Source organism: Heterocephalus glaber, unplaced genomic scaffold, assembly GCF_053883595.1.
Source record: "Heterocephalus glaber isolate CG9 unplaced genomic scaffold, H.glaber_assembly_v1.0 deba00001058, whole genome shotgun sequence".
Taxonomy (NCBI): Eukaryota; Metazoa; Chordata; class Mammalia; order Rodentia; family Bathyergidae; genus Heterocephalus; species Heterocephalus glaber.
The window spans coordinates 994,541-1,561,525 of record NW_028258184.1 but is presented as its reverse complement, the minus strand read 5'-3'; the positions used below and the strand labels follow the sequence as shown (position 1 = coordinate 1,561,525).

The window sequence follows — 566,985 nt, the reverse complement described above, 5'->3', positions numbered from 1 at the left end:
CTGGGAAGATTTTTTGTTCCCCTTGCCCAATGCAAGACACTTCTGAAGTAAACATTTGAGAGGAAAAAAGAGTGTATGACAATGTGAAGGGAATCATTTAAAGAGAAAGTTTTACAATAGTTACCAAATATACTCTGTAGGACTATTTTTCTTGGGCAAGGGTAGGGGGAGGTCCTTTGATGATTTTAAATAATTCTGCACAAATCCAAAATGTTTTTTGTTTTTGTTTTTGTTTTTGGTACTGGGGATCGAACTCACGACCTTGCACTTATGAGGAAGGTGGTGGAACCACTGAGCTAAATCCCTGGCCCCCCAAATCCAAACTTTTATGGTTACTTTTTGTAGAAAATAAGTATTCTTTATTCAGTTAAATGTTACTCTTGTTCATTTCACAGTGCAATCTCATTCAATTAAGGCATCTTCTACTATTCAGAGAAAACTCCACAGACTTTTGACTTTGGTCCATGAAATGAAACCAAGGAAAGCAGGGGTCTGCTGTCTTGTTCCCTATTTCCTTGTACATATACACTGGTGTTGGAGGAGGAGGCGTCAGGGAAAGGAAAATAAACTTGATTTTCATCATCGTCCATAGCAAGGTTTACCGTGAGCATAAGCTTTACTTTGGGGACATAATAAAACCATTTGAAGACCTTGATTTGGTACAGATGTTCAGTTTATATAGCGATACAGTCAAGTTTTCTCTGTTTCATGAAAGTTAAAATATAGAAATTGCTATTAATATTTAAGACATTCTATAATGTTTAAATGTAAATCACATGAGTGGATAACATTCTCTTAGTTAATTATCTACTCCTTTTACTTGATGTCTCCACTTCTCATCTCTAAGTGAGTAAATTTTAAGACTGTCTTTTTATTGTAAATTACTCAGTATTGTGAGATATTGGATGGCTGGAGCTATGTACAGTTCGTCATGACCTTCATAGGGTTGAGCAAATTCCTGCCACAAAATAGTCAGTGTCTTGGTGGATTTTCTCATTGCTGAGACAAAATAACTGACACCCACAAGTTAAAAGAGGAAAAGTTTATTTCAGCTCATGGTTTTTATAGGTTTTAGCCCATAGTCTTCTGGCTCCAAGGCAGAGTGGCATGGCAGAGGGGAATCACATAAAAAAAATAGTCCACAGCAAGCAGGCAGGAGACAACAAAACAGCAGGAATCAGCCTAACTCCCATTTATATCTCCCAGGCTACCCACCTTTTGGTGTGGTGCCGACAATGACCAGGGTGGACCTTCCCATTATCCACACCCAGAGCTATGCTAAACCAATCAGTTGACTAATTTAGTAATACCGCACCCTTAATCCTAGTTAGTATCACATCCTTAATCCTAGTATCACACTGTAATCCAGCCACCTTCAAAACTACCCATCTATGAGTGCATAGGCTTTCAGGGGACATCTAGATATAAGCCATAATCAGAAAGCAAGTATTTGTTGAGTTTTAAGATAAAAAATTTTAAACCCAGATATAATCAATGGTAAGAGATATCTCAGGAATATAAATAAACACTATGCAAAATATTTTAATCTCATTATTAGATTTAAACAATTTTGTGATTGTTAGATTTGGGGCATTTGTAATTTTAGGGTAGCACTATCAACATCAACAACCTCATTGATAACAGAGTAATTTGAGCTCCTTTAAAATTGTTTTCTAATTTCCACATGAAACTCATAGGTATTTATGGATACATTCGGTATAACTAATAGTTGAGATCCCTTTTAATATTAACTCTATATCTATGAGGAAACCAAGCAATTTCCTTCATGATCATTTATTTTTTAAAATGTATATAGATCAGAAAATATTTATCCTTTCTCCCAAGGCAAAAGTTTAAATTAGTACCACAGATTGCAAAACTAAGGCTCAGTAATAGAGCAGGACCTCAAATTCAGGTGTCTTTCCTATACAACCCCTACTTTTAACCACTATTCCTCATAACTTGGATAAAGCTTAAAGTATACTTGCCTAAACAGATCTCATAGACTAAAACACAAACTTTTGGAATGGAATTATAATTTAAATTTTTATTTAGCATTATGATCTCTACTTGAAAATTTAAGAATAATTTGTTCTTCACTGCCATGAAATGTCAAAAGGTAGGATAAGAAAAAATTAGGAACACATTATCATATTTTAACTAGTTTAGGATCACATTGTTAAGAAAATAACCATTTGATTTTACTAATCAATAACATTGATTTGGAATGAATAAACATCATCTTTTTTATCTCACATGAACTATTAAGAATCAACAGGAGTAATTACATAATGGTTTTTAAAATTAGCCACAAAGTTGTTAATAATTATCCCTGACTATATTCTCAAGTGAAAAATATTTGGAAAATTTTGAGGTAAATACTTCTCCATTCTTCAACATAACTTTATGCAATTTTTATAGGAAAATCTCCCAAAATAGACTATTTCAAGTAATGTTATTTTAAATTCTAATTTTTATTCACTTTTACTATATAATCTTCATCTATATGTCAAACACCAAGATCACTTATTCACAGATGAATTTATGTAAATGTGTAGCAGAAGAAGGTCATGTCAATCACAGACCCAAAGCACACTGTTACTATGTGCCAAACATAACTTTGTGTTATTTATTCACCCTATTGACTAATTCCAAGTGACAGTAATTTTAAAATGTCTTAAAGAAAATTTAGCTCTCAGAGTTTAAATAAAAGTGAGATAAAATTCAGAAACTAGCATTTTCCCTTTGAAAAATGTTATAGATGTTGTTGTATTGGATTGCCTTTTATAATGTGTTTACTTCAAATTTCTTTTGGCATGGAGTTCTGATAATTAAAAATGGTTTTCAGAGATTGAAATGCTAGCCATAAGAATTTCTGAATATATGTCTTTTTATTTTAAACTCATACAAATATAAAATTATAATCTTATATTTATGATATAATTTTGGTTAATAGGACAATTTTTGTTTTCATGATCTAAGAAACAGACTTCTCATAAAAAAGAATGGTGCTTCCAATTTTGCTCTTTTTCTCAAGAATTGATTATATAGGGTCTTTTGGGGTTCCATGTAAATTTTAGCATTTTATCTGTTTCTATGAAAAATGCTATCTGATAATTGCATTGCATCTGTAGATTGCTTTGGTTAGGCTGGGCATTTTAGCAACATAATTCTAATTCATAAGCAAAATCATTTTCCATTTATTTCTGACTTCTGCAATGTTTTTAGCAATATTCAATAATTTTCAGTGCATAGATACTTTCATTTTGTCTCAGTTTTAGACAAGTATTTTTTTGATTATTAAACTTCAATTAAAGACAAAAGCTATGTATTTTCACTCATTTCTCAACATTTCATGTTTTATTTTACAATTTATGTTTTATATTAAATATTCATGAACAAATTATTGTACCTGTAGTTATTTCTAATCACTTTATATTTTAATCTTTGTGTAAAGTTCTAAGTGATTTCACCATTACCATTATAGTATTAAAGTAGTTGGTATTTAACTGTATAATTACCTTTGTGAATGACTTTCATCTTTAATTTTTCTCTATATTACCAAATTCTCATCCTTTCATGTCAGCTTGAAGACCTCCTTTTAGCAGACCTAGTACTAAGCTAGCTCTGGTGGTGATACTCCATTAGCTTTAGTTTCTTTAGTAAAGTCCTTATGTCTCCCTTATTTCTGAAAGACAATTTTCCAGTTGAAATATTTTTAACTGGCAGTGTATTCTCTTTAGCATTTTTAATATATCATCATACCTTCTGGCCTGCAAGATGTTTGCTGATAAATGTCCTGACTACTCGTCTCTTGAATGCAATAAGCCTTTGTTCTCTAACTGCTTTGAAAAATTTCCCCTTGCATTAGTTTTTGACAGTTTTATTATAACTCTTCTTTTGGATGAAACTAGTTAGGAATCTTTGAACTTTATGTGCCTGGATTTTCCTCTTTCTCCCTGGATTTGGGAAGTTTTTCACCGCCATTTTTTTTTTTTTTTTTTTGAAAAAAACATTCCTTCCCCTTGTCTTCCTGAGATTGACATAATGGTAACATTAGCTCTTTTGATAATCCCCCATAAATTCTATAGGCTCTCTTGACTTTATTTTTTCCCCTCTTTCATCTTTGAGTGGACAATTTCAAGTGATCTTACTGAGTTCCCTGATTCTTCTACTTGACTGAATCAGCTGGTGAAGCTCTCTATCACATTATTTACTTCTATCATTATGTTTTTCAAGTTCAAAATTTATTTATCATGCATTCTTTTTGTTGAACTTTTCTTTTTTGTCGATATTGTTACTTAGATTTTGTTAAACAATTCTCTATATTTTCTTTTTAAGCTTATTTAGAACAATTATTTTGAATTCTTTTTCAGGAAGTTTGTGTATCTCCAATTCACAGGATTGGTTTCTGGAAGATTAAATGTGTTGATATTGAATTGTTGGTCTCCCCTAAATCTTTGGGAATTTGTTTACACATTGGGAGAACTGATATCAGTTGTTTATGCACATCTACCAGATTAGCCACCAACATGCATGCACTGAGAGCCCGGGACATTTATGGGTATGTGCATGGTGGCTACACTGGTTCCTGGCTGAGGGGACTCAAGAGAGGAGAGGAAAACAGCTATAGATTTAGGCAGCTGGAGTCAGCAAAGACAAACAAACAAATAAACAAACAAACCTGTGGTGAAACAACAGGGTTTGTCTGCAATAAAGGCAACAGGTGATGTGCAATTGGTTCAATCCCTGTTGAGGTTCTCAATAGTGAAGTTGGAGTATTCTGCAGAGCAGGCTGCTTGTCACCACACTGACACTTTCTGAGGACATTTTATAATTTATATCTGGATGTCCCCCCAAATCCCCATGTACTCAGAGCAGGGCCTTGTGAAAGATGATTAGATTAGGAGGTGCTAAAACTAGTTTGGTGCTGGGAGATAGGGCCAGGCCAGAAGAAGTGGGCAAGTCACTGGGTGTGTGACCTGGAAGGGTATATTTACATCTCCAGCTTCTCCCATTGCTCTCTGCTTGAGGCTGCCATAAGGTGGGCAGCTTCCCCTCCTCCATTCCCCTCTGTCATGGTGTTTCTTCCTTGGAGCCAGCTGACCAAGGACTGAAACATGAGCCAAAATAAACCTCTTCTCCTTTACATTGTGGTTATTGGCTATTGTATCCCAGTAATGACTAAAGAGAATAAGACATACTGATATTGATAAACTCTGTTGTTCCTACCTTCTTTGTTCCTGCCCATCTCCAGATATTTTACCTATGCTAGCATCTTCCTCTGGTATCTGTTGCTAATAACATAGCACTATGGACTGGATGGGTTATAAACAAATAGGTTTATTTGGGGTCATGTTTCTGGTCTGAGGTTTTGAGCCAACATCTCGTGATGGCTTTGTTTCTGGCAGAGTCCTGAGGCAGCAGAAGACATCACTTGACAAGAACCATTTGCAAGTTCCAGTCTTTCTCCTGCTTTTTATGAAGGCACAAAGGTTTAATTACGAGAGCTCCACTCTGGTAACTTGTTCTAATCCCAATCACCTTCCAGAGGCTCTACCTCTAAACCTCACAGTCAGACTAAGTTTTCTCATCCTGAGGATTAGATTTCAACATGAGTTTTTGCAAGCAGAAACCATGCAAACTATAGCAGCTCCTAGAAATATGGGTGTGGTGAATCCAGAGAGAGCTCATTTTGAAAAGCTAGGGAACCTGGTCACTCACCCTTCCCTTGTTTAACCTGAGAAGAATTCATGGATCAGGGAGTTTTTATTAATGAATAGCTTTCTAATTGTTTTTGTGGGGTGTGATAATTAAGCTTAAATGTCAACTTGATTAGCTTGTGAGCCACCTAGTGCATGAATAAATTGCACTTCTAGGTGTATCTGAATGAGTCACAGAGGCATGATGTTAGTCTATATCTTCTCCCTGACCCCTTCCTCTCTGGTACTGTTTCTCTGCTCTACACCCCAGGTGCTATGACTAGCACTTAGGTGCAGCTTTGCTCTGTCATACCCTTCCACTATGATATTTCTGCCTTAGACCCAGTTTACCACAGACTGAATCCTCTGAGAACAATGAGCCAAGTCAAACGTCTCGTCCTTTAAGATGTATGTGCTGGCTTGGAAACAGCCCAAGTGCCCATCGACTGGAAACTGGATAAAGAAGATGTGTTTTTTTTTATAAAATGGAGTACTACTCAGCCATAAAGAATGAGAAACTAGAGACATTTAGAGCCAAATGGATGCATATTGAGGCCATACTCTTAAGTGAAATAAATAGGACACACATTTGTAAATACCGAATAGTTTCTCTAGTGTGAGAAACTGAAAGTGTAAATACGGATGAAAATGATTAAAATGAATAATTGATAATTTGAAATAGGAAAAGGTCCAAGGGTTTGGGGATGGTGGGAGGGGAAGGGGAAAGGGAAGGAGGGAAAGGAAAAATTATGAGACAAGAAAAAAATGGAAATGAAATCTATGTAGATAGGGAAGGGTGGAGGGGGTGAAGGGCACACACGTAATGGGAAAAAAAATAAGAACCAAGATACCTCATGTACAGGTACAAGCACCCAATGATAAATGTAAATGTATTGTACACCTAAAATGTACCAATAAATATATATATATATATATATATATATATATATATATATATATTAAGATATGTGTGTTGGTTATTTGTCCAGCAAAGGGAAAACTATCTAACACGTGATGGAATGAATGCTGGGATGTCTTATACCAACGTCTGTTGACAACACCTTTCTCCACATTATCTTGGACTTCTGTGAAATTTAGCATGCATCGCTACATGGTTGCCTATCTAAGCAGTAATGACATATTTTTAACAGCATGCTCATATACTTTTCAACTAATTAAAAGTATACTTATTTTTCTACAAGAAATATATGTTAGAAAAAACATTTCACCACAATGGACCTTTTCATTGGCACTGTTCTATTGCATTGTCAATATCTTAATAACATATAAGTAATGTAAATATAAATACACAGATATATGTTTCCTGTATTAAATGTGCCTAGACTCAGCAAGAGATACTTAAAAGGAGTAGGCAAAAGTGGTATAAGGAGAGAAGCCAAACAAATGACAGAGTTATTTTTTAAAAGTCAGATACTTTTTAAAAAAATATCAGATATGATATTTTAATGAGACTAAAATGTGATATTTGAAAAATTATCAGAGTGGTATACATTGAGAATACTACCCTTTCATTCATATGTTCCCTTCCCTGTGTCTCTAGGCCTCTTTCTGTTTGGGCTCTTTCCCATTTGTCTCCAGGTGTGGACCTGTCTCTAGCCTTCCTTTTGAATCCTTGTTTGTTTGTTTCTGCCTGTATGGTTTATGTGTCTTTACTGCGTTCATTTTTTACAACTCTTTCCATACGTTGCTCTAATAAATGCAAATTTTTTGATAGCTAACAAGAATGACTGGTAGTTTATGGAATTCTTGGGAGTGGTACCCTAGTTAGGAACACTACATAATTGGTGTTAATTCATATAAAATATATGTTACTGGTTTTACTGTTTTGACTTCTTTTCTTGAAAAAGCAACTTAGTATTCTAAGATGAATGTATATTTCAGTTAAATCATTGTTTCACAGACTAACATTAGCAAGAAGGCCTTGCAAAAGAGAGGAGATGGAAGAGGTAAGAAAACCTACTGCTTACTTTTCACCTACCATTCTTCCAAGAATGAGTTTAACCAATCATCTCAGAGTAACATGATCTTTCACTCAAAACTTTAATTCATTTTTTTGTTTCTATTTTCTCTATTTTGGAGAGCCTCAGAATTATTAAAAAGGGTACTCAATGGTAACTGTCCTATACAGATGCATTATAAATACCATTTATAACAAGAATTTCAGAAGAATTTTATCTAAAAGAAAATACTTTTACTTATTATTGAATATGAACGATGAAATATATAAAATTTTCCTCATGAAAACTGGTTCAATTGAACAATTTAGATGAAAATCCACTCTTCATTTTTTAAATTAATTATTTATACCAGAAACATTTTCCATAGAAATCAATTCTATACAAACTAAATGTTTTTATATTAGGTTTTGGAAGATGGCCAAGTGAAGTGTTCTGGCAAGTGTTCTGCGATGGTTCTTCAATAGTCTACCTGTTGAGTTTAAAGAAATGTTTCTTAGAGTTTCTCCAAAATTAACAATTATAAGATATTCTTTATTACTCATGGAGTGCATCTTTGTGAATTTCCCTACTTGCTAGCCCTGATTTATCATCCCCAACTCAATACTTGTGGGGCTTTGGCCATCATTCAGGGACATGTGCAGAACAGCGATACAGAGTCCACCAAAAAATGTAGACACACTTCAGGAGTTCACTGTATTAATAAATGTCTGGACGCCCATGGTAACCACTTTTAGCACCTCCTGAAATTGTAGAGGCCAAAGGTAACTTGTATTAATCTCATGGTGTCTCAATAAATTTAGATAATATAAAATACTTATACAAGTTTTTCTTTTCCTGATGTATATATTTTTTGGTGGAGTTGGCATATGTATCTACAGTCACACAAAGCAAATATCTGCTTTCTTTTTCCAGCTCTCATATGGCAAACAAACACATTGTTTTGTCATGTATTTAGTGCCATGGTTTTCATATTTTTGTCACTTCTTAAAATGTCCTTCTAGCCTGGTGCCGAAGCACTGGCTGTGTCACTAAGCATAGGCAGGCCTTTCCGTGTCTTAGAGAGAAAGTGTGTGTTGCTGTATAAGTTCTACTTAGGTCAGAGTTCTTACTTGATTTCATTGTTAATGAATCAAAAATATTTTTTAGAAAGTCTTTGAACAGGTATATACATATAAAACAAGAGTATTAATTTGTTGGCTGATGAAAATGTTATGACAAGGCTCATAAGAACCTATTTCCTGACAGTTTAGTATTCTTGAACCTCATGCTCATAGCAACTTTTAGAATGAAAATATTGTAAATAATGACAATTCACTGTATAACTGAATGAACCAAATCCTGCTGGGTAGGTAGCTATAATTTTTAGAACATTTTCATAAGCAAGGTATCCACAATGTGATTTTCATTCCTTATGAGAGGAGTTTATGGTATGCATATACTCTAAGTATTGAGAAAAATTCTTTTGGTTTATACTGGTATTTTCTTTCAGAAATCCACATCAAGTCAGGCTTTTCTCTCATCTAAAAATTGCTTCGTGGCCTTCCACAGGAAACATTTGGAACATGGGCTTACAGATGAAGAGCAGATTCCTTGGTATGGCACAAAAACTGCTTTTCTGTCTCCCAAGCCATTCTCGTGTCCATTCTTCCTTTGACAGCTTCCACCACTCTGAATTTCCTTTTTCTGAAGCCCACTAGGCAACAACATGAACCCACGCTATATGTACTACCTGTAAATATTTTACCGAACTTTTGCCTAATTATTGAACTTCTAAATTTCATCCTATATCACACTCTAGTGTCATTTATTCTGAAACAACTATCGTGACTTTTGTTAAATTGGTCATCATTTCCTTGTTTTTGTTTTCATAGCATTTTTAAATTTTCTTATGTGCTCTCTCCTCCCCCCACTTTGGGAGCTGCTGCATTGTAGTGGAATCTCATGTCAGACACGTAGACCTCCAGGTCATGCATTTAAAACACATTGTAAGTATGTACATTCAGACCCATTTCCAAATTTAATCCACATAAAACAACAGCAACACAAATCTATGCATTTATATCAAGATCAGAGCACTCTAGCATTCAACAGAATAAACTTTTGAGAGAACATTAATCACATATTGATCACATAGTATTTAATCTCCTCTCTTAAGATCTTGGGTCACCCTGTGTGGGATTTATTCTCTCACCACTCTGTAAGGGGCTCCGCTCCATAGGAGGGCATTGCCACCATGCATCTCCCACCACAGATGCCAGGTGGAAATGAAATTTGAAATTAATCTCATGAGGCAAGGACAGTAGGCAGAGTTCATTAAATGGTACCTATAAAGTGATAATATTGATGATTAAATGCCTTGCAAAATATATACTCAAAATAAACAATAAAAGCTTAGACTTAGTGCCAAGAAAGCTATGAGGGCTAATAAATGTATCATCCAACCCACTGTTGGGGAATAGAAGGGACTTGAACCCCGAAGAAGTAATGAAATTGGCTTCAGGTCTCATCATCCCTGGAAAAGCCAGGCTAAAAGGCAGGGTTTGTGTGTGTGTGTGTGTGTGTGTGTGTGTGTGTGTGTGTGTGTTTGGTACCTTGCATCAAACTCAGGACCTTGCATTTGTGAGGCAGGTGGTGAAACCACTGAGCTAAATCTAAATCCCTGGCCTGAAAAACCAGGTTTTTGAGGCTTAATTTGATCCCATATTTTATGATGCCAGGATGCTTTCCAAGCAATATTTTACCCATTTTTATTTTCCGCATGATTTGAGTCTTTTATTTTTTTATTTCCTGCTTAAAATGAATCTTCTATTGTCATAATTTTTAGAATAAAGAAGATATTAAAAGTTTCATAGACGTCATATAGGAATATTATTATTAAATATAATAAAATTCTAGTGTAATATTTAAATAAGAAGTACATGATGTATAAAATAATGTAGAGCCATGTTGAAGTTGAAACTCAATTATAACCATAGTTTTGAAATTTGAAAAATATATTACTCTATATACCGCGTTTATATATTAACTCATTCCATAGATTTTTTTTCAATATCTTAATTCATCCATAGATTCTTTTCAAATATCCTCATTTATTTTATGTACATTTGAGGTTTTTAAAAGCAATGTTTGGTCAGTCTATAAAACATTAGATGAATTCTGTACCAGGAGTTCCAAATAAAATTAATTTATGGTATTTATTTGGAGCCAAAACTTTCAAGACAGTTATGCATGTTCAAAATTCTAAAGGAAGTAAAATTTACATTTCTTTTAACCCAGGTGGGTTTTAGTGGCACCACTTCCTCATCTCTATATATTAAAAGGACTTTGGCAGGGCCTATATTTCCCCTTTTTATGAAGGGAAATTAAAATTCCATGACAGTGGTGTCATTATAAGCTTTCTGCTTCTCTGAACGTTGGGCCCCTTTCCCCAGTTGGCAGTTCTAGCCCATAGCCACTAAAAATTGCCTTCCTATGAAATCCTTGTTTCCAGAGTTTTGGTAGGAAGTTTCCTTTTTAGTACATTTCTCTTTCTTCCTATTTATAATAAATTTTGAAATATATTACATCAGAAGTCACAATCATAAAAGATTCACAGTAAAATAGGCAAAAATATTTAATTTTTTCATTGATCTCTTAGGCTAAAATTAAAGAATACTTTTAATTCAAGGAGATTATAAACATATGAATACTTAGTTCTTTAACCACACTTTTTACATAGAGATGATGTTGTATAATCTTTTGCTAAATGCAAAAAAAATACTTAATTGCTTAATAATCAATTTCTTTTTTTTTTTTTTTTTGGTACCGGGGATCGAACTCAGGTCCTTGCACTTGCAAGGCAGGCAGCGGAACCACTGAGCTAAATCCCTGACCCCTAATAATCAATTTCTTTAAAAACATTTAAAAGTTACTAGGTAATTATGAAATTAGTAAATGTAAAACTAATTGCTTAGTACCCAGATAGAAGAAAGAAAAAAAGTGATAAGTAGAGATAAAAGATTTAAAAGCATCATAGTTAGGTTTAAGTATATTTTCCTAGAAATTCTACTCATAGTAAGAAGTGATACCATGGAATTAATTAATTTACAATACTGTTCATGTCACATTCAGTAGGGTTACTGCAGAAGGCATCAACCTACTTCTGAAGAAAAATATTTTCCTCCTAGGTGGAAGAACACCAAAGGGAAGCTTTGACAAGCTTCAGTCACCGCTTGCCCAGAGAGAGCTTTCTCTCCTGGTTAATATTTTCTATTTTGATGCATTTGTTTTTCCTAATAGCTCCAGGTAGAGGAGTTTCTCTCCTGTGTGGCAATTAGAACACTTTCCACTGCAGAAATAGAAACTCCAGGTCAACCAGTTTACACAGTAAAAAAAAAAAAATCTGTTGTCTCTCTTAACAAGAAAACCAAAGAGATAAAGCTGTTCTGGAGACAGCTGTTAGCATGCTAGGAATGTCATCAAAGAAACAGAATCTGTTTCTTTAAGGTCCACCTGGCATTGCAGGGGGCCTGAACTACACTGCTTAACAGTGTAGACTTATTACCATGAGTCTGAGGAGTTTCAGGTAGTGTGGACCAGCTGTTAGCATTGCTCATGGAAAAGAGTGAGACTGATGATGTATACATAGTTTTGAGGCTCACTATGTATCTGGAGACTCCCAGAATATCCTCTGATTGGGCTGGTTACACAGTGAAGATTAGGTTAGGTAATCAGCAAAGTCAGAAACTGGGGTGAGGCTCCATTTGGATCCCCCAGTTCTGAAGGGTTCTATGTATGTATCAGTTGGCTGCTGAGCCAGGCAGAAAGTGCACCATTAAGGCCTTTAAGGGAGAGTTAGAATTCGAACCTGGCATCTCTGGACCCTGGTAGTGAGGAAGCCTGTGCCTAGAATGCATGCTTTTCCTTTAATCTCATTCCTCAAGGTGTCTTTCTCCTGCAAGGAAGGGTGGATCTGTCAGCAGTGTCATTTGGGTTCCATAAGTTAGGGCTGGACTAAGGTCATGTGCACCCAGAGTGAGGGTTTCCCTAAGAGCTCTGCCCTGGAGTGCTCATCAGCACTAGATCCAGGCTTGTTGTGTCTCATCAACCACTTGCTTAGTAACTGTCCATAATAATGGAGCCAGACTCACCTTGAGCTAGTTTATTGCTGTCACAGATGCCCACCAGTGGTGGTGGAGGCTTCAGGCTTTCTTGGACCTATAGAGGAAGAAAGCAGTGTTGACTCCAATAGGGCTATCAATTGTTGCCTTAATCTGGGACCTTTCACCCTAATCATCTGCAGAATGCCAAGTCTTGGCTAGGTTTCTAATCAGGATGATTTCACAGAACTGCTGTAATGTTTATAGCAGCACAATTCATAATGGCTGCCTGGAAGCAGCTTATATGTCCATAAACAGATGAATGGATAAAGAAAACATGGTATCTATTCATCACTGAGTACTATTTCGCTATAAAGAAGGATAAATTCAAGACATTTGTAAGAAAATGGGTATATCTGGAAAATATAATGTTAAGTGAAACAAATTAGATACACAAGCTTAAATATCATATGGTATCTCTCATTTTGAGTAAGGTGAAGTGCAAATAAAGGGCACAATAAAGGATTGATGGAAGGAAACAAGGAGATAGATCTTCTGCAAATGAGAAGATGCCCAGGAGACCAAGGTGGTTGGGAGATGGGGAAGTAAAATGATTGACAATGTGTCGTGTCCACGTACCAAATGCCCACCACGAATGTAAACACTCTATGTACTGAACATGAAATAATAACAATAACAACAACAATGATGAAAATGTGGAAAGGGGATCTAGAGACCTAGAGATGGAAGGAGGGAAGTGTGTGGGGGGTCGAAAGAGGAAAAGGGTAAGATATGTACATGTACCTACTCAATAAGATGAACGTAAACTTCATGCATTTTTAAACAAAATAAAATTCAGAAAAACAGGTAGCTGAAAAGAAAGAAAAAAGAGAATTCTAAAAGTAAATAACTAATCGAAAGAAAACTAAGGGAAAGAGCTGAAGTCTCTTATCCCTGGACTAACACCAGTGTCCGAGTGCTTTCTCACTGGCAGAATATTAACTTCTAAGGAGATAATTGCAGCTCATTAATCAAATGTCACCCACTTCTAACTAAAATTAATATTCTCTTCCTTTTCATTTTCAGGATTCAAATTAAAGATCTAACTAAATTGTTTAAGATTTCCTAAGAAAACCTTTCTACATTAATGCCTAACATACACCACTTACATAATAAAAGACTAATATAAAATATAGTAGGTTAATAGCATGGTCTAAGGAAAAGAATTTGAGTTAAAGGCATCAGCACTCACTAAAATCACAAATGTAATTATCGTTTTTCTTCTATTGGGTTACATGAAATAGAGCAAATCAGATAATTTAATATTTTTTTGCAAAAAGCATACAATTTTACATGATTTTCTAAATGTAATTAAAAATGAATCTACACCGCCCCCCTCCCAGGCCAGGAGCCTGCCCAGCGAGGACCTGCACAGGCACTCAGGCTCCCAGCAGAGGCCCACCATTCTATCCCTAAGTGTGGGCAGATCCCTGGGAGCAGCTGTGTGGCCTGGACCAGCATAGCTGCAGGCAGATCCCAGCCCGGGCGCCTCCTGAACCCCAAAGGCTCAGGCACACCCACCAAGACAAAGGCCTGCCCAGAAAGGGGCTGCACAGGCGCATGGGCTTTATCCAGAGACTCCCCATACCATCGGCCACAACCAGGGACCTGCCTGGAGAAGGGCTCTACAGGTACACAAGCAATACCCAGAGACTCACCCTGATACCATTAACAAATGCAAGGAGACCCTAGCCAAAGCCTGTGCAGACAACAGAAAATGGAGTGCACAGCCCCCAACAAAGGCCCTCCCAGACAATACCTACATAGGGGCCCCAGCAAGAGGCACACCTAGATATGATCCCAAGTGTGCTCAGGCCCCAGCCAGAAGCCCGCCCAGACAATAGGTCAGCTCAGGGATCTAGAAGGCCATTACTCTGAACCCAGGAATTGGTGTACTGGTGAGCAGCAGAGTAAAGGCTGCTTGGTGGTTTGCTGAGAATTCAAGACCACTGGGTGAGCAGAGTCACCTCAACAAAAAGACAGCAGGCTGCATCTGTTGAAATGAGAAGACATGTAAGTAAGTCCCAAAACCAGACTTCCAGATCACCTAAGGGAACCACAAAGTGCAATGACATGAAACAACCTAGTACTCAAACACCTGAACTCCCTGAACTGGCAATGAAAGGGGTCCTGGAAAAACTGAAATCAGAAATAATTTCTCAGATAACAGCAGAGATTGTGCCCATAGTACAAGACATGATTAATAAATTTAAAGTGGACACAGATTAAAAAAAAAATAGAGGAGCTGAGGAATATGATGGAATGCCAATGTAGGAAACAAATGGAATCCATGAAACAGATGCAAACAGATTTCCAGATTAAAAACTCCATTGAAAGTTTATGCAGCAGAATGAGCCAATGTGAGGATAGAATTTCACACATAGAAGATAGGATTGCAATCAGTGACCAGGAAATGAAAAATTTCTTAAAAATAGTAAGGGACCATGAGAAATCAATCCAGCAGCTGCTAGATGATGCAAAGAATAACATCAGAGTGATTGGAGTCAAGAAACAGAAACACACAGGAAGACAGTGCAGATGACATAAAAAAAAAACAAAACTGTTCACAGAAGTAATAGCAGAAAACTTCCCAAATAGGGGAAAAGAACTTGACATACAGATAAGTGTGGCATATAGGACTCTAACTAGCCATGATCAAAAACATCTACACATAGGTATACAATTGGTAAGATTACAGAAACCGAACAGAAGAACAAAATTCTACAAGCTGTTAGAAGAAACAAATCACATACAATGGAAAGCAGATCAGAATCACAGCAGGCTTCTCAATGCAAACCCTCAAGACAAGAACAGCATGGAGTGATGTATTTCAAGCCTGAAAGGAAAACAGCCTCCAATCCAGATTGATGTACCCAGCAAAACTATCTTTCAAAATTGATGGAGAAATAAGATACTTTCATGACAAAGAGCATCACAGGAACTTGATGAATATTAAAATATTACTCCCCAAAATTTTAAACAATGTCTTAGGAAAAGACAATGAGGATCACAACCCCAGGAAGTCCCACAGAATGAATCCATCAGGCACCACAAGAAATTAAACACAAAGGGAGAGGCTCCAACGAAAAGAAAAAGTCATGACAAGGACAAGTCAATACATATCAATTATAACCATCAATGTTAATGGACCCAATTCACCAATCAAAAGAAATAGACTGGCAGAATGGGTCAAGAAGTAAGGTCCACAAATATGCTGTATACAAAACACACTTAACTCAAAAAGAAATTCATAGACTGAAAGGTAAAGGGTGGAAAGCAACACTCTATATGACAGAAACAAGAAAAAAAGCAGGAGTAGCTATCCTCTTTGCAGATCAAGTAGATTTCAAACCAACACTGATTAAGAAAAACAAAGAAGGACACTACATTCTTGTAGGGAACAATTCAAGAGGAAGAGATGACAATCAATATATATGCACCAAACACTAGTTAGCCCAAATATGTAAAGTGAATACTAATGGACATGAAAAATCATACAAGCACTAATATAATAGTAGTGGGGGACCTCAATACCCCACTCTCACAAATAGATGGATCAACTAGACAAAAAACAAACAATGAAATACTAGAACTCAATAAAACTCTTAAACAAATGAACTTAACAGATGTTTACAGAGTGTTCCACCCCACAAAATCAGAATACACTGTCTTTTCAGCAGCACACAGGTCATTCTCTAAAATAGACCACATACTCGCTAATAGAACATATTTAAGTAAGTGCAAAGGAATTAAAGTTATCCCCTGTATATTGGCAGATCATAGTGCAATGAAATTGGAGATCAATTGCAAAAGAAACCCCAAGAATTTCATAAAAACATGGAAACTGCCCAACACACTTCTGAAGAAAAAATGGGTCACAGAGGAAATTTAGAAGAAATCAGACAGTTCCTACAACTAAATGAAAATGTCAATGCAACATACTGGAATCTATGGGACACAATGAAAGCAGTTTTACAAGGGAAATTCATAGCAGTGAACACTCACATTAGGAAAACAGAGTGAGCTCAAGTACACAACCTGATGCTGAACCTCAAGCTTCTAGAAAAAGAAGAGCAGGACAAACCCAAAGCTCATACAAGGGAGGAAATTATAAAGATCAGAACAGAAATGAATGCAATGGAGATGAAGAGAACCATACAAAAATTCAACAAAGCCAAGAGTTGGTTCTTTGAAACAATAAACAAAATTGACAAACCCTTAGCCAACCTTATCAAAAACAGGAAAGAAAAGGCCCAAATCCATGCAATTAGGAATGAAAAGGGTGAAATTACAATGGACTCAGCAGAAATCCAGAGGATCATCAGTACCTACTGTGAGAACCTATATGCCAATAAGATGGAAAACACAGAAGAAATGGACAGATTCCTAGATAGGTGTGAATTAACAAAGTTGAACGAAGATGACCTAAAAATTCTAAACGACCCAATGTCAATCAATGAAATTGAAAACATAATTAAAAACATACCAACTAAGAAAAGCCCGGGTCCTGGTGGCTTCACTGTTGAATTCTACAAGACATTTAGACAGGAACTACTTAATGCCACTACTGTTTAAACTCTTCAATGAAATTGAAAGGGAAGCAGTACTCTCAAATTCATTCCTGGAAGCAAACATCACCTTGATCCCCAAAGCAGAGAAAGACCCAACCAAAAAAGAGAACTATAAGCCTGCCTATCTCACTAATGAACATAGATGCAAAAATCTTAATAAGATACTGGCAAACAGAATGCAGAAGATCATCAAGAAGATCATACACCCTGATCAAGTGGGATTCATCCCAGGAATGCAGGGATGGTTCAACATATGCAAATCAATTAATGTAATACACTGTATTAATAGAACCAAGGACAAAAACCATATGATCATCTCCATAGATGCAGAAAAAGCATTTGACAAAATCCAACATGCATTTATGATAAAAACCCTACAAAACATTGGAATAGATGGACTCTACCTCAATCTGACAAAAGCCATCTATGAAAAACCAACAGCTAATATGATACAAAATGTTTAAAAACTGAAATGCTTCATACTAAAATCAAGAACAAGACAAGGATGTCCATACCACCACTACTGTTCAATATAGTCTTGGAAATATTAGCCACAGCAATTAGACGAGAGAAAGAAATAAAAGGAATCGAGATTGGAATTGAACAAGTCAAATTGTCATTATTTGCAAATGACATGATTCTCTATATAGAAGACCCTAAGAACTCCACCAAAAGTGTTCCAGACTTAATAACCAAATTCAGTAAAGTAGGCGGCTACAAGGTCAGCACGCAAAAATCAATAGCTTTTCTGTACACAAAAAACTGAAATAACTAGGAATCAACCTAATGAAAGAAGTCAAAGACCTCTATTCTGAAAACTATAGCACTCTGAAAAAAAGAGATTGAAGAGGATATCAGAAAATGCAAAGACATCCCGTGCTCCTGGGTAGGAAGAATCAACATAGTGAAAAATGACCATATTTCCAAAACTGCTATATAGATTCAATGCAATCCCAATTGAAATCCCAGCAGTGTACTTCATGGACCTTGAGAAAACAAACCAAAAATTCATTTGGAACAAGAAGAGACCTAGAATAACAAAAGCAATTCTAGGCAACAGAGACATGGCAGGGGGTATCACAATCCTCAACTTGAAACTATACTACAAATCTACTGTAATAAAAACAGCATGGTACTGGCAAAGAAACAGACCTAAGGACCAGTGGAATAGATTAGAAGATGCCAAAATAATTCCAGACATACTCAGCCATCTCATCTTTGACAAAGAAGCCAACAACCCTCACTGGAGGAAAGATAGCCTCTTTAATAAATGGTGCTGGAAAAATTGGGTTTCAACTTGCCAAAGATTAAAACTAGACCTATATCTCTCACCATCCACTAAACTAAAATCTAAATGGATTAAAGATATAAATATTAAAACAGAAACACTGAACTGGCTGGGACAGAGGTTAGGTAGCACACTTGAAGACATTGGTGTAGGAAAAGATTTTATGAACAAAACCTCAGTTGCCCACGAACTAGCACAAACAATCAACAAATGGGATCTCTTCTTATTAAGCTTCTGCAGAACAAGAGTAACCACCAACAGTGTGAGGAGGCAACCCACAATGTGGGAAAAATTTTTCACCTGCTGTTCCTCAGACAAAGGTCTACTATCTACAATCCATAAAGAACTTTAAAAAATCAGATCTCCCAAATTTAAAGACCCAATCCAAACATGGGCATCTGAAATGAACAGACATTTCTCAGACAAAAAAATTAGAAATAGTTAGTAAACATATGAAAATTTGTTCAACATCACTGGTCATTCAAGAGATGCAGATGAAAACAACACTGAAATTTCACCTCACCCCAGAAAGAATGGCTGCTATCATGAAATCAACTAATAACAAATGCTAGCGGCGCTGTGGGGAAAGAGGAACCCTGCACCACTGCTGGTGAGAGTGTAGACTGGTGCAACCACTGTGGAAATCAGTATGGAGATACCTCAAAGAACTAGGACTGGAAGTCCCATTTGACCCAGCTATTACCATGCTGGGGACCTTCCTCCTAAGAATTAAAAGAATCATACCACAGTGATAGATGTGCACCGATATTCATAGCAGCACAATTCATGATAGCTAAATCTTGAAAGCAACCCAAATTGCCCATCAACTGGAGACTGGGTATAGAAAATGTGGTTTTTTTTAATATAATGGAGTATTACTCAGCCATAAAGAATGAGAAAGTAGAGACATTTATAGCTAAATAGATGCACATTGAGGTGATACTCTTAAGTGAAATAAATAGGACACACATGTGTGAATACCGAATAGTTTCTGTACTGTGAGAAACTGAAAGTGTAAATAAGGACTAAAAGGTATAATAGATAATGTGAAATAGGAAGAAAAGTTTCAAAGGGGAAGGGGAAATGGGAGGGGTAGGGGAAAAGAAAGAAGGGAATGGAATTAATATGAGAAAAAGAAAAAATGGAAACAAAGTCTTTGTAGATAGGGAGGTGAAGGGAGGGCAGGGGAACAGGAAAAATAAGAACCAAGATGGATTATGTAAAGGTGAAAATTTCCAATGACGAATGTCATTATATTGTATACCTTAAATGTACCAATATAATTAATTTTAAAAATGAATCTAAGGGGTTCTTAAAGATGTACTTAAACCCTACTAAAATCTTACTGATTTCACTTGAATCTATTTAAAATCTAAGTAATCTAATCAGCATCTTGTCTAAATATTGGATAACATTTTAGAATATGATATATTTCATTAGCAATTACTCATTTCAATGATTATTAATTTTATATTACATTGTATACCTCGAGGATTATAGAATATACTATTTGTGAATTCTAAAGACCACACACAATAATGAAAGTGAGAGGATGCTTTTATAAATAGCCGTGGCAGAAGAAGGTTCACCTATATAATATGGTAAGAAAGTGAAAACCCATCAGAACAGAACAGGGAGAATTACTGCCAAGAATGAACGGTCTTTCTCGGGAGTCATTTACATAACTTGAAGATCCTTGGTAAAATACTCAAATTAATATTTTTTTAAAATCTTCTTTATCAGAGTGAGTCATGCACATCATAATCACATTAAAGAGCTGCTCAGGAGAGAGAGTGATAAGGTACTTTACCCTCATTAACCCTATTCTCACTTTTAAAAGGCCTTTTCCTCTGGCCACTTGTTAACATTTTTGGTAGTTCTATTTAAAACTCTAAAATATATATATACATATATATATGTATGTATTAATTCCACTTTGTTAAATTGTAAAGACATGGTTTTAGATTGTTAAATTTTAAAATTTAAATTTAATGATTTTGTTAAATTGTAAAGATATGGCTTTAGATTATCTGTGAAGTAGTCTCACTTCCCTTTAGCACTCTCTTTATTAATACTTAATAATTAATTTTAGATATTAATTGTTTTTAAAATATTATATTCTCTACTTAAACCTCTAATATTCCACTCCTCTTGAACTTCTTATACTCTACATGCAGAGAGGATCATCTGTTTCCTTCTTCTTTGTCCCACCATTTGTCAGCATCCTACTTCTTCTACATTGTCTTGTGTGGATGTTCTGACAAAAATTTAAGTCTGTAAGTTGAAAACTATCAGGGAACATTTGGAATTCTCCCTTATACAAGTATGCTAAGTGTCCACCATGGCCAAGTTTTCATCTAGGATTAGGTCTTCCTTTTTATGAGTTCCATGCCATGCATGACCTGATGTCATCTTAGATGATTCTAACCTCAACGTGGAGTCATATCTTCTCTTTCACTCAATTCATTGCTTGAAATCAGGTCACACTTCACTGTGCTTCACACTTGAATTTCCATATTTCTTGGAATATGGAAACCATTTCTTATGACCTTCGTACAAGAAATGTGTTCCTCCTTAAGATTTGAATCAACTTTCCTTCCTTGCACTATGTGGTCTTTCTCACGTTCTACATGTCAGTCATTTTATTTACATGAACTACTTCATGGATTGTCTCTCAGAAACCTGCTGATTTGATCTGTATGAGTCACACCTTTTCCAACCCAAGCCCATTTCCAGAGTCCCCAGGACCACTTTTGGGAGCCATGCACAGAAAGGACAGGTAGCAGATGGACTTGCCAAATCCTTCCATGTCTAAAATTACTTTTATTTTACTTTCACTGAGTTTGGGTAAAAATTTCAAATTTTTATTCAGTTTTCCTCAGAAATATGCCTTTCTTGCTCAGTTGTCTAGCACCTAGATTTAAAAAGGGGAACGAGTGCTTAAAGGATATTTTGATTTTGTTCTTTTGAAAGAATATTTTCTTTTTTCCTTTCTGAAGCTGTTGAATTCATTTTTTGTCTTTGGTATTCTGAATTTTCAAAATAATATATTCAAGTGAAGACAGGTAGTATTTACTCATTGAGTGGATATTCAGCAGCTACTATCAGTTTGAAGGCTCAGAATTTCTACATTGTGGGCAATTGTTTTATATTCTCTCTTGATAATTTCCTACCCATTATCACCATGATTAACTCATATTCTATGATCTCTAATCATCAGAGTAGATTCTTTGAATGTGAAAAAGTTGCCATTAAAATTATCTTTGTTTACCATCTCTACATTCTAGGATGTCTGCTTATCTCATTTTCTAGCTTTTTAATTTTTATTGTAATAACAATATATTTAATTTTTAACCTGAACTTTCTTGTTGGTTTTTTTCTTTCTCTGTTCTTTTTTTTAGTCATCATAGTTCCACTGTACATGGACCATGTCTCTTTGAGGATAATCAAGTTCTTCAGAATATATTTTGAGTTGCAAGCTTCTGGGCCTATTTAATCTTTTAGCATGTCCCATCAGCATTTCCTCTTACATAATTTTTTTCATCTTTCACTGATTATCTTCCCAGTATTTGTGCTATGTGAATTTATTTTCTTTGTCATTTCCACTGCCTTATTCCAAGGCAAAAGACAAAATAATAAAAGTCAAACATTTTGACTTTTAATATCTTAGTTATGTTCTTAAATAACCTTTTCTTTACATTGTTTCTTAATTTATTACCTGGAGGAAATTTATACCATATCTTGCTTAGAGAGATTTACTAAGAAGCTTGATGAAATTTATGTGATGATTTTAAAATGTTCTTTCTTATTCCTGTTGGGACAGAAATCACCACATGATGGTAAAATCAGTTCATACCTCAAAATAAGCAGAATATCTATCTGTCCCTGCAACTGCCCAGGATATAAAATACATGAGTCTGATGATTTCACCCAAATGGAAAAAAATAGGTGTAGTTCTAAACATGAGAAAACTGAGCCAGACTCACTGGGAAAAATTTAAACCCAAGTAGTCTTCTTTGAATTGTCAGAACACATGTCATGATACTCTCAAAAAGATCAAAAGAAAAGAAAAAGTATTACTACACCTTTGTAGAAAACTCCAATTTGTCTTTAAAACCTTGAGAGGTACTATTTAATTAATTCTTAGAATATGGAAACCAATTAAAGTAATATAAAGCTTATAGTGTGAGTAAAACAGAAGCCATTTTCTTATTCAGATATACTAAATCCAAAGTGTAAGCATGATACTATTTCAAGACTTAGCATTATTTCTTCACATAGCCAATTTCTATAAGGCTCCGTTTTAAGCATTGTATTCATAGCACAATTCTATGAGGCACATACTATTCTAGTTTAACAGATGGGCTAGTTAAAATCATTGAGATAAATTTATGCTGATAGGATAGGTAGGAAGTAGCATAGTGAACACCCTGCACATGTTCTTTATCAATAATTCTCTTTGCTGGCTGCAGTGTAAAATGTTCCCCTCAGAACTTTGAAAACAAGTATGAACAGAGGTCAAATGGAGATGAAAAAAAGAGAGGAAAGGAGGGAGGGAAGAAAGAGAAAATAGAGTTAGGGAGAAGAAGGAAGAAGAAAGCAGAGAATAGTATGTGGGGCCTATCACTAACCAGGACTCTAAGTGGTTTGGAAAGCCATCTAGACATTAATATTAATTTTAATGTGATTATTAGGACATTCTAATGTACAGCCAGTATTAACAATTACTGTTCTCAACCAGTGCTTCTCAAGGGGGTTAAGATCCTGGTTCTAAACCAGTCGATGGTGTAGAAGCTGTAATTCAAAACCCAAGTATGTTGTTCTGCAGGCAAAGTCACTTGCAAGGTACCTTGTATAACACATTTCACTGAGGCAACACATCCAACAGAGGCCTTTTCCTAATTAAGAAAAAGACATATAAAATAGTGAAAAGATTTTATTCCATTACAGAGACAGTATCTAACATGGTAAAATATTTCTCAAGCAATAATTCAAGCAGACAATTATTGATCTAAAATTTATGTGTTGAGAGGAAAAATGCTGGGAAATTAAAGGTCTCTGACATAAGAGATATATGAGGAAGGATATTTGAGAACATAAGAGGAAGTGTTGTACTGGAACAAGAAAAGCATCATCGATCCTTTGAAATAAGAGAAATAGCCAATGCCAATCAAAATAGTCTGTGGAGTAGGTCGAATATGGAGGAAGTTCCTCCTGGCCACCCTTGTCTGCTCTGTTGACCAAGATGATATTCAGCTGAGAAGAGAGTTTACAGAATTGGCAGCTTGAGGAAAAGGCTGGAGTTTAGGAAAATTACTGAGAAAATAGGAGCATGCTTTGACTGAAAACAATCACCAAAGTTTTCCAGGAGGAAAGGTGGACAAGGCTTGGGCTGCTCTGAATTTCATGGAGCAGTGGAGGCCACACCCAGTTCTAATGTCTTTCTAACACTAAATTGCATGACAAAGTTCACTGATGGACTCAACAAAAAATGGCATTTTGTGGACGGACTAAAGTAAAAGGTTAGTATGAATGTCTTATACTTTGATGATAATGATACACAGTGTATTAACAATTAGTATTCTCTTATTATTTCGTTATAAAAATTGTTTTACTTTTCCATAAAACAGAAAACTTAAATCATAATTGTTGATATTGCAATTAAGTAAATATTTACATTGTGATTTCTAAAGATCCTTTTAAAAAGGCAAAACAAGTCATAGAATCCTCATAATTAATTGTATTGATTGAAATGTAAGACATTTTAAAATAAATCAATGGAACATAATTAGGAAAACCCTCTAAGATTAATTTTACAAGGGAAGCCTAAATAAATGTAATTGCTTCTTAGTTTTATAGAAAGAAACCAGTAAATTCTATTTCTTCAAATACCTTAGGAAAGAGTTTAATGTAAATGTCAGTAAAATGCTAAAAACTGCTGTGACTGGGCCAGGGATTAAGTTCAGCAGTTTCGCCGCCTGCTGCACAAGCACAAGGATCAGAGTCTGATCCCTGGTACCAAAAAAAAAAAAAAAAAAGAGGATGTGATTTTTAAAATAAATAAATAAATAAATAAATAAATAAATAAATAAATAAAATAATAAAGAAATTTTAAAAAATTGCTGTGACTCATAATTTAAAGTAATTTGAAAAATGTTCTATTCCTTCATAAGACAAGTAAAAATTAGAAAATAGATCAAGCCAATCATTAGTTTTCCATTGTTTCTGTCTCCTGAAATATAGGAAGCAAGAGTAGTTATAAATTGATAGAAACCAAACAAGAAAGTTTTAAAGATTACATAATGAGGGCTTCATTCAACTAAGTTGAAGATTAAAATATATCCTAAAGGACATATTTCTTCATCTTAATTTCCTTAATCACAGTTTAAAGTACTTCTCTAGGGATTTTGCACAAATTTTATAGCTTGAGGCCCTCATAGATTTTGGGAGAGCTCTTTGTTAAATTAATTCCAGATATCTGTCTATAACACTTGGCTTAAAACAAAATTACCTTCCTTCATTCAACATCATAAATTTTAAATACATTCTTTACGAAGAAATTCCATTTTCTGGAACAAAAGTGAAATTCAAAATTAATAAATTAAAATTTAAAAATAATAAATTCTAGGTAATTTAAAATCTGTAATTACTTCAAGTTTTACTTACTATCATTTACTATCACAGTGTATGTATTTAGCTATAACAAATCATTTTCAAATATTGAGAAATAGAATAATCCACATAATAATTAAAGGAGAATCATGGTGGATAAAATACACCCTGACCAAATTTTTTAATGAAAATATGTACTTCAGCATAACTGTAGCTGGATGTGTGTCTCAGTAGCTATTCTGGGTGAATACAAGAAGCAATCTTTGTGTTCACCCACTTGGTATGATGAACAGCAAAGTGTATGCACATGTGCCAAAGTGTAAATGGGTTAATTTACCCATGTTATGTTCCATGTTACATTTTTGTGTTTATGTTTTCTTTTGATTTTTCTTGTACATTTAGCCCAATTCAGAACAATGTCACATGAAGATCCACTTGTACAACATTGGGAGGAGGTGGAAAATTAGTCATCAGGTGACTCAGCTACCAGTGATCACTTGGATTATGTAAGACAAAGAAGTTAGCATTATATGACAGATACAGTAGATAGAGATGACAGATAGAGAACAGAATGAAGAGCTTGATTCAGATGAGGAAGAAAACAGTAATGTTAATAAATATTCGACTAGTCAAAATGCTATAAATGGTCATGTATATCTGAATAAGCCAATGTTAGAACTAGGTTGAAAAATGTTATAGGCTCTGGCCAGGGGTTGAACCTATTGCACACAATGCCAAAACTGTGATTCAGTGTTGGAAAGTGTAATAGACAATAAGCTACAGAATGTTTTGAAAGACACTAGTAATATATCGCTATTAGTATATTTACTTGTTTTTCATAAGTAAAATATTCTATATGCATCAACAGTAATAATAAAATATATATATATATATATATATATATATATAATGACACCTCACTATCTGAACTAAAAGCCTTCACAGCAGGACTTTATCATTCTAATTGTACTAATCAGAATCTAAAGGATTTATGGAGAAGTGATGATGTGGCATTGAGATTTTTAGAACAATAATGACACTCAAGAGATTTGGTTTCTTTCAAAATTGCCTACGTTTTGATGAAAAAAGACCCTATAAGAAAGAAAAAAGAAAACAATACAATTTGGCTGGTATTAGCTCATTTTTGAAAGCTTTGTTTTGAACTGTCAAAGAATTTATACATCATCTGAATATGTGATAACTGAGAAACAACTGGCATCATTTCATGGTTGTTGTAGGTTTCGGTAATATATATCAAGTAAACCTTCCAAATATGGTATAAAATATATGCCCTGGTAAATGCTGAGACATTTTACACCTAGAATTTAGAAATTTATCCTGGAACTCAGCCACCAGGTCTTTATTCATCCAGCAATAAACCTTATGACATTGTGAATTGAATTGCTGCACCTGAAGTGACATGTGACGTCCATACGTTCAAGCGGCTGCATCGGGCTGTAGGAGAAGATGGCGATCTCCACAGGAGTTAAAGTTCCTCGTGATTTTCGCTTGTTGGAAGAACTTGAAGAAGGACAAAAAGGAGTAGGCGATGGTATGGTTAGCTGGGGCCTTGAAGATGATGAAGATATGATACTTATAAGGCAGACAGGCATGATTATTGGACCACCAAGGACAAATTATGAAAATAGAATATATAGACTGAAAGTAGAATGTGGACCTAAAAACCCAGAAGCTCCTCCATCAGTTAGATTTGTAACAAAAATTAATATGAATGAAATAAATAATTCCAGTGGAATGGTGGATGCATGAACCATACCAGTGTTAGCAAAATGGCAGAATTCATATAGCATTAAAGTTGTACTTCAAGAGCTAAGACGTCTAATGATGTCCAAAGAAAATGTGAAGCTTCCAAAACCACCAGAAGGACAAACATGCAACAGTTAGTTTTAGTGGATCTCAAACTTGTTCTTTTTTTTTTTTTTTGGTACCAGGGATTGAACTCGGATCCTTGTGCTTGGGAGGCAGGTGGCGAAACCACTGAGCTAAATCCCCAGCCCCACAAACTTGTCTTGAATCAACAACCTTACTCATATTAATGTCTTGATTAAATACCACAATGCAAAATACTCACACATTAAGTAAAAGAATTCCAGCTGGTAAACATGACCTGGACATTGTAAGAATATATTTAATGTATGTACACCCATTATGTTTTCAGGTAATAGGAGGAAAAATGTGGCACAATTTTTCTTTCTCTTATTAAGGCATTGTCATTCAAACATGAACCTGGAGTACTCCAAATAGAATTCAGGTTTACAAGATGAAAGCATGGCAAGAACTGTCAGATGTCAGTGGAAACGTGTGTTTCTGAAAAGTAAAATCTCAGAAGGAAAAACAGAAATGGCATGCTTATCCATCTTGCTTAGTGAAACAGCTACAGTTTGAAATTGTTCAAAGTAGCAGGTACAATGAATATTGTCACAAATTGTGTTAATTTTTGAAGTAGTGTGGGTGCTGACTAGTAGTAGTATCAAAAATATGCTAGGATTGTTTTGATACCTGTATTTATAATAAAAAATGTTGGGAGGTTTGATGAATTTCTGTCAAAAGCTGTTCCTGTGTGTTACATGTAACAGACATGGTAAATATTTGTTTACAGTCTTTGTTAAACCATCCATTTAAATTTAGGTGAAGTCAACAAAAGGAAATAGATGTATGGACATGTGATTTTGAGATTAGTCTTAAAATGTAAATAAAATGTCGAATGTGTTCTCAGAGGGGAGAAAAAGAATTGTTGCACCTATTTCAAAAAGAAACCCAAATGTCACATTTGGCAATTAGTTCACTAGTTACCCATTGATGCTACATTTGCTATAAGAACAGCAGTTGACCAGCACAAAAACTATTCACAAGAAAAAAGAAAGATTCCTGAAAAAACTTTGCAAGTTCACAATAGAGAAATGTGTAATCAAATCTTTGGATTTCAGAAAGACAGAACATTTGGCTCCTATCTGGTGAAGAAAAACAAAGTAGTATTAAACCTGTCAACATTACACCATGATGATAAGATTGATATTGAAGCTGAACCTGGTGGTGCATGTCTGTAATCCCAGAACTTCGGAGGCTGAGGCAGGAGGATCCCATGAGTTCAAGGTCAGCCAGTGCTATATATTGAGTTGCAGGCTAACTTGGAGTACTTAGCAAGACTCTGTCTCAAAAAAACCAAACAAAGAAAAAAAGAGATTGATAGTGAATCCTCAACACAAATGAAGCCAGAAATGGTTACATTTTACAATAAAAGAAAAGGAGGAGTAGATGTTGTAGATGAGTTATGCAGCAACTATTATGTCATTCGAAACGAAGAATTGGCCGGTGCTTGTTTTATTCAATGCTAAACATGCCAGGCATGAATAGTTTCACAGTTTAAGAAGAAAATAACAAGCACAAAATATCATGGAGAAATTTTCTTAGAAGATTGGAATTGGAATTGACAGATGATCAATTCCAACACAGGAAAAACAATATGTATCTGCCCAAAGAACTCTGCAAAAGAATTCTGGAGCAGATAGATGAGCAGACAGGGGAAACATAACGAGAACCTCCTAAGAAAAGAGGAAGGCCAGCAAGATGTCAAGTATGTCCTCCAAAGAAAATAGGAAAACAAAACACATCTGCTGTCAGTGTAAGCAAGACGTGTGTGGAACATGCTGTGTTCATGTGTGAAGACTGCCTTAGGTGTGATAAAGTAAAGATTATTTTTGTGGTAGAGTTTTATTTGCATTTTCATTGTAGTTCACGTAGGAATTTATTTCTGCTGTTGTTTTTTAGATCTCATAAGCAGGTTAACAGTTGATATTGAAAATATTGTTTATTCTAGATACTACATATTTGATATTTTGTTTTATCAGTATTTCATTTTCCTGCTAAGTGAACATTGTGTAATATAATAGGAAGCTCCTCACAAAAGGACAAGACCAGAGAGATGACAAGTATGACCTGCCAAACAGGAAAGGAAAGCTAAGCCAACGCGCTGTCGGTGTAAGCGAGACTTGTGTATGCAACATGCCGTTGTCATGTGTGAAGATTGCCTTGGGTGTGATAATTGAAGCAAAGATTACTTTGATGGTAGAGCTTTGTTTGTATTTTCATAATAGTTCACATAGAAATGTATTTCTGCTGTTATTTTTTAGATCTTTAGGAAAACAGTTGATATTGAATATGTTAATGTTTATTCTACACATTCATTACATATTAAAATTTTAATATTTTATCTTATTGATATTTTATTTTCCTGTTAAGTGTACATTGTTTAATGTAATAAAACTCATAAAATTAAAATAATAATTCATCAATAGAAATAGTACTAAAAAATAAATGTAAGCGTTATACACCCCCCATAATATGCCTTGCAAAAAATTCAGCGTGATGCTCCTAAACCCAAGGAATTACCAAATAAACTCAATAACTCTTAGTCACATGCCAATTAAAACAGAACTGTGCACAATAAACATTCTGGATATGACTGAAATTATTGGCCACTGACCATACCTCTTCCTACCAATGAAAAAATATCTCTGCCATGTTTGGATAACATGATCTCATTAAAGGTTATCTGTGGGGTGACATCTCTTAATTCATTCAATTTTTTCTGTGTACAGGTAGGTATTTTATATTATGTTCAGATCATTTTGATTTTTTCTTCTGGGCCATATTTTTTAATATTGTCATGTTCTTCCTTTTGCAATATCATTTCTAAATTTAAAAATTCTTTCCCATGACTACCAAGAGACAAGAAGCAGCATCTTTGCTTGCATTGTCTTAATGATCTCAGCCTAATCAGTGTAAAGCTCTAAAAAGACAGCTAAAACTGCTGGTTAAATACTTTGTAAGTTGTCTCACTGTTCAAAACTTGTAGATATTGAAAAACCACAGTTTCTCAGATTTTCCATGTGTTCCTTCCCCAAGGATGACATTGTTACCAGTTACAGAGCATGTCTACCAAGTGAGTGTTCTCCATACCTGCATGGATTGAGAAGCTTCCTTAGTTAATTTTTCAGTTTTATCCATGGTCCACTCCTATGTCACTGAACTCTGATATTCAGGGTAGCCCAATCTTCACAGTGATAATCAAAGAGAAAAATGGGCTAATCCTAAACAAATGTCTCTGAAAAGTATGCTCAACTTTACATCTTGTTCTACCTATGCTGTATGCTGTCATTCAGCATACTTGTTCAGAAAACTAGGTTGTCATCCATGTAACATTCCATAAAACTGTCAACTTCTGTCTCAAGTGTATTCAATACAGAGAGAGGAACTTGAGGCAGCACAAATGAGTTTTTGGAAGCACAGCAAAGGCATACTACACAGCCTCGCTCTGAACAATCTCAAGTACTTGGCGTGGTGCACTATAGATTTCATGTGATAGAAATATGGTTTGGGTATAATAGGAAGAATACAAAGGTGCATCCAGACAGGTACCTCAAGGAAAGCATATGACTCTACAAAGAAAAGTGTGAAAACACATGTATAGAAAATAAAGGTTAATATAATTCTCTAGATGGCCTGTTGTCCAACCAGAGTAAGCTGATATTTTATTAGCAAAATTGTACTGGAGCACAAGGATGATCATCAGCCCTCACACATAGGCATTTAGTAACTACACCAGGGAGTAGTGGAATGGAAAACAGATTGCTATGAGAAGAATGCTGGGATGGGCATTTTTATACATTTTCCTTAATTCAAATGTATCTAATAAAAAGTGTTCTAATCTTATTCTTCCCTTTTAAACATTATTAGCAACTCAATATTTTGCTACTTTATAAATATTCTAAAAACTACTTATAAACATTCATGAGGATCCCTGTAAAACATGGATCATAACTATATTGAATCTATATATTATTTAAGAATTAGATTTATAAATATATTTTCTGCTACTAATAAATATATTTCTATTAATTTAAAACATCCTAAATATCTTTGTATAAGTTTGATATGTCTCTTTACAGATCATGTAACTTTGTTAGATTTATTCCTAAGACACAATTTTGTCTTAATATGTTCAAATATATTTTTAAATATGCTATTATTATTTGCATTAAAATAAAATCAATTTGCTTACCACGCCAGGGTTTTGTTCTCACACTTTTTGTTTGGCCTCTGTGAATATACATATACTCCTTTTTATGTTTTTCCAATCTTTCAAATTATTTTGGTTGAGAGGTTTGTTTAGTGTGTCTAGTCTACCATACAATCAAAACAAGAAGTCTGTCATTAATTTGAATTGAAGTTCTTGTGGCCCTCTCTGACCAAGAGTTATAAAATATCTTTAGTTCTTGAATCTATAATGACCTAATAACATTTATGAATTATGTGATACATTATGATTGGGGATTACTCATAACATGCTGCTAAACAAACATGCATGTTATGGATTAATTTATCCAATAATTGTTTCCTCCTATGCTCCAATCTACCAAAAAACGAAAAGCAAAAACTAGTTGAATTTAATTTGACATAAAAGATTAAAGCTCATTTATATGTACACAGACATATATATTTGGTGGACTGTTATGTAGTTTTTGTACATTAAGAACTGGATAACTGCAAAATAAGCGTGATGTTCTATTACAGTGATACTCATTGTTATGGAAAAACGACCTCGAGAAAACTAACTTTATAATGTTTTTTAAACACATTTTATTCCATCATTTAAAAAATAAAAGCAGTGATCATCAAAGAAGGCCCTTAAGAACCACACCTTCAGGGATTTAGCTCAGTGCCACCGCCGCCTGTCTTGCAAGTGGAAGGTCCTGAGTTTGATCCCCGGTACCAAAAAAAAGAACCACACCTTCAATTTTATTGCAACTGGGATCTCACCATGGATTTATCTTACTATTTAATCCATCAGGATCGACACTATTAGTGTTCACATGTAGATTAAGTCAAGTGTCAAATAAACCAAGTATTATAGTATCTAATGATTTATATTCAGTTCTCACAAAAGTAGCCTCTTTTCTGAAGTTGATGTTTCCAACCAGTGAGCCATATTTAGAAAGTAAAAAAGATTTTACCTCTGGAAATTTTGGGAGATTTACAGATAATACCACTTAGAAATCACTTAGAACAATTTTTAAAGATAATAATTATCTAATATATAAAATATCTTCATTTGCATCACCATTATTGTGATTACTAACACTATTTTCCAGAAAAGAAATAGAAAATTGTTAACTAGGCCAAGTCTTTTGTCATTATCCTTAACTATTCACGGGTTATAAAATAACTTACTTCTCTTACTATCACTTACTAAATTGTAAGCAGGCCCAGTGTCTTACCTTCTGTACCCTCCGTTACAGAGTGCCACCACCCCATCCCCATTTGCCATTTTGTCAGGCAGCACAGGTCACCTCAGTTGATAGTGATGTTTAGAAAGATACAAGAGAGCCAAAGAAAAGCAGAAACGGGGCTGCCAGGCTTCCCAGAGATGAATATCGCTGCAGACATGCCGTGCGGTGGTGCCTGAAGGATGAGGTAGAACCTGAAGTCCAACCAGAGTTGTTCCTTCAGTGAAGGGCAGCCTCCCTGCCTGGCCCTACGGCACACTCCCACATCCATAGCACACCATTGCCCTACAGTTCCCTCTCCACGTTGTGACTTCTGCTTTCTCATTCCTTTTGCTTCATCGTGACTTTTAACAGTTGTATTCTTTTTACGCAAGTTTCATCTTAATGCCCCTCAACCAAATTCTGAGTTCATTTTTACACTTTTCATTCAAGTGTCTCTTGTCTCCTGCAATTGTTTCATGACATTTCTACTCTGTTAGACAGGCAATGACACCAGTATATGTAAAGGGTGCTGGCCTGGGTGTGAACTGATTTTGCTTACAATATATGCCCCTACTTGATCTAATCAGAAATTCAAAAGAGACAGACTTGCACAATACTACACGTGTTCACATACACACATGAATGCACACACGCACAGTGGGAGTGTAGAAAGTTCCAGCAGTCTGAGGACTATGGAGTGAAATAAGGAATCATTTATTCAGCTATAACCAGAGTGATCAATTATTTGGAAGAATCTTTGTACTCAAATCCAATATCTCAATGGCATTGGATCATTTTGTATTGATAAATGTTCATATCTTTTCTCTATATATACCCATACCACTTAATTTCTGTATTCTTTTCTCTGACCATGCCTTTGTACCCCTTTTGCACTAGGCAAGACTGGCCATCCTAATGTGTATTTTCACACTTTTTGAATTTATTGCATTGAATACCTATGAGTACTTCCTCTTTCCTGGAATAACATTTCTCATACATTTCAAACTCTCCCAGCTTCTTGACCAGCTGATAGATCATTTTGTTACACTCATGTTATACTCATGTTACACACTTGGTGTGCTGAGACTGTCTTCTCATTTTGATATGTTTCATTGTTTTTTACTGTACTTTCTTTAAACATTCAAAATAATGGATCGAAGGAGATCACTACAATAACTCTTCATCACAGACAAAATAAAATCTTTCATACCAGAATAACTGCATCTGTTGTCCATCTCCTGTTAACATTCTGGCCTCTGTTTATTTTCACATTGCTTTACAGTGATGCATTGCTGCATTACATTTTGTAAATGCCCACAGTGTCGTGTGAAATAGGAGAAACTCAAGAGAGAAACTGGTTCATTTTGTTAAAATGAAAACTCATCAGAATAATAGTCATATAAAGTCTCTGGATGGCAGTTATTATATTACATTCGGTTTGGCCCTAAACAACTGATCTCTTTAAGTTATTTCTCAGAGACAGGAAATAAAATTTACCATATTTTTCTGCTTCTAATTTAAATTTCAACATTTTTATTCATGTTATTATAAATTGTTTAGAAATTAATTCAGAGAAGAGTTGCCCTTTGCTATTGTGATCAAAATTTTAAAAACTACCTTCTACAATTAAACATTTAAATAAAAACAAATATTTATCATCACACTCAGAGAAAAAGGATTTATGGATTCAACATTAGGATCTCAAACATTTAAGACAATGCCAGGAAATATTATCTGAATTGTTATTTTTATTTGGCTCTAATTCTAATATAATATACTATAAATAAATAAAGAGGAATGATAGAAATAGAAACAACAGGTATCTTCTAGCGGTATCAAAAAAGTGCATCTGCCCATGAAATCGTTCATGCTGTTAACATTTCTATTTAGTGCTACTCAATATTCTATTTCTGTAGTAATGCTTCTAATATAAATTATAATAATAAATAAAACAAATAGTGTTGACATTTGTGTTGTCATGAAGTGTAACTACCATTGAAAGTTATGAAAAGCACACACACACACACACACACACACACTCATGATACGAAGTTTATATCCCAGGGATATAGGAGGTATGATCATAAAATACGTTGACTACTTAATTTTTTAAATGTATTAGAGTAAAAGACATTGCCATTCACCTCTCTCAAAATACTCCCCCTTACTTCAAGCACACGTATCCCATCGATCCTGCCACTTTCTGAAGCAGTTCTGGAAGTCCTCTTTCATGAGTGTCTTTAGTTGCACTAGTATGGCTGCCTTGATGTCCTGAATTGATTCCAAACATTTATGTTTCATGCTCACTTTGACTTTGTGGAAGAGCCAGTCATGCAGAGCCAGATCCAGTGAATAGGTAGATAAGAACACAACCTAATGTTTTTATAGACCTGCCTTTCTTTGGATGACAGTAGCAGCATTCCCCGTGTTTGTTTGTTTTTTAATTACACCTAGTGAAGACACTCACAAAAGAGGATTTCCATAACTGCCTCAGAAAGTGGCAAAAACATCAAGATAAATGTTTTGAGTGAGATTAATGACAATGTATCTTTCACTGTAATAATTGTTTTAATCTAAACATTTACATTATTTCAATCACACCTTGTATATTTGGGCTTCAAAATATATCTGTTTCATCAGTAAGTGGGTAAATAAATGCTGACTCTAATTGGAAACCCTACTTTTGGGATAACTATTCTCATACAAGAACATTTGCCCCTGCTTGTTGCTGGACCATTGCGTAAGCATGGTCTAAAGCTTTTGAAATGTTTTGAAGAAAAACAGGTTGCTTTCTGTTCAAATACTGAGGATTAAAAAAAAACTTTTTCACCTTCAACTAAAGTACCTTATTTCTGATGCCCATAGGCAAAATTTAGCAGTTGCTCCTGAAAGTTTCAGTTGGAGATATGTCGGACCATCTGTTCCATTTGCTCTCTGAAACCTCGAGCTCAGTGACTTCTGGCGTGTGAGACAACTACAGCAGCTGCGATTTTGCTTGTAGTATGCTAGTTGTGCTAGGAAGATTCCAAATCCTAGGGTATCACATCTTCCAATGCCAAATGATTTAAACCAAGGTCAGTAGACTGACCTCCGAAGACAAGGAAAAATAATATTTGAGGATCTGATCAGTTATGATGAGCAACATTAATTTTTGACCTTCAGATATGCAAAGTGATTTTACTACTAAAGTAAAATAAAACTGAGTAAAGTAGGCACACATCAGTTCAATAAATGTAGATAGTCAAAATAATTCAAGTGCTTCACAAAAGTCTCCTCTTAACTCTGAAAGACGTGTGTACCAGGCATGAAATTCTTCCCCAACACTCCAGATTTCTTTCCTACATGACAACCACTCCATACCACTCCAAACTTGCATCTTGGAAAAATCAGTCAAAAGTTTACTGGTCTCTTGTTCTACTGAGTTTAGGGACCCTCGAATGTTCATTCTTCGTTCATTGTTTCTCCTATACCAACCTTGAACACAGTAATACTTTTAATGTTCTGGCCCACATCTGCCCCTCTATTTGCCACCCCTGACAGACACATAACATCTATTTCCCCCACCGATCCAGAGGGGCTGTCTTCTAAGAGATCGCGGTGCTTGCAATTTTGCCACATGCAGACCATTTCATCAATGCTGAACCTTGCCACCATCCATACTTCTTTCAAACCAGCATGGGCAATCCCTGTCTTCTCACTGCCTGGATCAATTCTTTCTTAAAATAAAGCCCTGCAGAAGTTCTCTTCTACAAGTAGTACAACAGTTTTGTTTTGCTTACAAAATTCCCAAGCCAGTATGACTTACTTTCCCTTTCAGAAAAGTACACACACAATAAACTACCTTCTCCTTTCTAGATGCATTCACAATGCAAAAGTATACAAGTTTTTACAAGAGACTTTACTTCAAGGTTTCTTCTGTTAAAAGGCATTTTATACCTCGCATCCCCTTGATATTAAATGATATGGTCGTCTTCTCTCTGAGTCATTTAAATTCTTCCTTGTGCTATGAATCATTTAACTGTGAAACCATTAGCAAGACTGAAAATCAGTTTTTATTACACTGAGGAATAAAGTTTTGTTATACTACTGGCCCAGCTTAACAGCAAGTGACAGTAGAAAATGGAGTCTTCAATCTTTAGATTTCAGTAATTAATGATCGAAGTTCAAAGACTCTCACTAAACCTGGCTCATTATGTTGATATTGTACACATTTCTTATATAGTGGGTAAAAATCGTGATTAACATATTCAATTTTGCCTAAAATACAAATAACATATATTTTCAGAATTCATTTCTAGCCAGGGATTAGCACAGGCTTCACAATACTATACTACTACATAAGACTTCAGTAAAAAGTCCTATACTACAAACATTTTTAACATGCCTGAAAGTGGGAGGGGCAAGGGAAAGGAAAGAAGAGAAAGGAAGAAATATGAGAAAAGGAAACAAAGTCCTTGTAAATAGGGAAGGGCACATAGGTAATGGGGAAAAAATAAGAACCAAGATACATCATGTACAGGTACAAGCACCCGATGATAAATGTAAACATATTGTATACATAAAATGTACCAATAAAAGAATTTAAGCAAAAGCAAAAATAAAAAAGTTCCTGAAAAAGGGGCTGCTGGCATATTGTAATCCTATTGGAAGGTTGCAATAGAGAAGCTCTTCCCTCAGGATTGTCTCTTCTGAGAAATAAGATAAACTAGGAGGGCTGGCAAATAAATGGTGAATATTAGACAGCAATGATCAGTATTGATTCCAGCTAATTTTTTAAATGTATGGCCAGTGGAAATAACATTGTACATATCCAAACACCTATCAGTGATATAAATCTAATAGGGGTATTTAAAATGAATATTCATGTGAGCAGAGTATCAAGCCTCCTCAAAATTTCACAAGTTGTAGTCACCTGTTCAAGGTTATTATGTCACCAGCTTCACACATAGTTGTAAAACTTTTTACAGGATTAGACAGAGATTTATAGTTGAAGTACCACTCCATATTTAAATTTCTGGACACAAATTCTAGAAGTCAAAACAGCATTGAATACTTCGCTGGGTTTATTTTGTTCACATCTTCCTAACATGTCACCTCATTTAATTAATGAAATGTTATTTCCCTATAATATCTTACTCTTTATATATAACTATGCTAGAGCAGAAAAACAAACCCATCTTCATTCTCAGATGGCAGACAAAGTTGCTAAAGGCCACATGAAAAATATTCATCACTTATTCACTTAAGACTATGGCCTCAATGTGCATCCATTTAGCTATAAATGTCTCTAGTTTCTCATTCTTTATGGCTGAGTAATACTCCATTTTATAAAAAAAAATCATTATCTAGTCACCAGTTAGTGGGCATTTGGGTTGTTTCCAAGATTTAGCTACTACAAATTGTGCCACTATAAACCAATGATGAATGTCATCATATTATATACCTAAAATGTACCGATAAACTTAATGAAGAAAAAAAGAAAAAAATATTCATCATTTTCTTGGTAACCTAAATAGAGTCATGCAGTTTCTCTCTGGTATCTGTAAGGAACAGGGAAAGGGGACTTTACTAGAACCTCTGCAGTGAGTACTAGTCTCCTGCGAGCCACGGCAGCACAAGGCGAATTAACTTATTATACAGGAAAGGTAGAAAAAATGAGACTGAGAAGAAGCTGAGCTTTGGGCCTCATCAGTGCTGCTCTGGGTGGCAAAGATGAAAGCCCCCAGTTTACCGCACCTTTTATTCAGTGCATTGGGAGAAACAGATGTAACAAATGACTTGCAGAGAATTCAATACATCCGTGTAAACAAGATGTAACAATCCAAGAACAATGAGGAACTGAGTAGATGAAGATTTTGTTCCTCCCAGGATGTCTTCAGCTGGTGTAATCTGGTCCTGGAGCATCACAGCATCACCCGGTTATTGAGGTCTCAGTTGTGACCAGAGGCCAAAATGGAATTATGTCTCGAAATGCCATAGCTGGCCTGTAAGCAGGAGAACTAGGCCTAATCAAATGATTTTTCCCTAAAATTATGTAGCATTGCTCCCGACATGTATCCCTTGGATTTATTCTAGTGTTGGAGGGTAATTGCTGAAGTCAAACAGTGAATGCCAAAGTAAATGGAGAAGATGGTGTGACTTCCAAAAATGCAATAGCTTTTGTTTCTCCAATTAAAAGTCTCTCTTCCATTGCAGGGATTTTGCTATACCTAAATTTCTATCCATTCATTCGTCACACAAGTGGAAATGTATTATTTAAGCAGTAATCATAATATGGAACGCTGCTAGTAAAATCACAGCACAGTGCACAGTCCCTGAGTATAAATGCCCTGCAAACCAACTGGGGAGATCATCCATACAAATTTTAATTTATGATATGGTGGGATATGTGTGTGTGCACATGTGTGTGTGTGGTATGAATTTAGTACTGCAAAAGCTCAACCAAGAGTATTAACATAATGCTACTAGGAACATTAGAGAAAATGTCTCAAAGGAAGAGTATATTTGTTAGACCTTAAGGGGCTAAACTTTGATTTTAAAGATTTGTGATCAAGAGAAAGAGGGGCATTGAGTAAGAGGAAAGACCACGTACCCACTCAGGACAAATATTTGTATGCTTTTGATTTATGGTAAATTTATAAACTTTATTGACTGAAATTGACATAACTAACTGTCCCAATTTTCACGAGACTGAAGAATTCCTCAGGATGAAACTTTAAGTGCCAAAACAGCTGAGCAATTCAAGCTAGATTGTTTTTTCTATCTTTTATCTTCTCCCCAACATTATTTTCATTTCTGTATCATGATTCTCCAGCTTTAATCTATTTACATATTGATAGTTGATTAAACCCAGAATTCATGTTGAAGATTTTTCTACTTTTGTATGGGTTTAATCATTTTCTTCAGGAAGTGAGATGAAGTCTCCCTAGTATGACAAAGAAAAGCCAGAAAGGTAGTGACATTAGGAGTAATAATAGCTGGTTATTCGAGAGATGTAGATGAAAACAACACTGAGATTCCACCTCACCCCAGAAAGAATGGCTGCTATTAAGAAATCATCCAATAACAAATGCTGGAGGGGTTGTGGGGAGAAAGGAACCCTTCTCCATTGTTGGTGGGAGTGCAGACTGGTGCAACCACTGTGGAAATCAGTACGGAAATACCTCAAAGAATTAGGTTTAGAGGTCCCATTTAACCTGGCTATCCCCCTGCTAGGTATGTTCCCCAAAGAATTAAAAGAATCATACCACAGCGATATATGTGCACTCGTGTTTATAGCGTCACAGTTCGTAGTAGCAAAAGCTTGGAAACAGCCCAAGTGCCCATCAACTGGAAGCTGGATAAAGAAGATGTGGTTTTTTAAAAAAATGGAGTACTACTCAGCCATAAAGAACCAGAAACTAGAGACATTTATAGCTAAATGGATGCATATTGAGGCCATCCTCTTAAGTGAAATAAATAGGACACATGTGTAAATACTAAATAGTGTCTCTAGTGTGAGAAACTGAAAGTGTAAATAAGGATACACACGGATGAAATTGCCTAATAACATATTTCTCGGATTATGTTTCCATCGCATGTCATATGACTGTATCAAAATTTAAATCAGGGAGAAGCTCGGCTTACGTGGAGTCTGCTAGCTAACTGGAGTTTTTTTCCAGACCACTATTTGTTCAGTGTTGGTTTTGGGGATCTTTCTGAAACAAATCACATCCTCTGGTGTCTTGTTGGAGCTTGAGATGCCTTAAATTATATGGAAAAATGGTCAAGTGCTTTTCAGTTTTGTTTTGGTTGAGTTCTACTGTATTGAATATTATTATAGTTTTTTTCCCCTTGCATTGTTCTTCTTTCAATGGTTTTAATTTTTGTATGTGTGTGTGTGTTTGATAATAAAGTTTTTTTTTTAAAAAAAAATAGTAATAATAGCTGACACAAATAGAGTTATAACTCTGGGCCAGCATTTGTTTAATGTGTTTTATCTCCATTTATAAATATGACACAACAACTACAAGAGGTAGAGACATTAATGAAGTGGGCACAACCCAAACATCAAGGCATTGGAATGTTAAGTAACTTGCCCAAATGCTGAAGTTAAAGAGTGAAAACTAAAGCAATATGACTATTGTCTCTCTCTCATTTTGCTCTTATATTTTGGGTTTGTCATAGGTATAGGCAAGGACTTGCTGAAGAGAACTCCAAATGCATGGTAAAAAGTGCCAAGAATCAACAATTGCGATCATGTCAAATTTAAAATGTTCTGCACAGCAAAAACAAACAAAAACCAGAATGAAGAGAGACCCCATAGAATGGAAAAAAAATAATTGCCATCCATTCCTCATACAGAAGACTAATATCTAGAATATACAAAGAACTCAAAATATCAGACCTCCCAAATAAAAGACCCAATTAAAAAATGGGCCAGTGGAATGAATAAACAATTCACAGAAGTACAAATGGGCAATAAATACACGCAGAGATGGTCTATATCATTGGCCATTAGAGAAATGCAGATTAAAACAACACTGAAATTACTCTTTAAATCAAAATTACTCTTTCAATGGCTCCCACTCACCTTGCCCAACCTAGGTAGCCTAATACAACCCTTGACTCCTCCCTCCCCCCCCATCCTCATATGCGGTAACCAATAGTTCTTATCTTTTTGGTCTTCTTAAAAATCTCAGTGTGCCCACTCCTTATCACCAGTTCTTCTATTTCCAGAATTCTTTTTCTTCTTTCTTCCTCACTTTTGTACACGGTAGCTCCCAAGTGGGAAAACATACAAGCAACTTTTTTACGTTTTTAAACCAATTTTATATTATTGCACTTTGCTCTCAACTTAGAAGTAACTGTTCCTAGAAAAACCTCGATGATACCCTGGCTTAGCTCCCCCTCCTAAAGTTCTGTTTCTGCTGTCCCACCAAGCAGGACGGCACTTGCTGCTCTGGATTCGTAGGGCCTGCTCATTTGTTTACTCCATCTACCTGCCCCGCATTAAGATGCACATTCCTGTAAGACAGAAACCACAACTGTTTACTGATGTTCCTATGCCAATAACATCTTGGAAAACAATAATCACTTAAAAATTCCTGTGCTTAATGAATCTTGGGCTAAACATTTTCAAGACAATATTGATTCCATTTTTATTAGGTTTCTTTATCCTAGGAAAAATTTATTGGAGTACAAGAAAGAAAATGTGTACAAAAATACATTTTATTTCTAATGGTGCCTCTAGCTAAAATAACACATAGAAAATGGAGATATACCTTTATTAATCTTGTGTGTTGGTTTCTTTTTGTTTTGTTTTGTTTTGTTTTGTTGTTTGTTTGGTTTCTGCCTGAGGAATGGTATATAACCAGGAGGTTATAGTAAAAGTGTCAGAGTTCATTTTTCTGCCTTGACATATTTTAATTTATTTAAGTTTTAGAAAAATTGATGTTTGAGAAACATGAAGACATTTAACAACATTAGTGTGTGGTAATAAAAAATATATGTGAGCATCAGGAATAGTAGGTCAGATTAAAATGTGAAGACTATACATTTAAACTTTTATACAAAACATAATAAAATGAAAATGACACACACAGCATGAAAAGTGGCTATCTGCTGTATTTAAACATATTAGCAATTCTGGCAGGCCAAACAGACAGGGGGTCATGGAGGAAGTTTATTATCCCAGCATGATCCACAGTCTAACCACAAATAGGCAGAGTTACAAGACGATCTCAGAAATAACACATTTCTTGAGTTATCTTATTAGCAATGGCAGCATTCAACTTTAAGAAGTAAATGCATACAACTGAAGATATTTAAGTGTTTTTTTCAGTATCACAGATTGACTATTTTAATGTTTTATAGTAAGGATTATATATTTTGATCATGAATAAATTATGTGTTCCTTCTAGCAACTGAAGGCATCTGTGAGCTGGCTGCAGGTATGGAGAAAAATATTAAATCCATAATAAGGTGGAAAATCAGTGGGGAAAAACACTAATATTTGGCCTTGTTAATTATTTCATGTTCCTCCCAAGTCTTTGGTAGGAAAGCAACTTAAAAATGCTAACGAGCAGGAGAAAGAGAGACAATGTAAAGACTGATGATTATAGATTTTGATTTCCACACTGAGGAAAAAGCATATTGTTAGTATCAAAGAATGCCTCAAATGCTTGAGTGGGCAAGGGAAAAGAGAGGTACTTTCTAGAAGTGTAAAAACATCAACAATTAATATGTCTGATAAATCCTTTACCTAATTTTTACAAATTGCTTATCAAATATGTCACTTTTCCTTACTTAAAGTCCATAGCAGAAATCTGAGATACTGTATGTGTTCCTGCTGGGTGGTTCCTGTACTGAAGTGTTTAATCTACCAGCCATCAGCCTCCAATGGCACTCTGCCTTCAAGGTGATCAAAATTCAGGAAACTATTAAATAATCTCTACTCCTAAGCAAATGGAGCAATTTCAATTACCCTTTAATTGACAGAGGTCATTTTGAGGGTCTGCAGTTGATCCTTTCTGGATTTATTCTGGTAGCCTTAAAGCCCACCCCTTGATTTGCTGAGGATATTTGCTGATGGATCAAATTTTTACTAATTATTCAGTCTTGTACACTAAGTGTAACTACCCTAAGTGGTGATAATGAGATATGTAAATAATTGTATTTTGCAGGGATGGGGTGGGCTCTGCTGAGTTCTTCTGGGGAACTCATTACCCATAAATATTGCTCTAAGAAATTAAGGTTATATTGCCTGTGCCTCAACAATTTGAAAATATATTGTGAGTTTGTTGACCTGGAAAATGTTATTTGCAGGATGCATGGAATTTATTTATAAATATTCATGTTTGCATTTATGAATACTCTGCTAGCCTCTTACCCTTCTCCAGAAGCATAATCTCCAGAAATGCATTATTGTATTTTTTTAAAATCACCATTCTAGGCAGTGTGTGTGTATGAATGCATGCAATGTAATAGCTCATATTATGAAACTATATAAGTAGTTCGAAATGTCACAAAAATCTATGAAAGCATTCTTTGCACTTTCTCTGGACTTCATTGTTTTCATATTCACGGCCATCAAGTAAATTGATACCTTCTTTGAAATTTCCAGAACCAGCAGGATAACTTTGGCATAAGTAACTAACAGCTAAAACCAAGTCCTAAGAAATATTCTAAAGGCATAGTGAAATGAGTGAAGTTATTAATTTTCCGTATTTATGAGGACTTGGACAGGAAAAAAAACAAAACCTAAATTCTAAGCAAAGATCACTAAAGAGTATCAGAATTAGAGAAGCAGAAAGGTGAATAAAGAGTATCAGAACTATAGAAGCAGTGCCTCAGAACCTGACACTTGATTTACAAACAGCCTGAATAGAAAGTTGCTTCCCATTAGCCCAATGCCCTCCATCTCTGGTTCCTGCTGTCACCACAAACTCCTGCAGAAGCTGACATAGAACAAGATGCCCATGCTCCCTGCCTTTGCTCTCTGAGACTAGAAGAAGAACATGGGTAAATGAAAAGAAATTATATCTTTAGTTCGTAGAGGAAAGCCTCATATTTCCCACAGTTTTGTTTAATGGAAATGAACATGTCCTGGTTGCTTTTCAAGAAACAAATTACAAATATAAATCAACAAAACAGCTCATGGATGTCCGAGCTCATGGATGGCAAGTTTGAAAGCATCAGTATAACCAAGGGGGAATAGAAAGATCAATCACAACATGGTCACAGTGGAAGCCAAGAAAGAAGCAGCATTACCAAGGCCTTGCATACTATATTTACATTAATGAAATATCCTGTCCCATGGCAGATTTATCCTAGTTTGGGAATAGATACATTGGGATAGTTGGGCACAGCTATTAAACATTAGAGTTATGTAATTTACTGCCCTTTTTCTTCCTTCAGAATTACACCTGCATGATGACTTAGGTGGTTTCCTATAGACTGAGGTTATGCTGGTCAGACTGTCATGAATATTAAACCCCAGGACAGGATATTTCTTATTTTAAATTAATATACTGAGATCCTCATTTATATAACTCACTATTTTATGGTGAATCATTCCACTTCAGTACACTGGCAAAATAGCATTTCTAGACATGCCTAGCTAAGCTCAGGAAAGGGGTCAGGTAAATATCATTTCACTCAGTTTCCTGAAATCTGAACAAAAGTAAACCTCTGATCTCACTGTCCACCTAGCTTTAACATTCCAAAACTACCCACCCCGTTGGCTTATGATGGGTATTAAAGAGGACTGTGTACACACAAGCCTGGTCCAGGGCATATTATCCATGGCTCATATAACATTTCCTATTTCTGAACTTGAGAACTCATAAAACAGCCACTTGCTTTCTGGTGCTTGGTGCTGTTTCTACCTCAATTAGAAAATTTAATTGCATAAGCTAAAGCTTTGTGATTTCCATAGAATATGCAGTTTCTTGATCATAAATGCAAAAGATATATTTAAATCAGGCATATGAAGCTAAAGCAAGAGAAAAAAAAATCACTCACAACCAGTAAATCATACTAAGAAATAGTTAACAATTGGCTGTTTAGGAGGAAAATGTATGTGTTGAAATTCTTAACATAAGTTTTTATAAATTTCAGTCATATATACATAAAATAAGATATACACTTTTAACTATAAATTTCTTCTAATTTATTAATTTTGACAAAGTGCTTCCATGGATTGTTGCTAAATTAATTTGTCAATGTTGTATGGTTGTAATTCAAAGATGATTCTACAAATAGAGTTATATCCTAATCATCTAGTCTTTTTCCCAACAAATGTCATTAAATCTGATTTGTGATCTGTTGCTAAACTATTTATTGCCCGTATATAAATTACAACGATTAAAATGAAACATCTTTCAGCCTAAGCACTAGACATGACACACTTTAATCAACACTATAAAATTTGTCTCTATCACCTTTTAAGTCCAAGCAAACAACAAACATGAGGTCAAGTACTGATTTATAGCATTGGCTGATTTCAAGCTACCCAACTGCATTCCTAGACATGTAGCTAAGAAGAGCCCCTGAAGAGCACACTATTCAATCATGTCTGTAACATCCAGCTAGGGTAGACATTGATAACCTCAATAAAACAACAATAATTTACCTTGGGTGCATTTTGATTTCTCTGAAGTACATCCTGAAATGATTTTTTCCTGGATTACGTGGGTAATAAATATTCTGAGTTTTAGCATACTAAAACCTTCCTTATTTCACTCTTCTATTTTAATCCAAGTTTAGTTGGGTGTGGGAATCTAGGTGGAAAATCCTGCCCAATTCTAAATTAAAGGTCTTTGCTCCATTAGTTTATATTACAACAACTCTTCATTGTACTCTTCACTGAAAAGTCCACTATTGGAACATTTTTAAGTGGCTGGCTTTTAGTTATTGAAAAGAAATAAGAGTTTTTAAACTTCCAATTTAAAAAAATTTCTTATGAAAATGTATATTTTTTGGGCCGGGGATTTAGCTCAGTGGTTCCACCGCCTGCCTCGAAAGCTAAGAACCTGAGTTCGATCCCCGGTGCCAAAAAAAAAAAAAAAAAAAAAATGTATATTTTTTGTTTTTATCTGACTATGTGTAGAGTCAGTTTATTATTTTCTCTTGACACTTCGGACTACTTTTCTAGCTTTGGGAAAATTATCTTTAATTATATTTTAGATTGTTTTCATCCTTTTATTCTCTCCGTTGGATATTGCTACCAAACAAATTTCAATTCTATTGTATCTGTCCTCTCAGATACAGTATTTTTTGTACTTTCCTTCTTTTTTATATTTTTGTTCTATTTTCTGGAAGATATTAGTTTTCGTTATACTTTTCAAGAGGTTTGGAGTTAATTTATATAACAAACAAACATGATAGGGCATAACAAAGAGGCTTGGCCTCTGATATTCTCAAAATTTGAAATTGTAAATGTTCCTTATGTAATTAAATTATCTTGATTTTCTATGAATTTCTTTTCATGCCACCTAAAATTATGTACTCAGCATATGTTCTTAGTGCTCTGATACTAATGTTAGAATATTATTATCCCTGACTGTGTACATAGAAGCCTATTGTTATTTCTCAGTGCAATAGCTTTTGAATGGTACGTCTCTGAGAAAGCAAGTAAATAACATTAAAATGATAGTTCTAAAAGCAAGAGTAGCTATGGCCGCTTCAGTTGTTGAATGTCATCTACTTCTTTATCACCTATAATGCTATGCCTCCTTGGTTGGTAGCTCTAAGCATAGACTATGCACCCAAGTAATAAATGCAGCCATAAATGACGGGACAGACTGATTCACAGATGCTCGGAACTTTTAGCAGTTGTGTGTGTACATCTACTGCACTGGCCTTGCTCATGCCTGGGAAGCTAGTGCCCTGACTACACCGGCCATGCCCCTTAGTCGACATGTTCTTTTTTAGATCATAAAGTATAGAAGGAGGCAGCTGCCAAAAATATATAACTCTTGACTCTAAAAATGATTTTTTTAGTTTGTTTCACTCTCGGTTGGAACTATTCTTTCTTTTTTCGTTCTTCATTTCATTGTTCCATGTGGGTCTCTGGCCTTACAAAGAATATGCTTGAAAAAAGTTTGCTTTTCAGATAGTAAAGTCATTCTACCGTGGGTCCATTGACTGTGGTATTTGTGTCACTTCTGGACAGCACCCCGCCCTTTGCTGTGTTCTTTGTTTCTCTTACAGCTGTGTGTCTCCATGCGCTCAGGGCCTCCCACGTCTCCTCTGGTGGATTAGCTTGTCACCACGGCACCGTGTAGGGACTCAGTCACTTTTTCCCACTGACTGGAAATTCCATGTTATTGTATGCTAAATTCTAATGTAGTTAGATTTATTTCCAGAATTTATTATTCTGTTTATTTATGGTACAAATGCCATATTTTTAGGGTTTTGTTTTACTAGCACATATTTGCAAAATAGCAAGTTGACATTCATCTCAGGGAGTAGATGTCTTTACATAATATACCTTGACTCATTTTTATTCCCCTTCCACTGCTCACCCACTTCCCTCCCTTCATCTCTAGATCCCTTTTCCCATGTTCATCATCATTATTGTTGTTGTTATTGCTTTGGTTCTTGTTTACAGAATATGATTAAATTCATTGTCGGTATTTGGTACCTGTACATGGTACATCTTACATCTCTACTTCCCCTTCTCCTTCCTTCCTCCCCTCACCCTCAGTCTCCTCGACTCCTTCCCATTTGCAAAAGATCTATCGTCCGTTCCTTCTAGCTGTCTTTTACTTTGCTTTTCATTTATATTTTGCCTTAATCACATGAGAGATACCATATGGTATTTAACCTTGTGTGTCTGGTTTATTTAATTTAAAATTATATTTTCCAGGTGTTACCATTTTTCTACAAATGCCTTGAATTCATTCTTCCTTATAGTCAATTAATATTCCATCATGTATAGATACATTTCTTTATCTATTCATCTGTTGATGGGCGTACGGCCTACTTTCGGGACTTAGCAATTATGAATAATGCTTCTACAAACAACGATAAGCATGTCTTCCTATAATATGATGTTTTTAGCTCTTTGGAGAAGATACCTAGATGGGAAATAGCTGTGTCAAATGGAATTTCTAATTTTAGTTCTTTTAGAAATCTCCACACTAATTTTCATAATGTTTGTGTTAGTTTACATTCCTGTAATGTAAAAGGGTTCCTTCTTTCAAGCAACTACTCCAACATTTGTTAAAATGTCTGCAATGTTTAAATTATTTTAACAAACTCATCTTTAATGTGCTTCTGAGTTATAGTTAGCATTCTTCCATATGTATCCTTCTAAATATATAAAAATATCTGAAAATATCCACTGAGTTAATGAAGATGATTTTGAAAAGAAGAAAACTTTAGGAAGAATAAACAAAATTGAGTGGGATCTTTCAATTTTACTTTGAATGCTTTCTATCCTTGAAGATTGTACAACATAGTAGGTCATTTTCTTAAACTTATTATTGTGAGAAAAATGAAATAAAATAGCAAAAATGATTAATGATTGTAATATAAATATTTTTTAGAAATAAAAATAAGAAAATCGTACATGAAATAAAGAAGTTGAAATGGTGAAATATAAATAGTAAATGATCAAATAAAAATAATCATAATAATAATGAACTAAAATAAATTAAACATGAATTATTTTACTTATAGCCCCCAAAAAAGTAGAATTTAAATTTAGAACTAATATGAGAATTTTTGTAGCATTTTTTGTAATAGAAAACATTTAGAATTCCCTGTACATTAATCACTGGGAGATTATATAACTAACTTAAATTATAGTTTCACAATAAATATTGAAGTAAAGAACAATTAAATACTAGTATAGACTTACAGGGAACATTTTTCATGAGATTTAATTAAATGGGGAAAACCTTACAGAATAGCATCTAAAGCTGCATGTGCATGTAAGGAAGCACATGGCCACAGTCCTCAGTTTATACAGAAATTCTTACAATGCTGTTCAAAGAATTTCAGTAAGAAGAAAAGAGATTTATTCAAAACTGGTACAATCTCTATGGAAATCAGTATGAAGATTCCTCAAAAAATTATAAATAGAAATTCCATTTGACCCAAATATTCCCAGAAAAGTTAAAGACATCATATTACAGTGATGTGTGCATACCCATGTCTATAGCAGCACAACTCATAACAGGTAAATCTTGGATGTGGCCTATATGTTCACCAACAGAAGAATGAATAAAGAAAATTTAGTATTTATACACAATGGAGTACTACTCTGCAATAAAGAAGGATAAACTTGAGTCATTTGTAGGAAAATGGGTGCACCTCAAGACCATAATGTTAAGTGAAATAAATCAGACACACGAGCCTAAATATCTCACAGTTCTCTTATATGAGAAGCCCAATATATAAATAAAGTGCAAAATAGAAGACAGAGAGTAAGATAAAAACACAGGAAAAAAGTTACTGTGATGGAGCAATGTATCTAAAGGTGGACCTTATTTAGTACAATTATCTTATGTGTTTTGCATGTTTTCTGCCCTGTTACTCTGGCTGTTAATATGTATTTCTGATACTTAACTTGATAACATAAAATAAATAAATGAATCTGATACTGGCAAAAAATATTTTTAAAAGATGATAAGAGGGGAAAAAATGAATTGAGATATGTTATGTACATGTATCAATTCCTCCAAGTGAATCTAATCATTATGTACTGAAAACATGCACTAATAGAAATTTAAAATATTTTTTAAAATAATCAAGTAATCCAAAGGAAGTAGGGAAAATGGATACAGAAAAATAAAATAAATTAAAAACAAAAAATAAATAACATGCTAGGTTTAAATCCTACAAATTAATAATTATATTAAATAAAAAATTAAATATACTCATTAAAAATAGATACTGGTAGATGGGTTTTAAAAAACACAACCCAGCTCTATGCTGTCTATAGAAAACTCATTTTAAATATAATACTAGAGGCAACTTGAAAACAAAACAGAAAAATTATCATAAAAACACTAATAAAAGAAAGCATGTGTGACCTTAATGTCTGACAATGTAGACTTCATAACAGAACTGCAAGAGCAGAGAGAAATAAGATATGCTGATAAAATGAGCAATTCAACAAGAAGACGGGAGTATAGATACGTATTCCCTGAACATCAGAGCAGCAAAATATTTGACAGAAACTGCTCAGTGGAAGGAACCAGTTAGGTCATGAAGGCAGAAGATTACTGCTACTAAAAAAGTATGTGCAAGAAGAAATTCTTTGTCTTTTGCGGTTCTGCAATGTGAGGACCCATTTATCCTTTTGCTTTCCACCATGTGGGGACATCAGGAGAAAGTTCTCTCCCATCACCCAATGTGGCCAACTTGATCTTGGGCGTCCTCATCTCCACAAGTGTGGGAAATGTTAATTACTTAGTCCGTGGGATTTGGTCCTAGCAGCACAAGAACACTGAAAACCACCAAATAAGCAAGTTTCTCTTTGAAACACTTGGTTAAATGATGGATATGCAATTATCTTACTTTTAGAATCAACAATCACTCACTACAAATATGAGAACTGTTAACAAATATATCACTTTAATACCACATTCATACAGAATTTACTTCATTAACATATCACGCTTATTATATCCACAATCCCTTGCAAATGGTGGAATATATTTAGATAATGCAGAACTCAATGCTGTAAGACTGATCTGAGAAGTGGAAGCTGAAGACATCTTCTGGAAACTCAAAAAGCCAACAGAATTGTTTTACTTGGAAGGAATCTTAACTATTAAAAGTGTACATTATTTCTTTTTTCTTAAACATATTCATTGTATTTCTTTTTTTAAATTTTCTTTTTTTACTAATTATATTGGTTCATTTACATTACACAATATGATGATATTCATCTTTGGAAATGTGCACATTTACATAATCCATGTTGATTATTATTTTCTCCCCATTCCCCTGCCCTCCCTTCAACCACTCCACACCTCCATATCTACACTTCATTTCCATTTTTTCTTTTTCTCATATTAATTCCATTCCCTTCTTTCTTTTCCCCTAGCCCTCCCACTTCCCCTTCTTCTTTGCCCCTTTTCTTCCTATTTCACATTATCTATTATACCTTTTAGTCCTTATTTACACTATTCAGTATTTACATGTGTGTCCTATTTGTTTCACTTAACAGTTTCACCTCAATGTGCATCCATTTAGCTTTAAATGTCTCTAGTTTCTCATTCTTTATGGCTGAGTAATACTCCATTTTATAAGAAAAAAGAACAAATTTTCTTTTTCCAGTCTCCAGGTGATGGGCAATTGGATTGTTTTCAAGTTTTATCTATCACAAACTGTGCTGCTATGAACATGGGTGCACATATATCCCTGTGGTATGATTCTTTTAATTATTTGGGGAAGATACCCAGCAGGGGAATAGTGGGGTCAAGTTGGACTTTCAGTCCTAGTTCTTTGAGGTATCTCCATACTGATTTCCATAGTGTTTGCACCAGTCTACACTCCCACCAGCAGTAGAGTAGGGTTCCTCTTTCCCCACAGCCCCGCCAGCATTTGTTATTGGTTGATTTCTTGATAGCAGCCATTCCTTCTGGGGTGAGGTGGAATCTCAGTGTTGTTTTCATTTGCATCTCTCAAATAACCGGTGATGTTGAACATTTTTATATATGTTTATTTGCTATTTCTATTTCTTTGTCTGAGACATGTCTGCTCATTTTGTATGGGGTCTTTAAATTGGGGAGGTCTGATTTTTTAGGTTCTTTATAGATTCTAGATAGTAGACCTTTGTATGAGAAACAACAGGTGAAAATTTTTTCCCACATTGTGGGTTGTCTCTTCACACTGTTGGTGGTTTCTCTTGCTGTGCAGAAGCTTTTTAATAAGAAGAGATCCCATTTGTTGATTATTTGTGCTAGTTCATGGGCAACTGAGGTTTTGTTCATAAAATCTTTTCCTACACCAGTGTCTTCAAGTGTGCTGCCTAACCTCTGTCCCAGCCAGTTCAGTGTTTCTGTTTTAATAGTTTGATCTTCAATGCACTTTGATTTTAGTTTAGTGCATGGTGAGAGATACAGGTCTAGTTTTAATCTTTGGCAAGTTGAAACCCAATTTTTCCAGCACCATTTATTAAAGAGGTTATCTTTCCTTCAGTGAGGGTTGTTGGCTTCGTTGTCAAAGATGAGGTGGCTGAGTGTGTCTGGAGTTGTTTTTGCATCTTCTAATCTGTTCCTCTGGTCCTCAGGTCTGTTTCTTTGCCGGTACCATGTTGTTTTTATCACAGTAGCTTTGTAGTTAAAGTTGCAAGTTGGGGATTGTGATACCCCCTACCTTGTCTTTATTGTCTAGTATTGCTTTTGCTATTCTAGGTCTCTTCTGATTCCAAATGAATTTTTGAATTGTTTTCTCCAGGTCTGTGAAATATGCTGCTGAGATTTCAATTGGGATTGCATTGAATCTACATAGCAGTTTTGGAAATATGGTCATTTTCACTATGTTGATTCTTCCTACCTAGGAGCAAGGGAAGTCTTTCCATTTTCTGATATCCTCTTCAATCTCTTTTTTTCAGAGTGCTATAATTTTCAGAATAGAGGCCTTTGATTTCTTTTGTTAGGTTAATTCCAGGTATTTTAGTTTTTTGGATGCTATTGTGAAAGGAACTGATTGCCCCATTTCTCTCTCATTGAGTCTGTTTTTCATGTGCAGAAAAGTTGTTGATTTTTGTGTGTTGACCTTTCATCCAGCTACTTTACTGACTTTGGTTATTAAGTCTAGAAGACTTTTGGTGGAGTTCTTAGGTTCTTCTACATAGTGTACCATGTCATGTGTAAATAATGACAATTTGACTCTTCATTTCCAATCTAGATGCCTTTTATTTCTTTTTATTCTCTAATTGCTGTGGCTAATAAATCCAAGATTATATTAAACAGGAGTGGTGATAGTAGACATCCTTGTCTTATTCCTGATTTTAGTGTGAAGGATTTCAGATTTGACCATTTAATATGATATTTGCTGTTGGTTTTTCATAGATGGCTTTTATCAGATTGAGGTAGAGACCATGTATTCCAATTTTTTGTAGAATTTTTATCATAAATGCATGTTGGATTTTGTCAAAGGCTTTTTCTGCATCTATTGAGATGATCACATAGTTTTTGTCCTTGGTTCTATTAATACAGTGTATTATATTACTTGATTTTCATATGTTGAACCATCCCTGCATCCCTGGGATGAATCCCACTTGATCAGGGTGCATGATCTTCTTGATGATCTTCTGCATTCTATTTGCCAGTATCTTATTCAGGATTTTTGCATCTATGTTCATTAGTGAGATAGGCCTATAGTTCTCTTTTTTAGTTGGGTCTTTCTCCGCTTTGGGGATCAAGGTGATGCTGGCTTCCAGGAATGAATTTGGGAGTATTGCTTCCCTTTCAATTTCATTGAAGAGTTTAAACAGTAGTGGCATTAAGTAGTTCCTGTTTAAATGTCTTGTAGAATTAAGGAGTGAAGCCATCAGGGCCTGGGCTTTTCTTAGTTGGTATGTTTCTAATTATGTTTTCAATTTCATTGATTGATATTGGGTCGTTTAGAATTTTTAGGTCATCTTTGTTCAACTTTGTTAATTCACACCTATCTAGGAACCTGTCCATTTCTTCTGTATTTTCCATCTTATTGGCATATAGGTTCTCACAGTAGGTATTGATGATCCTCTGGATTTCTGCTGGGTCCGTTGTAATTTCATCCTTTTCATTTGTAATTGCACGAATTTGGGCCTTTTCTTTCCTGTTTTTGATAAGGCTGGCTAAAGGTTTGTCAATTTTGTTTATTGTTTCAAAGAACCAACTCTTGGCTTCGTTGATTTTTTGTATTGTTCTCTTAGCCTCCATTGCCTTGATTTCTGCCCTGATCTTTATAATTTCCTCCCTTGTATGAGCTTTGGGTTTGTCCTGCTCTTCTTTTTCTAGAAGCTTGAGGTTCAGTATCAGGTTGTGTAATTGAGCATGCTCTGTTTTCCTAACGTGAGTATTCATTGCTATAAATTTCCCTTGTAAGACTGCTTTCATTGTGTTCCATACATTCCAATATGTTGTATTGCATTGTCATTTAGTTGTAGGAACTGTGTGATTTTTTCTTTAATTTCCTCTGTGACCCATTTTTTCTTCAGAAGTGTGTTGTGCAGTTTCCATGTGTTTATGAAATTCTTGGGGTTTCTTTTGCTATTGATCTCCAATTTCATTGCACTATGATCTGACAACATACAGGGGATAACTTCAATTCCTTTGCACTTACTTGAACATGTTCTATGAGCAAGTATGTGGTCTATTTTAGAGAACGACCCATGGGCAGCTGAAAAGACTGTGTATTCTGATTTTGTGGGGTGGAACACTCTGTAAACATCCATTAGGTACATTTGTTCAAGAGTTTGATTGAGCTTTTGTATTTCATTGTTATTTTTTGTCTAGTTGATCTATCTATTTGTGACAGTGGGGTAGTAAAGTCCCCAACTACTATTGTATTAGTGCATATATGATTTTTCATATCTGTTAGTATTTGTTTTGTATAGTTGGGCGCACTTGTGTTTGGTGCATGTATACTAATAATTGTCATCTCTTCCTCTTGGATTGTTCCCTTTACAAGGATGTTGTGTCCTTCTTTGTCTCTCTTAGTCAGTGTTGGCTTGAAATCTACTTGATCTGCAAAGAGGATAACTACTCCTGCTTTTTTTGTGTGTTCTTGTCACATGGAGCATTGTTTTCCACCCTTTAACTTTCAGTCTATGAGTTTCTTTTTGAGTTAAGTGCATTTCTTGTATGCAGCATATTGTTGGATGTTATTTTTGACCCATTCTGCCAATCTATTTCTTTTGATTGGTGAATTGAGACCATTAATATTGATGGTTATAATTGGTATGTATTGACTTATCCTTGTCATGACTTTTTTGTTGTTGGATTCTCCTGCCTTGCATTTAATTTCTGGTCATGGCTGATGGATTCAGTCTACTGGGCTTCCTGGGGTTGTGATCCTCATTGTCTTTTCCTAAGATATTGTTTAAAATTTTTGGATGTGATGGTTTGGTACTCGTGAAGTTCCTAAAGTGCTCTTTGTCATGAAAGTATCTCATTTCTCCATCAATTTTGAAAGATAATTTTGAAGGGTACATCAATTTGGGTTGGAGATTGTTTTTCTTTAGGGGTTCAAATACATCACTCCATGCTCTTCTTGCCTTTTGTGTTTGTATTGAGAAGTCTGCTGTGATTCTGATGGGCTTTCCATTGTATGTGATTTGTTTCTCTTCTCTAACTGCTTGTAGAATTTTGTTCTTCTGTTGAGTTTCTAGAATCTTAACTGTTATATACCTATGTGTATATTTTTTTGATCATGGCTAGTTAGAGTCCTGTGTGCCTCATTTATCTCTATGTCAAATTCTTTTCCCCTATTTGGGAAGTTTTCTGCCATTACTCCTGTGAATAGTTTTTTAATGTCATTTGCACTCTCTCCTGTTTCTTCCTTGACTCCTATCACTCTGATGTTACTCTTCTTTGCATTGTCTAGCAGCTGCTAGGTTGATTTCTCATGGTCCCTTACTATTTTTAAGAAATTTTTCTTTTCCTGGTCACTAATTGCAGTCTTATCTTCTATGTCTAAAATTCTATCCTTGCATTGGCTCATTTTTCTGCATAAACTTTCAATGGAGTTTTTAATCTCCTGGATATCTGATAGCATCGGTTTTATAGATTCCATTTGTTTCCTATGTTGAGAGTCCATCATATTCTTCAGCTCCTCTATTTTTTTTTCTCTGTCCACTCTAGCTTTATTAATCATGTCTTGTACTATGGGCACAATCTCTGCTGTTATCTGAGAAATTATTTCTGATTTCATTTTTTCCAGGTCCCTTTTCATTTCCAGTTCAGGGAGTCCAGTTAGTTGAGTATCAGATTGTTCCATCTCATTGCCCTTTGGGGTTCTTTTAGATTATCTGGAAGTCTGATTTGGGAACTTATTTATGTGTCTTCTTATTTCAGTAGTTGCAGCCTGCTGTGTCTTTGTTGAGGCAACTTTTGCTCACCAATGGTCTTAAATTCTCAGCAAGCCACTGAGCATCCTTTACTCTGCTGCTCACCAGTGTACAAATTCCTGGGTTCAGAATGGTGGGCTTCTGGATTCCTGAGCTTACCTGTTGTCTGGGTGGAGTTCTGGCTGGGGTCTGAGCACCCTTGGGATGGTATCTAGGTGTGCCTGTTGCTGGGGCCCCTGTGTAGCTATTGTCTGGGAGGGCCTTTGGATGGGGGCTGTGTACCCAAGTTTCTGTTGTCTGCCCAGGCTTTGGCTAGAGTCTCCTCACACTTATCAATGGTATTGGGGTGAGCCTCTGGGTATTCCTTGTGTGCCTGTACAGCTCTTCTCCAGGTGGATCCCTGGCTGTGGCTACTGGAATGGTGGGACTCTGGCTGAAGCCTGTGTGCCTGTGCAGCTCCTCTCTGGGCAGACTCCTCATTATATTTCTTTGTACTTAAAGATGTTAAGTTTGGTATATTTAAATGTTATGGTATTAGAGACAAAATTTAGGAAGATTTTTTTCTTTTTTATTAGTAGTACATATTTGCAGTACATAATGATTACATTTACTCTGGGAAGTTGGTACATGTATGCAACAAATCTCAATTCTCTTTTCATCACCTACCACTCCCCTCCTTCCTTGCTCCTTCCATCTGTTAGTTCCCTTCCTATTTCAAAAGCTCTGCTTCCATTTTTTTGAAACTTTTCTCTTCCTTGTTGTGGGCTATTTTGACTTCAATATTTGTATCTGGAAACTTATTTTCACCCCTTTTTAAAAGTATGAAAAACATAAAAAGGATGGTTAAATGAATTAAAATAGCCTCAGAAATGCCATAAATAATTCAATAATATCTTTTGGAATTTCATTTTCACAGAACTTACATCATCCAACACTCAGCTTATTTATTATAGTACCTTAAGTAAGTTCTGTAAAACATGAAACTTCAAGGTTTGTGTGAATTCCATAATTCCACAATAGATTCAGCACCCTATTTAGTGCAAGGCTATAGCAAGTCAAAGCAACAGTTGCCTTAATTCTCTTCAATATGCTAATATGTTGAGATGAGAACGTGCCTTTTGTTTAGAAAAAACAGAATATTGTCCAAAACAGAAGGAATATTTCATAAGAAAAACTGTCATTTGAAACAATTACTGAAGGAGGGGAAAGAACTTGTAGCAAAATAAGTTACCTTACAAACATTTTCTTCATAATTAAATGAGAATCATAAAATGTAAGATAAATAAGTAAATTTCAAATAAGTGTTGCTTACAAAGAGATGTTAAGGGCATTGTCAGTGTTTATTTCTTGAAAACCAAGCTGTACACGAACTTTGAGAAAAGCAAGTAAAGAAAGGAAATCAATCAAATTTCCTTTTAGGAAAACTTAAGGAGATTTATAAACAGAAATGTTTTCAGAATTCTAAGTATCTGTGCCCTTCTGCAACTCTTTTAATAAAAAGTTGTAATGTTGTATCTGTGCTTTTTAAATGTCCCTGACCTTTATACCGCATCCTCTCAGCTGCCATCTGAGGTCAATAGAATCTGGACCAGCACACTCAGTTTAAATGAGAAAAGACAAGACAGTCACAGAGAGCCTACGACCAAGGTCTTTCCATTCTAAACTGAATATGCATACAGCTAAACAAGATGAAATTTCCTTAGCCTGTATTCTATATTCCTCACACAATCTCTTTTATCCTGTTCTTCTGAGTCAATCCCAAATACTCTCTCATTTCTAACTACATGAGATTGAGCTGTGGATAAATTTTTTGGAATGTTCATGATATCATTAAGAAGCTTTTAAATAATGGTTATTTATTTGTCAATTTATTTAACATTTTTTAAAAAATAAAATACCAGACTCGCTAAAGGTCATACTCTTATTATTTACATCTTAATTTAATCATTAAACTGACATAAAAACTCCAATACACAGGGAAAAAAAACAGATTAGGAAATGATGGCTCACCAAATTCAGAACTTCTTGAAAATATTAATTTCTTCGAAGATGCTAAAACCCCTATCTAATTTAACATCAATTTTTATGATTTTTATTTTCTAGTAATCCCAAGAGAATACTTTCAATTACATTCACATAGATAAACATATATATGTGCTAGGATACCTGTACTGCCTAACAGATGTGAGTGTGAACACCTAACAGTGAACGCTTTGGGTTCAATGCCAGATCATAGACATTGAAAACATTCAGTATTCATGATTGCTTTTTAAGTAAGGATGCTTCAAAAAAAATATTTTAGCATTAACAACTTCAAGTACTTTCACTTCTACATTCCCCCTTAGTACCTATTGTATTTTATCTGTATGAGGAAAGTAGCATTTGGTACTTACTGAGTTAATGCCAATCACTTTATAAACTTTAGGGATTCGTACCACATTTAAACAAATTATCATTAAAAAAATTAAGAATTTGCACTGGAATTCATTTCATGGCGTACCTACAGTAACATCACACTAAGTTGTTTGACTGCCTCAAATCCTGAAGAAAACTACAACAGTATAGAGAATGTATATAACACTTCTTTAAATAACTAGGAGAGAAAGAGATGGGGAGGGGGTGGTATGGATAATATTCATGGTGGTTTGAACAACATTATGGTGAGGGAACAAATATTATTAAGAACCATTAGAACAACCTGTCCTTAGAGTTGTTGAGAGATTCCCTGTGTCTGAACTCCTCATTTTCTCTGATGTTAAGGACCATGATTTCTCTGCAAAAGGAGAAATTCCTGAGTGGGTTAACCAGGTTTATAGAAAGAGGAATACAAAAGATGACATCGGTGAGAAGGTGACGTTTCTGAACATGGACCCAGCCCACCATTAGGCCCTCTCAAACCTTCTGAGCAGTCTATCCACTCAGCTAATGCCAGACTTCTTTTGTTCATTTGTTGTGAAGTAATTCGCAATTTGTCCTTCACAAATGATTCCTGTTTTGTAGGCCAAACACATACTTAATCGCATACACCCACACAGAGAACAAGAGAAAAGGGAACCACATTTAGGGCACTGCTTGTTATTAACATCAAACCCAGGGTTGTTTAGTTTGATATCTTTTCCTTAGGATTTGTAAATGGAATTTTCCTAGGTCACACATTCAAACAGTTTCAAATAAAATGATTGTTTTTCTTCAAAGTTTAGACTAACTTTATGGAGTAGGCACCTTTTTCTCATTTGTCATGCCTAATTACTCAAAGTGTCAGGTCTCATTAACGTACTGAATAATCAATATTGTCTCTTGGATCCCTGAGGCTCTCCCTACAGAACTGTGTGAAAAGGAGACTGGCAGTCAGATGTGTTTAGGAAACACTGCGTTAACCACAGTTAAATAGGTTTCTTTACCTGGTGGTCTTGAAACTTTTACTATGCCAATATGACAGTATGAATTATGGCTCTTCATGAAGGATGATATGTCATTTACAGTGATTTTTCCCTTTGTAGAAAGATAAGGCGAGCTCCTTTCATTAGGAGCAGACATAGGGAATGACTTCACTCTTAGCCATTGTTCAGTTCACAAATCCACTGATCTCATCTAAATTAACACAAAACAGAGTCTGGTTACTTTCCACATTGTATGTATTTTTCTGCAATTATGGATGGTAGCAGTATATATAAAATAGAACATATTTGATAAGTTATTTTTACATACACTGAATAAATGATAGAGTAAAACTCATTTTCTTAGCTTCTATAATAAATGGCCCCTTCTTAGTAAATGATCTCAATCCTCAAACTGTTAAAGTCACATTAATTCACCCAAATGAAACTCCTCAAACAATAAATGGCTACTTTCTCATTCAACTACATGAACTGACCTTCAATAAAGCAGGATACCTGAGATTGATAGTTAATTGCTGGTAAAGATAAGAAAGTAGTGACAAATTATTTTTCTCAGGGTGCATATATACAAATAATTTTTATCTAATTAAAAATACCATGAGAATAAAATGATAATCTATATAATGCTAGGAAACTTGAAGAAAAATTATCAAATTATCAAGTACTTTAAATGCTAATCTCTTAAAATGCTAATCCTTATAAATTAAAATTGTATTTAATTTTTTAAATTCTCATGAAGTTCAGGTGTTCGTGTTTTCCACCAGTTGAGACATCCTTGTAACCCTGACATCATATATACATATATCCATTCTTATAAATAACTAATGTGTATGTGTACATATATGTTTTATTCTGGCCTAAATTGTATTAATCTAACATGGAAGCTGTTTCATCTTCACCAAAATTCAAATGTCTCATCATCTCTTGATATCCACAAAAAATCATTTCCTTCTAGTCTGAAATCTGTCTGCTAACAGTAAAATGCCAATAAGAGAACTGGATTAAAATTGCTCACTACTTTAATGGGAATTAATTTCACATAAATGCTTGGCAAACAGAGAACATTTTGCTGGTTGATTGGATTTAATGTTAAATACCATGCTGAGTTAACTGAATTCATGTCCTACCTCCAGTCATCATGATGGAGCTCTTACCACAGCAATCTCCCTAGAGATAACAATTATAAATAAACACTGGGCAAAATATTCTAACAACTACTTTAAGGCACTACTTCAACCAAATGAAGAATTAACTGGAATGTGGCTGACATTTGGAAAAAAGGGAACAGCATCCTCTGTTCCTCTAAATAAATCCTCTAAATAACATCCTCTTTCTTCTGAATTTTCAACCAAACATGAGCAGTGGCTGAAACTCTGATAGTGAGTATATAATGCTACAGGAAAGAAGGCATAGAAGACAGAATTTAGGGTCTCCATGTCAAGGGAAAAGAAAGAAGGCATCCAAAGAAAGGATGGAGGAAAAGGCTCACATTCTGGGTATAAACTTTTTAATTAAATCCCTGGTTGAATCTATGCATTTGTAAGCAAATGTACAAGCAGCCCTGTTCAGGCTAAATTTGCCAAATAAAGATTTCAGGTTTAAAAATTGTATCCAGTCAAATAACTTTTGGTTAAAAAACAGAAACAAGCAGACAAAATAAATCAATAATATTTAGAAGAGTGTAACATAATCTATGGTACAATATCAAATGTCCAACTGTCCAGGATGTAATTCAAAGCTATCAATCATAAGAAGAAAGAGCAAAGCTAGGTTCATATTCAAGAGGAAAGACAATAAAAAAAGACTAATCCTAAAATGTTTGATGTTGTGTAGTAAAGGCTTTAATCCAATTATAACTGTATACAAAAAAAAAGAAAGAAATCCATTGCATAAATGAATAAATAGATAATATTGGAAGAGACGTAGAAGCCATAAAAGAACAAAAGGGAAATTCTGGGCCAGGGATTTAGCTCAGTGGTTCCTCTGCCTGCCTTGCAAGAGCAAGGTCCTGAGTTCGATCCCTGGTACCAAAAAAAAAAAAAGAAAGAAACAAAAGGGAAATTCTGAAATGAAAAATTAAAGTTCTAAAATATAAAAATTCTTAATAACAGTTTGGAGAAGACAGAAGTAAAGTCCAACAGTAAGCAATGTTAGTGATCCAATCTAAAGAAGAAGAAAAAAATAGAAAACAATTAATAGAACCTTAGGAAATTTGGAACACATATTAAGAAGACTAGCATGTATTTAATTGTAGTTAGAGAATATTTTAAAAATTGAGACAGAAAAATTATTTGAATAAATCGTGACCACAATTTCCCAATTTTGTTGAAAAATTCCCAAATCAAAGAAGGTTAGCAAAGCAAGTAAAGATATAGCCAAAAAACATGATTCAGAGACAAATAATCAAAGCGCCAAGCAAAATGAAGTGTTGTGTAGAGTGGAATAATTATATGAACATATGCTAATTTTACATCAAAATTATGAAACTGGAGATATAAAAAATATCTTAGAAATGATGAAAAAGAAAAAATAACAACTGTACCAGTATAAATAAAAACAACCCTCAACTGATAACTTTATTTGCAAGGAAAATATTCTAAGATAGTAAAACCAAAGATTTTCAGACAAACAAAAATAAGAAAACTTACTACAAGCAGATTTATTGTTTGAATAAGCTAAAGGACTTTATGCAAACAGAAAGAAAATTATATCAGATGGAAACTACGTTAGGAAAAGAAAATCAGCAGAAATGTCAAATATGTGAGTATTGTTGGTCATGGTATAAATTCAAACACTCATAAAACACTTTTTAAAATTAAGTTAGTATCTTAAAACATCTCTACCTGGAGCAAGTAGAGTTTTGGTCTTTGAATGGTTATGATTTATTCTCCATGTTCATCAAATTCATCAGAAAATAGTTTGTCTTGATATTTTATGTTTATATTATCTTGTATTAATCATTTTCTTTTTGTACCTTTCACTTTTCCTCCTCTTTCATCCCCAGCAACTCATTAAAAATCATTATAATTTTTAAGAAGCTTATGTATTGAAAAAATTTTAAGTTATATGTGATAATATTCAAGTAGTTGCATATTAATGAAACTATGTGAAATTCCTTGTTCAAATTATAACGTAGCCAGATAACATAAAGAACTATAGTCATTCAATTAAAAATTAGTTTTGTCTTATTCTTAATCAATAGGCCAGTTGTGGCTATAACTATTTGAAACAAACCACAAAATGAAGTATATCATCAAATGTTTACACAGCACAAAGATTAACCCAAATTAGAAAAGTATCATTGTTTTAAGATCCACCAAGTATAAAACCCTGAGATCTTCTATCAACAGTTAAAAAATGAACAGAGAAATATCTTCAGTGTGACAAAGTATCATTTTATATTTCACTAAATAAGATTCTCTTCAACTGACAGGATAATCTATTACTGTGAAAAAATTAAGACAAGTATGTAAGTCCTAATGAATTTCAAACTCTTCAGTTTTCTCCCTATCTGATTTAAATATACTTTTACATAAAATTAAGTTATATTTCTAGAATTTAAAGAAATTCATATTTTCAGGTTAAGAAATATGAATTATTTATAATGGCATATGTCAGCAGAAAAATGAAGAAGAGAAAAAGAGAAGTAATTAACATAATAATATTGTTCAAAGATTCAGAAAACCTCTTTGTTTTCTCACGTAACCATAAAAGAAATCTCATAAACTCTTGAACACTAGATTTTCTCACTTAAGCAGTGGTCACAGAATATCTGTACTGCAAGTCAGCTTCCTGAGTATTGGGCTAGTAAATAACAACACACACTAGTAAAGAAGGAAAATTTTTGTGATCTTTTATCAAATATTCATGTATTGTCATACACACATTTTTGCCTAAAGTGAATGTTTATTAAATTGTGAATTTTTATATGAAATAGTTATTGTTGATTTTAGTTAGTAATTCTTTGATCTAACCTTAAGATACTATTTCAGCAATAAAACATGAATAGCTAAATGTATAAAAAGAAAACAACACCAATGTCTTCAAGAGTTCTTCCTAACCTCTCTTCCAGCTGATTTAGTGTTTCTGTTTTAATATTTAGATCTTTAATCCATTTTGATTTTAGTTTAGTGCATGGTGAGAGATATAGGCCTAGTTTTAATCTTTGGCAAGTTGAAACCCAATTTTCCAGCACCATTTATTAAAGAGGCTACCTTTCCTCCAGTGAGGGTGTTTAGCTCCTTTGTCGAATAAGGACTAAAAGGTATAATAGACAACATGAAATAGGAAGAAAAGGTGCAAAGGGGAAGGGGATGTGGAAGGGGTAGGGGAAAAGAAAGAAGGGAATGGAATTAATGTGAGAAAATGGAAAAATGGAAACAAAGTCTTTGTAAATATGGAGGAATGGAGGGGTTGAAGGGAGGGCAGGGCAATGGGGAAAAAATTAGAACCAAGATGGATTATGTAAAGGTGCAAATTTCCAGTGATGAATGTCATTATGTTTTATACCTTAAATGTACCAACAAAATTAATTTTAAAAAAAGAAAAGAAAACTATGTCCATTGACCATGGTATGCAGTATAACAGAGCAGAAAGTCAAAATCTTTTACAACAGATGCTCTTATCTTAAAGGCCACAGGCAGACAAGGAGTCTATGTACCCTTTCACATCATACAAAGAAATGTTTGTGTGCCTATTCTGTGCCTATGTTATATATATATATATATATATATATATATATATATATATATATATAGCATATGGTTAACAAAATTCTTGTACTTTTGGATACAATTCATTTAAGAATCTAGGAAAATGGATTGTGTTCCAATTTGCAGATATTATAAGCCACAAAAGGATTTTGAACATTGTAGAGCCCTATACTAAAAGAGTATCAATAACAGTGTCTTACATCATGTCACTATACATAGGTATCTGTCAAGTGAATTAACACTATTGAAAAAGCAAATGTGTGTCTTAAAATACTTTTCCCATAATCTATAGTAGCTAAGAAATGAATAATAGAAGAGACAGAGCTTCAGCATATTTTATATCCTAAACACCAGCTTTTATCAATATAACAATATAATTTGTCGTTCTGTACACAGCTAGGCCTACTAAGGTTGGACACTAGTTAACTTGATTATTATTAATGTCTTTATATCACATTCCAATAGCATGGTCTCCTTCTCTACTGAATAAGTTCTGTCAGTGTGCAATTAGGCTCTTTGTTTGCGTATTCCAACCCCACAGAAACCAGAGCCAAAGCTCTAAGCTCGCAGTTTTCTTTTTAGTTCTGCAAATACAGCATGAATAAATTTAAGGAAAAACTATGTAGACAGTGAGCTTGTGCTTTGTCGTTCCTTTCTGGGTGGAACACAACATGTAATTGGAAAGTTCAGGGTATTTATAATTTCTACTGTATAAGATTTCTATTCTTGAGTCTCATTTATTTCTTTGATATTAAGTAGAAAACACCACCTACTTCACCTCCTTTCATCACATGTGTGTCCCAACTCCCCACCCTAAGGGGAGTGAGAAACCGATGTTGCAAGACTTTGAACTACTCTGCTATATTCTTTTACTTTAATGTGCTGTCTTCCATACCAGTCTTTTCAACAAATCAAGTTCCATTCTGTCCTGCTCATGTTCACTTACCCTATTCATGATTCAGGATCAGAGACCCAACCCTAGCTTTCCGGTCAGCCTTCTTATTTCTAATGCCTTGGAAGGTGACTGTGCTCCAGAGGGTGATTTGGGTCAGAAAACACAAAAAGGAGCAGTAAATATGAGATTCCTGGACAACTGATTTAAAAAGTACATATGGTCTGTTCATAAAAAGTAGCATTCTCTACTGTCATTAAAATTGTGTCATAGATCAGTAGAAATCAATGCACATAGATAATTTTTTAAAATATATTGAAAATAGGAGATGAAAATGGTCCTTCTACTATTGTGGACAAAAATGCCAAGTGAATGCCTATGTGAAAAATTTGGAAAATATATACAATGCTTTCATTAATTATCTCTAATCTATAAATAGGGACCACTTCTCTTTTGTAAGGATCACTTGTGTCTTATTTTTAATGGTAGTTATTAAACAGCTATTTATTTAATAAGAAAAATAAATGGCATGAAATAATTATACTTTTTAAAAAGAAAACTGAAGTCTGTGGAGTCAGAGGTAAATCTGAGAAGATTTACTGGAGTTTACAGATTGTGCTTGAACTAAAGCCCTGAAGCATCCTACTTCAAACAGTTAATGTCACTTCACCTTAGCCTAAGTAATTAAAGACATATTTACAATAATTAATTTTAACTCTTCAGTCTTTGGGTTATCCCTTTTAGAGATATAGATAATTTGAAAATATGTATATATGGCATATCATATATGTAATAACATTACTTATACACCTAATTTCAGGTCTACATATATATATATATCAAAATGTTAAACAAATAATGGCAATTAAATCTCTTTATAAAAATAATGCTATTGGTCAAAAAATAAATTACATTATGTCCCTATGTATAATTTCAATCACTCCTGCCAGTCTTATATACAAGTAAACATTCTTAGTTCATTGACTTCCCTCAAAGAAAAGCAACCAGTATAGCTTCATGGCTCAGGGCAGTAAGGTAACTCAGGGGAAATCTGATGTAATCAGCTGGTAATAATATTATTTTAAAATAGGGAATTAAACACTATCAGTTACCAGGATTGATTTGTTCTAATTCAGCATAATAAATGTGTCAGTCATATTCTTTGCATTACTATAATGAAATACTTTAGACAATGAACATAGAAAGAGCAAAGGTTGATGTTGGCTCACAGTTCCAGAAGTTCCCTTCCAAGATGAGACGTGCCCACTTTCCTTGGGCTGCTGACAAGGTCAGCACAACATGATGCAGCATGTGGAAAAGCAAGCTCTGTAGATGAGCTAGGAAATATAGACAGAAAGAGAAAGAGACTGCACTCCCATAATCACTTTAAGGACACATCACCAATGAACTATGCACCTCTTTTCTCCAACAAGTTCCAACACCTCCTGATGGTGCCACCCTGGGAAGCATGCTTTTGATTTAATGACACTTGGGGGACACATGTCCAATCCATTGCACTAAGTAAACATCAGTACCTCTACTCAAACAAATCTTCACTGCCAACAATCTCCCATTAGAGAGTCTGTAAACAAATCTCCACTGCCAACAATCTCCCACTAGAGAGTCTATAAACTCAAAGCTGACTTTCAACTACAATAGGAAACAATTTCTCCCAGCCATGATCACTAACAAGATTTCCACACTCTGGGCAAAACTGAAATGGGGTTTCTGATTGCCATTTTCTCGCCTGAGGTATCCAGTGAGTAAATGAAAAAAAAAGAAACAAAATAAGAAAGGAATATCCCTTTCCTATCAATAGTTTTAATATATAGTCACAAAGAGAATGTTTATAGAAATCAACTTTAAAGGTACTCCTTGTAAGGGCTCAGAAGAAAAAAAGAAAAATATCATTGCAAACTGGAGGAATGATCCTTGATACACAATCTGAAAGCAGTTAGCTATGCCTTATAGCTGTGCAGAAGTCAAAATTTGTATGTGATGAATTTAGATATTAATTGAGGAGAATTCTAAGAAAAGTATTAAAAAGTGTGGTTGGGCTTAGTCTTGCTGCTTATAGTAAAATACAACAAAAATTTTCATTAGGAAGTGTTAATCAAGAAGGAATCAGCCTTGGGGAAATTTTCAACCATGTCAGACTGTAAAAGGCACTAAAATTAAATTTATTGTTAAGAAAGCATGCTCTGGAGAGAAAGCTACATGAAGATAGGCAAAGACTTATTGAGGAAATTAAATGTGTGTTTCATAGATCACTCAACTGTGTCAACAGAAGTCAAAAAAAGAGAGAATAATCCAAGCAAGACCTAAGGATGACCTTCCTATCTTCCACTGTGGATCCCCAGAATGCACACAGGATACTCACTAGGTTTTCAAAATTATTACACTAATAAAAACTCTGCCTGTTGGGCTGACAGAAACTAGGAACAAAATGAACAGTGAAGTTTGTCAGACTTTCAAATTTCCGCAAGAATAAAAAGAGTCACATTGTTAGTTGGCTGCAAACATCCCTTCCCCTTAAAGAAAAAGAATGACCAGAGTGAGCAATGCACAGAGTGCTGCAGTGATAGGGATGCAGAAGCCTATAGAGAGGTACAGCCATAGCACGGAGTCTGGGGTCAGGATAAAGGCAGACACCTCTAAGCCCCACAAAGGGCAGAGGGAAAGGGTTACAAGGCTGTCTGAGAGCCAAGAGAGTGATCTCACACACAGAGGATCACACAGCACGAGGATTATCCTCAGGTCTTGAGATCTAATTGAATTTGGCCTGCTGGATTTTCAACTTACCTGGGACCAATAATCCTTTATTCTTTCCATTTCCTCTATTTTGGAATTGGAATGTTTATGAGAGTTATTACATCCCTATGCTATCACTGCAGGTTCTATGTTCAAATGTCCACACGTGTAATTTTGCCTCAGGATGGACTGTACCTAATATCTCACCAACATTTGATTTAACAAGATTGAGATGATGACATTTGGGGCTTTTGTGTTAATGATATTCAGATATTTTGGACATAGAGCTAGTACTTTTAATAGGTGAAACTTTGTGGCACTTTGGGATAAAACGTTTTTGTGCATGCTTCAGATGTAAAATTTAAAGATTAGAATGTAGATTGCAGTGGACTGAATGCTGACCCCCATTGGTTTGTCCACACCCTTATCTCTAAAACCTATGAACAGCACCTTATTTGGGAAAGGCAGTTTTTGTAGATGAAATTAGTCAAGAAGAGCCAGATGAGATACAATCCTGTATTATCTAGATGAGGCTTAAATCTAATGACAGGTATCCTTGTAAGTGATCCTCAAAGGAGAAACATGAAGGAACAAGCAATATTCCAAAAGAAACAGAGATGGGAGAAATAGAGCCACAAGCTATAGAATGCCTGGAACCACTAGAAGTTGGAAGAGATGAAGAATGGATTCATTCCTAGATGCTTTGGTGAAAGTACAGCTCTGCTAACATTAAGATTTTGGACTCTTGCACCCAAAACTATGAGACAATGAATGTCTTTTCTTTGAAACTATTATATTCATAGTCATTTGTTACAATGGCCCTGGGAAACTAATAAAGCACTCAATTCCTTGATGAAGATTGGGGGGAGAGCAAATCCCATTATTCTTGGTGATACACTCTGCTGGGGTTTGAACCTTAAATGCCTACCCAAGGTTCATGTGGTTCAAGTTTGGTCTCCAGTTTAGCACTAATGGGAAGAGGTAGACATTTTAAGACTCATGGACTAGTGGGAGGTCTTAGCTCATTGGACTTGGGCCCTTGACAGTGGTAGTAGGACTCTGTCCTCTTCCTTTCTTTCCTTTCCTGGGCATCATTGAATGGTTGGCTCTATGACAAGCCCTTACTGTGATATGCTGGCTCACCACAGGCCCAAAGAAATGCGACCAACCCACCACTGACTGAAGTAGCCAAAATTCTGAGCCAAAATATACTTTTGTCTAAGTTGGCTTATTTCAGATACATGATATAGTGACAGAAAGCTGATCAGCATGCCCACTCTATCACATGTGTGTAGGGGTGGGGAACACAGCATGACACAGTGGCTACTTGCTTTTTACTTTCTGAGATCTTTATAGATTTTTCTTGAATAAGTATTAGTGCTTTTTGCAACATGCTTTTAGGAAGACATCCAGATACTTTAAATATTTGTTTTTTCTTTTTATGACCAGAGGTGATTGTTTCGTTGAGGAGATATTCTGTAGAGCTCCTCACATGAACATTCTAGAAGTTCATTTTCCCAAGTTTGGCTTCGATCCCTGCCTAACCCATACTAAAACCACACAAGTCTGTGAAACAAAGGCTCAGTTAAAATAATCATGGCCAGTGCCTACCTGGCAAGCACAAGGTCCTGAGTTTGATCCCCAGAACCAATAAAATAAAATAAAATAAAATAAAATAATCATGTCTTTGTCAACATAAGGTCTTATTTACCCAGATATTTTGGGAAAAAATGACACATTAATCTATTTACTAAATAATACATAATTCCTCTTCACGAACTCATCCTGTAAAAGCATAAAAATGCAATGTGCTTAACTTGAAGCAATCTTCAGCAGCACTATAAAGTTTTCCCCCAATATTGTATTAAAAATAAACGGATCTTCTTGCCCTCACATTCTTCCAAGCAAGAGCCCTTATATTATTTCAGCAATGGAAAACAGATTTTTCGGAAAGGAAAAAAATAAAACCCTAAAGCCTGGCATTTTAAATTCCTCATAGAAGTTAAATAATGTTCCATCAGGACTAAAGTATGTAAGGGTTTTAAATTTTTAACCCCAACTGAAAAGATTTTTTTAAAAAGATTGGGGCTGGGGATTTAGCTCAGTGGTTTCGCCACCTGCTTCGCAAGCGCAAGGACCCGAGTTGGATCCCTGGTACCAAAAAAATAAAAAATAAAAAAAATAAAAAGACATCACCATCTGCTTGATTTTACCTAAATAATGCATATATCTTTTCAAGCAACCACACAGAATTCTTGCTCTTTAGAAACTTTTAGGAATGTTAATATTTTAGTCCTTCTGTCAGTTCTACGCAGAACACTATAGAAATGACTGATACTCCAGGGAACTGTGCTAAGAGATATGGTAACCATTCATCCAGGTTCTAACTAGAATTTTGCTCTCAAATCATTTTGTACCTTGAAAATATGCAAGCATGAAATATATTTTATTCACAAAAATCATACATTGTCTAATATTATGTTCTCTCTGCTTTTACTAATGTCAATAAGGAACAAACGCCGTTAAGTCTGCATTTTTCGTACTATCCATTAGATATTATACTACGCAGCATCTTCTTTTCATTATTATAACAAATCCATCTTTATGTAGTAGTAAACTCCAGTAGATTCCCAGAAACGAGATGGTTCATGAGCCTTCTTAATAATAGTCTTCAATATTTACTTACATCTTAGAGCTGTTAAAGATTTATCAATAGCTGAAAATCGCTTTGAATTTGAAGAAAGTCACAACAAGCTAATCATCATTAATTTAAGACATGTGAGAAGAAATTGAAGTATTTCCCAAACCAGGTGCATTTTAAAATGTTAATGCATGCATGCTGTTGAAGTCTCCATTGTTCTAATCTATAAAAATTATGCTTCTTTCTCAAATAAAATGATTTATTTTTAAAAATTCTAAATTAGTGGAACTAGTAGGTATTTACATATTCAAAGCAAGACTCAGCTCACAAAATTCAGGCATTCTTATGTTTTGATGGTTTACACATAAGAATAATTTTCACAAAATAATAAATTAATAGTCTTTAAATTATTTCAGTTCTATAGAACCATAAAGCCTAAAACATCACAATAGTAAATAATAATAGTAATTCTGAGATCAATTGATAACAATTTGAAAATTAACAGAAACAAAACATTACAATTGCCTGTCTTAGAGATAGTTTTTTGGTATTCTGGGATTTCTTTTTCTGATGAGTTTTTAAGTAACATTTAAATAAGTTTTTCTGAGTTATTAATCTATAAATATCTATCCCTTATTTCCTTGGTTTCTGATGTTATTAAAATGTGAATACTCCCCAGAAAAGGGAAAATGTTAAGTTTTATTTCCATTACCCTTTGGAATGTAGGTGATATAAATAGATAATCTAGGCTGCATAGAGGCTTTCGCTACTTCTACTTTTAAAGGATCTCAATTATTCTAAATCAACCCAAAGACATGAAAACATGATTAAAATTATAGCATATTTTTATGACACAAATAAGACTTTGACTCTATTTGTGCATGTATACCCACAAATACCAAGACTGTGTGCCCACAATCCTTTTCACGGAAATTCAAAAGTCTGAATGCAAGGAGTCCTAAGGGTGAAGATGGGGTCACATGACTCCAAGTCTCTCTGTGAGAGGCATTCAGTGCTGACCAAGCTCAGGGTAGGATTTACAAATCTGCTGGGTCATAAAGGCAAATACACAAAGTGAAGTGAAAAATTTGAAATTGTATATAGGAAAATAAATGTTCATCTTTTTCACATATCTAATCATTAGCAAAAGAAGTATTTCATAACTACTCATTAAGTTGTCCTACAACTTTCATAAATAAATCATTAAAAAAGAATAACTTCATAATTTTTACATATTTATTTGTATAATCTACATTTTTTCCCATGAGAAAGCAACCTTAAATTTATAAGGCATTCCAAGCATAGAAGCAATGGAAATTTAAGTATATGTAAACTAATCAGAATGTTATATTAATTTCTTTTACTTTATGAATAACATTATTGAAGAATTTCAATGTTATATTAATTTCTTTTACTTTATGAATAACATATTATTGAAGAATTTTAAAAGTGTACAAGAATGGAGGCAACAAAATGTATTATGGTAAATCCAAATTAAGTTATTAATTGCTTAATAATTTGGAGGTGTAAAATTTTCCTGCCTTCAGTGTGCTCTCTGCTTTGAAAGGGCAATTGTGTGCATCTTTTTAGGTTCTTAGCAAGTAATAGAAAATTACAGTTAATAGAAATATATATATAGATTTGTGTATATACCCATATATATATATATCAATTATAAAATTAGAAAACAATGGTCAATTGATTCACATACAAAAAGTGTCATTGACTATACAGTGAATGCTTAAATTTTAAATTTATTATAGTAAAAGATATATTACCATTAATCCCCCTCAAAACACAACTCTCCTCTTGTTGTGAACATACTTATCCTGTACAGAAAAGCAGTCTGTGGAATACACACATGATGGTGTGTCTCCATCCTCTGGATCTGGCACAGTGCATCTTCTGGCTCTTCAACAAAGTCAAAATGACCATGAAACGTTAATATTTTCAATGCATTCATACATGCAGGCACCCAGAACAACACAACTAACAACACAAAAGAAGACTTCAGAACTGCTTCAGATATATGGCAACCAGAATGGGACAAATGTTTGAAGTAAGGAGATATTTTGAAGGAGATAATGGAAATGTGTCTTTTATTCTAAGAATTTTTTAAAAATTTAAACGTTCCACATACTTTTTGATTATACATTATATAGTCATTGTCTCTAATTTTACTCATGCAATAAATTTTTCATGAAAGAGTCACACCACAATGTAAAAATGCAGGCATAATTCAGGAGAATCAAGTAACTTTTCAATGCCAGATTCAGTTAAAAATTCAAATAAATTTTTCAATTAAATAAAATTATATTTTAGGCAAAATTTTCTGTTTTTATGCTAAATTTAAAAGTCTTTCAAAATTAACCTCTATGTAATAAATTTTAACAGTACTCTTGCTGAGAGAAATGTACAATAAGTAAATGAGATCATGCTGTTTTCATTTTGATATAATTTTTTGAAAATTTGACTTTTCAATATTTTCAAAAATTAATAGAATCAAAAATTGGAGGCAAATTGTTTTCTTTCCTCTTCGAATCCAATTTTGAAATGAACTCTGTGTGTAAATGATTGAAAAGCTTTTATCTCATGGCTAATGGCTGAGAATTTGACATAAGTACCAATATGGAAATGAACACGTGTCTCCATGTGTCATATGTTATCGATATGATGTTCTCATCCATGTGCATATGTATATTTTCTTTCTATGCTATTATGTGTACTTCAGTATCATTCCTTTATCTTTTACCAGTTATAAATTCTTAAAAGCGTGGTCTTTAATCACAGTGGTATATCCAATCACTGATAAGCAATACTGATGAAACATATCTGGAGGTTAACAAGAATTTGATCAAAACTTGTGCCAGTATTGAAATTATTAGTACAAGAGCGTAGTCTTCATTTTTGAAGATATACTGCATAACATTATATGTAAATGATTAGAAAATGCTATTGTGCTGTATTATATACATGAATGTTATTTTAGGAAATATACCTGCAGGCTTACCTAATTTTCAATACCTTGAGAGTGATTTTTGTATTAACTCTTCTAAGAAATGTAAATGGATCTGAAATAATATTTTTAAAAATTTTAGTGAGAGCATTTTTATTGTCCCAGGAGCCAAAGGGATGTTGAGAGAAGGTGAAATATCACCTGTGCTTTTATTCCAGAGTTTAATCTATTCTAATAAAATGTATCTTGGAATATAAAAGTTAATGAGAGATAGAAAAATGTATGACCTGAGGAGAATCATATAACTAAGACTTTCATTTTTAATACAGAAGTAGCCATCAGTTTTATCACTCCTATCTGAATATAAGCAATTAATTATCAAGTTTAGAAATACAATAGAGTGAGAGGACAGTCACCTGAATTTATCGCTCATTCATGAGTGTCTACTTACATTGTAACTCAGTATTGTTGCAGGCATGGAAGTACAAAATGTATGAGGTTGGTCAAAGATCTGCCCTATTTAGCAGGAATCATAAACATGTGGAGAAACACAAAGAGCATTATGTATTTCTCATTCATAATTGTTTCTGCCTATCAAGAAGTTTCTGTGTTAAAATGTTTGATTTTTAAAATTTTTTATCAGTACATGTTTGCAATACACAATGAATACATCGTTAATATCAAAATGTATGAAATCAAAACTTCTATTCGGGCAGGGGATTTAGCTCAGTGGTTTCGCCACCTGCTGTGTAAGCGCAAGGACCCAAGTTCGATCCCCGATACCGAAAAAAAAAAATAAACTTCTACTATTACTTCTAAAAAGAAGTACAGGATCGTTTTATTGTTCTAAATCACTGCATTTAATCTTTACTGTACATATATCATCTTGTGACCAGCTGCTTTTCTGTTACTATGTACTAGGCTATGACCATGATCAGCTGAAAGTCACAGATGTTCTCAGTACCTAGCGCAAAAACTTATGTGAACATGGTGAGTTCTGAATAAATGTACACTAGAAGAAATATACACCAGACACTGTTCTTCACCACTGAAGACTGAGGGATTTCACAGTGTGAGCAAGGCCTCTTGGTTACATCTTGCACTGCCATGTAATCCATTCCAAGAAATCCCAATGTCAGTCTTTGTCATTGCTGATCAACACAACCTACTCCTTGCAGTAAAATGTGTTGCCTGTGGAGATAAAGCTAATAGAGTGTTGCATGAGTTTATTAAATAGTATCATAAAATTATTTTTTTGGTTTAAGTCACATTTAATAAGAGAGAAATTGATTATTAAATTTGTAATTGTTGTGAACTACATTAAACCCACTGATTGGCTTTGCTTAGTACCTTTACTTATTATTAATATTTACCTATTACTTAATAACCTAAAGCATATGATATTAAAATATCCTCATATTATTGACATGAAAATTCTCATGAGAATATTCTTGGGTTACCTAATCCTAATACATACCTTAAAATTTTCTTAAGGTAAGAACTCTAAACACTACTTCAGAGGATATGGATTTCTTTCCAGTGAACTACAATGATAATTGTAAATATTGCAAACCACAACTTAATCAGGAGTAAATTTCTACAGGCAATACAATCCAGTAACTGTGTACAGTTGTTGGGTTTGAACCTTGTGCTTGACAGACTGGCATGGTGCCACTGAACTACATGCCAGGCCCAATGTGTTAGTTATTTTTCTGTCCTTGCTGAGACAAAATACCCAACCCCCAAAGTAGAAGGAGGAAAAGTTTATTTGGCTCACAGTTTCTAGAGGTTTCAATCCAAAATCAGCTGGTTCCAAGGCAGGGTGGCAGAGGGGCAACGATTCATGGAGGCGGAAGACAGCAAAAGCAACAAGGGACCTTAACAGCATCTGCCTCTTCTATCTTATTCAGATTTAGGGGGAGTAGCAGTCACATCCTTAATCCTAATGCCCTCAGGCCTAGCCCCACTATGAATCAATCACACACTGTAGATTCAGCCACCTTTGAAAAAGCTTGAGGCTTTGGAGAGACACAGAGACACAAGCCATAGCAGTTAAACATTAGCCTGTCCAGGAGATATGTCTATGTAGTAATTGGTACTTGGAGAGATAACACATTAGCCACTACAAGTTGATAATACTGCAGTGTAAATTAGATTATCTGATTGTGAAAGAGGAATGAAGCTAAGAGCTGCACAAAGATAAACTGACCAGAATAAAAACAAAAACAAAGATATGTGTAGTCATTCTAAGTTAAATTTACAGAATATACCTTGTTGCTTTCAGTGCTCTATGATTGTACCTAATTAACAACCCATTCTGTGTTTCCTATCGCTTCCCGGATGTACTTTTTAATCACAGAATGATTGACAAATCTTTAAACAAATGTGCCTGTCTTGTGATTTGTACCGCATTTGCACAGATGCTTTGAAATGGCCTTTCCTGCCATTTCTTTATCAAGCTAGATCTATCCGGTTCAGGAACCTTTAACACTTTCTAGGTGAATTTCTAAACATAGCATCCTGCGTCCCCAGCACACTATTTACCGTGTGGAATACAAGTTAACTATTTGCAAATTCTCTATTGGGTTGATGACCCCTTGTGATTAAGGACTATGTTTTGTCTTTTTTTGTTTTGTTTTATTTCTCATTTAAGTCCTGACCACTTAGCCCAGAACTGAATAGAGAGCCCAAAAATATTTGTTAAAGAAAACATGAATTCTCTGAGACAGTGTGAGCTTTAAAATAAGAATATGTGGAAATTTGCTCTTTCGGGGAAAAAATAGTTTGTAATAGAAGAGGGAAATAAGTGTGGCATCAGAGCCTGCTGACAGATAGTGAAACTGGTTAATGCCAGCCCGCAGCTGCAGAGCAGTACAACCTTAGCTATGATCTGAACACTAATTAGAATCCTGGAAAACTTCATAAAGAGGAAAAACATGTCACAAGAGATGATCAAGATTTCAGGAACTAGAGTCACAACGGTTTTCAGGAGCAACAAGGCCAATCAGGAGAAATGTGAAGAGCTAAGACAGACGCTTAACTCTTAATTAAGAGACCAGTTTCCAAGTATTTCAAGGCACCCACTAGGTGGTTCCACATCCAGAGCAAAACCAGAAAATCAGCGAGGTGGTAGAAAGAGTTGGGACACTGCAGGCTGGGAAGGGAAAAACAACAACAAAAAAATAGTAACCTGATAGAAATCTTAGAGTACATTCTGGACATGAAAGATCCTATGGGTCTTAGTATAACTCAGACTGCCATACTCATCACTGAAACTGATTTTTGACATGGATTGAACTGAAATGATTGACAACATGAAAGGAATTATAGACCCCTCCCAAAAAAAGATATCTAGAAAAGTGCAGAAAGAAGGCTAAGAAAATGCACTGTTGAGAAAAGTTCAGAATATTAGTTGTTAACATTATTTGTCAATGTCTCTTAATATTTTTGTGTGTGTTAGAAAAATATACGGCACATTTGAGAAATCATGCCCCCTTCTAATAGAACAGCAAAGAGGAGCAAAATAAATATGCAAGGCAAGTAAATTACAAAAGTGATGCTGGAGAAAAGAAAGAGTAAAGAAAGACCCAACCCAAGACTGAGAATTAGTTCTCAGAATTAAAAAACAAATGCATATCATGAATAATGAATAAAAATGACAATGCTCTAAATGTCATCCAATTGTAAAATCCACATTACATATTTTCACAAGTATAATCTTGATGACTTCTCTCAGAACTGTATGGATTAATAAACATTATCTTCATTTTGTGGATAAAAATGACTCAAACTCAATAAATGACTCAGCTAAAATCACCCAGTCAGAGAGACATAGAGCCCTGTCTGAAAGCTCAGTTTTCTCGTTGCAAGTGTCATTTTGTTTCTTCAACTCTTTTGTGCCTCTCTTCTTTTATTGTGCTCTGCCTAAAAGCATCTGAGTCCTAAGGGGCCATGAGAACTCTGAGATGGATAAGAAAGATATAACAAGAAATAATCTCACCTGTATCTAAATTTATCTGGAAGCAAAATCCCAATAAAAAACTCCATTAGAATTCTTTGATTTGATTTTTTAAATTTTTATAATGCTTAATAATTATTTATCAAACACATTTTCAATTATCAAATGATGAAATTGTTAGCATGTAATGAAGCATTTAATTGATAGCTTCCTTTCAACTAAGTCTATAAATATAGTTCTGCAGGAAATCTACCTAGCTATATATTTAAGATATATAAAATTAAATATGCCTTATTTATAATTGGCTGATTTGGAGCTCTGAAAATTTATTAGATACTTACCACATAGAAATAGAATTACTTTGTTCTGAGCAAAAGAAAAATGTAAGGAGCATTCAGCATTGCTCTCTCCCAGGTGTTTTTATGGGCCCATAAGAGAGTATATCAGAGATGCTCATTGACAAAAAATATTATTTAAATAACTAGATTTAAATAACTCAGGTTTCCATGGGGAAAGTTGAATACTAGCCTTAGGACATGAACTGCAAAGCAAGGCTTCAGTACCTTCAGACGACACACTGAGAAAATAATACATTCTCTGAAGTGAAAGAAACAATGAAGTGAGAGTGCATGAAAATTAAATCTGAAATTCAAAAATCAGAACATAATATAAGGGAAAATAACATCTAAAATGTGTTCTAAGGAAAAACAAATATTTATATGCATATATCTACGCACAATCTACGGTGGTTTTTATCATTATGAATGTTATATTTGCCCTGATCTTTCAATTTATAATAATCAAAGCCATTTGTTCAAAAGCATAGAAATTTGAGATCCTTAAAACTTAGCTCAGTTTTCAAGAATATATCGCAAAAAAATTTTTTCATGGATTTCCATGAATTTTCAAAGTTACAGAGTATGTATTTATGAATCAAAATATGGCAATAGGTTTTTACTTGTTATTTACTTTTCTGCAATATAAGTGCTCTAATTTAAACCAAACAGTAAGAGAGCTAGTTAATAGTGGCAATTAGAAATAATTAAACAAATTAGTCAATTAAGATTAATTATATAAAGAATGTGTGAAGAAAATATAATACTATGTTTATAATTTTTTGTCTTGTGATAGAGTAATTTAATAACTTTCATTAACCCTTTAATTTTATTTAAATTTTTTGAGTTGCATTTTATGCACTTTTTAAAAATACTTAATATAAGACATTTTAAAAAGAAAAAATAAATACAAAGTAAGTAAATGCATATTGGCTATATTTAGTAAAAAATAAATGTGACATGTTTCTGTCTTATGAGACTTTAGAATATGTTTCTACCCCTGTCTAATGGTGTACTCTGAACAGCTGGAAGAATACAGGACATAGCTCTGTTTTTTCCTGAGGCTTTTTTGTAGTGGTAAAATTCAATGTGGCCAAACCGGAAATTCTCTTTGATTTGCACTCTGCTGCTATCAGGGCCGCATTACACTGGGCTCTGGGGTCAGCCACATGTGCAGACATCCATGTAAATGCTCTCTCAGCAGAAGTGTTTGCACATGGACTATTTAGGATTGTGCTTGCTAGTGATGGCAGGGTTTAGGTTTGCAGGAAGTCATTTCCAGCAGTGTCCTCCTTTGTACTGAGGCTGGTTTTATGTAAGCTAACTCCACGCCAGTCAGGTCCTCCACCATCTGTAATTTATCATATTGCATCACCATATTCCCATGTCATCATTTTGAACATTTCAGAACACTGGAGGTTATCATAAAGGAAACTCTTTCCCAGGGAAAAGCATTTCAAGTAAATAAATGTTCATAGTTTAAAAAAAAGAAATTTCATTGGCTGTTGATCTCCTTTTGTTTTATAATCTATGATGTTTTATGGAAATTAAATACACCACATGAAATTTCTGTTATTTAACCACAAGCATTTATTTACTTATAAGCTAACCTAAGTAGGGCATAAAATTAACATATAGAAACATAACATTAATTTAAAACCTATATAACCTTTATGCTATCAAACTTTAAGGCTTTATTTGTAAGCCTCATGTGGGTTTTAAGTCTCTTAGCCATCATCCTGTAACATTTTATTCATTTATTTTTACTAATTTTAGTGGCACACTTTTGATATACATAGTGATCACATTCATCATAAGGAGTTTGTACCTGTACATAACATATCTTGATTCTTCTTTTTTTCCCATCCCCCTCACCTCCTTTGAACCCTTCTTCCCCTCTTTCCCCTTCTTATTTACAAGAGCTTTGTTTCCAATTTTTGGCCATTCTCTTTTTCTTCCTTCCCTTTCCCCTTCCCTCTCCCTTGTTCCCCTTCCCATTTGAACATTTTCTCCCTACTTCCCAATATCTATCGTCCTCATTTACAATTCCAATTTCTCACACAAGAGGAATAATGTGATATTTGAATATATGTATCTGGTTTATTTCACTTGAAAGTACAGTCTCAAGTGCAAAATATATAAAAGACATCTCTGAAAATAATCATTTCCTAAAGAGGTCTCAGTACTAGTAACAAAGCCACCTGCCATAAGCAGTTTTCAAACATCAATGCAGAAAAAAAATTAAAAAGTAGAAAATGAGGAAACACAGAGGCAAGATGCAACCCCAGACCTCCAGCTCACACAAGGCAAAATCCAGGAGGCAGTGAGGTAGAAGAAATGAAAAGTCACCCAGCTGAACTTTCTGAAATGCCAGCAGCAGAAGTAACAAAGCAGGTGAATGAGGTCCTAGAGAAAGTAAATTAGAAATAACTCTATGGTTTACTAGAGATGAGGACCATAATGAAGGACATGGTGAATGAAGCTAGAGTAGAGACTGAAATTTCATTTTGGAAATCAAAGTGCCTTCCAGCTAAGAGGACTGTTTTGTTGCTCCCGTGATATCACACATCATCTGACCCACAGTGGACAGCAGTGGGTAGTATCTGATACGTCCCCATGCACCGTGAAGATGCCAGTGCAATTGTATTCACAATCCCCTTTGTTAGTCTTCCACAATACATCTAAACTGCAACGTCTGATTCATTGAAAATAATCTTACTAGACCATAGTGCAATGAAATTGGAGATCCATAGCAAAAGAAACTCAAAAAATTTCATAAACACGTGGAACTTGAACAACACACTTCTGAATAACCAATGGGTCACAGAGGAAATTAAAGAAGAAATCAGACAGTTCCTTCAATTAAATGACAAGGATAATACAACATATCGGAATCTGTGGGACACAATGAAAGCAGTTTTACGAGGGAAATTCATAGCAGTGAATACGCATATTAGGAAAACAGAACGAGCCCAATTAAACAACCTGATGCTGCACCTCAAGCTTCTAGAAAAAGAAGAGCAGGACAACCCCAAAGCTCATACAAGGGAGGAAATTATAAAGATCAGAGGAGAAATCAATGCAATGGAGACTTAAAGAACCATACAAAAAAATCTATGAAGCCAAGAGTTGGTTCTTTGAAAGAATCAACAAAATTGACAAACCTTTAGCCAACCTTGTCAAAAAAGGAAAGAAAAGGCCCAAATCCATGCAATTAGGAATGAAAAGGGTGAAATTACAACAGACCCAGCAGAAATCCAGAGGATCATCAATACCTACTTCCAGAACCTATACACCAATAAGATGAACAACACAGAAGAAATGGACAGATTCCTAGATACATATGAATTACCAAAGTTGAATGAAGAAGACCTAAAAATTCTGAACAACCCAATATCAACCAATGAAATTGAAAACATAATTAAAAACTTATCAACTAAGAAAAGCCCAGGCCCTGATGGCTTCACTGCTGAATTCTACAAGACATTTAGAGAGGAACTGCTGCCACTACTGTTTAAACTCTTCAATGAAATTGAAAGGGAAACAATACTCCCAAATTCATTCCTGGAAGCAAGCATCACCTTGATCCCCAAAGCAGAGAAAGACCCAAACAAAAAAGAGAATTATAGGCCAATCTCACTAATGAACATAGATGGAAAAGTCTTTAAAAAGACACTGGCAAATAGAATGCAGAAGATCATCAAGAAGATCATACACCCTGATCAAGTGAATGATTCATTCACCCTGATTCATCCCAGGGATGCAGGGATGGTTCAATATATGCAAATCAATCAATGTAATACACTATATCAATAGAGCCAAGGACAAAAACCATATGATCATCTCCATAGACGCAGAAAAAGCATTTGACAAAATCCAACATGCATTTATGAGAAAAACCCTACACAAAATTGGAATAGATAGTCTCTACCTCAAACTGATAGAAGTCACCTATGAAAAACCAACATCCAATATCATACTAAATGGTCAAAAACTGAAACCCTTCACACTAAAAGCAGGAACAAGACAAGGATGTCCACTATCACCACTCTTGTTCAATATAGTTCTGGAAACATTAGCCATGGCAATTAGACAAGAGAACGAAATAAAAGGAATAACAATAGGAAATGAAAAGGTCAAATTGTCATTATTTGCAGATGACAAATATATAGAAGACCCCAAGAACTCCACCAAAAGTCTTCTAGACTTAACTGGTTACAAGGTCAACACACAAAAATCAATAGCTTTCCTCTACACAAATGACAGGCTCACTGAGAAATAGGGCAAATAATTCCTTTCACAATAGCATCCAAAAAACTGAAATACCTAGGAATCAACCTAATGAAAGAAATAAAAGACCCCTTCTCTGAAAACTATGGCACTCTGAAAAGAGAGATTGAAGATGATATCAGAAAATAGGCAGACATCCCCTGCTCCTGGGTAGGAAGGATTAATATAGTGAAAATGGCCATACTTCCAAAACTGCTATATAGATTTAATGCAATTCCAATTGAGATCCCAGCAGCATACTTCACGGACCTTGAGAAAACAATCCAAAAATTCATTTGGAACAAGAAGAGACCCAGAATAGCCAAAGCAATTCTAGGTAAGAGAGACATGGCAGGGAGTATCACAATCCCCAACCTGCAACTCTACTACAAAGCTACTGTGATAAAAACAGCATGGTACTGGCAAAGAAACAGACCTGAGGACCAGTGGAACAGATTAGAAGGTGCAGAAACAATGCCAGACACACTCAGCCATCTCATCTTCCATAAAGGAGCCAAACAGCCTCACTGGAGGAAAGATAGCCTCTTTAATAAATGGTGCTGGAAAAATTGGGCTTCAACTTGCCAAAGAGTAAAACTAGACCTGTATCTCTCACCATGCACTAAACTAAAATCAAAATGGATTAAAGATCTATATATTAAAATAGAAACTCTGAACCAGTTGGAACAGAGGTTAGGTAGAACTCTTGAAGACATCGGTGTAGGAAAAGATTTTATGAACAAAACCTCAGTTGCCCATGAACTAGCACAAACAATCAACAAGTGGGATCTCTTCTTATTAACAGGCTTCTGCACAGCAAGAGAAACCACCAGCAGTGTGAAGAGACAATCCACAATGTGGGAAAAAATCTTCACCTGCTCTTCCTCAGACAAAGGTCTAGTATCTAGAATCTATAAAGAACTTAAAAAGATCAGACCTCCCAAATTTAAAGACCCGATCCAAAAATGGGCAGCTGAAATGAACAGACATTTCTCAGACAAAGAAGTAGAAATAGCAAATAAATACATGAAAAAATGTTCAACATCACTGGTCATTCGAGAGATGCAAATAAAAACAATGCTGAGATTCCACTTCACTCCAGAAAGGATGGCTGCTATCATAAAATCAACCAATACGAAATGCTGGTGGGGCTGTGGGGAAAGAGGAACCCTGCTCCACTGCTGGTGGGACTGTAAACTGGTGCAACCACTGTGGAAATCAGTATGGAGATACCTCAAAAAACTAGGACTGGAAGTCCCATTTAACCCCACTATTCCACTGCTGGGGATCTTCCCCAAAGAATTAAAAGAATCATACCACAGTGATATATGTGCACCCATGTTCATAGCAGCACAGTTTGTAATAGCTAAAACTTGGAAACAGCCCAAATGCCCATCAACTGGAGACTGGATAAAGAAAATGTGGTTTTTTTATAAAATGGAGTACTACTCAGCCATAAAAAATGAGAAATTAGAGACATTTATAGCTAAGTGGATGCACATTGAGGTGATACTCTTAAGTGAAATAAATAGGACACACATGAATAAATACCAAATAGTTTCTCTGGTGTGAGAAACTAAAAGTGTAAATAAGGACGAAATGTATAATAGGTCATGTGAAATAGGAAGAAAAGGGGCAAAGGGGAAGGAAGTGGGAGGGCTAGGGGAAAGGATAGAAGGGAATGGGATTAATATGAGAAAATGGAAAAATAGGAACAAAATCTTTGTAAATAGGGAGGACTGGAGGGGTTGAAGGGAGGGCTGGGCAAGGGTGAAAAATAAGAACCAAGAGAGACTATGTAAAGGTGCAAATTTCCAATGATGAATGTCATTATATTGTATACTTAAAATGTACCAATGATTAGAATGAATAATCGATAATGTAAAATAGGAAGAAAAGGTCCAAAGGGGTAGGGGTAGTGGGAGGGGCAGGGGAAAGGAAAGAAGGGAAAGGAAAAATGCTGAGAAATGGAAAAAATGGAAATAAAGTCTTTGTAAAAAGGGAAGGGTGGAGGGGGTGAAGGGAGGGCTAGGAATGGGGAAAAAATAAGAACCAAGATGCATCATGTAAAGGTACAAGCTCCCAATGAGAAATGTAATTGTGTTGTATAACTAAAATGTACCAATTAAAGAATTCAATTTAAAAAAAAAAGAAAATAATCTTACTGAATTTCACTGAGCCCTCTGGGCAACATGATAATGCACAAACTTAGTTATAAAACATCCAAAGTAATTCCGTGACCACTAGTTTTGACTTATTATTGGAATTTTGAGGAAGACAATATAAATCTCTTGTGCTTTTTATGCTTTTCTATTATATTTACCTGTCTTATGGCCATCTTGTGATGTTCAATCTCCATGTCGGTTTTCACCCCTCTGCTTCTATCATGACCAATCCCAAATTTCTTTCTGTATATCAGGCAAAAGTATTTGTGCTAATTATTTGTATCTCTAGTGCACATGTCTTTTTTCCTCCTGTGTTAAAAATGACGTTATTGAATTCTCTTTTTTGGTAACATCTGGTTTATTCTGATGTTGGTATCACAATGTCTTCTTGTCAGTATCCAAATTCTTGTGAAACATAGATAATTTTCATAATGTCAAGTTTGAACTAGTGTGAGAGATGAAAAGATTAAACCATATATCGCAATAGATCTCTAACCTAAAACCTTTTCAGCCTAGAGTGATCAGGTTTGGTCAATAACTGACAACTTCCTTATGTTTGCCCTGGCTTCCACCTCAGAACAAATCAGGAACATCCACACACATTCCCCAAATCAATTGTAAGGATGCCCTTCCACTTGCTCTACTTGCAGCCTCCCAATTCCAATAATCTCCAAGGAAGGCTTGTGTAATTTCTTCCCTTTGTTCTCCTATAAAGCTTTTCAACTACCTGTTTGAGTTTCTGCCTAATAGTGGCTGAGATTCTTGCTAAAACAAACTTAATAATCAGCCTATGCTCTCATTTGAGTTGTTTTTGTTTCTTATACAAGTAATAACTCAATACAAATCACAACAGCTAATCTTCAGTTAGACACACACAGATTTTTAATGCTCTGAAGTTTCACCCTTAAATTGCACCACTAGATGGGCCTCAACAAAGCATAAAGCATGCCCAGAAACTACATTCTTAATTTCCAAACATCAGTAACTATAAAAAATAGATAGGTACCCTATGTCAAAACTAAAAATAGGTGTGGGTTTTTTGTATCTTCAGAATGTTTCCTTAGGATATGGGACTTTTAGCCCTAAAAAATAAAGGATAATCAAACTGGAAAAATAAGCCACTCTATTTTTTCTATCATGTTATTATCCAACCAATGCTACAAGCTGGGAAAATCTTCCAGCCTTCCATGATTCCTGTTTCTCTCATCTTTCCTGTCACAAGCAGCCTCCAGGGATAGGTTTCTTCCCTCAGAGGTAGGTTCACCCTAAGCCAGTTTACTGTAAACCCTTCCATGTACAGGCTCCTTCCAAAGATCTAAGAGGAACCCTACCAATGTCTTTAGGGGTTCACATGTTTTTCCAAATTTTTCAGAAGTAAAAATCCATGTTGAGTTGTGTTAGGTTGACCACAAGGCATGTTTGGGATCCAGTTAAAGGACATTTGGGTTAGAAATATTTCTTTTTAGATTTGCTGCAATGTTTTGATGTGGTTTCAGCACTGCTATAAATGGTCTGTTGATTGCTAGAATTCCTGGGATAGAGATGGCTTCCAGAAGTACTCTTACCACTCACAGCACAGAAAGTGAAGGGCCATGAAATTGTCACTGCATGAAGGTGTTCTTTAGCATCCAACACTGTTTCTATAAGAATTTCAGACAATTGCCACTTACTGTGTACCAAACTAGCAGCTAATATGTTGAAAACTCTTCCAAATATGAAACATGTAAAACTTGGAAAGGATATTTTTCCATTAGTCCCAGAAATCATTTCTAGTTAGAAATATGTGTAATGCAGCATATATAATCAGAAAACTGTCAAACTTTCTCTGCCTTTTATTGATTAAAAAAAAAGCCAATCTGAAATGAAGTTTTCCAGAATCCCCACATATATAGAGGGCAACCTGCAGCCATACAATAAGTAGCAGATAAAATCGTAGATGAAGCAAAAGAGTTTTTTGCAAGAGAAGCTGAGCCAGTCCCAGCACCCAGAAGGAAGGTCCACCGCCACCATCCCATGCTCCTAGGGCAGAGAAGGTGAGCCACGTGGGTGCCAGAAGCAACCCCCCCCCACCATGTAAATGAGAAGTCACATAAACAAGCCTCAAAAACAGACTTTCAGATCACCTACAGCAACCCCAAAGGGAAAAGAGATGGAACAATCTGATACTCAACCACCTGGACTCTCTGAACTGGCAACAAAAGAGGATCTGGGAAAAATGAAATCAGAAATAATTACTCAGATAACAGCAAAGATTGTGCTCATAGTGCAAGACATGATTAATCTAGAGAGGACACAGATAAAAAGAGAGGATCTGAGGAACATGATGGAATCCCAACATAGAAAACAAATGAAATCCATAAAACAGATACAAACAGATTTCCAGGAGATAAAAAACTCCATCAAAAGTCTGCACAGCTGAATGAACCAATGTGAGGATAGAATTTCACATATAGAAGATAAGATTGTAATTAGTGAGGAGGAAAAGAAAAATTGCTTTAAAATTGTAAGGGAACACAAGAAATCAATCCAGCAGCTGCTAGATGATGCAAAGAAGAATAATATAAGACAGATTGGAGTCAATGAAGAAAGAAGAGAGAGTGCAGATGACATAAAAAAAACTGTTCACAGACATGATGGCAGGAAACTTCCCAGGCAGGGGAAAAGAACTTGACATACAGGTAAGTGAGGCATATAGGGCTCCAGCTAGCCTTGATCAAAAAAAATCTACACCTAGGCATATAACAGTTAGGATTTCAGAAACCCAACAGAAGAACAAAATTCTACAAGCAGTGAGAGAAAAGAAACAAATCACATACAAAGGAAAGCCCATCAGAATCACAGCAGACTTCTCAATGCAAACCCTCAAGGCAAGAAGAGCTTGGACTGATGTATTTCAAGCCCTAAAGGAAAACAGCCTCCAACCCAGATTGATGTACTCTACAAAACTATCTTTCAAAATTGATGGAAAAATAAGATACTTTCATGATAAAGAGCACCTCAGGAACTTCATGAATACCAAACCAGCACTCCAAAACATTTTATACAATATCCTAGGAACAAACAATGAGGATCATAACCCCAGGAAGCCCAGCAGAATGAATCCATTGGTCGTTCCAAATTAAACGCAAAGGGAGAGAATCCAACAAAAAGAAAATGTCATGACAAGGCTTTTAAAACTTTTAACTTCATCTCTCTAATGACTGTATAATTCAATCTTGTTATTGTACTGATTAGTATTTTCCTGATTCTAGAGTTGCACACCTTTCCTTGTGCTGTACTGTCTATTTATCATCTTCTTATGTCTACTTTTTAATTGGGTTGTCTATTAATGAGCTGTAAGAGTTCTTTATATATTCTGGTCTTAGGTTATATGCATGGTAAATATGATCTGTTTAAGGACTACTTTTCATTTTAATGATGTTGTTTAAAGTTCTAAATTTTGATGGAATCTCATTTATCAATTTTTTTCTTTTATACATCATGTTTTTTGTATCCTAGGTAGTTCTTGCCTGCCCTAAATTCATAAACATTTTCTCTTATAATTTCTTCTTAAAGTTTTATACTCTTAGGCTTTCAAATCTAGGTTCATAGATCCCTTCAAGTTATTTTTATGTATGGAAATAAAGGGTTGTGGTTAATTTTTTATATATGAATACCAGATGTTCTAGTGCAGTTTGCTGAAAACTCTTTTTCTCGGCTCTTGAATTGAGTTTATATTCTATAAAATGCTAATGTTAAATAATCTTTCAAAACTCAGTGGACCATATATGTGTGGTTCTATTTCTAGATTCTCTGTTTTATACAAATGATCTATATGTCTTTCCTTACACCAACACTGCCTTGATTACTGTAGCTTTAGAAGTCTTAAAATTAGGTACTAAACATCTTCCAACACTGTTTTTTGTTTGTTTGTTTGTTTGTTGTGTTTTTTTTAACTTTTCTAGGTCCTTTGTACTCCTACATAACTTTTAAATTTCAATATCCAATTCTTCATTTATAGCAAGTATACATAGACCTGAATTTTTATATATACCTTGTGTTTTCTAATCCTCCTAAATTCAAGTACAAGTTCTAGGGGCTCCTAGAGATTTCTTAGTACTTTCTCTGTAGATGATCATTTCATCTACATATAAAGATTTTGCTTCTACCTTGCCAATCCTATCCTAATTGTGTCATTTTATTGCCAGACTATATTGGTTGGGCCTAGGTTTCAAAGTTTAATGGACAGATGCAGAGTAGGCATATCTGTCCTTCTTCCCCACCTTAAGGAGAAAGCATTGTAGCTTCTCCATTCATATAAGGCATTCTCGCTGAAAGTATGGAGTACAAGTCTTTAATCTGTTGAGAAAGTTCTGTCCTACTTCATTCTGCTGATAGCTTTTACCATGAACAGCTGTGGAATTTAGTCCAATACTTTTTCTCCAACTAGTGACAGGACCGTATGGCTTTTTCCTTTCCTCTGTTAAAATGATGACTTTTGGGGTTGGATCTTCCAGTGCTGAATCAATATTACCATCCCTATAACAAAACCACTTTCTACATCCTGCCAGATCTGACTTCTAATAGTTTATTTTGTTAAACAAATTTCTATCTATGTTCATACTTTTTTCTTCTATTATCTTTATCCAGTTTTAGGATTAGCACAATGTTGATTTCCTAAAGTGAGGGGAGAAGTGTTCATTTTTTTCTGCTTTAAATGTTTGATATAATTTATCAGTTAAAATGTATATGAGCCTGCTGTTGTCATATAGGTAGGTTTTCAAGCTAGGAATATACTTTCTTTAATAGGTGCTATTCAAATTTTATATTTCCTCCAGAGTTAGTTTCATTAATTTGTCTTTCAAGGTACTTCTTAGAAGTTGTCAAATTTATTTCAAAACAGGTTTTTGAAATATGCTTTCTATATCCTTTTAAATTCTGTAAAATCTGCAGTAATGTCTCCTAGGTCTTGATATTTTAATTTTAAAAATGTATAATTGATATTGTGTAATAGGAAGTAAAGGTCTAAAGAAGCAGGGAAAGTGGGAAAGGTAGGGGAAAGGAAAGAAGGGGAAAAAATATGAGAAAAGGAAAAAAATGGAAACAAAATCTTTGCAAACAGGGAAGGGTGGAGGGGGTGAAGGGAGGGCAGGGGAAGGGGGAAAAAAATAAGAACCAAGAGACTCATGTAATGGTGCAAGATGCTAGGGATGTATGTAAATGTATTTTATGTCTAAAATGTATGAATAAACTTAATGGTGAAAAAAATAATAAAGTTAACACACTCTAAAAATAAAAAAAAAATTAAAAAAGAGTTTTTTGCATCCAGTGTATCAAGAAAATAAATTTGAACAATTATGATAGAAAATATCCAAATTCTTCCTAACCTCTCTATAAATAATGCTGTTATAAATCTTTTTCATATAAGAATATTGAAAAGTATACATCAAAAATGTTTATATAGCTATGATGTGTTAAGGAGTGTCACAAAGGTATTTGTCTATCTGAAATTCGTACTATTCATCAGCCTTTAAATATTAATAATGTTTTATTATTTCTTTCTTCATTGTAAATAAACATTTTGCTTTCTCAGCTAATACTGTGTTTGTGACTTTGAACACTTTTTCTAAGAGCAAGCCCTCATAGTTGTGTAAGCTTCAAGCCTCACAAACGCAGCTCCACCCCTCCTGCTGCCTGGTCGATCATCTTTGGAATCTCTCTGCACTTTCATCCTCTTGGCCGCTTCAGAGTTCACTCTGGCATATTCAAGTCAGACACTAAACAAAGCAGCTGGCTCACAGCTCTCCTCACTCCAGTCAATCCACTCTGCTGCCACCAGGGTTAATATTCTAAAGTACACATTCAGCTCTCACCACGGGACACGAAACAGTGCCCTTTACAAGGTGCCAGTGATGTTCCATGGTCACCCTAGCTAGCTCATGCTGAGTCTTGCTGCTGGGACCGCAGTCTCTCAGGGAACCTCTCACATCACTCACATTTTACTCCTGTCATGATGCCCTGTCTCTCTAGGCCTGATAGTCCTTTAAAGTCATGCTCAAACACCACCCACCAGTGATGATTCACTCCACTCAGCCAGTATTTCTATGCTCTCCAAGTATCTTGTGTATTTTCTACTTCAGTGCTTTTTCGTATGGCAGTTTCTGTTAATGAGCATAGAGTATCTCTTACTACTTTAGTAAGAATCTCGAAAGCAAGCTGTATAGTTTTTCACTGTATCCTACACAGAGCATACTGATTGCCTGACTTGGCACTCATTCATTTATTTGCTCATTGAATAATCTCACGTGTCCATTTATCTAACTAACTACGCGTGCAAGGCTTCTTCAGTGTACTAGGGATAAAGCTTGTCATATATTTACAATAAATGTTAAGATGAATGATTAAATTGCCCTCTGATTTTGTCAGAAGAGAACCACATTGTATGTTATTCCTAGTACTTGGTGTCATTATCATAAAGTAGACAGAGACCATTTCCACTTATGTGCAAAGCAACAGCTGTGAAATAAAAATAGGACTGAGCTAGGATCAAAATATTTGGATTTGAGTTTCTAGGCTATTCTACCTAAGGGTTATCTCTGGTAATAATTTTTTTTCTTTCATATGGTTATTTCCTACTTCATGGACAGACTGTAAGAATTACATGATGCACTATGGGTGGAAGAAGTTTGTTAATCATTGTTTTAAATGAATGTGAAGGTGCTATTGCTTTCTGAAGAATCATGTTATTGCTCTTCTGCAGCAATAACATCTTCCATTTACACTTTCAACAGTAAGTCTCTAGGGGCTTATTTATTGCCCATCTAGAGTGAGAACCTCCAAATACAATTTGTTCAATCAAACTGCAATAACACTCAATTCTCAGAGATAATGAGAATGAACTAAACCTAAATGGAAATTCTTTTTGCTAAATCACTGTCATAACCTTAAAAGTGAAGGACAAAATGGAAGCCTGGCTCTGGGTAGCATGTAGGAACAGATGCATGATATTCTAACAGGCATATTCACATTCAATATCCATCAGATAATATGAAGTATTTTATCTCACAACTTAATAAGTGTAAAATGTGTTTAATGTCTTTTCCCCTCTTAAGAACTGCTGGGATCCAGACTCACAACTACTGCACGCATTACAGGTCAGGACCTATAAAGACACATGTTATGATTCATGCTGTTACGATTCATTCTATTAGGAGCTTTCCTAGTATTGTCATTTATTTGCATCATTAAGATCACCTCTTTAGTGCTAACAACCTGAAATGTGATTTAATGAAGTAGATGATTTCCTTGTGAAATCAGTAAAAATGCATGAAATGCTTAATTGACAGGTTAAGAACCAATACAAATAATTTCAAGGCTTGTCTCCTTACCAACATAAAATATCATTCTGTAGCGTTTTATGATCAGGGAGGAAGATATGGAACCTTATAATACAGAATAATGTACATCATTGTTTTTCATTCTGTTTGTGCTTTCCCTCAATTCTGTTGAGAAATATTTTGTTTATCTTTGGGGGAAGTTTTAAAATTTTCACTCATACACATTTCACAGTTGGATTCACCACATCTCTCATGTTTCTGAGGTAGGCATATGACCCAGACAATATTAGGAAAGACTTTCTCGAGGATATTTCAGATAGGGAATTCAAGAAATAAAATCCTTTCCTCTATAATGATGGAGTTGAAAATATTTGAACTTGGGAGCCACTGGAGGCCATAGTTACTGCTTCCAAAATAACAGAGACAGGCAGATACAATACTACAAAATTAAGGTGTGATAGTGAGATAACAAAAATTCTCCCAAATGGGTGAAAGCAAATTTCAGAAACACCTAAGATCAGACACTAAACACAAGAGGAGATGAAAATATAAGGAATAACAACAGAAATACGATACAAGATTACATCATTGTTGGATCTAAAGCCAAGTCCAGAGAAATAAAGCATATTCTAGAAAATGTGGCATTTGTATATTCTCATGATGCAAGGCACAGGGTATGTTTAAGGCCCCTAAGATCAATCTCACTCTTCTCAAGATCAACTATGTGAAAGCATCCAGTCTCCAGCAACTGGGGCACTCTCTGTGCTTTGGTTCTACTCAAAAGCAAGCAATTCACAGTCTTTTCTCTCTCTTCTCTTCCAAAGAGATGTGAATGCTAATATTCTCATGACCTTCACCTCCATTCCTGCCGGGAATGGCCTCACATCTCATTATAGCCAATAAAATGTGAGTGGATCCTTCCAAGGAGATTCTGGGAATGCCTCTGAGAGAGACAATTGTAGTGTGCAAGCCCACTCAGACGCTGCCCCTTTTTCTTTTCATCCTTCCTTTTCACTGCTTGAACAAAAGATACAATAATTCAAGGCTCAGAAAAATGAAGATGCCAGGCATCTAACTAGGCATGCTAACCATGGTGGTATAGGAAGGTAGCAGGATACTGAGCCTTTGATGTTACATTTTTATTAGTACTGCCATCCTTAAAGAACCTATGCCCTCTGTTTATTGTGTTTTAATGTTAAAGGAATAATCTCCCGGGCCTAAGGGGCTATTACTCTAGTTTTCCTTACTTATAGTACAATCCACCCACACTATATGAAAAGGGTTTATTTCCCTGCCAGATTCATTGAGCTCTACAGGCCTGTCTTGGGTCTATTTGTGTTGCTATGTCAAAACATCTAATACTGAGTATTTATAAAAAACAGAAATTTATCTGTCCCAGCTACAGAGGCTGAGAAATCAAAGATGCCGACACTAGCAAGTTCAGTGTCCAGTGAGGGCTTTTCCTATGGTGGCATCTTCTCCTGACCACAGGTTCACATGAAGGGAGAAAGAGGGGTGATGGGGGTTATAGTCAGGACTCCACAGCCCAGTAATGCCAGGAGAATCCATCCATGAGAACGGAGACCTCATGATTTAAACACATCCCCAAATGTCTCCACTTCCTAACACTAAAACAATGGGGACTAAGTTTCAATGTGAATTTTTGATGGGATAAATGTTCAGACTGTACCAGGTCCTTCTTTTTACCCATAGCATTTTCAGATGGTCCTACAAAACTCCCAGAGAAGCCATCTTCTTCTAGGACACTTTGTTTTTCTCCTAATACCTTTGGGCATGCAGGGGAGGTGAGACGATTGTGTCTGTCTACGGCCAGTTTTCCCTCTTTGAGAGTGCAGATTTTATCTTTCTAAAATTGTAAATGTTAATAATATGCTATCCATGAGTGGCATATTAAAAAATCAATACATGATTTAAATTGACTTATTTGATGACTATTCTATAATTAAAATTTTATAAACCATTTCATCATGCCATTGAGAAATTTTAAATTTCCATGTCTTTAATCTTGATACTTCGATTTATTTAAAATCAGGTAGATCAAATATTTTGAAATTAATTTCATTACATAAGTCAATGTAGTATGAAAGTAATTCTTAAAAGTTGATTTTGGCCTTCCACTTACTATAATTCATTTAATATCAAATGAGATCAGAGTCTAAACAGTTTTCTACTTTCAGAAATAAAACATAATTTATTTTTGAAATAGTATTTAGATCATTTAGAGATTAAAGACCATTTTTATTTTTAAGAAACTATGTTCCATAACAACTACTGTGATCATTTTACTTCTATCAGGTCTTTCTTAAAATGCCTATGTCTCCTGAAGAGTATTTCTGTCAGAGTAATTCTGGCATTAATTAACTCACCTTTAAGTTACTGTCATGGATTTCTTTAACCTTGGTTTCTGTGGGGGGCCTTGCCCCCCCCCCCGCTAGAACTCTTGAGTGCCTTTTACGGACATATCCGGGCCTGCTGCAAATCTACCCAGCAACAAGGAAGTAGCCCCAGTACCCTCCTCTTGCTCCTCCCCTCTAGCCCTACGGTATATATGCTGTAGCAGCTTCCGCAATAAACGAGACTTGATCAGAAACCTGTCTTGTCTCCATCTCTCGTGTCCCCTGTCCTTTGTCATTCTCACCCCCCCTCTAGGGTCTCCATTGACTTACCCGCGGGCCGGGACAAGTGGTGCCCAACGTGGGGCCAGAGAACGGGGGGATCCAGTGAAGAACGCTGCTCGGGGGCCCTATAAAATAAAATAGAAAAAAGAGGACTGCGTCTGACGTGAACCTGCCGTCTTTCCTGCACCTCGGTGAGTTGAGCAGCGATTATGGGACAGGGCATTAGCCAGCATGAGTTATTTGTACAAGGTCTTAAAGAAACTTTACAGGCACGAGGGGTAAAGGTTACAGTCAAACAGTTGTTAAAATTTTTTGATTATATTAGAGATCTCTGCCCTTGGTTTCCCGCCAAGGGTACCATTGACGAGAGGTGATGGAAAAGAGTAGGGGAGGCCCTTAAGGATTATTATGCTACTTGCGGACCAGGAAAGGTCCCGATCACTGCATTTTCTTATTGGAATCTTATTAATGACATTATCTCTCAAAAAACCAAAGATCCTGTGGTGACTCAAGCCATCCAGGTCGGGGAGATAGCTCTCCGATCGGAGGAAGGGTCGATCACTCTCCCTCGGAGTGAGGAGTTTGTAAATACCCTGCAGGATGCCAAGATGGCGCCGAGGCCCGAGCCCCTGCGGGACGCCAAGATGGCGCCGAGGCCCGAGCCCCTGCGGGACGGGACTCCCTCAAAGGATGAAGGAGAAGACTTGATGTCTTTTGATAGCGACGATGACTTAGACAAGAAAAAACAAAATGTTCTTGATGAGGGCTTACAGGCGGGCTCTGCCTCTTCCAAGCCTTTTAAAGAAAAGCTTCGGCGCTCCTCAGCTTCCACCTCCGCTCTTTCAGCCCCTGCCTCTGACCCCGCCCCGCCTGTTAAGGAGGTACCAGCCTTGTATCCTTCCCTCCGACATTTCAGAAACCCCCCTTTTCACAGAACGGTCCGGGGGAGGCTGGCTGGGCCAACCTCGAGGAGAAGGCAACCAGATATCGCAATCCTGATTGGCCACCTGTAGTTCAATGTCCGCCTCCTTATCTTCCAGAACCCAACACTCCCATTGCGCCCGCTCTAGCATGCCCTGTTGTTGATCCCCAAAAGGAACTCCGGGACAAAATAGAATTTCTAAAAGAACAGATAAGGTTAGAAAAGGAACATCAAGAACTTATTACCCAGCTTGAAGGCTTAAGAACAGGCAAAGCCCATGAAAATGTCCGTAGAGAAGACACCCTTAAGCCACGACCCCCCATTAGAGGGGCGACCCCCAGGGTGCCATCTGGATCAAGGGTACCCCTAGAACTTGAAACTGTGGAAGTCTTTCCTGCAACTGAGACTGCTGACACACAGGGACAGGTGTGGAGACACCATAGTGGTTTTGATTTCAAGGTTATTAAAGAACTTAAAACGGCCGCAGCTCAATACGGGGCCACTGCACCTTACACCATGGCTATTTTAGAATCAGTGGCAGAAAATTGGCTCACCCCAATTGATTGGCAGACTCTGGCCCGTGCCACCCTTACAGGAGGTGATTATTTATTATGGAAATCTGAATATGTTGAAAATTGCCGAGATACTGCTAGACGCAATGCTCAGGCGGGTAATGGTTGGATACTTGATATGCTTCTAGGGGATGGGGCCTATGCTACCAGCGATCAGCAGATGCAATTTGATGCGGGGTTATATGCCCAGATTCAGACCGCAGCCACTAGAGCCTGGAGAAAGCTCCCTTCTAAAGGAGATGTGAGTGCTTCTCTCACCAATATCCGACAGGGGCCTGATGAGCTCTTCGCGGATTTTGTTCACCGCCTGCTCACAACAGCGGGTCGGATTTTTGGGAGCGCAAAAACCGGGACAGATTTTGTTAAACAGCTTGCTTTTGAAAATGCTAATGCTGCTTGCCAGGCCGCCATCCGCCCTTATAAAAAGAAAACTGATCTCTCAGGTTACATTCGTCTTTGCTCAGAAATTGGGACCACCTACCAACAGGGACTTGCTATGGCTGCTGCCATGCAGGGTTACACGGTCAAACAGTTTTTGTCGCGCTGCCCAGGCAACAAGTGTTTCCGGTGCGGGACAACGGGTCATTTTGCCAAGGAATGTCAGGCCCCTAGGGCGTTGGCCCCTGGGGCCTCACTTCCGGGGCCTTGCCCTCGATGCAATAGAGGAAGACATTGGGCGAGAGAATGTAGGTCCAAGACGGACGCTCAGGGCCGGCCCCTCCCGCTTGTCCATAACCCGGATCAGGGAAACGGGAGAGGGGGCCTGGGGCCCAAACAAATTTACGGGGCGCTCAATTTTGCTCCAGCAAGCAACAATCCATTTCAGTCCTCTTCAGAGCAACAACGGGAAGTGCCGGACTGGACCTCAGTTCCACCGCCCACACAGTATTGACTCCAGAAATGGGGGTACAGGCCCTTTTGACAGGGGTCTTTGGGCCCCTGCCTAAGGAGACCTTTGGGCTTGTAATAGGCAGAAGCAGCAGCACTATGGATGGGCTGCTGATCTACCCGGGGGTGATTGATAGTGATTATTCCGGAGAGATTAGAGTTATGGTTTCTTCCCCCAAAGTCATTAACACCATTCAATCAGGCCGAAGATTTGCTCAATTGTTACTCCTTCCCCTTCTCTCTACCTCTAATAAGGCTCTTAACAACGCCCGAGGCAGCCAGGGATTCGGCTCATCCGATGTCTACTGGTCGGAGATGCTTTCAGCCCAGAAGCCTCTCATGACCTTGTGGTTGGATGGGAGACAATTTTCTGGATTGGTAGACACTGGTGCTGATGTAACTATCATCAAGGGAAAAAATTGGCCTCAGGCATGGCCATTAAAAGACACCCTCACCCATCTCAGGGGTATAGGTCAGAGTCAAAATCCTAAACAAAGTGCCAAAGATCTGACCTGGAGAGACCAAGATGGTAATCAGGGCACCATTCAACCTTATACCATCTCAGGGTTACCCATTAATCTATGGGGGAGGGACCTATTATCACAAATGGGGATGATTATTTCTAGCCCTAATGAAATTGTCACTATGCAGATGTTTAAAAATGGGTACATTCCAGGCAAAGGGCTAGGTAAACACTCTACAGGTATTGTGCAGCCCATTGAGCCAGTCCTTTGTAGCTTCAGCTATTCAGGCCGTATGTAAATCTTGGGCCCAAATGTATGTTATACACTATATGGATGTCACACATTACCCTAAATTTGGAAATCTTAAATATATACATGTCAACATTAATACATATAGTGGATTTGTATTTGCCACCCTACAATCCGGGGAGGCTACTAAACATGTAATTGCCCACCTTCTAGTCGCCTTCTCAGTACTTGGATGTCCACAGCAAATTAAGACAGACAATGGTCCAGGCTATACCCATTCTGGCTTCTCAAAGTTTTGCAAACAATTAGAAATAACACACATAATGGGAATCCCATATAATCCACAGGGACAAGGCATTATAAAAAGAGCCAACCTCACACTCAAAATTACATTAGATAAAATAAAAAGAGGGGAATGGTACCCTATCAAGGGGTCACCTAGAAACCTGATATCACATGCACTATTTATTCTTAACTTCTTAAATTTGGATGCCAAAGGATTATCTGCAGCCAACCGTTTCTGGCAGCCAGAGACGCAAAAACAAACGTGTTGGAGTCCAAAATTTCTCTCTCTGCTCGGTAGTGCTTAATGGCCCTGCCACCATTTGCCCTGCCCCGGGTCACGTGCTCGTCTGTGGAGGGAGCTTGGCATTCACCTCCCTCCCTACTAATTGGACTGGGCTGTGCGTGGTGGCGACTGTCCTCCCGGACATCTCCCTTATTCCTGGAGATGAGCCAGTGCCCTTGCCCAGCTTTGACTATATCGCTGGGCGACATAAAAGGGCCGTCTCACTGGTCCCCTTGCTCGTGGGGCTAGGGGTGTCCGGCGCCCTTGCCACTGGCTCTGCTGGCATCGGAGTGGCGTTACATTCCTATGCCAAATTATCCAACCAATTGATTAATGATGTTCAAGCTCTCTCCAACACTCTTACAGATATACAAGATCAGATTGATTCTCTGGCTGAGGTGGTCCTTCAAAATAGAAGGGGTCTGGACCTCCTCACGGCGGAACAAGGAGGGATTTGCATAGCCCTAAATGAACATTGTTGTTTCTATGCCAATAAATCTGGGATCGTCAGGGGAAAAATTCACGAACTTCAGGAAGATTTAAACAGACGACGACAAGAATTCACTCAAAATCCCCTCTGGACTGGCCTCAATGGTTTCCTCCCTTATCTCCTCCCTTTGCTGGGACCCTTATTGGGTCTACTCTTGCTCATTTCTTTAGGGCCCATACTTTATAACAAAATCATGGCCTTTCTTAGAGCCCAGATAGAGGCAATAAAAACAGCTCCCATACAGGTCTACTATAATAGATTGGCAATGGCTGACCAGGACGAATGTCGGACCATCGATTAGGTCCTTGCCGTGGCGAAGTGTTCTCGCCCCACCTGGTGAGTGGGCTGGCAAGCCAATGACGGGCAACTGAGCAAGCGTGCCATGCAATGAGAGAGCCCTCGTGTGCCGCCTAAGACAGGTGCCAGAGCCTTGATTCTCTGGTTAACCGATGACGGGTAAGGTGCACGGTGCAGACACGTATGTTGCTCTGACCCAAGACAGGCTCAGCCCCCGCAGGCTTGGCTCTCCTGACGCCTTCCTTATAATTATAATTTTAAAGGGAGGACCTGTGGGGGGCCTTGCCCCCCCACTAGAACTCTTGAGTGCCTTTTACGGACATATCCGGGCCTGCTGCAAATCTACCCGGCAACAAGGAAGTAGCCCCAGTACCCTCCTCTTGCTCCTCCCCTCTAGCCCTACGGTATATATGTTGTAGCAGCTTCTGCAATAAACAAGACTTGATCAGAAACCTGTCTTGTCTCCATCTCTCGTGTCCCCTGTCCTTTGTCATTCTCGCTCCCCCTCTAGGGTCTCCGTTGACTTACCCGCGGGCCGGGACAGGTTTCCTTTTCCTGTTCAGTCTTTCAAATACACTAGTGATCATAGCATTACATAAGCATTGCACTGATATTTAATTTAGTACTTCTACATTTCCCTTTCATATAAAATATAAATTGTTGATAAAGGACTTTTTACTTATTACTATTCTCAAAATGGCATTCTTTACCATTTAAACAATGCAGAGGGTTGGGACACTGATGCCCCAAGCACTGGAAAATCTATTTTCTGCTCTTAAAAACTTCACTACTAGTAGTCTACTGTTGTTCAGAAGCCTTACTGATAAAACAATTGATTAACACATATTTTTATGTTGTATGGTTATATATGGAGAAAAATGGAAGGACAATGAGATTGCTTTTTTTTTACCATGATATGCAATTTGCTGGATAGACCAACTACTCATTTGAAGATGATAAGCACTGCAGCTCTCAAAAATTGAGCTCACCACTTGAGCAATTAGAAGTGGCTGTAACATTATCATAGTGTGGACTATAGAAAATTTTATGCAATTATGATAATACCACACCTTTATTCTTGTTTATACTTAACTATGAATGATGCCACATATGGTCTATAGGTCTATGTTACCGTTTTGGTAAGTTGTAACTTTTTACAAGGTGTTAAGGCTTATATCTAGATGTCCTCTCAAAGCCTCATCCATTCATAGGTGGGGCTTTTGGGAGTGACTGGATCATGGGTATGTGATACTGGATTAGTCTATTGAATGGTTTAGTGTAGTTCTGTGTATGGATCACGCACTTACTAAGGAGGGAAGACCCACCCCGAGTGTGGGTGGCACCAACAAATAGGCTTGTAGCCTGGATGCAGTAAAAAGGGAAAGAAGGCTGGCTGTTTTCTCTCTGCCATGCCATGGACTGTTTCTCCTCTGTCATACCCTTCTGCCACGCTGCCCTGCTTTGGAGCCAGCCAACTACAGACTGAAACTGCTCCAAACTGCAAGCCAAAATAAACCTTTACTACTATAAATTGTAGGTGTCAGGTATTTTGTCTCAGCAATGACATAAGGATTTTTTTATATTTTTGGTAGTAAATGATAATCTAGTATATATTTTACGTCTTCATGATATGCCAAAATGTTTCTTATTTTTTTATATTTCTAGGCCATATAAATTACTTGTGAAGTTTTTTAAATTGTCCTAAATCTCAAAAAAGTTAGTGATTAAGAGGATCTGTACAGGTTAAACCTGTGTTGCTGTACAGTTCACTTACCCTTAAATATTTCCATAGCAAGAAAAATATATGGCCTTTCTCCACACATATCCAGAGAGGCTTGAATTCACATAGTTTACTTTTCCTTATGACTGATGTTATCACCTAAATAGTGCTCCAGAAAACCAGACCACAATACATTCTCCTCATTTTTTCAATTTTTTTATACTTTTCCCTTACTGTAAATCTAATTATGTAGCTAACAATTATCTCTGTACAGGCTTGGTTATGGATTTTTCATTTTTACTTCTTGTCTCATTTCCTAAATGGTCTATCAAATTCAGAGTTGGCTTGCTTCTTCCTAATGTACATACATAAAAAGATAAGTACTCATTGGTTTATTATCTTTGAAAATATTTCATAATATAGCATTTACCCAGTGTAATGTGCTTATGTGTTGACATAACTGTTTCTTAAATAGACTATAATACATTACTTTATCCCAGATCAGAACTGTTGCAGACACAAAAGATTTCAGTGACTATATTCTGGCAGAACTTGACTAATAGACTTGGGGGATAGGACTAAGTCTTCTTTCTTTATGAGTGCCAAAAAAAATAACTAATGAAGCACTGTGAATATATTTTGCAAATGCTGACAAACAGAAAATAAGGCCAGGACAGAAAATCTGGCCTTAAAATTGACAGTCTTGGTTTTTCCCATCTGGAACAAGAGTTAGTGTACTCTCCCTTATTCATTTTGCTAGTTACAACTAAATATACCAAGCAAAATAAATTATCACTGGAGTCTTAAAGAAGAAAAAAAGAACCAAAGTAGTTTGAGATTTTAGGAGTTGAATGACTGGAAAGTGAATGCTCTGGGTTTTGCTTCATGTATATTCCTGCTTGGGTACTAGAAAAGCCCCCAAGAGAGAAACACCAGTGAGATTAGAAAGAAAAGCCCCAAGGAAATTTTATTTCTCTGGAAGGAGTCTGAGAAAAGGTGATCCTACAAAATGTAGTTCTTTTGACGATGTACTCTAGAAAAGCAAGGAGTTAAAAGCTATACCTCAGTGCTTCCCATTCAGTGCTGCATCCCCAGTGACTGTAAACAAAACCCTGTCTTCCATACCTGTCCTACATTAAGAATGTAGCATGCCTATGTCTTTCCACTGTTTGCCATGCAATTGTGTGTGGGAGCCCCATGTTAGCCAACTTTGCATGCCTTTGACCAAATACCTGAAAAAAATACTTTAAGTGGAGAAAAAAATTATATCTCACTGTTTCAGAAGTTTCATTCCATGGTTGACTGTCTCCAAGGCAGAAACATCATGGTGGAAGGACATGGTAGAGGAAAGCTGCTTGCCTCATGGTAGCCAGGAAGTTAGAGAGTTAGAATTAGAGAAAAAGAGCCAGAAGGAAAGGGGCTGGGGAAAAATATATCTTTCAAAGGTACATTCTCAGTCCTCTACTTTCTCCAAATGATCCCTAGCTACTAACTGTGCATTCAGCTATGAACTTATCAGTGGGTTGATCCATCAAAGAGGTTAGTGCCCTCAGAATCCAATCACTGCCTGGCTCTGCCTGTGAACATTGCTCAGTACATGAGTCTCTGGAGATGCTTCAAATCTAAGCCCTAACACATACTATAAATCATCCCCATCTGTGTTAGTATGAGCAGAGACATCTTCCCTGTCATCCACAATGAGGTCTGTGACTGTTGTGATTTTGCAATTTAAAAATTGTGTAAATTATGTCAGCACTGAACTAACTGAACATCAGCCAAGGAGCAACATTCTTTTGAGTCTTCACCACAGACTACAAAACTGCAAAGTGGATCCATACTGACTATCATCATCCTGCTCTAACCGAATGAGAGCAAAGAGACAGCATGTAACTTCTCCTCAATAAGAAAGCAGAGAGTATAGGGAGATGATGAAGCTGAAGGATTACATTTTTGTGTATGACATTCTAACCAAACTCCAGAACAGCTCATGCGTGAAAACAACCACAAAATTTTATAACTGGTCATGTATTGAAAAACATCAACAACTCAAACCTGAACGTCACTGTAAAAGTTTGAAATGCTGGTCAACATTTAAACTATAGTCTACAAAGTAGGCCAGGATATGTATTCTGAACTTTAATGAGAATATTGTTTGCTAAAATAGAAGACAGAAAATAGTTTTAGAATATATACAATTAAATTTTATATATAGTATCTACCGAATTAAATTATAATGTTTAGACTATATTTCAACACATACCAAGAACCAGGACATACAAATTCAAATAAGATAAGAAAATGAACTGACACCAATGATAGGATATATCTGATGTAATTATCTGATGATGACTAAAAATAGATATGAAAATACACAAAAAGAAATTAGGAACTCACTTGAATCAAATCGAAAAATAGAAAATCTTGGCACACAAGTAGATGACATAAAGGAAAAATTTTAGAACTGAAAATTATAGAAACCAAAAGTAAAAACTCGCAAGATCTTTTCAATAGCAGAATGAACATCACAGAGGAAGGAAATCAACCAACTAGAGATTACATACATTAATCAGCTTTTCCACTGCTGGAACAAAATACCTGACATACACAGTTTAAAGGAAAAGAAGTTTGTTTGGTTCATGGTTTCAGAGGTTTCATTTCATGGTCAATTGACTCTAAGGCAGAAACATCATGGTGGAAAAGTGTGATAGAGAAATAGTATGCCTCTGTCACCTCAGGGTAGCCAGGAATCAGGGAGACCAAAGAGCTAGACAGGATGGTACTGGGATCAAAAATATATCCTTTATCTCTTGTTACCATTGATGCCTTGTGTGTGTTATGTTGTTTCTGCTCTGTCATGCCTATTTGTCATCTCTGACTTGGAGTTTCCTGATTATGGACTAAAACCTCTACAAACTGAGAGAAAAGCCTTGGCCATACCACTGCCCCTAGCTCCAAGGAGGTGAGCCATGTGGGGCCCAGCAGCACTTAACCTCACCCCCCGACCACCACCTTGAATGAGAAGGTACATAAACAAGTGTCAAAACCACATTTTCAGATCACCTAAACCAACCCCAAAAGGAAACAAGATGGAACAATCTGATACTGAAACACCTGGAATCCCTGAACTGGCAATGAACAGGGACCAGGAAAAAATGAAATCAGAAATAATTTCTCAGATAAAGGCAGGGATTGTGCCCATAGTACAAGACAGGATTAATAAATCTAGAGTGGACACAGATAAAAAAAAAAAAAAAAAAGAGGTGCTGAGGAATATGATAGAATCCCAACATGGTAAACAAATGGAATTCATAAAACAGACACAAACAGATTTCCAGGAGACTGAGAATTCCATTGAAAGTTTATGAAGCAGAATGAGCCAATGCGAGGATAGAATTTCAGATATAGAAGATAGGACTGCAATCAGTGATCAGGAAAAGAAAAATTCCTTAAAAACAGTAAGGGACCATGATAAATCAATCCAGCAGCTACTAGATGATGCAAAGAAGAATAACATAAGACTGATTGGAGTCAAAGAAGAAACAGGAGAGAGTGCAGATGACATAAAAAAACTGCTCATAGAAGTGATGGCAGAAAACTTCCCAAGCAGGGGAAAAGAACTTGACATACAGATAAGTGAGGCATATAGGACTCCAACTAGCCTTGATCAAAAAAAATCTACACGTAGGCATATAATTATTAAGATTCCAGAAACCCAGCTGAAGAACAAATTCTACAAGCAGTTAGAGAAAGGAAACAAATCACATAAAAGGAAAGCCCATCAGAATTACAGCAGACTTCTCAATGCAAACCCTCAAGACAAGAAGAGCTTGGAGTGATGTATTTCAAGCCCTAAAGGAAAACAGTCTTCAACCCAGATTGATGTACGCTGCAAAACTATCTTTCAAAATTGATGGAGAAATGAGATACTTTCATGACAAAGAGTATCTCAGGAACTTCATGAGTATCAAACTAGCACTCCAAAAAATTCATGACAAAAGAGCACCTTAGGAACTTCATGAACATCAAACCACCACACCAAAAAAATCCTAGGAAAAGACAACAAAGATCACAACCCCAGGAAGCCCAGCAGAATGAATCCATTGGGCATGACAAGAAATTACATCCAAAGGGGGAAATCCAAAGAAAAGAAGAAGTCTTGGGCTGGGGATTTAACTCAGTGGTTTTGCCGGCCTGCTGCGCAAGCGCAAGGACCCGAGTTCGATGCCCGGTACCAAAGAAAAAAAAGAAAGAAAGAAAAGAAGAAGTCATGACAAAGATAAGTCAATACATATCAATTATAATCATCAATGTTAATGGTCTCAATTCAAGAGTCAAAAAAATAGACTGGCAGAATTGGTCAAGAAGCAAGATCCAACAATATGTTTTATACAAGAAACAGACTTCATTCAAACAGAAACTCATAGACTGAAAGTTAAAGGGTGGAAAACAATATTCCATGCAATAGGAACCAAAAACAAAAGCCAAAGTAGCTATCCTTTTTGCAGATCAAGTGGATTTCAAACCAACACTGACTAAGAGAGACAAAAAAGGACACTACATCCTTGTAAAGGGAAAAATCCAAGAGGAAGAGATGACAATCTTAAATATATGCACTAAACACTAGTGTGCTCAATTATATTAAATAAATATTAACAGACATGAAAAATCAAATAACCACTAATACAATAGTAGTGGTGGACCTCAATACCCCACTGTCACAAATAGATAAATTAACTAGACAAAAAATAGCAAAATACTAGAACTCAAACAAACCCTTGAACAAATGAACTTAACAAATGTTTACAGAATGTTCCACCCCACAGAATCAAAATACACATTCTTTTCAGCTGCACATGGGTCATTCTCCAAAATAGACCACATACTTGCTCATAGAACATGTTTAAGTAAGTGCAAAGGAATTGAAGTCATCCCCTGTATATTATCAGACCATAGTGCAATGAAATTAGAGGTCAATAGCAAAAGAAACTGCAAGAATTTCATAAACACATGGAAATTGAACAACACACTTCTGAATAACCAATGAGTCACAGAGGAAATTAAAGAAGAAATCACACAGTTCCTACAATTAAACAATGGCAATACAACATTTTGGAATCTATGGGACACAATGAAAGCAGTCTGAGGAGGAAAATTCATAACAGTGAATACTCATATTAGGAAAACAGAGTGAGCCAGATTAAACAAGCTGATGCTGAACCTCAAGCTTACAGAAAAAGAACAGCAGGACAAACCCAAAAAACAGATCAAACCTCATACTAGGAAAGGAATCATAAACAACACAGCAGAAATCAATGCAATGTAGACTAAGAGAACAATACAAAAAAAATCAAGGAAGTAAAGAATTGGTTCGTTGAAAAAATAAACAAGATTGACAAACCCTTAGCCAACATTATAAGAAAAAGGAAAGAAAGGGCCCAAATCCATGGAATTAGGAATGAAAAGGGTGAAATTACAATGGACCCAGCAGAAATCCAGAGGATCATCAATACCTACTTCAAGAATCTATATGCCCATAAAATGGAAAATACAGAAGAAATGGACAGATTTGTAGATACATATGAATTATCAAAGTTGTACGAAGAAAGCCTAAAAATTCGAAACAATCCAATATCAATCAATGAAATTGAAAACATAATTTAATACATACCAACTAAGAAAAGCCCAGGTCCTAATGGCTTCACTGCTGAATTCTACAAGACATTTAGAGAGGAACTACTGTCACTACTGTTTAAACTCTTCAATGAAATTGAAAGGGAAGCAATACTCCCAAATTCATTCCTGGAAGCAAGAATCACCTTGATCCCAAAAGCAGAGAAAGACCTAACTGAAAGAGAGAATAATAGGCCAATCTCACTAATGAACATAGATGCAAAAATTCTTAATAAGATACTGGCAAATAGAATGCAGAAGATCATCAAGAAGATCATACACCCTGATCAAGTGGGATTCATCCCAGGGATGCAGGGATGGCTCAACATACGCAAATCAATCAATGTAATACACTATATCAATAGAGCCAAAGACAAAAATCATATGATCATCTCCATAGATGCAGAAAAAGCATTTGACACAATCCAACATGCATTTATGATAAAAACCCTACAAAACATTGGAATAGATGGACTCTACCTCAATCTGACAAAAGCCATCTATGAAAAACCAACAGCTAATATGATACAAAATGTTTAAAAACTGAAATGCTTCATACTAAAATCAAGAACAAGACAAGGATGTCCACTACCACCACTACTGTTCAATATAGTCTTGGAAATATTAGCCACAGCAATTAGACGAGAGAAAGAAATAAAAGGAATCGAGATTGGAATTGAACAAGTCAAATTGTCATTATTTGCAAATGACATGATTCTCTATATAGAAGACCCCAAGAACTCCACCAAAAGTCTTCTAGACATAATAACCAAATTCAGTAAAGTAGCTGGATTCAAGGTCAACACACAAAAATCAATAACTTTCCTCTACACGAACAACAGACTCATTGAGAGAGAAATAGGGCAAACAATTTCTTTCACAATAGCCTCCAAAAAACTGAAATACCTAGGAATCAACCTAACAAAGAAAATCAAAGACCTCTTCTCTGAAAATAATAGCACTCTGAAAAAAGAGATTGAAGAGGATACCAAAAAATGGAAAGACATCCCTTGCTCCTGGGTAGGAAGAAACAACATAGTGAAAATGGCCATTCTTCCAAAACTGCTATATATATTCAATGCAATCCCAATTGAAATTCCAGTAACATACTTCACAGACCTTGAGAAAACAATCCAAATATTCATTTGGAACAAGAAGAGACCTAGAATAGCAAAAGCAATACTAGGCATTAAAGACAAGGTAGGGGGTATCACAATCCCCAACTTGAAACTATACTACAAAGCTACTGTGATAAAAACAGCATTGTACTGGCAAAGAAACAGACCTGAGGACCAGTGGAACACATTGGAAAATGCAGAAACAATGCCAGACACACTCAGCCACCTCATCTTCGACAAAAGGGCCAAACACCTTCACTGGAGAAAAGGTAGCCTCTTTAATAAATGGTGCTGGAAAAACTGGGTTTCAACTTGCCAAAGATTACAACTAGACCTGTATCTCTCACCAGCCACTAAACTAAAAGCAAAATGGATTGAAGATCTAAATTTTAAAACAGAAACAGTGAACCAGCTGGGACAGAGGTTAGGTAGAACCCTTGAAGACATTGGTGTAGGAAAAGATTTTATGAACAAAACCTCAGTTGCCCATGAACTAGCACAATCAACAAATGGGATCTCTTCTTATTAAAAAGCTTTTTCACAGCAAGAGAAACCACCAACAGTGTGAAGAGACAACACACAATGTGGGAAAAAATTTTACCTGCTATTCCTCAGACAAAGTTCTACTATCTAGAATCTATAAAGAACTTTACAAAATCAGACCTCTCAAATTTAAAGATCCAATCCAAAAATGAACATCTGAAATGAACAGACATTTCTCAGACAAAGAAGTAGAAATAGCAAATAAACATATGAAAAAAGTTCAACATCACTGGTCATTTGAGAGATGCAAATGAAAACAACACTGAGGTTCTACCTCACCCCAGAAAGAATGGCTGCCAACATGAAATCAACCAATAACAAATTCTGGTGGGGCTGTGGAGAACGAGGAACCCTGCTCCACTGCTGGTGGGAGTGTAGACTGGTGCAACCACTGTGGAAATCAGTATGGAGATACCTCAAAGAACTAGGGCTGGAAGTCCCATTTGACTCAGCTATTCCCCTGCTGGGGATCTTCCCTAAAGAATTAAAATAATCATACCACAGTGACATATGTGCACCTATATTTATAGCAGCACAATTTGTAATAGCTAAAACTTGGAAGCAGCCCAAATGCCCATCAACTGGAGACTGGATAAAGAAAATGTGGGGTTTTTTTATAAAATGGAGTATTACTCAGCCATAAATAATGAGAAGCTAGAGACTTTTATAGATAAATGAATGCCCATTGAGACATCCATTTACACTTAAGTGAAATAAATAGGACACACATGTGTAAATACCAAATAGTTTCTGTACTGTGAGAAACTGGAAGTGTAAATAATGACTAAAAGGTATAATAGACAATGTGAAATATGAAGAAAAGGAACAAAGTGGAAGGGAAAGTGGGAGGGGTAGGGGAAAGGAAAGAAGTGAATGGAATTAATATGAGAAAAAGAAAAAATGGAAACAAAGCCTTTGTAATAGGGAGGTATGGAGGGGTTGAAGGCAGGGCAGGGGAATGGGAAAAAAAATAAGCACCAAGAGAGATTATGTAGAGGTGCAAATTTCCAATGATGAATGTCATTACACTGTATACCTAAAATGTACCAATAAAACTAATTTTAAAAATATGTCCTTTTAGTTTATACCCCCTGTGTTATAATCCCAGCACTCTGGGAGGCACAGGCAGAAGAACCAGAAGTTCAAGCTACCCTTGGCATTTTAGCAGTATAGTGACCTGCTCTCAAAATAAATTTAAAAATTTTTAAAAGGTTTAAAGATGTAGCTCAAAGAGATGGCCCTCTGTTCAATCCATAGGGGGGGATAATTATTGCTAAAATACAAAATGTTTTCCCTCTCAGGGTTTATATCTAATTGTCCCCCAAAAGCCTTATGCAGAGGTAGGGCTTTTGGAGTGCGACTGGCCCATGAGAACACGGTAGGTGACTTGCTATTAGGTGGTGGAGCCTGGAGGGGAACACAGGTGGAGGGGTGTCTCCCCTTGAGGCCCTTCCCTTCACTCTGCTTCCTGCCTGCCATGCTTTGAGCAGCTTTTCCTCCACCACGCTTCTCTGCTGAGCTGTACCAGGAGCCAGTGGAACATGGACTGAAACCATGAGCCAAATAAACTCTCATCCTTTAATTTGTATATGTTGAATATTTTGTCCCAGAGGTGAGGAAAGTGCTTAAGACATCTCTAAAATTGGGAGCAAAGCAAAGATGTTGACTATTACCACTACCATTCAGTAGAGTATTTGAAGTTCTAGCCAATGTAATGAGGCTAGAAAAAGAAATTAAATGCAAACAGATTGGAAAAGAAAGAAATGTTAACTTTTCCTACTCAGAAATGAGATGGTTGTCTACATAGAAAATCCCCTAGAATAAAAACGAATTTAGCAAGACAATGGCAGAGAAACCAATGTATTTCCATTTATCAGTAAAGATTAATTAGAAATTAAAACCTAAAAATTACTGATACGATATCTCCCCCCCATGGAACACTTCATTTTTTATTATAAAAATAACAAAAGCTCTGAAACATACATAAACCTGAAATGATAAAACTCTGATGAAACAATGACCTAAGTAAATAAAGAGGTACACCAAGACAACTGATTGCAAGATACAACATGGTAAATAACTCAATTCTCACAAAATTGATTAATAATATTTTATTTCTATAAAAGTCTTCATGAGATAGTTTTTATAGGTATCCACAACGTAATTCTAAAAGTTATACAAGAGGCCAAAGAGCTGCAAAAGTGTTAAAGTGATTAAAAAATGAAAAAAGTTGGAGAATATACACTGACAGATTTTAAATTTTTCTACATATTTGACAGTGAGTAAAACAGAAATATGGTCAGAAAGATTAATAAAAATATGCGTGGACTAGAAGAGAAGGTCCAGTAACAGACATCCAGAGTACTCACCACTTATTTTTGATGAAGACACAAAAGCAATTCAACAAACAAAAATCATTTTCTTACAAATGGTATGATTAATCATGCCTAGGTAAAAATAAGCCTTAACTTAAAGTTTACTGCTTGTACAAAAGTTAACTCAAAACCGATTATAGATGTAATAAAACTAATACTAAAAATTCTAGGAGAAAATTTTTGTTGGTTTGAGTTAGGTAATGAGTTAGACATGCCAGTAACTATATACAGGAATTTACAAAATAAAATTATGATGAATAACAATTAAATTTTAAAATATTTTGCTCTGCAAGAGATCCTATTAAGGGTCTGAAAAGGCAAACCATAGATTAACAGGAAAATATGTACAAACTGCTTCTTTTATAAAGTTCTCATATCTGCAATATGTAAAGAACTTTTTTAAATGAAACAAAAAAATAAAAAATCCATTTCCAGAGTGGGCAAAAATCTTGAACAGATACTTCACCAAAGAAGTTTTTACCAGCAAAAACCATAAAACAAACACATGAAAAAAACTGACCATTAAGGAAATAAATATTAAAGTTATAATGAGATACTACTATAAGTGTATTAAAATGGCTAAAGTAAGAAATAGTGACAATACAAAATGAGGACACAGACAAGACCCGGTGGATCTGTCCTGAAATTTAATGGGAATAAAAAATGATGCACCTACTCTACAAAGAGTTTAAGTTTCTTGCAAGTTTAAATATAAACTTAACAATAATCTTTTATATTTAGAGTAAAGAAATAACAATGTATGTTCACTTAAAAATATGTCCATGTGTATGCATAGGAATTTTGTCTGTAATAGTGAAAAACTAGAAATAATTTAAATGTCTTTCAGCAAGTAAAGAGGAATATAAAATGCCCTGAACATTCACACATTAGAATACACTCAGGAAGAAGGAATAAACTATTGATACTAGTCACTGAGTGAATCCCCAAAACATCATACTAAGCAAAAGAGGCGAGACCAAAAATGAGTACATAGTATACAGTTACATCTATATTAAGTTCTAGAAAACTCTAAACTGTAAATATCTAAAACACATTCATGATTCCTTGAGGTTAGGTCTGTTGGGAAAAATATGACTCTGAAGGAGGAGCATAAAATATTTTCTTTAATTTTAAGGCACAATTTTCTACTCTAATTGTGGTGGCAGCTATGGCATCTGAATCCCTATCTGTGATTAACATTCATAGAATTATACATTTTTTAAAAGTACATGTAGAAACACGAAATCTGGATTAGGCCTGTAGTTTACTTGCTAATTGTCTGATGGCAATTTCCTGATTTTCAGTGTGCTGTAATTAAGTCAAATGTCATTGTTGTGGAAGTCAGGTAAAGAGGACACACGAACTCTGATTAGTTTTGCAACTTCTTGTGCATCTTAGATTATTTCAAAATAAATTTTAAAGACAATAGTTTCCAAAGGCTGCATAATCTTGATTTTATCCTTAACTTACTAAAATGAAAACAATTTTTGTGATAGAGGACAGATCAATAATTTCTAGGCCCTGGGGTTGGGAGTGGGAAGTGAGCACTCACAGGTGGCACGAGGAGTTTCTTGGAGACCCACAATAGTTTTCTGTCCAGACCTTGTTGGGGGGTTATACCACTCTATACAAGTAATAAAAAGTCATTTAAAATAACCACAAATAAAAAGTGAAGTGGGAATAAAGTCTCTCATTTAGTTGATTGTATCAATGACAGTTTACTGGTCTTGTTGATCACATTATGGTTATTATACAATGTTACTAGTAGAGAAACCTAAGTGAAAAGAACAAGAACTTTCTCCCCTACTCTTACTTGTAGTTGAATCTAAAATTGTTTTGAAGAGCAAGTTTAAAAAATAATGTAGTCATTATGGTATGAATTCTCAACATGGAATTTTTTCCCCTACTCCTACATTGTGTCATCTGTCCCCTAACAACCTCGTTCTATTGAGAAGCATTACAAATGGAAAAGCACCTCTGAATTACTTCTCACAGACTGTAAAGCAATCACATTACTGCTTGGCAACCAGCCCAGGGTTATAGACCAGCATTTATAGGGAGAAAAACGCTCAAGTGCACTTTTTATTTGAAATGTCCCCTGAAATAGAAGGATGTTCATCAACAGAGGATGGGATTATAGTTTGACAGAATATAAAATTGTATGCAATTTTCCTGAACTAATATAGGAGATTTCTTGTCAAGCCCACAAGAAACACATGAAAACAATAATCCTCTGAAGCATTTGATTCATATTTAGCCAAGGCATGCAAACAGGTCGAATTTTAACAAGCACTGCAAAATCATTCTCTAAGCAAGTAACTGGTCTGTTTCATTCCATAAAGTTGATAATATTTGGTGAGAGTGTATTCTAATGTTGATTAGTAAAACTGAAATTTAGCTATATAAATAAAGCAAACAGACATAAAACGGCAAATTTACTTAAGTAATGTTTCCTTCTGCCATGAACAAAAAGCAAATAGCTCCATATTCCAACAAATCCCACTTAAAACTAGATTTGCTTCCATCAAATTAAGTTCTTTAAAATTTAATTCATATTTTTTTAAAAAACAGATAATTCAAGTTGTGAATGCTTTTTGAAAAAGTACCTGGGAAGAAGTAATAAAATTATATGAATTTGGTGATTTTAAATTTATTTATGTTAAAAATTTGGAACTTACACGTAAGTATTGATCATGTGGAACTTGACCTGGGTCCTATATTCCCATAGAAGAGTGATGATGCTCAAGAAATTCACACCTAAAAATCATCCAAGTTGGGGCCGGAGATAGCTCAGTGGTTTCGCCGCCTGCTGTGCAAGCTCAAGGACCCCAGTTCAATCACCGGTACCAAAAAAAAAAAAAAAATCATCCAAGTCTGTCGTATTCCAGGATAACTTGGCGTAAAGAACCACATTTTCCCACAAGACATAGATAACACTCTCTGTCTCCTCTTTTATTGATTTCCATAAAACTTGCACTTACTCCCTGTAATATCTGTGAAAAAAGTAAACGCGGACCCTCTCAATTCTCATTTGTCCCAAAAACCACAGGCTGAGACTAGAACTGTTTGCCCCCTTGAAACTAACTGGACACAAAGTTAAACATTCCCTGTTCAGTTTACTAAGATTTGCTTGATTGTAAAAGCAATTGCAATTTTAAATCACCTCACCTGTAAAATGTCCACTCCACCCCATAAAAGTCTGTGGAAAAATCACCCTGCCTCTACACTCTAATTTTCAGAGCTGAACTGCTCACCTTATGGCTGGATTGAATACAATTAGTCCTTAATTGTTCGGTGCATTTATATTTTACAGAATAAAATACAACATGGTGTTTTGATTTTTATTCTATGACATACGGTTTTGTATGGCAAAGATTCCAACACAAGATTTAAAATTTAATAAAATTCTAAATTACTGACACAATTTCTTTGTGAATATAACTTAGGAAAGTTGCAAGGTAAAAATTAAGCTGCATAAGAAGACATCCTGCTTTGGAAGCACTAATGAAATCAACTCTAAACTCAATGTAGATCTTCAGAAATCATTCTTACACAATCAGATACGTTATCAGAGAGTGGAGCAATATACCAGGTAGATTTTCCTGCCAGTTCAAGACTGTACAGTGAAGTTGGAGATCACTTGTTAATGTTGCATTTGTATAATAATTGTATAATTATTTGTATAATAACTGTATAATAATTATTTCATGTATATTCAAAGTTAAACTAAGTCCACAGCCTAAGGGAAGCAGAATTTAGCAGACACAAGGAAACTATATTAGTCTCACTCTTCTACATGCAATTAAGATGTGAGAAGTTGTAATAATAATGATGAATCATGTCTCTTTATCTGTTTGACTTTTTAATGACAAAATCAAATAGATGAAATGGAGTGGAAGTTCAGGGTTTCTGAAAAGAACCAAGTGCATGTTGAATTTAATCCTGAAAAAGAGGGATAAGATCTGATTTAGCTTTGAGAAGAAAGAATTATTAATGGTTATCTAGTGGAAAGATTGGAATAAGAAACTGGCTCTGTTAAAAGTGGCAGGAAGAAAATGTGGATTGAAAAAGCGACGGGCATCCATCCATCAGTGATGAAGAGATCACACCACTGAGACTGATGTTAATTAAGCAGACTGAATAATTCTTTCTGACAGTGGCCACATCCTACACATTTCATGCCTCAGTGTCTTCCACAGCTGCCATCTGTGGCCACTTGCAGACAATCCCATAGTCCCACCAAACCTACCATTACTCCTCACTGAGATGATTGTCAAACCCCCGCTTCGGTCCCACATGCACTCTTGCTGCCGATCCCAGACAAATCTATTTTTCCCATTATGGTTACTTTTTTTTTTCTTAAATTCTTTTATTGGTACATTTTAGGTATACAACACATTTACATTTCTCTTTGGGAACTTGTACCTTTACATGATGCATCTTGGTTCTTCCCTCCCCCCCCCCATTCCTAGCCCTCCCTTCACCCCCTCCACCCTTCTCTATATACAAAGACTTTATTTCCATTTTTTCCATTTCTCATCATTTTTCCTTTCCCTTCTTTCCTTTCCCCTGCCCCTCCCACTACCACTACCCTTTGGACCTTTTCTTCTTATTTTGCATTTTTGACTATTCATTCTAATCATTGATACATTTTAGGTATAAAATATAATGACATTCATCATTGGAAATTTGCACCTTTACATAATCTTTCTTGGTTCTTATTTTTCACCCTTGCCCAGCCCTCCCTTCAACCCCTCCAGTCCTCCCTATTTACAAAGATTTTGTTCCTATTTTTCCATTTTCTCATATTAATCCCATTCCATTCTTTCCTTTCCCCTGCCCCTCCCACTTCCTCTCCCTTTGCCCCTTTTCTTCCTATTTCACATTACTTATTATACGTTTTAGTCCTTATTTACACTTTCAGTTTCTCACACCAGAGAAACTATTTGGTATTTACACATGTGTGTCCTATTTATTTCACTTAAGAGTATTGCTTCAATGTACATCCACTTAGCTATACATGTCTCTAATTTCTCATTTTTTATGGCTGAGTAGTACTCCATTTTATAAAAAAACCACATTTTCTTTATCCAGTCTCCAGTTGATGGGCATTTGGGCTGTTTCCAAGTTTTAGCTATTACAAACTGTGCTGCTATGAACATGGGTGCACATATATCACTGTGGTATGATTCTTTTAATTCTTTGGGGAAGATCCCCAGCAGTGGAATAGCGGGGTCAAATGGGACTTCCAGTCCTAGTTCTTTGAGGTATCTCCATACTGATTTCCACAGTGGTTGCACCAGTCTACACTCCCACCAGCAGTGGAGCAGGGTTCCTCTTTCCCCACAGCCCCACCAGCATTTCTTATTGGTTGATTTCATGATAGCAGCCATTTTTTCTGGAGTGAAGTGGAATCTCAGCATTGTTTTTATTTGCATCTCTCGAATGACCAGTGATGTTGAACATTTTTTCATGTATTTATTTGCTATTTCTACTTCTTTGTCTGAGAAATGTCTGTTCATTTCAGCTGCCCATTTTTGGATTGGGTCTTTAAATTTGGGAGGTCTGATCTTTTTAAGTTCTTTATAGATTCTAGATAGTAGACCTTTGTCTGGGGAAGAGCAGGTGAAGATTTTTTCCCACATTGTGGATTGTCTCTTCACACTGCTGGTGGTTTCTCTTGCTGTGCAGAAGCCTGTTAATAAGAAGAGATCCCACTTGTTGATTGTTTGTGCTAGTTCATGGGCAACTGAGGTTTTGTTCATAAAATCTTTTCCTACACCGATGTCTTCAAGGGTTCTACCTAACCTCTGTTCCAACTGTTTCAGAGTTTCTATTTTAATATATAGATCTTTAATTCATTTTGATTTTAGTTTAGTGCATGGTGAGAGATACAGGTCTAGTTTTACTCTTTGGTACGTTGAAGCCCATTTTTTCCAGCACCATTTATTAAAGAGGCTATCTTTCCTCCAGTGAGGCTGTTTGGCTCCTTTATGGAAGATGAGATGGCTGAGTGTGTCTGGCGTTGTTTCTGCACCTTCTAATCTGTTCCACTGGTCCTCAGGTCTGTTTCTTTGCCAGTACCATGCTGTTTTTATCAGAGTAGCTTTGTAGTAGAGTTGCAGGTTGGAGATTGTGATACCCCCTGCCATGTCTCTGTTACCTAGAATTGCTTTTGCTCTTCTGGGTCTCTTCTTGTTCCAAATGAATTTTTGGATTGTTTTCTCAAGGCCTGTGAAGTATGCTGCTGGGATCTCAATTGGAATTGCATTAAATCTATATAGCAGTTTTGGAAGTATGGCCATTTTCACTATATTAATCCTTCCTACCCAGAAGCAGGGGATGTCTGTCCATTTTCTGATATCATCTTCATTCTCTCTTTTCAGAGTGCCATAGTTTTCAGAGAAGAGGTCTTTGATTTCTTTCGTTAGGATGATTCCTAGGTATTTCAGTTTTTTGGATGCTATTGTGAAAGGAATTATTTGCCCTATTTCTCTCTCAGTGAGTCTGTCATTGGTGTAGAGGAAAGCTATTGATTTTTGTGTGTTAACATTGTATATGGTTACTTTTTTAAATATCAAATGAGACTTTTCATTTTTACAACTAAATACCTTCAATGCTTCACATTGTTAATAGATTTAAGTCTAAATTTCTTGGCATCTTCTAACATGAAAACTCCCCACTTATCCTAAATTTATTCTGACCACTCCCATCCCTAAGTACATTTTCTGATGTTTCTGTGACTGCTTTTTACTGTTCTGCCTCAAGGTCTTTGTACTATTTTCCCCTCTTCTTAGCATGTTTCTTTTTCCACTTCCTTTTGTTTTTCCCACCCAGGCTAACTCTTAATTGATATGTCTTCACTTTTAATTTCTCTAGAGAAGCTTTCCTTGGCTTTTCTTCATATCCAAAGTTAATTTAGCTTACTCTCACATAATAATTTTTACTTTTACAGTATTCATCAAATTACAGATAAATAATCAAATTTTTCTTAGAGTATAATGCCAAAGTAGAGAGGCAAAATTATTGTTTGCATGATTATTTCTTAGAATTCTCCCATTATAAATAGTGAAGAAGACTTGAATATGAGGATGTTAAGATTAAGACCTTTCAGTAAATTCATAGGAGCTTGCCAAAAGACGAACGCTTCCTGTGGGAATTCTAAGGCTGGAGAACAACCACTAAAAAGTGCTTTCATCCATCCAGGGGAAATTGTTTCCCCTTATTAAGTGGATAAAAGGAGTTATAAAAAAAATCCAGAAGTTACCCTTTTATGGAACAAAATGAAATATTTGTAAATATCAGCTGAGTGAGATTCTACTTGGCAGCATTAACGATAAGATCAGCATTTCTTAAAAAAATTAGCGACTCAGAAAGCCACTAAGTTGTAGAGCAAAACCAGAAACAGAAGTCAGACTTTACAACTTTTCTTGGGAGACAATATTTTTAAATCAAGAGATTTAAAAGGCTTGAAACAGTTGTGACCCATTAATTCCTTTTACTGTTTTTTTAATTAGCTTTGTGCTTTGTTCTGGAATTCTGTAAATACTGTATAATACTAACCAATGCAAACAATTGCTCAAATAAATAAGGAAAATTGATTTTACTACCATTGAAACATAGCTTTAGACATTATCAATGTGGAAAAGTGGGTAGATCTTGGAAAAAATATGAATTTTGTTGTAAGACTCAGTTGAGGAGATGGAATAGAAGCAAATTCTAAGAAATGAAAAGAAACAAAAGTTGAAATCTTTAGACCTTGTCTTCCTATTTCACATTTGAAATCTGAGCTTGGAGTAGTAAGCACAGAAAAAAAGTAGGTGGAATTTACACAACATGGCTAAGAAAAGAGGAAGAAGATGAACAAAAAGTCCATTGGACTAAGTCAAAGACTCTAAAGTAAAAGATATAAGGTTGGTATTTCAAGTTCATTTTAGATATTAGATAGATATAGATTTTCTCTGAATGAAATCGTCTTCAGCATATACCTCAGTGTTCATACGCATTGAAATAAACCAAATATGGGCTTCAATGGAAGATAAAATTATAAGAAAATAACACTTTGAAGGAGAATCAGCAAAAATAAGAAATATTGCCATTAATTATATATTTGCATAATATACATATAAATATTGAAAGACATAGCTACAGTCATACTATAGGAAATGTGTAAAGAAATAAGAAATACATTGACCAAACACTGAAAAAGAAAGAAAAAAGAATAATCCAAATACGCTCAAATATCTGAATAATTCATTTGGTTTATTTCAAACTAAATAATGCATTTTGTTTGTTGAAATATATACATTTGAATATATATGATGGATATATATATATATATATATTTAAAATAAAAAACCAAGAAAGCAAACTTACTAGACTTCCTCAAATAAACTGAAAAATATATTTAAATTCATTTAAAATAGTGAACTAGAAGTCACAACTAAAACATTACTTAAAAGAAGTGAGAAATAAAGATAAAAATATAGGAGATTTCAAAAGATAAGTTAGGAAAAATGAGGTGATCTAACATAGGTTTATTTAAAGTCCCATCCATAAAACTAGAGAGAGTCAATTTTTGACTAAATCATAGCTGAGTTTGTTTAACAATGATAAATGACATCAATCCATATGTGCAAGAGCCATAAGAATGAAAGAGGATAAATAAAAAGAAATCATACAGGGACACATTGTAGTACAATTGCATAACTTAACAAAGGATAATATATTAAAAAGTAGAGGAAAAATTCTCATCACCTACCAAAGAATAGCAATATGTGGAATTCTCAAAAACAGAAAATGAAAGCCAGAAGAAAGGAGATATCTTTGAGGTGTTGACAAGACATAAGTAACAACCTAAAACTGAATAGGAAACACAAGAATCTTGCAAGAAAAAGCATAAAATAGATACATTTCAAACAAGTAAAACTTGGAGAAATCCACCAGTAAAGGAGCAAAACTTTATTTCAGAATGATATACTTCAGAAAGATGGAACTATATCATCCTGCAGTGAACAGTCTGTATTTAGCATTTGGCAAGGAGCTAAACATGCTTACTGAGCTACATGGACCTTGAAAAAGATCTTGGGAAATGTGACAAACAATGCTTGGGATGTTTCCTATCAGTTATATGGATGATATTCCAACTCTACCTTAAAGACTAGGCTTATAATGGGATGGAACCTCACAGATGTCCAGCTAAGGAAGGTAGGGAAACAATTTAGAAATATGAAGAAAGACTTTAATATTAGAGTCCCCACCAAATACTTCAATACCTCCCAAATAACCTTTTTCAGTCAGAAAAATTCCATGTTTTTAATTTGCTTGCTTGTTTTAAATAAAATTTTGAGAGTTTTGGCAAAAATAAAAAGGGTAATAAGCCCTTTTTTCAAGCTCCATCTGAAACCTTTGAACTCCAAGTACAGAAATTAAACATTCATTGGAAAATGTCAGCACTTGAGTTCCCTTCATAGCAAATAGATTGAAGAGTATCAAAATGAATGAATTAACATATTGTTGCATTATGTATTTAAGATGTCTTCAGAATATATTAAATGCAGAATGCCACAATGGAATATGAGAGAAAAATTCTTCCTTCTTAATGTTTCAAAGAGCAAGGGTGTGCTTTCCTGAACCCCACTGGTCAACTGTGCTGGACTGAAGAAGAAGAGGAGCATTATGTCCAGCAATGTGATTTACAAGAGGAAACAGTTTTCTTAAGCCAGGAGATAGTTTGCACTGAGGTTATACTCCAAATAAATATACCCAGTTATGCTTCCCCTAATTAGACACTTCCCTTTAGGAATGTTGAGGACATTTTTTTCCTTATTGTCTTGCTCCAAAGCCTAAGCCTAACTTATTTACTTGCATGTGTTTAACAGAATCAGTATTTCTACCATTCTTGTTGGTCAAATTTATTCAGTGACTATTGATTATTTTGGTTCTATCCAGATAAAACCAAGAGACACTGGTGGATGATCTACTAGCAGTGAAGGAAGTGTGATTGCTCAGAAATTATAGACTTGTAGTCCACCATGAAAGTACTCACCTCATTTTCTCCAAAATATATTTAATGGACCTGTGAAGAAAGTAAAGGGAGAGAGAGTAAAGAATCTCAAAAGTATCTTCAAAACTACCTAAAATAGTGTTATTCAAGAAATTATTTTTATTCAAAACTTTAATTACAATGCTAAGTTAGATTAATTTAAAGTAGTTTAGTTCCCTAAAACATAATATCTAAATTCAAGTCATCTACATGCAGTGATTTAGGAGATCTATTTTTTATAATAAACATGTGTATAGTTACATAAAAAGCAGTGGAAGTTTGCAAAATATAAAAGTAAATGAAATCCTTACAACTTGTAGTAAAAAAAAAAACTGCATAGCCCATTTTTATCTGACAAGAAAAAACAAGATATTACTCAACAAATAGGTAATAATTTGTATGTTATATTTGAGAAGCAGTGCAGAAGATAAAATCACAAAGAATGTAGAGTCTCCAACTTCCACAAAGAAAAAAGACATGTTAAGAGTATCTAAAAGTACCACATCAATTATCATAAGGGAAGTACAAATGAGTTTGAATGGATTTGAAAGGTGTTGTGTTAGTAAAGGCTGTTCTCAAATAATGCACTTTCAAATATAAATTGGAATAATTAGTGATTGCACCTAACCATGAGCATAAACAAGGCTAAAAAGGAAAGAGAAAATGTATGGTGCTAAGAAGGCATACTTGATGTTCTACGATCATACAATAATCTAATTTGGTAAAAGTACATGCAATGATACATAGTAATTAATTAGGCTGGAAATAGAGTCTAGATCCAAATTAATAAATTATATTCAAGAAATACAACAGAGAAATTTTGAAATGAGCAAAGCCAGGTAACATCTACAAGTAGTAATCTATACAATAAAGAAAACATAAAGCAGGGTCAAAGGATAAGTAAAGAGGGATGCTACTTTAAGCAAAGACAGATAGCTCTCCAAGAAGAGATATTTAAGCAAAGATTGAAATGAAGGGAAGTAAACAGCTGTCCAGATATTAGCTTATGACATTCAAGAATTAAAAAGAGGGGCTGGGGATTTAGCTCAGTGGTTCTGTTGCCTGCCCCGCAAGAGCAGGGACCAGAGTTTGATCCCTGGTACCAAAAAAAGAAAAAAAAGAGAGAGAGAATTAAAAAGAGGAAGCAAAGAGATGAAAGCAGGCTGAGTGCAGTCAAAGATCAATGAAGAGTCCAGAGTGGTTGTGGCACAAGAAATAAAGAGCCAGGAGTTAACCACGAATCAGAGAGGCAGAGCCAGACCATGTGCGCTGGAGGGACTTGCAGTGAAGCATGAAGGAAAAGCATCAAAGGGATTAAAGTGAGAGATGACTCAACTTGATTGATGTTAAAGGAATTCTGGTGTTGTACAAACAACAAATTATAGAAGAGTGAGAGTCACCAAGACTGTGGCAGGTGGACCAGCAAGCAGACTTCTACTTCAGTCTGTGCAGACATGGTGAGGGCAATGGACACAGTGCGAAGGGACTGTTCTGGCATCTACTTTGCTGTTGTAAACTCAAAATTTGTTGTGTGGGATATGGATGTGGGGATAAAGATGGTTCAAACGTTACTTTCAAGGATTTCTACTTTAGCACACCAGCAGGTAGTGGTGTTATCTACTGAAATATGAGAACAGGGTAATAGGAACAAGTTTGATAGATGGGTGTGTGAAAGCAATGGGAATCAGTAAGTCCGTTTTAGGCAGGCCAACTTTGAGATGTCTTGTACTTGAGATGTCCAAGTGGAGAAGTTGAACAGTCATTTGGATAGAAGTCCTGGTTCCAGGAGAAAAATTAGGATTAGAGATAAAAATGGATACTTAACAGCATTTAGTTACTACACGTAGATACAGTGAGAATTCATGGAACTAAGTTTCCTGTAATACAAAGTAGTAGAGGGAGAAAAGAAAAAGTTCTCAGTCTAAGCTCCAGAATACTCTTATCTGCACAGGTGAGAGGAAGGAGAGAGAGACAGAGAGGCGGAGCAATAGAGAGACAAAGAAAGAGGTGAATGAAGAAAATGAGACAGATGTTTTAGTAAGAGACACAAATGTAAAACAATAAAATAAGGAAATTTATCAAATAATAAGTTTAATGAATATCCTCAAAATTAAAATAGATATAACATTTAAAGTGACTCAAATCTTTGTCCTTGCTTAACTTTATAGATAGCAATATTTAGGAATTGTGCTTCCACAAAACTGGAATTAAACCATAACCCAGATAGTTTTATGAAAGAAAAAAATGTGGAAAACCCATGCTTCCAGGCAGTATTGCTGTTCCTATGCAAACAGATGGAAAAATTAATAGGAGCAATAATTTCAGAGAAAATACTTCTAAAAGGAAGTCAAATCTAAAAAATTATAAAGAATCGCTTTTTGCTTAACCAAACATTTCAAATATCCATCAATTTAATTGCATTCCTGGAAAAGTATTAGAAGTCCAAGAATTAATCAAAATATGTAATAAAATATATCTTCTTAAAAGTCCAGGTACAGAGTTGGATCTGTAATGGAAAAAAGGAATAATGTAAAGAATTTATCCCAAGTTTAATATTAAATGATTAGGAGAATGAAAGGAAAGCAGGCATTTAAATAACTGAAATGAAACGTTTATTAAAATAAATCAATTGTAACTTCCAAAAAAATCAAGAAGATAGTAGTATTAGAAACAGTGTTCAGTTTATTTTACTGCTTTAGTGTCCAGTCATTTAAAAAAAAGAAGCAATTCCTGTCATTCACTTCCATTTTATATTTCTCAACCAGGCATTAGCCAACAGGTCAGGCAAAAGAGTAGAGGTACTTCCTCAAAAGCTCCTGAAAAAACTCTTTTACTCTAACACAAACCAGCAAATCTGGAAGGAATACAGTATCTAACCATGGGAACTTGAAGGTTCTAAGAAGTTTCAAATGTCACAGCCAGTCCTGCCCAAAAACCAGTAGATAAATAAATCAGGATTTGTTGCGTGGTATACCAAGATTAGAATGGTCAGATTCTAATCAAAATACAGAACTCCCAGCTATTCTTGAATTTCAGATAAATAATAGATACTGTTAATATGAGTATACCCAACACAATATTTGGAACATAGTTATACTAACAAAAATAATCATTGTTTATCTCAAATTCAAATTTAACTAAGCACCCTGTATTTTACCTAGCAACCTTATTTGAAATCTTAGACTTCTCAAAAGAAACTTGTTGCCATTGGACTGGCCTAATTCCGTATTTTTTCAACAAAATTAAAATGCAGACAGTATATTCTGCATTTCCTGTTCTCCTATAAATGGCAAGGATCAATGCATATAAAACAGATTAGATGTAACTCAGGCTTTGCTGCTTCTGTACAAAATTCAATCTGGAACTGTATTTCATTATCACATGGTTGAACTCTTCTAGAAGGTCAACTTTTAACTTAAAACTTCTACTTTAGAAGATCATCAGACATTAATTTTATGAAATTCAAACAGCAGGATATGGTTCACATGCTAGTAAGTTAAGAACCGATCCATTTACTTAGCCAAATATTCTCCTCTTTGAAGAAATTGTACCATTCAGCCATTTCTACACAATAATATTCCACTTTGAGTATCAGTCATTGGAGTTTTTCATAGAGAAAACTATACATCCACATGTGGCTAGTGAGGGCTCATCTTCACTGAGTGCCGGTTGTCATGGCCTCATGGGTATGGAAGACAAGCTGAGCAGCCATCACATTGATAATTTAAAGACAGTATTACATTTATTTTATCATACATCTTTTTGACCCTTTTTTATTTCTTTGAACAAAATCTCTTTTCTGACCTCTCTTAGCTTTCTTAGCTATTATTTCCACTCCAAATCTATGTTTTTTCTTAGCAAAAATACATTTTCCTCAAGCAGAACTGAAATAAAAAGACCATTCAAACTGCTACAATGGTTCAAATTATTATTGCCTCAAAAGCAAAAACAATATCAATATTTAAAATATCCAAGAACTTTTGACTCACTACTACCATGGACAGTACTATAAACAACATTCCAATTGTTTATAAAAATAAAAAACACAACTCCGCCATCTTCCAATTTATCAATTACACAATTTCCATTATCCTATTTTTGTTTAAAGCCATCGTTGCAGCCATGACCATGTGAACAAACCTTTGCTCCTCTGTCAGCATTGCCTAGTTGTAAGAAATGAGATGAAATAATATATTTAACATTTTTGCACTTCCAATTGTTCAATCATAAATGGCATCTCATATGTTAATATAGAGTTCCTAGACTTTTTTTCCATGTCCTGGAAAAAGTAGCAAGAAAGATTATATTTCTCATCCAAGAGTAAAAAATTAAAGAGCTTGATATTTTCATCCTACTTTATTCATATCTTGGCAAAATAATTTCAGTACAAATATTTTATCACAGTACCTACAATATTATATTTCAAAATTGGTTATGACTCTCCAAGTTCTTCATTATTTACTTACTGTTTCAATAGTATCATCTAGTTTATAATAATTTCCTAAGAATTTATGTTTTCATCTAAAATGGATTAAGCAAAAATTAAGAATTATAGTGATTTTTCATTTTTCAATAAAGTCAGATGAGGAAAATCTTCAACTTAATTAACATTTAATACTTTTTATAGATATGATTATGTAGAATATAAATATCAATTCAATTCATGTTATATGAGAAATCACTAACTGTGTTGTAATAATATGGAATTATTTTTAAAGAGATGCTACAGTAACATGACAAACTAAGTAAAGGAAATGACTGTGTAAAAGTAAAAATTTGTGCTGGACACTTGTCTCCAGGCTTTTTGTCTCAGCTATGTGATGGTTCCTCCTCCCCACAATTCTGTGTATCATCAGGCTATCTTAGAACATTGGTGATTCTTATTCAGTAATAGACACATATGCATTAAACACAGTTACGTTAATGTTGTTAATCATTACTTTCTATTTGTTAGTAGAAGTTCCACCTGGGATAAATTTTTCTGGAATTAATCCTGGGATAAATTTTGTTTAGTATTTTAAAATAATTTTAAACTTAGGTACTCAACATTTAAATTCAATTGGTATGAAGAGAATGATATTTATTATATTTTAAATTGTGTTCTTAATAAATTTCAACTACTGGAGGAAATAATCAACTCTTCAAAAAGAAGCAAAAAAGAAGTGAACATGAGCATGCAATGAAACCTTTCTGTGGAGGGAGGGTTCCTGTAACCTCTGAGAGGTCGTATTCTCAGCTAGATCACATTTAATGTTTTTAACCTTCCCAGGAGACTATGACTGGGACAATATTTTGCTATTAGAAAACTTGGCTCTGTGTAGAGTAATACTGAGATGACACAGGATTCTAGGTTAAATTTTTTCCATCAGGCCTGTGGTTATCTTACTAAATCATGTGAGAAGGCAAATAAAACAAAAATTAAATCTCAGCATCAAATAGAGTGTGGCCAGAAACCAGATAAAAAATGTAGTAATTCTATGGATACTTTATATTAAAATGAATTGCTAAAAATTATGATAGGTCCAAGGCCAAAAATTCAACTCAATGACCATATCACATGGAAAAGCTAGACAACAACTAATGACATTGTTTACAAAACTAAGAAAAATAATCCTAAAATTTGTGTGGAACCAAAACAAATCCCCAATAACTAAAGAAATCTTGATCAGAAAGAATAGAGCAGGAAGCCTGACTGACTTCAAAATATACTGCAAAGCTGTAGTCAAAACAACATGGTATTGACATTTAAAAAAAAATCCACAAAGGCCAATGCAATAAAATAGCTTAAAAGTAAGCTCACACATTTAGAACCAACTGATTCATGCAAAAGTGCTAAGAGCAAACTCAAAGAAAGGACAGTCTTTTCAATAAACTGTTGGGAAAGCTGAATATCGACATGCAAAAACTATGAAACTATGTCTCTGTCTCTCACCATATAAAAATTCAATTCAAAATAAATTGAAGACTTAAGTGTAAGATATGAAACTATAAAACCACCAGAAAAAAAAAGACCACAGGGGAAGTGGACATTGGAAGAGGCAAAGATTCTTTGAACTCCAAAAAGTCCCTCACAAAACAAAAGAAACAAAAGCAAAAGTAGGCAAATGAGATTAGATCAATCTAAAAAACTCTTGCTCAACAAGCAAAGAAAGGAAGGAAAAATTAAACTATCCATTAGACATATTCTAAAGCTACCATTAATCAAGGCAATGTGGTTTTGAGTAAACAGACTAATGGAACAGAACCGGAATAATAGAACAAACTGTGACCTTTTGGGAAAGATTTCTTAGATGTAATGGTAAAAGCATGATACTTAAATGAAAAAACAACACTGATATATTCAGAAGAATTAAGAAATTCTGTTTTCCTAAAATATTGTGAATAGATTAGAAATACAAGCCACAAATTCAGAGAAAATATTCACAAATCTAGATTTAATAAAGAACTTTTATCCAGAATATATACAGAACTCTCAAAAATCAATAGGTAGGAAAAAAATAATTTTTTCCATCTGAAAGGTCTAAATGTACATTTTGCTAAAGACAGTATATAAATGCATATAATCATTGCATCATGATTGATGCTAAATATCCTTATGCCTTAGAGAAATGCAATTTAAAACAGAAGCAGACACCTATTAGAATATCTCAACAAAAGCACCAATCATTCCTATTATTGACAAGGATATACTACAACTATATAACTATGTAATATGTAGTATATATACTACAACTATACAACTACAAGAACTCTCAAACTAGATTGATGGGAAAGTAAAGCCATACATACAGGTATTTTATTCATTTTTCTGCTTTGTCTAATTTTAATTAAAATTCATATAATAATTTCTTGGAAATTCATTCACAATCTTTTTAAAACATTGTCTTTAGCAGTTGCCCAATGTTTTACATGAATTTTCAAGTAATGAAAGTCCACCTTCAAATTACGCTCTACCAGTAAGGAACCTTCCTAACAGAGCATGTGCATCTCTTCGATCCCTGTGACACTGCTACATTTTTATTTTGTTTATCCATACACTAAATTACCAGTAGAACATGGGTTCTATTAGGACTTCATATAAACAGCTATCTTTTAGATCAATAAAGAGTAAGAAAAATAGCAATTTGTTTTACCTTCCTTTCATGTATAAAACTAAGTTTCTGACCTATATACTTTTCCTTCTGCCTGAAGAATTTCTTTTAACATTTCTCTCAGGAAATGCCTGCAATTGACACATTCCTTCAGTTTTTTCCTGTAGGAGAGGTCTATTTCATCTTCGCTTTTGAAGGATATAGCTCTAGTTTCACTGGATAGTGAATTCTATGCCAGGTGAGTTTTTCCTTGCAATGTTTTATAAAGATACCATTATACTCTTTTCTTGTGTGCATGATTTTCATAACAAATTTTCTGTAATTCTTACCTTTGTTTTCTATATGCAAAGTACTTTTCCTCCCCAGACTGTATCTTAGCCTTTACCTTTTGCAGCTTGAATATACTATCCCTTAGGGCATTTTGTTTTGTTAGGAGTATGCATTCTCTTTGGGATTTACCAGGGAAAGGGAAGGGCTTTCTTCCTGTGATTTGGTATCTGACATTAATTTTGAAAATATCTCAGCCATTATTACTTCAATTACCTCTCCTTTTTGTTTCCTTTTTCTGGCATTGCAATTGTGCATACTTTGCATTCTTTGAAACTTTTCTAGAGTTCTTGTGTGTTATTTCTTGTTTATTTTAATTTTTTTGTGTGTTTCAACTTGGAATGTCTCTATTGATGTATGTCATGATCATTTCATTCATTTCCTGGTTACATCAAATCTACTGGTGAATGTGTTAAGGTTCTTCATTTCCATTACTGTGTTTTTACTGATAGTACATCATGTTGATCTTTCTATGCTTTCCATCTTTCTGTTGACAACCCTATAGTTGTATATATTTTCTACTTTTTGATGAGGCCTAATATATTAATTAAAGTTAAATTGTCTGATAGTTCCAATACATGTGTCTTATTTGAGTCCTGTTCTGATGATTTTTTTTTTTTTTTGGTACCCGGGTTTGAACTGCAGACCTTTTGCTTCTGAGGCAGGCACTGGAACCACTGAGCTAAATCCCCGGCCCCTCTGATGATTATTTTATCTCTTCAGACTATGTTTTATCTCACTTTTTGGAATGTCTAATACTTTTCTGAAATTGAAAGCTAGACACATATTAAATAAGCCAGTGTGAAGATTTATGTGAAAATGATTCTGGTTAAGAAATGTGTTTAATGGTTTTTTGTTTTTGTTTTTATTTTTGTAGCTATTGGCACTAGAGGCATTAGAGTCCTAGATTTGTCTTCTCTATTGGCTTTGGGCCTTACTTTACCACTGCTCCTTAGAAAGACCTGTATCTTTGAGCTCTTTCCACTGTCATAATGGTGTGGTTGATAGGGAAACATGTTTGATAATCTTCTTTATGAATCTTAGTGTTTTAATGAGTTTGTATTTCTTTTCCCTTTTTTTGTTTGTTTGTTTGTTTGTTTGTTTGTTTTGGGGGGGTGGTACCAGGGATTGAACTCAGGACCTTGTGCTTGCAAGGCAGATGAGGTGCCACTGAGCTAAATCCCCAGCCCAAGTCTGTATTTCAAAGTAGACCTTTCCAAGTATTTTTGTTTCTCCTCCAAATGAATACCTTTTTCCTCCCTTTCCCTAATATTTCTTTCCTAGTTGCAGAATTCATAGTCTGTTTCCTTGATATCTTTTCTCCTGTTGGTTGTCTTTTTAAAAAGTTTTTGTTAGGTGGAACTGAAAGGTAAGAGCAGGCTCTAGTGGGTGAAAATTCATTCTGCCAAGTGAGGTAGGTTTTAGCATTGCCTTTTGGCAGAATCTTTTCCCCTAGAAAGTAGGCTTGTTTTAGAAAGGAGCATCAAGCTAGGGATATATACTGCACTTTCCTCCTCTGTGAGGGCCAAAAGGGGACTTTTCTTAATGGAGAACCTGGTGGGAGTCCTGGAGGGAAAGTCTGGAAAAGGTGTGAGGGTCTCTTTCTAATTGCAGCCTTTGGGAGTTTCCCACTTTCACATTACTCAGCATTCAGCCTCCAGCAATCCATCAAAATTACCAGTTAAGTACTAAGGGATTCTAACAGTGATAGTGTTGAAGATCTACCTGTGTAAGCAAAGCCTGGACATTGCATCTTTTTTAATTCACTTATCTCTCAAGTTTTCAGGATGGTAGTTTCCTCTAAGATATTTGTTCTCCAATGAATCACAGAAATCCATTGACTTTCAGTTCATCCAACATTTTCTTGTGAGGATGGGATTGGCAACTTCTGAGGGGATTTTTTCTATGTCAGATTTGAAAATATAAGCGGAACATCCACTTTTGGGAAATATTTTGGCAATTTATTTAAAAGTTAAATACGAGTTTCCCATTGACCCAGACATTCCATCCTTGGGTATTTACCCAGGTGAAATGATAATACACAGGCATACAATGACTTATACACAAATCTTTTTATAGCAGCATCATTCATTATATCCAAAAAGGTGAATCAACACAAATGCCCATCGGGTGGTGAATAGATAAACACATTATGGTATATATCCATTCAATGGCTTACTACTTACCAAAAACAAATAAACAAACCACTGATAATTATCATGAGTCAGTCTCAAAATAATTAAAGAAGTCAAGACTACAAAACACAACAAAAACACCTACTGTGTGACTACATTTTCACAATTTCTAGAGAATACAAACTAACACATATTGAGGGGAAGCAGATACTAGATTAATGTTTACCTATGACTGAGGGTAGGTTGGAAGATTTGGATGAGAAATATTACAAAAGATACAAGAAATTGTTGAGAAGTATGGCTAATATGTTCTTAATTTTAGTGATAGCTCAAGGTGTGCTTGAGAAAGAGACACACACAGAGAGAATGAGAAAGCAAGAGAGAGAGAGAGAGACAGAAAGAGATAGAGACTGATAGACATAGAGACAGAGAGAAAGGATGCCAATAATTTAAATGTAACAAAAATAAGATTCTATAATCTATTACCATATGCCCTTTTCATTTGATAATGTCATGAAAATCATCTTTCAGGGTTTTATTTCAAATGCCTGGATATTATTTAAGGGCAATCCTATGAGATCTCACTATATTTAAGTTCTATTAAGAAATAAACCAGGAAAGATTTATAATATCATTAGATTTAATGATAATCAAATGTTCTCTCTAAATCCTCCAGGGCTTACACTGGATTTTCAACACTCTTGGAACTTCATATATAAAATGCTTATTTGTGGGGAGAAAGATACTTGCCTACATATACTATATTTTAAAGAACAAGGTATGCTTCCATTTGTAGTTTTGATAACCACTGTTTGTGAATTTTATGACACTGATTATTTTAGCATTAGTTTACATTTTTGTCTTGACTTACTATAGAGATACTTATCAACCTTCATTCAATATGTTCATTGACTCTAAGTTTTGAAGACAACCTTCTTCATATAATCATGTCCAGAAGCGCTGATTAGAAATATGACTACATGTTGTGACAACCAGTCACATCCCCTGAACTTGGTGATTATCTTAGCCTTTAAATTCCTTGGTATTTTGGCATTTCCCACTGTTACAGAGTTATGTTTGTATTAAGGTAATCAGAAGAATGTTCATAGAAACTATGAAATTAAAATGGATTTTAAATTGTGAATAAATTTTGAAAAGGTTTTTTCTTACCTATATGAAACCCTATGGGATTTTATAGGTCAAGAATCACTAAAATAATGATAATTGTATCTAGTTCTACCTTGATATGTACAATGATATAAACAATTTGTTATGACTTGTGTCTAGATATCTCCCCCAGCCTCATGTGGTCATAGGTGGGGCTTTTCAGAGGTGGCTGGATCTAGAGTGTGTGATACTGGGATCAAGGGTATGTGAGTCCTAACTTAGTCCACTGATTGGTTTGGCATAGTTCTGGGTGTGGATAATGAGAAGGCCCACCCTGGATGTGAATGCTACCCGCCCTAAGGGTGTGTTACCTGGATACGATATAAGGGCCAGAAAGAGGGCTGCTGTTATCTCTTGCTGCTTTTTCACTACTTTGCTACTTTGCTGCCTTCTGCCCACCATAAACTATTTCTCTGAAATGCCCCTCTGCCATGCCATTCTGCTGTGCAGGCAGACAACTATGAACTGAAACCTCTACAAACTGTGGGCTAAATAAACCTTTCCTCCTTTGACCTTGGTTTTCAGGTATTTTGTCTCAGCAATGAGAACAATAACTAAGACACAGCCCTAGTGAGAGTAAAGGCTTGATGAAAACAAATTTTTAAAGTATTAGCATTTTTTGAGAAAAAAGAAATATGTCATAGTTACTACACATCGTCATATAAATTCTTGTTATTATATGAATAGGATTTTGGGGGAATAGTCTTGCTATACAGTTCACACTGGCTTTGAACTTGCTACATATTTCAGGCTGGCCTCAAACTCACAGTAATCCTCCTGCCTCAGTCTCCCAAGTGCCGGGATTATAGGCATGTGCCACACCTGGCTTATATGAATAGTTTTATATATATATATATATATAACTATATATATATAAAACTATATATATATATAACTATATATATAACTATATATATATAGTTATATATATATAAATTTCTTAGTCTCAGGAATCAAACTCAGGACCTTGCACTTGCAAGGCAGGAGTGGTGCCACTGAGCTAAATCCCCAGCCCTAAATAGTAGCTTAAAAGACTATATCAGAGTTATTCCAACAAGAATCAAAGGCTATTGAAATAAGTAAAATTATGAAAGTTATTATAACTTCTGAAATAGTTATAAACCATCACGGACAAATTCAAGAACCTGAACTTGAGTACAATTGAGTAAGTCATGACTATTGACAGTACAAAATTCTGCACTGAGGTCAATGAATATGGACATATGAGTGATCTTTGCCTTAGTCACTCTGTTCATCATTGGGACAATCTGTAATCTGTAATGTAAAGGAGGAGAGGTTTTTATGTCTCATGATTACGATCCATAGTTGGCAGGCTCCCAGGCAAAAAGGGTATGGCTGAAGGGCACAGAAGAGGAAATCTGCTTGTTTCATGGATGCCAGGAGCATAGCACAGAAGATGGAGCCAGGAAGGAGACACACCCTTCCAGGTCCTGCCCCCAGAAACTTGGCTTGTCTGAACAGATCCCACCTCCTAATAGCACACTCAGCTCTGAACTCTTCAGTGGATTAACCCACTGATGAGTGTAATGTCCCATAATCTAATCGCTTTCCAAAAGTCCCATCTCTAACAGCATGAGATTTTTTGTTGGACATTCTAGATATAAACCATACCAATCATATAGTCATTCATTGAGCACTGGTATATATAAAGCTTACCCAACCTATTTTTATTGACATTTGAAGCATTCTCCAGAGAGTTTTGAACTATCCTTGAGACAAGCATCCTAGATGATAGATGTATAGGCCAATAGGCAGAGATAGATAGATAGATAGATAGTATAAGAAGTGACTTCTATGTACTCAAGCAAATGAAAGAGCTACTTTGAGTGATGTATACTATTCAGATATACGCAAACATGAAGCTCATTTTATTCTGGTTGGCTCTAAATATCTATTCTTCCTTGGCAAGGATTAAACGTAATTCTATTCAACAGACACATTTCAATCCAAAAATATTTTGGTCAATAAAGAAAATTAGAATTCAATGCCGATCTAGTTTCAGTCTTCAGTTTTTATCTCACTTCTTATGTTTTAATCCCTTAAATCTTCCTGATTGCACTCTTAATTTCATAGAATTATCTTGTGTCTTATTAAAAAGGAGTCAACATGGGTCAGAATCTATCTATGAAAATGGTAGCTATATAGCTGGCTTTTCATGATCCCTACACCAGCTGGAAATGCTTCTGTGAAGACAGGTCTTGTCACTGGACATTTCATGACGTTGTCTCTACCATAGAGTATTTTCAAGATTCTTTCACCATTGTACTTAGCAACATTTGCACTGCTCCAGAAATTTTGATATGTGTTATTGTTGGACTCCTTTAGCAGTCTGCTATAGAGGAGTGGGAAGGTTAATATCAAACATTACCCAGGTCCAGCCACATTCCTGACTCCTCTCCAAACTGTAAGGAACCTACCCATGGGCCGCCACCCACTACTCTTCTAGCCATAGTCAGACGACTCATCCTGTGTGTGGCTCATTTCTGGCATTAAGCATAATTTTAAAACTAAAGAAGTTTTTACCATTGTTTTCAACTGTGATCTCTTCCCAGAATAATCTAGTCTTGGCAGAGGGTGCATCCAAAATCAGGTGAATTATGAATCCTTCTCATACTCCTGTTATAAATGGAGAAATAACTTTGCACAGTTAGCTCCTCATAGCATTGGGATTTTTATTATTTCTGAGAAAGATGAATGATACCAAGCTCATCCGCACTGGCACAATGTATGAGGGTTCATTCTGGTCTTTGCTTCCAGAGTTAAATGGTGACTAGTTTGGGTGCTGAGCTGGATACCTGAAATTGCATCTTGTCCTGTGATTTCCTGGGTGTTCTTTCTGCAGATTGAAAGAAATGACAGGAAAAACAATCCCTCCAAATCTACCTACAAGACAAGGCCAACAAAATACAGCACAATTCCTCTTTTTTAATCCTGAAAGGGATTGTATCAAAATATTTCTCAACCTGCTGCAACTAAAAAATATGAGCAATATAGGACTATTTTTGTTATTACATACAAAGATTAAAGAATATATAATATCCCCATTTTTTAAGGTTCAAGTTTTGCATTCTAAAAACAGCTTATCTTCACTTCAAATACAATTCAGTCAATCAACAGTGTGTATGTACCCTACCAAATTGTGTGAGTATTATTCCAAACATAAAATTGTTGACATCCTGAAAAAAATTCCTGAACAATTGCCTTTTAAAATAGATAAGAAATTCTACTTTGATTATATTTAAAGAGTACAATATAAACTGAAATACAAATTTTATTAGATCTGAAAAGAACTTGATTTTAATCTCCCTGCAAAAATAATTTCAAATTTTTATGGAACATATATTACTTTCAATAAATTTTACAAGTTTTAGTACATTGAAGAAGAGAAACAGCAATCAACAACACACAATATTAACCCTGTAATCCTGGCTAGGGGCAACTAACTCAATTACAGAAATGAAACACTTAAATGAATGAAGAAAAGGGTAAGCTGTGTGGGGCTATTGGAACACTGTTGTGTGGAGTGTAGAAAAATATTTGCTTTTTTACCAGAAACTGGAAACCCGGAATTTTCCTGCTTTTTAATGTTGGCAAACATTCTAAAGAATTTTAATTCTGGTGCAAGAGAAACAAAACATTACTGCAGGCCAAATTAAACCAGCTGGTTACCAGTTGGTGCATCCACGCCAACCCTCATCGTATGTTTCTGCCTCTGTGGGTTTGCTCATCCCCTTCCCTAAGCTAAGCACACACATCCATTCAGATGACCACGCATGATTCTGTCCAGCTAACTACAGTGCAAGAGCTCTTTCTCGTGTGCTAACCTGAAAATAAATTCTCCTTCCTCAGAGTTTGTCAAATACCTTCTCTGTGATACCATTCATATTGTTTCTTGAAAATAATTCTGTGTCATATCATGGTGATACTAAAACCAGAAAGGCAGAAATGATTTTCTAGGAAATGTGATACTTAAGCCCTTTCGTGTAATGTCTTGTACATAATAAAGGTTAAATATATAATGAATGAATGACTTCTAGAATTAGTCTCTTTGAAATGAGTCAACATAGGGTGGTGGATAGACATCACATGAAAACATGAATAAGTTTGAATACTTTTAAAATTATTTTTCATAGTAGAAAAGACATTTCTTACTTTATCTGAATTAGTAGGAATAAGGAGGTATGTGAGTAGGTACAAATAGTGACAGTTCTGAGAATAATTTTTAAATTAATACATTAAACAATGCAGTATCCAGAATGATAAAAAGCAATGTTTTTCTAAAGCTAATACTAGAAATAATTCAAGTATCTTACATGATTTTAATAAACAGGGTACAACTTAATAAAATAAATAGATGGCTTGCTTGCAAGTAACATCTAAAATGGCTCATACCTTTTTGTGAATTATCTGGTATTGACCTTCAGCAAAACAATGGCACTGATTCATTTCTTCAGCTCTGAATTATAGAAAAACTTTTAATGGACAAGAGTCCTCCTTCTATCCTTTTCGTAGTTCTATATTGTAAACCTAATGGAAAAAACAAAGAAAAGAAGATGTACAAATGGGTACTAAAATCACCCGCATAGAGATATATAGTGTGCTTTTCAATAATTCCAATTTATTAAATAAGACTAAGAGCAATACAATAAATTTAGTAGCCTGCATACTGGGTTCATTTATGAAAATGAATATTTGCAAAAGCTTATAGGCAATAAAACTTTGACAAGCTCTAAATATGAATACAACAGCCTCTTAAAAATATTCATTTTAAACCCATTCTTAGCAGAGACAATGTTATTACCCACTTTATGAAATATTTCTCATATATTATCTCCTTTGCTAAATACAACATTACTGAGAAGAAAAGGCAAAATGTGATAGTCATTCTAGAATGAAACTAATTATTAGAAAACTTAGATGATTTGCTAATTTTAACATTTACCAAAAACAGGGCCAGACCCCATGTCTCTAGACAACAATTAGAGTTCTTTCCTCTCTAACTTATCACTCATTTGGAGCACAATTATGACATATATTACTATATCTTTATGGCAAGACTGAGAGGCTATCTAGTCCATTTCATAAATTAAGACATAATTTTACTGAAATTACCAAAGAGAAATTATAATTAATTTCATCATGAGGATCTAAATTATGCAGTTACTAGCTAGTATTCTTTTAGCAAGTGCTCTCGCTCTTCCCCAGTAGCCCTGGATTTCTGTTGGAGGAGAATGTTCTAAGGAAACAAATCTTCTCTGATCCATTTTGGAGGCAAATTATGTGGTCTCAACCAATCAGTGCTTTGATTCTTGTTCCTTTTGACTGGTTCAGTTAAGCACATACACATGAGGAGATCCAATCAGAATGATTGTACATGTGGAGAAATTCATTCTTTCCTCTATTTTAACTGCAGAATAACATAGCCCTGGAAGTGTGGATTGCTACATTGGGAACCAGCCTAATGAGAATGCAGTTTTCCACTCACAAAACTTACTTGTCTAATGTCATATTCTGTGTTTTTATTTCATAGACCAATCCTCAATAGCTCTTGATCTTCACCAGGGAAAAATGAAGCCAGCATCATTTAAGGTAAATTACAGAGAGATATTGGCCCTGTGGTAACACTGAGCCACTAGATCAGGCCTTGTGTGATCTCATTTAGTTAAATGAACCTGTAAATTACGTAGGCAAGTTAAACTCACATTCTTAGTTATTGCTAAATGAAAGCATTCTGTTTGCTGATAAATTTATAAGTTCTGAAGTATAAGTAATTCCAATCTCAGTAATTGATTCTTATTTATAATGACACACACTCTCCAAGATACTATTGGCAAGTGTATTATACTTACTTCACTCCTACAATGTCTAGATTCCCATAAGGCTTAACTTCTTGTTAAATACTCTGTGAAGTCACAGTGACTCTCTAGTACCTATATAGAAGGAGACTTTTTTCACTCAATTTATTCTGTCTTATTTCCTCCTATTAAATTTTAGTCTCCTGTCTATTTTTCCTAGAACTGACTTGTAAGCAATTATTTACCTGTATGGGTCAACTTTGATCTCTCTTTAATGTGTCCACATTATTACAAAGTGATCTTTAGAAACAGAAGAAAGGCAAATGAGCCCTAGGAAACATTTGAGGACAAAATAAAGTGGGAAAATTTGTACATTTTTCAAGAACATAGCCTTCCAAACATGAAACTTGTTTTGCTAATGTCAAATTACCTGAAATAAAGTTTTCTTTACACAGAATACTTCTCACAAATAGTTTTTGTTTAAAATAACAATTGAAAAACTACAAAATAATGATTAGTTCTTAAATTATATGAAATAATTTATGCTAACATCCTTTCTTACTCATTTTTTAACTTCTGTTTAATGGTCATCATTTTCATTACTTTTTTTTTGAGACAGGGTCTTGCTGTTAGTTCAGGCTGGCCTTCAACTCACTATGTACCTCAACCTGGCCTTCAACTCACTATGTACCTCAGGCTGGCCTCAAATTCACTTTAATTCTCCTGCCTCAGCCTCCCATGTGCTGGGATTACAAGCATGTTCCACCATGCCTGGCTCATCCAAGATTTTTAAGAAATATTAAAAATACTTTATATTAATTCATAGTATTATCAACGACTACCTATTTTACCTGAGGTGGAGCCTATTTCCAGCAGTAATAAACACGAATGCCAATCATGATTTATTGGTGAACTTATGAAGAGCTAGGCACAATTCTAAGTGTTGTGCTGAACAATTTATTCAACACTTACAATTACTCTATGATGTGCACAGCATTATTCAACCTATTTCACAGAGAAGGGAACAAAGTATCTGAAGCTTCTACAGAGAACTATTTAAAACTCTTAAAAGTTGCTCAAATAGTAAGTGACCATACTTGGATTCAAACTCACCTAGCCTACCAAGCTGAAATGTCTCACAGAGTCAGAAGCATGCACCACTGGCATCCTCACAGAAGTACAGAAAGCTGCACTTGATTGGGCCTTTGATTTACGGGGTTAGAAATTTACTATGTGGCTATTAACTGTCCAGAAAAGTCTCTGAGAGCCATAATTGAAGATGGCCATTTCTTTCCCTTCCAGATCTAATCAGAGTTCTTGGAATAAGGAATGTGGAGATGGTTATGGAGGCAATAGTTCCTGAGTGACTACTATTTGAAAGGAATGAAGTATTTTTCTCTTCAAAGCGCAGAATATTCAGACCATCTTGAAGTAACCTGGAACATCAAAGGTAGGTGCGGGGCAGAGTTCATACCTTTGCCCAGTTCTTCATAGAACATCTCAGCATTTACCTGGTGTTGTGAATAAGGGTGTAGGACAGAGGGAGTCTGAAGCCAGAGTACAACTGGTGTTTGCCTGGCAAATAGATATAAACCACAACTCTGATTTCCTCCTCCCCAGAAGACCAAAACCATCATCCATTTATTATAGCACTGATTTGAAAGGGAAAAGAAACCTTTAAGTTTATAATGTATTTGTTCTAAAATTCAATATAACTATGCTTTTCTGCAATTCATCCACAAACAGATTTCTACTGAGTTCTTTCAGGAATGTTATTGCTGACTATAATTATAGAGCTGTGTTGCAATGTCAGTCAGCTACTTGGCTTCAGATTCTGGAATGGTTGTGCAGGAAAACAAATAACCTAGCTGAGAGCAGAATTTAGTGTATTTGGCTGAAGATAGAGACAGTATATTTTTATAACTGTTGGAATTCCCTTTGTCAATAGAGTTATCTGATAACTGTTTGCAACACCCAGAATGTATATGATCAGGAATATATCTTTTTAAAAACATCGCATTATAATCCATTAAAGTGATTATCAACTTTTAAAATGATTGAAGGTTAGTTGATACCTCAATGCCTTATTACAGAACTTCTAATCTTAAATGCAAGACTATAATCTGACTACTATTGCCATGTGGAATGATAATCAGAGTCATCTATTAAATTGTTTTTCACAGTAACACAGATGCTAAAATGCATGTAGGTAGCCAACTGGTAAGATAGTGAAGAAAAAATTAACCAAAATGAACTCTTGGTTTAAAAACTTTAAAGAAGAAATTCTATTTGTTAAAATGTTTCCCTTATGTGTATAATTGCAAATATTAACACAATTTTTTTCTTTTAAGTCAAGAAAGTTTTTCTTCCTGCATAATTTCTCCCACACTTCTTTGATTATACGCTCTGCGATAATAACCACATTTTCCAGTAGGAGCTTAGGGATTTAATAAACATCAATCAATGTCACAGCTAGAAGTAGATGAAACAAAGAACACAGAGATAAAGTGCCTTCCCTATGACACGAGTCAGTTATTTCATAAAGGAACATTTTAGATTAAAAGGGAAATGCACTGCATGTTTTTCCGGGCAGACAAAGGGTTAGAGTAAGTGTTTGAGGTAAGAGAAGGAGAAAGTTTCTCTCCAGTGTGGTGTAGGAAAAGAGATGTAGTCTGTGACTCTACTGCCTATTTCCTTTCCTTCATATCAAACCAGCACAGCTCTTGGGCTCGGGAGCTTCTGGTGAGTCATGAGAGACTACATGAGAATTAACAGCCTCCTGTGCCTGCAGACTGGAAGCGGGGGAACAGTTGGCTCCATACTCTACTCCTCTCGCTCCCCACTTGAATTCCCATGTGTCCTGAAGCAAAGGGTAAGGTGAGGAATGGAGAGTTCTGGGTTCTCCCCCTATCACAGAAGCATTATTGAGCACAGGAGCTGGGGACGTGAAAGAAGAGTCCTACAAACTACAGGTAGCTAGCTACCAAAGAGGCACTCCAAAGAGAGTATCCTTTGAGGACAATACTGATGTAGAGTTATTTTCCCTCCTACTCTAAAACCCACCTCAGCTGCATCCTTAACTCACATCAGAAGTGGAGTACATGTAAGAACCCTTGAGCACTCCATAGTCATTATGCTGCATTATTCAAGTTTCATAAGCTTACAGCTGTGGCACAGAGCCTAGAGAGTACAGGTGTCTCTGGTTGAAAATCACAAACACACTGAAGATTCTGGTGGCAATGTCGTACTCCCAGTGGAGCAACTAGATTACCTTAAATGTCCCCAATCTGTTCCTGTCACCCTGGGAACTGCAGAACACTGGGTTACTCCTACCACTGCCTCAAGAACGTCAGATTGATGGAGTCAATCTAGGATCTCCTAGAAAGCTTTCTGAAAATGTCTTAGTTTTAAGCTTACAATAATTTATTCAAAAAGCAAGCCAGGGGCACACTACAGAGAATTATACACCTGCTTCAGGCACATCACTGATGGCCCACTGATAGCTCAGCATGAGATTTCAGACCCGATATGACATTCTGTGAAATACTTTTGATACCATCTCTGCCTAAAAGAGAAGTTCCTAGGGAGGACTCACCATTTTCTGCCACCAAAGATTGAATATGCTAATTCCTCTCATAGAACTAACAAAGTTGTCTCACATATCTTCTCTTTCCATCAAGTTTTAAATATATCATGCATCATGAATCCTAGAATTCCATCCTCTAGAATAACTGATTCAGAGAGAGAGAGATCTGGAAAGCATACAGCGTATTACAGCACTTTCACCTGGGCGCTGATTCCTCTTTAACTCTTTGCTGAATGGACTGAAGATCTCATAATTACCCAAGACAATGCTGAGTTAGATACTGTGGTGTGACAGTTTATTCCCAAACAGGGCGATGTCTTCATAGCTTTCATCCCACTTAAATCTCCATGAAATAAGGTTTAAATAGCAAGAGGAAAAGAAAAGCATACAAAATTTTTAAGTGATTTTAAAATGATTTGTAAGATCATTGTAAGCAATGTAAAAAAGTTAAAATGAATTCTGTCCTTAGAGATTTCAGAGAGAGACTGGATCTAGTTTTCAAAGCTGATGTTCAATTTGGAAACACTCCTCACATTGAAAACTGCAGTATTGTTGATTATGTAAGGTGTTTAATTTAATTTGATAGTTTTTGGAAGATCTCTCTGAATTTTTAATATCTTTGGACTCCAATAACTTCATCTACTGTAAAAATACATAATTTCCTTAAATCAGAATAGCCAAATCAGGGAGCTCTTTGTTTTAAAATGCTTTATCCTTCCCTGAAAGATGAAAGTCAGTCATTTCTATTCTGTCAGCATTTAAGATGATCTCAAAATAAAGTCAAATTGATTCTCATGAAAATAAATCCTTATCTTCCCAGATTAGAAAATATTTCATAAGTTGAATATCACCTTAATGTTCGTATTTAAGCTTCTTTCTCAACAAATTATAAGAATCGCTCAACTTATTACTCAATATGAGAAGCAAACCAATTTTAGACACAATTATGCCACTGCTACGGCTAACCTTTCTCCCTCATCTTTTCGAGAAAATGGCTAATAATAACAGAATAAGTTCTTCACTGTGCACATTGATCTTGCCACAGATTCCACAAATAGAGTCTCACAAGACCATTGCAGTCTTACCATTAGTGCAACAACAAAGCTTTTCCAATAACATTCATGTAAGACATAGAAGTTTATGACAGATAAAATTTCCTGATGATATGGCATGGTTCATGAATTGACCCCAATCCTGCTTTTAAAATATCGAAATAAATTATGAACTATTTTAGATGGCTAGCTTATAGCAAGTGTTGCTTGTGAGGAGTTTGCTTTATTATCAAAAGCCATGATACAGTATTAAAAACATAAAACCACAGTAACCAAAAAGCCTTTAGTACCAATGATGAAAATTCAGTCATGATTTTTGACAGAATTGATGAAACTTTATTACTACATTCCACTTTTCAAGAAATGAATCTCATCAATTTTGGGTGTCTTGCGATAATCATCCTAAAATGTCTATTGGCAAGACCTCCTCAAAAAGAGGTGGGAAAGTAGACATTCGTAGCTATGAGTGAAGAACAAGGTGATCAAATAGGAATGGAATTACTGTTTTGTTTTCATACTTGGGCCTCATCCATGCTAACCATACACTGTAAACTGAGCTACATCCCCACCCCTATAGTGACATAACTTAAAAAGAAAAGTCAAGACAAGGTAAGCTCTTCTTAGAAGCATATTGTACTACATAAAAATTTGCCCAAGTAACATTGTAGCAAAGAATCTGTCTTCTGAAAATAAAAGTGCTTCTGCCTACAGATACTGCTACATAGCTCAGTTCTCTTTGGAAATAAAATGGTCCTTTATCACTTGGTTATATTTGTTTACCATTACTTTTGTCTACTCTGTATTGTCAATATAATTATTATTTTTCAGGATATCTGTTTCCTTACTTTAAATACTGGTAAACATTTAGCCCACGTGATTCTGTATTATAAATTTATAACTTTTTATACATATTCATGTATGTATACATGCATTTATAATCTTATTTATTTTTCCTCATATTGTCATTTATGAAAAAATAATAACTTGTCCGAGACTATTCAGTGGAGAGGAAAGATCACCCTTAAGAAGCTTTCCCCAACCTATTCAACTACTGTGACGCCAGGACCCCTGAGTGAGCTCAGTGCCCCCAGGCCTGCACACATTCTGTATCCCTAGGGGGTCGTGTAGGTGTGTGGTGCTCTGACGCATGTGCTTTGCCTTCCTTCGCAGACTTCAGAGGTTTAATCTGAAGAAGAAAACCGCAAACCTGCAAGCTTGGCATTTTGTCAGCTCCTTATCTTAATACAATTTAATATCGCGAGTCACTTTAAAGCCACTTCAAAACTAGTCCTAATCTCATGGTGTTTCCTTACAAATCATAAAAAATCATACTTAGTGTCCTTTCCCAGTGTATTGGCCGCGCACGTGCCTGGTCCTTGCAGGAAATGTAGCCACCGTCCCCATGGGTGCCACACCCATCAGTGCCTCAAGGAGAGCAGCGGACCCAGCCCTTTGCCACTTAGCTTGACTCGGCTGGAAGCACTTGTGCTTTTCATGCTTTACGTCCCTTTGCTCAGAGTTTAATTCCTAGTTCAGATTCACATTACCTCTATCTCAGAAGATGGTGCTAACAACATTAAGTTATACACTTGGCTCCAGGCTAGTGTGGATGCGAGGAGAGGAAAAAGATTTATTATATACAAACTGCAGCAATAATTCAAATCTGTGTTGCTTAGATGTTTTCACAGACACTGTCATGATGTGAACAGGCCCTAATCTTAGTAGTATTTGGAAATTCAAATACGACTTCTATTGCATAATTAGCATAATTGAAATTATCATTTTTGGTTGAATTGTTCTTAATGTGGTCTATTGAGTTCATATTTATAAGCAGCGGCTGCTCCGACTATTAATTCCTATTGAGCTCACTTGCTAGGTAGAATTAAATTGCTTCTCATTTGTTTTTATTTTATCATAGAAGATCTTCAGATTGATATAAACTTCAAAAGATGTTCATATTACTCTCCAACATTTAAAAAAATTATTACTAGTATGTTGATCATGTCAAAATGAGCCTAAAAAAAACAATTGTGCTTGTTTTGAAGGATGTGAAAATCTAAGAATATTAGTATATTATTTCTTAGAAAATCACTAAAAGGGTGAAATCTTTTCCTAAGCAATGTCTTAACAGTATGCTCTGGAATTTCTATGTTTGTGTTTCTTTTTCCATACTGCAGTCCTCTTGCCAGTTATTTCTGCACTCTCCACTTAGAATGGGGATTTTGATAGTCAGGCATTCCTTTACTCAGCAAACATTAATTGAACTCTAACTATGGTATGTTCCAGGTATTACACTAATTACAAATAATACAGTGTGGGGGACCACTCCATTGATTATGCCTAAAGCAGCCTGTGAGCAGTGCAGGCTGTGAAGAGTTAACCCCACAATTGGGTTGTTTTGAGAACTGAGTCTCACCAAAGCCTAAGTGACTAGATAACATGGCAGCTGAGGTCAAAGTGACTTGTGCTCAAATTCCGTTCCCAAAGTTAAGAATGCTTTGTCTCTTCCTTTACAAGCCTTGCCTGTGTCAGCAATGTATCCCTAGAAACCACACAGAGCACTCTAACCGTAACATAATTATGATGTCACGAATAAACATCAGCGGCTTTGGCTGGCCAGGGTCTTTTGCTGCTTGCTCAGCATTGGCCATCCTGGCTCCCCATTTCTCTGGTTCTTTAAGTCTGTCTTTGAATTTTTCTTCTCACCTTGCTCCATAGCCCTGAGCAGGAGATCAGAACCCACCATAGGGGTCTCCAATAGTACTGAAATTATTAGGAAGGAGCAAATATATTTGAAATATGTAAAAAATCATGAAAGTAATAAATATATTAAATCTATTTCATATTATATTATAAATTATTTTAAAATGCTTCAAATGTAAATACAGAGAATGATTTAACACATACATATGTAGTCATTGCTCAGTTTTAACATAATTTAGCATTTTAAGATATTTGCTTCATGTTATTTTTAAAATAAAGCATTGCAGATAAAATTAAAGCTTTTTGTACAATCCTCCTGGGTTCTATCCCCCTGTTTTTGTTCCCCAGAAATAACCTTTCTGCTCTATTATTGCCTTTCATGGCTTTATATTTTTAATATCTGTGGGCCCTAAAGCAATAAATAACACATACTTTTGTAAACAGCATCCTATTTGAGGTATCTTTATATAATTCTGGGTCCATATCAACATGATACATTTGAAACTTATTTTCATCAAACTAACTCCAATAATTTACTAATAAAAGCATTGATTTTGCATGAAATCTTTCATATGTTATCTGTATAAGCATTTCTCTAGGGTGGATTCCTAGAAATGAAATATCCTGGTACTCCTAGAAATGAAATTTACTCTGTACTCTCTCCAGAGTAGCTGTACCAATTTGCTCTTCTACCAAATTGAAGGAAATATTTCTTGGCACCCTTGCCAACTGTCCTATTTTCTGACTTTATATTTTTTGGCCACACTGATGAGAATGAAGCACTAGCTTCTAGTTTTAATTAGTAGAAAAGTGAATTATTTTTCCTGGATTTATCAGCCTCTTGATTTTCCTCTTGTGTTTACATTTCTTGTTTATACCAATGGAATCATTTCTGGTTTGGGGGGGGTTTCATTAAATTTATTGGTACAGATATAAAATACAGTTATATTCATCATTGGGATCTTGTCCCTTTACATGAGTATCTTGGTTATTTTTTCCCCTTCCCCTGCCTTCCCTTCACCCCCTCCTCTCTTCCCTATTTGCAATGACTTTGTTTCCATTTTTTTTCTTTTCTCATATTTTTTCTTTTACCTTCTTTCCTTTCCCCTACCCCTCCCACTTCTCCTACGCCTTTAGACCTTTTCTTCCTATTACACAATATCATTATACATTTTTAAAATTGCAATATCAAAATTTGGAGGACATTATCAGATTTTACAGAATTTAAAAGGATATAGAAAGCATATTTTAAAAATCCTTTTTGAAATAAACTTGACAACTTCTAAGAAGTACTTTGGAAGACAAATTAATGAAACTGACTCTGTAGGAAATATAAAATTTGAATAGCACCTATTAAAGAAAGTATATTCCTAGCTTGAAAACCTACCTATAATGACAACAACAGGCTCATTTATTTTTAACTGATAAATTATATCAAATATTTAAAGCAGAAGAAAGAAGGAACATTTCTCCCCTCATTTTAGGAAATCAACATTGTGCTAGTCCTAAAACTGGATAAAGATAATAGATGAAGAAAGTATGAACATAAACAAAAATTTGTTTAACAAAACAAACTATTAGAAGTCAGATCTGGCAGTATGTAGAAAGTGGTTTTATTATAGGGATGGCAGTGTTGGTTCAGCATTGGAAGATCCACCCCTATAAGTAACATTTTAACAGAGGAAAGGAAAAAGCCACATGATCCTGTTGCAAAAAAAAGTACTGGACTAAATTCTACAGCTGTTCATAGTAAAAGCTATCAGGAGACTAGAAGTAGAACAGAACCTTCTCAACAGATAAACCATGTACTCCATACTTCCAGCAAAAATGTCTTATATGAATAGAAAAGATACACTGCTTTCTTCCTAAGGTGGGAACAAGGGCAGATACGCCTACTCTTCACCTGTCCATTAAATTTTGAAACATAGGCCCAAATCAAAATAGTCTGGCCATAAAAAGACACAATTAACATACGATTGGCAAGGTAGAAGTAAAATCCTTATACATACATGAAATGATCAAGTACAGAGAAAATACTAAGAAATCTCTAGGAGCCCCTAGAACTTGTATTTGAATTTAGTAGGATTAGAAAACACAAGATATATATAAATATTCAGGTCTATGTATACTTGCTATAAATGAAAAATTGGATATTGAAATTTAAAAGTTATGTAGGAGTACAAAGGACTTAGAAAAGTAAAAATAAAAAAAAAACAGTGTTGGAAGACATTTATTACCTAATTTTAAGACTTCCTCTAAAGCTACAGTTATCAAGGCAGTGTCAGCACAAGGAAAGATATATAGATCAATGGAATAAAACAGAGAATCTAGAAATAGAACCACACATATATGGTCCACTGAGTTTTGAAAGATTATTTAACATTAACATTTTATACAACATAAACTCAATTCAAGAGCAGAGGAAAAGATAGTGTTTTCAGCAAATGGTACTAGAACACCTGGTATCTGTATGTAAAAAATTAACCTCAGCCCTTTATTTCCATACATAAAAATAACTTGAAAGGATCTATGAACCTAAATATGAAATACTAAAACTATAAAACTTTAAGAAGAAATTATTAGGGAAAATATTCATGAATTTAGGGTAGGCAACAATTTCCTAGGATACAAAAAACATGATGTATAAAAGAAAAAAATTGATAAATGAGATTCCATCAAAATTTAGAACTTTAAATGACATCATTAAGAAAATGAAAAATAGTCCTTAAACAGACCATATTTATACTCCATATAACCTAAGACCAAACTACATATAGAACTCTTACAGCTCATTAATAGACAACCCAATTAAAAAGTAGACATAAGAAGATAATAAATAGCCAGTACAGATACATATTGACTTATCATTGTCATGACTTTTTCTTTTTGTTGGATTTAATTTCTTGTTGTGCCCAATGGATTCATTCTGCTGGGCTTCCTGGGGTTGTGATCTTCATTGTCTGTTCCTAGGATATTGCCTAAATTTTTTAGAGTGCTGGTTTGGTATTCATGAAGTCCTAAGGTGCTCTTTGTCATGAAAGTATTTTGTTTCACCATCAATTTTGAGTTTTGCAGGGTACATCAATCTGGGTTGGAGGCTGTTTTCTTTTAGGGCTTGGAATATGTCACTCCAAGCTCTTCTAGCCTTGAGGGTTTGCTTTGAGAAGTCTGCTGTGATTCTGATGGGCTTTCCTTTGTATGTGATTTGTTTCTTTTCTCTAACTGCTTGTAGAATTTTGTTCTTCTGTTGGGTTTCTGTAATCTTAACAATTATATGCCTATGTGTAGATTTTTTTTTTAATCAAGGCTAGTTGGAGTCCTATATGCCTCCCTTATCTGTATGTCAAGTTCTCTTCCCCTTCTTGGGAAGTTTTCTGCCATCACTTCTGTGAACAGTTTTATTTTTTTATGTCATCTGCACTTTCTCCTGTTTCTTCATTGACTCTGATCAGTCTTATGTTATTCTTCTTTGCATGGTCTAGTAGCTGCTGGGTTGATTTCTCGTAGTCCCTTACAATTTTAAAGCAATTTTTCTTTTCCTGGTCACTAATTGCAATCTTATCTTCTATGTCTAAAATTCTGTCCTCACATTGGCTCATTCTGGTGCATAAGCTTTCAATGGAGTTTTTAATCTCCTGGAAAGCTGTTTGTATCTGTTTTATGGATTTCATTTGTTTCCTATGTTGGGATTCCATCATATTCCTCAGCTCCTCTATTTTTTTATCTGTGTCTTCTCTAGATTTACTAATCATGTCTTGCACTATGGGCACAATCTCTACTGTGATCTGAGAAATTATTTCTGATTTTATTTTTTCTAGATTCTCTTTTGTTGCCAGTTCAGGGAGTCCAGGTGGTTGCATATCAGTGTTCCATCTCATTTCCCTTTGGGGTTTCTTTAGGTGATCTGGAAGTCTGGTTTTGAGACTTGTTTACATGTCTTTTAATTTTGATGGGGGAGGGGTGGTTTGCTGGCACCTGCAGGGCTCACCTCCTGTGGGCTGGGGGAGGTAGTGGTACTTCAGCCCAGAAGCCTCCTCCTGGGTGCTGGGAGCGGCTCACCTCTGGATTCATTTTCTATTAGCCTGTCAGGTTGAGTTTTTGAGAAGAGAAATTCTTTGCCTATTTTAAATGCTAAAGATCTGAAAGCAAAGATGTCCATTCATCTAGTGAAACACCATAGTATCTATTGCCTTTGAAGTCCTTCTGGTTGGCTTGAGAATCAAATCAGCCAAAATAAATGAGACATTTATAGAAATGTGCACATATCATATACACAGTAGCACTAGCCACAATCATTAGCATCATATTATCTATATTGTTAATATTACACATCAAATGATCATATCTGTGTGCACCTCTTTTCAGGCTCTGTATTTAATCATTAGTTGTTTATCTATTTTTTGTTCATTTGTAGTGGTATGACTGATACATATTTTCCATTTCTTTAGCTTTACATTTTCTGGATGACTGTGTTTCGTGTGTGTCTTGTAAGGAGCACATCACAGGGTTTTACATCCTCTTATTTTGATTTAATAGGGTAATAAAATACATGTATACTCACTTGATTACTAATATATATGGGCTTAATTATCTCATAATTTCAATTTGTTCAGTTGTTATTTAACATCTACTTCCTTTATTTTTGTTACTTTTTTTTTTGTTTTTTTGGTTTTTTAAGACAGGGTCTCACTATTAGTTCAGGTTGGCCTTGAACTGACTGTGTATCCCAGGCTGGCCTCAAATTCATAGGGATCATCCTGCCTCAGTCTCCCAAGTACTGGGATTACAGTCATGCACCACCATGTCCTATTTTTGTTACTTTCTTGTCTGCCTTTGAACTCGTGAAAGTGCTCTTTGCATTCCTATTCCCTCATGATCTTTGGAAGTTATTCTTTCAGTGGTTACTTTAGATTTCTGATGTACATTCTTAATGATAAACTTTTCTCTCACTGTCTAAAGATAACCATTATTTTATTCTGCTGTTGAACACTACAAGGAGCTCAGCACACTTTAATTATTGATAGTGTACCCCTTCAATCCTGACATTTTCATCTGCAGATTTATTTGTATTTGATTAATGTAAAATTCTACTTTCAGTGAAAAATTAATTGAGTTTACTAAAAGATTTTTTAAATTTCACTATTATTTCATTATTCCACAGGTCTTCTGGCTTCCTTTATATATACATATACATTTGGATATAGTGTACTTTTAAATAGCTTTTCAAATGAAGATTTGGGGTGGTAGACCCTCTTAATCCTCTTATTTCTGAAAACATTACTCTTACACTTGAATGACTGGTTTATTAGCCCTAGGTTAATAGTTATTTTGTTCTGCAATTTGAAGACACATAGCTCCTTTACCCTGGCACCTGTTACAGTGTGGGAAGGGTCTGCTCTCCTTTTATTTTTATCCCATTGCAAGCACTGCACTTTCTCTGGTACTGCTCCAAAGTTTTTATTCTTTATAATGAAGTTTTATGGATTTATTCAGTGTTTGTATATGGATTTAAAAGTTTTTAAATATTCAAACCATGTTTCCTGAAATGCTATATGTTTCTCAATTTGGGGAAATTTACAGCTACCATCCTTCATATAAACATTGCTTCTCCCTCTCTTTTCCTAGAACTCATAACATGAAGATATTTCATCTCACCTGCAAGGTACTTTGTTGCTTCTTGTTTGTTTGTTGAACTGAATTCTGGGTGAGTCTATCAGCACTGTGTTTCAATTCACTTATTATTCTTTCATACTTGTCCAGCTAAGGGCTTATGATATCTACTTTTTAATTTCACTAACACTATTTTTGTATCTCTTACATTTCTACTTTCCTTTTTTATAACCCAAACTTTTGTTTTATTTCTGCCTGATTTTATCTTATATTATTCCTTAGACTGCTGTTCCTTTGAGAATGATTCTTAGAGCATTCCAAACATATTCATATTAAATTTATTGTCATAGAGTTTTACAAGATTGATTTTTTTTGTGGAATTATCATGTGTTCTACTTGCTAATTTTGCTGGCTGTCTTTCTTTCCTATTAAGTTTCTTTATGTGTTTCAAAACCTAGGTTCTTCAAATTGTTTTCCATTGGAGACGTGGAATTTGTATTTCATTTTCTCACCTATACTCCCCATTTCTTTCTGTATGGTGAGTAGTTTCTCAATTTTTTTCACTCGTCTCTGAGAACTTTAGGTTCACAACCAAAGTTTAACTTTGTGTTTTATCACTCCTTCCCCATCGTGATTTGGGAGCATTGTATGTTCAGGCAACAGGTTCACTGAAAAAACTGACTCTTCCCTTCTACTCTTTCCTTTAACTTCCTAATATCAGTCTCATTGGCTGAGTCACAAAATTTCATTTTACTCCAGTACCTATATTTATTTTCTCTTATTTCCAAAATCAGATAAAATTTTATTTTTATTTTCATCTCCAATTTAAACACATTCAATTTAAATCTTTAAGTCTTTAAAATGTAGGCTTCATTTTAATCATGTTTTGGGGCAACAGTTCAGCTGCTTATAAACAATGGGCTTTTTAAAATTACTTTTTAATTCTTTTCAAAGAATATCTGGTAATCATGTCTCTTTTTCCTCACTATTATTGCATATGTGGAAGCAATCACCCTGAATAATTTAAGTATAGATAAGCATTGCTGCTGTATTCAAGAATTATTATCGATTTATGTTCAGAACACTTGAACATGCATTACTTCATTGGGTTGTCAGAACTACAGTTTGACAGGGGCAAAGTCTAATCATGCCTCTCTGCAGAGTTTCTGAATCAAGTACAATGTGGTACTTACCTTTTTACCCACCCAGAGCGATGATAAAAAATATCAACCTCTGTCTCAGTCGTAGAGTACTTGCCTAGCATATAGGGCCTTGGGTTCATTTCCTAGGACCAGGAAAATAATAGTAGTAACAATAATATCCTGGTGATTTGGTTCAAAATTGTTTCTTTCTGAAGTTATAAAAAATATTGAAGCAGAAATGACTACAACTTTGAAATCTATGATGAATATGCATATAAGATATATACAATGCGTATTTTTTTTTTCAAAATGGGTAGTATTTGAAGGACACAGAGTACATATCTAAAACAACTAGTCCTGCCCATATTAGACAATTGTGTCCAAATGGCAAGCAACAGACCCTGGAAAATTTATCATGTAAGAAAAAAGGTTTACAGTGTCTTTTTCATAATATTGGTAATTATTGTGTACTGTTTTATGTGATATGGATTTACTATTTAACTTTCTATATACTTTGAGGCAACGTAAGAATGAGTGTATAATTTAACTGCATGGAAAATTTTATGATCATGTTTTCACAACCTCTATTTCCTATTTCCCTTATGAATTTACACTTGATCTTAAAGCAAATATATTTGTCTCTCAGTCTTTTAGAATAATAATGCCACCCTGGTTGGTAGGTGGAGAAAAATTCCTAATATGCTTACCACAAAATAACAGATAATGATATTGACCTCATGAGGTTTCTGTGGAGGATAGCTAATAAATTGTTGAAAATTCTATTTAAAATAAATTTAAAGCTTTTAAGATAATTGTGCAATCAGGAGTACTGTAAAAAACTATGAACTGTTAATATAATTTCTTGAGAAAATTAAATCTAAAACAGAAAAATACAGTTTAACTATATAGCATTTGGTATTTCAAATAATGACCAAGCTCTTACTTGATAACAAATATTCAGGTCACATTCTCTCTAAGAGGTTTGGGCATAATTAGATTTAAGGTCAGAGTGTGAACTAAGAAAAGCAACTGCAACAATTATTATTTTACCATTGTCATTACAGTTGAGAGAATTTGAAGAATTAAGCATTAAAAATACTAGACATTAAAAAGTTTCATGGCTGAGAATGTATCGTTGGCCTTAAAAAATGTAATTAGTATGTCTCATTCCAACCTCAAGAGCTCAGTCAATGCCATATTCTATCCGTTAAGCTCTAGGATTATGAAAAAAGAAATCATTAATCAAGTTGACGTCACAAGTATGAATTTATAAGTGACTAATGTATGCGTGAGGGAATTACGAATGGGTGTGCAGATAAGATCTGGATGACAAATGTGGAGGAAAACTGAGAGCAATATTGAAAATTTTAGGCCATTAAAATTTCAAAGGATGACTTTTACGAAGAAGTTCTCCATCTGATTTTAGAGGACATAAATCTAAAACTTAGTCAGATTAACACTCATGAAACAAAATTTTATGTATTATATATGATTACCTTGATCAAAGTTGGAGGTGAAAAATTCATGCAGTCTGTTGAATAAAGAATATAATATTGACTTACATTTCTGACATTTTAGGTCTTTTTTTCAAAATGTTTATTTCAGAAAATTTCTCTGAAATTGAACTATTTTTGTTTCAACTTCTTGGGAATGATTAAATCCATTTCCCATTACTTTTTGCCATCTTCCTCACTCTGGAACCACCACAGTGACCCCTTGTGACTATAACGCTGCAGACTATAAACCACCTGAGACATCTTCTCTTGTTTTGTTTCATTTTTCACGCTACCTATTTGAATGTAGTTTGGGCTTGAGGATCTCACTTTATTTGGGAAACCTAGTTACACCACAGCTACAGTAAAATATACTCTCACTCTTTTGTAATCATCATTCCCTATGCTACTTACAAAATAAGGGTTCTTTACTATCAACTCTTTCCAAAGAAGATATTCTAAATTGACTAATCTAACTGGTAGCTACCACCCACCTCAGAGTACAACTACTGTTCATCCTTTTTGGAGTAAAGCATGTGGGTAAACAAATGCACATGTACACACTGACGAGTTCTTATATGCATTCGTGTTGGGGTTACAGAACTCTGGACAGACAGACATACTTCCAGCTAAGGCACTACATCATTTCACAACCCAGCCCTTCCACATGAACGAATCATAGCAAGTAGCTGAAAGGCGATGACAATGATCTCTGATGTTTTGTTCCCACATTTGGCAGTGTACACTACAATAACACTTCCTTTCTGCCAAGGCCTCTGAGTGCACCTCCCAGTTCTAGAAATGAATGACAGCAAAAAATGTAGAACTGCTGTGTGGGGTGTTTGCTAGGATGCATGAGCTAAGCAGCTAAAACAACAGCACCAGGAGAACCAGAAGAGCCTCCGAGAAGGCTCGCATGTCAGGTAAGCAGATGTGGCAGATTAACTAGAATCTGCAGTTGAGAAAGTGAGAAGTGAAGGAATTAGATGAATAACACTGAAGAATCTGACCATTAGAGTCCGATTTGGCATAAAGAGCTCTTCAGATGCCTTCTCTGTAGTCAGCCAAGGATTGGGGAAAGGAGATGTCACAGTACAGAGACTTGCAGGCCAAAGTATTTTGGATTCTACTCTGAGAGCAAGGGACGCTATTTTAAGAACTTGAGACAAAAGAAGCATATAAGCTATATTTAGAACGTGACACTTGGGCTATTTTGTGAAGAGTTCATGATAGAAACACAGACCAATAAAGAGGATGTTGCTGGAGTGTAGGAGGGAGGTTGAGGACTGCACCGGAGCAATGTCAGAAAATGAAAATCAGTCAAGGGACTTGAAATGCATTTGAATAGAACAGGAGACATTTCTGGATGTGCTGAACTGTTGGGGTTAGGAAGGTTTTAAAAAAAATTAACCTACATTAAATACAATTTATAATAAGAACTGTCATTGTACTCACTAAATCTAAGAGTAAAAGACTCAAACACCAGCGTCACAGCTTTGTAGATTGCGCTGGTGCTGAGAACAGTGAAAACCTCTTTCCAATTATAAGAAAAAAGTTAATTTTCAGCTATAAGGAGCTACCAGTTATGGAGTATTAATGTGGGGATACCACACTATTACCAAATCCTACATACTACCACAGAGCTACTAGAAATATCCATTGTGGAGAAAATGCTCTTGATTCACTCCAAATTTACTGAGCACCACATATATATTTGGGGAAACATTATCTTTAAAAATGCATACTTATGAATAATATGTGTCATTTTGGGATGGAAGAGTCCTAGCAAACTTCAACGGTCTCTTCTTTTACTGCAGTATTTCCAGAAGTGTTTTCGGTAGGATGTGAACAGGTTATGTATAAATAAGTTTCACTACCTAGCAAGTTTTGAAAAATGTTATCCGAGACTTCTCCGTGTTTTTCTGTGCTAATTTCCACAGTGGATCTTGAAGGGGTACACAGCATTTTCCAAGCTGGCTTAGAAACTCTTTGGGATGTATATCAGGCCTTAGGCCAGGCATTCTGCGAGTTAATTAAGGTGAAAAGGAGAAGGATAAGGTTGCTTTTTGCTGAGGTAAGATCCAATCTCTCCCTCTCTGTGGTTCCCGTCTATTTAAGGACAGCCATGCCTTTTGAGCTAAAAGTATGTTGGAGTTCTCTCTGTTCTCCACTTTCATTCCCCTTGGGCACAGGCAGGGAGAGAGGAGAGAGCCAGTTTTGGTCCTGCCTAGCCTGGTCTGGGGCCCAGTGTGAAGATCTCTTACTATCAGAGCAAATCATCTGCCTTCTCCTTCTAGTCCTCATGGTTATTTGCTTGTTCTCTGTCAATTAAATTTGTTTTCCTATCAGAGGACAGAATCAGCTGATGTGAGGCCAAAGTATTCATTCACTGAGCTGCTCAAAGCCTGCCCTTAATTAAGTTCGGAAAGTAGCCTATTCCATCCTGCCTGCTTAGGTGGCCTCCACATTTTTACATACATTTCCTTCGGGTGCCAGCCACATAAGGCAATAGGAAACAACTTAAGGATGTAATTTTTCTTTTTCCTTTTTGAGACAGGGTCTCACTATGTAGTTCAGACTGGCTGTCAACTCACTATGGAGTCCAGGCTGGGCTTGAACCCAAGGCGATCCTCCTGCCTCAGCCTCCCAAGTGCTGGGATTTCAGGCATGCACCACCATGCCTGTTTGTATTTTGAAAATTCATTAGAGAGCAGGTTTTTTAGTATTATCACCACAAAAAAATGCCAAGTATGCAAGGGAGTATACTTGTTAGCTCAATTGAGATGTGCCACAGTGTAAAAATATTTCAAAACAGCGTGTTGTACATGATAAATATATACTATTTCATCTGCCAATTTAAAAAAATATTTTTTAAAACAAGGCTATTAGTGGTGTAAGTCGTCTGTCTCTCCATCTAACAGGCTCTCACAGAGATTCCTAGGAAGTAGTTCTTCATGAAGTGTTCTCCAGCTTTCTCTTTCTTATTATAAGCACTGTCCTCATAGTCAATAATCTTCAAAATATTCCCCACTCTTTCCCTGTCTCCAAACTCTAATTTTGACATCTCCTTTAAAAGTTTTCCAGGTTGTTTCTTTTACGACTGATCTATCTTGTTTGGTACCAGTCTTCCCATCTTCCCTAGACAATGCACAACCTTAAAAATGACCTAGGGGGAAATAAAAGCAATGATATTTAATTGAAGTTTATTTTTCAGCAGGGAATACAATCAAGATAACTCAGGAAAGAAGATAATTCATAATTATAGAAGTAAAAATGCATAACTCTTAATAGTGATCAATTCAACAGAGAAGAGATAGCCTTTGAAATATCTGAATTTTCTTTAAATATGTAAGTACAAGTTGGTTTATGCCTGTAATCTCAGCACTTGGGAGGCTGGGGCAGGAGGCTCCTCAATAGTTTGAAGTGAGCCTGGGTTACAGAGTGGGTTCAGGGCAAGCCTGAACTACATAGCAAGACCCTGTCTGAATTAATTAATTAATTAATTAATATATAAAATGTCATGCAGAAAGAATATTTGATATATATAAATGTTTAAAAATGAAATAGATTGATTTTAGAATAGCGGTTTTGAGGTCAACGAGTTGTATTCTGTATTATTTTTTTCCAGTAATGATGAAGAATTTAGGGAAATATCCACCTATGGGACCAAGATGATTTCATCCAGCCGCTGTGTCTGGAGGTCGGTCTCTAACTACAGAGTGACATGGACCTCACACACTGCTTCCTGAAAGCAGTGATATACAAACGCTGTTGTGCTATGTGTTCGCTATTTAGCAGCGAGCTTTCAGAGTGCAGATCTGACCTGAACACTGCTTGGTTTTCATGCACATTAACACAGGAGATGGGAGTGAAACAGCAGGGCGTGAACTTCACTTGCTCATCGGTGAAGCTCAGCAGTAAGGACTAACTACTCAGCTTGATTGGACAAGAGCTTCTGAATACTGGAAGAGTATTTCTTCCATCTTTTTCATTCTAGTCACATTTTCAAATGCACAGAACCCATATTCTTTTCAGTTTGGACTTAATTGCTAACATTTAAACACATTATCTATAATTTGAAAACTAATTCAAATTTATAAGTTCAAGATATTTCTAGTAGATGCATATATCCAGTTTATATATGGATTAAGATGTGACTCTGTTTTTCCTTCTCTGACCAAAGAAGTTTTTTTGTTTGTTTTTTTTTTCGGGGGGGGGGGTAGCTGGGATCGAACTTGGCTCCTTGCGCTTGCGCAGCAGGTGGCGAAACCACTGAGCTAAGTCCCCAGCCCTGACCAAAGAAGTTTAAAAGAGATGAATGGCTACAATGATATTATATAATGATATTTTATGTATTCATATACAGAACAAGGCATTATTTTTCAATAGCAAGTTTATTTGCCACTTCATTAAAAAATTTTTGAGTAGGGAGAAATCAATCTACAGTAAGTAACTAAAGCTGCAATTCTGGATTTCTTTTTGGTCAAGATATCTTTGAAGCTAATGAACATTTAGTTTAGACATAGGTACAATACTTTGAATTAAATATTTATGGGTTCGATAATACCAGAATTTAAAAATGCACATACACACACATAAGAACTGAATTTTCATATGATGTAAATACTAATTTACTTTGCATAAATAAAACAAGATGCTGTTTCTTTTCTACACCTCAAATAGATTCATACTACCAATAAATGAAATGTACACCAAAATAACCAATATCATTTAAAATTTCCTATGTTTTACCAGCAAATTAAACCAAAATATCTAATTAGTCCTGTGTGTTTAAATGAAGAAAACTTGATTTAATTATTTGCTTACTGGCTTTTTATTTTTGCAAGACATGGCTCATTAAAAGTTGTGATAGACTCTGCCAATAAAATCCAGCAGATTGCACTTTGGAAACAGGTAATTAAGTTAAAATATAAGACACATAAAATTCTGTTTTGTGGTTTTCATCAGCCAGACACAGAAAGTAAGACAAATATTTGAATTGAATTATATTTTCAAAATACACATTTTTTTGAAATAAAAAATTTTAAGACCAAATCGTTTCATTATTTAACACATGTAGCACTGTTAAATGCTAACTCAGGGAGAAAAATTCTGTCATGTGGAATGAAAGACAATCATACTGAAGCAAAGCACTTTGAAAACATTGTCCAAAGCTACAAAAGCATGCCTAAAAACAGCAGCAAGCCAGAATAATGTGTGGTGACTATTGTTAATAGTATACTGTATTCTTGAGAAATGTTAAGAGTGTGGATGTGAAGTGCTTTCCACACAAAAATGACAACTAAATGAAGTCGGGCATATTTACTAGCTAGATTTAGCAGGCATAATGTATGTATATTTTAAAACACCATGTTGTATACAGTAAGTTCATATAATTTTATCTATCAATTTAAAAAGTGCATAAACAATAAAAATATGTCAACAATATCAAAAAGAATAATACAAATATTTTTCTATTTCCTAGGCCACAGATTAAAACAGTGGGAAAAAGATAGAAAAGTACTGAAATATGTATATGTTTGGAGTTTTCAGCACCAATATTTGAACATTCTTCCAATTTGGAAGGACGCATCCTTCATTTGAATTTTCATAGAAGGCAATGTTTTCAATTAAAAAACAAAAGGTCAAGGAATAAAATATCAACTCTCCCTACACATGATTATGTCTCCCTAAATACATGATTTATGGTCAGATATCTAACACTCATTGCAGAAATCTTGGTGATGAGGTGAAGAGATGTACAGAACTCAGAAAGCACCAAGTGGCAATGTCCTCCTATGGCAGTGCAAATGTCCTGCCAGATTTTTGTGCTGTTATGAATACAGTTGTTGCTTCAGCCATCCAACCTTTAGCAGCATCTGCCAATAGCTCAAGCTTGATTTTACAAATGTTTCATTGGTTTTAACAGTTGATCCATATCCACCAAACATTTCATTTTGGCCTTGGAGTTCTTTTCTCTTGCTAAAAACCAAACTAATACTGACATGTATACATAAAAAGAGGAAAGTAAAAGGGTGTGGATAATAACAAAAACACACTGTAACAAAATAAGTTGCAACAGTGCTTCAAGAATGGAAGAAAACTATAGAAAAGGACAGCCTTATCAAATGACCTAGCACATAATTAATAAACACAGGAAGACTTTGTTAACAACCTTATGATGAATCCAGAAAGATTTTCTGAAATAGATGTAGTATTATGCGTTATTTAAAGAAAGAGAAAAAGTGACATGGAGAGAGAAGTTTTGATTATCTTTGTAGGGAAATAATGTCAGGCATGTGGTATTGCTTGGGAAAGGAAAAATTTTTTAAATGGGAGAAGAGAAAGGTGAGATCAGGTTATCATATGCTCACAAAACTGTTTGAAAAACAAAGCCAAAGGAAAGAAATGCATGTAACTTGGTGGGTTTAATAAGGAGTCAATACTTTATACATTGTAGAATGAGAAGCCAGAGATAAACTTTTTTGGATCTTGGTGGCAAATGAAAATAATCCAAATGAGAACATTTCGGCAGATGAAACAACAGTCAATTGCAGAGGCAGAGGCTCAGTGGATGGGAAGAATAGTATTTTGACAATTATCTTGTGATGTGATAGTTCCGGAAGTAATTCTAGAAGAAAGAGCATCTAGGACAACGAAGAAGGTGACACATGAGGGAAATCTGGGAAGAACTATATAAAGAGGCAGCAGATTGGGCCGGGGATTTAGCTCAGAGGTTTCACCGCCTGCTACGCAAGCGCAAAGACCCAAGTTTGATCCCCGGTACCAAAAAAAAAAAGAAGCAGCAGGTTTTACAGCCAAATGTATATTCCAACCACGAGAGATGCATGAAACATCACTTTGTGTTCTTGTTTGAAGTGTCAGTGAAATGACACCTTTTCTTTCAGATAGCAGAATGTAATCCAAGTAGGAAATCTACTGGGAGAATCTAGCCTCATCTTGTGTAGCTGGAGATTACGACAGATCACCCAATCAAATTTGCAGTGCCACCAGATGCTATGAAAACTGAACACAAAATAGTGTGATGGTGAGGATGGAATCAAATTTATCTCTAAACCAGCAATCTTGAATTGTAGGGACATGATGGACTCTGCTCTCTTAAGCTTCAAAGTACACCTCATCTGCTTGCTGTTCCTTCAGGTGGAACCTTTTTATTCACACTGAAATAAGGGAGGAAAATAACAATCTCACAGTAGAACTCAAAAGAGTAAGACTCAGACATGAGCAGTGGTGCATGTCTGTAATCCCAGCTACTGGGGAGGCTGAGGCAGCAGGATTGCAACTTCCATGCCATCTTGGGCAACTTAACAATTCCCTGTCTCAAAATGTGAAAAGTAAAGAAGGGCTAGAGAGGTAGCTCAGTAGGAGAGTGCCCCTGATTTCAGTCCCCAGTACCACACACAACACACACACACACGATTCATCAGCCTCATCAGGTATTACTAAAATCTGAAAGCTGAAGAAATTATTTCCTTTTTACTTTCAATGTTGTATGTCAATGCTTTGTATTTAAAACACTAAACTTCATAAATAGAGTCCCTGACAGAAGTTCACTGTACTTTCTGACTGAATACTTTATCCTGATTTTTAACTTACAAAGTCATCCTTGGAAACTATTTCCAGAAATATCTACCAATCTTGGTATCAAAATTTTAACTATGATTTAAGATAATAAAGAATTGAATTCTGTCATATTTAGAATCCCTCGCTCTTAGTTAAGCAGACAATAAGGTTGTTAAGTAGATATGGTTGGCACCATCTTCAAGGTTTGAGGGAATCTTGGAAAGAAAGTATTTAGTTTTCCAATTACACACAAAGTACAAATGTACATTGTGGGGCTGAGGATTTACCTCAGTGGTTCTGTCACCTGCCTCCCAAGTGCAAAAACCAGGGTTCGATCCCCGGTACCAAAACAAACAAACAGACAAGTGTACATTGTGAGCAATTGGACAAAAAAATTCAGAGAAACCGAACTATATGTATGAAAGCTTCAAAGGAAAAAAAAGGGAGCTAGAGGCACATAAGAAGTAAACCTGAGATAGAGAAAAATGAGTAAAGAGGAAAAGTAGCATGAGAAAAGTAGCTGGGGCAAAACTTTATAGACCAGGGATGACGAACCTTTTACAGTTTCCAATGATACAAGCAGCCTGCTGTGGCACGTATGCCATAGGGTTCCCTCCACTGCTATAGACTATGTTCAGGATTTGAATTATATGCTAAGTACAATGAGACAAGATTGAAAAGCAGAAAACAAAAGTTAGGTATGAAAAATACTAGAAGAAAATAGAAATGAAAGCAAGAATAATTTTGTAGAAATAATTTTTTCCATGGTCAAAGAAAGATAAGGCAGCTAGAACTGGGTAGTGAAAGTGAAGTCAAAAAAGTGAATGGATGAAAATAAGAGGATTTGCTTGGGGATTTCATTTGCTAGCTCAAGGAGAGGGATGAAAAATGGAAGACAGTAACAAGATTTCGGGCTTGAGCAAATAGGTGGGACAGGGCGGCAGTTGGACAGGAATATCAGGAATTCAATACTGACATGGAGAATCTGACATGACTGTAACTCACATGAATGATAATGTAAGAAGACAGCTGGATACATGGGATTGTCACAGCCTGGCAGTTTCAAAGGAGACGTGACATCTAACTCTAACATGGTATTCTGGTGAAGAAAACGGACATTCAGTTAAAAACTGAAGAAATCTGAAGCAAGTTTTGACTTCTGTTAATCACAATCTGTCAATATTACTTTATTAATTGCAATAAATTTAACATAGTGATATAAGAGGTGAACAAGTGAAGTAGTGTAGACCTCATGAGGACTGTTTGTAGAACATTACAACTTTTCTGCAAAGCAAATACTTTGAAAACACAAGATGTATTTGAAATGTACATAAAGGAGGACATTATTTCCTCTGAAAGTAAAAAATTGTACTCTCAGAAATTTGGAAGAATAAAGCATGTATTTTAGAAAGGATATTCCAATTGTATACAAAGCAGTGAGGCTGTTGTGTGAAATTTAAATATAGCCTAAAGCTAACTCTTTTTGCTAAAAATTCTTTCATCCTCTAAATACCTTAGATGTACATTCTTTTGAAGACATGTGCCAGCAACTTCTGCCTCTCAGGTAGGTAATTCCCAAACACAATCACTTTCTTCACACTTTCCTTGTTACTGGATCCCTTTACAATTGTAATGAAGGACTTGTTTGTTACTGCTTTTACCTACGCCATTATTTTTCAAAACAATATGGTTCGTTATTACAATTTCCAAATAATTAATAAGAGAAATATTCACATTTCTCTAAGGAAATACCACCACACAAGGTATGTACTCTCCTTAATTACTTGAATGAAGCATGTTTACCTAAATACAAGCCAATTTATTGCTTTCTCTTAAAAAATAATGCTACAAGCCTTGCCTATTGGCATAGTGCCTACACAGATACAGATACGTATAAGGATAGAGTCTCTTACTCATATAGAGATAAAAATGCATTTATTTTGATCTGCTAAGTTTAAAATGTCAGTTATGAATGCAAAAATATGAAGCAAAAAGGAAAAACTTGTCTTTATGATTAAATGTTGCTGTGTTTTGTATATACATAATTAAAAATCAAATATAATTTTTGAAAATGAATACTTAGATAAATGCAGGAATTCCTGATGAGTTGCTGATTATTTTAATTGCACTGATTTATTTCTCTTGTTCACTCTGTGAAATTCTAAAACAGATATCACAGGAAATGAGGCGGTTTCTACCCAGCCCCCAACATTTGTTAGGCTGATGTAGAATAAAGCACTTGGTCAACTCTGAATAGTCTACAAAAGGTAATGAGCAACTGTATTTTCATCCCTGTGGAAATATGAGTCAGGCTAGTAGGGAAGCAGAAGAATGGTAAAACTGCTAAGGACAATTCTGGGTCAGCTTTCGTAAGAGCAGAAAAAAAGCAAAATTAAAATCCTCAAAAAGTCACTTTTCCATTGTGTAGCTTCCTCTTCTGTACATTAAAGGAAAATCCAGCTCCTTTTTTTGTTACAGAGCAGCCTAGAAAGACTCAGCAGTGCTTTTAAAAGTTAATTCTGCCTTAAACTTTTCACTCTGCCAACTGAATTCTGAAGCACCCACCTCTACTTCTAAAACCATTTTCCCCTTTTAAAGATATAATAACATTAGAGTAGATTATCAAATATTCAATTTTCCTAATGCAGATGTTCTCAGGGAGGATGTAGTTAGAGGACATTTTCACAATCAGCCATTTGTCCGATAAACATGGTTAGCAGTTCCAGTTTTCTTTTTACTTATATATAATAGTACAAAATGCAGAAGTAGGAGAGAAAAAGAGCTGATGTGAAATGACACTGATTAGCATTATTAACAATGCCTGAATTGTGTCCATTCTTTTAAATCCTGTTGATGATTTAATTCTGTTTTCAATTTTATTCAAAAATTTTCAAGGAATAGGAATAATAAAAATGACAGTAATACCTTATACTTATCTCATTGTATAATTAGTGCTTAAAATTCTGTGCATACAAAGCTTAAATTTCTTATCATCCTAGATTCATCACAAGGAATTAGGACCCTATAGTCCTCCATACTTGAGCTATTCCAAATTGCTTACAATTCTGGAAACATAGGATGTTGTTTTTACCCTCTGAGCTTTTTACATACTCTTTCTCTACCTCCTCTTCCTGGCAAATCTTACTTATCTTGCAAATATTGGCTCAGAAAACTCAGCCATTCTTGGCCCTCAACTTTGTCTTTGATGGTCTTCTTTTGTGCAGACTCTTAAAGAATACAGCACTTCCATTATTAGGCTACATACAACATTGTGAAATTGCCCGTGTATTTTTATATTCAGCACTGCATAGAAAACCATAGGAATATATGAAATATAGAATGAGATTGAAGAAGTGCTAGGCCTACAACTTTTACTTTTTTGGAATATGCACTAATTAATTATTTTCAGCCTCCTTTTTCTACGGAAGATTACCTGTCCTTTAATTTCAGAGTAACTCATCAGACTGGCAAAAATATCACTATTAATAATTTTTTCCTGCCAGTGATTATTTTTATAAATTAACTCTTGCAGTGTGTTTTAGAATAAAATGTTCTTTTCCCTGAGAAGTTATGTTTGTCCTTTTCCCTCTGGATGAAGTGCATGAGTATAAGGAGGAGGAGAAAGAGAAATAGCTATTCTTTTCATCTCACTCTGTTAATACATTTTCAATATTAAACAGAAATGTATTTAAAGAATGAAAAGTTAATGATTGCACAACAAGTATTCGTGCCTGTCCTGGCCCTTCGGCCTCTTCAAACAGCACAACATATTTGCCTGATGACTTAAAATCTTCAGTGGTGAAATAACATGATAGAAAACAGTAAAATAAGATCCCAAACAAGCTTTAAAATTTACTATGAGGAATGTTCAAAAGCATCCTACCCAGAAAGAGTCAAACATAGATGGTATTGTACTTCAGTTATAAATTCTCTTAGGATAATTGGAATCACTTGTACTTATGCAAATTTACAATGACACTTTTATTCACATATTTTCTGGAATGCTAAAGCTGAAAATTCATTTCATACCTAGTCATGACAGGAATGAATTGTATTTATTAACAAACACCCTCTTTTGCCTTCATGTAAAGGTTCTTTGAGTCAAATGTTCTTGCTCAAATTCTCTTTTTATCTGCCCAGCAGAAAAGCACATCCACAAAACAAATAAATGGTGGTTTCATAAAAATGCAAACAGCAGGTTACTCCCCTACTTACACCCAGTCTGTGGCTCTGCATTGCTCTTGGTCTAAATTGCAATTATTTTAAACCAGCTTAGAGCCCCCTTCCTTTCCATTTCGTCTTATGCCAGTTTCCTCTTTGCCTTCTAGATTTTAGCTGCGGTACCCTTCCTTCTCTTCCTCAGATGTCAGTGTCCCTTCCGGCCTCAGACCTTCTCCTGGGCGACCCCATGTTCTCAGGTCACTCTCCTTGCATCCCCTGTTCAAAAGAGAGCTCACTGACCTCCCTGTCCGGCACAGGAGTCTGCACTGTCTGGTATCCGGATCTCTCCTTCTTAGTACATAGCAGTGTGTAACCATGTGTGTCTTGGTCACTTTCTTGTCACTGGGGCACAGTACCCAACACCCACAATTTAAAGGTGGAGAGGTTTATCTTGGCTCACACTTTCAGTCCATGGTTGGTCAGCTCCAAGGGGAAAACGGCACAGTGGAAAGAGTCTGGGAGGAAGAAAGTTGCTCATTTCCGGGGGCCAGGAAGCAGAGACAGAGGGGAGGAGTCAAGGAGGGAGATGGGCCCTTCCACATCCATCTCCCACCTTCCACATCCCACTTCCATGGTCTGCCGTTTCCATCCGGGGCACCTCCTCACAGCACATTCAACTGTGACGTCAGCAAAGCTTTAACCCACTGGTAAGTGGAGTCTCCACGGTCCATTCCTCTTCCAAAAGCCCCTTCTCTGAACACACAAGGCTTTAGGGGGACACATTCTAGATCTAAACCATAAGGATGTGTTTTGTGTTATTATTTTGTTTGAGACGCTCACCCACATCAGTGTTTAAGTCTTCTGACAACACAGGTCTGTTTTGCTTATTATCAAATTCACAACGTTTAGCCTAGAGCCTGACACTTGCAAGCTATGGAAATATTTACTGAATATTTGGATGCACGACTTAAGGGGCAACAGAGTTGGAGCTGCTCAGTGGGATGTCTTATCTTTTAGGCTCCAAATTTGGAGCACATAAAGCAACATTGGTTAATTTTAGCATTTGTCATATTTTAGACTTTGTAAACTTGAGGTTTCTACACATCTGATGGCCATGAAAGCAGACAGTACTCTCAAGCTGCATCTTGTCAAGAAGCCTATGGGAAAGCATGCTCATTCAGAAAAAAACTGAATCAAGTGATGAAGATAGGCGTATGAATTGTGATGTATGATATCACCCCAACTCTCTAAGACACGTTAAGCTAATTTGCATGTTTCACAGACTTTTTTTGGTACAGGGAATCAAACTCAAGACCTTGAGCTTGCCAGGCAGGTACTGTGCCACTGAGCTACGACTCCAGCCTACAGGGATTTTATTGAGCTCTTTTAATTTGATAAATTTATAGGTGCTATTTGACTGTTGTCTAATATGTGACAAAATGTTTAATAATCACTGTTAAAAGTTACAAAATAATTTTCAATTTTTCTCATAACTAGAGAGTAATGATATTTTCAAATGGATATATCTCCTATAACAACATATAGTTTTATTTTTATTTGTAGGTGAAAAGATGCAGAAATGTAGAATAATGCAGAAATAAATCTCAATTTACAAAAGTAAAGCTTTTTTGAGTCAACATAACAAAATAAAACTTTTACAATGCTTTTAGCATTCACATAAGGGCAAAAATGACCCTCTAAACTGCTTGGTAGGTGTTTTTACCTTGATTCCTTGCCTTAATTCCTTGGTAGGTATCTTGGCAGATATCTTTATGTTTTTGAAAAGGCTAGAATTCACAGATCCATTAAAGTTTAACACTGAGTTCAACTATAATCCATGATAAGAATTTTATTTTCAAGGTCCCAAAAGTTATGCCCAAACTTCTCTATGTAGTCAAAGGCAGTATTCAATAAGTCAGAATTCTAATCCATAAGATAAATTTCTAATCTTTACATCCATGTCTCCCTAAATTTCCTGAATACTCTGTTCCAGTGGTTGTGTACCTTTATATTCCTGTAAAAAGAATATCAGAATTTTCAAGAAGTCTCTTGTCCTGGTTCTTTGAAACAAAAGCCATTGTATGAAATACTTCTACTTAAGAAGATAAATGTTATCCATTTACGAATCTCATACCCAGGGAAGACTGACAAAAATATAAGTACATGAGTGCATAAGCATAGCTTGTCAATGCTGTAAAAAAGTAGTAGCATCTACTTTACATTCATTTATTCATTAAATGTCTACTAAGATTGCAAAGTACCAGGATTTTTTCTACACTTTAGAAAGTTGTGGGGGAAAGAGAAATAAAGGTACCATTCTCAAGGAATTACTATCTAGAAGTGAAGACCCAACAAATAAGATCAGCAATGAAAATGCCATCTTTTAGAAATTTCTTGATAGTGAAGACATAAAACTAAAAATCAGCCTCAGAATTATTTGGGGTGGCAGAGAAGACATTGTCACTCTACACACAACAACCGGGAAGGTCTCACTGAGATAACGCTATTGGAAAAATGAATTAAAGGAAGTACTTTGAAGAAAATTTTTGGATATTTGAAGTAAAAGTGAGACAGATACAGAATTTGAGGGTATGTACACAAACATATCAGGATTTCTGTCACTGTCATGACAAATCACCATACATTCAGCAGCTTAAAAACAGTGAAGTACAGTACTTTCTTAAGGCTTTTAGGTCAGCAGTCTGATCCAGATCTTACCAAGCCAAAATTAAAATCTCACCACAGCCTCTGGTTCGGGAGGCACTGGAGGAGAATTTCTTTTGCATTTGCCCAGATTCTCAAAACTCTCCACATTCCTCGGCTCATGGTTCCCTTTGTCCATCTTCAAAGCCAGCAGTTCACATATCTCCATGCTTTCCTTCAGTGTCACATAAGGAAGCCTCTCCACTTAAAGACTCCTGATTAAAGTGCATATCCAGGACAGTCTCTGGCTTTTCAGGTTCTTATCTGTAAGCACATCCACAGAACTCATCTTGCCATGGCTTTCTGACAAACTGGAGCACAGTTCTGATTCTGACCATTTTCCCAGTACATATGCTGCTTTTGAAGTGGATTTTTAGACACTGCCGTGCCATTCAGGACTCCCCATCCCTGCTGCTGCCTGAACCATGGGGTATAAGGAGTCATTGATGGGAGGAGCCTGCACTGAAGTGACCAGCCCGCTGTCTGCTGCAAGACAGGGACTCTTTGGATCAGGTGACAGCAAAGTTGTAGAAGTGAGAATTGGAAGGGCTGGAAGCCGTTGTCCCCTGAAGTCTGTCTGCTCAGTTCAGAGTCAGCATCTAGAACAGCATCAGCCTTTCTGTGATTCTGCAGACTTTCTGGACTAGCAGGGCCCTGATTTATATAGCTGTTATGTTTATTGTGTTCCTTCTGCCCCCTGAAATGAAACAGGTAAATTTTAACTCAGTGTTTGTGGGAAAAAAAATTGCAAACATCTTTTCTGAATATAAACTGATGAATGGGAGGATTTTTTGCCATTCCAGAAACACATTTTGGTATACATTTTCTTGAAAACATATATTCAAATACTTATATATTCCTTTTTAATTCTATTTCTCTCTGTTTGTAATTCACACTTCATATGGAAATTAGTAAAGAAATACTCAGTACACTTCTTTAATGAAACCAATGCCTTGTCATGGATAATATATCAATCAATCCCTCCCATTATGATGTAAGCATCAAACATTGATGATCTCATTTATCCTTAAAAGTTGGCACATATAGCAGACAAAATTAATATTGTGGATATTTCATTACTTTTCTTCTAATTAAGGATAAATTAGAACAATGTAAATTTTAGAGATATTGTGCATTTTTAAAACATGTAGTAGTCTATTCTTCATCACAATAAGTCAAATTTATAAATGTTCTATATACAAATTACAGTAGGTAACCCTTAGAGATAATTCTGAATAAAAGTTAAGTTTGTTTATCTTTTGCTTTCTATCAATTGTTCTACCTTATCTGACTTTGTACTTATATCTGATCATATATGGATTTCTCTCTAACAATTTTACTGTAGAAAATAGGAGTCTTTAATGAGTTATTTGTTGTAGTAAAATTTTTGAATCAAAATCACTATAAATTTAATAAGCCAATACCAGAAATTAGTAATACATTTATTCCTTTACTGTAACTTGGATAAATAGTTATCCAAATAGAATAGTATATATTTCTTCTGAGATGATAGTGCAAAGGTGGAAACAAAGAGAATTCTTGACATATTTGGCCTAAGGTTCAGCCCAGAGCTATGGTAGTAGAAAACCTTGCCCAATGAACTATCTCAAAGGCAGAAAATTGCCAAGATAAAAACCTTTATACCTCTGGATGTCTATGCTCAACCTAATCTTTGTGTTTCCCTCATTACTTGCGCTGTTAGGTGAGTTCAGAGTTCCCTAGATATTGTCCTTCCAGAAAGCCTACAAATGTTTCTACCTAATACTTTAAGGACTCAGCAGAGCTCAAGGAAAAAATATCTTCCCAGTTCTCCCATTTTGTTTAAGTCAATCACTTGTAATATTCAATTAGTTAAAAGACAATTTATTTGAAAAGCAGTAACATATACTGTGCTTGCCTATTCTTTTATTTTCTCCAAACAAAGGAACAGTGTATTATAAAATGTTACCATAGACTTATGGATCTTCCAATATTGAAATAGTAGGTGTGTGAATGAGTGGGTTGCCTTTTATTTTTGCAGGATCAGCTTCATAACTAAACATTGCCATGTCCTTAATCATCCTCCCAAAGAAAACACAAAAAACAACAGTATTAGTTTCTGAATTGGTGCTTCTCACAGGAACAAAAGAAATCTTCCAATCATTTCTCATTTATGGAATATAGCACTAGGTACTAAGCATTTTTTCCTGCCCTTCCCTTATTCATTTTTAGAACATTACTTCTGGACAGATTTTGTAATATGTGTGTGTGCATGCCTGTGGTATGTTTTTCAAATCTCCTTGTCCTTCCTGCTTATTTCAGTAGTATTTTGAAATTTAGATTCTCTAAGTCATAAACTTAGCAAGGAAATATTTACTTGACTTTGCTTTTCCGCACATATCCCACCTATCCAATTGTATTCTTATAATCATTAGAATAAATACTTCAAAAATTTCTCCTACCGTAAGACATTTCACGGCATTGTTATTGCTCTAAGTGACCTCTGGGAGAGTTAGAAAGGTCCCTCACTCACCCATTATTGCCCAATCCATTGATAACTTTAAGGAAAAGCATACTATTTGTTAAAGATGGTCCTGGCAACAGAATGAAATTGTAGTATCCTTCTCTATCCCAAGTACGATACTATTTCTTGGCTGTGGTTCCCCAATGCCATGAACCTTTTCACAAAGTAAGGCAAGGAACTGTGTTGGATACCAGTCAAGCAGATAATTCACCTCAGCACTTCTACCTGGAACCAAGGAACGTGTAGCGTCCTCCAGCTTCCCGTGGGAAGTGGGCGCGGCTTCCCAGTGGTCCTCCTTCAGGGCCCTGCAGCTCTAGGCATGGCTCTCTCCTGCCTGACTTCTCCAGTTTTAAGACTCAACAGCAAGGTAAGATTCCCTTCCTACTGACATGCTTTTCTTAGAAACATAGCTGTTAATTCTGCAAGAAAAATGATCAGGAACTGGATGAGGACAAATTTTACCTAATTTCATCTAACTTATTCACTTAAAAGTGTGTTTTGAACCTCAGTTTTTAAATTTTTCTCATGCTCCTAACTTGTTCCCTTACCTAGAAATGTCAATCATAAAATTAGTCTTCAATATAGGTTAAAAATAGATGTTCCTAAATGTAGTGGATTGGAATTTCTGTATATGAGCTTCAGACATCCATTTAAACAGAAATTCTGTTGGGCAGTCAGAATTGAGAACCATACAACACTGTTCACTGGGGGTAGAATTGGTCCCATATCATCATGATATTTGCAATATCATTTAAATATATTTTGATATTGAAAGATGGACAGAAATACTTAGACCTAAAGAATTTTGGAGACTTAACCAAGTTCAGTGTGTTGTGGCAGAAGCAAGGGACGTACCATATATCCATGTTAAAGCAATTCAGAGTTTATTACTTTCCATGTCATTCAAAGAGCACATATTCCAAGTCCATACCTTTTGGTTAACACACTAAGTTGTGCCAAAGAATAGCTGGGAAGATCACAAAATACACTCTAATCTATGCCAGGTTCACTATGACAGAAATGCACACCACACACTTAGCCAAGTATAAATTAAATAAAAGCATTGGCAGTGTAATGTATATGACTGTCATAAAGTCTGTGAATAGAAAGTAAGGCATTCTTAGAACTTTGACAAATTGAAGTGTTAAATCAAGAATAATAGTTAAGAAATGTAGTGAGCCCACAATATGAAAATGATCCACCCTAAAAGAGAGAAAATAGGTGGCAAAAAGGCTTACCTCAGAGTCAGACTAAGGTAGTCTCTATTATTGACAGCTTTAGCCTAATCATGAAAACAGCAACAAATCCTGCTATAACTTAGTGCCAGAAATGAAGTTTCTTAAGAAGTTATACTGCAATCGATCTAACAAAAAATGCTAACAGACAAAAGTTTATCTGAACAATACCATAGTTGTTTTTTACTCTCTCAAACTCATTCATGGCTTTATTCTTTTCCATATAAACTTGTTTTATTAAGGTACCTGCCACCTTCTTCGAGAACATGAAGTCCAGGGAATTGTTTTCAGTATTAATTAGGAAGAAAAGAAGCAGAATTTAAAGAATCTATCATTTTTAACCCATGTACATGTGTATAAACCTGTAGGTCTTTAACTGTCTGTTCTCCGTTCAGCGGCAGAAGTAATACATGAAGTTTATTTGTTGACTGCATAAAATTTGCCTGCTGACTGGTCACCTCTTTCTGACACTTCCCTATTCACTATCCTCATTCACCTCCTTGCCATTTTGCCCTTTTGGGTGATATTTTGTTGGGAGAACAGTGATTCCAGAGTAAAGGCAGCATCCAGTGTTCTACAGCTAAGAAGATTTTTTTTTCTTGTGATAATTAATAAGGATTTTGCTCTATAAATTTTGGGTTTTCTAGTGTCAGTAGCTCTCTGTCAGCTTTCTCAATACTTGAGACTTGCAGATCTTCAGTGTTGCCTAAAACATGTACCCTAAATGTGAAATCCCACCCTGTGTCCTGCCAGCCCCTCATGATGCTGACGTGAGAGCCCAGTGTGAACTCAGTCACACAGAGGAGCTTGTAAAGTGCATGGTTTCTCTTACATGAGAAACCCAATACATAAATAAAGTTAAAAATAAAAGAGAAAATTGGAAATAGTGAGGTGGATCTTTGGCATATGGGAAAGCAACTGAGAGATGGAGGGAGAAAGAAGGGAGGGAAATGAGATTTGTCAGAAAGAGGGGAATTGTGGAGTACTGTGTACATGTTCCAGGTCCCTACAAGGAATGTGATCATCATATATCTATCTATATCTCCAAGAGATGCAGGGAAGGGGTGGGAGAGGAGGAGACAGGTAAAAATAAGTTAAGAAATGTCATGGACATATACCAATTCCCCAGTGTGAATGTAAACATTATGTACTACAAACATGTACCAGAAACAAACAAAAAACTGATGCAGATATTTTTCAATTCAGGAGGTCATGAAATAAATTGTTTTTAAAATGAGAAGAAAATAGTATAAAAATGAAAATTGATTGTATTATTTATTTATTTCTCTAACTACTCTCAAAACTCACATACGTTTTCTTTTGGTTTCTGTATCCTCCTACCAACTTTATTAGTATGTCTGCCATCTGCTTTGACCCGTAAGCTCCTGAGAAAGAAGGACTTAATACTAATCGTCCTTGTTTACTTAGAATCCTGGTCAATACCTAGCATATAATAGCCATTAAACAAATGTTTAATAATTAGAAAATAAATGAATTTAAGTTTCTCGGGGAAAGAATCCACTCTTACTTAAGGAGCTCATTATGCTTAAAGGATCTCTGAGTACTCATTACAATAACAGAGAGCATTGATTACCATTAAATATCATCTTATTTAGACAGTGAGCAAGCTTCCTCTGTCTAAACTAGAATACATTTATTAGCATTCATTGAAGGTTGAAATAATATTCATGGCAATTTGTTAATGAACGTAATGAAAGAGGAAAGTAATTACTCATAAATGAAGAAGATACAGGAGGAGGTGGAGAAAGAGAAAATACAGACCTTTTTGTTCTTGTATTTGATTCTCCCAGTGTTCTGATTCTAAATGAGGGAGTCATAAATTAGGTGTTTGCCTGGTGTGTTGTTCAGAAAAAATCTTGAGATTTTAAATAGCTTACTTTGTAATTCATCATTAGGGAATATTGACTGCCTTACTTCGTTACTCTTAAACATTAATCACCATATCAATAGATGCTGATCATTTGTTGCAACATCTGTGTAACTGTGCAAGAGAAAGAGTCATTGTTAGGCAGGATAGTGTTGCATTATGATACCATTAAAATTGCCGACTACTGAGACAGAGCAGGTGTTTTCCCAGTAGGTGTTTCTGCTAAGAAAAAAAATAACTTCCCTGTTATTTAAGTATGCCATTGCAATAATTAGGGAGAGGGTATCTTAGAAAATGGTAAGTTTCCATTTAGCCAAAGAATATCCTTGACTATGACTTTGTAGTCACCTTTTGAGGGCTATGTTAAATGGCAGGCCAGTGCTAACTGTGATTCTCACAGATTTCCCCAGCTGACTGCCTAAGGACATCTGGCTACTTTCATACAGCTTGAATTTTTTCTTAAAATGACCCTCATTACCAAACTATTCTGAGCTCTGCATGTCCAGCCTCACTTTAAATTCTACAGAAATTCTAAATGTTTTTTAAAATAATATAAATTTAGAAAAAAATTTCAGGGAGTCATTGCTGGATCATTTTGCTTACACTAAAAAATGTTACTCTTATGACAAAATACCCATTCAGATCCATAACAATATCAGAATTAATGGGCACCTGGATATTCTTTTAATAATTTCAGCTAGCGATTTTATTTATTTTTTCAGCTCGCAATTTTAGATGACAGGTAGAAACCAAGCACAAGCTACAATTACTGCTAGCTGCTACTCCTAGGTCAAAATCACCATTTTGACCATTACATCCCTGTGTTCACCTCTCCGGGTTTGTTTGAAAATGAAATAAAATCTTTCAGTGACTTCTGTCTTTAACAATAATGAGGATAATATTAACAATATGCAATGTCTCCAAAGGAGATATTCATGATAACGCATGTTGACTGATTTGACTTTTAAAACAAGTTTCCCTTCAGCCTAAATCTCTACAGTATCAGATGCTTGGCAGTCATTTCCCTACCTGTTTGGCTTAGCTTAAAACTCCAACATCAAAACCTCAGCTGGAACAGCAGGTGGAAAAGCAGGTTTGGCCAATTCCAAATGCCAGTGTGAACTCAAGAGACAGAGCTCTTAATAAACTTTAAAATCCACAAAACATTGTGAACTTAGTGAATCTATTTCATGAGAAAAAAAAAAAAAGCTAGCTTAAATCCCAAGACAAACAGGAATAACTAACTGCATTTAAATATTTTTGGTAGTTCTGTTTAATCCAGCAGACACTTACTGTACATGTATTTTGTGCAAAATAATGTGGTAGTTTTTAGGGGACAGAGGGCAGAAGCAGGGAACAAAACAAAATAAAGTTTAAATTGAGATATTAAGATATCTATAACAGTACAAAATTTCCTAGATAGAAACAGCCATAAAATGCCTTGTATAAGTTTATGATTATTTGAGATTATTGTTGTTTAAGGAGAGATATAAAGCATCCAAGGAGAAAATTGAGAAATATCTGGAGAAGCAAGAGGAAGAGAAGGACAGAGAACTTAATATACATAGACATATGCTAACAAGTTTAAATTCAGCTGACAAGTTTGAACTAGAGACGAGGAGTTGTTAGCTCTATCTACTTTTTTGCTATTAGAAGTTGAATAAGTTGAATGAAATTTTCAGGCTTCTAATTTAGAAAGGATAATCAATCAATCCTGTCCGTGGTAGAGCAAATGGGCGCTGAAGGAAAACAGGAAGTCTTCACTCTTTCCATGCAGAAACAAGCCCTGAATTGAAATAATGACAGCAAAACAAGTAAGAAAAGGGGAACTATATGGGTCGAACTATTTCCATTTTGAAGTCTTTAAAGGAAATCTTTCCACATTTATATGTGCAACGATTACCTTGTCACATTTTAACAATGAAAGTGCGTGACTAACATTTTCTGCAATAATTTATCCTGCTATGTATGAAAATAATGGGCTTTCTGTGTGAAATTTTACTTTCTACTCAGCCTTGGTGTATTCACAAATATTCTGAAGGTTGGAAAAATATTAGATGTTAAGGAGGTAATTGGTGTCCAAATACACATTTGCTGTCTTTCAGAGATATTTTTAAGCATCAGCTTTGGGTTCCAAACTCGTACCTAAAAGAAAACAATGACAACTTGAAACCATGTACATATGGGAAAGACAACTACTAATAGAGAAAAAAAAAAAACAACTCAACACCAATGACAAGACTAATTTAAATGATGGAATGAACCAGAATACCAGTGTAAACTTGGTAAATTGAGGAATAAAGATAATGGACAGCTATCTCAATGTAGAATTCAATGAGGTAGAAAGGAGTGTCATGATTTGAAGATTAACTTACTCTCTCACATCCTATCCCTGCCTGGGCAAGATACTTGGCAGAAAAGAAAAGTGAATGTATTCCTAATCACAGTTACTATCAATTCTCTGGCATGAAGATTTTGAAACATTTTAAGATTATAGTATTTGTAAAGCATAAGAAAATATATCGTGTAAAAAAAAAAAGAAAAGAAAATATATCGTGATGAAAGAAATCTTCCAGATAATTATTTTCATTAATAAATCTATACCATGAATAAAATGCATAGACAATGGTACTACTTAGATTATTTAAAGCAACAACTCTCAAATTTGATGTAAACTTAGAACTGTTTTCATTATACATAGACACACACATATACATTTATATATATATATTACTATTTCCACATTAAGTCCACTTTTTAATAACCATTTTAGACATCTATTTATCAACATCAGGAGTATTTAATAAAATATTATTAATTTTTGAAAGTATATATGTAATGTAACCTTTATACTTTTTCTCTATGTGTAAATTCTGCCTCATAAAACATAGAATATGTATATAATATATATAAAACACTGCACACATTTATGTATGTATATTAGTATATGTCCTGCCAAAGCAAGCATGATGTATGTATATATATTCGCATAAATGTGTACATTATAAATTATATGAATATAACCTTTAGTGTCAGTATTTTTTTTCTAAGTGAGCAGATTAAAAGAATGATTTTTATCTACTCTAGATTTTCTAAATATAATTTTTCAACTAAAAGGTAAACACGTGTTTTAATGTTGTCAATTAAATTAAATACTTTTTATTTTAAGGAATATTTAAAGATGTAAAATATTTTAGGTAGAATAATGAAAGTATTCTTTTAGACTAATTTAGATTGCCTCAAACCTTGAAAGGAAAGCACACAAAACCTTTTAAAATTGAAAGGACTGTGCTCCACCCTAAGGAGCAGAAAATAAACATATTTAAATTCAAGCAGATTTACCAGAGACTAGAACTGACTCACGCAAACCAAGTGATCTCCAACATAATCTAATCCTAATAGTGGATAAGGATGTTTTATAGTCCATTCTACAGGTAGATTGGGCTAAATATTGCCATAGCAGAATGTTTTCCTGATTCTAAATATTTTTTTCTAACTTGATGTTCTCTTACAGGACATTTTAACTAAAATAGCAAAGGTCAAATGCAAAACCCACACTAGACTTCATTTTCTACAAAATACATTTTATTAACTATGTTTTATTAGTTTTCTAACTTTTCTTTTCAAAGTCACAGATTTACATGCAATTGAAAGAAATAATATAGAGAATACCATACAGGCTCCATACAGAGGTCTCCAGTAGTAACAGATTTTATAACTATAACTTAAAGTCAAAGCCAGGAAAGTAATAAAATAAAACCCATTGACTTTATTCAGATTTGACCAGTTTGATATACAGCCAGCGCTGTGCACATATGTGTGTGGTGCTATGTAACCCATTACATGTATGTACTGGTACAGTCCACTTACAAAGAACCTTGTACCTACCGGCCACAGTCTCCTCCCAGGATCCTGGCCCTGGCAAGCACTAGTCTCATCTCTATTTCTACAATATTTGCATCATAGAGTACTACAAAAATGAAATCAAATAGAATTTTGTTTTTTGTGTCTGGCTCTTTTCACCGAGAATAATTCTCTTGCGATCCATCAGAAGTGTCACGAGAATCAATAGTTTGTTTTCTTGCTGAGAAGCCCTTAATGCTCTCAGGTAGTGTGATTTCTCCCATTTTATTATCCTTTATCAAAATTGTTTTTACCTATTCTAGTTCATTTTCCTGACCATAAAAATTTTAAAATGATTGTGTCTGTGTCTAAGAGAAAAAAAGTCCTGCCAGGATTTAGATGAGAAATGCTTTAAACCTCCAGCTCAATTTTGAAAAAAGGGACATCTTTACTACATTGGGTGTTCCAACACAATAATAGGTGATCTCTTCATTTATTTAGATCTTAAAAAACTTTCATTGGGATTTTGTAACTTTAAATATATGGATTATATACATGTATATAATTATGCCTAATAGTTTTTCTTTCATTGGAGCAATTGCAAATATTGTACACATGATTGTTAATAGTATATACAAATAGATTAGTCTATGTGTGTTGATTTTATCTACTACAACATTGTTGAATTTTGGTTTTTTGTATTTTCTTTTTTGTATATTTCTTGGGGTTATTTACATAGATGATAACATCATTTACAAATGGAAATAGTTAATTATCTTTCTTTCCAATCAACAGGCCTTTTATTTATTTTTAATTAATTTTTAAAGTGTGGAATTATGGATAGGTAAATGAAGACATCCAGTTTGTTTTGTTTTGTTTTTTTGGTACTGGGGATTGAACTCAGGACATTGTGCTTGTGAGGCAGGCAGCGGAACCACTGAGCTAAATCCCCAGCCCCCAAATTTTTAATAATAGTATCTGCACAACTTCATTTTCCTTAAAAGATAATTAACTTGAACAAGATGATCTATAGAAAGTAAATGATAGCATGAATATTTTATAACTGTTTTATTTCATAATCAACTAAGGTCAGTACCAAAAATAACAAGTAAAATTGGTAATGCTTTCAGTTAGCTGATTTTGCTCAACTGTATCAACAGTGTCATTGAAAAGACTTTTTCTTCTCTCACTAACAATTCTTAGAAACAAATCAGAATAGGCAGATACATCTACCACTTGAATCTATTATGGTTTATAATCTTATTAAAGAGGCTTTTACTTTAATCATGTCAATTAGAAATGAATAATCTTATTACCACAAATCAATTATAATCCAGAGTTTAGATCTAGTATGAAATTAGAATTCTGTAAATCCTTGTTTTATGAATAAGAGAAATAAAATCATATTTATAAAGTTTAATTCTCCCTCATAATAATCTCTTCAGAGCCCGCTGCAGACAGGCAGGTCTAGCCATGCCCTACCTAGGTCCTGAGTCGCACAGAACACGCCAAATCAGCCCACTGCAGACAGGCAGGTCTGTGCACGCCCTACCGAGGTCCTGAGTCACACAGAACACGCCCAGTCGGCCCACTGCAGACAGGCAGGTCTGCCCAGGCCCTACCGAGGTCCCCAGTCACGGGGAATATGCCAAATCAGCCCACTGCACACAGGAAGGTCTGTGCACGCCCTGCCAAGGACCTGAGTCATGTGGAAGACACCGAATCACCCCGCTGCAGACAGGCAGCCCCCCGGTTCCATACTACAAAGACGCAGAGGACACCAGACCACCAGACCAAGGTACTGAGTCCCTCTGTTCGCAGCCCAGAGGTAGGGGCTTCTGAGCCATCGTCCCACTGCTCCTGGTCCAGAGGAAGGGACTTCCCGGTCACCATCCCTCCTGCTGCTCCCAGCCCAGAGGAAAGGGCTTTTGGGCCACCTTCTGTCCCGCTGCTCCTGGCCCAGAAGAAGGGGCTTCCAGGCCACCATCCCTCCCACAGCTCCCGGCCCAAAGGGAGGGGGTTCTGAGTCACCATCCCACTGCTCCTGGTCCAGAGGAAGGGGCTTCCCAGCCACCGTCCCTCCCGCTGCTCCCAGCCCACAGGAAAGGGCTTTTGGGTCACCATCCCTACCGCTGCTCCCAGGCCCTGTCCCACCTCACCCAGCTCAGAGGAGGTAATCCATGCAAGTGCTAACAGCCCCCCACCCCAGTCGAAATGAGAAAACACATAAATAAGTCTCAAAACCAGACTTCCAGATCACCTACAGCAACCACAAAGGGAAATGAGATGGCACACTCTGATACTCAACCACCTGGACCCACTGAACTGGCAACAAAAGAGGATCTGGAAAAAATGAAATCAGAAAGAATTTCTCAGATAACAGGAGAAATTGTGCCCCTAGTGCAAGACATGATTAATAAATCTAGAGAGGAGCTCAGGAACATGATGGAATCCCAACATAAGAAACAAATGGAATCCATAAAACAGATGCAAATAGATTTCCAGGACATGAAAAACTCCATTGAAAGTCTACACAGCAGAATGAGGAAATGTGAGGACAGAATTTCAGATATAGAAGATAAGATTGCAATTCATGACCAGGAAAAGAAAAATTGCTTCAAAATTATAAGGGAACATGAGAAATCAATCCAGCAGCTGCTAGATGATACAAAGAAGAATAACATAAGACTGATTGGGCTCAATGAAGAAACAGGAGAGAGTGCAGATGACATAAAAAATCTCTTCATGGATATAATGGCAGAAAACTTCCCAAGCAGGGGAAAAGAGCTTGACATACAGATAAGTGAGGCATATAGGACTCCAAATAGCCTTGATCAAAAAAAAAAATCTACACATAGGCATATAATTGTTAAGATTCCAGAAACACAACAGAAGGACAAAGTTCTACAAGCAGTCAGAGAAAAGAAACAAATCACATACAAAGGAAAGCCCATCAGAATCACAGCAGACTTCTCAACACACACCATCGAGGCAAGAAGAACTTGGAGTGACATATTCCAAGCCCTAAAACAAAACAGCCTCCAAACCAGATTGATGTACCCTCCAAAACTATCTTTCAAAATGGATGGAGAAATAAGATACTTTCATGACAAAGAGCACCTTAGGAACTTCGTGAATACCAAACCAGCACTCCAAAGAATTTTTCACAATAGCCTAGGAACAGACATTGAGGACCACAACCCCAGGAAGCAAAGCAGAATGAACCCATCTGGCATGACAAGAAATTCAATGTAAAGGGGGAGAACACAACAAAAAGAAAAAGTCATGGCAATGACAAGTCAATACATTTCAGTTATAACCATCAATGTTAATGGTCTCAATTCACGAATCAAAAGAAATAGACTGGCAGAATGGGTCAAGAAGCAAAATCCAACAATATGCTGCATACAAGAAACACACTTCATTCAAAAGGAAACTCATAGACTAAAAGATAAAGGGTGGAAAACAATACTCCATGTGACAGGAACCTGAAAAAAAGCAGGAGTAGATATCCTCTTTGCAGATCAAGTAGATTTCAAACCAACACTGATTAAGAGAGATGAAGAAAGACACTACATCCTTGTAAAGGAAAGAATCCAAGAGGAAGAGATGACAATCATAAATATCTATGCACCAAACACTAGTGCACCCAACTATATAAAACAAATACTAATGGACATGAAAAGTCATATATGCACTAATACAATTGTAGTGGGGGACCTCAACACCCCACTGTCACAAATAGATCAACGAGACTAAAAATAATGAAATACTAGAAATCAATTGAAATCTTGAACAAATGAACTTAACAGATGTTTACAGAGTCTTCCACCCCACAAAATCAGAATACACATTCATCTCAGCTGCACATGGGTCATTCTCCAAAATAGACCATATACTCACACATAGAACATGTTTAAGTAAGTGAAAAGGAATTGAAGTTATCCCCTGTATATTTGACCATAGTGCAATGAAATTGGAGATCCATAGCAAAAGAAACTCAAAAAATTTCATAAACACGTGGAAATTGAACAACACACTTCTGAATAACCAATGGGTCACAGAGGAAATTAAAGAAGAAATCAGACAGTTCCTTCTATTAAATGACAATGACAATACAACATATTTGAATCTATGGGACACAATGAAAGCAGTCTTATGAGGGAAATTCATAGCAGTGAATACGCATATTAGGAAAACAGAACGAGCCCAATTAAACAACCTGATGCTGAACCTCAAGCTTCTAGAAAAAGAAGAGCAGGACAACCCCAAAGCTCCTACAAGGGAGGAAACTATAAAGATCAGGGGACAAATCAATGCAATGGAGACTAAGAGAATGATACAAAAAAATCAATGAAGCCAAGAGTTGGTTCTTTGAATCAACAAAATTGACAAACCTTTAGCCAACCTTGTCAGAAAAAGGAAAGAAAAGGCCCAAATCCATGCAATTAGGAATGAAAAGGGTGAAATGACAACAGACCCAGCAGAAATCCAGAGGATCGTCAATACCTATTTCCAGAACCTATACGCCAATAAGATGGACAACACAAAAGAAATGGACAGATTCCTAGATACATATGAATTACCAAAGTTGAATGAAGAAGACCTAAAAATTCTGAACAACCCAATATCAACCAATGAAATTGAAAATGTAATTAAAAACTTATCAACTAAGAAAAGCCCGGGCCCTGATGGCTTCACTGCTGAATTCTACAAGACATTTAGAGAGGAACTGCTGCCACTACTGTTTCAACTCTTCCATGAAATTGAAAGGGAAGCAATACTCCCAAATTCATTCCTGGAAGCAAGCATCACCTTGATCCCCAAAGCAGAGAAAGCCCCAACTGAAAAAGAGAACTATAGGCCAATCTCACTAATGAACATAGATGCAAAAATCCTTAATAAGATACTGGCACACAGAATGCAGAAGATCATCAAGAAGATCATACACCCTGATCAAGTGGGATTCATCCCAGGGATGCAGGGATGGTTCAATGTATGAAAATCAATCAATGTAATACACTATATCAATAGAGCCAAGGACAAAAACCATAGGATTTTCTCCATAGACACAGAAAAAGCATGTGACAAAATCCAACATGCATTTATGATAAAACCTTAAAAAAAATTGGAATAGATGGTCTCTACCTCAAACTGATAGAAGCCATCTATGAAAAGCCAACATCCAATATCAAACTAAATGGTCAAAAACTGAAACCCTTCACACTAAAATCAGGAACAAGACAAGGATGCCCACTATCACCACTCTTGTTCAATATAGTTCTGGAAACATTAGCCACAGCAATTAGACAAGAGAAAGAAATAAAAGGAATAAAGATAGGAAATGAAGAAGTCAAATTGTCACTATTTGCAGATGACATGATGCTCTATTTAGAAGACCCCAAGAACTCCACCAAAACCCTAACCAAATTCAGTCAAGTAGCTGGTTACAAGGTCAACACACAAAAATCAATAGCTTTCCTCTACACAAATGACAGACTCACTGAGAGAGAAATAGGTCAAATAATTCCTTTCGCAACAGCGTCCAAAAAACTGAAATACCTAGGAATCAACCTAATGAAAGAAATCAAAGACCTCTTCTCTGAAAACTATGGCACTCTGAAAAGAGAGATTGAAGATGATATCAGAAAATGGACAGACATCCCCTGCTCCTGGGTAGGAAGGATTAATATAGTGAAAATGGCCATACTTCCAAAACTGCTATATAGATTTAATGCAATTCCAATTGAGATCCCAGCAGCATACTTCATAGACCTCAAGAAAACAATCCAAAAATTCATTTGGAGCAAGAAGAGACCCAGAATAGCAAAAGCAATTCTAGGTAACAGAGGCATGGCAGGGGGTATCACAATCTCCAACCTGGAACTATACTACAAAGCTACTGTGATAAAACCAGCATGGTACTGGCAAAGAAACAGACTTGAGGACCAGTGGAACAGATTAGAAGATGCAGAAACAATGCTAGACACACTCAGCCATCTCATCTTCGATAAAGGAGCCAAACAGCCTCACTGGAGGAAAGATAGCCTCTTTAATAAATGGTGCTGGAAAAATTGGGCTTCAACTTGCCAAAGACTAAAACTAGACCTATTATCTCTCACCATGCACTAAACTAAAATCAAAATGGATTAAAGATCTAAATATTAAAATAGAAACTCTGAACCAGTTGGAACAGAGGTTAGGTAGAACTCTTGAAGACATCGGTATAGGAAAAGATTTTATGAACAAAACCTCAGTTGCCCGTGAACTAGCACAAACAATCAACAAGTGGGATCTCTTCTTATTAAAAGGCTTCTGCACAGCAAGAGAAACCACCAGCAGTGTGAAGAGACAACCCACAATGTGGGAAAAAATCTTCACCTGCTCTTCCTCAGACAAAGGTCTACTCTCTCAAATCTATAAAGAACTTAAAAAGATCAGACCTCCCAAATTTAAAGATCCAATCCAAAAATGGGCATCTGAAATGAACAGACATTTCTCACACAAAGAAGTAGAAATAGCAAATAAATACATGAAAAAATGTTCAACATCACTGGTCATTCGAGAGATGCAAAGGAAAACAATGCTGAGATTCCACTTCACTCCAGAAAGAATGGCTGCTATCATGAAATCAACCAATAAGAAATGCTGGCAGGGCTGTGGGGAAAGAGGAACCCTGCTCCACTGCTGGTGGGAGTGTAGACTGGTGCAAGCACTGTGGAAATCAGTATGGAGATACCTCAAAGAACTAGGACTGGAAGTCCCATTTGACCCCACTATTCCACTGCTGGGGATCTTCCCCAAAGAATTTAAAGAATCATGCCACAGTGATATATGTGTACTCATATTCATAGCAGCACAGTTTGTAATAGCTAAAACTTAGAAACAGCCCAAATGCCCATCAACTGGAGACTGGATAAAGAAAATGTTTTTTTTTATAAATTGGAGTACTACTCAGCCATAAAAAATGAGAAATTAGAGACATTTATAGCTAAGTGGATGCACATTGAGGCCATACTCTTAAGTGAAATAAATAGGACACACATGTGTAAATACCAAATAGTTTCTCTGGTGTGAGAAACTGAAAGCGTAAATAAGGACTAAATGTATAATAGGTCATGTGAAATAGGAAGAAAAGGGGCAAAGGGGAAGGAAGTGGGAGGGCTAGGGGAAAGGACAGAAGGGAATGGGCTTAATATGAGAAAATGGAAAAATAGGAACAAAATGTTTGTAAATAGGGAGGACTGGAGGGGTTGAAGGGAGGGCTGGGCAAGGGTGAAAAATAAGAACCAAGAGAGACTATGTAAAGGTGCAAATTTCCAATGATGAATGTCATTATATTGTATACCTAAAATGTACCAATGAATAATCCATAATGTAAAATAGGAAGAAAAGGTCCAAAGGGTTAGGGGTAGTGGGAGGGGCAGGGGAAAGGAAAGAAGGGAAAGGAAAAATGATGAGAAATGGAACAAATGGAAATAAAGTCTTTGTAAATAGGGAAAGGTGGAGGGTGTGAAGGGAGGGCTAGGAATGGGGAAGAAATAAGAACCAAGATGCATTATGTAAAGGTACAATTCCCGGTGAGAAATGTAATTGTGTTGTATATCTACAATGTACCAATAAAAGAATTTAATACATTTAAAAAAAAAAAAGAAAAGAAAAGAAAATATCTTGGTGATAATAAAAAATTACTACACCAAAAAATAATAATAATAATAATGTCTTCAGTCAATAATAAATTTCTTATGAGTCTAATTTTGACTTTATGGTTAGAGACCCTTCATTTCCAATGGAACCAGAACTTCAGAAAGTGAATTTACTATTCATAGGTCTAGGAGAGCATTCTTAATGGGTGATACATAAAGCATTGGCTAAGAAAAAAGTTCTAGGAAAAAAGCTGTAATTGATTAGTTTAGTCTATCATAAAATATATATATATAAGGTATGATCACAAAATATAGTGAATGCTTACATAAAAAATTCATTACAGTAAGAGACACATTGCCATTAATCCACTTCGAACTATTTCCCTCACTTCAAACCCATTTGTCCTTATCCCATCATTTTTCCACTTTCTGAAGCAGTTCTAGAAGTCCTCTTTTGTGAGAGTCTTTAGTTGTGTGGTCACAGCTGCATCAGTGTCCTAAATCAATTGAAAACATTTACCTTCCTTGGTCATTTTCACTTTGGGGAAGAGCTAGAAGGGACACAATGCCAGAACCCGTGAGCAAGGTGGATGAGGACACAGTGTAATGTTTGTATGCTTGCTTTTCTGCTGCATGGCACATGGCAGCAAAATTCACTGAATTTTTTATCACACCACAATCAAGCACCTCCAGGAATTGTGATAAACAGAAACTATTTTGGATCTATCAAACTTTTAGCATCCCATGGCCGGGGATTTAGCTCAGTGGTTCCAATGGCTGCCTCACAAGCTCAAGGTCCCAAGTTCGATCCCCAGTGACAAAAAAAAAAAAAAAAAAAGGAAAGGAAACTTTTACCGTCCCATAAATCATACCCTGTAGTTCACCCTATAAAGAATGAAGATGATCAAAAATGATATTAAATGATTTCTGCTTTATTCAATTTCAAAGTTTGGTGAGAAGTATTTCAGTTTAAGAATATTTAATGTTTTGTCATATATGGCAAAGGATAGCAGGAATGTGGCATCTTACAAACTTCTGCACTGCAACTGCGTTTTACAGTAAATTAACGTAAGAATTTTATATTAATGAGAGCTATTTATTGTGTGTTTTTTTTGTTGTTTTTGTTTTTTGGTACTGGGGATCGAAGTCAGGACCTTGAGCTTGCAAGGCAGGCCCCAGAACCACTGAGCTAAATCCTCGGCCCTACTTATTATGCTTTTGAAAACTTGTTTACCACATACACTATTTTAAATCATCCAATGAAAATATTGCTTTTGAGCTATTTTATCAATTGCCCTAATCATTCAATCCATTATCCTACTATTTCACTGGTCCTCCAAAAACCAAATTCTTAACAGTACATTTGCTTCACTTCATTTTTCTCTGTTTATAATAATGAACAGTTTTCTTTTCTTTCTATTTTTATTAGCAAATGTTTGCAGTACATGATTACATTCATTGTGGGCAGTTGGTACATGTACATAACACATCTTAAAATTCCCTTTTAATTCCCTTTTCATTCCCTTCCTCTCTCCTTCCTCTCTACCTCCATCTCTTTGTCCAATTTTTTTTCCACAAGATGTATCCCTTCTTTCCCATTATCTAACTTTTTATTTTGCACTTTAATACTTATATTATGATTTCCCTTATAAGAGAAAACATGTGATAGTTAAGCTGTATACAATATATGATTTATTTCACCCAACATTGGTGGTTTTGAGGTGCAAAGTTTGTGAATGCATCTCTATTCCAGATACTATCATACCAATTTTTACAGGAAGCTGTCTATTTTATTACCCCAGCAATAAAGAAATGATTATCTTTCAGTAAAAACATGTCATCCAGATGTGGTGGCATGTGCCATTTATTTATTATTCCAGGTACCTGAGGCAGTAAAATCACAGGTTTGAGCCCAACCTGGGAAAGATCGTGTCTCAAAATAAAAAGAAAATAAAAAGGGCTGGGAATATAGCTCAACTCTTCCTGGATTCAATCTCAAGTATCAACAAAACAAAGGTCATCAATATTGATTTGTTTTAAAACACCATCTGGTTTATATCTCTTTTCTTATATGCCTCTGAATTCACATAATCATTCCTAGATTTGCTAACTCTGGATGACAATATTTCTGGCTTATTAACTAATCAGTAAATATTTGATATTTTAAGATGTGACACATATAAAAAAAGAAAAATGAATTTTTCTTTTATACATGCTTGAACCTTGGATATTTTCTCCCATATTTTATAAAATTTCACTTTCTGAGTACATTCCTCTCAGCAAAAGATTAATCGTCTGAAGCACTGATAAGATAGCTTAATGAGATACTGAAGTATGAAATATTGCTAACATTATTATGAGACAAAAAATTCACTTAATCTTATGTTTCTCAGATACATGAGGAAAATTCTGGTACATTTCATATTTTAAAATCACCTAATATGCTTTCTCTTAGCCAAGGAATTGTCTGTATTTTCATCTCAGAAAATATCTAGGCCTCTTTTGTACATCCAGATTTAGAGCAGGTCATATCATTAAATATTCAAGAGTAAGCCTGGTAGGATTTTCAAGAACACAGGTGTTGCGATCATCTAATTAGAAGGGGATTTTTCAATAATTTGCTCAAGGAATTAAGGATTCTGAAGTAAAAAATGATTAGAGCTTAGGGAAACCTGTAAATACTTCTCTCCACTGTCAGTTCAAGGAAAGGCTAGATTTCTTCCTGGTTACTGTACCATACTTTCTCACCAATGAAATTAACTGACCAAACCTGGCTCATGGTAAAATTACCTAGACATGTTAACCTAATATTCAGCAACCTCACTTAGAACCAGAGAGATAGTCATGATAACTCTTGGAACCTTCAAGTTGAAAATGCATGGACAATAAATTGGGTAGCTCAGCCCATCCACCATACAAATTCTGGGTTTCATGAATCCTTGATAAATATAAACAGATATTTTTACCATCACATGTAAATATCTCAAATTTAATGTCTAGGTTAGTTTGACCTTTCTTTGCAATAAACAAAAACTTGTCCAGTTACTTCAAGTTTACTTGAAGTTTTAAAAATAAATGTTGAGATCCAGGCATACTGGATTGTCTTCTCAGCTTCTCTTCTCCAAAAACTACTCACCTTTAACACTGAAGTTAATCATAATTCTTTTTTTTTTTTTGGTACTGGAAATTGAATGAGGCAGGTAGCTGCATCACTGAGCTAAATCCCTGGCTAAATCTGTAATTCTTGTTCGGTTGTAGGCCTCACTAGATATCATCAATCAGATACCTGGAAAAAATAAAATAAAACGCCTGGGATAATCAAATTCTCTTCCTTGTGATTTAATAACTTTAAATTATAGACAGTCTTAAATTTCTGGAAGTTAAGTCATACTGGAAACCTGTGCAGTAAGTTTCAGTCTCCTGCTCAGTGTACAATGAAAGGCTGAGAAAAAAAAAGAAAAGAAAAGACAGAACTAAAGAGACAGAGAAACCAGGGAGCCAGGATGACCAATGATGCTCATTCCACAAAGGCACCGGTCAGTCCAAGTCACTGATTTGTATTAGTAATCAATTGGGGTAAAGGTGAGCTATGTGTTAGGGTGGGACTACATGTGAGGATGTGCAATCATCCAGTTTCTATGGAAACTAATGCAGGCAAGGCTTGTAAAGGACAAGAAAAAGCATTCTCAAATGAGGAATAGAATAGACTAAATACATGGTTATAATTAAATCCTTGTCCTTCTAGTTAAGGTTTTAATTGTGGGAATGGAATTTGGGTGGGAGTTACTCTGACCTGGACGCATAGTCTTTGGCCAGACTCCCTTCTCAAAACAAGCCAATTGAAGAGTTAACTCTTTACAGCCTGCACCACTTACAGCCTGCTTTGGACATAATCAATATTGCATTCCCCTAAAAAGTCACATTAATGGCAACATAAGGCTTTCATGTCTGGTAGCCCAAGTCAATGGATTTGAAATATATGAGAGACTCCAGTACACCACATTAGGTATGTATTTTTATATAAATTATTTATAACCAAAGGAATCCTAATTATGCATATAGATATTAATCTGTAAAACACTGAAAAATCAAATTGGAACACAGACTGAGAAAACCTAGAAACTTAGATATGGGATCTATGAAAATGGGGACTTCCAAATTTTTACTCCATACTCCATAGCTGATGAATCTCAGCTAAATTTTGTAGTCATTCGTTGGGTTGATTTATGGAGTTGATTTCTCGGTATTTTTCAACCACTACTCTAAGGGCTTGTATCTTGATGTCCCCCTATGTGTGCTCTTAGATGAGGCTTTTCAGAGGTGCCTGGATCTAGGGTGTGTGAATACGGATTAAGGGTTTGATAATTGGATTAGTTCACTGATCGGTTTAGCAAAGTTCTAGGTGTAGATATCAGAAAGGCCCACCGTGGGTGTGGGTGGCACCACCCAAAGGGATAAAGGGGAAGGCAGGCTTTCTGTTTCTCCTCTGTGACGTGCTCCTACCATGCCGTTCTGCCTTGGAGCCAACTGACTGTGGACTACCACCTCTACAAACTGTGAGCTCAAATAAACCTTTACTTACTCCTTTAACTTTGAGGTTTGAGTATTTTGCGTCAGCAGTGTGGAAAGTAACTAAGACAACTGCTATCTTCTTTTTCTATATAATATTGTCAATTAAAACAACTTTTTGTTGGTTTTTTTAAAAAAACAACAAATTTATGGTATGTAACAAATGCAATGCTTACATGGAAATTTATAAAATTAAATGGTTACATTTAAAATTATATATCAATAATCTGATTTTCTTCTTCAGAAAAATTTAAGAAGAGCAAAAACAAGAAATACAAAAAAAAAGAAAGATACAAGATCAAAAGTTGATGAGAAAACATAGAAATGTATGCATATTATTTAAATTTTCAAGTGTAACCAGTTTATAAAAAAAAATGATACAGCTATCAAACGTAGAGGAATGAGAGAAGCTAAGGGTGTTATAAATAGTTCAAACTCAATGCATTTTAGCAGGAAATTACTAGATTGTATATTGTTAATAAGTTGTGGAAAAGAAAATACAAGTTTTATTTAGTTGTGAAAAGAACTAAGAACTAAATTTAAGTTGTTTAAAGGTTGTTTCTGTGCAATACAGTGCTAAACTGAAGAAAGAACAAAGGCAGGTTATTGCTTTACATTATAACTAACCAGATTTAGTCACTTTAATACTTTACGTTGATTTTAAAAGAGAAGTAACCCTCTTGTAGCCCAAGAATCAATCAGCGAAGGACTTTAAGGTGGGACAAAATAACCAAGCAACATTTTCTCTGAGCCATAGGTGCACTTTGGGCTTACAATAACGTAACTCAAAGCTGCTCAAGTTCCTCTTTGATTAAAAACAAGCTAATGAAACTGAGTTGCTGGTCATTTTACATGTTAAGAGCTAGTTTTGTAGAGCTGTTTCTCTCAACCAAATTTTGCACAGCAAGGCACCGTGCTACCCAGATCATGTAGGGAACTGAGGGCGGCGGAAATAGCATCAGACTTCACCTGGGGAAGACATTGGCAACGTGTGAGTTCGAGTTTAATTAGCGTGTTGGTACCAGGAGTCAGATCGAAAGGAGTCAAGGAATAAATGGAGCCTAAAGCTATGATGATACAGATGGTCTTTATAAGAATAAGGAAGGGGTAAAGTTATGAACCAATATTCGATTTTCTTTGAGACCCTCGAGCATGTCCAGGCACCCTTGGTCCTTCTATCTTATTCCTGGCATCTTTCGGTCACATCACCCTTCCTCCACCTTCATTGGTGTCATTTCCTCATTCTGGACATCTTATTGTAAATGTCACTTCCTCTCAGAAATCTCTCATGATTTGGAGATGATGGCCTTGCATATATGCATGTAGCACCAGCTACATTTTTATAGAAATAATCATCTTTCCCTCAATTGTGTGTTTCTCCTAGTTTACTCTAAAATCCTGTGTGGCAGATAGCATGCAAATTCACCTCTTCACTGTACTTCCAGAGCATAGACAGTGCCCAGCACAGTCAACTCACTAGTGAACAATTTTTTCAAAGGAGAAAATGAGTGTAGGCATGCTTTGCTGAGAACCATATGTTGAAGGTTTTGGAGGTTTTCAGGGAGGAGGTGATTTGTTTGTTTGTTTCAGAGGGGAGGAATATATTGAGGTTGCTATTTCAAGATAAGAATATTTAGATTTTTATGTTTTAGTCAAACCAAGACAGCAAGATGAGAACAGAGATGTAACCAAGAGATGCTTGGTGAAGAGATTCTCTGCAGAACTGTTTCTGGAACTTCAAGAACATGCAAACGACCTGGAGAGAATGCAACCTGTTTTCACATAGATCTGCTTCAGGAGGTCGGGCATGGTGCTTGGGACTCCAGATTTCTGAAGCCATTTCAAGTGAAAATGATCCTGTTGATCTGGAAACCAAACTTTAGGGAACCTTCCCAGAAAAGGTAGGAGGAAGTGGGTCCAGGTAAGCAGCGGTAGGTGTGTTTACCCTGGCCAGGAAGAGCCATGTCAGTGTACAGAGACAGGCACACAGGTGGATGAAGACAGAGAAATGCAAATCCACCAGGCACCCAGAGCTGAGAGTTACTGTTATTACAGGTTACCCAAGTCAATTTGGAAGCCACTGACATTTGAAGCCTGTGTGAGCTATAGCTCTCCTCTCCTAGCACCTCACTTTTTTTTACCATGTTACTCTTACACCCTTGCCACCACGAAAGTCTCAGACTGAGACTTTCCACCTTTAAAAGAAGACACAAAAATAGTTAGAGCTGTGTTGGTGACCACTAGATGAAAATTCAGCTTTCTAGCCTTTTAAGCACTCCAACTACAATCTTGAATTCACTTGGAGTGAATTCACTAAACATTTTGCTGGGATCCCCGACCCTCGTACATGGATCAAGACCCACAGCCCACTAGCGAGGGGAGGGGACAAGTCTTAATGGGACACTGGATGTAGGATCCTCTCACAAAGATCTTGGTTTGCTGAGCTCTTTAGATTTTCATAATCTATTATCAACAAACGCCATTACATTTTTTAACCAGTCACACAACCTGTAGGACACTAATTTAGGCAATGAAAATTTATTTCTACTATTCCTTACATTAATTAAAAAGTTCTCCAGTGTGGACTTAGATAACACTAATTGAATGGCTTGCTGTATCTGTGGTCTAAGTGTGGGCCTTTGCTTAAAGCCTTCCGACTGCTAATTAACCACCTTGAATTATAAACAACACATTCTATTACTTTAAACAAGACTTCATAAAAGTCTGATTGAAGTTAATATCAGCAAACATCATTATCTTATCACTGTCTGAATGAGGGAAGTCTTACTCACTTTCTTCATTCCTGAGTTGCAATACCCAACACTTAAAAGTTAAAGGAGGAGAGATTTATTTTGGCTCACAGTTTACAAAAGTTTCAGTCGATAGTTGGCAGGCTCACACACAGATACGGCATGGTGGAAGGGCCTACCTGGAAGCAAAGCTGCTCAGCGTGCAGGAAGCAGAGAGAGAAGAGAGAAGGTGGGAAGGGGGATGCAGCCTTCCACACCATCCCCCAACCACCTGCCTCTTCCAACCAAGACATACCTCTAATAGCACATTCCACTGCAAACTCATTAGCAGACTATCTGATCAGTTTAGTACTCCAGTGGTCTATCATCACCTTCCAAACACACGAGGCTTTGGGGCAACACTGCGAGGTCCTGCAAGACACAGACAAATTTTAATAGAAAGGATTGAACTGATTCTCACACAATTTCAAATTATCTAATAGACAGATGACCTAGTGAGTGAATATTACACACACACGGTGTTTCTCCATTATTTCAGTGAACACTTATTTCTGTAAGAAAGCAGTTGACACGTGAGTCATGGGAGATACTTTGTTCTTTTCAAATCTTCATCAAGTATTGTTAGAATTTCAGAAAATAATCTCACCAACAGCAATGTTGCCAGTACTACTTGAATCATGTCCTGCATCAGTCCAGACATGCAGCTATTGCAAACACAGTGATATGAAACATTGGTGAAAATATCTGACTATTTCATTGTACTTTCTAGTATACGTTGCACATGACATTTTATAAGATAAAGTGCATTAAATTTTGTTATAACTGTCTTTATTTCTTTTATGTAACAGCCATGCTTCATATATGTTACAATAATTCAATTTTTAAAACTCTGTGAGTAGGTTATATATATCATTTATTAGCTTCATAATAAAAAGAGAGTTGAAAATATTGTGTTATTGGTCTGCATTAAGATTATTTAAGGTACATTATTGATACTACAATAATTTAGAACAAAGCTTTTTCATGCGCACGGAGTGAGAACTCAACAGAAGGTAGAGAGCATGCTTTTGAAGTGGAGCTAATCACATTGTTGTGATGTTTTCCACTAATTCTCATTAATTGCTCTATGAGCATAGTTGTTCGAAAGATGATGACAGAAAAGGAGGTGAAAGTCACCGAGACTAAGTTCTTCTACTCACCCGACATAATGAGGAGGTGTGCTAGATGTAATAGATATGAAGATAAGCCTGAAAAAATTTTTTAAATGTTTAAAATATCAAAACGATGAAATAAACAGGTATGGAAGACTTTATTCAAGGCTGTTGCAGTAAAAGAGGAGAGACCAGAAAGTAGTATGAACTCATGGCCCCTGAAATAGAGGCAGGAAGAGTGTTTGAAAGTTGTGGTTGAAGATCATAGGAGAGTTGCATTTGCTGATTGATTTGACCCAAAGGAAAAGAAACCATTCTCATACCTTCATGATGGGGCAGTTTTACAACTTACAGCAAAGCACCTGTGACATTAGCCCCCTACCCTCCCATACAAGCTAAAGACAGGGGACCCATCTCCCTTATTGTTGATATTTCAGAGATAGGAATCAGGATGGCAAAACTGGCAAGAAGCTTTTCAAAGAATTTGCAGCTTGATGAAAGAATGTACAGTGACAAATGTCCTAAATGAAAGGCTCCAAGAGAGAGGAAGTCAGTACCTAGACTCAGAAAAGACGCTGGCTAGAGTAGATCAAGCAGGGAAAAATGACAAGACCTGCACATTAATCATCCCAGGAACCATGAGCTTCCAATGATACTGGAGTTAGTTCCCAAAACTTAGAATTTTTCCTTTGGATGAGAATAAGATTGCATTTTGAACCATTGACCTAGGCGTCTTTTTCTTACTCTTCTACTTATTAAAATATAAGGGATAGGACTGAGATCAGTTCCCATATACATTCTGTCAGCTGCAAGGAAACACTTTGATTAATGATAATGTCAATACTGACAAGTTGACAATGTCCATAATGACAAGTGTCTATTAAAAATTGTTATTGCAACGCACTTATATCTTACCATGCTTGCTGACTGTCATATTTTGTTAATTTGTAAGCATTGTCTGATATGCTAAAATTCTATTTTAATTGACACTTTTAATATAAACATAATAATTTAAATGGCTGAGCAATATCATCAATTTTCCTTTATAAAATTCAAATTCATTATCAGCAATGCACATTTGTATGCCTCTTAAAGCTGATATACTTCTGCTGTACTTTCATTTCCAAAAAATTTTCATTTACATTGCTAAAGCACAGAGGCCTTACTTCAAAAACATGAATTACACTTTTAAGTTATGGGAATATATTTTTTTAAAACTCTTATTATTGTTCCTACTTGAAAATATCTGTTTATGCAAAGCATGAAGTTGAACAAAACATTTTCTTATTAAGTCATTAAGCAAGAATTCATTTGTCCCTAAGGATAGATATAGTTGTATCTGTGTAGGGCTGGCTTTATAACAGACCTAATATTTCTACATTACAGATCAGTTATATTAGAGTTTTCCCTAAGTGTATCCCTAGACACCAATAATAAGAATCTGAAAAAGATACTGTTATTTTTCTCTCTTTCTCTTTTTTATTGCTTTGCATATTGTCTACCTTTCATATTTGTCCCTAAGTGTCTGGCTTAAACACAGTTCTTATATAATATGGCATTTGGAAACCAGTTTATTTTCTGTGTGAATGGACAAAAAAATCTTTTGCTTTCAATTTCTTGTTATTGATCTTTCTTATTTATTCTTTTGAGCCAACATAATTCTAAATATTGAAACCTACTTTAAAGAAGTCCAGTAGACAACTTTAAAATATAAACAAATAAATAATGTGACAGTAGTTATGTTATGTAAGTATCCATTCAATTATGACAAATGAGATTGCCATGCACATTTACAAAATAACATGGTCATTCTTTAAAAATAAGTTTATTCATCCTCAACTTCTCAGTAATAATAAAACAAAAGTTGCTTAAAGTTAGTCAAATCTCATGTGTTACAGAGTAGCAATAAGGGAAATAGAGTGACTTCTATCCTACATATCAGCCTCCTAAGGTAAAAAAAATAAATAAATAGATTTAGAGGAAGTAGACAGGTATGGATTGGAATTTCAATCATATACTTTCTTCATACCTTTCTGATTTATTTAATATTAGAAATAAAGAATGACATTCTCTTTCTTGCCCATAATCAAATATCTGAATGAAATTAGAAAATTGTCCCTCACATTTCTCATAATATTAATCATTTCAGGAATATTCATTGCTTAACCCCCTCTATTTTTACAGTCATTTGATATTTGTAATTTATCCAATTTTATGTTAATTTTTATGATCCTCTTTAGCTTTGCAGTTCACAGCAGAATCATAGTATTCATAAAACTTTAGAATCAGAAATACATGAACTGATTGCCCACTTTCCAACATACGGTGTAGTAGCAACTTCTGCTTCTAATGTCTCCTTTCAACCAAATTTTCCCCATCAAGTTGTCTAAAGATTGTACCCGTGGCATAGCAGAGCTTTTGCCCTTGATTCTACTTTTCTCTACTTTCCAAATTTTTAGTATGCCTACATATATATCAGTCTATTAATGTATCAAGTCAAAAACTTCATTAGGTTTAACTGTACAACACAAACCTGAAGATAACAATAGTATTGCAATAATTTTTAAACAAACAAAAACTATTTTCCATGCTTTAGATCTTGCTTCTCTGCAAGAATTCCAACTCCCTCAAATCCTTTCTTGACAGTTTTTATTTTCTTTGAGACTGTGTCATTTAGACACTCACCATCTATTCGTCTTGGTTATCACCAATGTGTCTGTGGTTTTCATACTTGATCTATTTCGACATGGTATCTAATGCCAAAGCTGTCAAGATTTGCACCAACGGCAGCATAACTCATGCTATAGATGCCAAGACTTACAGCCTGCCCATACTGGGATTTAAGCTGGTCCGAACGGACATTATGCGCTACACCCACAGTTCAAAAGTTACTACTCAATTGTACTCAAGTGAAATAAATCGGACACACGTGTAAATATCTCATCCTCTCTCTGGTGTGAGAAACTGAAAGTTTGAATAAGGACCAAAATGTACACTAGATAATGTTAAATAGGAAGAAATTGTTCAAAAGGAAAGGGGAACTAGAGGGAGGAGTGGGGGAAAAGCCAAAAGGGAAAACATGGAGCAAAATACACATTAGCAGGAAAAGTGCAGTGGATTTATTTAACCAAAGGATTATACAGCATAGAAGGCTTCAGAAAGGAAGACCCAAAGAGCCAGGAAAAACTCTTTTTTATGCTTAAATTCAAGGAAGAGTAGACAGCAGTTGGACATGCAATTGAACACGGGATCTGATCCAGGGCTGCAGAACCTTTTAGAACTTTCAATAACAAATGGCCGGCCATGGCATGCATGTCATAGGTTTGCCACCACTGGCTCTGATCTCATGGGACTAGGCTGAGGAGGGGACCAGGCAAGGCCTGTCTGTTCAGGTTTTTCTTCACTTCTCTGGGTAAGCATCCCTTCCACCTGGTATAGGGCAGGACCCCTTTGGAAGAGGATCTTAGGACCTACTATCAGACAAGGTGGGTCAGAGAATTTCTCTATGACCAATTCCTACACAAAAAGAGGGGTGGCTATTAGTATAATATTTCTAGGGTTTATGGCTTGTTTTTGGAGAGAAAGGGGTCAATCTCCATGCCCTGTCTTGGAAGGGAATTCTAGTTTCTATGGCCAGCCTAGGAGGAGAGAGGAGCAGAGGCAAAAGAAGGGCCTCGGACAGAAGTCTTGCTTCTGAGGCTGCTTATACATTTCTCTGTATATTTTGTTTTGTTTTCATTTTTTTTCTAAGTATTTTCCAATCTTCCTTTTTGTTCAGTACCTAACACACTGGTTTAAGAACATATTTCTTAATTTTCACATATTTATGAGTTCCCAAATTTCCTCTGTTACTGATTTTAATTATATTTCACTGTTGTCAGAGAACATATTTGGTATGAATACAATCCTTTTAGATCTGTTTAGACTTGTCTTCTATCCTAACATGCGTTCTAATCTGGAGAGAGTTCCATATACCTCTGCGAAGAACATGTATTCTGCTGCTGGGCAGAATAGCTACACACTGTTCAGTTCAGTTGACTTCTGATGTCATTCAAGTCTTCTGTTTTCTTGTTGATTAGCTGCTGACTTGTTCTATTCTTTTATTTTATTTTTTTGAAACTGAAGTCATTTGTAAGTTGCCTATTTCTTCCTTCAGTTCTGTCAATTTTTGCATCATGAACATTGGTGTTATTTTGATAGATGTGTGTATGTTTATAATGATTGTGTCTTTCTACACTGGCTTGTTTTCTTTTTGCAGTGCATGCAGGCCTTACTTTTCGGCGTGCTAGACAAGGGCTTTACTACACCACTGCATCCTCAGCCCTGTGCTGCTTCTTATCATCATGAACTTTTCTTTTGTTTCTCTGGTAAGATTTTGAGTATGTGAGCTCTGGGGAGCTCTAAACTCATTTTTCCCCTCCAGGAGCTAGGCTCCTAGCTCTTGTGTCTACCACATTTGAACAGCTGTTTGTTGTTCTAAACTACCAGATATATGGGGAAATGAGCATGGGAACAGGCAACTTAAAAGTCACAAAATCAGTGTTCTTTCAGATATTCTGTTATTTTCCTTTAATAAATGTTTCTCTGATGATTGCAAGCCTTTGTTTATTTTCTGGAGAACTGAAAAAGCTGATTTGACAATGTTTTGCAAGTGGTTTACTGCCTTTTATAGAGGACTAGATTTTCACAAGACATTGTAATTGGAACAATGTCAAATGATATAATCCTTTATCACATTATGAATGGTACAAAGATAGAGAACAAATTTGGAACCCTTTCAAAAGATGAGACATACTACAAAACAAGAAATGTTGCATTCCGATTGAAGACAATATTACTCATTCCCTCTGCTGTTTCTTACTTCCTTAGTATCTTCTTTCTTATAAGGCTTTCACTTTTTACTTGTAAGCCATACTTACCCAAATCAAACCAGGATGGTCATGTGTGCTACACCCAGTCTAGCAGCAATTACGTTAATGTTAACAGGAAAATGGACTACAATTATGGCTCAACAAATAAACCAATCTAATGGTTAAAAACATAACAAGTATCTACCACTGAAAATTTATTTAAATAACTTTTTATCCTGAGAAGAATGATTAGGCAGTTTAACTCAGCACTGTTTTGTCTTCTTAGAATTAGAATGCTGACCTTTTACTCTTCCCATATTCCTTATTGCTAGCTTTCTCTTCCATTCCCACTTTATTGTCACCTACACCTACTTTCTAATTCACTTTGCCCTGACTTTTTCTCTTTTATCAAACCTCAGCTTAAATTTAATCAGTCACCCAATTTATGTATTTTCTTCCACATCCTCCCTTTGTTTTCCATAGTCTCATTAGCAAAAGCTAATATGCATATTAATTATTGAGATCCAAGAAGCTGTATGATGTAAAGAAGGGCTTCTGAGCAATAGTGTGGGACTTGTTTTTCTTCTTCTTTTTCTTAGTGCATTTTGCAGTTCATAAGGGATACATTCATTGTGGGGAACTGGTGCATGGACAGGGCACATCTCAGTTTTTTACACCCTCCCCCAAACAGCTCTTAATTACCTTCCCATTTGCAAAAGATCTAGCTCCCTATTTTATATCATTTATTTTGCTCTTTAATTTATGTATATTTGGGGTTTCTCATATAAGAGAAATCATATGATATTTAAGCTCATGTGTCTGATTTATTTCATTTAACATTATGGACTCAAGATGCATCCATTCTCCAGCAAATGACTCAAACTTACCTTTCTTTATAGCAGAATAGTATTTCATTGTATGTAAATAGCACATTTTCTTTTTTCATTCATCTGTTGATGGACTTACAGGCCACTTCCAGGATTTATCCATTACAAGGTATGCTGCTATAAAGACAGATATGCCTGTATCAATGTAATATGATGTCTTTATCTCCTTTGGAAAGATACTTAGAAGATGAATGGCCGTGTCCAGTGGAATTTCTATTTTTAGTATTTTGAGGAATCCTTATACTGATTTCCATAGTAGTTGTACTGGTTTACATTCCTACCAATAATGTAGAAAGGCTGATGATAGTTTTTATTTCTATAGTAAATTTCTTGATGATAGTTATTATTTCTGTACTAAGTTGGAATCTCACTGTTGTTTTAATTTGCATTTCTTTAATGGCTAGAAATGTTGTACATTTTCATTTGAACTTCTTCTTCTTAGAAGTGTCTATTTATTTCAGGTGCCTGTATCTTGACTGGATCTTTTATTCTGAGGATTCTAATTTTTTTGAGTTCTTTATATGTTCTAGATATGAATCCTCTGACTGAGGTGGGGCCAGCAAAATTGTTTTCCCACTCTGTAAATTGTCTCTTTACTCTGTTCATTGTTTCCTTTGCTGTGCAAATGCTCTCTAATTGGTTGTGATACCATTTGTTGATTCTTGATGTTATTTCTTATGCAGTTGGGGTTCTGTTCAGAAAGTCCTCACCTTCACCTATGGCTTCAAGAGTTTTACCTATTTATCTTCCAGTAGATTACGTGTTTCTGTTTTACTATTTAGATCTTGCAACCATTTTGATGGTTTGATTAGTTTAGTATATGGTAAGAGTTATGGTCTAGATCCCATCTTCCACATGTGGATGGTCAGTCATCCTAGCACCATTTGTTAAAGAGGCTACCCTTCCCCCAGTGCCTGATTTTTGGACTGCTTGTCCAAGATTAGGTGGCTGAATGTGTCTGAGGCTGTTTCTTCCATTTTGTTCCATTGATCCTCATGTCTGTTTTTGTGCCTGGACTATGCTGTTTTTATCACTGTAGCTTTGAAATATTACTTAAAATCCAGGATGATTATGCCTCCTGCTTTGCTTTTCTTACCCAGAATTGCTTTTGCTATTCTGGGTGTCTTCCAGTTCCACATATGAATTTTAGGTTTGTTTTCTATGAGAAATGCTGTTGATAGTTTGATTGGGATTATATATATGACAATTTTGACAGTGTTGATTCTGCCTATCCAGGAGCAGGGGATGTCTTTCCATTTTCTAATTTTTTTTTTTAATCTCCTTTTTCAGAGTACTATAGTTTTCATTACAGAGGTCCTTCACTTCCTTGGTTAGGTTAGTGCCTAAGTATTTAATTTTTTCTTGATGCTATTGTGAATGGTATGGTTTTCCTTATTTCTTCTGCAGTGGATTCATAATTGCTGTATAGGAATATTGATTTTTATGCATTGATTTTTTTTATCCTGCCGAATTTGGTAATTCTAAGATTGTTTTGGTGAAAGCTTGGGGGTCTTGTAAAGGATCATGTCACTGCAAATAATGATAATTTGACTTCTTCCTCTACTATCCATATCCCTTTTATTCCACTAATCTTCATTGCTCTTAATAATGTTTCCAGTATTACAGTGAACAGGAGTGGTAATAGTGGGCAGCTTATCTTGTTCCTAGTTTTTGAGTGAAAGCTTTCAGCTTTTCCCCATTCAATATAATGTTGCCCACTGGTCAGATCTACATAAAGTCATTCTATACCTATTTTCTTCAAGGTTCTTATCATGAATGGATGTTGGGTTTTGTCAAAAGATTTTTCTGCATCTATTGAGATGATCATATGATTTTTGTCCTTTCTGTTTATGTAGGAATTTTTAAAAACAAGAATTACTGTACTCGTACCTTATGGAAAAACCAAACTACTAACATTGCTTCTTTCAGTAAGGTGCTGAAGTTCTAGTGAGTATGTACACCTTTCTTCTAAATGCTTGCTCCATGCTGTGCTTTGTCCACAGTGTCAGAAAGATGTGTGCCCTGGAATCCTTTTGCCATCAAGAGGCTAATTTGCAATGAAGTCATTGATAATGTGTTTCCTGCCTTCATTCCGGCCCCTTAAACAGGAAGTTATTCTAACTCAGGAATGCAACTCACTCACTGGTGGAGAAAGAAAAAATTTCTCCTTGAATCTAACACTGAAAAGCCAGCCTTAAGCTATGTATTAACTCACATACAAATACGATACTTAAACTTCTGAAATGTAGATCATAACTTATTTTAAATGTTTAATCATAGTAGAAAAATAAAATGAGATGTAGAAATTAAGTAACTATTTGTAACAGTTTTTCTATTAAAATATTGTTATCCTGCAGAAGTTATGCCTAGAATTTTTTGGTCTTTTTAACTTTTTTTGTTTATTTCTTAGTATATGTTTGTGGTATATAATGATTCCATTCTTTGTGGGGAATTGGTACATGTTCACAATACATTTCAATTCTTTTTTATCTTCCTTTTCCTTCCCCTTCCCTCCACCTCTTGGTGGACTCATTCATCTCTTGGATCCTTTACTTTTGCAAAAAAATCTATCTCCCTATTTCCTATTATTTATCTTTTATTTTGCCCTATAACTTTTTAGTGAGCTTTTCAGACTAGTTTCATTAGTATTAAGAACATAATTTATTCACTTTATTTAAACAATTTGTTAACATATTCAGTTGACACTCTTTAAACTGTACAAATACAGTTTAATTTATCTCCATTGTTTTCCTAATTTGCCAACTCCATTTAACTGCTATTTTTTCAGAAATTGATGTTTTTTCCTTTTCTTGTAAAAAACTTAATTTTATGTGATGATGCTTCTGCTGTTAAAGCAATTAATTTCCTATTCGCAAGGTCTGCTGCTATGTTTCCTAGTAAACATTTATTCTTCCATAAATCCTACAGTCTGTTGCCTTGCTTTGTGAAAAACTACTCAGAAATATCATAGTGAAAATTGAGAATTTTTATCTGTAAAAACTGCAAAATAATGAATTAAAAGATTTTACTTTGTTAGGAACTTGGAGTAAGACTTCTGTTTCTAGACTAGAAAGTAGTACATGATAGCAGTCATTTTATAAAAGCATGGTTTTATGGAAAATATAATGCACTTCCAAATTTTGGGGTAACCACCGGCCCCTTTGACATAGTAGAGGCATTAACAATTTCCTTGCACTCATTCTGAATAAAGCTGAGGAAAGGACTATACAGGCCTCCCACAAGCTTCTTCCCGCCTTTTCGATGGCATGCACTCACACTGATGATGTACATATTAGTCATGGAGCAGAGGAGAAGCATTTGTTTGCAGATCTCCCGGAGTTCTCCTGCAAGTTTGTCATGCACACCAGCTAGAAGACCAGCTGAAAGAATGAACCTTCTCTCAATGACAAGGAAATGCATGGAAAGAACTGTTATTTTAAGGAAATGGCCATACATTTTTAAAATAGCAAGACATGCAGACACAACTCAGTATCCTGAGTAAAATTCTTTTCAAATTTCTGAGTAAATTTCTTTTTGCAGCACCAGGTTGAAGTCACTTGCTATTTACTGTTGGGCTGAATGTTTAAAATCAGATAATACCTAGAAAACATTTCTTCCTTTCAAAGAAAAAGGCCAAAAAGTAAATTCAGAGGGTTTAAGTTATTGGTTTAGATTACCCACCTAGTGAGGGCCAGAATGAAACAAAGAATTCAGACTTCAAATTCAGGTCCTTTCTGCCTCATCTTATTCTTTTAAAACAGAAAAATTAGGTTATTTTTTCTCTAGACTGAATTCCTGTCCTTAGGAAAGAAAATTCTTGTCCCCTGCTGCCTAAACTCTAGTGTGGATCCTCGGTGTGTTGACCAAGAGATAATTACTGACCTATGGTCTATCATTATTTTCTCTCCCCCTTTTTGAGCAGCCCACAGTCTTTTCCACCGTTGCATGATTGGACTGTCTGTTATCTGTGTAACTTCATTTCTAGAATCATCTTTTCCTTGAACCCTCTGCCTTGCAACACCTGCCTGCTGTCCTTTGAACTGAGGGCCTTTGCACTTACTCTCTTCTCAGTGTAAGATGTTCTTCCTCCAGATGTGCTGCAAGCCCACTCTCTAACCACCATCAAATATTACCTTTTCTATGAGAACACTCTTACCTGTCTTATGTAGACCTATCCTAACCCTAAAAATCTTTCTCTTGCTCTGTGCTTTATTTTCTTCTCCATACTCCTTATACAGTGGACCCTTGACTTACAAACTCAATTCATTCCTGAAGGCTGGTTGTAACTCAAGTTGGTCAACTGAAGGCTCAGGCTCCTCTACACAGCCTTCGAAGTCTCTCTCCTATACACAGACAGATCTCAGCGTCCTTAGAGAGACACTGGTCCAGGATTTCTCAATTAACCCTACATAGGAAAGGATGTTGGGATGTTCCTTCCAGAACTCTTTAAGGTTAAATCTGTATGTGAGACCATCTGGAAGCAAAAGTGGCCAGCATGAAGGTCATAACTCAAGACTTTGTTAGTAAGTTAAAACTAAAATTCCAATTATAACCCAAGTTTTTCACATGTCAGGTTGATCATAACACGAGAGTCCACCTTAATTAGTTGACATGCTAACCTAGAATAGTGCCTGGAATATAATACATATCCAATAAATATCTAAGGAAAGAATTTCTCAACACTTACTGCTTCTCCTCTAGGTACACATTTCTCCAACTTCCTTCACTGCTAAACATGTATCACTACTGTCAGCTGTAAAGAAGTACAGAAAATGAAGAGCAGAGATTTGTTCTGGAATAGGGAGAAAGTACATCAGTAAACAGGCAACAAGGCAATAGATCTTTGCTGGGTGGGTACACATCATGGAAAATGAACCACAAACATCCAAGGTAATAATAATTCTTCCCCTCATCCTACCTTCCTCTCAATGATATAGAGTCAGCTCCTTTCTCAGAGCTCTAGTAAGTTTAGTAAACACTTATCTCCATGATTAGCATTCCTTATTTCCATGTGGTAATGGAATGTTTGTTTCCAAGCTAATTATAAGTTTCTCAATATTAATATGCTATGTCTTTGTTTCCCTCAGGATGATGGCTTAAAAGTAGAAGATGCCAGTAAATGTTTAATTAGTTATGCTCCTAGTGAAATAATAAATTGAGATCACAATGAAAGGACGACAACAAAAACTTCATGATACTAGTGTCTTCCCTTTACCTCGGAGGCCCCAGTGCTTGGAGCAATGCTTGTGGATAACAGACAGTCACAAATGGGGAATGAAAGAAGAAAATAGTTAATAAGGAGACATAGTTGGGAAAAAAGGCAAAAGTTCAGAGGAAAGGGAAATTTGATTGACTCATGTCAAAGAGTGAAGAGAACACCTCTAAATCCTAAGATAGAGATAGAGATATTTATCCAGGAAAAAAAACTAAGACATAGGTACTTCATTACCAGTTTTAAGAACTTTATATGGACACATTATATTTAAAACAGCCAATTGCTCTTCATTAAGAGCCTTTCACTGGGTGCTTACCTACTGTGCATCTCTGCTCAAGGGCTTCATTCTTCCTTCTGTCCTGGAAGAAATCTACCACAAGCTGAAAACATATTGTGAAACTTATTTCAGTTATTCCATTGCCTTAAAAACTCTCACTAGAATTTCATTTTGCAAGTAGATTCATAGGGCTTAATTTCCATGCATGACTATTAATATTTCATACACCAATATTCACATACTTCTGTTTTAAATAATACTCACCTAAAAGAAGCTGTCCAGGGCCGGGAATTTAGCTCAGTGGTTCCGCCGCCTGCCTCGCAAGCAGAAGGACCTGAGTTCAATCCCCGGTACCAAAAAAAAGAAGCTGTCCATAGATATTTTAAACTAAACACTTTCAATTGTTTCAAACATGCTATAATAATTGATTAGTATCAAATTCCCTATGTAACAAAAGTTTCAACTATCAAAGACTTATTAAGAAATACAACAAACATTTTTTATAAGGTAACCCCTGGAAATCCAGCATCCTAATAGATGTTTGTTAACCACTGTGAGAAAAGATAAGTGTGCATAGGCACTGAAATAGCTACTCAGCCTGAGAAGCCAAATCCCATAAACCCAGCTAAATTGACTCTACTCAAACTGATTTGATCTGAGAATCACTTACCAACAGTCAGTGGCATTTGCACTACTGGTAAAAATAGTATCTTAAACTACTTTCAAGCTAGAATCAAGGACAGCAGTAGGAGAGCATCAACAGTGAAGGATTCTGGGTCATCCCTCCCAGGGCTTCTGAAGCATGTAACATTATTTGAGCTATTGAATATGTTGTTAAAAAACACTCTCTAGTGAGAAGTCAGTGGTAAATGTAAAAGTATTTCACAAGTGTACATAAAACACGTGTTTGAATTTTGAAAAGAGTTACTATAGATACATATATGCACATAGAGTGTCTCTATAATATTTCATATATTATATAAAATTATAAAATTCCAAAAAATTCAGATTATTCTAGTATGACTTCGAAGCTTACATTTATTTCATTAGGTTGTTTTCTTTACCACTGCTAACATTTATTAGTCGTCCTTGATGAGAGTCACTATGGTAAATGCTTTACACACAGTCATCACATTTAATCCCCACAGGAATCCTGGAAGGCAAGTTCTTATTTCCCTATAGAGTTAAACAAACAGGTGCAGCATAGCAAAGATTTCTGCACATAATATGTTTATAGTTAACCGACATTAATAGGCTGATACATTTAAGTTAGAAAAATATGAAGAAAAATGAGACACAATTCAGTGCTAACTGGAATTTTGCATAAGCTATCGGGGAAAGGAAGTCACTAAGCACGGGAAGAGTCATAGATGATTTTATGGAGAAAATAAACTTAAATTAAGCCATAATAAATTGATATAGATTTGATAAATTCACAGGGAAATGGGAGAGATTTGAAACAACAGAACAATATGTTTATAATTTAAAATAGACATTAAAATATAGTGAAAAAAGAAAAATTTCCAGAAATAGTTTCATTATGTAGTTTTTTTCTTCTTCTTTTTCCTTCTCTCTTATTTAGAAAACTGTTCTGTGAAATATATCAAGTATTCAATATTCACAAATCTTTGTGTCTATATCCAAAATCTTTATTTATGTAGTTCATGTTAGAAAATGTGTATCTTTTGATTACAGTAGTTTGTAGCCCTTCTTCATTTTTGAGTATATAATCAAATACAATCTTTTCACTCAAACTACTTTTAGTCACATGTGTTTGTTCACATTCTGTTACTATAATGAAATACATGAGACTGGATACTTTATAAATAAGAGAGGGTTTATAGTGTGGGAGGCTACATGTAAAAACTCCCCTCCCTTGACTTCATCACATTATGGCAAACAGCATAATGAGAGAGAGAGAGACAGAGAGAGAGAGAGGTGTCACATGGACAGGAAACCAGAGAGACAATCAGGCATCTCCTTTTGTAACTCTCTCATGAGACGTCCTCATGGTAACTATGTCAACTTCTCCTGAGGGCAGCACTCTCCATGACTTAATGACTTCCCACTATACCTCACTCTTCAGGGTCCACAGCCTCTCAGCACTGCACCCTGAGAATCAGCCTTCTACAGAAGCTCTGAGAGGGAAACCATGTCCAGAACATGGCACCAGCACTCCCTTCTCCATGGGTCCTCTTCGTTCCATGATTTTCTTTAAAAAAAGAAGTTAAGCAAATTATAAGAAATTTTAAAACATACCACATTTTGGCAGAAGCAAGAATATTTGTTTATAAACTTCTTTGGAGAAAAAAACTTTATATTCTAAGAAATGTTAGCCACTGGGTAAATATATTTAAAAGGCAGGGAAGGAATATCAGATTTGGTCCATGGGTTGCTGATTGTTTGAAAAGCTGTGTTCTTTCCTTGGTTATATTAACCATTTCAAAAAAACACAGTCTATCCTTAAAGACAGTACTTTGTATTTTCTTAGAGAGATCAGAGTCTCAATCCTCTGGTAACAACTGGTACTTCTCCCTGAGAGCTACTGCTGTACAATAAGTTATTATTTCATTAGGAGATCACTAGCTTGAATTCAGTCAAATGTGAGAGTCCTATTATTTCTATACAAAAAGAGGATTCTTGAAACCAATTTTATCCTCTGCACAGCTGACCAATAATTCCTTTGGGCTTTCTGTAACAATCCCTTGATATATTTCCCTTTGAAAAACTGCTAGTATCTTCATGTCCCTGAGGCCAACCAAATATCTGCTTGCATTAAGATGACAGCATCTCATAATATTTCAGAACATCTACTCTCAGGCACCCCTGCCCCATGTCCCTTTAATCCTCCATAGTATCGCCATTGATTGTCTATTTTTCAAGGTGTAAATGTGTATTTATGTGCCTCTGTGCATGAGTATTTATGTGCATGAGGGAATCTTCTTCAATTTATCTCAGCTCTATCATTCCTGACATCTTTTTTCACTCTGAAGTGTGGGAATCACATTTCATATTTACCAAGCCTCCCTATGAACTAAACTTTTTACAAAGTCCTGTTTTTCCCCATTTCTTAGCCTCAACTGAAAATCCTTTCCCTGAATCCTTTTCCAGGATTTGTGTTTCGTATCAACTAATTGGCATTTGGCAATATCAGTTGCTACCTACTTCTCAAGTTCTGCCATTAACCTGCATTCTTATTAGACTCTGGAGATCATTGGAATATTTCCAATGAGCAACAGAATTTCTCTACATCCTAAATTCCAGCATTATTCTATCACCCTAACAACTTCAAATTTTTATTGGTTTAAACTAGGATTTCATCTTCTTCAATCATTTGCATCCTAACTTATTTCTGGTCAATACTTAGATCCATTGATCTCAGCTGTATTCTTTTCTAGTGTACTGATGCCATATTTACTGTTCCTTGACTATGTCAAGGTCACAGTTGCCACTATACCCTTTTACAAGCTATCTCCTTGGTCTAGAATATATGTGTCAGTCAAGATGATTTCAACTGCAAGTAACAGAAGAAATACAAATTGTCTTTAACAATAGGGCATCTATTGATTAATATATATTAAGCCAGAGGGAATTCAAGCTTTAGGATTAGTTCACTCAGAGCTCAAAAATGTAATCAAGTTTATGAGTTCTTTTGGTCTTTTGGTTCAATCATGCATCGTGCTGACTCCCATTCCATACCTAGTCCTCATGTTCCTAGGATGTCTGCCATTTGGAATCAATGGGTTGCTTCCTCACTGACATCCAGAATTGGATTCTCACCACCCTCCAAAAGAGCTATCAACTTCCCTTCCAAGAAACTCTCATAAAGCCTCTTTGCATCTCATTCTTCAAGAAAAGACCCATTTGCTCATCCCTAAGTCAGTAACTGTGGAAAGGAAAGGCAGAATAGATTATTGTGATTGGTCCACAGGAATTAGGATCTGACCTTGGATTCAGGAATGGGCACCTGAGAAGATATGTATATATATGCACAGAAAGGAATGGCCCTTATGTTAGATTTTCATCCATTATGACACATATTCATCCAGTATAGTATAGTAATTTAACTTAAGGATGAACTTAAGGGCAACTGTGATTTCTCTGATCCTTAGAGCAACAATGTGCAAAACTACTTTTTCTTCATAAACTATATTCTACAAATGAATGCTCTTTAGAGATTATTTGAAAGTTATCAAATTGGGTCTCCCTTTCTTGCAGAGAAAGTAAGTTAGTGATGATTCTTTATCTACCCAGGAAGCTTTTTAAGATTAACTTTAAAACTCTCAGGAGAAATCTTGAGACTCTATGGAATACAGTTAGAAAATTTCTGAATTATATTGGTTTTATTTTTGAGTGATGCTTAATTTTCTCAGCCAAGCTACTAAGTATAGCTGACTATTAGGTAATACTAGAATTATGTCTGAAGTTCTCTGTTATTTATCCAAAAAAAATCTATGTCTCCTAAATACCAGGACCACTGTTTTCACAGTTGATATTTAATTATGAAAATAAAGGACCTCATTATTATTCTACTTCAAATACAGTACCATTATCTTTGCATAAAAATACATATCAGGAATGTACAAAGGTAGAACCTCCATATTTCTCATGAAGCATAAAATATATTCATCTATATCAAATTCCAATCTGCAGTTTGTTTATCCTAGGAAATGACCTGACAAAAGAAAAGTCTTCCTGGGATCATTTAATTCAGAACCATTATCTAGACTTCTTTGGATCATGATTGGTACCACTAGGGTTTTTAGAATAATTAAACATGTGACCATATTGAGTCTGAATGGTTCATTTACATTTTGAGTTATTTACATTTTGAATTCTTGACATTTTGATTAAAAGTTTAAAGACTAAATCTGCAGACACCTGCATTTCTCTGTATCATGCACTTCCACCATTCTCTTATTGATGAGATTCAGGAAAAGGAGAGAGTAGGTGTCATATATTTTTAGTAATCAGGCCAGACTCCCTACAAGGATATCGCCTTTCTGGAAGAATAGTCGAAAATCAGACATGCGGGGAAGTTCATGAAGTACGTTAAACTCACATATTAGAATTGTTTTTCTGTGATATTCCAAGCCTCAGCCTATTGGCCTCTTAGGTGGAACAATCATTGTTGATAAGAATAAAGTAAGCAGCAATATTATTAGACTTTTGAAAACTCATGGTTTCCACTTCTAAGACTTCAGAAATTGGACAGAATGTCCATTCTGCTCAAGTTATTCCATAGTCTGGATAGAAGTAAAAGCAGTATTATATTTCAAAGGACAAGACTCTCAGTTTGGTTGTCACTGTATTGGTTATTTGTTTGTTTCTAATAAAATCAATAAAAAGAATAATGAGATACAGGGCATGTGTGGCACATTTCTCATCTTGTTGATAGCAGGAGTCATAAATCAGAGCTGGCTCCTTCTGCTACAACCTACTTTCCTGATTTGATGCATTAAATATAAGTTAAAAACTGAAATAACTCTGAAAGTTATGGTAACTGAGACAGGATAATAACCATATAACACAATAGAGTGAGAGAAAATGAGCTGCTAAAAGGAAATGCAGATGTAAAAACTGAAGACATAAGGAAAACCTGAGAGAAGTAGGATAGCTCATAAGAAAATTAAGGTATCATTTCCTTTAAGAGACTAAGGTTTAAACATTAAATGTATGATATAAAAACAAACAAATGTGAAGTGAAATGAAAAAAATAACTTTAGATATCCAGAAAAAATAGAATCAATCAGGTTCATCAAATGAGAAGAAGGAGAAAAAGAAGAATTTGAACACAAATTAGACAACTGATAAGATGGTGAAGTTTTAGGAGTCAAGCAAAGAGCAGGAAGGAAGAGATTTCATTGCTAATGAATGAAAAGAAAGCTAGGGCATCATAAACTCTGACTGATAAACGCAATTGATGCTTACCTTGTATCTATCTATCTAGTGCTCACTCTCTCTCTCTCTCTCTCTCTCTTCAACATCATCATCATAATCATCATTTTTTCAGTCTACAAACATCAGTGCCTCCACTGCCCTATGGGGTGATACACCTCATTAGACTACACAGTGCTGTTCCCATGGTGACCGCATGAATGACAAGTCCTAGAGACAAGTGGAGTGCACCACACTCATCTGTGTCCTTCTGCTCTGCCCTCCAGGATGTCTTCACATCTTCTCTCGCTTCAGCTCTTTTGTTCCTGTTGCCGTCTTTCCAGTTGCTTTCAGCAACTCTACCTTCTTTCTATTACAGATAGAAAGCATCCAGTGGAGCCGCAGCAAAATTCTACCATCAAGTCCGCAAATATTCCTGTACCTGTCTCTGTCGTTTCCTAGTATTCTGCAGATGGGTTTATCGTCCTGAGTCTTATCATAGAGGAAATTACTCCACCATCAATTATTCCTTTTTTCTCAATGTCCTCAAATTTAATCCTTTTAGGATTTATCCTATGATAATATGTTAGAAACCACCTCTCTTAAAAGAGCCCTACTGTAATGCCTCTCATCCCTTTGTCTTCTTACTCTGAACTTCATTACCATTTTCTCACAAAGGCTTGTCACTTCTACTACAGTAAAGAGTTTTGATCTGCTGGACCTACGATTATTCCAGGATGCTGTTACCAAACGCAGGGGGTACTTTTCCTCTCCTCTAAGCTGAGTGGGAGTAAGCAATGTTTCTCTCTTCCAATACCTTAAAAGGAAACCCAGGCTCCTCAGTTCCCTTTCTTTTGGCTGGAATGCACTCATGATGCTGCAGATGGCTGCAATACTGACCTCTTTTTGAAATTAACACTTTCTCCAGTATTGGTAGACAGACAGAAATGTTTTTAAGCTGATACACTACCTTAACTAATGTATGTCAGTTGATGATTCTCAAATCTATTTATCCAGGTCATCCTTCACATTCCTACATTCAATAACATAATTGATACAGTTTAGAACCAGATGAATTAATACATTCAGAACATAACTTTTGACCTTCATTGGCAAACTTGATTTTTCTCTGGTGTTTCAGTCTTTCATACTGAAACTGTTATCCACTGCCCGTGGAGTTATACTGAATGCCTCCCAGTTCTGCCCATTCTTCCTCTCATCAGTATCCATTCTATCCTGTTGATTCTGCAGTACAAATACATCAGTAATCTGTTTCTCTCTATTTTTGCTGCCACTAGCCATAGGCCATCTTGTCTTGTATGAACTCTTCTGGTATCTTTAGCACAGTCTACAAGAGTCTGCATAATATTTTGTGCTTGCCAGACTTTTAAGAAGACACTCTTGCTATTCTCTCAGTGCCTCCTATCCCAGGCTTCTGTCATTTCCTTACATCTGCCGTATTTCTGGTCCTCTCAAAGTCTTTCCCTGCACTTCTGTGTGGAACACTCTTCTCTTCTACATGTAGGGAAGCACTGTACTAGATAGGGACTACACTCCTTCACTATTAGCATCGCTTCCTAAGGGGAAGCACTTCTGAACTCTCGGACCAGGGCTAAGGTGCATTAGTTATACACTCCCGTGGCTTACTAAAACTCTAGTTTTAAACAATACACCTATGATCTTTTTTTATTTATTTGAAGAAGTCTCATATTCATTCTTTTGCTTAGAGTGGTAAGAGCCACATCTGTTCCACCCCCCACATCAGCTCTTAGGATCAGGTACAGCTCCTCGTATGCACTTTGGGACTCAGTGAAAACTTTTGACTTCTGATTTCAACAGTGATGAGCACCAGATGGCAAAGTTGAAGAAAAGCTTGGAGTTTTATTTCAAATATATTTAATTAAGTCTTAGGAGACACTCAATTATTACAGATTGATGTATTTATTTGTACTCATCCTCCAGCTTGTGTAGAAAACAGAAACATCCTGATTTATGCATTTGAAAATATGGTACAAAAAATTATTTTAAAATGTTTTCTGCTTCTGTAAAATGTTGAGTAAAAACTCTGTCATCCAAAATGCAACAAACAAGTATTGAAAGAGTAAGAATTAAACATACTAGAGGAGAAAGACTACAATAAGTAGAGATCTAATTAAGATTATTTGTTTTCTGATGACCTCGTATGTTTCCTCTAATCACTTCATTTGGCAAGACAAGTAATCACAGTATGTGTTTTTTTAAGTCCCATATATTTCTCCAGTTTAGTTTTAGCTAATAAGATTAGTAATTTCTGTTTTTTTATTGTTGGTATTGTTTATTCCATTTAATTTCCACAACTTGGTATCTGGGCTCAATGCCAAACTCTGAAATACAAAATGACTATTTTGTGTATCTAGTATTCAGCAACCTTTATCCTACAACTGTTGGTATATTTGTGTCATCTTAGTCATGGAATCAATACATAAAATCTTACTATACTCTTGGTACAGCCTTGTTTTTCCTTAAGGTATTGCTGTGTGCTTAAAATTTCAGACATCTTATTTGGGAAAAATCGATTTCACTTTTTTGTTTTAAGTGAATATCTGTCTAAATATTTTAATCAGAAATGCTACAACCACAGCACTCAACAATTAAGTTCATGTGTGTGTATATATTGAATATATTAACTTCATCCATTCATTTAACTTAACTCAAAAGTTACTAAAAATCACACTAAACTCTACAATGTCATAGGAAAACGTACTTTTAAAAGACAAGAGCTGACTCTGAAAGAATAGCCAAGGTGGTTTAAATTATTTGTCTTCCAAGTAAAGGACTTTTGAGGATCCTGAGATAAAAGTTAGGATTGTCCCACTTGATCAAAATCTGAACACCATAGATAGTTTTTCTATAATTGAAAAAAAAGCCTATTTCTTAAGGGACAGCAGCACAAAACAAGTAGATGGAACTAATCTGTGACAATTCAACACTTTGTGATTCAGATAAGTTATGGAGAGAAAATAGGCAAAAGGGCTGGAGGCAAACTGTAAACACTCATGCTGATGCTTATCTATAAAGACTGTCACCTACATCCATCTGACTACACTGTTATGTGGATCAAAATTGAAATAGGAGTAGTGCAGGAAATAAGTCTTTAAAATGTAAATGTTAATTGATTTTGAGTAATTGTTCTTTCATATTTCTGCTTCACAGTTCTCACACTATTATTCCAAATTTCACTCTGAAACACAGAGAGAAAAGGAAACAAAGAAAATTCAGTTATTTGACATTCATAGCAATGTCTTCAACTCAGGGACTTGATCCTGCAAGTACTGGCTTCTCTATTTAAATTCTTAGTTTCCCTTGGGTGCTCTATGTATTAAATGCTATATTAGACAAAATCACATAAAAAGCAAAGCTTTATCAAGAACAAGTCATAGTGACTATCAGATAAACTGCAGGAAATACAACTGAGTGAAAGACAATCAACCTTGTCCTACCCTTTTCTGAGATTCACTTGAGTCCTCTAGACCTGACAGAACATTGCAGCACAGCCAGCACAATCCTATCAGTTGAAGAGTAATTACATATAGTTAATAATCTGCAGTAATCCTAGATATCAGGGATGGTTTAAATGATTAAATCCAAACTTCTCATTTTAGAAAATAGCTTCCTTTTTTCCATTCTCATATCTTTTTAACTGAGATATTAACAAATATAAATTAATCTACATAAGCTTCAGATCCTACAGATTTTTCTAGGCACTCTATAAAATAATATTAAGAAAAATTTTCAGATTGATTAAACTCTTGGATGATCTACTCAAATGTACAAATATCAAAAAGAAAATTAATTTATTCTTTACAGCCAAAAGAAGAAATTGTGGGTTTCCTTTCTTTTTCTATGAAATGAAATGCAGACAGTCATTCCCTGGGATGAGTGGATCAGAAGAAAGAAATGATGCAGAAATCTTCAAGCTTAAAGAAGTAGACAAACGCAAGTACTAGTACTGCTGTTTTTCCTGTAGACCTCATGCTACTGTAAGCAATATAAGTGGTTAGATGATAGGAGATGGACATAGCGGTGCAGACTTAAATCCTAGCTTCTCAGAAAACTGAGGCAGGAGGGTCACAAGTTCGAGAGCAGATTAGAAAATTTAACAAGACCCTGTCTCAAAATTAAAAATAAAGAGTTGGGAGTACAGCTCAGTGCTAGACTATCTCTCCGCGCAATCTCCAGTACCACATACAAAAATGATCATAATTATAATCGTAACAACTGGAGGATAGAAAACTTGCTTTTATTGTTATCTATGTGAACATTTCCGCAGCACAATCTGGTTCATCAAACTTTCACAGAAGTGTATGACTTTAATCATTTGGATAGAAATTTTGACAGGCTTTATATTTAGAATAGTCTTAGTTTCACAGCAAAATTGAGCAAACTGTGCAAAGCTTTCCCATACACTCCTTTACCCATCACATGTGTGCCCCTCCTCCCCCTTCATCTTGCCCTAAAGCTGTGCATTTGTTATAATTGAATTTAAATTTAAATTTACACAACATTTCAATATCATCCAAAGCCCATCATTTACATCAGGGTTCGTTCTTATTGTTGTACATTCTATGGATTTGGACAAATTTGTGAAATGCATACACTGTTGTAGTCAGAAACATCCTCTATGCTCCATGCTCCACCTTCTCATCCCTCCCTTAACTGGTGTGACCACTGACCTCCACCTTCTCCCTGTTTTTGCCTTCTTTAGAATATTCTGTAGTTGAAATCACACATGACATAACCTTTTCAGACTGACTTCTTGCACTGAGTAATACGCATTTCATTTTTCTCCACGTCTCTTCATTGCTTCATAGTTGATTTTTTTAAGTACTGAATAATATTCCACTTTCTGGATATACTTTCATATTCAGAATGACATCTTGGTTGCTTCTAAGTTTTGCAGTCATGAGAGCAGCAGGTTTACACATATATATGCAGGTTTTTGTACAAATGGACATGAGTTTTCTATTTCTCTAGGTAAATCCCAAGGGCCATGATTACTACATCATATGTCATAAGCACATTTAGTTTTATAAGAAATTGTCAAACCATCTTTTAAAGTGGCTGCATAATTTTGCATCTGTATCAGCAATGAGAGTTTTTTTCACTCTCCATCCTTGTCAGTGCTTGGTGTTGTCATGCTCTGGATTTCAAACAATAACAAGGGTGTAGTAGCATTCTAATATTGTTTTAATGTGCTTTTCCATGATGAAGTGTGATGCGAAGCATCTATATCCACCTGTATATATTCATTGGTAAGGTGTTTCTCAAGGACTTTGACTCCCTATTTGAACTGTACTGTTCATTTTCTTTTTGGTGAGTTTTAAGGGTTTTTTTAATATTTTGCATAACAGTCCTGTATCAGACATGTCTTTTGCAAATACTTCCTCTGAGTCTGTGGCTTGCTTTTTATTCTCTTGAGAGTGTCTCTTTCTCAGAACAGAATAATTTAATTTTAATGAAGTTCAGCTTCTCAGTTATGTTTTCATGGATAATGCCTTTGATATTATATAGTACTAGTCATCATCAAACTCAAGGTCATATACATTTTTCTCCTACGCTACCTTCTAGAAGTACTATAGGTCTGTGCTTTGTACCTAAGTCTGTGATCCATTTTTAGTTTATTTTGTGAAAGTAATAAAGTCTGTGTCTCAATTTTTGCATGTGAATTTCAAGTTGCTCCAGTATCATATGCTAAAAAGGTTGTCTTTTCTCCATTGCATTTCCTTTACTTCCTTGTCAAAGAACAGAGGACTAGAGTATGTATATATTTCTACAGTTTCCATTCTATTCCATTGATCTAGTTATCCATTATCTAGCCAGTGCTACACTGTCCTGATCACAGTAGCTTTATAATAAATCTTGAATCTTTGTTCCTTTCCTTGAATATTGTTTTGACTCACAAAGGCTTTTTGACTCTCCATGTAAGCTGTAGAACCAGTTTGTCAAAGTCCACAAAATAAATTGCTGGGATTTGGGTTGACATTACATTAAATCTATAGAGATCACGTGAGAAAAAACTAAAATCTTAAAGATACTGAATCTTCCTAGCCATGGACATGGACTATTTATTTATTCTGTTCTATTATTTATTTTGTCAAAGCTTTGTAGTATTATCTGTATATATCCTCCACGTATTTTGTTAGATCTATAAGTAAGTTACATATTTATGGAAAGTGGTACTAATATAAATGATTTTTATTTTGAAATTAAAATTCCACATGTTCAATGCTAGTACATACTCAAGTGATTTACTTGTGCCATGAAAACTGATATCATTTTCTTTATTTTGGTAGTTTTCTGTTGATGCTTCTGGATTATCTGTGTAGACAAACATGTCATCTGAGAACAATCGTAGTTTTATTTCCTCTTTCTCAATGTGTAGAACTTCAACTTCCTTTTCTACGTTTATTATTGTTTAACAGCTAATGACCTCTAGTATAATGTTGAATATCGATTGAGAGAGGAGACATCCTTGCCCTGTTCTTGATCTTGGTTGGAAACCTTCACATTATTCACTATTGTGTATGTTTTTAACTACAGGTTTTGGAGAGATATTCTTTATCAAGTTAAGAAATTTCACCTCTGTTCTTGGTTTACAAAGAGTTTTTATCATAAATATTGGGTTCTTTCAAATGCTTTTTCTGAGTCAGTTAATATGATCATGTGATTTTTCCTCTTCACCCTGTTGTGATGCATTTTTAGCCTTAAAATGTTGAACAAAGCTTGCACACCTGAGATAAATCCCACTTAGTCATGATGCATTATTCCTTTTATACATTGGCAAATTTCATTTGCTAATATTTTGTTAAGGATCTTTGCATGTTCATGTGAGATATTGAATTACTGTTTCTTTGCATGTAATATCTTTTTGACTCTGTTATTATAATAATTTTGACCCCAGAGAATTAATTGGGAGATATTTCTTCTGCTTCAATCTCCTGATAGAGATTGTAAAGAATGGGTACAATTTCTACTAAAATAAAATTTTAATCTAATAGTTACAGTATTCAAGATATCATCATGACTAATAATAAGTATTTCCTTAGTAATTATTAGGTAGATAATTTTGATTCTGAATATTTTCTTCTGAAGGAGTAAATTGTAAAGATGTATTATTCAAGATAGACTGTTACTTTATTCATGATAGCTGTCAATTTCTTTCAGCCTAAGTGTGCATTAAAACTGTCTTCACAGCTCATTTCAAAATATGTTTGTAGTGGCACTAGTTAATATTTGGCTACTTAACATATAAATCCCTTTACTATGTTTAAGAACTGCCCCACCATATGAGTCTTGATGGAGAGCAGGATCCATCCACACTATTAAACTCAAATACCACAAAATGGCTTTCCTGACCTTTCTAGTAGTTCAGCCAATAAGATGCATATTAAACTGAAGCTGAAACTCAAATGTTATGAAGAGATTTACTTCGAGTGGAGTGCAGCCAGCTCAGAACTTCCATCAGTGTCTGTGGCATTAATGGCAAGTGTAGTGCTACTCTCCTGGGCCAGTAGCACTGGATGCAAAACTGTAACAAAAATTCACTATCAACTGAACTTTCCCTGCTCAGTTCTGTCGTCCATGACTTCATCGTTGCCCCAGTTACAGAGTGTCTATGTCATTCTTCCATTTCTTGTAGTTATTCTTCATTCTGTTAAGAACTCTGCAAAAAAGTTTCCAGTCAAGCAAAGTTTATTGATGCAGTTGTTAATCTACAGATACATAGACAAAGAAGAATACCTTTTAAGTTTCGAGAAAATAAGTGAAGGACTAATTTAGGAGTAGAACATAGAAAAGTAAATGATTTGAATTAAGTATATAAGGACATAAAAAACAAATCAGCTGTAACTAGTTGATTACAGAATAATATGGAGAGATAATAATCACTTTTGCTTATGAAGAGTTACGCGCCAGGTGTTCTACCAAGCCCTGTACTGACATCTCGTTTAATCTGCATTATAATCTGGGAAGTAGATAGTAATGCTGTGGTGTAGGTAAGAAACTTGAGGCTGATAGAGGTCAGATAATTGCATTTTGTCACATAGTGATTCTAAAGAATATTACCAAACTTGAGTCTGCCTGATTCTAAACTCTTAACTACTGTAACATTTCCGTTATAGTGTACTTATCGCTAAATTGTTAATCACTATGGCTACATGTAGAAACTTCACTGTCACATAGATCAACAATAATTATAATAACAAACCAAATATTGTAAGCAACAAATTTAAATGCTAATTTTGTCTAAGGGTAAATGACCCCTTTGTGAAAAAAATTCTTTCCAATTCTCTAAATAATCATGATGATATGCCTATCGGTAATTCTTTGTAAGATGCTGTGTAGTATATTAAAATATGGTGAGCTGTAAGTCCATGGAAATGCATAAATTCGAAGTCAGTCAAAAGTTTAAACAGTTCAATGTGGCCCACTTTTCTCCTTCCATGTGGAATTCCTTCCATCTTCATGTACTGTGCTGTATCTCCATGCCCTGGCTCAGCAAAGTGGTATATCCAGAGCTGTTCTGCCATATTTCCTGCTTCCATGAAACCTGATGGCAAGAAGTGGTCAAAGTTATCTTAAGACAAAGCCAAAGTTAGAACTGTAGATCTGCCCCACTTTGCCAGCCTTTCTGCCCTTCTGTCAACTCTTTCTTATATTTAAAATCAGCCAACCACATTGGACAGAATCATTCTAGTAATTACTGTTAATAATTTTTGTTACTAATGACAAGAAAACAGAGTCCCTCTGTTTTAGAAAATCAAAGCCGGCGCTGTGTGAGGAAGCCCTTCACTTCTTAGAGACCACAAATGCAAACATTCAAGGCATTGGCTCCTATCTTTATTTCTCCAATCTTTATTTAAATGTTGTTGCTATAGCAATTTTAAACTCACTGTGTTGCAAAAGGCTGTGGGGAATGTGGAGGTGGGGGTCTCACAGGGCCAAGACAGTGATGGGGGGGTTGTCCTGGGGAAGCCAGTACGGAAGGGTTCAAAACCAACTGACCCCAAGTGGCAAACAGACAGTGCCCACTGCCCTCACAATTTGTATTTGACATTCCCAGTCCATTCAAATATGGTAATCAGGTGGAGAAGTGAAAAAGCACATTTTCTTCTCCTAGAAGAGAAAGGCAAATGCTATTGTATACAAATTAAGGTTTCCCAAATTTCAATTTTTCCTAAAGAAAATGTACCACACTTTCTCAAAATATTATTGTTCTTTATTCCTGTGCTTCATAGAATTTAGTCTATATTTGAGTGTGAAAATGGATTACCTTAATGCTGATTCTTATCATGAATGCTCAGTTTCCTTCAGAATCAGCCACATGGGTAACATTTTTAAGATTTTACTTTATAATTGAATCTTGTTGGATTTTTCTACTTAATCATAAGTCACCCTTTATAGACATGAGTCTCATGGCATAGATATTTAAAAATCAAATTCATCTTTGAAGAGCGAAGTTTCACCACTACTGTTAATCAATAAAAATATCCTAGGTTGCAAAGACAAGTCCAGAGGTGACATCAGAAAAACAATCCTTGAGACCACAGTTTTTGTTCAGCTACACTTGAAGTCCATTTTCTAAACTTGAATTGTTAAAGCTGAAAGCAGATAGATCTAGAAATGATGCTAAATGGCACTCATCAGAATTGATCCATGAAAATGAAAAGAAGCAGAATGACCATTAATATTCCTGACTCCAGAGGGAAGGCAGAGTTTTCTGTCAGAGAGTAATGATGTTTACACCAACAGGGTTTTCAAATAAGCCTTGGAATGGGAGAAGTTCCCTGGAAAAGGACTTTGCTTCCTTTGTTCCCAGAAACCTGTCACCTCTACTTGGAAAACTTCACACTCATTGTTTAGGTGTTGCAAATTAATTTTTCTACTTGTCAGCTCAGATATTTTTTAAACCTGTATTTGAAGCAACTAGTGTTGAATTGTCTGGTCAAACAGTCACATACATAAACTTGTTACTCTGTCACAAACCTTTCTTTTCTATTCTAAAGTACAAATGTACATGAGAGTATGTGTAGGCACATTGGTGCTTCTGCATGTTGAGCAATGCTTTTGTGTATGAAGGTGGTTTTCTGTGATAATTATAAGCTTCTAAAGAGAAAATGTTCTCATTCATAAAATGTATCAGTATTCACATTTTGTTTAAGTTTGACTATTGAATCTATAAAAAATTTTCTTACATCTTATTAAATTATTTTTAAAGACAATGCCTCTTTATGTTGTAGAAGAAACACATGACTTCAAAGAGTTTTCCTGTTCCTCACTTTGTTTTGGCTTGGAGCTTGGGTAGGGGTTCCTCGTGTTGTGTGATTTTCTAAGAGAGGAGGATAACGTTTTTGTGTAGTTCTGTTAAATTGAAATTAAGGAATCTAAGGTGTTGCTAGACTTTGAAGGTAATATGGTCAAGTTCCAGTGACACTACATTTAGATAATCCACCTTATTTGGATTTTGTCTCCACTCTGAATTGAATTAATATTGAACTGATGGTTTATAACTTTAATTTCTTCCCACCAGGATAAAAGACCTTCAACTGTGCTGTCATTCTTCATGTGAAAGGATTGCACTTCCTCTTCATTCTGAGCATTTTCTCCACACACTCCCAGTGCGGAACCACTGAAGATGCAGAGGTCATAAACCTTCCCAGTGCTCTGACTGAGGCCCCGCACCCTTAGCAGGGAGAGTCAAGCTAAATAAACTGCTGAAGCAAAGCCCCCTTTTCACACATTTGCAGAAATGGGTAGAAGAGGACTTGTTTGAAGACTACCACTGTCTCATCACTGGTTTCATCCAATTGGTCCACAATGGCCAATTAATTTTAACAGAGAAGCGTTCTTTTCACTCATTTCCTCATTTTTATTCTCACCATGCTATTGCTAACGCTCAGGCCTCCTCCATGTCTCACCTGGGCTGATAGCTTAGCTGCCTGGTGAATGTCTCTTCTTCCAGCCATACCACCCACCTCCTTTCTGTCATCATCACAGCTATCAGAGGACTCTCCCTAACACCCTGACCATGGCTTCATCACATTTCCTGTGTTCTCCTTCAAGGTCATAATTGTTTTTCTGTTCTCCACATAATAACACCAAGGCTCAGAGAGGACAGTTAACCTCCCAAGGTTGCCTACCTAGTATGTGGAAGAGCTGGAATTAAAGCGTAGGTTTGCCAGCGTCCAGATGCCACACTGCACAACATCCAGATCCAAGGATCGTTCTCCAGCCTCATCAGCTGCCGTTTCTCTTCCTGTACAGTGACATGCAGCAATTTGTGCTCTCTTCAGTTATGATTCTGTTATACAAAGGTGATCAAAACATACAGAGAATGCTTCAATTTGTATAATGTACCACAGTAAAAGACACATTGTCATTAATACCCTTAAAAATATTACTCCTCTTTTTTTTTTTTTTTTTTTTTTTTTTGCTGCCGGGGATCGAACTCAGATCCTTCCGCTTGCGCAGCAGGACGTGAAACCACTGAGCTAAATCCCCGGCCCTCCTCTTTTTGAACACACTTATCCCAGCTTTCTTGACACTTTGTGCAGCAGTTCTGGAAGTACTCTTTCATGAGTATCTTTACCAGATGTGATTAAAAATACAGTGAATCCTGCCCACAGAAAGGCAGGTTCATAAAAACATTATATTATCAGGCCTAGTAAGATGGTGTACTCCTGTAATCCCAGCACTCAGGAGGCTGAGGCAGGAGGATTGCTGCCAGCCTGGGCTACATAGTAAGTTCAAGGCCATCCTGAATTGCACAGCAAGAATCTCCTTCCAACAAAACAAAATGAAACATTACATTATGTCTTTATCCATTTTCTTCACCAATCTGGCACTCTGCGACTTCAGGCTCTTTCTTAAAGTCAAGATGGCCCCAATAGGTAAATCTTTTGAATCAGTTGAGGAGACTGAGGCTGCCATGACAGTGCAACCAAACCCCTGAAGAAGGACTCCCAGAGCTGCTGCAGAAAGTGGCAAGAACAATGAGACAAGTGTGCTGGAAATGAAGCAAAGTATTTTGAGGGAAATTAATGGTAATATATCTTTAACTGTTATAATTTTTTTTAATTTAAGTACCCACCCTATTTTTGACCACACCTTGTATTTCTTTTCTCTCTGGAAAAAATATCTTTTTTCAGTTTTTTCTTAAGATAGTAACATTGAAGGCAATAATAAAACACTATTTTGTTTCCTTAGGCGACTATAACAAACTACCACAAACTGGGTGACTTAAAGCAACATGAATTGTATTTTCCTTCAGTTCTGGTGGCCTGGAGTACAGAAGCAAGGTGTCAGCGGGGCTGTCCTCTCACTGCCAGCTTCCAGTGCTGGCCCACGGCCCTCAGCATTGTCCCACATGCATTCGTATAACTAATCTTCCTCCCCTCTGTCCATGTCTGTCCTTTCTGTGGTGTCTACTGTGTATCGCTCTATGTCTTTTCATCTTGTAAAGACTCCTTTGGGACTAAGGGCCCCCCTACTACAGTGTGGCCTCGCCATAACTTACTGTTAGGTGGGAAGACTTCAGCAGGCCTGAGCCACAAAGGGGGAGGGGAGTCCAACATGGTTTGCCAGGGACAGCTAAGTACCGAAACAAGACTCCAGTGTGTAACACACTTATAATCATTTGTTAGGTCTCAGGCCTAACACAGTGCCACAGAGCACAGTGACATTTTAATGTTTTACTAGCATCCTGCACATTCCTTCCACTATCTGGCCATCTGGCCCACTGTTTCCAAAACAAGGCACACAGCATTCCTGAGAGCCCTGGCTGGTGGCCTACACCCAGTGGTATCAGAAAGGGCAGAATTTTTTTTTTGTTGGGTTTGCTTTTGGTTTTGGTTTCTTGAGACAGGGGTCTTGCTAAGTATCTGAGGGTGGACTTGAAATCACTGGGTAGCCTGCCTTGGCTTGACACTCACAGTAAAAGCCTCCAAGCCTCCAAGATGGCTCAGCCTCCCGCTGGGATTTTAGGCACATGTGTGCTGCCACACCTAGCTAGAAGGGAGAGCATTTTTTAAAGATCCTCCCTCCTTGGGCTGAGACCTGATTTAGGGTTTTACATGATTAAGGTCCCTGAGGGAACACTGACCAGTTGAAAGGAACAGGAAAGACATTTTTAGAGATCGACATTCTAAGTTAACCCCTAAGGGAAAGGGTAGCTTCTCGAACCCCAGGAGTAATTCTGTGTGCAAAAGATGACATCCGAATTCGCACTCAGTCAGCTGCCTTTGTGGCACTGCTCATCTTCTGGCTTGAGTGGGACATTCCATATCTACTGTGCAAAATTCTGCCTTTACTTCTACATACCCTTTGTGTCTTGACTGAACACAAAGAACTAGGGACAAAAGAAGTGAAGAACCTGCTCCTCACAACATCAGGACCTGGGCTCCCTGAGACATTACATCTTGGCTACATCTGTAAAGATTCTATTTCCAAATAAGGTCCCACTCACAACTTCCAGGTAGGATTTCAACACATGGGTCTGAAGACACAACCTACATGTAACAGTAAATAATAGTAAAATACTAGCAAATTATTGTTGCCATAGTAACTACCAAATCCAATTCTCACAGTCAGCTGGTAAAATTCAGTTAAAGTGTTATTTTCTTTAGCAACTTTCCAGTACTTCCTTTCCTTCTCCCAATTTAGGCAAAGAGAGATACTGCTTCTTTTCAGCTCTAGACATTTCTGAATATTTCTACCATAGTAGTTAGATGGGTTACAGTTATTTACATGCAGATCTCTTCCTTTCTGGAATGAAATCAGAGATTTTTGTCTCAACTGGGTTTTTAAGCTTAGCACCTTGCATCATGACTAGAATACACCAGTCATGCATTAAATACAAGTAGTTGCTTAATTAAATTGACTGTCTGCCACATTGTCACATTGCTAAATACCATAATGCTAACAGGCTTGCATGTATTAAGTACTTATTATGTGGCTAGGAATTGTCAAATTATCAAGAACTGTGAATAGTCTAAGATTTTTTTTTTCTACTTGCAAGCTAACAAGTTAGCCTGTCAAAGTTTCACAGATGCAAGCAGAAAAAAATACACTTCAGGGTCACAGACAGAGGGCTTTATTCCTCGTGGCAGAGCATATAGCACGACCTTCAAGTTCCATCTGTCCTTTCCATCTCCCAGCATCTCCAGGAGTGAGTCAGAGGTAGTTTTTTATGTACGCCTTATACACAGTAGGTTTGGATCACGGCCGACAACCCTCAAGTTTGGGAAACTGGAATGTTTTAAAGCAAGTTGCCACCAAGTTTGCCTACCCTTAGTCCTAGAGGGAGATCTTATCATAATAAAGGTGACAATCCTATCCCTGCATAATGATGAGAGTCATCCTCCCTCCCTCAGAAGGCTGTTTCCTATGAACATCCCTGAAGTATAGTCCAGAACCAAAATTAAAGTAGGGCATACAGAAGAGCCCTGGCGAATTGTCTCCCAGCAATAAGTGGTGCATATTCATTAACTCCTTCTTTACTAGAACCTCATTTTATCCCCCTTTATGGATAAGCAAATAACACAACTAGGTGGTGATGTAGACAGCAAGTTGCATGACACATAGCGATTAGATGAGTTTCCTTTACCTGATTTCCTTATTTTTAAGGGTTTCAGAAAATCTTTATATCTCTACATTTTGATACGATGGATGTTTACTTTGTTTCAGGAAATATCCCATGTGATTTTACCCTCCTGAAAATAACTATAAAATACAGATATTAAGGAAATAAAAACTGTACCTACCTTATTGAGGTGCTGTAGATATACAATGAATTAATTTCCACAGTTCTCAGTCTTCACTGAGTGATCAATCAGTCACGGGTACTATTTTGAAGATTGTAAAATGAGGCAGAGAATGATTAGATGCTCATATAAAGTTACAAACTTATAGGCAGCAAAGTTGAGACTGAACAAAACATGTCAGACCCCAGGATCCGATCTCCTGAACACAGTAATATAATAGGGTCGTTCATTGCGTTTGCCTGTGCTGCTCTTTGTTTTGCCCCATATCATCTCTTCTGCATGGGACTTTTCTCCCCTGGAAACTGATACTGGCTCTGATTCCCTTTCTTCCTTGACTCCTCATGTGCCCTGTGGATCCAGCCCAATGACACCTCTCTATAGACTCAGGTGCTTCTCACGCTGGAAAGTGCAGACTCTGTGTGCTATGGAATGAACCTACTGCGTCAGAAACAGCACTGTAATGAAACAGACTGAAACGAAACAGAGTCAAGCAAAGCCAGAAACGTGTAGAGTGAGAGAAATGTCAGAGTGCGTCACCTAGGACAAAGGCACATACTGCGTGTGTTTGTGTTGTGCATGTGCGCACCCAGGATCCCAATGTAAACTCAAAGGTTTGAAAGCCACTGCAGTAAAATTAATATGCAAAAATCCCTTTACTGGTAGAACCTGTTCACTTTGGGATCTAAATGTCTGGTCTAAATCTTTCATTATTAATTCCATTCCCTCTTCTAATTCTTTTTAAGGCATTAAAATGGCAACTACTTTACTCTAACCTACTTCCCTCCTCCCCGGTGTTGATGTCCACTGGCAAATTTTCTCATGGCCAGGCTACCTTGTAACACATTAGACAGTAACTCACATACCCCACCTTCTTACATGACCAAGGTAAGATCTTGATCATGTAAGAAGGTTGTAAAAATCTGGCTTATGCACTAGGACAGTCTAAGAAAGCCTATCATTAATAAGAATAAATCTATAATCTTCCTTTTCCAAGATATAAACACAAAAATTCAATTTAATGAAAACTTTTCCTAGGACACCGTTTTCTGTGGTTTACACACCCAGAGACTCCTGCTTAATGAAATTCTTTGTAATTTCCTTATATATCAGGATCCATCCTCAAGGGCATTTACTTAGTTTCCACCTGGAATCCATTAAGAATCATTCATTAATCTACAACTTATCTAACTTTTTCCAGTGCAAGTATTTCCTTTGATGGAATAGTCATATCCTTCAAACCTGCATCTGCCCAGCCGAACATGGGAGAATCAAAAGAGTGCAAAACATGGTTCCCACTCCAGACCTATGCACAAAACATGGATACATGAGGCTCCACTATGGCTTAACACCAGTAGTCCAGGGGTACTACGGGCTGAGTTGTGACCCACATCATATTTCAGAACGTGACTCTCTTTGGAGGTAATTAAGGTAAGAGGATATGATTAAGACTTTTATCCAATATGACTGGAGGCCTTTTAAGCAGAGCTTAGGACCAGGACAGAGAAAGAAGGAAGATGGCATGAGAACAGGGGATGAAGGTACCTGTGAGCTGGGGAGAGACTAGAGAGTAATAGCTGCTAAATTTTCAATAAAATCCATCTTAAACTAGTAGTGGCCTTGAAATAAACACAGTGATCTTTGAATGAGTTCTGCATACATTTTTTTTCTTTTTCAGAATGAGCAGAGCACGGTCAGGTTTCATGTCGTTAGGGTGAAAGCCTCCTCTCCAGGGAGTCCTAATGCATGGGCTCAGCCTCTTGTGCCATTGGAAGCCAGGCAGGAAGGGGTGGTGAAGACACAAAAGAATGTCTATACTCTGTGTGACCCCACAGGGAATACAGAGGTCTGGAAGCCTAAGATTTGTCTTCAGCAATGCTCACAACAGTCTCAGAATTTAAAGGGGAAAGACAGAGGCATGGGTTGGGGGCTCCCATGTTTAATAGTCTGGGTCATCTCCATCTGGCATCTTCTAGGTTGATCATTGCCTTGGGTCATTCTTTTGTCCCAGCCGTGCAGCACTTTGTTGACATGAAGAAGGCCACTGTTTCTTGGGAGTTAGTTTCATTACTGGTCATCAGATGGTCATCAATCAGACCTGTTGTTAATGGCACTCAAGGTAACTGTAGGGAAGGATGACTCAAGAGAAATCAGAAGGAAAAAAGACAAAAGGCAAAATGGAGTCAAAGAAACAAAATGGAGTGAGTTAGGTCAGTGACTGCAATCTCCTTCAGTGTTGTATCAGTAAGGCCTAAATAGTCACAGTAGAAATTTGATTTCCTTATGCAGTGATCTTTTCAATCAGACTCCTTATGCCTTAGTATTGTGTAATCTCTTCTTCCAGACATTATTTTTTTTATTTTTTATTTTTTGGTACCAGGGATTGAACTCGGGTCCTTGCGCTTGTGCAGCAGGCGGCAAAACCACTGAGCTAAATCCCTGGCCCCTTCCAGGCATTATTGATTGTCTCACAAATAATAGTGTCAGGACTATATGTGTGTGTAAATAAGATGCATATATGTCAATATAGTGTATCTATATATAGTCACAGTATATATTTATTCAATACATATATGTATGTCAACAAAATATATAATTTTTAATGTAAAAAAGTAATCCTTTCTTTATTTTATTATATTCATACACGAATATATATGAAAATGGGTGAGAAAGTCTGTGACTTACTACATTCATACCAAGTCTCTATACATTTGCTAAAAAGACAATTGGAGTTAGCATGATATTGAAGAGAATAAGAATTTATTTATAAGTGACAGAAAAGTAATCACACTGTTGTTAGCATATTTAATAGCGCCCAAACACTAGACCTCAACCTGTCTCCAGTTAACAGAGATCCTCTATTCCTTTCCCTATGGGAGGTCAGCGTCCTAAGAAATGGAGATGTAAATATTATACTGCAAACATGTATGAATAAAAATCAATCAATTAATTAGATGATTTCTTTTTTTTTTTTTTTTTGGTACTGGGGATCGAACTTGGGTCCTTCCGCTTGCCAGGCAGGCAGAAGAACCACTGAGCTAAATCCCCACAGCCTCAATCAATTAATTAATCAAACAATATATACATAGAGGTTATTCTAGACCTTTTTTTCTAAACATATTTTTTAAAAGTCTGTAGTTCTTTAACCAAAATATTTTTACCTACTGAGCATTTAAATGTGTCATCTTCAAGTAAGGGAAAACACTACTAGCTAAAATGAAGTATTTTTCTGATAAAATGAAAAGCCAGTATTTACATTAAATTTTAAAATCTCATCATTTCCCATGTGACATTTCAAGTATACAAATTTACATATGATAAAATTAACATTTTATCAATTTTGCTTTCTTTATGTCTATTTCTGAGCCTAAGAACAATAATATCTTCAAGATCATACGATATCTTCTGTTTAACATTTATGTCATCATTTCAAATGAGATCATACAAACTGAATAACTTTCTCCTAAGTGCACCATGACCTGGAATCATTTATTTGCTGTCATAGAAATATAATTTTAACTGTTCAAAATAATGATTTATCATCTATTTAGAAGATTTTAAATATGAGAGATGAAGAGACAAAGTAGGAGGAGGTTCTATACTTTGATAAGCAGAACTAAGTGGCTGGATTTACCTGTGTAACTGTAGGTTCAAAAATACCTCCATAGGCCCTGGGATTTAGCTCAGTGGTTCCACTGTCTGCCTCGAAAGTGCAAGGTCCTGAGTTCAATACCCAATATAAAAAAAAAACAAAAAACCTCCATAGTGCCCATAACACAAATTTTCAACTTTTATTTTTATAATTCATTAATTTACTTTAAGAGCTTTTATTATTTAATAATATCTACAGTTTAGTGAAAGCTTACTCAATGCCAAACACTATGAAAGTGTCATCTTATTCAATCCTCACATTCACTGAAGAATTACTCTCATTATGTAATAGATGAGAAAACTACAATACAAAGAGGACATCTTGCTTAAAGTCACACAGATAGGAAGCTGGGAAATTTAATTCTGAGCCCGGGTCTGTCTGACTACAGAATTCATATTCTTCTATCCTCTATAGAGTTTTTCTTGAGCATTTCATCTCCAAGTGAGAGAAATTTGAACTAGCTTCAAAAAAGCAAGAAGGAGGAGAGAGTTTTTGGCTCAAGAAAGTAAAGAAAAGACTTGGTGAAGTTTACCTCAAGGGCAAGTAGATTTTGTGCCTGAAGCAAATTCAGAACTTTGTCTTAGCTCAGACTACCCTACCGGAGGTTCCATTCTCTTCTGCAGACCAACTTTCTCCATAAGGGGGGTGGGGGGTGGGGTAGGGGATGGCTTTTGACCAAACCAGGTTTCGTCTTCTTTATACGTCAGAGATTACCAATGGGTATGTCTGACAAACAATGACTGTGCTTTATCTAAATATCACCAAAGAAATTAATCTTTCCTCTTCCCCATGTCCAGTACGAAACAAGATTAGAGAAGAAGCCAGTGTTAGGTGGAGAAAACCATTGTGAATGTCAAAAGGGGCCCTGAGCTTAATGGTGGCAGCAGACTAGGTAAGAACAGAAATTAAATTTCAAGGAACCTGGGATCAACTCAGGTGCTATGACTGCCTAACTATGATTTTTGCAAACTGCTTGACCACTCTAAGCATTCATTTCTTTATCTGAAAGTAGGAGTGTGCAACCTAAAGGAATTAATGCATAAAAATATAAAGTTAATAACAATCTCAAGAACTAGAAATGGGTATTCAAGCTAAGATAGGATAATAATCTGGTGCATATTTAAATTGATAATCTTAAAATATTTATTTAACTTTTATTTAATTGGAAGAAGGTAAGTATTGTGGGTCACTTCAAGCTCAGGTTCAAAATACTGGACATAGTGTATGCATTAAAATGACAGTATTAGTGTATTGGAGTTGTATTTCAAGTTTGTTTACTTCTAGTATCTAACATTAGTATGGAGTTTAATTATGAGGCGTGATAAATAATGTGGAAGTTTATATAACAAATTTTATTACAGTAAAAGACATATTGCCTTTTATCCCACTCAAAATCCTCTCTCCCTTCCAACACACTTATCTTGTAGTTCTTGCCACTTTCCGTAGCAGTTCCGGAAGACCTTTTCTTGAGTATCTTCAATTGCACTGTCATGGCTACCTTGATGTCCTGAGCTGATTCAGGATACTTACCCTTCTGGTCATTTTGACTTTTGAGAAAGAGCCAGAAATCCCAGGGTGCTAGATCTGGGATGAGGACACACTGTAATGTTTTTATTTGCAGAAATTGCCATCAACCTTTTGAATTATTCTCTTTTGCTGGGAGAATAAAATCCCAATGGCTTAGAATAGCATCTGTGGATTTCTATTCTTTGCCCTTTGCATTTCCCACCAAGATAACTCTTCCTGGCATCCAATATTTTGTACCATATTCCAAGGGCAATGGAATATAATTGAAATTTCTAGAATGCTCCATGATTTTCTCTTTGTTTCATGTACCTGTAATGATCTTCCACTCTATTCATAGGAATCCTTTTTACCCATCTTTTATAGTTCAGCTTCTAAATGGCTAATTTTCACCTGAATATCCTCTCCAGTAGCATGTACCTATGCCAGTGGGTGCTTACCTATTCACCTTTCATTGGCTACATGGCTGTCTTGCATTGTCACCTGGACTAATTTGAAAGTAGAAACTGCCTTTGTTAGCCCTTGTATCTCTGATTCTTACCTCAGTGTTTGGCAAATTGCTGAGCGAATCACTTGTTTTTCAAATAAGTAACCAAATGGTTGGATTAACTATTTTCTACCTAATCCCTAAAATGAAATTAAAGGACATTTTTACAAAAGACAAACAGAATAAAAATGTGGAAGTTATCCAATTTATTAATAATTTGGAACAGAAGTACAGCAAATGGTTGAGGACATCATATTTCTTTATTGAAAATGATGTGCTAACCTGAGTGTGTAGCAAGAGGTACAGTGCTTGCTTTGCACACACAAGGCCCTGAGTTCTATCCTCATTACTGCAAAAATAAAAATGCTGCGACTCAACATTAATAACTTCTGAATTTTAGTCATATACTCCCCTGAAACACGCTGTGGATGTTTCTGTCTTTGCCTTTGACTCAAGCAGTCTTCACTGCATGAGATTTTTTTTTAGTCAAAGTCTTCCTCTACTTAGCAATATCTGATCCCTACTGCCCTTGTCTGAATTTCCACAGAGCTTATCAGATATAACACTCACTTGATTTTCATCTGTACAGATATCTGAATTTGCCATCTTGACCACAATTTTCTTGAGGACAAGAAATAATTTTTATCTGTCTTGCCCAATTTTGTGTTCAGCATTAGGCACAACAGCTGAGCATAGTGACTTGTACTCAGCAAATATGCACTGAAGCAATCAATGAGAGCAAAGACTGCTAGCTTGTTGATTAAAATCAAGGGTATAATGTACAGATAATTAGCATTTATTGCATAATATCAGGAAAGAAAACTTAAGAGCTAGAAAAGACTCATAAAGTTTTCTCAGTTAATAAAAATGTAAGCATAGTTTACTCTACTCTGAAATCCCACATGTGGAGGAATTACCACAAACAGTGGTTTGAAACGACTCAGATGTATTATCTTACAGTTCTGGAGGTCAGCAGTTTGAAATGGATCTCGCTGGGCAACCAAAATGTCAGCAGAACTGCGTTCCTTTTGGAGGCTAAGAAGAGATTGTTGTTTTGCTTTTTCCAGTTTTTAGAGACCACCCACATTCCTTGGCTCATTGTCTCATTCTTGTTTCCAGAGCCACCAGTGTTGGGCCAAACATTGTTCATGCTGCCATCCTGTGTGCTTGTCTCCCTTCTGCGTTCACCCTCCATTTATAAAGACCTTCAAGATTATACTGAGCCTTCCTAGACAAGCCTCCTGGTTAGCCTTCCTGGCATAACCTCCCTGCCTCAAGGCCAGCGTTTTAGCAACAATTCCATCTGTAACTCAACTCCCCTTTGTCAATTAACAACATATTTGTAGGTACCAGGGATTTGAACATGGACCTCTGGTGACTATTATTTTTCCTACTGCACCAGACATAATGGGCAGAGTCACTGTTATGTGCAGGGTACTACATGAACATAATAAACATAATAAAAGAGCCATAGAGAAACAGTGATGTGTTATGAGACAGTGTCTTTTGCCTTTAAAAGATGTCAGGACCAGCTCCGTGGTTTTTAATCAAAAACACAAATAAAACTCAACCATGAAAGACAATAAATCTTATACTTTTTTTTCCCTGCAAGGATTTCTTAGGTATTATGTTAATTTCCCCATATCATTCCCAGGAGTCTTTGAATCCTTCCTGACAAGAAGATGAGGGGACAGTTTTATAAGGACACAACAGCAACAACAAAATCTCCATCACCTTGAATTTGTGTCACTAAGATGAAGCATTGAAATGATTCTTCTCACAAGTTCGCACTACTTCAAGATGACCCATTGCCTGTCTAACCCAAGACTGGAAGTCCATTGACAGCTTTTAAATAGTGGCATTGATTGCTTAGTTTCTGACTAATCAGATTTCCACCAATGTGACTCATCCAGATTAAGGAAACTTCTTTATGAAAACCAGAATGTGGCTATGATATATTCTGTCTCTACCTTTTAAGTCATTTGCAATTTAAAAGAGGTGGTCTTTATTGTGGACCAAGAGATATTTTTACAGGGATTTAAAACTATAAGTGGAATGAATTTTGCTTTTAGAGCCCAATTTCAGGCATCAGTTAGAGTTGGGAGAACCACCCCCTTACTCTCTTTACCATAGAGGCTTTGATTTATATCTAAACCTAAAGACATCCTCTTAACTCTGTATTCCAGTTCACATCATTAAAATTCTTTCATTTCAGCATACATCATTTTACCTAATAGCCATTTTCATATAGAGAAAAGTATCCAATATTTGTCTTTTACACTAATTTCGAAAATCTTTCTGAAATATTATCTAAAATGTAAAACAATAGTTTAATATCCACTTACACAGTTTCACAGAAAACTCTCCCTTTCCTCCTGAGTTTCTATATTAAGACAGAGTGTAAAGATATAAAATAATATTGTCTATTATATAAAAATGATTGCAAAATATAATTTAAACTCAAAACCTTAAATATTATTTCAGATGTGTATCCCTCTTAAATGATACAGACTTATTCTCTATAGTTAAATTTATAGTGCTTAATCCTACAAAAAAAAGTTCACATTTATTTTTGACAAGGCCAAAGGAAGCCTCTCTGCTGAGGATGAACATAAAAAATGTATTGTGTAGTGTATGATCTTCCCACAAATACTTCAAATTCTGTTGTGACTGGGATGTACTTTACTGATGAAAGACGTAGGGCAGCCAAACTCACTCTATCCTTCTTCATTTTTCAGGTCTTAAGAATCATCCTCAGAATGTTTCGGCAGAAGTTAAAAGTGTATTATTCTCCAGAGAGACCCCTAGAGTGCTTCTTTAATGATGTGGGTACAGACTCTGCTAAATGCCTAACATGATAAAATATGTTTTGAAGTGTTATACTTAATCATCATATAGTTCATTATGGAAACAAAAGTGCTCAGTAAGCTCTGATACTGCTATATTTCAATAATACTTATCTTTAATTCATTCAGGAAACAGTTATCAAATGCCAGTATGTATCGGGCACTAAATGAAAAGGAAATAACTAATAAAAGTTTCCTGGCTGAAATGACCTGTGAACAATCATTAATAAACTAGTATAAAAAAGTAAAGTTTTACACATGGTAGTTTAATGAGGTATATAAAAATGTCCCTGCCGTGATGGTAAGGTAGATTGTATCACTTTGCAGACTCCCATCCTCTCTGGCTGGGAATGGCAAGTGATTTCTTTCATAACCTGTGGATGTCATGTATGCCCATGTGATTTTATTAGCTAATGGAGCGTGAGGAGAAGTGATGTGTATCACATAGGAACAGAAAATTTAAAAGCTAACAAGTGGTTTATTGTATTCTCTTTCCTTCTTCCACTGTGACTATTAATGTTTCACACACTGAAGTAAAAGATAATGGCGAAGAGACAGAGCTGACCTGCAATGATGGATCATACCATGTAAGTGAGGAATGAACCTTTGCTTTGTTTTTTCATGAGCTACAATTTGTTTGTTTTTATTGGTACGTGTTTGTAGTACCTTATGATTGCATTCATGGTGGGGAGTTGGCATGTGTCCCTGACATTTCTTGATTCCTTTTTTAACCCCCTCCCTTCCCCACTTCACCCCTACAGCTCTTGAACCTTTCTTGATGAGACTCTTAAGTCTTGAGAGTTGTTGTTGCAGTAGAACCTGTCCCACCCAAACTGCTGCACCTCTTGGAATTGTGTAGCATGAGTTTCAAGGAAATGAAATTGTAAGACAGTGGAAGTAACACTGGAGCCTCTGAAGTCATCACAGGAGCTGTGGATTCCGCCTGAGATGCAAAGACTGCATTTGCTCACGGAAGGGATGGAGCAAAGCTGCTGGAACTGAAGATGGAAAGGAGAGGGCATGGCAGATAAACAAAAATGGGTGCAACCACAGAAGGTAAAGCACTGCGTGAATGTGAGACTCCTGTGAGTTCAGGTACTAAACTGAGGATATCAGGCAAGTGATATGAGTTTTTGCAGACCTTGAAATTGGTTTAAATATCAGAATATATAACTAGATTAGCACTAGGTTTCTGACATAAGTTACTGTATTCTGTGACAGAAATACTTCTGTCATAGAGCAAAGCACAAAACAGATATGAAATACAAGCAAAAAATCAAAATTCAGGGCAAGATGCCAAACCTCCAGTGTCCCATGATTTCCACTCCCCTCCATGGTTATTCCATCCCTGCCTCTTGATGGACTGCTGTATTTTGCACTGGGGAGTTGTCTGGTTTGAAGCTCATGGATTGATCTGAATTTCTTTGGGGCTCAAGGACCTTAAAAAATAAACAAATACAGGACAGCAGATAATATGCACATTTTAAAGGAATCACTCTGAGGTGGGGTAGGGAACATTGTTACACTTTCCAAATGATTGTAAACTATACCCAGAATTTACAGCCATTGCAACAGAGGAATAGAGAACCACTTCCAATATACGTATTTCAATGTAGCCCTTTGGAGACAATGCCATGCATTTGTTTGCAGTCAAAATAGGATAGTATTTCATATAATTTACTCAGGCCCTCATGTATACTTTAAATCATCTCTACGTTACTTAATGTCCTAATACTGTGTGAATGTTCTGTAACTAGCCATCACCGTATTGTTGAGGGATAATGACAAGGGAAACAAATCAGTGCATGTTCAGTGTAGATACATTTTTCATCCGTGGTTGGCTGAATCTGTGAATGTGAAACCTATGGATTCTAAAGGCCAACTGTGTCCTCTCTCTCTGCAGGAATTCTAGTGGTTGAGATTTTCAGATGGAAGTCGGAGATAATGACAGATGGTGTTGATAATACCTCATATACTGAGGTTCTGTACTGTACACTCTCCACAGACAACATTCCACAGGTCGTGTGTGTGCCCGTACGTCCCTGGGCCTGTGCCTGTCATGGTTTTGAATGCCTGTGAGCCATTTGAAAGCTCCACATCTCATAAAATAGGAGAGAGCCTAAATTCACAATGCAGATGTGACCTCCTTCATTTCCTGGAGAGTAAACCAGTTCAGAACTCACCAATCTAATATCTATGTTAAATACCAGGTGTTTATATAGTCATCACTTGGTATGTGCATTTTAGGGAAACCCAATACATTTCCCCTATTTATGCATTCTATTAATAAAAATGTGAACAATTTGATATTAGAATTTGCCTGCTCAAACCAAGAAAAATCTGTTTCAAAATTATCTTAATATTTCATATTGTCTCTCAAGCACACTGTTTGGTCTTTGATATACTTCAAAGCGATCAATTTTAGTTATATCCAAAGCATTTCTAACCACAAAGTAAATTCTACATTTTATGGTTTATTTCACAATCTTTGGGAACTTTGTTATCTGTAGTAAAATAGTGCAATGCCTACAGCTTTGACTGTATTAATTCCACCTTAATTCTCTAAATTTTAATGATTTTTAAAGCAAAAAGGAATCTGTATGAACTGGAGGAAGAGAAGCATGCTGTTACAAAGATGAACATGTTTCCTACAGACAAGTCTTGACTGCTAAGAGAATTACCCAAGTTCAGATATCCTGAAAGAGCTGGGTACGGTGGGAGGATGTCAGGGAATCAAGCAGGTGATATTTCTTCATTTGAAGTCAGTAATTTGGAGTTAAAGCTTCAACTTCCTTCCCACCTCCTGTAAGGGTTGATAATCAAGGATAATTAGCCAGATTATAGCTCCTGCCTGGGAAGATAAATGAACAGAAGGAAGCCACAGCTGCAAAACCAGGATGAGCACTGCTTCTCAAACTCCCCATCACCCCCAGAGCACCTGGGGATGCTGCTAGGATACAGATGACAGACATGCAGGGCTGGGTTAAGCCTGGGAGTCTGTTTCCCACCTAATCCCCAGGCGGCTGCTCTTCGCATCATGGTGTTGGGTAGCTCGACTGGCACTGAACAGTTACCGTTTAATGTTTTATCTGTGAGCAACTTATTTCCTCAGTTAACTGGCTGTTCACTCCATTGTTTCTTGTAATACTAGCAACATATTTATAAATGAGAAAATAATATGGATGTTTTATTTATGGTATTAATTGAATTAATTAATCCAGTTAAATTGAGTGGAAGTTAGAAAATGAAATTAAGTAAAATATCTTCTGTCAAATCAACATTTAAGAAAAAAATACATAAGCAGAAAGAATAAAATGACCATCCTTTTACCTAAATGATAGTTTCTTTTTTATTATAACATATAACATTTCTCTTAAAATGTATAGAATAATTTGCAGAATAGTGAATTTATTTGGCCTTATCTAGCTACTTGTCTTAGAGTAATGACTAAATTTGTCTCCATTTGTAAGATGAATAAATTCAGTAAAATTAGTTTTGTCGAATGAAAACCCTGTAGGTGTAGAATTTTTTATGTACCTTTCTTTAGCACTAATATGAGGATTGTTTAATGAGTCTAATAAACATTTACCTTCAAGTCATAAGTAAAAAGTTGAAGGAAGATTGAAATCTGGTATCTCATTGAGAAGCATTTCATAGAAGAGACAGCAGTAGCACATTTGAACTACTGCTACTTCCTGACCATAGCACTTTATCTTGCCTCAGTTTCTCATTCAATAAAAAGAAGTGGAGGAAAATGAAAATTATTTCCTACAGCTCTTTTGAAGATTAGACATAAAGGGCTTAAATATTGTGTCTACCACTTATGAAGCTACTTATTAATAAATTATCAAAACTAAAAGATAAATAACATATTAGAGGTGACTGAACTAAACATCAAAAAGGATAAGCAGAACCCTTTCCAATTATAGTCATTAAAATAGTCTGTAAGTTTCATTCATTGTAAATATGACCTGACATTGACTGAATTACTTAAATGGCTGATGACCTAATAAGGTTGAAAATAAAAAGGAACACAGCATGGATAGCCTTTGCTTTTTAAGAAATATCTCACAGAATGCCCTAAAGAAAAGCAAAATCTCTAAAATCCAGTGTCATTTGTGCATTAAGCTTTACAACTCTGGAGTGTAAACAGGAACTCTCAGGTTTTATAATACTAGTTACAGCCAGCTCCTCTAAAAGAAGGGAGGCGTTCTACATAGAAGCATTAATTTTAAACTTCATTTCAGGGAACTCTAAAAAAAATAGTATCATTTGAAATTTACCTTTCGAATGGTAAGTATTCAAGAAAAATCATATATGGTACCTTCACCTCTGGTTGTGGATAAAATGAAGTAATATTGAAAAGATGTATTGTCCTGCCTGAAAAGAAAAAAATTAAATCAAACAAAACAATGAGTTTTCAAGGCATTGCAAATCCTGCAGCAAAGGACACTTGATTCCAGAGAGACAGGAAATAAGACAAATGTTTTGGAAAGTCTGTGAGGCTAAGTCTGGAAAGACTCTGGAAAGAAACACAGGAGAAATTTAAAGATCTTCCTGATTTAAGCAGAGTTAGGAGACCTGGGAGGGAAAGGTGGTTCAAGTTCTTAGGACAGAAACAGACTTTAAATAAAGAGTACTGTAGAGCTTTTATCTATTTGAGTTTTCAGCGGGATATTAATCAGTGTATGTGTATGAGAAAACTACCCAAGGCCCCCAAAGGAACTACCCAAAGGAATTAGAAGGACTAATCTCCAAGAGTGCACATAAAACCAGAACTAGTTCATTTTTCCAATAATCAAAGTGGGAAACTGGCTAATTTATGAATTGCCTAGCATAGTCAAAAGATTTTTATCTCATTGATACAACAAAATTAATCTTAAGCTAAATGTTTCTTTGCTAAAGACATGCAAGGCTTAAAAGCCGGACTCAATAATCAAATGGCTTCTAAATAGTCTGTTTTCCAGGAAAAAAATTTCAAGAATATTTAATGGAACAAATAGATATCCAGGACCTAAAAATATAAAATGCATAATTTCTGGCATCCAATCTGGCATGCAAAGGCATAAAAATATAATGAAGAAAACAAGTCAATCAATGGAAACTCATCAGAAATGACTCAGATGATGGAATTAGCAGACAAAAATTTGAAAAAGTTATTACAACTGTATTACATGTGTACAAGAAAACAGAGAGACTGAGCACTGTAAGTGGGAATAGAAATGATACAAAAGGGATGTAAGTCAGAATCCTAGAGCTCAGAACTCCAGTTTGTAAGATTAAAAATACACTAGATGAAATTAACAGCAGATTAGACAATGCAGAAGAAAAAGACTTTTGGGCTTAAATAGATGTAAAAAATCTAAAATGAAACATAGAGAAAAGGCTAAAAATACGAGCACATGTTCAGTGATTTAAGACATTTCAAATGGTTCAAAATATAACTTATAATTATATCTTTGAAGGAAAGGAGTGAAAGAGACAAAGCAAAAAGGTATTTGAAAAACAATGACTGGACTTGTTTCAAATTTTTTGTTATGGTACTAGGAGTTGCAAATTCTCTACCACTATGCTATCCCCCAACCCTTTCTAGTGCTCTTTAAATTTGACAGGATGTCACAACATTGTCCAAGCTGTCCTTGAATTTGTCCTCCTGCCTCAGCCTCTCGAATAGCTGGGATTGCAGGTATACTCCACTGTCCCTAGCTTTTTTCAATTGAGAAAAACTATAAACCCACAGGTTCATGATGCTCAATAAATCCCAAACACAAGCAACCTGAAGCAATGTACACCAAGTCATATTATAAGATAGTACTACTCTGCCACAAAGAAAAACTTGACTCATTTGCAGGACAATGGATGCACCTTGAGACCATGTTAAGTGAAATAAATCAGACACACAAGCTCAAATATCTCCTGATTTCTCTTATATGAGAAGCTCAATATATAAGCAAAGTGCAAAATAAAAGATAGATAATAGGAAACAGGAAAATAGATGTTTTGCAAGAAATGAAGGTGACCAAAAGATGGAGGGAGGGGGAAGAGGACGAGAAGAGATTGAAGGTGTGTAGGGAACAGGGAAAGGGGACGTTACTAGATCCTCTGCAGTGAGTCCCAGTCTCCTGCGAGCCACGGCAGCAAAAGGCGAATTACAGGAAAGGTAGAAAAATGAAACTGAGAAGAAGCTGAGCTTTGGGTCTGATCAGTGCTGCTCTGGGCGGCAAAAGTGAAATCCCCCAGCTTACCACACCTTTTATTCAGTACTCAGTGCATCGAGGAGAAACAGATGTAACAAATGACTTGCAGAGAGTTCAGTACATCCGCGTAAACAAGATGGTAACAGTCCAAGAACAATGAGGAACTGAGTAGATGTTTGTTCGTCCCAGGATGTTTTCAGCTCCCAGGATGTTTCTTGTCCTGGAGAATCACAGCATCACCAGATCACTGAGGTCTCAGTTGTGACCTGAGGCCAAAATGGAATTATGTCTCAGAATTCCATAGCTGGGCTGTAGGCAGGAGAACTAAGCTAACCAAATTGATTTTTCCCTAAAATTATGTAGCATTGCTCCCCACAAAGGTGTGTTATGCACACGTACCAACTCCTAACAAGGAGTGTAGCCATTATGTACTGCAAACACACACTAACAAAAATAAAATGTAAAACAACAGTGATAAAAGAAAAAATCCCTAAAGCAGCAGCAGCGGCAAAAAAAAAAAAGAAAAGAAAGAAAAAGAAAAGACATTACATTAAGAGGAACAAAAATAAAGATGATGGCAGAATTATCATTGGAAACAATATAAGTCACAAGAAATTAGACTAATATCTCAAGGCTTTCAAGAAGCCTGTCAATCTAAAACTCTCTGCTTAGAGAAAGTAAGTTTCAAAAATGCAAAAATGAATTTTCAGACACATAACTGACAAAAAAGTCATCATTGACAGTCAAAAAATATGTTGAAGCAAGTGCCTCACAGAGAGAAATGAAAGCATAGGGAAATCTAGATTTACGCAACTGAATGAAAATCATTGGAAATGTAACTATGTAAGTATATACAAAGAATTACTCTTACAGTTTAAAATGTATAAAGTATCTTTTGCTGTTTAAAACAGAAATGATAACATATAGTGAGATTTATAACAGATGCAGTCATAAAAATTGTAATGAGGACAAATTTCACTAAAGAAGAAATGGAAGAATAATGCCTAAAGTTTCTTATACAATAATATTCACAGGTACAGAAATTGAGAGAAGACAATGATAGATTAAATGTTTATGTTATAAATAGTGGAGCAACAGCCAAGAAAACAGGAGTTATAACTAATAAAGTCAAAAAGTAAATCATACTAGCAGTCAGTCTAACAGAAGATGGAATAAGAGGAAAGGGGAGGAAGAACAGCACAAATCAAATACGACTAACTTGGATATTCCATCAATTAGCTGAGCAGAAATGTTTTAAAAGGATCATTCTGGCTGCGGAGTTGAGACTAAAATCAGCAAGTGTAAAAGCAAAAGAATACAGGTTGACAGGGGGTGACAGTGTCCCACGGTGACAGTAAGAGAAGGGAAGGTGTAAGACGTACTTCAGAGATAAATATTGGAAGATTTGTTCAAGGAACCTCTTCTGAGAACAGCTGGCAAGGCTCAGAGAAAAGTCAGTAATTTCAAGACTCGTTTCCTTCCCAGCCAAATGGTAGACTGGGACACAGAACTGTCCCGAGAATGCATGAATGTGCAAAACATGGTCCAGAGGACTCTGGAAGTCCCCAGGGGTTCAAATGCCTCCACCTCATTTTTCTGCTCCAGATTTCTGAGAAATTGGAAAGGAAGGCAAGTTCTCCTCAGCCTTCTGACTGAGAGACTCCAAGGAGACAAAATGGATGTTTTGTGCCTGCAGAGGTAGAGTGCGTGACTGCTGCTACCACACTGACTCTTAACAGCAGCCAGCCTGGGCCTCTCCACCACCTTCATTTCTGCCTGAGATTAAGGTGGTCCTTGCTGTGATTTACTGCCCAGATTGCCCTTCAAGAATGGAGAACATGTTCTTCCAGAATTCAAAAGTACTCCTAAAAGGTGGTCTTCAACTGTCTGGCTTCTTTAGAGATTGTCTAGAGAAAACTGCTAAGCATAGAGTCGTGCTCCTACCAAGGTCAACAAATGACTAATCTGTGTAGGGTTATGCAGAGTAACCCTAAGTGTGAAAGCCTGAAAGCCTACTTGCGGGCACCTAAGAGTGGCTTTCCACCTCTGAGGCACACGGGAAGTAAAAGCAGAGGCTCAGCAACAGTATTTAATCATAAAAGCAGTTAAACTCTGATGATTAAAATCTCAACCAAAGCGACTCTGCTATGACAAGCTAGGGACTTGGAAGTATGGGACCTTCCTTGTGTGATGGAACATGTAGATTTATAAATCCGAAAATTTTGACTTCCTGTATTTCCCTTGTCCTCAGACTGCATTAGTGGCCCATGACTCCCTGTGAAGGCCTAGTGTGTCTTCCACCATTTCTTGTACACTGTGCAGGGTCATTTGCACTGCAAGATATCATGCATGCTCTCAGGACCTGCCCCTGTCTCTTTCTACTGACTGCCATGAGGAAATTAATGTGACCTGGTAAAAGATACACTGGGCCTGCTAGGAAGAAAAGACAATGTTCCCTGAGGAACTGCAGGACCTACCAACATGCCCTGCAAGAGCCAGAGTACTACTTGTGAGATTGGATTGTAAAGAGCTAGACAAGTGGTAAGCTCCAAGCACAAATTTGGAAAAGAGGTTTATTATTATGAAAGTGTTATTCTGGGAAATATAACTTATTCTACTAAGTCCCCCATAAGACAAGGTAAAAACTTTTGGAATAACTCCTAGAGCATGAAAAATCAACAACCCCCATTTTGTGAGGTAGACTTGTCATAGCAAACTGAGGTAGACAGAGGAAAAGGATTTAAATCTTCATAGAAGACAGCATTTTATTGTGGTGAATGCAATTTAGGGCTAGATTACGTGGAAAAAAATGGCTGAAATCACAACAAAAAAGCACTAACATATGGAAAATGTGAGTGAAATGGGATTTATGGAACAGGATAGAATTCACTTGTGCAGCAGTATAAGAATAATAGCTTCAGAAGAAAGAAGAAGAGTACATGGAAAAGAGGAAATGATCAAATAAGTAGTAAAACAAATTTTCTCCTAGCTAAATAATTATTTAAATGTACAGACTAAAACATCTCATCAAATTCCAAGTCACATTAATGACAAAATACCACAATTCAAGTCGTATTGTGGTAAAAAAATTTTTGAACTCCAATATCATGAAAAACTTGTATAAGCTTCTAGATAAAATGTAAGTCACTTGCAAAGTTAAAGAATCACTTATATCCAGCTTCTGATCTGACAGAAATAGATTAATACTCAGACTATTGAGAAAATAAAAAGGTGATCTGAGGGTTCTTTAGTAAGATCAGATATCAGTGTCTTGGCAGGAGAGTGATATTTCTTGATAGTCAAAAGTTCAAAGGGTTTATCATCCACATTTATCATTTGCGAATTATAGTTAATAAAACATTATAATTAAGGGATAGATTCACCACAGCTGACAATTCAAGATAAGGGCAATAAAGAAGAAGTGAAGATTTGCAATAATCCTGACAATACATATATGGCTAAATCTAAAAGGATAAAGATTCCATATCAAGAAATATAAGATAAGTTTCTGATAAAAATCTTAAAGCAAAGGATATGATACAAGAGAAATTATAAAACTTGGAAAGGACTGAAATATTACACTGTGAATAAAGTCTAACGGCAGACTTAGGAACTGAGAAGGAAAAGGCAAAGAATGAGTGTCCCACCAGCACAAAGGGATGCGACTGAAAGAAAGGGCCGTCCAGAGCCCTGCTATCCCACTCCGCAGTGTGGAGCGCAAACTAGGTCGGCTACGCTTTAGGGGAGGCACTTAACTCTGGGGCCTTGGTTACTCTATTTATTCAGCAAATATTCAACCAGTAAGAACAGGATATCAAGACGTGTCACACACTGTTCTATGAATTAGGATACACGACATTTAACAAAACATACAAAGCTTCTACTCTCAGGTGCTTGAGATTTTAATCAAGGGGGAACAATAAACCCATAAATACATATGAATGAATTCATTAATGAAATCACCAAGTGATAAACCATTTAAAGAACAACCCAACGTGTTGTAAAGTTTGATGAACGTAAAAATAAGGTATGAAAGAGACTTAAGGTGATTTCTAGAAATCCTTGCTTGTTATAGACATACAGATAATTCATACAGATTATTCATATTCTGTACATCAGAATACAAACAAATAGTTTGTATGATTACATTTGCCAAATTTTATAAAATAATTCTAAACTTCATAGGAGAGTAGAGGTGACTCTAGAATCTATGGGAAAAACATCTTACAACAGAACGCCAAAAGAAAATGACTTCAAAGTCATCAGAAAACTTTTTTATTTTTGCTTTTCTTATGCTGTGAAAAATTTAACCCACCCAAATCACAATGTCTTCACCTTGACTGTCAACTCTCATCAATAAATTTTAGTAAATAACTCAGAAAATAAAAAGATTAAATAAATGAATAGTGATATTCCTATACCTAACTATGGCCTATAAGTAGTTTGGAAAAGAAAGAATAGCCTTTTATTTAATGAGATCCAATTCACTTTTAGGGCTTCCATTAAGCTACTTCTCTTTCAGAATTTCTTTTGCCTTCCCCTTTAGTAATGTTCTCCACATAAAATGTGTTCAGGTTTCTTTGCAGTCATTAATCACCCAGTTAAAAAAAAAAAAGAGGGCAATGTAAAATATATGCCAATGAAGATATTTTTACCCCAGGTTTTTTATTGTGCTTTGTCTATAAATGGGAAGATATATATGTGTTTACATGCAAAATCACCTTCTTAGCTCATAAAATAGCTTTAGTAGTGCTGCTACCTAATTTTCCTGTTTTGTCTCTTTTCCTAAAAACATTTTAAAAAATGTAAGAAAAATGTTATGTTTTTCCTATTAAAACCACAAAACTACAACAGAGAATGGAGAAAGATGTTTTCATGATCATAAGATTAGAGCTTAGAATATAGAACTTTCTATAAATCAATAAGAAAGATTATAAATGATATCCAAAAGCATACTATGCACAAGTAAGTTGTAAGAATAAACTAGTCCTAGACAGTCATAGATGTAGCAACATGAATAAATATCTAAACTTGTTAAGTAAGGTAAGTTCTAAGTACTTATTCACAGTGGGTATAATAAATTTATTTATATTTAAAACTTGAGCAAATACTATAAATGTATATAGACAAATATATGTTTCCAGAAGGGAGATACCAGGGAATTGGACATCTAGTTATTTCTGTAACTTTTTTTAAATGAAAAACCTAAATTAAATGCAACAAAACATGTATATCTTTAAAATGTAGGAGATGCATTGGGTTAATTAAAATATGTTCAGTGTTTATATTTTAGATCATAAGGCTCTTCCTCTCTGAGATATAAAATGCTGCCAGTGTTGCTTTGTATTACTCTAAGCAGTAGGAAAACAAGATTCTTATTATTTTTTAAACTTCTTCTCCCCTTGGTTTGCTGACCTTCGCATCAGTCATCTCTGGAAACACCACACGGACACACCTAGAGGTGAGTTTCACTCATCTCCTGGTATTCCTTTCAGACCAGTCAAATGAACTGTCACATGGCTGAAGAAGAGAATTCTCTAGTCTATTCATCTGGAAAGCAACATTAAGCCTCAAAGCCAGATTCTCATGTCAACTTAGAGCTGGCAGCATAAACAGATGATTACACATGCATAATAACAAAGTTGAGTTTTTATTTACTGTCTTTATTTGGTGGCTGGTGTGTTTTTTCTATAATGCGGCTTGTTTATTAGTACCATTAGTCATACAAACTGCTTCAGTCAGTTGAGTTTTAAACAAAATCACAGTTTTCAGTTATGAATATGGACTATTTGATTATATCTTTATGACATTGTTATTGTAAATTTCTCCCTACTGTACACTCACTTTATTTTTGGTCCCTGTGTGTAATTTTCAAAAGAGAAATAGCATGATAGCTCAGAAGCAGTAAAATATTTGACGAGGAATGCATGCTGGATTAATATTGTAGCAACAGAAAGCAAAATTTGGGGAATGTTTTATAGTGTCCCAAAGTTTCAGATTTCATTCTATACAGTCTGTTGAGGGACCCTCTCCAAAAAAAAACAGTCTTTGAGACACAGCTATATAGTTTAGGAAATACTATTAGGGCAATTATATACAATGCTATTCTATGTTGGTTTATTTTTTATCATTTATGGTGTTTTGATGCATTTGATATAATTTTTGTTTCTATTTTAGTTTTACTATTTTTTTGTTTTACTGTATTTGGAGATATTACAAATAAAAGTGAATCAGATAAAATGTCTACCCTCAAGTGTCGCATACTCACAGAGAGACTCAGACATTAACATACAATGTTACATTTACCAAAAAAATAATATATAAAAGGCAAAGGGTTTGTACAGAAAGGAATGAAGTTTGTATGAGGGAAGTGAGAAGAGGTACCCTCATTAGAATATAACGGTGATCTTCGTGTGGGCCTTGACATATAACTTTTGCCACAAATGGTATAAATATGTGAAGAACCCCCCAAAATGTCAAATGTCTGGGTCATTCCTGTGGTTTTCTGTTGACAGACTGAGATAGAGGGGCAGACGATAAAGGAGTAAAAGTTCCAGGAAAAGTGTTGTTCTTGATCCTCCATAGCATTATTAATGTATTTTTTTATTTGAATTTTTCTGGTTTCAAGCAACAAAAACCCCCAACTCATAAAGGCTTTATCTATAAAGGGAAATCATTTCACCATGAAAGTGAAATGCCAAGGGCTAATATCAGAAAAGAAATCCGGATTCTAGATCCAGATGACATCATTTATTAAGGCAATCATATAAAATTGCTTGGGGATTCAAGATGGGGTTTCGAGGGGCTTAAAAAGATTGTTCATCTTCCCTCTATGACTTCTTGTGACCTCATGGACTTAGGGACAATGAGGACACTGTAGATCCAGCAAGAGCACTGTCTCTGATGAGGAGAGCTGTGTCGCCTCTGGTCAGCAACCAGCCTGATTTCTTCCATTTTCCTTTTGGCCTCCAATGTGTGTGGAACCTAACTTTGGAAAGAATCAGTGTCCTTTGAGAACTGCTCATTTTCACACTGTGGCAAAGCTAGAGCCCTATGGAATTAATGTATTTCTTGAGAAGATTTGGGGTGCCATTACTTTCTATGTCAGTCAAAAGAAAGCCAAGGAAGAATGTATAAAATAAGTCAGATTTTTCTTAAGCACTGCTAACTAGATTCTTTATTTCTTAGTAATTTTACAATAAATCCCAAGGGATTTGTCTATAATACATATTTTATTTATGACTTTTAGAGTCCACAAACTTGCTAAATAATTCAGTGTGCAAAGCCTTCTCGTTACTGTTAGCATAAAACCACTTTAGAAGATAGTTTTTTTATTACTATTTTCCATCCACAGTCTCTACTACAAAGTTACTTATGTAATAAATCATTGTTATTTACCAAATACATAAGGAATCCATACTAGTCAGACAATGCTAGGTATTCAAACAAAAACAGATGAGACACTGTATTACCACAACTTTTAGATTAACCACTTAATACTATTGCTGCCCACACTTAAAAGGAATTCAGATTTTAATAAATTTACTACAGTACACTCAAAGAAATATGATAGTGATAGTCTATAAAAATAAATCACAGAGAAAGAGAGGTCATTCTATGATAGATGAGGAAATTCAAACAGAAGCCTCACATATTAGATGATTGTTTAGAGTAACTCATATAACATATATAAATTGTTTACTTAATATAACTATATTATAACTCATATAACTACTCATACTTATATAGTAACTCATATAACTATATAAATTGTTTACTTAAGAGAGTAGAAAAATAACTCAGTCTCTCTCTCTCTTTCTTTTTCATGTTTACCAATGAAAATGTTTAAGTACTTTTCAGTTTTACTTTGGTTGAGTTCTATTATATTTGAATATATTATAGTTTTTTCCCTTGAATTGCTTTTCTTTGAATAATTTTAATTTTTGTATATACATTTGTTAGTGAATGATAATAAAGTTATACACTTTTTTAAAAAGATTTTTTATTCAATTAAATGAAAATCTGAAAGAGTAGGCAAAAGACCAAAAAGCATAATAAATCAGACATGGTAGCTCAAGCTTATAAGTCCAGCTACTTCTGAAGGAGGCTGAGGCAGAAGGATTACGAGTTTGAGGTCATCATGGGCAATTTAGAGACTGTCTCAAAATAAAAAATAAAGAGAGTGGGAGATGTTACTCAGTGTTAGAGTGTCCCTGGGTTCAATCTCCAGCACCTTAGAATAAGAAGAAAAAGAAGAAGGAGAAGGAGAAGGAGAAGAAATAATATGAACTGTGAATAGAAAAACTGTAGATTTTTAAAAAATGAAATTAAATTTGAGAAACAAAAAATGTAGATACTAAAATTTAATACTAAGCAGATGGTTCAACACAAAACTAGACACTATAATAGAAAAAACAGTTAATTGAAAGAAAAGAATGCTGCAAACATGACTACTTAAATGAATTATCATGTATGTATGATTTTAAAGAGTTTTATTTAAAAAGGACAGAGATAAAAAAGAAAAAATATAAATAGAGCTTATTTCATGTAACTGACAAGCTGATTTCAAATTTAAGTGAAAAAGTAGTCTAAATATGAAAGACAAATTTGAAAAAAGTAGACTAACAAAAAAAAATTGAAAAGAACAGAAAAGACATACGGTTATATGGTTATTTTTTGGTTAAAAAAGTGGAAAACTAAAAAAGGGAAGAAAAGGATAAAGAGAAAAAGAAAGGAGTTTTCTGTAAAGATAAGTTGATAGTAATTAAATATATTCCTATAGATTTATAGTGCCTAAAACAGTGGTTCTGGTAAATTAAAGTATGAATAAATAATAGAACAGAATAAAGTTTGTGAAAAATAAAGCCACAAAACTGAAGCTATAGCTCCTGAGTGATGTGCAATGTAAACCAGTAGAAAAGATGTGACTCTCCACATAATGGTGCTGAAACAACCCTCTGTCTATGGGAATAAAAATAAAATTTGGATCTTTATTATAGATGAAACATAAAGATTTCATCTCAATTAGGCCAAAACATAGACTTGAAACTGTAAAGCATTTCAAATGTTTAGATACTATATTTTTTAAAGTTGCTAAAAATGTATAGCATCGGAGCTGGGGGTAGCTCAGTGGTCGAGTGGTTACCTAGCCTAGTGGCAAAGTGGTTACTTGTATGCTCAAGGCCTTGGTTCCCAGTACCAGTTAAAAAAATAGAAGAAAAACATGTATATAATATCAAAAATTTCCTCAATATGCATCATTTTAATCTATCTAGATATGTTTAGTATCTTTTCCATTGAAACACATTTTCATGTACAGTGTTGTTTTCTTTTGCTTTTCACTAGGAGCTAATTCTTTAATTAAAATATAATTCTAAAATTGTCCAACTTTGAATTGACTATTGAACAATAGTCTATGCATTGTTCAAAGCTCAAAATATAAATAACACTTAGATGCATTAATTATAGCAATAAAGTCTTTAAACTTCAAACAATTCATTGGATAATATATTTATATTTCTAGAATTTTTTCTATGCCTTTTACAATCTGTCATTCTAAAGCAATACATTTTCGGAGTATATTCTTTGAACATACTCATTTTTGTGTGTGTGTGAGATGGTCTCGCTATGTAGTTCAGCCTGAATTCACTATGCAGCCCACGCTGGCCTCGAACTCATGAACAATTCTCCTGGCTCAGCCTCCCTAGTGCTGGGATTACAGCGTGTGCCACCCCACCCGGCTCTTTGAACACACTCTTAAATCTTTGTCTAAAATAGCTGTATCACTCCCCCATCCATAATCCCTACCAAGAAATCTTCATGGTTTCCTCATGAGATTCTGTACTATTTTCAAGCACCATTTTTATCATCTGCTGTTGTGAACAGACACCCCTAAAATTCAGTGTCTTAAGCAACCACCATTTAATTACTGCCCAAAATACCACAGGCAAGAAATTTGAGCAGGAACGGGGTTTGGATAGTCTCAGCTTCACATGACAGTATCTGCTCAGCAGAAGTGGTTACATGACTTGTAGGGTCAGTGCAAAAGAAATATGTGGGAATTTGTTCTTAAATTATTAAGGCTTTCTAGTTGACAGCAGAGCTGCAACCCAAGCAAAGGGTCCTGAAACCATGGGGATCTTCTGTGAGACTGCTCAGGTCACACAGCCATGAAGACTGACTGGAACATCCAAGATGGCTTCCTCACTCCAATAGCTAATGCCTGAAGTAGGATGGTTGGAAAAACTAGAGGTTGGCTGGGATGGCTCAGCTGGCTCACATGTCTGGGGCCCTGTTCTTGGTTCTCTGAGTTCTGTAGCTCCAGGATTTCCACCTTTTCACATGGCGCCTGATACAGCTGCTGATCCTGGTTTAAGTTTCCCATTGCATGGAGGCTGGGTTCCGAGATGAAGAAAAGTGAATCACCTGTTTTTTAAAATCTGGATTGAGAAGCCCTCTGCAATCTTTGGACCAGCCAAGATTCAACATTATGGGATTTGAAAGCTTATAATAAGCTCAGTGTTTCTATCATGTGGTTTGAAAATTTATCTTATCTTTCCTAAAATAACAATATGTAACACTGCAATAATTTTATTTTCTCAAATTATCATTGAGTCTTTGAAAAAATAGTTGTCATTACTACTGAAAACCTACAAATATAATTATCTTTAAGAAGTTTGCATAAAACAATATTGAATGGGATTTTCCCTCCTGCTCTGTTATTTTGGAAATCTGAAACTGGAGGTAAAAACAGACTAAGTAAGTACTAGTACATTCTAAAGAGAGCCAAGAAGAAAAAGTAGGGGAACCAGCTCCTATTTTTTCTAGCTCCAGAGGATCTGGAATGGGGAAAACAAAAGTGTAGTCCTCAGGCTCTTGGAATGGGCAATCAGGAATTTTCCGTTCTGCTTGGAGAATGGAAGATTCCTTCTCCAGTGGGTGGGGTACTCCCCCCAGTCACTGTTACTCTTAATTCCATGGGGAGAGCTTCCAGGCTGTCCCCAGAACCAAGGCAGCTTTACCATATCTAGCTGTCCCCAGAACCTGGCAAGGAGGCTCTCTTTGTTTGTTTGTTTTGGACAAGAAAATTGATTTTAGATTATCACTCTTCTCTAGTCTGGTTCTTGGCATTAGTTCTGCCAGTCTTGTTTTAAATATGCAAAACTTAGCTTTAGAAATTCCAGGTGAAACCTTTTCTCTCAAAGTAAAGCCTGTTATTTGGAAATCAAAAACACTTCCATTTCAAGCAATTGTTTGCAGTGTGAGCCTCTGAAAGCCCAATTAGGGATTTAAAGGCAGAGTGCAAACACCTGTGTGTGTGCACATATGGACAGGAAACAGAAGGAAATGTTATCACCAGAGCAATGGGTACAAGGAAGTCAGAAGAACATTATTGTATTTAAACCCATTAACTGTTATCCAAAGGCTGGGACAATTGGTTCAGAGAGCCCTGCGGGAGCATAACCAAAATACAAACCCCATTGTTCTGACAATGCTTCAATCCAAGCATGTTTTTGCTCTTGTTTTCTATGTCACCAAATTCTCTCAAATATGATGTCAAAGTATTAGTTTTAGACTTCACAAGACCTCTTCCAACTGGACCCTGCTCCTAAGAGTACACTTAGCCATGAACACCTGAGGAGTAAGCCATCCAGGAGTCTAGTTCACTCATGGTCCAGTTGCATTTCCAGGAGTCTGCTAATTCAGTCAAGTTGGCAATTAACATTACCTGACACACAATTTCTTTTCTGGTAAGTTTTCTTTCTACAGAAGGGAGAAAATTTTGCCAGACCACATTAATAAAGGCAGAAGAGAGCTTTAACCTCTATATTTTACTTGTTTTCTGAAAGTCTTCAGACTTTGCGATTGTGCTGAGTAGATCTTTTCTATAATAGACCTTTTCCCACTGGGCGTCATATGCTTTTGGAAGGTACATCTCTCCTATCTCTCTTTCCCTGTCTTCTGCTTGCTGGCTGCCATGAACTTTAATTTTGTTCCACCATACCTTTTGGCCATGATGTTTCTGCCTTTGAATCAGCTTGCTATGCACTGATGTCTCTGAAACTGTGAGTCAAATTAAACTCTTCCTTTAAGTTGCAGTTTCATATATTTTTTTCCAAACAACCAGAAAGCTGACCAATATAATTTGTAAGGTACTTTTGTCTAGGGCTTGAATAACAGAAAATAAATAATATTTAACTAATAAAATAAAATATTCTCAATATTTGTAAAAAGTAATTTGCTCTAAGACTTTTATGTCTTATTTTTTTTTAACTATAACCTCATTTTGAAGATTTACAATAAAAATTTTCCACGCTAGTTGAAATAACATTCTAATACTCTTGGCCTACTAAAATGATAATCTACTTGTACTCTTCAACATTATTTGAAATGGAGGAGACAATATTGTTCAATTATACATGTGAAAATTCAAACATTGTACTAAGACATACACACAATAACAGATTCTCATGTGATACACTTCACCTGAAGAACTTTTAAATGTAAGTCTCATAAAAACCAATTATGCTTTGCCTGAAGGCACCTAAGAAGTTTCTCATACTTGGGGATTTGTTAAATGACTTTTCTAAATATGTCATGTGTTTTTATATTTACTTTAATTTCAAATTGGATCTCATGATGTCTAAAATGGAATTAACATTTTTAATACCATGAGTTATACCCATTGACATTTTATCATACTCTCCATTATTTAAATTGGGCATATACAAACACTTTCTCAAGTCTATATGTGATTTCTGTATCTTTGCATGCTTTTTGTTTCCAAAAATTATAAAGTGTATTTGAAAATAAACATATGTAACATTCTAAGTTTTATGTTTCCCAGAGTATAATGTATCCCAAACAAAAACTTCATGTTGATCAAAATCAGTCTATCATTACAGAGAGGGACATTCAAGCACTTGGATTGTTTTCTTTTTTGTGGTCCTGGGAACTGAACCTAGGGCCTCATGCATGGTAGATATGTGCTTTACCACTGAGCTATATGCCCAGCCGAAGAAATACATTTGAACAAAGTTCAACCTAAATAAAGACATTTCTGGCAACTTGCCAAGTATTAATTAAAATGTGTAAAATTTCTACACTTTAATCTTCCAGATTTGTTCTCCACCTCTTTCTTTCCTGTTTTCCTCCACAGAAGAACTGTATCGAATTGCTCCCTAGCCTTCCGATTTTCCCTTGATGTCGGCCCACAGGAAGCACAAGCAGAAGTCTGGGATGTGTGAAGAAAGCAATTCTGGCAAATTTCCCCCGTGCCCTTCTGGCCTGCTTGCCCCCTTAATGAAAGTCACAATTTCTACCACACGTTTTTCTCCAAATAGTTATCCTTTCTGGGTCCTGGTAACTACTCAGGGTACTCCTATCCATTCAGGTATAGGAGTACCAATGATATCTCAAATCATCCTTGAAGGTGTGATAGTTAACTGATTGTGTCAATTTGAGTAAGGAACATCCAGCTAAATTGGCTCAGCATGGTTCTGGGTGTGGGAGACCCACATCAGGGAGGATTGTTGCCAAAGTGGAATAAAAGGGTAATTAAGAAGGCAGGCTCGCTTCTGTTTTCTCAGAGGAGCTCCAGTCTTCCCTTTTACCTTGGACATCTCTTGGCGTCCACCACAGACCCTTCAACCTCCTGATACGACTGCAGGGGACAGCACAGTGAGGTCCAGGCCTTCGACTGGGACTGGATCCTTGGGATCCCCAGCACTCAGCCCTTTTACATTCTTCCCCACCTAACTCTGTGGGTGGCCATTGCAAGCCATCTTGTAAATTCTTACCTATTTGTAAGTCTTTCATTAAATCTGTTTCTCTAGTAAGCACTGATTGATACAGAAGGTAATTCTATTTCTTTTCTTTCTTTCTTTGAGATAGGTTCCACTATGTAGCCCAGGGTGACCTAAACTCATGGCAATCCTCCTATCTCAGTTGTAATCCAAGTACTGGGATTAAAGGTATGTACTACCGTACCCAGTGAGTGAAACTGTATTTCTTAAACTGCCTATACCTTTATAAATAATCTTTATGTTTAGTGTTCAGTTCTTCTCAAATTGTCTGATTTGAACAAGCCATTTATTTTATTCAGGGCTCTTATTAATACATACAATTTCTCCCTTACTATTTCAAAATATCTGTACAGGTTAGCAGTTTTTTTTTTTTTTTTTTTTAGCTCAAGGAAACTTTGTTGTTTTTATACATAAAGTCAAAGGTCAACTCATGGTTAGTTTCCATCAAAATCATGCAGTCTCAATTGCCATTAATTATGCATTTGTCTTGATAGTAGCTAGAAAATATCTCTTTAATATCTAACTTAATCTCTCTTCGATACCATAATAATGTTGTATTATCTAGACTCCCTGCTGTTCAGTAATGAGAATGTTCCTCTATTGTTTATCTTCCCTCCTGAGAATTTTAGTTTTATTCTTTCTTGAAATTCCTTCAGCCATTGGCTTCACCTCCCCCAACTTTAAGTTTTCTTAATGGCTAGGACTAAATGTTTACCTAAGATAATTAAAAGGGTAGTAATTCCTACATAAATGTAATTTTTGGAATGCCAAATAAAATAGGTTCCTACAGGCAACTACATTAATCTACGTTCCTACAAAATAGCACAGATCATGATAATATCATGCACTATAAGACTGTAGACAAAATCCAAGGTTGGAAAATCTAGATTTTTCCATAGCCATGTTATATCACTTGTTTTCAGAAGTCAGCAATATTTGAAATCCCAAAAAGAAAAATTTAACATACTCAAAAATGCTAACAGGTTATGACCAGGGCCCAAAATTTACTGAGATAAATCAAATCTGTAAGCTCCCATGGCTGGTGCATTCTCCTAATATGATAAAGGACAGGATCATATTACTCTAAAGTTAGCTTTTTCTACACTCTCTGGTATTAAGCAGCTAAGGCACCTGATGATATCAAGTTTGCTAAGAGAATCCAAGTCCCTAAATCAGCATTTCTACCTCCAGTCACACACAGCTTTAATATCTTCTATAAACTATCACCAGAATGCTTTTTCTAAAATGAAATTATCTTATTATAAGACTTAAAGTACCTCTGATTCCTTCCAAGATGCAGCTCAAACTCTGACCAGTGTTTTCCAACACATTGAGCTTTTTTTTTTTTAACTTTCTCATAGTTACCTGCTTTTTCAGCCTTGATCACAACATTCCTGAATGACCCTCTCCACCCTGCCTGTCTACACGCCACCTAATCATCTTTCTTTCCTTCCTTCCTTCCTTCCTTCCGGTACTGGGGATCGAACTCGTGACCTTCCACTGGCGAGGCAGGCTGTGGAACCACTAAGCTAAATCCCCAGCCCAATCACCTTTCAAAGTCAGGCTCACATTTTGACAGTATGACTGGTTTCTAAATTGTTAGCATGTCTTTTGCTGCAACATGAAAAATGTATTTGTTTCAGTGCCTGACCTGCACTTATTTACTTATTACATGGGTCTCCCTGTACTGGACTATGAGTTCCTTAGGGTAGTGGCCTGCGTATTAATCACCATTTCACCAACAATGGCTCCATGCCTGGCGCTAGAAGCACTCAATCCCGAGTGCCGAACGAAGATGGAATTCTGGGCCAGGTCTGACCTCCATCATTCCTACTCTCAGTTCACTTGGTTTAGTTCATGGAGCAAACTTTGTTTTTAAGTTTTGAACTTAACTAAATGAAAACATGTTTCCAGATGCAGGAGAAGAAACAGTTATTCCCTACAAAAGAATTCCAATTCAAAAATGTAAAAATTGTGAATGTAAATAGAAAATTATTACAACACTGGAGTAATAATTGCTACAGGTAAGACTCACTAGTGCATGTTAAAATTACTGGATGGAAGTTTAAGGAGAACCAATATGTGCACAGTCTCAAAGCATCTCCCCGAAATATTTCTTAATTAGAAAGGGGAAAATAGTAATTTTACAGTGACAGACAACATCTTTTCCAAGTTAACCTCACCACTATGAACTCATGATAGGTCGCCAGTACACTGCAGTGAGAAACGTGCTTTATTTAGGTGGTCTTTCTTTATTATGTGATCTTTCTCCCCAAATTCACAACTCTACTGTAACTGTGAGAAGACAACAAACTCGTTGTGCAACATTCTACAAAATGTTCTAGTGAACCATTAGTGTTCAAAAGTGTCGTCACTATAAACGGTGAGGAAAGACCAAGGAACTGTCACACGTTAGAAGAGACTAAGGAGACAATTGCTATGTGGAATTTGGGACTAGGAAAACAGACATTATATGAATAAATGCTATATACCAGTTGAAAATAAAGATAAATATGTAAATAAATAAATTTCTTTTCTCTTGATAAAAATAACACTAGAAATGTCTTATTTCCTTAAAGAAAAATCTATAGCCAGACTGTGGTTCTTAACTACAGCTATTGTTTTCCTTGTATTTTGACTCATATTGAGTCACAGACAAACTTTATTAACAGATTAACTGCAGTTAAGAGTTTCAGTAGTTTTACCTGTTTTTCTGTATAGCTATCATGTATTTTATTCTGATTGACTGGACTATGCTCAGTGTTTTACATTTACTAGCTCAATTCATTTTGGTCACAACTCTATTTTAGAAATGAGAAAATTATTAAAGGAAGATAATTTATTTAAGATTTCACAGCCAATAATTACCAGAGTGGAGATTCTACCTTAAAGTTTTTTAATCCAAAGCTTGTGCTTTAAAACTTCATGTTATGCTATGTCCTTTGAAAATCAGAAGCTTAAAGTTCACTTTTATAATATCTGAAGTTTAATTTAGTAAACAAAATGTTGGCCATGAGAGCTTTGTTGAAACTTTAAGAAATCTCTTATAATCCCATACATTCATTAACACAATATTATTTCTCTTCCAAACTCATGACACATTACGTTATTGTTTAATTAATCAATTTAAATAGTATGAAAATGTATTATGTTCTTCACTTGTATAATGTACAGGTTTTCAAACATAACATTGCAGATAGGGATGTTCATTTAAATGTTTTTTAGTAATTTATTGTTATTGGGAAGTAGATGATCTTTACCTGCACTATTAGTCTATGTGAAGGATCTGGTAATTTGGAAAATAGTTCATTTTTGAAACTGAACAATGGTCCTGTGCGGTCACACCCTTTGTAAATCAGTCAATTTCCATTCAACTGATAGATAGCACTTTATCTGTGTATGCTCGCTCTCAGATTGCCCAGCGAGACTGTTGACTCAGAACCACATGACAAATCTGTTCTAGCCATTCTTGCTACAGACTGCCTTTTACAAAAAAGCCACTGTTAAAGTTATTTTACCCCTGAAATGAAAAAGATACTCAGTGAGAGAATGTGTTTTGTTGCTGCTTTGTGACAGGAGCCAATGTCCCCTTTGCATTTTGAAGTACGATGACGTTTTCCCAAATCACATTATGCCAGGCTCAAGCGTAGAGGTGCCTCGCTTCGTTCTGCTTCTCTGTAAAGCCCCATTATCCAGCATGAGCAAATTCCGATATGGGATTTTGAAAAGAATTAAGAAATTAGCATTCTAGTGAAAGTCTTCAAATCATAATTTTCAAATACAAAGTTTTCTTTTGCCAAAAGTTATTTTTAGGCCATTTATTTTCTAGTGGATTGAGGGGAAAAAATAACATAATTCTATTTGCAATGAACTTTGTCCTAAATTTGTTTTTGTAGTATCTGAATCCTCCAATGAACAAAATATTTTCTAAACTCAGTGGGTTTTGACACAAATATAACTGCTCTGAGCAAACTTTTGAGGCCTGCAAATGCTTCCTTACTCCTGTCCTGGTCAGTGAGCCGGCCTTGCCCTCCAGCCCCGAGCTGCTTTCATTTGGGCACAGCTAGAGTCCTCATGAGACACTCACCCATTAGGACCCAGAGTATAGCACAAGTGAACTGGAAGCAGAAGCAGGACCTTGAAGCCTGGCGAAGATCCGTGCCTTTGCTCATTTCTACTGCAGAGTAGGGCTCTTGTATTCCAAGGACTACTTGCACCTGCAGGTCTCGCAGGATAATGGCCCTTTCATTCTTAGCAATAACTAGGGACTGAACAAGTGGTGATTTAACGGGCTAGAAGGGTGAAGAAGTCAGGTCTTCTCAAGATGGAGAGGCATCCTCTTTAAGCATCAGACGAAAAAGAATGGAGTTCAAGTAAATAGATGTATAAGCTTAACACGGAAAGTTTTGAGGTCAAAGGTAGGAAAGAGAAAGACAAGATGAGAAAATTTAACAGAGTGGTTCCAAAGTCCACTTGCAAAGATAAGATGGAAAGAATATGATAAAAATTCTGAATGGAGGAGAACTTGCTCCAGCAGATATTTTAAACAACTGTAGACTGAAGTTACTGATAGTGTTTTATCATAGGAATGCACTGCCAGATAAATGAGGACTATCTCATGTTGTGTGTTCATGTAAATTAGCGCCTGTCTTCCCAGCCATTGTAGCAGCAGGCTCTGCCGGTGCTTGGCTGGGAGTTGAAGGTAGCTTTTAGCTGGAGAAGACCCGTTTCTCCAGGGGATGAACTCCCCTGGCCCAACTAGCAGGGAATCCTGGCTGGAAGTCAGCCTGAAATGGGCTTCTTGAGAAGTTTTATTATACTGTGCATGCTCTTTGGTAACATTTGGGAGTCCTGCATAAACAGATCTTATTCTATATCTCAACATATGATAAAGATTACTTCTGAAATCACTGAACAATGGATCATCCAATATGTGAAGTTGGATATGGGGGTGAGGGGTATGGGGAAATGCCCCATCTTTATACTCCACACCCAAGTAAATTAGCAAAAACAAAACTACATGATATTAGATGAAAATATAAGTGATTAGTTTTGGAGAAATATTTTTATAAGTGTTAAAAAGAAACCCTGGAAACCATAGAAGACTACATAGAAGGGACGTTGCTTATTGGAGTCTCCCAGCGATCTCAACAAGCTTTGGAAGGCATAGAGCAAACAGAAATGGTGCTCCCGGTTCTGGGTGATGTTCTGGGTGATATAGGTGATGTTTATTTCGTTTTTGTACTTGCCTGCGCTATTTTTGTTTTTTTACAATGTACATGTTTCATGTTCTTAATCAGGAAGATGAAAATGAGTAGTTTTCTTTAATGAGAGATAAAGCAATGGGAGTCTGAAAGTAAATAATTCAACTGGGACTCATATTCCTAGGAACTCGAAGGATATTTGGCTGGGTTGCACATAACATACAGAAACACGGCATCTTTTCAATTCACACGACTGGGATTTTAATTCCATTTGTTTTTGTATTTCTTGTCTTAAAAAGTTGTCAAGTTATTTATGTGATTCATTTGCTATAATGTAAAGCTAAATGATCGGCATATTTTTGTAATAACAGCAATAAATTTATTCTGAATATAAATGACAAGCAGTTTTCAGTCTTGATGTTCTTTTAGTTCAAGCAACAGAAACTTCAAACTGGCTTGAGCAAGAAAATTTTAAAATTATCAGAAAGCTTCTGAGGTTTCATGAATGTCTTTTTTCAACTATGAATATGATGAATGTGATGAATTTTCAAGTCAAAATCCAAGGCATTCAGGATGAGAATTAGGTATTTTCTATTGGCCATGCACTGCCCTTCTCCTTGGCATTTCTCTCTTCACTTCCTGGGGCACGCTATGAATCTCATTTAAAATCTTGTTCTGTTTGGTTTCAGTGTTGCTTAAAGTTGGGTTCTGACATCCTTGAGATTTTTATACCTCAGCCATTTCATAAAGCAGCTCATCTCAAAAGTCAGGATATAAAAATTACAAACGAGTAGTGAGTTTTGAGACCTTAAACATCGGAAGAAAATGAGAAAATGAGTAATTTTCAGCTCTGTATGCAATGGTTGGAGAAAGTTATGCAGATTCATGCTCCCAAGTCATCCGTCCATGGTAGATGAATTTTTCAGCTATAATTTTTTTTTCTGTTTAGTCAACACCCAAGTCTCGTGGGGGAGATCTCTAGAAGAAGGATACATATGTTTTGAGAAACTGTTTTAACAGCTAACTGAGGGAGAGACTGCAGTAGTAGAGAACTCTCACTGCAGAAGATTCAGTCTTTTCTCTAAGAACCAGAGCATGTGTTACCTCTACAAAAGCCCAGGGGACTCTCAATGTTGAGTTAGGTGAGAAAGCATTTAAGTCTTTCTCTTTACTACCAAAGAGGCAAATGAGCCAGAAATATGTACATGCTATGAGCTTTTTTAAATTAATTAATAGCATGGCACCTATACTTTTAATCTCTGTACTCTGATTCGTTTTTTGGCCCTGTAAAACAGAAGCAGAAGTAAAATCTATTGAGGACTGGTCTAGGGTTTCTCCGACTAGGGTCAGCATACCTTAGGCATTTGTTGATGTGTTCTTGAGAGTCTAGAATTTTCTATGAAAGTCCTTTACTACTGTGTTTAAAACAAAAAGAAAAGCACATATTTGTAACATAATGGATCAATCATCTGGTTAACTCCCTTATTCCCTAGTACTAAGCTACCATTTTTTTTTATTTTTATAATCATGTTGATAACAAGTGATTATCTAATCGGTATTTAATTTTAGAGATTGTTCATAAATTAGTTGTTTAAAGGTTATTTATAGAAAAAGCAACTAGTATTGTCCTCAGATTAATGTTTCCACTGTAAAGTTTTTAAATGCGTGCTTAAGTGTTGTAATAAGGAGGAAAACAATTAAAAGAGGACAATGAGCCAGGTCTCAAGAGGCCCCTTTTCTGGCCCTAGCTTTAACATCTCCTAACCATGCGATTTTAGGAAAATCACTTTAAGATTCCTGAACTTCACTTACCTTGTAGTCAAAATACGTGCAGTCAGAGCTAGCTGACCTCTCAACAGTTTTCCTTTGCATATTGTCACAGAATTAAGTATTTTCTAATGGCCATGTGCTGCCAGGGTTATACAACAAATCTTTCTTAACTCCAAGAGCATCCCAGGGAAGAAAAGCGACTCCGTTAGTTACAAGGTGTTGGGGAGGGGGGTTCCCAGCATTATCTGTCACTTCTGTGAAATAGGGCAGCTGTAAGACCAGTCTGTATGGAGTTCCTTTTTCACCTGACACTCTTCTAACTCCTGTGCCAGCAACTGCGCGTCTGGGAGGTGGAGTACTAATTCCTTTCGCCTGGCCTGTTGTAATCCAGCAGAAGTGTCCTGGGGGCAAGGGGAGGCGCAAGGCTGGAAAATGAAATGGAATCCGGCCTTCCTGATCCTCTGGCCTGGATGCCACTGTCGCACACTATAAATGCTAATGTTGTAAAACGCCTTTTTACGTCTATCTTCACATTCAAACTCAGATGTGGTGCACGAAGTTCTGAGAAGCAACTCCAGACACCTCAGCAAAGACCCCCTCATCCTGTGAGAATTCTCAGCCCATGAGAACAGCAGTTCTCCGCTCCCCTAGGAGGAGGTTTTCTCTGGAACCCAGCAGAGTCCTAAATTCTGAGGTAAGCATGCGCATGGGTAAGCAGAAGTATGATGTGGGGGTTGAGATCATTTTCGTGCCAAAAAGAAATCAAAGCCATCCCAAAGTGCAAAGATGCAGGCTGAGTTTAAAAGATGGGGAAAACAGTCTTTAGTGTTGCTGTCATAGCAGCCACTGTGCCAGTGTTTGCTTGACAAGGACTACAAAGAAGGCCTGCTTCACTCACGGTCCCGCATTGCTCGTGACACCTTTCCCTGCACTGAGCCCCAGAGGTGTTTCCACGTCGCGCCTGAAGTCACTCAGGCAGACGCACAGTGCCGACCCGAGCCTCCGGAAGGCGGTTCTAGAGGCACAGGCCCGGAGGGGTGCGGCGGCACGGTCTGGGCTTCCGTCCCGGCTCGGAAGGGTGAGGGGCCGCCCTCCTACAGATCCGCTGCCCCGCCCTGCACCCGGCTCGGCACGCGGGCGGGACGGAGCCCTCGGGGCGCGCGGCCGGCAGCCGGCAGCACCACGCTCCGGGGAGGTCGGAGCCGGCGGAGCACACAGGCCGGCTGGGCGCGACTTGGAGTCCTGAGCCTCGGCGCCACCGGCACCAGTGGTGGCTGCAGCTGATCCCGAGGAGGAGGGAGGGGACCGCAGCCGGGTGCCGAGCCTGGCGCCGCGTGGACGCCGCCGAGAAACTTTGGCCGTGCAGCGCCCGCAAGGTACCGGGGCCGCGCGGGATCGGGGTCCCCGGGGTGGTCAGCCCAGCCCGGGGCCGCGCGTCGCCGCTGCACTGCAGGTTGTGAATCGAGGACCGCGGAGCGCGCAAGCGGGAGGCTGGGACCTGTTGACGCCGCCGTGCCGGGGCTCGAGGGGGTACGGGAGCTCGGCGAGGTCGGGGCGCCCGGGTCCCTCGGAGCTTTTCGCGGTAACTTCGGTGCTGGGGCCGGGCAGGAGCGCGGAGGGCGGACCGGTTCCGCCAAGGGTGCGGGCACCACGGGGTCGAGCGGGAGACCCGTGCCGGGCGCAGCCCGGTCACCTCCGGGCGAACTTCTCCGGCTCTGCCGCCTTTGTTGGGGGAGACGCGGGCCTGGGGGCGGGGAGGCGCGCAGCCCTTGGAGGCGGCGCTGGGAGGGTCCCGGCTCCGGGGCGCGGAGACCCGGGACCCCTGCACCCGCGCTGGCCGGGTCCGCTGCGCGTGGCCTCCCGCGCTCTTGGCGCGGTCTCGGCCTCCTCGGTTCCGAGGGTGCAGTGCTGACTTCCCCGAGGGCTGGAGGAGCCTCGGGCGGGCTGGTTTTCTTGGAATGTGTTTATGGGGCTGCATGGGCTCCAACAGGAAGCTGGACGCTGCCGCTGGAAATAGCGCGCCAAGGTAGAGTAAGGCAGACTTAGCCGGCTTGTTGGGCTTGGCCGGCCCACTCGGTACCTTGGGCAAACTCCAAGTGCGGGTTGGCGGTCCCTGAGTCCTAGTTTATTTTTCTAATTTAGCTCGCCTTGCTTTCATTTGCAATCGGACCTTTAAGGGTACTATTTCATTCTGCAAGTTTGACAGAATAGAGTTCAATCGATTGGGAAAGATTGAATACATTTATTTGGTGCCTCCATTTAAAAAGATGTTGCCCCAGCATTTGAGGGAAGAAGAAGTTTTGGAAAATGTTTTGCTTATGAGTATCTTATTTATAGGGCTAACAGGAGAACAGGATGTGGCTGCTTTTGTCTACGGTACCACATGGGTGATTAGGTCCTAAAGGAGGGGCGATTAGGAGGAGACCGAGTGAATTCGAGGAGCTAGGAAACTCTTGAGAGGAATTGGAAATTCTTCAAGTTTGCAAATCGCCCCCTCTGTCTGCCAGCCTCTCCCCGCGTTTAGACTAGTAGCCTTGCTAGAAAACCCACCAATTGGGGTAGTGCAGGCGCTATTGACTACAGCCTTGCTGAAAACAGCGGCCAGTCTAAGGTACTGCTCCATTGCATAATGAAAAGGTCTCCTTGAGCTGTCCAGGAGGGGTTTCCAAGTTTTTAAGACTGACAAGGAAAGAAGAGAGGAATCTGGTCGGCAGCCAAGCTAGACTGAGCTCAGTAGCCAGGCATGAAAGAGACTGGGGAAGTTGCAGGGGATAATTGGAAAGGCGCTGGTGCTTGTACTTGGGTTTAAACAAGGGGGTTCTTTTGCAATGAGAATTTTTAGGACTAGGATCAGTCTTCTTGGCAAAACGCAAACTCAGCATAGCGTGCAGTTGGATATGACAGAGGAGAGTGAAAGAAGGCTTGAAGGGAAGAAGTCTGACCTTCCTTATCAATATTGCAGTGGAAGAGCTGGGCCTGATGCTGTTTTTGGTGATAATACTTTCCAAATGTCCATATTTTGTTATTGTCTGTCTCCTCAGCTCCTCAACTTGGACTATGTACTGCAACTTCCCTCCCTTACCATTGCCCTTCTTTGTTTTCATGGTCAGTAGTGACTGAACACTTGGGCTTTGAGCAGATTTTTTTTTTTAACCTAAATTGAATAATTCAATTAGGTATTCTCAAATAGCACGGATTTGGGTCAGGGAATTAAAGTGAAAAATGCGTTCACTATGTCTTCCTTGAGTTTCAAAAGTGATCCAGATAGAGGGTCTTGCTCTTTTGCCTGAAGATAGAAGTTGGGATGATTTCACACATTTGCCCAAAGTCTTACTGCTTTCTAATTCGAGCAGCCAAGACTCACAGCCTTATCTGCAGCTCAGACCCTTCTTTTATGTACTGAAATTGTTTATGTTTCATCTGTCTCCCCTTTTGTGTTTCAGGGAAGTAGGTCAACTACTGTGGGTATGGGAGTTGAATGGTAAAAAAAAATCCACAAATGTGGTTTGTGTTTTTCCTGGACTTTTGAGTGGGGTGTTGTGACTATCAGCCTGCTCTCTGAGATTGACTTTATGAATCACTCCCGGAAAGTGTTTTCTCTGACCAGGATTTCAGTTTTTCCACTTGCAAAGTAAAGAAACTTTCCTTTGCGTAATTACAAGCTCACTATGAGAATTACAGAAATGATGTTAGTAGGCATTTAGACATAATGGTCATAGGGTTTCTGACTCAATTGACTCAGGTGAGTTTATTCATGTTAAATAGGAATATCTATGTCTAGAATAAATGTATAATATCCATTTAATTTATAAAAGTTACTACTTTTACATTTAAATCATTTTAGCTTAATTATAAGGTTTTACTTGTGAGGACATTGGGTGAAGTTTTGTTATGCTTAAAGCTGAGTCATTTTCTCAAACAAAAGAATAATCAACGAGTGCATATTTGTTATTATTTCAGTGTATATTTATAGTCAAGACAAGTTATTTTTATGTCAAGCTCAATTTTACCTTTATGAGAAGTTAACAAATATATTTGCAAAATTTGGTGTCCTTCTCAATAGCACTCGAAAGACTGTGAAATGGAAATGGTAATTTTTACATTTTTACTTAGCAGATTGATAAAAAAGTTGTTTTATTTGAATGTAATAATGAATTCAAAGGTAGTTGCACAAGCGAATTGCATGACCAAATGTATTTAAAGCTGGTGGATCTCATAGTATTTGCTTTAGTACATTTAGAAATCAAGAGGCCTAAGATGGTTCCTACAAGAGCATAAAAAACATATTCAGATTGGAAAAAAGAAAATGGTATAAACTGGTATAAACTGGTATAATAGAAATCTATTCACTTCCAAATATAGTATATGAAATTGAGATCAGGTGTTTATTTTTAAGGAGAATGGCTAACAGTCTTTTTTACACCGTGTGACTTAGGAAACAGTGCTTATTCTTCAGGTTGCTAACTTTGTTTTATGGTTAGATAATGTTTTTCATGGGAACACAGTTAATTGACTGATACTGTGCAGAAGAATAAGAGTTAATTTTCTGTTTATGTCAATGGTATAGTTCTGGGAAGTTTGAAATTACACTTGTCTTAGGAACAGTTTTGGAAAAGCTGCTGCAATTTGCTCGCATAGTAAGAGTAAGCGAGTTAACTTATGTAGGGACTGTGATTGCTACTGTATTTTGTGCCACATTTCATTAATATGGCTTTTGAAAATAATTTTAAATGAGCTCATATATATTTTCTAGGATGCACCTTGAAAAAGCACATCTAGATAATAAGAGTTATCTTCATTTCATATATATGTGGACACACATATGATCATCATTATGTGTGGACTTATGATCATCATTACATGCCTTCTGAAATAGCAGTTCAGGACAGACCTCAGAAGCTTCCGTGACTAATGTTCCCTCCCCTCCCCTCCCCCCTCCCCCTTCCCTCCCCCTCCTTCTCCCCCACCCCATCTCAATCTGTCTCCCCTGCTGTCCTCCTCTGTGTCTGTGGTCACTATCTCTTTATCCTATCTCCACCTCTCTCTCTGTGTACTTACAGTTACGAAACGTATATTTTCTTGGATGTTTCTCTATTTGTGGTAGATATATTTGTATAGGGAAAAATAACTTCAGTTGAGATTTTGAACCCAGATTTTATGATTAATTTAAAATATTTCCTAGTTCACTGTTGACAGGGACCTTTTTTTGCTTCAGATACTAAAGATTTTTTAAGCTCATATGTAAGGAATTGAAAAGTAGTGGGCAGGATCTTTCTGATTATTAGCTCTGGTGATGACTTAGTCATGGAAGCGTCTGGTGGAGTAGAATACAGAGAGATGTGCCATTAACTACACTGAAATAAGTTCAGTACTTAGAAGGTGAATATGGCTAATAAGTTCATATGATATGGAGAAGTAAGAGTTATGTATAATGTAGTATTTCTTGGTGTTTTTGCATGTGGTGATTTTACCACATGTCATAGAAGGCCTGTTTCCCACACTCTCCCAAGAATTTGGGGGCATCTTATAAATTTTGCCAGAGCTAACAAAAAAAATGTGATGAATGGTGTGAGCCCAGTCTTTGATCTCCTTTCTTGTAGAAATGAAGATGATCACTTAAGAGCAGAAATAATCCACTAATTGAATCATTAAGAAGTTAACTATATACATATTTCCAAACAATTAATCTAAGATTTCACGAATGATGACAAGCTATCCCCTCACTTGGTTAGTATTTAAAATATGATATTTGTTTGAAATAGACCAAAAAGTAGGGGCTGGGGATTTAGCTCAGTGGTTCCTCTGCTTGCCTTGCAAACGCACCCAAGTTCAGTCCCCGGTACCAAAAAAAAAAAAAAGACCAAATGTAACATCAGTGCTGTAGAGTAAGGAATGTGCAAATTTGGGATAAGTAGAAGTTGGCATGAGAGAATAGACTTACTTTAGCATCTCAATTTGATTTTTCTCTTATATACATTCTTAAAATCAAGAAGATGTCATGCTTTAAAGTAAAATTTTTAGCAGCAAATAGGTTCGTTTATCCAGAATTCAACATAGATAACTTAAAACATAAATTTGTGGGTACTGATAGGAGGTTTATTTAAGAAACAAAACTTTATAAAGTGTTTTTAAAGGTCATTATGAAAGTTATTATTTCTAATATATTTCATTTTGTCTACTTTAAGGAGCTGTGTAGTAAATACAGAATTTTTATTGCTGATTGAACTTTGCTACCACCTTCTGAGGATGTGCTCTATTCTAATTATAAAAATGTCCTCCAATGTAAATGCTGATTATTACTGGTCGTGCACATGATTATAGAGAAAGTTTGGTATATTGTAAAGTGCAGTTGTATAGCTGAATTAATTTCAAAATAATTTATCTTTATGCTGATATGATTTAATATCATTAGTAAGTATATTATTTATCCAGTGAAGTCTCTCAAAATACAGTTTTAGAGAATTTTTAAGGAGTCATATTTGAATAAATGAATTTAATCTTAAATACCATAAATGCCATCTAAAAATGGCAAAAGTCTAAAAGTTCATAATTTTACAGCAGTTGAAATACTGACATTCATATTAAAATAAAAGCAAGTTTTACATAACAATCAAAAATACAAAAGACTGAAGGAAGAGACCCTGTATGAAAACGGAGTGATTCAGCGGATGAAAACTGTATGCCAGTGGCAGGAATGGAGATGGTGCCCACCCAGCCCGCCCAGGAGAGTAGTGACCATAGGAGCGACTAGATTTGCAAAATATGTAAACGAGTTCTTGCCAAACCAATCCCTTCCTTTCTGCAGAGCCACAGGGCCGCTGCTTACGAAGGCGCAAACTTCTTGGCTTGTGCTCAAACCCTTTTCTCATATTCCACTCTGTTTTGGCAGTAGATCGTGCAGGCCTCTGCTTGCGCTGGGTCTTGGATATTTGGTTCATTTAGAAGTTCCTGTATTCCTAATAAGATCTGTTTGATCGTGGTGGCTGGCCTCCAGTCTTTGTCCTCCTCCAGGATGGACAGGCACACTGTGCCCGAGGGGTACACATTCGGGTGGAAGAGTGGCGGCTCAAATTTACATTTTGGTGGTGAGGATGGATAATCATCTTTGAAAAGCATCCGCAGCTTGAACAAGCCTTTCCACGGAGTCCCCTTCTTCCCTGGGATGGCGCACTCCCAGTTCTTCAGGTTCATTGCGCCGTCGGGGTTCTTGGCAGGGACAGCCACGAAGCCAAATGAGTGGTCTTTCCTCCAAGCTTTTCTCTCCTGGGCGAGTCTGCTGAGGGCGATGCCGGACCTACTCAAAGTCCCTGAGCGCAGGCAAGGAGTGGAGCGCGGACCCAGCCAGGAAGTCCCCTAGGCGCTAGTCCTCTGCTCTCAGAGGCAGGCATGATTCCCACCGCTCAGATGCCCGTTAGCCTCTAGCTGGCTGGCTGTACGAAAAGAAAATCACTTGTCCCTCCCACCCCTCATCTGGTCTCCTCAGAACCTGTGCTGTGTTGCTTATGAGCCTCAGATCCAAAGTCAGCTAGTGTCTCGATTCTGCATCACTTCCTTTGTGCTCATATGGCGTTTTGTTTGTGTTGCTGTTTAGAGTAAATAAACTGTGTATATAAAGAAAAAAATGGCAAAAGTTAATTGATAGTTCAGATTTATAAAGTGGTATTCCTTTATAATAAGAATAGCCAATGTTTTAAAATTTTATGAATTATTTCTTTTTTAATGCATTATTATAACTCTGGATATATGAGAGAAAAGCCTTTAAAATTCTTAATAGCGAATTACAACATATAACCAAGAACAACATATTGCCAATATCATCTTTAATTCTTTTAAAGGAAAAAAACTACTATTAAATTTATAACATCTGAACTATCATAGACTTAATTGCTTATATTAAGTAGATGAGGAAGTTTATGATTAAAAAATTTGATTAATTTGGAAAAATGAAATTTCCTAGAGTAGTAGAAGTGAGGCTTTTAAGTAGAATGTTTTAGACTTGATATAATAAATCTTTTGAAGTTCCATGTTCGTTGAGCTCTGTTCTTTATTTTATTTAACGATTTTCTGTTAAATTGGCATTCGTTTGCCTTTCTCATTCCTGAAAATGTGTTTAAACAACAAATCTGTAAATAAAGGGGTTCTGATATGATCCAGTAGAATTAAAAATGCTTACTGACTACCACTTGTTCTTTTGTAGTTGTGTCCTGTATTAGTAGCAGGTGACAGAGACCTATTTCTCATGCACATAAGTAGAATTTAGTATTTCCATGCAATTCTGAGGTACAGTAGAGGAGATGAAGGGGACAGAGATGGAGAATACGGGTGTTCACCAGTGTGAGGGGAAGCGGTGTATGGGAAGAGTGGAGGTGATTCGTGGACCGACTGACAGGGAATGAAGAAGAGTTAGCTGGCGCTGAAGGGAGGAGTTTCGGATGGAGCAAGGAGGCTCCCTTCTCTCCCCTTCCTGGCCACTGTGATGTGAGCAGCTTTCTTCCACCCAGAACAGTTGACCAAGCCTTTCCTGCCTGGGAGCCAGCTGACCATGGATTGAAAACATAAGCCAAAATAAATCTCTTCTTTACATTATGGCTGTCGGGTATTGTATGTTCCCAGTGTTGAGAACGTTATTAAAACACAGAATGACACTGGATTAAATTGGATGTGTTTCTGGACTTGAAGTTAGCGTTTCTTTCCATTTCTTGCATTTTCATTTGCAAGAAGCATATTTTCCCTTTTTGTTTTTTTGGTGCTTGGAATCAAACTCGGGACCTTGCGCTTATGAGACAGGCGGTGGAACCACTGAACTAAATCCCTGGCCCCATATTTTCACTTTTAACGGCCACATCACTTATTATTGTGGCAAACTGTATTGGTCCACCGAAGTCTCTTTCCTGTTCCTCTTTCCCTGTATTGTTCATGTGTCCACTCTGTGCAACTCTGGGGAAGACAGTCTCACTTCTATTTCAAGTACAGTTTCAATTAGGTTGAGCCAATAAACATAGTGTTGCTGTTTCCCTAGGCAGTGATTGGTTATTGACAGAACACTTTTTCCTTGGCCTAATTGTAGTCAATTATATGAAACGGCAGACTAGTGAGAGATGGTGTAGAGAAGATGTTTCACGGTTAGTGAGGAACTGTTGGGTAAGAAAGCACTTGTCAGTTGTTGATATCATAGTGTCTGGAATAGGTGCTTCATATTGCTACATGGTGTCAGTCTTTTGCCAAGAAGAAATCCAGCATGAGGACAAAACAAGTGTGTTTAAGATGGAAGAAAAAAAATGTAAAGAACTTGGCTCCTTGACGGAATCATTGGGTCCCCGAATCAAACTACCATATTTCTGGAGTTACTGTGAGTGAGATAATGAATTTCTTTATTTTACAAACCAACTTGAGCAGAATTTCTAATTAGTTGAAATAGAGGAATTTCTAATTAATTAATCAGAGAAGTTATTAAATGGTATTTTGGGTTTGTAGATAACCATGTTAGAAGTGGTGATTTAATTATTAGGGCAAATTTATTAGGTACTTCAATTTTGTAAGTATTTTATTTAGTGTGATGCACATATAAAATATTATTAAAAATACCAAATATTACTGTTTTTTAATATACTAAATAGATCAGTCATCTTATTACCTCAATTTATTCTGAAATGAATAAATTAAGAGGGAGGTGGTTATAAGGAAAACTGAGCATAATCACACAGGCTCAGAAATAGGCAATTCAACTGAATATAAATTCATAATCTAATCAGTTCATAAAATTACACCATTCATAGTAGCATGGTACCTTTAGTGTAACAGAAACATTAAATACACATAAAGAAACATTAAAGGAATCTCAGTGTTTGGAGTAATTTACCAGTATTACTTGTAGTCTGATGTCAATGCTAATTTACAATAACTTAAAGAAAAAACATAAAGCTTATAGCAGTAAAATTAAAGAAAGCTATCAGCTGCAGATCCATTCTCAGATGTATTAAAATGCAGACAACCTTTAAGTAAGAGACAGTGACAGAGAGTCTCACCTTGACTAAACACTAGTCAGGCTCTTCGGAATCCTCTTCCCAACTTGACCTCTGGACTTCGGTGTTCATCTCTGTTTCGTCTAGGTTTAGCCCGAATTCTCCTAAACCAGTTAAGCCGTCTAAATATTTAATAACGCTCTATACCTAATTGAGTTCCTTACTTTCCATCATGTAGATGATGTCTGATCACCTGATCGCCAAGAATTTTCTTTTTTCTGGTACTGGGATCGAACTTGGGATCCTGCACTTACAAGGCAGGTGCAGTGCCACTGAGCTAAATCCCGACCCTAGAATCTTGTCAGGTTACTTTAGCCAGAAAACTCCCTCACCTGTGATTTTTCCTCTCAATAATTTTTCTTATGTTGCTTCCCTTTCTGCTCATTGGCTGTAAATTCTATCTTCTTTGTTCTGTGAGTTGAATCTCTCTTCTCCATTGCACAAATTCATGTTGCTGGTCCCTACACCTGTTGTGTTGGATCTGAATAAAGTCTGCCAAGCCATCTGTTACTGTTTGTAAGGGAATAGATTTAATATAGGACACATAATTTATAGGATTATTTTATAATATTCACCCAAAAAGTCAATTGCAGAGGAGTGCAAGAGACCTGTCCACATGCTAGAACCTCGAAGAATCCAGCCAAGGGCCTAGATCCTGTAGCAATGTCCTGCACAAGTCCAGCTAAAGGCCTAGAGCCCACTGCAATGTCTCACAAAAGTCTGTATCGAGGATCTGCACTGGAAGGCCAGTGGTGGAAACTAGAAGGTCTGGGCTTGCAGAGTGAAGGCTCTGTGTCAGAAGGCTGAAGGATTTGCACTGGAGCCAAGAAGTGATGCTCAGGGGGAAGACTAGAGCGCCCCTGAGGAGAACAGCAGCCATTCCCAGGAGATAGCGAGGACCTGAGCTCCTCTGAGGATGAGAACAGCCAAGTTCAAATGGAATCAGGAAAACCAGCCATGGCAAGCTTCTCCAGGAAAATCAACAGCATACGATCTTCCCCTCCAATTCTCCTTTTATGCCATTGGCAACATTCCTCAGGTCTGGGTCTTCCACACCCAGAACCACGCTGACATGGTTCAGCTGGGCATTCCAAGTTGACCATCAGTTTATCCCCCAAACCATCTTTAATGAGTGTCATGAATAATCTTTTCCTTAACAAGTTTTGTGAAAACCTACTCCACTGTAACCACTGTCAATTTAATTATTTTCTTGACCTAGCTTTGTGGATGGCTTAGCATTATGCTTATTATTTTTTGTAATGTACTGTCTTAATGTGTGGGGATATTTGTGACTCTTTGTTCTCTTGCTTTAAGGTGCTATGAGTTACCGAAAGCTGAGAATTGACAAAAGCATGAGTGCAATATATTTGAGGGAATGAATGCCCTCCTAAACCCTAGTGGTTAACCATGTAGTTTAAATGGGAGGTGGAGGGAGCAGAACTGGCAGTAATCAAACAGGCTCAGAGAGCAGGCAAGTGCTTTAATGCGCAGGTTTGTTGAAAATGAGGGGGTGTGAGAAACAAAGCTAGAAGAGGTTGTGCAGGCAAGGCAGGTGGAGAAGAGAAGCTGGTGAGGCTGTAGGTGGGAATGTCACAGACATGGAAAGCCTGAGGTAGAGCAGGGTGGCAACCGGAGCATGGGGCAAGAATAGCAGGGCCAACATGTTAGGGTGGATGTGGGAAGCTTACAGACTGGAGAGAGCACAGCCAGGAGCTTGAATGCCAAGGGAGAGTGAAAGAGACATCTGAGGAGCAGTTACTGTTGGGGACAGTGACAGCCAAAGCCACAGGACCTGCTGCTGTCTTACTGTGGCTGAGATGTCCATCTTTGTGTCTTGCATAAGAATGCAATTATCATGGTTGAGATGCTTCAGCCACGAGATCATGACCTTCAGTTTTAGCAGCTGAGGACATCACCACACGGAGAGAGCTGGGACAGAGACCAGGAAGGCTAAGTACTGAGATTCTCAGAGGATTATCATTCTTTTCCAGTCTGTTCAGGAACTGTGCTGGGGCCTCCTTCTGCCCTTACAGAATAGGAGTGCTCTCTGGTGCTCTTTTTCTGGTTTAAAAGTGGGGGCCACGTTCTTGGGGTTTTTTGAATGTGAATACATCCCATTTAGTTTGGAAATGATCATAAGTGAATGTGATGATCTGCTTTGGAAATTTCAGTAAAACATATAGTGTGGCTTAGAGTGGACACAAAGTGAGGAAGAGGAGAAATACTCTGCTTGTGCTGAAATACCCAGAGAAAGTGAAAAAAATTCACTCCCTTTCCTCAGTTCCCCAGTAAGTTCCTCTCTTCCTCTCTTTTTCTCTCCTCTCATCTCTCTCTCCCTCTCTCCCTCTCCCTCTTTGTCTTTCTCCTTCCTCCCCTCCCTCCGTCCTTTCCCTTTTCCTCCCCCTCCCCTTTCTTTCTTGCTGAATATCTAACTCAGGGTCTCTTGTGCATGCTAAGCAAGTGTTTTGCTACTGAGTCACATCCCTAGCCCATTAATCTCATACCTATGAATCACATTAAAAAGGCTTTTTCAACAAAAGAATAATGGTAACTGCAACCCTTACAGAAGGCTTACTGTGTCCTAAAAATTGTGCTCCGAAATGGTTTAGAGATGATAAAGAAATTTGACTAAGTTTCCACAGACAGCAACAGTGGAGTCATAGTGGGTGGTAGACTGTGACTTAGTTGGATCTGCACACTTTGGATCTGCATTCCTTTGACTTTTGCTTTATTTGATTTGTCAGGAGAGTTAAAATGTTAATTGGATACACAATTTGGATACTAAAGGCCCCTAAAGGCCCATGGTTTTGAGGAGTCAGTCCCCAGGAAGCTGCCATTGGAGGTTGTGGAAACTTTATGAGGGGGGCCTGGTGGTGACATGGGAGAAATGTAAATCTTAACCTATTAGATAGCAGATGTGCCGAGTACGAGTTCATGTCTTCTGATATCAAAGAATGAATTCCAAAGGTCAAAGCAGGTTAAAAGCAGGAAACATGTATGGAGAGAGAGCTCCTGAAAGACAGGAGGGTCCTGGAAATGGGTTGCCATCAAGGCCATTTGTAAACAGGGTAATTTATATAGCAAAGTCATAAATGTGGGTACAACGTGGGTCAAACTATAACCAACCGATAAGATTACAAGTATAACCTCTTAGCTAGTATTGATCCAATTGTGAGGCATGTAGCAAGGTCATACTAACCTCAGCTTACCTGTGACCCCTAAAAGAGAAACATTTTGGGGAAGGGCTGGGTCCAGATGTCCTGGTCACCCATCAGGGTTTCTGATGCATATCTAGATATAATGGCCTGGGGGTGCCAATTACAGTATGATCTCAAATTTCCATTCATCTCTGAGGGCAGTGTGCAAGTCTGGCCATTGTGACTTTAATCTTGAGGACTTACCTTAGTCAGCCTTTCACTGGCTTAAGAGCCCAGTCCCTCTCTGACTGTGTATTAATTTTTGTTTAACTTAGCTGCCTATGATAGTGGGAAATGTGTACACATTATTTTCCAATGATTGTGGGAAGTAGGTAAGAGACAGTACAAATGTTAGTTCTAAGGTTTCTAGTTTTGGAAACTGGGATGTTTTGGTAACATGGATGTTCATCAACAGAATAAATACAGTAGGAGTAGGGTTACTGAAGGACAGGTATGATTTCAGTGTTGGACATATTGTATCTTAGTTTGCCTCTGAATCTTTCTGCTTAGATGACTCGTAGGAATTGAAAACTACAAGCCTGAGCTAGGCAGTTTGAGCTGGGCTTGGGACCTATGTGCACCCTGCGTGCATATTCCCGATTTCGGTTTACACATAGGAGTGTTTGTTTTAGAGGGGAGAAAGTCAGTGTTGTGGTTCAGAGGAAGGCTAATATTTTAAGTAGGGTAGGAAAAGCAAAGTTTCCAGGCAACATTGAAAGGAAATGACCAGTGAGGAGGAAGAAAAGTCAGATGTGATGTTGTGAAACCTAAGACAAAAACTGTTTCCCAAAGGAAGGGGTGATCGACAGTGATAGTAGATGGTGGTCACAAAACGAATATAAGAGTTTTTTTGTACTTGACACGAAAGTGTTTGGTGACTGCTTGGTGAGAATACTTTTGGTGGAATTGTGTGTATGTGAATTGTAGAGTACATGAGTATTTGAACACTAAAGATAATTCTGACACGGCATGTATCTGTGTGTGGAAAAGGAACATGGTATGGAGACTGAAGAGGACTTGAGTCACTTCGCAAACAGGATCTCTTTACTGTGGAAGAGGCTCATTTGTTGGAAGCAGATTTGGCAGAAAGAAGGCCTACAAGGCCCAGGAAGTATATATACAGTGAAGTCATGCTCACGTTTGGCACTGCGGAACCGGAAGGGTGCTCACCTTTTGAAGTTGTAGTCTTTCCTTACCTTAGTTCTGTCTACCTTTAGATATGTGAGAATGTGGACCCTCTTGTCACATCCGCCATAGTGGAGAAGAGTGACAACTGTAAACTACTGTAGCATATCAGAATTCTAAACAATGTTGTGAGACAGGTTCCTAAGTGAGTAGTACAGTGGAGCATTATTGTAGTAAGGAAGTTTTAAGTTGTGAGTTACACAATACCTAAAACAGTGGACTAAGGAGTACAGTATTAAAAGAAAAGGTACGAGAGAGGGAGGAAACACACTGCTAAGGGGAAAATGAGGCCAGGAAATGGAGAGAAATCTATGAATTACAGGAATCTGTTTAGAATATTTCTTATGAGACCTGTACTTGTTCCACATGATGGAGGAATAATAGATCATTTGCCTGAAGACGATAGGAGAGGAAGGCGACTGAGTATGAAGAGTTAAAAAACTGAGAGGCTGGTATGCTGGATGACTGCTTCACATGGGGTTTGGATGCCAGTCCTGAGATTTTTCAGTTCAACAGTGTGGACACTTAAAATGGAAACAGACATCCCAAAGGTGGGTAAATTTGGAAGCATGGACGAATTGCATCCTTGGAATGAATCTTAGAATGGCACGTTGAGTTCTGAACATGGACATTGTGGTCATGCTTGTGAGCACCTACTTTGGGTGTCTTAGAAATACATTGTGATGCACTAACCCATCATTAGGGTCCTGCGTTTATAAGCTTGTCTGAACCTGATTACCTTCCAAAGGCCTCGCTGAAAAATACCATTGCATTAGGGGTTAGGGATCTGGAATATGAATATGAAAATTTCTATAGCACCCAAAAATACATTGGACTCATTTTGGGGAAGTATTTACTGTACAAATAAACTCAGTGATATAATAGTTTTTTCCTATTCTATGCTATGACACTTTCTAAGTTAATGCTTCATATATGAGAGTATTTGATAACTCAAACACATATTCATGAATATTCATTACAGTTCAGTGTGATTAATAGGTGGCTTAAGGTTGTACTGCAGAAGCCTGAGCTTTGCCCTCTTCATAGATAAGTTATGCCATGTACAAATTAAGTGCTCTTTGGGAGGCAAATTAATTGCACATTGCTTCCCTTTCTTAATCTGTAACACAGTACAGAAAATAATTATGTGGAAGGTTCTTGAGGGCTTAAAAACATAATTGGTGCATTTAGCACAGTGGCTGGCATTTTGTAGGTGATCAATAAATGATAGTGTTATCATGTAAGGTATAATTTTTATACCATTATATTTAAACTTTATAGTAGAATTTATGCTGTTTCTATTTTGATTAAAATATGCTACTTTATGAATATGAGTTTATCTCCAATAATAAATATAAGTGGAACAATTTCAATATATTATGTCATTTGTGACTTACAAAAGATAAAAAATAAGAGAGACAAAAACTTGTTCCTGTTTTGACTATATCTACATCAGTAAGTTATATATTTAAAAAAATACACTCAAGTTTAAAACATTGTGCAATTTGAGCTTGGATACAAAATCTTTTTATAATTGTGTTCATTTTAAGTAAATGGAATATGGTAGAATGAAGTTTGTAATGAAAATATTAATATGAATCTAAATAATAGGCCTTTATTCCTGCAGTTGTGTAGGAGAAAACGTTTAAGTTTTTTTGCATATATGCACTTGTACATTTTTAATTGTATGATTAATTCATTCTGTTGAAACACATTTAAGAATACTGAAGTTTAGCATAAAGGGGAAAATGTCTCCCTGACTGACTGTTTTGATGACATTTCTTTATTTTAATTGTAGCTTGGATCGTGTACCACACATTGGTTTAGTTTTGATTTTTTTTCATAGACCATGGTGAAAGGAAGAACTTAGGAGGACTCCGTAGACCTAATTCGATGATTTCCAGTTTGTGGTAATATTAAAAATACACATGGAAGGTTGTGGACTTACAGTATTTAAACTGAAAATTAATAATCAGAGAAACATAAATCATGTGGCTGTGGTTTCTGTCGGAACCACGAGGCAGGCAGGCGATTTTTCACCAGTAGACGGCCGCTTTTCTGAGCCTGGAGAAAGGATGACTGTATTATGTGCTGGGTGGCATTTGGCCAGTTGCTTCACTCAGCTTTCAAACCTGGTTCATTTTCCAACCCACTAGCTGCATTCATTATTATGAGAGGCCTGAAATATGGCTCCTTCAGGTCATTATTTTCTCTTTGTATCCATTAGCCTCACCTGTGCCTGGACTCAGCCAATTTTGGTTATGGGAAAAGTCGGTGTCGGAGTCTCTTCCTGACACGTGTGTAGGCATTAAAGTAAATTAGGCCCCCTGAATAGAATGTGCTTCACAGGTTTGGTATTTAAAATGCATCATTTCCGAAGGGCTAAGGGAAAGCTGCATTTTAATTTGTAAATTTGCTACAGAAAATTTTAGCACAGAAAACTCTTCGAGAAACTAATTCTTTGTATTAAAATGAAAAGCTTAAAAATGTCAGTTTGGGGCTATTTTACTTTCCCTAATGCTTCCAAAAGAAATCTTCCAAAAGAAATGTGAAAGACAAAAAGATGCATTAAAAGAAATAGAGCAAACTTGAAAAGCAGAGATGCACTGGAGGTCTGTTTTATTCATGCACCACCCTTACGTCTCATGTACTAAACTCTAGCTAGAAAAGTGGAGTGAAGTGTGTGGTCTATGAGATGTTGGAAAATACTCGAGATGAATGACTGAAGACTTACTGAGATGCAGATAAATCTGGCTCCTCATCACACTACCTCATGGCCTTCCTTCCCACCCTATCACTTGGCACCTTCAGGACCTTGAAAGCTTTTACTTAGCTAAATTGGAGATATTTATCTTCTCTGGGATCTTCTTGAATGTAAAGTGAAGACAACGATATGAATTTTATATGCGTCCCTGAGAAGAATAAAGGTGAGAATCCACAGTGGCACCCATAGATTTTCAGGTCGATTCCTCCTGCGTTTATTTCTTTCCTTGGTCTCAAGATGATTAGAGCTCATGTTGTCTCTGTTGGATCTGGATGGCAGGAAGCAGCAGCTTCAGCTTTCTTTGTTCTCCCTCTGTTATATCATCACGAAGCTTCTGAAAATCAATAAATAGTTCACTCTTCTATCTTTATGCTGTTGTTTTTGAAATTGTTCCTTTTCATAGATTGAATCCGATGGTGTTTTTCTTTTCAATCTTGCATTTTGGGAGATGGAACATCACCAAGAGTCTCTATGTTAGGAAGAAATTTTTGTTATCTTGAGACTCCACAGTAATATAAGAAGGAAGCTTGAGACCAAAGATGAGTGGACCAAGACTGATTATTCAGCACTGATATTCTGTTGCTGAATTTATTTGGAGAAAAGCTGAATAATCAGGGTTCAGGGGTGCTATAGAAGAGTATCTCACAGCTCATCTGTAGCTTGAGATGTGGGATAGAAAGATGTACAAAGCCCTACTATGAAGACTAAATACTGTGATCAGTCTCATAACTATATTTATAAAGTTTGAGAGAAATAATAGTTCCGTGTGGAGTGAATTATAGTTCCTGGGTTCCTACTTTTGCTTGTGCAGCCCTCACCTATTTTCAACTTACTTTCTGTATTCATTCAACGTACTTTTTATTTATTTATGTTTTTCAACATACTTTTTAAACTTCATTCTAAAGTGTCAGCTGCTGTGCTTGGCTCCTCCAGGGTATCCTTAATGTCAGAGAAGCGCGGATTTACATGATTGGTCTGCTTCCTGCAAGTACAGTCTCTGAGTTCCTAAATTCATTTGAATCTAGCCCTTCAAGTTTGTTTCAAAGTACAATTGTTATATTTTTAAATTACATCATAGAAATACTAATTCTATTGGTCAACTTTTTGTCTCTGAAAGGTAATATCTAACCGAAGTAATTTAAGGGAGGAGAGGTTGGTTTTGGCTCACAGTTTCACAGGCCTAAACTCATAGTCCGCTGGCTCCAAGGCAGATGCGTCGTGGTAGCAGGGCATGGAGGAGGAAAGCTGCTTACCTCACAGCAAGTAGGGGGCACAGAAAGGGCTAGAGAGGAAGGGGTCAGGGACCAGACATAGTCTCCAAGGTCACACTGCCTGACCCACCCCCACTCCCCCAGAAGTGTGCTTCATTAATCTCCCAGGAGGCATCTCTCAGGCCAGTCAAGTTGACCATCAGGATTAACCATCACACCCATTTTCTAGGACTCTCAGGTATTAATCCAGTGACTTTATATATTCCTCAGCTTGATGTTGTATTTTGCTAAGTTTATATGTGTCTCTGTTAGGATTTCCTCGTTATAGACTATGGGAAGCCATTCAAGATCTTTAAGCAGGGTAAGAGTAAAGGGGAAGGAGGAAAGGAACATGACAACCTTTGCCCTTACGTAACCTCACAGCTCCAGGAAAGACAGAAAGAAGAGATGGGAATATAAAGTCACAATGCTAAATTAGTGAACATTTAAATAGATTCGAAAGAATGAAAGCTTGGATTTAAGAGAATCAATGAGATTGAAAAAGAACAAATTGGAGTGATGTTTAATTTATAGGAACTGTTGGCTGATTGGATATGAGCATTTCATGGAGCTGGAATTGAGAGAATTATGTGTAGATTTCAGGTTTGGGATTAAACGACTAGATTATGGTTAAAATTCACCCAGGCAAGGAAATATAAAATGAAAAGCTAAGAATCCCACTGTGGGGTTTTGAGTTTGAGGTGTTTAGGGAACATGCAGAGGGAGCTTCCCTGCAAAGGTAGATAGGCCATTCGGAAATAGGAGCAAATCCTGGGATGGAGATAAAGATTTGGGAGTCATCAGCATGGAGATGATCCTTAGTGTCATGAGGTCAGACCCTTGAGAACGTCTGTACTTAAGGGGAATCAGAAAATAAAAAGTGAGTGGAAGACACAGAGAAGAGAATCTGAACACAAAGCGTCTAAGCCAAAACATTGTGACTGGCTCCCTCAGGGGAGATGGGCGAGATCCACACAGTTGTCATTTTAGAGGGACTAGGAAAGACTGACTCGAAAAATATTTCAAAAGAACTATTCTCTGTTAAAGTTAAAGACCAAACTGCACTTCATATTTGTCAGATATCTCTAAAATGGCCTAGCTTAGGTGGCCAGGGCTTTCTGTTCGTTTTTGGGGGTACAGTTTTCTACACTTGATCTTAGCCGAAAGGCCAAGAAGCGATGTTTTGGGTGCAGTTTTCTGTGACCACACACTTCCGTTTCAGAAACTGAGCACACATTTCATAGGCTTAGCAAAATAGCCTCAATTTTTGGTCAAATAACAAGGAATTATGGGCCTTCCTAGGTCATGGCTAATTTCCTAAAGGATATATCTATGATTTATTTCCACAAAGCCATTTTTAAAGGTAATTACAATTGTGTTTGGAGTTACGACTTCCGATTTGTGACTTTAGGTTGAGTTTTGCTGTTTCTGACACCATTTTGAATTTCACAGTGACTAAAAAGAAGTGGAGATTCCTAGAAACAGATAAGATAGGATGTAACCAATTTTCCCAGCTTATTGAAAATTATTTACTATAAAAGTCATAGCAATATTATTAGAAAGAATTTATTTTATAGTAAACATTATAATAATATGTTTATATGGAAGTATTGCATATTAAAATATATAAGGCTTGCATGTTTGTAATAATCATTAATCCATGAATATCTTGAATATGAGTGATATTATTAAACTTTCTCTTAAGTCAAATTTCATTTTTGACCTAGTAATTCTTACAGAAAAGTGAAACAGAGAAATGTGGCACTTATGTAGACATCTGACTCTACTTGTCTTCTTACACAGCTACTTCAGTATAATTCAAAAATGATACACTGAGATTTGTTACCGTATGTCATTTTTTTCTTTAAAAACAAGACGTTTAAGAGATGACTAAGGATATGTTTTCTGCCTTTAAATTTCATAGAAAGGAGAAATGCATGTGAAAGTATCATTATGAATTAACCTGAGAAATACTGATTCAGGATCTCTTGCTGATGCGACTTCTTTAGCACTTTCTATAGAGTTGTTTTCAGTGGATTTTCAGTTGTGGACTCTGAGTTTTTCTGTTTGGTTTTCACTACTAACTGGATACCCTTGAGCAGGTTACTCTGTCTGTGCAAAATGGTATTGGGGTAGAGGAGAAAATCTATGAACAAGAAATCCTTAACCAAAGGGAGTAGAGTAGAATTTCTTTACACTTGAAAAGCATTTTTTAAACTTTAATTCAAGAGTCAAACTTTTTCCTGTGCAAAGATTTTTTTGCTGTTTTATTTTTCTCCTAATTGGCACTCTGTAGAGAGGCAGTAAAAGCCATGGCCTGTATCTTTTTCCTTTCCCTGGGCACTTGTCATGATTTAGTCAGTTTCCTTACTACCTGACATCCTCTACCTACTTTTCTCTCTTGCCCCTTCCCTACAAGACCGTAACGCATAGTCCAGTAAAGCCTAGTGCACTGAACATCCGACACCTTTGTAAATTATTTTCTCTATCTGAAGTTCCTGTTTTTTAAAAAAATTATAACCATTATCCAACATTTAGAATAGATAGTTACTACTTTTTGAGAGGTTGAGATTCTCAGAGCCTTTCCCAGCACTTTGTCATGTATTAAATTGAGTAATCCTCACAACAAACCTTTCATTGTCTCATTTCATTGTATTTCAGTGTCTCATTTCTTTACGAAAGGGACTGGAGGCACAGAAAGTTTGAGTTCTCGGGGTCAGGCAGCTAGGATGTGGGGCTTAGCGAAGATTTGTAGTCAGTCTGCCCCCATAACCCGCGCTTTAACCAGCTAATACCAAGAAGACAAAGAATAACTTTGTAAAACTTCTGGAGACTCCACAGGCCAAGTGGTTTACACTGGGTTCTGTTGTCGGTCTCAGGGAGCCTTCTTTATGTCCTTAAAATACACTATTGTTGTGGTTTTTTTCTCTGCATTGTGCATTATTCTGTTGCCAAATGCTGTTGCTTCCCATTTTAAATTTTTATGCTTAATCATTGTTTTCCCAGTGCTTAGCCTACCACCTGGTGTTAGAAGAGTGTGAATAAAGTTTCTTGGGTTAATGAATAAATAAATGAATGAATGAGTGAATGAATGAATATAAGAAACACTACCAATAAGACCCAAGATGTGAGTAAACTGCTGTATTGATGCACTGTTGTATGGATGGTGATTTCCGTTTGGGGGAAAAGGCAGATAAAAAACTCTGACACACGATCTACTGCTAGAAAGAAATCCTGTTTACTACTCTGAATAGAAGGTATAGTTCTCCTTTTTATTCATGTGCCACATAGAACAGAGGCAAGTAGAAAAATCTCTTTTACAGCCCATTTTAGGTTTTTGTAAACGCAGATAAGACTGATATGTTTATCTAGTGGCAAGAAACTTCTAATATGGTGAAAGAAGTGTAGTCTCCAGCTAGCAGCCAGGTTCTCTGTGAGCTTTCACTTTTTTAAAACTAATTTTTGCCTTTTTGTCTAGTAAGTTGTTTGGATTTTGGTAGATTTTAATGTTCCACTGCTGCACTTTTTTTTCCATTTTAGTGTCCTGTATCCTGCATCAGTGTGCTTCTCCACACAATGCCTTCCTATGGCAGCTCTGTGTTACAGGGAAGAGGAGTAATTACCCAGAGAGTCCCACAGGCTTTGGCCTCCTGCTGTGTTTCTGACCTCTACTCGCTGCCTGCACACCGCCCAGTGCACGTCCCCAGTTGTCCCTGTGCCTTACGCCCCCTGCTTCTCTTTCCTCAGAAGTCACCTCTCTGAGAGCCCTGCCTTAGTCATATCACCATAACACATCTTGTGCATCCTATTTTAATCTTCTCAGCAGTGCTCATCATCTAATACAGTATATAATTGTAATTATTTATTATTCTCATATGTCTGGGCTACTTGCACAGAACCACCGAAAGGTCAGAGATTTGCGTGCATTTCCTTATTATTAAGGACCAGGAACCTGCTGTGATAGCCATTCTACTGCTTGATGATGAGTGAAGACCTAGAGACTTCAGGACCTTGCTGTCCTTTAGTGAAAATGTGCCCTAGATGTTTGTGTTAAAGCCTCAGAAGAGCTGGTTGTTTAAAAGGTGCAAATATCAGGTAATGAACTGAGGCAAGAACATGCCTGATATTGACCCTTAGTCCCTCCGCTTCCCGGGTGCTATAGGTTCACAAAATCAGTTTTTATCTCTCAGATAAGGCAAGCTCTGCACCACGGCTTACATGTCCCTGCACAGCTGACCTTGGCCACTTCAGTAACTCATTTCATTCCCTCTGAAGAAATGACATAGTTTTTATTACTTGGTTTTTTCCTGATTGAGATAATACCTATGTACAGAGTTTGGGGAGGACCTTAGTCCAAAGAATGGTTCTTTTTGGATTGAGTTGGAATGATCTCAAATAGAAAATGAATTTTTATAAAATATACTGAAAGTGCAGTAGTGTTCACACAATCCATTTGACTGGTCTTTTGATTGATGATGTGGGGAGCAAATTCCAATACTTAGTGATAGCTGAAAAGAAATACATTTAGCGTAACAAGAATAAATTGGCTATCATGTCTTTGTTGAAAAAATTGCATGGGCTTTTTTTGGTCTCATATCATTTATTTCAAGTTTATTCTTCCACATTAGGGTGCATCTTGTCAAAATGTTTATGGTTAGAAAAATACCACTTGTTAATACAGGCTGAGGAATGCATAGAAAATGTTTTGATTTATTTGTTGGTGTTGTATTAATGGATAACTCTCCTGGAAGGTTGGAGAGAACATTTATTCAAGGTGTATAATATTATATACCCAATCATAAGACTATGACTTAAGTATACAATACGTTTTTATAAAGATGTGTTGATTTGCCATTTATTTTAAAATATGCTCTTAAATATATTAGTAAGGTTGTGTTATTTGTGTTGTGCTATACACGTAGAGCATAGAAAATGTATTGAATGGAACCATGAATAGCTTTATGAGAATAAAACTATAATGCCACAAGGTTATTGATTTTATGATTATAACTTTTTCATTTTAAGTTTTTCATTGTGTATTTCTTATACTTTGGCAGGCTGATTTTTAGCATAAGCCAGTATTTCCTTTGGCTATTTATTGTAAATTACCTTAACTGATGAGTGAGAACATTTTATGATGTCTGCCTAATTTTAGGTAAATGAAATAACTGACTTTCTTCTAATTCTTTTTTTGTCCTACAAAATGATGGGCTAATAGAAGAAAATCAATCATCCTCTAGCAAAGTACAATTATTCCTGCTTAGACTGTAAAAAATAAACAATAAAGGTAAAAATATTTTACTGTTCATTGACTGTTGCTATATGTGCTATTTTAATGAATCAGAGTGACTCTTAAAAGTCATAATCATACATGGAATTTACTTCAAAGTATGTAAGTAGAATTTGTTTCATAGATTATATAAATACTTTAGAGTTATTAGGAGAATTTCCCTTCCTTCCATCTTCCCACGCTCTCTCCTTCTTTCTCTTCCTCTCTCCCTCTCTTCCTTCCTGCCTTTTTTGTGCTGTGAATTGAACGTAGGGCCTCATGGATGCTAAGCAAGTGCCCTACTACTAAGCAGCATTCCTAACCATAAGAGAATGTCTAAGGGCCGGGGATTTAGCTCAGTGATTCCGCCGCCTGCCTTGCAAGTGCAAGGCCCTGAGTTTGATCCCTGGTACCAAAAAAAAAAAAAAAAAAGGAAAAAAAGAGAATGTCTAAGTTTCTAAAAATTTCATAAGTGTTTTGATGGTATCAGTTGATTAATTTTGGGGCAGGTACTAAATGTCAATCAAATTCTCATTAGCAGCAGTAATGTGCAGAGAGTATTCATTTGTTCTCTTCTTTTGGTGAATTCCATGTATAGAAATACTGTTCAACACATCATTTAGCTTATGTGTGATACTTGTTTTCTTTTAAAAAAAATTAGGAATTAAATTCAGCAGATTTTCTTTAACCAGCAAGAATCTTTTTTGGGATTATGACTAAAGCCTTTACTACTGCAACTTTAAACAATCTGTGTCTCATATAAAACAAGATAGCTGCCTTAAATTTTAACCAGCTCTATTAGTCAGTTTCCTGGCACTGGGACAAAATACCTGACACCCACAATTTATTATTTTTTAAAATTTATTTATTTTTTTCCCAAGTTCTTTTACTGGTCTGGTACATTTTAGGTATACAATTCATTTACATTTATCATTGGATGTTTGTACCTGTACATGATGCATCTTGGTTCTTATTTTTTTCCCCATTACCTGTGCACCCTTCACCCCCTCCACCCTTCCCTATTTACACAGACATCATTTCCATTTTTTTTTTCTTTTCTCTTAGTTTTTCCTTTCCCACTTTTTCTTTCCCCTTCCTCTCCCTTCACCCCTTCATCTTTGGACCCTTTTTCCTATTTCCAGTTATCCAATATTCATTTTAATCATTTTAACCCTTGTTTACACTATCAGTTTCTCACATGAGTGAAACTATTCGGTATTTACACGTGTGTCCTGTTCATTTCACTTAAGAGTATGGCCTCAATATGCATCCATTTAGTTATAAGTGACTGTAGTTTTTCATTCTTTATGGCTGAGTAGTACTCCATTTTAAAACCACATCTTTTTTATCCAGTTTCCAGCTGATGGGCACTTGGGCTGCTTCCAAGCTTTAGCTATTACAAACTGTGCAGCTGTAAACATGGGTGCACATATATCTCTGTGGTATGATTCTTTTAATTCTCTTGGGAAGATACTCAGCAGGGGAATAGCTGGGTCAAGTGGGACCTCTAGTCCTAGTTCTTTGAGGTATCTCAATACTGATTTCCACAGTGGTTGCACCAGTCTGCACTCCCACCAGCAATGGAGAAGGGTTCCTTTCTCCCCACACCCCCGCCAACATTTGTTATTGGTTGATTTCTTGATAGCAGCCATTCTTTGTGGGTGAGGTGGAATCTCAGTATTGTTTTCATCTGCATCTCTCCAATGACCAGTGATATTGAACATTTTTTCATATATTTGTTTGCTGCTTTTATTTCTTTGTCTGAGAAATGTCTGTTCATTTCAGATGCCCATTTTTGAATTGGGTCTTTGAATTTGGTCTTTGAATTTGGGGGGGTCTGATTTTTTTCAATTCTTTGTATATTCTAGATAGTAACCCTTTGTCTGATGTACAGCTGCTAAAATTTTTTTCCCACATTGTAGGTTCTCTATTGGCTCTGTTGGTAGTTTCTTTTGCAGTACAGAAGCTTTTTAATAAGATGAGATCCCAGTTGTTGATTCTTTCTGCTAGTTCCTGTGCTACTGAGGTTTTGTTCATAAAGTCTTTTTCTATGCCACTGTCTTCCAGAGCTCTACCTAACTTATCTTTCAGCAAGTTTAGTGTTTCTGTTTTGATATTTAGATCTTTAATCCATTTTGATCTTAGATTAGTGCATAGTGATAGGTATGGGTCTAGTTTTGATCTTTGGCAGGTTGAAATCCAGTTTTTCCAACACCATTTATTAAATAGGCTATCTTTCCTCCAATGAAGGTGGTTGGCCCCTTTGTCAAAGATGAGGTGGCTGAGTATGTCTGGCTGGAGTTGTTTCTGTATCTTCTAATCTATTCCACTGATCCTCAGGTCTGGTCTCTTGCCCATACCATGCTGTTTTTATCATGGTAGCTTTGTAGTATAGTTTCAAGTTGGGGATAGTGATACCTCCAGCCATGTCTCTGTTACTTAGAATTTCTTTTGCTATTCTAGGTCTCTTCTGGTTCCAAATGAATTTTTGGATTGTGTTCTCTAGTTCTGTGAAGTATATTATTGGAATTTCAATAGGCATTGTGTTGAATCTATATAGTAGTTTTGGAAGTATGGCCATTTTCACTATATTGGTTCTTCCAACCCAGGAACAAAGGGTATCTTTCCATTTTCTTATATCCTCTTCGATCTCCTTTTTCAGAGTGCTGTAGTTTTCAGTGTAGAGGTCTTTTGATTCCTTTGTTAGATTGATTCCTATTTATTTCATTATTTTGGATGCTATTGTAAAAGGAATTGTTTACCTAATTTCTCTCTCAGTGAGTCTGTTATTTGTGTACAAGAAGGCAATTGTTTTTTTAAAGTTTTTAAATTAAAAAAAATTTTTTTTCCCATTAAGTTTATTGGTACATTTTAGATATAAAATACAGTTACATTCATCATTGGGATCTTGTACCTTTACATGAGTATCTTGGTTCTTATTTTTTTCCCCTTCCCTTGCCCTCCCTTCACCCCCTCCATCCTTTCCTATTTGCAAAGACCCTGTTTCCATATTTTTTCCTCTTTTGATATTTTTTCCTTTCCCTCTTTTTCCTTCCCCTACCCTCCCAATTCCCCTGGTCTTTTAGACCTTTTCCTCCTGTTACACAATATCGGTTATACATTTTTAAAATTACAATGTTAAGATCTAGGAGACATTACCACAGATTTTACAGAATTTAAAAGGATATAGAAAGCATATTACAAAAATCTGTTTTGAAATAAATTTGACAACTTCTAAGAAGTACCTTGGAAGACAAATTAATGAAACTAACTCTGGAGGAAATATGAAATTTGAATAGCACCTATTAAAGAAAGTATATTCCTAGCTTGAAAACCTACCTATATGACAACAGCAGGCTCATATACATTTTAACTGATAAATTATATCAAACAATTAAAGCAGAAAAAAGAAGGAACACTTCTCCCCTCATTTTAGAAACTCAACATTGTGCTAATCCTAAAACTGGATAAAGATAATAGAAGAAAAAAGTATGAACATAGATAGAAATTTGTTTAACAAAACAAACTATTAGAAGTCAGATCTGGCAGGATGTAGAAAGTGGTTTTGTTATAGGGATGACAGTGTTGGTTCAGCATTGGAAGATCCACCCCAAAAGTCATCATTTTAACAGAGGAAAGGAAAAAGCCATATGATCCTGTCAGTAGTTAGAGAAAAAGTATTGGACTAAATTCTACAGCTGTTCATGGTAAAAGTTATCAGGAGCCTAGAAGTAGAACAGAAACTTCTCAACAGATTAAAGACATGTACTCCATACTTCCAGCGAGAATGCCTTATATGAATGGAGAAGATACAATGCTTTCTCCTTAAGGTGGGGAAGAAGGGCAGATATGCATACTCTTTATCTGTCCATTAAACTTTCAAACCTAGGCCTAAACCAAAATAGTCTGGTAATAAAATGACACAACTAGGATAGGATTGGCACGGCAGAAGCAAAATCTTTATATGTAGATGAAATGATCATGTACAGAGAAAATACTAAGAAATCTCTAGGAGCCCCTAGAACTTGTATTTGAATTTAGCAGGGTTAGAAAACACAAGGTATATATAAAAATTCAGGTCTATGTATAGTTGCTATAAATGAAGAATTGGATATTGACATTTAAAAGTTATGTAGGAGTACAAAGGACCTAGAAAAGTTAAAAACAAAAACAAAAACACTGTTGGAAGACATTTATTATCTAATTTTAAGACTTCTTCTAAAGCTACAGTAATCAGGCAGTGTTGGTGTAAGGAAAGACATATAGATCATTTGAATAAAACAGAATCTAGAAATAGAACCACACATACATGGTCCACTGAGTTTTGAAAGATTATTTAACATTAGCATTTTATAGAATATAAACTCAGTTCAAGAGCTGAGGAAGAGACAGTGTTTTCAGCAAACGGCACTAGAACACCTGGTATCCGTATATAAAAAATTAACCTCAACCCTTTATTTCCATACATGAAAATAACTTGAAGGGATCTATGAACCTAAATAAGAAAGCCTAAAAGTATAAAACTTTAAGAAGAAATTATAAGGGAAAATATTTGTGAATTCAGGGTAGGCAAGAACTACCTAGGATACAAAAAACATGATGTATAAAAGAAAAAAAATTGATAAATGAGATTCCATCAAAATTTAGAACTTTAAATGCCATCATTAACATGAAAAGTAGTCCTTCAACAGACCATATTTACAATACATATAACCTATGACCAGAATATATAAAGAATTCTTAGAGCTCATTAATAGACAATCCAATTAAAAAGTAGACATAAGAAGATGATAAATAACCAGTATAGCACAAGGAATGATGTGCAACTCTAGAATCAGAAAAATACTAATCAGTACAATAACAAGATTGAATTATACACTCATTAGGGAGATGAAGTCAAAAGTTTTAAAAGCCTTGTCATGACTTTTTCTTTTTGTTGGATTCTCCCCCTTTGCGTTTAATTTGTCACTCCCAATGGATTCATTCTGCTGGGCTTCCTGGGGTTGTGATCCTCACTGTCTTTTCCTAGGGTATTGTCTAAAATTTTTTGGAGTGCCAGTTTGGTATTCATGAAGTTCCTGAGGTGCTCTTTGTCATGAAAGTATCTTATTTCTCCATCCATTTTGAAAGATAGTTTTGCAGGGTACATCCATCTAGGTTGGAGGCTGTTTTCCTTTAGGGCTTGAAATACATCAGTCCAAGCTCTTCTTTGCCTTGAGGGTTTGCATTGAGAAGTCTTCTGTGATTCTGATGGGCTTTCCTTTGTATGCGATTTGTTTCTTTTCTCTCACTGCTTATAGAATTTTGTTCGTCTGTTGGATTTCTGGAATCCTAACTATTATATGCCTATGTGTAGATTTTTTTTGATTAAGGCTAGCCTGGAGTCCTATATGCCTCACTTATCTGTATGTCAAGTTCTCTTCCCCTTCTTGGGAAGTTTTCTGCCATCACTTCTGTGAACAGTTTTCTTTATGTCATCTGCATTCTCTCCTCTTTCTTCATTGACTCCAATCAGTCTTATGTTATTCTTCTTTACATCGTCTAGCAGCTGCTGGATTGATTTCTCATGTTCCCTTACAATTTTAAAGCAATTTTTCTTTTCCTGGTCACTAACTGCAATCTTATCTTTTATATGTGAAATTCTATCCTCACATTGGTTTATTCAGCTGCACAGACTTTTGATGGAATTTTTAATCTCTTGGAAATCTGTTTGTATCTGTTTTATGGATTCCATTTGTTTTCTATGTTGGGATTCCATCATGTTCCTTAGATCCTCTATTTTTTTTATCTGTGTTGTCTCTAGATTTATTAATTATGTCTTGCACTATGAGCACAATCTTTGCTGTTATCTGAGTAATTATTTCTGATTTCATTTTTCCCAGATTCTCTTTTGTTGCCAGTTCAGAGAGTCCAGGTGGTTGAGTATCAAATTGTTCCATCTCCTTTCCCTTTGGGGTTGCTGTAGGTGATCTAGAAGTCTGTTTTTGAGACTTGTTTACGTGTTTTCTCATTTCCTTGGGAGGGGGTGCTTCTGGCACCCACATGGCTCACCTTCTCTGCCCTAGGAGCGTGGGATGGAGGCGGGGAGCTTCCTTCTGGGTGCTGGGACCAGCTGAGCTTCTCTGCCCTAGGAGCCTGGGATGGAGGTGGGGAGCTTCCTTCCGGGTTCTGGCAGTTGTTTTTTGAGTGTTGACCTTGTGTCCAGCTACTCTACTGAATCTGTCAACTAAGTCTAGAAGTCTTTTGGCAGAGTTTGTTGGGTTTTCTATATAAAGTACCATATCATCAGCAAATAATGACAGTTTCACTTCTTCCTTGCCTATCTGTATTCCTTTTATTTCTTTCTCTTTTCTAATTGCTGTGGCTAATGTTTCCAGAACATTATTGAACAGGAGTGGTGATAGTGGGCATCCTTGTCTTGTTCCTGATTTTAGCATGAAAGTTTTCAGTTTTTGACCATTTAGTATGATGTTAGCTCTTGGTTTTTCATAGGTAGCCTTAATCAAGTTGAGGTAAAGACCTTCTATTCCAATTTTCTGTAGGGTTTTTATCATGAATGTGTGTTGGATTTTGTGGAATGGCTTTTCTGCATCTGTTGAGATGATCATATGGTTTTTGTCCTTGATTCTGTTTATAAAGTGTATTACATTTATTGATTTACGAATGTTGAATCAACCTTGCTTCCCTGGGGTAAATCCAACTTGCTCAGGTTGTATGATCTTCTTGATGACCCTCTGTATTCGGTTTGCCAGTACCTTTTTGAGGATATTTGCATCTATGTTCATTAGGGAGATTGGCCATTAGTTCTCTTTTTGGGTTGCTGACACCCACAATTTAAAGGAGGAGAAACTTATTGGCTCACAGTTTCCAGTGGATTCAGTCTAAGATTGGTCAGCTCCAACGTAGAGAGGGCATTCTGGAAGGACTTAGAGAATAAAGATGCTCAACCCATGACAGTCATGAAGCAGAGAGAACAGGGAGCAGCCAGGACAAGAATGTACCCTTCAAGCTTATATCTGTAGTGACCCACCTCCAACCAGGCCCCTTCCTAATAGCTCCTGCAGCCATGAACCCATCAGTGGATGAATCCACCCGTGTGTATACTGCCCCATGATTCAGTCACCCTCCAAAACCCTCATCTCTGAATACATAAGTCTGGGGAACATTTCAGATCTAAACCATGACAGTCTTCCATGGCTCATAAAAGGCTCATACCCATCTCATTATGTAAAATACATTTAGTCTGTTTCTAAGAGTCACGGAAGTTTTAGTTCCATCATTGATGAAAAGTCTTAAGTCCAGTCTCTTTTGAGACTTAGGATACACTCTTAGCTGTGAGCCTCTGTAAAAATAAAAAAGAAAACTAAATACTTCCAACATACAATGGCACAGGGTAAACATTCCCATTCCAAAAGGGAGGAATGAAGGGTAGAAATTAATCAGACCAAAGGAAGACTAAAATTGAGCAGGATATACATTAAATCCTGTAGTCAAAGACCAGAGAAGGTTGTGGTGAGATGTGAGGTCCAAATGGCTCGGGCAACCCTGGCCCTTATAACTTTGCTGGTTGCAGCCCACATGACCTCTCTCCTGGCCTGGCTCCACTTCCTGCCTGCAGCTTTCCTCAATAGACATTGCACATTCCTATCATCTCCAACTTCCTGAGATCCCCATTGCTCTTTTGGATTTACTCTCACAGCTTGACACATCATCTCCCAGGCCTCCCAGGCCTCCCAGGCCTTCCTTTAAAACCTGAGTGAGAGACCCCACAACTCCTAACTCCTGTACTGTGCATGCCTAAAAAATCAGCACCTTATGGATAATGCTGAGATTTGCTGCCAGCTTGAGCAGTAGCCTGGCCCCTTTGGATCATGGCTGAAGTGGCTTCTGAGTACTTGGAAGGCTGAACATGGGGAAATATTTCCTAAGGGAGCCTTGACTGAGTGAGGCACCCTAATGCTCTCTTCTCAAAGCACTGTTTCAAAGTTTACCCTTCATACCCTTAAGCCTGCAAAGATGAAATCTGGCCAACTGCTGAGATACCTTCAAGCAGTTTTTCAGGACGCAAAGTATTTGACTTATTTGTTATAGATTCTCTTTAATGTTTTTTATTACATGTTTCTAGTATGTAACATTCCTCATAGGAAGTTAGTGCATGTATGTAACACACCTTAATTCTGTTTTCATCCTCTTCTCTTCCTCTCCCTTCTTTCTCTCCCTATCTCTTGGCCCCTTCCCCTTTTTTTGCAAAAAGTCTATGTCCCTGTTTCCTACTTTGTATCTTTTAGTTTGCTCTTTATTTCTATTTTGGATTTCTAATATAAGAGAAGCCACATGATATTAAAAGCTTTTGTGTGTTATTTATTTCACTTAACATTCTGGTCTCTGGGTGCATCCATTTTCCTACAGATGACTCAAGTTTTCCCTTTTTTTATGACATAGTATTACTCCATTGTGTATAAATACTATACTTTTTTTTATCCATTCCTTATTCCCTACTGAATCCTGTTCTCCCCAGTAAAGTCTGAATTCTCCTGTCTACATTCCTCTCAGTATTCTGGGCTTCTGAACGTTTACCAGAATTGCCCAGCTGGCTCTTCTTACAACATACTAAGGCATTTCTAGCTTGCCTCTTCTAAGATTGTCAAATTCCTCCTGCAAAAAGCTTCTAAACCACATAGTCAAGTACAATCATTACAACGACCCCACTCTTGTTACCAATGTTTTATATTAATCACTTTCTCATCACTGGCACAAAATACCCAACCTCAGAACTTAAAGAAGTAAAGTTTTATTTGGCTTAGTTTCCAGTGAGTTCAGCCCATGGTTATCTGGCTCCAAGGCAGAAACAGCATGATGGAAGAGTGTGGTGGAGGAAGCTGCTCACCCCATGACAGCCAGTACAGAGAGAGTGAGGAGGAGATGGGGACCAGAATGCACTCTGCTAGATCACACCTCCAGTGATCCATCTCCATTCAGACCCCACTTCTTCACATCACATTCAGCCATGAACTCATCAGTGGATTGAATTCATTGAGGATTATAGCACCTCCATGATCTAGTCAGCTTCAAAAAGCACCACCTTTGAATGTATGCGACTTTTGGGGAACACTTTAGATCTAAACCACAATTGAGGTCATAGCATAAGTTTTGTACTTTACTTTTCAGAAAGCTTATTCTTTAAAAAAATCAGATTATTACACATGAATGCATATCCAGTATAAAATTCAGAGATGCGAAAGATATAGATAACCAAATATGAATATTTTCTTCATGTCTTTCTCAAACTAAAAACTGTTAATAGTTTAGTACACATGATATTAGTGCAAAATTCTAACCCTTTCCAAACCGGTGCACATCTAAGTTTGATTAACAAAAGCAAGAATTTAGGTAATATTGCACATTCATTTATCTTGGGTTGGAGGGGATCAACATTCTTTGGAATTAAAGAGATTTGCTTGTGCAGCTACCAAAGGTCTCTCTTATTACTTGGTCAGATCTACCCAAGTGCTTACCACTGCTGCCCACTGTTAGTCTCTGCCAGTTGCTCTAGTGTTTTCTTTGCATAGCACTTCTAAGGAATGGGAAACATGTCCATAGGACAGTAAAATAATTGTGTAAATTCAGTTCATTCATCAAGCCAGAAATGTACCTTTTTTTTAAAAAAAAATCTTTTTCTTTTATAGATGTTTACCAAGTTTTACCATATATTTTCCATTTGTGATTGCTATTACAGAATGATCCAAAATTCTATTTCTAATATTAACAGTAGCTATTTATCTCCAGATTTTTTTTTTTTTGGTCAATTGTGATCTTTCTCTTTTAAAAATCTTCTCTTCCCTTCTTATCCGACCTTCTGTGCCCTTCCTATTTTCTGTCTTCAGTCCTCACATTTTGGAGCATGTTTGATCGTGGTGAGTTTAGTACTGAGTTTCTCAGCTCTGGCAGTGTCATTATTTCAAGCTAGATAACTCCTTGTCGTCAAGGAAGATTTCCTGTGTGTTGCAGCCTGTTTAGTAATATCCCTGGGCTGTGCCCATGAGACGCCAGTGTAGTGTCCCAGTTGTGACAAGGGAAGATGTCTCCAGACATACTCAGATGTCCCCTGGCGAGGGGAGCAAAACATTTCCACTTGATTCCAAAAGTCTCCTGTTAGGAAGAACTACCCACTTTGATGCCTAATATTCCCAGACGGTGGCAAATTCACTCAGGTAGAAAACTGTGGTTTACAGTTTATACCCTAATTTGTAATATTTTTCTGATACATATCTTTTAAGAGATAGCTAGCTATCCCAGCCAGGTCCAGCCCACAACATATTTTAAAGTGTGATTAAAATTGTTGTAAATGCAACATTATTAAACCTTCAGTCTATATATGCACAACTGGTTACAGATAGAAAAAACATTGGTAATGAAAAAGTCCTATCCAGTTTGAATGTGTCCCTGTCCATCTAAGTGAATAAAACCTGAAATCCTGAAATCAGGCATTTCTTATGTCTTGACAGAAGTTAATTCAGTACTTTTAAAAATGTTTAGGGCCAGGGATTTAGCTCAGTGATTCCTGCACCTGCCTTTCAAGTGTAAGGTCCTGAGTTCGATCTCCGGTAGCAAAAAAAAAAAAAATGTTTAGGCTAATGTAGAGCAACACAACATGTAAATATATTTTCCACTTGCTAAACAGCAAGACAAGTAGAAATTTCAAAATAGATGCAGTATCATAAAGTCAAAATTTTTGTGGGTTTTTTCCACACATAATCCTCTAATGTATTTTTCTAATATGTGAATGAATGTGAGTAATCTTCAATTTAAATGGAAATAAAATGAAATTTTAATATTTTACCTAAAATGTGCAAAACTCAGAAAAGTACTTTAATAATTAAAATCTCATGAAATGTACTATTAAGGAATGTTTTCTGATAACATTTATATTTGAAATACAAAATTTTGATGTTCTCCCCCCACCAAAAATGACCGCCAGCAACAGAAGGCTCCTTCACAGTGTCATTTAGCCTACCTCCAAAATGTTTCCTGTATTTTATACTTAATGCTATTTCCGTCTTTAGTATATATTCGTGCTTAATGAATTTCCTATTGACTTTAAAAGAAATTTCTATTATGGACTATTTTAAAAGAATTTCCTATTTCAAGTTATCCCTATCACGGAGTTAAATCATTTCCTTTCCAGAAATAACCCTCAACTTTGTTTGAAGTGAAAATTTGAATGTGAAGTTCAAGCATTATATTCATTTAAAAGTATCAACTTACTTTTATTTTCCACACACTGATCTTTTAAGTCTATAATTTCTTTTTTTAATTTCTATTTTTGACTAAGCCAGTTTCAAAGGACTTAAAATGGCACACACAATAGACGAAGTGTTTGGTTTTCAAATTAATGTAAACTATACTCTAGATATCAACATTATATTTGATACTAATACAAGCTTTAACAAAAGTAATGGACCTAATTTTCTGTAAACTGGAGAGCAAGTAAAAATTATTAAAAATTAATATTGTGCTAATAATTATTATGCCAGTAAGTTTAGAGGATACTTGAATCTATGTGCAGGGTGTCATGCTACACTTTTTTTCGTATTTATTTCTTTATTTTGTCACAGATAATATCTAAGTATTGCATGTGCAGATATTAATATTTTCATTCAAAAATCCTTTTTAAATCTTAGGTAATTTTTTATTCAAAAAATCCTTGTTAAAGTTTAAGTATATTAAAGAGAAAAAATACCATGGTTTTTTTTTGATACCTATTAAATAGTAAAGTCAAAAAGTTGCATACAAAATTAAGGCTTCTCAGGAATCACTTGAAATCATAGAAGGTATCACCTACCATTGCACTGAGTGAACAAATTTGTGCATTATCAAATTTACCCTTCGGATTGAAGAAGGTTCAGATTTTAAGTAAGAATCTTCCAGAACTTGATAAAAATATGTTCTGCTTTATTTTGAAATTCTATGCACAGTAATCTCTATTCAGTATTAATCATTATAGAACATCACTTAGTATAATTATACATATGTATCCCAGAACTCTTCGGACGGATGGGAGAGGAGTTTGGCTTTGAGTCTTGGGTGGAGTCTCAAAGGAAGTAGCAATGTGACCTCATTAATTTGCTCTATTCTTTGGAGTAAACTTTAGTAAAAGCTTACTTGGTATAAAGAGAGGGTTGAAGCTTCTTCCATTCTAGATTTCCTCAGGAACTCCATTAAAAACACTGTATAACCTGTGACGGTGGTTTATCAGAATCCAAATTCATAGTTATTCTTTACCAGGTATTTCTCTAGCTGCTTCTCAGTTTCTCAGAGCATTGCAGTTCTTTGTTATTTCAGCTGTCTTATGGAGGCTTATTTTGGAAATGTGTGTTGATTAAAGTTTCTTATGCCACCTTCCCTTAGCTCTTTGTAGTAAAGGTCACATTTATTTAAAATTATGACTGAGAGTTACATTAGAACCAGCCAGTTTCCATTCCAACCACTTTTCTAACTCTGATTTTGGCCTACAATGCCTCATGCCTGCTGAGTTGAATTTCCTTCCTAATTTTTCTCTCCACCTTTGCTTTCCTCACTCTCATTCATTGCAGCTCTAACGTGTTTTATTATGACCAGAAGCCTTCAGAATCCTTCCTTTTGAGAAGATCTCTTTATCTCTACTCTGTTGCCTCCACCCTCTGCCCTGTCCTCATGTTCTCATGACTCCTGTGCTCTGCACAAACTGGGTGGTCATTGTACTCTTAGGACATTTTACCTTTGCTTTGGGTGTCTTCTCATGTCTTTCATTGAATCTTCCAAAATCTATTATAAGTTTAAATGTCAATTTTTTTTTTTCCGGTACCGGGGATCGAACTCAGGATCTTGTGCTTTTGAGGCAGGTGTGGTGCCACTGAGCTAAATCCCCGCCCCTTAATAAAAGTTTATTTGTCTTGAAGTAGCTACACTTTCCACTGTCCCATCTGCCTGATCAACTTAAACTTCTATGTCCTCTTTTAATCCTCCACAAACAGGTGTGATATCTCTCTTCTCCCTCAGGTACCATTATAGTTTTTGTTATTTTATTTTATTTTCCTTTTTATGGTTAGATTGCAATCTTAGTGGGAAGAAAAGGCATGGGTTACAGAGTCAGGCATATCTAGTTTCTGACCTGGAACTTGTCTCTACCCTGGGGACTATGTGGTACAAATTCTTTTATGTTCTAGGAGTGCCATTCCTTGGATGCAGAGTTGCAGTTGGCAGTAACTAAGTGCTTGAAGGATGAATAATTGCTTATTTATGAGGGAATGCTATTTTCATATTTACTCAAACAATATCCTGAAGGATCTCAATGTTTTTGCCACCCACAGAGAAATCACTTCCTTCTCCAAAAAAAGAGTCTGTGTGTGGGAACTGAATGAAAACTGCTATTGAGGAGATGTCTGAAGAGTGTGTGTGTGTGTGTGTGTGTGTGTGCACCCGCGTGCACATGTGTACAAAGTTGGAAGAAAAAGGTTTTTCTTTATCCCTGCTGTCTTCGTTTTTTTCAAATTTGCAAGTACCCATTACTTGTTTTTATTTAGAGTCAGCTGGGCTCACTCATGAATCCTAATGCCATTTCTGAGTTTTAAGGGGTGAAATTAATGTAGCATGACTTTGGGAGATTATAAGACATCCTAATCTCTCTCCTGTCTTTGATACATCTTCTATGCAGAAAGTTACCAGACATTATTGCAAATGGAATATGCAAAAGGATTTATTAATTTAAATTATTGAGTCATGTAATTAGGTTCCTGAAAATAATAATTGTTTGTCTACTTTTCCTGTATCTTTAGTGGAACATTGTCATATGCATATATCATACACTTAGTCTATAGTTGTATATATCTTAGATATATAGTTATATAGATATATAGCTATTTAGATATGTAGTTATATATATATCTTAAACTTAGTCTAAAGAGAAAATGGCAAAAATGAGAATATAAAGATTTAACTAAAAGACATCCTTTAGAAAGTCCCTCAGTCTGGACTCATGTGTTGCTCGTAAGCAAAATTGTCTGGGGTTATTGTGACCACTTTTATTTTGTATTTACTCAGAACTAAAGAAATAAATGACTTGAATGCCAATACTGTTATTTAAATTTGTTGAAAATTTCTAATACTCCTAAATCATTTTCTACAGAACATGTTGAAACTTATCCTGTAATAATAATTATGTAGTGAACATATAAAATATCAACATTTGCAATGTTATTTCTTTGGGAATAAGAATATTCAAATATTCTTTTTAACAATGCCTGAGACTTTTCTCTCTCATATCTACTTGTTTAAGTCACACTTTTGAGACATTGAAAATGGTGTGTTGAGAGCCTTTAAGTCTGTAGCTCAGCTTAATTATTTCAATAGTTTAAAATTTGATTTCATTTAGAAATATCACCTCGGCTCATTTTCAGTGTACTGAAGTCAGTGACAGTGGTATGTGTTGATGCTAAACAAGTATTTCCTCAAACTCAGTGTAGATATTTGAATGTCTTAGGACTATATCAAATCATGATCTCTAGCTGGGGAGAACATAAGATATCTGATTGTGCTGGAAATGAGAGCCCATGGCAGGACTTCGTAGACTCTCTACAGGACATCATGCAACTCCTGATTATATTTCAGCCTGTCACCTGCGAATATAACACAGTCATAGAAGGAGAACAAGTATAATTTAACTATTTTTACTTCATGTCTTGTTCTCCCTGGGCAACTAGGATGATTTTGAGTTTCATTGTTTTTTTTTTTTTTTCCATAAAAGAATCATGTAAGAGGAAACTCACAGTTTTCTGTACTCAACTGAATTTTATCATTGAGTATAATTTTTCTAAGTTTTCGAGTTCTCCTCTACGTAAAGATAATAGCAATTATTTAGAGAAATCTTTTTTGAATTTTAAGAGAAGAAATACAAGGAATTTTACTTGAATTTTATTTAATGTTTTGGTTAGATTTCTTTGCCAGTTTTTCATAACTTTTTATTTGGAAATAAATTTAAACATTCTTTACCTAGGTTAACTTATTGTTAAGAACATAGCTTATTTCCTTAATCATTTGTTTTTGTCTGCATGTGTACGTGATGTGTTTCCATTAAGTTTATTGGTACATTTTAAGTATAAAATAGTTACATTCATTGTTGGGATCTTGTGCCTTTCCATGATGCATCTTAGTTCTTATTTTTTGCCCATTTCCCTGCCCTCCCTTCATCCCCTCCACCCTTCCCTATTTACAAGCTTTGTTTCCAGTTTTTCCTTTTCTCATATATTTTCTTTTCCCTTCTTTCCTTTCCCCTACCCCTCCCACTTCCCCCTCCCCTTTGCTCCTTTTCTTCCTATTTCACATTATCTATTATACCTTTTTGTCCTTATTTACACTTTCAGTTTGTCACACGAGAGAAACCATTTGGTATTTACACATGTGTGTACTACTTATTTCACTTAGGAGTATCGCCTCAATATGCATCCATTTAACTATAAATGTCTCTAGTTTCTCGTTCTTTATGGCTGAGTAGTACTCCATTTTATAGAAAATCCACATTTTCTTTATCCAGTCTCCAGTTGATGGGCACTTGGGCTGTTTCCAAGCTTTAGCTATTACAAACTGTGCCGCTATAAACATGGGTGTGCATATATCGCTGTGGTATGATTCTTTCAATTCTTTTGGAAAGATCCCCAGCAGGGGAATAGCTGGGTCAAATGGGACCTTAATCCCAGTTCTTTGAGGTATCTCCATACTGATTTCCACAGTGGATGACCAGTCTGCACTCCCACCAACAATGGAAAGAGTTCCTTTCTCTACACAGCCCCACCAACATTTGTAATTGGTTGATTCGTGTTGTGTTTTCTATTCTGTATATAATATGTATGCATATTTTTTCTAAATTATATGAAGATCCTTTTTCCTGGTAAGCTTTCCTATCTTCTTTATCTCTGGATAACATTGTTCTTGATTTTATTCTGATTTAAGGAGTGATAACAAGAACATTTGGGTGCATTTACTTTCCCATGGCTAGTGATTATTTTTGTTTAAATTATAGGATCTCTGTGAAAATTGCAGATGCCTGGAGCTAGTGTGTTATAGACCGGCTCTTTGCTCTTTATCCTATCTGTATTTGAGATATTTTGACAAACAGAGCAGGGAATAAAGGGTAGGGCCGTTTGTGGAGAGACTGATAAGAACTGTCCATAGTGACCCTGTTGACTGAGATAGGCCCACTAGATAACCTCAGGGTTTGGCATATGGAAACCATTTTGATATTAAAGATAGATTTTAGCCTGAACATTATATACTGAGTTCACTTCAGTATTTTAGATGTTTCTCAGGTTTTACTTTTCATAGATCCTTGACTTCTGTGGGTCTAGACTAATGCCTGTCTGCCACTCATTCATTGTTATTCTTATATGCTTGTTCCGAGTGACAGAACAATATAATATTTGTTTATGCTCTGTATCCTTGGAACACAGTTCCAGGAGCAATGTGCTTATTACTTTTTTAGCAGTTTTCTGCTGAACAAGAGTGGGCTTTTAGAACATGCTGACTAACTTAAATAGTGATCAATCCCCCCCCACCCCCCAGCTGCTCTGCTTCATTTGGTCAGCTTAGTTCTCAAATCTGTGCAGTCAGCAGCCCATGTCCTGAGTCACCTGAAGAAATGTTTGAGTTGAGTGCAAATTTAACCATTCGTTGAGTATACAATCTACCTAGCTCTAGAGTTTAGTAATATTGTAGTAGCATGGATCATTCTTTATTTCTTGTATCTACTGTTGAATGCTGCTTACCTGTGTTTCATTTTTACCAAAATCTTGCAAAATAAGTGAAATTATTTTTGCTTTACAGATAGAAAGTATGAAGCTTGGTCGATTAAAACAGCTTACCTTTTAGATCATAAAAACCTTCCTTTATGGGGTTCCACAGCTCGACACGTGATAGCTCATCCATAAATGAAAGTTTTGTACCTGTTGTTACTCTAATTCTTAGCAGTTCTGACATCTCTAGTCATGCTGTAGCTGAGGTTTTGTCCATTTTGACTCTCAGTTCTGTGCTGGTCATGTCTGAGCTCTAGAGGTATTAGTGGTGTGAAGCCGCGATGCGGATTTATTCTTCTCCAGCAGTGGTCTCGGTAAGAGGCCAGATGTTAATGCCCTTGTGGAATCAGCTCCATTGGTTGAAGGATTTAGCTTCTGGAGCTGTCCTTTAGGTCCCAGGACCGATGCCGTTTTGTGCTGATGACACTGTATGTACCCAGAGCCCGGCAACAGATGGTGGCCTTTGTGTAGACTCAGCACAGCTCTGTGGGACAGAGCTGAGCTCAGCAGAACTCCGCAGATAAACAGTTGGCCGGCGAGTCTCAGCCCCAGGGCCGGGGAGACTTCTCTGTTTATGGGGAAAAATTGTTATGAAAATGGGTTGAAGGGTGTCACTGAACTCTGTTCTCTGTGTGGTATGTTTTGGTCAGATTTGAAAACCATATGGCCAGAAAGCTGTTTTACTGGAGGGCCAAGTGGCAAATGGCTGGTGTCAGATTCCAGATAAAACCCAAGTTTACATCTTGGAGACCGTTTTATCAGAGGGCGGCCCTGTGGTTTACAGTGTGCAGGTGGGTGCACGATGCCCAGACCGTGCAGAGCATGCTGCTGAGGGATGCCCTTGGGAAAAGCAAGGGGATGAGACTGCTGTGCCCACAGGGGACTCTTTCACAGACATTTTCATCACCTCGGAGAGGATGATTTGAATCCAGTAATGGATGGACTAGGCTGTGCATTGTTTGTGCCTGTAATTGGGAAACATTTTGTTTGTTTAGGGAAAAGAGAGATGTGTTATTTTTCGGGTATTTCTTACAAGTTTCCCTGGGGCAACTGAGATGATGAAACTTTTGGGGATAGGATTGAGACAGCAAAGGAGATTTATGGAGAGGTGAATGGACCTTGGGCTTTAGCGTCCCTTGCTTTCCTAAGTTCTGTCCAAGGCCCTGGTCCTCATTCACCTGATCACCTGTATATTTGCAGTGTGAGTGGCCATAAGCAGTTGTGACCTGGCAAATGGGATGCTGAGTTGGGGATACATGTATTTTTGGGCTTGGTGGGATAAATCAGTGTGAGCCATATGAAATGCTAACTTTAGAATTTGATAATGACTGAGCATCAGCGATTTCCTATGGTCAACTTAATGTTTATACTGTTTGAAATTTCTACAGTGTATAATTAAATTTTTTCTCCTGTCCTGGTAAAGTCGCGTCCCCAGCAACCTCCCTGCTGTTCCTGCTGCTTCCTAATGAGCTTTGCTGACAGAGTGATGACGAAGGGTGCTTAAGCAGAAGTCACTTAGTGGTAGGTGTGCATCTGAGAGACCTGGCACGGGCAGTGTTAGTGTAGAGAAGAAACAACAAAACCTTACCCACCACATAAAGGAAGAAATAAATTAACTTTCCGTTCTCTCCATAGGAGATTTTATAAAATACTTGAACTAGAAAGAGGCAACTCAAAGTGTATGAGCCAAAGGAAAACAAAACAAAACACCAAAAAAGAAAGAAAAAGTACACAGACGCATGTATATTAATTATCTGAAAATGTATGTAATTTTCCTGGGTTTTGTGAACTTTATTAAATTTGTAATACTTTCAAATTTGTTCTCTTACAGGGACTCCCTACCCCTATGGTATAAACTCCTAAGTTCACAGTACCCGAATCTGCCCCTCAATGGAAGGTATATAAGATAGAGTCTCAATAGCAAACAGATTTTCCTAAGGAAAGATAATTTTCAGGGATTTTTTAAAAGTAAATTCTTAAATTGGAGAGAAATCATAGTAACATATCTAGAAAGATAGTAACATATCTTAATGGTGTATAACTGAATGCAAATACACGACAAGGCTGCTACTAGACTATGTGAAGTTAAGTTTCTGTGGTTAACTTTTGTGTAAATTTCAAAAGTCTCATACAATTTAATCTATTTCCATCCCCCTCCCTCTTTTTTTCAACCTTGTTTATTCTCATTTTCCCTTTCAGGAAAATGAAGACAGACAGACAGGGGTCAAGAGTGAATGAGATTCTTCTCTTTGTGAAAGAAGGAGTGGGTATGGAAGGTCTTTGCTAAGGGTAACTCTGGAGTTTTCTTCTGATTCTCCTAATGATACCCTGATTGCTATGTTGCCCTTTCTACTGGGGTGGCCTCAGAGATGCTAGTAGAATCAAGGAGTGTGTTACTTACTAATAGATTCTCTATCAATGTGAATTCCTGAGTTCACAAGTAAAACAGATGTTTTCCCTTCTGCCCCATTGTTTTATCTTTTACTTTAATTGTGCCAGCTTCAGGGCGTCTGGTAAGCTGTAACAAAAGAAGTAATGCATTTCTGACTGCTGCACACAATGAGTCCCCAAATATCACAAGTGATTTATAAAGCCACAAAATCAGAAGTTCTACTAGTGTCTTTCTCAGAGAGCTTTTCTTTAATGAACTCTTGCTGGGGATTGAAGTGAGAGGTCTTGCTTGGTTTATTCATGGTGTGTACTCGTATATAGGATGGATATTTAAACACTGAATACTCCCTTAACTTTTGGAATATAACATATGTGTTACTTCCTTTTCTATTAAAAAAAATCAGAAACACTTATGCTGTATATCAAATATAATGAGTCAACTCACAGAGCACCTACTGGCCTGCCAGCAGTTTTAAGGAAACACAGTTTGTACAGCTCATCTGAAAACTTTATTTAATAGAAAATCATCACTGCATCATATTGATTCATTCAACAGATATGATATGAGTGCTTAATATGTACCAAGTCCTATGTTATATGCTTCCTAGTATCACAGTATCCAGGCAGATAAGTCCATGCCCTTAGAATAATAACAGTCTAGTGGGAGAAACAAGCAAATAAAATATATAAGATATCAGATAAAAATATTGTTATGGAGAAGAAATACATCAGGGGCCAGCGAGATACTGGGTTGTATATCTCGGTTAGACTGTCACTTCCAGGTACAGTCTTCACTCTTCTCCATCCTGCTGTCTGCCCCACCTGGAAAATCAATCTGGATTATATTAGTAGGTCTCCTAGGAAAAGATCCAAAGGAGGAAAAAGTCCGAGTTCAGGGTATTTATTCCTTCAGTTTCTTTCTCTAGCAAGTGTTTTACACTGACTGCTACTCTTCTCCAATCATCAGTATTTTTCAAGACAGCCTTCTCTATTGGAATTGTTTTCTAGTTTCCAGTATTTTCCTTTCCACCCACCCCTTGTGGCGGCAATAGCCCTGCTATTCCTATCCCTGAGGTTCTGCATTTCCCTTTTGGTTTCGCTGTGTTCTTCCCACACCCTTTTGAACAGTCCTTCATTACCTTCTTCACCAATTGTCTCAAATTGAGTGCAGCACCCATGGCCAGTGCCCTGATGTAGATGGTAGTCCTGGTGTCCTCCGTGCTGGTTTGACATTGTCAATGGCAGGTGAAGGAAGAAGGGAAAGAATCTTCTGCATAGAAAAGTAGCTCCTTCTTTGGAATGTTGGATGGACAGCATGTTGGATTAGGTGGCTGCAATAGAGTCAGAAAGTGGGAGAGTAGTAGGAAATTGGGTCAGAAATGTCTGCAGAATGAGGTGGGAAGGTCAGAGAGCACCCTCTTGGGGCTTATAATCAGCGTGAGATGGGAGATGGCGAACCTGTGACATATCACTCTGGCTACTGTTTGGAGAATCATCTGTGTGGGAGCCAAAGCTGAAGGAGGGAGGCCAAGGAGGAGGCTGTTGGGGAAGCTGGTGGCGATTGTAGGAACAAAGGCAGTGAGGAGTGATAGGGTGTATTCTGGGAACATACGGACAAGATTTGGTGATGGATAGAGGATGTTAACAAGAAATGCAGAATTATGCCACATTTAGCAACTGGATGGATAGATTTGCCTTTTCTGGTAAAAGGACAGTGATTGGGGGAAGAATTTAGAGATGATCAGGAATTTAATTTTGGATCTGTTAAGTTTGAGCTGCACCAGAGTACGCACATTAAATAGGCAGTTCATGAGAAATGTCTAGACCAGAGGTATAAATTTAGGAGCCATTAACATGTAAATGATATGTAAAGATACAAGATTTACTGAAATGACTTAAACTGTTGATTTTCAGACTTTTTAATTGGATATTTATAAATATAATTTTCACTCTAAATATATGATAGGTCAATTTGGTCAATCTTTAAAAACAACATTAATAGGATGACTTGTATATTCTGTCATTAATAAATACACAACATAAGCACCTGTAAATGTGCATACACACGAAGATACTAGCATGTCTGTGGAGCTTGTAGGTAGACGGAGAAAGTTTGTGTATAACACAGGAACTGTGTTTGAAAATATTATTTGCCTTTTTTGGGAGACATTTTTTATTTAAATGTCAGAAAGTGAGACAGTCACTGGTGTTCCTACCAAATAGAGAATTAAATTACAATTCTGAGAGGAGAACATAAAGAGCAGTATTGTAGCTATCCTTGGCATGTCAGTCTACTTTCAAAATGCATTTACTTTAAGCCCTTTGTTTACAACATGATGTATTTATATGTATAAAATTTAAAACACTTAGGCCTTTTTTGATTGAACTTTTTAGGATTTTAAAGCAATTTGCAGTATTAAAGGAAATGTCATTACTAAAAACACTAGGTTAAGGGGCAGAGTTTGGATTTCTAGAAGAGTTAGTTTGTCGTGAACTAGCCATGTAAATTTACAGCATATCTTAGCCCTGGGCCTCATCTTTTTTAAATGAAAAGTTAAATGGATTACTGGTATTTGCAAGGTTCTCCAGGCTCTTGGCTGGTTACTCTGGACATTCATTCTGTTTCAGCCGAGCTGTAGTTTTTTCTTCCTCCATTTTAGTGCCATTAAGAAAGACATTTTGAACCATAGAATAACTAGTTCAAAACTCCTGCAAAAACAGCTCATTGATAATCATTTCTAGGGAGAAATGTTAGTTAAGTGCAGGGTTTTTCTTAGCTTTGAGAACTGCCTTATCACTAAAATAATATCTGAAAAACTGTACCAAGACATTTTCATAGCTATCTTCCCAGGTAACAATTCTTTTTTGTCTCTGAAGCATAATTGAGCCTCAGGATTCTTTAATTATACAGTCCCGCGATTTTCAGTTGAGGCTGACATTAGAAATGATCTCTTTCAGTCTCTTTCCTTGTACAAAATGACCACCACATCTCTGAGACTAGTTATTAAAAATCTATTTGTGGAGTTCCAGGGTCTGAGCAGCTGGGGTGGTGACCCATTGCGTTTTGTGATAGTTCTTTTGCTTTCTTTTGTCCAGCCAAAATAAGTGTGTTTAAAACCTACTTTCTGCTCCTTTTACCATGGTGATTTGAAGACAGCATCTGTGATTAGCAGCTAAGTTCTCAGGGACACAGAGTCACATAGAGGGTTATGTTGGGATCACAGGACGCCCTTGCCAAAGATCAGGGATGGCATCTAGCAAGTTATATATTTAACATTTAATGTCATTATACATGGAAATAGTTACTCTAACTACTACTGAATATTTTGGAAAGATAAATTATCATATAGTTTGTATGATTGCACTTTTAGAATGTTATCCTCGGGCAGCATTTTATAAGCCATCTTAATTTTGAATCTGGGAATCTAGGTGAGCTATATGAGAGCTTGGCACCATGCTTACATTCATAGCACACAGAGTGGAGAGGTGGTTGGAGATATTATTGAAAGGGTGGAAATAATTTTCCAGCTGTTCAAGCAGGTGAGAGTATTTTGGACAAAGAAGTGAAGATGTTAATTGGTCTAGGTCAAGCCAGGATTAATTCTCTTTGCTCTTCTCTAACTTAAAGGAAGTAGTAATTACACATGACAACTTTCAGTCTATAAACTTTATTTAGTATATACCCTAAGAACGTACTCCCCTTAATTTAAGGGAAGTAAAGATGAGATAAAAATTCCTTAACTGCCCATCTCTGTTTAAAGTAGAGTTACTTTTACAATTCCTTGGGGTTGGCTGTATGTTAGAAGAAATCCATTTATCAAGAGTGTGAGAACAGTGACCGATGCCCTCCTGCTTGAGTTTTAAGGGTACTGTGACCATTGTTTGAGTTTGTTAGGCGCTTTGCCCTCAAGCCTGTGAAGAACAGTTTGAAACCAGATGACTCCCAGGACCTCTCCTCACGACCAGCTGCAGTTCAGATGTGACCACTCATTGTTCTCTGGTAAGTAGCTCAGAACCAAGTAGCTACACTTTGGAGCGTCCCTGTACAAAGCTGTTTCTGTCCGACACAGGCAGGGACTCCCTGTACTCCAGCTCAGCTGCGGGATCTGCTGAATTAATCAAAGGATGCTTGGACCGCATTCCCTCAAGACTTGGGAATTTCTGTAGTGACCTCACCCTAACACGAACTCCTTGTCCTTTTTAGATATTCTCTTAACTGCTGGGAATCAGAAAACAACCAAGCTAGGAAGACAGTTTAGGGGGAATGAACTCAGAAGTTTACTGAATATAAATGTGGATTTACTTGTCTTTTTGCTTGTCAGATGGACTGAAAAATTAACTTTTAATGAACATTTTTAAACACGCTAGAAAGTAACCACTGCATTATGTGTTTGCTTTCGCTATTTCATTTAGTCCAGGTAACCCTGGAGACTTATTTCTATTCCACAGAGGCAGAAACGGGGAGTTTGCTAGGTATGGGGTGCTCTGTGTCTCCACACAAGTGGTTTTCAACACTCGCTGCACATTGGAATCACTTGAAAAGCTTTTTTGAAATGCAGATCTCTGCATCTGTGACAGAGGAGTTAGATTCTAATCCCTGGGAGTAAAGGCCAGGCACTGGAATATAAACACCGAAGTAGACTTTGTGGAGATGGGAAGGAGATCTGTGAGTGGGGAGAAATGTCAGGGAGGGAAGTAAAACAAGATCCAGATGTGAGTATTAATTCCCAGTGATGAATGTATTCACCATGCACCACAAACATGTACTAATTTAAAAAATTTAAAAAATAAAAATAAAAGGAGACCTGCCCGGGTGATTCAGATTTGTGGCTAGCACCTTCCAAAATGCACCTCATCAACTGCTCCAACAATGTTTGCTAGAAATGGAGACTATTGGGTTTCCCTACTACAGTGAGACTGAGCTACTATATCTGAATTTTAGAAAAGATTTCCCAGGGAACTATTCATACTGCCTTTCCAACTTCTGTAATTCTAAAGCTATTCTAAAATTTAAAAATGTTTATTGAGAGAAAAAATCATGGTTAGGATACAAAGATCAAAACCTTCCCTCTAGAAGCTTAGTCTAGCAAGAAAGAAACTTATTAAAAGACAGTTTGCTAAGAGCTATAATAGAAGTAATGCTGCCACTTGATAGGAGAAAATGAAAAATGCTGCTTGGAGAAATTAGAGAAAATTGTCAAAGCAAGGTCACCGGAAAGCACTGCAGGCACAGAGAAAGATGCTGCGGGGCCCTTTACGGAGCCTTGCTAGTATTAAAGGCATCTGAAAAGATTCTTTGATGAAAAATGTTTAATACACCTATATATATTTTAAAAAGGAAATAATTCCTGACCCCAAACCGAGGTTAGTGTCAGACTAGAAAGTCATTGTAACAGTGAATGGGAGAATCTCCCTTTTTGGGAAAAGCAGAGTAATTTCGGGAAATTATTCATTTGCCGTATTAGCACTCTTGGAAAAGATTAGGGACAGCCCTCTCGCCCCTTTTAAAATTCTTTTATCTTTGGGCTGCTGTGACCCTACTTTTTCTTAACCTTCCAATTTCTTAGTGATTGGATTCTCCATTAGATTTTTGTAGATGCTATTTTCTCTGCATCTGCATAGAATTTCTAGGCATGTTTGCTTTCTTCTTTTGATTAACCTCTCCTCATCCTTTCGCTCAGATTCTGCTCAGACTCATTTTTTTAAAAAGTCCTTTTAAAATTATTTGCAGTTTAGATTGGGTACCATTCATCTGAATCAATATGGCACCTTGCGAATGGCGCATTATTGCTAATTTTCTTTTTGTCTGTTTCTTTCAGGAAAGAGTAATTACCTTGAAGGCAAGAGTTATTTTCAAGGGCTTCTATGCCTGTAGTACTTTGCATATGTTTGTGTCGATAAATGCTTTGAAGTAAAAGAAGTAAGAGTAACAGCCTACGGGACCTTATTTTACCGTGGCGAGATAGTCTTTGGAGACTGAAATGCGCTTAGTGGAGTAGCTAGGAAGAAATTTAGAGGCTTGGACTTTTGTATAATATATGGCAGTTGTATTGCAAATTCCCAGGAAATTTTAGTTGAGTGAAATTAGAGACAGTTATTTTATACAGAAAGACTCTCTGATTTAGGTTATGGTGAGAATATGTATCCCTCGTATATTATTAGGAAAATGAGAACTAAGATGTGAATACCATTGCTCATAAATTAATAATTTTTATAGCTTCCGATTATGAAGCACCTCTACATGTCACGTTAGGAAAAGCTTTTACATATGTGGTCACACTTAATTCTCTGAAAAACTTATGAAGCTTATGTGAGAGTTGGAGGCACAGATACAAACTGGGGAATATATAATTATAGAGCTTATTTTTTTTGTAGTCAGTGTCCTTTTTGCTGTGCCCTGCTATCTTTTTTTTTTTTTAAAGGAGCAGCTGACCCCAAAGCACAAAAACAAAAGCAAAAATAAACAAATGGGATTACATGAAACTAACAAGCTACAGCAAGGGAAGCAATCCTCACAATAAAGAGAAAACCTACAGAATTGGGGAAAATGTTTGCAAACTATAAACTTGAAAAGTTATGTATGTAAAGAATTTAAAACCCCAATAGCAAAATCCTCAGATAGTCCAATTTAAAAGTCCAATTTAAAAGTAGGCAGTAGATCTAAGTAGACATTTCCCCAAAAAAGACATAGAGCCAGCCAAAAGCTATGTGAAAAAATGCTCAACGTCACTAATCATCAGGGAAATGCAAACCGAAAGCACAATGAGACATCACCTCACCCTGGCAAGAACAGTTATTTCAGAAAGACAAGGGAACAAGTGCCGGTGAGGACGTGGTGAGGACGCTCACACACTGTTGGTAGGACAGTTAAGTTAGTGCAGTCATTGTGGAAAATCATACAGTTTTTCCTCAAACTGTTCAAAACCAAACTGCCATATGATCCAGCAGTACCACTACTGTGTCTGTATCTACAGGAAATGAAACCAGGCTGTTGAAGAGACTTCTACATTCCCATGTTCATTGTGGCCCTAGTCACCATAGCTAAGAAATGAAAGTAACCTGCATGCCCATTAACTGAGGAAAGAATAGTAAAATGTGGCCCATACGCACCATAGAATACTACGCAGCCGTACAAAGAACGAGGCCTTGTCCTTTGTGATAACATGGATGGAATTGGGATTGTTACATTAGATCAAACAGCCAGGCTCAGAAAGACAAGCACTGCATTAGCTTACTCACAGGTGGGATCTAAAAAGGCTGCTCTCAAAGGGGTGGGGAGTACAGTGGTGGTGAGCAGAGGATAGACAGGGAGAGTAAGGACTGGGAAGGATGGGAAAAGCTTGATTGATGGGTACTGCTCTACGTTAGCTAGGAGCAAGGATATTGTGTGTCTGGGCTCAGTAGGGTGCTGTAGAGGGCGGTGATGTATTGAACATCTCAAAAAGCTGGAAGGAAGGATTTTGAAAGTTTTTACCATAAAGGAATGATTAAAAAGAAGAAGGAATTAAGAAGTATTTTGCACATGTACCAACTCTCCAGGATAACTTTAATCATTATGTACTACAACATGTACTAATGTTTAAAAATCAGAAAAAATAAATGATAAATGTTTGAGAGGTAAATACATTTAATCTATTTAAGCATTACATAATACACATGCATTAAAACATGACTTGGTGCCCCATTAATATATGTTTTTTTAATAACTTAAAATACATTTAAATTAAGTTAAAAAAACAAGAAGCAGCTGAAAGTTCTTCCATCTTTCTTTTCCTGGAAATTGCTTGGTTGTGAATCAGGGATTTGCACTTTAATCAGTAATTTATTGGTGATCATACACAAATCACTGAACTTCTCTTCTTCGGTCTCCATTTTTAGAGAAGGGCACATTAACCTGAGCAGAGAGTCATTCATTAAGCGACACCTCTTGGAAAGGCTCCTGTGGGCAGGACACTGTACACTGTTCTAGGTGCTGAAGATACAGCCACACAGTGGACAGATGACTCGCAGCCTCAAGGAGCTTGTATTTTGGCAGATCAAGCTGAAAATAAACAAAGGAAAAGCCAAATAATCAGACAGGGATCAGCTCTGAAGCAAACAGAACAAGAAGAAGGAGAATGTGGCTGGAATGTAGAGTGGGGGAGGCATCTCCGGATAGCACAGTCTGCAAAATCTTCCCTGAGGAAGTAACGTGAAGACTGAGAGCAAAGCAAGAGTCAGCTGTGGATACATTTGGGAGCCAAGAGTTCAAGGCAGAGGGAGAAGCAGAAGCAGAGATCTTAAGGCTGCAAAAGCTTTGTGTATCGGAGGACCATAAAGGACCGGTGTGACTGGAGGGGAGCGTAGCAGAGATATGGGGGGGGGGGCTTGGCAAATCCAGATCATGGACTTAGGGTCTGTCAATCAGATGCACACAGGTAAGACTGAATTGAAAATTCATGACAACAAACAGGTACCATGGAATCCACTCCAGCAGTGCTGGTGGCTGATGCACTTTGTTGACAGGGGCTGTCATAGCAGAGTTTCTCATCTAGGATCTGATGACCAGATCCTGGCTAGCAAAGTGGACTTTGGTGAATTCTGGTGATAGCAGCAATGTGGAGCCCACGAGGCTCAGTGATGTGTCATCTCATTATACCTGGCCCTACAGCCTTATTCTCAGCCTATCTTGGAATGTCTGGGTGTCTCTACTGTTCTGCCATAAATTTATTCCTACATTTTTAGAATGTATGCACTTACGTTGCTTGCAGTTGAGAACCCTTTGTAAATGCCTTGAACTTGACAGTAAGGGACAGGAAAATTTACTGTCTGTGGCTGAGAAGCAAGTTTTTCCACCTCTAAACCCTTGGCCTGATTAGTAGCCAAAAAGTGACCTGAACATGTAAGCATAGCATATTTCAAAGTCTCATTTTCATACTTTCATTTTCAAGGCTAGTATCTGTCAAATTCTTCCTTTTCTCTAAGTCTCCTTTGTTCTCCTCATTCCTGGGAGGGTACACTAATTATTCAGTTCTGTTTCACTGCAAGCCTCCTTTTAGTCTTCAGCTTAAAGAGCAAGATCTTGTACAAAGAGGCTACTTCCTCTTGGACTTCAAATCTCACCGGAGTCCCAGGTATATCAGTGATAAGGGATGCATTGCCCCAGTCCACTTACTTCATACCACGATCCCCTTCATCAGTAATGCTGATATCTTTAATGATCAACCACAACCCTAAACATACATGCACTTCAAGGGAAATTCAATGTGTTTAATAGCCATTCTTTCAGTAAAATATGTGAAGAACCTTATATGCAATCTTCTACATTGCATCTGAGAAAAGACTTTTACATTTTAAGTGTTTTTTTAGTAGCTGTGCAAAAGTAAGGTGAAAATGTTTGTAATTACCACCACCCCATCTGTCCAGTACTTATGCCAGACTGGTTTCTTGCGAATAGTTGTTAAAAATGGAAGGACTTTTCTTAAGAGGACTCTCCATTTTCTGTCTCTCTGGCTACCTCTCCTCTTTGTGTTCTGAATCTTCATTAACTCCTGCCAATTTTAGTTATTCTTGTATTTATAGCTTTATTTTTTTCTTTCCTCATCGACCTTTCAGTTGCATACTACGTACATAATGACTACTACTAGCAAAGAAAAAAAATCCCTAAAAATAGTGATTGACTCCTGGGAATAATTAGCTTGTTTACTTTCATAAAAATTGCCCATTGTTATGAATAGGAGAGAAATAGGTACTCTTTTTCTTAAAGGTCTTTTCTTCTATGATGCCAGTATACACTTTTAAGAGCCGCTTTCTTTGAATATAAACTTAAAAGTAGATATTTGGTGGGGGATTTAGCTCAGTGGTTTCGCCGCCTGCTGCGCAAGCTCAGACCCGAGTTCGATCCCTGGTACCAAAAAAAAAAAGAGTAGATATTTGGCTCAAAGTATCTTTCCATGAGATGTAACCTTTAGGGTTATGCATAGACTTTGTCTTTGAAATTTTAGAGTCTTACTGTTCAGATCATGGTTAGTCATTTAGTTATTGGTGACACACTTATGATCATTTGAATGTTATCATCCAGGGACATTCTCTCTGCCTATAGCTTTAGAGACAGTGCTTTGGATGGAAAATTCTCCTTCAAGAATATCTTTTTCTGGATGTCTCTTTACCTCTTTTTGTCTTAAAACATGGTTTAGATGTTTAATGATACATTACTCAAAAAACTAACCCTGGAAATACACATTTGTTCTCAATAGGGGCATTTTGAGAAATTGAAATTAAATCTTCAAAACAGCTATTATAATGAAATGAAGGGTGTGTAGTGGTGTATTATGTTATTCTGTTTATATAAATTTGATTTTTGTGTAATACAATCTTCAAAGGAAACAGTGACTGGATAATTCATTAGGTTTCTGAGCTTTGCTGTTCTCATTTGTAAAAAGGGAATGAAGACCTTGTGTATAGGATTAGGATTTTATCAGGAAATGAATGCTGCAGTGTTCTAGTATGGACTCTGGTCTAAAATACTGTTCACATGCTGAGTATTAATTAAAAAGGACTTTGTTGAAGTGTCGCTCAGTATTGATTAACCTCAAAGCTGGATGGAGATTTGCATATTTTTTTGTTATCAGAATCATGTAGGGTCTTAGGGAGCGTGTGAGGTGATGGCCTCCCTTTGGAGGTGGTGACTTGGGAACTCATGGAACAAGATTGAACATAACTTGGGGCAAAAAACCTTTTTTATTTTCTCTACTAATGAATGAATAGTGACTTTAGTTAACTGTTGAGGACAACTACTTCCTTTTCAGGGGATATTCTTAATAACATCTCACGTGATACCACTTTTTCAGATGCAGTTCTTTAAAATTAGGATGGCTCTCCCTGGACAGAAAGGAGACCAAGCTCAGAGAGTCTCCTTAGAATTTAGAGGCACATAGAGGATTGATTTTTAGGTAATCTTTTATGAAATTTAAGTCTAATTAATAAAAGATAAAATGCATTGAACATTTATTTAATATATGCTAGTAAATGTGCAGAGCTTTTTAACACTGATTATCATTTTCTTCACAAGTATATAAAGAATTGCTGGTTTCTTCTGGTCTTTGAAAGAGGAAGGACATTGTGCCTCAGAACTAAAGTACCTCATTCACAGAAGTATAGAGCTAAGAACAGAAATTGTGAGTCTAACTCTAGAATTAACAGTTATCACTACATCATAATGATTGTTTACAGATATTGTTTCGGGGCAGGTTCTTTCCTAAACTTATTTTTTTCTTATTGTCTATATGACCCTCTCTTCTTTTGTGTGAGCAGAATACATGCGAATTTTTGCTGTACTAGTCCAGGAGGTCTTTTTAGAAGTGGAAAGTCAATTTTTAGAAGATGAAAAATGTAAAGGAAAATATTACTATACACGTAAGGGACCACAAGTGTGTGTCCGGGGGCTGCCACAGCAGGTGCCATAAACTTGGTGGCTGAGAACAATGTAAATTTGTTCTTTCATAGCTGTGGAGACTAGAAGTCCCAAATGAATGATTAGCAAACTTGGTTTCTTCCCGAAGCTCCGAGGGTGAAATCTGTTGCATATTCTTGCCTTGTTCTTGTGGGATGGCTAACTGTTCTTGGCATTCCTATCTTCTAGCTGTCAATATTTGCCCCATCTGCACGTAGCTGTCCCCTGTGCTCTTTTGTATCTCAGATCTTCCTCTCAGTTTTTTTTTTTTCTTTAAGTAGACAGGTTATTAAATTTCAGCCTAAATTCCTGATAATCTCATCTGAAATTTTTCACTCAATTAGTTACATCTGCAACAAGGACACATTCACAGTTTTCAGGGGTTAGGAATTTAGCATATAGTTTATGGGCCATTATTTAAAACTACTACATGTAGTGAACATTTTGTATTGAAGAAAGAGGTAAATTACTACAATATAAACTTTGGTTTCAGACTATCTCACCTCACAGATTATTTGTTTTTCAGCATATATTATTAAGAAATGCTTTTTAAAATGAAAACTAGCATAAAATAAGAGATGTCTCCCAAAGAATTGAATTAAATTTCATCTTATTTTTGCTACTTCTCTAGTAAAAATACATGCTAATTATTCCTTCTGCTAGTATCAAGATTTATTATGTGTGTACATTTAATTCCTTATTATTTGATATTTGGATATTTGAGATTACTTTTAAGAAACTAAATGGTAAACAGATAATGCATATTTCCGTGAAATCTCTTAGGTCTTAATGCATATATGGATACTGGACTGTCATGACATTCAAAGCTAATGCTAGACTTAAGAGAAATAAATTCAAAAGATCGATGTGGCCAAGAAGATGTAATAGTATGTGGTGATTAACCAACATTGGTGGCACATGAGAGAAAAGCCAATGAAAATAATACTTCTGTGGACATCAGAAAATCTTAATCTCATTCTCAACGTTCATAAGTTCTGTTCCTTTACAGAGGAAAGAGGAAAGCATGGTCTAGATAGGAAAATCCGTGGAGGCGTAAACACAGCAGGTAGATTGCTAGGTGCCTGGAAGCGATGGATTTGTGAAGAAACATGAACATTAAATTTTGAACATATTTTCAGAGATAAGAAAAGAAGAAATCAAGGATGATAGGTGATCCATATTTGTCTAAAATAACCATCTCTTTAAATACAAACTTAAACATTTATTTTTAAAAGTTTGGTGGCATATTAAGGAACACAAGCTTACTAAACAACAAAAACTAGTATAATACAGAGTAGAAGTCCTTGTTTCTGAGAACATTGGGAATACATTTGATGTCTAAAGTGATCACAGAAAAGTTGCATATCCCTTTATTTCAAAATCACTTTCAAAAAACGTTTCTTTTCTGTCATTTTTTTAAACAAATGGGCTTTTCCAAGACGTGTACTTTTTCTAACTACTTTATCATACTTCTTTACATCTATATTGTGCACATGCAGAAAGTTTTCTTTTAAAAGGTTGGGGGAATGTTGAGAGCAGCTTTTTCATATTATATACACAGGCCTTCTGAGAACAGCCAGGAAATCTTCCAAAGGGCGGTGGGCATTTGCAATTAGTCAAACGTGGAATGTTACCTTAAGTTTCTCTCTTTGGCAGCTGCCCATGGCCCGCCAGCCTTTCCACTCGTGCTCAGCCTGAGCTCCCTCGCCTTCCAGGGCGGGTGAGGCCTGTATCAGACCTGGTCGTCAGGAGGTGCGGCCCATCCTCGGGCCCCCAGGTCACCCACCTCGGAGGCAGGCCGCACTGTTTCTCACTGCGCTGTGCCGGAACTGACTTGGGAGTTCTCTTTGCTGGCGAGAAAAGTGCATATCCCTTTAAACTACTTTATTTTAGTGGAAATCTTTGTACAAATGGATTTATTTATCAGACTTTTCCTGTAAATGAAGGCTTTTCTTTGAGTCTGAGTCTAGGGCTAGACTTTTATAGGCTTTCTCATGTAAAGAATATTCATTAAAAATCATCCCAGTGGTGACGTCTTCAAATGGAGAAAGAACTTAGGGACACCTGTCCTGCAACTAATTATTTATTAATAATTTATTTTACACTTGAATGGTTTCTTCTCAACTTTTCATAGCCAGCTTGCCCATACATAATGTGACAAGGGAGGGACTGTGTGACTCAATTGGGATTTGATTGGAAAGGGGGAATGGGGAAAGTTCACTTAAGAAGCTGTGTGCCAGTTAAGGGGAACTTTGTTGTTAGAACATCTAGTGCCCTAGCTGTGTTTTAAAAGTGCTACAAAAGCTCACATAAAATTGAAGGGAAAAGATTCATGGAAAAAAATAGATTTGAGCCACCTTACAAGGACAAAATTGTACAGGGATTCATGATAAGAATGAGTCCTTGGTTAAGAAATTGTTTATTCCTGGCATTTATATCACAGCTTGAGAGATGAGAGGAATACGTTTCCAGAATTGATTTCAGATTGTAGGAGAACATTTCTACATTTCTGTAATTAGTGGGTCATTCAGTTGTGTAGCTGTTCTTGGGTGGTCACTTCCTGGGTGGCCTTTCTCAGAGAACTGGAGCATGGTAGGTCAGGAACTGAACTTATGTGCACACACGTATACATTTATAAATGTACAGGTATTTAGTTTATGATCAGGCTCTTTAAACAGATAAGTCTTACAAAACAGATGTGTCCTGCAATATTTATTTGTTATAAAACAATTTGAATCTTATTTTCAATAGTAATTTGTATGCCAAAACTCTGAGCAGTGTTTAGAAATATCTGCCTTCTTTAAAACCTCAGAGTATGTACTGTAGGCTCTGCCAGAAATACACTTTTTGCTTACTAAGTTTGGTTTTGAAAAATTGTCTTTTTTTTGTTGTTTTCATGACCAGTTTGCAGAGCTAGCTGTGAAGCAGAGGGACCCCCTCCTCTCCCTGCAGTTATGCAAGACCATTGTGCTAAATCATTAGTGTCACACCACTCTCCTAAGCATTTTGCATTGTGGGTTAGTTGCTTCTGCGGTCACAACAGAAGACTTAAAAATGGTTTTCAAGATCCTTTTTACTTTACTGGTTCTCCAGATCCCTCTGGGGAACCTCCCTGGACCTCCTCTGACACGTTAGGTCTCACAGGACCCCGGAGAAGGGGAATCATCTTAGAGGAAAAGAAGCAGGAGAGGATAGGGCCTGGGAAGCCCAGGGACCAGCTTTAGAAAAAGAAAAACAGTAACCACTGTCAAGGGTGGAATGAGATTAAGGCACGTCGGGATAACTGTGATGATTACATTTAAGAGTCTCAGCAGAGTGGGGTGGTGAATGCAAATTGCTGTGATGGGAGAGTATGTGGGAAGTGAGAAAATGCAAATGCTTTCTGTACACTCCTCTTTCAAGAACACTCCCTGTGAATGGAAGGAGACTGGGTGGAGACAGATCTTATTCCAGGCAAAAGAGAGGTGAGTATGCATAATGAAGTTGGTAAAGGGGAGTAGAAGTTATAGAAGAGAGGAGAAAATCAGTGTATTTTGGCATTGTTCCTTCTTCCTGAAACTGTTCCTCCTCAGATTCTTTCGAACTCTGATTAATAGCAGTAGCTCCTAATGCTACTTGAATATATTGAATGTGTCACTCTGCTTGCTGTTATATGAAGAGAACTATGAGGTCTTATTCCTGCTCTTTGGAATTTATGGTCTGAAGCCATCACACGAGATATGAGTAGGGGTCATTCCTGCCTTGAGCATGTTCTTTAGCAGAGTTTAATGTAGCTTATTTTTATTGAAAGTCTGATTTAATATACCTATCTGGATGAATCACATAGAGTGGAATTTCCTTTTAACCTTGGCAGTGAAAATAGAAATAATCTCTGTCTTTCAGGCTTTTGGTTCTGCTGCTGTCTGATCAGGCTTCTGTTGTTTAAGAAGGTCTGATGATCCAGAGGAGGGTGAAATCCATGTGTTCTAATGGTATCCTTGGCTTAAGTCCAGTTGCTGAATCTCCAGGTTCAGGACACCTCCTAATGAGTCAGTTAATGCCTCCAGATGCTTATTGGAGCAGGGGCAGCTAGACTGAAGTGCACACAACTTCTAATGAAGGCCGAGAAGAGTCTTCAAAAAAAAAAAAAAACGGGTTTTAAAATTTTCTGAAACAGTAGCCTTCATAATCTGGAGTGAGTATAGTATTTGATAAATCACAGTATTAAAAGTGTTTTACATGTGAGGAGCTCAGTGTTCTTTACAGTTGATAAAGCTCTGTAATTGAAAGCTATGCTCTTCATGTGCAGTATCAGCTCCACAGGCTGAGGAAGAGGCGTGTGCCAGCTTAGACCGTGTTTTACTGTGGGTCTTACGACTTGTAATTGATAAACCTTCAGGAACAATTACACGATGTAGTTACGTACACAGTCTCAAAGGGTCAAAAAAGCCAGGGAACCAGATGAGCATATTCGTTGTTTTAATTAGCACACATGTAATATTAGCATCCTGTCAGGGACGGTCTCAGAGAATGTTTGTCTGCTATTTTGTTTTAATGAAAGCACTAAGAAACTGAAATGAATTTACAACTTGTTAATAAGTGAAACCAGCTTATATTTTTCCCCTATGGAAATATTCTAGATGTAATAGACATCAAAGAAAATAAATTTCAATAAAGAAGTGATTTATCATAAAACTTTAGGGAAATGCATGTTGAATTGATAAACAATTGATAAAATTGTTCTTTAGGATAGTTGTTTTAGTGAAACAAATTGGTATATTAGCAGCTATATAAATTTTACATCATAATTTCTCTGATACTATTTGAAAATATGTCTAAAAAATATTAAATGTATTTCTTGAACAATAATTTGCTAATGATATTGGGCATCTGTAAGTGATTATTAGTCATCTGCACATCTCCTTTGGAGTGACAAATGTGTATTCAGATTTCTTGGATCATTTTTACTTTATTGAGCTATATAGAAAGACATTATACTTTTGAAGCATAAAAATTTTAATTTTTATAAGGAAATTTTTATTGATTTTCCTACCGGTGTCATATCTAAGACACCATTGCCTTAATCATGAAAATTGGTCCTTTTTTTCTAAGAAACCTATATAAACCATTGTGAATGAAATTTTATACACTACATGACACAAAGTTCCAACTTCATTTTCTTTCATGTGGATATCAGATTTTGCCAGCAACATTTGCTGAAAAGACTATTTTTCCCCCATTTATTTGTTTTTGGTACCTTGTAGAAAATCAGTCTGTTTATTTCTGGAATTTATTCTATTCTGCAGATCGATATGTCTAGTCTTATGATAGCATCCCAGAGTCCTAATTACTATAGCTTTGTATTAAATTTTGAAATTGGAAAGTATGTCTTCCACCTTTATTCTTGTATTTTTAAGATTGCTTTGGCTACATTTCTTTTATTTTAGTATAAAAGAGATTGGTTTGAGATTAGTTTGGGATCAGCTTTTTCAAAAAAGGCAGCTCAAATTTTGACAGGGCTTACATTGTACCTGTAGATCAATTTGGAGGAATATTGCTACTTTAACAATATTAAATCTTTAATGTGTGAATATAGGGTTACATTAGATAGATCATAGAAAACATTATTTAAAACTTTAACTTCTCTCAATAATATATTTAGTTTGTAGAATACACATATCCTATATGTTTTATTCTTACAGATGTTATCATAAATTGAGTTGTTTTTTTAATTTCATTTTGAAATTGTTCATTGTCAGTGTATAGAAAATATAACTAATTTTTGTATATTAATTTTCTTGAATTAGCTTAATTACTCTTACAGGTTTTTCAGTATTTCCATTGCGTTCTTTCTATATAAGTTCTTGTTACCTGTGGTAGATATATGTGTCATAATTTTTATGTTTTAATATAGATGGTTTCATTTCTTTTTTATAATTAATTTTGAAATTTTGAATTTTAAAGTAAAGCTATTGGTAATATTTAAGTGTAACAGGTTTTTAAAAGTCATAACATATAACTTGGATATCTGTTTCAGTCCACATTTTCGGTAAAACAGTGAATCAACCTGGAAAGAAAATCATCCTCATTTTGTAATATAGTTGTCAGCAAATATTTATTGAATGCAACATCATTTCCAGGAATGTATGAGGAGACGTTGTTTAGAAAATAATGGGCCCTGTCCACAACTTAATTTCATAGAAAAGCCAAGTCTCAACATGCTTGAAACAGCTCCAAGGAAAATAATGTACTGAATACAAATTCAGTGGTACTGGGGAAACTAAACTGATAATTGCAGACTGGGGTAAGTAATAAGAATAGGAAAAAGGCAGAACACAGCCTCATTATTTTAAAGAATGGATAGAATTCAACAATCAGCTTTTAGAAAAATAATTCAAAGAATGGATTATATTTTGAAGAAGACAACAGAAAGAAGGCTAATTAGAGGTATTTCCTGGTAAGGCAGATATAAACTGGAATTCATTTTTTCTTTTTCTTTTTTTAGAGTAGGAGAGAACGTGAAGTGGAGAGAATTTCTGAAGGATAATAAAATAAAACTTTGAAAAAGACTGATTATGGCAGAGGAAAGGGAGAAAGGATAAAAATGATATTTCCAACTAGAAATATGAGATGGGTTCCTATGTATTTTTCTGGTCCCAAAGCCATGAGTGGAATGGCTAAGGCTTAAAACATAACCTCATGACTTCAAACCCTGTGTCCTTTATACCACGTTAGGTTTCAGGAGTAACTTCAGAAGGTGGTAGGTTTAAAAACATCACCCAAATCTCTGATAGCATAACATTCATTCAAACCATGTTTCCAGTTTGAGTAGTTTAAACGTTCCACTGAGATGCACCTTGCTACAGAGAAACCTGAGCTCTTCTTCCACACTTTAAAGGAAATGAGCAAGGATGCATATAACAAGGAGAGATTTGAGGTTTGTGAAAAGAAGACAGCATCTTGTTTCTTGTCCTGGCTAAATGTCTCTCAACTCTTCCTACTCTTAGTTGAAGTAACTGTACTTGGTGCTTGCCAGAGATAATCTGAGTTTTGACCAGTTGTCCTGGCATGCGGTCAGTTTAGCTCTCTTCTCATGTCCTCATTTGTATGATAAATTGCACGGTCGCTAGTGATGGTCAATTTTATGTGTCAACTTGCATGGCTACTAAGTGCTTAGACATTTGGTCAAACGTTATTCTAGCTGTACCTGGAAAGGTGTTTCTGGGTGGGGTTCGCAATGAACTGGTAGACTGAGTAAAGCAGACCTTCCTCTGTGATGTAGGAGGGCCACCTGCAAGCAATAGAAGCTTGAGTAGGACGAAAAGGCCAAGAGGGAATTCTTGTCCAGCTGCTTGAGCTGCAACACTGATCTCTTCTGGTCTTCAGACTCACACTGAGACATGAGGTCTTGGGTCTGTAGTTTACAGGTTGGAGCTTTCTCCAGTGGTTTCCTCGTTCTCTGGCCTTTGGCCATAGACCATAAGTATACCATCAGCCCTCCTAGGTCCCTAGATTGCTGGCCATAGATCTTGGGAGTTCTTGGCCTCCATAATTGCATGAGCCCATTCCTTATGATAAATCCCTGCCTCCATACACCTTCCTGGTTCTGATTTTCCAAAGAACCCTAAAACTGTCACAGTACTTGCAATATATTGCAATTCATGGTTCAACAGACTTTACATTTGAATACATATCTTCAATCTTCAGCATCACTGTTGAGGAGTTGACTTAGGAAAATGTTAAATAAATAAGTGCTCAAATTCTAGAGCCATCTGGAATGATTGAACTTCCCCAAAATGAAACAAAGTAGAGGTAAAAAAGTTTGATGATTCACAGAAAGCATAAACTAAATCAGTGTATGTATATATATACACAGCATGTATTCTGTGTTTCTACTTTATGTTAACCCACCCAAGAAAACCATTCCCCCCCTTTGAAAGTACCAAGATTGGCAGGGTTTTGTCAGAAGCATGGGACAAGTTCTGTTTGTGCAGAAACTTATGATAAAGTATTAACCTGGAAACTGTACAGGAGTACAGTGTCTGACTATCATTCCTTCTTTGGTTACTCTGTGACACATGCTTTACTGGGTCTTTTACATAAATTATTTTAGAAAAGTACCTGGCAGAGATAAGAAAGCCTGCCATTTGTAATAGGAAAAAATAATAAAAAATGAAAACATTTGCCAAGAACCTGTTAGGTATCAGGTACTGCTCTCAGCAATCCATGTGTACTAATCCATTATCATCACAGCCAGCCAGGATGGTTTATTTGAGTTGTACAATTGCAGAAATTGAGACCTAAGGCTCTCCCAAGGCCCGCCAGCTGCTCTTTCAGCCCGACCCAGGCTTAGTGGCCATTTTTTTTTAGCACTGCCTGGTAAACTCTTCTCATAGAATCTTAGGTGCCATTCTTACAATAATTGTAATACTGTCTTAGACTTCTTGTGGTCAGCCAAGTGCACGGCTGCATATTTTTCTTTTTCCTCTCCTCATCTCTTTCTCTTGCACATATTCACAGATACCCTATGAAAGCTAGCGAATAACCCCATTTTACTGTCAGGATGTATTGACGTGGCGTGTCCAAAGCTGTACAGTTAGGAAATAGTGGGACAGAGACTGGCTCCAGCTCGGTCTTCATTGCCTACGAGCATCTCATTCTACAACATGGAAACCAGATTTGCATGTGCTGCATCTGTGGTCACCTTGGGCCTTAGGAAGAATGCTTCCTGGCAGCATCAAAACTGAAGCCCTATGTTCATTGACCTTTTGTCTTTAGATATTTTCCCATGCTAAAATGACTCTAAATTTTCACATTGATACAATGTATCCCTCAAAAATAGACTAATAGCTTCCTTCAATTTCACGTCTGTGAAATGTTGATGATATTAGTACTTATCCATATATTTATTATCAAAAATAGAACAGATATATTGGCAAAGTGCACAGAACAATGGCTGGCACTCTGCTGTTATCTCATGTTATTATTAATAAGGACTCAGCTTGCAAAACATAGTCAGGTTGCATGAAATCATGGGTCCCAGGTGCTATTGGTGTTCAGAAGACAGTGTAGTGTTTTTGGGCTAATAATGAATATATACTTTCAATGACCAACACACATTTCGAGCAGAGACTTCTACACAGTGAATATGGTATAGAAAAATGAAAGAGATTTTAAGAAGCTTGTTTTCTCAGGGAGTTCATAGTTTCCCATCTCATTAGAAGTACATTATATTTGCTAGGCCCCAGGGGAGGAGGAAAGGGCACTTGACGTCTAAAAGATAAAGAGTTTTTGTTTGGAAAGATGAAGATTTTGGAGGTTGGCTTCCCAACAATGTGAATATACTTAACACTGTTGTACTTACAAGCAAAATGATTAAGATGATAAATGTTATGCTATACATATTTAACCGCAATAAAAGTGAAAATAAGGAAGCTTCAGGAATCTTAACTCTAATAATACATTTGTGGAAGTTAAAAGGATACACAAGAATGAACATCACAGGTATTGCTAAGTCATCAAAGAAGAAATCAATAATAAAGGGCCTTTGACAGACAGCCTTTCCCAGCACCTCCTACCTTAAAACACTGAATAAAAAGTTGACATAAAAGGCCGATGAATAGAAACAAAAATGGGCAAGAAATTGCTTTCAAAAAAAGGAAGTACAAACAACTGAAAATTCAATAGTGAAAGATCCTTTTTCCACTCTAAATCTGAGAAAATGCCAAAATCGTATTAAAAATAGGTCTTATTTTTTTATTTGTGTACATGTGGATAAAAATCAGCTCCTCCTCCGACATTCCTTCCAGGCCAAAATAGCCAGTCAAAGTTGGTCTTTCAAAACCGGCCCCATGTTTTGTTTACTGTTGGCTTTCTCAGACTAGTTAGCCACCAGTGAGGTTTTTGCTGTTGCCAAACGTGAGAACCCTCAGAAGTTGGGGCACTGTGCAGTACTTATATAGCATTTACAGAGTGCATTACTACGCAGGGGAAGAGAAGCACATTAGGGTATGCTTGAAGACTTTTTCATTGTGGGCCTTTTACTTTAATATGGTATTTTTCTCACTGTATTTAAGAGTTTGTTTTCAATATATTCATTTATATGCATTAAATTCAAAGCCAAGTGAAATATTTTAAAGCGTTTTAACCAATTTTTCTATGCTGTCTGTGTGTGGGGTGGTTATGCATAAAGTTCTAACGCCAAAAGGAGTTAACTCGGGTTTATATTTCACAGATGATTCCTTGAAAAACTTAGACATATATTGAAGTCTGCAGCTTTGAGGAGTGAAACAAAAAAATGTTAGATAAACTTTATGTGAAACAAGTGCTTGGGAGGAAGTTTATCTGGATATACTTAAGTTTACTGAAGCAAGAACTTCATAGTGACAAGGGAAAATAATAAGTGTGTGCGCTCAAAAATTCACCTCAGCTTGTACAGTAAAATAGCATTAAACAGCAATTCCTAATATTGTGGGATTATAGGTCCTTTTGAGTATGTGGTAAAAATTACATATATCCAAGGGGTGATTGAAAAATATAGTGAATATTGAAGTACAATTTTATTACAGTAAAAGACATATATTGCCATTAATCACCCTCAAAGTATTTCCCCTCACTTTGAATACTTATCCCATTGTTCTTGCCACTTTCTGAAGCAGTTCTGGAACTGCTCTTTCATGAGTGACTTACAAAGTATGATCAGAAATACAGGGAATGCTGCTGCCAAGTGCCAGCCAACAGAAGGGCTCATGAAAACATTACAGTGTGTCCTCATGACCTTATTCACCAGATCCGGCATCATGCAACCTCTGGCTCTTCCCCAGTCAAAATGACCATGACAGCCACGCACTTTGAGTAGATTCAGGACATGAAGGGAACCAGCACAACTAAAGACATTCATAAAAGAACACTTCCAAAACTGTTTCAGAAAGTGATGAGAACAATGGGATAAGTGTGCTTGAAGCCAAAGGGAGTAAATTGAGGAGGATTAATGGGAACAAGTTTTTTACTGTACTAATTTTTTAAAATTGACACACACTGTATTTTTCAGTCACATCTCATATGTATAATAAGTGCATGCAGATTCAGATAATCTAGGGGCCTGTTGGAATACATTTATATAGCCCGTGTACCACTTGGACACCAGAACTCTCCTATACTAGTAGAGAGAATAGAAAATAGGTTGAAGATCTTGTCAGGATTCAGATGAATAATTTTCTAGGCCAGATAAGGGCAATAATTGCTTTAAGTGATGAAATTTTTAAAGATTTGCTCTTTTTTTTATAGATATGCTCTTTTTAAATACCTGTTAATATTGTATGATCTTATTGCATAGTTCTGTACCACTGTAAAACTACTAAAAATGTTCTTTAAAAAGAGTCCATATAATGTTTCTAGTAGTGGAAAGTTACCTTCCCAATAATGAATTTACTTTAAAAATATAGATATTAATTTATGACTTTAAGAATCAATTTTAATCCATGTAATAATATTCAAGCACATACAAATAAAAAGCCATTCAAAGTTAAAAGAACTTTAAAAAAAACACACTATTGTTTTTATAGAGAATTTCAAGTAGTATTTGAAAAACAACTGTAATCACAAAGTCTTTAAAAATTCTTTATTAGTAGTGGATAAATTTTTTTTGCTAAGCTTTTCAAGAAGTAATTAGAAATTTTATTTTCCATTTAAAATGGAATATAGTAAAATTATTTTAACAATCAGCTGTCATTGATGAATTACTCTCTTTAGTTTTGTGTGTATACCATTAAATTACCATCATGAATATAAAACAGTATCACTGATTACTCAGTAACTTGAACAACATTTCCACCCTGTAATCATCCTTTTTCGTTTCATGGAAATTCTAATGTTTCTTTTTAGTTTTATGTTGATAAAGTCAATGGACTAGTACCTTCCCATTTTAAAGTAGATGATTCAGGCTACTCAGTGAAATCAGCTGAAAATTCTAAGTCCTTGATTGGAAACACTGATGAACATTTTATTGAGATACAGTTTGGGGTCCATTCTTAAGGCAGCTCCAACTCCTGGATTGTGTTTTGGATAGTTTAGTGTTAGGAAGTTCCAAATAACGTTAACAGAAACTCAGTACTGGAAATACCACATTCTGTGTAGTATTTTTTCCCTTTTTAGACATGGCTTGGGACATACAGGTGAAAATGATAACATGACAATGGGAAAGACAAGAAAACAGAAACAATTAAGAAAAATAATTATGACTGAAGCAAAAGATAAACTAAAAAAGATTTACTATTAATAATCTAGATTTTGATTGATGGGGAAAGACTAATGACTCCTTGCTTATTATCGTCCTGGCAGACTTGCTTCATACAAAAGGAAGACAGCGATATAGTAAATATAATAACATTTGGAGCTAATATATGGAATGGGGAAATGAATCATCACCAAATCTTCTTCTTTGCCTTATTTTTCATTGAAAACCAGGATTAGAGATAATGGTTATTAAACATTTTGAGGTAATCTAAAAAATAAAAATGATAATCGTAGAAGCCTAAAAAATAGTCTGGGTGAGAAAGCTGAGAAGAAAGAAAGGAAAGAAGAAAGGAAGAAAGACAAAGAAAGTGTGTATATGTTAAATGGTTATTTTTTTGATAGTGTATTTCTTTAAAACATTTTGGTACATATAAATGTAATATTTTTAGATATATTTAATAATGTCAAAATAAGATGTACATGGTTTAAAATTTAAGACTGACATAGTATTTTTATATGAAGAAAAATTACAAAAAATAAGCTTTTTTCAAATACTAATTGAGTTTGAGAACATCTGTTGTAAATTCTTTAGTTTAATTAAAAGCACAAAGCACAAACATTGAATATCCATTTCTAATCAGAAAACAATAAGTAATTTATACATTATAAGTCATCAGTATATCATTTTTACTGTACAGTGGGAAATTCACTTAACTGGATTCTAAAACATAATTGGGAGGCCTTCAGTTAAAAAAAGTTTTTCATGGATAAATTTAATATTTTAAGTTGAATTTGGATAATAAAAATAAATATGCAGATGTGTATTTCCAATCATCTGTAAGCTAGTGTGGGTTCTCTCTGCTCTCCTTTCTTTATTTTTTAGTATTAATTTTTTTCAATAGATGCATTTGAGATTGCATGTGCCAGATATTGTACTACCTGTTGGAGGTACAGTAGTGCACAAAAGAGATGTAGTAAGTGATAATTATTTAGGCTCCAGAGAGGTAAGTGCAACACAGTGCTATGAAGGATAAATAAATGGTGGCATAACTGTGTTCACCAGCTCTGAAAACAAAGCACAGTGTTAAGATTTGTATCTAGATGTCCTCCAAGAGCCTCATGCGCTCAGAGCCGGGCCTCTGGAAGGTAGCTGAAGCATGGGGTTGGGTAGGAAGGAGTAGGTCATTGCAGGCGTGGCCTGGAAGTGCATGCCTCTTTCCCAGGGCCTCTTTTTACTCTCTCTGCTCCCTGGATGCCATGAGGTGAGCAGCTTCTCCCTCACCAGACCCCTCTGCCGTGCCATCCTGTCCTGCCTTGGAGCCAGTCAACTATGGACTGAAATGTGAGCCAAAATGAACCCCTCCTCCTTTAGGTTGCAAGCCTTGGATATTGTGTTTCAGAGGTGAAGAAAGTGACTAAAACACACTGACATAATCTGCTACCAACTAACTCAGATATCCATCTAGTGGGTTGTTGAATGCATGTCCTAATGTTATACTTTCTTCATGCATCTGTAATACGTAAAATCAAATCCTTTAATTAGACTGTGATCAAATTCAGCTCATAAAAATTCATATTTTATTGTCTTGAGTAGACACGATGGCTTTATAGTTACAGACAGAAGAGCAAGTTGCATTGTAAAAAAATTGTGTAAACTTTGACAATTTACTATTAGGTTTTGCTTTTGTAAAAAGAAGGGAGGCGATAGACCTAAAATAGCTCATTGTTTATCATAGCATTAGGAGATTTCTCTTATCCTTGTAACGTATTAACAGTGATAGAACTTAGAAAAGGGAACTCAATTTGAGATGTTCCTTTTGCACTGGTAAATTAGGAATTGATCAAGGAGATATATCAAAGTCGTCTTTGCAGAGAGGAAGGAATCGGTGAGTAAATAGACTAGGAAGAAGGATAGAGACCAGCTAACTGGCAGAAGTTGTATATTTGTTCAATATTTTATGACTGCAGTTGCTTTAAAAATATCTTGATTATGAAAACTTGTTGATGTTTTGTAACAGGACATGAACGTCTTGACTTGGGAGAATTTTGTCTCCCCGGGGGCAATATGCTCTGCTATCTCTCTGTCTCCCAGTCTCTGATTGATTGACATCCAGCAGTTGGCCCCTCCTTGGTTAACTGATGATTCTCCCTTGCTCATTCTTAGATCTCAGCTCCTAATTTTGTAGACAGTGTCACTCATGACTAAAGAGAGTGCATTCTGCAAAAATAACTTCCCTTTTATTCCAGACAAAATAGTGTCACTTTTATTCTAAACTGCTAATAATTTTCAGGCAGAGAGATCTTCAGCCACAACCCACATAGCCTATATTTACTTACCACAGCTTTTAAAGATTACCAATTAGCCAATTTTATGTTTTCTTCTAACAGTAATTTTTCAAGAAATTGCAATTTTCTCTACTAGCCAAAAACTAGCAGAAGCATTCCAAGTTTTTATCACTTTTTTTGGCATCAAATCTTGGATGCATCGTACAATGGAAAATCCTTTGGCAGTAAGAGCTACTTCCACCTGTGAAATCTGTATTCTGATTTCTTAAGAGAAAGATTGATTTAATTATTAATATTGACTAAGCCAGGGTGAAGCTTTTATTTTATGGCTGGATCAGAATGTACACAATGTACACAAGGTTTGAATCTTCTACCTTGATAGCATTCTTTTCTGATGAGATGCTGGAGGGGGAGATTAAATGGAAACCATTTGGCTGTCATTTTTTGAAAGATAGCAAGGCACAAAATGGATATTTTAATATGGGGCAGTAAAACACAGGCTGCCTGTGAGAAATTTTATTGTGGGAAACATATATTTCATTTTGTTTTCTGATTTTCAAAATTGAAAAATAAATAGTTCAAATAGCAGTCTTGATTTTAATATATCATCAATAGTTTAGTTACTAAAGAATTGAGGACTAATTATTTGGTGGAATCATGAACTACAAATCCTCTTTTATAGTGGTGTAAACCTGAAAACATAATTATTTTCTCCAATAAATGATCAATTGAAAGCTCTTTGGCTTTTTAAAATGTCATTGCACTGTGTAAGTATGAGCAGATGACAATTATAGATATCTTGACCACCAGGTATTAAATGCCAAATACTCCGTGCAGCATTGAAAATGTTTTCCTGTGTAAATGTCTTTGGTGGGGAGTGTCTTCATTTATGTCATTTATTCACTTGTTCTGTTCCAAACATCCTCTATCTAGTCATTTTCAAGAAACATTAATGCCTATTTCTGACCTCAGTCTACTTAGATTAGAATCTCAGGGAGTGAAAAGGTTCTTAGCAAAGATGAAGATTTAGAAACATGACTCATATTATAATCCTAAAGCAGGAATTACAATGTGAGGCCCAGCAGACTTATGTGGTTAGAATGAGGTGGCAGAGGAGAGAAAAGGCACACAGCCAGCTCATGTAGGGCCTGTAGGTATCTAAGGGTCTGCAGAAATCATCAAATGTTTTGTGTTTGGGAATGGAAATAGTGTGATTTTATTTGCATAAAAAGATCCTTGTGACTTGAATATCACCAGAGAGGACATCCTCAGATATTTCTCATTTCATGTTTATTATGATTTATCATATGTTCACACCTAAAACACATCTAGGCATTTCCTTTTTTTATGGATTAATTTTTGAGAAGAAACTATAATGGAGAAATTGACACTTATTTATGCAGCTCTTAATAATTTGCTTTAGAGAGCAACTTAGTGCTCACCATGCCTTTGATGTAAATGGTGATAATTATCCTGTTAGAAAGAAGGCACAATTCTTTCAGGAGACTATGGTATTTGTGTTCATTAAAACCTTTTCTTAATTCAAATGGCTTTTGAATACAATCTAGTTATATCATGATTGCTGGTCTTCCAAATTTAATTCTGTTTCCTTCTTAATGATGGAATGTTCTTTGTAACTGCTGGCATGTATTGTCAACTCAATTTTTAAAAATAAAAATTGCTTCATGGCATCTTGATGAACCTGATTTAATGTACCTATGACTAATTGTCTGTCCTATCCTTCTGCATTTCACTCCAGAGTTCAGTTATTCTAATTGACTCATTTTCTGGAAATAAATTGTTAATTGTAAAACCACATTGGTCTCATTATTTTTCTGCTAGCACTACAAACAAAACTTTGGAGACTCTCCATGAGAAAGTTTTTTCTTGGTGAAATAAAATAAGACATAATGTTCATATCATGCTTTTGGAATTTTAGAATACACATTAATATATTAAAAATATGTGAAGTACTATAGCTAAAATTGTTTAATTTTCTTATCCAAGTGTTTTTCAAACACATTTGAGTATGTGCATACCAGTATTATACTTGTTACATTTCATAGAACTAGTATTTCTCAGAATTCATTTTAAGTTTCCCATATAGAACTGACTTTTATTTCTGCAGGTGGTACTATTAATGATGGCCTTACTCACCTGCACATGTTTATGTGCAAGAGTGGAAGACTTAGGATTCTTTCTGATGATGGACAGATGTGAAGTTTATTCCCTTATAAATGCTGACAGGACTTACAGATAAGCCTGTTAATGGTTTGTTGCTGCTCTTCTGAAGTATTAAATTTAAATTCACGGGCGACTACAAGCCTCTTTACACAGAGAATGACTGCAGTGCTCCTCATTTCATGCTGTAGACATTAGGGGATATGGGTACTTACTCTCTCTGCCCCCTTTGGTATATGATTTAGAAGGCTGGCAGTTTATCCTGGCTAAGAGAATAGAATATCCTCTGGTCCTTTCAGTGTAGCTTTTCTCATGAAATAAATAATAATTAAAGCTTTTGGAGGCTTCATTGCCTCTTATTTTCAATGAGTAAAGGAGAATAGAATATAGAAAAAAAAATACCTACTAATAGATGACTTCCATCTAATTAAAAAGAAAAGGTGGATTGTAAAGATAAGTGGATGGAATAACTAAGTGATTTGAAAACTCTTCTCCTGATTTCCCAAGAGCTTTGGGACAGCTTCTTGAAAACCTATCCCTTTCTCAATGTTTTTGTTTGTTTTGTTTTTTGGTACCTGGGATCGAACTCCAGTCCTTGCCCTTGCGCAGCAGGCAGCGAAACCACTGAGCTAAATCCTCGGCCCCAACTTTCTCAGTGTTTAATGTCTTTTCTATTAGCAGCATTGTCTGCTTTTTTTTCCAGAAAACATTTTGAGAGTCAATTGTGTTTGTAAGAATTTGGAATTATCACAATTAATTGCCTTTGATACCTTAAAGGGAATATTTTTAATACCTTTGAATGATTATGTCTTTTTGGGTGACATTTTAGCGTATAGATGATAATTTAGGATACATATGGATTTGTAGATGCTTTGCAACAACTTTGTTGTTCCTGAGAAAATTGAGTCTGATGATGAATGGGAGCTGTTGACAGCAATGGATATTCATCAAAGAGTACTTGACTAGAATTGAATTTAAGGTGTTTATAGAGAGAAAATTATGTGGAGGTGTAAAATTCATCCTGAAAATTTCAAGGGGTCTTAAAAGATCCTGGTGGCAGAGTTGAGATTTGCATTTATTTATGAGGTATTATTGAGGGCCAGTAGAGCAAGAAATGGGGAAAACTGCCAGTACAGAGAACTCTTCCAGGACTCTAGCACAGGGTTGATAGTCTGAATGTAGGAATGGAGAAGATGAAACAGACTCTAGCCCTTTCTTTGAAAACAAAATCTACAAGATGTGGTGACAGGATGTAGAGTTGAATGAAAGGGAAATGTGTGATATTTTCCAAGAGCTGACAACATTTGCAAGGTGAGAGATGCGAAGAGAAGAGCAGCTGTGGCCGTGATGAAGATCAGGGCTCATGTGGATGTGTCTAATTTGTGGCAGCTTTGGAAGCCAGCTAGTGGCAGTGATCTCTCTAATCATTCTTCACGTACTTGTGTTATATTAAACTTTATAGATTGTGTTCTGTTGAATGTATCAGACCTAATAGAAATTGTTTAAAAGGTACGTTAAAAACCTTCAGTTTCTGTGCAGTGGGCTTAGTGTATGCTGCTACTCTTTTATCATCTGTCTTCTTTAGAGCTACTTGACCTCCCCCTATTCTGCTCAGGAGAATCATTTATTATAGTTGAATACATAAATCAATTCTTATCGATGCCTACTTGATCATCCCACTCCCTGTGCTCACACAATGACAGCTCTTTTGCAAATCAGTACCAGAAAAATCCCTCTTGCCTGTATGTGTTGTTATATGGTGGGGGGAGCCGCTGAAATTGCTTGCTGATTCCCTGAAACTTGGATTTCTTCTCAAGGTTATGATTGAGCAGGGATGCCTTTGGAGAGAATTCGCATTAGAAAGTGAAGGGTTTTTTTTTTGGTACTGGGGATTGAACTTGGGACCTTGCACTTGTGAGGCTGGCGGTAGAACCACTGAGCTAAATCCCCAGCCCAGAAAGTGAAGGTTTTTAATTGTAAAGCGGTGTGTTCAACCTGATGCTAGGCCCTCAGCATCCACATTAGAGTTCTAGTGAAATCTCGCTAATTTGGAATGCTCAATCTCTAGGATAGTGCGCATGTGTGTACTTCATGTCAATTGATTTTGATCGCCACTTATAGAGTGTTTATATCATTGTCAAAGGACTCCAGCCTGTGATTCAAGTTCCAAAGGTAGCTGGGACAAGGTTTCAAAAATTACTGTTGACAGCATCTCTTCACCATGGTTTAATTAGCACAAGACATACTAGGAATATTTTCATTGGCAAAACAACTGCTTCTAATGATAGGCAGCTGGCTAGAAATATTGCCTAGGAACCCCTGCCTCACCAGCTGTGTGCTGGTCTGTAACTCCATGTAGACATATATTCCCCAGTCTTCCTTTAATAATTAAGAGCTGTTCTAGAATTTATTTTCGGGTCTGTTGGGAAGGTTAGTTAATAATCTTGAGAAGATGCTATTTTATTTGCCTTCCTGCTTTTCCCATGCCAGGGGCTTTTTTAGTGAGTTAAATGACAGGCCAAGGACCTCAGAGAACTTCTAAGAACAGGTCGTATGACTGCTTTTTCCTGCTAGGAAAAAATATGTATTTGCCTATGTTGCAGAATTTTCTTTCTGCCATTTTTCATTGTAAAATATACCTGGTGGTCAAGTTGTTTATAAGGAGACATAAAATTCTTGGGGACTGCCAATACTTACTAAAGGGAGGTTGGTAATTCTTGAATGAATAATGGTTTAGATCTTTTTACAAGTTTGCTGGACTGGAAACTGAAGAATTTTCCAGGAGTGAATGCAGTTTAGGAACAGTAAGTTCAGAGAGCGAAGGCCATCAAAGAAGGTTTGGTAAGGACATGAAAGTTTCTCCTGGGCCTCACCTGGCCTTGGGAGGAGGTACAGCAGAGTCCAGGCCTGAGAAGGACACAGCAGGTCTAGCTGGCCCACCAGCAATCTACTGCTTGTGTTATGGGACATGCAGAGACTGCACGCTAAGATGAGGCAAAAGAAGCAACACTGCTCCTGAGAGGTCAGAAGACCATGAAAAGACTGTTGTATGGGCTCTTAGAGATCACTAATGTGCTGCAGGAAAGAGCTGGGCAGACCCAGAGAGAACAAATAATCAGAACATTAATTTAATAGGTGAATTCCATACCAATGCTAGGGTCAGATCAGATGATGGAAACCTCAGAGTCCAACAGGGAAAGAAATAATCAAGACCAGCGATCCATTCCTCCTGCTCCATTGAAGAATACCCATTAGATGAGCCAATTTCTTCGACACTTTCAACAGCCAGAGCAACTGAGAAAGCAAAGATGACAGAGGGGAAGGAGATGCGGAAGGAGAGGCTGAAGAGAGAAGGAGGGCCTGGGTTAGAAGTTTTATACTGCACAGTGACTGGGATTTGGCAAGGAAAAACAAAACAAACAAAACATTTACACCACAGAAGGCAAAGATATATTCCCTAGAGAGATCAGGGCTACAATGTTTTATGGAATTTCAAGACAAAAAAACAAGGTTATGTTTGCTTTTGTCTGAGTGTTAACCATACATGTGTCTGTACTAACTACTTGAGCATCCATTACTGCATCTGAATGAGCTTCTCTTTTTTCTCTCCATCATCATCATCATCATCATCATCATCATCATCATCATCATCATCATCACCTTCTTTCAGTGCATTTGCTTCTCTTCTCTGTCCGCAAATACACAGGCTGTTCTCTGTGCTTTAGCTTCCTCTGTGTTAGGGTTTATATCCAGATGTTCCACCCAAGTCCGTGCAAGGGATTTACAGCTAACTTGTTCGGAGGTCGGGTCTGGTCAAAGGAGGTGGGTCACTGGGGTGGAGCCTGGAAGGATTCATTTCCTTACCTGCCTCTCCCCCCCTCACTCTCTACTTCTGTCTTCATGCCATGAGCAGCTCTCCTGTGCCATGAGCCTTTGCCATAGTGCCAGCCGACTATGGATTAACAGCAGTACAAATTGTGAGCCAAAATTAAACCTTGCCTCCTTTTAGTTGTGGTGTGGGGTTTTGTGTCCCAGTGATACTTGTGTCCCAGGACTGATACTTGTACCAGAAATGAGGTTGATGTAATGCTATGGGGCTGTGTGGTTCAGAAGCCATTGGAACAGGCTCGTATGAGGAACTTGGAAAGCATTGGAGATGCTGTCTGGAGAAGCAGCCCTAGAATTCGTAAGCCATGTTTGATAGGAAATTCTGATGGCAGCTCAGAAAAGGAGAATGCTCTTAGAAATGCAGACTATAAAGACCAGACTCAGGAAGTGTCAGTTGGGAACAAAAACTTCAGTGGCAGTTTGACTCCAGACCATGTGCATTATGCTCTGACAGAAAGTTTTTCTATATTTTGCTTATGTTCTAAGACTTTACAGGAGACTGAGGCCAGCAGCCCAGTTAATCTGTTGGAAGATATGTCAAGGCAGTTCAACATTCAGGCTGTGGCATGGGTACTGTTGGCAGCCTTTAACCAGCTTTATATTGAAAATCAAAAGCAAACTGCACAGGTAAAGCTCCACAGGTAAAGTTGGGGCCTGCAGAGTTGAGTTAAAGAAAGCTTGGTTGCTGAGATATTAGCATTAAAAGAAGCCACCTATGTTGCACCAGGAGGATGGGAAAAAATGGCTGAAGTGTATGTCAGGAAACAGCAAAACCCACTCTTTGGCTTGCAAAAGTGAAAGACTTTGCTTTGAGGAGAGAGTCCAAGGGCACTCTGTTAGGGCAAGCCAGCTTAGGGAATTGCTTTCACAGGATGCAGTTTCCCATGCCTAGCCGTCTAGGCACTCAAAGGCCTCTGCAACCACCCACAAGATACAAAAGGGCTCACCTACTGCTCCAGCTGATGGAGGACCTTGGCATCATCCATGTGGTACTGATTTTACCTGCATTAAAACACAAGAGTTGTGGGGCAGGAAGGCTTCCACTCAGATTTCAGAAAAAACAAAGCAAACCTAGAAGACCAGGCAGGGGAAGGGCAGGCGCTCTTCTAGTGTGTGAATCTGTGAGAGGGAAGCTGAAAGTGCAGTGGAGACCCCAGGATGTTGGAGAAACTAGGAGCATGGGACGTCTGAGGAAAACCACAAGAATTAGGCAAAGCCAGCTTATGAGAGAAACCAGGAGGGGTCCATCTACCCGTCCTGCTGTAGGGTGTGGGCAGCCACGCCCTTTGGAGATCTCAGCTTGCCACATCTTGCTCCAGGTGCTGGACAAGGAACTATGTGAAATAATGTTGCCCTGCAGGGTTTCGGTCTTCCCATTGGTTTTTATTGCCCTATTCCTTCTTTTGGGGATGGTCATGTTTACCCCATGCCTTTGTATGTCAGTAGTTGTAATTTAATTTTGTCTTTATTGTTTTGATTTCCACAGGGGCTCACAGCCAAGAATTTGCTTTGAGTCTCATGGGAGACTTTAGACTTGGACTTTGCAGCAATGCTGGAACTATTAGCACATTGCCAACTTAGAGCTGGACTAAATGCATTTTACATAAAGAGATGCAGATGGATCTTTCTGGGGCTGGAGTGAAATGTTACTGTTTATATTGAGATGTTTCCCCAAAGCCTTGTGCACTTATAGGTAGGGCTTTAACAAGGTGATTGGATTATGAGGCTTATCCTTAACCTGCTGTTGGGAGGTGGAGTCTGCTCAGAAACTGGGGGCGTGCCCGGGCTTTGCTGCTCCCTGCTCTCTGCTTCCTGTTCTCCACACTGTGAGCAGCTCACTGCCCTGTGATCCATCCTGCCTTGGAGCAGCTGGCTCTGGACTGAAATCTCTACAGGTTCAGTGAGTCAAACCTCTCTGTTTTAGTTGCAGGTGTTGTGTATTGTGTCCCAGGGACGACAAAAGTACTAAGATAAACGGCATTGCAGGACAGTTTATTTCTTAAATCCAGTGCTTTCCCCAGGCAAGGAAAGAGTGTGTACTCTTCGTCTTGTTTTTTGAGATGACATCCAGATACTTCCTTTACATTAGGTAATAGATACAGGCTCACATACTTTTACTTGTTGTGGTAATAAATGAACAATGATGTTACCTTTTTATATGTAGTTAAATTTTAGTTTCTGAGTTCAGATAATTAATATATACATTCTGTGAAGGCAGGGAATAGTTTTGTTCATAGTGCACTACTGTACCGACATATCCATTGACTTGCAACAAACAGTGGTGAACGAACACATTTTAATTAGTGGAATAATATTCTTTCCAGTTTGATCTCGGCCCTTGTCCATGTCTGTGTGGATGGGCCAGGATGACAGGGGACAAGGACAGGTGATGGGGTGTTGTCAGCCACAGGACACGCGGCTGGGTTCCGCAGAAGCATCAGGTCTGAGGTTCCAGTGAGCTGGCTCCAGGCCCTTTGGAGGAAATAGATTAGCTCCGGGACAAACAAGAGGGTGCTTTAGCTTGTGGGTCTGGCACGTCAGTGGAGAAGCAGGAGGTATTTTAATATGGGGGCAACCCAGGGCTATCATAGGTGTTCTTTTTGTAGCCTGGCTCACCCATGCCAGTGAGTAAGATTTATTTGTGAAGTTTCAGTCCCTGGAGGTAGAGTGTGACAAAAGTATGATATGATCCAAGGTATTCAGGAACAGGTATCATACTGAAGCCTCGGATGGGGTGCACAACTAGGAATGTGGGTGTCTGTGTTTCCTCAGTGGAATGGTTGGCTTCAGGCAGGCAGGAGGCTGCAACTAAGAGTGCTATCCTTACGTCATAAAGAAGTGACAACTTTAGTGAATGAGAACTGGAAAAGCCTGTCCGTGATGGCGAACCCTTTAGAGCTTTCAGTGATAACCAGCAGCCCTCTGCAGCACGTGTGCCATAGGTCTGCCACCACTGGTGCTTTGTTTCCCTTAAAAGGTGTTAACTGAGGTGGCAGTGGGGGGGGCGGTCAGCTGTGAACCCTGGGAAATGAGAAAGAGGTGATGTTCTGTGTGCATACTTGAAACTATTTATCTCTTTTGTCCTTTCCTCTTTGAATCTTTCTCACTTTTTTAACCTCCTTTCTACTTTGCCTCTCTGCCTCTTCTCTTTTTCCACCTTCTCTCTACCCTTACCCCTCCTATTTTCTTCCTCCCAAGGGGGAAGACCTGATTTTGTAAGTATGGGAAAATTCTGTAGTTCATGTTTTTATGATATGAGAAAATAAAATCTAGCATATAACTCAGAATAATCTAGGAAAAATGTGTGGGGCTTCTTAGTGTTGAGGAAATACGTAAAGTTGAGAAAGGATGTATTTTTCTGCTGCACAGATATAGTCTAAGAATGCATTTAGTTTAGTCTTGAGTAAATAAAAACATGATAACACGTAGTGTTTTCAAACTATCAAAAAATACCAAAGCCACAGGAAGATGTTTGCTTCATTGTGAAGAGAGAAATCATAGCATAAGTTTATTGTTTTTGCTTTTGAATTAGGTAGAGAAGAACAGATACATGGGTGAAGAGCATCTTTTCTTTTTTGGATACTATAGTGTTTTTTTTAGTGACTTTGAGATATGTAACAGATTTCTGTGGCTTTCTTTTCTTTTCATTGGAGTGGTATAGTTCTTTGAGAGTAATAATTGGCTGGAGTAAATATAAAATACAGAATTGTGTATGATGAAGTTTTCACTGTTGTTTTTAGAAGAGAGGATGTTAAGTTCTTTGGGTTGCAAGGGAAAAGACTCACTCCAGTTACCTCAGCAAGGCTAAGTTCAAGCTGAAGAAGACAGGAGTTCCCGCCAGCAGTCTAGTCTTTAGGAGAACTCAGAAAAGGGAATGATATTCAGAAAGGAAAAGCAACCAGTGGAGCTCTGAGCAGATTCCCTCTGCCTCCTAGTGCCAGAGTTTCTTCTCTAAGGTATGGGAGAGCTACAGCTCCCTTTTGTCTTGCTTTTTCTGTTGGTAAAAATACTTTCTTTCAGATTGTGTTTCTCCACTTGGTTACTCTGGGTCAGTTTCTGATCACTCATGATTATTTTTCATCACTCATGATTATTTTTCATGACTTTTCCTGCCTCCTAACACATGGAACACATTTTTCTCTCTGCGTGTGTTTTGTTTTCTGTTCTAGCTACGAACAGACTGATTGAGCATCTAGGGTAACTAAGTCTTAGTTTTGCTTAAGCAGAGCTTGTGTTCATGTGGGGAGCAGCTTCCCATGTAAGCTGCAGATGATGTAGTCTTGGTCCAGGGGCTCGTTCTGGTCTCTTATGCTTAGTGCCTCGAGTAGGGCTACTCTGCCGGCAGGAGCATGAGGGTAGGACACTGATGGATTTATTGGAGTGGTGGCAGGCATCCTCCAGGCACACAGCTGGCCAGCTGGAGAGCAGTGAGAAATCTCTTTGGTATGCAGAGTGCAGTTTTTGGAGGATCTGTAGTGTCTGGATCAGGGAACTGCTCATAACTGGCCTTTCATTGATTTCTGCTTTGAGTGAAGCCATCAGTGAATGGAGCTGTTGCCCATGTAGTTTTGATGCTTTCTTTGGATCTAATTGAGTATTTTATGCATGACCTCATTTAATTCACAAATTTTCCTTCTTATTTAATTTTTATTCATTAGTTGATGGGTACTTTAACCCATAGATAACACTTGAAAATACATAGACAACTTTACGAGAATTTAAACTTACTTGATAATGTTGGCATCCGTAAGTATGTAAAGTCTTTTCAGTTTCAAAAAGTCTTAAAGATTGCATCTCAGAGTGTTTTCTGTATCTTAAGTAACTGCTTTACTGTGAAGTCCTTGAGCAGAAACTGGAGAATTATGTCATGTAGTATTGGCTAAAAGTACAGAGTTTTTTAAAATGTCAGGTGAATTTATCTTTCAAATAGTGTATGTGTCATTTCTGTGTAACTGTCATGTATGTGTGTTCCTTATTTGTTGTTTGATTTTTGGCAAGATAGAGCTTATGACCGATTGATAAGATTTTTCTCCTTTGCTTTTCTCATCCAAATCCTTCCCAAACATCTATCGGGCATTTACTATGTACCAGCTACAAAGAAAGTGATGTAATTTTTTTTGTCTAATTTGGACATACGATAAAGCTGTGGTTGCCATGCTTGTAATACAGCTGACAAAATGTAAGTAGTTTGAATTCTACAGTTTTCTTGATGAGGCAACAGTTTCTGTTCATTTGTACAAGCATCTGCTGCATTCTTTCAAACTTCATAGTGGGTCTGTTTTCTACTGTAGCAGATATTCTTGGCAGGTATTAATAGAAAAAATAATAATGCATTATTTCTCTTGACAACAATTCATAGAATGGAATAGTTTTCCTGTAAGACTATACTTTCCATACAGTGGGTAAGAGATTTCCTTTTTAGTACTATTAGTAACTCATTAAAAGTTCACATACAGGAAGAGTGAAATCAAATGATAGGATTTCAGCATGTAAACCAGGCATGCATGCTATCCTCTACTTGTAAAAAGGAGATAAAGTTACAATATTCTTTTAATATTGATTGTGTCTTTGGTAAAAGGAGGAAAATGCAACTCTTCATATAGGACAGGATTGTTTTGAAAATAAAATGTCATTAGATCAGTGAAAATATTTTGAAAAGTGAAAAGCACCTTACAAATTCATCATCGTCAGAGGCTGACTTAGTTTGTACAGAGCGTTCGTTACTTAGGAGTTAAGAATTAAGTTAGACGCAAGCTCTTAATAGACTAACATCCATTTTAGTATTGTAAAAATTATTGTTATAACTTATTTACATGTATGTCTGCTCTACTAGATAAGAAGCTAAATTTCTCCGTCTGCATTCCTACTCTGCAGTACAAGGCCACCCCTAGGGAAGGTGTTCAGGAAGTGTTCATTGGATGAATAAAACCGGGAGAAGATGAAGAGCGAGCAATCTTGAAGATTACATAATTGATTATTATAATCTATTGATACAGCTTCTAGTCATATTTAGTAAAGAGAGATGAATGCTAAGTCATTGAAGTTGCTGTACTTCAGACAGCGAGACTGGAAGAATTTGTCCTTTTATTTCACTTTTTTCAATGTAAATGGTTGCAACAAAATATAAAAATGATATGCTCTGGGCAGTATTGTCCTTATTATCTGCACTGTGTATTGTTCTGATTTAAGTGTTTTCATGCACAAAAAAGTGATGGAGACCATTTTACCCAGTTTCATCTAGTAATGAGTTTTCCCGGGTGTGATTTCCCATGGTTAGTGCTAGTTTTTCCCCTTAATGAATAGATTCAGAGAACTGGGGAGATTGCTCTTTCCTTATTTACTTTTTTAAACTACTCACAGCTTGGATATTAGACACACTCGGTAGCAGATGATCTATTTTTTATAGCTCAATATTGAAAGGTCTTAGTGAAAGTTTACATACAAATGTAGAGTCTGATATGATTTGCTGGAAAAGGGAAATTTTGGATGTAAATTTTACCTTTTCAGCACAAGCTATATTTTTTCTGAAACATATCTTTTGCAGCTGGTAACATGCTGTTGAATGTGAATTCTTTTGAAGTATATTCACAGGAGAGAAGAGGATAGACATTATTGGAATCAAGTCCAAGTATCCTATAGGTTATTTTGACAAAACTTCCACTTAATTGTCAGGTGAAATTAAACATCTTATTATACTGACATTTATAGCACTCTTTATTCTTCTGATAAGTCTGACTAAAGAAAAGGATAGCTGGGGCTGGGGATTTAGCTCAGTGGTTTTGCCGCCTGCTGAGCAAGCACGAGGACCCGAGTTCAATCCCCAGTATCAAAAAAATAAAAAGAAAAAAAGAAAAGGATAGCTGTATCTACTCTAAACTGTATCACTGGATTTTGGGAGATGAGACTTAAATGAAATGATTACAGTCATCATTGCTCACAGATAAGGAACTATCTTCTTGTATCATGGAATAATTGAAAAAGTTAAAGTTTTGTTAAGGTAGAAGAAGTTCCTTTCAATGAGGAAAATGTGAGAAAAGGCTGACCAGAAAGAGGTTCACAGTTTGGTAAATAGAACAGTGGTCCCTTATGGTCATTTTGTGTATTCACTTTAGATTTGCTACATCTTATGAGGGTGGCAAAGGAAATGATTCAAATATATAATACATGGCTTGCATCCTAATTTCTCCATTGGTTATAGTTCATTGAATTCTGTTTGATTTGGGATGGAGTGCTTGCAGAGAGGGGGAAAATGGAGAAGAAAATTCTAAAATCAGGTATCTTCGGGGACCAGTGGATGTTTACATAGTATAACATATTTGAATCAATTTAAGAGAAAAGAAAAATAGTCATAGCATTTCTATAAAGCAGCAATGGTGAAAAATGAACTTCCTCAAGAAAAACTTTTATTCATTTAAAAGTGATATTTGGGGAGAACTTTCTAATACTTTATGATGTTTTGTTTTGCTGTCATATATATGAGAATTCAGTCTTCAAATTAAATTGTAAAATTGTAGACCCCCATAGCTGTTATAAAATTCTTATAAAGTTAGTTGTGTTTCTAGCTCTGTAAGTACTAACAATTCATGCTCATTTTTAAATAGGCCACTCAGGTATCATCTAGCAGATATTGAATCTGTAGGCATTGAAAAGCTGTTAAAGGTCCAGGTGTTGAAGTGCATAATTACTCCAGGAACTTCTGTGACCAGTTGGTAGGACACAGATTTACTTAGCCATTGTTCTTGTGCAGAGCTTCAAAGAAGTAAGAAAGTAGCTTTTAGAGTTAGAATAATTCTATTCAAGAATCAAAAGTTTTTAATTGGTTTGCATTGTAATTTATAATATTAATTGACTAGTATTGAAGAGATATCATTTACTTTGTGTAATTTTAAAATGAGAAAATGTTCCACATCACATATTGCATGTCAGCTTTATGAAATAATTCATATCTCTCCTAAATCTGTTGATCTACATTTTAACACATGCATCTCTGCTATCTTCAACAGAAGTGAAGGTGTAATTCACATAATAATACCTGAACCAAAATTTGATGAAAGGCTATATTATATCTCACAGAAGCATAAAAATTTCAAAATACAGATTACTTCAAAACCAGTACTTTTTGTACTGGATTATATTGATGTAAAATATATTTCCGATTGTGTTGAAGTGTTTTTGTAATTCAGAATAAATGGTAACCAATTACAGTGTAATTACAACTAGTTTAGAATAAAGACAAAGATTAATAAAGCTTCTGCTCTCCACCCTCCCACCAGTAAGCAGGAAAACGAAGACTGAATTGCAGCTCCTCGAAATTTGTCTTTACATGTGTTACACACTTTATGGATATTCTCATGAGAAAAATTAAACTGCATAGGAGTAGATGCATCAACTAATGACTTTTTATGTAATCCAGGTTATTGAATGCTTTCTAGCCTAACTTTTGATTAAAGGGTCAACCACTGATTCATGGGGAATCAGAAAATGATGGGGAATTATTAGATAAAAATTCTGTTCCTACAAGTTTCACAGCCAAAATCTGTATTTGTGGTGTTTTATGATAAGGCACGAAGTATTGCTGGGCATGGTGGCACACTCTTATAATCCCAGCACTCAGGAAGCTGAGGCAGGAGGGTTGCCCTAAGTGTGAGGTCAGCCTGGGCTACATAGTGAGTTCAGAACCAACCTGAATTACACAGTGAGATTTTGTCTCAAAAAAGAAAAACAAAGACACAAGGGATTAAAGCTCATTAAATCTATAAAACATGCTAGATAAAAATGTGAGCATTAATTCAATAAAATTCTTTTAACAACTTTGGTAATGAGTGGCTCAGAGAATTTAAATAACATGTCAAAATCACCAGCAGGTATGGATGGAGTCATGATCAGGACCTTGAGCTGTTAACTCCAGAAACTGAGATTTTAGCCACTATATTCTAGTGTTCCCTCTAATTATGAAATGATATTAATGGAAACATTTACAGCCATTAAAAGTCATGCTTCAAAAGTGTATCTCAAATGTACACAGATTTAGATTTTAATAGAAAGAATTTGACAAGAAAATAGTACTTTTCTTGTGATTTAAGTGTGAATCCACTTTTCACAGCCACAAGCCTTCTCGAGAAAGCAAATAATGCAGTCTTCACTCTAATTGCTCAAGCCAGAAGTCTGGCATTAACCCTTACTTCCTTCACCACCTGCATGCAGATAAATCAGATAAATCCAGTTCTACCTAACACCACAAACTCTTGAGGTGGTCTCCCCTGTCACTGCTGTTTGCCCGTCCTGAAAGTGGCCATGTTGTTTCTCATTCCCTAGCTTTTTGTTGCCATGTTCTTTCTTCAGCTAAGGCCTTTCCCAACTTCCCCACTGGACAGTTTCTAACTGAAGGTTCTCAGGCTCCATCTCTTTCAAGAACATTTACCTGAACCTTCTGTGTATTTCTGCAGTGCCCAGCCTTGCCATGTTCATAGTCATTACTACACTGACAAAGGCAAAAGTCAACATAGACTTATTTTCTTCTCATACTGACGAATACAGTTAGGCATTCCATAGATGTTTAGTGGATGTTGATTTATGAACTAATTGCTTTTCCAGGGTACCTCCTTGCAGGGTAGGGGTGTAGTTGTGGTGATGTGTGTGCCACCCGTACTCTTCCTGAGAAGACTGGAATGTACAGGACTGATTGCCCTGAGTTGTTCAGGACAATCATTCTAAGTCACTGTGTTCACCTTTGCCTAGAAGACTATGGTGAAAACATTTGAGAATACATTTTAAAGACTTACTGAGGGCTTTGTACTTTGTCCAAAGGGAGATACGGTTAGCTGCCTTATTAGGGAAGTCAGGGCTGCGGAAGATGTCTGGGTGTGGGATAAACGGGGAGGAAACAAAATGGAATTTGTGGTGTTAAGTAGCATTGAATTTACTCTGATTTAACTGCAAGTTGGTGGTGAGGGAGATGAGGGTTAATGCCACATTTCTAGCTTGAGCAATTAAGAGTGAAGATTGTATTATTTGGTTACTAAAAGTCTGAAGTAATAGGACACACTCAGAGAAAAATGCAAAAAAGGGAAAAAGGAAAGAAGAAAAAATTAGAGGCAAAGATCTAATTTTGTATACTTCTGAGTTTGAGAATCTGTTGGCAATACGTCTGTAGGTAGACTTTTTTACAACAATTTACAAATTAAATTGAAATATTAGGTTCTTGAACCTAAGTAAAAAAGAAAAAATGATTTTGAAAACCTTTTATTATGATAATGATGGTCTCTGTCAGCTGATGACAAGTGGCAATACCCTTTGGACTGGTTTGTTAGTTTAGTTTGGTGTTATTGTATATGGAACATTGAAAAGATAAAAGTGTTACACTGACAAATTGACAAAAGTAGTCACGTTGCAATTCTGTTTTCCTTAGTGAGTATTGTTGCAAAAAATGCTTGGGTAAAGCAGTGGTTGTCTCCAGCTAATTTTCTATACCTCTTCCAGCACGGGAATTACAAAAAAATGGTGGTAAAACAGTACCACATGGAATATATTATGTTCATAGTAAAATTTTGAGAGTGATTTACATTGGACATCAAGATTTTATACTTTAAAATATTTTCAAAGGGCCCGGGGATTTAGCTCAGTGGTTTCACTGCCTGCTGCGCCAAGCACAAGGACCTGAGTTCAATCCCTGGTACCAAAAAAAAAAATTTTTTTCAAAGGAGCAGTTCATAAGTCAGTCTCATTTTTTGCAAGATTATTCAAAATTCTTTCTATGAACAAGCCTAATCATACCAGGCATGGAATAGTAGATCCAATTCAGTCTGTGACATTTTCCTGTGAGAAGAAAGGCAGAGATAGGAGTGAGTTTGTTCCTGTTTTGAAAAAATGTGGATATTTTTACACTGTTCTTTATTCTGTCACATTGCATAAAATATTCTCATTTAGAAAAATATTTCCTGCAGCAAGACTGTTTTAGTCATGCTGAGGTCAAGATGAAAGCTCTGGGAATGTTAAATTGAACTGATCATTCTAAGGAAAATTTCTTGGAGAATTTCTCTCCAATTTTCTGTGTAAAATCAGTATTTGCCACAATATACATAGGGAAATAACTCTTACCCTAAAGAAGAACTGCTTTTACCTCCATATTTTCTTTTCTCTTGCCTGAGACAAATAAAGGAGAAAAACATGGTCCATTAAAAAATCTTTGGGAATCATGATAGGGTTTTCCAGTTTTTGCCATGCATCACATTTGAAGTTCCTTGTCCTGGGTCAGCAGACCTGTTTCAAGACTTGGATGTGTATAATAGCACAGTCTTTGCCTCTATAGGAAACATAAAATGTGCTGTATCATTCATGCTCCCTAAGAGCTCATAATCGGTAAGAGAATACATATGATTTAATAAACAAGAGCATCCCTGGGTACGCAAATATTCTTCAGCCTAAAATCAGTAAAATCTCTGTAAGTGGCCTTAAAATATGCCCTGCTTATATTTTGATTTAGATTTTTCCATGACAGATGGTGTTGGTGATCTGCTTATATATGACCTTTTCCCCTCAGTGCTACAGTTCACACTGTAGAACTTCAAATGCCAGTTCCTGCATTTCTTTACCTAAGGTATTCTCCAATGACAACTTTGTCAAAGAAAGCAGGCTGCAAATCTCAGGCAGTTAATGCCCCCGGGAGCAGCACTCAGCTGCTGAGAAATGAGAGTTGGTGTGTAAATACCCTGCTCTGTCATTTTTCCAGGGAAATAGCACCAGCAGTATATTCTACTTTGGATGTCAGATTTGCTGATCCACATTACACTTCAATTGCCAGCAGTTGCCTGATAATACTGTCTATTAGTACAAGGCCTTACACTACGAGTCTCACTTCTTTTCCTACTGGTGGTTCCAATGATCATCTCCCAGAAGAACATCTTGTGCTTGAAATATTACCTCCAGATTTCTCCCTTTGTAACCTAAACTAACATTCATCCCTCCCTCCCTTTCCTCCTTTTTTCCCTCCTTCCATCCCTTCTTTCTTTGCCCCTTCTTTTCTGTATTAATTCCTTTCTAGAGTTATGTTAGAAAACTGAAAAGGAAAAGTGAACAAATAGATTAAAAGCTTCTAAAAATGATTGTGCCTAAGATGGGAAAAGATAGTTTTTGGAATTCAAATGGATTAGATGCAAACACATACATAACAATAATGTTTGACATCTATTTCGATGAAAGTAAAAATATAGTTCTGCCATTACTAATATCTGTGTCAAGGTGTTTGTATCAAAGTTGTGGGAGGCCAGAACGATGCCCCTCACCTCCACCTCCCAATACTGAGGATTAGACCCACGGCCTCATGTATGCCGGGCAAGGACACTACACTGAGGGACATCCCAGCCTTTTTTATTAATTTCATTTTTTGAGACAGAGTCTTGATAAGTTACCTCGGATAGCCTCCAACTTGCAGTCTTCCTGCCTCAGCCTCTTGAGTAGCTGGGATGACAAGTGTGTGCTAACACAGCTTTTCTAGTTTTCTCCTTTCTGTTTGGTGATTTGGCAGGAAGAGATACTATCCTATGAAGTTTTCTGCTTCTATTGAATTTGTGTCCAAAGTACCTTTGAAATGATTGAATTAAAGGAAGAGAATTCATGCTGTTGTGTCTGCTAGGAAAGACTTTTAAATTTTTTCCGTCGGGATAAAAGATTTAGGTCTTAACCAGTTGATGTGTCTGTTCTAGTTACAGCATGATAAGGAGCAGGGCAAGGTGTCTCAATGCTTTACATAGCAATCGAAGTAGAGTGAGAAAGAAAGTGAATCTCTGCTTTCTGGTACCATTCCTTTCCACCTTCTTAGTCATCAGAGCAGGGTGTGAGCTTTCCTGGTCTACTTAGCTATAGGGGAGAGAGAGCTGAGCTACCAGTACTGCTGCAGGATCAAGGCACGCCTTGTCGATCAGCTGTGGCTGTCTTCCTGTAGTAACATATCTAGAAGTTAAAATAGGTAATTCATCATCTAACAGTTCTGCTCTTTGCCATTGTCTAGCACTCTGTAACTTTCCTTTTTTAGAAAAATTACACATTATTGCTTTCTTACTATGTGATACTTTTTTCAGCTTTCACAAGGAATAAAACTAGAACTTTAGGAGATGCTTTCTAATCTCTGAATTATACGTAAATGCAATTGTTTTGTCTACTAAGTCCAACTGTAATTTTATTTTTAGTTATATGTGATTCCGTTTCATATTCACAGGGGAGAAAGTGAAAGAAGGAGAGTTCTGATGGCACCCCTATGATTGAAGCTGTGTAGTTGTCTGGGTAGATTCAGTCAGCTGTATTTGGGCATATTCAGGTAAGAATAAATGACTGGTGATATACTTCCCATCATTTCCAAAGAATTATTTGAAACCCTACGAATGCTTTTACTTTTACTGAGTATTAAAATGTAATTTTATTATAAAAATGATAAAACCCCTAAAATAAAATAAAATTGAAATAGGACCAAAAACCTATTTTTTAAAAGTAACTTCTGAGACCCTTCAGTTCTATATCATTGTATTGCTTTGCTGCTTTTTCCTTTTAAGGCAAACTGTTGTGACGTTATATGATTATTTGTTGATTTTCTTTATTGCTATTATTGTTAATTTATTTACTTTTGGTACTAAGAATTAAACGTATAGCTTCACACATGCAAAACAAGTGCTGTACCACTGAACTATACCTCCAGCCTTCTTTATTACTTTTCTAACAAAATATTTGTTGAGAATATCAATTAATGTTTTGTATTGAGGTCTGAATCCTTAGTACTTATGAATGTGAAATTATTTGGAAGCTCACAGAACTAAAGATCATTAGATGTGCTCATCCTGGATTAATGAGGTAAACCTTGAATTCATTGATATGCATCTTTAAACACACACACACAGGGGAGGAGAGGAGCATGCGAAGATACAGTTAGAGACATCTATTTCTCTTCAGCTTGTGTGATGCACCCACAAATCATAGAAGAGCCACCAGACTCTGGAAGACTCAGGAACAAAATCTCCCTGTAGTTTACTGAGGAAGTGTGGCCTTTTCAACATCCTGATTTCAGACTTGTAGCTTCCAGAACTTTGAGAGAATAAATTTCTGTTCTCTGAAGCTACTCAATGGTAATTGTGGTTCTTTGTTTTGCCAACATCAGGAAACTAATATACCACTATTTCCGTAGTGTTCTGTGTTACAGACATAGGTCCCTAAGTCTTGCCTACCAAGAGCAGAAATCACAAAAGGTCATGAATACCAGCAGGCAGAGAAACCAGATGCCGTCGCAGAAGCTACATATTTCATCGGGTTTCTGGATACTTTGTGTGCTGTATCCACATAGATGAAACAAACTCAGTAGACCAGAGATTAGAATCATTACCTCACATTCTTAATGTTAGGATCTTTGATGTATATTTGCTACCTCTGTGATTAGAATTATGATTCACTTGGAAAATGGAATTAGTGAACTTAGACGCGGATGAAATTCCTTCTGTCTTAATACTCATTAACCTCTGTTGACTAAGCAGCTGCAGTTTGTTTTTTCCATTCTGTTCTGTACATTTTATCACTTATTCCTGTCTTTTCAATCTCATTTCTGTTGTCTTCAGGCTTGTACAATCTCTTTCCAAAAGTAGTGGAATAATCATTAAATGTTCAGACTCCTTTGAGGTTTTCCTCTTCAAACCATTCCTGCAAAGTGGATCCAAAAATCCACATGCAATGAGGTTATTCCTCTACTTAACATTTCAGTGGTCTCCCTTGTCTACTGGCCAGATAAAAATTAATTACCAAGAAAAACAAGACCCTCATGATCAGATTTTTGATTTCCTTAAATTCAAACTTTACGTTTATGGTTTCCTTAACACCTATTTAATTATATAAAAATTTCAAAATAATTGTATTGTAGTATTTTTAAAAAGTATAGTATGTTTTCTTGTTTTTGTCTGTAATTATCTTTTCCACAAGTCAAATAGGCAGTTTTTTAATACGCAAAGAATTTTGCAGAATGTCTGCTTTTACTGACCAGCATAAAATAGGTTTTCATCTGTTATAAACTAATGTCAGGGGTAAAGATTAGAAAAGAGAAGAGGCCTGAAGCTCAATAAAATCACTAAACTTACATACTAGCTTAAAATAGAAACTATGGAAAGAGACAATTTGTGGATGGATCATGGACTAAGACTGTGAAATTTAAGGGGAGTTATAAAACAAATGCAAGTTTAATGTAAATGTGTGGAAGAGATAGAAGATCAAGAATGTGAACAAAAAAGGAAAGTTTTGGTTTTGAGGTCATAAATAAAGATTAGATTTATAATGTGATTTTTAGTTTTTGTTGTCTTAAAAGACATGTTCTTATGAACATTGTAATGTATTAGGAAGAAATTCTGAATAGTGAGTTGTAAATACATGGATGAAAAACTGTGAAGGAATGTTAGCAAAAAAGGAAAAAGGAGCTAGAAGTATATTCTGTCCCCGCTCCTGCAAGTAGGTAAGACTAACAACACTTTGTCTGAAAGGTCTCTAGGGAAATCCTTCAGTGGGAAATAAATTTAAATCATATTCAGAAGCTGCATTGTTTTATCTACATTAAAATGCAAAGGAACATAACCATTAAGCCACTGAAGAACTTGAATGCTGTTCTGCTTTCAGTGATGTTTTATTATTTTTTAAAATTAATTTTATTGGTACATTTTAGATACACAATATAATGACATTCATCATTGGAAATTTGCACCTTCACATAATCCATCTTGGTTCTTATTTTTTCCCCATTTCCCTGCCCTCCCTTCAACCCCTCCATCCCTCCTGATGTACAAAGACTTTGTTTCCTTTTTTTCATTTTCTCATATCAATTCCATTCTCTTCTTTCCTTTCCACTATCCCTCCCACTTCCCGTTCCCCTTTGCCCCTTTTCTTCCTACTTCACAGTATTTATTATGTGTTTTAGTACTTATTTACACTTTTAGTTTCTCACACTAGAAAAACTATTCAGTATTTACACGTGTGTCCTATTTATTTCACGTAAGAGTATTGCCTCAGTGTGCATTCATTTAGCTATAAATATCTCTAATTTCTCATTTTTGATGGCTGAGTAGTACTTCATTTTATAAAAAACCCCACATTTTCTTTATCCAGTCTCCAGTTGATGGGGGCCATTTGGGCTGCTTCCAAGTTTTAGCTACTACAAATTGTGCTGCTATGAACATGGGTGCACATATTTCACTGTGGTATGATTCTTTTAATTCTTTGGCAAAGATACCCAGCAGGGGAATAGCAGTGTCAGATGGGACTTCCAGTCCTAGTTCTTTGAGGTTTCTCCATACTGATTTCCATAGTGGTCGCACCAGTTTGCACTCCCACCAGCAGTGGAGGAGTGTTCCTCTTTCCCCACAGCCCCGCCAGCATTTGTTGTTGGTTGATTTCATGATAGCAGCCCTTCTTTCTGGAGTGAGGTGGAATCTCAGCGTTGTTTTCATTTGCATCTCTCGAATGACCAGTGCTGTTGAACATTTTTTCATGTATTTATTTGCTATTTCTACTTCTTTGTCTGAGAAATGTCTGTTCATTTCAGATGCCCATTTTCGGATTGGGTCTTTAAATTTGGAAGGTCTGATTTGTTTAAGTTCTTTATAGATTCTAGATACTAGACCTTCGTCTGAGGAATAGCAGGTGAAAATTTTTTCCTGCAGTTTGGTTGTCTCTTCACACTGCTGGTGGTTTCTCTTGCTGTGCAGAAACTTTTGACTAAGAAATTCCACTTGTTGATTGTTTATGCTAGTTCATGGGCAACTGAGGTTTTGTTCATAAAATCTTTTCCTATACCAATGTCTTCAAGAGTTTCACCTAACCTCTGTTCCAGCCAGTTCAGAGTTTCTACTTTAATATTTAGATCTTTAATGCACTTCGATTTTAGTTTAGTGCATGGTAAGAGATACAGGTCTGGTTTGAATCTTTGACAAGTTGAAACCCAGTTTTTCCAGCACTATTTATTAAAAAGTCTATCTTTCCTCCAGTGAGGGTGTTTGGTTCCTTTATCGAAGATGAGGTGCCTGAGTGTATCTGCAGTTGTTTCTGCATCTTCTAATCTGGTCCACTGATCCTTGGGTCTGTTTCTTTGCCAGTACCATGCTGTTTTTAATCACAGTAGCTTTGTAGTATAGTTTCAAGTTGGGGATTGTGATACCCCCTGCCATTTCTCTCTTACCTAGAATTGCTTTTGTTATTCTGGGTCTCTTCTTGTTCCAAATGAATTTTTGGATTGTTTTCTCAAGGTCTGTCAAGTATGCTGCTGAGATTTCAGTTGGGATTGCATTGAATCTATATAGCAGTTTTGGAAGTATGGCCATTCTCACTATATTGATCCTTCCTATCCAGGAACAGGGGATGTCTTTCTATTTTCTGATATCATCTTCAATCTCTCCTTTCAGAGTGCTATACTTTTCAGAGAAGAGGTCTTTGATTTCTTTTGTTAGGTTGATTCCTAGGTATTTCAGTTTTTTGGATGCTATTGTGAAAGGAGTTGTTTGCCTGATTTCTGTCTCAGTGAGTCTTGTTCACTTAGAGGAAAGCTATTGATTTTTGTGTGTTGACGTTGCATCCACCTACTCTACTGAATTTGGTTATTAAGTCTAGAGGACTTTTGGTGGAGTTCTTGGGGTCATCTATATAGAGTATCATGTCATCTTCAAATCATGACAATTTGACTTCTTTATTTCCTATCTTGATTCCTTTTATTTCTTTCTCTTGTTTAATTGCCATGGCTAATGTTTCCAAAACTGTATTGAACAAGAGTGGTGATAATGGGCATCCTTGTCTTGTTCCTGATTTGAGTGTGAAGGATTTCAGTTTTTGACCATTTAGTATGATATTGGCTGTTGGTTTTTCATAGATGGTTTTTATCAGCTTGAGGTAGAGATCATCTATTCCAATTTTATGTAGGGTTTTTATCATAAATGCATGTTGGATTTTGTCAAATGCTTTTTCTACATATATGGAGATAATCATATGGTTTTTGTCCTTGGCTCTATTGATATAGTGTATTAACATTTGTTGATTTGCATATGTTGAACCATCCCTGGATCCCTGGGAGGAATCTCACTTGGTCAGGGTGTAGGATCTTCTTGCTGATCTTCTGCATTCAGTTTGCCAGAATCTTATTAAGGATTTTTGCATCTATGTTCATTAGTGAGATTGACCTATAGTTCTCTTTTTCGGTTGGGTCTTTCTCTGCTTTGGGGATCAAGGTGATGCTTGCTTCCAGGAATGAATTTGGGAGTATTGCTTCCCTTTCAATTTCATTGAAGAGTTTAAACAGTAGTGGCAGTAGTTCCTCTCTAAATGTCTTGTAGAATTCAGCAATGAAGCCATGAGGACCTGGGCTTTTCTCAGTTGCTAAGTTTTTAATTACATTTTCAATTTTTTTGATTGATACTGGGTTGTTTAGAATTGTTAGGTCTTCTTCGTTGAACTTTGGTAATTCATACGTATCTAGAAATCTGTCTATTTTTTCTGTGTTTTCCATCATATTAGCATATAGTTTTTTTTTTTTTTTTGGTACCAGGAAATCAAACTCAGTACCTTGAGCTTGCAAGGTAGGCGCTGGAACCTCGGAGCTAAATCCCCGGCCCAGCATTATAGGTTTTTGAAGTAGGTATTGATGATCCTCTGGATTTCTGCTGGGTCCGTTGTAATTTCATCCTTTTCATTCCTAATTGCATGGATTTGGGCCTTTTCTTTCCTTTTTCTGATAAGGATGGCTAAGGGTTTGTCAATTTTGTTTATTCTTTCGAAGAACCAACTCTTGGCTTCATTGATTTTTTTGTGTGTGGTTCTTTTAGGGTCCATTGAATTGATTTCTGCTCTGATCTTTATAATTTCCTCCCTTATTTGAGCTTTGGGGTTGTCCTGCTCTTCTTTTTTTAGAAGCTTGAGGTTCAGCATCAAGTCGTTTAATTGGGCTCAGTCTGTTTTCCTGATATGAGTGTTCATTGCTATGAATTTCCCTCCTAAGACTGCCTTCATTGTGTCCCATAGATTGCGATATGTTGTATTGCCATTGTCATTGAATTGAAGGGACTGTCAGATTTCTTCTTTAATTTCTTCTGTGACCCATTGGTTATTCAGAAGTGTGCTGTTCAATTTCCATGTATTAATGAAATATTTGTGGTTTGTTTTGCTATTGATTTCCAATTTCATCACACTATGGTCTGATAATATACAGGAAATAACTTGCATTCCTTTTACTTAGTTAAACAGGTTCTATGAGCTAGTATGTTGTCTATTTCAGGGAATGACCCATGTGCAGCTGAAAAGCATGTGTATTCTGATTTTGTGGGGTGGAACACTCTGTAAACATCTGTTAAGTTCAAGAGTTTGATTGAGTTCTAGTATTTCATTACTTATTTTTTGTCTGGGTGATTTATTTGTGACAGTTGGGTATTGAGGTTCCCCACTAGTATTGTATTAGTGCTCATTTGATTTTTCATATCTGTCAGTATTTGTTTTATACAGTTGGGCTCACTAGTGTTCGGTGCATATATGTTTATGATTGTCATCTCTTCCCCTTGGACTATTCCCTTTACAAGGATGTAGTGTCCTTCTTTGTCTCTGTCAATCAGTGTTGCTTTGAAATCCACTTGATCTGCAAATTGGATAGCTACTCGTGCTTTTTTTCAGGTTCCTGTCACATGGAGTATTGTTTTCCATCCTTTACCTTTCAGTCTATGAGTTTTTTGTTTCAATTAAGTGTGTTTCTTGTATGCAGCATATTGTTGGATCTTTCTTCTTGACCCATTCTGCCATTGTATTTCTTTTGATTGGTGAATTGAGACCATTAACATTGTGATGGTTATAATTGGTATGTATTGACTTATCATTGTCATGGCCTTTTCTTTTTGTTGAATTCTCCCCCTTTCCATTTAATTTCTTGTTGGGTCTGAAGGATTCATTCTGCTGTGCTTCCTGGGATTGTGATCCTTGTTGTCTTTTCCTAGGATATTGTCTAAATTTTTTGGAGTGCTGCTTTGGTATTCATGGAGTTCCTGAGGTGCTCTTTATCATGAAAGTATCTTATTTCTCCATCAATTTTGAAAGATAGTTTTGCAGGGTACATCAGTCTGGGTTGGAGGCTGTTTTCCTTTAGAGCTTGTACTACATCACTCCAAGTTCTTCTTGCCTTGAGGGTTTGCATTGAGAAGTCTGCTGTGATTCTGATGGGCTTTCCTTTGTATGTGATTTGTTTCTTTTGTCTAACTGCTTGTAGAACTTTGTTCTTCTGTTGGGTTTCTGGAATGTGAATAATTATATGCCTATCTGTAGATTTCTTTTGATTAACATTAGTTGGAGTCCTATATTCCTCACTTATCTATATTTCCAGTTCTTTCCCCCTGCTTGGGAAGTTTTCTGCCATCACTTCTGTGAACAGTTTTTTTTATGTCATTTGTACTCTCTCCTGTTTCTTCATTGACTCCAGTCAGTCTTATGTTATTCTTCTTTGCATCATCTAGCAGCTGTTGGATTGATTTCTTGTGGTCCCTTACAGTTTTAAAGCAATTTTTGTTTTCCTGGTCACTAATTGCAATCTTATCTTCTATATCTGAAATTCTGTCCTCACATTGGCTCATTCTGCTGTGTAAACTTTCAGTGGAGTTTTTAATCTCTTGGAAATCTGTTTGGATGTATTTTATGGATTCCGTTTGTTTCTTGTGTTGGGATTCCATCATGTTCCTCAGCTCCTCTATTTTTTTCATCCGTGTCTTCTCTAGCTTTATTCATCATGTCCTACACTATGCGCACAGTTTCTTCTGTTATCTGAGATATTATTTGTGATTTAATTTCTTCCACATACCCTTTTGTTGCCAGTTTAGAGAGTCCAGGTTGTTGCATATCAGAGTGTTCCATCTCATTTCCCTTTTTGGTTGCTTTAGGTGATCTGGAAGTCTGCTTTTGAGCCTTGTTTATGAGTCTTCTCATTTCAACGGGGGACGGGTGCTGTGGCCCCCAAGCAGCTTGCCTCCCTGGTGCTGGTGGTGGCTCTGCTCCTTGGTGCTGGGGGCCCTAATTTCACCTTTAATTAGGCTCACTTCTTTTCCTCAGTGCAAAAGGTATTTTGAAAATCTGAGATTTCCTTTCATCATGAAAGATGTGAGTGTATCAATGCTTTCCATGAATCTATCAAGTTAAAATTATTAAAGCAAGCACAGGCAAAGACCACACCTATCTCTGTCTTTAGTGATGTTTTAAAATTTATATTTAGTATGTGTACATGTGCAAAACACTTTTTATCATGATATTCAAAGTAATCTTCATCTCTACATTGTTAACATTGGTTTTCATTTAATAATGAGGTTTTAAGAAAAAATTGAATATTTATGTGATATGTAATTGTAATGAATGAATTCCACATACATTAATTTCAATTACTTTAGTATTTCGGGAAAATAATAGAATGTGGGAAATAGTTGCCCAACAATATGTTGGTCTCTGTGTTGCAAAATGGTAATTTTTTTGGTTTAAACTATTTGTGCAATGATGGTATCATTTATTATATAAAAACCCTGACTTAGGGGTGACCTTCTTCATACAGTGGTTTAATTTGCTTTTAGAACATGATCTGCATTGAGAAAATTATTTCAGTAAAAACTTTTAAAATATAAATAATATTTTTTATGTTTACATTTATAAAGGATGCAGTAAATGAGGGGGAAGAGGAGGATTTACATTCATGTTGTATAGTAGATGAAGAAAGGAAGGCAGCTCTGTCAGAAAAAAATGACAGTCGTAATTTTTACCTTGCACAGTTCCTCAGTCAGGTGGCTGACAAATCTAACCTTTCTGGTCATGTGACTATCTGGGAAGCAACACCTGTGCATTTATATAAGCAGTCTGTGCTATGGACTGATCACACCTACATATGAACAGTATAATTGCTGTTCTTAGATTGCCAGAAGCAGAAATTAGTTCTGGGTATTTAAACAAAAAAGACATTTGGTCAAAAGGATATGAGTTTCCTCAGAGAATCAGAGGGTAATCAGATAAAACAGTTCTCTGAAAAGACAGGAGCCAGACTGTTCCAGGGATCCAGAGGACAGGAAATGGAGAGAGATTGAAGCGTATTGCCATGTACCTGACTTTGGACCAGTAATGTCCAAATTAGTGTTGCCTGTCTCTCCCCCTGTGTATAGAGAACTTGATTTCCAACAGGAACTTCAATGTTCTGAGATTGGAATGGGGAGTGGAGATGGCACAAATGAAAACTGTAGGCATGGCTAAAACCCTTGCTCAGAAGGGACAGTCAAAATCCATCAAATAATAAAGGCATAAAAATCTCAAATGATAAAGATTTTTCCACTGAAATGAATGTATGGATTCAATAATCATATTGTACAGTTCCCAATATGTGTCTACTATCATGAAATGTTCATTTGTTCTTTCTTTCATACATATAGTTATTAATTGCCCATCATATGCCAGTTTCTGTACACAACAGTGCACCTAAATATAAACAGCTGAATTATTCTTTGCTCTATTTGTATTTTACTCTCTAGGGGAAACTGAGATGTAACCCTTAGTATGCAGCAGGAAGTCTGGGATGAGTGGTGTGTTTGTTTCAGAGAACTACAGTTATAAAGAACTTAACAAACTCCATGGTTTAAAGCAAACAAACAAAAAAATCAGTTAAGGAAAGAAGAAATTATGGAGGTAAGATCTAAAATCAAAGCATCAGGAGGGTCTCTGTCCCTTGGGGGTTTGTAAAGAAAGATACTTCCTCGTTTCTTTAGCTTTTGGTGACTCAGTATTCCTTCACTTGAACTAGTGTAAAAATTAAGTCTCCGGGTGGGCTTTCTGTTCTTCCCTGTGAGTCTCTGTGTACTCTCCTCTTCTTATAAACACAGCAGTCATTGGAATTAGGGACTGTCCTAATGCAGTGATTTTTATGTCAACATCTTTGGCTATTTACATTTTCAAATACCTTATTTCCAAATGAGATAATATTTTGAAATTCTGGGTTGGCACCAATTTTTTTGGGGAACACTAAACAGCTTTAGAAGGGTGTACCTCCTAATGTTGGTGTTCCTAGTAGGGGCTGGGTAAGAGGTGGGCAGGAGAGATAAGAGTGAAGAAGCTAACGGGACAGAGGATAATAAAACATTTTAAGGGGTTTGACATTTTCCTGAATATATGGGTTGTAAATGGCACCACTGTAGGGAAGTAAGCATGTGAATAACCTATGCAGATTTTTGCTTTTACAAAAATTACTTTGAGTGCAGTGTGGAGATAAGAAGTAATTTCACCAAGGCCAGAGAAAGAAAAACTCTCTAGCACACTCTGCAATAACTCAAATTTAAAATGTTGGAGAACTGGAAAAAGAAATGCTAATGGGAATGAAGAACAATAAATAATATGCTGTTATGTTGAAAAAGTAGAATTGGCATTGTCTGAATCAAAGGCAGAGGCTGTTTGGAGAGAATTAGTTGATGACTCAGCTTGCCAGCTTCTGAGTCTATGCAAATGAGGGTCTGTAGGCTCTGAGATAGGAGGTGTGTGTGTCAGAGAGAGAGAAAGAAAAGAGGAGAGAGAGACACTAGAGAAAAATAGGGAGGTGAGAGACATTAGAGAACTAAATAATGAATATAGTTTTGGATATTTTCATTTTGATTGCTATGGAACTGCAAATTCACACGATCAAAATATAGATGTTTAATTGTCCACATAATATTATTAGTTGGAATAAAGGAACTTAGCATATGAATGGTACATGAAATTAAAGCTATTTGGGAAAAAAACTTTATATTATTGCTATATCCAGTAATGGGTAATGGGATATTATTAACAACCAAATAAGGTCATTTGGAAATAATTTTCCTTGGAATAGGCAATAACCACTACAAAATGTATGTGCAAAGAACAAAACTAGGACTCTGTTGTATCTGCAGTAAGACTGTATATCTGCTCACCTTTAATGATAACTACTCAAAAAAAATATACTTACATATCATGGCTATTTCTGGATGATTTTAATTGTTTTCCTCTTTACTTATTTACTCCTTTACAACTGGAAAAATTGCATCGGAGGGGGTAAATTTTGACACATGAAATGTACCTAAAATAAGATATTCATAACAAAGTATTTTTAAACTAATTGATTTCATAAGTTTGGGCAATTTTTGACTTAGAAGAAAACAGAATTGTAGAAGAATAAATGATTATACCCTCTAGGCCAGGTATTTGTAAAATATCGTGCAATATTTATGGGAATGTGGAATGCATGTCCTCAGGATAAGTAGCTATTTGATGAATTGGGGACATAAAGTAGAAAATATTTAGATCGAAGAATTTTTCACTTGATTTTAAAAACCATATCACTGAATGGGAGGAATTTATTCAAACACAGAAATAGATCATTTTATGTAAGTTGTCATCAGCAATATCAGGTTGCCTTATGTAACGTGATTAGACATAACATTCCTGTGCAGATTCTACTAATTTCTGTAGGACTTAAGTGGCATTTAGATTTCCAGAATGCAAAATTAGATCTTTAATATTAAATCTATTTAGTAATCCATGGGTTGTACTCTGAGAACAGAGTGTATTTGCATGTGCTTCTGATCCGCCCCCCCGCCCCGCCCCGCAGCCCCGTTTCAGAGTATTAAACAGCCATTCCATTAGCACATGGTGCGTGGTATAATGATGCAGTTAAAGCTCTTAAACCTTCTTTATGCTACTCTCTTATTTTGGAGTTACTAAGAGATATCACAGGATAATTATGCCTCATAATACGTTTAATACATAGATAAATTCTGGAATACTTAAAGTAAGGAAGGGAGACCATTTGACATATGCGTGAGGGATTTTTCTTGTTAATTTTTGATAATGGCTTAAGCATTGCTTTGACTCATCAATAAAATATTTGTTAATCTAGAGCTGGAATGAAGTATAAAAATTTTTCCGTTTAAGTAAACTATGGAACTGCAACATACGTTTTACTTGCTAGTGACTGTAAAGTAAGCAGACCTTTTCTTCAAAAATAGTTTTCCATGGATTCTAGTAGTAGGTAGACTAGATATAAATGTCTTGATCAGTTATTTCATAAGAAAATATAGATAATAATTAAAATAGAAATGAAACAAAAGCTTAGATTTCAATAAGAATATTGAATTTTCCAAAGTCAGTTTACATATCTTCTGTCTCTTACACTATGTCAAAAATATTTAAATAATACTTACTATTCAGAATTTTGGCTAAATTAGGACAAGAATCCTAGAGATTTCTAGAAAAAACTATCTTCTTAGAGTTTATGGTCGTTTTAAATTTCTGATCCTTGAGTGTAATTTTTCTAAACTACTGAGTGAGTTGCCAAAAGCTTTCATGGGATCCTTAGCAATTGTAATATTGATAACAATGACAACAATTATAATGACCAACACTTCCAGACTGAACAAGAATGTATTAATTACTGCTCTAAACTACGCACGTAAATTGACACATTTAATCCTCATTAGGAAATTTTGAAATAGGGAACTCAGTTTTCAGATGAGAAAGCTTAAAAAGATAGCACTGATTAGAAAGATGATAAAGCTCAGAAGGAGATAGTTTGGCCCGAGGTCAAATGGGAAAGATGGAATTAGAACTCAGGTGCAGTCTTTATTCTGTCCCTTACAGCACTGCATGTAAAAGGCCTATATTAACTTTAAAGAAAATATTTTAATTAAAAAACATCAAACACCTAGTCAGTATTCCCTTGTCCCCTTCCCATGAGATGATCTGACATTCAGCTCTATGCTAGACACATTACGTTTCATCTTCTCCCACATTTATTCCTCCTACCCCCTCATATTTTATTCATGTCAGATTCCTTAGCGCTTCTTTCATCTCCTACATAACATTCAGCTTTACCATTTTATATACATGTTTCCTGGTATATACCAAGATGAAGAGATTCCAAGGTGACTTTCTCATGTTGTTTAGAAATTATGCAAACAGAATCCTGAGATAATGAAACATAAATACATTAGTTGAGTCTCCTAATTTAAGACTAATTTTAAAAATCAGTAGGTTTTAATGATACTGAAATTATGAGAAGAAATTTTCTATCCCTTTTTATAACTTATACTTCATGTTAAATTATTTGTTGAGAAGAAGAAAGTTATAGATCTTTTGTTCCTTATGATAAGCCAAGCACCCATCGTAATCTTGTATCCATGCCTCCAACCCCTAGGTAGAACACAAAATAAATATATAACTCAGTTCAGAGCTATGCTGGAAAATAAGTCAGAAAACCCTTGGAAGGCCATAATATATGAGAAATTGAGGAAGGAGATGGTTGGATTTGGGAAGGAAGCCAGAGCTCCCACAAACACGGAGGAGAGTTCATTGCAGGTAGGAAAGGCCTCAAGACTGGACCCTACTCAGGAATGGTTCCAGATTCCCGGAAAAGAACCAAGGCCAGATATAATTACATGGTTGCCTAGTTGAAATTCAGTAGAGAAGCAATCAAGTAGTTAAGCCAGCAAAATTTTCATTTATTTTTTGTGGTCTAGAGAGTCAGTATTTAAGGTTGGATTAGAGAAAAATTGAAGCGTTTGGATGATTAACAATGGTGAGAAAAACCACAGAATTCCTGTCCAGGAGACCAGGTGCCAGAATGGCTCCTTCCTCAATGTGCTCCACTGTTCCCCACACTCACTGAAGGTAGAACATTGGAGTGAGATAAGAAGCATTAAAGTAAGCACAGTACAGGTAACAAGTAACAGCAAATGGATGAGAAAGACATTACTTAAACAGAAAAGAGTCAAGGAGAAATCAGCGACTTAAACATTTTCTAAGTATTTCTTTCTGCAGTTGCCTTCAATGAATTAATAATTGCAAAAGGAAATTGACTATCAGTAAGACTAGGTCTTTCCAACATGTATCCTTCTATAGAAATACTAATTTGACCAGCTATTCACACACATAAGAGTTCACAAATACTTTCACAAGATTCAGAAAAGCCGGTGAGAGACAACCGTTCCTGGGTGAAGCTCAGAGTAAGAAAAGCCCCTTGCGAGAGACGGAAGGCAGCTTTATGTTACATCAGCTGTCCCCCAGCCCAGTGCTCAGAGCTCAGAGGCAGATCCACTCCGCTCGGGAGGGAAGTGTGCACCTATCTTTGCTTGGTTCCCAACATTGGCCAGGCCCCAGGCCCACTCCGGAGACCCAGTCAACAAGTCTATCCCAGTGGGTGCAACCCCACACACCAGGCTGTCACTGGTTCTCCTTACAAGGACTTCAGGATCAGCCCATGGTGGGCCATCCAGACAACCCTCCCAGAATTTCCACATGGGCCGACTGGCAAAGGGTTTCCCAGCAAGGCTCAAGGGTAATCTGGGAAGCATGACATCCCTAAAGAATTCAAAGAAACCAGCAGTAACCCAGCCTAAAGTAACAGAGTTATATAAACTGGCCAACAAGGAGTTCAAAGTACTTGCTTGAAAAAAACTCAGTGAACTTCAAGAAAATAAAAGTTAATTCAGTAAAATCATGGAAACAATACAAAAACAAAACAAACAAAACAAAATTCATGGCAACAATAATTGACTAAAAGGAGAAGTTAAAAGAGAAATGGAATTTATTTTTAAAAATCAAAAATTTTGGATTAAAAATATAGTAAATCGCCAGGGATTTAGCCAGTGGCACTGCGCCTGCCTTTTAAGCACAAGGTCCTGAGTTCGATCCCCGGTACCAAAAAAATAAATAAATAAATGAAAAATGAAAGAATGTCAACAGCAGAATTGATAAAACAGAATCGGTAAACTTAAAAATTATTAGACAACATACAGAGGAAAAAATAAAGAAAAATGAAAATGAATGAAAAAATGTTATGTGATTTATGGGGCAGTATCAAAAGGGTACATTTTCCAATTATAGAAGTTTAAGAATGAGAAGAGAAAGACAAAGGATCAGGAAACTCATAAAATACAATCCCAGAAAACTTTTCAAATCTAGAGAACATGTAAATATCAAAGTATATAAAGGTCAAACGTCTCCAATCAAATTGATTCCAAACATGGGTACACCAAGACAAGTTATAATCAAACTGTCAAAAATCAAAGCCAAAAAGAAGACATTAGAAACAGCAAGAGAAAAGTTGCATATCCATATAAGTGTTTTTCAATAAGGTTAGAGGTGGACCCCTCAGGAGTGAAGCCTTACAGTCCATGAGTGTGGGATATTATATTCAATTGTTGAAGAAAAATGATTTGAACCACATTTAGACCAGTAGAGCAAACAGGCATTCCATCTACTGCATTGGAATACATGTTCTTCTCAAGTGTACATGGACCATTCTTCAAGAGGGATCATGTTAGGCCACAAAACCAGTATTAAGATATTTAAGAAGACTGAATTCGTTGTCAAGTATCTTTTCTGACCACAATGCTATAAAATTAGAAATCAATAACAAAGAATTTGGGATAATTCAGTTATGTGGAAATGACATATTACTAAAAAGATGAAGAAGAAATTAAAATGCACAAATTAAATAGACAGCCTTGAGACAAATGAAAATGGAAATACGATATAGCAAAACTTATGAGATACAACAGTATCATTAGCCATTCTACTGAGGAAGTGTATACTGATAAAGGCATACATTAAAAAGGAAAAAGATAGTTATAGAAATAGCAATAGAACAAGAACAAACCAAGACCAGAGTTAGAAGGAAATAATAAAAATCAGAGTAGAAATAAATGAAATAGAAAATAGAGAAACAATAGAAAAGATCATTGAAACTGAGTTAGTTTTTTGAGAAGACAAAATAAAAAAGCCCTTAGCTGGATTATAAAATATTAGAGACTCAAAATCAGAAATGAAGAAGGACACATTACAACTGAAGGTACAAAAATACAGAATATTATAGAAGACTGTTATGTGCAAATATCATGAATGAATGGGATAGCCTAAAAGGAATGAATAAATTCTTGGATACATATAACCTACTAAGGTGAAGTCATGAAGAAATAGGAAATCTAAACAGATCAATATTGAATAAGGAAGTTGAATCATTAACAAAATCTCCTATGAAAAAGAAAAGGCCAGGTCATGATGGCTTTATTTCTAAATTGTAGTAAATATTTAAAGAACTAATAATACTAATCCTTCTCCAACTCCTCTGAAAAGGGAAACTTCCAAACTCATCTTACAAGATCAGAATTACCTTGATAACAAAACCATGTAAGGATGTTATAAAAAAATAAAATTATAGTCCATTATCCTCGATGAACAGAGAAATGAAAATCCTCAACACATTTACTGGCAGGTTTTTTTTCTCCCAGATGCTTCAGTGGGAAGCCTTTATGTGCCAAAAAGTTTTTTTGTTGTTTCATTTCTTCAGCCATGTCTGTTGTCTTTCTTCTCCCTTTTCTCCACTCTTCATCCTAAGTGGTCTTTTTTTCTTGGTTTGACTCCTGGGTTGATAGTTTGAAATTGCTTATTGTCGGTATCTTTGTTGCTTGTAATTAGAACCCTTATGGAATGATTGCTTCTCAGAGGTGTCTTCCAGATATAGCTGGTCTTTAAGTTTTGAGTCTCTAGTGACTCTAAGGCTATCTCATTTTCCTTATACTAGGAAGGTTCATTGACTAGATCAATAAGAAAACCTTAGCCCAAGTGATACAATCAGCAACACCATTGCATCAAGTACATCTTTGAAAATGACATTTTGTGGTAGTTATTAATCTATCACCTTTAACTGTGTGAGTTAAATCAAGATCGAGGACCAACCCAACATATAGTGAGTAAACTCTTCAATATAGCAACTTTACCCTTTGGGATGGGGAGTTAGAAGGGGTTGGGGAGGGAGGGACAGATGGGAAGAAGAATAGGGGAAGGTTAGCAGTGTGGCCAGAGGACACAGGTGAAAAGGAAAAAGAGAATAATAGGAAAATAAAGAGCTCCAAGTGAGGACCAAAACAGGCACAAAAAGGGGAGATGAAAAATGTGGGAGAGCAAGAGAGTGAGTGTAAGAGAGAAAAGAAAGAGAAAAGAAAGAAGAAAAGAAAAGAAAAAAAGGAGAGAAAAACAAATATTTGCAAAGAGTAGGAAAAAAAAGTAAAGATAAGAGGAGCAAAATAAAAGAGAAAAAACCAAACTAATAATACTAATTTTGGGAATAAAAATAAAACAGTGAAGATGTAGGGCCTCTTCCAGGGTATGTCTCTGCTGTCACAATTGACTATGTGGGTAGCAGTGTGCAGATATAAGTCAATGAGTCTCAGCAAGCTAGGCGCAGACCCATGAGATTCAGGCAGATTTCTGGCTGCAAGTCCCAAGTTGAGCTCCCTGTCCTCCTGTAGGGTTGAACTCTGCAGAGTTGTATTGCAGGTTCCAGCTGCCCTTCCCCTGAAGATAGTCCCTGTCCTGATGGGAGGTAAAGATGACTCCAACTTACCCAGTACCGTGGTCTGGTGGTCCGGTGTCCTCTGTGTCTTTGTAGCGTGTAACCAGGTGGCTGTACAGAGGAGCGGGGGGTGGAGGTGGGGGTGGGGGGGTGTCCAGTGGATTGCTGCCAGGGCGCGGCCTGATTCGGCGCGTTCTGCGTGATTTCTCTTTTTTTCTTGGGATGGCATGTTTTCCTGCCTTCAAATCTTTGCACACTAAGTTTCTACTTGGTAAATTTCCTTATTTAGATATTTGAATTATAGCTTAAACATTAATTTCTCTGGAATGTTCCTCTTGAGTTTTATACAAGTTAAGATACTTACATACTCCCATAGTATTTTGTATATTTAAAAAAATGTTTTCACATTATGTGTGCAATTATTTCTCTTCCTGTATCTGTCTTTCCTGATAGTACATCAGCATCCCTGAGGCGGAGATTATTGTTGTCTTACTCACTCATCTGTCAGCCACAATATAGACTCTCAACTATTATTGTTTAAATACAGGATTGAGCTATATAATTACTACTAATTTTAAGATTTTTTGAGAGACAGCAAAGTTTAGCTATTATATTGTTTTAACATTTTTGTTTTTGTCTAATACTATCCCTAAGTAAGAGGAAATACATGTTGTTGAAAAGTTACATCTTCATTTTATGTCATGATTGTAACATTAAATACTAAATAGCTATTTTGAGGACAAGTGATATTATACCAAGTGAGTTCTTGTATTTGTTAAAAGATGTTTCTGATTTACTTTCCTTGATAAACATGGAATGTATTTATGCTTAATTAAATGGTTGGTTGATTTTATATAGTTCAGGTTCATGGCTAGTTTTGCTACGTTCTGTTTCAGTCTACTTTATTGAAAATTTTGTCATAATAATGTACAAAATGCCACATGAATACTTTTAAAATTGAAGTATTGACTACAGCTGTGTAACCATTTGACAAATCATGTTATGACTTGGTAATGTGAATCTAACCAGTAGACACTCATTCAAAATCATACCTCAGTAATTTACACTGGGAAAAGCCCAAGTTGTGTCTCTTAGAGCTTAATTTAACAAAAATTAAGCAAAGAAGGGCTGGGGATTTAGCTCAGTGGTTCTGCCGCCTGCCTTGCAAGCGCAAAAACCCGAGTTTGATGCCCGGTACCAAAAAACAAACAAACAAAAAATTAAGCAAAGGATTTTAAAAATAAGATGTGGGGCATCTCAGAGTACTCAAAAGAATGGTGAATCAAGAGAATGTGTCAAGAGATGCCAGTTCCCCTGAGAATGCAACACTTAATCAGTGAAAGGAGTTTTTATAATAGATCAGGGCTTTATACTTACCTTCTATCTGAAAAAGTTGTGACGGTTCATTTCCATTTCGGTGTTAATGAATCTATGTAAATTTAAAAATCATACAAGGACAGAAATATTTTTAAAAACCTCCAACTGATTAATTTATGTCTGAAATGGAATTAATTTGCATGGCCCTTTTATGTATGAAATATGACTCTAACAAAGTGACTGGGTGTATCTGAGAGTCCCTTTCAATTCCTTTAGATTCTTTATATCCTATTCTAATTACAGCTTTTTGGAATAATAGTTTATTAAGAATAAATATGTTACCATGTAGGATAAGTCTTCATATGATAGAAAACACTCTTTCAAGATGATTGAAAATAGTGCTTAAGAACATACACAGAATTCACTGGTTTTATTCCACAGCCCAGTGTTAGTTTACTAAAGCCAAACTTCCTTACTATAGATTAATGTGATCCTGATATTTTTCTCCACACAGTTCTTTGGAGCCTCTGATTAGAGTAAGGAGTAAATGTAAAGAAAATTGTGTATTACCTAGCTAGGAGAAAAGAACACATTTTAGCAACTTTTTAAAAAAAACCAGAAGGTTAGTAAAGTTTCTCAGGGCTGTGTAGAATGATCTCTAATGAAACCCATTTTATCTAGGTGATAAAGCAACTTCCACAAGACTAAACATAGTGTGAACCTTTTTTTTTAAGTTTAGTAGGATTTATTCATTCTCAAGTAAATGCTGTGCCACAGTGGTGAACAGTGTTTTTGAAAAATGGTTATATGTTCTGTTTTTAAAGAAGTTTTGGTACCTGGAAAATCCTATATCAGGAAATCTTCCAAAATACTTAAAACTCCATTTGTGAAACTGAGAGAGTGGGAGTTCATGCAATCAAATATATATAACAGTTTAGAAATGCAAGGTTGTTTTGTTTTGTTTAAAGAGAAATCTCCTTCTCTGGTGTGTTTTATTTATTTATTTATTTATTTAGTACCGGGAATCAACTCGGGACCTTGCACTTGCCAGGGAGGTGCCTGAACCGCTAAGCTAAATCCCTGGCCCAAAAATCACTCCTACTTTTTTTTTTTGGTACCGGGGATCAAACTCGGGACCTTGCGCACTTGAGAGTCAGGCGCCAGAACCACTGAGCTAAATCCCCGGCCCAGGTTTTGTTTTTATTGTGCTGTCAAAGTTCCCTCAAGTCCGTTGCTTTTGCTATCTCCCGTCACTCATTGTGGCAGGAAATTCCTTTCCCTCTTTCTCTGAGGATATGGTGGGAGTGTTTTAATTGATGGAGGTGTTTCTGGGAGAATACTAGAAGCTTGTACTGCATGGCTCATTGCACTATAAAGAGCAGGTTTGTTTTATGCTTGCTCAATCTAGCCTTACTGGCTAGCATTACCCAGAGTTTGTCACTTGCTTCCTGTGTCTCAAGTTTCCTACACACTCCATGTTTTTGACAGAGCTCCAGGGGGCAATGTCAGCAGGAAGAAGGATACATTTAACATTTTTTCATTGCTTTGCACTACATTTTATTCAAATTTGTCAAAAGCAGAAAAAACAATCACCATCAAAGGTCTAGAAAATTAGTTCTTCAACTGTGCTAACATTTTAAGAATTTCATTTCATTCAAAAACACTATTCTCTTGTAAAAGATAAAGTGTATCTAATCTCAGTGGAAGTTTGGCTTAATGGAAGTTTCACTTTATACAATATAAACAGTTTTTTTAAATGAGAAGTCAAAGACTCTTGAATATTTAGTCTTGCCTTATTGATGTAGAGTAGATTTGTTCATTTAGTTTTATTTTAAATTTTATTTTAAATTGAAGACTAGAAGTTTTATTTAGTAATGAAAGAGTTCTTTTAAGATTTAATGAAGGAATATATTCTTAATTTTTTTAATCTTTGTATTTTCGTCTGTGCTGCAGATATTCCACAATTACATATTACTTTTGCAATATGTAATATTACAATCATACTTTACTGAGACTCTATGCCCATTGATTATTTTATTTTTACTAGCACACATTTGTAGTGCATAATGTTTACATTTCTTGTGCAGAGTTGATTCATCTGCATAGCACACTTAACTCCTTCATTTTCTTTCCCTTCCCTCCCCACTTTTCCTCCCTCTGTCTCTTGATACTTGTCCCATTCGAGAAAGATCTTTCCCGCTACTTTCTCTTTTCTTTTATTTTGCTCTTTATTTATAATTTGAAATTCTCATATAAGAGAAACCATGTGATATTTAAACTCGTGTGTCTGATTTATTTCATTTAATATTATGACCCCATGGTGCTTCCAATTTCCTACAAATGACTTAAGTTTAGCTTTATGGCGGAATAGTACTCCATTCCTCCATTCTGTGCAAATATCACATTTTCTTTGTCCATCTGTTGATGAACATATAGGCAGCTTCCAAGATTTAGTTATAATGAATTGTGCTGCTATAGAAATGAGTATGCATCTGTCACTATAATATGATGTATTTAATTCTTTTAGGAAGATACTTAGAATGGTCATCATCAAGAAATCAAATAATAACAAATGGTGGTGAGGCTGTGGGGAAAAAGGAACTCTTGTCAGTGGGAATATAAACAAGTACAACTGCCATGGAAATCAGTATGGACATTTCTCAAAAAAGTGAAATTAGAAATTCTGTTTATTCAGTTATGTCTGTAAAGTCCCCACCCCCTTGACTACTTTAGATATCTCATTTAACTGGAATCATGCAATGTTTATCCTTCTGTGGCACTTATTTCACTATCCTCAAGATTCATTAAGTTATCACATATTTCAGAATTGCCTTTTTTTAAAGGTTGAACAGTATACACTACACTGCATTTTCTTTTTCCATTCACCTGGTGAGTGGCTATTTAGTTTATTTCACATCATGGCTCTTGTGAAATGTGCTGGCATGGGTATAGGAGAGACAATATATGTTCAAGATCCTAATTTCAGTTATTTTGGATGAATAACAAGAAGTTGGATTGCCGGATGTTATACCAATTCTACTTTTCATATTTTGAGGAAGCTTCATGCTCTTTTCCATAAATGGCTGCACATATTATAAAAACATTTTCTCAGCTCTTACTGAAAGGAACTTTAACTCTTCTCAACCTTTTCTAAACACACAGGTTAGACAGGAAAATTGCTTTTCCCTTGTGACTGGGCCTGTGTGCTTGTGCCCATGGTGCCACTTTCCCTGGGAGTCTTGGTGTCTCCGCTCATTCAGTGTCCAGCCCGGGCCCCTCAAACATCTCTCTGACCTCCACTCTGAAAAGTGTTGCCAGGAGATGAGTTTTTCATTAATGTCTACCACAATATAACCTGCTTCTCAAAACTGAAAAAAGGATAGCTTCTCAACCATGTGTGTTTACTGTTCATTCACTACTTCTAGTTAGGGGGAAAGGCAAGTCAGGTTTTACTAGTTGAAGGTGAATTTTGCAGAAACTCTGTGTTAAATAATTGCAACCTACTTTAATATAGGATGACACTCAAAATAACCCAGTAAAGTAGTATGATTGTAATCATACTATTTTAAAGGTGATAAAACCACTTTCTTTAAAAAAACCATTGATCTTGCAGAAAGAATGTATTACAACTATGTGGTACTAATGAAAAAACTAAATTCTAGGCAATATATGATTTTCTTTATATTATACAGATTATCATAGTGCTAATTAGAATCTGTTTTTTCTGTTTTTAAATTAACATTTTTTCTGCTATACTGTGCTAATTTATATATGTGCCTCCTTCATTATTTTTTTATTAATTATATTGGTACATTTAAGGTATATAATATGATGACATTCATCATTGGAAATTTGCACCTTTACATAATCCATCTTGGTTCTTATTCTTTTTTCCCCATTCCCCTGCCCTCCCTTCAATCCCTCCATTCCTCCCTATCTACAAAGACTTTGTTTCCATTTTTTCTTTTTCTCATATTAATTCCATTCCCTTCTTTCTTTTCCCCTACCCCTCCCACTTCCCCTTCCCCTTTGCCCCTTTTCTTTCTATTTTACATTATCCGTTATACCTTTTAGTCCTTATTTACACTTTCAGTTTCTCACACTAGAGAAACTATTCAGTATTTACACATGTGTGTCCTATTTATTTCACTTAAGAGTATGGCCTCAATGTGCATCCATTGAGCTATAAATGTCTCTAGTTTATCGTTCTTTATGCCTGAGTAATACTCCATTTTATAAAAAAAACCCCACATTTTATTTATCCCGTCTCCAGTTGATGGGAAATTGGGCTGCTTCCAAGTTTTGGCTATTACAAATTGTGCTGCTATAAACATGGGTGCACATATATCACTGTGGTATGATTCTTTTAATTCTTTGGGGAAGATACCCACTGCAGAAATAGCTGTGTCAAATGGGACTTCTGGTCCTAGTTCTTTGAGGTATCTCCATATTGATTTCCACAGTGGTTGCACCAGTCTACACTCCCACCAGCAGTGGAGCAGGGTTCCTCTTTCCCCACAGCCCCACCAGAATTTGTTATTGGTTGATTTCATGATAGCAGCCATTCTTTCTGGGGTGAGGTGGAATCTCAGCGTTGTTTTCATTTGCATCTCTCGAATGACCAGTGATGTTGAACATTTTTTCATATGTTTATTTGCTATTTCTACTTCTTTGTCTGAGAAATGTCTGTTCATTTCAGATGCCCATTTTTGGATTGGGTCTTTAAATTTGAGAGATCTGATTTTTTCAAGTTCTTTATAGATTCTAGATAGTAGACCTTGTGTGAGGAATAGCAGGTGAAAATTTTTTCCCACATTGTGGGTTGTCTCTTCACACTGTTAGTGGTTTCTCTTACTGTGCAGAGCCTTTTTAATAGGAAGAGATCTCACTCACAGATTATGCTAGTTCATGGGCAAATGAGGTTTTGTTCATAAAATCTTTTCCTACACCATTGTCTTCAAGAGTTCTACCTAACCTCTGTTCCAGGCGGTTCAGCATTTCTGTTTTAATATTTAGATCTTTAATCCATTTTGATTTTAGTTTAGTGCATGGTGAGAGATAATAGGTCTAGTTTTAGTCTTTGGCAAGTTGAAGCCCAATTTTTCCAGCACCATTTATTAAAGAGGCTATCTTTCCTCCAGTGAGTGTGTTTGGCTCCTTTGTCTAAGATGAGGTGGCTGAGTGTGTCTAGAGTAGTTTCTGCATCTTCTAATCTGTTCCACTGGTCCTCAGGTCTGTTTCTTTGCCAGTACCATGCTGTTTTTATCACAGTAGCTTTGTAGTATAGTTGCAAGTGGGGGATTGTGATATGCCCTACCTTGTCTTTGTTGCCTAGTATTGCCTTTGCTATTCTAGGTCTCTTCTTGTTCTAAATGAATTTTTAGATAGTTTTCTCCAGGTCTGTGAAGTATGCTGCTGGAATTTCAATTGGGATTGCATTGAATCTATATAGCAGTTTTGGAAGTATGGCCATTTTTCACTATGTTAATTTTTCCTACCCAGAAGCAAGGAATGTCTTTCCATTTTCTGATGTCCTCTTCAATTGCTTTTTTCAGAATGCTATAGTTTTCAGAGTAGAGGTCTTTGATTTCTTTCATTAGGTTGATTCCTAGGTATTTCAGTTTTTTGGATGCTATTGTGAAAGGAATTGATGGCCCCATTTCTGTCTCAGTGAGTCTATTTTTTGTGTACAGAAAAGTTATTGATTTTTTTGTGTGTTGACCTTTTGTCCAGCTCCTTTACTGAATTTGGTTATTAAGTCTAGAAGACTTTTGGTGGAGTTCTTAGGGTCTTCTATATAGAGTATAATGTCATCTCCAAATAATGACAATTTGACTTCTTCATTTCCAATCTTGATTCATTTTACTTCGTTGTCTTGTCTAATTGCTGTGGCTAATCTTTCCAAAACTATATTGAACAGGAGTGGTGATAGTGGACATCCTTGTTTTGTTCCTGATTTTAGTGTGAGGGATTTCAGTTTTTGACCATTTAGTATGATATTGGATGTTGGTTTTTCATAGATGGCTTTTATCAGATTGAGGTAGAGTCAGTCCATCTATTCCAATTTTTTTGCAGGGTTTTAATCATAAATGCATGTTGGATTTTGTCAGATACTTTTTCTGCATCTATTGAAATGATTATATGGTTTTTGTCCTTGGTTCTATTAATATAGTATATTACATTATTTGATTTGCATATGTTGCACCATCCCTGTATCCCTGGGAGGAGTCCCACTGGGTCAGAGTATGTGATCTTGATGATCTTCTGCATTCTATTTGCCAGTATCTTATTAAGGATTTTTGCATCTATATTAATTAGTGAGATTGGCCTATAGTTCTCTTTTTCGGTTGGGTCTTTCTCTGATTTGGGGTTCAAGGTGATGTTTGCTTCCAGGAATGAATTTGGGAGTATTGCTTCCTTTTCAATTTCATTGAAGAGTTTAAACAGTAGTGGCAGTAGTTCCTCTCTAAATGTTTTGTAGAATTCAGCAGTGAAGCCATCAGGATCCGGGCTTTTCTTAGTTGGTAAGTTTTTAATTACATTTTCAATTTCATTGATAGATATGGGGTCATTTAGAATTTTTAGGTCATCTTCGTTCAACTTTGATAATTCACAAGTATCTAGGAATCTGTCCATTTGTTCTCTATTTTCCATTTTATTGCAGTATAGATTCTTGAAGTAGATATTGATGATCTTCTGGATTTCTGCCTGGTCCATTGGAATTTTACCCTTTTCATTCCTAATTGCATGGATTTGGGCATTTTCTTTACTTTTTTTGATAAGGTTGGCTAAGGGTTTGTCAATTTTGTTTATTCTTTCAATTAACCAACTCTTGCCTTCATTGATTTTTTTTGTATTGTTCTCTTAGTCTCCATTGCATCGATTTCTTCTCTGATCTTTTTAATTTCCTCCCTTGTATGGCCTTTGGGTTTGTCCTGCTCTTCTTTTTTCTAGAAGCTTGAGGTTCAGCATCAGGTTGTGTAATTGAGCTCACTCTATGTTTTCCTAATGGGAGTATTCACTGGTATGAAATTTCCATCATTAGACTGCTTCATTGCTTCCCATAGATTCCGATATTTTGTACTGGCATTATCATTTAGTTGTAGGAACTGTCTGATTTCTTCTTTAATTTCCTCTGTGACCCATTGGTTATTCAGAAATGTGTTGTGCAGTTTCCATATGTTTCTGAAATTCTTGTGGTTTCTTTTGCTATTGGTTTCCAATTTCATTGCACTATGATCTGACAATATACAGGGAATAACTTCCTTTCCTTTGTACTTACTTAAACATGTTTTACAAGCGAGTTCATGGTCTACTTTGGAGAATGACCCATGTGCAGTTGAAAAGAATGTGTATTCTGGTTTTGTGGGGTGGAACACTCTGTAAACATCTATTAAATTCCTTCGTTCAAGAGTTTGAGTTCTAGTATTTTCTTGTTTATTTTTTGTCTAGTTGATCTATCTCTTTGTGACAGTGGGGTGTTGAGGTCCGCCACTACACTTGCATTAGTGCTTATATGATTTTTCATGTCCATTAGTATTTGTTTTATATAGTTGGGCTCACTAGTGTTTGGTGCATATATATTAATGATTATCTCTTCCTCTTCCCTTTACAAGGCTGTAGTGTCCTTCCTTGTCTCTGTGAGTCAGTGTTGGTTTGACATTCACTTGATCTGCAAAGAGGATAGCTACTCCTGCTTTTTTTCGGGTCCTAGTCACATGGAATATTGTTTTCTACCCTTTACCATTCAGTCTATGAGTTTCTTTTTGAGTTAAGTGTATTTCTTGTATGCAGCATATTGTTGGATCTTGCTTCTTGCCCCATTCTGCCAGTGTATTTCTTTTGATTGGTGAATTGAGACCATTAACATTGATAGTTATATCTAACACATATTGACTTACCATTGTCATGACTTTTTCTTTTTATGGATTCTCCCCCTTTGCATTTAATTTCTTATCATGCCTAATGGATTCATTTGGCAGGGCTTCCTGGGGTTGTGATCCTCGTTGTCTTTTCCTAGGATATTGTCTAAAATTTTTTGGAGTGCTCCTTTGGTATTCATGAAGTTCCTAATGTGCTCTTCGTCATGAAAGTATCTTATTTCTCCATCAATTTTGAAAAATAGTTTTGCAGGGTACATCAGTCTGGGTTGGAGGCTGTTTTCCTTTAGGGCTTTAAATAAGTTGCTTCATGTTCTCCTTGCCTTTTGGGTTTGTGTTGAGAAGTCTGCTCTGATTCTGATGGGCTTTATATTTTATGTGATTTGTTTCTTTTCTCTAACTGCTTGTAGAGTTTTGTTTTGTTGAGTTACTGGAATCTTAACTATTATATGTCTATGTGTACACTTTTTTTCATCATGGCTAGTTGGAGTCCTATATGCCTCACTTATCTCTATGTCAAGTTCTTTTCCCCTATTTGGGAAGTTTTCTGCCATCACTTTCTGTGAACAGTTTTTTTATTTCATCTGCACTCTCTCATGTTTTTTCCCTGACTTTAATCACTCTGATGTTTTTCTTCTTTGCGTGGTCTAGCAGCTGCTGGATTGATTTCTCATCATCCCTTACTATTTTAAAGAAATTTTTCTTTTCCTGGTCATTAATTGCAATCTTATCTTCTATATTGGAATTTCTATCCTCGGATTGGCTCATTCTGCTGCCTAAACTTTCAATGGAGTTTTTAATGTCTTGGAGATCTGTTTCCATCTGTCGTGGATTCCATTTGTTTCCTCCTTTGGGATTCCATCATATTTCTCAGCTCCTCTATTTTCTTTTTTCTATCTGTGTCTGCTCTAGGTTAATCATGTCTTCTAAGATGGACACAATCTCTGCTGTTATCTGAGAAATTATTTCCGATTTCATTTTTTTCTAGGTCCCCTTTTGTTGCCAGTTCAGGGAGTCCAGGTGGTTGAGTATCAGATTGTTCCATCTCGTTGCCCTTTGTGATTCCCTTAGGTGATCTGGAAGTCTGGTTTTGGGACTTATTTACGTGTCTTCTCATTTCAGCAGATGCAGCTTGCCTTATCTTTGTTGAGGAAACTATTTGCTCACCCTGTGGTCTTGAATTCTCAGCAAGCTGTGGAGCAGGCTTTACTCTGGTGCTCACCAGTACACCCATTCCTGGCTTCAGAGTGGTGGCCTTGTGGATCCCTGAGCTAACCTGTTGTCTGGGCGGGCTTCTGGCTGGGGCCTGAGCACCCTTGGGGTGGTATCTAGGCGTGCCTCTCGCTGGGGCCCCTAGGTAGCTGTTGTCTGGGAGGGCCTTGGCTAGGGGCTGTGCACCCCAGTTCCTCTTGTCTGCACAGGCTTTGGCTAGGGTCTCCTCGCACTTTTCACTGGTATTGGGCGAGCTTCTGGTATTGCTTGTGTGCCTGTACAGTCCTTCTCCAGGTGGGTCCATGGCTGTGGCCCATGGTATGGCAAGCCTCTGGCTGAAGCCTGTTTGTCCATGCAGTCCGTTTCTGGGCAGGCCTTTGGTGTGGGTGGGTGTGCCCGAGCGTCTGAGGGTAGGGGCAGAGCCGTGGCTGGGATCAGCCCACAGTCACACTGGCCTGGGCCACACAGCTGCTCTGGGGATCTGCAGGCCCTCATGGATGGAATCGCGGGCCTGTGGAGGGAGCCTGTGTGCCTGTGCAGCTCCTTTCTGGCCTCCTTCATTATTTTTTTTGTTTTGTTTTTTGGTACCAGGGATTGAACTCAGGTCCTTGCGCTTGCGCAGCAGGCGGCGAAAACAATGAGCTAAATCCCGGCCCGAAGATTAAGTGATTTTTTTTCCTTTTTTTTTGGTAACAGGGATGGAACTCAGGACGTTGTCCTTGCAAGGCAGGCGGCAGAACCACAGAGCTAAATCCCTGGCCCCTGGCCTCCTTCATTATTTTGAAATAAAAAATTTACTTCTTATGTGGTTGTGATTCAGTTATGTTTTATGTATCCTGTTAACACTCTTAGAAATGCTGAGAGAAAAAGCACTGTTTTAATTTTAAAATGTAGTATCAAACAGAATCTCTTTATTTACCAGTATTTTCTAGGTCCTTATAATATTAGTAGCTTTCAAGTCAGATAAAGAGTTTGTTTAGAAAATTTTAGTATGTTAGAATTATTTTCTGATAAGTTAACAGAAACGTAAATTTTCATGATTAGTTAACATTTTAAAATGGATAGTTAAATTTAAAAATAACTATTAAAAATTTTAATCCTGTTTTTATACTTCTGTGTTTGTTTTTTAAACAAATACACACACACACTCACAGACACACACATTTCCTAGTACTTGAGTTTCTGTATTAAAATAGAGCCTTAAACTTAAAAATAAAATATACACAGTGATATATGTGTACCCATGTTTATAGCTGCACAGTCTGTAATAACTGAAGCTTGGAAACAGCCCAAGTGCCCATCAGCTGGAAACTGGATAAAGAAGATGTGGGGTTTTTTTTATAAAATGGAGTACTACTCAGCCATAAAGAATGAGAAACTAGAGACATGTATAGCTAAATGGATACATATTGAGGCCATACTCTTAAGTGAAATAAATAGGACACACGTGTTAATACCAAATAGTTTCTCTAGTGTGAGAAACTGAAAGTGTAAATAAGGACTAAAATGATTAAAATGAATAATCGATAATTTGAAATAGGAAAAGTTCCAAAGGTGTAGGGGTGGTGGGAGGGGAAGGGGAAAGGGAAGAAGGGAAAGGAAAAATTATGAGAAAGAAAAAAAAATGGAAACGAAATCTATGTAAATAGGGAAGGGTGGAGGGGGTGAAAGGCGCACAGGTAATGGGGGAAAAAATAAGAACTAAGATACATCATGTACAGGTACAAACACCCAAGGATAAATGTAAAAGTATTGTATACCTAAAATGTACCAATAAAAGAATTTAAAAAAATACATATAATAAAGTGCATCTCTGCCTTGTGCAGGATACTTCGGTATTTCATTTACTATGGGTACAAATAATTAGGTGGTCTTAAATATGGTGCTATTAAGTAAATAATTGTCTGGGTTATTCAATAAATCTTTCCGTTAAATTAGACTGTCAAATGTAGAACTGAGTACCTGAGAGTATTATTGGAATTGATGAGAAGTTCTAAAGTAATATCAATGGAATGTGCCTATTCAAAAATCGCAGTTTTCAAAAATTGTGTATGTGTCACTATTAAACTACGAAATATCTTAACAAAATTACTAGTGAGTTGAGTTCATTTTAATAGTATGTAAAATTTCAAACAAGTGCAAAAGTTCACAGTGTAGCATAATTAAATCCCATGTATCCATTTCTCACTTTCAGCGATTTCACTTTGCATTTCTGTTCCTTATTTCCAAATCCACGATTCCTCCACCCTCTGATATTATTTCAATACAGTCAACATCATATCCCTTTATTTGTAAATTTCTAATAGATAATACTCTTTTAAATATAATGACCATGCCATTATCATATTGAATAACTTAAAATAATTCCTTAATGGCATCAATAACTAGCTAGTGCTCAAATTCCCAGTTTTCTCATAAAAACCATAATGGTTTGATGTGTCTTATTTTCAGTATAACTCGTATTCTGTAACATGTACATTATTTGCCTTTTGTCGTGTCTTTTTTAGTCTCCTTAATCAATAGTGTCCTCTTTCATCTTTTTATCTCTCCTTTTCCCCTGTGTAACAAGTAAATGTTGAAGAGCCTCTTCATTTGTGCTGTAGTTTCTCACCGTCTGGATTTGAATGATGACAGCCCTGTGGAGTAGTTTATCATGTTTCTCTGCTCCCCAACTTCCTTATGTTAGCTGGATATAAAGTTTTGAATAGAATCAGGTTTGATCTTCTTTTGGCCAGTCTGTTTTGTAGTTTTTGTTGTGTTCTTTCATTAGGAGTTTTACAGCTTGTTAGGTTCTTTTGCTGGATGATAGCTATACCTAATGCTCAGTGACTCCTCTAATTTAGTAGGGATGGAAGGAGCATGTTCCAGTCATTACTTTCATATTTATTAGCAGCATAATTACCAGGAAAAACTCCCTGTGCTTCATTATCTTTCAGGTTAAGTTGTGAAATAGTTTCTATAGCAAAGTCAAGACAACTGGTTGATTCTTTCCCTTTATTCACAGGTTTTCAAAATAGTTAATTTATTTTCTGGCATCTTTCAATAGTTAATGATGAGTTGTTATTGTATTAGTTTATGAATTTAGATATATTTGACATATTTTGACCCATTGCATTTATTCTGAAACATGGTGAATCCTTTTTTTTTTTAATTATGGGAGTCTCTTCAGCCTTTTTCCTAGACTTCGTACAATTCCTGTCCAAGACCTTTAATCAGGCATTTGCCCAAGGACTTTGGTTTCTTTAGGGGAAGACAGTATAAAGGATGGAGAGAAGACAAGGTGAGGGGTGTCCCGAGAATGAGAAGGGGACCACGAGACCCAGAGCGAGAGGCGAGAGGGCAGAAACAGGAAATAAATGCAGTGCAGAGAAGCCATGTGCAGGAATGTAATAACCTCAATGAGTGCAGACATTACATGCAGTAAACATGAGCTAGGATTAATAATATCAACAAGAATGAAAATGGGGAAAGGGGGATTTAGAGGAGGAGAGAGAGAGCAAGGATGGCAGAAAAGGATGATTGTAAATTTCATGTATTGCAAATATGTACCAATAAACTTAAATTTTAAAATAAAATAGTATTTTTCGGTACCTAAACTTCGATGCTAAAATTCTCACTACTGCTGGAGTTGGTAGTTTCTAGCTTGCCAAAACTCAGGGCTTTTGTTTTGTTTGATTTTTAACTTAAAATTTGTCTTGGAATTACACTGATTGTTCAAATCAAAATCAGGACTCAGAGCTTTTACTTCATCATTGCTGCTTTACATATACATCTCCTTCACCCGTGTGTCCCAATTCTCAATAATACTGAAAATAACAGAATTAAAGTGCTGTTTATTTCATTTTATGCTATCTACAAAAAAGACTCAGAATAACAGTTCCATCACTCCATCTGTATGACTACAGAAACAAGTTTAAGATCGTTTTTCACTTGTTTGTCCTTATGATATATCTTAGAGACATTCAGTCAAATCATTGTTTCAAGTTACATGAAAAATTGATGAGAGGGCTGGGGATTTAGCTCAGTGGTTCCACCGCCTGCCTTGCAAGCACAAGGACCTAAGTTCAATCCTCAGTACCAAAAAAAAAAAAAATCGATGACATACGTATTGAGGGTCATTTTTTTTTTTATTTTCTATTTTCAGAAATTGCACTGTTAAAATTGAGTTTGTTTATAACTTAGTGAAATTTTACCTGTTTCCAAAATTCCGTTTATAAATCACGCACCCTTCAAAAGACACTGGCCCAGTTCTTCTCTTCGCCACTGCGTATCCTCCTTATTTAGTTATCCCCTGGGAGTCATGTTTACTCTTCCTTTTCTTAAATCTAGAAGTTTCGGCTGATGAGGCCCTGAATGCTCACCCTCCAGCCTGTGCCACTGTTTCTCCACCTAGGCTGAATACCTGAGGATGAGACTTCAGGAAGCGCTGATGAGGCGCTTTCTCCTTAGGTCTCACATGATGTACATAACACTGCACTTCATGATTTCAGAGTTACTTGCTTGATTGTAAATCATAATATTGAGTTTTCTTTTCTTCAGTTGCCTTCTGCCCTAAGGCACTGCTGTCAGTGCCACCAAAACTTTGACTCCAATCGGATTTTCCCCTTTGTAAATGCCTTAGAGTTTAGATTGTTCTTTATAATTTACATTGCACCATAATTTGACTGAAGTGTAGCTTTATGTTGATAATGCTGGTGACTTTGTCTAAGTATAGGATGTGCTATTCATACATATGCATATATTTCTGAATTTTTTCATTTTAATAAAGTTTAAATTTTTATACTCTTTCTTGTTTTGGCCTTCTTTGGAAAGTCTTACTATATGTAGGTTATTTTCTGCTTTTTATATTTGTAATTGTCTCCCAAACCCCTTATATTTATTGTTTCATATTTTGTTACTCAACATATTTCTTATTTTTTTCTTTTAGCTCTTTATAGTATTATTTATTACATTCACATTCTTTCTGGTTTATTTTTTCCTTTCTGAAATTACCTATTTTCTTTATTTTTAAATTTTATAAGTTTTACCATGTAATTTCTGAGTTTTTCTAATACATATGCATGGTTTCTTTTAAAATAGCTCCTATCATTTTCTTAATTTCCTTTAGCTTATTTTGAAACAAAATCAGCCCAGAGTCTTAATCTTGGTGGCTAGTCTTGTCATGTTCTCCCTTCTGGTAGTGCTGTTAATCACATCTCATTTCCTTTTACATTCTTATACAACTGTATATGAGACCCATACACAGGCCTTTTTCTGTTTTTAATGTTTGGAATAAGATTAGGTTTTCTAAAATTCTGAATGAAATTAGTGGCTTCCAATATCTTTTCTGTCTTCACTACTCTAAAATTCTTCTATGAGATTTTGCCTGGAGTCATAAAAGACTCTCAGATTTATCCTGGCCCTGTCTTCTCCCTTAGAGTCTACATTTTTGTTAATGGCTCTTAATCCACTTCATTTCAATTTGCTTCTATTTCCAGAATTCACCTTTCATGCGAGACGTTGTCCTGGAAGGTAGCTTTTTGCGTATTCACAGAGCGCCAATTGCTTTAACTGTTTTGCACCTCAACACAAACCCTTTGCTTTCCCTGGAAAGTTGGCACAGAAAATGATCTCTCAATTGCTGGGGCTCTCACTGACCATCTGTTGGCTTTTTCGTGTTTTAAGTGGCTCTTTGGTTTCCCTTATTTTTTCCAGCACTGCCGTTGATACCGTAAATGTATTCTGGCTGTCGGTGTTTACTCTTGCTCAGTACATTATGGGACACTTGGAGATACCGTGTGTATTGATTTTCTGTGCCTTGTAATGAATTCTGAGCTGCACAATAGCTTATTACCTCACAGATATTTTTTCCTGTAATTCTGCAGGCTAACCTGGGTCCTCCACATGGAAATGCAGGCTGAAATGCGATGTTGGTTGGGCTGCATACTCCTCTGTAGGTGCTCCAGAAAAGACTCCTGTAGAGATGACTCTGGGTGCTGTCAAAGTCCCTTTGCTTCCTTTCCTTAAAGGTGCACCTCACTCACAGACGCTTCTTCAGAGGCAGCAAAGTCTCTTCTTGGAGTCTCTCATTTTAGGAAAAGACAGCTCTCTTTATGCAAAGTTCGTAACATGGCCCTTTCCTTCCTCAAGGAGGGCAGAGACATTCTTTAGAAAGGGCTGTTTGTCTTCTCTCTCTCTCTCTCCCTCTCCTTAAGACAGTGTGTCTCTTAAGTCACTAACACCGTGCTGGGTTCAAACTTAAGATCCTAGTGCCTCAGCCTCCCAAAAGGCTAGGATTCCAAGCTGGTGCCATTATGCCCAGCTCCAGTACTTATTTTAAAGGCTCTCATTTCATTAACCCAGATCCATTCAGGATAATTTTCCTCATTCCCTCAAAATCAACTGTTTTAAAACCTTGACTATGTCTGCAATGTCTCTCCATCTTTAACTTGGTGCAACCCGAGTTTATCTCCCTCCATTCAGAGATCCTGCCGCACTTAAGGAGAGATTGTACAGGGTACGAACACCAGGGCTGTGAACTTTGGAGAACATTTTACAATTCTGCCCATCACACTTTGTCATCTAGCTTTGTTGTAGATTTCATTCTTGCATTTTTCATCTTGCTACCTTGGTTGTATTAATTCTTTTTATAGAAGAATTCATGAACTATGCCACCGTTACCACCTTTTCCTAAAATCTGTAATTAAAAATGTTTATGCTAACAAAATTTAATAGCAGATAGCACACAAATAATAAAAGATACCATACCATCCTGAAGGCATCATAGCATCTTCCTGTTTTATGAAAGTCCAGGGTAGCGGTGGGGAACGGATGGCACACAGTGAGCACGCGGAGCCCGCTCGGCAATGACGTTTTGGTTGTCTTGAGTGAAATCTCAGTATTCGGGTGTAATTGCAGTGTTGGCCCTTGGTGACCCATAAGTGGATTTGGGGTTTTAGTGTGGGTGCTCGGTCTCTAAAAGGCTCGCCATCGCTCCTCTAGACCCCTCTCATCATTTCCTGTGGGATCACCTTCCTCACTGACTCGATGCCCTTAAGCTCTCTTCCCAGAAACATGCTCACACTAGTATCACACACAGCAACCTGTACATTTTATTATCTTGTTTTCTTGGGCCAGTGCTTTCTAAAGTAGGACACCCAGATTCCTAGTAGGAATGCAAAGGGAAAAAGAAAGCATAATTTCTATTAAAAATGAATTTTTTTTACTTCCTGCAGTTTGATTTTTATTTTAGGCAAATTTCATGGTGAATTCACTCTTACTAAGGTATTAATATGTACATAGAATGGTAAATATAATATACATGTATGATTAACTTATTCATCGTGAGACACATATTCCCACATTTTTCACATGTAGACGTCATGAAGGAAACATTTTGAAAACTAGTTTTTAGATAGTGAACTCTTGGTACCGGGGATTGAACTCGGGACCTTGCGCTTGCGAGGCAGGCACTGGAACCACTGAGCTAAATCCCTGGCCGATAGTGAACTCTTTAAGAGGGACTATACATCTCTGTCTGCATCTGTATATCTCTAATCCTTGGTATATAGGCAAAAAACAAAATTTTACCATTCAGAAATAAACCAACATTTTTTATTACTTAGCTGAACTACTATGCTATTCATCATAACTCCGTCATTTTTCATAATACCAGTTCTGCTAGGGATAACTTTGCAAATGCATCCTTGTTCTTATATGTGAAAACTATCAAATTATATTTTTCATATGATTCATTAATAACTGATAACCAAAGGATAAATTATTTGAGCAAGTGTTGAGAAATTGTCCCTGAATCTTGTATAGCTATGTCACCCTTATGCTTTCCAGGTGATATTTTGTTCCCCAGTAACGAAGAGGATTAAGAACTAAGCTTATTGATTCCATTTTGTGAATGCCCTATAGGAGACATTAGAACCTACACAATCTAATTGACAGTTGTGCATACCAAGTCAAAGTTAGAGTTTATTATACATTGGAATATTTTATTTGTCCTATTTAGAGGTGCAAACGCGTCTGTTTTTTTTTCTGTAGCTCTGGCTTCAATATTTGTTTGGTAATCAAAGTGCTTGAACTTGTAAGCTACATCAACATAAAAGACTAAGGAATTTTTAATTAAGTCTTCAAGATAATCTTTATCAGTTCTGAGATCAAAGAAAGGTCACCTACTAGTATGTTGCATCTAATAATAGAAAAGCAGGTGTTAATTGCCCACCTGCAGGTGGAACTGAATGTGCAAATCACCAGTTAAAAATATAAACTTTATGGTTGTCAAGAGGTGCTTTATTGTTTTGTTTCTCCCCCACTGAAAGATTTAATACATAAATATCAATTTATAGGTGCATTTTAAATTATTTTCTTCAGCATGATTTTTATAACCATTGGGTTTAATCTAATTTAAATGGAAATATCTTATTTCAAAAAAATTATATGGTTTTAATTTAAAACAATAGTATTATAAGTTCCTGTTGGATGGTAAGTAACTACGTATTAACATGTTGTCCTGTCAGTTGACTGTAAAAAAATAAAAATGACCCAACGTAGGTAATAACTACAATCTCAACAATCCAAGCATTTAATAATGTAGAAGGATATTTGTACATTAGATCAAAATTAGGTAAATGTGCTAGAGAAAGTGTCCAATGTATATACTAAGATATATCTATCAGTCCTGACATCTCTCTAGCTTTAATACCGAGTTGACTGTGAACATTACAATGATTTCCCTTTGGTTCTTCCATTTTAAGGATGAAAAAGCCCCACAATAGACCAGGTCAGGAAGGGGTGAAAGCAACATGAGTCGTAAGCAGAAAGCATACTTAGATGTCCCACTCTGGTTTCTTCGGGCTGGGAAAACAAAACAAAACAAAACAAAACAAAACAGAACAGAACAAAACAGAAGACTGCTGCCCAGGGCCTGCCTTTGTTCTGATTGGAACCAGTCCTCAAGCACGAAGGAAAGAGCAGATGTGGAGACTTTTGCTTTATGACTATTTTTTAAAACAAGTCTTTTCCCAAATCAATAGTGGTATTTCAGTACAGATCTATAGAATATAATTTAAGAATGTTCATAAGAAAAGCTGACTCACAATTCCCCCCACTACATTTCTTCTCATTCATCCTTTCCCTCCAAAAGCCTGTTGCTCACTACTGATATCTGTGCTTTTCTCCTTGTCCTGTACCAGGATGATACTTTATCATACTTTTCATTGCTTAACCCCCACTAGTAAGACTTAACCTGGTCAACCTTCAAAAATCTGTGCAAAAGAGCTGCCCCATTTTCATTTCCTCTTTAATTGTCATAATACTTTTAAAGCAAAGGCCAAGTCAGATCACCTTTTGCCTCAGTGCCTCCAGGGTCTCACTATCATATTTAGAACAGAATCCACATCTGGCTTACAGGGCCCCTCAGGACCTGGGTCTCCTGGCCTTTTCTCCTCCCGCTTTCTGTCTTACCTCCACACCACTGCTGGCCACTTGGCAGCATCTCGGAATGCCCGGCTTGTGTTCCCCTCTTCTTCCCATCAGCAGTCTCCTTGGGGTACTGCTTCACTTCACTTGGATCTTCTCAAAGTCATCTTACCTTCCTTATCTACCATGCATCGTCGTGGATCCAGTATTATACCCACCACACCACCTTCTAACCTTTACTCTGCCTATATTTTATAATACTTTTCACCGCCTGAGATTTGATACATTTATGCTATCAGTGCCCTCCTGCCCACACTGTACTGTCACCTCCATGAGACCAGGGGTCTGTCTACCTTCTTTATGCCCGGATGAATGCCCAGAGAGAAAATGCTCAGTAAATATTTGCAAAAGGGAGGCAGGGAGGGAGAGAAGGAAGGTGTGAGTTCTTTAAAGCTGCCAGTCAGTGTGTCCCTCGTACCGAGTGATCTGCTCCATAATACACTTCATCTGTCTTTTCTGATACTTTCTCTCCTGATATTATTTATTTGTGTGCAGGTATTAAATATTTCCTCTGGAATTTATATTGCCTTAAGTTCATCTTCTGCTTTCTTTGATCCTCGAAAATACATAGTACCATAGGAATTAATAAATAATTCTTTACTGAATCCCTGACACTCCAGTAGGGTTTTTGATATGAGCTACTTTGCAAAGATGGAAATGAATTGTGACAGATGTATGATTCTTCGTGATTTTTTTCTCTGTTTCTTTCATCCATTTTTATTTACTCACCTATGTCTAAATGAGCTTAGCAGGAGTGAACTATTGACTTTGGTTAAATACCAAACTAATCTAATATGAACTGAGCCCTTCTCCTGTTACATACTGTTGAAAATGCCTCCTAGATATTAAGATGTTTGAGTGCACAATGAAATGAACAAGAAATAAAAGAAAATAAGGGAAATCATTCTGGGGTTGAAGATATGGTTTTGGGCTTCCTTCCAACAGGGGAGTTAACCTACAGATGTACGTGTAATGTTCGAGTGTTGCTTTGACTATGAAAAGGAAATTCAGAAGTCTCCTGAAACAAAATCCTGTCCACTGACCCAGGGAAGTACTTTAGAAACTTCTGTCTGTTCAGAGTCTCAGATGGGATGAGAGTCTGAAAGTAATTTAAATTCTATTTAAAATTCAGCAAGAAGGGGTCTAATATATCCTGCCAGCACAATCCAGAGTTCAAAAGCAACTCTGCAAGTACATCAGGGCCCTACTTGTGCTGCATTTTTGAACACCTCCCTGGCCAAAGTGGGACATATGCTGTAAGCCCAAAGCCTGCCACGTCCCGGGTATATGTGTGAATGTGTGGAGCTGTAGCATACCTGCCCAGAGCAACAATTCAGTTCGGCACAGTGACAGTTCAACTCAGTAGGAAATAAGAAAGAAGGAAAGAAGAAACAAACAAAGTATGTCAAAGACAACACACAAAATAAAGTTGTAAGAGGAAATCCAAACATGTCAGTAACCAAATACATGGAAATTTCAGATGAAATGCTTTCTTTTAAGAAAAAAAAGTACTTTCTGATAAATACTTCTTCAAATTAGGAATATGATTAAAGTAGCATTTAAAAAACACAGTGTGTTTTTTTCTTTTTAGGAACCATATCTTACTCCTTCCTTATCTGCAAGGTAGCATATTTACCAGGAATAAATTCAGAAAAAAGTATAAGTCTTTAGAGTTGGAAGGGATGGATTTCATGAAGGTTAGATTCTAAAACTTATGAATGGCACTAACACAGTAGCCCTCAGCCCTTCAAAACACATTTTTCATTTTACATGGCATTTTAATCATCTTCATTCTCTAAATTCTTGTCTGGCAGCAAATTGTAGTCTTAAGTTCAAATTTTAAATTAGAGTTAGAAGGGGCAAAACATCTATGTTACAGAAATGCATAACCAGACAAAGATATACATACAAGAATGTCCTTGTACCATTCCTTCCATATCCCTAGGGCAGAAAATATTTATGTCTGGTTAAGTAAATTATAACGTATCCATACAGTGGAATGGTAATTGGCCTTTTAAGATGTAGCAAATGGAAACAAAAGGTTACAAATCCCCTCCTTCCCCAAAACACACGTGTGTGTACACACACACGCTCACGCTACTTGTGTGGATGCACTCTGTAATGATACACACCAAATTGCATTCAGTCGTCAGTGTGCTCTCCAGGAAACAGCTTTGGAGGGGGTGGAGACCAAAGAGAGAAGCAGGAGGAGGATAGTGCTTAAAAACGGGGGAGGGTGGAGGTTTTAGTGCTCTCTTTCTCTGTTTGTTTTCTAAAATGTGTAACAGATGTCATTTGCCATGAAAAAATCGAAATGGGAAATAAAATACTGGAAATAGGACTGATCGCTTTTCCAAATAAGCTGAGGCAGGAAAAGCACAATGAAATAGCTTGCCTTGCATCAAGTAGTGTCAGACAAAAGGAAAGAGAAGTCATTTACAACCTTGCTCATTTACACATATCTTATATTTTATCCACAATAGAACTGAGCTGTAGCACCTAAAAGAATTTAAAGTGAAGTATTAATAAAGAGGAGACAAAACCATTTTTAAAGAGAAAACTATAGTGAGCTAGTTCATGAAATAACATATCCTGTAAATCCACTACATTTGCTAAACTTGGGCCACAGATAGGCTTCTAATATTGTTAACAGCCAGAACAGATAAAGAAATATGACTCACAGTGCTGCCTACATAAAAACAAATTTATTATTTTTTTTTGTGAGGGTCTTTTTGTACCAGGTTGAGGGCGGAGTGAATTACTGCTGAAGTTTCTTTCAAATCTCATGCAGATGCCAAATCTAAATGTGAAAGTCCTACTCTGAAATGAAAATAAAAGCCAGTTGTCTAAAGACGTGAACTATCTTTTTTTTTTTTTTTTTTTTGGTACCGGGGATCGAACTTGGGTCTTTGCACTTGCGCAGCAGGTGAGCTAAATCCCCGGCCCGAACTGCAACGTGAACTATCTTAAACATTACTGTGGTGAAATGATACTTCAGTTCTCAGGGATTTTGAGAGGGATCACGTTTACACAAGAATCTTATTTTTTTGTTGTAATATTTCAACTTGGAATTAACTCATGTCTTCAGTTCGCTGCCTATATTATTTATATGTTTATGGCTATACATTTTTATTAATCCTGGTTTTCACTAACCACTTTGCATTATTTTTACAAGACGTAGAATATATTAAAGACATCCAGGATGTCAGCTTGAAAATAGAGCCACAAGTAATCCTGTACTTCAGCCACATTTTACTATAAAGATTAATTTTGGTCGGAAAACAGATGAGATGCCCCTAAAATCATCATTGGAAATTTTCATTTCCGTCAGTAGCAAGACGATGATATGAATCTTATAACCAGGCCCGAGATGTCTGTTGGGAGTTTGTTCTGTGCTCAGCACGGTGCTAGGAACTGCACAGGGAGGGGAGAGGAAAAGATGTCAGAAGGGGCTGCTGACGCGTTTGATTTGTTTACTTACAAGGCCAAGGCTCTGCAGTAGTACCCGGTCCCCTATGGAGGAGAGCACTGGCTCAGTTTATGGAAAGAAACCTGACCAAAGTTTGGAGATGAGTATCTGTAATTCATGTCTAATTATGCCTTAATATTTACAAAATACTTGTCCATATGTTCAATCCTCTCAGAATCCATCTGTTTAGAGGAAACCACAAATTTCCTCTTATTTTTAAATCTCCCAGCACACATAAGTGGTAGCTATGTATCAACTCCTCTACACACGCTTTAAGAACTCTTTTACTGAATCACAATTAGAACATAAGTGTCTACTACTGGCTTTAAAGTTTAGGCAGCTGAGGTTGAGGAGGGCTGATATTCAGTCTAAATCACTGACTACATTTGGGAGGTGGGGTCTACACTGACAGTTGTCATCTCCACATTCCAGGAAGTGCATCTGCCATTATTCCTCAGGGCTAGGACTCCTGTCAACTGGGGTTCCGATTTGGACCCGTTCCTTGATGTTTGGAACTCAGCAGGGGTTTTTGCATTCCAGTTCGTGTATCTACCCACAGTGAATCAGACAGATAACTGAAAGGGAAAACATAAAGACTCCTTAACTTCATAAAGTTCTGATTGAACCAAAAGATGGAGAGCAGAGAGGCCTGATGGTGTTCTGTCTCTCTTGAACTCAGGGCCAGCACCCAGCAGATGCAGCCACTAAGTGTGCCCTGTGCTCTGGTTTGGCTAAATGACCCAAAGAAGCTCCTCCATTTCTTGCATATGCTAGACTCGATTTTTCACTTGGTTCTGAAAGAGCTCTGACCAGTAAAACTTTGTAAGTTTAATAATGCAGCAGATCTAAAATGGCGTCTGTTTACTGAGCAAGCAGACATTTTGAATTAGACTTTGAGATGATATGTTGACAGTTTAAGACTATTGGCTTTTCCAAAACATAAAAAATAGCCTTTTTATAGAACAGAGTGAAAAATATCAAATGTCAGCTGATAGGAATGTTCTTTTATTTTTAAAATGCCAGTAAGTTTTTTCTTCTAAAATAATTACAGAGGTTAAATTCTTTGTGTGAAAAGTAAAATAATCAGTCAGATTTGGAATTAAAACAATGGTTGGTGGCATTTTGAGTTTATATGTAAAGGTCAAAATTAATTTCCTTCTGTTTAGTGTTTTTGAGTAAAATATAAAGACATAAAGACATGGTCCGCAAACATAGTATTTTATCTATAATTGTGAAAGTGTGGTTTCTTTTCATTGTTATTGTGATCTTTGCTTATAACTTTTAATTATGTCTGGTGAATGTGTTTAGGTCTTGATCCTTGGATCATAGATACAAAGTCATTAACATTAATAGCCACATTCCGGAAATTTTACAAAATGAAGAGCAAGGAATTGATGCAGTTCTGATGATTCATAACCATTTGTTTTCAACATGAGAAACTATCTTGATGCTATATTTACAAAAATCATACAAAATCTCTTCTTAATGTGCCAGGAAAATAACTGAGCCTGGTAGATGTCAGATGTGCTGAGTTCTTGGTCTCACCACATTGAGCAATGAAGTTGTGCACCAAAGGAAGAGGTTAAGAAAGTTTAGTGGAAAGAAGAAGAACAATAGCTCCTGGATTTCCAGGAGGAGTCTGGAGTGGGTGGCTGCTGAGGTTCTTTGTTAAGGGTAATTCATACAGCAAAATCAAAACATTCGTACAACGTAGGTCAAACTATAATCAATCTATAAGATGACTACGAGTAGAGTCGCTTAGCTAATATTGGTTCAGTAGGGAATCCAGGCTCAAGCAAGGGCATATGGCCAGCATCATTGACTTTAGCTTATCTGTGACTTTTAACAACAAAGGCATTCCTTGAAAGGGATGGAAGTATGAGTCAGGGTGTTTGGCTCACCCACCTATACCTCTGATAACTTATCTGGGTGGACTGGACCAGGTGGTGCTAATTACAGCACAACCTCAAGCTGCTGTTGGTCTCTAGGGAAACTCACAGGCCTGGCTAGCATCTCTGCCTTGAGGCCTGACTGTCTTCACATTCACCTCCAGCCCCATTCTTCTGCAAGCCCTTAAGGCCTTGACCCTCTCTGGTTGCCTATTAATTTCTATCTAACGCAGCTGCTTATAATACTAAAATACTTTTTTTCCAGAGAGAAAGTATGTATGTATTACCTGAAAGTCTTTTTTGTTTTAATTTTAGCCTTGAGGTAAGTGCCGGGATGCTTTTTGGGAAACAGGATAGACCAGAGCTCCCGAATCTCTCACTTATTTAAATAACTGTAGACAAGTTTCTCAAACTCTCTTGTTTCCTAGTCTCTGAAATTGGATGATAAGAGCACCTACCCAATAGCAATGTAGTGAAGATTATTTGAGATATTTATAAATTGTATGAAATGGTGTTTGGATTATAGTAAACCCTAATAGCTGTTAGCTGTTTTTATGACATAGGTATATGTGCATGGCAAATTAAGTAATAACACTATAAAATTCATTACTTTGGTTTAAGTTTCAAATTTCATTTGAAAGTTTAGATTCTGTCCTTGCTTCTGGCTCTCTCAGGTTCCTCTCTAACAAGCACCCTCAGTGACAACTTTATGCCAGGGAGAATTTACCAAGAAAGCAAAATTTACAGATAGATAAATAATCTTCAGAGACTGGAAGTCCAAGTGCCCTACAAAGAAAATAGCGACACAACAATAACCAAATCTCTCAGCTAGTCATAGTTTTAACTATTAAAGACATTCATATTTTAACCCTGTTGGATTTGTATCGTGTTCTTAGAGGGGATATGCATAATGGAAATAAGAATTGGCAAGAATCCAGAGAGATACAGATAGCAGCAGCAGGTAGCTCACCCTGTGAGGACTTGCTTGTGGTACATTGGTTAGCCAGATGGCTGAAAACTGAAAAAAGCTTCTACTTCTGGACAAGCCCAGCCTCCTCATTGTGTTGCAGAAGACGTGATTTACAAACGTATTTCACCTCCTGATTCCTGAGGTTGTGACTGCTCCAAATCTGATCCAAAGCCACATTCATCACACAATGGGCATCAAGTGGGAACTCCCTGTGGCATTGAAGTTAAGCCTAAACACACTGCCCACCATGTCACCACAAGTAAAAATGAGCTGAACGATTGTAACTTCAGAACTGGAGAGTTAAAATAAATATAAAGTGTTAATAGAGGGTTTTTCCACTTCGAATCTTTTTTCCGCTTCGAACCTTTTTTCATCAGTTTGTATACTGGAACTTTAGATTGCAAATCTGCATTCAGTCCTTTAACAAGTCCCTTTTGCTATAAGATGGTTTTATAAAGTACCTTTAAAAGAATGCATGAATTTCTAGTTCTAATTATAGTTGAGACTGGAATATGCAAATAAGAGTAATAATTTTAATGTTTGCTTTTCTTCAGAAAGGGAAAGTCAATTTTACATATTTTTGTTTTTCTATTTCAAAAATAAACTAGAGAGAATTTAAAAATCTGCCGTGACATCTTATTTTCTAGTTCCCATGGCTAATTTTTGTCCTCCTTCCTCTCTTTCAGGTCCTACTTACAGGTGTCAGTTATTTGCAGTCCACACTATCACAATACACCCCAAGCTCATCTTCCTTTCTTGTGAACCTTTTGCACTAAAACTGTTGTGTTCTCCGACAAAATTCAAGTTAGACAGGAGCAAAAACTTTTAAGAGCTCCATTGTACCACAGGGTGACTAGTGAATAGTATATCGTATTCTTGAAAAATGCTAAGAATGGCTGTAAAGTGTTCTCATCACAAACATGGTAACTATGAGCTAAGGCATATGTTAAGCTGGACTTAGCCATTCCACAGTGTATACATACTTCAAACACAGCGACGTACAAAATGAATATATGCAATATATTTGTAAATTGAAAACTGAAAAAAATTTACTGTTCTTTGCTGCCAGATTAATATTGGCAAAGCATATTTTCCTTGCTCAGTATTTAACATCCATGTCTGTCAAACTAGTTTTTCTAACATAAGTTTAATTGAAAAAGATAGCTCCTCCATAAGCCAGCCAAAACTGATTTCTGCCTTGTCTGAATTTCTGGATCACTCCTTTTCCTTCCAGCCACATGGCAGTTGTCCAGGACCACATTATCCCTTAGTAATTTGTGTACATGCCATAGGCAGTGCTATCACAGAGCACACTTGCATGCTGGAAAATGCCAAGCCCAGTGCTCGGTAGATCACAAACAGGCAAGAAAGTTTTACTGAAATTCTGAAGTTGTGAATTCTAGGACAGCAACTTTTCTCCATGTTGTCTGCTAGAACACAGACAGGTTCTACTAAAAAATTCCATTTTGCCTTACCTAGCACTAACATGATCTTACAAAATATTTCTTTTATGACTTTAGCAGAATCAACAGTGGAATTTTGAGTGGTAGAATTTTGAAAATATGAAGGCATTTCAAAGCAGACTTTAACTGATTGTCAACTACTTTTTAAAAAATGCTGACACTCTTAATGTTTTGTCAGATTTGTAATAAAAAATATTTTTCTGTCAAAGAGGAAAAAAGATCCTACTCTACCCAGAGATGGGACATCGACTACTCATATTCTTAGTCCAGGCTCTCTGATGTTTATTTCTGCGGTTGATGCATTTATCTTAAATTTGATACCATTCTAGCTTATCTTGATTGTAGGTTTCTTCTTTAGCCTGGTAACCTGGTCTTCCTATCTATCCAAGTCTCTTAACAAGTGAAAATTAAAAATAAAAAAATGAATTGCTTAAAAAGAGCAGTAAACAGAACATGGAAATCAGGCAAGGAAGACGCAAGCACAGAGCATGTGTTTCACTGGTGATGATTCAGAGATGGTATGAGGCAGGGGTCTCCAGGGGCCGTCTTAGGAGTGTCTCTAATATAAAAGAGATTATGTACTGAGTTCTCTGGCAATCGTTAGCTTTGTTAAAAGTAAATATAACATTTTTCAATAAAGAAAATGTAAAGGCATGTGAGCCTTCAGCATATTCTTTGGATCTCTTCTGTAACTTCCTACCATCCCCCCACAGAATCTTCTGCAGTCTGTCATGATATTGACCAAGTACACCTTAACCTCCCAAATTAGTTTTTAGAGGTCTCCGATTCTCAGTGTATTTTGGTAGTGAAAATGATATTGTTATCTTATTCATGTTCTATTCTTCCATTGTTCGTTTTCCATCTAAACCATGTCTGATCCAGGAGTACATGTTATAGGTGGTTGGGGAAAGACAGTACAGCAAAAATGAACATGCCAGGGAGTTTAAGATGCACCTCCAGCCTCTGTTGCAGGGAATGATCACCTCAAGTCTGTAATTATTTATGATCCCAGATTTACATTGGCAGATGCTCTTAGTTTCCCCATTCTTCAACCATTCCCTTACCCTTCCTTGTGAGTGAATCAGTAAGCCACTAGAGAGACGAAGAGAACCAATATCCACTTTCCTTTTCTTCATGGCATCATAGTAAGTAACTACCACTCTGAAGTCTATTTTGAGAAGTAAATGAGATGCTATATGTGAAGCAGCGATTCATTGCCAGGTGCACACTGAGTGTGAAATACATGGTATCTCAACTCTTCGGAGCTCGCTGAAATTGAGATCGAGGGGAGAGATATTAGCTACTCACGAACTTCTTGGTTTTAATTATTATACATTACTAGACATGACCTTCTACATGTGTCTTGTCTTCTTACCATTGATCATAGAAAGTCTCGAAGAAGAAGGAGTTTAAATCCATTCTTCATAGGATAAAGCATAACATAAAGTATCAGTAATTAGCAGTACTGTAGGAATGTAGTAATCATGCTGGTCAAAGCAAATCAGACACCTAGGTTCAAGGCATAATTTAAAACATTGGGATACATAGAGTTTATCAGATTCAGACAGAAGTAAACTAAGAGAGAGGTGCTTTGGATTCTGAGAGAGCAGAATTTCTGGAACATTGGATCACTTAAAGTGACCAAAAATTAGAAGCATCACAGAAAATGCCTGATAAAAACTTTAGGTAGATGAAGGACAACAAGCGTAAAAGTAGCAATACTAATTTAAAATTATCTAGTTTCGAGAAATATTTGTGTGACTCTTTGTCCTACAGTATTACAATCAGGAAGTATATTCTTTTCCTTTCTTGGAAATCCCAACTTTAGTTCTACTACATTACCCCAAATTACTCTTTTCTTGATTCACTGAAAATAAAACAAATATTTTACCTTATAAAATTATCTTAACTGTGGAAAGTGCGTCGTGAGCATGAAATTTGTATGGTATTTGTACTATAGTGGACATTAATTTTGAACTTGCCTTTAGAGGGCTTCAATTTAGATATTTTTTTCAATTTACACATTTTTTTTCTGGCTTTGTGAACTTGGGGATATTGTATGTATCCTAATGTGTGAAATAAAAATTATTGTCTGCTTCAAACATTGTGTTGATTGAGAAAACATGGAAAGATGGATGTACCGATTCTGGCCCAGAACAGTCCCAGTAGAAGTATGTAGAACCCCTGTGTGTGTGTGTGTGTGTGTGTGTGTGTGTGTGTGTGTGTGGTGCCAGGGACCCAACCCCTGGCTTTGCACATGCTAAGTACTCACTCCATGACTGATTGCATTATTATTATTTTTTGGGGTACTGGGAATCGAACTTGGGACTTTGTGCTTGCGAGGCAGGCGCCGGAACCACTGAGCTAAATTCCCAGCCCTGAATGCATTATTTTTAAACAGCACTTGTCTCCTCACAATCCATTTTCTCCAGCCTTACAGAGAGTCAGAATATTCATCCCGCAAAGATGTGTTAGTTCTATAATAACTTTATTTTCTCTTATCTTTTTAAGTAGTAAAGCTAACCTCAAGGGTAGGAAATGTATATTTTTCCTTCTTCCTTTTTCCATAACTTTTGTTTGTAGTCTTCTCTCACCTCATTAAGTTTCTATGATTTGAAACTTAGGGCAGCCTTCTAGCTTACCAAAGAAATTGTGTACATTGAATACTACTTAATTAGTGACAGCATTATGAAACTCAATATAAAATACTGTTAGAAAACAAGCAGATGGTAGGAGCATGGTGCCATATCAGTGCCTCTATGGCTTGACACAGGTAGTGTACAGAATGTGGCACAATGATAAAGCTAGAAAATTAAAATGGGTATTTTTGCTGTTGATTTTCCAAATGAGAATACATTTCTGCTAGTGCAAAATATGGCCGAGCAATTCCCACTGCTACTCTAGGGTTCAGAACCTTGGAGTCATGCCTGGAAATAATGCATTGGAAGGATTGTGCAAGAGTATGGCCAAAATGAATTATTGCCACATTATTGGCAAATTCAGTGAAAAATTGGTTTTGCTTGAACTTGAAAGGAGGCAGGGTTTAGCAGTACTTCCAGTGGTCTTTATAATGTTCATTCAGTTTTTTTAAGTCATTCAGGTATTTAGAAAGTTCTCCTTGCTTTTGTTTTTCTTTCTCCCTCTTTACTTTTTTTTTCTGATAATAAACATTTAGATTTCAGCTGATTGATTCCATTTCTGTGAGTCTAAAAATTTTGCATACCTGTGGTTTATATAAAAACATACAAATTGATGATTATCCAGGCTGTTATTAATAATGTGAATGATATGAAGAAACTGCCAAAAATATCTATTACATTATCATCAGAAACCCCATTAAGACACTTTAGTGATCTTGCATGCTACTTGTTTTTTGCATTACATTTCTAGTACTATACAGTATTATTTAGCATTTATAGAAGATGACAACAATCTGTTTTCTAAAGAAAAAGTAGGGATTTTTTTTCTCAGAGTCATGTTTTTGTTGTTATCTAATTAGCAATTTTGACTTTAACACCAATATAAAACTGTTTAATTGTCTATGATGAATAATATTTAAGGATGGTATGCATATTACCATCAAATTAGGATATTTTAACTTTTCTTTTGAAACATTTCTAGCCAGTCTTGTGATCTGGAAGGGCGAAATGTCGGGAACTAGTTGGAATGTGCAGATTTTGAAGCAACTCCTTTAATATTAAAAAATGTGCTTTTTATAATCACTACATAGATATATACTATTTGTATGCCTCCGTGTATGTACAATTATATATTTTTCTTGAGTATTAAAATCAGTGTACCCAGTAGACCAAGATGAATTATTCCTGCTTTCTTCAACTCTGTGATTTAGAATGTTTTCCGTAATATCAAAGAAATAGGATGTTCTGAAGACATGAGATTTTTTTTTTTTGAGGTCAGTACTTTCTATTTAGTAGGTGCAGTTGAACTTAATTTTTAGAGGGAAATGCTCTTCCATAGTCCAAACCAGAAGAAGCTACAAAAGCAAGGGTAGAGTTGCCTCAGGTATCTGGAGCCTAGATTTTGGCTCTCTAACGTTTTCTATCCAGGCTCCATCTGTTTCACAGCTGAAGATCATTAAGCTTCAGCAACAACCTTCATCGTCTTTACTTCCTGGCTTTTGCTAAGCAAGTGAGAAGTTTTATCTTTACCGTTTACAAAATACTCAGCCAGTAAATGAGTACATGTTCTTATTTCAGCGACAGAAGTTAGTGATTCTTTTGCTGAACACAAAACACCATTGGTATCTAAATTAGTAACAGTATGTTTTGACTGATACTTTTTAAATTTGAAGTTTTCTAAGAGCTAGCTTTCTCCTGAACTTTTTTAGCAATTCGTGACCTAAAATAGATGATACATGCCAGAGGCAAAAGACATTGTTGTTTTGTTTTACCTGATCTGTGTCGGTGTAGAAATGAGCAAAGACATTCGCAACCATTCGGGCACTTCGGGTGGACTGTGGAGTGAGCATATTTGGGCAGTGTTAAAGGAATGAGCATGGGCCACATACTGTCGCATAAGGTTTGCATTAGGGGAACAGACTATTAGTTTTTAAAAAAGAAGGAAAGCATTTAGTAACAGAATTCCAGATTTGCTTCTTTTTAAAAGAAAGTTTTGTTTTTTCCTCTACCAAGACAAGACTTCTTTGTAACGGTACATATACTGCATTTTCCTCCGTATGTAATGATAAGGTGCTGAGGATTCCAGTAGATTAGTTAAGTGGTTTCCAGCCCTTGAAATATGTTTGTATTTTTCTAATATTTCCATAGTTTAACACATGCTTATTTTAACTTGGGATTTTTGTAGTTATGATTCTAAATATTAATATCTAACTGGAAATAGTATGTTTTTAAGCTGGTGCCTTGCTTCACACCTTTTAAAGAAGGTCACTGGGGAATCTACATCTTATCTCTCTGCACAGTTTGATAGCCCTTTGATATCCCTGCTACAGTGCACAAGGAGAAAGAGGAATACATTTTAAATTGCATTTCAAATACAATAAATTCTTGATTTCTGTGTACGAGGGAGTGTACCTGTCATTAACATATAGTAAATTAAAGTTTTAATTTAAAGGCATACATCAAATTACAATTCTAGATATATTTATGTACAAAATTCCTCTCATAGAAGTAAACTTTTAAAAATAAAGATTTGAAGAATTGAGATGAATAATTTTCTAATTATCTAAATATTTTTCTAATTGTGATCATTAGAGATAAGTGCATACACTACAGGATTGACTACTTTTTAGTATGCACACACAGCTTTCTGAATAGAAGAAGGCTAGGGACCACCCAGTCCTTACTGTTATTCTCAGGCTTGTTTTTCCCTGCCTGGTTGTCACTGAGTTTGAAGATTATGCTTTTGTGACTCCCCTTTTCACGTGTGAAGAATAGTGAAAGGGAATAAAGCAGTGGAGCCTGAAGCCGGTGTGTGTTTCACAGATGAAGAGCAGAATGAGCAGGTTTCTCAGCTCCAGGTCACTGTCTCAGAGCAGAGAGGCTGGACTGGGATTCTGCCTGACAGCAGCTCTAAGACATGAAATGCAAAATAAACAGAGAGACTCAAATCACATGTTAGGTGCCAAGGATCATAAAGAGACCGTGCTATTCCCCACATAGCTACGAACTTCTCAAGCTCATGTCATTTAAGAATATTGTCTCACATCTATCCTCTGCAGTTCTCGCCAGCCTGCTTTTGTAGAGGTTGGTGAGGAAGAGGGTCAATTCTGGGTATTCTAGCATGAACATAATTAGCACACTGTTTATATGTTTTTCACAACAACAATGCCAGGGCTCCTGCTCTGCCACCTCTGCTGATACTGTGATATATGCTTCTCTCAACTTGAGAGTCACTGGTGAGAAAAATTCACACATTGTTTTTTATTTTTTGGTAGAATGTTAATACTATGCTAACACTATGATGTAGTATAGTGCAAAGGTGGTAAATAAATTTCAGAAATATTAGTGTTTACAGCACTAAGTGGAAAGTAACACAACAGAAAATCAAATGCATTTCTGTGGATTGTCTGAAGTGATCGAGTTCAAAGGCCGGAACTATTCTAACATGGGCTTGCTCTTTTCACTATTGTCTTTCATTTATTTACAACAAGTATCTGTTGTTTCGTGTTAAAATTAATCAATTTACAAAGTATTAATTGTCCAAAAATTTTGAAATCTTTATATGGTACACATGTACAAACACTGATTATTAAAGGGGGGATTCAGGAATATTGATATATTTAGAAATGTAAATGCTTATAAAAACACAATAGTGTTCTGTAGACTTATTTTACCCTAAAATGGTTATTATTCTACCTTTTTGCCTCTTTTAAGCTTTCATAGAAGTCTTTTTAGTAACTCATTGTGTTTGCTTTGTAGGATTTGGGCTTTGTGTGAATGGTAAACGTAACTCAATATCCCTGTCTCTTAAGATTCTGATAGTAAGGTCACAGTCAAGCAAAGGTGTAAATATTCAATGCAACTCTTAGAATATTTAGGGGCTCTGAGTTTTCTTCCTTTTTAGTGGTGAGTAACAGTTATTGATATATTCCAAATATAAAGAACAAGGATCTGTGTGAGGTTTGAATTATCATCTTTTGTCTCTGAATAACTTGCTCAAAGGAGAAGATTTTGATAACTTTTGGCATATAATCCAAAGGTGGGGAGGAAACTCACTTCCGCAAGTGGAACACAGGCCAGAAATCTGAGAAGATGTGTCTGCTTTCAAGGTTTCCTGTAAGAAGAGGTGTTTCGGGCCAGAGACGTGGTGTTTGCAGGTTATAGGTGCGAGTGGCCCAGGTACCTTGGCCACCTGTCTTTCCACTCGGGCTGCACATGACACGGCCTGCCTGGCTCCGATGCAAACCCGCTCACCCCGCCTAGTAGGTTGGGGTCCACCAGGTCTACTTCAAATTGAAGAGAGGATTCACTGAAGAAGAGGATGAGGAAATCCAAAGCTTAGAACTCACGATACTAATGTATAAAGGAAAATCAGTAGTTTTTGTCACTGATCTTCATTTGTGTTGAAATCCATATTAGCAAAGGGACACTAGTATGCATCTTCCCTCTTGTTTTTGCTTTCTTTTAATAGAATCTTGAAGAGACTCTTCTTAGATGTAAATATGTTAATATGACAATTAAAATACTTGAGTGTACCTATGTGTTAATTTTCTTTTTTAATCATTAATGCATAAACAAGTTTATTTTTTGGTAATGGGGATTGAACTTGGGACCTTGTGCTTGTGGGGCAGACAGTGGCCCCACTGAGCTAAATCCCGGACCCTAATGTATAAACAAGTTTTTACCTAATGGCAAAGTTTTAAAATTTTCTAAAAAAGTAAATCAGAAGTGAATATTTATTTACGTTGATTACAATAACTAGGTATGATAAGAAGGAAACGTAATTGTTAGAGGAAGTGGACACATTTCAAAGGCAAATTTTGTTTCAATATATGGACTATAACTTACCAAGACTTCTTTAGCTCATTGATTCTGTCTTCCTGGAAAACCTCAACCCCTTTCCATGACTGACTATTCTTCCACAGTTATGAAGATCTTGTGGGGGGGGCACCAAAACATGCATGGGCTCAACCCAAACAACCGTGATTGCTAGTCTTATTTTCCACTTGGATTGCAGTTCTTACAGTCATAAGAATGCTCAGAAATTCCTTTGTCTCTTCTATTTGCTCTCTTATTTGAGCTATTTTTTGTCCTTTCTCAACTCCTCCTTCTTTCTGTAACCCTAACACTGCCTCATGGTCCTCATAGAGAACTAATGACTTAGTTCTTGCTTAACTTAGAAAAGATATTGAATCAGAAGAGAAATCTCACATTTTCCCATCACCAGATCTACCAAACCATTTAGTATTTTTGTGCATTCCTGTGAGCCAGTCTTCCCTTCTCCCATGACTAGTGAATTAACCCCCTTGTTTATCTAAAGACAGATAAACATGTGGATTTGACCACTGTATCTCCTGTTGCCTATTCGAAAAATTTGTTCCTGCATTTATCCTCCCTTTCTTCTGTATCATCAGTTTTCTTCAGGTAATGTATTTTTTCCGTCAGTATCTACATATATGCAGTGGTTCCTTATAAAATATCTGTTCATTAGGTTCTGCCTTCTGATTCCTGCCTTATTTCTTTGGTTCCAATTATAGCAAAATTCCTTGAGTTTTTTTCATTTCTCTTCTCACCCTCTTTTGAACCAACACAAGTCAGGCTAACTTAGCCCCCTGCCTACCTAAGCTACAATGCAAAATTAACCCATAATATCCATGTTGTGAAACTAGTAGCTACTTCTTAGCCTTCTAGAGCTCACCAATATTACTTTATTTTTCTTTTAATAGAAACATCATTTGGATAGCAGAACAACACACTTTCTTGGTTTGCATTTGAGTTCAGTGACTATTTCGTATCCATCCCTATCTTAGTCTTCTTATTCTGCCTAATGTGTAAAATACCATTAGGTCCCATTGTCATTTAACTATTTATGCTCATTTCTTCACTGGTATTTTCTTCATTGGTAAGCTGGTTCCTTTGAGATATATATCTCTATTCCTACCCCACCTACCAGAACAGAATTTCTATAGCATTCTACTCAGCATCTCTTCTCAGTTATCTAATTGGTGTCTTAGATCTAACATATCCTTAATAAAAGTTTTCATTTCCACCTTTTAAACTTTGCTTCTCCTAAATATCTCATTGTTATAAGTGGTGCCATGATTCACCCAGTTAAAAAGAAAAACAATAGCAGTTGTCCTTGGTTCTCTTTCTGTTACCCTTAATATTCATCCATCAATTTGGCCTGATTAACTGTCCCTTTGAAATATAAATCAAACAAGACTGCAGAGGGTCTGGGGACATGACACTGTAAAAAGCAAAACTTCAGGAAGTTTGTAGCAAAGGTTAGAAAACAGATGTAACTCATGGTTTTCAAGAAATGGAGGCAGGGTAGTGACGATACTAAATTTCAGAATTTGGGAAGAGTTTGGATTATACTAGAACAAACACAGAAGTGTAGGGAGGAGGAAGCTGTTCCCTGCAGATAAAGGAGAATATGGAGGGAATAGGTAGAGATTACTAAGTGGGTGTTTGGATTTCAGTTTTCAAATGTGCAGTCCCTAGCAGAGATTGAAGATATCTTAGTAAAGGCGGGAGCAAGGTATTCCCCTAAAATCTAACTTGACAAGAGGAGAAAATGTTTATGAATGCTGCCCTGGGTATCAAAGAACACTAAATAGAAGGATTGGTGGAGAAATGGGGCGGGGCAGTCTAGATGTCTCAGTCAGGTGGACAGTGCGCATCTCCAGTTTCAGATAAGCCTTTAACTTTCTCCTGTCCTTGAGAGCTGGGGCTCTGACTTCGTTTCATGCATGCACCCCATGACTCCATGCAGCTATGCATGATAAACAGAGAGATTTAAGAAATGAAAGTATCAGTTTTATACCAGTTTTTAACCCGACTGCAGGTTGAAAGTATTGAAAAGTTACGTTTCTTAGTCATTGGATACTACCACTGTTGATTAGGACTTGTAGTCCCTCTATCTTATTCTTTCTCTTTTATTTCCCATCTTAACTACAGCTCTTCTGTGTGTGTGTGTGTGTGTGTGTGTGTGTGTGTGTGTGTGGTGTGTGTGTATTCATTCTTTTAAAATTGGTTTTGTTGGCATACAAGTATTGTTTAATTTGGAGATTAATTATCTGGTTCATCTTATTTGTTGAACTCAACATTTCTCCTAACATTAATTCATGTTGCTTTCTGCACATAAAATCATTATTTAAAACTGATATTCTGCATAGTACTGCACAATACACCACATCTTTCCTCTCCCCTCTGCTGGCGATGGACGTCTCAGTTGCCCACAACTCCTTACCACCACATACATCCAATCCTGTGGTACGTTTCCGCGTACAGGTCTCTTGTGGACCTAGAAGAATTCCTTTGGGATAGATACCTAAGACTGAATTGTTTTTCTTAGTACATGTTTGCAGTACATGAGTGCATTCATTGTAGGTAGTTGATACATGTACATGACACATCTCCATTCTTTTTAGTACCCTTCCCCTCTGTTAGAGGAAATGTGAAGACTCATTTGTTTATTAGCACTGTGGGTTGTGTTTCCAGTGAGCCACACTAATAGCACATAAAAGTAATCATGTCCTCGTCTAGTTATCTTTAACTCTGGTTGCCCTTTAGAATATCCTGAAGTTCTTTTTTATGTGAAAAACAAGAGTTTGTACTTTGAGTTAAATGGTGGGTGAATCAGTGCTTCATATAAATACACTTTCATCTTTCCTAGATGATTCTGATGATTGAGTGTTCAAATGATGATTCACTTTAAGTGACAACCACTGTTAAAATCGTGAATCAGTACCAGCAATGGGCAGAATATGGTTTTCTAACCTTTCCAATCCAATTAGTAGGAGCTAATGTAGTTTAAATTTGCATTTTGTTGATTACCAGTAAGTTTGAACATCTTGCTTGCCAAACTAGGATTTTCAGTTCTGTAAATTGACAGATTCTAACCTTTGTCCTTTTTTCTTAGAGGTTATGCCTTTGTATATTTTAGATACTACTTTTGTACCTAATGTAAGGTAATATTTTTCCTTAAATGTGTCTTGTGTCTATGAAGTTTTTCATGGTGATCTGTTTTTGAAGTCAAAATTTTACTTTTGCTGTAAAGAAGGTTGTATTTTTGTTTTTCATAGTTTTTCAAGAATATTTGCTCTTGCTCTGGGTCAGTATTATATTTATCTCTATATCCTTCCATTAGCTTTTTAGTTTATTTTTCTTATTTGTAAAGATTTTTTTCACTTTGGAAGACGAGTTCTGAGTAGTAATGTTAGTAATAAATATTCCATTTTCTACCTATGTAATGATACAAAGTTTTTAATATCATCTGTTAAAGACTCTGTCCTTTCCTCATTGGTTTGTGGCATCTCATCAATTACATATCAAGGTACCATCTTTAAATGGATATGTTTATGACTCTGTTGTTCTAAGCTATTTCTTGGATCTTACACCAGTGCTAACACTGTATTGCAATTCTTAGTATCACTCGGGACTCCCTCTTTAGTCTCTTTTGTAAAAGAGTTTAATTATTTCTAAATATCTATTATAAGTTAAGAGTAAACTAACATTTATATGTAAGAAATTTTATGTGGGAATTTATATGGAAGAATAAATGAATTTTTGTGTATATTTAATGTAAGTTACCTTACATTGTTTGTGTGGTACATTTTTACAAAGTAAAAATACTTTTGCCCAGTAAAAGTACTCAATTCAATTGAAAATTTTGATTTTATGCAAGGAACACATAAATTACTTAAGGAATAACTGATATTTTAACAGTATCTTATTCCCGTCAAAAATACTTCCATTTGTTCAGATCGTGTTTTTTGTTTTCCAAGTGTCATATTTTTTCTTCATAGCTATCCTGTGAATTATTTGAGGCAAGCTTTTTCTGTGTTGCCCGTGTTGCTCTTGAATTCACGTGGTGAAGTCATTCCTTTGCCTCAGCCTCCCTGATTGCTGGGACCATAGGCACATGCCACAGTACCTAGCATCTTAGGAACATGTTTTCAGTCCTTCCAAAATGCTTTATAGTTTTATTCTTCTAGTGAATAGTATTTCTTTTTTATATTAGTTGTTAATGGATGTAAAGTTGATTTTGCATCTTCCAATCTTGCTGAACCTGCAGCCTGAATTCTAATAGATTTTCTATGACTTTTCAAAAGATGGATAATCATATGATTTGTTACTAGTACCAGTTTACCTCTTCCTTCCAATCATCACAGTCCTGTCTTTTACTTTGATTATAGCAGGAATAACACCTTTGGTACCATTAATTTGCTCCTAGTTTTAAAGAAATCGATTTTAATGTTGCCCGTTAGGTACCTGTACTGCTTGTTGCAGGTTACTGAGGGAAAGATGTTACTATATTCTTACTTTGGTAAGAAAGATTTTTCTTTTCAATTCTATAAAAATTTTGAGTTTTTAAAAATTCAAATTAATATTTTTATATGTTCAGTGAATCATGACCTTTCTCTGACAGCTTCTTAATGCACTGAAAAATATGGGCAAATTTTCTTCTTTTGAACAATCCTTGAGTTTCTGGCATAAACCTCATATTAGCAGTATTATTTTATTGGTACCAGGGATCGAACTCTGGTCCTTGGGCTTGCAAGGCAAGCAGCGGAACCACTGAGCTAAATCCCCGGCCCCAACAGCAGTATTATTTTAAACACCCCGTTGGGTTTAATAAATATGATGGGGTGACTGCTCCCCTCCCCCAGTTTATATTGAATTGAACTTGAAGTTCAGTTGCAACCACTAGTACTTAGGAATGTGTCTTTATTTGGAAGTAGGGTCATTGAAGATAGAAAGCTAAGATGAGGTCTTCCTAGGAGACTGGTGTCCCTATAAAGAGTGCTACAGGAAGAGACAGACATACAGAAAAAGAGAGGGCATTCTGAAGATACAGAGACAGTGCCATCTACATCCCAGGGAGAAGTGCATAATTTAGGGTAACTTCTAGGCCTCAACATGCACTTTAAAAATATTTTCCTCATATAGCTTGTTCCATCCTTTTTGCTTAAATTGCTAATAGTTTTAGTCTTTCATGGACAATATATCTTGAAAATATTATTTTCTATATAATCTGAGGCTCTCTGCCACTTCATTAGTGTGCTTAGTCCAATAACATACACCATAAAATTAGTAGACTTTTACTTTTTGCCATCTCATTTTATATTTTTTTATTAGTCTCTTTTGATTTTGCATATGGTTGCTCACTACCTGCTAGGCAGTGGATAGAATTCCTTTGCCTGACTTAAAGGACTCATATTGAAGTTTTGTTCTTAGAGTGGTTGCCTTTCCTATGAGTTTTCATGCTTATCTTCCACATTAATTCCTTGAATTTTAACATCTGTGATTTCTCAGCAGTAGGTCGTATTAAACATGTTTCATGTTGCTTTTGTTTTTTTCTCTGTGCTCCTTCACAAAGCAAATATTTATTGAAGTTTTGATTCTGGGCTGTTAGGGATACGCATATTTTTATGTGTGTGGACCCTCACCTCTACATTTCTTGGCATATATATTTACCCCTGTGTCTTTCTGCTTTGTATATATCTATTATTTTTGTTAGTTTTACATTTGATTTTGTTAAGACAAAATATTGCGGTACAAGTTTTGGTAATAAATACACAATGTGGCAATATTGTAGAGTTTCTGTCTGTCTTTTATAAAAAAGCTGTTTCTCTTCTTATTTCAATTCCTAAGAAGAGTTTTAGAGTGGGCTTGTCATTCGCAAAAATTCTGAAGAACTGTATGTCTGCTAATGTATTAATCACTCATTCATATTTTACGAGAGCTGATCCATAAAACAGTCACAGTTCAGTTTTTTTTCTTTCAGAGTACCTTGAAAATATTTCTGAATTGTTTTCTCAGCATACTGTATTCTTGTGATGTTTCTTAATATCACAACTTAACAGTTTTTTTCCTTTTATATAGTATATATTTTGTTATTTTGTACTAATACATTCTCATATTACAAAGGCAATTTAGTGGAGGAATCTTCCTTCTGATATTTGAGTCATGTGAACACAAACAGAACTATACATTTAAAAAAATGTGTGTGGATAACAACAACAAGAAGACAAGTTAAAACAACAACAAAATAATTGTCCTTTTTTACAGGTGGACATTGAAGTGGACCTAATTCGGTTTTCTTTTTAAAAGTCTCCAAAGACAAAAAGCAGCTTAAAATGTAAGATGAATAAAAATAAATCTGTTACTAAACTACTGGTCTCCGGCACCGTTTTCTGTTTTCTGTTGCTTTGATGCAGGTTCTTCTTTGTCTGTTTCTTCTCCTGCTCTTTTCACTGGCCCAGCTGCACCATTTTCATCACGCTCTTCGTCACTATCAAAGTCTGTTTTCTTGCCCCGAGACTGTACTTTTCCTTCAGCAGATCCAGGCTGAGCAGCTTTCTTTCCTTTCCCTTTCCCTTTAAATCTGCGACCTTTTGATTTCCATTTGTTTAGGGATCCTTGTTGATCTATGATTTTTTTTTCAGAGCTTCTTTCTCCACCTCTCCTTCCAGTATTTCCCACGTCACTTCTTTGTTCCTTAATTGTAGGCTGGCTACCATTGTTTGCATCTTTGGCTTTACCCAGTGCTTCCTTGGCTTTTTCTTTAAATAGAATTACTCCCTCTTTTGCTCCTCTGACAAAGTCTAGCCATTTTATTTCACCATGATTTGAGCAAAGGACGTGGACATCTTCTCTACAGGTCTGATCATGTAAGTCACCTGAGAACTTCAGCAAGCATCCAGTCTTTTCTTCTAGAGATTTTATTCAGCATTTTCTGCTAACTTTTGTTTTTCTTCTTGCTCTTGTTTAGCTCTAAATTTAGCTTCCACTTTATTTTACTTTCTTTATTTTTCTTTGCAAAATAATCTTCCTTAAAAAAGTATTAGCAAGTCTTTGTCTTTATACTTCTGGCCTGGAGTTTCTACAAACTTCTTAGCAGATTCAATGTTATCAAACACAGCAAATATTGATCCCTTAAATGCTTTGTGTAATGTTCTTCTCATCTGGATATTTAGTACTTGACCTTTATCTTCTAACCATTCTTTGCTATCATCGAGGGTTGCATCCGTTGAGAAGCCTTTAATATAAACAGATTTGTTTTTTACATCATTTTTATACTCATCAGTCACTTCAGGGAGGGGTTTGTTTGGAGATCTTCTGATTTTAGTTTTATCTTCACTGATTTCCATGAGTTCTGCTTTAGATTTGCTCAATGCTTCAACTATTACATTAAAGTCTGTTGTCAGACGATTGAGCCTGTTGAATTTTATCATTATTTCCAAGGGTACCCAGCCTTCATCCAATTTGATCTGTTCCTTTAAAAATTTGTCCCGTGGCAAATTGAAGTCTCCAAAATAATACTCAATTTGACTGAAAGATTTTGGCCTCCAGAGCAGCTAGTTTTTCATTATCACCATTTTCAGCCACTGTGGCTAATCTGCTTCCACAGCCTGGAAAGCAGTGGAGTTTAAAAATGGAAAGGCTGCCGTGCCAATGTGGGTAAAGACCCCAGTAGAACCACATCCTGCAGCTACGCTGGCTTGCCTGGGCCCAGCACGTGGGGCACCCCCTGTGCCCCTTCACAGTTTTTTAAAAATTTCACCAATCTTCTCTCTCTGCCTATTATAATATGTTTATGTCTGAAAGTTCCAATCTCAGATTTTTTGTAATCTTTGAAAAATTTTTTGACTTTTATTAGTACATGTTTACAGTACATAATGATTACATTCACTGTAAGGAATTGGTAAATGTACATAACCCATTTCAATTCTTTTTCTCCCTTTCCATCTACACCCTTTTATTTTTCCAGCATCACATTTATATTTACCTTATAAATGCTTACAAAGTTAATTATCATACATACACATTGTAAACCAGACTAATAGACCAAAGAACATATAACACATGAAAGACAGTTGTACTAAGTCAAGGTACACTTTTAAATACATTGTCCACACTGGATTACAATACTTTTTCTCTCTTTTTTTCCTTTTATCTGTCTTTTAGTTATTACTTTATTTGCATAAGAGAAATCATATTTAAGCTTCTGTGTTCGAGTTACTTCACTTAACATTAATGGTCTCAAGGTGGATCCATTTTCTAACAAATGACTCAACTTTATCCCTCTTCATGGCAAAATAGTGCCACATTTTCCTTATCCATTCATCCTTTTTTAATTTTATGAAGATTCTTTTTACATATTTTTCAACTACATCTTCATCTGTTTTATTTTTTAATAGTGCTCCTAGTATCTACATTTCAGTAATTTTATCTCAATCCTCTACATCTCTTGACGTGTCCCCTTACGCTTTTTTATAATCAAATGGGATAATTCTTCCATTTAATCTTTGAAATGAGTAATTTGGCTATAAACCTAACCATTCTTTAGTCCATTTACTTGTGCTTTAAAAAATTTCAGCCATTATTAAATTAGTTATTACTTACTTATTCTTTTTTCATTTACAAATATCTCTCCCTTTGTCCTTTAGATATATTGACATATATTAGGCACTGAAGAAAAAATTTTGAAATTACAAATAAGAAAACGATTGTATCAATCAAATGACACTCACTCTATCTCAGGGAGCACAATGGTCCTTTAATAAGAGAAATGTCTAGTGAAGTGATAAAGTCAGTTAGATGCTGTTATAATTTTCCCCTATTCCTATTATTTTATTTCATTGAAAAGTTAACTGTAAATAAAGAATATTTCTCTATTTCTTTATTGGAGTCAATTTTTCTTTCATTTTTCCTATTCGGACAATAACTATTTCCTTGAGCTCAGTGAAACTTTTGTCTGAAAATATGGATGGTTTTTATCAAATGGCTCATTTTTGTATATTGTGTCTCTCTATATAGTGATATATATGTATAGTTTTAAAAGATTCATCTAAAGAATCTTTCTTAAATCAGAGAATAATCATTGCTACTATTGTTATTCGCTTATTGTCTTTGAGGAAAATGTACATTGTCTTTATTTGCATATTTTTATCATAATCCTGTAGAATATTTGTAATAGGTAACCATTTCATTTTTTATTCATTTTACTGACGAATTCCCTTATTCTGAAAATACTTTCAAAATAGCTTATGGTTTTTAAAACAATTTTATATCTTTTCAGAAGTTTTTGAGAAGTATTTATGTATTTGCATATCAATAAAATGTATATTGTTTTAGAAAAACTTTGATTTGTAATTTAACAAATATTTACTTATAGGTATTTGTAGGCATTCAGATTCATTAATTTTTGCAGGAGATCCTTTTGTAATCTGTTTGAGGGAACTGAGTGGATGATGAAATGAAAGCCCTCATTAGTATAAGAGAATAAGGGACTGGGGCCGGGGATTTAGCTCAGTGGTTTTGCTGCCTGCTGCACAAGCACAAGGACCCGAGTTTGATCCCTGGTACCAAAAGAAAAAAAAGAGAATAAGGGACTTAGCTTCCTTTGAGTGGGTATTTTGAAAGGAAACTTTGTTAATTAGTTTAGTAAAGTAGGTTGGGATTAGTTTCCAGAAATTTTCTTCAAATATGTACAAATGGATTGTCAAATATAAAACAAATCTGGACTTAAGTAAGGAAAGACTAATTGAAAAGATGATTGCTATAAACGGACAGGGTCAACCGAAGTAGGGAGAATATGTCAACCATGAGATCAACAGTTAACTCGAGGATTAGGCAGGAAAGACTGGTTCATTTTCAGAAATGAAAAAGCAAGGCTAGAAAAAATTGCGTGTGGGAACGGATGAATAAAGGTGGTGTGATTAGGAAGAGTAGATCAGAGAATGCTTTACCCCTGAGTCAGCCTGCTGTCAGGAGGGGCTGTGAGGGAAGAGTTGAGGCTGATGGGTTCATGGGCTTGGGTGAAAGAGAGAAGCTTAACTAAAAGTCTGGGAATGTTAAGGTCCCAAGTAGTTTTCCCAGACTTAGTGGGCACAACTGGTTCATTGCTTAAAAAATGGGAATTTGGAGTTTTGCTGTGGCCTTGTCATAGGTACAAAAAAGGGAGTATTTTGTCTCATCTAAGTTATATTGTGAAGTTGCTGTAGGTTGTTTCTGAAATACAGAAATACAGAGAGATGGGAGAATTCTTCTTTTACTGCTTTTTTTTTTTTTCTTGTCCACTACTGGAGATGGAAGTCAGGGCCTTCACACTGAGCTATATCCACAGCCCTTTCTTTGTTTAAATTTTGGGACAGGGTCTCATTAATTTTCAAAAGTGCCAGGCTGGGCTTCAACTCGTGATCCTCTTGTCTCAGCTTCCTAGAGTGTTGGAATTATAGACATGTGCCATCATTCCCGGCTGTGGGAGACTTTCTTTAACTTTTTTCATTTTTCTAGAATCACAGAGCTAGGGTAAAGTTCATCATTTTCAGGAAAGTGATGAGTATAAAGATTTCTGAGGAGAAATGTTTTGCCAGCCATAAACGAAAGACTGGCAGAAAGACCAAAGGAAGACAGCTAGCAAATTTAAGATTACTATAGTCCCACCAATGTTAAAAATAGAGCTTGCATGATTGTAGTGGTGGAAACAGAGAGTATTTGCTGTAGCCAGAGAGCACTGTATGTAAACCAGGATGGTGTAATGTCCAGCATTGTCTCTAACAGTAAAGACAGCATGGTTTTTCTCTGTCAATATTTACATCCTGTATTTTGGAGGATGAGATTTCCTGCCTCTCACCTTACTGTGAGAGGCTCTGGACATCAAGTGAAAAAGTGAGTTTTCTTCTGAAGGTTGCCTTAAAAGCTAGATGAAGGAATAATCTACTTTATCCTTCTTTTAAAACTCTCTTGATAGAAAGCTCTATCAAGTGCTTAAGATTGTGAGTCTGGACACATTTAGGGTTATTGAGTTTTTTAATTAAATGCAACTACTAAAACACTGGGCTTACTGTAGAAAATCCCAATCTATAAGCAGCTTACATTAAGGTAAAAAGACTTAAATGAGGGGAACTTTCAAATAAAATAGCTTAGAAAAGGCAGAGCTTTTGAAAGTGAAATAAAAATGCTTATATTGTTGCTTTGTGTGTAGAGATCAACTGAGTCATAAAACAATGCACATTTTACACACTAGCCTTAAAATCTAATAGCATTAATTGTATAGGCAAGCTGTGTATTCCAGTCTATTAAAGGAATTCAGGCAGTTTTGTCAAAGATAATGTTTCCTCTGTAATCGAACCTCTCAAGTTCTATCTCACAGTTAGGATATGGAAGAGTTTGGTGAAATGGCCAGGTCACCAGCTCTAAAATGATACAGTGTTGCTATGTGCAACCAAAATAAAAGAAATTATACTGTTATGATAAAATAGCTAAGCTAAAAGAGATAAAGTGTTGATGAAGATATCTACAAAGAACTTCAAACTTCATGGCACAAAATGAAAACTTAGGTTACTTTTTAGATCCACAGATAAGAGATCTGAGTGCATTTTGTTGCAAATAATATTTGCTTCAACATATGAAGTTGCCCAACCTATGAAATGATTTTATTAGTCTTCATGAAAATTTTTGTTAGCATAATTATTTAGTATGTGATTGTTTCATGTTAGAGAACAAATGATAGGTGACTTTCACTAAGGACATAAGATCATGATGAAAATCTATGCAGAAAACAGTTAATTTACCTTTGCTAGGTGTTATAATAAAAAAAAATATCTCCCTATCTCTTCATTGAGATGGCTGACCGAAAGCTCATAGACACTTTGGGCAGATACAGTGATGGGAAAGAGATTCCTTGGGGAACTTGAGAGTTCCAATACATCTTCTTCCTGGATCTTTCCTTCTTGTGGCTAGAGCACTGAGTTCTAGGATCGTGCTCATTTCCGAAAGTGCTGAGTGGTGGCACCACCTCCAGGGTCGTGGAAGGGAATGGGAAGTATCTCTGCTTTGCCTGCCTTCTGTGTGGAATTTTGTGATATCCCAACCTTGCCTCAGGGAGCACCCAAACTCACGCTGCACAATAAAGTTGACATCATGGGATGTCTTTTTGAATGTACCTCACCCAAGCCCTCTTACAACAGAAACTGTTAGTGTCAGAATAAAGTGGCTTCAGTTTCATACCTTTAAAAGTCAGAAGAGACCAACTGCATATTCCTATTTTTCTTTTTGGTTCATGAAAGACTTCATTCTGACCTCACTCTTGGCATTGGACTAAATGCATGGCTTTTTTGTTTTGTTCTGGAAATTATATTTTAAGCCACTGTGAGGAGTTGGGCATATTATCAAGCGCCCAGAATGCTTTCCTTGGGTCATCCCTGCCCCAGGCAAGGGTACTGTGGAGAAGGCATATGAGAATCTTAGAGAGGACCAGTTGATGACTCCTTGGAAACGAATGGCAATGTGGCTCCGAGCTCTTTGTGTTTAATCCACATGCACTATGTATTTGAAAACATCCTTTCTTCCTCATGCCTTTAACCTTTGACCACCCAAGAATTCACTATTCATATCTTCTCTGAACCAAGCAGTCCTTGAACTTTTCCCTTGGATAAAACAGTCCTTCCACACTTCTGCTCTCGTGGGCCCTGGTGTCCCCTCTTCTCTAGGACTTGGCACATCTATGAAGCCCAAGCCTTTCACACCTACCAGCAAGGATGCTAGCTTTGTTGAAAGCAAGGACAATAACATGTTTATTTTTATTGTTCTGTACCTGATAGATTGCTTATCATATAAAATGATCTCAAAATATATCTGTGGAAAGAACATATAATTTTTGTGAATATTACGAAAGATAGGTCAATGTTGTATAAAGGAAAATAATGATAAATTGGGAAATTCCAGAAAACATTAATGCTGTGATTTCTTAGCGAGATATAAACGTGTATTCCCTTTGCCACATTCCATATGCATTCCTCTCCTGGTAAAGTGAAATTTCTGTTTGTGACCAGATTCTTTTTCTTGGCTACATTCACTATTGATCTATAAATGCAAAGGCTGCAATTCACAGTCATAAAATCAATGCAGAATATTGTAAGATGTCTTCCAATTGGGAAAATCAAGCAGAGAAACTATAACAGACAATAATTCAGTCAAAACAAATAACCAAAAGCAAACAGAAGTCTAGTAGGAATTTGGAAGCTTCATTAACCATCCCAAGTAATGAAATTGCACTATTTATCTTGACTTTGGAGTGTTGAACAAACTGGAGGAAATATTTCCGTATCTAAATTTGAAACCTGTAATAATTTCATATTCAGTAAAGCATATAAAACATTTGAGAGTAAAGAAGTATGTCTTCTATCCATTCACAAAATAAACCATTTTTTTTAACGTCACTCAGTTTACCTCCCTACATAGAGCTAAATCTGCTAATTAGAGTTTATTACTTCAGCCTCATCTCTGATTCTTTGTGAACAGGAGTTAAAGCGACTTATGTTTATGTCAATGATATTTTAATCAAATTTTTTTTTTAACACCTTGAAGGAGTTCCAGGAATGTCTGATCCCAAATGGGCTCATAAGGATAATAGTGAAATCTAAACTGATTATTTTACAGACTTTAATATTTATGCCATATCTAGTTTTCCTAATCACAACAAGATTATTTAATTTTCTTCAACAGGAGCTTAACTAGCAGGTTGCAGAGCAGCCATTCATTAAAAGGCCTCTCAGAACTTCTAAACTAGTTTTAGGATTATTTTTGTCAGTTTTCAGACCTGAATATCCCACATTTCTTTAAAGAAATACTTGGTAACTCCAAACTTGTAAAAAATACTTGGCCTACAAATGGTTAAATTTACATCAAGTGGACTCACAAAGCTTTCTCGATGTGATTATTGATTTTTAAGTAAAATTTAAGTTTAAAATAATTTATCTAATGGAACTTATCTTTATCATATATAGTATCTTTTAAGTTTTGCCTAGAGTTGAAAACTCACAATTTGATTTAAATGCATGATGGTAATGGTTTGGTAAATTATAAATAATGGATTATGCATTTTTCTCAATCACATTTAAGTATTCCATTTATGGGCTTGAACATAGCCAGACACTGTAGACATTAAATAAATATATAAGGTTGCTTAATGATATTTTTAATATACTACACGTATTTAATCTAAGATCTTGCCTCTGGATTCATAAGAGCAAAAATTGTGTAATTGTGTTTTATAAAGAAACTTAAAAAATCAGTCTCTAATCTTACTCTTTTTTTCTCTAATAGGATTATATGTTTCTTTGCGATTTAATTTTGGTTTCTTCATTTTGACATCTGTACGTAAACTCTGTCCTCTGTCCCTGACTCTCTGTCTTCCTTCCTGGGTCTATAATTTTCATCAAGTTTGGAAAATTCTCAGCCTACATTTCAATAGTTTTCTGCTTTATCCCTCTATCTCTTCTCCTCCAGGGACTATTTGGCTACTAGATATTTTCCCACAGTTCAGAAGTCCATTTTTTCCTTCCTCCCCCTCTCCCCCTTCCTTCCTTCCAGTTAGTCCCTTTTCTCTCCGTGTTGTGTCAGTACTTGTATTTTTAATTCCACTTTCATTTCTTCTGCAGGGCCTTTTCAGCCATTAACCCATGTGTACTGTATTTCTTTATCTGATACACATTGGCTTTCATTTCTAGAAACTTGATCTGTGTTACATTTAGGTCAGTATCTTTAATCTATTCTTTACCTTCTTGAACATATAGAATATTCTTAAATATCCTTGTTTATCATTTCTACTATCTTTGTCTACTATTTCTGGGTAAAGTTTGATTGATTTTTCTCCTCATTATAAGCTCTATTTTTTACTTCTTTGCATGCTAGATTTTTTTTTAAATTGGAGATGATAGACATTGTGGATTCTATCATGTTGGTTGCTGATCAGGTTTGCATACATTATGACACTCGTCCTAATGGAGGAAAAGGTGGATGTCAAAGGCTGCTTGATGTCAGTATGAGAAGCAACTTCTGCCAGTTAATCACTAAGACTGATTCCTTCATGGACCCCAAATAGAGGTGACAATGCAGTACCAGTAAACATTTCATCTTCACTTCCTTCTGAGTTCTTCATATGACTTGTCTCAGAATTTCTGAGGGAATATTGTAGGAATCATTCATTTTTTTTTACATGGAAACATTTTATAAATAAAAATGAAATGTCTCAATTGAACCACTGTGTAGAAGGTAAAGTCCATTAACCAAGTTCCTGGTTTTGATGAGTAGCATTCACAGTGGAATAAATCACAAAATGAGGAGTTAGTAACAAATCCTCTTTCCTCAGTAAATAATGCATACAAAGAAAGAATACTAGCTTTGGGTCCCATGCTACATCTAACACAGGGACAGTAGCTAATATTTCCTGCACTCAGCACACAAGGTAAAGCACCCATAAGCGGGAAATATTCTATTCTGTTTCTAACCGCGACTACTGGTATGTCACCTGGCTCTGTGATTTTTTTACCAGCCATGAAACCTATATGGGGCTCAGTTAAATAAAAATAAATGTTCATTTGCACGAGTATATTTATGAAAGTGATTTAATTCCTAAAGGCGTCCTCAAATGGCTTCAGTTTATCTACCACTGGTGTTTATGAGAACCCCAAATCCAACCGCACCTCTTTCCAATAAGCTCAGGGGAAAAGGGACCTTCTTTCTTCTCTGTTTTTCATATAAATATAATTAATTATCGATGCATAATAGGAAAGAGATTAAAGAACTTTGGAGGAATTTCAGTTGACATGTAGCTTTTAACTGTTTGTGTCAATCCTAATAGTGAGTATGTTTATTCTTACCCAGTACTGTTGGGATAGTTTAGGATACAGTTTGTGAATATTTTAAAATGTTTTGTCATTAAAATATTTAAAAGCTTTAGCATTAACATAAGAGATTGGTCAACATTTCTTTATGTTTTTATATTTTCTTGCTTTTGTAGGATATAAAGTGTGACTAAACTGAACATATACTTGGCAGATTCTCATCATGAACCGTGCATTTAGCAGGAAGAAAGGTAAGTGTGCTTATTTCAGAGGACTTGGGAGTCAAATCGATATTACTATAAAAATAAAACAGATGACAAGAAATCAGTTTTTCCTGTTATCAAACCACAGGGCTCAGGAATGAAGTTAAGTTAGATCAATTAAAATATGCAGTTATTCCTAATTGGTTTACAATATGTCTGTGATAATATGTTCCCCTGCAATTTTATGCAGTGTGAAGAATTTCAAAGAATAAAATGATCTGAAACCTAGTGCTAACTATACTTTATGTAGCCATATAACACTAAATTCCCCAGGCTTACATAAGCTTGCATATATAAATTCATTCATGGGTATTTGTGTGTGTGTATGTGCACGCACGTGTGCAAGTCATATAGTATTGAAAAATATGAACAAATTGGTAATAGGTGGAGTAATAGCAATGATATAAAAAGTTTGTTATTAATACTCAGCTAAGAATTTAAAAGAAATATAAATTCAGCATATCATAATCATCAGAAAGGAAGACAATAAACATAATTTACATGCTGTTTTACAAAGCAAGAAAGCGTCGCATTTGACACTATTCCATGGAGCATTCATAGGAAAGAAATATTTTATAGTGTAGTCTAGTTCAATGAAGTTAGAATAATGTATTCTTTTCATTCTAAGAGTTCTGTAGTGAAGGGCACAGAGCTCACTCATGTTTTACATGCTATCAGTGAATTGGCAAAGAATACTTAAGCAATGCTAATAAGATTCATAGATGAGAGAAAGCAAGCAGAGGTGAATGACCAGGTGGGGTTACAGAAGTGTTAGTTGTACAGTTAGGTCTTATTCGACACTATAGATTTACTGAAGTATTATAAACTGCTCAACAAAGGCCCAGAAAATCTAAATATTTTTAATATATCATCTATTTGATTGTGTTGTTATTTGGAAGATGCGCCTTCAGTGGCATATGGGTCAACAGTGGCCTAGTAATAAGGTAAAGTGTGATGACCAAAAGCTGTTGTTCAGCTCTCTAACATGTGAGCAGTGAAGTGCTCAGTTCTCTCCAGCACAGCCAGGCACAACATGTCCTCTCTTTACAAGGTTTAAAGGATTAAGATGGATGTACCCTAACGCACCCAGATGAGAAAAGCTGGGAAACGTCCAGCACTTTCAAGCAAGCAGCAGGAAGCACAGCGGGCACGCTGGCATGGAATGAGAGCTGCTTTCCAGGGTTTGAAGAGGCTCCATTTAATTTAGCCCTGGGATTTCGTTTAGTAAAGGACAAGTAGGTGCAAATTATAAGGTCATTGCTTTAATGTAGGAGAAAACATTCTGACAGAGTTGTGTAAAAGTATAATGGAATTACTCAGATTACTAACTTGCCCTGACTGCAGTGAGAGGTGTTGAGTAGGAATTTAGATGTGACCCTTATGACACTTCTCAAGCCAGCAAAGCCAGAAGTACATGATTGTACTTATTTTTCTGAGTAGAGGAAGTACAATGAAGTTGTTTGGAGTCTATAGCTTGTTTCTGCTTTGAAACACATATTAAAAAATAAAACTTTTTTTATTCTATTTGATAGTACAGTCTAGAAAACATTCTGATATACTTCCTTTTTTTTTAAATTTTTTTTTCTTAAATTCTTTTATTGGTAAATTTTAGGTTATACAACACAATTACATTTCTCATTGGGAATTGTACCTTTACATAATGCATCTTGGTTCTTATTTTTTCCCCATTCCTAGCCCTCCCTTCACGCCCTCTACTCTTCCCTATTTACAAAGACTTTATTTCCATTTTTTTCCATTTCTCATCATTTTTCCTTTCCCTTCTTTCCTTTCCCCTGCCCCTCCCACTATCCCTACCCCTTTGGACCTTTTCTTACTATTTTACATTATCAATTATTCATTCTAATAATTGGTACATTTTAGGTATACAATATAATGACATTCATCATTGGAAATTTGCACCTTTACATAGTCTCTCTTGGTTTTTATTTTTCACCCTTGCCCAGCCCTCCCTTCAACCCCTCCATTCCTCCCTATTTATAAAGATTTTGTTCCTATTTTTCCATTTTCTCATATTAATCCCATTCCCTTCTATCCTTTCCCCTAGCCCTCCCACTTCCTTCCCCTTTGCCCCTTTTCTTCCTATTTCACATTACCTATTATACATTTAGTCCTTATTTACACTTTCAGTTTCTCATACCAGAGAAACTATTCGGTATTTATTCATGTGTGTCCTATTTATTTCACTTAAGAGTATGACCTCAATGTGCATCCACTTAGCTATAAATGTCTCTAATTTCTCATTTTTTATGGGTGAGTAGTACTCCATTTTATAAAAAAAAGCCCACATTTTCTTTATTCAGTCTCCAGTTGATGGGCATTTGGGCTGTTTCCAAGTTTTAGCTATTACAAACTGTGCTGCTATGAACATGGGCGCACACATATCACTGTGGTATGATTCTTTTAATTCTTTGGGGAAGATCCCCAGCAGTGGAATAGTGGGGTCAAATGGGACTTCCAGTCCTAGTTCTTTGAGGTATCTCCATACTGATTTCCACAGTGCTTGCACCAGTCTACACGCCCATCAGCAGTGGAGCAGGGTTCCTCTTTCCTCACAGCCCTGCCAGCATTTCTTATTGGTTGATTTCATGATAGCAGCCATTCTTTCTGGAGTGAAGTGGAATCTCAGTGTTGTTTTCATTTGCATCTCTCGAATGACCAGTGATGTTGAACATTTTTTCATGTATTTATTTGCTATTTCTACTTCTTTGTGTGAGAAATGTCTGTTCATTTCAGCTGCCCATTTTTGGATTGGATCTTTAAATTTGGGAGGTCTGATCTTTGTAAGTTCTTTATAGATTTGAGAGAGTAGACCTTTGTCTGAGGAAGAGCAGGTGAAGATTTTTTCCCACATTGTGGGTTGTCTCTTCACACTGCTGGTGGTTTCTCTTGCTGTGCAGAAGCCTTTTAATAAGAAGAGATCCCACTTGTTGATTGTTTGTGCTAGTTCACGGGCAACTGAGGTTTTGTTCATAAAATCTTTTCCTATACCGATGTCTTCAAGAGTTCTACCTAACCTCTGTTCCAACTGGTTCAGAGTTTCTATTTTAATATTTAGATCTTTAATCCATTTTGATTTTAGTTTAGTGCATGGTGAGAGATATAGGTCTAGTTTTAATCTTTGGCAAGTTGAAGCCCAATTTTTCCAGCACCATTTATTAAAGAGGCTATCTTTCCTCCAGTGAGGCTGTTTGGCTCCTTTATCGAAGATGAGATGGCTGAGTGTGTCTAGCGTTGTTTCTGCATCTTCTAATCTGTTCCACTGGTCCTCAAGTCTGTTTCTTTGCCAGTACCATGCTGGTTTTATCACAGTAGCTTTGTAGTATAGTTCCAGGTTGGAGATTGTGATACCCCCTGCCATGCCTCTGTTACCTAGAATTGCTTTTGCTATTCTGGGTCTCTTCTTGCTCCAAATGAATTTTTGGATTGTTTTCTCGAGGTCTGTGAAGTATGCTGCTGGGATCTCAATTGGAATTGCATTAAATCTATATAGCAGTTTTGGAAGTATGGCCATTTTCACTATATTAATCCTTCCTACCCAGGAGCAGGGGATGTCTGTCCATTTTCTGATATCATCTTCATTCTCTCTTTTCAGAGTGCCATAGTTTTCAGAGAAGAGGTCTTTGATTTCTTTCGTTAGGATGATTCCTAGGTATTTCAGTTTTTTGGATGCTATTGTGAAAGGAATTATTTGCCCTATTTCTCTCTCAGTGAGTCTGTCATTGGTGTAGAGGAAAGCTATTGATTTTTGTGTGTTGACCTTGTAACCAGCTACTTGACTGAATTTGGTTATTAAGTCTAGAAGACTTTTGGTGGAGTTCTTGGGGTCTTCTATATATTTGTCATCTGCAAATAATGACAATTTGACTATTTCATTTCCTATCTTTATTCCTTTTATTTCTTTCTCTTGTCTAATTGCCATGGCGAATGTTTCTAGAACAAGAGTGGTGATTGAACAAGTGTGGTGATAGTGGACATCCTTGTCTTGTTCCTGATTTGAGTGTGAAGGATTTCAGTTTTTGACCATTTAGTATGATATTGGCTGTTGGTTTTTCATAGATGGCTTCTATCAGTTTGAGGTAGAGACCATCTATTCCAATTTTGTGTAGGGTTTTTATCATAAATGCATTGTGGATTTTGTCAAATGCTTTTTCTACATATATGGAGATAATCATATGGTTTTTGTCCTTGGCTCTATTGATATAGTGTATTACATTAATTGATTTTCGTATATTGAACCATCCCTGCATACCTGGGATGAATCCCACTTGATCAGGGTGTATGATCTTCTTGATGATCTTCTGCATTCTGTGTGCCAGTATCTTATTAAGGAATTTTGCATCTATGTTCATTAGTGAGATTGGCCTATAGTTCTCTTTTTCAGTTGGGTCTTTCTCTGCTTTGGGGATCAAGGTGATGCTTGTTTCCAGGAATGAATTTGGGAGTATTGCTTCCCTTTCAATTTCATTGAAGAGTTTAAACAGTAGTGGCAGTAGTTCCTCTCTAAATGTCTTGTAGAATTCAGCAGTGAAGCCATCAGGGCCCGGGCTTTTCTTAGTTGATAAGTTTTTAATTACATTTTCGATTTCATTGGTTGATATTGGGTTGTTCAGAATTTTTAGGTCTTCTTCATTCAACTTTGGTAATTCATATGTATCTAGGAATCTGTTCATTTCTTCTGTGTTGTCCATCTTATTGGCATATAGGTTCTGGAAGTAGGTATTGATGATCCTCTGGATTTCTGCTGGATCTGTTGTCATTTCACCCTTTTCATTCCTAATTGCATGGATTTGGGCCTTTTCTTTCCTTTTTCTGACAAGGTTGGCTAAAGGTTTGTCAATTTTGTTGATTCTTTCAAAGAACCAACTCTTGGCTTCATTGATTTTTTGGAACATTCCCTTAGTCTCCATTGCATTGATTTCTCCTCTGATCTTTATAATTTCCTCCCTTGTATGAGCTTTGGGGTTGTCCTGCTCTTCTTTTTCTAGAAGCTTGAGGTGCAGCATCAGGTTGTTTAATTGGGGTCGTTCTGTTTTCCTAATATGCGTATTCACTGCTATGAATTTCCCTCATAAGACTCCTTTCATTGTGTCCCATAGATTCAAATATGTTGTATTGTCATTGTCATTTAATTGAAGGAACTGTCTGATTTCTTCTTTAATTTCCTCTGTGACCCATTGGTCATTCAGCAGTGTGTTGTTCAATTTCCACATGTTTATGAAATTTTTTGAGTTTCTTTTGCTATGGATGTCCAATTTCATCGCACTATGTTCTGATAATATACAGGGGATAACTTGAACTCCTTTGCACTTGCTTAAACATGTTCTATGTGTGAGTATGTAGTCTGTTTTGGAGAATGACCCATGTGCAGCTGAGAACAATGTGTATTCTGATTTTGTGGGGTGGAAGACTCTGTAAACATCTGTTAAGTTCATTTGTTCAAGAGTTCGATGGAGTTCTAGTGTTTCATTACTTATTTTTAGTCTAGTTGATCTATCTATTTGTGACAGTGGGGTGTTGAGGTCCCCCACTACAATTGTATTAGTGCATATATGACTTTTCATGCCCATTAGTATTTGTTTTATATAGTTAGGTGCACTAGTGTTTGGTGCATAGATATTTATGATTGTCATGTCTTCCTCTTGGATTCTTCCCTTTGCAAGGATGTAGTGTCCTTCTTCATCTCTCTTCATCAGTGTTGGTTTGAAATCTACTTGATCTGCCAAGAGGATAGCTACTCCTGCTTTTTTTCAGGTTCCTGTCACATGGAGTATTGTTTTCCACCCTTTAACTTTTAGTCTATGAGTTTCCTTTTGAATGAAGTGTGTTTCTTGTATGCAGCATATTGTTGGGTTTTGCTTCTTGACCCATTCTGCCAGTCTATTTCTTTTGATTGGTGAATTGAGACCATTAACATTGATGGTTATAACTGAAATGTATTGACTTGTCATTGCCATGACTTTTTCTTTTTGTTGGGTTCTCCCCTTTTACATTTAATTTCTTGTCATGCCAGATGGGTTCATTCTGCTTTGCATCCTGGGGTTGTGATCCTCAATATCTGTTCCTAGGCTATTGTGTAAAATTCTTTGGAGTGCCAGTTTGGTATTCACAAAGTTCCTAAGGTGCTCTTTGTCATGAAAGTATCTTATTTCTCCATGAATTTTGAAAGATAGTTTTGTAGGGTACATCAATCTGGTTTGGAGGCTGTTTTCTTTTAGGGCTTGGAATATGTCACTCCAAGCTCTTCTTGCCTTGATGGTTTGTGTTGAGAAGTCTGCTGTGATTCTGATGGGCTTTCCTTTGTATGTGATTTGTTTCTTTTCTCTGACTGCTTGGAGAACTTTGTTCTTCTGTTGTGTTTCTGGAATCTTAACAATTATATGCCTATGTGTAGATTTTTTTTGGTCAAGGCTATTTGGAGTCCTATATGCCTCACTTATCTGTATGTCAAGCTCTTTTCCCCTGCTTGGGAAGTTTTCTGCCATTATTTCTGTGAAGAGATTTTTTATGTCATCTGCACCCTCTCCTGTTTCTTCATTAAGCCCAATCAGTCTCATGTTATTCTTTTTTGCATCATCTAGCAGCTGCTGGATTGATTTCTCATGTTCCCTTATAATTTTGAAGCAATTTTTCTTTTCCTGGTCACTAATTGCAATCTTATCTTCTATATCTGAAATTCTGTCCTCACATTTCCTCATTCTGCTGTGTAGACTTTCAATGGAGTTTTTCATGTCCTGGAAATCTATTTGCATCTGTTTTTTGGATTCCATTTGTTTCTTATGTTGGGATTCCATCATGTTCCTGAGCTCCTCTCTAGATTTATTAATCATGTCTTGCACTAGGGGCACAATTTCTCCTCTTATCTGAGAAATTATTTCTGATTTCATTTTTTCCAGATCCCCTTTTGTTGCCAGTTCAGTGGGTCCAGGTGGTTGAGTATCAGAATGTTCCATCTCATTTCCCTTTGGGGTTGCTGTAGGTGATCTGGAAGTCTGGTTTTGAGACTTATTTACATATTTTCTCATTTTGACTAGGGTGGGGGGCTGTTAGCGCCTGCACAGATTACCTCCTTTGAGCTAGGTGAGGTGGGCCAGGGGCCGGGAGCAGCAGTAGGGATGGTGACCCCAAAGCCCTTTCCTTTGGGCTGGGAGCAGCCGGAGGGATGGTGGCTGGGAAACCCCTTCCTCTGGACCAGGAGCAGTGGGATGGTGGCCCAAAAGCCCCTTCCTCTGGACCAGAAGCAGTGGGATGGTGGCTCAGAAGCCCCTACCTCTGGGCCGGGCACAGTTGGACTCAATACCTTGGTCTGGTGGTCTGGTGGTCTGTTGTGCTCTGCGTCTTTGTAGTGTGGAATCACTGGCTGATCTATGGCTGCCTGTCTGCAGCAGGGTGATTCGGCATGTGTTCCGCGTGACTGGGGACCTCGGTAGGATGTGGGCAGACCTGCCTGTCTGCAGCGGGGTGATTCGGGGTCTTCCGTGTGACTCAGGACCTCGTTAGGGCGTGCACAGACCTGCCTGTCTGCAGTGGGCTGATTCGACATGTTCTCTATTTTTCATTTTCTTAATGATGTTATTTAAAGTTCTAAATTTTGATGGAATCTCATTTATCCATTTTTTTCCTTTATACATCATGTTTTTTGTATCCTAGGAAATTGTTGCCTACCCTAAATTCATGAACATTTCCCCTAATAATTTCTTCTTAAAGTTTTATAGTTTTAGTATTTCATATTTAGGTTCATAGATCCTTTCAAGTTATTTTTATGTATGGAAATAAAGGGTTGAGGTTAATTTTTTACATACGGATACCAGGTGTTCTAGTAGCATTTGCTGAAAACACTATCTTTTCCTCTGCTCTTGAATTGAGTTTATGTTCTATAAAATGTTAATGTTAAGTAATCTTTCAAAACTCAGTGGACCATGTATGTGTGGTTCTATTTCTAGATTCTCTGTTTTATTCCATTGATCTGTTTATCTTTCCTTGTGCTGACACTGCCTTGATAACTGTAGCTTTAGAGGAAGTCTTAAAATTAGGTAATAAATGTCTTCCAACACTGTTTTTTTAATTTTTACTTTTCTAAGTCCTTTGTACTCCTACATAACTTTTAAATTTCAATATCCAATTTTTCATTTATAGCAAGTATACATAGACCTGAATATTTATATATATCTTGTGTTTTCTAATCCTACTAAATTCAAATACAAGTTCTAGGGGCTCCTAGAGATTTCTTAGTATTTTCTCTGTACTTGATCATTTCATGTATGTATAAGGATTTTACTTCTACCTTGCCAATCGTATGTTAATTGTGTCTTTTTATGGCCAGACTATTTTGATTTGGGCCTATGTTTCAAAATTTAATGGACAGGTGAAGAGTAGGCGTATCTGCCTTTGTTCCCACCTTAGGAAGAAAGCAGTGTATCTTTTCCATTCGTATAAGACGTTTTTGCTGGAAGTATGGAGTACATGGTTTATCTGTTGAGAAGTTCTGTTCTACTTCTAGTCTCCTGATAGCTTTTACTATGAACAGCTGTAGAATTTAGTCCAGTACTTTTTTTTGCAACAGGATCATATGGCTTTTTCCTTTCCTCTGTTAAAATGTTACTTATAGGGGTGGATCTTCCAATGCTGAACCAACACTGCCATCCCTATAATAAAACCACTTTCTACATACTGCCAGATCTGACTTCTAATAGTTCGTTTTGTTAAACAAATTTTTGTTTATGTTCATACTTTCTTCATCTATTATCTTTATCCAGTTTTAGGACTAGCACAATGTTGATTTCCTAAAATGAGGGGAGAAGTGTTCCTTCTTTCTTCTGCTTTAAATATTTGATATAATTTATCAGTTAAAATGTTTATGAGCCTGCTCTTGTCATATAGGTAGGTTTTCATGCTAGGAATATACTTTCTTTAACAGGTGCTATTCAAATTTTATATTTCCTCAAGAGTTAGTTTTATTAATTTATCTTCCAAGGTACTTCTTAGAAATTGTCAAATTTATTTCAAACACCATTTTTGAAATATGTGTTCTATATCCTTTTAAATTCTGTAAAATCTCTGGCAATGTCTCCTAGATCTTGATATTGTAATTTACAAAATGTATAATTGATATTGTGTAACATGAAGAAAAGGTCTAAAGGAGCAGGGGAAGTTGGAGGGGTAGGGGAAAGGAAAAAAGGGAAAAGAAAAAATATGAGAAAAGGGAAAAAATGGAAACAAAGTCTTTGCAAATAGGGAAGGGTGGAGGGGGTGAAGGGAGGGCAGGGGAAGGGGAAGAAAAGTAAGAACCAAGATACTCATGTAATGGTACAAGATCCCAATGATGAATGTTACTATATTTTATACCGAAAATGTACCAATAAACTCAATGGGAAAAAAAAGATCATTTATATTCAAAACTCCTGATAGTAGCCCTTCAGTCAGGGTTTCTCTAAATTTAGAATAAAGATTATCCTAAAGTTGTAGCGATATCTTAACATAGTAGACTGAAAGTTTTTCAGTTTCATAGAAATATAATCCTTAGCTTAGTGTATGTTTTCCTTTAGAATATTTAAATCTTGATGCTAAAAACAAGCACAATGAGAAAAAAGAGTACTTTATTGTTCTAGAAAGTAAAAGAAAGAACCTGTAACTAATGACACCATAAAGTGAAAGAAGAAAAATATTTATCTTTAATTGTATAATAGATGTTATTCACAGTCGACTGATGTTGATATTTTCATATATTCTTTAAAAACTCAGTATAATTTGCCTTACTTGAAAGTTTTTATAAAACTTGAGGCACTTTTATATCAAGAAAACAATACTGTAGTCAATTCTGTTACATTGTTCTTATATCTGATTATAAGTGGTATTCTTCTTTAACTTAGCAGAAGAATGTCACAATTGGAAAAGCTCCCACCCATCCTAGACTCCCTACAAATGCCAGTGCACGAATATGATACCATACACACCTGTAATTTAATGTGTGTTTTCTTTGTTGCAGACAAAACATGGATGCATACGCCTGAAGCTTTATCAAAACATTACATTCCCTATAATGCCAAGGTAAAAGAGTTCATATGATATTAATCTTATTTTGTTGTATTATTATTATTAATTCGGGTTCCTCTTAGATTGCTTAAGCATTGACAGTTTTTGGTAAGTGATTGCTAAAAAAACTATAAATGAAATAATTAAATAGTGTAGAATGTAAGAAGTTTTCTCTTTAAATAAATGATTTCTTTAAAAGGTATTAATTTAAATTTCTGTTTAAGTTGTGCGTTACACACATTACTTTTTCAGGTACTTTTGGCCGTTCAGATTATTTGTAATGTCATTGCCTGAAGAAAATGAGACAGCTAACACATTTAGCATCCTTTAAAAACATGTTAATGATGCATTATGTATTAAAAATAAAAATTAACATTGAAATGAGAAAAATGAGCCATAATTTTAATAAATGCAGTCATCACCCAAGAAAACAAAAACTTTAAACTGTTAAAAAAAAATAGCAAAATGGAACGGGGATTTAGCTCTGTGGCACCGTGCCTGCCTCACAAGCGCAAAGTCCTGAGTTCGATTCCTGGTACCAAAAAGAAAAAAGGTGCATTTTTATTATTCTTTTGTTCAAAGTAATGGATGCTAATCAAGTAGCACAAATATTATACCCCATGCCTTCAAAAGTTTGATGCATTGGTGTTGGAAATAGACAAATGCGTGATTATAATGTACAAACTGGATATTAAAGAAAGGTGCTGTTTTGTGGTTAGAGAGCATCAAGCCTCAAACGGTTTTCAGAGAAGTCTGGGTCAAAACTTCGAAGAGACTAAAGTGAGTGAAAGATTTGGGATGCGGATTATGAGACTGGTCAGGTTCAAGCAGCTGAACTGAGGAGACAACAGAGGGGAGACAGAGAGTTGCACTATTTTTTTTTTTTTATTAAATTCTTTTATTGGTACATTGTAGGTATACAACACAATTACATTTCTCATTGGGAATTGTACCTTTACATAATGCATCTTGGTTCTTATTTTTTCCCCATTCCTAGCCCTCCCTTCACGCCCTCCACCCTTCTCTATATACAAAGACTTTATTTCCATTTTTTCCATTTCTCACCATTTTTCCTTTCCCTTCTTTCCTTTCCCCTGCCCCTCCCACTACCCCTACCCCTTTGGACCTTTTCTTCCTATTTTACACTATTGATTATTCATTCTAATCATTGATACATTTTAGGTATACAATATAATGACATTCATCACTGGAAATTTGCACCTTTAATAGTCTCTCTTGGTTCTTATTTTTCACCCTTGCCCAGCCCTCCCTTCAACCCCTCCATTCCTCCCTATTTACAAAGATTTTGTTCCTATTTTTCCATTTTCTCATATTAATCCCATTCCCTTCTATCCTTTCCTCTAGCCCTCCCACTTCCTTCCCCTTTGCCCCTTTTCTTCCTATTTCACATTACCTATTATACATTTAGTCCTTATTTACACTTTCAGTTTCTCATACCAGAGAAACTATTCGGTATTTATTCATGTGTGTCCTATTTATTTCACTTAAGAGTATCTGAAATGAACAGACATTTCTCAGACAAAGAAGTAGAAATAGCAAATAAATACATGAAAAAATGTTCAACAGCACTGGTCATTCGAGAGATGCAGATGAAAACAACGCTGAGATTCCACCTCACTCCAGAAAGAATGGCTGCTCTCATGAAATCAACCAATGACAAATGCTGGTGGGGCTGTGGGGAAAGAGGAACCCTGCTCCACTGCTAGTGGGAGTGTAGACTGGTGCAAGCACTGTGGACATCAGTATGGAGATACCTCAAAGAACTAGGACTGGAAGTCCCATTTGACCCTGCTATTCCACTGCTGGGGATCTTCCCCAAAGAATTAAAAGAATCATACCACAGTGATTATGTGTGCACCCATGTTCATAGCAGCACAGTTTGTAATAGCTAAAACTTGGAAACAGCCCAAATGCCCATCAACTGGAGACTGGATAAAGAAAATGTGGTTTTTTAATAAAATGGAGCAGTACTCAGCCATCAAAAATGAGAAATTAGAGACATTTATAGCTAAGTTGCACTATTTTTTAAAATTTGTTAATTTTATTGGTACATTTTAGCAATACAATATGATGACGTTCATCATTGGGAATTTGTACCTTTACATGATATATCTTGGTTCTTAGTTTTTCCCCATTCCCTCGCCCTCCCTTCAACCCCACACTGTTTTTGTAAGACAGCTTATGAGTTTGTGGGTTAGAGAACTATACATTGGGTGATGATAAGACCAGGTGCAAGAAGTGTTTCAGGAAGAAATTATAACATATTTATTGAGCAGGAGGTCATGGGTGTCTAATCAGGAGCCTCTACAGTGCAGATCAGTGGCTGAAGCAGCAGGAAGAAACCTTTGAAAGGCCGTGTGCAAGAAATTCTTCCAGAGCTCATGCTAGCCGTGAGATCTGTAGAGTGCAGCAGCTGTATTATTTTTCTTACTGATTTAATGGCAAGGAAAATGCTTTAAAATATTTTTTTCTGTAAAACGAATATTCTTGAAATCATTGCAATGCTTATGGCTTTTCCTGTAAAGCTAACATGAAGATTGACTGGCGTGATTTACCATTAAGTGTTTAGTTAACCAAACTAAGTTCATATTATCTTTCTTTTGCTGAGATATTTGTCATATTAGCTATTAATAAGCTACATGAAATTTTTGCAGAAAAAAATACTCTATAAAGCCACTCTTATTTTAAAGTACAGATTTGATAATGGAATTATATGCTTCAAGTGAAAATACCAAAGATTATTCATTTTTGTGTAATGGCAGTGTCTCATTTTGAAAGTCTGGTTTATAAAGAATCAAAAGATTACAGTGCATCTACAACGACCTTAAATGTTAATTCTGGAGGTTAATGTGACAACAGAGAACTGATTTCCTATGTGAACAAGTGGCTTGTGCTAATTCAAGGTGCATAATTGTGAGATGCCTTGCACTAATTAGAGGATACAGAAGCATCTTTTCATACTGGAGTCGGCAAAATGTGTAAAGACAGCTTGGTTTTGTCCATTCTAATATGGCCCCATGTGCGATAATATATATTATATGTGTGACAAATAGGAAACAATTTTAAGAATATTTTTTAAAAATCCCTTTCTTTGCGGCACTTTTTAGGTTGACCTTTTATCAGAGGTATTTTGAAGATTTTCTGTAGTTCGTCATAGTATATGCTACTCGAACTCTAAATCCATGTCCACAGGAAGTAGTTTAGCACAACAACAGAATATAAGCTATAAAACTAGACCATCTTGTCTTGTACCCTGGCCCTAATACTTTTTGCTGGGTGTCTTTGGGAAATTACTTAACATTCTGTATGTATGATTATTCATCCCCAATTTGCGATAATGACAGTAATTTTTCACTGGAATTGCTATAGACGTAACAAAGATAAAGTTTTAGAACAATCTCTAAAATAAACTATCTGCTTAGTAAATCTTAGCAGTCATTAATGTATAGTCTTATTTTCCAGATAATTTACCAAAATGCCTGTCTCATAGTAGGTGTTCCGTACATATATTTGACTAATTTATGCAGATATTATTTCTAACATAATAACAAAATAGTTACATTTCACCAAGCCCAAATACATGGCAGGTTCTGTGCTGGTGTGCTTTTACATTGCTTCAGTACTTCCCATAACCCAGTACAGCAGATGACAGTGTTTGTGGCCCCTTCCCGTAGGAGAAGGCTAATGCTGAAAGAGTACATGATTTATCTGTTGTTACAGTTAGTAAAGACAGAACCAAACTAAAAATTTGAGTTCTGTTTGACTTCAAAGCTTTGCTTTTTTTGTTTAAGTCTGTATGTAGTAACAACCGAGCATTCATTCATTCATTAAATGGCTGCATTGTGTAAAGCTCTATCGCTGGAGCTCTGCTCCGGCAGAGCTTTATGGTACACTGCTTTCATTTCTGGCAGCTTACTATCATAAGAAATATTGTAAAATTAATGTAAGAGGCAGAGCATGTTTGTGCCTTTCTCCTGTTAAAGATGTAGAGATTCAGAGAATTCCAGGTCACCACTGTCTTCTGAATGTGGAGGTGAGGAAGGGTCTCCCAGGCTCAAAACAAGGCGACTGTTACCATCATGGGGACGGAGCCATTGGACATAGACTCAGTAAAGCACATGAAAGCACATGGCAAGAACTTGAGCCAGACCTTGAATTACTAAGGATAGTAAAATACTTTACCAGCCAAAGATCCACTCAGGAAATAGAACTAGTACGATGTACACACATGCATGCACAAGCACACATGCACTGGTTGATTTATCACCAGGTATCGGACTGCTTGACTGTGGGACGACAACTGTGCAAGTCTGGAATCCACAGGACCTGCCATCAGAAAGGGCGGGGTGGGACCACTCGCCAGGAGCTGACCCTGGCAGAATTCCTTCTTCCTGAGGGACCAGTTGGTCTCAGTTCTGTTCATAACCCCTTTTCAGTTGCTTGGATCAGGCTCAACCATATTCTCCAGAGTAATTGTTACATAAAGTCAACTAATTAAATTAAATATGATAACTATATTACAAGATAACTTCAGAGTGACACTTACCTGATAGTGTGGTTGAATAGCACAGTTTAGCTAAGTCAATACATAAAACTTATAATCACGAGTACTAGTGATGGACAGGTCTAAAATGATAAATTGAGAAGGCTTTGGATGACAGAAGAGACAGGCTATGAATTCATTAAACAGGAGTTTAGGAAAATTCACAGTCCAGGGTTGTTAGTCTGGGGTTTTTGTTCACTTTAATGTTCAATGACAGCACAAATATAGTTCATTGAGAATCTTTTTTACCAATGGTGTACTCTGTAATGACATTTTTAAACTATAGGTTAAAACTGAGGGCACGAATTAGGTTATCAAATCAATGTAGTGTGTTTTGGGAGACATTATTTAAACATGAAAATAGAAAAAAGAGAAAAAGTTAAGTTTTTGGAACATGTATGTTAAAGGTCAATTTGTTCCATTAGATTTGTGGTTCTGAGTCCAAAGAAGTAGAAATCCACTAACTTTTAATTGTAACTCAGATGATTAATATGTAAATGTAAGCATGTATGCTTATTGCATATAACATCTTACAGTGATTTCTGAAATATGCATTAAAGTTTGGTCAGAGTGACAGGGAAACTATAGCAAAAAATAAGTGATGTTTTAATCATACAAATATTTATTCATGGAAATTGAGCTCCTGCTTTTACACCGGGTCCTGATCCAGGCAATTGAAAATGATTGCACAGCAAAATAAAGTCCTTTCCTTGGGGCACACATTCAATAAATAAAATAGTTCTTGAGAGATACCAATAAGAAAATGATTACACTTTATCAATTAACAGAGAATTCATCCTGTTTATATAGTATAAATTATGTGGTATTTATATTAGCATATATGATATAATATTGATGCAATATTTTATGTAGTAATTGCTATGCAGGAAAATGGAGCAGGCCAGCAGAATATTGCGATTTGGAGGAGCAGGAAACAAGGTCTTATTTTACAGTGGACAGGGAAGATCTTGAAGAGCACACGCCTGAATGAGATGTGAGGAAGGGAGCTGTGAGCTCCGGGGCAGGGTGGGCCCTGCTGCTCCCTGAAGGGCTAGCGGGGCCTGAAAGCTGGGGCCTTCAGCGAGCTGGGAAGCTGAAGTAGAAGCTGCCCAGAGCATGCATACAGAGCAGAGAGGCAATAAGGGAGAAAGGCCTCTTAGGTCTTCCAAGGCCTTTCAGGCAACTGGAAGCAGAAGTAGTGGATTTGGAGCATTGTAAAAGAGTGACAAAATCTAAGTCAAGTTTTTAACAGAAATTGGCTGTAATGAGTGAAAAGTACAAGTATTGAGGCCAGGTAAGAAAAGTGATTGGAGGAGAAAAGTAGTGAGAATCTGGAAACATTTTGAAAATAAAGGTGACATCCTTATAAGTTCCCTATTGCAGGTATAATTAGAACATTAGAACAGAAAAAATTTTAAATACTCCATTAATAAGGTAAGCTGTAGTATTTTCATTTCCCTCTAAATTTGATGAGAATACTGGGGTTTTTTTCTGTTAAGGTGAAATACTGTCAAACTTTTATTTTGATTATTATTCTGTTGGTTTAACAGTAATTTCCTAGAAGAAGAACTGGGGGGGGGGGGCTGGAGATTTAGCTCAGTAGTTCCACCACCTGCCTTACAAGTGCAAGATCCTGAGTTCAATCCCTGGTACCAAAAAAAAAAAAAAGAATTGGGGCAAATGTTTCATGTAAAACATGTTTTAATGGTTCATTCTAAAATATGTAACTACCCTAGAAGGGCTGATGTAATAATTATACTTCCACACCTGTATGAAAGATCTAGCTTTATGATAACTAAGAATTGGACTAAGCTGTAGTTTGATGGTAGAATACTAGCATCTGAAGGCCTTGAGTTCAGTCCCCAGCAACATGCACGCACACACACACACACACACACTGCATTTCCAGAGAGATTACTACATCGTTTTGTAGTGTGCAGCAGTAAAGCGAGTCCTCATTCCATGACTATCTCTTTGGCATGTCATAAATTCTAAAACTGGGCAAATCTGAAACAAAAATGCATCAGGACCTCCATCTCAAAAACTTATAATTTCCCTGGGGAGAGAAAACAATCACGAGACAGAGTTTTGAGGGAGAACTACATAGACGATGACCAGCAGGCTAAAATATGAATCCCAAAGAACAGTCTAAAAAGGAAGATTACATCACATTTTAGTGCTTTCCACAGGAGCAGAGTTGCCTATGTGAAATAGATGTTGTTTTTCCTTAGGAATGTTTGGTAAGAGGGAGGTTGGCAGTTTCAGTGATTCTATGGTCAGGTTTTCTCAACCTTCACTACTTTCATAACCCATAAACTTTTTTTAATTAATTAATTTTATTGGTACAATTTAGATGTACATAATGATCACATTCATCGTAGGGAATTTGAACCTGTACATAATATAACTTCTGCTTCTTTTTTTTTCCCTGTTCTCCTCTTCTCCCTTCATTCCTTCTTTCCCTCCTTATTTACAAAAGCTTTTTTCCATTTTTCCTTTTTTTCCCCTTCCCTCCTTTCTCCCTACCCCTCCCTAGTTGCTCTTTCCATTTACACATTTTCCTCCTATTTCAAAATATTTATTATATATAGTTTGGTCCTTATTTACACTTTCAGTTTCTCACACCAGAGAAACCATGCAGTATTTAAACACATGTGTCTGATTTATTACACTTAAGACTATGGTCTTAAGGTGCATCCATTTAGCTAGAAATGTCTTGTTTATCCTTATTTATGGTAGAGTAATATTGTATAAAGAAAACAAACCACATCTTCTATCCATTCATTGGTTGATGGGCATTGGGGCTGTTTCCAAGATTTAGCTATTTTAAACTGTGCAGATATAAATGTTAGTGTGTACGTATCGCTGCGGTATGATTTTAATTCTGTCAAGAAGATACCAAGAAGGGGAAGAGCTGGATCAAATGGAACCTCTAGTTTTTCTTTCTTGAGGAACCTCCACACTGATTTCCACAGTAGTTGCAACAGTCTACACTCCCATCAGCAGTGGAAAAGGGTGCCTTTTCCCCCACAGCTCTGCCAGCATTTGTTATTGGTTGAGTTCTGCATGACAGCCATTCTTTCTGGAGTGAGGTGGAATCTCAGTGTTGTTTTAATTTGTATCCCTCAAATGACCAGTGATATTGAACATTTTTTTCTATATATTTTTGCCATTTTTACTTCATTGGAGAACTTTCTATTCATTTCAGATGTCCATTTTTGGATTGGGTCTTTAAATTTGGGGGTTATGGTTTTTTTTTTTTTTTAGTTCCTTATGTATTCTAGATATTAGTCCTTGTTTGAGGAACAACTGGCAAAAATATTTTCCCACTCTATGAATTGTTTCTTCGCTCTGTTGGTGATTTCTTTTGCTGTGCAGAAGCTTTTTTATAATATGAGATCTCAGTTGTTGAGTCTTTGTAATATTTCCAGTGTGATTGGGATTATGTTCATAAAGTCTTTGACCACACCTATGTCTTCAAGAGTTTTACCTGTTCTATCTTCCAGCAGATTTAGTGTTTCTGTTTTAATATTTAGATCTTTGATCCATTTCAATTTTAGTTTAGTTTATGGTGAGAGATATGGGTCTAGTTTTAATCTTCTGGATGTGGGGAACCAGTTTTTCCAGCACCATTTATTAAAGAGGCTATCTTCTTCCAGTGAAGGTATTTGGCCCCTTTGTTGAAGATAAGGTGTCTGAGTGTGTTTGGAGTTGTTTCTACATCTTTTAATCTGTTCTATTGATCCTGGGGTCTGTTTTTGTTTTTTTGTTTGTTTGTTTTTTACCAGTACCATGCTGTTCTTATGACTGTACCTTTGTAGTATAATTTCAAGTCAGAGATTGTGATCCCCCTGCCTTGCCTTTGTTGCCCAGCATTGCTTTTGCTGTTCTAGGTCTCTTCTTGTTCAAATGAATTTTAGGATTGTCTTCTCTAATTATGTGAGGTATGCTATTAGTATTTTGATCAGGATTGCATTAAATCTGTGTAACAACATTTGAAGTATGACCATCTTCACTATATTGATTCTTCCTACCAAGAGCAAAGGATATCTTTCCATTTCCTGATATCCTCTTTGATATTTTTTCAGAGTATTACAATTTTCCATGTAAGAGTCTTTTATTACCTTCATTACATTGATTCCTATTTCATTTTTTTTTTTGATGCTATTGTGAAAGGCGTTGTTTCTCTAATTTCTCTCTCAGTGAGTTTATTTGTGTACATGAAGCCTACTGATTTTTGAGCATTGACTTTGTATCCAGCTATGTGATTGGATTTGTTTATTAAGTCTAGAAGTCTTTTGGTGGACTTTTTGGGGTCTTCTATGTAGAGTAGCACGTCATCTGCAAATCATAATCATTTAACTTTTTCCTATCCTATTTTTATTCCTTTTAGTTCTTTCTCTTGTCTGATTGCTCTGGCTAATGTTTCCAGAACTAGTGGTGATAGTGGACATCATTGTCTTTTTCCTGATTTTAGAGTGAAAGCTTTCAGTTTTTGACCATTTAGTATGATGTTGGCTGTTGGTTTGTCATAGATGGCTTTTATCAGATTGAGATAAAGACCACCTATTTCAATTTTCTGTAGGTTTCTTTATCATGAATGAGTGTTGGACTTTGTCAAGTGCTTTTTCTGTGTCTATTGAGATGATCATATGTTTTTTTTTCTTGGTTCTGTTGATATGGTGTAATACATTTATTGATTTGCGCATGTTGAACCATCCCTGCATCTCTAGGATGAATCGTACTTGGTCATGATGTATAAGCTTCTTAATGATTTGCTGTGTTCTTGATGATTTGCCAGTATCTTATTCAGGATTTTTGTGTCTGTGTTCATTAGGGAGATTGGCCTGTATCTCTCTTTTTTTTGGTTGGATTCTTCTCTGGTTTTGGTATTAGGGTAATACTTGCTTCCAGGAATGACTTTAGGAGTGTAGCTTCCCTTTCAGTTTCATTAAAGAGTTTGAGGAGTAGTGGCATTAGATCTTCTCTAAGTTTCTTGTATAATTCAGCAGTGACTCCATCAAGACCTGGGCTTTTCTTTGTTGGAAGGTTTTTTATTACATCTTCAATTTCACTGACTAATATTGGGTTATTTTGAATTTTTATATCTTCTTGATTAAGCTTTGGTAATTCCTATGTATCTAGAAATCTGTCTGTTTCTTCTCTGTTTATCATTTTATTTGAGTACAGGTTCTCAAAGTAGATACTGATGATCTTCTGGATTTCTGCAGATCTGTTATGATTTCACCCTTTTCATCCTTAGTTGCATGCATATAATCAGACCATAGTGCAATAAAATTAGAAATCAATAGCAAAAGAAAACACAAATACTACACAAAGACATGGAAATTAAATAACACCCTCTTGAACAACCAGTGAGTCACAAATAAAATTAAATAAGAAATTAGAGAGTTTCTACAATTAAATGATAATGCTAATACAACATATCAGAACTTATGGGATGCAATGTAAGCAGTCCTATGAGGGAAGTTAATAGCAGTGAACTCCCAGATCAGAAAAGCAGAGCCAGCTCAAATAAACAACCCAATGTCAAGCCTCAAACTTCTAGAAAAAGAAGAAAAAAATCAAGCTTAAAGCTTGTAAGAGGGATGAAATTATAAAGATCAGAACAGAAATTAATGCAAATGAGACTAAAAACAATACAAAGAATCAATGAATCGATGAGTCAGTCCTTTGAAAGATTAAATAAAATTGACAATCCTTTTCCTTTAAAAAAATAAAAGGAAAGAAAAGACATAACCTACAAACTCTTATGTGGCTTCAAAAACAAAGAACAAAAGCAAATCAGTAATGTACTCTGTCAATTAAAAACAAAGAGATATGTACAAAATCACAAACAATTGTAAGGTGTTAAAACTTGGGTATTCTGATCTTTAGGAGTTGGTTGAAATCTACATCATGGCTACTTGCATTTGAAACTTATAGCTAAATCAGTTCAGTAGTAATTATAATAATGAAATCAGAACCTAGATATGCAGTGCACTCCAATGTACTTCACAAAGAAGAGCTCAACAATTTCTCTGATAACTATCAGAATTTTAGAGACATACAGTTGCTTTATCCTGTTACAATGATTGGAGCAACCACTTCTCAGACTGTGTAGGTTCAAATTTTCCCTCTTTCAACTAATATTTAAATCACATAATTTTTCTGTCCTTGACATTTTTCTATGCTTGACTTTTCTCAAGGACAGAAAATGAGGCTAGTGTATATACACACATGTGTGTGTATATATATGTCTATATGCACAGTATATAGACACCTGTGCATATATATATGTACATACATATTGTTACATTTGAGTCTGGTATGTCAAAAACATTATTGATATTTTTGTCACAGAATATTTTGTCAACTCTGGAATTGGCATTAGTTATTATCTTTGAGAGTAAAGTAGTATTTACTCTATTAGCTGAAAAATTAGGACAAAGCAGTTGGAATACATCTCAGGTATTTTATCTTTCTGTTTACATTAGAAACAGTGACATCAGCCAGGGCACCTGCAGCATCCACTCCGAGTGTCATTGGGTAAGGGTAACCTCACCTGTAGGCCTGATAGGAGACTCGTCAACCCAGTGCATCGATGTACTTGGATAAGAGTGTTGTGACCATTAAAGAAAACCATCAATCTAGTTATACTTTCTAATATCTGGACTTTTTAACAGCTACATTCTTGAGCAAAATTGTAGTTTAAAGATTGTCTTTGTCATAAAATCAAACATAAGATAGCCCATGCAAACCTTTTAAAACTGTATTAGGGAATTTTACAAGTAAGAAGTTAATGAGCGGAGAAAGTTACAAAATTATGTTGCCTAATGAGTCATGGTAAAGATCTTAATATAAGGAAATCATTTTACTAGTGCTTCTTAAATTATTTTTGTTGAATATATGATTATATGGATATGAATATATGGTAAATTACCCTTTAATGAAATGTTAACATTGGTTTATGATTTAATTGAAGAAAATCCAAGTCGTAGAAATAAATGGTGCTTACAACCAGCTCAAAAAAGGGAAGAAACCAGAAAAGAAAACATATTTAATTGAATTCTGTGGAATCACTGAAGCTTAGGCAAAAGTGGCATCTCTGTAATTGATATGATGCATTGCTGAAATAAATACCCACAGTGATTTAGAATTCCAAATTATAAGATCCTTTAGAATAGTTTTATAATAGCAATAAACACACACATTTCCAATTTTGCTGGTTGTAGATATCAGGGGGGAATGTGGGAAAAAAACATGGAGAACTCAAATGCATTTTATATAATCTATTGTACTTATTCAAAGCATAGGGACCACTTCAAAAGATCAGTTTTTACATAGAGACTATAGAAAATAGTTTCTGAGATTTAGAATTGGCCTTTAATGATGCTAATATGTGCAATTTGTATTCATTACAGTCAATTTAAAATTGAAGAATCAACAAGCACATTAAATGTTATTTTCTCCAAATAAAAAATATACTCTCTACTGTGTATTGATAATGCTCCATCTTTAACTGCTTGAAACATCCTTTTATGTGCCAGAATAACATTAATACATATTTAGAAGGAAAGTAGAGATCTATGAAATGTTATTTTTCGTTTACCTTTTTATAGTAGGAAGCTATATAGTTTTGTTCCAAAACTGAAAAAGCAAAGATCACAGTAATAACCAGAAGTTTGATGATTTGTGATTTTGCAATTATAAATGAAGAAAGAAAAATGACAATAAACCCTGAATATCGCTTGACTTTTAGTTCTTGAGATGAACTTAAGATGCTTTAATTTCTTTTTTTCTAAGATGATTTAATTTCTAAAACCACACACCTCCTTCAAGAGGATATTCAGTTCCCCAAGTCTCCTCACATAACTGCAATAGTTATGAACATAACCTTGAAGGTCATCATTCTAAACTATTACATGTCTGAATATTCTATAAAAAGTGTTACAAAGCTGCTAGAAATTACTGAATAAAAACTAAAAACTTTATATTACTTATTCTTTATAACATTTCTCTATGAATTACAGTGTTACTTTACTTATTTTTAAAGACACTATATGTGTTAACACATTCAAGGATTTAATGTGGAAAAGAACTACATGATTTGTTATTCCATCATTTTCTTGATAAAGTGAATTGAGGCCTGAGGAGGATAAGTGATTTACTAACAGTTACACAGGAAGATAGCAAAATTAGGTGTAGAAGTCAAGCCTCTTATTCAGTATCTATTTTCATTCTTTTGCAGTGTATGATCCTCAGTTTTAAAGAGATTAAGGTACTTAGGCTAGAGATGAATGAACACACAGACTAAGTGAAATGTGCATACATGTCTGCCCTTTGCATCTCTCATGTATGGACTTATTTCATCGAAGGAGCCCCCTGTATTAGCTGATACATTGGACATTGTGTACCAGGTGCCAGGGGTTTGGCAGAAATGTGAGGGAGCTAAGGAGATGAATTTGAGTCTATATATTTGCCTTCCTGACCCTGAGGCCACATTATCTAGGCTCCCATAATATATTTGACTTCTTTTATTCTGCTTTTCTGAATGATATTTCTCTTCATGTAATACCTGGTTAAAATTGCCACGGTTGGTATCTATGTTCCTAATTATTTCTTTAAGAATACCCACTTATAAGTGAAGATTTTTCTGACTGTTGAGTATATTTATTCTTTATTTCATGTTTATACATGAATGTGTTTGGCCCATGTAAGATAATAAGAACGAAAATCTGTTCATAGGCAAAGAATGTTTTGAAAACAAAGATCTGATTTGATCCTAAAAGGATCAAGCATTGCTCTTCTGAAGCCTGGGATGTGAAATTCAGGAGCAGAACAGAAGCAGGGGATATTGTGTAAGGAAAAAAAAATTTGGAAAGTTTCAAGATATTTCGTGCTTATCAAAATCTTTTCAGGAGTGGTTTTAATGAGTGACTATAATCAGCACATGCTAAATATAAGAAAATTACCAAAAATATGAGGATGTTTTTTTAAACAAAGCATCTAGAAAAAATGAGAAAGGAGAATGAAGAGGAAGGGATTGTTGTGTAAGGCAAAACTCCAGGAAACACCAGGGTTGTGGAAATGATTTAGATCTGAAACAGAACCTACATGCTTAATGAATTACATGGTTGCATTTAAAATACAGTAGACTCTGTATGGTCCAGCTTCCATATCTGTGGATTGAAGCAGCCCCAGGTCAAAACTATTAGAGGAAATATTGTCTATATTGAAATTGTACAGATTTTTTGGGTAATTATTCTCCAACCAATACATTGTAACACCTATTTATATAACATTGATATGGTGCTAGGTATTATAAATAATCCATGGATTAAAGTATACAGTGTATGTTGTATGCAATTATTATGCCATTTTATATAAAGGACTCAAACATCCCCATATTTGGGTATCCGTGGGGTCCTGAAACCAATCACCTGTGTATACCAAGGGACTACTGTATTGATTTGAAGGAAGTGGGGGCAGGTTCCCTCCAGATCCTCTCTATCTTTTATTTATTTTATTTTTGGTGCTGTGAAATAAGGCAGGAGGCCAGCGAACTCCAGAGATGTAAACCAAGTTCCCAGCTCATTGTGCTCTTACATGTTGCGAGACATTTTATAGGAAATAGTCTTCCATCCCTGAGGAGATATACACATAAATGCATACATTTTAACTCAAGCTAAAGTTACTTTTGTCTCTCTTCTAAAGTTACGAGCTATGAGAAACTCCATCTCCTAAAGAAGTTTTGCATATTTTTACACTGAAGAATAACCTCCTGGTGTGTGCCCATTTTTTCAGTTTCCAAGAAACTGTTTATCATTTTCTTTCTTTTTTTTCTTTTCACTGGAAGTAAGTAGTCTTTCTTCTGAACTTTTAAAATTCTATCTGAACAAGTAAAAGCACACCCCAGTGTTGGTCTCTATGTCAGCATCAGAACATTTATGATAGCAAAGCAGTTGAAAGAAAATGGCTGGGGAGTTCAGATCTGATGTAGTGTATGCAACAGATCTGAGAATCGATGTATCTCAAAGAATAGAGAACACAAGACAAAGCTTTGACCAGTCAGTTGTTTACATTATTAGATCTGCAGTGTGTTATATTTTTAAAGAATAGTAACTTTATATTAGAAACATGATGTATGCTAATTATTAAAATTTAAGCTGTATGAAGAGGACAGAACTATTGAAATTAACATATTGTTCAGCATTTTATCAGGCAAGAATAATATGGTGTTAAATTTTGGCAGTGATGTTTCAAGCATCTCTTTGTTCATTAGTACAAGAATGGATATACAGATAAAGAATAACTTTCGACATTATAAACTACTCTGTATACCATTATATAAATAATACTTTAAGCATTTACATCCATCATCTTATTTAATCCTCATAAGAGCCCAATGAGATCTGCACTATTAATATCCCCCATTAAACAGCTAAACTGTAACACTGAACATTAAACTGTAAATGGTGAGGGAAAGGGACACTGGGGATACGTGAATAGATAGATGGGAAGAATTAACTATATTAAAAGGAATTATTGCACGTATTCTATTTTTAAATTTAAAAAGCATTTAATTTTTCCTGCATTTAAGAAAAGAAAAATAAATCAACGTGAACCCAGAAAGTCGGTTTCAGATCCGTGTCTCTTTGACGGAGTGGCTATTAGTTCCTAGATGACTGGTCTAAAGTGAAAGAAAGACAACGGGGAAAGTCATTAATATTTAACATCCTCTGTCTTTCCTTAATAGCACATCTAGGATTTTGACCCTGCATCTCTGAGTGATGAGGGGAGCAGCTGACGTATATTTCTTCCTGCTAGCTTGCTCCACTCCCCTGCTTTTGTTGCTTATTTCAATTTTGCTTGCCAAGATTTGCAGCAATTGCCTTTTGTTCTGATGGTGCTTAAATCTTAATTTCATATGGAAATAGATTCAAATCAGCAGCACTCCATTTTCCATTTCTTGTCTATTCCTAGGACCTTTATTTAATTTTGGATTTGCTTCTCAAATAGTTTTCAAGAAAGGCTCTAACTACTCCAAGTTGTGTGACGTATGTCACTTTTGAGAATGTCTGCTTATCATCTTTCTGCATGAATCTTTCTTTCCCTCAGACCCTTAGTCACTTTCATAATCTTTCCTCATTCTTCTGTACAAAAAAATATGTAAATCCACCCCAAAGGTAGATTAAAGGTGGCTTGCTTTTTCAGTTTGGATGCCTGATACGTCATTTTTAAATTTTAATAATGTGATGGATATTAATTGTTAACTGTCCTACTTAATTTTGTTCTTGTGTACGTAGTTGACCTTTTTACTTGCAAATACTTTTCCTTTTCGTTGCACAGAAATCTCAGTGCATTCTTGCTGTTTTCTTCCTGCTTCTCTGACTATTTTTCAGTTACTTTTGCTGTCTGCTCTACTTATTCTCCTAAGTATCACTGTTGTTCTGGGATACCATCTTCCTTCTTTCTTCTGCTTCCCCTGGGCCATCTCATTCACACCTGTAACTTCAGTCACCATCAGACCCTTAATTTCTTCCTTACCTAGACCTCATTCCTGAACCCTGGGTGCACATTGTCCTGCAATCACCCCACTTCCAGCAGATCTTAGTATAATTTAAGGACACAACCCCAGCCAGGCTTGTGCAATGCTTCAGTAACCTTATCCTCCTCGCAGGCATTCTTCAACTTAGCCAAAGATGCCACTATGACTCTTGGCTTCTGGTGACCAGGGTTGACTAATCTGGCTTAAACAAGAAAGTGAATGCATTGCTTTACGTAAGAGAAAGCCTCATAGGTAGGCAGCTCGTCTCGGGGAACATTTGGTGTCATCATGGTGAGCCCTTCATTTCAGTTTTCCTTGAGTTGCCTCATTCTCTGACTGCCACATGGGGTCTGGCATGGACAGATTTCCGTTATCAGAACTCTTAGACCTACATACACCAAAGTTCAGATGTACTTTCCTGAATAGACCCTCCCTGGCCTGGTGAAGTTGGTACGGATGAGCCCATACCAGAATATGGCTAGCCCTGCCCAGACTGATCTCTAGGAAGGAAGATGGAGTCACTGACTTAGTCCACATGCCATGTACCTTCCCAGGCTGCATGGACTGGTTGCAGAGGAAGAGGTGCCTGAGGAAGAAGGGAGAAGAGATTTTATAGATAGAAATCGTAAACAACACTCTTCTACCAGTCAGCACTGTCCAGTGATCCTTTCCCTCACCACCCACTACCAATTAAATGTGAAGACATCGTGTTTCTCTGAAAACCTCTTGGATGTGTGAGCTTCTGTCATAGTTCCCATCACCTACTTGGTGCAGGCCAGTGCCTCTCCTCGTGTCTCCGATTTCTCCTGAATCTTTCACAGACTCATATTTAAAAGCAGTCTTACAGAGATACATTCCAAGGATATACCTTCTTTGTCAGAATGGTATACAAATATATGAATGCCAACTCTCAATATCTGTATTTACTTTGCATGGAGCAGAAGGACATCCGTGCACGCCCCAGGCCTGCTTACTACTCATGGCATGAACTGGTGAAGCTGCCGCCTCTCTCACGCAGACCATTGCAGTGTGCTCCACACGTCAGATACTTCCCTTCTCCTTCCCAATTCTTACCCTGCTCCACAGAAGTCATCATTTTGAAACGAAAGTCTAATCATTTTACTTCCTACCTCCAAATCCTTTGCATTTTATCACAATCCACTCCTTACCTCAGGTTGGTCTTTGATTTGTCCTCTCTACTTCTTTTGATATGTTCCTTATTTTTCCAGTGGGGGCTTCTTTCTTCTTTCTCACCATCTCCTTTTCTCTCTCTCTACTCAGAGGCTTTGCATTTACTTTGAACCTGAGAAGACTCTGCTACAGTTTCCTGATAAATATCAACGCTGTGCATGGTAGCTTAGCTCCTTCCTCCTGGAAAATTTAAATTTCTGACTTAAGTGACTTGGGAGTGTACCACGCTTGAGCATCCTATCCTAATTCTTATAGCTTATACTCTAAATTATTGACACACTTCACCAGGCCATTTGATCCTGGAAAGTAAGGGCAGGTCTTGCTTCTGAGTCTCTGCTCCTACATTGTGACTGCCTTCCGTATTCACTGATCACTGTGGTGATGGTAGCAGCTTGTTGAGTCCGTCTGGGGAAATATAAAGAAGGAACTCAAGCCAGACCAGACTGCTCATGCCCTGCATTTCCATATCCAGGGCCTGTACCCTGCTTTGAGCTTTCCCAGGCCATTAACCCAATTATCCTACTTGACCCGCTTCAGTCTCAGTCTCAGAAAATGTCGCTAATGCCTTGGAACCAGGAAATGGAATCCTTAGCCTCACTACAAAAGCTGCTTAATAGAAATAAGTAGAAAATTTGGCCTATATTCTTTAAAATGCAGTTTAAAACTCATTAATCAAAATGAATATATATGGTAGCTATGAGATATTCTGCTGTTAACGTGGTAGAGCAAACAGTTTTGGATACGGGGAACCATGTGCAGTAATCACAACACTGTGGCTTCGGAGACTCATAGCTGTAGATGGATTCTACAGCTTCATGGCAGACCTTGTGTTACACTCAGTTTTCATATCTGTAAAATGCAAAAAAAGAACCCTCTTTTAAAAGCTTTTGAGACAATTAGATAACATTTATACAATTTTTAGCACATGGTTTGTGCTTGCTAAGTGTTAGTTTTCCTCTTTTCTCTGTTCTAACTAGATTTACCAGACATTTGATATAACATTTTTACTGTAGGAAAAAAGCTTCCAGAGTTTTGAACAACCAACTGTAGCTACAGATGGAATTTTTTAGAATACAGCACATTCATTAGGAGGTTAGTTCCTGATTCTTTGCATATTTTAATAACATGACCGTTCCAAGACTCAAAGTTTTGAAATAGTTGAACTAAGTTGAATAGACTTGCATCTCCCTGTCTCCCTAGTCTGTCTTCCAGGCAGATTTTGTCAGTGACAGAATTACTCAGGAAAGATGATAGGCATTGCTGCGATGGCTAATTACTTCCTAGGAGATTTAATTCACCCACCTCAGACTCTGCATGTTCAGATAAGAAAGGCTACTCTGGGTAGCAAAGTAGGCAAAGAAGGGCTTGATCTGCTGCTAGTTGATCCCCAGTTATAATCCTAAATAATTAAAACCAGATCTCTAGCTCACTGAGATTTCAACTTATTTCTAAGGATTGCCACATCACCTTCTTGGTTACATACCTGTTTTTATTGCTCATTAGACAGGTATTGCTCCCTGCTTGCTCCCACAAACATTTGCCAAGATGAGGAAATAAAAGCAGAGCAAGTCTTACCAGAAAGAGAAGCTATTTCCATTTGCAAATACTCAGAGTAAAAATGTACTTCAAGGATTGCTGGGGGAAAAGGAGCAAGACTGAATGTGCTCAAGTGTTGCAGGAGAAGCCTGTCAGTGATTATTTTTAAATGTGTGTACAGTGAGGAATAAAGCTTAGTAACAAGCAATGAACTTTACGTTGCACAGATTTTATATATTGTGTGCGAGTGGCAATAGCAGGGGAGAGGAATAAACCAGAAGTTCTGATCAATGAGCTGTCTATCCTTTTGTAGAAAGGTAAGGTGGAGAATGTTTAGCAAAAATGAGAGAGGAAGCACACACCCATGAGCATTGCATGGACAATATTTGTATAACCTTAACTTGGATTTGTAATGAATTAATGAATGCATATTACTCTTATTTATTTATTTATTCAGTTTCATGAATGATGTCCATCAATCTGTATGTTTTCCAGTATAGTAAAAAATTACAAAGAATGCAAGCACACAGAAACTTACAGATGGTCCAAGCGATGAGACATTAATTGACTAAGTGGGAGCAGTGTCAACATGAAAATATTTTTAGTTTAAAAATCAATGGACTATTACAAATTTAAATAATTTTAACCTATTTCATCATAAATCACTTCATAGTGATATGAAGTCTATAATTGTATCTACAGTGGTTTTGGTTTTTTAGTATATAAATTAGCAAGTTTTAATATTTAATCCTGGGCATTGAACCAAGGGCCTTCTCACTGAGCCGCATCCAGCTCTTTTATTTTAGGACATGGTCTCACTAAGTCAGAGTTGCCCAGCTTCAGCTTGATCTTTCAGTCTTCCTGTCTCAGCCACCCAGAATGCTGTACAGGTGTGTGCCGCCGTATCCAGCTAGCGATGTTTTAATCTAGTTCTAAGAGACAAATTTGTAATTACAGGATAACTGATCAATAAAACATGAACATTTACTTTCCTTTTTTTCAGCATGTAATAGGTGCCAGATCCTAGGTACATAAAACATCTGCTCCCAAGTCTCACGGGAGACACCTACTAAAAGAAGTACACAAAATTGGATGATTGAAAATACAAGTAAGACTCTTTGGTGTCGTGGCCTTGAGTATTATGCAAGGATTTAATAAAGGTAAAGAAAACGTTACGGCAAGAGGAAAAATATACACAGAAGAGCAAGAGCCTGAGAAGCTTCCAAGGAGCACACCTCTCTAGGGTCCTTGTTAGTCACGCGATACTCCTTGTGAACAAACAGCCTATGTGGAGGACTCTTGGGGTCGGGAGACCTTGCTCTGGGCTTGGCCCAGGGTCAGCATCACTGCAGTGCTACACAGATACTTGGCTTCCCATCTTACACATTTTGGTACCTTGATCTATGTTGAAGAGCACCCATCCTGAATGAAGGTAGAGAACCAGAAGAAACTATCTTCATGATTGACATAGGAGCCATTCATTATGTTCAAAGGTAGCCCATGCACGGCACCTCAGAGACACACCAAGGCGTGCTGCCTTTAGAAAGTTCAGTGGTTCCATGTGGGTAGAATTTAGAGAGTAAGTAAGTAAAGGGTTGACGAGATACCACCTCTGTTACATTCCTGGTGATCAGATGACAGTGATAGCTTTGAATGAGACAGGAGCCATGAGGTACTGGGTGAGAGAATCACCTTAGTTTTAGGTATTGAATTTTAGATCCTGTGAAATACCTACATTGGAACTATCCAAGAAATCATTAAAGTCCAAAATGCAAAGCGTAGTATTTTGTGACTATTCAATAAGCAGTAAGAAGCAACTCCAATACTAATGTTAAGAGCTCTTAACAATTGCTGTAAGAAGCATGTTATAAATGGGAAAAATAAGAATGTTTGATAATCTGTTTCATTATTTCCACTTGGATTAGAACAAATTACTCTGTTGAAGTTGCAGCATCCTCAAAGGCAAGGATGTTTTTTCAATTAAGAAATGGCTTGCACCCCCTCAGATGAAAGCTTGGCTTCCTGTGGAGAAGGAACAAGCAGGGGATTTATCATGGGTTCGTTCTCTCCACATGGGCATCCGTAAGAGAGTCTCTTCTTTCTGTCCCAATTTACTCTGTGCTCAAGAGTTTTAACTGGTGTTGAAGTTAAACCGCTGCATGCGTGTACACACACACACACACACACACACACACATATATATCTATATCTATATATCTTGAATATATATATATAAATTAATTATCATAAAACATGAGAAAACAGAAAACTGGATTTTTTTCTAAAAGAAAACACAATTTCAAGTACTAAATAGCAAGGATCATCTATTCTATTGTGCATGCATCTCATTCTGCCTGATGGTAAAGTGTCTAGAAAGTAGTCACCAGCATCAAAATGCCATTTCTTAGGAACCACAGAATTGTATGTCATTTAGAGTAGTGAGTGGCCTATCTTTGCAAGCAGCAGTGTCTCTGACAAATATCACTACCCTACCTTTCTTTGTGCTTTTGCATTTCACCGAGGAATCAGAACTGATATCATTATATTTTACAAATAGGAATACAGTCCCCATGTCTGTAAATTATATACCTAAGGTCACATCACAGAAAAAAGCCTGGCCTTCCATGCAGATAATGTTCTCTTAGATTCTAACCTGTTTGACATATAATGCTTTTCCTCGCCACTCTACCTTCTGTCATTTTAGAAATATGAAAATAGAGATCATTTTATCTTTTTGACATATTTCAATATACAGAGATAGTCATTTGTATTAACATGCATATAAACTTTTGAGTTTTACATTGAAACAGCCTTTTTAAAAAGAGAAAGATGTTTTTGAGAGTAGCAAGCTCTTGATCTAAGGAAATGCTATTTGGTAATTTATTGTCCCTACGCTGTTTTAGCTTTTAAAATATTCACTGCCTCTCTTCACAATCTTAATACTCACAAACATTTTAACAAGAAAGGTATAGGTGTCTTTGGCCAGATTAAGAGCTACACAGTCATAGCATGGAGCTATATTGTCACTGAATATGTAGAATTAATCTTATTTGGATTCATTTTAGGATGGATCAGTGTTTCTTAAAATGATATATTTGTTTACAATGCAGATTTCTTCTCTGCTTGTTTTTATTTAATCCATCCAGAGAGAGCCTGTGCATTTGCATTTTGACTTGTGTTCTTGAGGAGTGCTGGGAAAGGTATTGGAGGCTACTAAATGGCAAAATAAGCAAAATGCACAGATAGAGCCTTTATTAATCAATAGTTTCTACCTTGTTCCTACAGCCTTTATAGGATGCTGATAAGTAGCAGCAACATGGAGAGGTGCCACTCTCAGTCCTCTCTGCTCCTGTACGCCAGCTGTGGCAATGTTAATAAGCATCAGAATTCTCCAAAGGTGATGATTTAGGAGAATAAAAATAAATTTGCAGGAACCGAATAATCCATTATACTAGTGACACCTAGATGAATAAATCTTTCAGGGGCAGAAGTCTTATAATAAAAAAGTGGACTCCACCAAACTAGGAAGTAACTTTCTTGTGCATCAGAAATGCTCCAGCCGTTCTTGGACTAGTCTGCGTAGCACAGGCGTGTCGCCATCAGGACTTTCTGAGCATGCATCTGAGATTCGTGAGACTGGATAGAGTCAGAATCAGACAGCAGTTTGTCTCCTGATCCCTTGCCTGCCTCTATTTGCTTTTCCACACTACGATGGGGACCTTGTCTTTCATTACTTTCTTTGCCCTGAATTCACATCCACGAATCTTCTGTGTTGTACCAATTTGGGTAAGGTTAGAGCCTGACTATTGGCCTGCACTGACTTATACACTGTAATTACATTTACTATTAATAAAAATAATAGTCCCAGTAGCATTTTATGTCTGCTTATAATCTGTCAGAAACATATACCATCTTTATTCTCGCAGCAGTACTATGAGGTCAGTACTATAGTTAACTATATATACTCTTACCTACATTGGTTACTACTGTGGCTACTGTTTTACAAATAAGGACACTGAAGATTAGAAAACTTAAATTTTATCTTGCTCAGGGTCACATAGTCGTAATCAGCATCATACCCAAGTATAGATAGCATGATTTTAGACCCTGAATTCTAGCCCCTGTGTATAACATGCCACCAAGTAAGGAAAACTGGAGCCCAGTTTTCTTCATGTGGGTAGAGAAGGTGTCTTGTGAAAGACGTTTCTGTGCTCTTCCACGGGAAGAGAAAGTGTCAAGGGGAATGAAGGTGTTCTTGACACCTGGTTGTCCTGACACTTCTGTGGAACTGAATAGCTTTCATTCTGTTTTATCACAGAAAGGACAGGTCAGTGTCTCCTCCGTTCATGGCCCCTATGTTCCCATGAGTAGTGTGCAGCAGTTTTCTCCTGAAAAGAGGAAGTGTCCTGTTGTCACTGCCTGCAGAGCATACGAGCCAGGCGGGAATCAGCTTCTGCTCCCTGTGTCTGCTTTTCCTACCCTTGAGCACTCTGCATGTTCTCCCCTCCGTGCACCAGGATTTCCAGAGGTGTATGTCTTAATCTTTTAATTTGTAACTTTTATTTTGTTCAGAAAGTACACTTGTTACTCATTTGTACTGACTTCACAGACATAATCAGCCTGTGGTCGGTTATAATCCTAGTACAGATGAAACCTGGGCAGGGTGAGAAGCAGCTGTGGATGTTCTTTGAAAGACACTGCAGGGACCGTGGGTGTTGTACACTTGGCCAAGTTCCAAGGAGAAGGAAAGAGAGGGGAAGGAGCTGCATCTGATGGTCATGAAAGGAGGCTGTCTCGTAAGCATTTAATTTTATGACTTAAAACATGGCTGATGGGAAAATTCTCAAGGAAGACTGTTTCTACACACCAGAATATTTATTGCCTTATTTATCAGGATGTATTTTTGATCCTGGAGTCAGGTTTTACGTAAATACTGTTATAAGATTATTGTTATTGCTAGTTGAATATTCTAGAGTAAATTCTTCCTTTTCCTTGTAAGGCTATGCCTATAAATACTAATTTATGTGAGAAAGAATATTATATACCATATTTCAATCTACACATTTACAGAATGTATCCTGATACTTTCATTTCCCTTAAATGAGATATTATTATTGGGTGATGCCTGACCACCAGGTATGGGGGACAACTGATTGAGGGTTCAGCAGAGGATGAAAGAATAATATACAAAGAACAAAGAATAAACAGTGGTAGTTTATTACTGGGGAGTGCAATTGATCTTAGCTCTCTCCTGGCTGAGACCATGGTCTCTTGATTGGTCAGTATTTATGATTATACAACATAGCAGAGGGTGCAAAGGCAGATGCAGGGAATAGCAGAACTAATGTACTAAGGCGCCAAGCTTGGAAAGGGGAGGAACGGTGTACACTTGTGAAAGACAGGTCATAGCTAACAAGCCACCTGTGTTACCTTTGGCTCACGTTTGCTCTCAGAGAATGGCTGCACAGAGTCATAATTCCTCAGCTTCATTGTCATCTTGCTATTAGAGACATCACAGTCTCATCAAACATTGAGATCTCAATTTTGACCATTGGCATAGAGAAGTCTGTCTCCATTCACCAACTGAAGGCTCATTTAGCAAGTCACACATAGGCCTTGGAATGACTCATAATTTTAATCAGTAGCTGAATTATAAACCAATTCAGTAATATCTTAATGCTTGCTCAGTGTGGTTTCAAGATGGTCTCCTGCATCTGATACTTGAAAACAGTTTGCTATATCACATAGGAGATAGCTAATATATATTAGAAATTGTCTCTTATGCTTTGTATGAAATTTTGTAATGAGTTAATTTAATCTCTAAATATTTCAAAATGCCAATAGAGCGTAACATCTTGGGAGCTTTTTCAGGGTGTACTAATGGAGTTTTCCTGGAGAATGTCTTAGTCTGTTAGTGCCATTATATCAAGTTTCAAGGGCTTGCTAATATATAAAGGTCAGAAAGTTACCATTTTGCTTTAGGAGAGGCTGGGAAGGCCAAGATCAAGGTGTGAGGATATTTGGTGTCTGGAGGGCACTTGGTCTCTGCTTCCAAGACTGTGCCTTGAATGCTTCTTCCTGCAGAAGGATGAACTCTGTTTCCTCTTGTAGCAGAAGGGGTGATAGAGCAATAAAGGCTAGCCAGAACCTTTCAGCTCTTTTACAGTAGCATCAGTCCATTCATGCGGCCAGATCCCAGACAGCCTACCCGCTACCTCAGGGTCCCACCTTTTAATATTGTTGCCTTGGGGACGAAGTTTCAAATTGAATTTTGGAGGAGACAGACCTTCTCACCACAGTTGTCTCCTTTTCTTGTAAACATAACTAGATATGAACATGAATGCCATGGGCTTTGCATGTAAAGATGTTTGCTTAATCTTTCTTACAAATGACTGAGAGCTCAAGTACTCTGCAAATGCCACCTCAGTCCTTGACTCAGTCATGCAATTATGTTTACTGTGATAATGTGTAATATATATATGTATGTAATTCTCAGACATCTATAGCTACTTTTATCCTGTGTATTTAATTTTATGCTAAAATATACTTATTTTTAAAACATTTTGATGATTATTTTTAAAATGTTTATCTTAATCTTCCCAGTGTGGTTTTCCCCTGATAACTACAATCTTTTGGTTCAGTGCTAAAGAATATCTCATAAATGATGCTAACAGGTAGCAGACATCATTCATCTGTCACTAGCCTGCAGTGTCCAAGGAAATTCCATGACTTAGAACTTTCAGAGCTAATAATGTAGAGACAGGAAAACTCTAGGAAGTATGTATAGTCTGAAAAACTCTCAAGATATGATTATTTATATATATTCAATTTGGAAAATTTAACGCTCGAAATTCATTTTAACTTTTTAAAAAGTGATATTCTATTAGTGGTAGAAACTATACTAAAGAGAACCATTGTGTTTTTTTGGACCAGGGATAGAACTCAGGATCTTGCGTTTTCGAGGCAGGCAGCAGAACCACTGAGCTAAATCCCCGACAAGAGAACCATTATTAAAGAAGCCTCAAAAGCCTATGTATATATGCACCCTGCAATGCTTTTATGACCATTTAATATCCAAAAATTATATCATGATTGAATACATTACACATTAATCTAACAATTACAAAGAATGTTATTTACATAGCCAACTGTAGGACAAAATATAGAGATAAAAGTAATTAATGCTTGCTTTATCTCTTTCTGGTTGTGATAGGTATTTTGCTTGAAAATAGAGCGACTAATGTGTTGAATTAAAATAAATAACTGTGAAACTGTTTTCATATTCATAGCTATTATAAAAATAAACAAATATCATAGGATATTTGAAATTTAATGAACTGTCAAACACTTCCGCTAGTGAAATCACTTATTAGCCCAATTGCATATTCAAAGCCCCATCATATAAATGAAATAGGTTTTTAAAAATTTTACCTCATCAAAAATGAATCATATAGTTAACTGATTGCGTGTCATACTTTATGCTACTGTTGAGTAAGATAACACCCTAGTTGTGTTAGTTACTTTTCTCTGGTTGCTGATTCAAAAATACCCAATACCCAAAGTTAGAGGGGAAGGGGTTTATTTGGCTTGTAGTTCCTAGAGGTGTCAGTTCATAATTGGCTGGCTGGAAGGCAGGGATGGCAAACAGGCCTGGCAGAGGAGAAACCGCATGGCGCACACAAGGCAGCAAAGGCAACAAGATCCTTCACGGCATGTTTCTGCCTCTTTTTTCCCATCCAGACCACTGGGATTAGGGCAGTGCCAAACCACTCACTGACATGTAGGGTTTAGTAGCCACACGCCCTTAACCCCAGCATCACACATTCCAGATTCAGCTACCTCTGACCAAATGAGGCTTTGGGGCAACCTTCAGACCCAAACCGTAACACTAGTTTATGACGGACTGTCCCGTAGCCAATTGACTGGATCACAGCCCTACTTCTACTTTACATTTTGGCTTCCTTTCCTTTTTGTTCCATTTTTTTCTAATTTATTTTATCCTCTTGTTTGATGACTCATTATAAGCCACTTCAAATACACTTTATTATGTGGTTGAATGATTTTTTTGAAATAAATGACACTTTGAAAAAATGGTTGATTTTTCTTAGAAGAAGGACTGGACTCCTGAGAACGAGAGCTATGCCATCAGTAAAGTCCCCTTTGTCTTCAGGCTTTCTTCTGAACTTTGCTGCTGCTGCTGACTCCTGATGAAAGCCAGTTCTCCTCAGAGGACGATAAAACCTCTGTTGTCTTTCATCGGCGGTGTTTCTTTCAGCACCTCTTCCTGTAATCATCTGGCCTCTCCATATTTCTCATCCTCAGACTCTGAGTCATTTGTTCATTCCTTCAATATTTTAATGCTCGACTCATAATCATTCTTCCCCAAATGACCCCATCCCAGGAACACATTATAATATACATTATATAGCATGCATATCATAATATCCAGAAGCATAACGAAATACGTAATATCTTAGTAATATGGGATCGTGTGCCCTCATGAGGTAGGGATTTCTGTGTCCATATTCTCCAGAAGACAGACCCAGCATGCCAAGTTCCAGGGATGTACACGGTCTACATCTCACTCATTCATCCGGTGAAGATGTGCTAGTCTAGACCAGCAGTGGAGTTATTAGCCCGCAATTCTGTCATATTCTACTCATCATCAATAGATTATGTGTTTTGCCACAGAATGAATAGAAAAACCTATCTGTTGATGCAGACATATAAATGAGAGGTTTTGAAATCATTCATGTGATGTTTTTTGAATGCTGTGCCATGACCTTCATAACTGGATCATTTAACAGCGCAAGTTTCAGGCTAAAACCAGTTCGTAGTCACTGAACCAGTGTGCCCTGTGATAGCCTAGGTTTCAGCTGTTTTGTACCATGTGCTTGACCAACCACAGACCTTTTTAATGAGATCACCGTCCACATCTGTGTAGTTCACTTACACCACTTAATTTAATAGATATAGCAACCTATCATATTATTTATTTTATTAAATTTAAAAGAAAGCTTTCTGAAAAAGGTCATATGCAATATAATTAGCACCTAACAAGTTAAATAGGATATCTCCTAAAAAATTTAATCTGTCATTTGATGAATATTATCCTGCTTCTCCACCATTTTTCTTTTTAATTACAACAACATGAATACTGTATATTTGCTAACATAAGTATGCATTTTTATAGACTTTTATAAATTTCAATTCCCATTTTTTTAAATGTCTGGAATTATCAAGGAAATCATTGAGAGAATTTGCATGCTAAGTATTCTATCTCACTTGCATTTATCAAATTTTAAGCCAGTAACTACAAACCAGAAAGAAATTAATCACAGTTGTTTTCAACAATCTACATAGATTAGGTAGTATGAGAAAATTTAATGAAGAAGACATTTTGGCTTTTATGTATAAAACAGTTTTCATTTTCCAACTTAAATGAGGGAGACAAATCTATTGAATATTAAGCACTAGGCAAAGCATAGTTATCTCATGTCACAGGCAGTCCTCATAAGTATCACTGCAACTCTATATTGAGTAAAAGGCTTAAAGATTCAAATTCAGTTCAACAAAACAATTTAGTAACCGAGGCATCAGTCACATTTTTTATTTCTATGTAGGAAAATATTCTCTTTTTTATGTTTGGGGCTCACTATTTGTACACATTTGTGGAGTGGAGCGTGATAACTCAATGCAGTGAAGATTCAAATCTTAATCTCCATGATCCCACAGATTTCTTCTAAGCACTCTACCACTGTGCAGAATAAAATTGACCTTATCATTCAGTAAAGTCAGTCAGATTTTGAGGAGATCAACAATTGACAAAATGAATGCCCTTGACTTCAGTATGCAAAATGGGGATTTGCACGTTATACATAGTTTTGAGTGATACATTGGTAAATTTGCCATCGTAATAAAAATCTGAAAATCAGATCAAAGTGGAGAAAAAGCAGCCATAAGTGTGCGCCTTCTCCTAGGAAGTGTGTTTTACAACAGCAAACCCAAAGTACTTCCGTTGGAGAGGCTAACAGGCCTGTTAAGAGAAAGTTCCTTCCCTCTCTCCATTTGCCCTAGGTGTTACCCATCCGTCCACTCAGTGTGCACTTCGTCCTGCAGGCTGCTGGCAGCTTTTTTGGGGATGGCTTGACAGGTGGATTCTAGCCATTGTGGCCCTCTGCCTCCCCTGGAATATCACCAAGGGCTCAGAAAAGTCCTTTCTTTGACTGTTTGCAGATGAAATATTCTCTACTTTCAGATAAACAGTCAGTTTTGATAAAATGACAATATCTCTCAGGTTCACTAGTAGAATTCCTTTATGAAGTTTATTTGTGCTTTATAAAGCCATGCCCCTTGGATTTGTGCAGATGTTTCAACTTGAATATTCATTAAAAAGTACATTTGTGGAGCAAAGATTGTCATTTGTTTCACACTTCTTCCATGTAGCAAGCAGCATCTATAACTTGTATGGTTACGTATAATTTTAAAGTTTAAACTAGATTAGCTCTGAAATGAGATCCAAATAAGTATCACTCCAGTGCCATCCTAACCTAGCCCACACTTCACTTATTCATGCATTTTAATAGCTTTTATCACTTTGTCCTGTGTGGTGCTAGTTATCAAACCCAGGGCCTCATTCATATTGGACAAGTTCTGTATCACTGGGCTACCTCCCGAGCCCAGGCGTTTATCAGTTTTAAATGAAAACAAATTAACCTCAGGACTGAGTCAGTATATGCATTTTATATTGAGCTTGATGGGCAAGTAACTGAAATGGCATGTCACAAAATGGTTGAATTAAAAAAGCAATGATAAGGGTAAATGGCTTAATCAAAACTTTTGATGTATTAATAGATTGAAGTGCACAGTTCATTAACTATAATTCACAGGGAACTATTAAGTACATATTTCATAGTTCCATTAATAAATAGTGCACGGACTTAAGGCTCATCTCAAAAACCCAGTTCTGTAGTCTAAGCACAGTAAACTTGAATATTTGATATTGTGTATTAATCAAGTATATCAAGTAGGAATATGCAATGTTTTTAGAAAAGTGACATATTAAAATATATTTGTGTATGTATAAAGGGAAGTTCTTAGTAATTTGGAACCATAATCACTACACTAATCAGTTTATTAGATTTTCAGAAGTGCACCAATAAAAACAAAGGTCTATGTTAATACCAGGATTAGAGCTTTCAAAGGGCAGCTGAAAATACTCCGGAGCTGCCCTGGGATATGCTATCATTGATTTTATAAAGGCCAGAGAAAATCAACTAAAATCAGCCTAGAGTAGGGTTCAAACAAAACCAATTAAGCATTTACAATGAAGACTAATTAGTGCTAATTAGTGATAATTGCCTTGGATGAAAGAAAAAAAACCTGAATAAAATTTTGTTTTCAAAGGCATGGACTGTCCTGAATTTGATCCCCGGTACAAAAAACAAAAACAAAAAAGGCATGGAATTGAAAATAAGCAAATTGTCAAATTGATTTACTATCATTATTATTATAATTATTTTGTTTGTTTTCTGAGGCAGGGTCCCACTGTGCAGTTCAGGCTGACCTTGAACTCACTATGTTCCCCAGGCTGCCTCCAACTCACATCCGCCTCCTGCCGAAACCTCCTGAGTGCTGGGATTATAGGCATGTGGTGCCACCATGTCTGGGCCCAAGTTGAACTTCAAAGTACCTAGAATTGGCCTAATTGGAACAAGAGCATGAATTGTAATAGTGAAAGCATCACCTTTACAAATGGGGAAGAGAAGAAAGGGCGATTAGCTGCCAAGGTCAGATAACAGCACAACTTGCTTGTGTATCTGATTGCGAGGCAACTCATTGCTGTGAGGTGGACCCAGCCTTAGGCAGAGCTGGAGCCCGCCCTCCTTTCTGCTGCTCCACCATAGGAAGAGTCAAGATACCACCGTAGCTGGATGCTTCGGGCTTCTGTTTCCCAACCTATCACTCAGGCACCAGAGTTCCAGCTTCCTAAAAGATTTATGTACTTCTTTAAACTGAACTAGTAGAGTCCTGCTGAGTCTATGCAAAAGAAGATAACTGACCTTTGTTGAAAATAATTTTAAAAAATATTCTTCCAGCGTTACTCAAGGATCTAGATAAAAATGCATATCTGAGCATATGATGGGAAACGTTTGCATTTGGAAACAAATGCCTGCTTTATGTCAGCAGGGGCTGCCCGTGTAAATGTGTCCACAATCCACTTCTCAGAACAGGGATTTGTCTACATTTTGCAAAAGAATAAGTTGTTCCTCAGGGATGGTAAGATTTGGAGACCTAGCGAGTAGCAGAGCTGGAGTTCATGCCAGAATCCATGCCGGAATCCATGCGCCTGTCAGTCATGCGCCTGTCACTCGGAGTGACTCAGAGATCCCTCTGCAGGGATCTTTGCCTTTTCTGTTACTGGTTTTCAAATTCCTGGGAGAGTGCCTGCCACACAGTAGGTTTTCAATAAGCAACTGGTTTTCATTACATTTATTGGTACATTTTACATATATAATACGATGACATTCATCATTGGGTGCTTGTACCTGCATGTGATGTGTCTTGGTTCTTATTTTTTCCCCATTTCCCTGCCCTCCCTTCAACCCCTCCACCCCTCCCTATTTACAAAGACTTTGTTTCCATTTTTTCCTTTTCTCATTTTTTTTCCTTTCCCCTACTCCTCCCACTTCCTCCTCCCCTATAGACTTTTACTTCCTGTTTCATATTATCTATTATACATTTTGATTCTTATTTGCACTCTTAGTTTCTCACACTAGAGAAACTATTCAGTATTTACACATGTGTATCCTGTTTATTTCACTTAAGACTATGGCCTCAATGTGCATCCATTTAGCTATAAATTATTCTAGTTTATCATTCTTTATGGCTGAGTAGTACTCCATTTTAGAAAAACACCCACATCTTCTTTATCCAGTCTCCAGTTGATGGGCAATTGGGCTGTTTTCAAGTTTTAGCTATTACAAATGGTGCTGCTATGAACATGGGTGAACATATATCACTGTGGTATGATTCCTTTAATTCTTTTGGGAAGATAACCAGCAGGGGAATAGCTGGGTCAAATGGGACCTCCAGCCCTAGTTCTTTGAGATATCTCCATACTGATTTCCACAGTGGTTGCACCAGTCTACACTCCCACCAACAATGGAGAAGGGTTCCTTTCTCCCCACATCCCCGCCAGCATTTGTTATTGATTGATTTCTTTATAGCAGCCACTCTTTCTGGGGTGAGGTGGAATCTCAGTGTTGTTTTCATCTGCATCTCTTGAATGACCAGTGATGTTAAACATTTTTTCATGTTTATTTGCTGCTTTTACTTCTTTGTCTGAGAAATGTCTGTTCATTTCAGATGCCCATTTTTGAATTGAGTCTTTAAATTTGGGTGGTCTGATTTTTTTCCAGTTCTTTATATATTCTAGGTAGTAGTTCTTTGAAGAATAGCTGGTAAAAACTTTTTCCCACATTGTAGGTTGTCTCTTAGCAGTGTTGGTGATTTCTCTTGCAGTGCAGAAGCCTTTTAATAAGATGAGATCCCAGTTGTTGATTCTTTCTGCTAGTTCCCATGCTCCTGAGGTTTTGTTCATAAAGTCTTTTCCTACAACAGTGTCTTTAAGAGTTCTACCTAACCTCTGTTCGAGCTGATTCAGCGTTTCTGTTTTCATATTTAGATCTTTGATCCACTTTGATTTTAGTTTAGTGCATGGTAATAGATAACGGGCCTAGTTTTAATCTGTGGCAGTTTGAAATCCAGTTTTTCCAGCACCATTTATTAAAGAGGTTATCTTTCCTCCAGTGAGGGTGGTTGGTTTCTTTGTCAAAGATGAGGTAGCTGAGTGTGTCTGGAGTTGTTTCTGCATCTTCTAATCTGTTCCACTGATCCTTGGGTCTATTTCTTTGCCAGTAACATGCCGTTTTTATCACAGTAGCTTTGTAGTATAGCTTCAGCTTGGGGATTGTGATAACCCCTGTCATGTCTCTGTTGCCTAGAATTGCTTTTGCTATTCTAGGTCTCTTCTGGTTCCAAATGAATTTTTGGATTGTTTTTTCAAGTTCTGTGAAATATACTTTTGGGATTTCAATCGGGATTGCATTGAATCTATATAGCAGTTTTGGAAGTATGGCCATTTTCACTACGTTTGTTCTTCCTACCCAGGAACAAGGGATGTCTTACCATTTTCTTTTATTCTCTTCAATCTCTTTTTTCAGAGTGCTGTAGTTTTCAGTGTAGAGGTCTTTTGCTTCCTTTGTTAGATTGATTCCTAGATATTTCATTTTTTTGGATATAAGTTATTGTGAGAGGAATTGTTTCCCTAATTTCTCTCTCAGTGAGCCTGTTATTTGTGTACAAGAAGGCTATTGATTTTTGAGTGTTGACCTTGTATCCAGATACTTTACTGAATCTGTCAATTAAGTCTAGAAGGTTTTTAGCAGAGTTTTTTGGATTCAGTGAGCAACTGTTGAATAAAAGAAGGGCTGGTGTGGAGCAGAGCCGGCTCTCATTAGTGGCTGTGGCTTGGGTGATTCCATGGAAGTAATTAGAACAGTATACTCATCCCTTCCGACTTCAAGCGTCTGTCAGTCTACTCTAACTCCGAGGGTTCTTGCTCTGTTTCCTTTGCATTTCCTTGCTTCATCTTCCATCTCTAAGCCTGGGAAGAAAAAGCCCAGAAGGCAGGATCCAGTCTTTGCTGCTTTAACCTTCATAGCACACAAATGAGGATGAGAGTTGTGCATACAGCAGTGCTTTGCAGGATCAGTCAGGCTATAATAATCGACAGAAAGTCCATTCGAAGCAATAACACTGCATTTGCAGTGTATTTGTAGCCTACACTCACTCTTCACTCAGAACGATGTACTGCCTCTCAAGATCTACAAAGTAGATTTTCTCCCTTTGTGAAGAAATGAGGACAGCAGTGTGAGGAGCAAAGCCCCATAATATAATCACTCATTATCTAAGATATCCAAGTGTAAGGAAGAGGGTCTGCTCACTCATAGTCAGGGTGAGCTCTTCTCTAAAATGGCATAAAAAACAAACATTGATCTTACAGCCAGAAACCTCTCCTGTGTTTGAAAGTTTTCTTGTCACAGCATATTTGGATTATTCTCAAATAACGATGCTGTTGTTAGAGTGGAGTAAAAGAACCTGTGTGGGGGTGGTGCAGGCGGCCTCACTGGTCATTGAAGACAAAGATGTAGCACTAGTGGTCAGGGGTTTGTGTCTGTTTCATTTACAGCTGTACCCTAGTGTCTAGAACAGTGCCTTATACATCTATGATGACCATTAAGCACTTCTGAACTGGAATTGCATATAGAAATAATACTATTGAGGGTAATGGTAATAATATAGTACCTCAGAAAGGAAGTGCTAGCAGTATAATTTCCTGAAATAGGAGAAGTGCTGGAGCATTTAAAAATATTTTCTCCCAAAGGGCAAGAAAAGTATAAATTTAGCTCAGGAGAGCAAAAAGGTTACTGGAAATATTAAGGGTTCTCTCAGAAAAATGGATTTGGAATTCAGGAACACAAGTGGGTTTGGAGAGGTTCCTTTATGGAACCTTAAACTTGAAGTACAACAATAAGCAATGTATTGTATTTTTAAGAGCTTAAGTTCAATACAAATCAGGAACCAATTATCTCTGCTGTTCCACATTGTTTTGCCACTAAGACAATATGTAAGGAAAATTAAATAATTTTTTTCCATTAAGTTTGTTGGTATATTTTAGGTATAAAATACAGTTGCATTCATCATTGGGATCTTGTACCTTTACATGAGTATCTTGGTTCTTATTTTTTCCCGATTCCCCGTCCTTCCTTCACCCCCTCCACCCTTCCCTATTTACAAAGACTTTGTTTCCATTTTTTCCCTTTTCTCATATTTTTTCTTTTCCTTGTTTCCTTTCCCCTACCCCTCCCACTTCCCCTACTCCTTTAGACCTTTTCTTCTATTACACAATATCAGTTATACATAGGAAAATTAAATAATTGGTAGCAATACTGGGGAAGAAAAGGAAACATGTTTCCTTTTTCTGATAATTACATATAAGCATACTTAAATCTTAAAAAAAGAAGCTTAGCTGTCTGTAAATATTTATTAGAATAACAGTAACTTGTTATAAATAGGATTGAAAAAATAATAGTATTTGCCAAAAGTTATAATGAACCTAAAAGTGTATTTAGTGAGAAATATCCTCAGCCTCTCTGAAAAACAGAATGGAAACTTATTAGAAGGCATCCAGAGGTAGACACATCAATAGTGTAGATCCTAAAACCCTCACTGGTCTCATGTTATATATACATTTGATTAAATTGCAATAATAAGAGTTGCAAATATATTAAATTACAATGAGAATTCAGAAGATGAAATATTTGAAAGTAGTCCATACAATTTTCTAACTGCCTCAACAGCCAAAATCCAAATCTAATAGTTGAAAATAGTTCTCTCTCTCTCTCTCTCTCTCTCTCTCTCTCTCTCTCTCTCTCCCTCTCTCCCTCTCTCCTATTCCATAGCTCACTGTGCTGGCTCCTTTTATTTTCTTATTTGACTTTTTTATTATTTTTATTTTAATTTCTAAGCATGAGCTTATCAACACTCTTTCTATGCCAGCCACTTGTTTTGTATTCTTACTACACCGAGCTCATACCCAGTTTTGAATGAGAGAACCGAGGCAATGAGAGGTTCAGTAAATCAGCGGTACAACTAGTACTTGGCAACTCAAGTTATCTGGGTGAAGAGCAAACTGCATGCTTGTTTGACTCTCTCTGATATTAATATATCAAATAGAAAGGCTGTATAATGTAAGTTAACTAGCCAAAGGGTGATGATATAGATTACTAATATAATTCCAACTAATATTTATATATCCAGTGTACTCTATTAATTTTCATTGTATTCTATTTTATTTAATGTAACAAAAATAAAGAGCATGGGTCTGAAAGTCAGAAGAGCTGAGATTCCATCCCTAGCTGGGGTGCTGACAAGTTTTGTGACCTTGCAAAGTCACTAACTCCTTGACCCTCATATCAGGTCTATAAAGCAATGGGAGGCCAATGAGACTGTCCCTTAATGCCATGTACTTTTACAGTCCTGTGGTTCTCTGATGGGAGATAGATTGTGAAGCCCGTCTTGCTCCAAAGCCAGTGCTTTCAATTTTCTGTACAAGTTGATGTTTTCTGGGTTTTTTTAAGAAATGTCTATTTATAACATACAGTGAATTGCTGCTCTTCACTCCACCTGTCTCATCCTCAGAGGTGAAGGGTGTTTGACGGGATTAAAAACTTGCCGCTTTTCACTGTGACTGTGTGATACAAACTCAGCTTTGAGTCACTTGAGCAGTGATCACAGGTTCTTGTTTATAACAAGCAAGTTCGTTTGGACTTAAACTTGTAATCTTATTTTTAGCACAAGAGACTATTAAAATAATAATGCTGTAACCATGTGAAATAAGAACAGTTTTAATTTAAGAGATTATTACAGTAAAATGAGAAACCTAAAATCAAATGAGGTGTAAAATACTGAAGGTAATGGTTTTGATTCTCTGTCGAAACTTCCTGGCTCTCCTTTAAAAGATAACCTTTGGAGTATTTAATTTAAAATTACAACCCTTCCTTCTGCTGGATCTATTTTAATTTTTCTTCATGTTTATGGTTTTGGCAGTTAAGTAATAGGTTTAAATCCAATTGAGTGTGACCCTTCTTTAGCAATTGACTATTATGATTGCCTTTTAAAAATGGCTTTTTCTGTGTTGCTTGGCTCTGTTACATGGCAATTCAGCCACATAAAGACTATAAAATTAAATTGGCTCACTCATATATGGCTTATCTGCCGGGTGCAGTTGAGTAGATAAAATGTTTAAAATTTTTTTTTCACATATGGTGTTAGTTCAGAAGATTTGTCCCATTATATTTGAAATTCTGCATTGTTGGTTACAAAGATATGTTCATTTATATGTTTTCTACAGTTACAATGTTTATTTGCCACCAATAGTTATTATTTATTAAGTGTCAATGTAGATAAAGCTTTTATGTTGTAAAAAGTAGGCATTATATACTTTATATTTTAAAATAATTATGTAGAGAACATATTATATACCTGAAATTGGCACATTTTAGATTCAATATATAAATGTATTTTAAATAATTCTGTTATAAATAATTCTGTTATAAATTAGCTCCTTCCTATATTAAATACTGTCAAATTTAATAAGTTAGACTTGTAACTCTTTAGATATGTGTCATTTTTTGTTTGTTTTATTTTATTTTATTTATTTTTAAGAGTAGGAAAAACTTACTGAGAGAAAGAAAGCCTCTGCCTAAGAGAGACAGAAGGGGGACCGGAAAGTGGGTTGCCACTCACCCCACTTTTCAAAGATGTTTTATACAACAAAGCCACGTGGTGAGGCGGGTACAAAGTGGGACAAAACTAGAAGACCCATGGAAATTTACAAGGTGGGCATGAGGTGGGGCAAAACCACGACCAACCAATAAGATTACAAGTACAGTCACCCAGGTAATAGTGATTAAATGGGGGTCAAATGGGGGGGCAAGTCACATACAAGGATTTTCAGTAAGGGTGGGTCAGGGATACTTCCTGGAGAGGCCGGGTTAAGACCTTGGCTCCCCACCCCCCCATTGATACCTACTTAGAATATCAATCACTGCTATTCATCCTAATGGGTGTGGTGGTTTCTCTCCTTTTACTGTGCTGGCCTTCAGTGACTGTGTCTTCACTGTCCTCCATGTTGTCTCCTTGTGGGCTGGTCCTGTCTAACTGCCTACAACCTATCTAATTAACTTACCTACCCACAGTATTACTCCCCTTTGAAGAAGTACGCCTAACTGCTGTGAGGGGGGAAAGGGCGAAGGCCGTTCTGGCTACTTCTGGCTGAAGAGGGTCATAGTTGTGATCAGCAGTCAGAGTTACTCTACAGAGTCTATGTAAAGGCCCTCGACAGCACCAGCCATTATCATCTTGGTAGCTGTATAGCTTTGAATCTGGAGGAGACAAAGCCAAAGAAACAGTTAATACATGGGCCAAATTATAAGTTCAGCAGGATTGCTATGAATGTAGCCAACATGGGTCTTCACCAGCAGAAACTAGTAATAGCCTCCCATAAAGAGGATAAGGAGAAGGTCCCAGGGGTCTTCAGAATCCAACACAGAAATCATACTATATAGTTTCGCATCTTATGAGCTGTTTACAAATTCAATCTGGTGAATCCGGGCAAAAGAAGTCTGGCACATTACTGGTTCCACTTGTATGACTGCTTGGAGTTTGGCAGCCTCTAGGCAAGAATAAACAAAACTTTTAGGAAATTGGAGCATAATCTAAGCATGAGCACACTAGAATGGAAGGGCAGGTTGGGGAGAAAGTCACACTTAGAAATTTAAATAGTGATTATAACCTGCTGACTATTAGATTCTTTTATGGATAAAAAGGTCATCTATAAGTCTGATACTTTGTCATAAGTCTCTCTAGTTTCAACTGTAAGAAGATAAGAGACAATTTGAAGAACAAATTTCACTAAGATATATAAAACTCTAGCTGAGCTCTTATAGATTTTACCATAGTTTTTTTTTCTAATGATCCATAATCATGGTCAGCTACTGGTAGAGCTGGAAACTGCCAGAAGGGGTCAGTGACTGGAGCCCCTTTATATATCTACCTTTATTACTATGGCATTATTTTATACCTCTTTTGGTTATTCTTTTCTGCTGGGTGTTTAAGACCAAGTTACAGTGAGACCTGTGTCAATCAGTATGAACCTCTTGCTGTCTATTATGGTCAGTTAAGTCTCCTCAGGCATTATTTTGGAACCATGCATAGAGCCTCTCAGCTCCTCTGTCAGTGTCAGCCATCACGATGGGTCATGCATGGCCTTGCTTGACCATGTTGCTTTCAGTGAAAGCGTGGGAGACTTTTCCCTCTTTGTGACCCTCCTTTGGCACATGGTACATTTGTCCTCTGGTGCCCAGCAGTCTTCCTGCTCAGGAGGTTGAGTGACTTACCAAAGATGTAGGATCCTGTAGGAAAGGTTCCTTTGTGTCCTGGATCTTTGTTGACCTTGAGGGGCCAGGGCCAAAATATTGGATGTCCTCTTAGCCCAGTTACCTTTCTACTTGTGGTCTCCAAACATTAGTTGTTGAACAGCCAGAAGAGAAGATCAGTGACATAAGTATTTTAGTAGGAGCAGTGAGCTTAACTGTTGTAATAGTTAAGACATCAAGCACTTTTGAAGTATAAAGCATATGTAGAGGGCTGGTATTTTTTACCAACCATGGTTGTTTTAGTAGTTGAATCCTTGTAGAATGTTAACAGACAACAGTTGTATATTATAGAGAAAGTTAAGGTCAAGAGCCACATATAGTATTTTAGCATGACAATCATGATGACGTTGTCTTTGTAACACTTACATGTCTATCTTAGTATGGAATAGTCTTTCAGTCAAACACCTTCATCTGATCACAAGACTTTAAATAACATAAAGAAAACTCTTATTTGTTATCCTTTAGTAGGATGCCATCTAAAGAGAACATACATATTGGCCTATAAATGTATCTTAGGAGTCCATAATGTCTAGCCTCTAATTTTAGTGTGACATTGTTTCAACTGTTTGGTGACTGAGCATGCCTAAGTGTGGTAACACATATAGCATACATCACATAAGTTTTTAAGATAACTATTATTTGACTGCTTTTCTCATGCTGTCTTGACATCTACCTCTTATCACAAGTAGCGGGAGTGTAAGAGAAAGGCAGATCTGAGTCAAAGCTCATTACCATAAACAGTATCCTAGGAGACCTGTACACCCAGAAGGCGTGAATGATATTTAGTACACCATGAAATAACAGTGAATATCAGTTACATGAAACCCCTTGTCATTTAATTTCATTTTGTACCAAGAACTTTTTAAATAAAACCTTATTATTTTTCACCGAAAACTTAGCCCACGACCAATGTATACCAATCACAATGATATGTTTAGCAATGTATTTCCCACAAGGAAATTATTGGTGTCCCCTTTGTGAACAAAGGCTATAATAAATTTTTCCAGGGAGCCGCACCTTTATTTACCAAGGAGAGTCCTGTCCTGTAGTTTCCTAAGCCCAAAAGTCTTTAGTGATCTTAACAAATTTTTAGATGACCTCTGAGAGCCAGATCATAACAATTAACACATTATTTTTGACCAATGAAAGATTCCTGAGTCATTATATATAGATATCAATATGTACTGTATTTGTAAAACCTTTTGACATTATTTGGATCATCTGGCAACCTGGGGGCACCATGTCTTTAATGACATTTATCGATAAGCCAACTTGAGTTACAGGCAAACATCTTAAAAAACCCAAAATGCCAAAAGGAAAAAGCTCAAACATAGCAGCTGTACATGTTGTAACAAATTGAGCAAACAGACACACACACACACACACACACACACACATAAGACAAATTGTTTGTGAACCAGAGTGCACTCAGAGGTATTTGGCCAAGTTGAATTATACTAACTTATAATTTTTAAGTTTATAACTATAAATAAGATTAGTCAGAACTTTGTAGATCAATTAACAGAGGCCTCTTGTAATAAGAATAAAAAAATAAATAAAACTCTACACCCGTGAAAGCAAAGACCATTTTAGGATGAGCCCTAAACTGATGGTTTATCTGACTGGAATACCCAGCTATACAGGCTTCTCATGGTTGCTTTGATAACCATAGTTGTTCGATGGCCACATGTAATTGTTCCCTCTAAAGGGACAGACTGTTAAAGGTAATTTTAACTATCTCCAGTGGGGTCCGCTCAGGCCAGATTTGCATGTAGGAGAGACTAGGTGACCCTCTTTGGAGCTAAGTATGAATTCCAAGCAGTGAGGGAAGAAGGCCTGCTAAGGCTCCAACCTGCTGTGCTGCAGATGTCTACCTATGACAGTTTCTCCCATTTTGAAAAGAAACAAAGGGAAAGATGGTATCCCTGTTTATCCCTCTTGTTCTGTGCCCAATCTAAGGTGTCCCTTAGACTTTATCTCGTCCGGTGCCAGTGGCGGCTGACTAGAGGTGCACAGAAGTGGCCAGAGCCAGGTTAGCTGTTCTTACCATTCTCTAATTTTGCCTGAGGCCTGAAAGACAGATAAATCTGAACTAAAACTTTTACATTTATCTTTTGAGAGTTTCAGGACTAAACCCAGACCAGTTTTCTCTATGGCCTAGAGATAAATGAAGGTCAGCTTTACTCTGGAAGGATTCCAGGGAGGGGAAACTCACCATTCTGGGCTTACCCTTTTAATGAATTACTCTGAATCTATAATATCTAATTTATGATTGAAATACCCTACAGGCTGTTGGGCAGCTCCCTGATGTTGTAGAAACTCTCCCAGAGCCACGTCTCACCTCTTATTAACATACAAACTGAAAGGGTGTCCTGTAGTTAGGCACTTAGAAGTGCTTGTTTGAGCTTCTAGAGTGTGGTCCGGGAATGAGGTCCCCAGGTGTCTGTCTCTTGGGCTTTTCTATAAGCTAATAGAGGGGGTCACACAATCTCACTATATCCTGCTATCTGAAGGCCACAAAAGCCTGTAATTTCCAGGAATCTCCTTAGCTGTTTTAGAGTCTTGGGTTATGGAAAGGAAAGAACTGGTTTAATTCTTTCTTCCCCCAGTCTTTGGGTTCCCTTAGATATAATAAGGCCTAAATATTTTACCTCAAGGCTGCAAAGTTGTGCCTTAGATCTAGAAATATTATAACCCCTGTCTGTTAGAAAAATTCAGCAGAGCAGATATCTTGGCTAGAAAGCTTTTCTGAGGGGCCTCATAGCTGCATCCCATCTACATATTGCAAGACTGTGACTTGGAAAAACTGTAGTATTTTCTTTTATCGTATCAGGATGTAGGTCTGTCCTATTTTTCCTGATAAATAGTTGAAAATTTAAATTAACTGAAGGGGTTAGTTCTCATGTATCTTTACACCTTCATGAGTACATGCCTGAAAATGTCTTCTATTTAATCTTGTATCTGATTGGCAGGCCAGTGGGGGTCTTGTATAGGAACTGCTTGTTTCCCAGTAGGAACCAGCTGTTCCCCTGGCTGCCTGTCTTTTGAGCTTCAAAAATTAAGATAATATTTGTCTCTACATGTAGTAGCAGATTTTAATACTACTTGTCTTTCATTAGGAGTCAATATTTGATTTAAGAGCAACACTAAATCGTTTTAATCTAGTCCGTAGGTCTGAGTAAGTTCTCTAAAGACCTCAATGTACATATCAGGGTATTCTGAAAACTTTTTTAGGTCTCATTTAATGTCTTAGATCACTGAGAGAAAAAGACACATGAACACAGGTAGTCTCATATTTGCCATTTATTTCCTGCAAGGGATATTGTCTTTGAGGGACCTCAACAACTTAGCTAGGAATGGATATAGCCTCAGGGAGATTAGAGCTGGCCTGGAAACTCCACCCTCAGCTCCTGGTGGTTAGGGTGAGCAGTAGCCTTAGGCTTAGAGGTACTGAATGCCTTGAGGTGAGGTGTCTCATTTTTCTATGGCCCACATTTACATTTGAACACAAGCAAGAATTACTTCCTAAGGTAAAGAAAATCTCAACATAAGATTATTTTGACCATGTTCTCTCTTTTGCAGTGTAATTCTAATTGTGAGATAGCATCATAATACTTTTCTCTGTGTACTTGGCTTTAGGAGGTAGGCACACCACATGCAGGTGTAGAGAAATGCTAAATTGCTCCTTAATATATTCCAAAGGAGTAAAAGGTTCAGATATAGAGTCCCAATTTGAAACAAGAGAAACAAATATGGCGTCCCATAAGTCTGTGCTTGATTCCTGTACCCCCCAGGGCATCTCCCAAGGTGTATAGCACTCCAAGGTAGGTAGCTAACATCTGGAGAGAGAACCAGAAAATAAAACTGGACTGGACCATCTACCTTTAACCAGCGCGCGATCTTATCTTCCTCAGGGAACTCATATCCTTACTCCAGTAGGTACTCTCAAAGCGTAAGTTACAATTGACTTTAGCCATAACAGTCATGTTTAGAGAAGGAAGTATTGCTAGCAAACCAAGAGATTTAAACCACTGCTTTCTAGTTCCTTGAAAGAGAGGGGAATAGGTCAACAGTCAAATTTAGGGCACTTTTCCTGTTAAAGAGATCACCTCCAGAGATGGTAAGTCAGAGATTCGGCCCTGGGCCGTAGGGCAGAGAAAGCTCTGAGACATTTCTGTTGCTATCCAGTCATTTAGGCAACTTTTATTAGCAGCAATACAAGGCTACTCCTTTAAGGTCCATTTTAAATTCACTAAGTATTTGAAATTCATAGGTCCTCATAGTGGCCACAATCTACATAGTAAAGGCACCTTTATCAAGTTCCTAAGCGCATGCATGAAGACTGACCAGAGAAAGACTGACCAAAATAGTCCCATGTTCCACTTAGCATGTAAAAACACAAATGCAAGTTACTAATTGTTATTTTCCCTAGTGTAAGACAAAACAGTTGTTGTGAGTTGCCTTAGCCTGACTTTCTGCAAGGAGGAGTGGTCTGACTACTAGAGATTTTCAAATGAACTCCCAACAAGTTGGAGAAAAATTTTAAGTGGAGTTTTTAACTCACTAGCCAAGAGAAAAAGCCCAAATAAAGCTCAATCATCCAATAAAGTTAAACATCCAAAAATCACCATATAACACTCTATAAGTCCACAGTCAAAGTTGCAAAGCCCATAACCTATCAGAAAAGGCATTTTTCTCCCCCACAAACATAAATGATGAAGACAATGCCTAGGGGGAGAAAAGGTTCAGGTATTTTTGCTCTATCAAGGATTTGTTTTGTACATTTGTCTAGAGGTCTGTCTTATTAGTAGTAGAGAAAGGAGTCCAAACCTGTAGCTCAGATCTTAATGGAGTCTTCAGAAAGGGCTCTGAGGGCATTGTTTCAGATCACTCTGAGACAGGGGATATCTGATGATCACTGACAGAGTTCCCCTTTCACCTCACTGAGGCGTCCAGATAGGGACAAGATGTGGAGATGTTCTGCGGATTACCCGGACAGGCTGTCTGGAGCTAGTTTCTTCTGAGGGACCTTTGGGTGTCCACTGGAGAGTAGCCCTGGCCATGACCCCTCAGTTGTCACCTCAGTTTCTGCTAGTTCCACACAATGAGAGATCTGTCTCCAAAAGGAACCCAGTTGCCTATCTGGTCAACATTCCACCCGCCATTGGTGTCATGGGAGTGGGGATTCACCAGAGGACAACTGGAGAAACCTGTCCCCTGCTTTGAGAGTGGCAGCTGCCCTATAGGCAGTTACTAGCTGGCACAGTAACCACTGTTTGGCTTTCTGTAAGGGACAGAGAAAAGCCTGAACTGCCTTTATCTGAGACCATTTCATAAGAGGCCCATTTTACAACATTTATAAGCAACTCAGTCCAGTGCAACACATACAAAACAAGAATAAAACGTAATTTCAACAAAAGACCATGCATAAGAAAAACAAGAAATTTGCAAACATTTAAAACACAACTTAAAATTAAGGCACTTTTGAGACAAAAGCCAAAACGAAGGCCAGAATGTATGAAACAGAAACCAGAATCTGAAACAAATGTCCAGAGCCTGAGAAATGAAAAGTTACAGTCTATGAAGCAAAAAGACCAAAGTTAGGACCTAGGAAAGCAAACTCTTACCTCCGACCAGCAGTCTCGGTGGAAGACCTCCAAAATGATATAGGGGAAGGAGATGTAACTGCAAACATACTAGATACTGAAACGTGAGTTCGTGTTCTCTAAAATCGAAGAATGAATTCTAGGAACAATGGAGGTTAAGAGTAGGAAAAATTTATTGGGAGAAAGAAAGCTTCTGCCTAAGAGAGACAGAAAGGGGCTGGAAAGTGGATTGCCCCATTTTTTGTTTGTTTTAAACACTACATTCTTCCTAGAGTGAGTCCCAAACACTGGAGGAAGTAAACAGAGCAGATATATAAATAGAGACATCCATTGTCCAACACTGCTCTCTACTGGCAAAGAAGCAAGTTGTAGAACAACCTGTTTAGCCTTTCAAGTGATAAAAAGTTTAACTAACATTCGAAATGAAGGTGGAGTCTCACATTTTCATATGTTTTTGTAAAATGCGTATGACGGGTATAATGGAATACAAAGAAAGAATAGAAGAAATGAATATAGACAGTCATTTATGGAGATTAGTTGAAGAGAGGTCTATCATTTTGATTAAAAATTCGTTGTGAGAATTTGGAAAACTTTTAATCAACTGTTCATATCCGAATGAAACTTAACTTAGGAGGTTTACAAGGTGACTATTCTGTGTATAATGCTAAATTTGATGGTGTTTTTGTGCTTTTAATCACGACATATTGCAGGCTGTAGCGTGCCTACTTTGGGTGCAGCTTCCCAGGCAATATATGGGGCAGAGAGATGCTTGCATACAGTGCTTGTTTGGAAGACATAATTAGATCTGTAGCTTCAAATATCTGTCCTGTGTGTATCCAAGTCTTTATCAGTGATTTTAAGAAGACATTTTATTGTTTTTACACTCTCAGGAAAATATATGCCACTTTGTCTGCCTTTCTACCTAGACTAAAAATACACAGTACATTTTAGGTCAATAACTGATTTCATCTTCTGTTTCCTAGTTTAATATTCTAAATGTACTTTGTATGTTTTATATCTTTATTTTCTACCCCTGTTGCTTAGTAATCCTAGTCAATATTTTAACCTTAGCCATTTTAGTAGCTAGTAGCCAAAGTTCAAAATACCTATAGATACACATATACTATAAATGTACATGGGTATGCACAATAATGCACGATAAATGGATAACACTAGTAATTGAAGAGATTTGGTTTGTTTTCACAAGTTTGACTCATACCATCCTAGGCTGGATGCATTGGCACTTCCGTTTTACCGTCCCACCAGCAGTGGCGCCCTGTAATTTTATCTGCTAGATCTGGCAACTCTACTCAGTGGTGTTGCTGATCTCACTTTCCCAGCCCTCTGGCTGTCTCCCTGAACTCTGATCTCATTCTTTTGCAGCAGGAATCTCTTTGGTCTCCCATGACACATGGAAGCATCCTGGGGAACCTAGATCCTGGCCCTCTTCTCCATGTCTCTGCCTTCTGTGCGGTCTCCTGGGGCCTCTCCCTAATCCTCAAGGTGTACCCTGAATTCTTCTCCCAGCCCAGATGTGCAGACACGGTTTTTGGGTCTGCACCTTTATTCACCACACCAGAGGCATTTTAAGCCCAACATGCTTGAGTGCATGTTTCATTTCTTCCTTTCTTTAAGTTTTTATTGAAATGTTACATTCCTACATTCCTGACGCATGAGTTTGGAATATTACCCATACTCTGTCCAGCCTGTCTTGTTCTTTTTATTTGTGTGTGTATGTGTTCTTTGCTTATGCCATCTAAGATATAGCACATCTGTCTATGGTCTAGGCACAAACATAGACATAGGTACAGACACGCACACTCACAAACACACAAGTGTATATTTGTTAGCAATAAAATCTATAAGGAATATTTTTCCATAGCACATACATTTCTTTTTGGAATAAGTGAATATGTGCCAAGTTGATGCTAGCATTTGGTGATTTAACTTTTATTTATCACAGAAGTCTCTGTCCATTTAAAAAAGTATCTCTTTAGGAATTACAATAAAAAACCCAACAAAACAAAACAGAAAGCCCAAACCATCCCCAGATCTTTATCCACGTCTCATTGAACCAAATCCTTTTACTTTCCTACTTTTCTTTTCGCGTTTTGCTCTGCTTCTGAATAAACTCCCCCACTGCTGTGCTTTCCGTGTCCTGTTTGTAGTGGTGATCGACACCCCCTGCCATGTCCTCCCTGGTACATGGCTTCCACTTATCCTTCTGTTTTATTTTACTTCTGTTTTGTTTTGTGGTACTGAGACCCAGGGCTTGGGAGGGCAAAATTCTGGGCCAAGGTACAGATCAGTATGATTTTTTTCTGTATAGACTATAAACTTGACTCAAAAGTTGAAGTCATTTTTCCTCCACTGTTGCTGACATGAAGACATTTGTGGAGATTCATACTTGTGATCCTGGGGGAGTTTGTGTTTCTCTAGCATTTCAAATGATCTTTAATCTCCTCATCTCCTCTTATTCATCTCTAGTGATGAGCCCACCTGCGTGTCTTTCTGTGTGTTTTACTCATGACAACGCTGTCTTAACTTTGATTCTGGAGAAGTGATGACTTTCTTCCTTTGGGTTTTTCTGTTCTCTCTTTCTCGAACTCTATGTGGTTTGATGCTGAATTTCCTGGGAATATGATTCTCACATTTAAACACATATGAGAATCACTTGGAGGAAATACTGACACCAGTTGCAGGGCCCCAACTCTAGAATTTCTGATTTGATAAAATTTGTATTTATAACAGTTTCACAGATAATGCTGATGTTACCAGTATAGCTACAGAGTTTTTAAAAATAATGGTCCTAGACCAATTCTTAAATTGCTCTATTTTGTATCTTTTTAAAAAAGTACCTGAATTTTGCACTTTCTGTTCCTTTTGTCTGGGCTGCCAGCCCCTAAGTGTCTAGCTGGATCATGACCTTTCTGGCTGGCTTACATTTTACCTTCTTACTGGGGTCTCCTGTGGTCATCCTATCCAATATGGAGCCACAGATAGAAATGACACATGGATCCTGTTCTGTCTCTAGACTACTTCTAAAATGCTATTCAATTATTATACATGTTTGTTTTTACTGTTTATCTTCCCCCTTAGGGTGTAAGTTCCAAAAGAACAGAAGATTTGCTTTATCTTGTTCTCTGCTGTCAACTTGTGACTCCTACAGTGACCATTGCTGTCTTATGTGAAACACTGCTGTCAGCCTAGGTTGTATTATTTTCTTCTTGGGCCACTTTCCCTAGGGAGGTATTATCCTACCTGAAGACTTATAAGACTGGCATCTGATATCCCGGGACTCAGGCCAGTAAAGGGCTTGGGGAGTCTCGCAACAGAGCACGTGGACTAAGTGGAAGCTCAGTGTCTTTCTTTCAGATGGATGTCTCACTCCTGCTCTCTACCATGCCTAGCATTTTGTAGTCCGCAGCTCCCCTGGCCTCGTGCAGTTTACTGCTCTTTTCATGGGATAGGAGGGATCAATTCCCCATTGGTGGGATCATTTAGTTTTCTTTTTTTCATCATTACACCACCAAGTGGGAAAAGATGAAAATCACAGTCTTATGTCTAACCGGTCTTGTTCATACAAGCCTTTCAATAACACGGCAGAGCATTTTGGTTATTTGACAGTTTGTATAGTAGACAGTGTGTTTCCGGAGTATGAAGCATTTAAACACGAAAGTAGTATCTAACGTCAGTTCTTTCCAGAATTACACCCCAAGGCAAGATTTAGGTGCACATAAGTCATTAAGGGAGCACTCCTCAATGAAAATAGTAAAGGAATAGGAAAAAGCAGAACAGGCAAAGGGAAAAAATGAAGGAGGGATATGCCTGAGATGCAGCAGGCTCAGTCTGAGAGCAGGGCAGCTCTGCATCCTGACCTTACACTTACAGTTATCCATCTCCAAGCAAAGGAGGGAGGCTTTTTCCTGCTCACTGATTCAGTTGTGGGCTGAGGAACATGGAGATAAGGGGATGGGACATGTGTGTGTGTGTATGCATGTGCGCAGAACTCTCTGCTTCAGTACTGGAAAGGTGCAGTGATTAGTCACAAGGAAGCCTGTGAGCCTTGAGTGTGAGCCTTCACCAGCACAGCCTGCAGGAGCTGGAGTTGAGTGTGAGAGCTGAACAAATGGATCCCTGGAGCTGAGCCTGACCACATCTACTAAATCTTCATGTCTTCCCCAAACAAACACTGAATAAAGGAACAGCGATTCCTCAAACTATAAAACACTTTCCAGTGTATACTTTTTTCCCTCTTTTTTCATCTCTTATTGCAGTCACTCTTTAGAATTATTTCACAGGGAGAGAAGATCAGTGTTCTTATACTTATTATTCAGTGGTCATATAATACAGAGATTAAGTGGCTTTCTGACATCTTCAAATTCTAAGTCACCACCAGTTCATTCTGGTGGTGATACATCGTGTTGAAGAGTTTTATAAATATTTTATGTAATCATGGAAGGCATACAAATTTGACTTATTTAATCTGAGTAAGGTCATGACTTTTATAATTTAAAGAGCTGTAAGAAATAAAAGGAATAAACTGTTTTTCAGTTTTAAAATTATTAATTGCAGAGGAGAAAGGACCATATTAAAATGTCTTTTAGTTTAATTCCCACCATCATTCAAGGTTTCTGCCATAGCTTTGTTACTCAATTGGCTTAATTAAAGCCAGGGTTAAAGAGACATATTAGAAGGTTCCTGAAGCACTGCTAGAGGTGGATTCAAAAATATACTTGGAGTTCTCCCATCATCTCCCCATAGATGCTTATTTGTGTATTTGTATGTAATACCCAGCATTTCTGCTGAAGTAGGAATATTCTTTCAGAACTGTGGCCAGCTGCTCTTACACTCTGTTATTGACACAGGAAGTCCTTCCTTCTACTTAAGGCGTCACTTAAGCATTCAGAATCTGCCTTTGCCTCCCTCTGGTACTCCACGACCCACTACTTGCGACTGTCTCCATGTTGTGATAAATGCAGGGGAGGTTAGAACTCGAATTTCCCCAGTGGCTTCACTCCAAACCAAACAGATCCCCTTCTGCTCCTTCAACCTTCTGCTCTTGTTGGGTGGCCTAAAACACTGCTTCCCAAACCTGGTGGCACATTGAAACCGCCCTGGGAGCCTTCACATATACAGATGCTGTGGCTCTGCCCCTGACCAGCCAAATCTGACTTACAGGTGGTGGTTGTAAGTTTAAATCTCCTCATGTGAATCCATCGTGCGGCTACAGTTACAAACACTCACCTACGACAGAAGAAAGGCCCATTGGCCAGGAGTAGATTGGGCTTCTCCTCCGTCGTGGCAGAAGGCTTTCAGTTCCATTTAGGAATTTCCCGTTTACTTCTTTTCATGTGTGCTCGGTCATCCAACAAGCTGAAGCCACAGTGGGGCAACCTGAGAGCCTGAGACATCTTACCTAGGCCCCAGGAGCAGCTGTTCGGTATGATTTGAGCAGGTTAGGAAAGGAAGCCTTTGCACCTTATCGAATCTGAGAAGTAACCCTTCCCTTTGTTTCATAGGAGGCAGCTTTGCTTGCCCTCCTCTCTGAGTTCATCGGAACAGGAGCAGCACTTACCTCCTGTGTTTCCTGCCTCCAGCTTCCTAACCTGTTAACAATTTCTAAGTCTCTTTGCCTATTTTAGTACATGGAGCTCAGTCTTTTTCAAGAATAGAGGAAAGAATAAGAGATAGCGTGACTTGCCTGTTTTGTTCCCTTCTATTCTGTAAAGTAACCCTTGAAATCATACCTATTTAATTCACTTAATCCACGGAAGGGTCCCCTCAGTCATTCAAGGTGAGGGGTATACCCACACAGTCACCATCTGTCTGCTCTGTACATGGGAGGAGGATGAATTCGTGACTGTCTTTAGTGTTATGGTTGGCAGTGTGTGCATAATCAAGTAAGTCTCTGATAAGTTATATATAATATGAATTTAATGATTTTTTGAAATTTACATAGAAATACTTTCAGGAATAAAATCTCTGTATTTCAATTCTAATTGGTCTTGAGTGTGTCATGATATTGGACTCAGTTTAGGAGGTATTATGTCTCTCTAGGGTAGAGATTTCATTACAGTGTGGTAATAATTAGGAAACTTTTCACTTCTTATTTTGGATTGGTTAAGTTTTAACTAAACACCCTCAGTAACTACCTTCAGTGTTGCTTTAAAATTAAATTGTAGATCATGTATATTTTAAAAATCTAGTCTAGATACAGCTCTACTGAGTGGTATGAGTTGGGTATTAAAAACTTTTTTCTTTTAAATTCTATATGCTCTATGAGTTTTATAATTGCAAAAAATGTTAATATGAAATTACAAGTCATGAAGTACACTAGTGAATTTTAAATATAGTAACAAATAAAAAATTTATATGCTTTGAATTCACAGGTAATTTTTAACTGTTCGCATGTTTACTAAATTTTAACTGCCATAATCGACTTTTTTCCTGTGGGCTCAATTAAATAACTTTAGTTTTCTTTCCAATAAAAATCTGCAAGTAAATTATTTAGGAAAAGCATGTGATTTTTAAAAGTTTGAATTACGGGAACTGTAAACGATCAAGTGATATAATTCAATGTTCCTATGATCCAGGCATGATATTAGTAATGCTTCCATTGAATGTGAGTTTGTGTGTTAGGGTCAAAGCATTCAGCTGCACACCACTGCAGCTGGGTGGTCTGTGATAAAGGACGCACTGGAGCTCGAGTCTCACCGTGACCCTTTTCAGTTTCTTGGCAGTACAGAAGTGGAGCAGCCAAAGGGGACGGAAGTTGTGCGAGATGCGGTGCGGAAGCTAAAGGTACAAAAAGCCTAAGGACTCTCTGGAAATCAAAGCATTGGGTAGCTTTGTGGCAGGCATGACTTCAGCCTGTGAAAAGTGAACTGTTGAATAAATATCATCAGATCAAGGAGACATTTTTAACCAAAACCGTGTCCACACTATTATATTGCTATATGGCATATTATTTTTATTTTTCTAAGGTATGGCTGCTCATTATCAGTAAAACAGTCCAGTGGTGATATCTCATAAGTGTTGATGCTCAATAGCCTACCTAGTCTTTGCTTGAACAATGCGAACTCATGCTCTCTCTCAGCAACTGGCAAGAGCATGACAGCTGCCTCACACCCAGCAGCTGAAAATGTAGAGATAGAATGGCTGCAGAGCAGGATTTTACAGTGATGCTATATAGTAAAGATGCCCAGATGGACAAAGGCAATGGGATTTGTCTCTGCCCATGAGCAGCCAAAGGGGACCTGGTGACCATAAGAGAGCAGAGTAGGACACTGAATAAGCAAACAGGAAGTTTCCCAAGAAAATTTCACATAAGATGCCATGCCACGTGGCATGTTTACCTGTCTATTCCGCATTTCAAAGGACAGTGTTCTTACTTGGATTTTAAAATGAGAAAACTCTTCCAACAAGATCCTCATCTTTACAGTAGCGAAACTCTCCTTACTTGTTTACATAGTTGTTATTCTGAAGGCTGCTCTCACATTCTAAAAGAAACAACCTTTTCTCTAATTTTATTTGATAAAAGGATCTTCCAGGTGTTCCACAGGAAGATTAGGCTCCTGATTGTTCCAGGCAAAATCATGGACATTCAAAAACATTGCTTTGCTTTGTGAATGTCACACCAGGTGGAAACTGCAGTGTTTAAGGAAAAATTTAAGTGGTATGGTTTATATAATGGGTGAAGAAGAAATGTAGGTAATATTTCATCTATTCATTTTGTATGCAGATATTTTATCTGATTCTTTTAATTAACATACTAACGGTTTCCAAAAAAACATTAGTCTCATTTTAAAAAATTTTTATTTTTACTAGTACATGTTTGCAGTACGTAATGACTACATTTGTGGTGGTCGCATTGGTACACATGTATAGGACAGATCTTATTTTTTTTTAACACACACACACACACACACACACACACACACACACCCCTCCTCCCTCCATCACTTGGTCCATTTCCCATTTGAAAAAGATTTATCTCCCTGTTGCCTCTTATCTTTTATTCTGCTTTGGGTTTCTTATATAAAGAGGAAGGATGCAATATTTAAGCTTGTGTGTCTGATTTATTTCATCTAATGTTATGGTGTCAAGGTGGACCTGTTTTGATGCAAATGACTTAAATGTATAAAAACAAGGGGACTAGCCAGCCATTTCTTTCCACTACTCATTAGGTAATTCAGACTTTCCCGTTTGCCCAATAGTTGTAATCCATCAGTGGCAAATTTAAAGGATACAGTTTCTGGAGAATAGGATTCTATTTAAATGTTTTCAAAATGTTACAAATTCTGGGCATGTGCCCAACTTCACTACAATCTGAATGTTTTATAAAAGAACTGCAGTGTTTATACAAAGTTTCTTTATGTTGAGAGGGTTCTTTCTTCAGTCAACTCAAAGGTAAAACCAAAAGACTTTCATTATGTAACCACCAAGTCAAATGTAAAAAGATATTTGAAATTAAATACTTTCCAAACAATGCCTAGTTTACATACATTTTTGCTGGATTCTATGTGGAGCTCCAATCTAGTTTCATACTTGGAATACATGCTCTGTTTAGAAAGTAATATAATTTAAACTAAGATAAAAATCGTGCAATATAATTTAAACATGCCTACTTATCTGATAGTAATTTTTGTCTCTCAAGTGTCTTTCAAAATAAATACAATATTTTAAATAATTTTTACTCTTCTAATTGCAATATTTTGTATCTCAGAAAAATATATCTAAGGGTAGAGATTCTGGTACTAATTAGAATGAATAAAAATGATTTTTATTATTTATTTTTATTATGTTTTCTAAAATTTGTGTCAGAAGTCAGAGGCTACCATTCCAGGTATGCCAAGAATATTTGCACTTATTTTTGCAACATTGACCCAGGTTCCTTTTAAATTTTGTTTTGTGAGGAAATAACCAGCAGGTGGTGCTATGGCTCTACTAAAAAAGGAATTTATGTCTTGACCAAGTGCACTCAAATTCTTCTTGATTTTCTGCTTGTTTTTCTCCAATAAATGTTTCTGACAACTTTAAAAACCTACTGTGGTTTAGTATTTGATTTTCTTTGACAGATACGGTAACATTTTATTCACATTTACTTCTTTTTAGAAAAGATTGTAATGTTAAATGCATTTCGCTTTTGAAATTAAGAATTCAAAATTTAAGAACACAGCTGATAGAAAAATTGGATTTTCAGAAATGTATTTTTCATGTCTCTGTGTTTTGTGATGCTTGCTTTGTTCTCCAGAGAATTTTTAAAACTTTGACATTTTATTTAGTATTTCTCTGCCATTTTATGGAGAAGGTATAATTTATAAAATTTTCTTCAGTGTAATAATTATATAAGCATTGGAATTTTACTCTCATGCTGTTTGTCAAAAGAATATGTTTCCTATTTGTAAAAGCATTTTCAATAGTAGTTCCTAATATTTCTTAACCATATTTTAGGCTGACTTTTAAGAAATACCAAATATTTCAAGCTGTAATAAAGACCTTATCAGCTCATTACTATTGTAATGAGTTTCCTTTTCCATAGTGATTTATCTGTTTTCATTCATGTAAGTCATACAGCTGTCACAGGACTCAGTTTCATAAACACCTTGTGATATTTGCATATGAGAAGCTCTGGCATGCAGATTCCAAAGTTGTCAGTTTTCCTGGGAATCAAGCAGGGGCAGCACTCTGAGGCCCTGCTTTTAGAGGGACCTCAATTAAAATTAGTTAAAGTTACTTCCTCCAGGAAGTAGGGCTTTGGGGAATCACTGTCCCTTTAGTCTCAGCCTAGCAGCTTCTCCATTCAACCTCACTCTGGGCAGCGTGACTCTTTTTTGGCGTCATAACTGGTATTTCGTAAGATGTTTACAGCTTAATATATTGTATGCAAATGTAGTTGATTTCCTCTCATGATTACTAAAAATACTTTGAAAATTTAAGTGTCAGAAACCCAAAGAGGAATAGTAGCTCAAAATAATTGGCCTAAAGTAACAAATTAATTTTCTTTACTAATAATATATGTCCCATTAGTAATATAGTTAGAGTTCACTTTTTCAAAAGTCCTTTGAAAAATGGATAGAAATTGTATAAGGATGACATTGAAATTCAATATTCTCTTTCAATTTTCATGAGCAGTTCTATGACAATGATACTTATCTAACTAAGTTTTTACTTTTCAGATAATACTTTGTACTTCAAATAATTCTTTATCCTTTTCAGTAACAAAAGATTTGCTTGTTTGTTGTATCCGAACACTATCCAGGATGTTTATGTCTCATTCCCTTTGAACATTTTCTATTGGATCGTTATATTCAAATTTTAATGGTTGATCATTCTATCTAGATCTACCAAGAAATGAATCTACTAAAGCAAAACTGAAAACAGGTTTGCAGACACAGTCTTCAAGCATTAGTATTGTAAATGTAGAGAGAAAACAACATAAGATAAATTGATCAACGTGCCTTCTAATACTGGAGATTGAACCCAGGGCCTTCATGTTGAGCTACAGCCCAGCCACCCCTCCCCTCCTCCTCCTCTTCCTCTTCCTCTTCCTCCTCTTCCTCTCCCTTCCCTCTTCCCTCCCTATTTATATCCTTCCTTCTTAGCCCTCCTGTGTGTTATTTTTCTACCATCAGACCCTGATTTTTTCCTTTCCCCATTTCTTCCATTCTTTCTTGCTCAACAGATGCGTTTAGTATTATTACTGCTTGTTTTATGGCAGGCTTTTTGCAAAATAATCAAATTCTTGTCAGAGGTTGCAGAAATGGTTGTGTTCAGATATCAATAGACCAGGCCCCAGAAGCCACTGCCTGTTTTGTCTCTGGAAAGCAGACGCACAGAGGACACAAGTTTAGATTGGTTCTGCAGCCAACAACGGTTTGCTCAGATAATTTTACACAGATGAAGAGCAGTTTCAGCCCTCCATTGTTTAAATATGCCAGTGCAAGAAGAAATTTAAGAAGGGAAACGAAAGTTAATGTGCATTCTTTGGGAAGAGTTGGAATAATTTTTGATGTACATTGAAGCAGTTCATATTTCTTAAAGATAGAAAAAGAAAATTCTCTGGCACAAGTTGGTTGAATCATGTGCAGAACGTATGACTGCTGGATACAAAATAAAGGGAGAAAAAGTGGACTACATTCATAAAGCAGCAAGCTGAAAAATTACACCACCCAAAATAGAAGAAAACAAATGGCTCCCTGCAGAATACAGAGGCAGACATTTGAAGGCCCTTGTGTGCATTGATGATGTGTCCCATAGCATTGTAAAGGCATGAAAGGAGCAGAAGGCTTTGAACCTCTCTGCCCCAGAACTGGACAAGACCATGTGCATCCACATCTGCCCTAAATTAGGGTGAAAAGCACAATGCAGATAAATCCAACATAGGAAAGGTCGGAGCCCCGGCCTGCTTTCCATGGGCTGTATTTTGAGTAACATCCGTCAGGATGACTTTTCATGTGCCGAGAAGACTGTTACAGTAGTAAATAACTTCTGAAGCCTGCAAAAGAGGCATGAAAATCCTACTTCAAAATATTTTTTCTTTCTTTTTTAAAAAAGAAAGATGGGGGAAGGAGGCAAGAGTATAGGAACCAAGTGAAATTTCCAGACAAAATCTGTAAAACCAATAAGCTTTGAATTTAAAATAAACAGTGAATAACCTTTTTAAGATGTGGCACATTTTTTAAATCACCATATATATTTTGTGTATATTGTGTATAGTGTATGTATGTAGGTTGCCTAAAAAGGTTTAAATATATTAATTATTTTAAATTTAAATATAACTGGACTTCTATAATTTTCCCACCACTAAATCTTTCAAAGCTGAAGAGAGGTAGAAATGTCATCTAAGTGCATTAGTATTCTGATTTTCTTGTTCATTTTATAACAGTGCCTAACAAGCATTTATAATCACTTAATTAACTCAATGAAAAGATATACGAAATACTATTCTGAAAGCACTGAAAATATGTTATGTTTTCAAGATACTATAATTCTAGAGTATGGGTTATATTTATACCTGCGTCTTTTAACTGGTTTCATTATTTCCACGCTTAGCTTCAGTTTTGAATATGGTAGTCTATCTCTTTTCATTCATTGATATGTTTGAAATAAAATCAAATAGCAGCTTTTAACTAAGTAAATATTTAATAATACCAAAGATGGCATATCCAACTGCTGGCCAATTGTGAGTTCTGTAAAGGTATTAAAAACAAAAGATACATAGAAAAATAAATTTATCTACTTGTTATCTCAGAAAGTGTTCTTCATTTGCTCAGCTATTTAGTATGAATTTAGTTTTACAGATATCCTAAAAGAACTGCAGAAATCATATTTTTCAAAAGTGACAGAAAACCAATCTGAATTATAATGGTAGATTTCTATGATTATTAAATATTTAGAGGCTGTTCTTATAAAGTATTTTATAATGGGCAAATAATTCATTTAATTAACATTTGACATTGAATATAACGTGTATTTGTTTGTGCTCATTCTCCACAAAAACAGAATTATAATTTTGTGAATAATTTTTCATTTGTAGTTTGCAAGACACATCAAGAAATCTGAAGGCCAGAAAATTCCTAAAGTTGAATTGCAAATATCAATTTATGGAGTAAAAATCCTAGAACCTAAAACAAAGGTAAGCATTATTTTTGAGTGTCTTGTAATTATATTTCTATTATTTTAATGAATATTTAAAATTTCTTACCAACCCGAACTGTTTAGTTCTCAGTTAATTATGACTTAAAGTGCTAGGATTTTTAGAGGAACATGTTTCAGAATTTCTTTCTGAGAAGTCTGTTCTTCCCCCTGTATTTTGGATATAATGTATATTCGGTGTATTCACCGGTGTTATAATTCATATTTAGAAGTTTTTCAATGATGTGAAAGATACGAGAATATAATTCATTGAGTGAGAAAGAAGGCAAAACCCATGTTGTTTTGAAATGCTCTGCACTGATGCCTATTGCCTACAGACACAGAAGTATATATTAGTTTTCTAGGCCGCTATACAAAATACCACAGACTCGGTGGCTTAAACAACAGAACTGTGTTTCTGGAGGCTGGAACTTCAAGAGGCAGATGTCAGCAGGGCTACTTTCCTACCCATGGCTTGCAGGTGGTGGCCATTGTGCTTCCTCTTCATAAAGTTGACCCTCTGTGCACACCGTAGTGACTCTTACAGCTTCCTCCTCTCACAAAGATGTCAGATTGGATTAGGAACCATACTAATGGCCTCGTTTCAACTTAATTACCTTTTTAAAGGCCTTATCTAAGCTGAAAGAAAAATTTTAGACAAATTAAACTTAACAGTTTATTTGAGCACGCTAGGACTTACAAACCAGGCAGGGCTCAGAACCAGAAACAGCTCAGAGAGTTCCACCCTCCAGCATGAGCAGTGAGCGTTCATAGGCCAGACACAAGCAGATTAGACCAATCATCTAATTGGCAACAGCCTGTGATTGACTGAAACTTTGCCGTTATACAGAACTTCTGTGTAGGGATTTTGTTTATATACTAGGTTAGGTTGCAGCTGGGAAATCAAAGTAAGGAGACAGTTTCGGGCTAATGGCCAATGCTTATTTAATTTACCACTTCAAATATAGTCACATTCTGACATTTTGACAGTTCAGACCAGAAGAAAGAGCATGTGAAGGTACAGCAATAGGGCAGATGTCTGGAAGTCAAGGTGAGGTGCCCCAAAGAAACCCAACCTACTCATGCCTTGACCTTGAGCATCAAACCTCCAGAACTATGAAAAAGTAAATTTATTTTTTAAGCCTCCATGTTTTGTGATGACAACTGTGGTAAACTTGCTGTAATGATTTATTCACAGCACCTCAAATTATTCTTTTGTAATTTTGATAAGACCATGATAATTTGAAAAGCTTAACATTCAGCTTCAGTTATTTTATAAATGCAAACTTTCAAAGCTTTCCTCTATCACTGTAGCATGCTTATGAACTGGTTTTTGCAATTAGAAAGTCAAAGGAAACCCAGCTTGTGAACAGATTATGAAACTTTCTGTCACATCTGTAACCTTCAGTAATCTAACATGTGCTAATAATATCTTCGCCGAGGTGAATACCAGGTCCTGACAATGTTGGAGATTTGCCTGTGCACCAGTAGCACCACAGCTATTGGGTGCTGATTAGGAACATAAAATCTACAGAATCCAGATTTACTGAATATGTAATCTACAGTTTAAGAAGAAACCTGCCAATTCACATGCACACTACAGTTTGAGAAGATCTGTTATTGCATAGGTTTGGTGGCTACATGGTGGCCTGGTTTTCAAACTGTAGTCCATTGTAGTTGCTAAACAGATTCTAAGGCTTAACCAGAGATTCCAGAATCAGAATCATGGGATGCAGAAATTTTGCATTTATAATCGTTTTACAAACAACTGGACTATGGCAAGGATGCACCCACAGTTACTGTTTTCCCACTCTGTATTAAGGAGTGGTGACATTCCCTCAAACTTTCAGTGTGAATTTGAGACTGCAGGCATCTCCCATTATCCACTCTCAGTATTAAGTAATTAACAGAGATGTGAAGACTTGGCTTTAGTTTCAACTATCCCTGAATGATTGCTGCCTACATGGCTGAAATCAGAAAAAGGAAGTAGTGACAGAACAGGGGAAGGGACAGGGGACAGGTGACTCAAGCACTTAATGGAAAATGTGCAGTTTACTTGGAAACAAAGCAGTGAAAAGCAAGGAACTTGGCTGAGAACTCACTTTGCAAATCATAGTTAAAAAGGGGCAAGCTAAGATAGCACTAACTGACAGTAGGGTAGTACACCAGAAGTGTGGCCACCTAAGTGAGGTCTCATATCCAATGAAAAAAAAGACAGCGATCCTATTCTTTCACTTCCTGTTTAAAATTAAATGTGGATATAGTGGCAAATGTACAACCAGCATAGGTCATTTGTATGCCGTATGTTTCTTGAAAATCTTCTTCTAAACCATACAGATTTTGAAGCTCTTTTGAAGTGTGTGTACACCTGTGTGTGATTAATTATTGATTATATTTATAATCGGAATGTTTGAGACTTAGGAAGTTCATGTTGAAATATGTTAGGTTGGCAATATGCTTTATGCATCATCAAAAAAGTATTTTTGTATTTTATTTGAATCTACACATGGTAAACTTAATAGGTTATAAAATTTTACCAATTGCATATACATAATCTGTATACTGTAATGTAATAAATCATTCTCTTATTACTTAAAATTCAGAGTAATTAAAAATTTTATTTATTCAATGTAAGTATTTACAAAATAGAAGTATTATTAAGGCGGTATGTAGAGAGAATTTCCTTCACCTCTAGAATTGACAGTTTAAAACTGGTGTGTCCTTAGGAAATTGCAAAATATAAAGATTTAAAATGCTACAAAATGACTACCACTAATATCTGCGTAGGGATATGTGTGTGTCTGTGTAAAGATGAATTACAGAAAAGCAAGTGTGGCATGATATTACCAGTTGACTAGTTGAAGAATATATGGCTGTACATAGGATTTTTTTCCTTAACATAGATCTATTACTTTGTGAATGATTTCAGCAGATTTTTTAAGTGAGAGTATTTCTTCAAATGAAAGATATGTGAAAAGTTCTTCTGTAAAAGTCTTTATCAGTTATTTCAGTTATTATATGTCCCTCCCCCCGGCTTCCTGAACACTTAGGGAAATCTACTCTTATAAACCATAACTAGCCAACAGGTTAGCTTTTGTCACATTATTTATACTAGCACAAATTTCTGGTTTTATTGTCCTTTATCTGAAATGCAGAGTAATTTTTTTTCTTAAGCTGTAAACGTAAATATAGAAATACTAAAATTTTTTTTTAAATCACAATGAGTTATACTGTAAAGACAAAATGATGTGAATTATCTCAAAAATTGGCTTGGGATAGGAAAAACCTACAACTCGTGATGAAAATATTGAAGTAAAAGTAATAAGAAAATGAGTGATTGTTACCTAGTATTTTTGTTGGTGGAAAACCATATTTTCAAATTTCTACCAATAAGTCTCTGATTGGCAGCTTGTCAGTGCTAGTATACTGTTCCTAAAAGCTTTCACTGTCAAATCTCCCTGCCTCTTCTGACCTAAACCCCATTTAGAGAAAGAATATCAATGAGGCAAGGTTCAAGTCAATAGAATTGGCCTTTGTCAACCTATATGGCATTACTTCAATTAGAAGTATCAACATTACCTTTTCCTTTTCAAAATTCTAATTTCCTATACTTAAAAACTATTTTTAAGAGACCCATTTGTATTTTCTCCCCCAAAGTAAGTTTTCTAGTGTTTTAATGAAAAGAAGAATCTGTACTTTTATCCCTATCAAGTCTGAAGAGCAGTGCAATCTTTAAGTTCTATAAGTTCAGTTATAGTCTCTCTGTGTATGTAACACCTTTACTCATATACTGTATTACATATGGATACAGAGTATCTGATTCTTTCCAGTATACAGAAAATACTATTTTTGATTCCATTAAAAAGTGAAGGTAATGTAAAAGGGATTTACAAACTCTGCTGAACTTCAGGCTCCAAGACATTCCTAAGAATGGTTAAGAATGGTGACTTTTGGAGCCTTCCTGTGCATTTCTGAATCATAATCTGCAGAAAAGCCTTGGAGTGTGTGCGTGCGTGTGTGTGTGTGTGTGTGTTTGTGTGTTTGTAAATGAGAGAGGGAGAGGAAGGCAGAGAGGACTCCCCAGGTTACTCTGAATAACCCATTTCCACACATGAATTTCTGAGCCCACTAGTCTAGGAGACAAGAATGAGCTAGAGAAAGAAAACCTGTCAGTCTTTTCATTATAGGTGTAAGTTGTAAGTTAGAAAAAAATACGCAATTAAATATGAAGTTCTTAATAGAAGTTTATGGATAAATATTGATGAGGATTTTAAAATGTATCATTAATCTAACATGGACTATAGAAAAGAATATTTTTCTCACCCGAGAGGGTGAAAGTGGAATCAAAAACCATGTCTGTAACAACTTGGTTCTGTATATTTCCTTTTCCTCTTTGTCTTTCTTCCTTTCTGCATTTCTCATTTATTCTTCAAATTAATATTTTATGGTACTGGAAACAGGTAGTGGGATGAAATGGGATAAAAATGTTGATATTTTTGTTCCAGTCCCTGTAAACTAATATTCATATTAAAGGGTATGCGCTTCTTCACTTTGGTTCGCTGTGTTTCCGAGTCCCTAAATATCTATCACAGTAATGACAAAATCCTCATAAAAATGTTGAAATTACAAGTGCAGTTCCCCCATTCCTCCTCTGTGTGAAGATAATGTTGTCAGAATGCACCTTAGGATGGCCTCCAGCTGTTTGTAACTCGAGGCTCTGGGATTGTACTGGCTGGTGAGTGAAGGAAGGGCCATGTTGATTTCATCGCACTATGGAAACGGTGGCTTCACGTGGACTTGTTATCCTCTTTTCTACAATGTATAGAGGGATATGTCTTCTTTATGTGTCATTAGGGTGCCTGCCTCCCAAGTGCAAGGTCCCAAGTTCCCCAGTACCAAAAGAAAAAAAAAGAAGGAAATAACTATGTGTCATTAGCGTGATTAGACAGTTCTTGAACTAATGTAGATCTGCAGTCAGTATTTGGAAGCTACAGTGGCTGAAAGTGATTGTTTGATAAATAATAAATTTGACAAAAATAAAGGTTAATGTGAAAGGAAAATGGAAAGCCAGGCAAAATACTGTTTAGACAGATATGATCATTATCTAAGCACTAACCACAAGAAAGGGAAGAAGGATGCCCTCATCAAAAGCCTATGTATTTAGCACTGTTTGTCTCTTTTGCTGAAATGGATATATCAGGCTGCCTAGTAATGCCACAATATCATTAACCATATACTTCCCCATTTAAAAGTTCACATTTGCTAAGCAATTACTTGGTGGCTTACCTTTCAGTTTACATGCAGGGAAAGATACATCGCTGTAGATAAATTCTCTGAGTGTTTCTGGGTCTGCCTCATTTTAGGTACTCATCTTCAGCTGATACACAGGTATGCAAATCAAAGTGAGCGAGCAAACCTTAGCAAGCCAATGTACATATCAAAATCTGAGCCGGGAGGAATGTGGGCCTTTAGGATATCCATGGTACTTTTTCCTGATCAAAATCCCTGAGATTCTGACTCAGTTGGAATAAAGACAAGGGAAATATTTGTAGCAGGTACTCCAAATATGTGTACTACAGGATGTCTAAAACTACCTGTGGAAAAACACTACTAGATATGGCTTCAAATAAGGCTTTCTGAGGTGGTATCAGTCTAGTTTTCCTTGACTGAAACCATGGTTTCCGTATATCTCTACTTTTCTACATCACTCACTAAGTAAGATGTCTGACCTGAGTTTCTACATAATACTCCTAGTGTTATAATGCAATCTTGATAAAAGATATTTAAAGCTACAATATAAAAGGGAATGATTTTTTTACATGTTTGCATCAGTCATAATTCAATAAAAAAGAAGATTTGTTTTCTACCTCCAACATGTCTCAGCAAGTTTGGAAAATGAATAAATAATAAATATTGATGATAAATATGAATGTCAGTATTATCGAACGCTCAGTCTTCTGACTAAATAACAATAGTTTTAAAAACTTGCTCTTCTAATTATTTCATATTCATATTTTATTTTAATTAAATATATTTCTGATAGTTTGCATAGGCTGTGTGATTTCATGTGCAATGTGTGCGTGCGTGTGTACGTGCCTGTGCTGCAGCCACATCTCTCTGTTGTAGCACTTGTTCTTCACGTGATTAACAGGGTGGATGCAGTCATTTGGGGCTGCTCCACAAGGAACACTACTGCAGGTACAAGGAGGACCTTCCTAGAGAGAAAAGTAGCCATGTTGATATGGAAAATAAAATTCACCAAGGACACTAAGGATGAATTGGTAGTGAGCTTCAGGTGAAATTTTGTGCAGATGAGAATATGCTCTAACTGTAATATTAGTAGCAGTGTTATAAAATAAAAGCATTTGGGTTCAAAAAGGGTCATGGTAATTCTGTAAACTTTTAGGAATATCTTAATCTCTTTGGGCCCCTTTGTTCTATGTCAACTTGCAGGATTTGAAGTAGATGGTCTCTTAACATCTTTTGGGGTCTGAAAGACTGTGGCCCTCTGATCCTCTTGTATTACGCTTGTATTTTTCTAAGGACTATTGAAATAAATATCTTAATTTAGCCCTGAGTCTTGTGACCCATCTGCACTGTGTCTTTGTTTATGTTTGGGATGTATGTAATTATAACAGCAAAGCTTGACAGACGATTGCTACACTTTTAAAGTCATACGTTATGTGTTATTGATACAAGCTGATGTTTCTCAAAATGGAAAAAAATGCCATCCAATATTTATTTCCATCTGTGTTCACAGGAAGTCCAGCACAATTGCCAGCTTCATAGAATATCATTTTGTGCAGATGATAAAACCGACAAGAGGATATTCACTTTCATATGCAAAGATTCCGAGTCAAATAAACATTTGTGCTATGTATTTGACAGTGAAAAGTGTGTAAGTATGCCAGATGTTGTAGGGTGGTTTGTACTATTTTATAAGCCAAGAATTGTCTTATTTCTGGCATTAATAAAGTATTTGGAAATGCAAAGGTCTGCAAATACTTAGCTGCACTAATAGATTCATCCTGTCACGAGAATAAGCTTCAGGATTTCATCCTTAACTGATTTCTTATGTTGATGAGCATAGTCTCGCATACAGATTTCTTTTGTTAGAATATTACCTCTGCTTAAGGCTATGCATTTGTATCTCCTGAAATCATTTTCAATTTTAATCTCAAAAATGAGTTAGTAATATGCACACAATGCAAAGAGCAACAACGAACATTTTTTACTTTCCTGAAACTTAAAGTTGTTGATGAAAATAAATATTCTAAACTCCAGGAAATAAAGTCTCTATGATTCCTTAAAAATTATCCAATACTTTGAGAAATTGGATCCTGATGTTATTTAGACAACGTTAAGTAGATGGGAGGTAATAGTATTGTGAATGTGTGTGCATATTTGCTTTGAATGAAATCTAAAGTTCTTAGCAAGTAAGGGCAGTTAGGAAATTCCAGAATCATACAAGCATTCTTTAATCATCTGGAATTTTAAGGAAAACCCTGTGTCTTGCTTACAAGCACAAGCTAATTCTAATCATAACCTAGTCTGAGTTCCTATAATAAAACACAAGATGGGAATTCCTAGCCCACATTGCAGCCATTGATTGAGGAAGAACCTCAATGGCATTGTTGGTTTAGAAAGGAAATTGAACTTAACTCATTTATGTAATCTATTTCCTTGGTTTCAAAAATTGCAGATTACTAATATTATCATCACTATTGTGTAATTTTTCTCTCTGGTTTCAGCATGAAGCTTCCTGAGAGCAAATTCCTTTTTGTCGTAAATGTGATTCCTGTATCAGGCGAACAATAATTGCCCCGTAACCTTTTCCTTAAGTAAAACACAACATTGAAAATTTGCCAAAAGTAGCAGAAGTTATTTCCTGTATCTTTTAAACAGTAGTGCTTTTAAAAGGCAAGCTAATGTGCTAGGCTATATGGCACCATATCACCTTTTCAGAATTTGGTGAACATTGTGGGATATCTCATCTGAAAAATATGGGTACTCATACAAGGAGGCATTTAATCTGCATGTAAAATTATTTTTACAATTTATCCTATTGATGAGTGCATATTTACATATTTCAGAAACATCCAAACAATGATTATTAGGACTGGGGGAGGTTTTTCTCTATGAGATTGAGACTATTAAAGTTAATATCCATTGAATATCTTCTATGTGTAAGACATAAACTTTTACCATTTGCACCAGACTATAAGTTCGTACATCTTTCTTTCTTGCCTTACACATACAGAGACAGTTCCTTGGTGTCTGAAATGCTCATCGCAGATTTCATTAAAATATCAAGCTTCTTACAGATTTTTACCACTTGTTCATCTTTCTCTAATATTCATCCAAATTTGTTGCATGACTGTAAAATACAAGCTTGTGAGAACCTCCTAACAGTTATATTGTTTTAAAAATATCAACCTTATTCCTTCCCAATCATGATTTTCTGGGGCCAGAGATTTATCTCAGTGGCACTGCACCTGCCTTGCAAGTGCAAGTTCCTGAGTTTGATCCCTGGTACTGCAAAATAATAATAATAACAACAACAATAATAATTTTCTGTAATTGGTTACCAGAACTTGAATTTTTTTCATTTATTCTGTCTTGATATAGCATATCACACTTTTTTTCTTCAAGGTTGAAAATAATATATTGAATTTTAGAGCAGTGCTTCAGAATCATGTATGTGCATAAACTATTAAGGGGTGTCTGAAAATATATTTCTTAGATCTCACATAAAGAAGGTTTGATTTTGGGATGGACCACTGGAAATTCACCTTTACCAAGTTCACCAAGTAATTCTGCTGCAGGTAGATGCTGCAGGTGGATTAAAAAACAAGGATGCAAACGATCTCTACAGCATGAAGGCATTGCCTTCATGAGCTCATAACTATTTTCTCAATTTTATTACATCACCTTCATTGTGGATTTTAATTGCCTGTAATTAAAATAATGAGTATGATTATAAAATTGATTTTATATGCATGCAAAATTTTTAATATGTCATCTTTTCTAAATCTCATGTTAAATAATTACTTAGAAAGTTTAAATGAGAAAGAAATTGTAGCCTAATTGGCATAACTCTTTCCCTTTATTTTATTTTATTTATTTATTTTTGGGGGGGTGGTACTGGGCATCGAATTTGGGTCCTTGTCCTTGCAGAGCAGGTGGCTGAACCACTGAGCTAAATCCCCGGCCTGACCCTTTATTTTAATGTATGAAACCCAGACAAACTGAATATAAAGTTAAGTAATAATAGAGCAAGGACAAAACTCCAAGAATTAATACTCCCATAATGACATTTGCCAGAAGATGTCAGTGTGTCCCCCTCCCTCGCTGGGCCAGTGAGGCCCACATAGTGAAACAAGATGTGCGTCCTCCCACTCCTCCATCCTCACCAGGTAGGAGAGGCAGTGGTTTCCGTTGTCATGTCCCTAGGAATTGTTTCATAAGAAATTACCAAAAACAGGTGATTTATATAACTTGCAGAATCCATAACCAAGCATCCAAAATAGTCAGGCTTCAACTGAAGATCAGTCTTCATGACAGGAAACTGAAAGATCTTAAACTAAATGAAAACATTCAGCTGATAGATTTCAAAATCAGGATGCCAGAGATATTAGAATTGCAAGATTTCAAAACAGCCATTTAAAAAGAACAAAGTTTTTTAAACAGCTATCATAAAATCGAATATAAAGAGTAATTACAAGCACATTTGAAAAAAATAACGAGTTTTATTAAAGAAATATAAAATCTAAGGAAAGAAATAGAAGACATAAGAATCAGTGGCCTGGAAATTTGACTAATGAAAGTGCCAGGTCTGATCAGCACAGGGATAATGGGCACATACATGTGTGTGCGCGCACACACACACACACACACACACACACCCCAGTACACTAACAGAAATGAAAATGAAACAGAACTTCAGGGAGCTGAGGGGCTGAAGTAAAATGTGCAACATTTGTGTGGCATCAGAGTCCTGGAAAGAAGAGAAAGAAGGCAGCCCAGCCTGGAAGGAATGAAGGAAGGAAGGAAGGAAAAATGACAGGAGGGGAGGGAGGAAAGAGGAAGGGAAGGAAGTGGGGAGGGGAGGAAGAGAGGAAGGAAGAAGAGAATCATCAATAAACTCTTAAATTTGGAAAATAACATAGGTCTATACACTCAAAAATTGAGTTAGCTCTAAACAAATAAAACATACTCAGATTTTTAAAAATTAAAGACAAAAATCTTCAGAACAGCAGAAGCTAAACAAGACCTTACCAGGTTATCAAGGATATAGAATAACACCATCACAAACAATTGGAATCAAAGTTACAGTGGGCTCCACCAGCAACCACAGAACACACAATGTTTTTAAGTATTCAAGGGGCATCTACCAAAATAGACTTTATTGTGAATGATAGAACATTCCTCCAAATTTTTTTTAAAAATCGAAATCATAGTGTGTATGTCCATAGGAGAAAAACAATGTGAAATTGTACAGAAAGATAGCACTAAAATCTTCAAGCACTTGAAAAGGGTACATCATTCTTGCATATTGCATACATCAAAGAAGAATTAGCAAAAGAAACTTTTAAAAATTCAGTGAAATGAATAAACCTGCAACATGGCACATTTGTAAGATATAGCTAAAGTAGTGTTGAGAGAAAAACAAAAAAGTAAGGTGACAAATTAGAAAAGAGGAAAATCTCAAGTCACCATATGTCTCTTCACATGGTCAGTGAGTCAGTGCTTTAAAAATATCTGAAAAAGTTCTACCCTCATTCAGGGCTTAAAAACTCAAAATAATAGGAATAGAAGAAGACTTCAACTTGATTTTAAAACTGTAAAAAACAATGGGTATTTTAATGATAAAAGCATGAATATTTTCTTCCTAAAATTTAGGTAAATGCAGGGCTCGGAGCTTCAAGCCATCACCAATCTTACTAAAAACAGTTGTTAATGTTGCAGCTATTGCAATGAAGTAAGAAAACAGTAACAAATATACAGATTAAAAAGGAAGAAATAAAACTGTCTCCATTTGCAGATGACAAAATTGTCTGTAGAAAACCTAGAGTGTGGCTGAAAATACATCTGTCTAATAAATCAGTGCAGCAAGGTGGCAGCATCCATGGTTAACATCTGCAAATCAATTGTATTGATGTGTTCTAGCCATGAACGTGTGGATACAAAAGCCCACCAATGCTTAAGAAAATGAAATATATGGGTGGAAATCTAATTTAAGATGTAAAATTTGTACACTACTTGTATAGTAGAAACTACAATTCATTTATGAAAGTAATGATAGAAGATGTAAATAAGAGACATTATGTCTAGTAGAAGTTAACACAATTTCAAAAGTACAGTAAGATTTTTTTCTTAGAGTATATAAGATTATTGTAAAGTTTATATGGAAGGCAAAAGAACTAAAATTGCTAAAACAATTCTGAAAAAGATTAATAAAGTAGAAGCCAGTCTACCCCACATCAAGACTTCTTGTATACCTTTGGTAATCAAGACTTTCGTTTTGGTGGGAGGATAGATGAGTAGATCAGTAAAATGGAGTAGGGTGCACAGAAACAAACTAAAAAAAATATGGCTGACTAATTTTGGACAATGTTACAAAAGCAATACAGTAGAGGAAAGATGGATTTAGACCAAAGGTGCTGCTGGTATACTTGGACTTGAATATATAAATAAAAATGTAACTTGACCAAAACCTCTCACCTTATACAGAAAGAACCGGAAATAGATTATGGACCTAGATGTAAAATGTACCACTATAAACCATTTAGGAAAAAATTACTGGGAAAAATCTTCAAGAATGTTGGGCTATGTGAGAATTCTTAGACTCAACATCCAAATCAGGAATACATGGAAATAATGATAAATTATGTTCATCAAAAACATTTTTTCTCTGCAAAAGGAGTGTCTTATGTAAGACAAAATAAAGTCTACAAGAAGGTATTTCCAAAGCATACATCAGACAACTTTCAGCAATTTATATTCAGCAATTTATATATAAAGCCAATTGAGTTTAAAAATGACCAAGAGACATTTCATTGAAGAGGATCTACAGGTGGAAAGTAAGCACAGGAGTTGAGCAACAGTGATATCTATTGGGAAATGCAAATTAAAATAAAAAAGAGGTAGTACTGAACTGTTCTCAGAAAGGCTACAGTAGAAATATAAAACGCTAGCGAGAAAGTGGAAAAGCTGATAAATCACACAGAGCTAAAGGGGATATTAAATGCAACAGCAACTCAGGAAAAATTTTGTCTGTTTCTTAAGAACCTTAACATGCAGCCATCATATGAACTATTTGGACATTCATCCCAGAGAAATCAAAACATAACGTGTTCACAGGAGCTTTGAGGTTGTGTCATTCCATTCATCTTGTCCTGTAGTCTGTTACTCTATGGGAATCTTAAAATGACAAAATTACGGAGATGGAGAATAGATTGATGTTTGCCAGCGATGTAAGGAAAGGGTGAGAGCTGAGAGCAGGCTGGAAGAGGTATGTCCCTAAAACAGCAAGATGAAAGAATCTTGACCTGGAGGATTTTTCTAGATTCTGCTTACTATCAGTATTCTGGTTGCAGTTGTGCTATATTTTTCCAGCCTGTTAACAGTGGGAGAATATGAATAGAGCCTGCAAGGAAGGATCTTGCTGTATTACTTCTTACAATTGAATATAAATATAAAGTGATCTCAAAATAAATTCTTACTCAAAAACAGCAACAAAAACAAAACAACATTTTATAGTCTGTGGACCAAACCTTTTATTTTTTTCCCCCAGTACTGGAGATTGAACCAGGGCCTTCCTACTGAGCCACATTCCCCGCCTTAAATTTTTTTTTTTTTTTTTGAGATAGGGTCTCCCTAAATCATTAAGTTGTCCAGCCTGGCTGGACATCTGGATCCTCCTGTGTCAGCCTCCCAAAGTGCGAGGGTCACATGCTTGCACTACTGCACCTGGCCTTTCATCCTGTTTTAAGTAAGTGTAGCCCAGAGGTATTTACAGAAGTTCTCAGTCACAAAATTAGATAGTGAATGAATCAGAACTACACATTTTCAAATTGCTGAAATTTAGTTGAAGGCCTGCTCTAGTATACTAAAAAACTAGAAATTACTGCTAAAATCATGTTGTATTTTAAAAATTTAATATTTGCCCAACTTCTAAGGTCATTAAGTTTTAAAACAAAATTAGAATGTAGAAATTATTGTAATGTAGTTGATTTGGTTTCTCTAAAATATAATTGCAGCAAATTCTTTAGCCATTATTTTGGTATTACTTGTATTTCATAAGTTTTTCAGGTGTTAATACAGTTTATTCATTGGGTTCTAGCTCCCAATAAGCAGATAAAATTCTCTCAACTCCTCCAACATGTTATATTTATTTTTAATGTTGTGAAGTGAAATGTAAAATAAGGTCAGTTTTAAAAAGCTCTCTTCTTAATTCTTTCTGGAAAAATGATTTTGTCATAAGAATCATACATTATAAATACTAGTATGATTTCTTTGCATTTAGTATTTTTACAGCCTAATTGTGAGAAGTTATTTATCAAATATTATTATAGCTATATTTCGTGTTTCTTAACGTTATTTTGAAAGCAGCTTCTTTGTATTTAAAAGTATTCTTTTCTTATTTCATTATATTATCAGGAGGATTAGTTTTCCTAGTTTAGTAACCCAACAAAATATAATCAGGTAAAAAGCTTATGTGAATATTTTCCTCTACTACTAATATTATTTTCTGTACTTAATTAAATATTAAAATTGATGTATCAAATCCCTGGATTAAGAAACTCCAGTTGGCTTATTGTGAAAATGGACAAAAGTGACCGAATATAAATTAGAAAAAAATTGTTTATTAAGTTATCTGAGGTTCTTTTGTGTGTAATAACTATAAACCTGACATATATAGTGTTTTGAGCCAGGTACTCATATTTCATGTAATTATTAGCAGTATTTGCACTTAATGCAAATCAGTGACTGATCACTATCCTACATTGGCTGTAGTACCATTGCTGAGTAGAAAAATTAAGTTATTATTTTCCTTTTCAAAATCACTTAACTCAAGGGGCATGGGGTTAACTACCATGTTATTTGCTGATTATACAGTTTATCACATTAAATATTCCAATGAAGGGTTATAGAACAGTATTTGTTTTTTTAAAGATACAGTTCTGTATAAATATGAAGGATTTTTGAAGTAAGAAGTTGGTATAGCTTTTTACAGATATCCTCTCTCTTTCTCCCTCTCTCCCTCTCTCTCTCTCTTCTCTCCCTCTTTCCCTCCCTCTCTCTCTCTTCTTTGACCCAGTCTTGCTTTTTGTAGTTCAGGCTGACCTTGAGCTGACTATGTAGCCCAGGCTGGCCTCAAACTTGTAGAGATCTTCCTGTCTCAGTCTCCTGAGTGCTAGGATTACAGGCCTGCACCACCCTACTCAGCTGGAATCTCTGTAGTTTTAAACTATGAAATATCGATAAAATTCTAAGCAAAATTACAATGGGACTTTTAGTAGGAATTGAAAAGTTAATGCTAACATAGTAATACAAGTAGCCTAGAAAAGACAAATTAATCTTGAAAGGAGAGATTAATATTGGGAAACATATACTCCCTGATTTCAAAACTTATTTTCAAGTAACTGTTACCAAAACCCAATGATATTAATGTACTGATAAAAAGTGATGAATAAACAATACTATAGAATGCAAAAATATCCACACATACCCAGTTTACTTTTCACAGTTAGGATAAAAGTAATTTATTGGAGAAAGTAGTCTTTTTTGACAAATGATGTTAGGATACCTAGATAGATATATATTAAGTTACAAAGAATTAACCCAACATGGACCATAGACAAAAAAATAGAACCTTTTGTAGTTTTATATTGAACTTTCATTTAAAAAGTGGGAAAATAACTTTATAAATCTTGGATGATTTCTTTAAAATGACCAGAAAAACATTTAACATGATGAAAAAAGGATATAAAAATAAAATTTATATGTTAACACTATTAACAAGGTAAACATCAAACCAAATACTAGGAGAATATATTCTTAGTACATATACCTAAAACGAATTTGTATCTAACATGTAATAACTTCTAAAATCAATAATAAAAATACAAAGCATCTGATAAAAATGGGCAGGAAACTTTAACACGGAGTTATTTCATTAAAGATAAAATTTTAAAAAGCCAGTGAGGGTCCAGGGATTTAGCTCAGTGGTTCAGGTGCCTGCCTCGCAAGCACAAGGTCCCAAGTTTGATGCCCGGTACAAGGAGAAAAAAAAAAAAGCCAATGAACACATGAAACTAGGCTAATAGAATCACAGTGGTGCCTCAGTTCATGAAGTTGGTTCTGTGATTCTGGGGAGTCATGTTTCCCTCCTGAAGTGGAGTCCACAAACCAAAGCAAAATTTTGCAGATTGCTTCTGTTCTCAAAATGAATTGTTCACAAACAGAACACTTTTTACTACTTTTCACTGTTGCACACAATGGCACAGTGTTAGAATTTCCCTCCTGGAACACTGAAGCCCAGGACAGCAGAGGCAGCCATGCTCACTGAGTATCTGCGGGCTTCACCTGGTGTCCAGTCTCCTTGGGACCTGGGTCAGGCCATGTGACTAGTCCAGGCCAATGGACTGCAAGTAGATGGGATATGCGCCTTCTCAGAGTGAAGATATGTAGCAGCCCGTTCCCCAACAAGACAACTTTGGAACTGATGTGTTCCACATGGAATGGTTAAAGAAAAACATGATACATACGTTTTTGAATGGCATGTCATCTTCTAACTGGTTTATCCTCTTCAATATTTCTAGATGAGAAACTAAAGGTTTTGCAGGAAGGGAAAGAAAGATGAGAATGCAGACAACTAGAACTAGGGAAAATGTGGTTAAAGCTACAGGGTAGTTTTATAAAAAGGACCTCCGAGAAGTTAGAAACAGGAATGACTTATAGCTGAGGAGCTCTGGAAAGTCTTTACGGATATGGAGTCCCTTTTGCTATCATTAAAGGACAGGGAAAATTGAAATAAGCCAAAGAAAGAGAACAACACCTTTGTCTTCAGCAAAAAGAGAAATAAGAATGACTGATTTACATATCAAAATGTATTTATTCTGAGAAGCATTCAAAAGAATAAAAAAATTGAAATGAGAACCAGATATTTTTTCACCCATTAGATTGGCCAAAATAACCGTGGTAAAACTCAGTGCAGGTGACAAAGTAGGGTATGACAGTGTGGGTGACATGCAGTGGAAGGATAGCGGTATATTTCTGAAGATTTGGGCAGTAAATATTAAAATCTTTAAAAATCTGCTTGCTTTTCACACAGTGATTTCATGTCTAAAATGATTTCTTCCATATGAAGATAATTGTGTGCAGATAGTCCTAATAAAAAAGTTAAAAATTATAAAAAAAACCCCACAAAACAGTAAATAATCTAGTATCTATCCATAGGTGTTTGGTAAAAAAAAATGTATAGTGTATATATGAGAATATTAAGTGTAATAAAATGATATGTATACAAACCCAACTGACATGGAAAGATCTATAACATATACAGATTGGTTATTTATTTATTTATTTTGAGACAGGGTCTCACTATATGGTTCAGCCTGGCCTGGAACTCACTATGTAGCCCAGGCTGGCCTTGAATTCAGTGTTCCTCCTGCCTCAGCCTTCCAAGTGTGGGGATTACAGGTGGACACCACCACATCCAGCTAATATGGGATGTTTGAAAGTATTATGGACTCTATGATCCAATTTTTAGTATTTATGAGCTACTTATTGACTGTTTCATATTTTTATGAGTTATAATGTATAGAATCATATAATGTCTAATTACATTGGCATGTATGCTTTATGTACATGCATTTGACTTAGCTAGATTTAGATTTATATATATGTGTATCCTTTCTGAATGTTTGTATATCAGAATTTTACCAAACTTGATGGTTTTATATAGAATCATGAGTGGTACTCGCTTTTACTCATTTTCTGAATTCTTTACCGTGTGTGTTACTTTCATAATAAAAAGAAAGGTATTTGAAAAGTAAAGAGGAGGGAGAAAAATGCTTTAGAATTTCGGCAAATCAGCTAAAGCATGGTATTTTCAATATGTAACTTTACTACTAGTATTTCTGCCATCCGAATTTTTATGAAAAGTGAAATTATTAAATATGAAATGTTTGTCATACATTGAATCAGTTCACGTCTTTACTAGCCTTTATAATACTAATGACATGAGTAGACCTGTTGTTATTGTGTACTTACTGCAGCGTGCAGGGAGTCAGCAGAGATGGTGAGCAGGAACAAGCTGGTGGATTTGGCAGTTTCTAATAGATCAGAGAGTGCAAATTGTTTCCCAGACCAAATTCAAATGGCAAATGTATTTTGTTCAATACACACCATTTGACAAAAATAGGAACTGTCTACCATCCCTTAAAATTGGGAGTTTTTATATAAAAGTTCAGATTCCTGACCTCATCGCACATATTTCAGATCTGACCAGTGGGGTTGGAATATTCATTTCCACCAGGCAACAATTAACTGGAAGAGAGTAGTGGTTGCTCTGTCCCTCAAGTTTTCCAGATACCGCCTGTAGGCCTCATTCAGGTTACCTGTCCAGGGTTTTCACTAGGAAAAGAAAACAAATAGCAAGGTGACAAGAGAAACTGCCCTTGGCACTGAGCTTTCCTTTAATAGGCACTAAGTATTTGAAATAGTGGAAAACACCTAGGAAAAAAGCTATCACTGAAACAGGATAAGTTGGCCTGAAGAACTCTCGCCTCTCCTATAATAGCTCTTCATTAATGACTTCTTTTTTCTTTTCTTCTTTTTATGGCATTGAATTACTGTGTCAGCATAGACTACTTTGGTCCTTCACTGTGATTTCTAACCCTTGTGATGGCCCTTGTGATATACCTCTGCTGAATGTCTTGGAGTATTTCATGTGAAGTTTCTTCTCGATTCAAAGGGCACCTTGACATTATTGTTAAAATGCAAATCTTCTCTGTTTGATTTTTACAAAGGCTGAAGAGATAACTTTAACCATTGGCCAAGCATTTGACCTGGCATACAGGAAATTTCTAGAATCTGGAGGGAAAGATGTTGAAACAAGAAAGCAGATTGCAGGGCTACAAAAAAGAGTGAGTAAACTAAGCTTCTTGTTTCACGTTTGTATCGTGTAAGTGCAGGGAGCTTTGCGTATCATCAGACAAATCTAGGAAGCCTGCTATTAAATTTTCCCCACACTGACTGGAACTGCCTTCACTGTGTTCCTATAATTTTTCATTCCTGATCCCCTGCACAGTTTTTAACTATTTTATATTGAATTCCCACAAGAACTTAGTGTTCTCATGTGACTTTGCTTCACTTCCCGATGCTTCTCATGGGGATCAGAGCAGCAGAAGCAGCAGATTCTGGGTAAGTGGTTTCCCATGCAGATCAGATTTCTTTGTAATTAAATTACACCCTTTCTCCACTCTTCCAAATCGTCACAGGCAAGTTTGACTGTCTTGTGGTTATGCTTCGAGATTATGGGTACAGCTTCCACAGTGCAGCAAGAAAACACACAGAGGACACATTAGGAACATCAAACTTGCACACACATAAAAATATATTTTATGCTTACCGTGTCTTTCCAGTGATCTGGAATCCTCCAGTATTTCCCAAGTTGTGTCAAATAATTTTCTGCCCTGTGTACAAGAGTACAAAAATTTAAATAGCATCAAATGCTGTTCATGACTGAAGTCAGTATTATAGCCAGTGTCTTCCAAGAAAAAAATTCTGAAAATTATACGTTGATCATTTGCTTTTTAGATCCAAGACCTAGAAACAGAAAATATGGAACTTAAAAATAAAGTACAAGATTTGGAAAACCAGTTAAGAATTACTCAAGTATCAACATCTCCAGTAAGTTTATTGAATATCTGTTTGTTTTCCTTAGAAACAAGATGTTGTGGATATAAAATGTCTCTGCATTGCAAGTTCAGAAATAACATTTTCTGAACAATAATTTAAAACTCAACATGGATAGAGATGATGCCTAGTAAGCAAGATTAATTTAAAATTAAAATTACCTAGGTAGTGCAGATGAAAATTGTTTTCCCTTGTTACTCTTTCTCCTTGTATTTCAACCTCCATTGAACTTAAGGTTTAATATACTTTTCTCTTTGAGACATATTCTTTCCTTTATCCCTATTGATTATTGTTTACTGAGGTTAGATTGAGACTCATGCCTGTCCACCCCTGAGTGCTAAACTTCATTGTAGTAAATGGACTGCTAACTAGATTGAATATGGTTCCTTATATTACATAGCAAGGGTTCCCACTGGGAGTGAGCTAATTTATTTTAGACATTAAAGTGAATGGTGGTCTCTATAGGCAACACACATTTTTATAGTTAAATTATTTATTTCTGGCTTGCCACAGTTTAGAAATCCTTTTTTTCCCAGTATCATATATGACATCAGTATTATGAGACTTTGGCAAAAGGAATTTTTTGGAGGGAGGTAGAATTTAAAACAGTATTTTTTCTAAGCAAATTCTATTTTTCACAAGATGTTTTTTTCTATTTGATTCATCTGTACTACTGATAGTCTTCATTAACGTGTACACTTAATTTGCATTTAAAATACTTAATATGTAACTGAAGCACAGTTTTGGCTTTCTAAAGTTTTCAAAGAATTTATATATAAATACATATATATATATATATATATATATATATATATAAAACAGTTCATCAGTTCTTCACCATGAAGCAGAATGCTTCTGTAAGTTGGATTTAGGACTTCAAACTTGGCATACCTTGGAAATAGGTCAAAGTTTTTTCTGTGTTCTGAAAGCCTGCTTTTCTGCTTTCCATTCTGAAAGAGGTGGTCTTTCCATTGCTCTGTAGCATATTTAACAGTGGCACTGATAGAGCTGAGAAGAAATATTGGCAGTCCAGGTGCTCATGTGCCCCTGATAGGTACAGTGAGAGGCTGGCGTGTCCTCTTCAGGGTTTGTCTTTATCAATACATTCCTTGTTAGTTTTCCTCATCACTATTTGCTGCTCAACAAGATTTTTTCTTGCTTCCCTCAGGGAAACATATCAGCTGAAACTCCTTTTTGAACTTTTGGCCCCTTAGTAGAAAACATATCCTGTTAAGTCTTGTTGAAAATCTCATTATAAGCTATTCCGTGAAACAACCTGAGAGTAACAGATAAAAAAAGGAGGAAATAAATGAAGGAGAAGGTAGTTGTTCATCCAATTCATCACATGTGCTTGGTTCAGCCTTTATGTTGACAAGGAATACAGTAGGTGCATTACCATTTAGGGTGCAAAGGAAAAATTTGTTCTTTGCGTATTCTCTTCCCATGTTGAAGGGCAGGATTTGGAAGGAGCAAAAAAGGTTAGAACACGTTGATAAAATTCTCGCTCTCCTGTTTTTCCTGTCCCCTCAAAGCCATCCACTGCCCTAGCAGTGGGGTAACTGAGAAGAAGGTTGGTGATAAGGACTGTATTGATGGTCACCTCTGATTGCCATGTCAGCTTCAGAAATGGTAAAGGACAAGCAGAATGACGAAGTGTCCTTAATTTAGTTTCTGTGCTATTTTATGTAGGAAGCATGAAAGTTGGTATGCAAATGAAGCACAGAACTTCCCCTTGGTAGTCAGTTATAAACAAAGCAATGAAATTATTACAATAGCCAGTGATTATAATGGATTGATTAGCTCTTGTGATGTTAGGGCATTTAGTAACTTACGTTAGGCATTGTGTTCATCTTAGTCTGTATCTGTCTGAATAAAATTCTTCAATCACTACAATTAAAAGATTGACTTAAAAAAGAAGACACTTTCTGTAAATCACTTTTTACACATACATAGTAAATATTTGATTGTTATGCACATAATTCAAATTACAATTTTGCAATCCACGTTGTCTTAGTAATATCTTTACATTTTTATTTTAACTTTGAAAAATATTTGTTACACAAATTTTCCACTTCAAAAGTCTTATCATATGATTTGTAAAAGTTTTGCTACACAAGTCCTTTAAAAGAGAACATAGAAAGCATTACATGAAAGGAAATAAGCCAGGCACAGAAAGACAAAATACTGCATGATCTCACTCATTCGCTAGATCTAAAAATGTGGAACTCACATTTGGAGAAGATGGACTGGCGATTATCAGGGACTGTCGTGGAGTGAAAGGAAGCATTCAGTAAGACGAGATTTTGGGCAAAGGGCAGAAACTTTGTTCTAGAGGGGAGAAATGAGTTCAGAATATCTAATGTACAATATGATGTAGTTAATAACAATGTACTATGCACTTGAAAACTGCAAAAGCATTTCAAATGCTCTACTACAAATGATATGTATGTGAAAAAAATGATATAGAAATTATTCAATTATTAAAAGAAAATGAATTGCTAAAATTTAAATGTAAAATCAAGAGTTAATATTTAAAATGGAATTCATGACATACCTGATCCATTCAGATGGTTTGAAAATATGGTTGCAGGCATTTGTTAACATGCTGCTAGGCTTTGAAGATATTATTAAATATTTTACCTTTCATTTTCAATTTTATTTATGTAGCTATAAAATAAACTAATATAATACCAAGTGCAGATACATTTATTTTATAACTATTAAGCTTCCAGAATTCTAATAGAAAATTTTAAAAAAATAAATTCAACTTCCCTGAAATAATTTAGCATGAAATGTTGCCATGCTTAAAAATACTCACTTTTTAAGCTTTGTTAACAATTCAAACTACTGAAATTGAATTTTTAAAACAATGGGAAGTGTAAAGTATAAATGTAAGATGTATCTCTCGGTTAATAGCTTGCCCTGTAGTATATGCAGAGAAGCAATGTTCCATTAACCTAGAAATGTTCTGCATCTGCTCATTTTCATGAGATTTGAACATTAGTTTTACAGGACACAAAGCCAGAACATGAAGTACTTCATAGAGTGCCATTGTGGTTAACAAAGTAAGCACCTATCGTGCTTATAACTGAAAATGAGACTTTGCAGGTTTTGTTTGTTTGCTTTGGTCTCAGAGGACTGAAGAATAGAATACATCCAAACTGCTACAGTTCTCACCAGTGTGCTTAAAGCATCTACGTATTAATTAAATAAATATTGAAATAAGTTATGTGTCCCATTATGCACATTGCAGTTACAGTAGAAGTAGGTTTCCTGTATGTAATTGATCTGGCGCTGGATTCTCGGTGCGCCTTCGTTGTGTTTCTGCCAAGTGGAGCCCTTGGGACAGATGCCTCTTCTCGGCCCTGCAGCCCAGTGCAGAACACTGACATCCTCTGCATGCTGCCCACCACTGGCATGGGTCATGAGCTCCTTCTCTGGCAAATGAAATAGCCTTTGGTAGTGCCCATCATACATATCCCTGAGTTACACAGAGATGGTGGAAATCTTTTTACTGGTTTTAGAAACTGGGTCCTTATTTTAAATGACCATTTAAATACACTGAGAAATTTCCATTGCTTGGTTGTGCTGTTTGCTTTCTGCTGAGTTCTAGTGGTTTGGCAATAGATTAGAGGTTGGGTTTTCCACCATTTGGTACTAATTATCTAGGAACAATCTGATTTCCATTATTACATTCACATGGCATTATTGCCTGTATTTATATTAGAAAAAGGGTTTATTCTGCCCTCCTAGCCTCATGAACACCTCTAGAAAATTGTTGCGTCATCAGATGTGGGCACAGCGAGTTAAGTCAAATTGTTCCTCTTGACTCTTATGGTTGAGTACTTACATTCTGCTTTGCTGGCTTTAGAAGGTTTTAACCATATCAGACTATTGCCTGCAAGTTAAATGAATAAAATTGTAGTTCTAAGGAATACTGGATGTTCTATTGCTGAGTAAAACAAATGTCTCCCTTTCAATTAAACCCAGTGTTAGATAAAATTCTCCCTTTACATAATCAACTGTGTGGCCACTGATTAGACTTCATAAGACAATTATAACCTAAAATGTGTACCTCAGTGTGGGTAAACAAGCCTACTTATTTATTTTTCTCTAGTGGTTTCCAAACTACTCTTGAAGTCAAGATGGACAAGAACAGATTGTAAAACTCTCAATTATACAAGCCAAATGTGAATCTTTAAACAAAGGCATAAATTGCAAACACGAACATTGGTACAAGAGCATTTGGTGCACAAAGAAATGATTACCAGCCCACGACTTCACTTTCATGATTGCTAGTTGCACAGAAGACGTTGGAACGAAGTAAATGCTGGCGAATGGGAACGTTTCCGTTCTGCTCTGACTAGGAGTATCTGGGCGAGTCATTCAGCATTGCCTTGCTTCCGGTTTCTGTGAGCGGTGGACGACTGCACCCATTTTATTTGCAAGCTAGTTAGAGGAACTCTACTATAATAGGTCTCACAACTAAGAAATTAATATAGACCCACTGTAGACCTAGAAATTAAAAAAGACATCTCTGGCGCTACACGTTCTAATTTAGAAAGCTCATTACTGTAATAGCTTATTTTGAAAAGCGAGGTTGGAAGTATATCATAAGAATGAATTTTACAAGGACGAATCAGCAGGCAATCTTGAAAGATCTGCTAGATCACCGCACTATCTTGCGCCATCTTCAGGATTATTATAATCGTGCAGTTTTTAAATAGAAAATTTTAATTAAAACATAAAACATTAAATTGTAAATTCAGAACTATTTACTTTTTTTTTTTTTGGCAAACATTTACCAAGAAGAAAGAGGTAGGGGATCAAAAGGTGGATGAAATGGAGAGGGAGGAAAAGAAAAGAAGATGAAAAGGAATTAAGATGTATTATGTAGAATACCAATTCCCCACAAAGAATGCAAACATTATGTACCATAAACATGTACTAATAATAAAAATGGAAAAACAGTTTACTTCTTCAAGGTATTCCTAAATACAATTTTGAACCTCTACTATTTCAGTAACTCACAAATCATGTTTTTATCTGGAGATTGCTTGTTTTAAAATGAGTCTGAAGATTATATTGCCAATGTAGTTAGTAGCACAAAATACAATGTCACCATTGTCCTAACATTTCTATAGTTATCACCACAGAACTGTTTAATCTTTAACACATTTTTACTGTTGTTTAGTTTCCAGTGTTTACTGCTATGATTCAGGCAGCATTATAGCATTTTACCTTGCTGTCACATTGATACAAACCTGCACCGTGTTCTAAATACACCAAGCCACTACTCACTGGAAGAAAGAGCTAAAAAACTACAGCAGCAGCAAATCTAAAATGTGGAACTCACTATTGATAGATCTTAATGTGGCAGTTTCTGCATAATTTACATGCAATTTTTTAACACAGGACTCCTGCTAATAGAATAATTGAGATTCTGTCCATGTTCTTGAAAATCATACTGCTTGGAATTCTGAGCATAATAAGGGAGTTAATTAAGCCTTGATGTATGCACTTCTGTAGGACATTCTAAAATATTTGGTTTCTAGCCTTCTGTCAAAAAACAAATAAAAGATTCCTCTCAGAAGATCAGACTTTTTCACCTAAAAATACATTTTAAAAAATGAGCATCCTCAAGTAATTTAAATGTCATCTTTAAAAAAGACTATTTCCAAGACTAGTAGCAAAAATACCATTGTGTGGAATTAGACACATCTGAAATACTTACTGACATGTGCCAGGTTTAGATTCGTCCCAAAAAACAGTCAGGTGTTCTGTGTGATTCTATGACTTGAATTGTTTCTAGCTAAAAAAATTACAAGTTCAAGTGTTAGCAAGGCCTAGATTGTGACATAAATATGTGTAGTGGGCAGGTAAATGTGGAGAGGACTCAGAGAACACAGGCCAGTTTGAAGGACAGCAGGTGTCTAGTGCCAAATCTCACTGATTCGCATGCACATCTGTTTGCTGACTCTAGGTTGTCTCAAGAAGAACTCACACTTTTAGAGTGCAATTGCTTCATATTTAGCTGCAAACAGTTCAGTAAGTATTTTAAAAGACCCGTGTTACCCAGGCAAAATGTGCCAAATTACTAATGACCCAAAGGAGACCTGTGAGGGAATGTTGGAGTCATAGCCTCAATGTAACCAAATTATTGACATTGTTAAATATCCTGGCCTTAACATTTTAAAAATGAAAATACTTTAAATGGGGGTATTTGAATATTTAATTATTTTTATATTAGAGTAAGTCCCTGACTTATGAGCATTCAAGTTGAGAACTTTCAGAGATAGCAAGGAACCTTGCATTGCAAACATTCCCAGATGCAAACAAATCGTGGAAGCAACTCACCTATCTGCTGGACACTGTCACAGTTGTGCTGCCGTGTGCTCAATGCACAGTGTGATGGTGCACAGTAGTACAGGGCTCACTCAGAGCTCAGGGTGTCCAGAAGCAAGAGGAAAAGCAGTGGTGACATGCAGGGAACTGCTAGGAAGCACAAAGCTATATACACCTTGCATTTGTGTCAAAAGTGTGTAAGCCTCACTTGGTCAGACTTATGGACAAATTGACTTAATGAACGTTCTCCTGGAAGGGAACTTGTTCGTAAGCTAAGGACTTACTGTATATGCAGTCTTCCTTATTGTAAGTGCAGCTTCCCAAAGGAAGCAATATGAAAATGTATAGTATTCAAACTATGTTAAAATACTAGAGTATTTTTATGTTAGTTTATTTTGGCCTTCAGTTTGTTTTGAGGCATCTGGTGAAGATTTTGGGCCCCAATATATGCCATAAAAGAATACAAAATATTACCCTGTAGTGTTTAAGCCAAATGTCATCAAGACATCTTCCATTGCATATCTTATTATGCTTCACTCAGTGCCCTTGTCAATTGATAATTTCAGTAAATATAATGCTACAGTAAATTACACAAAAAATACTATCTCTAGCACTCTAATGTGTTAGGTAGGGCATTTTAGAGAAACAAAAGTTGTAACACAAGGAGCATACTGTTCTAAGTTATAATTAAGTACAAGGCAACTACCAATGGCAGAATTATATAGCAAGCTGTATAGACTGAAAATATTATCTGGATTATCATTACGTAGATAGCTAAATGGAGAGATATCATTTTGGAGATGAAGAAGAAAGTCGATAATTAAATAACTATATATGTGTATCAATAAAGTCATATATAACTAAGACCATGAGGGATGTTACTTCCACTCTAAACTCTTCCCTCAACTTAATTCTCTCACTTTACACTACCTCCTTTCCCCTTTGCTTCAAGAATTGTGTAAAGAGGTAGCTTCCAGGTAAAGGATATTTCTCAAATTTGTTCCTTCTAATTCTGTTTATTTTACTGTTTTACAATGAAGTTTATCCAAAGTCAGTTATTTGACTCCCTCCCTCAGAGTCTTCTTAGTATGGGCAGTCTGCAGTGTGACTTGCAGCTCAGGAATCCAGCTCCAGATCAAAGCCCTACATGTGATCTTTGGGCTCCATCACAGGCAATTTCCAAGGCCACCACGCTGCCCTCCCCAGCCCAAACTTGACCCGTGGTTTGGAGGAGTTGAGTCAGGCGCCCAGATCCCCAGGTCGGCCTTGATCCTGAGCATTTGCAGCCTTCATTTGGAGGCCTCCTGTCGGGGCCCTTGGCCAGTACCCCTCTTTCGTGATTCCGGCCAGACTGCCTTATTCTGGGGCCCATGGAGTCACTTTTGTCTTCTAAAACTTAATATTCTTTCCTTTTTTACTTTTAGCCTTTCCCCTTTTTCCTGTCTCTGGCTCCTTGTTCAGGCTCCCTCAGCAGCAAGGAAGTGCCTCCATCTGCCCTGGTCCTTCTGACCTTTGCTGGTGCCCTTTCATGGGGGAAAAATGCAGCATTGATGGAACAGACAACTTCTTTCTGGCCTCTTATTTACACTATTGCAGTAAGCAAATAAAGGCTTAATTATTACTTCATTGTAGGCTTTTGTTTTAATCGACCACTGTGGCATCTGGCAGCTCAGCTCCTGACAGTAGGTTTTCCTGCTGTAAGGGAGACAACCCCTAGCAGTCATGCAAAAGCCTGCTATTCAGGCTCAGTTCAGTGCACTGCTTGCTTATTATTCATTATCTTGATGATTTATTTGAGATTCTTGACAGCGCCTTCTTTCCGTTTCCAAAACACCTTACCATTCAGGGCTCATTACTTCTAGGAAAAAGCATGATGACAGGAAGTTTACTGTTTTCAGAACTAGCCTTGTTTCTTAGCTCATAGAGATGTAAGACATACACACACACACACACACACACACAAATTTGTGGGCCTTAATTCCTGTTTGTCTATTATAACAGAAATACAATACTGCTGCCATTAATAATATTTAAAAGAATGTTTGGGGGATTAAATCCAAAATATCTATAGTCACCCTGTTTAAAAATTCAGCAAAGCTGTAACTTTATTGACAAGCATTTAATCCAGCTACAGTGACTGTTCTCTTATTATTATCCTTTCTCTTCCAATTTCATTACACGGCACCTTCTCCAAAATAAATTTCAAGATTTCTTGTTAATCTTTTTTTTTTTTTTTTTTGGTACTGGGGATCGAACTTGGGTCGTTGCGCTTGCGCAGCAGGTTGCAAAACCACTGAGCTAAATCCCCGGCCCCCAGTCAAGCTTTCTTTATTTTCCTCTCTAATTCTGTGCCTCCCAGGTCCTAGTGACTGTGATAGTCTATTTGAAAAATGATCAAACTGAGCAACCAAGAATCTCAGGACTAACATAAGAAAAATCATCTTCAAAGATGTTTTAATTTTAGGACAGTTATTATGAAAGGATCTTATCATTTTCACAAAGCACTCTTTCACACATAAATTTTCACATGTACCCTCCACACAGGCCTATCTTTCTTCTCCTCAGTATATTTCTCTTTCTGTCATTCCTTTACAGCTGCAGCACAAAATATGTGATCATGAGCCACGTGGGTTTCTGAGATGCTCATCTTCTTTCTGGCATAGTAGTGATGATTCACCTCCCTGTCTAAATGTGTCTTCCATTTCTGTCACTCCTATCACCTCGCCTGATTCCAGACTATCACTGGGACTGTTAATACCGCCGCCTTCTAAAAATGACCTTCCCAAGCCTGTCAGTAAGAACAGCATTCCAAGACCTCATGTAATTCACGAAGAAGATAATCCTTTTTTATTATTCCCCTTATGTTTTCTTACATTATCCCAGAATGTGCTTTCTAAGGTAGTAATAAAAAGCCAGGTTATCTTGACTAAGTGTGATGGGATCTGCAATCTTGGTGTGCATTTGTTTCTTTGCTATCAGAGTTTCAGGTAGAGAGTGGTGATAGTGGAGAAACCCAAAAAGATGAAATAGGTCAAGTACTTCACAGGACCAGTCAGATATGGCAGCTACAAAATGAGGTCATTAGTGATATGGCTAAAAGCAATTTCAATAGACTTTAGTTTAAAAAAAAAATAAAGCCTAGATTGATCTGTGTTAAGTGATGAAATAAAAGTTAGAACAGGAAGACTAGTGATTCTTTCACAGAGCTTAGTCCTGAAAGGCCTAGGAAGCAAGACAGAAGCTGGAGAAGTAATGAGAGACAGGAAAAATATTTTTGGCTAGGTTTTGTTTTCAGTGACAGACAAGATTTGAGTACTTTTACATACTAAGGAGAAGAAAGATAGAACCAGAAGAGGCAGAGGGCTGAGAGGAGTAGGACAACAGTATTCCTCAATAAGAGGAAAGGGAGGAAGGTATAGTAAGGAAATTGTTCAAGAAAGTAAACAAATTGACAGGCATTTCCCTGTAGGAAAAAATGCACTAGCAATCATTTTAACTGAATCAAAAATCTGTCACTCTCTGTTTAACCCTATTTTTTCATCATTTGTATCATCTGTGATTCAGAAAAATAAATGTATTCTTAGAATTCTAACTTTAATATGAACTGTTTCAGTAATCTCTTTCCATACTCTTATAGGAAAAGTAAAATTTTTTTCTATTCCTCCCCAAAATGGGAATCCTCTTTTATTCCTGATCAAGTCAGATGGTTTTGATAGAAGATTTTGCATGTATTTTTTCCCATTTGACAAAGTGATGGTTGTGTCACTTTTACATACTTCTTTCCATAATTTTATACAATTTTTACTTGTGTTTCCCTATATTTATTCAGTCCTGACCCACATTAGATAATTCAATAATTTTTGTGCTACATTCGTGATTATTTAGTTTACAGGATAGCTATTTATTATAGACAATATGATTAAATTTTGCAGGAATGAAATATACTGCAATAAATAACAGTTGTACTCATAAATAGGAGTCAAAATATATTCTACTTTAAAAAATGTAAAAAATTGTTAATTGCATTTGAATATTTGTAGGAAGATAAACATGTTCAATAGGAAGATAAACACTTATGTTCAGTTATGTCTCTTTAAAACTTATAATTTTATGTAAAGTATATTACTGAAATCATGCTTTATATACACAGAAATGTCAGTTATTTCTACATATACAAAAAACCTTATGTCGGTTATATATTCATCCAGAACAGTATTGTCACCATTTGTACCATGAACTTTGAGAACATTTTTGTAGAAATTTTCTATTCCTTTCTTGCAAATGATGACTTGGCCTAACAGTCTGAACCATTTGAATTATTGATTTGTAACTATGATTGATGTAAAAAATGGCAAGCTTCTATGATTCAACTGGATTTGCTGTTGCCATGCGTTTCTTATGCATATGAGAGACTGATCATTGTAATGTGTTCACGTGAAGGTCTACCCTAATTCCTGTCCTCTTCATTGCAGGCAGGCAACATGGCACCCAAGCCACCTTCCACGGACATCTTTGATATGATTCCATTTTCTCCAGTTTCAGACCAGTCTTCAGTAGCTACTCGCAACGGCATGCAGCCACCCCCAGGACCTAGTAGAGCTACAGAAATGAGTAAGCTTTCTAAGGAAGTCGGTGTTTCTTGCCATATCTGGGTACATTTTGAGTGTTTAATACTCTCTGGGAAATCACATTTCTTAATAAGCTCACTAACGATTTTAATAAAGTATTATGTTCTTCTGTATGTACTAGATTCAATTAATTCTACTTAATTTTCATGTTTTAGAGCATACTACTAAAGACACCCCTCTTTGCAATTTTAACCTATTGTATGAAAAACGACATAATGGTGATGGTTTATTTAAATGATAAAGTAATTTAATTGTATTTTTATTTCATTTAGAATGATATTTTAATGTTTTACTTTGTTAGAAGCAAACTGATGGTAATGTTAGTCATTTTGACATGTTTAATAGAACATGGTTTAAATGCTGCTATTATCATAGAATCAAAGGCACAGAGTTGAAAATTATATAAATTATATGAATGCCATGACTTGTTTATATAATCACCCTATGTAAGGGTTTTTTTTCTTTTTGTACAAAGACATTACTTTTTTGCTTTATCTACTATATATCTGGAAGGGACAGCAAAGTTACTCTTAGATAAATTAGAAAGCATTCAACAGATGTTCATTTTTAATGTTTTGACTGTATATTGACCTGAGTCAGTCACTAAGCCCAAGGAAAGCTGAAAAGACTTCACATGTTATACTTCTTTGCATTTTCTCTAGTTTATAGCAAGTCATTCTGAGTATAACTTCAAGTATTAGCTGAAGGCTTCCATACATGACAGGGGCCTATGGCTTGTTTCTCCCTATGGAACTTAACAAAGTACATTGCTCATATTGTGTGAGCAGTGTATTTTGGATTACTGATTTGTAAATACAAAATAATGACATTACCTTGAAAACTAGCATACAAACATTACTGTATTTCAAAACATTATCTCAAAATAGACATTGGATGGGCAAGAATTTTTTTAATAAAGCCCCAAAAACATAGCAAATAAAAGCAAAAATACAGCAATGGGATTACATCAAACTGAAAAGCTTCTACACAGCAAAGGAAGCAACCAACAGCATGAAATGATGATCTACAGAATGGAAGAAAATACTTGCAGAACTATTTTATCTGACAAGAGATGAACATCCAGAATATGTAAGAAACTCAAGAAACAACAGCAAAGAATAAATTACCCAATTAACAAATGAGCAATAGACCTGAATAGACATTTCTTATAACAAGATAGCAAAATAGCCTATAGTGTATGAAAATGCTCAACATGACCTATTATTAAAGAAATTAATATCAAAACCACAAGGAAATTCACTTCACTCCAGTGAGAACGATTATTACAAAAAGACAAAAGATAACAAGTGCTGGCAAGGACATGGAGAAAAAGGAACCTTTACATGCAATTCCAAGCGTGGGAATGTTAATTACTTCAGTGGTTATAAAAAACAGTATGAACATTCCTCAAAAATTTAAAAATAGAACTACTATATGTTCCATCTATCCCAACACAGTTGGTATGTGTCCAAAGGAAATGAAATCAGTATGTTGAAGAGACATCTGCACATCCTTGTTTATTGCAGGAATATCCACAATATTCAAAAAAAATAGAAATAACCTAAATGTCTATCGAATGATAACTAGATAAAGAAGATGTACTGGATATGCAAAATGGAATTCTGTGCAGTTGTAAGACAAATGAAATTCCAATTTTAATCCAACTTGAAATATATATTGACAAGAGTGAATAGATTTGAAGATATTTAGAAGGAATAATATTTAGGATCCGGACTGAAAGTAAATTATAGTGCAGGATTTTTAATCAAACATTGTTCACAGGGGAAAAAAAAGCAGTAGAGAAGGAAAATACTGATTTTTGTTTTAAATGCTGTTAAGTTTGGAAGATGTAGGCCAAGATCCTCAAATGGTTTCAAGAGATTTGTTAGTGAGTAACTGAAATAACACTTCGATATATTTTTCAGTGTTTCTTCTTATCAAAATTCTGTAAAAATGGATAGATGATAGATTAAGCATGTCAGGACATGTTGCCCACTCAATTGTAGTTACCAAATTTTTCTAAAACTTTAATCCAGCTGGGTTTTTAAATAAATAACTTCTTCTCTAAATGGACTATTAAATGTATTTGTTTTTCAGTTATTATTTACATAAATATATAAAAGCAAAAGCTTATAAGATTGGTCTCTGAGGTTCTCTTTTTAGTGCCTAAGAATCCCAGTAGTTCCTTAGAACATGTTTTCAATCCTGTTTCTCATTGCAATGAATGATGTGTCTCCCCTTTGAAGACGTATGAGACTTTATTTTATTTAATAGCCTATTCTCTATTTAGCTATAACTTCTGTGAGGAAACGAATGGGGTCCTTTCTTTACTAGTTTAATCTGTTGCCCAGCAAAATACCTGGCAAAAAGAATTCCTGAATAAAGTATGACCTACTTGTTTTTATTTTGGCACCCCTTCATTGAATGCAACTAATTTTAATTTTAGATACATAGCAGTCTTTTTCATAGAAATTGAATTTATGATTTTTTTGTTTTTGTTTTTGGTACCGGGGATCGAACTCGGGACCTTGTGCTTGCAAGGCAGGCAGCGAAACCACTGAGCTAAATCCCCAGCCCTAAATTTATGATTTTGTTATGAATTTTAGACCCATCTGAGCTGATCAGAGTATATCCATGAGTTCTACAATATTTATTAATTTGCGGGGAATTAATATCTTTACTAATATGTAGTGTAATTGCTAACTTGTAGAGGAATCATGGATTCTGGAGAATGAGTTAGAAACTTCACAGAAAAATACAGCAAACTCCCTCACCCTCAGTTACACACTGCGTTTCAGGACTATCGAGTACTCCTTGAAGCCCACCTGAAATCTCTAGAGATATAGAGATACCTAAGTCCCAGTTTGAGAAAGTCTCCATAATAAAAATTTCTGTTTCCATGGTCAGCAATTCTTCTCCTTCATGAAGTCATTTCTTTTGAACAAACCTTGTCTTAGTTACTTTTCTCATTGCTGAGACAAATTTAACGACATTCAAAGTTAAAGGAGGAAAGGGTTATTTCAGTTCACAATTTGTTGAGGTTTCCCTCCTCTGTCGGCTAGCTCCAAGGCCAGGGTGGCAAGGCAGAGTGGTGTTGCAGAGGAGAAACAGTTCGTGGCAGGCAGAAGGCAGCAAAGCAGCAAAGTAGTTAAACAGCTTCTTTCTGTCCTTATATTCCATCGGGCTGCCTGCCCTTTAGGTGGGTAGCACTCACACCCAGGGTGGGCCACTCTTTATCCCAGCATCACCCTCTAGATCCAGTCACCTCCAAAAATCCCCACCTTTGACTGCATGAGTCTTTAGGGGACATCTAGATATGAGACATAGCATACCTACTATGTAAACAGTACTGTTCAGTATGCTTGTGGTATAGTGGTTATCAGGACACTCTTCCAAAGAGAAGTTTCTCAGTTCTCTTAAATTTGATTTATTCCAGAGCCACATCAGACAAAGGAAAGTAAGTAATAAGAGCAATAGTAATCTGCATCAGTGATATATTAAGTCATAAACTCCCGTTTGTTCAGGGCAGCTCCAGCTTATAGCTTTTGTCTCGGTGCAACTAGGGAGTGCTCCTTTCACTTTTAAAAGTGACTTTAATTGATACTATATTGTATGTCCCTCCTATTTATACAACACTTACCAGTGCAAGAAACTTCCAAGCAGTTTACCGTTTATAAATTTTATATGAGAAATTGGAAAAAAATGATAACTGGAAAGCATAATGAGTCACAGAATAACTTTTGAGAATGTGGTAGAAATAAAGTAGAAAAATATATTCCTTCTTATATATCATTATATAGCATTGAATTTAGAGAATGTATATCACCTCCCAAAGCCTCTTCTCTGAACACAAGCCACTGGAGGAACAGTCTAGACCTAAAATGTAATAGCTTTTTTGATACTGTATTCCTCCTATTTTTTAAAAATACACTTGTTTCTGATCAAGAAGAACTTTTATTTGAAAAATGTCTCGTTGTGATTATCTATAAAGATGATAAGATTTTCTACTACATGAGATAATGTGCCTTAAGTTTTCCCTGGGTAAGCTAAAAACACATGACCTATGAGTAAAACTACCAACTAATTTACTCAGTTCTACATTGTGTTGCAGAACAACAATGTATGGAATAAGAGAAGTTTCAATAAGTTTTTGTAAACTTTAGTAAATTTAAAATGGTGCAAAAATGTAGGCATTGTAATGCATTAATTAGTAAATATTTAGTGACCAATAGGAAGTCATCATTGGAAACAAAAAACCTCTCTGGATAATACCTCTTTGTAATCAAGCAGTGTTTAGTATCACCAATGGATCTTTGCTCCCTTGTTTAGCCTAAACTCCAGAAAGCGCAACATAAAGTGCAAGTACAGATAGTGGTTCATTTGATCATGTGAACATCATGTTGATTTACGTTTTCCTGCCTAACCTATCCCTGCTCAGCTCTTGTCATTTCATTTAACAAGTTTTTTTCTTCCTTTTAGAACGGGACCTGTTTGGAGCAGAACCTTTTGACCCATTTAACTGTGGTGCAGGGGATTTCCCTCCAGATATTCAATCAAAATTAGATGAAATGCAGGTGACTATTTTAACAGATTGGACAGTAAACGGCTTGTTTCTTTTTAATCTGGGAGAAAGAAAATCATATATACTCAAACTACCCTTACCTTGATATGTTGCTCCTATACAAACTGCTTTAAAATAATTACTTTAAAAAATAATTGCACTTAGTCCTAAAAGTACTTCTACACATGCTAAGGATTAAATTGTTGGTTTTCTTAATAATTTAATTTACAGTGGAAAGAAGATGGTTCATTTTTTACACAAAAGACATAGCTTTTAATGGTTTGTTGTTTTGAAATCCAGAAATTAAAAGGTCAGTGCCTTCCACTTACAAGGTTTGACCTGAGTCTTAACAGTTATGAATTTTAAAATTATGAATGAGAAAGGAGGGAAAAATCTTTGTCAGAACAAAATCATTCCATCTGAAAAGAAGCATTGTATTGTGTTTAACAATTTCTGGGCTCTTACTAAAAAAGCAGACACCAGTGACAGCTTCTTTAGGAATGTAGTCCACTTGGGTTTTCTTGTCTCTCTCTCATTTTTCAATTCTAAATTGCTCTGGATGTTTGAAGAAATTAGCCTTAAAAGTTGTGAATAATAAGCCATGATTAATAACTAGCCTTACAAGGGTTAAAGAGTGCTATTTATATTTACCCTTTACATTTTGATGAAACTATTATGTCCTATTTTTCATCAAAAAGTTTATGTATGGTAGAATCCAGACAGACACCAATTATGTGAAGCTCTTTGAGAAGACACTGTGAAGGCACTAAAGTAAGCTGAAGGAAGTATTTCTGTTTACTAGTCCTAAAACACTTTCTGTGTTTTAGTTTTTTTCCCTACCTGCCCCCCCCAAAAAAATGAAAACAGAAAACTAATGGGTGGACTTGAATCTAACAAGAGTAAATGCATTTTTCCCCTGGCAACATAATGTAAATACCCTTCTGCTCATGTTCAATTGCAGCTCTCTTCTGTTTTCTAAGTAGTACGTGAAAGTTTTTAGGATTTAGATTCAGATTTAATAACATGTCTGCATTTTACTAGTTGAAATATTTAATATATGCCTTGAGCTTTTCAAAGAATCTGTTAAAACAGTATTCTCAAATTGGGTGATTTCTAATTCCCATTTAAATAAAAATATTTTAGATGCTTAAATTTAAATTGTTACAAAATTTTCTAAATATCTGCCACAAAAGTTATAAACAACTTATCTTCAGAGTTCTTATACAAATATGAAATAAAAATATAAATAAGTAAATGCAACATTCATATTAAGACATTTAATGTCATAAGGTGAATGTCATTATTTGTCTTAAATGACCATATCAAATTTGTTTATATCAAAATGTATCCTGCCTGATGGCATACCTTTTCCATTTTTCAGAGAGTATGAAACTTTCCCTGAAATAACACATGATTAATTAATGAGAATATTGTATTTCATGTGAAGTCTGTTCCTACCCTATTTCATTCCTTTTGCAGTTAGGCTGTTACTACCTGAGACTAATGGATTTGTAGGAACAAACACAAATGTGGGCCCTGCGGGGTAGTATTTGTTAAGGGTGATGCACATCACAAGTACTACTTTCCAATGAAAGTTGTTTTTTTTTTAGATTATCGCAAAATTGAAAAACTCTCTAATAGAGTTTTAAAAATACAAGTCTCCAGCTCCAAATTTTTGTAGTAACCAAGTTTGAGAAACATTGCGTTAGGATGACTTGGTGATATGTTATCTAAATAATGTTAAACTATGATGCTTTAGTTGTTGTCTTTGCTGTTGCTAATATTTTCTTAATATCTTCTTTTTATTCTTTTCTGCTTTCATGTTGGGTAGCGCCAGAGATGGTTGGTATATTATTTTCATAATAATTTTAAACAACTTACAACCATTTGAAAGCTAAAACTTTAATACTTGCATGATTTATTTAATAAATAAATAGCTCCATATGCGTATGTCTGAGTATTAATTGTGTTTACAAAGGTTTCATAACCTACATTTGAAGGTTCTTTTTGATGATTTAGTCACTATCGAATTGTTTGCCTTATTGCTTGTTTCTTTTAGTCTACAATTAACTTGCAAGGTCACTTTAACTAAAATAAGATAATATTTTCTTGATCTAAATTGTATGCTGAGTTTTGTTATTAATCTTGCCATGCTAATTAATCTAATGTCCATATTTAGCACTATTTCTCTATGCATCATATAAAAACAATACAGTATAATAAGTTCTGAATACTGGATTGAACTAATAAGCTTAGTGAAATATTTAGTCATCTTTCATTTAAAGAAGGTTGTGATTAAGCTATTCTTAAAATAATTGAGTTGTTTGAAATCACAGAAATATCTAATGCATGCAAGAATTTAAGCAGAAATGTCATATTTCACTTTAATAATTAGAAAACTAGATGTTTATTTGAAATCAATAATATAGTAATTTGATCTGATAATTTAAACTATGTGGCATGTTTATCTCATAGCTCCAGCCATAGGGTAGTACTGATACAGCAGTAGGATAGTACTGATAGTGTATTTCATGAGCTATAATATCTTAATACATTAGAAAAGAAGACTAGCACATGAGCAAAAGATGAAAAAATTATGCACAAGTGGTGCTAAATCAACTAGTTATAATTTTGGAGAAGCACAATCAGTGTACAGGTGAAACTTACACCAGTACCCAAATTTTAAAAGCATTAGGCCTTTAAACACATTAGAAAATAATTGAATGTTCATTAGAGTCTTGAATTAGAGGGAAAATTTTATAAGTAAAATATGTAAACATTTTGTTTTATAAAGGTTTAGAATTTTCTATTTTAGTATATATATAAACACATTACCTATACCTATTAAAACAAGTAAACAAATAATTAGAACACTTAATTGGCAAATTAATAGAAATCAGTAGTTCACATAAGACCACATATGGCCAACATATATGTAAACATGTTCCATCTAATCAAAGTAAACACACAAAAAAGTGTAAATGCCTGTTTGGTGTAGCAGTTTAACAATTTCATTTTCTTACTAATAATCAGTAAAAGTGAAGCTGTAATAAAACAAGCATTCTAAATCATTGCTAGGCCAAGGTTAGTTTATAGTATCCCTTTGGGGAGTAATTTTTATTAATATTTGTGTTTTTATTTGGTATCAAAATCTGTAAAACAATATATTCTGAGGAGAAAATAATTATAAATTTATTAAGACTCTATGTGTCCAAATATCCTATTAACCTTTTTCATGATTGTAAAGTACTAGAAACAAATGAATTATTATAAAAATTAATAGTATATAATGATGAATTAGTTTTCCAGTAACTTTAATACAGACTTTGAATTTTGCTAACAGGAAAATAGAAAATTATAAATATATATGTAATACATTACAAATATGAGAAAATTATATTATAATTTAAATAACTTAAAAAACAGCAGATAGAAAAAAATAGAAGCTCAAAGGACATAACTCAACATGTAACAAGTGTATATTGTCTTAGTTACTTTTTCACTGCTGGGACAAAATACCTGACACCCGCAAGTTAAAGCAGAAAAGGTTTATTTTGACTCACAGTTTTTAGAGGTTTCAGGACACAGTCACTTAGCTCCAAGCCAGGATGGCATGGCAGAGGAACATAGCAGAGGAGAAACAGTTCATGGCAGGGTAGGCAGGAAGCAGCAGCAGCAGTGAGCCTTCCTTTCCCTTTTTCCCATCTAGGCTACAAGCCTATTGATTGGTGCCACCCACACCTATGTTGTGCCTTCCCCTTATCCACACCCAGAACTATGCTAAGCCAATCAATGGACTAATATAATTATTACACCCTTAATCTTTATTCACACACTCTAGATTCAGCCACCTTTGAAAAGCATGAGCAAATGAGGCTTTGAGCAAATAAGCAAATGAGGCAAATAAGGCAAATGGGCAAATGAGCATGAGCAAATGAGGTATTGAGAAGATGCCTCTAGATACATGCCATAACACATATAAATTTTTTTTTCCCACCTTCATATGCTTTTCTCTATTTCCAAACAGGAAAACGAGCCAAAATAAACCTTTCTTCCATATAAGCAAAATGTTTTATATGAAAACTATGATTAATATTTTAATCAATTATAAAATCATTCTTTTTGTGACATGTATTAGTTTATGATAACTACAATCTCTACATGAAGTAAATAAGACTCGAGTTTATTCAGAAGTTTAAAATCCAGGAAATACGGAAATCTTAAAAGATTTTGACTTCATTAAAACTGACTTACAAAATGAAATTTCTGAAGGAAAGTCACGAAGTATATGAGAATTTTATTTTAGGAGGAAAGAAAAGCAAAGAACTTTATAGTAATGAATCTGTCAATTGGGATGATTATTAACTTAAGGACATTCAGAGTATCCTTAAAAATCAGCATAAAAATATTGTAAGTGATATTCAAATGCTTTATTATTGAAATAATTATAAACATTTATTTTTCTTTGATTGTTTTTCTGTCTTTCCAATGTTGACAATACATTGATAAATACTATTTTCAAGATAAGTGAAATAATACTGGTTTAATGTCCAAATGAACCAATATACTTTAAAAACATTGAATGGTTTCAAACCATCCCAAAGATAATTATTTGTTTCCGTAGCTATCATATCTGTCATTTATCTCTCATTGATAATACATGAGAAGATGACATAATGCATAGCTCTTCAGATATCCAAATAAAATATGTAAAGGAATAGTTTATTTATAAATATTTCCAATTTTTAATATTCACTTTTCAAAGTGTTTGGTGGCGTTTGGAAAGTTACACATAAATGAGACAAAGTATTTCTTTCTGTGATAATAACAGGTTTTAAAAAATAATGGTGATTATTCTGAGCTTTACCCACTGGAGCATACTTAATATGCCAAGTAAAGGATGGAGATTACAAAAGCCTTTGTGGTCAGGATGGTGTTATGCAGTCTCTGTGCTATGAACATAATGAAGAATGTTCTCTGAACATCAATTACAAGTGAAGTGTGCCTTACAGCTTTATAAGTACTTCTCCCTCCATATGCTAATATTTACTTGGATTTTGTACAAATATAAGTACATTTAAATACTTACTCTAAATGAAAGTAACGAGGGCACTGCCACACTTCTACAAGGCAACCTACAATGTGACTTCTAGTTCCACTGATCAACTCAAGTCTGGGGTTTTCACCTCTGTACCCCAGTGTGCACAGATTTAAGGCCCAGGCAGGGGGGTTGGGATGAGATGGTGAGAAAAGAGATGGCCTAAAAGTGTGATTGTCTTCTCCAAAGTGCGTGAGAACTTGGAGTGGAGGACACTCTCCTTGGCCAGCAGCACCCGTGCGAAAAGAAGCACAAAATTCACTGCAGTTACGTACATATGCTCAATAAATCAATGGCCACTTAACTTCTAAAACATATTCATGGTGCCAGTCTGCTAAAAAGCAGTGGCAGGACTGTATGGGAAGCTTAGGCTATGGAATCACATTAACAACAACGATTTTATGCAGCCTTTGGGTGGTGGAAAGTAGGAAGAAAATACGAAAATTAACAGGCTATCTCGAAGGGTAGCTATCTTAGTCATATTTAATAACAATCTTTAAAGCCAACAGAAGAATTGAAGCAATGATAGAGTAACAAATAGGTTCTGTGAACAGAAAGATGCAAGACTTAAGACTTAGAGTCAATTTAATTTTATATACAGCCTTTTTCTTCTGATTTTCATGCACGCTAATCCGACATACACTTAAAACATTAAAATGTTAGTGAATATAAAAACTTGCCTATGAGATATCTTGATATAAAAATTTGACTAGCCAACATTTGGCAGGTAATTATTTTTTAGTTGATCAAAGTACAAAGATTTGAACTTCTACTCATTGGTACTCTGGCTTGCTGATTTGATTTTATTTTACTTTGTCATAGCATTTTGTATTTTAATGATTTTTATTCTGTTTTACAGGAGGGGTTCAAAATGGGACTAACTCTTGAAGGCACAGTATTTTGTCTCGATCCATTAGACAGCAGGTGCTGATGCCAGGAAGGAGAGGTGCTGCCTTGTGTTCCATTTGTTTATATCCGTGTATATTATGCATTATTACTTTGAGACAGGTATTATGAATGTGCCAATATATTTTTGAACATCTTACTGCTTTGAAAACTATTGCAGTAAAATTTCTTCACATTCGGTGTTGATCTGTACCTTTTATTCCAAAAGCAACTTAGTATAATGTGTATCTTACTTTTATATTCCTTTTTCTTTCTGTTGTCAACGAATTTAAAATTGAAACACAAATCATCCCAATAATCTGCCTTGTTTGTGGTCTAAATAATTAGCACCTTAAAATTTGAGTTCATTCTTCAGGATGCTAGTTTATTTCTGATGTCCCAAAAGCCATACCTTAAATGGTAACTTTTAAAATTCTGAAGAGATATAATGCCAAACTACACATGTTCTATTTTCAAACCAATAAAGATGTGACCATTCACTAGATAGATGTCATTTTACATATAAAATGCTGTTCACATCATTGGGAAAATGTTAGCTTTGAATTCTGTGCCACCTCTTCACTAATATTTAGCTGATAAAGTAAATACATAAATTCCAATAATAATTAAATTAAATGTATTTAGAATACAAGGTAATAAATATAAGGTAATAATATCTGTTATTAAAAATTAGTCTCTAAAATATTTGCTTTATAAATAATGATTGTGGAAAACAATAACAATTTACTATCAGTAAAATTCTTAAAGACCTAATTTCTAATGCATAATAACATTACTATAAATTCTAAACATCATCTGATCTGATATTTCCTTTCAGTGTATTTGAAATGTGTGCTGTGTATGAGTACAATACCTATTATGCATACTTACTTTACCAAATATATTTCTCCTCACTAATATGGACTATTTTCATATATTTTCTTTAATAAAGATATTTTTTCCTCACCATAGTTTATTTTGTGATGCCCCACTGGTTTTGATACTTTAAAATGTGTGATAGTAAAGTATCAAAATATATAGCACCATGATATATTTGTTTTGTTGAAGTCAAATCTCATTTTTCACAAAACTCAAGTTTCTGCTCAGCTTCATCTTAGATGTGAGCAGTGAAATTCAATGGCAGCTCATTCTTGATGTGCTGATGGAACCTGACCTTTAAAAACATTTGTTGTATGTATCTTTGTCCACTACATAACAAACAGTAACTGTGCAACAAAATTTTATGGTCAAATTTTGTAATGTGTTTTATTAGTTTAAAAGCAAAATGAATTATGAAAACATGAGCTTAGTTAGGATGTATCCATCAAAAAGAAATTAATAAATAGATTATTTTACTCATGGGAGTTTTCTTCAAGTGCTAAAGGTACATTTTCACTAGGAAAAGAATCAGATATGGTTATGCAATATTATATTTGTATGTATCTCTATAATGTTCTATGGTATATGCAAGCCTTCTTCGTGTTGTTATAAATTGTACCTTAATTAAAGGGTAGTGTATGTTTCATAAGGAAGAGTCTTTATAATTTTGTTTGTCATATAGTATTTTGGAATTTATATAATGAGAATGTTTTGAAGCCATATATATGGCTTATTTTTAACAGATAGAATTTGTATTTTTATTGTACTTTAAAAAGCTTTATGTAATAGGTATATATTTAGTGGCCATTTATTAATGGTAACACAATAGAGTACTAAAATGATATTTGAATATTTAAGATATGTTACTTTACCAGTTTTTTATGGTAATCAATTCTGCTACTGGCATGATTAAATAGTACATACTCGGTCATCAATTATGAACATTTATTTCACCAGTGCATTTTTATGATAATCTGGTTGAAAACTGTATTTCTATGTAAACTCAATGATATGTTTGATTTTTCTGAGAATAAATAATTTTAAATAAATTAAATTGTATAACTTACTCATTAAATAATCTGTAGGCATTCTAATGTTATGTACATAATAGATTTCTTCCTAAATCGGAGGAAGACAGAGAGCGTGCACTTTATTCTTCATTCCTCACAGCCCACACACATTTTCACTTGATGAGCAAATATTATTCCTATGTAAAAACATGGATGTGATCCTGCTGATAAGAGAGGTCATTTAGTTCCAGTCACAAGGAGCATCTGGGGTAGTGATTGCTTTATGTAAATGTCACTTTGCAAAATTGAGGGCTCCTTTAGCCAAGTGAAAATGGAATGGGTATCTTGGCTGATATTTTTAAAAAGTGGGCTTGGTAATAGGATTTAGGTCATGACTAGTTGTGTAATCATGAAAAGATCTGCCCTTGCCCAAAATGTGGGGTCGTACATTTTAGAGACACACAGGTTTCATATGTACAACCTTTGCACACTGAGCAATTCATCAGTTCATTCAATAAAATCCATTTATTGCTCACTTCAGGTGAATACCATGTATTATTCTTATTATATAAGGAAACATCCAATGAGTTTGCTAACAGATGCTGTTAGATTAACAAAATCCCTACCTCAGTTATTTTATTGTCATTAAAGGAAATGTAAGAGAAGTATATGGGTCAATGAATGAAAACCACTGGGTGTTAAAATGCCTTATGAACTGAAACTTTCCCTGGGAACATTTGTACTTAATTATGTTTAAATTAGGGTACTTTGATCTAACTAGTGTCTACAGGATAAGATATCAAGTGGACAGTTCAGTACAGTAGAATGGCAATAATTTTCTTCATCTCTTCTTTTCATTCATCTTCATTTTTATATTTTGGATTTGTAGTTTTTCAAAAAAAACTTAAAGGAATCCATTTTGAAATAGAATTTCTGATAGAATTTCCTTTCTAAATGCTGATTTTTAAATTCTTTTTGATGTTCCCTTAACCATGAAAAAGCTGGCTGCTAATAATTTCTAGTCCAGGATTTTCCATCAGTATTTCCAAATTAAGTGTTTACTCATGATTTTGGGTTTCAGCCTCTGTTAAATTCCTTGGAGAATCTTGGACTCAACTTTGACAATTAAATCTCAGACTCCACTTAAACTCCACCTTTTGCAGGCAGCAAACTGTGGATATAAGTAAGGCTGGTTTTGCCCTTGGGCCCTTGTGTCTCAGATAGGCATATCTTTCCAAGATAACTTCAGACAGATCTTTCAATAGCCTGTCTCTCCAGTGCCTTCCCCACAAAACTGACACAAATTTTAACACCAGTGCACTTGTCCCATGTTGCTACCTAAGGTCCAAGTTAAGCTACTTCTGGAATTCCCTCACCCACATGCATAATTTTTCTTGAATTCTTCCAAAGTTGGCTTCCTTTACTCCAGCAAAGACATCAACTCCTAAAATCTCATGTGATATTGTATTTCTTTGCTTTCAAGTGAATCTTTATGGAATATGGATATTATTTAAAAAGCAGACTGCATTGTCTCTTCATAGATTCACTTTTCCCACTTTGCTTCATAGATTCTAAGCAATACTTTTTTCCAAAATCATACTGCAATAATGTACAAAAACAGATGAAATACCTAAAAAGGAGTTGAGCTTAAAGGTTCATTCTTAGTTTTCTGACAATACATGATAAATTGAATATCCAAATTTCTTGTTTTTAAATCAGACAATATTACCATACCTCCATAATTCTACAACAGATACTTGGAATAATCTACTTAGCTACATTTTTTTGGCATTTGCTTAGATACATATTCAAATTTCATTGAACCCCATTATAAATTGCAGGCAGCTCTCAGTCACTTTAGAACATGCATTAAGACTTAAATGTTGTTATTTTCATTAAAGTAATCTGGCTAGAAGGGGTAGGAATTATCACCTTAACAGCATTCTTCAATATATACCTAGCTAAGTCTCCATTAGAAACTTTCTGAACTTCCACAACAGTTTCTTAATACTTTGGACTTAACCAAGTTGTCATTATTAATCCATTTGCAAAAATCAATAAATATTATCTTCGAAGCATCTTTTTATTTTAATAAAGTATTTTTTAAAACTTTTCCACTTTTTCTTCAGCCACCGTGAAGGAAGGATTGCCTGACAGTTTTGTATTCTCTTTGGAGTCAAGCACAACACTTTATCTGTAAGCATTCAGAAAAAGGTTGAATAATCCTTTTAGCAAGCTTCTTGCTAACTATGTGAACTCAAATTTCTTATATTCTTTTGGAAAGAAGAGAACAATACACCTTCTAAATAAATATTCAGAGAACATAACTACTTTCTCCTCTCCAATGATATCTTTGCAATTATTATAACTTACACTGCAATATTTTGCTAAATAAAGGTCTTGGCAACTATCTAAAAGCATGTAATAACTGCCATAGAATCATAGGCTAAGGAAATTGGGCCCATTTGATAAAAGAAAACAAAAGAATGATCATTGAGCCTCAAAGGGCCATGAAGATTCAAAAATAAATGTTATGTAATTAAGGAACATGCCCTGCACTCAAAGGAGTGGAAAACTGCATTTGCTGAGCTTGTGTATTAAATCATGACAGTTAAAATCTCAAAGTATAACTTTGAATTCAATAATAGAAGCCCCCAGTTTTCATTGGTTTTAAAAAAGCTTAACTTCATTTATCTTTTATTGTCCTCTTCGAATGAGATTTCACAAGAACATTTTGTAGTCCTTCCCAGTTAACTTCTTCCTCTGCTCTGTCTGGCCAAGCTGCTATGTTCTGGTCTGTTCCAAAGGTCACTTGTTCCAGTTGAAATAGCTGTCTGGGTAGCCTGGAAACAATCCAAATTCTGGTTCTTTCCTGCAGAGAAACCAAAGATAGATGATTGCTTCTTGGTTACATTTTGAAAGGAAAAATATTAAAGAATTTTCTGGCTAAATTTACTAACCCTTGTGAAAAAAATTGATATAATTCTAGACCCTGTTTAGAATTATTATTTCCCAATGCTTAATGTTTATTTTACCTTTTACTTCTAAAAAGCACTTGCTTAGCATTAGTATCATCTAATAATTTAATAGGTAACTGTGTGTCAGAAAAGGACACAGATTCTGCAGAGATTCAGGAAATTCTAACGTCTCACTCGCTCACTCTCACACACATACTCTATTCAGTTCTTCATTTTCTAGTTTCAGTAGCTGCTTATTTGAAGATAAATTAACTCGAATTGTGCTAGAATGGGAAGAGACAGGTAATGATGGGATCCTCATAATCTTCAAAGATTTTAACTCCCCGAAACTTAAGTGTCCACAGATTCCTTTTCCACGCAAGTTGAACCATTTGAGGACCAGGGAGTAACAAGAACGATGCAGCTGTACAAAAGACTTCTTCAGCAGTGATTCCTCTGATGATGGCTCCAGCTTTGTCCTTCACATAAAAGGAAACAAAAAAAGAAAATACCTGAAAATAAACTGGCCCGTTTTGTGACTTTTTGCCATCAAGAGCAATTAGAAAAACAAATATTACTTGAGTTTAAGAAAACTCCCTTGAGTTAAAACTTGTAAACCATACCTCATTTGAATTTTTAGGAAGTTTAAAACCCAATTACTTTTACTTTAGAATGACTTAATCTGATCTGTAGGGAACCCTCGGATTAAAGTTTAAAACACTGTGCTATGATGTTGCAGTTGTGCTTATGGTTTTAGTCTGGTCTTTGACTTCAGGGAAGTGATGCAAAGGGATCATATCTCCTGAAGTGCGTTAACTATTAGCTGTTCTTGGCATTAAAAGGAAGAAAGTCCCTCAGTAAACCTAAGATTAAGAAAAAAAATGTCAAAAAGCCATGTATTTCATTTATTTGATTTACAAACTCGATTTACATAAACATTAAATCAGTGACTCCTAAGTAAAAAGAGCATCTGACAGATGAAGGTGATATCACTGCCATAAGAAGAGGACAGTAATTACAATCTTTTGCATCTTTGCAATCTTTGCATCTCTTTAATATCAAACATCTTGTATGCAATTCTTTCTCTTCATGATACTCAAACAGAATGCAAGGCCAAGCATGACTCTAAGAGTCTCAGGATTTCTTACTAATAAGGATATATTTGAAGGCAGACATCAAAATAGATTTACACTAGAAAAACAGGACCTATGTCTCTCTAAAATTATTAATGGCTGGCCATATTTTCAGGAAAACTTGAAGAATGACACTTGTCTCAAAGGAGTTCAAAGGCTTCCCTCTTTCCAATAAAAGCTATACCTTGAAAATGCTAGCAAAGAAAATACTAAAATGTATAAGATAATACTACACTGAAATATCAAAACACAAGTACTTTCAAATTTGCTCATATGAATAGAAATATGTAGATTGACAGAATTTATTGTATATCTTGGTTTTATAGGAGCCTGCCTGAATGTGCTCTCGTTTTATAATGAAGCTCCATATGTATGAATGTGAATGCAAGGATACTTTCTTGAAATGGATTCAAATAAAACTTAGCTTTGTTGTCTTGCGTTATACTCCTTTCAGTGGCTTTTGGGGTGATTTTTTTTGTTTGTTTTAGCTATAAAGGAATGGAAATGTGGAGAACATAAAAATTCCCCAGTATGCCTGTTAAATCTTCCAGCGGCAAGCAATTGGCCTGTGCATTTCTCGTCTCTCTGCATGCCTTCCTCAAGCCTTAATCATGGAGTGCAGCTAGAAAACAGCTGGCCCAGGAAACCACAAGGGGCTCAAGAATTTATTTCTGCTACACAACTTGATCAAATTTTTAGAAATCTTTAGAAAGAGGTTTATGAAAAAAGAAACACAAAGTACAACCTTCTTGGAGAACAGTTCATTTTTTAAAAAGTCAAGACTGTCCATCTGATCGAGTAAGATTAATTAAGTAGCTTCTAGACAGAAAATAAAGTCAGTGAGTCCATGGAAAATCATGAGTCATATGACCTAGTTGAATTTATTTAGAACACTCACATTCACAAAAATTTGGGGTTCCATGAAAACCAGATTGTTCCCTTAACTAAAAAATTAAAAGGTCAAAGGAAAATTAGACAAATGTTCAAAAAAGCTATGGATGAAAATTGTCTTAACAACAAACAAAATAAAATAAATGGAACAATTAAAGGAAAGTAGTGTTTTACCATTTTTTGCTTTCATATGTTAGTATTTTCAATAATATTTTTGGATCAAATAATATTTAATATTAAGTTGTATCTAATACCAGTAACATTTTTCTTTAACAATTATTAGGAAAATTATAATAGTAAATTCATTTTTTGGATGTTTAAAGAAAGAGAGAGCAAGAGATTTCAGAATATGCTTGTTCTTCAGAAAAACCAAGGAAGACTGAAATAAACACATTAATTCATTATTGTTCTTCATCAAAATGGACAATTTAAAGTGGAGAAAAACAGCTGTATTTTTAAAGGTCAGCTGTGATGGTATTTCAGAGGAAAACTGAAGTCATATTTTTACTACTTAGGACATGCTTTATGTTAAAAAGACTTCTCTGATGAGGTCTTTTTGTGCTCACTGGAATCTGCTCTTCTGAGTGAGTATAGACTGGAATAATAAAACAAGTCATGGTCTTTCTTGTCCTTCACTGATCCTTTTATGTGCCCCAGCTATACATTTTCTGAAGGGCCAAATGAAACTTCTGCATGCTGGCTATATTCCACCAGAATATGTTTCCTTTCCAGCGGTGCAGGAAATTATATATATATATATATATATATTTATATTTATATATATATTTATAAATATATATACATATATGCATGCATATTGTAAAACTGTGATTCTGAAATTTGGGCTAAGACAAATATCCAAATAGCTTGAGATACTCATTTTGGAAACATATTAGACCCACATCTTAACAATTTCAATTCCTAAAACCAAAAATCATCAAAGGAAAATGGCACAAATAATTCATATCTATTGGCAAGAATAACGTTTATTTACTTCTGCCAAGATTTCAAGATTACTGCTGGAGACTGCGATGTGTCTGTGTGGCCAGGAAGACCCCTGTGAGACAGACAGTCTTCCATTCAGCAATCATCCCAGAGCAGCCCTCTATGTTTGTGAAGCCACAAGCACATCCCCGGGAACTGCCAGCAGTGAGTTGGTAATACTGCAGCCAAGCTGCTAATCAAGATTTCCCAGAATAAGCCATTGCTCTAGAAATGTGCCAACTACTTGGGTTAGGGATATGCCTTAAAAGTTGCAGATCAGCATAATATGGAAAGCTTATTATCCAGCTGAAGAAATGTGACTTTAAAGCAAACAATTTGAGCAAGAATCCGTACAGATTTATATTTTCTTAGTGTTAGGGTATGAAATGAAAGATCATTGCCAACACCTTCAGTTACTCATTTAATCGAGCTGGGGATGACTGCTTAATATCCCTGTGCAGCCTAAATGAATATGGCTCGCAACGTATGAACATCTATGCATAGAATATGCATCAGCACATATAGGTCAAGGTGTGGAAATTTCTCATTCTCTGTTAGATAACTGTCCAGGTGTTTTCATAACTTATTCTCTTGTTTTGATGTTTGTGAGTTAAAATGAACTAGATGGCAGCAGTTATGTATGTACAAAAATGTAATTTTCAAGTTTCTATTAACTATTTATGGCACTATGGTACTACAGAAAGATTCAAGATTAGAGGCAAACAAGGCCACTATGATTTAAGGTTTTATTTTAAAAACAAATTTTAAAAAGCAAAAACCAAATTATGTAGATTTTGAATCAATACGTGTACCTTTGATGTGAAACATGGCTGTTGTGATGCCACTTCTCAGCTATATTACATATTATCAGCCTAAAATCATAAGCATATGTAATTTTCACTGATTTGTAATCTTTACATGTAGCTTTTCTTAGGTTCTGTGTTGACACTTTTTCCTTCTCTTCATATATATTTTCTTCAAAAACTATTTTATGTTCATTTCATGGAAACATTTACAAAATGCTTATTTCTTTTTTTTCCTCATTTTCTTCTTATTTTCTTTTCTTTTCTTTTATTTTTGGTACCAGGGATCAAACTCAGGTCCTTGCACTTATGAGGCAGCCCGTGGAACCACTGAGCTAAATCCCAGCCCCTTATTTTATTTTTTTAATGCTACTGGAGATTGAACCCAGGAGCTCTCTATGAGTGAGCTACATCTCTCGCTCTCTTGTTCGTTTGTGTGTTGAATTATTTGTTTGTCCATTTGTTTTGTGACAGGGTCTCTCTAAATTGGCCAGGCAGGATTCAAACTTCTGATCTTTCTGCCTCAACTTCCCAGAGTGCTGGGATTACAGTTGCCTGTCATCACATCCTGTTTCTATTTCTTATATTTTATCCATTTTTCTTAATGCTATATAATGCTAATTTATTCTACATAATACTATAAACATTATCTTATCCATGTAAGGGATGCTCTTTTCTGATTACCTAATTTAAGTCTACATATGAAATTATTATTCTTTTAAAATTTTTATTAGTCTCTGTTTCAGTACATAACGATTGCGTTCACTGTAGGGAATTGGTACATGTACACAACACATTTCAATTCTTCCCTCTTCTCTCCATTCCCCTTTTATTGTGCCAACATCAGATATATTTATATATCTTATAAGACCTTAAAAAGTTAATTACCCTGTATACAGATTAACAACCAGACTAATAGGCAAAGAAAATATAGAAGATATAGAAAACATAACACAATTATGCTAAGTCAAGGTACACTTTTATATACATTGTCCATGCTGGATTACAACAATTTTTTTCTCTCTTTTTCTTATTATCTATCTTTTATTTTGCACTTTATTTATATATTAAGTTTGTCATATAAGAGAAACCAAGTGAATAAAGCTTGATTTGACAGTGGACATCCTTGTCTTGCTCCTGATATTAGATTGAGAGCTTTCAGTTTTTGTCCATTTAGTATGATATTGGGTGTTGGTTTGTCATAGATGGCTTTTATCAGATTGGATAAAGACCTATTTAATTTTCTGTAGGGTTTTTATTATGAATGAGTGTTGAACTTTGTCGAATGCTGCATCTATTGAGATGATCCTGTGGTTTTTGTCCTTGTTTCTGTTAATATGGTGTATGGGATTTATTGATTTGCATATGTTGAACTATCCCTGCACCCCTGGGATGGATCCTATTTGGTCATCATGTATAATTTATTTGATGATTTGCTGCATTCTGTTTTCCAGTACCTTATTGAGGATTTTTGTATTTATGTTCATTAAGAAGATTGGCGTGTAGTTCTCTTTTGGGTTGGGTCCTTCTCTGGTTTTGGTATCAGAGTAATACTTGCTTCCAGGAATGATTTTGGGAGTATTGTTTCTCTAGTTCATTAAAGAGTTTGGGGAGAACTGGCATTAGATCTTCTCCAAATTTCTTGTAGTATTCAGCAGTGAAACCATCAGGATCTAGACTTTTCTTTGTCGGTAAATTTTTAATTATATTTTCAATGGCTGATATTGGGTTATTTAGAATTTGAATATCTTCTTGTTTCAGTTTGTGTAATTCATATGTATCTAGGAATCTGTGCAGTTCTGTTTTCCATGTTTATTAGAGTACAGGTTCTTGAAGTAGGTATTGATGATCCTCTGGATTTTCATAGAATCTGTTGGGAATTCAGGCTTTGCATTTCTTATTGCATGAGTTTGGATTTTTCTTTTTTTTTTTTATAAGGTTAGGTAAGGATTTATCAACATCACTGGTCATTTGAGAGATGCAAGTTAAAACAACACTGAAATGTCATCTCACTCCAGAAAGAATGGCTAATATCAAGAAATCAACCAACAACAAATGCTGGCAGGGATGTGGGGGAAAAAGGAACCCTTCTCCACTGTTGATGGGAGTGTAGACTGGTGCAACCACTGTGGAACTCAGTGTAGAAATACCTCAAAAAACTAGGATTAGAGGTCCCATTTGACCCAGATATTCCTCTTCTGGGTATCTTCCCCCCAAAATTAAAAGCATCACACCACAGCAATATATGCACACCCATGTTTATAGCAATGCAGTTTGTAATAGCTAAATCTTGGAACCAACCCAAATGTCCATCAACTGATAAATGGTTTAAAAAGATGTGGTTTTTCTATACAATGGAATAGTACTCAGCCATAAAGAAGGATAAACTTGAGACATTTATAGCTAAATGGATGCAGCTTGAAACTATATGTTTAAGTGAGTAAATGGAACACACATATGCAAATATCACATTCTCTCTGGTGTAAGACACTAAAAGTGTAAATGGGAATCAAAATGTATAATAGACAATGTGAAATAAGAAAAAATTGTTCAAAAGGAAGGAGAAACTAGAGAGGTGAGAGGGAGAAAGAAGGAAGGAAAAAGAAAAAATGAGAAAAGAAGAAAATGGAAGTGGGGTTTTTGTAAATGAGTAGGGGAAGAGGGGTTGAAGGGCGGGGAGGGAAATGGGAGGAAAAGCAAGCTATAACATGTACAGGTACAAATTCTCTATGATAAATGTGACCATTATGTATACCAAAAGTGCAATAAATAAAATTTATACATGCATATATATATATATATATATATATATATATATACTGATTTGTGTCTGATATACTTAACATTATGATCTCAAGGTGCATCCATTTTCCTACAAATAACATATGAAATTATTCATGGCAGAAAACACTGGCTAACATCTGTCACTTAATTAATTCTGTAGAACAGAAGTTATCTGATAGACCTGTGAGAGAGATAATTTGCTATCAACTGCTCCAGCGTAGTGTTTTCACAGTGAACACAAAATGGTGTGAATTATTTAACAAAAAAATGTGATTACCTACATTATGATATTTTATGCCTACAGATGTAAAAATACAACATGAACACCTGAGTTTTCATATGAATGCCCTAAAACTGACATGGACATTCTTCTATTGAAATAAATAAAATATGATTTGGAATATTTTTAGTTACAAATCACACCATTTTACAGAAAATGTTAAATTATGTTAGTTGAAAACTTTAAAATACAAATAATGTTAAGAATGCAGAAGCTAAGAAACAGAAGGCAAGATTTGTTTTTTATTAGACAATATAAAGAAAATATAATTTTTCAAAATTATGAAGATTAAGTTTAATTTAATTCACAAATTTTTCTGTGCTGTGATTTTGTTTTGGATGTTAATTTTTTAATGAGTACATTTTTGTGGAATATAATGTCTACATTCTTTGTGGGGAGTTGGTACATGCACATAACACATCATCATTTCTTTTTTCATATCCTTTTCCCTTCCCTTTCTCCCCCCATCCAAGTCTAGATCCTCATCTTTCTTTTTTTTACACATGTGTCATGTGAATTTTATTGTGATGATTATATGATAGACTGTATTATATTCTGTTATATTTTGAAATTTCTTGAAACTCACAGATACTGTATGTTACCACATATACATCTAATTTCTAGTTGTAGCTTTGATTGTAGCTTCTTTTCATAGTTAGAATTACATTCAAGTACAATGATATCTTACTAATGATGTATTGAGTTTGTCTTAGTAACCAAAGTTAAAATATTCTGAAATGGACTTTGAACTTATATGGACTGATAATTCTCAGAAGAAAAAATACCATAAAATTTTAGGTCTCTGGTCATTCTTGATGATATTGCTCTCTTGGTTACTAGAAGTTCTATGTTGCATAATAATAGTGAAATAAAATCTCAAATTGCTGGTGAGGATATGAATCCACCAGAATTCTCAGTTATTGCAATGGGAATAAAAATGGTGCCGAAAATTTGGAAGGCCCTTTAGCAGTTTCTTACAAAACTAAATATAATCTTATTTGCTGTAACAAACACATTCATACTTACGTGTCCAAGTGATTTGAAAACTTTTGTCTACATAAAATCCTACATGCTTATAGCAATTTTAATCAGAATTCCCCCAAACTGGTAGCAACTAAGATATTCCAATAAGTAAATATGTAAACAAACTGTGATATATCCATAAATATATGTACGATATTACTCAGAGAAAAAAATGAACTATCAAGACACAAAAAGCATCAATGAATATGAAATACATATTAGTGTCAGAAAGTAGTAAGTTTGAAAAAGTTACGTGCTGCATGACTCCAAGAATATTATTATGGAAAAGACAAAACTATTTTCAAGGTGAAAAGATCAGCGCTTGCCAAGTGCTCAGGGCAAAGGAAAAGATTCTGCTTTTTTGTTTGTTTGGGGTTTTTTTGGTACCAAGGATCGAACTTGGGTCCTGTTCTTGCGAGGCAAGTGGGGGAATCACTGAGCTAAATCCCTGGCCCAGGAAAAGTTTTTTTTATGTGTGACAGTGACATTATTTTGTATGCTCCTGTAGTAGTGCGTGCACATTACTGTGCATTTCTCAAAACCTACAGAACTTTACAGCACAAGGACTAACATTAATGTACTTAAGTTTTTTAAAAAAATTATTTAGGATGTTTGTGATGCAAGGATAAAAATGCAGATGTGACAGATCTGTCTAATTATACTACGAATGTATGAAATAACTGGACAGAAAGGGCAAGAACAAATTTGATTACCAAATACCTGAAAACTGAGTGAAATCTTTAAGACTAAAACCAAAAGGAATGGCCCATGTGCTTTGTACTCTTGGGATTGAACCACTAAGTAATTATATGACAGATGCCTGTGGCCAAGATTCTTGCTATTAGAATAGATGGTTACAGATCACCAAGGGGAGAAGGCTAGAAAGGTCTGTGTGGAAATAGATTAGACTAGGAGATGTCAGTAAGCACCCAACTTTTCTTTTATTTAGATAAAATGAGTTACATAGAGGAACATTTTTAGATACGTATGTATAGAAAGCTCAATATAGGTATGTATCATTTCTTGCTTTGTCAGCTGACAGGATATGGGAGTAGCGATACCTTAGTAGCAATGTTCACATCTGTTAGCTAAATTTGTCTTTACTACCACCTGTCAATAATAGGAACCAGGGCTCTTCCTAGAAAAACATGCTGATTTTAGGTTTTAGAAGGAAATAAATGAAGTGAGTACATTTTGTAGCCTGTTGAAGTAAGGAATTTCTTGAGTCAAAAAAAATAAAAGAAGTGCTACAATAAATGGAATATGTCAAAGGGACATAGGAATTAAATAATTGAAGCAAAAATATAAAGTCATACTGAATTATAACCCAAATTAGAAAATAAGCAACCATGAGTTCATATGGAAATAAAGTGATTAGATAAAATTGGGGAGAAAAGATCTTCCACGCAGAATAATTCCAAATGTTTTATGTAGATACTTTGCTATCACGGACTCCTCACTCCTTAAGTCTAGCGATGTTTAGCAGGGTACAGAACAAGTACGTCATGGGAAGGGGAGACTCGAATGACTTCATGGTGGAGACACTTGATAAATATCATTGATCATGTTGATGGCATACACTTTTTTGTTGTTGTTTTTTGAGACAAGGTCTCACCACGTAGTTCAGACTAGCCTTGAACTCACAATGTAGCATAGGCAGGCTTCAAACTGTGGCAATCCTCCTGCCTCTGCGTCCAGAGTACTGGGAATACAGGTGTGCACCACCACACCGGGCAGGCATATACTCTTACTACAGTATATAATGTGATGAACATGACATTTTACCTTTGAGTACTTCCTTCCTAAACATTTAACCACAGTCTAATGAAAGAAAATCATCAGACAGATCACAAGAGAGGAATATTCTACAAATGAACTGGCAAGTACCAATGAAAATTGTCAGTCATCAAAATTAAGGGAATTAAAGAATGTCACAGCAAATAGAAATCTAAGGAGATGTGACTGGTAAATGTAATGAAGCATCCTGAATGGGATCCTGGCACAGGAAAAAAAAAAGGAATATTCACAGAATAAGGAAATGTGAATAATTTGTGGCCTTGCATAAATAATCCACTAATATTATAGATTGTAATAATAAATGCATTACAAAAATGTAGGATGTTAATAATAGGACATACATCGGGAGTATTTGTACTCTGTTCTATAGTCATTATTTTTCTGTATATTTATTGCTACTCTCCAGTAAATAAGTTTATTTCTAAAAACATTACCAAGTATTTGAAAGAAAGAGAGTAACCTAAGTACTTACCAGTAAAATATTTTAAATAACCTAACTCTCAAAACAGTTTAAAATATTCACATATCTGTAAGAATAAAAGAATTCACTGCAGAAATGCCCATTTTTCTCTAGCTTTAGGGCCAAAAGAAAGGCCTGTTCAGTCTACAAACCGAAACAGTACTGTGCATTTATAAACATAGAAGCGATGGTAATCAAATCAGAACAGATTTTACAGGAACTCGAAATATTAGGTTAAGTTCCCAAAAGCGTTCCAAATGATACCTTCTAATACTATTCCAAAAATCCTGTTTATTTTAATTCAAGAGTTATTCTCTGTATTTTAAGAGAAAATAAAAACACCTTGGAGTCTGAAAAAATAGTTATGATACTTACTACGCTTGAAGCCTTGTAGAGGGAAAGACATACTGTGTGTGTGGTCCTAGGTTAAAAATGAAAAACATAAAATGATTGAAAGTAAATGAATATAATCCCACTCACCCACTGTGGATACCACATAAATATTTTGAGTGCAGCAAATGTACTGATGGGAAAAATATGATATGCAAAATTAACACATTATATCTATCCTTAAGGAATTTTTTTTAAAGTTGAGGTTATTGAATTTTTATATTTGAACAACTAAGGACAAATTAAAATAAGGGTCATGGAAAGGTCTTTTAAATTAATTCAAAGTGTTTTTACCTGTTCATTCTATAGTTGTTCCAGGCAAGGATGTGCTGTCATCAGGAGTTAGCAAGAAAGTTTCTTTCTTACACGGCACTCCTGTTATGGGTTACTCCAAGGAGTAACTCTGCTCCAAGGAGGCTCCGCATCAGGAGAAAGTGTCACTAAGTAGGACATCACTGGGCTGGGGTAAAGAAGGGAGTTCTGGCAAGCAAAATGGTGACTTTTGACAATCCTGCTTGGCAGTGGCACATGTCACTTCAGCTCAGGAAGGGAGACGTGCTATTTCACTAACCAAAGCTCACACACATCCCTGCATTGCACTGGAATTGGATGCTGCACGATGGAGTAAAAGTGTGACAAGCAGTAATATAATCCATGATACTTTGGAAATGTCTCCAATCCTCACAAATTCTGCAAGCATTGTCTAATTAGAAAAATTGCTTGATATCTTAATGCTCCTTCTCCTTCCTTATAAAATAGGAGCATATGATTGAATTAAGAACACAAGATGAATATATAAAGCACCTTAAATGAGATAGGTACTGGACTTAGTACATGGTAACATCATAAGTCCCAGATGAACGTGGAAATACTCTTACAGCAATAAGTGATCAACTAAGTTTTAGGCAATAATAATAACACATTAAGGAAATTAATACTAAAAAATTTAACCTTTATCTATCATCAGAGGAATAATTGATGACTAAATATTGTTTTAATGTATTTTTCACAGAATAGTTTTATTTGCTTTGTCCCTTAAAATATTCTGAAATTTTTCACTGTCTATTTGTTCTATATGGTTCTTGAAAGTAAGTAAGATTCAGTGTTTTCAGGATTGGATGTCCAAACTAAATAAATCATAATAAGACCTACATAATTGAAACCAGGACGCCGGTCCAGCGAAGGGTTTACCCTGCTGCAGCAGCCAGTAGTGCGGCTCTTGACATGGCCCTGAGTCTGCCAGAAACCTCCGTGCTGAGCATGGCCGGGGAACCAGGGCTCCCACAAAATATAACCCAGGTTGCCTTCTCGGTGAGCCAAAATTCTGGGCTTTTTCTATGGTTTGAAATTTATCTCAAGGAAGAATTCAAACCAAAACCGAACTTGGCTAGAATGCTTAGAAAATGTGAGTACACAGGCAACTCAGATACGGTGAAGCGTGAGGGGCTGCTGACAGAAAGTCTGCCCAGTCCTGCTCCCTTCAGCGTGATGGACACGGAGCAGGAAATAATTATGTTCCGCTTAGATGTACACTCCTTCTCTTTCCTCCTGTTGACAGTCTGAGCATTTTATTTTCCTAAACCTAAACTTGTCCCATACTCCCTTCTTTACAAGTTCTTTCTCTTCACCGATAAGTCCTTTTTCAGATTGTCACAGTTTTATTCACGTTTGCTTCGATATTGTTGAATGCTTACATTTATCATTGCTTTACATTGTATATTCTAATTTTTCATCTAACTAGTAAGTTGCATATCCATGACAACTAAAAATACACTTTTTTCATCACCATCGGTGTCTACTAGAGTGGTGCTATAGTGTAGGGTTATTAATACACATGAGATTTGTATATGAATTTTTACCTGATTCACACCATTATGGATCTCCAATATTTTGCTCATCATTTCTTCTTGGTTTTCTTCTGTTAGATCTCCAAAATTATATTTTTCTAAATTATATTTTCCTACAGACAGATGGTTAACTCAGAAATATTTGACTAATTTTAACTGGTAAGACAGAAGCATTTTAAAAAGTCAGATGGGAGGGAACAAGGGAGAAGAGAAATAAAAAGGATCAAGATGTGATACATATATGTACTGATGTCCCATGTTGAATATGTTTGTATCACAAACAAATATTGATAAAAATAATTTTTAAAAAAGAAATAAATGGTGAAAATTAGAAAAAAAAAGCATAAATCAGTCAATGTTGGACCCATTGAATAAAAGCACAATTTAAATTGTATCTACCTGATAGGATTTTCTAAAAAACTATGATATGTGAGATATTTTCAGAGTTAAAACCACTGACTGAGAAGCTTTCCTTGGAGAAAGTAAGAACTTTTAGCAAAAATGTAGAGGGTTGGATATAAAAAAGGAAAACTTGAGAATCATTAAAGGATAGATTACCCAGAATGGAAGCAATGAAATAAAGGACACAAAATGGGATTCAGATCAAAGAAAGAAAAAAAGGACACTTAAAGGAAAGGCTGTTAAATTTGAATATTTGAGCCATAACTTAATAGGGATTTCATGAGCATTCACATCTGGTGGAAAAGATAAGCAGAGTAGCAGCTTCCTAACTATGGGTGAATCCAGTAAGAATGACTCCACCATGCCAGAGTCCAAGAAAGAAATCATGGCACACATTCTAGTTTAACTCTGAGAATCAGCACCTGGAGGTAAGCCTGTAATTGGCTGTGATACATTGAGAGGCAAGAGCCAGGTTGACATAAGACAAATTCTATGTTTTAAGTATAGGCTGAATTCAAGAGGTGATAATGCTATAGTATGAGTTCCCTGGGGAACAGGCTCTGAGATAAATGTTATATGGATGACTCACTTGAGATTGCTCTTAGTGATGACACTGATGTAGGAGTGAGAGAGGCAGAGTTGTGCAGAGAATGATGCTGGAGTGTGTCTTACTTTTCTCATTGCTGAGACAAAATACCTAACACCCACAAGTTAAAAAAGGAAAAGTTTCTTTTGGCTCACAGTTGTTAGAGGTTTCAGTCCCCAGTTAGCTGGCTCCATGTAGGGTGGATCGAAGAGAAGCATTGCAGAGGAGAAACAGTCCATGGCAGATCAGGCAGGAGGTAGCAAACAAAAGCAGCAGCAGCAGTAGCAGCAAGCCTCCTTTTCCTTTTTACTCCACCCAGTCTACAAGCCTTGTGGGTGGTGTCACCCACAACCAGGGTAGGGCTTCCCATTTCCCACATCCAGAATTATGATAAACCAATTAGTGAACTAATCCAGTACCACACACCCTTAATCCACATTCACACACTCTAGATCCAGCCACCTCCGAAAAGCCCCACCTATGTATATGAGGCTTTAGGAGACATTTAGATACAAGCCATAATAGAGTGTAATGGAAAAACATTCCCCAACAAGGAGCATAGAGCTGAAATGGCCCTTCAGCAATTTCTGAATTGAGAGAAGGATGCTGATTCTCTTCATTCTCTCATGAACAAGTTATCATATATAGTTTGATTTTGGAGAGTGGCAGTTACTTTGGGTGAGGAAGCTTCCATCAGCCTAAAGAAATTGCAAGAGAATAGCTCAATTATGAGTCCTTAGAAAGCCACAATTTTGGCAATTTGGGAACATCTTTTTAGGACTGAATTAGTTTATCTCATTTACGAAAACTTCCTCCATGGCTCTGCTTGATCTTCTTTCCTGAGGAAATATGCAGAAGTAAAATAAATGTGAAAACCTAGATTTTTCTTCACTGCAGCTGGTAATTGGGAAGAAAATCTAGATTTTTCTTCATTGCATCTTCCTTACTCATTCTAAATTCCTATCATAGGTAGCATAATTCAGGGCCACATGCTCACCCTAGTGGGGGGAGCAAGACCAGTGGACTAAGATTGGACTAAGATTGTGGACACCATGTTCTCTTTAGACCTAGTTGCTACATTTGTTTATATACCATCAAAATTGAGCAGATAAATTACAAATAAATGGTTCAATAGATCACCCACTCCCATTGTGTAACAGTAGCTCTACTTCCACCTGAAGATCAGGGACAATTATTTCTGCCACAATAGTCACTCTTTTCCTTTCTAAAAGATATCTTAGACACTGAAGGAGGTAATAGCATACTGCAGAAACTGGAAAACAAACTATCCACCTCAGTCAATGAGAGCAACAGAAAGATCACACATCCTCACTCCTCGATACAAGTACCATATGTTACTGATAATGGTGATTGATCAAGGGTGATTGATACATCCTGACTGATGGCCCTCCATGCTCACATGGAATCATCTCCACATTGGTACATTTGTTGCAATGTCAAAGGCCACTATGCTGTTAGAAACACAGGTTTGTAGTTGTACAAACTACAAAACCAAGGGTTCCATGGGTATGTGCTATACCTTCTGTATTATAAAGTAGGTCCTTTGGTTTTTAGGTGATATTATTCAGAAATTTATGGTTAATAGGACAAATCCCTTTAAATCCTCAGACCTCATGAACAAGAAAGAAAATACCACGCTCAGAATATATGCTGATTTCTGTGACAGTAAATTCAATATAATCAACACTTCCTTTCACCCCCAGAGAACTGTGGCTATTCAAGGAATTTAGGATGTTCTCCCTGGCTTGTGCTTTGGACATTTGGCAGTAGCAGTAGCCAGATTAGCCTTAGAAAGTGGGAGCCTAGACTTCTGGGCCTACACATACGCTTTTTTCTTGTCACTGTCTTCCTCTGTTCTTGTACCCACTGTGAAGCTGGCAGATGTCAACTGGCTGAGTCATTCCCTCTTTTTGGTCATTTATAGCCACCACCACATGGATGTTCACTGGTGGTTGTGAACATGTAATACAAAAACATCTTCACATTTCATTCTCAGTCTCATAGGACCTTCCACATGCCTTAAACCTAGATCTCTTTGTCCTTAATTTTCCAATATTTTTCTAGTTCTCATGATCAGTGAATAAATTCCCTCACCATTTTCTCCCAATCTGCACATATCATTACCAGATGCCCATCTTCTTTCCTCATACAATGGATGACCAGGTACAACAATAAAACTCTATCAATTTGGAGCATTTCCCATCCTGCTTGTTTTACTGGGTAATGAAGTGGGAAAGTATCCATTTTCCAGATCAGAAAATGTACCATTTACTGAGCGTGCTGTGATCTACTCTAATCTATCTGGTTAAAGCTTCACTATTTAATTAAACACCATATTGATGGTGGGACCATCAATACTGCATCCTTTGGGTCTTTTAGAATGAAACTAATCATTGTCATTTCCATCTTTCATTCTCCCAGATTTCTATATCAAATGTTTTTATTATTTACTATCTTTGCCAGAGGGAAATATAGTTTCAATGAAGTCTACTATCTTTATTGAAATATCAACAACTTCACATGTCAAGTACCAACTGAGGGTTTTGTTTAGTGACAAATTATAAATTTGCATACAAGGAAGTGACAAAATACCCAACTGACCCATTCTTGAATAATTCATTTAATACAAAATTTTTAATATTTTCACTTTAACAAAGGGTTAATGACATTTTGTGTTCAGCTATACTTTGTTTTATTTCTCAGTATACAATTAATCAAGTAATTGGCCATAAATGTTTTGGGTGAAAAGGCAGGGAGCATTATTGCCACATACACTTAGTCTGGGTAAGGGTAAGGTCCTTATCTCTAAGATTTGGCCTTTTGTTAGCTACCAGACTATGGCTCTGAAAACATACTAAAATCTGGATAAAGAGGGGTTATGATGTTATTGGGGCAGCTGATCATCTGTATTACATTCATTTAAATACCAAGATTGAAGGCTTAGTTATTTTTCTCCTTGCTGAGACAGAATACCCAACACCCAAAGTTAAAAGAGGAAAGGTTTATTTAGCTCACAGCTTTAGAGGTTTCAGTCTATAGTTAGCTGGCTGGAAAACAGCACAGCATTGGCAGTGGGGCATCGAAGAGGAGAAACAGTCCAAGGCAGGGCAGACAGAAGGCAACAAAGTAGCAAGGAGCAACAGCAGAAGCAGCATCTCTTTCTGTCCCTTATATTCCATCCTGGCTACTTGCTCTTCAAACAGATAGCACTTACGCCCATAGTGGGGCACCCTTAATCTCAGTTTCACATCCTAAATCCCAGCATCACATACCCTAGATCCAGCCACCCCTGAAGAGCCACACCTATGACCACATGAGGCTTTGGGAGGGGGGAATCTCAATACAAGACACAACACCAGACAATACCACTCCTACATCTATAAATTGAGCTATACTCTCATGGGCTCATCATTTATTTGGGCCCTGGGGATGCCATGGTTAGTTGACCATCTCCATAGATTTTTGAAAACCAAGAAATTTTGCCTGACATACCAATCTTTTTTCTTATTGTGATCATTGCAGTACTTTTCTTCTTATGGTTAAATGCTTTAGGTTGACTATTTGGTGAGCCCATGATCCCCATTATTATTCATAATCCCACTCCATGTCAACACAACCCATTAGCAACCTAAAGAAGATAGCGGTCACAATTTTCTCACCAATACTAATACCCCTTTCACTAGCATATTTCCTGTCATTTTTGTAAAGGGCGTATTTTCTGGGTGATTCTTAGGTCCTTGCATAGCTGGCTTTATTCATTTTGTTCACCCTAAGGACGCTTTTCTGAGATGTTTCATATCTTCTTTCAGCAACTACTATACTATAGTCATGTCTCTTTCATAATGTCGGGCTGTCACTTTCTTGAAGCTTTAACCATCTCATGAGTAAAGAGCAAAATCTCTCCAGATGCAAAATCAAGTGTCACAGGAGAGTAAGCCCATATTTTCTCTTATACCTATACCTATACCTCATTGATTTCCCTTGACTTCCAAATGTTCTTCCCATTCTCATCATCATTACATAGCTTCTGCAGCCTCTTTGGGACATAGTCTATTTCTTCCCTTAGGAGGCCCTGCATTTTCTTTGCCAGATTATAGTATGACTTGACTCTAGCTATTTGTTTTTTGGCACAGAGGATAGATAGATTGGTGAAGATCCCAAGAGAGATGCATGTTCCCTTGCATATATAAGAGTCTTTCTGTCTCTAAAAGCAGTACAAACTTTCAGTAAAGAAGTTTATCCTTCTGTCAACTTGGAAGACACAAAGTGAATTGGGTACTCATTTTTAATTGTGTACATAGCCCATGTATCCCATGTCACATCACAGAGTCCAATTTCTTCCCAATAAAAGCCTCGATCTTGGGATAATAGGCTTCCAGATTCCTGAATCAACCTATTCTGATGCCAGTATCCTCGTTAAGTCCTAAGCCTTAGACTCAACATCATTTCTTGCCCTCCAGATGCAAGAGATAGGTATCTCTTTGCCTTATTCCAAGGCAGTCTGACTTTCATAGTTTCCCTTAAACTGATGAATAATTATCCTTTTCAAGACACTCTTTTTTGTTTGTTTGGTGTGATTTTTTATTTTGCCCTAATCCATCTATATGGCCAAATACAAGTTGTTCAGTCACATAGTCATCACAGTTACTTTCGCCAAACTCTTAAATACCAAAGTTGCTTCGTTTGCTGAATTTCTTTTTTTTGTTTGTACCGGGGGTTGAACTCGGGACCGTTCGCTTTTGAGGCAGGCGGCAGAACAACTGAACTAAATCCCCAGCTTGTGAATTTCTTTCTATTGGCATTGGATCCCACTTTATCACTTATACCAGTTACCTTGCTACCATATTCCGGATTCTATCGATACTCTATTTATCATTTAGCAATGATTCATTCTGTCTGCTAGAAGTGACCTTGACCCCAATTCCCATTTTAAACTACTATCTAGAACTACTCCCTCTATTAAATCTCATAGGCAACTTCCTGTGGAAATAAACTCTATGTTGGAAACATGCAGCTACAGTGCCTGTGAATAAATGAAGGGAATAGGACCGGGCAGAGGAAGACGTTTCTATGTTCTGTCATTGCCACAAACTTCAGATAGTCCTCTAGAACTCTGTAGCTGGAATGTTCTTTCAAAAATGTCCTGAATTAGGGAAGATTTGTCCTTTCTATTTAGATCAGTCATTGTACCTAGCCTTCCCTGAGGATGAGGTGTAGTCTTAAGGGTTAGGGCAGCAGTCTTTGGCAGAGAGTAATACCTAAGGAGAGTCTCCACTGTGATCCATCAGGGGTGACATTTGGGAGAATAAATGCTGAAGCTGTGTAGAGAGATGCAAGAGGCATAAAATTACCTCACACAGCAGGAAAACCTTTTAATAATATCTCATTATAATATAGTGTTTTCTCTGTCTAATTATAGTAAGCAGTAATTTAAGATGACCACCAAGATATCCAACTTTTGGTGTACATGCATTGTATAAACTTCTTCCATTAACATGGGCAGCCTTGTTACTATAATGTGATATCACTTTCATAATTAAGTTAGTTATAAATTTAACTGATTAAATCAAAAGGGAGGGTCTCATAGGTGGACTTAGCATAATCAAGTGAATCCAATAAAAGAAAAAGTATGCAACACACACTCTGCAGCAGAATTTTAAGCAGTAAATTCCCATGCTTTCAGTGGGGCCTATAAATGGAAGGCCTCCAGTTACCAACAGAGCCTCCCTGCTGAATGCTAGCAAGAAAAGGAGGGTGCCAGTCATGATTATACAGCCTCCAGGTGGTAAATTGTGCCAGCAACATGAATGAGCTTGAGAGAGGGCCCCCTGCTTCTCAGGTAAGATAACAGTCCCAGCGAAGAGCTCGGTCTCAGCCTGTGTGACAGTGAACAGAAAGCCCACTTACACCAAGAGTGGACTTCTGGCTGGTAACCCACCTTGCTATGCTCCAATTGATCACGGACACTTAAAATTTGACTTATCTTTCCTGTGTTATTTCTCAAGATAAGCCAAAATCAAAACATTATTTCAGTATTTTCCAGTGTCTCTCATTTCCCCCAAACACATGGTTCTCATTCCTGCCTCTATTTGTGGCCAGGATATCTCCTCAGTGTGGAATAATCTTTCCACAAATTCCATTTATCTCCATTTATTCCACTTTTCAAGACCCAAGATCCACATCTTGTATACAGCATTTTATCTATCTTTTATCTGTTATGGTATATAAAGATTCTAATTAACAAGGTGAAAAATGCATCCAAGCAGAACTCAATCAGAATTTCAGGTCTACTTCACAAAATGTGATATAAATTTAGAGGGGCACTCTATGCCTTCCTGAATCCATCTTCCTTTCAGACCCAATGCACTTACAGTACTTTATAGACAAGGCGTCAATCTAAGTGAATGGATATGACGCTTTATCAAGTGGGGTTTATATTAGCAAATGCATTTGGGGGATAAGGGGTCCTTGCAGACTACTTATCCTAACAACTTCATTATATAGACAATAAAAGTGAGGCCCAAAGAGCTTAGGTACGCAACATGTCTTACATCTAAATCAGAATCAAGATCTACCATCTCCTAACTCCCAACACAATGAGGTTCTATCAGAAATCAACTAGAAATAAACAAGTACTGCACTGAGTTGATTTATATTGAGTGGCCATGTAACATGTTGGTTATCCAGTAGACTGCAAGTCTTTAAATCCTGTATCTGCTGCCTGTGAACTATGTGGCATACTGGCTCAAACTGTCTCCTATCAATTTGAGATGTGATGTGGTCCAAGTAGAGTTTACTGCCTTCTAGAATATTTGACATGATAAAAATTGATTTGAATTGATTTCATTATTATTTTTTATCAGCAAAATAACAAGAACACTATTGCAATAAAAACCTGAGTGTTGTGCATTAAAAATCATCCCGAGAATAAGTTGGAAATATTGAGGTATATTATCACGTAGAAGAAAGAAGCTCTGTTCCCAATATCCATGCAACATAAAACAGATTAAACTACTAAGTAAATAGTAAGACAGAGAATCAGACGGTCACAGGATGGTAAATCGTTAGCATCGTTAGTAAATCGTTAGTGACGGGCTCCACCAAGTACTTTTGAGTGAGTAGTGAGCATTACGGCTATCAAGTGGGGGCTTGAATAAAGTGAGCAGCCTATAGGACACATCTGATTCTCAGTGAGGATGCACTGGGCATCCAACCCCATGAGGCTCTAGTCAGTCTCTACAGCTTGAAAAGGCTCAGGTACTCTTGGTGTGAACATTGCTCTGTTTATATAAATTATCTGGTAACAGATCCACCCAATTTAACTCTAAGTCCTGAATTAAATACCAAGTTGAGGGGGGCATTTAAAAGTTTTACATGTTAACAAAGATACAAATCGACATTATACCAGAACACTTTTATGGTGTATTTTTATCACATTTTTTCTCACCTCCCTAAGTTAGGCTGTAAACCATAGGGAAATATAAGGATTTTCTGTGATATTTTATACAATGATACAGTGTGTGCTAATTACTTTTCTCTCATTGCTGAGACAAAATACCCAGCACCCAAAATTAGAGGGGAAGGGGTTTATTTGGCTTACAGTTTGTAGATATTTCAGTCTGTAATCCGCTATCTCCAAAGCAGAGTGGCACATGGCAGAGGGGTGTCGCAGAGGAGAAACCATTCATGGCAGCACCCCCACGGTAGCAAAGGTAACAAGGAATTTTAACAGCATCTTTCTACCCCTTTTATCCCATCCAGACTACTGGGATTAGGGCAATACCAAACCAATCACTCACAAGTAATGGTTTAGTAATCACACACCCTTAATCCTAGCATGATACACTCTAGATTCTGCTACCTATGACCTCATGAGGCTTTGGGGAGACATCTAGACACCATAACATTCTGCCCTTGGCCTCTCAAAGACTCATGTACATTCCTTTACACAAAGGGCATTTAGTACATCCCTAAGAGTTACTGAACTCCTATCAGTTTCAGCATTGCTGAAAAGTCCAAAGTCTCCTCTAAGAGTAAAGGCAAACTTTTAGCTTGCAAGCCCCTGTACAAATGAAAAGAAAGTTAAATGCTTCCAATATTCTGTGGCAATTCAATTTCCATTCCAAAAGTTACAAACTGGGGGGATAACAAGGAATGGGACTAAAGGAAGTCCAAAATCCATCAGGGCAAACATTAAATCCCATAGTTCCACCTCCAGCATCCCAGGCAATCTGTGGCAAGTTGTGAACTCCAAAGGCCTTTGGTGGTTCCAAGAGGCTCTGCTTCTAGAGCTGGTGGTTGTAGCTCCCATAACTTCTCTCTTTGGCCGGCCCTGCTCCCTCCTTGCAGCTTTCCCCAAATAATCCATGTTCCTAGCTTCTCCAAACGTCTGAGGTTTGCAACTGCACCTTTGGCGTCACACAGCTTCAAACACTGCCCTTCAGGGTCATCCTGCCCGGGCCTTCTTCTGAAGTCTGGGCGGAAGCCTTCCTGACCCCACAACTCTTCCATTCTGCATGGGCCTAAAACCAGCACCACATGGATGATAGACTGAAGAAATAGAGCTGGAATGCCTTAGGCTGCTCGGTATGGGAAGGTCTGGTCAGAGTTCCGAAGCCAAGAAAGCCAGTAAAGACCAGGCTCAGAGGTTTCTGCTGAGAAGAAATTTGGTACCAGACAAATGGGACCATTTCTGTGACATTACCTGGCCATGTGACTCACAAGCCCTTGGAACTGGTTTGTGGGAAGGGGAAGAGTTAAGAGGAATGGAAGAGTTGTGGGGTCAGGAAGGCTTCTGCCCAGACTTCAGAAGAAGCCCTGAGAGGTGAGGCAGGGTGCCCCTGAGAGGGCAGGATGTGAAGCAGTGAGTGTGAAGCCAAAGGTGCAATGGAGACCCCAGAAATTTGGAGAAGCCAGGAGCATGGATTGTCTGAGCAAAACCGCAAGGAGGGAGCAAACCACCCCGAGAGAGAAGCCATGGGAGCTACGACCGCCAGAAGTGCCACAGGGGCGGAGTCACCCAAGCCTTCTGAAATTCATAACTTGCCACAAATTGCTGAGGATGCTGGAAGTGGAACTGTGGGATTTAGTGTTTGCCCTGATGGGTTTTGGACTTGCTTTGGTCCTGTTCCTTTGTAACCTCCTGTTTACCTTTTGGAATGGTAATATCTATCTTGTGCCATTGAATGTTGGAAGTGTTTAACTTTTTCATTTGTACATGGACTTGCAGCTGAGAGTTTGCTTTAAATTTCAGAGGAGACTTGGGACTTGAACTTTTCAGCAATGTTAAAATTGTTAGGATTTTGCCGACTTTTAGAGATGGGTGAATTGCCTTTTTCATAAAGGAATGTGCATGAGTCTGGGGGAATGTTGTGGCTTGTGTCTAGATATCCCTTTGAAGCTTTATGCAGTCTTTTTTGGAGGTAGCTGAATCTGGAATGTGTGATTCTGGGATTAAGAATATGTGGTTACTAAACCATTACACATGAGTGATTGGTTTGGCACCGCCTAATCCAGGTGGTCTGAATAAGATAAAAGGAGCAGAAAGACACTGTTAAGGTCCCTGTTAAGGCCTTTGCTGCCTTGTGTGTGCCATGTTGTTTCTCCTCTGTGAGGCCTGTCTGCCATTCCTGCCTTGGAGCCAGCCAATTATGGACTGAAACTTCTATAAACTATAAGCCAAATAAACCCCTTCCCCTCTAACTTTGGGTGCCAGGTATTTTGTGTCAGAAACGAGAGAAAAGTAACTAACACAGAAGTCAGTGTTACTTGTAAGTGTCCCTAAGATTATTTCAAAGTGGTCAAATGCTGTATATCTAAAAGTATTTAATGCAGAGGTCAATGTCATTGTTCACATCAATACTATTAGCAGAAATACATTTGCTTCATTGTTGTTTAGCATGATATGCTGAATAATTCAATAATTATGGAGGAACAAAGATCCTCAATTTTGGGAATGCTCTCTATAATTCAAGAAAAAGATTCCAGGAAGCTTTATCTCATCTAATAGGCAAGCAAGCAGCTCCAGAATACCTATATTCACTTGGCGAAACTATATATAGATGTGAAGTTTAAAAATGTCCTGTTTCCACGTTGAAACAAAATGAAATGAATATGAAGAAAGGAGATAGGCTTCTGATCCCAATTCTAATATTATTTTGATGTGCCACTTAGAGAAGTTATCCTTTTTTATGACTGCCTTACTTTTGCTTATTTTTATTGTATTTTATTTTTGAGGTGCTGGGAGCAAACTCAGGCCCACACATATGCTAGACAATAGCTCTACCAGTAAGCCACACTGGCACCCCCACACCTTCCTTACCTTTATAAAAGGCTTGGTAGTTCTGTGCACTTGAAAGATGAAGACAAATAAGCAGAACAATGGATCGTACATCACTAAAACTGTATAGAGCTACCAAAACACAAAGTACTGTCTTTATTCATTTTAATTGTGAAAGCATAAAGATCTAAACACTAATAAATGTGGACTTGATTTTTAATGAACACTGATATGTTTGCTTAGCATACAGGGAAGATGTATATGAAATAAATTCAATGCATGAAATAAACTAATTAACATTTACTGGAAGTAGAAGAGGAATGCTCTTGTCTCTTGCTGTCATTGTTGAGAAAAACAGTCCTCTAGGTTGTTGAGAAAAACAGTCCTCTAGGTTCTATGTAGTCATCTGAAGAATAGGAGATGACAACTTTCCTTCTAGAAAACTTCACACTGCTAATTACTACCAAAACACGCTGGCCTGATATGAACCTCAGACTCTTCAGTGAATGCTGAGACTTGGGAAGAAAAGACTAAAGACAAGGGAGACTCTCAAGTACTCTCTTGCATATAATGTATTCAATAGTTGAGTTTTCTTATTTTGGTCAAATCTTACTGAACTTATAGATCACAATTTGATGATAATATGTACAAAGAAAAATACAGTTTTGTGGAACAAATTATTTTTTCTTCTCTTTTTCTTGTGTGACCTGACCACAGACTGAAACCTTCAGTGAAAACTCTGCTCTTTCCACTTCGGTTTATTCCCTGATGTGAAATGATATCATGTTTCCGTTGTTTCTGGATAAACTCAAGCACAAGCTGAACCTCAGTATGTCTTGTGACTTTGATCTAAGCCTCTGTGTATGATTCGTAAGCCTCAGACAGTGCTATTATAAAATATCTGCAAACTGTCTATTTCATATAAAACTGCTTGGTTTCTTTGGAGTGAATCTGGTGAGTCGCATGTCTGGATCAGACTTTGCTTTTCCTGGACCTGACGTGAAAAGGATACAGCCTGCCTATCACATAAATAAAAAGGCTTTCATTAAATAGTAGAGTTTGTATTCCTCTTGCAAGCTGTTTAGTATTTTCTTTCCTAGAAACAGCCCAGAGGACCTATAGATTTGATGATTGTCATCTGTCTCATTCTGCAGCTCAACATCATGGATGCATGTTCAACTAGTGATTTTTAAATATAATTGATCAAAAAATTTAAAAATATCCAAAAGAAATCTTCAAGGTTTAAAATTCATCATGGGACTTTTTCATGTTTTCATTTTCTGATGTTAAAGTTAAATAGATTGAAACTATTCCCAAAGAGCAGATTCTGAGACTAGATTTAGAATGCAAAGGTTCAGTATGAAGAGCTGCTCAGTTGAACTGCATTTTTATTCCTACCAGTTTTTGGTGACATCACGATGATCATCTCAGATCTGTGAAGGTATGATAATTCTTACTTATCTCCTCATTTAGGAAGATTTCTCTACCTGTGTTCTATCTTCTCCTCTCCCTTTCACACAGACACTAGCTCTGTGACTCAAATTAGCATTTGATATAGTCCTCATGTACAACCTATTAGCAATATGTTTGCTTTTCGCCTTCTTGTCCTTATCTACATTAATATACACATAAACACAGGTGGAACCACATACTATTTTGGAAAGGGCTTGTTTTTCTATTTTTATATATCAATGATGAATAAATGGAAATTATTATTAAAAGAGCACGCTAACCGGGTCTTAAACTCTCATCAAAAGATAAAATTGAATAAACCGTGTGAGCTATTAAAATATTGAGAAGCACTATGAAAGATAGTGCTCATGTCCTACTGAACACTCATTTTCTCCCTCTTTGCTAAAAGAACTCCAATTTTACTAAGAAAGAGACATACCCCACTGGAATTGCTTATCTCTTCATATGGCTTTACAGTTATTAAATAATATTAATGACAAATTTTATAATAGTTCATGATATAAAGGGAAAGAGCCAACTAGAAATTATTATTCTTCCCTTTTTCCTCCCTGGTGTGCAGATAAGCCATTAACAGTTTATGTTACAAGAATGATAGCCAGATACTAAAGATGACAAAGAAAATATGTTAAACCCTCTTTAATATGGGCCCTCAAACCAGTCCTGAGGTATCTATCTCTCTATTTCTTCTTATGGAGCTAAAAAACAAAACAAAACAAAAAACCAGATCAAGCCAGTAAACTTATGTTTGTGTTGCATACAACCAAATACAGCCCTAAATAACTAAAATACTTTTAAACTATTTAACTAATAAGATCTTACTGTGACAGTTGCATAGACTGAATTTCTTCTCTTGAAATTTTGTCATTTGAATTTCTCTGACAAGGAGGAAACTTGTTTTTCAGTTATCAGGAATCCTTGTAGGCACATTTAAGAACAAAAATGGTAAATTAAGAATTGTCCTCTTTTGGAGGCTGTGGCCTAGCAGCATTTCCCCAGCACACAGCAGGGATGAGTGGTCAGGGATGGAGCAACTCTCTCCCTGCTGCCTAAGCTCAGGGTCTGAGAGGATAAACAAAGGCCCACTGCTTGTGTTGGGAGTCTTCAGTACTGGACCCCGGGCACACCCACGTCTCTGCCGGAAGCCTGTTGTTTATCCCACACCAACTGGGACACTCATCCGGCACCCTGAGCTAGCAATGGTCTAATCTGAGTCCATGCTGGGCACCCTCGGCTTGCTTGAGCCTACACCCAGCTCTTGCTGCCCTCCTCCAATCCTAGACCTGCCAGACTCTCTCTGCCATCCAGCATCAGTCCCAGGCAGCCTGGGTTTCCACAAGGTGTTCAATCCCGTGAGAGTCTCCATCTGGTACGCTTGGACTGTGGCAGCATCCACTCAGCACCAGGCCCACTGCCTCCACTCTGGGAGCATCAGAATCTCTACCCTGAATCCTGCCAGAGTCCCAGGCACAGTCCCTGCCTAACTCTGCTTGTTAGCAGCAAGGGTTAAGGGTCTGCAGGTTTTGCCCAGAACTCGGGGTGCCAGTGAGGCAGTGTCCTGCACCTTTACTGGGCCTGCTGGAGTCTGCTGGCATTAGTGTTGAGCACACCCCTACCCCTATCTCCTCTAGGAGCCCCAAGGAGTGTCTAGAACTGAGCTGCTGGCCCCACGGACACCGGTATATACATCAAGTAACCAGCATTGGTCCCCAACCAGCAGGACTCAACGACAGGAGTCTGAGAACCCGTGGTCTCCACACCTTCGCTGGTCTGACACCCCAACTTGAACAGGTGCCATAATCAGAATTACCAAGAGGTCCCATTGACCTGAGCAACCTGCACACAAACTCACAGACCATAAAGAGGGGCAAAGAGGAATGTGACTTGTAGGAGGAAAGACTACTGGCCCTGGAAGAAAATACTCTTCTGAAAGTACATAGAAAAGTTTTCTTTTTTCTTTCTTTCTTCTTTTTTTTTCTTTTCTTCTACTCCATTAATTTAACTTATTTTTTTTAACTTCTTATTGGTAAGTTTTAAATTGTTTTTTTTTTTGGTGGTGGTGGTTGGAGTTTTACCACCAGTTTTCTTGCCCCTCATCATTTTAAAATGTTACTTTATTTATTTATTTATTTATTGGTACCAAGGATCAAACTTGGGACCTTGTGCTTTCGAGGCAGGTGGTGGAACCACTGAGCTAAATCCCCGGCCCGACTTTATTTTTTTAATTTTTTTTCCCTCATTAAGTTTATTGGTACACTTTAGGTATAAAATACAGTTACATTCATCATTGGGATCTTGTACCATTACATGACTATCTTGGTTCTTATTTTTTTTTCCCCTTCCCTTGCCCTCCCTTCATCCCATCCACCCTTCCCTATTTGCAAAGACTTTGTTTCCATTTTTTCCTTTTCTCATATTTTTTCTTTTCCCTTTTTTCCTTTCCCCTACCCCTCCCAATTCCCCTGCTCTTTCAGACCTTTTTTTCCTGTTACACAATATCAGTTATCCATTTTTTAAATTATAATATTAAGATCTAGGAGCCATTACCACAGATTTTATAGAATTTAAAAGGATATAGAAAGCATACTACAAAAATCTTTTTTGAAATAAATTTCACAACTTCTAAGAAGTAACTTGGAAGACAAATTAATGAAACTAACTCTGGAGGAAATATAAAATTTGAATAGCACCTATTAAAGAAAGTATATTCCTAGCTTGAAAACCTACCTATATGACAACAGCAGGCTCATAAACATTTTAACTGATAAATTATATCAAACAATTAAAGCAGAAAAAAGAAGGAACACTTCTCCCCTCATTTTAGGAATGCAACATTGTGCTAATCCTAAAACTAGATAAAGATAATAGAAGAAAAAAGTATGAACATAGATAGAAATTTGTTTAACAAAACAAACTATTAGAAGTCAGATCTGGCAGGATGTAGAAAGTGGTTTTGTTATAGGGATGGCACTGTTGGTTCAGCATTGGAAGGAAGATCCACCTCCAAAAGTCATCATTTTAACAGAGAAAAGGAAAAAGCCATATGATCCTGTCACTAGTTGGAGAAAGAGTATTGGACTAAATTCTACAGCTGTTTATGGTAAAAGCTATCAGGCGCCTAGAAGTAGAACAGAACCTTCTCAATAGATTAAAGACATGTACTCCATACTTCCAGCGAGAATGCCTTATGTGAATGGAGAAGATACAATGCTTTCTCCTTAAGGTGGGGAACAAGGGCAGATATGCTTACTCTTTATCTGTCCATTAAACTTTCAAACCTAGGCCCCACCAAAATAGTCTGGCAATAAAATGACACAACTAGGATAGGATTGGCATGGCAGAAGCAAAATCTTTATATGTAGATGAAATGATCATCTACAGAGAAAATACTAAGAAATCTCTACAAGCCCCTAGAACTTGTACTTGAATTTAGCAGGATTAGAAAACACAAGGTATATATAAAAATTCAGGTCTGTGTATACTTGCTATAAATGAAGAATTGGATATTGAAACTTAAAAGTTATGTAGAAGTACAAAGGACCTAGAAAAGTTAAAAACATAAACAAAAACACTGTTGGAAGATATTTAGTACCTAATTTTAAGACTTCTTCTAAAGCTACAGTAATCAAGGTAGTGTTGGTGTAAGGAAAGACATATAGATCATTTGAATAAAACAGAGGATCTAGAAATAGAACCACACATATATGGTCCACTGAGTTTTGAAAGATTATTTAACATTAGCATTTTATAGAATATAAACTCAATTCAAGAGCCGAGGAAGAGATAGTGTTTTCAGCAAATGGCACTAGAACACCTGGTATCTGTATATAAAAAATTAACCTCAACTCTTTTTTTCCATATATGAAAATAACTTGAAGGGATCTATGAACTTAAATAAGAAAGACTAAAAGTATAAAACTTTAAGAAGAAATTATAAGGGAAAATATTTATGAATTCAGGGTAGGCAAGAACTACCTAGGATACAAAAGACATGAGGTATAAAAGAAAAAAAATGATAAATGAGATTCCGTCAAAATTTAGAACTTTAAATGCCATCATTAACATGAAAAGTAGTCCTTCAACAGACCATATTTCCAATGCATATAACCTATGAGCAGAATATATAAAGAATTCTTAGAGCTCATTAATAGACAACCCAATTAAAATGTAGACATAAGAAGATGATAAATAGCCAGTATAGCACAAGGAATGGTGTGCAACTCTAGAATCAGAAAAATACTAATCATTACAATAATAAGATTGAATTATACACTCATTAGGGAGATGAAGTTAAAAGTTTTAAAAGCCTTGTCATGACTTTTTCTTTTTGTTGGATTCTTCCCCTTTGCGTTTAATTTGTCACGCCCAATGGATTCATTCTGCTGGGTTTCCTGGGGTTGTGATCCTCATTGTCTTTTCCTAGGGTATTGTCTAAAATTTTTTGGAGTGCCGGTTTGGTATTCATGAAGTTCCTGAGGTGCTCTTTGTCATGAAAGTATCTTATTTCTCCATCCATTTTGAAAGATAGTTTTGCAGGGTACATCAATCTGGGTTGGAGGCTGTTTTCCTTTAGGGCTTGAAATACATCAGTCCAAGCTCTTCTTTGCCTTGAGGGTTTGCATTGAGAAGTCTGCTGTGATTCTGATGGGCTTTCCTTTGTATGTGATTTGTTTCTTTTCTCTCACTGCTTGTAGAATTTTGTTCTTCTGTTGGATTTCTGGAATCCTAACTATTATATGCCTAGGTGTAGATTTTTTTTGATTAAGGCTAGCTGGAGTCCTATATGCCTCACTTATCTGTATGTCAAGTTCTTTTCCCCTCCCTGGGCAGTTTTCTGCCATCACTTCTGTGAACAGTTTTTTATATGTCATCTGCACTCTCTCCTCTTTCTTCATTGACTCCAATCAGTCTTATGTTATTCTTCTTTGCATCATTTAGCAGCTGCTGGATTGATTTCTCATGTTCCCCTACAATTTTAAAGCAATTTTTCTTTTCCTCCTTACTAATTGCAATCTATCTTCTATATGTGCAATTCTATCCTTACATTGGTTCATTCTGCTGCGCAGACTTTCGATGGATTTTTTAATCTCCTGGAAATCTGTCTGCATCTGTTTTATGGATTCCATTTGTTTCCTGTGTTGGGATTCCATCATATTCCTCAGATCCTCTAATTTTTTATCTGTGTTGTCTCTAGATTTATTAATCATGTCTTGCACCATGAGCACAATCTTTGCTGTTATCTGAGTAATTATTTCTGACTTCATTTTTCCCAGATCCTCTTTTGTTGCCAGTTCAGAGAGTCCAGGTGGTTGAGTATCAGATTGTTCCATCTCGTTTCCCTTTGGAGTTGCTGTAGATGATCTGGAAGTCTGTTTTTGAGGCCTGTTTATGTGTCCTCTCATTTCCATGGTTGGGGGGGGGAGTTGTGCCTCTGGCATCCGTGTGGCTCACCTTCTCCGCCCTAGGAGCCTGGGACTGCAGTAAGGGAGCTTCCTTCCAGGTGCTGGGACTGGCTCAGCTTCTCTGCCCTAGGAGCTTGGGATGGCGGTGAGGGAGCTTCCTTCCAGGTGCTGGGGACCAGGTCACCTTCTCTACCCTAGGAGCCTGGGATGGCGGTGGGGGAGCTTCCTTCTGGATGATGGCCAGCCCTACTTTATTTATTTGAATAGGCCCTTCTTTTATTCTCTCTCTCCCTCCCTCTCTCTCTCTCTCTCTGTTCTTTCTATACTTTCTCTCTTTCAACCTGTTTCTTTAGTATTTTTTTGCTCTAGTATAATCTCCACTATTACTTATCCTTTTCCTAGTTGGTCTTCTCTCTTGCTGTTATCTCATACCACTAATTTCCCTTCATTCCTTAGCAGGACTGTTTACATCAATCTAACCACATTTTCCATTGCTTTATTTTTCATTATGTATTTATTTTCTTTTTTTTTTCATGCATCCATTACCATTTAACCTTATAAATCTGTAGATAGTTAGCTATATCTCACTATGACTGAATGCTACTCTATAGTGAAATGGGGGAAAATTGCTCTATTGTATGGATATTTACTGTGATAATTTTGTGATTTGTCTTAGAATTTTTATATAACTATAGATCTTATGCCTGTGGGTAAAGGTGGCAAAGTATTAGTTATTATAGTTTGTCATTATCCAATTTGTGCTTGGTGTTATTGTTATTGCTGATTGCACTACTTTTGCCAACTAATATAGTTGTGAACAATTGATCTTCCTTGTATGTCAATACCTCAGTTGTCTGGGGTCATAAAATGTACTTGTCCAGTACCAAAGAACTGGGTGCTAGGCCAAGTAGGATGCAACACTTCATCCTTGATAAACAGAAGATTTAACATTCTATAACATACTCAAAGGCTGAAAGCCAGCTATGCCTAGAAGACATCTCTGAAAAGTAGTCATTACCTGCAGAAATCTCAATACTAGTAATAAAGCTACACACTATAACCAATTTGCAAGCCCCAAGACAGAAAACAAACAACAACAACAACAAAAATAGAAAATGAGAAAACATAGAAGCAAAAGGCACCCAAAAATCTTCAACTCCCTCAGAGCAGGTAGAAGAAATTGAAAACCACTCACCTGAATTTTCTGAAATGGTAGCAGCAAAAGTAACAAAACAGGCAAATAAGGTTCTTGAAAAATTCAAATCAGAAATAATTACACAGATAAAGATATGATGACCATAATGAAGAAAGTGGTTACTGATTCTAGAGTAGCTACAGATAAAAACAGAGGAGCTTAGGAAAAAACATGAAAACCATGAATACCCAACACAGAAAAGAACTGAATGCCATAAAACATTATCAAATAGAAATCCAGGAGATTACAAATTCTATATACAGAAGAATCAAGAAGTGAGAAGATAGACTATCAGATCTAGAAAACGGGATTGTGGTTGGTGATCATCAAATGAAAGATTTGTTAAAAATAGCAAAGGACCACAAAAAATCAAGCCAACAGCTGCTAGATGGTGCAAAGACTAATACAAGATTAACTGGAATCAATGAAAACTCAGAAGATAGCACAAAGGGCTTTAAAAAAACTGTTCACAGAGCTAATAAAAGAAAACTTTCCAAGCAAGGAAAAAGAATTTGACATACTAATAAGGGAGGCATAGAACTTCAAACAGCCATGATCAGCAAAAACTACACCAAGGCATATAATAATCAAGATTACAGAAATTCAGCACAAGAACAAAATATTGAAAGCTGTTAGAGAAAAGAAAAGAAACAAATCACTTATAAAGGAAAACCCAGCAGACTTCTCAATACAAACCCTAAAAGCTTGGAGCAAAGTATTGCAAACCTTAAAAGAAAACAATCTCCAACTCAGATTAATGCAGCCTGCAAAATTATCTTTCAACATTGATGGAGAAATAAGACACTTCCATCATGAAGAATAGCTGAAGAAATTCATGACCACAAACCAGCACTCCAAAAATTTCTGATGGATATTCTAGAAAAAGACAACAATTCCAAGAATCCCAATAGATGAATCCACCAGCCAAGGTGAGTAGTTAAATAGAAGGGAAACAAAGGGAGAAAAAAACAACAAAATTATATAAAGATACATTACACAAATTATACAAGGATAAATCAATAGCTATCAATTATAAATATCAATGTGACTGGCCTCAACTCACCAATCAAAAGAAACAGACTGGATTTCCAGCCAAGACTGATCAGAATAGATAAAGAATGTAATTACATACTTGTTAAGGGTACATGCAAAAGAAAGAGATAACAATCATAAATATATATGCAACAAATACAGCATACCCAATTACATAAAAAATTAATAGATATAAAAAGTCAGATAGTCACTAATACAATTGTAATGGAAAACATCAACACCCTACTGTCACAAAGAGACAGATCAACTAGACAAAAAAATCAACAGAGAAATATGAGAGCTGAACTAAACCTTTGGGCAAATGGACTTAGTAGATATCTACAGAGTGTTCCACCTGACAACAATAGATACACATTCTTTTCAGCAACACGTGAACTTTCTCCAAAATAGATCACATACTAGATCATAGAACCAATGAAATTGGAAATAAATAGCAAAAGAAACCACAAAAACTACATAAAAACCTGGAAATTAAATAATACTCTCTTGAACAACCAATGGGTCACAGATGAAATTAAAGAAGAAATTATACAGACTTTTCAGTTAAATGATAATGCCAATATGACATACCAGAATTTATGGGACACAGTGAAACCAGTCCTATGAGAGAAGTACATAGTGATGAATTCCCACATCAGAAAAACAGAACAAGCACAAACAAATAGTCTAATGTTGAACTTCAACGTTTTAGAAAAGGAAGAGCAAGTTAAACCCAAGGTTCATATGAGGAAGGAAATTACCAAGATCAGAGCAGAAATTAATGCAATTGAGACTAAAAAATACAAGGAATCAATGAATCTAAGAGTTGGTTTTTTAAAAGATTAAATAAAATAGATAAACTCCTACCAAATCTTATCAAAACAAAACAAAAAAATACCCAAATCCATGCAATTAGGAATGAAAATTGCAACAGATTCTGCAGAAATCCAGAAGATCATAAACAGCTACTTTGAGAACTTGTACCCTAATAAGATGGAAAAGTCAGAAAAAAATGTATGGATGGCTAGATACATATGAATTACCAAAGCTGAATCAAGAAGATACAAAAATCCTAAGTACTCCAATATCAGTCAATAAAATTGAAGAAATTAAAAAAAAAAAACTACTAACAAAGAAACGCTGAGCTCTCGATGGACTCACCGCTGAATTCTACAAAAACTTTAAAGAAGATACAGTGCCACTACATCTCAAAATTTTAATGAAATTGGCTGGGGATTTAGCTCAGTGATTTTGCCGCCTGCTGCACAAGCGCAAGGACCTGAGTTCGATCCCCAGTACCAAAAAAAAAAAAAAAAAATTTAATGAAATTGAATGGGAAGCAATACTTCTCAAGCCATTCCTACAAGCAAGCATTACCCTGATACCCAAGCCAGAGAAGGATCCAACCAAAAAAAGGGAACTATAGGCCAATCTCTTTAATGAACATAGATGCAAAAACGCTCAATAAGATACTAGCAAACAGAATGCAGCAAATCATCAAAAAAATTATACATCATGACCAAGTAGAATGCAGAGATGGTTCAACATAGGCAAATCAATAAATGCCATATACCACATTAACAGAAGCAAGGACAAAAACCACATGATCATCTCAATAGATGCAGAAAAAGCATTCAACAGTCTGACATCCATTCATGATAAAAACCCTATAGAAAATTTGAATAGAAGATCTTTATCTCAATCTGATAAAAGCCATATATAACAAACCAACAGCCAACATCATACTAAATGGAAAAAACTGAAAGCTTTCAGTCTAAGACCAGGAACAGAACAAGGATGTCCACTGTCATCACTCCTGTTCAATATAGTTCTGGAATATTAGCCAGAGAAATTAGAGGAAAGAAATAAATAAAAGGAATATTGCTAGGAAAGGAAGAACTTATATTATCATTATTTACTGATAACATGATACTCCATATAGAAGAGTCCAGAAACTCCACCAAAATAATCCTAGAGATAATCACCAAATTTGGCAGTACAGCAGGAAACAAAGTCAACACTCAAAAAGCAATAACATTCCTGTACATGAATAACAAACTCTCTGAGAGGAAAATTAGGGAAACACCTGTCATGGTAGCATTAAGAAAAATAAAATTTTGGGAATCAATATAATGAAGGAAGTGAAAGACCTCTACACTGAAAACTAGAGTACTCTAAAAGGAGATCAAAGAGAATATCAGAAAATGGAAAGATATCCCTTGTTCTTGGATAGGCAGAAACAATATAATGAAAATGGTCATACTTTGAAAATTATTATACAGATTTAATGCAATCCTAATCAAAATAACAACTGCATTCCTCAGAGAACTAGAGAAAAAAAATCCTAAAATTCATATAGAGCTAGAAGAGATCTAGAGTATCAAAAGCAATCCTGGGCAACAAGAGCAAAGCAGAGGCATCATAATCCCTGATTTGAAGTTATACTACAAAGCTACAGTGATAAAAACAGCATGATACTGGCAAAATCAAGCAAGGAAACAAAACAAAACAACAACAACAAAACAACACAAAACAGATTCAAGGATCAATGGAACAGAAGGGAAGATGCAGAAACAACTCTGAGAATACTCAGCCAACTTATCTTTGACAAACACCTCCACTGGAAGAAAGATAGCATCTTTAATAAATGGTCATGGGGAAACTAGCTTTTCACATACCAAAGATTAAATTTAGACCCATATTTTCTTCCATGCACTAAACTAAAATAAAAGTGGATCAAAGATCTAAATATTAAAACAGAACCACTGAATCTTCTGAAAGATAGAGCAGGTAAAACTCTTAAAGACATAAGTGTAGGCAAAGACTTTATGAACAAAACCCCAATCACACAGGAAATATTACAAAGAATCAAAATATGGGGTCACATCAAATTAAAAAATATTTGCACAACAAAAATAAATCAACAAAGTGAAGAGACAACCTACAGAATGGGAAAAAATTTTTACCAGCTACTCCTCAGTCAGAGGAAAAATATTTAGAATATATGAGGACCTCAAGAAAATCAGACCCTCCAAATTTAAAGACCCAATCCAAAAATGGGGATCTAAATGTATAGACATTTTTCAGATGAAGAAATAAAACAGCAAATAAATATATGAAGAATATATTCAACATCACTAGTCATTCCAGAAATGTGAATTAAAACAACACTGAGATTTCATCTCACTCCAGAAGGAATGGCTATCATCAAGAAATCAACCAATAACAAATGCTAACAAGGCTGTGAGGAAAAAGGAACACTTCTCCATTGTTAGTGGGAGCATAAATTGCTACAACCTCTATGGAAATAAGTATGGAGATCCCTCCAAACCTAAAATTAGAGGTTTCATTTGATACAGCTATTCCTGTTCTGTCTTCCCAAAAGAGTTAAAAGCAGCATAACACAGTGATATATTTTAAAACATCCATATTTATATCAGCACAATTTATAATAGCTAAATCATAGAAACAGCCCATTTGCCCATCAACAGATGAAAGGATAAAGAAAATGCACTTATATCCAATGGAGTACTATTCGACTATAAAGAAGGATAAACTTGAAACATTTTTAGTTAAATAGATACAGCCGGAGAGTATAATTTTAAGTGAAATAAATAAGACACACAAGCTTAAATATGCTATCGTTTCTCTTGTATGAGAAACTCAAAGGGTAAATAAGGAACAAGATAGAGGATAGGTACAGTGAAGAACTTGTTGGAATGGAAAGGGGAAAAGAGGAAGGGGGGAGGAGGAGAAAGGAAAGGAAGGAAAAGGGATTAAAACTAAGAGAGTGGAAGGAAGAAATGGAAAAAGAATTTCTGTAAATGGGGAAGGGAAGAGGTTTGAAGGGAAGAAAAAAAGAGAAAAAAGTATATTAATAAGAATTAGTACACATTATGGACAGATACAAATCCCCCGTGATGAACGTTGTCCTTAGGTATGGCAAATATGTACTAATAAAACACTCAAAGAAGAATTTTCCTCTCTATAAAATGCACACTGATTTTATCAATTATTATACAGAATAATTGAGCTGTGCCTATTTTCAATTTAGCACAAATTTTATAAATCCTTTTTCTTAATAGTAATCCTTTTTTCTTAAAATTAACAAGGGTTTACTCTCTAATGGAAAAAATTAAAATGAACTTTGAGTAGTCCTATAGTTAGATACATATATATTTATCTTCCAAATATTTCTTCTCTTCAAAGAAGTTAGAAATGCTTTATAATAGACATGAATTTTCCAGGATAGCTCCAGTTCCAATGAGTCACAAAACATATGCCCTGATACAGATAGATAGATAGATAGATAGATAGATAGATAGATAGATAGATAGACAGAGAGAGACAGAGAGAGGCAGACAGACAGATACAGAGACAGAGAGACACAGTAATTTTCCCTTCACTATGTTCTAATTCTCTGTGGGTTATGTTGTTGAAATCACATATAATGTCTTCCAGGTTTTACTTCTTCTTTCACCAAATAAAACAAGTTATTTTGAAGCTTCACTTCTAGAAAGGCTGTTTCAAATTTTTCTCTCAGTCCAGGTTCCTTGCTCTCCTCTCCTTCATATACTCTCCGCCCCAGCTCCACACTTTCCACACCCCTGCCCCTGCCTTTGTGTGACACACAATGCCTTCTGCAACATGACGCAAGCCAACCTTCCCAGTCATGTTACCCCTGCATTCCTGTAAAAGGGGAGGCTGGGCTGCAAGAACTCTAAAATGCTAGAATTCAAATTGCACAAGGGGAATAAATTGGATCATATCTGATGTTACATCTTCAATGCTGCTCTCAGTCCATATGTTCCTGAAGCCCCTTATCTGGTTTTAAAGACCTATAAAGTATCTAGTTGAAATTTTTGAGGTCTTTTGGAATGCAGATGTTTGGCCCAGGAATCTGGTTTTCTTGCCAATTTGTGGAGCTAAGGTACGGGAGGGAGAAAGGCATATCTCTGAATTGAGTGTATGTGTTGGAGATGTTACAGAACCACCCCCCTTTTGTTGAGTCTCCAGGTTGTTCAGTTTGGTCATCAAATCTAACTTTCCAGGCAACATCATGCTTGTTAGTCTTTGCTGCGATTGGATTTGGTTTGTCTTGCAAAGGTTCATGTGTTAGAAGATCAGTCCCTAATGCGATGGTACTAAAAGGTGGTGAAAATCATCAAGAGGGTGTGTCTCAGTGTGGGGTAGTCAGATCATTGGAGGTGCTGACCTCCAATGGGATTAATGCTGTCTCCCCCAGCAAGTGAGTTCTGAGTGTACTGTTAGAAAAGAGCAAACTTCGACCCTCCTGGTTCTTCGAGTTCCTGGCTCCTCTTTCAGTCTCTTTCTTATGTGCTCTCACTGCTGCGGTGCTATCCACTTTGAAGCCCTCATTGCAGCCAAGAAGAATCTGGCACCATCCTCTCCAAAACTGTGAGCAAAACAAACTTCTTTTCTTTATAAGGAGCAATGAAAAAAGGGCTAAGCAGTCTTGATACATAAGGATTTTACAAGCCCTTTGGAAGTTTGCTTATATTGAGTTTGAACAGTTTTGTGACACACACAAGCATTGCTCCTATGAGACCATCTGTGGGGAGTTAGAGATTTGTTAGTGCTGGTGAGACGATCCACTGCAAAAGACCCCTGGAAACGTGTGGCTGTATCTTCCTTCTGGTGTGAAACCTGGAC

General features: G+C 36.3%; 2 protein-coding genes, 3 long non-coding RNA genes and 4 pseudogenes across 44 annotated transcripts; 2 read left to right on the top strand and 7 right to left on the bottom strand.

The window, feature by feature from the left end:
* Window positions 1-26,738: 26,738 nt before the first annotated feature.
* On the top strand, window positions 26,739-27,195 carry LOC101709174 (ubiquitin-conjugating enzyme E2 variant 2 pseudogene; annotated as a pseudogene).
* A 106,230-nt stretch (window positions 27,196-133,425) lies between these two features.
* On the bottom strand, window positions 133,426-164,669 carry LOC110347175 (uncharacterized). The gene is made up of 3 exons (XR_002391614.2): window positions 164,200-164,669; window positions 135,166-135,300; window positions 133,426-133,609 (listed from the first exon to the last, which is right to left on the bottom strand). It is a non-coding gene; the product is annotated as an uncharacterized LOC110347175 (long non-coding RNA).
* Window positions 164,670-217,016: 52,347 nt separating this feature from the next.
* On the bottom strand, window positions 217,017-225,127 carry LOC101708907 (uncharacterized). Its single transcript, XR_206373.3, has 3 exons — window positions 224,092-225,127; window positions 220,471-220,631; window positions 217,017-217,880 (listed from the first exon to the last, which is right to left on the bottom strand). It is a non-coding gene; the product is annotated as an uncharacterized LOC101708907 (long non-coding RNA).
* A 34,788-nt stretch (window positions 225,128-259,915) lies between these two features.
* On the top strand, window positions 259,916-531,202 carry Gulp1 (GULP PTB domain containing engulfment adaptor 1). Of its 39 annotated transcripts, XM_087209628.1 has the most exons (16): window positions 316,904-317,369; window positions 347,687-347,785; window positions 357,006-357,159; window positions 415,957-416,031; window positions 426,047-426,108; window positions 477,337-477,408; window positions 483,146-483,244; window positions 490,004-490,141; window positions 501,282-501,398; window positions 501,652-501,675; window positions 502,072-502,164; window positions 511,111-511,335; window positions 512,988-513,126; window positions 517,623-517,717; window positions 519,536-519,546; window positions 523,662-531,202. In XM_087209628.1, the coding sequence occupies exons 4-16, from the start codon at window positions 416,004-416,006 to the stop codon at window positions 523,681-523,683; spliced, it is 1,125 nt and encodes a 374-aa protein (XP_087065754.1). In that variant the 5' UTR covers window positions 316,904-317,369; window positions 347,687-347,785; window positions 357,006-357,159; window positions 415,957-416,003; the 3' UTR covers window positions 523,684-531,202. The 39 variants fall into 39 exon arrangements, with proteins under 39 accessions (XP_087065734.1, XP_087065728.1, XP_004872363.1 ...); XM_087209601.1 differs by lacking the exons at window positions 316,904-317,369; window positions 511,111-511,335; window positions 519,536-519,546 and adding exons at window positions 260,771-260,949; window positions 406,218-406,287 and having other exon boundaries at window positions 501,595-501,675; XM_087209608.1 differs by lacking the exons at window positions 316,904-317,369; window positions 357,006-357,159; window positions 511,111-511,335; window positions 519,536-519,546 and adding exons at window positions 259,916-260,267; window positions 406,218-406,287 and having other exon boundaries at window positions 501,595-501,675.
* On the bottom strand, window positions 260,668-262,196 carry LOC147828517 (uncharacterized). The gene is made up of 2 exons (XM_087209594.1): window positions 261,999-262,196; window positions 260,668-261,525 (listed from the first exon to the last, which is right to left on the bottom strand). Exons 1-2 carry the CDS (start codon window positions 262,194-262,196, stop codon window positions 260,668-260,670), a joined length of 1,056 nt encoding a protein of 351 aa, XP_087065720.1.
* Window positions 266,381-321,358, bottom strand: LOC101716279 (SUMO-conjugating enzyme UBC9 pseudogene; annotated as a pseudogene).
* Window positions 406,160-407,633, bottom strand: LOC101715942 (lupus La protein homolog pseudogene; annotated as a pseudogene).
* On the bottom strand, window positions 433,870-470,872 carry LOC147828516 (uncharacterized). Of its 2 annotated transcripts, XR_015450648.1 has the most exons (4): window positions 470,626-470,872; window positions 443,378-444,248; window positions 443,136-443,283; window positions 433,870-442,794 (listed from the first exon to the last, which is right to left on the bottom strand). It is a non-coding gene; the product is annotated as an uncharacterized LOC147828516 (long non-coding RNA). The 2 variants fall into 2 exon arrangements; XR_015450647.1 differs by having other exon boundaries at window positions 433,870-443,283.
* On the bottom strand, window positions 496,669-496,740 carry LOC147828515 (small nucleolar RNA SNORD36; annotated as a pseudogene).
* Window positions 531,203-566,985: the final 35,783 nt, after the last annotated feature.

Bases quoted from the DNA above. Each gene is read 5' to 3' on its own strand.
- LOC147828517 (XM_087209594.1), bottom strand. From the start codon at position 262,196: ATGGAGCAGTACCTTAGACTGGCCGCTGTTTTCAGCAAGGCTGTAGTC. The intron at 261,526-261,998 runs GTCTCCTCCTAA...ACACATTCCAAG, and splicing joins TAGCTCCTCGAATTCACTCG to AAAACCAGCCCGCCCGAGGC.
- Gulp1 (XM_087209628.1), top strand. From the start codon at position 416,004: ATGAACCGTGCATTTAGCAGGAAGAAAG. The intron at 490,142-501,281 runs GTAAGTATGCCA...ATTTTTACAAAG, and splicing joins TATTTGACAGTGAAAAGTGT to GCTGAAGAGATAACTTTAAC. The intron at 501,399-501,651 runs GTGAGTAAACTA...CATGGGGATCAG, and splicing joins TTGCAGGGCTACAAAAAAGA to AGCAGCAGAAGCAGCAGATT.